At 45.7% G+C, this 460,956-nt stretch overlaps 3 protein-coding genes, 2 long non-coding RNA genes and 1 pseudogene across 22 annotated transcripts; 2 read left to right on the forward strand and 4 right to left on the reverse strand.

Annotated features, from left to right (window-relative positions):
- Positions 1 to 6,309: 6,309 nt before the first annotated feature.
- LOC105490245 (ATPase H+/K+ transporting non-gastric alpha2 subunit) lies at positions 6,310 to 40,276 on the reverse strand. The gene is made up of 23 exons (XM_071081537.1): positions 39,953 to 40,276; positions 39,035 to 39,190; positions 35,474 to 35,533; positions 32,666 to 32,869; positions 31,819 to 31,932; positions 30,705 to 30,839; positions 30,456 to 30,573; positions 29,927 to 30,195; positions 28,201 to 28,399; positions 27,938 to 28,047; positions 25,937 to 26,071; positions 21,380 to 21,572; positions 19,014 to 19,189; positions 17,891 to 18,027; positions 13,754 to 13,904; positions 13,016 to 13,184; positions 12,774 to 12,928; positions 10,592 to 10,715; positions 10,240 to 10,385; positions 9,482 to 9,615; positions 9,191 to 9,292; positions 8,666 to 8,757; positions 6,310 to 8,581 (listed from the first exon to the last, which is right to left on the reverse strand). Exons 1-23 carry the CDS (start codon positions 39,959 to 39,961, stop codon positions 8,553 to 8,555), a joined length of 3,117 nt encoding a protein of 1,038 aa, XP_070937638.1. The 5' UTR covers positions 39,962 to 40,276; the 3' UTR covers positions 6,310 to 8,552.
- A 40,676-nt stretch (positions 40,277 to 80,952) lies between these two features.
- LOC105490249 (C1q and TNF related 9) lies at positions 80,953 to 112,413 on the reverse strand. 6 transcript variants are annotated; one of them, XM_011755692.2, is made up of 4 exons: positions 112,338 to 112,413; positions 88,472 to 88,659; positions 85,754 to 85,816; positions 80,953 to 83,614 (listed from the first exon to the last, which is right to left on the reverse strand). In XM_011755692.2, exons 2-4 carry the CDS (start codon positions 88,635 to 88,637, stop codon positions 82,842 to 82,844), a joined length of 1,002 nt encoding a protein of 333 aa, XP_011753994.1. In that variant the 5' UTR covers positions 88,638 to 88,659; positions 112,338 to 112,413; the 3' UTR covers positions 80,953 to 82,841. The 6 variants fall into 6 exon arrangements, with proteins under 6 accessions (XP_011753994.1, XP_070937643.1, XP_070937645.1 ...); XM_071081542.1 differs by lacking the exon at positions 112,338 to 112,413 and adding an exon at positions 104,581 to 104,718; XM_071081544.1 differs by lacking the exon at positions 112,338 to 112,413 and adding an exon at positions 104,316 to 104,455.
- LOC105490248 (spermatogenesis associated 13) lies at positions 104,599 to 430,637 on the reverse strand. 13 transcript variants are annotated; one of them, XM_071081539.1, is made up of 15 exons: positions 430,211 to 430,637; positions 425,646 to 425,851; positions 320,649 to 320,795; positions 193,013 to 194,764; positions 167,636 to 168,001; positions 165,610 to 165,754; positions 129,410 to 129,546; positions 127,283 to 127,462; positions 126,656 to 126,841; positions 124,408 to 124,587; positions 122,722 to 122,954; positions 118,202 to 118,331; positions 115,383 to 115,755; positions 112,338 to 112,412; positions 105,848 to 109,913 (listed from the first exon to the last, which is right to left on the reverse strand). In XM_071081539.1, exons 4-15 carry the CDS (start codon positions 194,651 to 194,653, stop codon positions 109,738 to 109,740), a joined length of 3,822 nt encoding a protein of 1,273 aa, XP_070937640.1. In that variant the 5' UTR covers positions 194,654 to 194,764; positions 320,649 to 320,795; positions 425,646 to 425,851; positions 430,211 to 430,637; the 3' UTR covers positions 105,848 to 109,737. The 13 variants fall into 13 exon arrangements, with proteins under 13 accessions (XP_070937641.1, XP_070937640.1, XP_070937639.1 ...); XM_071081538.1 differs by lacking the exon at positions 320,649 to 320,795; XM_011755681.3 differs by lacking the exons at positions 320,649 to 320,795; positions 425,646 to 425,851; positions 430,211 to 430,637 and adding an exon at positions 259,482 to 259,682.
- LOC139359154 (uncharacterized) lies at positions 198,894 to 223,887 on the reverse strand. Its single transcript, XR_011614956.1, has 4 exons — positions 222,308 to 223,887; positions 209,729 to 221,996; positions 201,972 to 204,995; positions 198,894 to 200,510 (listed from the first exon to the last, which is right to left on the reverse strand). It is a non-coding gene; the product is annotated as an uncharacterized lncRNA (long non-coding RNA).
- Positions 295,639 to 296,454, forward strand: LOC105490247 (importin-7 pseudogene; annotated as a pseudogene).
- On the forward strand, positions 379,544 to 400,723 carry LOC139359155 (uncharacterized). The gene is made up of 3 exons (XR_011614957.1): positions 379,544 to 379,674; positions 390,319 to 390,448; positions 400,589 to 400,723. It is a non-coding gene; the product is annotated as an uncharacterized lncRNA (long non-coding RNA).
- Positions 430,638 to 460,956: the final 30,319 nt, after the last annotated feature.

The following is a 460,956-nucleotide window of genomic DNA, read 5'->3' on the forward strand; positions in this document are numbered from 1 at the left end:
CCTCAGCCTCCCAAATAGCTGGGATTATAGGCGCCTACCAGCACGCCCAGCTAATTTTTGTGTTTTAGTAGAGACAGGGTTTCGCCATGTTGGCCAGGCTGGTCTCAAACTCCTGACCTCAAGTGATCCGCCCATCTGGGCCTCTCAAAGTGCTGGGATTACAGGCGTGAGCCACTGCGCCCTGCCATCCATATTTTTTTCCAAATACTTTCAATCCCCAGTTGGTGTAATCCATGGATTCGGAGGGCCGACTGTATAGTACCCACCTCTTAAGGTTGTTGTGAGAATTAAATGAGTTAATATGTATCAAAGTGCTTTGAAGAGTGTCTGGCAAATAATAAGCACCATGGAAGGCCCTACAGTGAGTGCCTAGCATGATTCTGGGCACGTCACAGGGGCTCTGTAACCTGTACTGTAGTTTCTTTACACTTGTCCTCTTCTCTCACTGAGCATACTGAACTCAGACATGCCCTGTGTAATAGAGTCTGACTATTTTTTTTTTTCTTTTTCTAGATAGAGTCTGACTCCATTGCCTAGGCTGGAGTACAGTGGCGCGATCTCAGTTCACTGCAACTTACGCCTCTCAAGTTCAAGCAATGCTCGTGCCTTAGCCTCCTGAGTAGCTGGGATTACACACACGTGCCACCACGTCTGGCTAATTATTTGGTATTTTTAATAGAGATGGGGTTTCGCTATGTTGTCCAGGCTGGTCTCAAACTCCTGGCCTCCAGTGATCTGCCTGCCTCAGCCTCCCAAAGTGCTAGGATTATAGGTGTGAGCCACCATGGCCAGCCTCACTCCATTTTTTTTTTGATGTCTGCTGCTAACAGCTTTTAAGCATCAACCCTTCCTTTCCCTTTCTGAGATTCATTCTCCTCACCTGTGAATTGCCCCACATCTGGGCAAGGTGATAAGAATGCCTGGATGTTCTCTCTTTTGGACCCCTCTTTAAAAACCCCATGCCACTCTTCTCTCCCTCCTCTCTCAAGCCATTTTTGGAGCTGCTTGGGAACCACCTTGGGAGAAATGTCATTATGTAAATAATAAACCTTTTAATATCTTCTTGGTGTGTGTGTGTGTGGCATCAATAGTCTTGACATCTGAACCAAATTTTGGGTGGGGTCTATTCTATTTTCACAGAGTGGCTACAGTGGCTTCTCTCTGATAATGCAATATGTGAAGAGGTTTATTACTGCTTATGAAGGAGCTAGATGAATTAATGTATAATACAAATGGAATGGCTGCTAGCTTCTGGAGACTCCAGTCTAATCGCAAGGGAAAGATGACACAAATTTGTCCTGTTGCCCTAAGTCTTCCATTTTTGGTGGTAAAATACAGCCTTTTAGAGACAAACAGGGATGCAGCCGTCCTTGAGATAGTCCAAGCACTGGGGTTTTAGTGTCTGAAGATTAAAGCAATTTGCTAGACTTGCCCTTGTAGAAGCGGGTTCAATGGGTGGTGGTTAGAGGAGGCGAGTTTCCCCTGAGAAAACGTGACAGCTCTGTCCTCCTTCACCTGATCCCCAGTTTGCCCTCACTTCCCAATGGCACCCAATCCATCCCTGGCTCTTGCTTCCTGAGACCCTCCTCAGAATCTCCCAGCACAAGCCGAATCCTATCATACGTCCCTCACAACTCCAGCTTACCCAGAACCCCATGGCTTTCTTGGTGTACTCTACCCCCTGCGTCCCCGTACCCTACGGCCGTGCGGCAGGCCAGCACTAGCCCTGCCTCTCCATGCCGGGGTCTGCTGGGCCGTGGCCTCCGGGGCATTCATGGCTCACAGAGGCTGATTCCACTGTGACTAGGTGCAGTCATACAGTCTCGGTGACATTGCCCAGGTCCTCACATCCCCAGCCGGCCTCCTCCCCGCCCCTGCCCGGTTGCGTCACAAGTCAGAAGGTTGGCAGGTCAGTGCGGAGTTAGAGTCAGCAGATGTGGCTTTGTGTCCTGACACCCGGTTCCCAAATTAAGCCCAGGTCTGCCTGGGATGCCATCCTCACGCCTCAGCAGGACCAGGCCCCTCCCGTGCCAAGGGTTCGGGGGCACACCAGGGACTCAGGGCCTGGCGCTTTTCTTGGTCTCTGCTACAGATGGGCCCTTTTCTTCTTTTTTTAAATTTATTTTTTATTTTTATGTTAGGTTCAGATGTGCAGGTTTGTTACATGGATCTATTTCACGGTGCTGAAGTTTGGGTTTCTAATGATCCGGTTCCCCAAGGGGTAAACAGTGCTCAGTAGGTAGCTGTTCTATACCTGCCTCCCTTCCTCCCTCCCTCCACCCGCGTTTGGAGTCTCCAGTGTCTGTTGCTCTCATCTTTGTGTTCAAGGGTACCCAGTGTTTAGCTGCTACTTGGAAGTGAGAGCATGCGGTATTTGATTTTCTGTTTTCGCATTAATTTGCTTAAGGTAATGGTTTCAGCTGCATCCATGCTGCTAGGAAGGGCATCCTTTTCTATCGCTACGTAAGCCCCTCCTTATGGACAGCCTTTAGCATCCTGGCTCGTGTGTAAGGTGGCTTTCTGCAGATCTCTACCGTAGCCCTTGATGGGCTGATTAGAGTTCTCCTCCCACAGGCAATCTTATTTCTCTCTGTAGGGGTTTGGTCAATGGATACTGCAGCCCCCCTAGGAATACCAGGTGGAATGCTAGACCCAGGCCATGGGGTCTCTGCCCACATTGACTTTGTCCTGGAGGGAGCTGGCTCACAGGGACATGGCTGTGACTCACCTGGGCACATCTTTGGCCCCTGCCCCTTCCTCTGCTTCACCTCTGCAATTGGAACCCTACTTCTCAAGGCTGAGTTGGGTGCCTTGCCTCCTGGCATCCTCCACTGTTGCCAACCAAAGATGGTCTCCCTGGACACCCACAGCACTGTATACCTCTCAAGACCTGGGCCAAATCCTGCCCCTGGTTGACAGTTTATTTGCAGACATGCCTGGTCTTCCCTATTGCGTCATTTCGTCCTCTCAGACCAGCACAGCATTGATCTGCACTGTGCTGTGTTCGCAGCAGGTGCTTCACTTGAAACAGTGAAAGTGGTTGGGGGTGGTGGCTCACACCTGTAGTCCCAGCACTTTGGGAGGCCAAGGTGGGTGGATCACTTGAGCCCAGGAGTTCAAGACCAGCCTGGGCAATATGGCCAAACTCCATTTCTACAAAAATTAGCTGGGCGTGATGGAGTGCACTTGTAGTCCCAGCTACTCAGAAGGCTGAGGCAGGAGAACTGCTTGAACCTGGGAGGCAGAAGTTGCAGCTGAGATTGCACCATTGCACTCACTCTGGCACTCCAGCCTGGGTAACTGAGCGAGACTCTGTCTCAAAAAAAAAAAAAAAAAAGAAAAAGAAAAAGAAAAAGAAAAAAAAAAGAAAGAAAAAAGAAAAGAAAAAAAGATTGAAAGCAGAGGCGGCGGGGGCAGGTGGAGTGGAAGAAATCCCTTTATGTAAATAGAAAATGTAAAAAAAAATTAGAAAAAAATAAATCCCCCAAACTGCAAATAAACTCTTGCATTGAAATGCTTCACTCCACCGAATCTCAATTTACCTGCACAGCAAGTCTGAGGAGGGCAGCTTCTATTCCTTTCAGGCTTTTACCTTAAATTTCCAGTTAACTTTATCTTAGAACCTCTGGACCAAGAAGATAAAATCCCGCAAGCTGGGTTCTGGTATGTCAGAGGGGAGGGTGGAAAAGTAGGAATGGAGCCGGGGAAGAAAGAACTTGCTGAGAGAACTGGTCTGAAGCAGAAAAAAACAGCATCCCTGCACGATAGCAGAATGGCCCTGGAGCAGGCGGGGGTTCAGGAGCTCGGGCTGGCTGGGTGCCTGACTTCACGGAGGGGCAGAGAAGGACCCTAAATGAGGAGGGAATTGTGCTTTTCTTCCTCTGTTCATTGTGTGAGGATAATTTTTTCATACAGATATAAAAGTGAACACATATTAAAGATTTTTTAAAAAGCTCGCCACTTAAATAGGAAACTAGGCAGTTACCATCTACTGAAAGGAGCAAAGAGGCACGCGTTTATCTGGAATGAGGAATGTTGGTTGATGGTGCAAAGGAAGCAAAACTGGCTTTTCTGGGGAGGAAAGGTCTTCACTCCTCCGGATAGGATTCATTTGCATATCTGTAGAAATACTTTGCCTTGCTCTCAGTTATCCATAACCTGCAGCGCTGGAAGATAGAACTCAACACCTGCAGGCTATGCTCTAGAGGCATCTATTTTCCACTGAAGGGCAAACTCTCCCTTAACCACCTTCCAGATTCTACAGTGGAGCCTCTTAGTGGGCAGGAGAGGTCACAGTGCCAGGAAGTCAGTGGGCCTCTAGGCTTAGCTTCCTGAGTGTAAAGCATGGCTGATGCCACAGCTGACGGGGCCGTTGTGAGCCTTAATAAGATCATGCTGTTAGGAACCCAGAAAATAATAGATACTTAATAACTATCAGTGATTGCCACTGTCTTTTTAAGAGACATTAGATGCCACTAGTGGAATGATGATAGCAGAATGAACAAATGTGGAGAACTCATGATCTTCGTAGAGTCAGAAGCACCTGTCCAGGCTCTTAAGGAGTGCAGCCCGTGTGCAATGAGACCTATGTCTTGTTCTAGGCTCCTGGTGAGATGACACCTGCCTGAGCATCTCCACTGTCTCTGTCTCGATTGTGATGTGGGCAGTCAGGGTGGTTGTGAGCCTTTCTAGGAGCCTGAGTTGAACATACATGTCTCGAGTCACCTAGAGGCAATCCCCCTTAAGAAACTCCTCCATTGACTGTGTGTATCTGGTTGAAGGTACACTCACCAGTTACCACAGCCTGGTCTGCCTCCCATCCTCTACACAGAAGTCAAAATGATCTGGATCACTTTGGAACACGTCAACTGGATCAGGACACCACTTTTATTGTCTTCAATAGCTTATTTGTTTGTTTTTGTAGAGATGGGGTCTCCCTATGTTGCCCAGGCTGTTCTCAGACTCCTGGTCTCAAGTGATCCTCCTGCCTCAGCCTCCCAAAGTGGAGATTAAAGGTGTGAGCCACTGCACCAGGCCTAATAGCTTGTTTTGAAATTAAATCCAACCTCCTTCATTTGGTCTCTGAGACCCTCTAGGGTGAGATTCTTGCCTGTCCCTCCAGGTCCCCGTTCCCCAGTCTTCCCTGGCTATGTGTTCCTTCTAGGTCCCTCTGACCTCTCAGAGCTTTTGCTCATGCCGTTCCCTTTTCCTGTCATTCTGTCTGCTTCTTTGCATTCATCTCCTCAAAAAGGACTTTGCTGGGCCGGGCATGGTGGCTCACGCCTGTAATCTCAGCACTTTGGAAGGCCGAGGTGGACGGATCACCTGAGGTCAGGAGTTCAAGACCAGCCTGGCTAACATGATGAGACCCTGTCTCTACTAAAAATACAAAAATTAGCCAGGTGTGGTGGTGGGTGCCTGTAGTCCCAGCTACTGGGGAGGCCAAGGCTGGAGAATCACTTGAATCCAGGAGGCAGAGGTTGCAGCGAGCCAAGATTGTGCCACTGCACTCCAGCCTGGGCTACAGTGCGAGACTATGTCTCAACAACAACAAAAAGGACTTTGCCCTATTTAAAAGGACTTAGCTGACCACCCTCAATCCTATCACCCGGTTTTCTAAGCCCCATTATGCCTTTTCAAGACCTTATCACAATTTGTATTTTCTTTTCGCCCCTCTACTGGTGTCCTGGCTCCATGATCCATCTTGTTCCGGGCTGTGTTCTGGAGCCATACAGGAGCACTTCCTACATCTTTGTTGAATTATAAAAAGCTCTATGGTTGACTGGGAGTTCATAGCTTAATGATAGGCCAGATAAATATTCTTTTTCTATTGCTGGGGGGGGGTGTAAACTGATATAGCTTAGCTAAAGATAAATTAGGCAGTGTGTAGCCAGAGCCTTAACAATGCTCTGAATGCCTTAATTCCAATTTGAGGAATCTTGTATAAAACGGAGATGTGTGGTACAATATTGAGAATAAGATGCAGCCTTTTTGAGAAGGATGCCTAGCAGGAAATTAATGAGCTATCTCACAGTGCAGGTAGAGTCAGCAAAAGCACTCTCAATCTAGAATACTGTACAGTCATTAACCCCAGGTTTTTGATGTTAAATAAAAAAGGCAGAATTGAAAACTTCATTTAATTTTACCTAAAAATAAATATATGCATGGAAAAATTCCAAAGAAATAATTACTCTTTCATTTAGGTATATGACTACATAGTGAGATTCAGGGTGATTTTAATTTACTTTTTAATCTCATTTATTCTAAATGTTTTATTTAAGAAAATAGCTCATTTAGAGCTGCAATTTTATAATCAGAATAAAATAGATTGTTTTAAAAAACAAAGACTCTAGGAATTCAGCGTCATGTTTAGGTCTCTGAGATACTCTACCACATCAATTAGATTTAAATTGACATCACTTTTTTCCTATAATAAAAGCTATCTAGGCTTCAGTTGGTCAATTAAATAGTTCTTCCAAAAACACCCCTGAAATGGGATTTTATTGCCTTTTTCTGTCTCCAACTTAAGAAAGTTACTCGATATAGTAGTGTCTCTTCCGGGATTTCTTAAGTTAGTTATTTGTTTATTTGAGTGTCACCTTTTGCGAGAGTAAATAAGCACAATTATGAACGTTATTTCATACACAGTTCCTGCTATGAAGAGGCTTCTAATTCCAAGTCAACTCCGTTCAACCCCAATCCAACCCCAAGTTAAACCTTGCAGCTTTGTGCTAAATTGATGGCCTTGTCCTGCTGGCATTGGCAGGACCAAGAGCTGCCAAGCGTTGCAGCCACGAGCACTCGGGTGGCCTGTCAGGAAAGAGTAAGTAAGGTCAAGCTATTCTTAGCTGAAGTCTAGAAAGCATTAGCTGCCTTGTTGAGACTGGAATGAGAAAGCCATGACCACACTGCCCAAACCATTCTGGGAAGCGTTTCCAGTTCATTGGAACTACTGATAGATTAGTCCCATGATAATTGTGGTTGAACATAGATGACAAATCTCCAGAGGACAGCAACGTTATTTCAGCTTACATGGCTGCACACAATACACACTGGAATCTACATACATAAAGTTACAAGGATAGTCTCCTTCCCTCTTTCCTGCTCCTACATGTGACCCCAAGAGCATGGTGACTCTAGGGCTGCCTTTTCCTGTCCCAGAGATGCCACCCGAGAGCCATCAGCTCCAGATGCCCCCGAGTGAAAGACTATAATGGAGAGAGGTGACGGGGCAGGCCACTGGATGAGGAAAGTTTAACCAAACATAATTCTCAGGTTCTGTCAAATCAGTTAGTGCGAGGTGTGCAGTTGATGGAAAGGCTGTGGAACCCTTCTCTCGAGTGCTGCTGCAGAAAGACGGGCCCTCCCACAGGCGTCCGACCAAGAATTGTGGGCACATCAGAGGCCCCGGCTGGAGCCCTGGGTCCATGAGGAAGAGTTCAAAAGAAAAATCCTACATTTCCAGATCTTCCACAGATAAGTAAAATGACCAGAAGGAGCAAGGAAAAGAAAAGAAGAAATCATATCTTACTATTTTTGTCCTATGCTCTTCATTCTAGAAAAATATGAATCAATTAGAACACCACAATTAAACCTGGGTTTATAAAACATCTTTTACTTAAAAATGAAACCTTTCCGGGCCTGTCAACATGGGTGTGTCACACATGAATATACCTAAGTTAAAACATGAAACATGACTGACAAAACGTCATTGCTGGAGAGCACCTGACAACTGATTTACAAGAAATATTACTATCGAAACCACAACAGCTCTCTGCTAGGGTTGAATCCTGGTGAAGAAAGCCCCTCGGATTAGCTGAACATTTTGAGTTAGGATATGCAAAATGAACTGGGAGCTGTTTTGGAGGAGCTGACGTAGGGGTGGAGGGCGACATGGGCCTAAAGGGCGGGAGAGGTGACCAGAGGTGGGACGGGGTGACATGGCCAGGGAAACTGTCACAGCCAGGTGGCAAGGGCCTTCAAGAAGGACGTCTCAGAGTCAAACGAGTCAAAGCTGAGGTCATGCTTGCGGCTGTGATGTAAACCTGCCGCCACTTCCATCTCCTGCAGACCCTGGGGTGAGTTGACCTTTTTTGAGCAAGGAGACCATGAAAACACACCTTCTCAGGGGGGATTCGCAGAAATCTTAGGGAGGTCATGGGGCCTTTAATAGGGTGTGGAAAGGAGTTCTGAGCAATCCTAGCTAGAGCTCAAGGCAGGCCCCAGTAGATGCCTGGGTTACACAAGACTATTAACATCAAGGAGCTTCATATACATATAAACACATTCTTCCCTGTACCATTACCTCAAAATGTACATATTTTTTAAACAAGGAGATGGAGATAGAAGAGAAGATCCTATATAAAGAGTTCAATTTCAGTTTTAAAATGCAAAACGTCAGTGAGTATCCTGCATACAGCTTTCTGCATGAAAATTTCCTCTTGTTGAATTTTGACAATGTCTGCCCTTCAGAGGAATCTCCCAGCAAATGGTCAGAAGATGAACAAGTGCGCCCCAACGTGCCACTGTGAGACATAGGAAGTGAGGTGGTCTTAATAATACATGTTCTTATCCCACCAGCCTGTAGAGGTAGAAAAAAGCACATCAGAAATGGAGAGTCTGTTGAAGTGGGTAAACAGAGCCTCTAAAATCATAGGCTACTCACTTCCAGGGTAGAGCCTGATGAAGAGCTTCCGCACCTCGTCATACACCCAGATCAGGATGGCGTGCGGCACAGCCACAAACCAGTACTGAGCCCTGGAAGCAGAGGGGTGGAGGGTGAGCCCTGACTCATCCACAGGAATAGCCCAACCCTGCCCAATGGGAATGGGGCTTCTCGTTCATTTGTCCTGCTTTACTGCAAAGAACAACAAATCCACGAGGTCCCACAACACAAAGCTGGAAAGCTCCTGGTTTAACCCGCACTGTGACTGCCAGAAGCAATGTCTGCCTTTGAAGCAACCTGTTGGATGAGGATGAAGGCGGGTTGGTGAGGTCTAGAAAACCCATTTCCACTTGTGGAAAATGCAGATCAAATCTTTGGCCTCATAGAGCATGGGATCAGTTTGACGTGTTTTGAAAAGACATGGGGGAGGAACCTGGAAACCTGGGAATCCTCAGGTTTATTTAGGTTGTGACAGCTCAACACAGAGGCTGGCTCTTTCCTCCATGCTGCTGACGGTAAACTCACCTAAGCATGGTGAAACTCAAGGCTGTGACACTTCCAAGGCCATAGGAGAGGACCAGCCCAATGACGATCTGTGAGGCGATCCCCACCCAGATGACTTTATTTCTGCAAGACACGCAAAAGCAGACAGACTTGGGATTCTTGTGGCTTCATGATCGTACACCCAGCCGCCAGAAGAGTCAATGCCTCTGGGGTTACAGGTGTGGCCAGAACTCGGTCTTGTGAAAAACAAATCATCGTCATCCTTGCACGGCAGGCCCAGGGCTGCGCCAGGAGGCCGGGCACAGGCAGTACCTGAAGAGACCCTGTTGGAAGATGGAATTCCTCCGCGTTTTCCTGATGATCAGATCTGCTATTTGCTGGACTAGGATGCCAACAAAGAAAGCCGTGTAGCCCGTCCATTCTAGGTATGCCCTCTGGTACCTTGTCTGTGAACGGGCAGAGAAGGAAGAGACCATGAGGCCCAAAGGAAAACTTCTAGGAAATTGCAGTGCAGTTCTCTACAGCTTCATGCTGTCTCCACACCTCACCCAGACTGAGAGTGGGCCACCTCCTAGTGTTTGGAAAGAAACATTTTTCCTTCCTGAACCAGCTGAGTAGGGGAAAATGTTAATCTTTTAAAAATTATCATTACTATTATTTTTAATACAGGTAGGGTCTCATTGGCCAGGTTGGTCTCAAACTCCTGGGCTCAAGTGATTCTCCCTCCTCAGCTTCCCAAAGCGCTGAGATTACAGGCGTGAGCCACCGCACCCGGCCTGAACGATGTAAATTTATTTGGACCCACTGTAGGTGTGGCTGGGCTGGTCACTCTTCTATACCAATGGCAAAGCTGAAGTTAAAAAAGGGACCTCTTGGCGTCCAGTCCGAGAGAGGAGGCTGCGTCTTGAGATCCGGCAAAGGCCAAACACGTGTCGGCAAGGGGGCCCTGAGCCCTATTAATTAAAGCTTTCCCAGGCTGTCAGGGACATGGAGGTTCTGTGTAAGTCTGGGCAGGGCAATCAGCATGGAGAGAATCAGGTGGACTCTGCGGCAGGGCTCCCGCCACTCACCCATTCCTGCCCATAGCTGTCTTCCAAGTCATTCACGTAGTCCTTCTCCCATTCTACCCGCAGGTTAATGAGACTGCGGGGCAGAAAGCCCTCCTGTGCATAGACAGTGAAATACACAAGGAAAGCTCCCAGGGCTTGCATGAGGCCTGAAAGAACAAGAGAGATAGGACACAGGTTCTATGATGGCCTCAGGGAACTGCCTCGTCCTGTCCCTGTCGGCTCTTGGTTCCCCCTCCCTCCCCAACCCAGGCCTTGTAGGAAAAGCACACTTTCTGACTGTGTCCCCGACTCCAGTGAATTCAGTTCTCGGGGCAGGCCCTGGTGTGATGGGGAAGACGTGCCCTCATCGTACCAATGTGCAGGTACGAGTACACGGCAAGCGGCTGGTTCACCAGTCTGTCCTTCTTCTTGTGGCGAGGTTTCCTGTTCATGATGTCACTTTCAGCTTTCTCATAGGCCAAGGCGATGGAGGGGATCTAGAGGGGAAGAGGCTGGTGAGGTCTAACCCCAGGATGCTCTGCTCTACCCACAGTAGGGGAGCGGGGCTGGGGTGGGTGGGGCACTGGCTGGATGAGGTGGGGGCATGGAGCTGGCCCATCAGGCTATAGGCAGTAGAGGGCATGTTGTCTGTATGGGAATTTAAGAATAGTGCCTTTAGAAATCAGCTGCTTTTTATCACCCTGTGCTGGCAGTTCTGAAGACTGCGGGTGATAAAGCACTCTTCCCCTACAGGGAGGATTTCTATGCCGTCCTCTCCCTCTGGGTGGGAGGACCTGCTGAAAGACATGATTGCACCCCACCTCCAGACTTCCCGATTCAGGAGCACTGGACTGGAGCCAGAGAATTTGCATTTCTTTCTTTCCTTTTAGACAATGGGTGTACAACCTATTTCCATTCCTAGCCCAGTTATCTGCAATAACATTTTTATTTTATTTGTTCTTAATTTTTAGTTTTTAAGAGACTAGGTCTCTCTTGTGTTGACCGGGCTGGACTCTAACTCCTGAGCTGAAGCAATCCTCCCGCACTGGCCTTCTGAGTAGCTGGGGCTGCAGGTGTCCACCAGTACCCCGGGTGTGCATGTCTAGCAAGCTCCCAGGAGATGCCCGCACCGGGCTTGGAGAAGCGCTGCAGCAGAGCCAGGCAGGCAAATGTGAAGGGCTTGGAAAATGACCCATCAACTTTGGGGACCTCAATATCCCTCAGAGGGAGAGGCATCTCCAGTCTCTCTAGGAATTAGGGATTACCTGGGTGTTATAGAAAACAAGAGACGGGAAGGGGGCAATGTGAAGGGCCAGTGTCCTGCTAAGAATTCAGCTTGCTGTCTGTTGCTTTCCCTGCTTGCCCATGTAAACCACAGACCTGGGCAGCTTTCACGGGGCTTTCTTTACATGGATATTGGAAAAGGGGAAGGTTTAGGTGACATTACTGTAGGGCAAGGCTTTATAAAGTCTTCATAACCACTACTTCTTACTGTGTTTAGGTAAAGGGCTCCCATGTCAGAGTCTCTTACTTAACAGGGGGTGGCTGTGAGACGATCACTTTAGTCACTGGGCCCCAGTGGTTATTTGGATGACTGAGTGACAGCTCCATCTTCCCAAAAGAAAAGGGAGGCACACAGGCTGAAACTGACCAATGGCATTTCTTTCTTTCTTTCTTTTTTTTTTTTCTTTTTTTTTTTGAGACGGAGTCTCGCTCTGTCGCCCAGGCTGGAGTGCAGTGGCTGGATCTCAGCTCACTGCAAGCTCCGCCTCCCGGGTTCACGCCATTCTCCTGCCTCAGCCTCCCGAGTAGCTGGGACTACAGGCGCCCGCCACCTCGCCCGGCTAGGTTTTTGTATTTTTAGTAGAGACGGGGTTTCACCGTGTTAGCCAGGATGGTCTCGATCTCCTGACCTCGTGATCCGCCCGTCTCGGCCTCCCAAAGTGCTGGGATTACAGGCTTGAGCCACCGCGCCCGGCCTTCTTTCTTTCTTTTTTTGAGGATGAAGACTCATGTCTTGAAAAGCTTGCTATAGGCCAGGTGTAGTGACTCACGCCTGTAATCCCAGCACTTTGGGAGGTCGAGACAGGTGGATCACTTGAGGCCAGGAAACCCCATCTCTACTAAAAATACAAAAATTAGCCAGGTGTGGTGGCACAAGCCTGTAGTCCCAACTACCTGGGAGGCTGAGGTGGGAGAATTGCTTGAGCCCAGAAGGCGGAGGTTGCAATGAGCCGAGATAGCACCACTGTACTCTAGCCTGGGCGATGACAGTGAAACTCTGTCTCAAGAGAAAAAAAAAAAAGTCACTGTAGACTGGTTTTAATTTCCAAACATTTGGCAGATGCCTCTGGACCCTTGCTTTGAGGTGTGGCATGTGGACCGGTAGAATGGGCACCATCTGAGAACCTATGAGAAATGCAGAGCTACAGGCCCCATCGCATGGAAGCCGAGAAGCATTGAGTTAGTCCGTCCCCTGCCCTTGAAGGTAGCGACCCTGAACTCGACCTCCCCGGGGGCAGGCATCACACCCTGTTCCCTTCAGTGTCACTTACAATGTCTGTCCCCAAGTCAATGAACAGAATGGTGATGGTTCCAATGGGCAGAGGGAGCCCGACGATGATGTAGATCAGAAAGGGGCACAGCTCAGCAATGTTCTTGGTCAGGGTATAAGCAATCGTCTTCTTGAGGTTGTCAAAGATCAGGCGACCTAGGCAGAGAGGTTTCTCCTTCAGAACTTGCTTCTAGTCCCCCAGACCACCCTGGCCCTTGGGAAGACGCCCTGAGACTCACTCACCTTCCTCCACCCCAGTGACGATGGACGCAAAGTTGTCGTCCAGCAAGACCATGTCGGCTGCGTTTTTGGCTGCGTCAGAACCTGCTATCCCCATGGCAACCCCAATGTCTGCCTTCTTTAGAGCCGGAGAGTCATTAACTCCATCCCCTGTCACAGCAACAACGGCATCCTGCAGCGGGGGACCCAGGGAGAAAGTGGGAGTGGGCAGGCCCAATGGGTTGCAGGCCTGGAACAGCAACGCGGCCACCCTTTCTCTTGAGGTTGCAAGGACGATTACGGCTGAACTGAAGGGCCCATTTAGGGGAAAAGATAAAGATGAGAAATCTTAGAAGCAGGAACAAGGATCGCTGAACAAGATGTGTGCAAATGAGGACAACCGAAAGCGCAGGTGTTTTATATCTTATGTCTTCACATTTTTTGTTTCATATCTTTGCATTTTAAATCTTTCTTCACTCACACTTACTGCAGTGGCAAATGCTTCACCTCAGAAGCCCCGGGCTCTCATGATAAAATGCAGAGAGCTGGGGTGAGCCTTTCGGGGAACATGTGGTGTGGGTCTCAAAGGAGGACAGGGGCCAGCCCACCTGAGAGGGTGGAAAGGTCAGGTGATGAGGATGAGCCAAGAACTCTCTCTTGAAGTTTCAAAGGCACCACAGCCTAACGTGAGATCCGGACCTCTGCACTTGCCCATGGACAGTGATGGGCCTGTCAGTCCTCTGGATGCTGCTGTCCACCCACCTGCCTCTGACAGCCCTCCACAATGATCAGCTTCTGCTGGGGGGATGTCCGGGCAAAGACAATCTCCTGGTAGTTGGCTAAGATCTCATCCACCTGTTCCGAGCTCATGTCCTTCAGCTCCATGCCAGTCACCACAGCAGCCTTGGCATCCCTAGAAGGGCCAGAAGAACCTGGGTGAGGCCCGAGGGCAGATCTTAGGTTAAAACACTGGTCCAGACAGGATGCTGGCTGAAGCCTCTGACTTGACCTGGAACCCAGTGTCCTTCATACCTAATGCTCTAGCGAGGTAACAGGAGTCCTGGGAACACGTTAGTCTCCATTTCAAGAGGGCAAACTGAGGCTAAAATGTAACACCATTTCTTGGTATCATATAACCATAGGAATAAAAAAACCAGGTAGCCTCATCCCTACTAGAACAGGTGAGCGTGGTACTTCCTAGAGCAACGCTTGACTTCAGAAGTAAAAGGAAGTTAAAAAACTGCCCGTTCGTGGCCAAACGCAGTGGCTCATTCCTGTAATCCCAGCACTTTGGAAGGCTGAGTAGGAGGCTCACTTGAGGCCAAGAGTTCAAGACCAGCCTGGGCAACATAGTGAGAGCCCCTGTCTCTACAAATAATTTTTAAAAATTAGCCAGGTATGGTGGCATGTGCCTGTGGTCCCAGCTACTCATGAGGCTAAGACAGGAGGATTGCTTGAGCCTGAGGGGTTGAGGCTGCAGTAAGCCATGATCATGACACTACACTCAAGCCTGGGTGACACAGGGAGGCCCTGTCTCAAAAACAAAAACAAAAATAAAACCCCCAAACTGCCTGTTCATACATTTTGGGTCCTAGAATTCTTTTATGCCCAAACAAGGGGTAATAATTATTTGCTATTGTTTATTTCAGATTTACAGAGTGTCATCTTTGTGCGATGTGCTAGTAGGCAGCAGTTGACTGAAGTCTTTGGGCAGCACTATTCCCTGCTGACTATAAAGGTAAGGCTCTAGGGCCTACTGATGATGCAGAGCTGCCTGCGCCACTCCCCTGCTAAAACTCTTCAGCGGCTTTCCACTGTGCTTGGGGCAGACCCCAGAATCCCTAACTTTGGCCAGCGAGCCTAGGTGGGGCCTGCGCTGTCAAGCTTCACCTCGCCTTGGGCTCTCCCTCCTGCCCCCTGGATGCTCTCAGTTCTGATACCCTCCATCCCCCGTACCCTAAGGCCTTCATGGGTCTGGCTCCCTGACCAGGAATGGGCATCTCTCACCTCAGCTTCTCGTGGCTAACACTACATTTCAGCCTTCAAATCTCAGCTTAAACACTGTAGGTACAAACCACTGCAGGTCCTTTTCTTTGCAATTGGCAAGTTTTGGGCATTTTAGGTCTGTTTTTCCTCTTGGTGCCAAGTATTGGAATTCTAGCCCTTGACTCAAACTACAGGTCTTCTTAATTGCTGGTAAAAAATAATCAAAGTAAGAGAAGAAAGAAGGGATGTTTCCTTTCCCCTTACACCTGCTAAGATGCAATTTTTATATGGTCATGAAACTAGAGCTGATGAAGTGAATAACTGAAAACATTCACAAAAGCATCCGCTTCACTCAGTGTGGTGATTCGTACACAAATGTGCAGTCCACTTTCCCTTTTGTGGCCATGAGCAGAGTGGCAGTGGCCAAGAGGAAGTTCAGTCCCTTTGTGACTTTTGACTGAGGCCAGAATCATAAAAGGCATTTCAATGCACCTTCCCACATTTGTAGGAAGATTATATCTTTCTCTCGTTCCAAAGAGCTGAGACAGAATCACATTCTGGGGTCCGCTCCAAGCACAGTTCCATCCATGCACATCCGAAAGGATGAGGAAGTTGAGGTTGCACAAGGACACTATACAGGTCAGCAAATTGGGAAAGCAGTCCAGGTTTATAGGAAGAAATGTGCCATTTATACACAACAGGAGCATAGGAGGAGGCTAAGGGCATGACCATTGTGTGCATATCACCCAGCACGTGGCCATCACCAGGCTAAAACTGGACAGCAAATATAAAAAGGAAGGAATTGAGAAGATGCAGGAATAAGGTATCTTATATACAACTTTCATTAAAAATTGCTAAAATGGGCCAGGCGCAGTGGCTCACGCCTGCAGTCCCTGCACTCTGGGAGGCCAAGGTGGGCAGATCATTTACAGCCAAGAGTTAAAGACCAGCCTGGCCAACATGGTGAAACCCTGTCTCTACTAAAAGTACAAAAATTAGCCGGGTGTGGTGGCACACGCCTGTAATCCCAGCTACTCAGGAGGCTGAGGCAGGAGAATTGCTTGAACCCAGGAGGTGGGGGTTACAGTGAGCAGAGATTTCACCACTGCCCTCCACACTCCAGCCTGGGTGACAGAGCAAGACTCCACCTCAAAAAAAAAAATCTGCTAAAATGAAGCTGGGTGCAGTAGCACAATCCTGTAGTCCCAGCCACTTGGGAGGCTGAGAGGGGAGGATCTCTTGAACCCAGGAGGTCGAAGCTGCAGTGAGCTATGATCACACCATTGCACTCCAGCCTGGGTGATCTGACAGAAGGAGACCTTGTATCTAAAAAAAGACTCAGCTGGTCTGAAGGTAGTAGTGAATTATCTCAACTGATCGTTCACAGTCAGTTACAGATCAAACTCTTCTACTCTTTCCCCTCTTCTCACTACTGCGCTTGACCACTCTTAAAAAAAAATTCTTTTAGGCCGGGCGTGGTGGCTCACGCCTGTAATCCCAGCACTTTGGGAGGCTAAGATGGGTGGATCACTTAAGGTCAGGAGTTCAAGAACAGCCTGGCCAACATGGCAAAGCCCTGTCTCTACTAAAAATACAAAATTAGCTAGGCATGGTGGTGGGCGCCTGTAATCCCAGCTGCTCAGGAGGCTGAGGCAGGAGAATCGCTTGAACCCAGGAGGTGGAGACTGCAGTGAGCTGAGATCACACCACTGCACTCCAGCCTGGGTGACGGACAGAGACTCTGTCAAAAAAAAAAAAATTTTTTTTGTTTAAAATTCTAAAGTGAAAAAAATATAATCCAATTATCTTACAAAGCCAAACAAATAAACAAGCCCCAAATTTGTTTTCATAGAGGGACGTTATGTAGACTAAAGGGCATTGCAAGACTCTTAGACTTCAGGTGCTGTTGCTGTGCCCAGAGGTGGGAGCCCTGGTTAGTTGTTTGGCTTGGTAATTTGTTATGACCTGACAGCTGTGTGTCCCTAAAAGACCTTAGTGCTTGGGGAAACTGAAGAGGTGCACTGGTCTTTCCTTCGTCTCCTGCATGCGTTAAAGTATAAACCAGCTAATGAACATTTCTTCTCAACCTGAGAATTTGGAGTCTTTGACTCATGGAGACCAGGCACAGCCCAGGCCACTCTCCCGCATGCCCAGCTCCCTAGCCCTGTGTGCCTCCTTCATTACACTGACCACATCATTATTAGCTTTGTTTCTGTCTCCTTGGCTCGATGGAAAGATCCCCAAGGGTGTGGGTAGTATTGTTCAGTTTGCTATGGTAGTTCCAGGTTTTGTCTGGTATGTAGTTGGCACACAATAAATAATTATTGAAAGAATAAATACACGAGTGAATGAACAGTTGGATGAACATGATTAAAAGACCTAAGGATAAACATGATTAAAAGAATTAGGAGAAACAAGGAAATAAAACTTGCCTTAAGAAGCTTCCATTCTATTTATTACCAAATAAAAAAGAAGGGTGTGTTTACACGGTATGAAACTGGGTGGATAAATACCCAAGATGCTTACCAAGGTGGGGTGCGTGAAACAACCCACAGGGTTCTTACGACTCCGAATTACACAACTGCATCTATGGCAAGTAATTTCATATAAACCCTTTGTTTCAGTTTTTCTCATTCTAAGTTGGGCACAGTAGGTTTTGTGCCCAGAGCACACTGGATTTTGAAATTTCAAACAAGGAACACATAAAGGGTCATTTCATAGTATCAACACTGTGCCTGGCACATATTAGCTGCTCAGTGAAATTAGTGAATACATGGATATGCAAATTATAGCTCAAACCAGCCTACCTCTCAGAGCAAAAAGCTGATTTGTTCCAAGTACTGCAGCTCTTTAGAGCCAGTGGGGCCCCATGGGTATGAGCTGGAATTTTTGCTATGCGGCTCCTGTGCTTACCATTTGTTAACTTGCTCCACAGCAATGCTGAGGCGACGTGCAATGTCTTCCACTGTTTCACTGTTGGCTGAAATGATCCCCACACTCTTGGCGATCGCTTTGGCTGTGATGGGATGATCGCCAGTAACCATAATAACCTAGAGCACGCCAACGAGAAGGCCCATGGATAATGAAGAACTCGGCCAGTCAAAGTGGGGATGGCTCAGTATTGCCTACTCCATAGTGCCCTGGGAGAATGTGGCTGGTGATTACAGCGGCAGCTCTGGATCTACAAGACAACTGTCTTTGGAGGAAACACTAATCCCATTGGGTCTACCCTTGCTTCTAAGCTTCACACACTTCCTCCTCTGACACAAAAGGAAGCCCTTCCCCTTTGACGCCACTTTATTTGTGAAAGGGCTGGTGAGTGTCTACTTGGGGGCAGCCTCATGTTGCTTCAACAGTCTTAATATTAACATAGTAATGATGAACATGGATTATGGGGACTGAGCCTCAAGATTGGGTAATAAAGCCTTTTTTCTTTCTTTTTTTTTTTTTTTTTTTTAGACGAGAGTTTCACTCTTGTTGCCCAAGCTGGAGTGCAATGGCATGATCTCGGCTTACCGCAACCTCCGCCTCCTGGGTTCAAGTGATTCTCCTGCCTCCGCCTCCCCAGTAGCTGGGATTACAGGTGTGCGCCACCACGCCTGGCTAATTTTTTTGTATTTTTAGTAGAAACGGGGTTTCCCCATGTTAGCCATGGCTGGTCTTGAACTCCTGCCCTCAGGTGATCTGCCTGCCTCGGTCTCCTAAAGTGCTGGGATTACAGGTGTGAGCCACTGCGCCCAGCCAATAAAGCCTTTCAGTATCTACCATGGACTAGGGCGAGATATGGTCACTTCAAAGCACTAGGAGATTCTTCTCATTGCACTTACTGTGTATGTGGTTCATTCCACATAGACACAATCATGTTGTTTTTGTGGGACAGTTTCAGTAACTTTAGCACAGTGAAACTAGAAATAAAAATAGGAATTTGATATTTACTTGAAGACACCTAAATATTGACCGTCTCCTATGAAAAACATTATTAGAAAGGAACACGACATAAAGAGAGAGCTTCTTGAGTCAGGAAAATAACTCCCACCTTGATCCCTGCACTCCGGCATTTGGTGACTGCATCTGGCACAGTGGACCGAGGGGGATCGATCATTGACAAGAGTCCCACGAAACAGAGGTTGGAGGTCGGAAAGTTCATCGCGTCTGTGTCAAATTTGTAGGTTTCTGGAAACTCGTGTGCTGGCAGGTAGAGATGACAGAAACCTGTAATACGGATGAATTAGGGAGTCAGTGAAACTGGAATAGGAAACCAAAAAAAAAAAAAAAATAAGAGGGGAACGTGCCAATACACCTCGGTCCTCTACTGTTTTACGAATACATTAGAATAAGCCAGAATTGTTTAATTTCTTCAACTCCATAAGGCATTTCTTTAGGAAAGACATATTTTATCCAAATATAATTCACTGTGTGCTCATTAGACTCTGTGTTCTAGAAATATATCTTGCTGGCCGGGCGCGGTGGCTCAAGCCTGTAATCCCAGCACTTTGGGAGGCCGAGGTGGGCGGATCACGAGGTCAGGAGATCGAGACCATCCTGGCTAACACGGTGAAACCCCGTCTCTACTAAAAAATACAAAAAACTAGCCGGGCGAGGTGGTGGCGCCTGTAGTCCCAGCTACTCGGGAGGCTGAGGCAGGAGAATGGCATGAACCCGGGAGGCGGAGCTTGCAGTGAGCTGAGATCCGGCCACTGCACTCCAGCCTGGGCGGCAGAGGGAGACTCCGTCTCAAAAAAAAAAAAAAAAAGAAAGAAAGAAATATATCTTGCTATATTGCCAAGTTCTCGGGCGTACACAGTCTCCACTTCTGAAGCTTAGTAGGGCACAGAGTTAAAGGGATCGAGCACAGGGCCCGTCTCAGGGCAGAGACACACTTTAGCTGCGTCCTGACCCCTGGAGGGTCAAGACAGACTTCCCCGAGGAGGTCACATGCAAGCTGAACCCTGAGAGGGGCACAGATGATTTCTAGGGTAAAAACGGAGGGTGGAGGTAGGAAGGCCATTTTCAGCAGAGAAAACAGCATGTGAAGAAACAAGGGGCTTCAGGGGAGGGGCACAAAGTTCAGTGTTAGATCAAGATAAGCCCAAAAGAAAGGCCAGCAGGAATGGGGCTGAGCCACCCTTTTCTCAGAAGGCATCAGCCTCTCACGGGCTGAGGTGGAAGGGACTCTTGTGTCTGGTGGGACCTCCAAGATCGTGTGATCAGCTTTCACATCCAGTTTATTTTCAGCCTGGCCCACTGCTTTGCAAACGTCAGTGGAGCAGGCTTTGAGAGGTCAAACACAAGTGGGCATCAGTCCCGTGTAGAGTACCCGGTGCTGTGGGTTACTTTATCTGCTTTGCCAACTCCAGTAGCCTTTAGAAACACACATTCTACAGATTGCATCTATATTGCTGAGGACTTCCATGGTGTTTAATGAGCTGGATCATCAACCATACACTTCTGTTTCCTTGAATTGTCATTCTGTGGTCCTGATGGGGCACCATTCCGCCAGCCCTGGTGCTGTCCCCTTTGACAACACTACAGGCACCCCCATTGGGTCCTCCCCCCGTGGTTGCATTTCTAAGGTTTCTTCCCTCCTGACACTTTGTCTGCATCACTGGCATCCCTCTCTTCCTAGTCGCTAAATGGGAAGCTTAATCATTTTTAAACTGACTATCCTCCTCTAATTGGTTCTAAGTCTTACCAATTCTACCTCTACGAACTCTCTTGCCCCTGATCTCTCCTTCCCATTCCCATCACCCCGATCAAATTCCCATCCCTTTTGCCTGAAAAAGGGCAACTGCCTCCTAAAAGAAATGTAACTCCTTCCACAAAGTCTTCCCCAGCCCGTTACTGCCCAGCTCACTCTGGTGGCACAGCCCTCGGTGCTTTCCACTGACTGCAGGATGAAACCTGGCTCCTCACCCACATGTTCAAGACCTCCATCTCATCATCTCCAATCTAGTCCTTGAGCCCTGTTTCCGTGACGGTGCCGTCTCACCTGCTGGCAGCACCCCCTGTGCCCCACACTGCTCTGCCTCTGTGCTTGGCCTATGCTGTTCCCTGGGCCCTGGAAACTTTCCCCATCTCCCCTCAACTGCAGCCACTTAAGGCCCAGTTTGAAATTTAACTCCTTCCATAAAGTCTTCCCTGAGCTCGCCTCTCTGGAGGCCACCTCACCCTGCTTGGTGCTGTCACACAGCATCCTCTCCTTTTTCCCATCCTGCAGGCCACCTCACCCTGCTTGGTGCTGTCACACAGCATCCTCTCCTTTTTCCCATCCTGCTTATCACGTTCTCCTTTACATGCTTCACGTGGATGCCATGGCCACTCGGCGAGGTCACAGGTCCCCAAGGTGCCTGCCTCATCTCTGTGCCCACCAGGTGATGGGCAGGACCCTGCCGCTGCACTCACCCAGCACACGCTCGCCCAGCCCGCCCAGCTCCATGTAGGCTGTGTGGAAGGCCTTGGCGGTGCTCTCATCCAGTGGGTGCTCCTCGCCATTGATCATGATGGTGCTGCATTTCTCTAGGATGCGCTCAGGGGCCCCCTTCATCACCATGAGGAAGCGCTTGTCGTGGGGGTCATCTGTCTCGTGGATGGAGAGCTGGGAAGGAATGAACAGAGCGTGTTACTTACAGACAGGTGAAACGCATTCCTTCTTCTCTACTGGTCCATTAAATGTAAAGGAGGAGGAGGAACAATGGCATCCTCTGCATGTTCCATCCTTTTTCTTTCTGTGGCCAAGTAAGACGAAGAGCTCTAGACTTGGCCCCAGCCCAGAGTGGGGCACCCTGGGTTGGAACCTGCAGTAAGTGAAGCTCATCTTTCAAGCAAAACTGGCTGCTTTAGGCAGGCTAGATGTGGCCGTCAGCATGTGAAATCTTGTGCCTTGAACAAGATCTCCCAGGGTGCCCGTGAGAGTTAAGGGGCTGCCAGTCTCTGCATCTCACCTCCTCTACCTCCCTGTGGGGAGCAGCCATCTTTCAGACCCAAACTACTCTGAGCTCAGGAGGGCAGGAGGCGGCAGGATTCCTGCACCTCTTCACCTCATTGTCCGCCCAGTTTTCCTGCTTGGATGTCATAGAAAATGGCGGTGTGAGGAAGTGGCCACTTCCACCTATAGTGTTTGAGGAAGACAGCCGAGTCACAGAAGTCTCCATTTTAATAGGAATGCTCTTGACCCAGCAATTCTACTTCTAGATCCATCCTAATAAGATATGCAAAAAAATCGATATACAAGAATAAAAGGACTAACTCTTATCTAGCCCTTACTCTTCTAAGCACTCAAGAGGAATCTCAGGAAGCTGGAGTGTTTGGGAGAAAATACATCGCAAAGAAAAGTGTTCCAATTTTGGGTCTAACAGTTCTTTACAAATCAGTATTTCATAGACTTTTGGGTTCAAAGGTAAGTGCAAAGATGAGTACAAAAAGAAGAAGCATAGGGCAAATAGGGTTACCAAATAGGGTTACCAACTGCTGCTCCTTCTTTTCTTTTTTCTTTTTTTTTTTTTTTGAGGCGGAGTCTCGCTCTGTGGCCCAGGCTGGAGTGAGCGGCGCCATCTTGGTTCACTGCAAGCCCCGCCTCCCGGGTTCCCGCCATTTCTCCTGCCTCAGCCTCCCGAGTAGCTGGGACCACAGGCGCCGCCACCACACCCGGCTAATTTTTTTGTATTTTTAGTAGAGACGGGGTTTCACTGTGTTAGCCAGGATGGTCTCGATCTCCTGACCTCGTGATCCGCCCGTCTCGGCCTCCCAAAGTGCTGGGATTACAGGCTTGAGCCACCGCGCCTGGCCAACTTCTTTTCTTAATGATCAAGTAAAGACATTGAGAAAACAAACCAACCAACAAAACCCAAACCAAACAAAAATCCTCCCGTCTGTTATCACTATCGCTTTCTAAAACATAGGCCTTTTCTTTTTCTTTCTCTCTTAATTTTTTTTGTTTTGTTTTTTGTTTTTTGAGACAGGGCTCTGTCACCCAGGCTGGAGTGCAGTGGCGAGATCACAACTCACGGCAGCCTCGACCTCCCAGGTTCAAGCAGTCCTCCCACCTCAGCCTCCCAAGTAGCTGGGACTACAGGCATGTGCCACCATGCCCAGTTAATTTCGTTTTTTGTTTTTTTTGTAGAGATAAGGTCTTGGTATCTTGCCCAGGCTGCTCCTGAACTCCTGGGCTCAAGCAATCTGCCTTCCTCGGTCTCCCAAAGTGCTGTGATTACAGGTGTGAGCCACTGTACCCGGCCAAGATAACGCTTTTTACATTTAAAACATAGGGATAGGCCGGGCGCGGTGGCTCAAGCCTGTAATCCCAGCACTTTGGGAGGCCGAGGCGGGTGGATCACGAGGTCAGGAGATCGAGACCATCCTGGCTAACATGGTGAAACCCCGTCTCTACTAAAAATACAAAAAACTAGCCGGGCGTCGTGGCGGGCGCCTGTAGTCCCAGCTACTCGGAGGCTGAGGCGGGAGAATGGCGGGAACCCGGGAGGCGGAGCTTGCAGTGAGCCGAGATCGCGCCACTGCACTCCAGCCTGGGCGACAGAGCGAGACTCCGTCTCAAAAAAAAAAATAAATAAATAAAAATAAATAAATAAAACATAGGGATAATATAAAACACTTTTCTGGTGTGTACCAAGTGCCAGGCACTGTTCTAAGTGCTGTCCACATCGACTCACTTGTCCTCAAAACAACTTTAAGGCCATGGGTACTATTATTATTCCCTTTTACAAAGGAGGAAACTGAGGCACAGAGGTTCAATGCTTCACTCAAGGTCACTGAGCAATAGGTGGCTATCTGGTGGCTGAGCTGGGATTTGAGCCCAGGCTAGCAGGCTTCAGAGTCCCTGCCCTTAATCATGGAGGCTACAAGGATAATCTTTTAAATTAAATACATTCATCGTTATATAAAACTTTTAAAAACATTTTCCAATTTGCCATAAACGTTTTAAATGTCTTAACGGACCAGTGTGTTTGGAGCAGCACACTACTGATCACTATTCTAATCAATAAGATATAGGCTTTCCATTTCCTTTCCTTCCAGCAGAGATGTCTCCTTCCAAGGCCATGACATGTGAAGTCCAGGTGAGGCTGAGCACTGCTCATGTGTAGACATAAAATGACCCTAACAGCATCCAGACAGCACCTTCAACCTCTTCAGCAGGGACTCACACAGGCCCCTCTCCCCTTTCTAGTCTCACTCTATGTAGCCACTTTCTCCTCCAACTTGTACACAAGGCCTCATGGAACCTGCTTTTTCTCCCTGACGGAGCTTCAGCAGGTTCCGAGTCCTGCTGCTGATGGAGGCATCATCGAACCCCATCTTCACACTATGCACGGATGCGCGGCACCTCAACCTCCTCATCCTCTACCCACCCCACAGCGTCGTCGTGAGAATGAATGATTTAATACATGTGGAAATTAGCACAGAACAGCTCCTATTATTACTAGCATTGTTAGTATAATAATAGTCGTCCTAAAACAGTCTTTTAGGACCGTTACCCACTCTATTTTTACTTACGTTTTACATAAGAGATGTGATTTCTTGGCTCGAGTATTTTACATTATACGTTTCTGGTTAGTTGTCTATTTAGCTAACTGTGATTCTTTGTTGGCTCACTATCCACAAAGAAGACGTTCACAACACAAGAGTTCTTCTCTAGGCTGGGCTTGGTGGCTCACACCTGTAATCCCAGCACTCTGGGAGGCCAAGGTGGATGGATCACCTGAGGTCAGGGTGTCAGAGACCAGCCCAGCCAGCATGGTGAAACTCTGTCTCTACTAAAAATACAAAAAATTAGCTGGGCAAGGGGGTGCATGCCTGTAATCCCATCTACTCAGGAGGCCGAGGCAGGAGAATTGCTTATACCTGGGAGGTGGAGGTTGCAGTGAGCCGATATCACACCACTGCACTCCAGCCTGGGTGACAAGAGTCTCTTTTTGAGAAGAGAAACTCCTTCTCAAAAAAAAAAAAAAAAAAGAGTTCTTCTTTAACCCTAAATTCCATCCGAACTAAGATGGGTGGATCATCAACAGAAATCTCCACACATACAGTTGTGGTTATTCTATTTCTATACTTGACTATTGTGCAAAGCTCAAGTCCAGATCCTGCTTTCAGCATGGGCTCTGTGGAAAATCTCATCTGCATGGGGACCTGGGGCTCCCAACTGTCATTTGTGTTAACATGGGGAGGCTGTGACGGCTGACTGTTGGCCAGCTCCGCATGCTGAGATAACCAAGCAAGGATGGTCATCTTCTACCTGAGCAGGGGACGCAAAGGAGACCCCCACCCACAGCACAGAGAGCGACGGGGCTGTCACCCGAGGGGCCGCTCAGTGGTCTCCCCAAAGGGCAGGGCTTGCTCCCATGGCCTGAACTGTGCCACACTCCGTCTGTGTGATGGTGGGAGAATCGTGGACTTGGTGTCAGCCTTGGGAACACCGGGTGCTGTGCAATTCTGGCCTCTCAACACTTTTTAAGGGCCTGCTTCCTCCTCTATGAGTCAGGATTCGTCAGTCCTACCTCACAGGCCGGATGCGAACATGGAACGAGGCCACATAGGTCAAGGGCCTGATGCACTAGAGGTGTGAGGAGTGGGTGTTCCGCCTCCCCGCTGCCCACCTGGCATTCATGCTTTGGAGTGTGGCTGCTGCTCCTCGCGGCAGAAGGTACCTGCTAGTGGTGGTGTGAGTGTGTGCGTGCGTGCGTGCGTGTGAGAGAGTGTGTGCCTGTGACAGAGATGGCTCATTCATAGAAGCAGCCAAGTGCTGATGACGTCCTTGCCTTTCTTTCTTTTTCTGCCCTGCTTCAGCAAGTAGCTTGACCTAGGGGACCAGATGCCCGGGTGCTGTATCCCTGACGGCTGTCTTTGAAGTCAGGTATCCTTCAAAATATGAGGTAAGCAAAGGATACATGCAAGTAGAAAGCTCATGCTGCCGGTAACAGAGATTACCAGGTGTGAGGAAAAACTCACCTGAAATTTATTAGTAGAGTTAAAAGGGATTTCAGCTACTTTGCGGTTTCTTTTTCTAATTTCCATCACATCACCCAAAATGACCTCTGAGAATTTTAAAAGAGCAGTTTCTGAGGCATCTCCAATCACAGCTTTCTGGGAATCAAAGAATAAAAATATTTGCAGCACATATTTAATGAACCAACATGCCCTCAGCACAGGACCCAAAACACACCTCCTGATCCCATTACCATCTAGCTGGAGAGCCATTATCACGTGATCAGGGAGGGCCACAAGACGGTGGTACGCGTGTAAACAATGGTGCCACCTACTGGCATTAGGGATGTTTGGAGAAGCTGGATCTCTGTGAGGACTGAAGATTTTGTGGAAACAAGCAGCTACGAACTAGATCTTGATAGACAGGTGGGTTACCAATACACAGAGAAGAAAGCCTTCCAGAAACCAGGACGCAGGTGCAGGGACGTGAGGTGCAGGCTCCTCTCTGAGCGCTCAAGGTACCATTGGATGTGGAGGGCGGGGAAAGACCTGGTGGGCCCTGAAGGGTAGCCTGAGGTCTAGACTTGAGAAGCAGAGCACAGGGAAGTACAGAAAGATTTTGAACAAAGTTAAGTGAATATAAAAAGCACCATTTAGGGAAAATTAGTGGCATTTGAGAAAGACTCCAGGAGGGATAAACTGGAATCAAGGAGGCTTAATTTCAATCAATTAAGAGGTTGATACGGCTATTTAGATGCAAGGTACTGCTGATAAAAGGTAAAGTTACGTATATTTTGAAGCAAGAGTGATAGAACTTGGTGACTCACTGGATATAAGGAAAGGATAAAGTCAAAGATGACTTCCAAATGTTCTGGCCCAATGACAAATAGAATGGTTGTAGCATAGAAAATTAGAAAATTAGGGCAAGGCACTGATGTGCAGCTAGGCTGGGTACGGGTGGAAGTAAACGAGCATGATTTGTGCAGCTTCCTAGTGGAAGCACACAGCCAGCCAGAGATCCAGGTTGGAGCTGAGGTAAGAAATTAGAACTGGACATAAAGATTTGGAATGGCAGGGGGCGGTGGCTCAAGCCTGTAATCCCAACACTTTGGGAGGCCGAGACAGGCAGATCACAAGGTCAGGAGATCGAGACCATCCTGGCTAACACGGTGAAACCCCGTCTCTACTAAAAAATACAAAAAACTAGCCAGGCGAGGTGGCAGGCGCCTGTAGTCCCAGCTACTCGGGAGGCTGAGGCAGGAGAATGATGTAAACCTGGGAGGCAGAGCTTGCAGTGAGCTGAGATCCGGCCACTGCACTCCAGCCTGGGCGACAGAGTGAGACTCCATCTCAAAAAAAAAAAAAAAAAAAAAAGATTTGGAAGATATTGACAAAGAAGCAATTGGCCAAAAGGAGCATTAATGAACTGCCTGACGGAGGGAAAAGCAAACAAACAAACAAAAAGTAAGAAAGAAAAAGAGTCAGGGAAGGAAACAGATGGCAAATAGAAAAGCCAGGAGAACAGAGATTCAGTGACTCATCGAGACGGAGAGGAAAAGGGAGAAAGGGAAGGAGGAGAGGGCAGGAGGGGGAGAGTTTTTTGTATGTTCCGATATTCCAGGACCCCTAGAGCTTTGTCTGCAGCCATATTCTAGTTAACAGGAGTCCTTCTATTTTTATCCAATCACATTTTAAATTTCCATGAATGGCATGTATATTAAAAGGAACTTTGATTACATCCACTTAGCTGGCAGAAAAGTCAAGAAAGTAACTTAGAGGTGCATTCATTTCCAGAATATTCTAAAGACCCTAAAGCAATATTCTGAAACCTTTTAAGCATCTTTGTATTCTCAAAGCTAGTGTGCATGAAGAAAACTTTCTGTATGTCTTGTAAGTCCGGCTTGCTCTTGCAAGCACTGTACAAACTTTATGCAACTGGAGAGATGAAATCAAGCACACAATCAGACCCCAGCAAGTGACTCCAAACTGGCTGTGATTTAAGACCGAGTGCTGCAGAAGCATTACCTTCATGATGGGAACATTTTCCTGTCCTGGCTTGAACTCAGCTCGGTTACACAATGTTATTATCTTGGATAAGGAGGCCCAAGTCCTAGAGCTTTGGTCAAAGACCTGGTCTGGAAGACAGAGAAAGAACAGTGGCTGCTGTGGGTTGGGCTGGCCGTCCGTGAGTCCAGCAATCCTCCGGCTACAGACCCTGCTGCGTGCTCAGCTCAGCCCCAGGACGGAGTCCGCAGCTCTGACCAGACCAAGCTCTCCATAGGACTTACTTGAATGGTTTTCACTGGTGTCAGCCACAAAGATCTGATTGTCGAACCACAGATGGGCCACTGTCATCCTGTTCTGGGTCAGTGTCCCGGTCTTGTCTGAGCAGATGATGGAGGTGGAGCCGAGGGTCTCCACAGCCTCCAGGTTCTTCACCAGGCAGTTCTTCTTGGCCATCCGTTTTGCTGTCAGCGACAGGGTCACCTAGCAGGAGAAGGAAGGAAGCTTTGGGAAAAATCCTCATGTGAACTCAGGTCCAATAATACAGAAATAGCCAATGTCAGCTGTGATTGAATTTTAGGAGACAGCTGGACTAGTTTTAGGGGAGAGGTGTGGTTGCCGGCACAGCTAAACTGACCTGGTGGCTTATACGCCACCAAGAGCCAGCCCTCTATGCCACAATCCTTTTTTAAAGATTAAATACAAGACACTTTTCTTGTTCCTTCATGACTTGAAGAAAACAAGGGACCTACGGGCAGCAAATACAGACAACGCTGCTGTGGCTGGTGCCCACGTTACAGCCACGACACCGCCTGTGGTCCCTAAGCAGGAGTGTGCTCCAGAGACTGGCTGGTGCATGTTGCCAGTTGTCCCAAAGGACACACTTATGGCTTTGGGGAATTCATCAGCTTTTGTGTTGAAACAACACAAAAAATGAGCTTTTCATTTTTAAAAGCTCCATATTTTAAAGATCCTTTTAAACCCCCAGATCTCAAAGGGTTCTTTTGGCTCCCATTTCCCCAAATTACTATCTCCTGGAGTCAGAAGAGACCTGGACTTCAAAAACTTCTCTTTTCTTTGGTCAGGACAACAGCAGGCCAAGGATCATGTAATCACAAAACCGGAAACATAAAACCCCTCCTCTCCTACCCCGTGGGACCCCCCGTAGCAGAGACTGAGCAGGAGGGGCTCTTGTCTTGGGACTGAATGACACGCAGAGCCAGAGCTGGGTCTAGGGTTGGCCAGAAAAGGGCTGGAGTCCTTGGCAGGAAAAATGGGAGGAATTGCCGGGCGCAGTGGCTCAAGCCTGTAATCCCAGCACTTTGGGAGGCCGAGACGGGCGGATCTCAAGGTCAGGAGATCGAGACCATCCTGGCTAACACAATGAAACCCCATCTCTACTAAAAAAAAATACAAAAAACTAGCCGGGCAAGGTGGCAGGCGCCTGTGGTCCCAGCTACTCGGGAGGCTGAGGCAGGAGAATGGCGGGAACCCGGGAGGTGGAGCTTGCAGTGAGCTGAGATCCGGCCACTGCGCTCCAGCCTGGGCGACAGAGCGAGACTCCGTCTCAAAAAAAAAAAAAAAAAAAAAAGGAGGAATTTTTTATTTCCTAAGAGAGGTCAGTGGAGTATGGCAACGTGCCTAAATGCCTAAGTTGTAGAAACTGCCAAAGAAACGTGGGGAAGGCATCAGGCTTCCAGAAAATCTGTGAATGGTGGAGCCTGTCTTATCCAGATCTTAAGGGGCAGAGTAAGCTAAGTGAACTGCAGATTGAAAGCATAACGTTTTCATGGAAAACACAGTCAAATATTAAAAATACAGCCATTTTTTTTACAAAACTGTTTCTTTCTCTGTAAGAAACAGTCTATTCAGAATGTTCCATGGTTGTCCCTGGCGGGGAGGGCATGGTGCTCTGGACTTGGGGGAGATTGCAGTTTGTGTGGGCGCCTCCCCAGTACCAACGCTATGTCCACAGGGCCGGGTGCAGGCCGTCTAACAGCATGGACTCACAGTGACCGTGGCCAGGAGGCCCTCGGGCACATTGGCCACAATGATGCCAATGAGGAAGATGATGGAATCCAGGACTCGATAATTCATGGACACTGCGATGATGAAGAAAAGGATGCCGATGGAGACAGCCACTCCTGCCACAATGTGAACGAAGTGCTCGATCTCAATGGCAATGGGCGTCTTCTCATTTCCAACTCCTGAGGCCAAAGAGGCGATATGGCCAATGATGGTGCGGTCACCCGTGTTGATGACCATGCCGGTGATGGTGCCTATGGGGCAAGTAGACGTTTTATTCCAGGGGTCCTCAGCTAGGAGGGGTGTGCAGCCAGCTTGCAGCCCTCTCTGGTGGCTGGCACAGTCAATAGGAACACCACATTCCAGAGGCCAAGCATCATCCTCTAGGCCCTTCAGTTCCATGCTTCCTCTGGGATGAGCTTTGTAACAGGGTGTGGCAAAGGACAGATCTGAGAGCCCAGGAGGGAGAAGGGACACGGGTGGACATGTGGGCTGAGAGCCAGAGGCCTTTTACCTTCCAGACACGTTGTGGAATAGAAGCAGATGTTCTTCGTTTCCAGGGGGTTTTCATGGGTAAACTCAGAGGAGCGGGGCTGGGGCTCAGATTCCCCCGTGAGAGAGGAGTTATCCACCTAGAAGAAATGTTGAGAATGGTTCACAGCTGGGTACCTCATTCCCCGCCTCTTATACTGATGCTGGGAAAGACCACAGAGCCAGCGGGTTTGGAACATGGTCCTTGGGGTGGGTGCCCCCTGCTGCTTACCCGGCACCCCTGAGAAGACAGCACCCTGATGTCTGCGGGGATCTGGTCTCCTCCTTTGACCTCCACAATGTCCCCCACCACCAGCTGCTCTGAAGGGATGCTCTTCTTCTCGGAATCGCGGATGACCAGAGCTTGCTGCAGAAGAAAACCATGACAGACGCCTCAGACCCTGGAGGGACACCGGCCCTCCTCCCCAATCTGTGCCGCACCAAACCCCAGGACAGAGGCCTTGGAACTTCCTGGTCACTGTCACTGTTGAGTCCATGCTGTTAGGCAGCCTGCACCTGGCCCTGTGGACACAGCATTCTGCTGGAGCCTGAGGCTGTCAGAATAGCAAGAATGAAACAGAAGACTGCTTCACCCGAGGCCTGAGGACTCTAAGAACTACTTTTCCTTGAGCTCACGGAGATTTTCTTGGAACAGAAGAGTCACTGTTGGCCACATCTGGCCAAGCCAGAGTCCTGGGCCTCCTAGAAAAGGAGACCGTTAAGGGTGAGCAATCCTGGCTGGGCGTCGGGGCAGAGCACTGAAGGTGGGGCTGGGGAGGCTGAGAATCTTGCGAGGGTCAGGGAAACTTGAACGAGGTGATCTCCTGCTTCAAGCTTGTCAAGAGGCATCTTTTCCACCCAGAATCTCTCCTCCAGCCTGCAGTTCTCTGGGCCAGAGACAGTGCGGACACCTCACAGGGGTCTTTGGGGAAGAGGGGAGCACTGGGCTTCCCCACCGATTGCATTCTGGGGCTCAGTAGCAAACATGTGACCCAAACATGGTCACAGATAAACAACTGCAGGCTGGTCTCCTTGGCTGCCCGTGAAGGAACACTCCCGGACCTTCCGCAGGTCCCTTCCGGAACCCAGAACGACTGTCCACAAACACCGAGGAGCAGGAACAGAAGATGCCACGCGCTGACCAGCACTGCCCTGGGTGGTACCTCATTTGACCACCAGAACCCTGTGAGGAACTGGGGTTCCGACAGATGGGTTAATTCACCCACAATGGCTCCGACAGGGACAGAAGTTGGAACACTTGGCCCTCAGGGCTCTGTGCCCCTCTCAGCTGAGGCTTCCTCACCCGGGAGTCACCAGAGGCCAGAGGACGGGTGACTGCCACTCACCTGAGGGATCATCTTTTTGAAGCTGGACATGATGTTGGTGCTTTTTGCCTCTTGGTAATAAGCAAAGATCCCCGTGAAAATGACCACCAGGACAAGCACAGAGCCCAAGTACACCTGGGTGAGGAGGAGGGCGTCAGTCAAAGAAACCGGCAGTGGGAAGGAGACAGGCCCTGGGGCTAGAGCTCTCCATGGGCGGGTGCAACCCTGGCGGTTATGCCCTGGTGTAGTTTACAGGCCACAAAATTTGCCCATGTTAAGTGCACAACTTACTGATTTTTTAAGTTTACAGAGTCGTGCAGCCACCTTCCACCGCAGCCTCAGACATCTCCACCCTGCCTGGAGATCCCCTCGGCCCCTCTGCTGTCACTCCCTGCTCCTGTCCCATGCCCTGGCATCACCGATCTGGTTCCTGCTTGCAAGGATGTGCCTATTCTGCACATTTCAGGTCAATCCAACCCCATGACACGTGGCCCGTTGCCTCTGACTTCTGTCTCTTGGCATCACGTTGGCCAATTCAGTTTTGTGGATTTGGTACCCATGTCTTGGCAGGCACAGTCGCTCTCCGTGTTAAATGGAGAGGTTAGCCTGGGGGAGAGAGAGCCCCAAACTACTTCACATGGATGCAGATTTTCTCCCCCTTAAAAATTCAAGGTGTTTTGTGTATCCCTTTTCATTCCCACACTGCCTCTGGAGCATCGGAAAGCCAGATTGAATTTCTGTTTTCCAGCTGGGAAAATGCCTGACTTTCCCACACCTAAGCAGTGGCATCCAGCCCTCAGCTGTGCCTCCGAGGCCGCACTGGATGGCTCTGCCAGCAAAACCAGGAGGGGCCACCCCAAAGCCTTACGTTGTTCAGGGATGCAGACTTGTTGCTGGAGTACTCAATCCCGAATGCGATCCAACAGAGAAAGGCGCCCACCCACAGGAGGACAGAGAACCCCCCCACCATCTGCTTGAGGAACTTGACGATCTCAGGCGTCTGCTTGGGAGGGGTGAGGGAGTTGGGCCCATCCCGGGCCAGGAGCTCGGCGGCTCTGGTGCTGGAGAGACCCTGGGAAAGCCAAACAAAGCACATGCACAACCAAAACAAACACGAATTAGACCGTCCTCCTCCCTCAGGGGTTGGGCTGCATAGTTGTGCAGCTTGGGGTGAGGCATTAACGTGCCCAAAGAAGGTCTTAAGAAAAGCGGACTGTGCCTCACCTCTCCAGCTGCCCAGCTTTTTCTGAAAGACTGTAATGCTTAATAGCCAGGCACTGTGCTCTGTATATTCACTCATTTAGTCTTTAAAATGACCCTTGAGGCAGGAGCCATTATTCCTCGGTCTCCTCATTCGCAGAGGTGGAATTGGAGGCACAGAAAAATTATGTAACCTGCCCGAGGAACCTGGCCTGTCAATCAATGGTAGCGACCGGTTTCAACGTGGTGACTGAGTCCAGAGCTACCGCACTCTGCTCTGCTAAGGGGTTTTAGTTTCTTAGAGGTTTATCCAGCGAGAGGAGTAATTTGATGAAGGAGGACTTGGAATGAAGAAGCTGGTCACCAGGGCTAAGAGCAATGCAGTAACTCCCCAGGAAATAGGGAAACTTCTGGAACCCTGCATAGACAGCATGTGGCTTTAGTTTCCATCCTTACGCCTCCTCCTTTTCTACCTTTCTACACATCCAGCCTAAGTTCTCATTCATCTTGACAGGCATAAATCCCACCCAAGCCCTGAGCCCATGTGAGCAGCCCCTGCCCTGGGGGGCCTGCCATCCATGAGGCACCCTCGCCTTTGAAACCCTGCATGTTCACAGGAATTTCCCCCACAAACGATCTTTGTGGACGAGTCTGTAGATACCTCTTCTCCCTAATTATGTTGTAAGCTACTTAAAGGCCAGGACTCTGTCTTCGTCTTTTTTTTTTTTTGAGATGGAGTCTCACTCTGTTTGCCAGGCTGGAGAGCAATGGTGCGATCTTGGCTCACTGCAACCTCCTCCACCTGGGTTCAAGCAATTCTCCTGCCTCAGCCTCCCAAATAGCTGGGATTGTAGGTGCCCGCCACCACACTTGGATAACTTTAAAAATATTTTTAGTAGAGACAATGTTTCACCATGTTGGCCAGGCTGGTTTCAAACTCCTGACCTCAAGTGATCTGCCCACCTTGGCCTCCCAAAGTGCTATGATTACAGTCCTGAGCCACCATGACCGGCCGGTCTTGGTCATTTCTGTGTCTCTCTTGCGTCTCTTGCTTTTTCTGTGGTAGTGATTCAAATATCTGTTGAATGGCTTGATTCCCGTCTCCCTTCACTAGCAATTCCTTTTCCGGAACCCCAGACTCATCTTTCTGAATAACTGCAGAAGATTTCCTCAGGGGTGTTCCGGAAAGACTTCTTATGGTATAACTCACAATACGCTCATCATCGTCTCCTCCCTCCTGCCTTCCCTGCTCTCACCTCCTGGTCCCCACCCCAGCCCATCACCTGACCAGCTCTCCTCCTCCTGCTGCTGTGACGTGGCTAGCGAGATGAGGGGCTCAATAAAAATCCCCGCAAGTCCTGCTGGTTGTGTTTGTCTGTAATATCTTTCTTTTTCTTTTTTTCTTTTTTGAGATGGAGTTTCACTCTTGTTGCCCAGGCTGGAGTGCAGTGGCGAGATCTCCGCTCACTACAACCTCCGTCTCCTGGGTTCAAGTGATTCTCCTGCCTCACCCTCCCGAGTAGCTGAGATTACAGGCATGTGCCACCATGCCCTGCTAATTTTTTGTATTTTTAGTAGAAACGGGATTTCACTATGTTGGTCAGGCTGGTCTCAAAACTCCTGACCTCAGGTGATCTGCCCACCTCAGTCTCCCAAAGTGCTGGGATTATAGGCGTGAGCCACCGCACCCAGCCCCTGCAATGTCTTTCAACATTGTTTCAGAACCTCATTTCACAGTCCTGGGCTGTTGTTCCATTCTTCTAGACCTTTCCATTTCTCACTTTAAAAGAATGATCTTCTACGAGAGCTGCCTTTTGAAAACAAATGAAATCACCTCCTTGTGTAGAAACCATGTCCCTTCTGCCTCTACGACAGCCCCTGCTTGTTAGTTTAATGTGAATACTTTGACAGCTTCACCCAGATGACCTTCCTGGCTTCATTCCTGCTGCACCTGTCCCCTCTCCACACATACTAGCTTCCAGCAAGCCCAGACTGTCTCCAATCCGGCTCTGTGCTTACTGGCCCTGGGGTCCTCCACCAGCTTAAATCCAAATCGTCTTGAGTTCCAGCGCAAACACGGCAGCAGCCCAAGAGCCAGCTCTGGCCCCTTCAGTCAGAATCCACCTTTCTCCCAGCATAGCGTTTCTACTTCTTGTGGCCATCCCAGCGGGACAGAGTGAATCTCAGGACACTTCCGTACACATTTGCCTCCCCCACCTGGCCACTTTCTCCTTGAGGCCAGGAGTCATCTGTCCCTCTTGGTCCCTCTCACTGCCAGGCCAGTGTGAGCCCCACAGTAGGTATTTCTGTTGACTTCAACAGTGTCCAGATGCAAATAACTGCAGTCTCAAAGGTGCTGCAGGGGCGCCTCCTCCTAAAGTTGCCACTACTCTTCCACACACCCCCCACCACACACAGCCTTCCCTCTGTAGAGTCAGGAGGCTTCTATTCTGAATCCCTGGTTCCCACGACTCACCGTAATGATGTCTGTGCCATATTTCTTTTCCAATTCCCTATTGCTGAGTTTGTGGTCATCCTAAAGTCCATGAAAGGAAGAACAGAGTGAATAAGATAATTCCAAAAGACTCAAGTCCCAAGCTTTGACCAGCCATGGAAGCTGGGAATAGCAGCTCTGAGGATGGGAGGGGACCAAGGAGTGTGGGGGACGGGAGAAAAAGAACTCCTGTGCTAGGCAGCTGTCCAGCGAAGGATGGCACTGCCTCAGGAGTGATTGTCCCTGAGTCGGCACAATCCTGCACCTGCTGTTACTACCCAGAAGCTGCCTGCAGCTTTTCTGAACAAAGCCATGCACCTCGCTTCAGTCTGAACTCTGGCGCATACGTGTCCTGGCACCCTCATCTTCCAGGTGCCAATGAGCTGGAGGCTTCCCTCAGACCTGAACCCTCGGATTGGCTGGGGCTGCTGGCAAAACCACGCTAGACCCCGCTTCATGGGCTGGCACAACTCCTCCCCCTTCACTGTGTGGGCTCTGGCAGGGAAAAGCAGCTTCCCTCACTCAAGCGTGACGCTCAGGGAGCTCACTGGGCAGAGCAACCCTGCAGGTAAAGGTTCTGCTGAATAAACCCACACCATTGTGGCTGCCACTTGTGAATTCTGCTACAGAATCATTAGACTACAGCGGGGTTTCTCACCCGTGACCCTGCTGCCATTCTGGGCGAATAATTCTTTGTTGTGGGCTCCACCCACTAACATCCTCCCCTCAGTTGCGGTAACCAAAAATGTTTCCATTTTTCCCCTGGGAGAGGGGTGGGGGGATCCTCTTCTCCTCTCCCTTTGAGAACCACTGGGCTAAAGGACGAGAAGCCTCTTCCTGTAGCAGAAAACCTAGGGTGAGTCTTCCTGGCTCCCCCTACAAAGCCCAGCACTCAGGACTCTCTAAACCCCCATTGTGTGAAACAAAGATTGATACTGTTGACTGGTACTCACTTCATCTCTTTTCTTACGCGTATGCAAAAAAGAGTTCCATGTTGCAGTAAGAGACTAGGCCTTCCAATAAAACAGAATTCATTATTATCACTATTATCTTGGTTCTAACCCTCTTCTCAACCAGATTCTGCTTTGTTCCTTCATCCCTTCCACTAATATCGACTGAGTGTGACATTGCGGGGGATTCAGAAGATTAAGGCTGTGTTCTGCACAGAGCACAGCACAACACGCTAAGTTTTGGGCAGATACAAGTAGTGGATGATCCAAGCCATTGTCTCCATGCACGGACCTCAGACTTTAAGGTCCCTGCAGATAGCAGAGGATCTTTCTTGTCCCTTCACTCTGGGCATGGGGATGAGAGCATGGGGGAGGGATGGGGTAAGGTGGTGGTGTGTGTCTGGGGTGCCCTCTACTGGCCAGCACTGGACTAGCACAGGGCAGCACCCCACCCACCTCTAGGGTCATTACCTGGCCCTTTATTCAAAGGCCAGGATACTTCAGGTGTCATTAGACACTAATTTGCCAAGAAAGGTTGGGAGGCAAAAGCATTCAATATGTTGCTGAAATTACAGGACCCTTGTAATGTCAAGGGAAAAATAGGTATGTCTTCAATCTTAAACGCTAGAGATAATGGGAAATAATAAGAACTATCTATCATCTGGTGCTGTGCTGTCTTTTCCCCGTTTTATCTCATTTAATCCTCCTAGTAACCCTAAGAGGTAGAAAAAAAAAATCTTGTATTTTTCAAAATAGAAAACTGAACATCAGTTACACTGGGATTTCAATTGAGGTCAGTCCAATTTCAGGGATCTGTTCTTAAATGTCTATCATTGTTAGATACAGACAAATGCCCAGTGGTGTGCTGTAAAATGTTTTAACAAACGCTCCAGGAAAGATAAATACAAAGCTCGGATTTGTAGTTTGCTGATTTCTCACTAGAACCAAATTTCAAGCTGCTAACAGGATGTCAGTCAGCCGCCGAATTTCTGAATACTTAACAAATGGCTCTCTAGCACAAAAGAGCAGTCACAGAGCTTTAATCAGATCTGCCAAGGACGGTGGGGACAATGCAGCACATCTCAAGCTCAGTGTAGAAGTTTCCCCTTCCGTGTTACCAAGATAAAATCTGTCACATTTCAGACCCAAGGCAGTTTTATTACTAAAGTGGCCAGTTTGGGCCAGACACAGTGACTCACGCCTGTAATCCCAGCACTTTGGGAGGCCCAGGCAGGTGGATCATCTGAGGTCAGGAGTTCGAGACCAGCCTGGCCAACATGGCGAAACTCTGTCTCTACTAAAAATAACAAAACTTAGCTGGGTGTGATGGCGCCTGTAATCCCAGTGACTCGGGAGGCTGAAGCAGGAGAATCGCTTGAACCCAGGAGGCGGATTGTGCAGCTGAGATAGCGCCATCGCACTCCAGCCTGGGCAACAAGAGCAAAACTCTGTCCCCCCCAAAAAAAAAAGCCAGTTTTAATAACTCCAGAGCTCTTCCTTAATAATAACAATATTGCACACCCCTAAAGCACCTGAACTGCAATGTCCTCATCTCATTGATTCGCCTCATAGACCCAGCAAATTACTTATTTCCCATTTTACACAGAGAAAATGGGCCTTCAGTGAGGGTCAGTCATTTGTTGCCAGTTGCAGCTCAGTGGAGACCTGGGACTCTGATGGGGCCTGAGGTCGTCTCAATCCAAGCTCCACATTTTTACCACTGCAACTGCTTTTCCCTGCGGTTTCACACCTGCAGTCTGCATGGCCTAGGGGCTTCGGTTTTCCTCCTCAGAAGTTCCAGCTCAAATAGTTTTACTAATCAGTTGAAAACTGGTAAGTGGTTACTTACTTCTCACTGAAGCAGCTGTGGGGAGAGAGGTCTGGCCTTGCCTGTGGGGCCTGGAATCAGAGGCTCCTCCTTCTGAGTTCTACAGGGACTGCCTCCAACCAGAATGCAGGAATCCTGCAGAGGTCCTGACCTCTGGGCAGATACTATCACACCATTCAAAACACACACAACACACACACACCACACACATACACACACCACACACACCACACGTACACACCACACACTAGACACCACACATACCACGCACATACACCACACATACCACACACATACACATACACACACCACACACACACACCACATATACCACACACATACACCAAACACACACACAGACACACCACACACATACACACACCACACACACCACCCATACACACCACACACTACACACACACCACACATACGCACATACACCACACATACCACACACATACATACCACACACATACACACACCACACACACACACCACATATACCACACACATACACCAAACACACACCCCACACACAGCACACACATACACACAGCACACGCCACACACGTACACACACACCACACACATACACATACACACACTACACACACACACACCATACACACACCATACACAAGGAAACCAATCTCAAGGGGATTTCAAATCCCTCAGACTGAATGTGGTAAGAGGTGGGTTCTAGGGCCAAGCTCTTGCGGGGAGAGGCCATAGCCGGCAGGACCCCTGTGGCTGAAGGCTACTGACCAGATGAAGTTCTTTCTGAAACTCCTCTTTGTGATTTTTCTTTTTGCGTTCCAGGCAGTTGTTCTTCAGACCCCTGTACTTCTTGCCATCCCCCTTGTCTGTTTTCACGATGTCCTTAGTTCCGCTGAGCTCCACGGAGTAAATTTCTGGGGTTTGCTGACAGAGAAGCGCAGGTGCAATATCAATATTGGCCCCAAATGGGGTTTCCAAAGAGGCGCTGAGCGCCCCTCTGCGGGCTCGGGACCCGCAGGAGTCAGGAGCCCCTTCTCCCTTTCCTTCCCTCCTCTGGGGAGGCCGGAGGGAGTCGGACAGTGGAGTCTCTCCCCCACCTGCCGCTGACCTTGGCTTCCCCTCCGCCCGTGTAGAGGGGAGGCGGGGTGGGCACAGGCCAGCCAGCAGCTCCTCGGGGTGACCCTTCTCTGGGTGGAACAGGTGGGAAGTTACCCCCCAACTCCTGACTGATACCTCCAAGGAGCGGTGAGGTTTCCTCTGAGGTGTCCTTCCCAGAGGACACACCAGCTGCGCGTCCTGTTTCCTGGGGAGGGGGCACCCACTAAGCCTACGACCCTCAGTCCTGATCAGGGGGCCCTAACCGGAGGGCATCCCTGTCACCCCATCTTCCCGAGTCGGAGCCCGCAGGTGCTACGGAGCTGGCCCAGGACCCCCTCGGCCCCTCCTCGCACCTCTGGACCGGCTTCTGTCCCCCGCCAGCCCCAGCGGCCGCAGGGAGCTCCCGAGGGGAGTCAGAGAAGCGGTGCCCAGGCCGGGGGGCGCGCAAAGGAAAGGCGGCCTCCCCTTTCCCCCGGACGGGGCGTTTCTTCTTTTCGCCTTTTCTTCGCTTCCCGCCAGCCTGCTCCGGTCCCCGGGGGCCTGGGCCTCGCGTCTCGCGTCCTCGGCGGGCGCAGGGGCTGCACGCACCTGGGACATGCTGGGCTGCGGGCGCGGAGCGCAGATCCCGGACGGCAGCGGCGGAGCGCGGGGTGTGGGGCCTCGTGCGGCACCGGCAGCGGCGGTGGAGATGCCGGCGGCGGAGATACCGGAGGCGGCGCGGACCCTGCGCGCACCTCCGCGGCCGATCTCCAGCCGCTGCGCTCCGGAGGCTGCACCTGCCTTAAATGCCGCCCGCCCCGCCCACGTCCCCGCCGGGGCGCAAACCAGCGGACGCCTCGGAGGGCAGGAAACCCGCCGGCGCGCGCAGGGAGCGAGACCGGCAGCCAGGGGTCCAGAGAGTCCGGGGTCGAGGACTCCTTGGGAATCCCCTTCCCTTTAGGAGCCGAACGCCGGGGCCCGGGGTCTCCGGGGGCGGGTCCGGCGTCCCGGTGAGTGCGGCCCCGGTGCCGGCTGCGCGCCCAGAGCCAGACCCGCTGCTCCGGCGAGCTCCCGGCGCGCCCACGTCCTGTCCAAGCTTCCCCGAAGACCCACACACGCCTTTTTTTTTTTTTTTTTAATGTAATTTGCCTACCAATAAGTCAATTTATCAAAATGTATACGCAGAGAAGGGGAAATTGCAGTTTCTAACAGCAGCTACTGTTGGAGATGTCCTGGCTTGAAAAGGCCAGTGTGTTTCTGAGAATGGATAGGTAAATTCAAGCTTCCAAGCGAATACAGTAATAACTGAGAGACTCTGAAGAGTAGCTGAATTACTTTGCAGGATCCAGATAAGAATTTGGAATTCTGAAATAATTTGGAGAGGGAGTGGGAAGGAGAGATGGGAGGATCAGGGTCGGTGAGACCACAGGGATCTGGGGCCCCAGGCTGCGGGTGCGCAGGAGCGGAGGCTGTTGGCTGGACTGGGCTGGAGTGTCTGTCTCCAGCCATTTATGTCACTCCCAGCTGAGACTCCATACATAAAGCAGAAAAGAATTTCTGACCCTGAAAACTGATGTGCATGCTAAAGTAGTGATTGTTTTATACTGCTAAGTTTGGGTTGGTTTGTTATGCAGCAATAGATAACTGGGACATGCTCCATGCTCTTAGTGCCCAGCATGAGTTTTTGCACAGGATAGAAAATGTATTTCCCCCTGACACTTGAAACATAATTACTCCAGATGAGAAAGATAGCCTGAAAACCGTATTATCAGAGAGTTATTTAACAGTTAACAGTGGAGGAAATCAAACACCTTCTTTTAAAAGAATGAATCGTGAAGTCTTAAAGTCAGTGAAGAATATTAATTAATGGAGAGGAACATAAAAAATAAAACCCACGAATAGAGTTTAGTAATCAGCACCTATTTAGAAGAACAATAAGAAATTGACATGATTGAAATATATAAAAGAAAGTAGAAATAAATTTCCAAAGAGGGGGCACTTCATTGGGCCCTTGATGCTCGGCTAATAAGTTTCCATTTAGATAAGGACTAACAGGAGGGTGCTAAGTTTTATTCTTTTCAAAAGTTATATATCAAATATGGTAAAGATTGTCATTTTAACCACGTTTAAAATGATTAAGAGTGAGGAGTCCAGAGAAGTGGCAAAAGTAACAATTCCATCATGCAGTGACTAGAGCACCTGGCAGAAAACAAGAAGAGCATTGGGTACATTTAGAAAAGATAGAAGAAAAGCAGTAAGTTTGTGCCCAATTGTAGTTAGGGGTTAATCATAACCTCCTGTTTCTTTCAGATGCTAAATTTCCGTAGTAATTCCAGATCTTGACTATAGTTGGTAATGAGGGACAATTGGGAAAAGAAGCTTATTTTGAGGGAATTTGAAGTGTTAGTAGTTAGAGATGTGGTTTTGTAAAGTAGCAGTCGAAACAAAGATACTTTCTCATGGCATATTTGTGATCTTAGATTTTCCACACCTCTCTGTCCATCATGGCTTTCGAATGAGACTAAGGGAATGTGTTGCACTCGACATAGTGAACTGTCTCCATAGTGCTGCACACACAGGCCTTTCCCTGCTCTCCCTCCTTCTTCCTTTCCGAAAGGGCAGACTCTGAAGCCTGGGCTCCTCCCCCTGTGAAGCAAGGATGACACCAGCGAGTCACCTCTTAACTAAAATGATAAGGGACAGGAAGACTCCTAGTGGCATCTGGTGTCGAGATACACATCATGGATTCTCTTGAGATGGAGGGAACATTAAATTCTAGTCCAAACTCAAGCCACAGTGTGCTTCTGGGAAGCTCTGTGCTCCATTCTTGGAACACTCTGCAAAGGAAAGGTTTGCAGACGGGGTGAGAAATACAAAATGTGTATGAAACTGATGTTCCACTGTCTGCTGAGAATCCAAGCTAAGGTCTTTTTGGGAACAGGCGGCTGCTGCTCACCTTAAGCTGTTCCAGCGCCTGCTCCAACTATTGGGACAGATGTAGAAAAGAGAAGCAGGGTCCCCAGAGAGATGTCTCTGAGCTGAAGGCCACTTCAAGCTTCAAAAGCAAACTCAGATCCTAGGGACTTGGCTGAGGGATGGGGAGGGAGGGGAAGTGGGCTAAAAAGAGATAATGACACAGCTTTAGAAAGTACTGGCCGGGCACGGTGGCTCAAGCCTGTAATCCCAGCACTTTGGGAGGCCGAGACGGGCGGATCACGAGGTCAGGAGATCGAGACCATCCTGGGTAACACAGTGAAACCCCGTCTCTACTAAAAATACAAAAACTTAGCCGGGCGAGGTGGCAGGCGCCTGTAGTCCCAGCTACTCGGGAGGCTGAGGCAGGAGAATGGCGTGAACCCGGGAGGCGGAGCTTGCAGTGAGCTGAGATCCGGCCACTGCACTCCAGCCTGGGTGACAGAGCGAGACTCCGTCTCCAAAAAAAAAAAAAAAAAAAAAAAAAAGAAAGTACTAACTGATGGCACCCTCCCTTGATCCTTGCAGAAGATTGCTGCTTTTTTTTTTTTTTTTTTTCTTAAGAATGTCTTGCTCTGTTGCCCAGAATGGAGTGCAGTGTGATTACAGCTCACTGCAACTTCCGCCTCCTGGGCTCAAGTCATTCTCCCACCTCAGCCTCCTGAGTAGCTGGGACTACAGGCATGGCTAATTTTTGTGTTTTTTTTTTTTTTTTTTTTTGGTAGAGAAGGGGTTTCACCATGTTTTCCAGGCTGGCCTCCAACTCCTGGGCTCAAGCAATCTGCTCACCTCTGCCCCCAAAATGCTGGGATAACAGGTGTGAGCCACTGAGCCCAAGATTGCTGCTTATTTCTGTTGGTATCAAGGATGGAAGAGTGTGTGTTACTACCAGCCTGGACAAAAACATTTCCGTGGTCAGGTTCTCTGGCACCTCTCTGATCCTGCAGAGTTATTGGCTCCTGCCAGGGGCCAGTCTCAGCTGTCGCTGCTGTGGCCTTTGTGGCAGCCTCTGGTACCGTTCAAATGTCCTGGAGTGTTGACTTCTATCAAAGAGGGAAAATGGGGCCATCCCCAGCCCTAACTCCAGAATCGTGTCCTTTGCTGCCTCTAGTCATCTGGATACCCAATTCTGCCTTGAGGTGAGTGGGCCCTGGGTCACTGCGATGCAGGCACCTGGAGGCACTCGCCTGGAGAACCAGGAACTGGATTTCTCCTGAGATATGTTTGGTCCCAGGGCCATCAGCCACAAAGTTCTGGGCAATGTACCCTGATCCCACCCAGTGCAAATGGCTCCTTGAGTGTTGGCCATAGAGGCCAGGCTGCTGCCGGGAGACTTAGCCCACGTGTGCTAGTAGCAGCTTCTGCTTGAGATTTTCCTGCTTTTCAAAACAAGCCTGTCGGCCGGGCGCGGTGGCTCAAGCCTGTAATCCCAGCACTTTGGGAGGCCGAGACGGGCGGATCACGAGGTTAAGAGATCGAGACCATCCTGGTGAACACGGTGAAACCCCGTCTCTACTGAAAAAAATACAAAAAACTAGCCGGGCGAGGTGGTGGGCGCCTGTAGTCCCAGCTACTCGGGAGGCTGAGGCAGGAGAATGGCGTAAACCCGGGAGGCGGAGCTTGCAGTGAGCTGAGATCCGGCCACTGCACTCCAGCCCGGGCGACAGAGCCAGACTCCGTCTCAAAAAAAAAAAAAAAAAAAAAAAAAAAAAACAAGCCTGTCCACGCCAATGTTCTCTATTACACCTGCTCATATTGATAAACATTATATATTTGGGATAGGATGTCATGATATATGTATTTTCAGCTCGTTTTAATTAAATTATATACTCCATGTATTTAAGCCGTACTAGATATAGGGGATGGTGGGGAGATATGGTACTAACATCATGCCATCCTCTGCCCTCTAGGAAGTTGGACTTGAGTTGGAGAGACCAAATTAGCGAAGAACCAATAGTAAACGGGCCAAGAGGGAAAATAATTTAGCACTAACTGGCATGGGCTCTAAGTGCCTTCAGAGTTTAGAGGAAAGAGGTTTCTCTGGGAGAAATGGCATAACGTGTACTACTTAGGATTAGTTATTCAGATTTTCTTCCATCCCTTTGCACCCTCCAAGAAAGTGGGGAGAGAGTCTGGGAGAGCAACTGAGTTGGGGCCTTGTGTGTGTGGCTTCCCTTGGGGGCCCCAGGAGGTCCCTCCTGTGCGCAGGGCCGGCCACCAGCTGGCTCAGCAAGGTGTGACTGTGAGGATCCCCACACGGAGGAGGAGGATCCAGATGACAATGGGAAGAAGAAGTTCCACTTCCTGCTTTGCATCCGACTGGCCTGTGCCTCTGCTGCCCACCCGGCCTCTCCCTGTCCCTGGATTCCTCTCCTACACATGGGGCAGTCCCCACCTGGAGCCCTCCCTACGCACCTGTCTCCACTCAGCACGCCTGGCTGTGACTCGGCCAGTGTTCCTCTCCTGACGAGATGAGGGCCGCCTGGGGTTGGAGCCAGGATGAAAAAACAAAACGAAGCTTCAGGCAAGCACGTTTCCACACTGTGTCCTCATTTCTTCATGCACAGGAAATCCGGAGATTGGCATGTGAACATCCTCCAGAAAAGAAACTGACTTTTCAGAAATTAGCAAGTCAGCTCCGGCGATGATCCTGCCTGGAGCTGTAAACACCATGACTGATGGGAGTCAGCAGTGGCATTTCCAGAGGCAGGTGCGGGCCTGTGAGGGGCTCAGACAGGCACACCTTCTCTGCCCGTGGGTACAGCTGCCCCGAAATGTCACGATGGCTGGGGTACTTGAGGTTACCACAGTGTTCATTTTCTGTGACTTACGTTGGCGAATAAGATGCTTTTTATTGTATTTAAAGGATACAACATGATGTTCTGATATACTTATGCCTGTGAGATAGTTATGATTATCAAGCAAATTCACATATCCATCCCCTGCTACAGTTATCCTTTGTGTGTGTGTGTGTGTGTGTGTGTGTGTGTGTGTGTCCATGTGATGGGAGCATGGAAAATCTACTCTATGAGCACATTTCCTGGATCTCATACAATGTTGCCACTACAGGGCTCACGCTGGGCCTCGAACCTCTAGACCTTCTCACTCCACATATCTGCGGCTTTGGGTCCTTTGCTCTGCCTCTCTCCATTCCCCCAAGTCCCCCATAATGAGATGCTTTTTCAGAAAATTACCATTTTCCATTTAATAGGCGATTGAAAAAAAACTTCAGTCTGAGTTTTTTGATTTTTGTTTTTCAATCTTAGAATGAAAACAGGTTTCCCCCCATGTGAATCATCCCCACTTTTATCATACAAAGTTGTAACACATATAAGGCCAGGCGCAGTGGCTCACGCCTGTAATCCCAGCACTTTGGGAGGCCGAGGCAGGCGGATCACAAGGGCAAGAGATGGAGACCATCCTGGCCAACATTGTGAAACCCCGTCTCTACTAAAAATACAAAAATTAGCCAGGTGTGGTGGCGGACACCTGTAGTCCCAGCTACTCAGGAGGCTGAGGCAGGAGAATCACTTGAACCCAGGAGGTGGAGGTTGCAGTGAGCCGAGATCGTGCCACTGCACTCCAGCCTGGCGACAGAGTGAAACTCCATCTCAAAAGAAATAAATAAATAAAAGAAAGTTATAACACATAAACATATACACAACACATACATGTATGTAAACTGTATATAACATAAAAGACGTTATTCACACAAATACGCTCGTTAACTCAGAAGGAATGTGAGACTCTTTGATAAGTGGGAGGCTGCCTTCTTGGTCACTGGCTCCCACGCTCTCCAGAGCTGGGGGGACAAACACAGACAGACACACTAACATTTATTTATTCCTGAACTATTGATTGGAGGCTTGTGATATGTGAGCAGCATCATGCCAGACCCATCCCCTGAAAGAGCTTTCAGCCTGTCTGGGGAGATAAGGCATTACCCTTAGGTGAGAATATTAACATAAGAGGAGTCCGAAGCCAGTCCGAAGGCCGGTGCTGGCTCAACAGGTCAGACCTGCTGTTCAGAGCAGTGAGGAAGGGATGAGCTCTAGGCAAGGAAAGGGGAGCAATTCTGGAAGGGGCTCAAGTTCAAGTGGATTCTGAAGGCTGGGCAAGCTGAGGAGGAGGGTGGTGTGTGATGTGGGAGAAAACAGGCAGGAGGAGACTGGCTCCTGCAGAGTCCGGGGTGGGTGTAGGAAGGAACGCGGCGGCCCAGCAGACGGTCCCATCAGAGCACAGCAGGAGTCTGGTTGCCGAGCCAGGTGGGCTTTGCAGACACTGGGCTTTATTCTTGTGCTTTGAGGCCCTTGAGAATGACAGCAGCATGATGCAAACAACCTTTTTTTTTTTTTTTTTTTTTGAGACGGAGTGTCGCTCTGTCGCCCAGGCTGGAGTGCAGTGGCCGGATCTCAGCTCACTGCAAGCTCTGCCTTCCGGGTTCACACCATTCTCCTGCCTCAGCCTCCCGAGTAGCTGGGACTACAGGCGCCCGCCACCTCGCCCGGCTAATTTTTTGTATTTTTAGTAGAGATGGGGTTTCACCCTGTTCGCCAGGATGGTCTCGATCTCCTGACCTCGTGATCCGCCCGTCTCGGCCTCCCAAAGTGCTGGGATTACAGGCGTGAGCCACCGCGCCCGGCCGGAAACAACTTTTAGGAGAAGATGAGAGGATCTGTCGCAAAAAAACAAGAGCCCTCTTGACTTTGTGAAGTTGCTTGGCCTGCAACTGTTCCAGCCTGAGACTCCGGCCTGGGTTGCCCTGTGCTAACTCCTGCCAGGAGCGGATCTGTACCAGGAGACTCCTGCCTCTGCCAGATGCAGTGGAGCCCCCTACACTGCCAATTTCCCTAAGACTATTTCAGACACTATTTATTTACCCTATCAAGAGTCTTTGAGATGAAACCAGGAAAAGCGCAAATGACTGTCACCCAATCTAAGAGAAATGTCCATGTCTCCTCCCCCTCCATGCCCCTGATACATGGATATTTATCCATGTTTCCAGGGTGAACCGAACTGCTCTAAGAGTTGTGTGGGGAGGCGGGAGCTAGGGAATCAGAGAATGTCACAAAGGACTGGCTGCCTCGATCACAAATATTAGCTTCAATCTAATAATGAGGGGGCTGTCATTCTTAAACGATGATCTAAATTAATTTTTTAAAAAGTAGGATTTGAGATCATGGCTTTTTGTTTGTTTGTTTGTTTTGAGACAGAGTTTTTTCACTCTCACTGCCCAGGCTGGAGTGCAGTGGCATGATCTCGGCTCACTGCAACCTCCACCTCCCAGGTTCAAGCGATTCTCCTGCCTCAGCCTCCCAAGTAGCTGGGATTACAGGCACCTGCCACCACGTCCTGCTAATTTTTTGTATTTAGTAGAGATGGGTTTCACCCCATGTTGGTCAGGCTGGTCTTGAACTTGTGACTTCAGGTGATCCACCCGCCTTGGCCTCCCAAAGTGCTGGGATTACAGATGTGAGCCGCCGCGCCCGGCATGGTTCTTTTTCTAGTTAATAGAGCTGTGTTCATCCCCCCAAATTTTCATGCCAGATCTGTCCCTTGTGAGATGCCAGGCTGGGTTTTGGGGTGCATTAGAACAACTTTGTCCTTTTGTGGCCAGTGTCCCTCCAGGGCAGGCACAGATAATGATTACTTCGTTACCTTGGCCAACTTTCTTTCTCTCTCAGGTGCTTTAAATAACTGGGTAATTCAACATCTAAGTCAGCATGAAACAAGCTGGTCTCGTTCTGTGAACACATCTATCTTGGGATCAGCACGTCACAAAGACAAGACATTTCCTCTTGGAACAAGTGGGAAAAAAAGAGAAGGCGCCCAGCCCACATCCCAGTCTCACACACGCCAGCCCTGTCTTAGTCCTTGCTAACCCAGAAAGGTGCACAGAGTGGGCAGGCCGCTGCCAATGAAGGGTTTAAAAACATACCTAGAGGCCGGGCGTGGTGGCTCACGCCTGTAATCCCAGCACTTTGGGAGGCTGAGGTAGGCGGATCACCTGAGGTCAGGAGTTCAAGATCAGCCTGACCAACATGGAGAAACGTCATCTCTACTAAAAATACAAAAAATTAGCCGGACATGGTGGTGCATGCCTGTAATTCCAGCTACTTGGGAGGCTGAGGCAGGAGAATCGCTTGAACCCGGGAGGTGGAGGTTGTGGTGAGCCAAGATCGCACCATTGCACTCCAGCCTGGGCAATGAAACTCTGTCTCAAAAAAAAAAAAAAAAAAAAAAAAACAAAACAAAAAAAAAACAACACCACCTAGAGACTTCAGGCATGAAAAAAATAAGTAAAGAGAATGAAAACACAACTGTGCTGTCGTGGGATAACCGGGAGAAAACTACTAGCTGCTTGGCTGCAGGTTCTCCTGGAAAGTCCGCCAGAGAGGTGGCGGTGGCTGAGGCCCTGCGGTCTCACCCACCACTCACACAGGTTGGGTGGTGCCAGGCCAGCTCCTAAAGCAGACTTGGGTGCAGGGAGATGGAAGTGGGAAAGGCCCAGCTTAACCTCAGGACACCCTCTCCTGGTTCATGCGAGGGAAAAAAGGTAAATTTATGGGTGATCTTTTTGTGCCTGTGAAATGTCCCCTTAGGAAATAAAGCCACTGGTTGCTGAAGCACAGTATGTGTTAATATGCAACCAGCATAAGTATAGCCTGGGTAACAGGCAGAGTCAGACAAGCAGGACCAGTGGCATTTGATTAATGAGTTGATAAATGGAGCAGGGCCTGGCTGCCTGCAGCCGCAGGAGGACGTAAAACTGCAGGGAAGCGCTCCATAACCCTTCCCTGTTACGGGAATTGAAACCAAGGCTTTGAAGATGATAAGACCAAAGTATTTTACTAAGGTTCTTTAAAGTGTCTCATAATACGTAGTTTGTGTAAAAAAGACAAGATGATGAGATTTAAATCAGCCCTGCAAAGATGGCAGAGAATAGATTCTTCCCAGTCTGAGCTCTTGCAATAGCACCCCACACAGAAGACTTATGCCGGGGTCTCGGTGGGGCGGTCTATCGTCTCTGGTCTAGTGGCTCAGCTGTCACCAGCTTCCAGGCACCAGTGCGTTTGAGCAGTTTGCATCCAAGGGCCTTCTAAGCCTCTAGACTGCGCTTTCTCCTCCTCCTAGTTCCTCTTTCCTCGCCTTTAGGGTTGCCTGATAAAACACAGGGAGCCCTGTGAGATTTATTACTATGTCTCAAGTATTAAATGGGACATACTTATACTTTACACACAGTTTGTTGTTTAAGTGAAACGCACTTTTTTTTTTTTTTTTTTTTTTTGAGACGGTCTTGTTCTGCAGCCCAGGCTGGAGTGCGGTGGTGCAATCATCAAATTCCTGGGCTTAAGCAATCCTCCCACCTCAGCCTCGTGAGTAGCCAGGACTACATTGAAATGCACATTTAGCTGGCCCTCTGGTGTTTTTATTTGCTGACTCCGGTGGCCCTCCTCCTCCTAGATACTTTAGGTGTGAGTCCTTTGCAGCTTGTCCGTGGGCACATCTGGGGACATTGCCCAAGCTGCACTGCTGTGCTTGTTGCTAGGCCAACTGTGAAAATAAACACATTCTGATTTTCTCTTTTCACCATATCATTCTCTTCCAAGAGCCCATGTGAGCCGGATTTGTGTAAGGTGGTCAACCTGAACAAGTGTAGGAGTCAGGTTGTTTGTTTTAAACAAAAAACCACTTTAGCCAGAAAATTCTAATCACTCTGCAGAGGTCAGATTCTTGGATCTGAGGAGAGCACTGTGGGAATTCAAGTCCGTCTCAAAACTAAGTTTAGCCAGAAAATTCTAATCACTCTGCAGAAGTCAGATTCTTGGATCTGAGGAGAGCACTGTGGGAATTCAAGTCCGTCTCAAAACCAAGTTTTCGTTTTTAGAGGGAACCAGCAGAGGGAGCACATTCTACAACACTCCGGGGCCCGGACACAGGGATGAGCTCATCATTCATGGAGGACACCTGGACTCACTCAAGCACCAGGAATTTATGGAACAGCCCCAGGCTTCGCAACCATGTGCCAAATACTTCATTTCTGACTGAGCACAGAATTGCTTGGGTGAAAGACAAGCCCAAGCAAACTAACAAAAATCAAAAGAAACAACAAAACACTCCAACAATGACAGCATAAAGGAACGAGGAACTAGAAAATCTAAAAGAAAAATCGAACGGTGACTGTTTCCCTTCTTCTAGGGTTGGATGGGGCTTGGTCCCGTATTCTACCTTTCGGGCTTGTTCTGCTAAAGGAGCATTGTCTGAGCAATGCTCTCCCCACTCTCCCAAGAGCTGAGGCATCATCGTGTTTGCCCTGCCACCCTCTGATGGCTCCATTTCATTTGTTTGTCTTCCTGGAGAGGACGTGTGCTCCTGGAGGCCACGTCTTGTACTTCCCTCAGGTCTTTCAAAGACACTGCCACGGTGACAGGAGTGTCAGGGTGGCCTCTACATCTCGATTCTCTTGGAGAAGTAAAAGAATGTTTTACAAATATCATTTTACAAGGAGACCTCCCTTGTCACCCTCGATTCCAGTAACCGACTTTTGCAATTAGGAAGGTCTTCCTTATAAGCAACTGAAAACACTCATTTTGGGGCTGGAGTTTTTTTCTAGATGAGGGGGTGTTCCTTGATGAAGACGAAACAACATGTTTTAGTTTTTTGTGACCACTAACACATATTTCTTAGCTTGAGAGAGATATATAATAATTTTTCATAAATGATGCTGAACTGCGAGTCTGTAGACCTGAATTCTAGTCCTGCTTTCTTGTTTGCTCACTGAGTTTGCTGGGGACGGAATGAACATTTCACCTTTCCGGGGCCTCAGACAGTGTTGGAGCTGAGGAGATCCATGGGTCCCAAACCCGAAAGAATCTCCTGGGGAGCTTTAAAAATACAGATTTTCAGACCGCACGTCCAAGTAATTCTGAGACAAGCCCTTGAGGTTTATCTTTATAAAGTTCCCCAGGTGCTTCTTATGAACCAGTGGGCTTGAGAACCCCCAGACCACATCACGTCACTGGTCCTCAGCCTGCCCGTACGGACGCTGAGGCGGCCCCGAGAATCTAACTGCAGTGGTTAGAGGGAGCTGAGGCCACTCCCTGGGGGTGTGTTCTAAGGTCGAGGGCCCTTTAAGATCTCTGTTGACTCTAGCACTTGCTGGTCTAGACGCTGTCACTTTGCCTTGCCTTTATGTACTTATGTGGTACTTTTATTGCATTTAATTAAAATGCGGTGCTGTGCTCTTATAGTTCCTACCTGTGGACTAAGGGGCAAACATCTCATACCCACCCCCTGAGAAAGGATCTCACTTGTTAAAGAAAAAGGAGGGTGTGGGAGTGTGGGTGAGCCTGCACCGCCAGTTACACCAGCAGCGGCAGCCCGAGATGAGGTGCACAGCTCACCAAGGGCAAGTTCAAGCGTCCCAGTGAGTGTGGGCTTCTGGTTCATGTGTATTGTTGGCATCCATAGAAAAGTTTTCATAAATAACATGTGGATTTCATTCTATAAGCAATATATCGAATTAGGATGACCCCACAGTCATCACAGTTCCAATTATTTCTACATTCTTTTTTTTTTTTTTTGAGACAGAGTCTGGCTCTGTCGCCCAGGCTGGAATCCAGGGACACGATCTTGGCTCACTGCAACCTTCACCTCCCGGATTCAAGCGATTCTTCTGCCTCAGCCTCCCTAGTAGCTGGAACTGCAGGCTTGCGCCACCACACCTGGCTAATTTTTGCATTTTTAGTAGAGACAGGGTTTCACCATATTGGCCAGGCTGGTCTCAAACTCCTGATCTCATGATCTGCCCAACTCAGCCTCCCAGAGTGCTGGGATTACAGGTGTGAGCCACGATGCCTGGCCATTTATCTTAAATGTGACTAGTATGTGTGTGTTTTACACGAGGGCAGAGGAACACGTTATCAGCATTGCAGGGTTTCCAGCTTGAGCCTAACTGTGTCCAGCACCAGGATTAAGCGCTGCCCAGGCATGTCTGGTTAACTACCAGAGTGAACCAAAAGGAAGGCAGCCGGTGGAGGCGCCCCTCACAGCGGAGAAGGTGCCAGGCCCACAAAGGCTGGTCCAGGCCAAATCCTTAGTCCCTGAGAGGACAGGAGAGTGTGTCGTGATGCGTGTGGTCTCACAGCCCAGCTCACGAACATGTCTCTGGCCCGGGGATGCTGACAGGAAAGCTCCAATGCGTGTCACAGACCTCTGTCAGTGCTGAGGTTCTGGCACCTGCAGGCTCTGGGTGGTGCCTGGAAGACGGAGCCGTTCAGCAGGACCCCGCAGGGAATGGCCGCAAACCCTGGTGTCTGGTGATGTGGAGTGAGCTGTGGGGTGTGGCCAGGGCTGGATCCCAGGAGAGGAAGGAGAGAGACTCCACCTCTCCTGGTGTCTGGAGGCTGCTGGCGGCCTTGTAGGCATCAGGATTCCGAATTAGCAGAGGAGAATGAGATCAGCAGGAGAATAAGGCCAGCATTCACTTCGTCACTTTCCAATTCCAGAGGGCCCCATCTCGGGTCTGGGCACCTGTCATCTCTAGGAAAGATTTCCCAGTTCAGTTCACTGAATCCTGGGCTTTGTCCCTTGCTCTCTACCCTCTGTGGCAGGTTGTTTGGTATGATGTTGTCCTCGAAGTGTGGGAGGGCTGCTCTGCCCAGCTGCAGGGCCAGCGCTGGTCCCAGTCTAGACAATCGCAGCTGCTCAGATCTCCAAGATCACACACATTTTCTCATGAAATGCCTGTAGCTTATTCCTGTAATCCCAGCACTTTGGAAGGCCAAGGCAGAAGGATTGCTTGAGCCCAGGAGTTCAAGACAAGCCTGGGCAACAGAGTGAAACCCCACTTCTACAAAAAAATACAAAAATTGGCCAGGTATGATGGTGCGTGCCTGTAGTCGCAGCTGCTGTGTAGGCTGAAGCCGGAGGATCACTTGAGCCCAGGAGGTCGAGGCTGCTGTGAGCTGAGATCACACCACTGCACCCTGCACTCATCTTTTTACTGTTTCCTTAATATATATTTGTTTTCTGATTTTTTTCTTTTTCTTTTTAACAGTGGAGATCAAAGTCAATGTTTCTGGTTTTTTTTTTTCCCCAAATGGTGGAAACATTTTCTTTCTTGTATTGTCTTCATTCTCAATCTTCTAGGTTCACTTTCCTGTTGTTCTTTTTCTTGTGGAGCATTTGCTTTTGCGCGTGTTTCAAGCACCCTGTCCGTGTGCTTGGAGCTAGTGTGTACTGCAGACAGGGATGCTGTGTCTCATCAACCCTCAATGTCTGCTTGTGGCACCAAAACTTCTGCTAGAAGATACTGGTTAGGATTTAGATATACTGACGGGATATTTCCCCAGAGGCTCTGGAATTGTGAAATAAGTATTAAACTCCTTTTCTGTTAGACCTCAGTGTGTGTTTGAAAGGTTTATGGCCTTGTTCTTCAGCGGAGGAAAGGAGAAAGGGAAAACTCCAGGGGCCACTAAAAGCTTCCCAGTGAGGCTGGCAGTAAGGCTCTTGGACAGCAAGGCCTCTGCTCTAGCACTGAAGCTTCTGCAGCTGTCGAAGGGAAAGGGTCCTACAGGAATCATTTCACTGTGAAAAACGGAGTTTGCTGAGGGCTTGCTGTGCATGCTAGGCCTGCAGTAGACAGCGTGCAGTTTAGGAGAGAAATCGAGGCAGTTCTTAGCCATGTTGGCAGGATAGGATGATGTAGAAAGGAGCAGAGCCCAAATGCAGGACAACTGTCACGCAGGAGAAGAGCACTTTTTCTTTTCTTGTTTTGAGATGGAGCCTCGCTCCGTCGCCAGGCTGGAGTGCGGCAGCACGCTCTCCAGTCACTGCAAGCTCCGCCTCCTGGGTTCAAGTGATTCCCCTGCTTCACCCTCCTGAGTAGCTGGGACTACAGACGCACGCCACCACGGCCAGTTATTTTATTTATTTATTTTTTTAGTAGAGGCGGCGTTTCACCATGTTGGTCAGGCTGGTCTTGAACTCCTGGCGTCAAGTGATCCACCTGCCTCAGCCTCCCAAAGTGCTGGAATTACACGCGGGGACCACCACACCCAGCCAGAAGAGCATTTTCTTACTCCGCACTAAGGGTGGATGGGCTGCTCAGCACGGGGCCTCCTCCACAGACCTGTGACAGGACCCGGGCTGAAGGGCACTTCCATCTTCAATATGTGGCTTCCAAGGTTGCCTCAGAGAGCACCTTCCACCCAGCTGGCCGGAGGAGAAGGGCCTGTGAAGGGCAGGTGTAGAGGCTGTCCTCAGGCCAGGCCTAGAAGGGGCCTGTACAACCACTATTGAAGTTCACTGGCTAAGAGGCGGTCCTTAGCTGGATCTGATGGCAATAGATGCTGGAAATCAGTTCCAGCTGTGAACCCAGGGAGCTGAAAACATGGATTTTGCCTGGTAGCTGGCAGTGTGCCCTGTCCCAGTTAAGGAATGAGTTGTGTTTCTAAAGTGAAACTATGGATGATTTATATTGGTTTCTGTGTATTTCCCCGTATTTTTCAAAGTGCATTATTACATGTATTATTTTTATAATCAGAACAAGAAAATAGGCTTTATTTTAAAAACCATAATCCTCAACTTTGGAACTTAGGATATTATTATTTTGTTTCATAGAAAGAGTTGAAGTTGCTGTTTGAATTCCCAGGCAGGGTTCAAAAAGCCTATATAATCCACAAAGTAGTTGAAATGTGTCAATCGAAGTAATTTTTAACTCTGCCATGTTTCTCATGAGATTTACAGGTAAATATGAAGCCAACCTGAAACCTGTGCTCTAGCAGCAGGGCGATGAGGCAGGGGCGAGGAGGTGAGGGAGAAGGGAGGAGGGGAGGGGGAGGAAGGGTGGAGGGGAGGAGGGGGAAGAGAGGAGGAGGTGGAGGGGGGAGGCAGGGAGGAGGGTTTACTCCTCTCCAGGGGTGGCTGAGGGTGCCCTGTGCAGAGGGGCTTCCTGCTACTCCCAAGTTGCTGCTGTCCACTTTATGTCACCTGAAGTGCCCTCAGGGTGGCTGTACCTTGCCCAGGCATGCCCACTTTCTACAGTTATCCATCCTCCAAGACTCCTCTTTAATTTCTCCAAACAAAGTGCCTCTTCTTTCATTGACCTTACCTAGGGGTTGTGGGGAAAACCCTCTTTGAATTATTCGGAGAGAAAGAGAGAGGAGGGCACATGGACTTCTCAGAAAACCTGTGATTTTCAAAAAGAAAACTCATTAAGCCAAACGCCTGTGTCATTGGTAGAACTGGAGGCAGGGTTACCGAGTCGGCATTCTCAGAGGGTACTGGGGCAGATGGTTTTGGTTGAGGCCCCATCCCTGGATCAGTATCTCCAGGCACTCCCTGACTTTCCTGGCTTCCTGCTGCCTCCATTTCTCAGAGCCCCCAGTTGATCCCAGCAGCTCCGGGGCACACACAGGAGTGCTCTTCAGGTGTTCCTTGAGCGCTTCCCAGTCCCTCTTCCAGTTATGTGGGCTGGTGGGACAAGTAGAGGCTGTAGGCGGTGAGCGGAAGTACAGTGCTCGCCTGGCTCAAGGCTGTCAGGAGGAAGTGTGAGTCCTGGGCACAAGCTTCCTTCTGCTGTGCGGCTGCAAGTGAAGACTGGGGACAGCAGGGCTGCTGGAGGAGCCGGAGCTGCCAAGGAGGCCGTTCTGACCCACGGCTGGGTGTGAGGTGAGTGAGGAAGACCCACATTTGGTTGCACTTCTTTCTTTCTTTCTTTCTTTTTTTTTTGAGATGTAGTCTCACTCTGTCACCCGGGTTGCAGTGCAATGGTGCAATCTTGGCTCACCGCGACCTCTGCCTCCTGGGTTCGAGCAATTCTCCTGTCTCAGCCTCCCGAGTAGCTGAGATTACAGGCATGTACCACCACGCCCAGCTAATTTTTGTATTTTTTTTTTAGTAGAGGTGGAGTTTCACCATGTTGGCCGGGCTGGTCTCAAACTCCTGACCTCAAATGTTTCACCTACCTCGGCCTCCCAAAGTGCTGAGATGACAGGTGTGAGCCACTGTGCCTGGCCTGGGTTGCACTTTTAAGACTTTGGGATTTGCCTGTGACCATGTAGTCCAACTAACAGGCTCATGGAATGGGGAGGGGCCCTCCCTGGAGTGGAAGAATGGAAAAGGGAGGGGTTTTGTAGCCCTAAGGCAGGAGTCACCTTTGAAGATGCTCTCCTTGTTGTGATACTTGATCTGAGGAAGGCTGGTGATGCCACTCATGAGGGAGCTGTTGAGGATGACATCATCATCATCATCATCATCATCATCATCATCATCATCATCATATTGGTTTGTGAGCAGAGAAATAATGTGGACAGACTTATTTGACTTTGGGGCAAGGGATGCCTAGAGAGAGGAAAGAAAACAGAGCTGAGATTTTAGCTAAAAGGCAAGACAATTTATCTTACTTCAATAAATTAGCTTCTAGTTGAAGACATGAGGATTGTTAATATAATGAAACATTATAATACAAAAACACGTACAAATATTGAGTGAGCTGTACAGAATACAATAGAAATTTGGTGAAAGAGAGATGACCATAGGCTGGGAGCCCAGGGAAGAGGAAGGTCTTCAGAGAAGAGTGGGAATAGGAGACAGCCTTCTAAGATAGGCCAAATTTAGAAAGAGGAAAAGAAGAGAAGTGGGCCTTCTGGGTGGAAGGATTTACCTGTGCAGATTTTGAGCTAGAAAACCGTGTTAGACTAGTTTGACTGGAGTGTACTGTTTGGAGAAAGGCATGTTACCTGAAGGTAAGACTTCAGAACACTGCAGAGAGCCTCAAGTGCAACTGAATTATCTTTCAACTTTATCTTGCAAGATTCCTATGTCAATGGAATAGTGGATAATTGGCAACAACCTAGACGCCCATCAGTCAGGGACTGGCTAAATATGTCGTGGTGCTTGGATACCATGACACACCACGCAGCAGTTATGAAGACCAAGTTGGACTTACGTGCACTCACATGGAAAACTCTCCAAGACGTTGTCAGGGGAAAACACATCAGGATGGGTCACATCGCTGTGAGGAGCAGGCACACACTCCCAGCTGCGATGCTCCATATTCCTGAACGTACGTCTGTAGAAACACACACAGATGTTTCTGAATGCATCCTCCTTCTAAAAGAAAATGCAAAAACTCATGACAGTTGTTAATGTGTGGGCAAAGGCATAGGCTTGACCACAGTTCTGCCTGCTCGGAAGGCAGAGCCTTGTCCTTGGAGAATTCTGAAGGGAATGAAGCTGAACCAGGTTCCTCCCTGGTCACCTGAGCCTGCTGCTGTCCCTAGGCCCAGCTTGAACTGGATTTCAGCCTTAGTTATCATGCACATGGACCTACATTGGACTTTCTCTCTTCCCTATCGATTAAAATGCATTTAAGGCAGTAAATGCCCTTGCAAAGATAAAGAGATCTCCCTATTGCCTAAAATTATTTCTCACTGAGTAATATTTCCAGCCAAGACATAGACATCCTTTTGAGAGTGATATTTTAACATTTCCCTGTATGAGAAAATCTTTAAAAGCTTCATTGGACTAAACAATCAAATCACTTATACCCTAGTTACTTTCAAGAAAAATCTGAAGTGGCCAGTAACATTAAAACACATTTATTAAAACTACTGGAGATTGTGGGATCTGGCCAGCAGCCTGCAATGCAACGGGGCTCTTTCTTTGTTCCCAGGCAGATTGGCAGGTTGAAAAATAATAGACACACACAAGATAGTGAGAGCTGGGTCCGGGGGGTCACCGCCTTCTGGTCCCACAGTGCCACCAATGCACTGGATGTACCAGCATTTATTACTAAGTTTAGCGAGTGTGGGGCTAGGTTAGTGAGGGATTTAGGGTCGTTTGATTATGAGGTGAGATGGTCACATGGGGATGAAGTAATTCTTTAACATAACATCGTTATGCAGAAGTACCGTATACAGAGATAAGAATTTACAATATAGTGTGTGCATCAGTAATTTCTAACAGAGCCTTAAAACAGAAACACAGTCTTTCCATAACCTATGATTAGCAAGATATTAATCAGCAGTAACAGTTGCAGCAAAAGCTGGTTACAAACAATCCATAGAAACAGGACGTGACGTGAAGCTAGACAACCGGTTAGACCAGAAATTCTCAGAAGGGAGTATGCCTTAACCCTAAAGAGGTCTAGAAGAGCCATGGCAAGATGAGGGCGTTTATAGCCCTATCTTATCCATATGGACAGGTGCCCCCCACACATCCATTTATAGGTTCTCCACAAGGGTTGCATTCCATTCCCAGAGCTATGAACATCTGCTTTTCTGGGATAGGAATCTTGGTGATGTGAAACCTCCCTGACTGCACGTCTGTTCACAGGCTCTCTGCAGGGGGAAGCACATCACGCGCTGTTGGCTCATTCTGGCAGCCCAACCTGGTATTGTCTTTACACAATCCTGCATGCAATTTTCCATTTACAATAATCAGGAGCATTGCATCTTTTATTCCGTATCAATAATTTCAGGGGGTCTCCCTACAACAGGACAATGAAAATATTGGGGGGGGGGGGGGAAAAAAGAAAGAAAGACAGATCATGCTGTGCGTCGTGGCTCATGCCTGTAATCCCAGCACTTTGGAAGGCTGAGATGGGAGGACTGTTTGAGCCCAGGAGTTTGAGACCAGCCTGAGCAACATGGCAAAAGCCCATCCCTACAAAAAAAAAAAAAAATTAGCTGGGCGTGGTGGTGCATACCTGTCCCAATTACTGAGCTGAACCTGAGTCCCAGCTACTCAGGAGGCTGAGGTGGGAGGATCACTTGAGCCCAGGGGGCAGAGGTTGCAGTGAGCCGAGATCATGCCACTATACTACAGTCTGGGTGACAGAATGAGACTGTCTCAAAAAATAAAAATTAAATAACAGTAATAAAAGGAAGATAAAAAATTATTTAGAACATACTCTAATAAGAAACATGAATTATTCAATAAATGGTACAAGAAAAAATAGCTGTAGAATAAACTATATTTTGATTCCCACCTCATTTCTGCCAAACATATTTCAGATATGTTAAAATCACTATCAAAATACAACATAGGAAGCAAAAAAAAATCCAGAGTCTTATTCAAAATAAAAAGAGCAATAGAGTTTATCTGAGGAGTGCAAGGATGTCTCAGTGTCATAAAATCTTCAATGTAAGCCATCACACTGGCAAATTAAAAGAAAAAAGTCGTATTATTATATCAGTAGATTTAGAAAATGCACTCAAATATCTCAACTCTGCTTATGATAAATACTCTTTAATTTATTAAAAGGTATTGCCTCAAAACTTGTAGCAAACTTCACTCTGAAGAGTGAAATCTTAAAAGAGGCTCATTAAAATCAGACACAAACATCCCTGTTATCACCTCCACAGTTTAATATTACACTGGACATTCTGGCCGATGTAAAATCTATACTGTCGGATGAAATATCTATAAGAAAAATCCAAGAGAATCTCATTATGAACTGTAACTACTATTAAGTGAGCTCAACAGTTTGTTGGATAGATCCTTTATAAATTCAACAATAAAAGATATTTGGAGAATCCCCAAATATTTTGAAATTAAGTAACACATTTCTTATATAACCATGGATAAAATAAAACATCACAAGGGAAATTAGAAAATATTTTGTACCTATAAAAATGAAAATAGGCCGGGCGCGGTGGCTCAAGCCTGTAATCCCAGCACTTTGGGAGGCCGAGACGGGCGGATCACGAGGTCAGGAGATCGAGACCATCCTGGCTAACACGGTGAAACCCCGTCTCTACTAAAAAAGACAAAAAACTAGCCGGGCGAGGTGGCGGGCGCCTGTAGTCCCAGCTACTCCGGAGGCTGAGGCAGGAGAATGGCGTAAGCCCGGGAGGCGGAGCTTGCAGTGAGCTGAGATCCGGCCACTGCACTCCAGCCTGGGCGGCAGAGCCAGACTCCGTCTCAAAAAAAAAAAAAAAAGAAAAGAAAAGAAAAAGAAAATAAAAACATATCATTTGTCACAAAAATGTACATGAAATGTATATGCTTGATTATAGCAAATAATACAGCATATTAAAATCAGAATCAGTGACTCCGTGGCACTTGGGTTTGAGGTGGAGTTGGGAACCATGTGCGGTGATGGAGACATTCTGTATTGTGACTGAGGTGCTGGCCATATGGGTGTATATGCTTGTCAGAACTCACCTGGCTCAGTGTGGTGGCTCATGTATGAAATCCCAACAATTTGGGAGTCCAAGGCAGGAGGACTGTTTGAGCCCAGGAGTTTGAGACCAGCCTGGGCAACATAGTGACACCTTGTCTCTACAAAAAATAAGAAAAATTAGCTGGGCATGGTGGCATGCGCTTGTAATCCTAGCCACTCGGGAGGCTGAGGCAGGAGGATTGCTCAAGCCTGGGAGGTTGAGGCTACAGTGAGTTGTGTTTGTGGCACTATACTCCAGAAAGGGTTCGTGAATCTCATGCAAGAAAGAATTCAGAGCGAGCCCATAGAGTAAAGTGAAAGTAGGCCGGGCGCGGTGGCTCAAGCCTGTAATCCCAGCACTTTGGGAGGCCGAGACGGGCGGATCACGAGGTCAGGAGATCGAGACCATCCTGGCTAACACGGTGAAACCCCATCTCTACTAAAAATACAAAAAACTAGCCGGGCGAGGTGGCGGGCGCCTGTAGTCCCAGCTACTCGGGAGGCTGAGGCAGGAGAATGGTGTAAACCCGGGAGGCGGAGCTTGCAGTGAGCTGAGATCCGGCCACTGCACTCCAGCCCGGGCTACAGAGCAAGACTCCGTCTCAAAAAAAAAAAAAAAAAAAAAAAAATAATAATAATAATAATAATAAATTTATTGGGAAAGTAAAGGAATAAAGAATGGCTACTCCATAAGGCAGAGCAGCCCCGAGGGCTGCTGGTTGTCCATTTTTATGGTTATTTCTTGGTTATATGCTAAACAAGGGTTGGATTATTCATGCCTCCCCCTTTTAGACCATATGGGTTAACTTCCTGACGTTGCCATGGCATTTGTAAACTGTCATGGCACTAATAGGAGTGCAGCAGTGAGGACAACCAGAGGTCACTCTCATGGCCATCTTGGTTTTGGTGGGTTTTACCTGGCTGCTTTACTGCAACCTGTTTTATCAGCAGGGTCTTTATGACCTGTATCTTGTACCGATCTCCTATTTCATTCTGTGACATAGAATGCCTTAACTGTCTGGGAACCCAGCCAAGTAGGCCTTGGCCTCATTTTGCCCAGCCCTTATTCAAGATGGAGTTGCTCTGCTTCACATGCCTCTGACAGTTGTGTAATTCAGTAGGTTGTAATGAAGATGAAATTATAACAGTCTTTCTAGAGATGGGTCTTTGATACTTAAAAGTACACTAATACAAAACTAAATAGTTAAATCAATATTTTATTACAAATATTTGACTTACTTTTAATGCATGAAGTTTTAAAACTTTATTTTTATTTATTTATTTATTTATTTATTTATTGAGACAGAGTCTCCCTCGTTCACCCAGGCTGGAGTGCAGTGGCACGATCTCAGCTCACTGCAAGCTCTGCCTCCCTGGCTCACGGCATTCTCCTGCCTCAGCCTCCTGAGTAGCTGGGACTACAGGCGCCGCCACCACACCTGGCTAATTTTTTTTGTTTTTTTTTGTATTTTTGGTAGAGACGGGGTTTCACCGGGTTAGCCAGGATGGTCTCGATCTCCCGACCTCGTGATCCGCCCATCTCGGCCTCCCAAAATGCTGGGATTACAGGCATGAGCCACTGCGCCCGGCCAAGTTTTTAAACTTTAAAATTCTATCATCTGTCTCTTTAACATTCTTCAGATTGATAGCTCAGAAGTTCAACTCTTTCTCTTGTGAAAAGGCAACGCCTTGAATGGTAGCTTTCTTCTTTACCTTTTGTTGGCTCCTGTTACTTTTATTAATTGTCTAAAGTAAGTGAGACAATTTTTTGGAAAACAGGCAAATAAAATATCTTTTGAAACTGACTTTTTATTCTGCATGCTTTTTATATCTCTATGTTTATTGTGTCACGTGGAAGTGATGTTTTGCTACCAAACTACATGAAACAGTTCTAATCAAGTAACTTACAAAATGTTAAGTGCTTATCAGGTTGGTAGAAGCTAGCTCAGATGCCTTTTAATTCATGCAACCTTGGTAACCTTTGGTAAAATAAACCTGGTAAATTTAATCTTTTCTTTTCTTTCTTTCTTTTTTTTTTTTTTTGAGGCAGAGTCTCGCTCTGTGGCCCAGGCTGGAGTGAGTGGTGCGATCTCCGCTCACTGCAAGCTCCGCCCCCCGGGTTCACGCCATTCTCCTGCCTCAGCCTCCCGAGTAGCTGGGACCACAGGTGCTGCCATCACGCCCGGCTAATTTTTTGTATTTTTAGTAGAGACGGTTTCACCGTGTTAGCCAGGATGGTCTCGATCTCTTGACCTCGTGATCCCCCCGTCTCGGCCTTCCAAAGTACTGGGATTACAGGCTTGAGCCACCGCCTCCGACCCGGTAAATTTAATCTTAAAACCCTCCCCAGTAATTTAAAATTTTAAAGTCATGTTAAAAACCTGTTTTTTCTCCCCCCACTGGAAATTTGGGTTACTAAAATTTAAAATAGTTGGAGCATAAAATATACTTTTGGCAAAATTTTATAAAACATAAGGATGTCAATTTTCAAAAAATGTAAGTTTTTTGGTTAAGAAACTAAGAGTGGCTTTATAATGAAAGAAAATTATACAGATAAAATTAAGAGGATTAAAAAAGAAAGCAAGCCAGGGCAACAAAAGTGAACTCTGAACCCTGTGGTAAAACCAAGTAATCATTAAAAACCAGAGGGTATAACGTAAATTGTTCCATTTTGTAGATTGGTATCATTCGGCTTCTTTAAAAAATCTTCAGTGGATTGTAAAAACCACCACTTTAAGGACAAAATTCTTCATTTTAAATGCTACAGAATTTAAGAGCTTGTTTGGATGAATGCAGGACCCACAGCTCACTACTGAACAATCACTGATGAGTATATGTGATCCAAATGAACAGAAAGTTATTCTTGAGAAAAGAATCAGCCTAGTGGACTGGATAAATGCCACTGTAAGGTCTGTTTGCCCTGAGAAGGGGACTGCCCAACTCTCTCTATAAAATACCAAGTGAAGCATCCCTGATGAAGCATTAACATGCTTCATATGCAAGCCATGTTGGACTGGCTTTATAACTGAGGTATCTTCCCACCAAATATGCCTACTACTCAAAGTCATAGTAAATTTGGGGGTTAAGGGGCCCCCTTTTACATGAGTGCGCCTTGCACAGAATCAGAGGAGTGTTTAAGAAGCCTTATCAAATTTGCTGTCCCTAATAGGTCTTACGGATGCAACTGCCTCCTGGGAACCCAAACCCTTTTCACCAGAAAAGGTAAAATAGACTGGGGTGAAAAAGGGTTCCTGGGACCCAAACATAAAAACATAGAGTTTAACAGAATTATACAATTTATGATGTTTAAACAAGCTTTATGTAAAGTAGTTGTACCTCCTTTTACCTAAATGTCTTATGAAAATTGGTACTACGTCTAACTGGGGGACGTTTTCCTTTTTCTAGTACTATAAAACCGAAAGCATGTAAATCTCCTCTTTTAGGAAATGTTATTCGAACACACTAAATAGGAACTAGTAAAATCGCCTAAGCCCACAAAGTATAAGGTAGGAGCTGGAGTGGTAACCGGGACAAATCCTCCACTGCGTCGCCCTTTGTGTAGAACATTTATGAGGACCGATGACAAAAATTGTGAGTACTTTTCAATGACCATGACTGAATTAGAGAATTTCCACTTGGTGGAGCATTTATTGCCTTGCTATGAAATATTAACTGAAGCGACCCCTATGCTAATAGAAATAATGTTTCCCAAAAGAGTTCTGTGATAAAATAAAAACGGTCTACATAAAATCTTGCTACCTAGTAAGAAGAGAGCCTCTTTCCTAGGACTCATTGTGAGGCGCTGCTAAATGCTACAGCGCCTGACAGACAGCTCTCATGAGCTGTTGGGTTTATAATTGGCATTTCCAAGGTAAACAAGCATCTGGTTTTAAAGCTGCTGCTCTGGTTAAAGAAGGGTTAAGAAAATCTTTTTCTTTTAAGCTATTTGGGTAAAGTATGTTTATTTTTTATTTTTGTCTTTTTTGGGGGAAGAGTAAAATGTGTTTTTGTAAGCAAATTTACTTTTTGAGTTTGCAAAATTCAGATTGTAATTTTGTGACAATATAGTTGTCTGCATAAGTTTAATGAGTTAAAAAAAAAAAACAAATTGGAGACACCAGTTATTTTTCTAAGACTTAAACTAAAATAGCCTATTGTTAGGTATAGTTCCAGCAAAGCCAACTTGAATTCTTGCTGCATTTTATGCAAATAACTGGGTAAGCATAATAAACCTAAAACTTACCTGGCATACAAATTGGTCTTGCTATAATTTCTCTTTAATTAAAAAAAAAAAAAAGCAGCTGGAGAAGTTGTTTCAAGGGAAAAGCATAACACTTAATACTAGATTTCAGCACTAACTTCTTTTGAATGTAGATTAAATCATTATTTCTTGGCTACAATAATCCTCTAGAGAGTACCAGATTATAATTTTTCTTCATATTTTTAGTTGGTACCTAACAGAATAGGTTTCTTTTTCTGTTCTGACATACAAATACTTTTTTTTTTTTTTAAGATAGAGTCTCGCTCTGTCACCCAGGCTGAAGTGCAAAGGCATGATCTCAGCTCACTGCAACATTTGCCTCCTGGGTTCAAGCGAGTCTCCTACCTCAGCCCCCTGAGTAACTGGGACTACAGGCACTCGCCATCACCCTCACCTAATTTTTGTATTTTTGTAGAGACAGAGTTTCACCATGTTGGCCAGGCTGGTCTTGAACTCCTGACCTCAGGTGATCCACCCGCCTCAGCCTCCCAAAGTGTTGGGATTACAGGCATAAGCCACTGCATCCGACCACAAATTACTCTTATTATTGTCAAACTATAAGTGTTCTTTATCTCTCCTCATTTCTGGACCAAACCAATGTATTTCTCAACTGTATTTGATTGATGGCTCATGCCTCCCTCCAGTATAAAACCAAGCTGCACCCGGACCACCTTAGGCACATGTCTTAGGATCTCCTGAGGGCTGTGCCACCGGCCATAGTCACTCACATTTGGCTCAGGGTACATCTCTTCAAATATTTTACGGTTTGTCTCTCTTCATTGACAATTGTTTCGGAAAGTTGCGTCCGAATCCGCCCCTGTCCCCTCCGCAGAGTTAGGGGAACACCGAAGGACACATGGGAGTTTTTGAAAAGCAGGCGCCTTGTGCTTGCTGATGGTCTGGGGAGGGCGGCGGCGGCGGGGGCTGTCGGGGGGTGTCTGCACCTGTCCTGGGTACGTGCAGCCCTGGGCGTGTGGCTGAGGGAAGTCCGTTCTGGGTGCCCCCGTGTCCCCCGAGGGATACTAGCGAGCTGAGGGGCTACCTGGCTGTCGCAGGCCCAATGGCTTTCCAGGGCGCAGGCAGATGGCACTTGGGAAGGAGGCGCACGCCAGGTGGTCAGGGCTGCACTGTGCGGACAGAAAGGCGAGCCTGGTGGGCTGGGGCAGCGCTCACTGAGCCGGGGCCTCCTGTCAGTTGAGGGTAGCGCTGGGGGCCACCCTCCCCTCTCTGGATGGTGGGTTCTATCCAAGGTCTATATGGAAAGTATGCACTAGTGTAGGGGCGCTTCCTCGTCAGGAGCGCAGGGGCCAGCGCACTCTGCCAGGGAGCGCTCCCCTGGGACAGCCCGGGGGCTTCGCCTTTCACCCTCCTCTTCCCTCCCGCTGGGGGCCAGAGGCGCATGATTGCAAAGAGGACTGGAGCCTGCTGGATCTTCCTGTGAAGGTAATAAAAGCCACTTTTGCAGGAACTCACTGGTTTGGAGAGAGTCCACTCCACAGACACCGTGGAGCTGCGCCTCCAGAGCCAGTGTCTGGCACACCTGCCCGCCCCAGGCTCGCGCACGCGAACCTAAGCTGCAGAGGGCCTTTGTGGGTTCCCCCTCGTCTCTCAGCCCTCACCTCAGAGGACACACGGTGCTTTCAGCTCTACCCCACTTCCGGGCGTGGGAGATGAAATATTTGCATAGCGGTCAAGAAGGACTATTTACCGACACCGGTTTTCCTCCCCAGTTCTCACCCGCTAAATTCATAGAATTAAGTACTCCTGTGCATGGCTGTACTCTCAGTTTTTTACAAAAATAACTTCGACTCTATGAAAGGTCAGTGCCTAGAAGCCTAATGTGTGGTTCGGCCTGAGGATATCGGAGTTGGCCCCGATTGTCATGCAATGTCCCTGCAGGGGAGGGGAGGGGAGGGTGTGGAAACCCTGGCCTGGGCCTTCAAGTGGGTTGGTGACTGGGTAATGAGTTTCCATGGGTGAAAAGACCCCAGGGTGGGCTTTCCCACGACGCCTCAGTGACTTCCTCCTCATTTGTCTTGAGCTTTGCTGGAGCAACATCGACCTCCCATTCAGTATCCTCTTCCCTCGGCCGCCATGCAGGCGCCCTGCCAGGCTCCAGGGTGCCCCTTCAGCTCAGCTCTCCAGACCCTGACTTACCGAATGCATGTGACGCTCATCTCAATCAAATCCTCCAGCTGTGGTGAGGTGGGGAAGAGTCTTAGTACTCTTCTGGATTCTGGGTATTTTATCCTGTAAAAATTATTTCTGGCCCCAAATGATTCAGATGCAGAAACTGGACCGCTATTGACTGAGCTCCATGAAGAGGCAGCATGGAGTGAGGGTTCCCAGCCCTTTCACAGCCTTAATTTCCTCACCTGGAGGGTGGGGGACAACAGATTCACATGGAAGGAAGCTCTCAATACCGGGGCTGGGAGACGCTGAACGCTCAGGCAATGTAGTATTCTTATGTCGTTTATGGAATAGACGCCTCTATTGTGAACATACCTTAATAAATGCTGCAGGAGAGGCATTGAGGAAAATATGTACGTCTTCAAAGGTGTGTGTCAAGAGGGTAGCAATTACTTTATCTATGAAAGTGGTGTCAGTTTATGAATTGATTTCAGAAAGAAATGCTTTCTCTTACTGAAACCCTGTGTGTAAATAGAAAACATTTATGTGTAGTCAATGAAAAATAATTTAAGAATTCTAGAACCCGGTGTGATGGATGCCTGTAATCCCAGCACTTTGGTAGGCCAAGGTGAGAGGATCGCTTGAGCCCAGGAGTGGGAGAACAGCCTGGACAACATAGTGAGCTCTCATCTAAAAATAAAAAAATAAAAAAAAAAATCTATTCACGCCATTTTGGGGATGTGGAGGATTATATATTTACAGCCCTTTTTAAAACAGCAAGACAAAAGCTAGATGTGCTTTAAAATATATGCTTAGGCTGGGTTTAATGGCACATGCCTGTAATCCTAGCATTTTGGGAGACCAAGGCGGGTCGATCTCTTGTGCCCAGGAATTTGAGACCAGCCTGGGTGGCATACTGAAACCCCATCTCTACAAAAATACAAAAATTTGCTGGGTGTGATGTCATGTGTCTGTAGTCCTAGCTACTTGGGAAGCTGAGGCAGGAAGATTGCTTGAGCCTGGGAGACTGAGGTTGCAGGGGGGAGTAATTTTGCCACTGCACTCCAGCCTGGGCGACAGAGACTGACTCTGTCTCAAAATAAACACACGAAAAAGAAATATATGCTTATTACTTTTAAGTAAGCAAAAGGCAATAGAACACATGAAGTCAGTGAGCAAAATATTTCTTTGATTCATTGTATTGAAAAGATCAAAAAAATTTTTGCAGGGGATATGAGGATAATTTCGAATGTGAAAACTGCCCTATGTTCATAGCCCAGACAGGAGTAGTGGCAGAATGATGACAAATAGTTGTGTCTGCATACCGATTCTGTGGGAAATTGTACTTGTGAATTTTGATAAAGCTTGAGTGAAGAAAACACACTTTCTTCGATGTGAAATGGTGGTGTAAAGGGCGGATGGGGTGATATTTCCAGCCTCTCCCTGCAGACACATGGGCATTAAAAGCCTTTAGTGATCATAACAGGGATGCGGGAAGTATGGCAAAGAGGAAAGCCACCTACCTAGTAATAAAGATTTGGTCAATGCTAATGCAACATGCAATTTTTCCCCCAATTAAACTGTGCTACTTTGCCCTATCCTCCGCTTGCACCCAGTTTCAGCAGCAACTTCAGAGAAAGTCCCTCCTTCTGTAAATAAAGCCTCACTCTTCTTCGAATTCCTTCCCCTCAGTAAGGCCTCCCTTTTCCCACCTTCTTTTTTTTTGAAACGGAGTCTCGCCCAGGCTGGAGTGCAGTGGCCAGATCTCAGCTCACTGCAAGCTCCGCCTCCCGGGTTCCCGCCATTCTCCTGCCTCAGCCTCCGGAGTAGCTGGGACTACAGGCGCCGCCACCTCGCCCGGCTAGTTTTTTGTATTTTTTAGTAGAGACGGGGTTTCACCGTGTTAGCCAGGATGGTCTTCATCTCCTGACCTCGTGATCCGCCTGTCTCGGCCTCCCAAAGTGCTGGGATTACAGGCTTGAGCCACCGCGCCCGGCCTCCCACCTTCTTTTCTCTCTCTTTTTCTATCCCTGTCTGCCTTTACAAAGCTTCCCTTTACATTCTGTACTCCTTGCCAGGTTCACTATTTTTTTTTTTTTTTTTCTAGAGACAAGGTCTCTTTTTGTTGCCCAGACTGGTCTCATACTCCTGGCCTCAAGCAATCCTCCTGCCTTGGTCACCCAAAGTGCTGCGATTATAGGTTTGAGCCACTGAGCTCGGCTCAGTCCCACTACTCTTTTTTCTTTTCTTTTCTTTTCTTTTCTTTTCTTTTTGAGACAGAGTCTGTCTCAGGCTGGAGTGCAATGGCACAATCTCGTCTCTCAGGTTCAAGTGGTTCTCCTGACTCAACCTCTCAAGTAGCTGAGATTACAGTTGCCTGACACCACACCTGGTTAATTTTTGTATTTTTAGTAGAGATAGGGTTTCGCCATGTTGGCCAGGCTGGTCTTGAACTCCTGACCTCAGGTGATCCACCTGCTTCTGCCTCCCAAAGTGCTGGGATTACAGGAGTGAGCCACTGCCTTTAAGAGTCTCACTATTTCTTAATTGTGTGCTGCTGATGACGAAAAGGGAATTCATCCTTAGTACATGGAAACAGAGACATATATTTGCAATAATACAACTGATTGCAATTTAAGATGTCCCCTCCACTTTTCTTCACTTTTCAGTCTTAAAAATTCTGGCCCGGGCGCGGTGGCTCATGCCTGTAATCCCAGCACTTTGGGAGGCCGAGGCGAGCGGATCAGGAGGTCAGGAGATAGAGACCATCCTGGCTAACACGGTGAAACCCCGTCTCTACTAAAAATACAAAAAATTAGCCGGGCGTGGTGGCGGCGCCTGTAGTCCCAGCTACTCGGGAGGCTGAGGCAGGAGAATGGCATGAACCCGGCAGGCGGAGCTTGCAGTGAGCCGAGATCGGGCCACTGAATTCCAGCCTGGGCAACAGAGCGAGACTCCGTCTCAAAAAAAAAAAGAAAAGAAAAGAAAAGAAAATCTTAGATTTCTATTTGCATATACTGTTTGGGACTTAAACATCTTGAATCTGAAGATTTTTGAAAATTCTTAGCCAGTAACTCTTTGACTATTACCCCTCACCTATCTCTTTCTGAAACCTCTCTTAGTGTGAGAGACTTTCTTGTTCTAGTTTGTGTGTCTAACTTCTCTTGCATATTTTAACTGATTTAACATGCCTCTATTATCGCAAATGCTTGAGGCTGTAATTTTGCCGTTGACTGTGTTTGCTGACTTCCACTCATTGTTGACAGTCTCCTTTAGGTTTTGTCATTTTCGATTATGAGCTCATGTTTAGTTGGACTTGCTTCCTCCTCAAGGATCTCTTGTGGCTTTTCCTTGTGAAAGTCCTTTCACACCAGTTTTGCAGCCAATTTTATAATATTTTGGCTTGGGGGTTGGACATGGTGGCTCATGTCTATAATCCCAGCATTCTGGGAGGCTGAAGTGGAGGATTGCTTGAGTTTCGAAGATTGAGACCAAGCTGGGAAACGTAGCAAGACCCTGTCTCTACAAAAACAAAAATTGTTTTTGGCTTGGGGATAATAAGGTAATGGAAATTCAAGCTCCATCCCTGCTTGAAGAACAGGCCTGGGGTTCTAAATTGTCACCCAGTGCCTAGAGCAGGTAAACTTCCTTTCAGCAGCTTGTTCCAGTGGGGAATTTCTTCCTAGTACATTCTCTCACATGAGGAGGGGTTTTGGAACTAAGTGTGTTTTCAGTTCCAATCGTCCTCCCCATGAAGCTTCATCTTATCTTCTTTTCAAGCTCCCAGGGGACAAGGGCAGCCACAGTATCAGCTCACACACATATGGCACCATTTTCACCTCCCTCCTAGTTTTTGACACCTGAGAATTACTGCTGCCGTCCTCCCTTCTGTTTAAACATCAGCCTTGCGTAAAAACGATGTTCTATTTTAACCATTCTAGGGACTTCAGGCCATGTTAATCAGCCATATTGCCAGAAACAGAAATCATCACTAATTAAAGAGGATAAACGAACTATAGTCCTTCTTTGGTTGTTTCTGCTTATCAGTGTTGACTGAATAACAAGCAGAGGCTGCTGGTGTTTTTTAACAACACGTTTTGTAGCACTCTATGCTACGCAGACTGTATATGTGCACTGTGTAGCCAGGTCTAGATGCCAATCCATAGCAAGCTCTTTGGAAGTGTGAGGGTGACCTCCCCTCAGCCTCTGCTGTTCCCATAGAAGGAAGCAGAGTATATTCTAGCCATTCAGAGCCTGAGCTTTGGCCTCCTCTGCATCTGGACTTCTGTCCCAGTTCTGTCACTGACGAGTAGTAAGATCATGGGCCAGTTATTTTATGAATTTTGGTATTCCCAGATATAAAGCTGAGACAATAATACCTGCCTTGATTGATTAGAGTAAGAATTAAATGAGATACTGCATATAAAGTGCTCAGTGTATATACAGTGCCTGGCACTGAGTAACAGCTTCCAATAAATGGCAAGTGTTCCTGTCATTATTCCATCACCTCCCTTGAGACTAAGAAGAGTGAGGAAGCAGTTCTTTTTTTTTTTTTTTTTTTTTTTTTTTTTGAGACGGAGTCTTGCTCTGTCGCCCAGGCTGGAGTGCAGTGGCCGGATCTCAGCTCACTGCAAGCTCCGCCTCCCGGGTTCCCGCCATTCTCCTGCCTCAGCCTCCCGAGTAGCTGGGACTACAGGCGCCGCCACCTCGCCCGGCTAGTTTTTTGTATTTTTTAGTAGAGACGGAGTTTCACCAGGTTAGCCAGGATGGTCTCGATCTCCTGACCTCGTGATCCGCCCGCCTCGGCCTCCCAAAGTGCTGGGATTACAGGCTTGAGCCACCGCGCCCAGCCTGTGAGGAAGCATTTCTAAGCTCAGCAACCCAACTCCTTGGTTCCAGAACTCAACCTCCTGGCTCTCCTCTTGCTCCCTGTGATCTGAGCCATCCAGGGTGAGTCATGTGGGAGGATGAGGTGGCCCAGGTTTTTGGTACAGAGCCCTGGGTCCAGATCAGCTGTGTCCTGCTGGCTGTGGGCACGTGACAGCCTCTCTAAGACTCATTTTCCTCTGCTGTGAGATGGGCTACCCCTTACACATGGGGCAATGGTGAAGGGTAAATGAGAGCGTGGCACACAGCAACCACTTATTTTCAGGAAGTCTGAATCACAGCACAGAAGGACAGGGACCCTTCTGCAAGCAGGACCTATGCATCCTTCAGGCACTCGCGGTGCCTGCTCAGCAAGGGCTTGTGGAACAAATGAAATGCCCGTGGAACAGTGACTGTTTATTGGCAGCTGTTACTCTGTTCCAGGGACTGTACATACACTAAACACTTTATATGGAATATCTCATTTAATCCTTACTCTGATCAGGCAAAGCAGATATTACTGTCCCAACTTTGTATCTGGGAGGACTGAAGTACATAGAATAATGGGCCTATGATCTCACTACTAGATTAGTTACAGAGCTGGGGCGAAAGCCCAGAAGTAGATGAAGGAGGAATGAGACTCGAATATAATAGGGTAGGAAACAGTGGCCCAGCCTGAAGGACATGACTCCATGTTGTTACAGGAAAGAGGCCCCGATCCAGACCCGAAGATAGGGTCCTTGGATTTTGTGCAAGAAAGAATTCAGACTGCGTCCACAGAGTAAAGTGAAAGCAAGTTTATTAGAAAAGCAAAGGAATAAAGAATGGCTACTCCATAGACAGAGCAGCCCTGAGGGCTGCTGGTGCCCATTTTTATGGTTATTTCTTGATATGCTAAACAAAGGGATGTCCCACCACCACCTTTTGTTTTTTGAGATGGAGTCTTGCTCTGTTGTCCAGGCTGCCAGTGCAGTGGCGCCATCTTGGCTCATTGCAACCTCTGCTTCCCGGGTTCAAGTTATTCTCCTGCCTCAGCCTCCCAAATATTTGGGATTACAGGCGCGTGTCACCACACCTGGCTAATTTTTGTATTTTTAGTAGAGATGGAGTTTCATCATGTTGGTCAGGCTGGTCTCGGACTCCTAACCTCGTGATCTGCCCATCTCAGCCTTCCAAAGTGCTGGGATTACAGGTGTGAGCCATTGCCCCCAGCCTCTTCCCCTTTTTAGACCATATAGGGTAACTTCCTGACGTTGCCATGGCATTTGTAAACTCTTATGGCACTGGTGGGGAGTGTAGCAGTGAGGACGACCAGAGGTCACTCTTGTGGCCATCTTGGTTTTGGTGGGTTTGGGCCAGCTTCTTTACTGCAGCTTGTTTTATCAACAAGGTTTTTATGGCCTGTATCTTGTGCTGAACTGCTATCTCATTCTGTGACTTAGAATGCTTTAACCATCTGGGAATGCAGCCCAGTAGGTCTCAGCCTCATTTTACCCAGCTCCGATTCAAGATGGAGTTGCTCTGGTTCACACGCCTCTGACGGAGTGGCCACAGGAAGTGAGAACTTGAGTGTTTACGTTTTAGTGGTCATGGTTTTGCTGTGTGTTTGTGTGTCTCAGAATACGGACATTGTCTTCAACTTCTTTATATTTCCAAAGTATGCAAAGCAGGCCCTGGACAAAGGACCTGTCACTGATGCTGAATTCCTGACTCAAGGACCGCCCAGAGGTGGGTGGAAAGGTTCAGAGGCAAGCTGAGTCACTGCTGGACTGACAGGGGAAAGACTCCTGGGCTGTGTTCCTGGTGAAGGGCGTGGAGCTCTTGAAAGAACTGACTTGATTTTCTTCTTACTTTGCATAAGAATTTTTGAACTTGATATTTCCATTTCAATAGGAGGGGAAAATACAGTATGATGAGAGGTAAAGCAATTCTTCCTTCTCAAGTGGCTCGAGTTTCACTTGGACAGTGGAGGAAATTGTTAACATAAAGCCAGGACAAACTCACTTGGACATTGATGGAAGGTGTATAAACAGTGGGCAAGGTCTTTTGGTCGGTCAGTTTCTCTCGCTTTGTCCATCTGTCACCTGTTCAGCATTTCCTCACTTCCTCTAAGAGCTCTGCACCTGCGCTGTGCTGAGACCCCCCTCACCCCCAGCTTCCCTGCACCAGAGGTACTACTGTGTCCGTTTTTATGGAAACGGAAAGCTGAGGTCAGAGAAACTAAGGGGTTTGCCCAAGGAGGAGGAGGAGGAGACATCAACACATGGGGGGTGATGGGTGTGAAGCTCTGTCCATCATCTCATGTGTGGCTTCCTATTCACCGCGTGTGCTCAGGCAGAGCCCACTCAGGAGATCTGTACTCCAGGCTCTCTTCCATCTCTCCCTGACAAACTGTAGAGGCTCAGGAAGTCAATTCCTGCCTCGGGGCTTGGCTTCTTCCTCTATTAAGCTGGGGAGCGTTAATCAGATGTGCTCTGAGACCCAAGCCTCTACGATGCTCCGGGACTTAAGGGAACACAGAAATCCGCTGGCCCAACGTCCATGTCTCATCACCTCACACGCCCCTCCTGAAAGTCTCAGGAAAAGGAGCAGATGGAAAGGTGACATAGGGACCCCATATTTATTAAAATCTAATGTGCTCCAGCTGGGCGCTGTTTATCAGAGTTCCTGATCTTCATTAGGCCTGATACTAACTTCCTTTGAATTCTTGTTATTTATAAACGCTTCCTCATTCTAGGATTACTGTCTGTCCACTCCTTATGTGTAGAAGACTTTTCTTTCCCCCGGAGAACTCAAGCCAGAATGACTTACTTTCAGAGGCCCCCACAGGAATGCCCTACTGTGCTCAGTTTTTGTTAAGGAGCTGCGGAAAGGAAGGCAGGGTAGGAAGGTCAGCTTAAAAAGAATGACCTTGGATGATTTTTCTCTCATGGTTTTCTGACTGTTCATTAATTTGGACCATTTTGGGGACCTCCAGGGCTGTGAAACCTTAGCTCTTTTTTCTGGACAGGGATATAAAGATCTTTCCTGCTACTTTCTGTGACTCTACAGGAACCTTTTGGCTACGCAGGAGCGTCCTGCTCAACAATAACTTTTAATGCTTAATTCAGGGTTGGAGCTCTTTGGATGACTCATTGTCTCCAGAAGAATGTCAAGTCCAGAAGGATCCAAGAATAATTTGCCCTTGGCCTATAAATGCTTTAAAGCACCACTGGCAATTCAAAGCCTTGCCCACTTGATTTTACAGACTTAAATCTTGTTTTAAAGTCTTAAATACTAGACTTTAAGAAAATTATGGGGCCGGGCACAGTGGCTCACGCCTGTAATTCCAGCACTTTGGGAGGCCTAAGCAGGTAGATCACCTAAGGTCAGGAGTTTGAGATCAGACTAGCCAACATGGTGAAACCTCGTCTCTACCAAAAATAGAAAAAATTAGCCGGGTGTGGTGGCAGGCACCTGTAATCCCAGCTACTCGGGACGTTGAGGCAGGAGAATCGTTTGAACCCAGGGGGCAGAGGTTGCACTGAGCAGAGATCGTGCCATTGCACTCCAGCCCGGGCAACAAGCGCTAAACTCAGTTTCAAAAAAGAAAAGAAAAGAAAAGAAACTTACAAGAAATGTTTGAAGACGCCCAAACCACCCAGTCTTGGCAATCCCCATGGTGGCAGTGGAGACCCTGGAACCTTCCAAGTTCACACTTTATGGAAATGCAGAGACTGAAGAGCGCTTAGTGTCACGCGTGTCCGTGTGAAGAGACCACCAAACAGGCTTTGTGTGAGCAACAAGGCTGTGTATTTCACCTGAGTGCAGGCGGGCTGAGTCCGAAAAGAGAGTCAGCCAAGGGTGGTGGATTATCATTAGTTCTTACAGGTTTTGGGATAGGCGGTGGAGTTAGGAGCCATGCTTGCAGGCAGGGGGTGGATCTCACAAAGTACATTCTCAAGGGTGGGGAGAATTACAAAGAACCTTCTTAAGGGTGGGGGAGATTACAAAGGACATTGATCAGTTAGGGTGGGGCAGAAACAAATCACAATGGTGGAATGTCATCAGTTAAGGCTATTTTCACTTCTTTTGTGGGTCTTTATTTGCTTCAGGCCATCTGGATAGTATACGTGCAGGTCACAGGGGATATAATGGCTTAGTTTGGGCTCAGCCGGCGCTCCAGCCTCTTCCTCCAGCTGGACCTAAGATCGTATTAAACTCCCAGGCGTAAGAAGTTCAGTTAAGTTCACATCAATTCAACAGATGTATAGCAAAACCTTGCATTATGGCGGGTAAAACTGGTGACTGTATTTGCTAATGTCCTAAATTGGAGTGGCTCAACACAACGGAAGTTGCTTTCTCGTGTGAGATCCGGTGGAGGCGCAGTAGAGTGGCAGAAAAGGGGTTTCCTCACAGCTGTTCCGGAATAGGGCCCAGGGGAGGCTCTGCCATGTGGCCTCACCCTGTGTGTCAACACCCAGCCTGTGGAAGGAGGAGGGAGAGTGGGAGCCATCTTTTAGGAGAGAGCCACGGGGCAATCACGGTGCCCGCTGTTGCTGGTGCAAGCTCACTCACATGGTTAGCTTCTGGCTAGCTCAGTGCAGGAGGAAATGGGGAAGCAGAGCCCCCGGGCAGATGCTTTCCTCAAATAGCCCCGCGTTCTACAGGGGAGCAGGCTCCTTGGTGGCTGTGCCTAGCTGTCTCTGCCACACACCGACTATGCGCATGGCATCAGCTCCCAGAGAGCTAACAGTGTAGCCAGTGAGGACGTGCACTTTGCTAAAAGGACATCTGTTTTGTTTCTCTCCCCTAAACCAGGCTGGCAGCCTAAAGGATACTGGTTCAGGTTTAGGGATGTTTTCCTCAAACGCAGTTTTCATCAGTCCCCGCCTTGCTGGGAACTCCCGGGGACTCCTGGCTGCACCACGGACACCCTCTTTTGCCTTTTGCTTAATACCGAGTGTAATGTGGCCCCTACTCCCTGGTCCAAGCTTCTCTCTCATGTCCCTTTGCTCCCCCACAGGGAGTCGATCCTGCTCTAGGGGGGTGTCTGCACCACCGTGATCGGCCTAACTTCTGGACCTCACATTCTTGAAGCCGGTCCAGCTCCACCGGCAAGGGTGGGGCCTCCCGGGCTCGGGCCGACTGGAACTTGCTTTGGCTAGCGCCGTTCTGCTCCCCAGTTGTTGGATGCCTCAGTCGGTGTCTTTCTTGGAACTATCCTCTCTTTAGAGAACCAGACCGACACAGAGTGCTCTTGTTTATCCCGGCTCCGCGCCCGGCTCCCGCGCCTCGCCTGTAACCTACAGCTCTGCCTCTGCAACCTTTGCAAACGGCCTCCTCCCTTCTTCCGGGAGCTCAGCGTCCTGCGCGGCGTCCCGCACCGCGGCGCCATCTGGCGGTGGAGCTCGGCACCTGCAAGCTGGAGCCCACGTTGCCTGGGGACAGTCCCAGGGGAGGGAGAGGAGGGTCAGGGTTCCCCTTTTCTGACGGGATGCTGGCTCCATTGCAGCCAGAGCTGGGGGTTCATCCCTCCTTTGTACCCACCCCTTTTCCCCGGAGTGCCTAGCGCTGGATACAGACTTGCAGGTTACTCATGTAAAATCAAAACCAGCTGCGGCCAAAGTGTAGCAAGTACTCATCACTGGTTGGGCGGTTTATGGCTTGTGAGTTCCCATTATCCCAGTTCAACCTTCCACAGCCCGGTGCCCTAGGAACTAGCATCCCCACTTTACTAAGGAGAACCCGGGTTCGTTAGACGTTAGCAGGTGAAAATGACAGGCCAGTAGGTGTCAGAACCATGACTCTGGACTCCAGCCTTCCGACTTCAAACCCTATGCTTTTAAAAATCATTCCATTTGCTTCACTAATTTTCTGTGAAAAATCACTGGTTTCCATAGTGGAAACTCACAAGTGGCAGCTGAGTGATTGGAGAACAATGGTTAGCAGACCCAGGTTTAAATTCAGAATCTGTAATTGACTTCCTGGAAACCATTAACCTTCTAGGGTGTCAGTTTCCTGTCCCCACCCCGCACTGTGCAAATCAGATCAAATGTGCAAGGGCGCTGTGGAAGAAAGGTTTCTCTCCTGTGTGTTTCTCCTCTTGTTTGTTTATTTATTTATTTATTTAAAATGTATTCCAAGGGCAAGGAGAAACCAAATTTGAAATCCATTTGTCTGCAGTGCACTTGACCCAAGTTTTTTCTGGGATTTTGCTGTCTTCTCTGATGTCATAAAATCTAAACTAGCTGGGAAATTAAGATGACAAACACAGACTCTGCCTGGGCTCCAGGAGTGTGTCATGGGCGGCGGCAGTAGCAGCAGCAGCAGCAGGACCTGCCATAGACCGTGTCATCCCTGTGACTTCACTCCTCTCCCTGATGTTGCAATGGACGCCCAAAAAGCCACCTGGTCCTGTCTTCTTCTGACTCCTGGGAGGGACCACAAAGTAAAGACTCCCAATATTTGCATAGTTCTCTGCAGTGTACACAGTGCTTCTTAATCACAGCTACACATTCCGCCTCTGCAACAACCTGGTGAGGTGGGTGTTGTCACACCCGTTTTACATTTGAGGAGTTGGAAGTTCCGATGTTCAGTAACTTGCCAAATGTCTCATTCTAGTAAGTGGCAAAACTCAATTCTCAAACCCAGCTCTTTGGATACAGGCCTAGTCTTTCTCATTACACCAACACATACCCCACAAAATCTGCTCAGTCCTTGCACCAGCACTGTGGGGGCTGCCTGCCTCTGAAGGTGCAGAGAAGTCTCCCTCCTTCCTCCATGAGACCTCTCGCTCTTCCTCTCCCTCTGTCTTTATCTCTTGCTCTCCCTCTCTTTTCACGTTTATTGAGTGCTTATTACATTTGTCAAAAGACAAAAATTACAACAAATGTAGTTTAAAGATCTTAATTGGCTCTTATTTGTGATTCTAGAATTGAGCAACATTCCATTCCATAAAATAGAAAGAGTGTTTTGACAAGGCCAGCAGAGGGGGTTGACTTTATAAACAGAAAAAGGCTGAGGAAAACAGAAACAGGAAGCAGAAGGCGGGTTGGTTATTAGAAAGTAACTTTTCTCTAAAAGGTTAAAGAAGAGGGGGCTTCTTCCTGCTTGTTAAAACCGGCCTGTTTGGGGATTTGGCTATTCTCTCTTTCTCTCTCCTGATCTCTTGGAAGGTCAAATAAACAACTTAGTTTCAGTTTAGCGTCATGAATGTTTGGCAGGAGTAACTCCATTTTTGGTTTGCTCTGTTGGGTCTGTTGCAGGAGCTCAGCCCAAACCAAAGGCTTCCTATAAAGTTCACTTAACAAATCTCAGACTTTATCCTAGGTGCTGGAGATACAACAGTGAACAAAGCATACATAAATCTTAGAAATTATCTTCTAGTGGAAGAAGATAGAAAATAAATTATTTGGCTGTTGGTGGTAAGTGCTAGGAAATTAAATAAGCCGTCATCCTCTCTCACACAAGTTGGTTCATTTAAGAAGAACCAAGTGAGATGTAGAAAGCCGGTGCAGTCTGTGTTTATGTGAAGCCGGAGGGGTCTTTACAGAAACGTAGATCTGATCCTGTCCTCCCCACCAAACACAAGCTCTTTTCCCTGCTTCCTGTGGCTCTGGAGACCCCTCCTCCCCCGACCCCTCCTTGGCTGAGCAGACTGCAGGCTCCCGGGCCTCTCCAGCCCTCCTCACCCTCAGGCCCCCTGAGGTCCCACTCCCCGACCTGACCTGGTCCAGCCTGGACTCCGCTCCCTCCCCAAGGAGTTACTTGCCACTCCTGGGCTGGGCCAGGCCTGGTGCTCTGCCCCCAACGCAGGGCTTCCCTCCACCTATTCAGCTGCGGGAGCCCAGCTCAACGCCCTCTTCCTTGGGAGGTGGCTGCCGGCCCTCCCCACTGCCCCGATTTCAGACCCCATATTCCTTTCTTTCACAGCCCTGATCACAGCAGCAACTTCACCCTCCTTGGTGCTTTTGATTAATGATTGTCTCTACCCCTGGATGCTGGCCCCCAGGGCAGGACTTTATGGGATCTCTTCACCCAGCCCCAGTCCAGGGCCTAAACCCTGGTGGAATTCCCCTCAACACGTCACTGGACTAAGGACTCAAGGCAAATTGGCCCTAGGCGGTGGGAGGGGAGGGTGTGGTGGTTGTCTGCCCAACTCCAGCACTTTGTCTTGGAACTGAAAATTTGAAGTGGAAAGACCCAGTCAGAGGGAGTTCTGAGCCTCTCAGTACCGTTAGACACCCCGAGCTATTAGCAGGGTAATTTTGCCAAAGAAGAAGAGGATATTGAGAGGGAGGAAGAGAATGAGGGAAAGAGGAATGAGAGAATGAGACAGAATAAGGAGCAAAGAGAAGGAGAGAATGAGAGAGACAGGATGAGGGGGAAAGAGAATGAGGGAGAGAGAGGAAAAGAGTAAATGAGAGGGAATGACAGCGACAGAGTGAGGGAGAAAGAGAAAGGGAGCGACTGAGAGGGAGACAGGGAATGAGAGAGAGAACGGCAGAGACAGAGGGAAGAGGGAGAGGAGGAAGGACAGAAGGAGGGTGGGCTCACTGCTCTGAGGGCTGAGTGAGAGCTGAGGAAGAGCCAGGATGTCTTTTGAATCCCTGATGTCATCACACCCTTCCCTGGCCTGGCCCCCTCATGGGTAGAAACTCCTTGAAATTCACTTTATTATGATTGAGTAAGGTCCCTCAAACCCGCATATGCTTGTTTCTTTTTGGCTGTTCTTCTTAAGTCATGTTTCCTTGGCCTGTGGTTTTGATCCCATTCAAATTTCTCTCTCTTCAGATCTCTCACTCCATCTATGAATTACTTCCCCTTTCTCTCTGGCACGTCCCTCGTGGTTGCCTTGTTAACACATAGGAATGTTCTAGTATTGTGTCCTGAATTGCTGGGTTGTTGGTCTCGCTGACTTCAAGAATGAAGGCACAGACCTTTGTGGTGAGTGTTACAGTTCTTAAAGATGGTGTGTCCGGAGTTTGTTCCTACTGATGTTCGGATGTGTCTGGAGTTTCTTCCTTCTGGTGGGTTCGTGGTCTCACTGACTTGAGAAGTGAAGCCACAGACCTTTGCAGTGAGTGTTACGGCTCTTAAAGGCAGAGCATCCGGAGTTGTTCATTCCTCCCGGTGGGTTTGTGGTGTCACTGGCTTTTCAGGAGTGAAGCTGCAGACCTTCGCGGTATGTGTTACAGCTCATAAAGGTGGCATGGACCCAAAGAGTGAGCAGCAGCAAGATTTATTGCAAATAACAAAACAACAAAGCTTCCACAGTGTGGAAGGGAACTAGCGGGTTGCTGCTGCTGGTTAGGGTGGCCTGCTTTTATTCCCTTATCTGGCCCCACCCACATCCTGCGGATTAGTCCATTTTACAGAGAGCTGATTGGTCCGTTTTGACAGAGGGCTGATTGGTGCATTTACAAACCTTTAGCTAGACACAGAGTGCTGATTGGTGCATTTACAATCCTTTAGCTAGACAGAAAAGTTCTCCAAGTCCCCATCGGACCCAGAAGCTCAGCCAGCTTCACCTCTCAATCCCTGCTCTAAACAGGACACCCCAAATGCTGTTGGGAATTGGGCGATGACCGTTCTAGCTACTTCCTGCTGGATAGGGGCAAAGAAGCGGCCCTGCAGTTGTAGTGTCCTCCAGAGGGGAGCTCTCTAGGCCAGTGAAAGGGCCAGCGGGTCAGTCCAGGGGTCCTCAGTAGAAGTTGTTAGCTCTATCTCCCAAAAGAGATGCTGAAGTCCTAACCCTCGGTGCCTGTACAGGTGACCTTATTTGAACATAGGGAGTTTGCAGAGATGATTAAGATGGGTCATACTAGATTAGGGCAGCTGTCCTTGTAAGAAGAGGAAAATGTGGCTGATACAGGAGGAGGAGGACAGCCACCTGAAGATGGCGGCGGGGACTGGAGTGATGCTGCCACCAGCTGCCAGAAGTTGGAAGCAGCAAGGCCGGATCCTCCTGCAGCCCCTTTGGAGGGAGCATGGCCCTGCTGCTGCGAGATCGCAAACTTCTAGCATACAGAACTGGGAAAGTCCATTTCTGTTGTTGAAAGACTCCCACTTTGTGTACTTTATTAGGGCAATCCTAGAAAACAAACAGAGATTCACCACTGGCAAATAATGATCAAACAATGATTTGTTGGATGGAATGGTGATTAAAACCTAGGTTAGAAAATGAGCAAAGTGGGAGGCAGAGCACCAGGACAAATAGCTAATGCATGCAGGGCTTAATACCTAGGTGACGGGTTGATAGACGCAGCAAAGCACCACAGCACATGTTTAGTATGTAACAAACTAGCACGTTCTGCATATGTATCCCAGGACTTAAAAATAATTTGTTAAAAAAAGACAAAATGAGCAGTGTCTACAGCTTTCTGGAGTGTGACAGCATCACCAACTTAAAGCTGTTACTAGTACTGAATGGAATAAAGATTTCCCTTTACTTTCCCCTTACTGTCCTCAGAAACACAGATGAGGGATACATCCTCACATGACTCCTCAGAGCACTCAAATGGTATCAAAACACTCTTCCCACAAGAAACACACAGGCAGCGGATTCTTCAGATAATAGGAATAAGAAATGTGAGATAAGGCCGGGCGTGGTGGCTCAAGCCTGTAATCCCAGCACTTTGGGAGGCCGAGGCGGGCGGATCACAAGGGCAGGAGATCGAGACCACAGTGAAACCCCGTCTCTACTAAAAATCCAAAAATTAGCCGGGCGCGGTGGCGGGCGCCTGTAGTCCCAGCTACTCAGGAGGCTGAGGCAGGAGAATGGCGTGAACCCAGGAGGCGGAGCTTGCAGTGAGCCGAGATCGCGCCACTGCACTCCAGCCTGGGCGACAGCGTGAGACTCCGTCTCAAAAAAAAAAAAAAAAAAAAAAAGAAGAAATGTGAGATAAATTAGAATAAACCATGCAGCTATTTTCAATATTTACTCCTGGAAAGACAGTAAGTTACACAGAATCAGTTTTGGGAATAACTTGTCCGTTTTCACCTTTTTATGACTATTGTAATAATTGGAGGAATTAGTAAAGGAAAACCATCTGAATGAGTTCGTCACCAAGCTGATTCTGGGATGGGGTGGCTGATTCATCAACTCTCCTCGGTCACGGGCTGCCGAACAGAAGGAATCCTGTGAACGTTGTGTCATCGTCCTCATCAGCAAACAAGCCATTGAACCTCTCTCCTCCTGTCACCTGCAGCCACACCTCATCCCCCAGCTTCAGCTGCAGGACAAGGCCGCCAGAGGCCTGGTCCTCAGAGCTCATGTAGGCGTCTTTGGTGTGCAGTATTTTTACTCCATTTTTGACCAAAGACACCTGAACATTCCTGGAGAAAACAGTGATGTGGTAGGTGAAGTAATAGACCCCAGCAATGTGGCACGTGAACTTCCCCGTTGCTATATCATAATGGTTGAATTCGTTATACAGGATCTTATCAAATTTAATGGGCACATCTGAAGAAGGAAACTTGCTCAGCACCGTGAGCCCCACAGTGAAAGCACTTTTTGGCAAGACTAGCGTCTCACCGATTTTCCCTTTCTCTCCTCGATCTCCTTTCCAGCCTCTTATTCCCCGGACTCCTGGCTCACCCTGGGGCCCCATGGGTCCAGCTTCTCCCTTGGGACCAGGCTTTCCAATAGGGCCCATGGAACCTGGTAAACCAGTTGGGCCCAAAGGCCCAATGTCGCCCCTTGGCCCCTCAGGACCAGTGGGACCCACATCACCCTTATTCCCCTTCTGCCCCTGAGGCCCAGTCTCTCCTCGGAGGCCTTTCTCTCCCATGGGCCCTGCAAGCCCCTTGGGGCCATGTTTTCCTGGGGATCCTCTTGAACCTTGATCACCTTTGATGCCTTTTGCTTCAACTTTTCCATCTGCTCCTAAACAGGGAAAGAGCAAACAAAGAGATGGTTTGTGAAAGATTCCCTTGTGAAAACTTTGGTTTTTCTATAATCGAGCTCACAAATGAAACAAACTAATGCACAGGTTCAGTATATGCCCAGAGTTTAAAATTCAATTACTCCATCTGGGTGTAATGGCTCACACCTGTAATCCCAGCACCTTCGGAGACCACGGCAGGAGGACTGCCTGAGGCCAAGAGTTCAAGACCAACCTGGCCAACACAGCAATACCCTAACTCTAAAACAATAAATAAAAAATAAAAATAAGAAAATAAATTTCAATTACTCTAGCCCAGCTCAGTGGCTCACGTCTGTAATCCTAGCACTTTGGGAGGCCAAGGTGGGCAGACTGCTTGAGTCCAGGAATTCAAGATCAGCCTAGGCAACATGGCAAAACCTCATGTCTGCAAAAAATACAAAAATTAGCCAGGCGCGGTGGCGCACAACTGTAGTCCCAGCTACTTGGGAGGCTGAGGTGGGAGGATCGCTTGAGCCCAGGAGGCTGAGGCTGCAGTGAGCCGTGATCAAACCACTGCACTCCAGCCTGGGCAACAGAGTAAGACCCTGTCTCAAAAAAAATAAAAATAAATGAAAGTCAGTTACTCCAATTACACAAGTGTGTGCACATGGACACACACACACACATCTCAACAGACCTTTTGACTACTGTCTACTAAGTTAGTGTCAGGGTTCATGTTAGAAATGACAACCCTATCATCTAAGTCTAACATGCTGGCTATGAAATAATGTCAATCCGTACGGAAAGCACTCTGCAGAGCGGAGACAGGCAGATTAACTGACACTCAACCCTAGTCATGTGACATCCTCTAAAAAGCCCCTCCCTGGAGTGAACATAAAATAAAGCCTGCATCGAAGCATTCATTGCCCTCTCCTGCCCAACCCCAGCCCCAACCCATCCATCCCACCAGCCGTTCATCATCCACATAGACCTTGCTGCTTCCTTGCACCCCCACCCATACCAAAGAGTCGTAGTTGCAAGTGTGGACTCTGAGGTTAAATGCCAGGTCCCTAGCACATGTGCACGCAGGACATCAGATGAGCTAGTGATCCTCCATGCCTCTGTTCCCTCACCTATGGAACCGGGGTGATAAAACTACCTAGTGTCTGGGGATGTTGCATTCAGTGAGTCAGTACATGAAAAAAGCACAAAGTGAAGATGACACGAGTTTGCCGCTGTGACTACATCCCGGGAATCCATCAGGGACCAGTTCTAGTGCCACCTCCTCCATGCAGTGCTGCCGGATGCACCAGGTCAAAAACTCAGTCTCACTCCTCAGTGCTCATCCACTGCAAGGTTCAAAGTTCAGCAAACTACAGCCACAGGCCAAATTCAGCCTCCCTCCCACAAGCTAAACAAACATGGTTTACATGGTTTTTTTGTTTTTCTGGGTTTTGTTTGTTTGTTGGTTGGTTGGTTGGTTGGTTTGAGACAGGGTCACCTGCTCTGTTACCCAAGCTGGAGTGCAGTGACAAGATCACGGCTCATAGCAGCCTCAACCTCCCAGGCTCAAGCGATCCTCCCACCTCAGCCTCCTGAACAGCTGGGACTACAGGCACATGCCACAATGCCCAGCTAATTTTTTTTTTATTTGTATAGACAAAAGTCTTACTATGTTGCCCAGAGTGGTCTGGAACTCCTAGGTTCAAGCGATTCTCCTACATGGGCCTCCCAAAGTGTTGGGATTACAGGTGTGAGCCATGGTGCTTGGCCATGGTTTCCATGTTTAAATGGTCACAAATAATATTCCACAATACATGGAAACCATGGGAAATGCCCATTTCAGTCTTCACACATATGGCGTCACTGGAACACACCACACTTATTTATGGAGCATCTACAGCTTCTTTTCGCTACAAGGGGAAGTTGAGTAGTGGTGACAGATCCGTATGGCCTGCGGAGTTGAGGGTATTTCCTACCCAGCCCTCTGCAAAGCCTGCCAATCCCTGCAGAATCCCCCCTCTGGAGAGTAAGAACTGTGCTGCCTTTACTGTAAGATTATAATCAGCATGGAGGACTTGTCCATGGCAAACACTTAATAGTTATTGTTAAATACTCGACAGCTCAGAATTAGAGCACCATAAATAGGAACTTCTAACCTCGTTCTCCCTTCTCTCCACTTGTCCCATCCTTCCCCGGGCTGCCGGGACGTCCTGGTTCTCCTAGGTGGAAAAGAAGAAAACAGGCATGAGTTGAAATTCCGTTTCTGATTTTCTGGCCATTGGTCTCCATCAGCCATGTGTGTTGGAGAGTCTCGGGGGTGACCCCCACCGTGAGGGGTGCTCTGTCCTCCACACGAGTGCAGGTGGAGAGAGGCAGGCATGAGCGGGCATCTGGGGTGCTGAGCTGTGTGGGATAAGTGATCTAAGAAAGGAACTGAGTGACTTCCCAAGCGCCCATCTCCAGGACGTGCCTAGAGCGCACAGCAAGACAGGACGAGGAGGGAGTGTGTGCAATGGGGACTGACTGTCACAATTGATTGTGCTCCTCTCCTGTGACAAGGACTTGGGACATGGTCTGAATGTTGGAGGTGTGGGTAGGTTTCCTCACTCTGTTTCTCTTCCATTACTCTTGAGGAGAGTGGAATGGAAGATTTACTAGCCTCCTATGAAAACACAGATGACTATGGTTATGTGACACTATCCCAAGATAGAAAAGAGAGTTCTGGAAAAATCTCTCCAGTGCCTTAGACTGGGGGAAATGCCACCAATCAAGCTGGCAGAGAACATCAGGTGAGTGGGGCTCTGCTGACCACACTCAAGTCCTTGTGCTCAGAACAGGCCCCCAGAGCCCCAGGTCAGCGTGCTATCCGTCAGCAGGTTGAAGATGGCTCTGGCCATGGCAGTAGAGTGCTCACTGGGCCATGGCTCACCCCAGATTCCAGCTTCTCATAAAGCAGCAGAGACTCCCATACTTCAGTGCCACTGACCCGCCTGAGGGGCGACAGGAGCAGGCTGGGCTGGCTTGCAGGTCCCGAGACAGGACTGACACAGGCAGACTTATTTCTATCACAACGTCTGTTCTCCTGGGACATCAGCACTCTTGAGTGGGGCCTTGGTCAGTGTGGGGCCTCTGAATGGAGGGGGCTCATCCCTACATTTGCCTCTCCCTGCGCTCCCCTCCCCTCCCCTCCACTGGCTGCTCCCCTGTGTCTTCCTCTCCTTCCCTCTTTTTGTTTCCTGCTTGGCTCTCATTTCTCCCATTCTCTAGAGCAGTGACCTCAGAGCTTTCATGATCATACAACCACAACTCACAAAGCATGAACACAGACCCTAATCAGTAGACATTGATGTGTTCCTAAATTATGAAAGGTAGCATATGAAAAAATATGTTTATTATAAAACATACACAAAAATATACTTTAAGATAAAAATGAAGTAAAATGTTCGTGTGAGCAATGTGAATGAATATCCTTCTAAGAAATAATATATATTATATATAATACCTATGAACTACATAGAAAAAATATATAATTTGCTTCTAAGAAGTATGTGAAACTTGACAGAATGGACATTGGTGAGCAAAGAGGAGAGAAATTAGACAGGGAAGAGGTGGAGAAATTTGGTATTGAATATAGGAGTGTTTGTCTTAGTCCTCTATTTTTTATCTGTCACCTATTTATCTCCTTTTGTGTGTAATATTTTATAACAAAAATAAAAAAATGAAAATCCTACATATTCAGAAATACAATGCGCACATACACATACACCACCACCACCACCCCCTCCCCCGCCACTGTGGTCCCAGTGTGAGGGCAGAAGACCTGATTTCATTAAGGGTAAGGTTTTGCTATTCATTTGGACTGGGCTGTTCGCTACCGGGCACTGGAGCAGTGTCAATGAGCTGGAGATGTGAGCCAGGAGAAGACACCTCACAGAGCACATGTGCAGGATGGTGGTTCCAAAGAAATAAACTTGCTTCCTGGGGACCCTTGACTTCATCCAGCCCATTCAAAAAACCATCAGGCCACCAAATGCCATAAGCGGAGACATGTTAGAAACAAAAATTTGTCTTTAAAAAGGTCCATAGAAGTTTTGACATTTTCTTTGTTATGTCACTGAACTGTGCCCTTAACCCAGATGGGTCATTCTGCATAAATCTTAGATATGTGATCCTATGATCAAGACCAGGGCTCAAGAATGGTACCCCATTCAGAAACCAAGTCTATTGGTTGTTGTTATGGAAACCACTCAGACTTCCCGGCTTTGGCAAATCTCCCTCCCAGAGGCTGGATCCTGTCCCCAGATCCCCAGACCCTGGGACAGGGTCCCAACCTAGGTCATAGATACGTAAGCAGCAGCTCTATGGCTTCAGATTCTCGTCTCCTTTTGTGTCATCTGTCACTCCGCATCTCCTGCTTCATGGCACGATGCAGTATTAGCTCTCACCTGCACTGCAGCTGGCTGCTTGCTGCCAAGTAATTCACAATCAGATCTCTCTATTGGCCTCGTGTTGCCAAAAATCCATCATTCCTGTCACCTGAGGAGGGAGGATCCATGACATCGTATACTACTGAAAATGTTCTGCAGTGTCAGAGATGAGAGAACCCGGGAGGGTAGAGGTCATGGCGATCTCACCCTGTGCTCTCCACCAGCACCTGGCACAGAGTCTGGCATGGAGCAGACCCCGTGAGTGCTGCTGGGCAGATGGGTGGATGGATGAATGGGGTCAGGCCCCAGCGAGTGTTGCTGGGTGGATGGGTGGATGGATGGATGGGGTGTGAGTGGGTAGGTGGAAAATCACACAGATGATGAGTGAATGAGATGAAAAGAATGAAGAGAGAAGTTGAAAGGCAGCCAAAGCCACCAGGTGAGTACCTGCATCCCCTTTGTCACCCTTCACTCCGTCTCGTCCATCTCTTCCAGGCAGACCGTTGTGACCGGGGTTCCCAGGGATGCCAGGGTGCCCTTGCCTGCATGTGTTCTGTGAGCTTATGTTCCCTGCGCAGATTCCAATGGCAAGCAGAAACCACCAGATCCTCATGGTTCAGATGACAGACTCTGAACTGAAAGAGGGAAACAGAAACCCAAAGGAGAAACCTTTGTGGCTGAGGCCCAGGACACAGCCTCTGTTCCATGCCGTGCGAAATGGGTGAGCTGTCCCCTGCCCCAGACCCACACCTGGACTGACTTGGACAGAAGGCTCAGGGCAGGGGAGCAAGCTGGTTGTAACCAGAATGACATTGTCCTTGGAAGGTAACTGTTGGGAGCAAGCCCCCAAAATCTGGCCATAAACTGGCCCCAAAACTGGCCATAAACAAAATCTCTGTAGCACTGTGACGTGTCCATAATGGCCCTAACGCTCAAGCTGGAAGGTTTAGAGCTTTAGAGCATTAGAGCTTGGGAAAAAATCACTTCAGGTGGAGAACAATACCCTTCCTTTAGTGCTATAAAACAGGGACAAAGAGAACCATATGTTGATTTTATAGATCGGTTACAGGAGTCTCTTAAAAAGATGATTGCAGATTTGGCTGCTCAGGATATAGTGTTGCAGTCACTAGCTTTCGACAATGCTAATCCCGATTGCCAGGCTGCTCTGTGACCTATCAGAGGGAAAGTACATTCAGTTGATTATATCAAGGCCTGTGATGATATCGGAGGTAATCTGCATAAAGCTACCTTGTTGGCACAGGCAATGGCAGGACTGAGAGTGGATAAAGGAAATACTCCATTTCCTGAGCTTGTTTTAGCTGTGGGAAGCATGGTCATACTAAAAAAGAACGCAGAAAAAATCAGCGAGTCAGGCCGCCAGATAGGGGAAAAAAGAAAACTGCTGATCCTGAAATATGTCCAAAATGTAAAAAAGGAAAACACTGGGCTAGTCAGTGTCACTCTAAGTTTGATAAAGAAGGGAACCCGATTTTGGGAAACGTCATGAAGGGTCCATCCCGGGACCCGTTCTAAACCAGGGCATTTCCAGCTCGGCCATTCCCTCACCCCTGTACAATGTCTGTCCCCCGCCACAGCCGGGAGCGCCGCAGTAGATTTATGCTGCACGAAAGCTGTGAGCCTTCTGCCTGGGAACCCCTGCAAAAGGTCCCAGCAGGAGTCTGTGGACCCTTGCCAGCAGGGACAAGAGGATTACTTTTAGGAAGGTCTAGTGTAAGTTTAAAAGGCGTACAAATACATACAGGAGTCATTGATTCAGATTACAATGGGGAAATTCAAATTGTTATATATCCACTTCTGTTCCCTGGAAAGCAGAGCCAGGAGAGCACATAGGACAGCTCCTGATTGTGCCATATGTGGGAATGGGAAAAAGGGAAATTAAACGAACAGGAGGATTTGGAAACACAAACAAACAAGGCAAAGCAGTTTATTGGGTAAATCAAATTGCTGATAAACATCCTACCTATGAAATAACTATTCAGGGAAAGAAATTTAAAGGTTTGGTAGATATAGGAGCGGACATTTCAATCATTTCTCTACAGCACGGGCCATCCACGTGGCCAATTCAACCTGCTCAATTTAACATAGTTGGAGTCAGTAAAGCCCCTGAAGTATATCAAAGTAGTTATATTTTGCATTGTGAGGGGCCCGAAGGACAACCTGGGACTAGTCAACCAATTATAACTTCTGTACCTATAAATTTATGGGGAAGAGATTTATTATAACAATGGAGAGCACACGTTCTAATTCCAGAACAATTACATAGCCCTCAAAGTCAACATACAATGCATGAAATGGGATATGTCCCTATGGGACTAGAAAAAAAATTTGCAAGGTTTGAAAGAACTGCTTCAAGCGGAAAAACAAAGTTCCTGCCAAAGATTAGGAAATAATTTTTGATGGTGGCCATTGTTAAGCCTCCAGAACCTATACCTTTAAAATGCTTAACAGATAAGCCAATTGGGATAGAACAATGGCTGCTACGTAAAGAGAAACTGGAGGCTGCTGTAGAGAAATTAGTTGCTGAACAATTAGAAAATGGGCACATAGCTCCAACATTTTCCCCTTGGAATTATCCAGTTTTCATAATTATGAAAAAACTCAGGAAAACGGAGAATGTTAACTGACTTAAGAGCCATCAATTCAGTTATACAATCTATGGGAGCATTACAGCCAGGATTGCCTTCTCCTGCTATAATTCCAAAAAATTGGCCTTTAATAGTCATAGATTTAAAAGATTGTTTCTTTATTACCCCTTTAGCTGAGCAAGACTGTGAACAGTTTGCATTTACAATTCCTGCAGTAAAGGACCTGCAACCTGCTAAGCGTTATCATTGCAAAGTGTTGCCACAGGGCATGTTAAACAGTCCAACTACTTGACAGATGTATGTGGGGCAAGCAATTGAACCTACTTGTAAAAAATTTTCACAGTGTTACATTATTCACTATATGGATGATATACTTTGTGTTGCTCCCACTTGAGAAATATTACTCCAATGTTACGATCACCTGCAAAATTCAATTTCTCGCACTGGTTTAATTATAGCTGCTGACAAAATTCAGACTACTACTCCCTACTCCTACTTGGGGACCTTAGTAAATGACACTACTATTGTGCCACAGAAAGTAACCATACATAGGGATAAATTAAAAACATTAAATGATTTTCAAAAACTACTAGGGGATATTAATTGGATACGAGCTGCTCTAGGCATTCCTACCTATGCCATGAGTAATCTGTTTTCTATCCTTAGAGGAAATCCTAGTCTCACTAGCCCTCGGCAATTAACAAAGGAGGCTAAGGTCAAGTTACAGCTGATTAACAAGCAAGTCCATAAGGCTCAGATAAATAGAATCGATGAGAGAAGACTCTAGATTTGCTAATTTTTTCAACTCAGCATTCACCTACTGGTGTTACTGTCCAAGAACAGGACTTAGTAGAGTGGCTTTTTCTTCCACATACTAATTCATGGACTTTAACTCCTTATTTAGATCAAATCACTACTATGATAGGGATCGGGAGAACTCGGATTGTTAAATTACATCGATATGATCCTGGAAAAATTACTGTCCCTCTCATGAAGGCACAAATACGGCAACCTTTTATAAATAGTCTTACTTGGCAAACCCATTTAGGGGACTTTGTAGGTATTCTCAATAATCATTTTCCTAAAACAAAGCTGTTTCAGTTTTTGAAATTAACTAATTGGATTCTCCCTAAAATAACTAAATTTAAACCAATTGAAGGTGCCGAGAATGTTTTTACAGATGGGTCTAGTAATGGTAAAACTTCTTATTCTGGCTCAAAAAGTAAAGTTTTCCAGATGCCCTATACTTCAGCTCAAAAAGCAGAGCTTGTAGCTGTAATTGAGGTATTGACTGCTTTTGATATGCCTATTAATGTGATTTCTGATTCTTCATACGTGGTTCATTCCACACAGTTAATTGAAAATGCTCAGTTATGATTTCATACAGAACAACAACTGATTACAAAAACAAAAAAAGGAGGAGAAATGGGGATGACAGGACAGCCCATACACAATTGAATCTAGCATCATTTGTCGAAAAGATCCAATAACAAGAAGTTGGGAAATAGGTAAAATAACTTGGGTAGAGGCTATGCTTCTATTTCTCCAGGCCAAAATCAACAGCCGATTTGGATACCATCAAGACACCTGAAACCTTATCATGAGCCAGATGACGCTAAGGAGGGCCCCAACTGTGACGAGCAACACCCATCGGGCACAGCCACCCACTTGGAGACAGATCAAGAAGCTGTCACAGATGGCAAAAGAAAACCTGAGTAAAGTGGGACAACCAGTCACAATGAATAATTTAATGGTAGCTATGATAGCGGTTATCACCACTGACGTGAATATTCCTTCAATAAGGGCTGGTAATAATGCCTGGATGCAACCACTCTGACACAGTTACACACACTTTCTGATCTCAGTATTTACCGTAATAAATCTGCTCCTATAATTGAGGCATACTGCCCTTAAAAATCTATTTGTAAACAGGATTGGACCCAGTTAGCAAAAATGAATGTACTTGTTTAGGAAGATTGCTTTGCAGAACAGGCAGAGGTGCTGCATGATGATTCCTATGGAACCATTATTGATCGGTCCCCTAAGAGGATGTTTAGCTTGAATTGCACCTCTCAGTCTGTGTGCCACAGCCACACTATGTTCAGATGATCTGAACAAAATGGTCAGATGGTAGAAATGCTGGAAGTACAGCAAAAGTTCCTATTATCTGGAACCATGGCAGTATAGTGGCACCTCAACTTCAAATGGTATGGCCCACTCTAGGAGCTAAACATAAGGATTTATGGAAACTATTAAATGCTCTTAATAAGATCAAAATTTGGGAAACAATAAAAAAGCATCTAGAAGAGATGGAAGAAGGGTATCAGTGATTGAAGATCAAATGAATGAAATGGAGCGAGAAGAGAAGTTTAGAGAAAAAAGAGTAAAAAGAAATGAACAAAGCCTCCAAGAAATATGGGACTATGTGAAAAGACCAAATCTACGTCTGATTGGTGTACCTGAAAGTGATGGGGAGAATGGAACCAAGTTGGAAAACACTTCAGGATATTAACCAGGAGTACTTCCCCAACCTAGCGAGGCAGGCCAACTTTCAAATTCAGGAAATACAGAGGATGCCACAAAGATAGTCCTCAAGAAGAGCAACTCCAAGAAACATAATTGTCAGATTCACCAAAGTTGAAATCAAGGAAAAAATGTTAAGGGTAGCCAGAGAGAAAGGTCGGGTTACCCACAAAGGAAAGCCCATCAGACTAAGAGCGGATCTCTCGGCAGAAACTTTACAAGCCAGAAGAGAGTGGGGGCCAATATTCAACATTCTTAAAAGAATTTTCAATCCAGAATTTCATATCCAGCCAAACTAAGCTTCATAAGTGAAGGAGAAATAAAATCCTTTACAGACAAACAAATACTGAGAGATTTTTGTCACCACCAGGCCTGCCTTATGAGAGCTCCTGAAGGAAGCACTAAACATGGAAAGGAACAACCGGTACCAGCCACTGTAAAAACATGCCAAATTGTAAAGACCATCAATGCTAGGAAGAAACTGCATCAACTAACGAGCAAAATAACCAGCTAACATCATAATGACAGGATCAAATTCACACATAACAATATTAACCTTAAATGTAAATAGGCTAAATGCTCCAATTAAAAGACACTAACTGGCAAATTGGATAAAGAGTCAAGACCCATCAGTGTGCTGTATTCAGGAGACCCATCTCACATGCAGAGACACACATAGGCTCAAAATAAAGGGATGGAGGAAGATCTACCAAGCAAATGGAAAACAAAAATAAAGCAGGGGTTGCAATCCTAGTCTCTGATAAAACAGACTTTAACCCAACAAAGATGAAAAGAGACAAAGAAGGCCATTACATAATGGTAAAGGGATCAATTCAACAAGAAGAGTTAACTATCCTAAATATATATGCACCCAATACAGGAGCACCCAGATTCATAAACCAAGTCCTTAGAGACCTACAAAGAGACTTAGACTCCCACACAATAATAATGGGAGACTTTAACACCCCACTGTCAACATTAGACAGATCCACGATACAGAAAGTTAAAAAGGACATCCAGGAATTGAACTCAGCTCTGCACCAAGTGGACCTAATAGACATCTACAGAACTCTCTACTGCAAATCAACAGAATATACATTCTTCTTAGCACCACATCACACTTATTCTAAAATTGACCATATAGTTGGAAGTAAAGCACTCCTCAGCAAATGTAAAAGAACAGAAATTATAACAAACGGTCTCTCAGACCACAGTGCAATCAATCTAGAACTCAGGATTAAGAAAATCACTCAAAACTGCTCAACTACATGGAAACTGAACAACCTGCTCCTGAATGACTATTGGGTACATAACGAAATGAAGGCAGAAATAAAAATTTCTTTGAAACCAATGAGAACAAAGACACAACATACCAGAACATACCAGGGACACATTTAAACCAGTGTGTAGAGGGAAATTTATAGCACTAAATGTCCACAAGAGAAAGCAGGAAAGATCTAAAATTGACACCCTAACAACACAATTAAAAGAACTAGAGAAGCAAGAGCAATCACATTCAAAAGCTAGCAGAAGGCAAGAAATAACTAAGATCAGAGCAGAACTGAAGGAGATAGAGAGACACAAAAAACCTTTCAAAAAATCAATGAATCCAGGAGCTGGTTTTTTGAAAAGATCAACATAATTGATAGACTGCTAGCAAGACTAATAAAGAAGAAAAGAGAGAAGAATCAAATAGATGCAATAAAAAATGATAAAGGGGATATTACCATTTATCTCACAGAAATACAAACTACCATCAGAGAATACTATAAACACCTCTACGCAAATAAACTAGAAAATCTAGAAGAAATGGATAAATTCCTGGACACATACACTCTCCCAAAACTAAACCAGGAAGAAGTTGAATCCCTGAATAGACCAATAACACGTTCTGAAATTGAAGCAATAATTAATAGCCTATCAACCAAAAAAAGTCCAGGACCAGATGGATTCACAGTCGAATTCCACCAGAGGTATGAAGAGGAGCTGGTACCATTCCTTCTGAAACTATTCCAATCAATAGAAAAAGAGGGAATCCTCCCTAATTCATTTTATGAGGCCAACATCATCCTAATACCCAAAGCCTGGCAGAGACACAACAAAAAAAGAGAATTTTAGACCAATATCCCTGATGAACATCGATGCAAAAATCCTCAATAAAATACTGGCAAACTGAATCCAGCAGCACACCAAAAAGCTTATCCACCATGATCAAGTGGGCTTCACCCCTGGGATGCAAGGCTGGTTCAACATAAGGAAATCATAAACATAATCCATCATATAAACAGAACCAAAAACAAAAACCACATGATTATCTCAATAGATGAAGAAAAGGCCTTTGACAAAATGCAACAGCCCTTCATGCTAAAAACTCTCAATAAACTAGGTATTGATGGGATGTATCTCAAAATAATAAGAGCTATTTATGACAAACCCACAGCCAATATCATACTGAATGGGCAAAAACTGGAAGCATTCCCTTTGAAAACTGGCACAAGACAGGGATGCCCTCTCTCACCATGCCTATTCAACAGTGTTGGAAATTCTGGCCAGGGAAATCAGGCAGGAGAAAGAAATAAAGGATATTCAATTAGGGAAATATGAAGTCAAATTGTCCCTGTTTGCAGATGACATGATTGTATATTTAGAAAACCCCATCATCTGAGCCCCAAATCTCCTTACGCTGATAAGCAACTTCAGCAAAGTCACAGGTTATCAAATCAATGTGCAAAAATCACAAGCATTCCTATACACCAATAACAGACGAACAGAGAGTCAAATCATGAGTGAACTCCCATTCACAATTGCTTCAAAGAGAATAAAATACCTAGGAATTCAACTTACAACGGATGTGAAGGACCTCTTCAAGGAGAACTACAAAACACTGCTCAATGAAATAAAAGAGGACACAAACAAATGGAAGAACATTCTATATTCATGGATAGGAAGAATCAATATTGTGAAAACGGTCATACTGCCCAAGGTAGTTTATAGATTCAATGCCATCCCCATCAAGCTACCAATGACTTCCCTCACAGAATTGGAAAAAAGTACTTTAAAGTTCATATGGAACCAAAAAAGAGCCCGTATTGCCAAGACAATCCTAAGCCAAAAGAACAAAGCTGGAGGCATCATGCTGCTTGACTTCAAACTATACTACAAGGCTACAGTAACCAAAACAGCTTGGTACTGGTACCAAAACAGAGATATAGACCAATGGAACAAAATAGAGCCCTCAGGAATAACACCACACATCTACAGCCATCTGATCTTTGACAAACCTGACAAAAACAAGAAATGGGGAAAGGATTCCCTATTTAATAAAAGTTGTTGGGAAAATTGGCTAGCCAAATATAGAAAGCTGAAACTGGATCCCTTCCTTACACCTTATACAAAAATTAATTCAAGATGGATTAAAGACTTACATGTTAGACCTAAAACCATAAAAACCCTAGAAGAAAACCTAGGCAATACCATTCAGGCCATAGACATGGGCAAGGACTTCATGACTAAAACACCAAAAGCAACGGCAACAAAAGCCAAAATTGACAAATGGGATCTAATTAAACTAAAGAGCTTCTGCACATCAAAACTACCATCAGAGTGAACAGGCAATGTGCAGAATGGGAGAAAATTTTTGCAATCTACTCATCTGACAAAGGGCTAATATCCAGAATCTACAAAGAACTTAAGCAAATTTACAAGAAAAAATCAAACAACCCCATCAAAAAGTGGGCAAAGGATATGAACAGACACTCCTCAAAAGAAGACATTTATGCAGCCAACAGAAACATGAAAAAATGCTCATCATCACAGGCCATCAGAGAAATGCAAATCAAAACCACAATGAGATACCATCTCACACCAGTTAGAATGGCGATCATTTAAAAGTCAGGAAACAACAGGTGCTGGAGAGGATGTGAAGAAATAGGAACACTTTTACACTGTTGGTGGGACTGTAAACTAGTTCAACCATTCTGGAAGACAGTGTGGTGATTCCTGAAGGATGTAGAACTAGAAATACCATTTGACCCAGCTATCCCATTACTGGGCATATACCCAAAGGATTATAAATCATTCTGCTATAAAGACACATGCACATGTATGTTTATTGCGACACTATTCACGATAGCAAAGACTTGGAACCAACCCAAATGCCCATCAGTGACAGACTGGATTAAGAAAATGTGGCACTTACACACCATGCAATACTATGCAGCCATAAAAGAGGATGAGTTCATGTCCTTTGAAGGGACATGGATGAAGCTGGAAACCATCATTCTGAGCAAACTATTGCAAGGACAGAAAACCAAACACCGCATGCTCTCACTCATAGGTGGGAATTGAACAATGAGAACACTTGGACACAGGAAGGGGAACATCACACACCAGGGCCTGTCGTGGGGTGGGGGGAGTGGAGAGGGACAGCATTAGGAGATACACCTAATGTAAATGACGAGTTAATGGGTACGGCACACCAACATGGCACATGTATACATATGTAACCAACCTGCACGTTGTGCACATGCACCACAGAACTTAAAGTATAATTAAAAAAAAAAAAGAGGTTTCTAGAGCCGTCAAACTTATAGAAAGAAAAAGTAGGATGGTAGTTGCCAGGGGTGAAGAGAGAAAGAAGTGGGAGTTGTCTGATGGGTACAGAGTTTCTGTTTGGGAAGATTTTAAGAGTTCTGGAGATGGGTGGTGGTGATGGTTGCACAACAAAGAGAATGTACTTAATGCCACTGAACTGTGTCCTTAAAATGGTGAAGCTGGTAAGTTTTATGTTATATATTTTTTACCACATTAAACACTTAAATTAAATTTTTTAAAAAAGTAAAGCATTACAAGCAGTCTTACTGAAATGAGAGGTATTCTCTCAGTCATGGTCTTGTTTTTCTAGGAGGCCACTGTGAAGAAGGGCCACACACACACAGAAAACATCACCTAGTTCGGGACAAGTGCGTTTTCAAGTCCTTTCCTCTGTAGACACTGCCCCCACCCCAGGTGATCCATGCAGTTTCCCCGCAGCAGGAGCTAAGACAACGCTTTGACAGTGCTCCAAACAGAGGGAGCAGCAAACGCAAGGCCTGGAAGGAAGAGGAAACGTGGATGGCCGGGCCTCCTGACTCAGCAACGCGCCCACTCAGGGCTGCAGAGCAGCATGTTACTCTCCCACATGGCGCCCGTCATGGCAGGGGCTTGACACTTGTTTATGTAATTGTAGGATGAAGAATCTGACTCCCTGCCCGACCGTATTTCCTCATTATTGTCTTCCTAGCACCCAATAGCAAACTTGGAACAGCAGATTGAACAAATACTTGTTGAATGGAATTAATTTATCATCATGGGAGATATCTTAGGAGACATATACATAATTTTTGGAGACAAGGTCTTGCTCCATCACCAAGGCTGAAGTACAATCATGCAATCACAGCTCACTGTAGTCTCAACCTCCCAGCTGAAGCAATCCTCCTGCCTCAGCCTCCCAAGCAGCTGGGACTACAGGCATGCACCACCACACCCAGCTAATTTTTTTTTTCTTTTTCTTTTTGAGATGTAGTTTCGCTCTTGTGGCCCAGGCTGGAGTGCAATGGCTGATCTCTGCTCACTGCAACCTCCGCCTCCCAGGTTCAAGCAATTCAACTTTTCAGGTAGCTGGGACTACAGGCACCACCACCACGCCCGGCTAATTTTTGTATTTTTAGTAGAGACAGGGTTTCACCATGTTGGCCAGGCTGGTCTCAAACTCTTGACCTCAGGTGATCTGCCTGTCTTGGCCTCCCAAAGTGCTGGGATTACAGGCACGAGCCATTGCCTATTTTTTTCTTTCTTTCTTTTTCTTTGGAGAGACTGGGTCTCACTGTGTTGCCCAGGCTGGTCTTGAACTCCTGAGCTCAAGTAATCCTCCCGCCTCACTCTCCCAAAGTGCTAGTATTACAGGCAAAGGCCCCTGCACCTGACTTTTAGGATTTAAAAAACAAAACAAAACCGTGGGCCTAGTGCAACTGGTCAGAACCCAGATCCTCTCACAGGCTGACAGCCGTGTAAATCTGCACATCTTTCGGGAAAAATTAAAGAGCAAAAGACATCGATGTCTTTCACCCTGTATTCCTATCCCTCAAATCCTCCTAATATTCCAAAACTGCGTGCCAGTTGTGTGACATTACCTGCCGCATTATCTGTAACAGGTGAAAAGTGCATACCACATAATATGTAACAATAGGGGAAGGGTTTACTATGTGTAATAGTGTGTAACTGCTGCGATAATTATGAAGGTCATGTAGAAATATGTGAATGATATACGTTGTGCTGAATTTTAACAGTAGACTAAAATGCCATGCACATTACAATTGTACTTACGACTATGAATATTGACAAAACTCGAAGTGAATATATGCAAATAAAGATGGTTGCTTTAGAATGGGGGGCGGTTATGGGAGCTTTTCATTTATAAAAAATGCTTTCTTCTAGTGCTTACACAAATATTTCTAGAGATTTGGAAAACCAGCCAGACTCTCTGCCATGCGAAGTCTGTATTGCCATCTGGTGGAAATGTCACAGGGTACAGCCTAACGCAAAGGGAGGATTTTTGGAAAAGGAAATGCAGATGTTTCCTTCCGAAGTCACAAATCCGCTCCATTCCAGGAAATTGAGTTGAGTTTTCTTGGAGCCAAATTCCATGAAGAATATACTCGAGCCTCCTTTGTTAAACTCAGAAGTGGCTGGAAGCAGTCAAATCTAAATTCCATCAACCAAACTTTGTCCAGGGTTCTACAATTTTCATTTTAACTTTTCAAAATGTGGAGCACAACTATTCCAGGAATAAAATGATCCGAAGATCATAAAGGTGTCAGGTTAAACTCCAATTTGCTCTCCAGGGAAGAAGGAGCCAGCCTGAAAGCAAACAGTTACTCTTCGGTAATTCTTCCACTAGTTTTGCATACTTGATGTAGGTAGATTCTATCTAGCTTGTTTATACAGCATAGAGACAAGCTTCAGCAAATGATTTTGATTAACTAATATGCGTTCTCCCAAACACGCAGCAAAGTAAGTTGTGGCACTATTTCTTTTTTATTTATTTGTTTGTTTGTTTATAGAGATACAGTCTCATGATGTTGCCCAGGTCAGACTTGAACTCCTAGGCTTAAGTGGTCCTCCTGCCTCAGTCTCCCGAATAGCTGGGATTAGAGACATGGCCAACACCCAGCTTGGCACTATTTTTTAATAAGAAATTTTAGCAAGTTTATACCTCCTATTTAGCCTCTTCTTTAATGTAGAACATTGAGGATTTGCACAAGGAATATAGAAGAAATTATATTAATGTTATTTTGAAAAATAAAAAATAACATTTGTGCCTCTCACAAAGCTATGGGTTGGACTCTCAGTTTCATTAGTTCAACTACAGTTACATTCTCAACTTTTAATTTCTGGGTCTGGTCTTTTTCCAGGAGTGACTTCTGGAAAGAACTAGGAGCCTCTTCTGTCTCCCACCTTTCCCTGCAATCACCTCCTCTCTCTCTCTCTTCTCTTACCTGAATTACTGTCCTCCCCAGTCCCCACTGACTCCGTACACCACACCTAGACTAGTGATCACTTAGGAGGCAGCAACCTGGGTCAGAGCTTTATGAAGATCGTGACTGCATTTTTCCACTTCCTTATTTTCAGTCAAGTATTTGTTGGATGAATCAATGCAGGCATGCAAGAAATACTATCCTGGTTCCAACTGTGTGTGCACCTTCACTTGGGAAGGTGACTGGGTATCAACGCTGATCCTTGTCAGTGCTAGTTATCTCCAACACCTCTTCTCCCCTCCATCCATAGTAATAGAAATTTTAGCTGGGCACTCCCTAGCCTCCCTTGCAGCCTGGATATGACCATGAAACCAGATTACGGGCCATGGGAATGAGCAAAAGTGAGGCGTGTAATTGTATGCAATGACCGGCCTTAAAGGGTAAGGGGGTGCCCTTGCCCGCTTCCTGTGGGGGGGTGTGCATGGCGTGGTGAACCATGTGGGACTCCTTGAAGGAGGGCAACAATTTGGGGATAGAAAACCCCTGGCCTCAGATGACTCCACAGACCAGACCTGTCCTGCCAGCACATCTTTGACATGAGCACATGAAACAGAAATAGCTTCTACCTTGTGTAAGCCACTGTTATTTGGGGCCTCTGTGACACACAGCTGAGCCCACATCCTGAGTAACACAAGGCGTGCATCGCCCAAGGTGTGGCCGCTCATCAGAAGTGAGGAGGCTTGCAGACATCTGTAGTCAGCCAGTGACAGCCGCTGGGGACTCACTGGGCCTACAACCCTCCCAGTAATATATGTAAAAAGTGACAACAGTCACTGCCTTAGACAGATCAAGACAAGATCCCTATACATTCATATCGTATGAATGTATAGAAAATAGAGGCCATCATTCTGGGGAATACTGTGACTGCATGAGCCTGACAAACTGGCTTGGTCGGGGCAAGGGACACAGACTGCAAATAACTTTGAAGTTAATGTTTTTAGTCTCCCCAAAGTAGGTTCTTATTTAGTTCACTTATTTCTGGCTCATTCTCTTATACTTTACCTATATCTGTCCTGTGCTAAAGAATCTCTTGATAAATGGTCACCCAGTACCCTTCCTGATTAATTTTCTCCAAGAACATCATGTCCTTAATTCAACAGCCAAGGTCATCACTCCTCAAGATTCCTTTTTTTTTTTTGAGACGGAGTCTCGCTCTGTCACCCAGGCTGGAGTGCAGTGGCCGGATCTCGGCTCACTGCAAGCTCCGCCTCCCAGGTTCACGCCATTCTCCTGCCTCAGCCTCCCAAGTAGCTGAGACCACAGGCGCCTGCCACCAAACCTGGCTATTTTTTTTTTTTTTTGTATTTTTAGTAGAGACGGGGTTTCACCGTGTCAGCCAGGATGGTCTCAATCTCCTGACCTCGTGATCCGCCCGCCTCAGCTTCACGAGGGATTGGGCTGGGATTACAGACGTGAGCCACCACGCCCGGCCACTCCTCTAGATTCTTAACTGTCCAAAGCTAAGATTTAATACAAACCTGCTAGAAATAAGCTGAGTGATATCTACTGGGTTTCCAAACCTCAGAGCCTCAGCTTCCTCCTGTATGCACTGGAAAGGATGAACTAATGCCCTCCCAGATCTGACAGTCTAAGAGTCCAAATAGCTCTAGGGTGCCCTCATCGAATATATTGTCTTCCATGCACTCTCTATAGTATACACTTTATACATTTCTTCTTCAACATATCTTGACAGTTATTTTTTCCTGCACTGTAAGTTAGCATAGCCATAAAAATGAAAACGTGTACAATTTGAATATGATGAACCTGATCAGGAAAAAAAAGTACACATTAAAATTTGTGCAAAATAATCTATAAGCTTCTCTAGACAGCTCTCTGAAAAAGGTCCATTATAGGCCGGGTGTGGTGGCTCACACCTGTAATCCCAGCATTTGGGAGGCCGAGGCGGTTGGATCACAAGGTCAGGAGTTCAAGACCAGCCTGGCCAAGATTGTGGAACCCCCATCTCTACTAACAATACAAAAATTAGTCGGGCGTGGTGGTGCATGTCTGTAATCCCAGCTACTCGGGAGGCTGAGGCAGAGAATTGCTTGAACCCAGGAAGCGAGGTTGCAGTGAGCTGAAATCATGACACTGCACTCTAGCCTGGGCGACAGAGCAAGACTACATCTTAAAAAAAAAAAAAAAAAAAAAAAAAGCCCATTATTCTCATGACTTATTCTATGGTTTTTGTCTCTCCTCCCAGCCAATTGCAGAGTTCTAGCAGAAGAATTTCAAAATCTGCTTTTATCTCCTCTTTAGCCTCTTCCTCAAAAATGAATTTTGAAAGCAGCATACCCCTTTCCTACCCAAAACTCTATAGACATCTGACTATTTTGCAAATAACTAAGCAGGATTATCCCACAGATAATATAAGCGCTGTTTTAGGACCTAGATGCCTTAAATTGAATGTAAAGAAATCCTTTCCTAATGAACTTACCTGGACCCGAGGGCTGCAGGCTGGACCCAGGTACTGTGCAAACCAAGAATCAAGGTCCAGCTGAATAAAATCAGCCTTCCTGCCCTACAATTCCCCAGTGGATATGTCTGCAAAATAGCAGGAAGGGGAGGGAACAGAGGAAGGCCAAGATGTCCTGGAAGAGCTTCAAGAATTACTGCAACACTTAGGTAGCATCTTCTACCAGCACCACTTAGTTTAGAAAAGTTAACTCCTTTTGAATGAAATGAGGGAATACTTGGAAGGGGAGTCTGAAGGAAGGAGTGCCCCAGGCAGGTTTCCTTTTCAAAGTGATGTTCATGCCTTTGCTTCAGTGCTTCTCCCTGACCTTGGGGTAATTACGGGCAACAGGACAAAACTGAAGGCTGCTAACAGTGGCTCATTTGGATCCCGGACCATTAGGACCATTAGAATTCCTATCGCTTAATCAGATTTTCAGACGTCTGTGTCCTAATTGCTTACGAGTTTAGGCTTGTGTAGGTAAGGTTCGGTGCCCATTCCCCTCTCGCTCACAATCACACTCCACCTACCGCGGGGAACGCGGTGCAACCATTCGTTCAACGCCGGTAATCAAGGATCCACTTTCCTCGTGCCTAGTAGTAACATTTATCTAAAACTTACAGCAGCTTCCAGGGGACGGAGGAGCCCAGCCCGGTTTCCCCAGATGCCGCCGTGCACGCAGCAGGAGCAGAGGCCACGCGGGAGTCTGGTGTCCGGGTGGATGCGGGGCGCGCCCCAGCTCGGAGGCGCCGACTCCCTCCCCCGCCTTACTCACACCGTGCCTCAGTTTCCCCGTCAGTGCAGCAGACAAGACAATGCCGAGGTCCCAGGCGGGCGGCGGGATCTAATTAGTGGGTGTAAAATGCGCGGGATCTGGCTTCTCCCGGGCACCCCGCAGCCTGCCCCGCTCTTGGTGGCTAAAGGCAGGGAGCCCCTGAGTCCAGCGCGGCTGGGGGGTCTCAGCAGCTCTGGCCGGGCCCCCTCCCGCCTTTGTGGTCTGGCCTCCGACCCCTGCACCGCAGGCGGCCCCGACGGAACGCGACGGTCCCCGACCTCCCGCTGGGGACACCGGTCCCGCCGCCCGGCCCTTCCCCGCCTCCCGCGCCTCCGCCCCCGGGGAGCTCCGGACAGACCCGCCTGGGCAGCCTCGACCTCGGCCGCAGAGCCCGCGAGGGAAGCGCAGCCTCGGGCCTCCACGGGCCACGCGCGCCCCATTCCGGGCTCTCCCACGTCTGCACTCTCCAGCCCAGCCACGCCGAGGCTTCCAGAACCTGCCCTGCGCCCCGCTTTGCTGACACCCCACCCACCGCGTGGGCTCGTCCCGCCTCCGGGCCCTCCTGCCAGGGCCTGGGGTCCGTGCGAAGCCGGCTCAGGAGTGAGACCCTGGCCCCTACTTACGGGGAAAACGGCTCCATCCTCTTGGTGCTTCCTGACCGCAGCGTCTCCAGCCTCGGGGTGCTGCGGCCCAGGCTCAGCTCGGTTCACTCCAGCTTTGCCCGTCTCGCCAGGGCGGAGCAGGGGCGCACTTATGTTAGGTCATCTCCCCACAACTCCCCTGGAAGAAAATGCCACCCCCATCCCTTTCACTCTCTCCTATACATGGTGCCACTATGCGCTGCCCTATGGGTTGTGGGGCTCGCCCCCTCCCCATCCTAGTGCCCGCCCTCCCCAGTGCAGCCCAAGGAGGGGGCGCAGGTCACTTTGGGAAGCAGGTGGATGTTAAGAGTGAACAAAAAGTGGGGAGGAGCCACTTGGCAGCCTTCATAGGAATCCTTTTCTGATTACAGCCACAGCAAACAATGGGCTGTTGACTGAGCTCTTCTGAGCTGTTAGAGAAGGAAATTCTAATCTACCCACCCGCAAAGGGCGAGTGAGCAGGGCCACTAACACAGCTCCTGTGGCCGGGCCTAGCCTTCAGGGGCAGTCAGAGGGCACAGTCTGTTCTCTGTCTCCTCTCCATGATCCCTAGCAAAAGCGGCCCCATCCCACTGCTCCCTTCCACATCCCTCTTACTCCAACCACTGGCTTTTCTCAAGCCAGGGTGCCCTCCTAGGTTGCCCTCAGAGCCCTCCCTCTCCCACGCCTACCCAGGGGTTACATGGAGCTCCTCAATGGATGAGCTGTTGCCACTGAGAAGTCTAGGGACATCAGGGCAGCAGAGGCACTACAAGTCCCAGAAGGCCCCGCACCCAGCTCTCCACTTCCTCCTGTTAATAAAGGCTGCTACTCAAATGCATCATCAGAACGAGTTTGGCAAATGAATTTTAATATACAAAACAACAAATATAGATTCACAGCATTTAAAAAATCAAATAACCTTGTAAATTTTTTTTTTTTTTTTACAAAAAAAGTCAACAAAAATACATATCAAGTTACATCTTGTACATCATACTTCGGCTGCCAACAGCAAATTCCTCAGTTCAGAAGTCCCATCCTTTGACCTATACAGATGACACATCATCTTGAAGTTAACGAGCTAAAATGTTGCCCAAAGTCTTGCAAAGTAGGTTAGCAAGTCATACACAATGGACACTAATATTTACACAAAAAGATTAGAAAGATTAAAAGTATTTTCTAAATATAAAATGTCAGTGCCTGTGAGATAACTAAAGGCAACAATGTAAAGTATGTTGTAGGTAAGTAAACTTACATCAAATATTTAAGCTTTTGCTTTTTTTTTTTTTTTTCAGATCAGTCATGTTCCACTTATTTTTCCAAAGCCTTCTGAAATCCACTTTCATTGCATCCTGAAAACAACATCAGCCAAGGGAAACTTTAATAAACTGATTTGCAGATTAGGTTATTATGGAAAAGCTGGGTCTGCTAGTAAGTTTCACCTAGTTGACTTGGGTCCCGCATTTCTGGCCTGTGAGCTGGTGAAAGAACATTTATTCATAGTTCTTGACACTGTCGTTTGAGGGACACTTCTTTCTTCTCTCCCTGACAAGTAATAGTGCAGAAATACTCCCCCGAACTCCAGGTCATTATGCTGTTCCATTCTGGCTAGGACACCAAGTTGATTTGTATGAAGGAGTATCAGCAATTTGGCTTGCAGAGATTTCCACCTGGTAAAACGCTGGTTCAGCTGGCTTTTACAAAATACTTCTATTGTGAACCAAATTTTGAATTAAATGCACTTTTGCTTTATGTCTAGGTAACAGTCATGTAGGATGGGGGGATTTTCTGAATAAGAATGGCATCGGTTTTCATCTAGGCTAGGTATAAAAAAGGCACGATATTCAGAAATAGTGTTTGATGGTGAAATGTTTTCAACTACAAAATCAGATCTACAGTGGGAAACAAAAATCAGATCGAATGAAAAGCAGCCACGCGGCTGGTATCCCAGGGAAGCTCTGGCGTACTACTGCTGCCCTCTTCCCAGTCTGCAGGCCAAAGACAAAGAAAGCTACTGCTCCAGGATTCTGCAAACATTCAATTTTATGATTTTATAATTGCTTATAATCTACTTCAGGGTTTTTATATGTTTTAGGTATGATCACAATTGAAAAGGCTGCTTTTGACCCAAGGCTACTTCAACTGTCTGCTAACAAAGTCGACAAATTTTCAAACATGAAGAACGAATAGGTGAAATTCCTCAAAATGTTATGTCATCTTTTTTTTTTTTTGGCCCATCTATAATATTATGTAATGTAAGGTTAAAAAGAGAGAAAGGCAGAGAGGCTGGAGACAGCAAGATTCCCAGTGAAATTCATACACTGTCCGTGGAGGAGGTTCTCTGTTCCCTTTTTTTCCAAGTGGAACATGTGACTCAAATCAGAAGGAAGTTTGGCAAACGGAAAATGAGAATACTTGAGCCTTCTATTCTTTGAAGAACTCAGGCATGTGGTAATAAAACCCAAGCCAGACATGCGGATTTTCAAGAAGTCAAAGGATGTTCTAGCCTTTTAAAAATGTTAGCGGTTTTCAAAATCACCTGAACGTCGAAGTAGGATCTACCCAGGAAAGATCTTTAATCGAGTGACCCTCATACTGTATAAAACTGACCGGGGCAATGAACTGAACCTGATTTAATAAAAACATGTCCTGGTATTCATGAGTCTCTGTTAGGAAGTCCATGGAGGTAGGTGGGAACCGGAAGTCAGGGCTCAGCTGGAAAATAAATTAGGACTCGCCACAAAATGCAAAGCATTTCTTCATTACCCATGAATAAATATTAGGAAATGGAAGCCCTAAGAATGACTCTTAAACTGAATCCTCACGGAAAATGTAACATAAGCAAATGATTCTCTTTACTTCCTTAAACGAATTCTCTTATATTACATTTAAAATAATTTGTTCAAAATTGCTGTACATACAAAAACAACCCTAGCAGAGACCCCTACAGTTATTGCTAGGTGTGCAGGAAAAACATATTAAGTATAGTTTCCAAAATGTATCATTGCATTTTGTTAGTAAGAAGGTCAGTTCTATAAACACAACTAAAGTTGGAATGTCTGTTCGAGAAGGAAACACGCACACACGCCCCCACATGCCACAGGACCTCTTAGAAGCTCCTTCCTGCAGCAACTTCAGTCTCAGGACACGCTGCGCGGCGTGATGGTCCACAGAAGCAACTCAGGGGCTGCCAGCCACAGGGCACCTGAACCCTTAGCAATGCTGCCCATAAGCACGCGTGCCAAGGTGGCTCAGAACGGACATCAGCCGTCACAGAATGTTCCAAGGCTTCACCTGAGAGGACAAAGGTTATGTTTTCTTGATTCATGATGTCACCCCTCAGAAATGGCTCTGGATGTGGGGAGCTTCAGGGGAGAAAGGAGGTGCCACACACCTGCAGACTGAAAAATACACCTTTGTCTCTGACATCACAGACTTGTTTATTCTCAAACATGAGCCTGTTAGAAAAAAAACTTTGCAGCCATTGCATACAAAAATGAGCTTCTCAAATAGAAATCCATTAACAGTGTAACACAGTATCTCCTGTCCAGGGCACTGAGCGGGTTGAAAGGGCATCTCTGTTGCAGAGCCTGCCTTCTCTAGACATAGTTATAAGTTATGTCATGAAAATGTACAACACAGACAAAGAAAAGGAGGTGATTATCTGCAGGTGTCAGCGCGCATGGCCTTTGTTAATAAAGACTGCTATCTCTGAGCCAAGATATTTTGTGAAGGTCTCTCTTATAAAGAACAAGTCCTCAGAAGCCTGATGACATGCTCAGGTGACACAGTTATGCCCTACTGTTTGGCTTTATGTGATAAAGGCAGCTTCGGATTCCCAAGAAGCAGGACTGCTTTGCCTGTCTTTGCGATTTCACTGGTAAGGACGATGTCGGGAGCAGTGCGGCTTTTTGAGAATGCCTTCTGACCAGTGCATTTTCATATTCACTGTATCATAAATATTAGAGTAAATGAGCTTTTTATATTGCAAACAGTTGTTTGAATGGCAGTTTTTTTTCTTTTTTTTTTTGAGACATAGAGTCTTGCTCTATCCCCTAGGTTGGAATGCAATGGTGCGATCTCAGCTCACTGCAACCTCTGCTTCCCAGGTTCAAAAGATTCTCCTACCTCAGTCTCCCCAGTAGCTGGGATTACAGGCATGCACCACCATGCCCAGCTAATTTTTGTATTATTAGTAGAGACTGGGCTTTGCAATGTTGGCCAGGCTGGTCTTGAACTCCTGACCTCAGGTGATCCACCTGCCTTGGCCTCCCAAAGTGCTGGGATTACAGGCATGAGCCACCGTGCCCAGCCTTGAATAGCAGTTTCTTAGGTTACAGTATGTGGGCAAGACGTGATTTCTGCTCGGAGTTACTCAAGATGTGCGGGCAGGAGGGAACCGACTCCGGGACAAAGCCAGTGTGCAGGAGGATTTCTCCCTCCTTGCCTGAAAAGCAGTGGATTCTTGAGGATGCGTAAGTTGCTCTGCACTGAGGACTGCGATGAAGGTGACAGGTGCCTCTTGTTTCTCTCCCCTTCGCTTGCAGGAAGAGGAACCTTGCAGGATGACGTCTGTACTACCATTTAGCATCTGTGTGGACAATGCCAGGGAACACCGTGGTCAGCTCCACGGCAGCTGTACGTCCCCCCGTGTTACAGAAGAGAGTAAGAGCTCAATTTCTAAGTGTGACCAGACATGTGCAGCATTGTGTCAACCCCGTCTTGACGACACCCTTGAAAATCAAACGCCGAAGCGATCCTCTAACCTCGTCACCCCGTAGGAGCTGCAAAGCCCTGGATGCTGTGTTTGGACCAGCGGCTGCACTTGCTCACCGTCAGCAGGGGTGGCTTCAGCTGCTGCCTCACCACTCACTGTAGAGCACGGTACCGGGTCCCACATCCGGGCCATCTCCTAACGGGTCACGGGTGTTTCTGTGTAGTTTTGATAAAGCTTTGTGTCATGACCATCTCCTCCCTTCCACAAAGGCAGCTGGGTCTCCAAAGACTGAAGGTGATTCCAAGACCTTCTCTCCTTCATTGATCCCAAAAAGGAAGTTTTTATCACTGGGTCCAAGAAACCTTCCCTGGATTGAAGCACACAAGAAACAAAGACAGTTCTCCTCTTGACACCCAGCTCCGTGGAAGCACAGCCTCCTGTTTTCATTTCCGGAAGGGGGTGAGCCTGTTGAAGGTGTGCCAGAAGAGCGAGGGCTTCCTTTTGGGTTCCGCCAGGCCAAATACCTGCTGCTGGGGGACGCTTGTGGGCATAGTGATGTGGCGCTGGTGGATGGGGTGCAGGCTCTGGTGCGGTGGGGCCACGGGGCACCTGTTGTAGCCTGACTCGGGAGGGGAGAGAGATGGAACAGGGACTGAGGGTCACTTGTTAACCAAAAAGAAAAAAAATGAAAATGCTGAGACTCCAAGTCCAAGTTCTCAGCTAATTCTTTTTTTTTTTTTTTTTTTTTTTTTTTGACAGGGTCTCACTCTGTCACCCAGGCTGGAGTGCAGTGGCGTGATCTTGGATCACTGCAATCTCTACCTCCCAGGCTCAAGCGATCCTCCCACCTCAGCCTCCTAAGTAGCTGCACCTACAGGGGTGCTATCATGCCCAGCTAATTTTTGTACTTTTTTGTAGAGAGCTAATTCTTAATTCACATTAACCAAAAAGAAGGTCCAGTAGCTATGCTTGCTATGTTCAGGTACTCCGTGTGGAGCTTGACACAGTCTCTGTCACTGAAATCTCCCAAAAAGCCTCCAAGGAGGGTATTATGACAACTAGACAGGGAAAGAAACTGAATGCCAGGACACGCAGCGGGGAGTGGTGGAATCCAAGCCAGACTGACGGTCACGGTGAATAGCAATAAAATGCTCTAAATGGAAGTCTGGAGCTCATGCTACCTCGGCCCAAATTCTTCTGTGCCATTTACCGGCTGGGATTACTGCAGAAATTATTTGATTTCTCTACTCCTTGGTTCCCCAATCCCTAAAATGGGGATTACAGTACTATGGGGTTGCTATGAGAATTAAATGAATTAATAGAAGTAAAGTGCTTAGAACTGTGCCCCCAATACGTAATCACTCTAATCAAAACTTCACTGGCCTAGGTATTTTTCATCTGTGCAGAGGTAATTTAGAAGGTTTATTAAGATTAGCGATTAGATCTAAAGGTAACTGTGTGAGTCAGCATGGCACGAAGAGGGTGGGCTCTGAAAGCAGGAAGGCCTTGGTTCAGAACCCACCCCTGCCCCTGACCTGCCAGAAGGCTCTCCCTATCTCCCGAGGTGGCAGGAAGGAAGAAATCAGATAACGCAGGCACCGCGTCCCACCGGGTGGCCACCCGTGAATGTCAGCAGTCCTTCCGTTCTGAGGAGCCCGGCTGCGGGGTGAGTGACTCTCAGAAGATACGGACAGAAAACAATGTATTCTGACAAAATGATTTACTTACTAGTAACCTGACATTAGAAGTGGAGATTTTAAAAAAGTAATAACATGGGTTTTTCTGCTTTAAAGATACTTGTAACTTAGTGGGGAAAATAAATTCTGCATTTGCACGGAGAAAGCAGTGGAGTGCTCAGTGTGGTTTGGGGAAGGAGCTCCTCCTGGCCTTTCAGTCAGTGGCCTGCTGCAGTCCTGGGATTCACTGGTCCTTGCTTTTGCATTTGCAGTCAGGAAAATATGAACAGAGATAAATTTCATAGGGTAATCCCTTTTACAGTAGAAAGATGACTGGAATAAAGTTTCTAAGAATGCAGTGCATATTTTTTGGGAAAAATCCTTATTAGTGAATTCCTGCTGGGCCAGCTATCTGCATTACCAGCAGCGTGGACAGATCCTAGTTCATCAGAGCCCTGGGTATGCAGCCTGGGCATTTTTGAACAGCTGCCCTGGGGATTCTAATGTGCGTGAAGGTTAGGGGATCACTGCCCTAAATCAGCTCATGTGTCTTTTTTTTTTGAGACGGAATCTGGCTCCGTCACCCAGGCTGGAGTGCAATGGCTGGATCTCAGCTCATTACAAGCTCCGCCTCCCAGGTTTACGCCATTCTCCTGCCTCAGTCTTCCGAGTAGCTGGGACTACAGGCACCCGCCACCTCACCTACAGGCGCCTGTCACCTCACCTGGCTAGTTTTTTTTGTATTTTTTAGTAGAGATGGGGTTTCACCGGGTTAGCCAGGATGGTCTCGATCTCCTGACCTCGTGATCCGCCCGTCTCGGCCTCCCAAAGTGCTGGGATTACAGGCTTGAGCCACCACGCCCGGCCCTCTTGTGTCTTTTTTGGTCTAACTCCTTGCCTGATGTACCGAGCCTTTACATTTTTTTCTTACTTAAACTAGACTATATCCAGCCTATAGCTGATGAAGCAGTTTGGGGTTTGAGATTTTGTCCTCTCATGCTAAAAGAGGCAAGAGGACTTGGTTTTGCCTCAGACTGGTGATGTGCGTGACCCGGTGGCTAACACCATCAGCACTTGGGGGAGGGGAGCGGAGGGGCCGCTGGCGGGCAAGGAGGTCTACCACCCTCTGGCAGAACCTCTGAAGGTTTCCTACGCCCACATCCCAATGGGAGCAAACACTGACGCACATTCAAAACCAAACACAGGCCACCTTCACCTGCCCCCACTTCTGAACCTGCCCTTGAGTTCTAACTTCTACTGTTTTCCTTACTCCAAGCTGGTCACAGGCTGACAACTTGGGGTATGCTCCCCATTTTCAGGAGAATACTGATAAGCATTAAGGAGACAAAGCCTTCTCCATAACTTACCTTTCGACTTTCCATGTCCTGTCTTTTGAGCATTTAACATGGCAAGTTTCTTCTGGTTTTCTGAAATTTCCATTCCTGCATTTAGAAATAAATGCGACATATATTCAGAACACGTGGACATGTTTCAGAGCAAAACTTGCATCACAGCCCATATCAGCATTGACGTTACCACCATAACCTGAGACCAAGAACCTTAATCCTCAAAGAACCCGGACAGGTTGAAGACCAGCAAAGGGGAAGTCACAAGGATTATCGCCAAGGTGGCCATGTGGTTGTCCTGCAAACCCGGAGAGCTTGCAGAGTGAAACGGGGTGGTGCCCACGAGAATGCAGGATGTCTGTGTGAAGCCCGACACTCCCGGGCAAATGTTCACACAAGGTCATCCCAATTATAACCTAAAGGATGAGGCCCCAGAAGGAGAGCACAGAGCAAAGAGTCCCAGGGCCTGTTCACCCACACGCTACGAGAGCTTTGCACACTAGCAGTTACACCCTGAACAAAGGTACCATATGAGTAGCAGGAACCGGATTCCGTACCCCAGCTGTGCGCAGTGTGTGCCCTGAGCGTTCCCTCACTGTCAAGTCCAGTAGTACAGTGACAGTGTACGTGTGCAGTGCGCGAACTGGGTGAAACAAGAGTCACCGGAAAGACAAGACGAGGCAACCCTTGGCTTCGAAGGATGTGGGGAAGGAGAAGGAAGGACAGAGCTGAATGACCAGGGCTGGGTGCTGGGGCCCTGCCTTCTCCCGAGGGAAGCCTTCCTCCTGGAGGCAGGTGCTCGCTCCAGCTTGGCAGAGGTGACCCAGGCCCTGCGTCTGCTAGCTCGCACTGCCTGGCTCACTCCCGAGGTTCCCTCTCTACCTCTGCCCACTCTGCTCCCCTGGCCCTGACTCCTTCACATGCCCAGTATCTGTCCCAGACGGTCCTTACGTCGGGCTCAGGCTCTGTATGCTGGCCACTGGGGCTGTCCCTGCCTCCAAGGCCCTTCGTGTCCATTCTCTGACCTGCTAAAGTGTCTACCCACACACATGCATCAAGCATGAGGGCTGCCAAAACATTCCAGGCAAGGAATGCATCCAGTTTTATCACACACGCGCCAGTTCCCAGACTTACTGGCTCAGGAGTGCCTCAGTCATACACTCGCGTCCTCTGACCACTGGCCATGGGGAGCATCACACGGCAAAGGGCATCACGAGGCCCCTCCTTTCCTTTCTATTGAGAGACACTGTTGAAAGGGTGTAGGATGCCCCCACCTCCCCCCGGCAAATAGTGCCGTCTTCAGGAACCCAAACACTCTGACTTACAGATGACTTCAGGGCCTGCACTAGACAACATCATATGACGAGTAAAACTAAGATTTTGTGGCTCTGTCGTTTTGCATTTTAATAACTGTCATCTTTGAATGAATTCTGGGCATGAGAGTGCTTAGCCCTATTCCAATGGGGCCCCAGAGTCTGCACCAATAATCTGTGGCTGTTGCTGGGAATCGGATTTCCTTTTAGTCTAAAGGACACCCCCACACTTGGTGTAAGGGGCCGCCTGTGATGTGGGGAGCTCTGTATCTTGGAGTGGCCCAAATCCAGGCCAACGTCCACCCATTGAGTGTTTCCAAGGAGATCCCTGCTTCCGCTTTAGCCTGACCAACTTCTGAATCCCTCCAACTCTACTGCAGAATCTCACAAAACCTCCTGTGGGTGAGACCAAATTCCGTAGCCAAGCTTAGAGCCAGTGGCTGGGGAGGACAGAAGAAGCACTTCCTGGTTTTCAGTTCTGTCCTCATGGCAGTGGGCAAGGATGGGGAGGGGGGTACGCTGGCTCCCCTCCATCCTGGACCACGACTTTTGGGGGCTGGGCTCACTTGAGCTGCAGAGATAAATATCCTTCACTGTGGCACCCTGACTTCCATTCAACAGATTGTGCTCAAAACCCTAAAGAGTTTGGGAGGCAATGAAACAGGGGCTCAGAGACTATGGGTGCTGCCATCATTAATGCCAGGCATGGCAGCTCCATTCTCAGGGGCCACACAGCACCACCAGGTCAGCAGAAGCTGGGAAGACAAACCAAAGACGTACGAATGTAACACTGGGTGTGAAGGACTATCGCCTTAACTGCAATGGACGACGGGTGTCCTGAGTTTCATAGGGAGAGATGGGCAGCATGTGGGCAGGCTGCTGGGTGTGGATCAACTGTGGCAGTGAGGCACCCTGAAGGTACTGCACGGGCACAGCCAAAGGGGAGGCCTCCAGCATCACGAGATGATACTTTTTTTTTTTTTGAGACGGAGTCGCGCTCTGTCGCCCAGGCTGGAGTGCAGGTGCACAATCTTGGCTCACTGCAAGCTCCACCTTCTGGCTTCACACCATTCTCCTGCCTCAGCCTCCCGAGTAGCTGGGACTACAGGTGCCCACCACCACGCCTGGCTAATTTTTTTTATTTTTAGTAGAGATGGTGTTTCACTGTGTTAGCCAGGATGGTCTCCATCTCCTGACCTTGTGATCCGCCTGCCTCGGCCTCCCAAAGTGCTGGGATTACAGGCATGAGCCACAGTGCCCAGCCCACATGATACTTCTGATACCCTGGGTGATGGTCACCATAGTGGGGTTCCATCTCTGGGGTTACGCCGAGCTGGTTTTATTATTTATTCTTCTACCCTGCATGTGGCATCCAAAGTGCTGGATTTAAATGTTATGTGGCCACAGGGCAAGAGTGGGCCAGTTCCATAAGCCTCAATTTTCTCATCTGTAAATTGGGTATAACAGTAACCACTTCACAGGGATTCAATGAGACAGTCTCTATAAATGGGCCACGGAATGTCTGGCACAAGGTAAATACTGAACAAATGTTAGTTGTAGTAACGACATCTGACATGGTCTGTCTTGTAAGTACATTCAGAAGTATTTAGGGTTTGCAGATCCCTCGTCTTTTCCCCATGGTGGGATCCAGCTCTGAGGGAGAAGGCTGGGCACAGCGGGCCCACGGTGGTGGAGAATGAAGCTATTACAGCAAGCAGAGGCAAAGGTGCCTGCAGGGCCAAGGGCTGCTCACCCATCTCCTGGTCCTCCTGCACCCGCCTCCTTTCGTCTGCACAGGCCTGCAGCCACCTTGCCTTGTCTTCTTGTTTTTTGGCACAAAACAAATAAACCTCATCTGTGGTCCTACTGACGAGCTTGAAGGCATTTTTCACGCTGAGGTTACAGTCCTTGTCGCGCCCATCTCCCAGGTCCACAAGCTCCATCTCATCCATGTCCAGCCGGCCCTTGTAGTACAGCATGTCCCTGCGCAGCAAGTCCTTCTTGCAGGACACCAGCTGGTGGTCAAACAGGAAGAACATCCGCTGCTGGCTTTTGCCTTGCTTAGTGATTTTGGTCAGTTCCCCAGAATGAATCAATTCTGAGCTTCGGTCTAAGATATCCAGTCCCTGGAAGGATGAAAACACATCTTAAGATCTTCCAATTCTAGCACAGCTGTAGTCCTAGCTACTTAGGAAGCCAAGGTGGGAGGATAGTATGAGACCAGCCTGGGCAACACAGCAAGACCCCATCTCTACATAAAAATTTAAAAATTAACCAGGCATGGTGACACACACCTGTAGTCCTAGCTAATTAGGAGGCTGAGGCAGGAGAATCCCCTGAGCCCAGGAGTTTGAGGCTGCAGTGAGTGGTGATCACATCAGTACACTCCAGCCTGAGGGGCAGAGCAAGACCCTTCTCTCTAGGAAAACAAAAACCAAAAAACAAAAAACAAAAAAATTCCCAATTTGGAATCCCTGAGGTGTTAGGATATAGAAGAGACTCCTAACAAAGAATCTTTCTCAGACTTTCTAGTTACCTGAGACTGCCCACTACCTGTCCCCATTCACAGCTGGGCAGGGCCTCAAAGTTATTGTGTTAATAAACCTGGATTTATTGGTCTCCTGGTGCCTGAAATTTCTTCCTTTTCTTTGTTTTCCTACTCACTAGAAAACTGACAGTACCTCTGTGTTAGCTGAGGGGTCTTCCTTGCCTGAGCCTCTGGTAAGCAGCATGCTGAATTAATGGAACCCAGTCAAGACTTGAAACAGCAGCTGACCTAAACAGAGCCTCGAAGAATGAGAGCGTGCAGGGTTATACGTAAGGAAGCATTCGTGTAGGGGTACAGGACCGTGATTACGGACCTGACATTATTGTGTTGAGTATATAGCAGCTCCCTGGAATCGCGACTTATTTAGAGTCATAGGAACAAAAGGCCAGACGGGAAACTGTCAGCAAGAAATTAACTTCTGACAAATTATCCCCTAAATGTCAGTGTCCAAAATCAAAAAGAAAAACACACTTTTACAATATTTAGGTTGAATCTAATCCAATGTTACTTTATGGTATTTGGTAGGACACTGGCCTTTGTTAAATAGGATTGGATTCTCCCTTAATCCCAGTCATACACAGTAGTTTTTGGAGACAAAAGAGCCTGACTCCAAAATAGTTCTTCTATTTACTTCCTTAGAGCAATTCTGTGCCCTAGATTCTTACAAAACAAGAGAGTTGGACTCAGTGTTCTCTGAGATCCTGTCCAAACTCCAGAAGTCTATAAGGCCCCTGAAGTTACGTGTTTCTCTCCAATTTTCACCACCTATAGCCTACTTCAGTTAAAAACCTAACTTCTTGCTCCAAACTTTTTCAGTCCTCTGGGAGAGTGAGTTCTGACCGATTAATAAATGTAAAATCAATGTAGCTTGGTCTACAAATCTGAATGGCATCTGCTTGTTGTTCTTAATTTAATGGCAGTAGAGCGCAGTGGTGACCAGTATGGACTTTGAAGTCAGGGTGCCTGCTTGGGTTTGAATCCAGCTCTGCTACTTTCGAGCTGTGTGGTCTTGGGCAAGTTACTTAACCTTTCTGTGCTTTGGTTTTCCCATCTGTTAAATGGGCACAATAATAGTGCTTACTTCATAGGATGGTGGAAAGGATTAAATGAGTTCATATAGGTACAAATGGCTCAGATCAGTGCCATTCAGACACGTGGTAAACACATACAGGTGCTAGCTATTGTCACTATTTTTATAAATACAGAGAGAGAGAGAGAATTTGTTGGACCATTATTACAGGCATTGTATTTGTACTCTTTCCTTTTTTTTTTTTTTTTTTTTGAGACAGAGTCTTGCTCCGTCACCCAGACTAGAGTGCAGTGGCACGATCATGGCTCACTGCAGCCTCAACCTCCTAGGCTCAAGTGATCCTTCCAACTCAGCCTCCCGAGCAGCCAGGACTACATGTGTACGCCACCACGCCTGGCTGATTTTTTTTACTTTTTGTGGAGATGGGGTCTTGCCAGGTTGCCAGGCCAGCCTCAAACGCCTGGGCTCAAGCGATTCTCACACTTTGGCCTCCGAAAGTGCTGGGATTACAGGTGCGAGCCACTGTACCTGGCCTGTACTATCTTATAAAATGCTCACGGTAGCCTTTGAGGTAGGTAATATTTTTCTCCCCAATTTGTAAGTTAAAAAAATTAATCTTGCCCAGATCATACAGGATTCACATGTGGGCAGGGACTCCAGAGTCCCCCATACGTCTACTACTAAGTTATGTGGCTGCAAACGGAACATCCTCTGCGGTTCTCATGGAGCTCCCTCTACCAGGAGAGACAGAGGCTCCGCAATAAACTAACTGCAGATACTCTTCAGACTTTATTTCTTACGGGGGTGGGTATAAAATAGTTGACTGTTAAATTCAACAATATGCCTCAAAACACATTTACCATTAATGGTATATATTACCATTAAAGCCAAGAATATAAGGTACTGACCACAGGATATTAAAGTGCGTCTGCACCAGATCAAAGGTGCAGGAGGGGCGAGTGGCTCGGGATCATGCGGGGTGCTTCCCACTTACCTCCCAGCCCACGATGGACACCTGCCAGCGAGCTATCTTGTCGATGCTCTCCAGCTTGCGCTTGCGCTCATTGATCAGACAGGCCACATTCTTCATGGCCTCATACGCTGCCTTTATGTTGCTGTAATCACTGCAAGATGGGAGGATAATTTTCATCACACAACATGCACCTTACAAAGAAGGACTGGCAAAATAACCCACTGGGGCGCTTCTTCATATACAAATGCTCTAGACAAAGTGACATTTACATCGTAGCCGCTGTTTCCCTTTCTTGTTCCCCTGTGAATAGACTACAGTCTGCATAGGTTAAGGGAGCTGACGCAATGCAATTCGGAATTCTTTGGAATAAAAATGTTTTCACTCATTTCCCAGAAATCACAATGAATGACAGTGAATGCCACAAATAAATGTTAGTCACGGTGACAATGGGTGACTTTCATTAATACAGAGAGAACAGTCTTTATCATGGCTCTGATTCTCACACAACCAGTCTTGCTATATAAAGTACTTTAAAAATCACTAACCATTTTCAAAAGTGACTGTGTGCTCTGAGTCTTCATCTTTTATGCTGTTCGGGAAAGGACAGGAGAGGACAAGCGCCTGAAGTGGTGAGTTACGGAAATGGCAGTATGGCACTCGCCTCACCAACAGATCTTCCTTTCTGGTGCTTTCCCTCCACCACAGTGACGTCAAGCTAAAATGTTCTCCCCAGGAGGTCCCCGCTCCCAAGCCCACTAAAACTGTAGGCACCGGAAAAGCAGAAACTACAGTTTTAATCTACACACAGGCTAGCACAGAGCACGTCCAGTATCTGCAAGCTTCCCATTCAGGTTTTGCTCAGCGTTAATAATGCGGGGCCACGGAGACCAACCATCCAGCTAATGAGCTGTATTTTCCACTTTCCCATGGCAACTTACAAGACAGACAGGGCCGCTCATCACAGCCGGAATGAGTTAGAATCCTGCACAGCCATGGGAACGCCTTGAAAGCAGATTCTATTGTCTATTTACCAAACACAGTTCAACCCAGCTCCTGGGAAGTCCCCAGACGCTGCCCACCGAGCAGACCCTGCCATCTTCAGAGAGGCCCATTCACACTCAGAAGTGGGGCAGAGGGCAGGAGCAAGAATGACACCAGGGGCTGCCAAAATAATGGGCACAGAGCCCCCAAAGAGGCCTCCAGCCATGAAGAAAGGGTGCAAAATCAGTTTTTCTGGACAAAACTGAATTGCAATGGTTTTTTAAAAATAATTTTTGCTTTGTTTTACTTAAGACTAGGAAATGGACTTTCTGTCATGTTGACTAATTTTTATTTTGAAAAAACCAAAATCTGCAAATGTTCTTGGTGAAAAACGCCCTTAAAGGAAGAAAATCAACTACTGAAGAGTGAGGTATGGACTTCCGGACCCCGCGTTCCCATCTCAGAATGTACTAAGCTGCCTGCCCACATCTTCCAAGAAGTCTTTGCTTCTTACCTTTCTTATTAATTGTCTTTGGCTCTGGCTCCTCATCATGCCGTCCAGACATTTTCTTAAAAATGTCTTTGAAAATTTGTAGAACATATTTACAATCACAATTTTTTTTTCTTCAATTTTGTGGCTTTCTTGACTTCCTTGTTTTTTCTACTGAACTTTTCTGATTTCTCCATCAGAAAAAGAAAAAAATATACAGCTCTCTCTTATCTGTCTCAATGAACTCCTTTTTCTAATTCCTTTAGTCCTAACTCTTTAGCTAACACCCATATCTAGTGTCTATTGTTCAGCGACCTGCTCTTATTCTTTACTTTCCAATCTAATTGTAAGAAGGTTCCCCCTGCACCACCCCCTTTTTTTTTTTTTTTTTTTTTGTGACAAAGTCTCGCTCTGTCGCCCAGGTTGGAGTGCAATGGTGTGATCTCAGCTCACTACAACCTCTGCCTCCCGGGTTCAAGCGATTCTCGTGCCTCAGCCTCCCGAGTAGCTAGGATTACAGGCGCCCGTCACCATGCCCAGCTAATTTTTGCATTTTAGTAGAGATGGGATTTCACCATGTTGGTCAGGCTGGTCTCAAACTCCTGATCTCAGGTGATCCAGCCGCCTCAGTCTCCCAAAGTGGTGGGATTACAGACGTGAGCCACGGCGCCCGGCCAGAAAATTCCCTTTTTAAGTCTGTCTCTCCACAGGAGTTCAGAGGCAGAGAGTACAAAAGAATAATGGGCCGGGTGCGGTGGCTCAAGCCTGTAATCCCAGCACTTTGGGAGGCCGAGACGGGCGGATCACGAGGTCAGGAGATCGAGACCATCCTGGCTGACACGGTGAAACCCCATCTCTACTAAAAAATACAAAAAACTAGCCGGGCGAGGTGGCGGGCGCCTGTAATCCCAGCTACTCGGGAGGCTGAGGCCGGAGAATGGCGTGAACCCGGGAGGCGGAGCTTGCAGTGAGCTGAGATCCGGCCACTGCACTCCAGCCTGGGCGGCAGAGCGAGACTCCGTCTCAAAAAAAAAAAAAAAAAAAAAAAAAAAAAAAAAAGAATAATGATTCACTCTCCACTCCCTGCAGGGAGATATTTAGCTGCTAAACCCAGAACTGTTGTGGTTTGCCACAGAAATTTCCTCCTGGCACAATCCCTTCTGTCTTCCTCTTCTCATCAGGACCCTTTGAGATGACCCTCTCCAGAGCTGCAGCTGCAGTTAAAGACCTTGTGTCAGGGGCATGGACCTTGTTTCGATTCTCATCTAAAAGAGTCAGCTTTAGCCTAGACCCTTGTGCCCCTGGGTAGCCTGGCTTGAAGCCTGGCCCACAGCAGTTGTCCTATGACTATCATGTCCCTGCTGGCCAGGTGAGAATCCAGAATGAGCCAAGCACTGCTACCCTGAGGTACCAAACAGCTGGGTGTGCTGTGATGACATCTTCCCGTGGCATGGAGAACGGGCATGCATATTCCCAGGCTGAATGGATGACATGCCTAATGCATAGCCACACAAAGGCTCTGTGCATGCACAAAATGATGGTTGGCTATTAAGGAAACAAAGGATAACTTCTGGCTCCCCTAGAAGAGATCATATGGCTAGGGAACAAGGGCCTGAGAGGAATTCAGAAACAACCAAGGCAGATGATAAAGACAGAGAGAATGTGTATGTTGTTGCTTTTTGCTCAGGAGAAGCTGAGATTCAAACAAGAGAAGGGTGAGTAACAAGAAGAGCTTAGTCAGGCACCAAGGAAGCTCAAAGGGAGACACAGCATTCAGGTAAGCGTGGAAGCAAGCCCTGTGCTTCCAGCAGGAGGGAACAGGGAAAAGACCAGAGAGTCGGCACCCTGGTGCGTACGAACGGCTCAGGGCCCAGCCGGCACCCAGTGCCCTGGTCTTCTCAGCTGCCCCATATGGATTCGCACCCTTGACAATCCATACCCTTTTACGGTTCAAGCTTGTGCGTGCCCTCGGCCCTTCTATGTTGCTAAGTAGAGACTGCTTAACAACAAGTCACTTTAGGTAAGTCACCATCAAGTAACGTTTCTGCCATAAAGAATCCTGCTCTGAGCTGAGCTGCTGTGCGTCAACCTCACGGGCACAGGACAGAACGAGAGTCATGGCTGTCCATTCACACTGGTCTGTTTCCCTCAGAAACGGTCTTTACTAACCACTGAGTACTCAAAGGCACGTTTATAAAATACAGGTAAGCAATACAAGGAGTAACAATACAACAAAAGCCCCCGTACACTCGTGGCACAGCTCACGAATGACCCTTTGCGTCTTCACAGCTCCGGGAGTGGGTATTCTGGAGCCTCTTCAATCACGTTATTTCAAGAGTTAATTGCACACATTCTAAACGGTCTGAAAACTTCTCCCACGGAGCGCCCCAAGTGTTAAGGCTGACACTGAAGCCCCCCTATCACTGCTGGGGGTGAAGAGCTGCCTACAGGTAAGGGCAGCAGCACCCTCACCCGCCCCCTCACCCGCCCCTCACCGCCCCTCACCCGCCTCTCGCCCGCCCCCCTCACCCGCCCCTCGCCCGCGCCCCTCGCCCGCGCCCCTCGCCCGCCCCCTCGCCCGCGCCCCTCGCCCGCGCCTCACCCGCCCCCTCGCCTGCGCCCCTCGCCCGCGCCCCTCGCCCGCCCCTCTCGCCCGCCCCTCTCACCCGCCTCTCGCCCGCCCCCTCGCCCGGCCCCTCGCCTGCGCCTCACCCGCCCCCTCGCCCGCGCCCCTCGCCCGCGCCCCTCGCCCGCGCCCCTCGCCCGCCCCTCTCACCCGCCTCTCGCCCGCCCCCTCGCCAGCCCCTTGCCTGCGCCCCTCACGCGCCCCTCGCCCGCCCCCCTCGCCCGCCCCTCGCCCGCCCCCCTCGCCCGCCCCTCGCCCGCCCCCCTCACCCGCCCCTCGCCCGCCCCCCGCCCGCCCCCCTCACCCGCCCCCCGCCCGCCCCCCTCACCCGCCCCTCGCCCGCCCCCCTCACCCGCCCCTCGCCCGCCCCTCGCCCGCCCCCCTCACCCGCCCCTCGCCCGCCCCCCTCACCCGCCCCTCGCCCGCCCCTCGCCCGCGCCTCACCCGTGCTCCTGTGTGGTGTACTTGAGCAGCTCGGCCAGCTGCAGCGGGTATTTGCAGATCTTCTGCACCGGTGTGAGCAGGAACCCGTCGATGGCGATGTCAATCATCTGCTGCAGCAGGCGGCAGGCTTCGAAGAAATGTCTGTACTTGCCCTGCTTCATGAGGTTGGCGAGCTCCAGGCAGGCGCCCGGGTGGTTGTTGCAGTACTCGGAATAGATGGCAAAGCCCTCTTGCTGGGAAGGAAAAGCACAGCTTCATCAGCTTCTGGGGTGCCTCTGGGGCATCCTCCCAGCCCTCTCTAAGGGACACTCCTAGAAAGGAGGAAGAGGGACTACTGCAAGAAGGACAGGGCATGAAATCCGCTGGCGCCCGAGCTGCCCTGCCACGGTTTCCACAAGTGTTATCTGGCCGGCAGGAAGGGGTGCTTCGGCAGGCTCCTGAGGCGGTTGGGGACGAGGCTGCCCTGGGACTCAGCACGCTGGTCTCCTTCTAGCCTCCCTCGCACTCATCCTGGCAGGTGGGTAGCAGGGCCTCTAATGTCCCCCTCCTGCAAATTTTTTCAACTCAGCTGAAAACCATGTATGCAGTTTTGATGGCTGCTTATCCTTTGCGGTTTAAAACTGTCTTGTCAGGTTTTCCTCAAAAATGCCCATTTCAACACACCTCTCTTCCCATTTCTCTGCTGTCACCCTGGCTGGGCCTGCCACGACCCCTTCCCTGGTGGTAGCAGTACTCCCCCGTCCTCACTGTGGGACTTGCCTTCCTCAGGCCACCACCCGGCCTCCAGCCTGTCCTAAGGCGGCTCCTGCAGGAACCTTCTGTACAGGCCACACAAGGAGGCCTGTGACAATGTCCCAAATATGCCCAGGTCACACATGGGGCCCAGCCTCCAGCTGACTGACTGAACACAAAAACATGACGCCCAGCCACTTAAAATCTATCTGCCCCAGAGGACTCTAGACAGCTACTGAGCCCAGCACCCAGGAAGTGAAGGTGTGGTGAGGCTGTCATTGTTATTATTATTACTCTTACCGTTCCTTAGCTATTTGGGCTGGGACTAAAATCTTCCTCTGAAATCTTCTAGCAGTAAGTAGTAATAGTCAATCATAAGTTAAAAAATGATAAATGCATGTTATCACAGGAAGGTTCTGAGGCAGTTACAGTATCACAAGCACGTGTCCTGGAGCCACATGCCCGGGTCTGCCTTCACAGCTGCCTCTTACTGGTATGTGGCCTTGGGTTACTTACTCTCTGGGCCTCAGTTTCCTCAACTAGAAAGTGAGAGATAATCATATCTACCTCATAGCAATACACAAGCCAATATAAGAAAACCTTGGAAACAGTGCCTGAAACGTAATAGACACTTACTGGATATTACTAGGAAGGAGTCCATAGTTCTTATGGCATAACCCTTAGAAATTTTTAAAAAGTAATTACTCCAGATGTAACCCCCTAATTCCAGACTACATAAAAGGGTTTTGAAGAAATGAATTTGGGACATTTAGACAAGATTATACAGATTTCGTTTATATGATAAGCATATAAGATAGAAGAAACATCTCCTTTTTATGGAAGATTCATCTAGCAAACAAACAATAAAGCTAAAGAGACTCCTGTTGTTTGTGGAGATGCACGTCAAAATTATGTCACCAGATGTTATTAATAATGAAGTAAAGGGTGGCGCACATTTTGAAGAAAGCAAGATCCTATTTCACTCAAGTGAGGTTCCTCTTTGTTGTACTGTTTCTCAAGGTCTTTCAGGAACTTTCTTTGGAATTTGTAAATATCTTCAATGTTTCCAAAAATAGTGGCTAGCTGCGCAACAGTGAACATTCCCGTGTGCTTGCGGCACTGTCGGAGATAGCCCTGCAAAATACAGAAGCAATGGCTTTCATTTGGAGATCCAAATAAATTATTTGACTAGTACAGCTTTTGTAGGCCTAAAACCATGATCTTAGAATGGATTTAATTAAAGAAAATTAGTTTAACCTCTATGAGTCTCTGATGAGGTCATCGTACTTCCATGACTGCAACTTGCCATAGGTGTTTTAAAATAAAAAGAAAGCAAAAAGGCTCATGCCGTTGGATTTAGGATCCAATAAACCATGTAATGTTTCCAGAAACAAGTTTCAAATACCAGAGCTCAAAAACTGGTGTCGTCGCATGTTTTTCCAAACTCTTCAGATAATCATTCTCCCAACCCTAATTCCATTTCACAGCCTAGGTGACTTGTCAAATGCAGAATGTCACTGCTTGTTGAACAGCCCACGCAGCTCTGTGCACTGTCCATCAGGGCAAGGATTCCTCTTACTCGAGGATTCCACCAGCACCGGCTTTCTATGGCCAGCACCAATCTGTAGGTCTTTAATCTGAGGCTTGCACTAATTATCTATGTGCAACACCATGGCTACACTATGGCTTGGGTAGGAGCTAGTGGGATAAGAAGAAAAGGCTGTACATACATGTAGCAGCTAACTCAAAAAGAGTTATCATGACATTCAATAGAATGAACTGACCATGGAGTACAACACATACCAATGACTGCTTGGTAGGAATTTTAACAGGAAAACAATATAATGTAACAGTTCAGAAAAGGAGAGGTTCTGGGGCAGACTGCCTGGGTTTAAATCCAACCCCACCACTTAACTTCTCTGTGCCTTGGTCTCCCCATCTGCAATGCGGGTTAACAGGACCTGCCCAGTGAGAATGCTGTGGTAGCCAGGTTAATCCAGGTAAGGGGTGGTAACAGTCAATGCTCAATAATCATGGGCAGTTCCTCTTATTTCCCTAAATACCACCGCAGAACTGCTTCTTTTGCCACACACTCACACAGAATGAGATGGCTGGCACAAAGAAGCTGAACACTGGCCTGTCCACACGGCTGGCGAATCTGATGAGAGAACGGGCAGTTCTCTGACTTCAACTTGTCTTCAGCACTGAATGGTCAGTGTTGAATGGATAGTGCAGATATCAGCATTTATAGCTAGAAGAGCCACAATGAGCAGACAGGGCGAACAGCAGTGTAGTGTGATGCTCGTACACAATCCATAAAAGCACAAAATACCACAGGAAGACAAAACCCTTTCAGGTGCACCTCTACTAATGACAAGCTCTCTGAAATCAGGATAAGACTACAAAATAAAATTTATTGCCAAGTAGAATAGCATGATACTAGAATATAGCCTCTGATATCACCAATATAAAACTCACATTTTTTCCCATCTGTGTCTAAATGACTCAGGGTCTCATCTGTGAGTTGGTGATTAGATGCAGTGGGTTGCAGACAGTAACAAACCTTTGACTCTTTGTAAAATCAAGTGAGCATGTGCCTTCTATGAAAGCCATTCTTTTCAAATAATCTCAGGAATTAGGTCCTGACAGAGATAGTTGCAGAGTGCACTTAAGAGAGGGGCTCGGCACACTGGCTCACACCTCTAATCCCAGCACTTTGAGAAACCAAGGCAGGAAAATTGCTTCAGTCCATGAGTTCGTGACCAGCCTCGACAACACAGTGAGACCCTGTCTGTATATAAAATTTAGAAAATTAGCTGGGTGTGGTGATGCATGCCTGTAGTCCTAGCTACTCAGGAGGCTGAGGAGGGAGGATTGCTTAAAGCCCAGGAGTTTGAGGCTGCAGTGAGCTATGATCATGCCACTGTACTCAGTCTAGGTGACAGGGCAAGACCCTATCTCTAAGAAAAGCCTTGCCTCTGAAAAGAGACCCTGACTCTAAAAAACCTCCAGCAACAGCTAGGACAGCCGCAGCACTCAGACTTAGCAGTGCAGACAGCAGGGGCGGAGAAACGAGCAGTGGGTAAGTGTGTACATGTGGGAGTCTGATGGAGGAGTAGGGGGTGGAGGTGGGGAGAAAGCCCAGGCACCTCATGCAACCTCGTAATGTGACCCTCAGTGAGGTCCCAGCCTGGCATCCCACCTCGCAGATGTCTCTGAGGTGTTTGATGTACACCCGCTCAGTGTCCATGATCTCCCGGATGACGTTGGTCCGCATCTGCTGCTTGTTCTCGCAGTGTCTGTGGCGGCTCTGGCTGGCCTCCTCGTCCTGCTCATCACTGCGGGTGCTGATGGAGTTCTCCGATAGCTCTTCCTGATTCACTCGCAACTGCAACCCACACACGGGGGACAGGTGACTTGGGGCAAGGGAGGGCAGCACGGAACAGAGGCAGGAGACCTCCCAGGTTCCTATTTTCCTGTGACCTGTTGAGAAGGCGGCCTGGCCCTCGCCTGAGTCTCATGGCCTCAGCAGGGCTGCAGCTGTGCCAGCAGGCACAAGGACCACAGGGAAACTCCGAGCAACTCGCTTGCCTTCCGTTAACATTTTGGCTGCGACCCAGCCTGATTTCTTACAGGTGTGACTTGCATGTCAGCTAACCATTACAAAAGAGCTGACCTGATGAAAGGCGAGTTCTGACCCGAAAGGATCCTGCAGCCCCCACAGACACTTTGGAAAAGCTGCAAGCGCCCCACACTTACTCTGACGAAGCTCGCGGGGAACAAGCGCCCCCCACTTACTCTGATGAAGCTGCAAGCGCCCCGCACTTACTCTGACGAAGCTCGCGGGGAACCAGGCCTCCTTGTCCTCACTGCGGCCCCACCACCAGTCCTTGTTGGAAGCTTCCAGAACCTGGATGACATCCCCGGCTTTGAAGCCCAGTTCCTGGTCATCCATGGTCACATGGTCCCACAGGGCTTCTGCGCAGACCACGTTGCCATCACTGATCAGCTGGAAGGAGACAGTGGGGTGTGCTCAGCATAGAGCACGCGTGGGCGGGAGGGTGAGGGAGCTACTAGGTGCACTCTCAGGGTGACACTGGTATCCTCTCACTTGGATATGCTGGTGGCATTTGGTCCACACTGACTATGTGACTAGTTACACAAAGAGAACCCAGGAGAACAGACTGGGGAAAAACAAAGTCAGGAGGGGCATCTCTACCTGCTTTTAAAGAAGGCCCTTATACTGGGCGTGGTGGCTCACACCTATAATCCCAGCACTTTGGGAGGCTGAGGCAGGTGGATCACCTGAGGTCAAGAATTCAAGACCAGCCCAACCAAGATTGTGAAACCCCATCTCTACTAAAAATACAAAAATTAGCCAGGTGTGGTGGTGGGCTCCTATAATCCCAGCTACTCAGGAGGCTGAGGCTGGAGAATCGCTTGAACTTAGGAGGCAGAGGTTGTAGTGAGTGGAGATCATGCCAATGCACTCCAGCCTGGGTGATAAGAGCAAAACTCTTGTTTCCAAAAAAAAAAAAAATTAGCCAGGTGTCCTGGCACATGTCTGTAATCACAGGTACTCAGGAGGCTGAGGCAGGACAACTGCTTGCACCTGGAAAGCAGAGGTGCAGTGAGCCGAGATTACATCACTGCACTCTAGCCTGGGCAACAAGAGCAAAATGCAAGAAAAAAGGGAGGGAGGGAAGGAGGAAGGCAGGAAGGCAGGCAAGCCCCTTTAAAAAAAAAAAAAAAAAAAGTGTAAGTTGCTCACTTAGCAGCAGGTCAGTTATCTAGCAAACTTCAATTCTGAAATATTTGCTCCAAAATGGTTTCTGGCAACCATACTAGATGTCACAGAGCCAAGCTTACTAAAGTTATGCACATATGCTACTGGAAGTCTGTCCCTCACATCTCCCTCCCGTGTGGATCATTCATACTTTATTTACAATGCAAGTAAGCTTTGCATCTAACTTTACAGCAATTAAAGAGAACACAGCATGATCCTGAGATCGTTAACAATTAAACAGGAACAAATGTGGCTCCTCCAGCCACCGGTCACGGGAGCAGGTGATACCGCACATCTCCTTAGCGGCCAACAATACACATCACTGGCGATCTCGGTAGAGAGACTGACTCACTGAGGAGTTACGCTCCACACGTTCTGCTCAAGAACGCCAAAAGCTGGAGGTACCTTCCAGAATGATCTCCTAAAAAAAAAGCTACAGCTGCAGGGTGGCCAAAGGAACACCAGATTTGGAGGGAGAAATACACGGGTACCTCCAGCTCTGCCATTCGCCATCAAGTAATTAGACATGTTTCCTCAGAGCGTTGATGAAAATGTGGATAATAACCATGATGTCCGCTTCTTAGATCAGTTGTGAGAATGATACGAGATATCGGAAGGGAGGGTATTCTTTCATCAAATGGAAAGCACTGGCCGAACACGGACGGGGAGCTGCTCTTCTTTACCTAAAAAGATGAGCTGCCTCTACCCCGGAAGCTTAATCCCACACATTTTCCTGGACGAGGTCAGAGAATCACAGTGTTGTTCTTTCTTTATTTTTGAGATGGAGTCTTGCTCTTTCGCCCAGGCTGGAGTGCAGTGGTGTGCTCTCGGCTCACTGCAACCTCCGCCTCCCAGCTTCAAGCAATTCTCCCTGCCTCAGCCTCCCAAGTAGCCGGGTTTACAGGTGTGCACCATCACGCCTACCTAATTTTCTGTTATTTTTAGTAGAGACAGGGTTTCACTATGTTGGCCAGGCTGGTCTTGAACTCTTGACCACAAATGATCCACCCTCCTCGGCCTCCCAAAGTGAATCACAGTGTTGTTTTAATCAGAGTTCCAGGCTTTTGGACATGCTTAGTAAAGAAGAACTACAGAACAAAGTCAGAAGTGGTTGTGGACCCTGAAAATCAGGTATCCCGTATCCACCATTGTCATGTGGAATTCCAGTACCTCATTGATGGCCAGCTGCTCCCCGCCGGGCTGCAGGTACCGAGGGCTCGCCTGGCAGAGGTCCTCATAGCTCAAGTCCTCCTCACTACCGTTGTCATCCACTAAGGCAGACGGCTCAGTACCTCCATCTGAAGAAACTAAAACATACAAAATACAAAAGGCATGATTTAAAAGACACAGCTAACAAGATTTTTTCATATGATGAAAAAATTTGGTAATATACTCCCAAGGGAAGGTAATCATCTTAGAATAAGAAACTGCTAGAAAATGTTTACATTACTCCAAAGTTGAGAGCTGCAGTTCAGTGTGACATTAAGTGAGAGGTGGAATGTTAAAGAGTGTATTGCCAACACAATACCATTTGCAGAGTGAAGACCATCAGGGCACTATGTGTAATTTACTTGGAAGTCTGTGCTCCACCCTGGATATTAACAGCATAAATACAGATAACAACGCTTCCAAACAATGTGCTGGGAAGTCTGAGGAGGTAAAGAAGATGAAAAAGATGATCCAATATTCTGCTTCCATCCTTTATCTGCAAGGCAGTACTACCAAAACCAGTACATCCCAACAGTGTCTCGAGTAGAAATGTGCCATCATTCTTACTCTCCATACATATCTGAAAGGCTCGGAACTCAAAATATGAGAATGAGGAATTATATAGTACTTTTACCAGAAAAGAGAAAGACATATATATACGTGTGTGTGTGTGTGTGTGTGTGTGTGTGTGTATATATATATATATATATTTTTTTTTCCCCCAAGACGGAGTCCCGCTCTGTCGCCCAGGCTGGAGTGCAGTGGTGCGATCTCGGCTCACTGCAAGTTCCACCTCTCGGGTTCCCGACATTCTCCTGCCTCAGCCTCCCGAGTACCTGGGACTACAGGCGCCCGCCACCACACCTGGCTAATTTTTTGTATTTTTAGTAGAGACGGGGTTTCACCATGTTAGCCAGGATGAGCTCAATCTCCTGACCTCATGATCCACCTGCCTTGGCCTCCCAAAGTGCTGGGATTACAGGCGTGAGCCACTGCGCCTGGCCAAGAGAGATCTTTTAAGGACGGTGCAGCTTTTTAGATTGGCCACCCTGGTAGTCAGATTTTCTTTCTTGGGACAATGAACCACGCTCGGCAAAGCCAACAATCTGTCACAGAGCAGTGTCTTCTTTCAGACTCATGGCCTCAGCCCTCTTGTGCAAGTTCAGGGATGTCCCCATCACTATTTTTCCACTTGATCTTAGCCAAAAGGCCGAGAAGCGACGCATCACTATTTTTTCCAGCGGAACAACTGTCAGGTGCTGGGGACAATGACCTTTGTCCTTAAGGGGATGCAATAAAACCCGAATACTCTATTGAGGAATTTTGCATCGATGTTCATCAGGGATATTGGTCTAAAATTCTCTTTTATTGTTGTGTCTCTGCCAGGCTTTGGTATCAGGATGATGTTGGCCTCATAAAATGAGTTAGGGAGGATTCCCTCTTTTTCTATTGATTGGAATAGTTTCAGAAAGAATGGTACCAGCTCCTCCTCGTACCTCTGGTAGAATTCGACTGTGAATCCGTCTGGTCCTGGACTTTTTTTGGTTGGTAAGTTATTAATTATTGCCTCAATTTCAGAGCCTGTTATTGGTCTATTCAGGGATTCAACTTCTTCCTGGCTTAGTCTTGGGGGAGTGTATGTGTCCAGGAATTTATCCAATTCTTCTAGATTTTCTAGTTTACTTGAGTAGACGTATTTATAGTATTCTCTGATGGTAGTTTGTATTTCTGTGGGATCGCTGGTGATATCCCCTTTATCATTTTTTATTGCATCTATTTGATTCTTCTCTCTTTTCTTCTTTATTAGTCTTGCTAGCGGTCTATCAATTTTGTTGATCTTTTCAAAAAAAAACCAGCTCCTGGATTCACTGATTTTTGCAAGGCTGGTTCAACATATGCAAATCAATAAACATAATCCAGCATATAAATAGAACCAACGACAAAAACCACAGGATTATCTCAATAGATGCAGAAAAGGCCTTTGACAAAATTCAACAGCGCTTCATGCTAAAAACTCTCATTAAATTAGGTATTGATGGGACGTATCTCAAAATAATAAGAGCCATTTATGACAAACCCACATCCGATATCATACTGAATGGACAAAAACTGGAAGCATTCCCTTTGAAAACTGGCACAAGACAGGGATGCCCTCTCTCACAACTCCTATTCAACATAGTGTTGGAAGTTCTGGCCAAGGTTATCAGACAGGAGAAAGAAATAAAGGATATTCAATTAGGAAAAGAGGAAGTCATATTGTCCCTGTTAGCAGATGACATGACTGTGTATCTAGAAAACCCCATGGTCTCATCCCAAAATCTTCTTAAGCTGATAAGCAACTTCAGCAAAGTCTCAGGATACAAAATCAATGTGCAAAAATCACAAGCATTCCTATACACCAATAACAGCAAACAGAGAGCCAAATCATGAGTGAACTCCCATTCACAATTGCTTCAAAGAGAATAAAATACCTAGGAATCCAACTTACAACGGATGTGGAAGGGCCTCTTCCAGGAGAACTACAAACCACTGCTCAACTAAATAAAAGAGGATACAAACAAATGGAAGAATATTCCATGCTCATGGATAGGAAGAATCAATATCGTGAAAATGGCTATACTGCCCAAAGTAATTTATAGATTCAATGCCATCCCCCATCAAGCTACCAATGACTTCCTTCACAGAATTGGAAAAACTACTTTAAAGTTCATATGGAACCAAAAAAGAGCCCACATTGCCAAGACAATCCTAAGCCAAAAGACCAAAGCTGGAGGCATCACGCTACCTGACTTCAAACTATACTACAAAGCTACAGTAACCAAAACAGCATGGTACTGGTACCAAAACAGAGATATAGACCAATGGAACAGAATAGAGCCCTCAGAAATAATACTACACACGTACAACTATCTGGTCTTTGACAAACCTGACAAAAACAAGAAATGGGGAAAGGATTCCCTATTTAACAAATGTTGCTGGGAAAACTGGCTAGCCATCTGTGGAAAGCTGAAACTGGATCCCTTCCTTACACCTTATACAAAAATTAATTCAAGATGGATTAAAGACTTAAATGTTAGACCTAAAACCATAGAAACCCTAGAAGAAAACCTAGGCTATAATACCATTCAGGATATAGCATGGGCAAGGACTTCATGTCTAAAACACCAAAAGCAATGGCAACAAAAGCCCAAATTGACAAATGGGATCAATTAAACTAAAGAGCTCTTGCACAGCAAAAGAAACTACCATCAGAGTGAACAGGCAACCTACAGAATGGGAGAAAATTTTTGCAATCTACTCATCTGACAAAGGGCTAATATCCAGAATCTACAAAGAACTCAAACAAATTTACAAGAAAAAAACAATCCCATCAAAAAGTGGGCAAAGGATATGAACAGACGCTTCTCAAAAGAAGACATTTATGCAGCCAACAGACACATGAAAAAATGCTCATCATCACTGGCTATCAGAGAAATGCAAATCAAAACCACAATGAGATACCATCTCACACCAGTTAGAATGGTGATCATTAACAAGTCAGGAAACAACAGGTGCTGGAGAGGATGTGGAGAAACAGGAACACTTTTACACTGATGGTGGGACTGTAAACTAGTTCAGCCATTCTGGAAGACAGTGTGGCGATTCCTCAAGGATCTAGAACTAGAAATACCATTTGACCCAGCCATCCCATTACTGGGTATATACCCAAAGGATTACAAATCATGCTGCTGTAAAGACACATGCACATGTATGTTTATTGTGGCACTATTCACAATAGGAAAGACTTGGAACCAACCCAAATGTCCATCAGTGACAGACTGGATTAAGAAAATGCGGCACATATACACCATGGAATACTATGCAGCCATAAAAAAGGATGAGTTCATGTCCTTTGTAGGGACATGGATGAAGACGGAAACCATCATTCTCAGCAAACTATCAAAAGGACAGAAAACCAAACACTGCATATTCTCACTCATAGGTGGGAATTAACAATGAGTTCACTTGGACACAGGAAGGGGAACATCATACACGGGGCCTGTTGTGGGGTGGGGGTAGCGGTGAGGCATAGAATTAGGAGATATACCTAAAGTAAATGACAAGTTAATGGGTGCAGCACACCAACACGGCACATGTATACATATGTAGCAAACCTGCATGTTGTGCACATGTACCCTAGAACTTAAAAGTATAAAAAAAGAAAAAAAAAAAACCCAAATACTGATGACTGCAGCCAGGAAGTGGAAATATAATAAGGAGAGTCCGAAGCAAGTGGCAGGATTTTAAAGAGAAAGGGACCCTCCTCAGCCAGGGAAAGGCTTCCTTGAAGGCCACTCAGAACAGAGTGACGGCTCCTGATTGCAAACCGAAGGTGGCTGATGCGAAGCACATGCTCCACGGACCCCCAGCACATCTCACGGAAGACGAGACTGCAAAGATCGGGGGCACACAGAAGGGCCTCACAGGCTGGAGTTCATCCCGGGCTGCTCTGCCAGGGTTCGGAGGAAGGAAGCCACAGGACCTAAGCAGAGTCCCCTCATACAGCAGAAAGAGAGGAGGTTTTAGGATCACGGAGGCTGCTCTGAATTCTGGTCCTGCCCTTCTGTGGGCATGGGACCTAAACCAAGTGACCTCATTTATCTGAGCTTCGTGTCCTTTTCGAAGAATCAGGCGACAGAATGCATGTGACACTCTCAGCCTCCTTGACCATAGCTGGAACTCCACAGAGAGTTGAAGGTGTCCCGCCCGCTGAGGGCTGGGCTAATGACAGACTTTGCTAGGACGTGGAGGAAGAGCTGTTGGCGCAGAGCCTGGGGCCAGGGAAGCCGGCTGGGGAGAACACAGTTAGTGGGAGTGGGCGGCAACAGGAGCGGCCCCAGGAAATGGCATCAGGAACTGAGATCCATGTCGGGAGATCAAGTTCATGCCTGCAGCAAGAGATAGGGTCAAGGACGTTTTGGAAAAATTCCAAGTTCCCTGGAGATTTAACAAAAAGCAGAAGTCTGAGGGAGAAGCCGGTATGCTGGGAAGGACAGAGGGAAGGACAGAGGGAAGGACAGAAGCTGGCTGAAGGTTGCCCTGGGATGGTGCTCCTTGGACTTGCTTTTCTCAGGGACTTGGCAAATCCATGTTTCTAGTTACTTGACTAGAAAAGGATGGGCCTGGTTTCTGACTGAAGAGTTCTTTCTTGGGGAGATGTTTTAAATTCAGATCAATGCAACCTGTATTTTCTATGCACAGCTCATCTTATCCGCACTGGCCATGTGCCAGGTCCAGCCCCAGACCCCCCACCCCCCACCACCATGCTTGGCCTCCTGCTTCCCTCACGCCTCTCCTCCTCTCCCCTCATCATTTCAGCCACACTGCTGTCAGAAGCAACCGATTCTGTAAATAGAGCCCAGGAATCTGACACTAAAACAATCATAAACACGGAAAAAGATCCATAATAACGGGGGTGATCAACACTGCAGAAGTAGTATTTCACACACCAGCATTTTAGGTCTTTCTTGCCAAGCAGAGACAGAGCTGTGATGACGAGGAGTTCAAGCTCATGCACTCACGATGCACGGAGCTCCTGAAGCAGGACAGAGGGAAAGCAGGAAGGTGTGCACACGCCACCAGCGGCCTCTCCCAGCCCGGCCCCAGCCCCTCTCTGAGACTGTGCTCAGGCCACCTCCCACCTGGCAGCCCCAGTCCTGTAAGCCTGAGCTCTGGACACAGCACCTCTCAGTGGTGCCCACGGAGCTGGGTCTGCTCACGGGCCCCAGCTTTCCAATTCCTTCCCCCTCTGCCAGGGGTGCCCGTCTCAGAGAATCCCCCACATCCCAGCCATCATCACCTCCTCTGCAGAACCCTCCTGTGATTCCAGGCGAGCCAGCTGCTTACATCCGTGACAGCACACACCACAGTGAGGCATGGCACATGGGTCTGCACCTGTACCCTAGCCGTGAAACCAGCCAGACAGGTGCACCGGACACCGCAACAGTCAGGGAACCTTGGACCAGCTGACAATGGAAGCTGGGGGGAGCTCTCGGCATGCACCAAGTCAGGGTTCCAGGCTCTGAGAGCATGGTGCCAGTTACCCTCTACCCACCTCCACTCCCCTGCCTGGGCCCATCCCCAGTCTTGGTCAGGAAAGGTCAGGGCCTGTGTCTGGGAGGAAAAGTGAGCTGTCTTAAGAGACCAAGAGACAGGGGTGGGGGAGGAGTAAATTCCTGGGCCTGAGCACAAAGCAAGGGGCAGAAGAAAGCACTCCACAGCTTTGGTGTTGCCTTCTGGGCCCCAGCTTTCTTATCTGCTCATTAAAGGAGAGGGGACGGCTGTCGGGGGCATGGCAGGGCCTGGTGCCTCCGGAGAAGGGAGTGCATCCTGGGAGCACGGGTGGGTGGGCAGCAGGGAGCCAGCTATGCTTGTAGGAATCCATGTCTGTCTTGCTGGGGGTCATGTGTGGATCTGTGTCTATCTTGCTGGGGGTGTGACTGGAGGTCCCGAGAAAGCCAGACCTGTGCTGTCTGAGAAACACATTAGAGCCTGCACAATGCGTGGTGACTGATTTTAAATGTAACTTCTGCTTCCTATGCTAGGTCAAGGTGCATACGGGCAGAGAGCAGGAGGTCACCTAGTCTAGTATGTTCTGCTGGTGTGTGTTTGGGGGTTGGTTGGGGGATGCCTTGAGGAAGCACATCATTTTTTTCATACATGAGTATGTCTCAGACTCCAAGGGAAACAGCACTTAAGACAAAAGCCTTCTCTAATCCTGGAGCGGCTGCCCAGACCACGAGGCCCAAGAACTGTGCTGCTTACTGGCTGAGATATCCTGATGCTCCTGGGTTAGGAGAATATACACAAACCCTGCATGTCTAATGCCTAAAGCAGCAGGAATCTTCCAATTTTGCAAGCACTGATCTGGCACTGTCTGGTACCAACAGCATTTTTCCTTATCAGTTTAAACCATGGTTGAGCAAAAAAAAAAAAAAAAAAAAAAAAAAAAAAAGTGAATCTCAGTAAAATAAAGGCACTGCGGCTTCCCACCCAGAGCAAAGCTCTGAAAATGACACTTTCTCCTCGAAGAACTGAACCGTGTTTTCCAAGGGAGAATTCTTTACCATGATGTAGCTGTTGCTGTGAAAATCAGTAAAGAAAGAAAAAAAGCAGGTTGTATTGTATTCATGCATAAATCCACAATTAACAGGAGTCTATTGGAAAGTGTTAGAGCTTTACAGGAGGTACCAGGAGAAAACCCTCTGGACAGAGACATGGACTGGAAATACTGACAGCTCTCTGAGTTTTTCATGAACACTTAGCAAAACAGCTCTGCCGGGGGCAGTGGCGCGCACCTGTAGTCCCAGCTACTTGGGAGGCTGAGGCGGGAGGATGGCTTGAGCCTAGGATTTCCAGTCTGCAATGAGCTCTGACTGTACCACTACACTCCAGCCTGGGCAAGAGAGCAAGACTTTGTCTCGAAAGAAAAAAAGTAAAGAACAAAAGACAACTCTGGCCGAGGTTAATCACAGGAGAGGTTTCAACAGCCACTGTTTCAACATCACGGATTAGCAGTCAGCGACACTGCGGAAGTATGACGGCTCGAGGCGCTCATGCCTCGGCTGACTCAGTCCTGGCAGGTGAGGGGGGCAGAGGCCAGGGGCAAGAGACTCGCAACACGGACGAGGGAAGGGCACGGCGCCTGGAGTGAAAATTCCCGGGTCAATGTCCTTGCTTCACTAACTTCCTAACTAAATGACCTTGGTGCAAGTCACTTCAGCTCCTTCAGCTTCAGTCTTCCCATCTGTAAAGCAGGCATTAGCCTGTATGTTTTACCTGTTCAGAGGTTATTCTTCTGCCTCTGACATCCCACGACCAGATCATCCCACTGGCAGATCTGACTCTAGGTCCTTAAGGCGTCCAGAATCTGGCTACCTCTTACCCCTCTCCCACCACTCAAGCCTGGGTCCCCTCCCACCGCTTAAGCCTGGGTTCCCACCCAGCTTCGGGCTCCCTCGAGCAGCCTCTCCTGGTCCCCCTGCTGCCACCACTGCCCCCGGCAGGCCGAAGCTGCCAGAGCGATGCTGGCAAACCATTCCTAGACTGGATTGTGTCACTCCTCTGCTCAGAATCATCCACAGGGGAGAGAGCCAAAATTCGTGAGACCTCTCCCCAGATACACTGTGCCTCCCGCCCCTCTCCAACCAATGGCTCCTGGCTGCAGAGACCACAGGCACTCCTTGCCCAGGGCCACTGTTCGTGTGCCTGACAGCTCTCCCCAGGTACACACACACTGGCTCCCTCTCTCACCTTCACCATCCCACTTAAAAGCACAACCCTCACTCTTACTCTACCGTCTCCCCTGGTTTAGTTTTCTCCATAGCTTTTGGCACCGTCTAATGTATTCTGTTCATTGTCCAGAATGCAAGCTCCAGAAAGGCAGTAATGCTTGTCTGCTTTATTCTTAACTGTGTTCCTAACACCTAGACCTGCTTGGCACACATGGGAGCAAAAGGAGGGAGGGAAGGAGGGAGGAAGAGAGGGAGGGAGCGAGGGTGGGAGGAAAGAAGGAAGGAAGGAGGGAAGGAGGGAAGGAGGGAAGGAGGGAGGGAAGGAGGGAAGGAGGAAAGGAGGGAAGGAGGAAAGGAGGGAAGGAGGAAAGGAGGGAAGGAGGAAAGGAGGGAAGGAGGAAAGGAGGGAAGGAGGAAAGGAGGGAAGGAGGGAGGGAAGGAGGGAAGGAAGGAGGGAAGGAAGGAGAAAGGGAAAGGAAGGGAAGGGAAGAAGTACAGCACGTGGACTTTGTGCAAGGCTTTGGGGTCAGATTAACTTGCCTTCAAATGATAGTGATGCACGTTTTTTTCTTGTCTATATTTTTGTGTTTTGAGTATGAGTCCTTGGTCAAGTTTCTTTCTTTGTTTTTTTTCACCCATTGAATGTGGATGACAATACCCATCTCAGGGTTTGTACATTCTGAACAAGTACTTGTTATTGGTGTGCTTTGAACTTCAAGTGGAATGATGATATAAGAAAGCACCCTGTAAACTGAAAACCAGTATAGAACTGCAAGATGCGGCTGGGCACGGTAGCTCATGCCTGTAATCCCAGCACTTTGGAAGACTGAGGCAGGAGGATCCCTTGAGCCCAGGAGTTTGAGACCAGCCTGGGTAACATAATAAGACCCATCTCTATAAATTAAAAAAAAAAAAAAAAAAAAAAAGAATTGCAAGATGTTATGTTATCAGGCACCTACAATGTGCTAGGCACTGATTTAAGCTGTGGAGGTGAACAGGCTCATATAATCCTCATGACGATGCTACATGGGAGGTACCGTCAGTTGTCCCCATTTCTAGATGAGGAGACTCAAGTCCCAATAACACACAGCTGTGTGCGGCAGGCCCAGGCCCTCTAACTCTTACCCACTGGGCGGAACTGCCTCCCCCAGCAGTGGCTCTGGTACTTGTAACAAGACAAAATGATATTAAAAACAGTCTTAGTATCCAAATCTGGGTGTTTTGCTCCCATTCTGGAGAGCAGCCGTATGTCCTGCCCTCCCCGGAGCCCCCTCACTAACCCTTTCTTCCGACTCCCAATCTCCGCGCCCAGTGGGGCCTGCCAAGGACCTGATTCCGTTTTCTGGTTGTATCCTTTTCCCTTCACCACCCCAACCACTTTCACGATTTTAAAGTCCCTTGAAGTTAATGACTCCTGTGTCCCGTAATTTAAGCGTGTTTTATGGAGTGGGATTTCTCAGTGTCTGATGTCCACACAGGAAGAATCTTCGTGCTTTGCTTTGATGCTTCGTCCAAGCCTGGTGGTTTTCTAGGACTCCCGACACTTACTGTCCTTCTATGTGTGTTTCCTTTAAGATGGTCGCTTACCATCTTAAAGGGCAGGACAGGCTTAAAGCAAAGGACAGACGTTTGATTTTTGTCTTTCCAGCCCCTAGCATAGTATCTGCCACACAGAAGGCACTCAGTATGTGATTTCCAATTGAACTGCAAATTGCTGATGTGGAAACTGAGGTTCCAAGAAGTTGAGTCACTTATCAGGGCTACACAGGGGTTGGGTCCGAACCAGGACGGGAATCCAGGCCTCTCTGATTCCCACCCCTGTGCTCATCTGAGACTGTAGCTAGAAAAATCCCCCAGCCAGTCTTCATGACTCTGTTTCCCTCCCCAAGCCATCCTATATATTACTTCCAAGGTGAACTTCTTAAAACAGTGGTTTTATGATGTCACAAGAAATGACATGGGAGTTGTCTATTGCTTCATGACAAAATTATTCTACAGTGTCTTGTCTGTAATCTGACTCCACTCTACCTGAACACTTTATAAAGTGTCACATACTCTCAATAGACATTGTTCAGTTGAATTATGAATTGCTGATGGGGAAACAGCAATTTGCAGTTCAGCTGAAAAATCCTACATGCCATAGTCCACAGCGCGTCAAAGCCCAGGCCAGTTCCGCTGGGCAGAGTTCCTCATGATCGCCAGACCCACAGGCCGGTGCTGCTGCTGCCTTCACGTCTTTATGTTCCATTCCTCACTGACTTCAATGGGCTTGGATCCTCAACGACGGATGAAAGTTAATAATGGTGACTTCTTATCTAGGGGAATTTCAATGCTGTAAAGCTATTATAAATTCTCAAAATGTATGTCACCAAAATCAGGAGAAATGAATATACTATAATAACTAAAAAGTAAATGTTGTTTCTTTCTTCCTATGTGATGAACATAATAACATTAAATTTTACCATCTTAACCACTTCTAAGCACACAGTTCCAGTTCAGCAGTGTCAAGTATATTCATACTGTTGTGTGACAGAACTTCTTCATCTTGCAAAACTGCCACACTTCTTAAACATTACTCTTCTCTTCTTCCTCTCCTGTTCCCTGGCAACCACCTTTCTACTTTCTGTTTCTATGATGTTGACTACTTTAGATACTTCATAGGAATGGAATCATACAGTGTATGTCCTTGTATGGCTGGTTTATTTCACTAAGCATAATGTCCTTGACATCCATTCATGTGTACCAAGTGTTAGCATTTCCTTCTTTTTAAACAGGCTATAATATTCCATTGTTTGGCTAGCACTTCTATTGATTTTTAAAAAAGGAAAAAAAAAACCCCAAAATATTCCATTGTGTATATACACACCACATTCTGTTTATCTGTTTGTGGGTAAACATTTGGGCTGCTTTTACCACTTGGCTATTGTGAGTAATGTGCTACTATCTTTTTGAGACCTTGCTTTCAATTCTTTAGTATACTGGATCAAACGGTAATTCTAGTCTTAATTTTTTGAGGGTCCTCCATACTGTTTTCCACAATGGCTGCATCATCTCACATTCCCACCAACAGTGCAATTTCTCCACATTCTCACCAACTGTAGTTTCTTTTGGTGGAAAAACATTTTTTGGGGGAGGGGTGGGGGACAAGGTCTTGCTCTGTCGCCCAGGCTAGAGTGCACCAGCACGATCTCGGCTCACTGCAGCCTCTGCCTCCAGGGTTCAAGCAACTCTCCTGCCTCAGCCTACCGAGTAGCTGAGATTACAGGTGTGCGCCATCACATCCAGCTCATTTTTGTATTTTTAGTAGAGATGGGGTTTCGCCATGTTGGCCAGGCTGGTCTCAAACTCCTGACCTCAGGTGATCCACCTGCCTCGGCTTCCCAACGTGCTGGGATTACAGGCGTGAGCACTGCACCTGGCCCAAAAAGCCATTTTTGAAAACGATCTTGTATAAGAAGCAAAGACTGCTCCAAATTGAAATCAGTTTTAAAACCCCAAATGCCTACATACAATCAATCTGAGAGCAGACAGAGCAGGCTCTTCCTACGACACTTCCCGCAGCTTCAGTCAGGTAGACAGAGCACATCCTTGATCATCAAAACTGCGTGCTGACTGTCAGCCCCTCTCTGGCTGGGGACAATTTCAAGAGAGCACATCTGTTCCACAGAGTATGGTCAATTCCAAAAACGTAATAAAGTGAATTTATAACGGTCTTGTTCAACAATCATGGTTAACCATCACTCCCAGAAACACTGCCCTCTGGAGGCTCCTGATTCCTGGGGCCGCAGCGGCCCTTCCCCGTCCATCCCTCACGCTAATGTCTCATCTTCCTCCCCATCCCTGCTTTCTTCCTGGCTGCAGCTGTCAGGGAGTAGAACGCCCCCGTCCACATTTTCAGCCCTGGCCAGTTACAGCCTTAGGAATTACTACAGAGAACAATGTGGTAGCCATACAGGAGGTGTCATTTTGCTTTAAATTGGAAGGACTGTTACAAATCCAGCTGGAGAAGACATCAGGAAAAAAAAAGGCCCTGACTTATAAGTGGGGGAGGGTAGTCCTGGTGAGGGTGTGGTAACAGGGCAGGGGTTGAGGTGTTTTGTTAAAGGAAAGGGAGGGGAGATCTAACACAGCCCTTAAACATCAGGCACTTGACAAGGAGGAGATACAGATTTTAGCTATTTTCATGAGGCAGTCTCCAACACTGCCTAGCTAATGAGCAGCTGGTTCCTGACCAGCATCTCCCACCCAGCGTTAGTCCTTGGTGGGGAATTTCCCCCTCCCTTAACTTCAGGGAAATTCCCCCACTCTTAAAATAATCTGCTAAAACCATATATTTGAGAAAACCTCTCGCTGATTGCTCAGACTTCCTCAGAGTTGAGATAAGCCATTCTGACTTCCCATCTTAAAAACGGAAATGGCCAGCCCAGGCGGGCAGCTCGTGTTCACGGCCGGGAGCAGCTGTCGTGGGCTGCTGCTCCGTGGGCTGAAACCACGGGTGGACCTCAAGAACTCAGGCCATGGAGATGCACACAGAGGCAACGAGCCGGGTCACAGGAACTGACAATGTCAAAACATGATGCACGACTTCCAGGGTCCATCCCCCTTCAGTGGTTCCCAAACACCCAGGGCCTGTGGCATCTATTCACAGGGAAGACGTTTAGAAAAATAAAGACCTTCCCTGCCCTGGGCCGCTGAGTCAGGCTGGGTGGTGGGGGTGGGGAATGAATGCTGAGAATTTGTTTTGAAAAGCTCCTCAAATGATTCTGACACCTGGAAAAATTTGGGAACGACTCGACCTTCAGGTTAAGCTTACTTAAACCACACCGCAGGCTCAGGTTGTTCTAGGACATTAGCCTTTTGTTGCCTGTCCACGCAGCAAGCCACAAGTTGCAGGCAATGGATTCTGACTGCATTGGCTGGAAACCTCTGCGTTAGCCAATCTGTATCACAGAGCGTCCCTTGTTCCAATGAACAGGACAAAATCCTTTCATCCATCCACGCTGATCTCTCCACCTGGAGCAACTTTCCCACCCAAAAGAGCCCATCAAATCCTGGCCCATCCTTCAAAAGTTTAACCACTGGCCGGGTGAAGTGGCTCATGCCTGTAATCTCAGCACTTTAGGAGGCTGAGGCAGGAGGACTGCTTGAGGCTGGGAGTTCAAGACCAGCCTAGGCAACATAACAAGATCCCGTCTCTATTTAAAAATAAACCTAAAGAAACAAAAACTAACCAAACAAACAACAAACAAAAGTTGGAACCATCAGTGCTTGGTGACGGTTCCATGACTTATTTTTCAGCTCCCTGATCCTCTGCCATAACAACATCTGCCTTTGACGTTCTAGAAACATGTTAGACTAACCTCTTTTAAAATATGCATCACATTCATATTAGTTATTATTAAGTTTATATCTGTCCCTTTATATCCTCCCCCTACTCCTATCCTAGCTATGACTTTCTGAAAGACAAGGAACATGCTGAATAGTCAGTGTTGGGTGACTGAATTAAAGTATGAAATATGTTTCATGCTCCAGAATGTAAAATGTTACTGTTGGAAAAGTCACTAGTATATCCAATCTAGACTTTCAAGCCATTCTTCATAAATAGTATTTTTCAATCTTTTAAACATGTGGACAACAGTAAGATCAAAAGGAATCTTAGAAATTGACATATTAGGCCGGGCGTGGTGGCTCACGCCTGTAATCCCAGCACTTTGGGAGGCCGAGACGGGTGGATCATGAGGTCAGGAGATCGAGACCATCCTGGCTAACACGGTGAAACCCCATCTCTACTAAAAAATACAAAAAACTAGCCGGGCGAGGTGGCGGGCGCCTGTAGTCCCAGCTACTCTGGAGGCTGAGGCAGGAGAATGGCGTGAACCCGGGAGGCGGAGCTTGCAGTGAGCCAAGATCCGGCCACTGCACTCCAGCCTGGGCGACACAGCGAGACTCCGTCTCAAAAAAAAAAAAAAAAAAAAAAAAGAAATTGACATATTAACGCTCACTGATAATCTGTTATTAATGTCTAAGGAGCTTTTAAAAATCATTCTCCCGATGTATAGCTTCACATCAGTATTCAACGCAGGGCCCTGCACCCTGGGCAGCCAACATCCCATTGGCTCCAGACCCCACAATCAAGCCAGCAGCTCCACTCTCTCCTGCTCTCAAAACTCAGCCTCTGTCCTGTCTCCAGTTCAGAGCTGGGGCGTTGGCTCTGGGCTTCTTTGTGTCTTGCGGTAAAGCTCTTAGGTTTTACCTCTGGCTTGTCCCACAGTGCCTGTCTTCTGTTCTTAGCCAGGAGCTGCTTGTTCTGGGGCTGCTGGCTCTGAGCACAGCTCCTCTCGTCCATTCCGGCTGACACCTGCCGATCCATCCTGGGACCTCTCCTCTGCTCCCCCGCTCCCTGACAGCTCTCTGGGCTGGTGTCTCGTCAGCCCTCCCAGTTTCTGACGGCTGCCCAGCTGGCTGGACGGACCTGAGCAATCACCCATCTAGCTTCCAGGCGTCTTAAAGTGCACCAGGCACTGCGCTCAGCACTGGAATAAGTCCTCTTGCGAGCCTCACAAGCATCCTGCAGTGTTGCTGTCTGATTATGAAGGAGGAAACTGCGGCTCAAAGAGGTTAAGTAACTGTCCCTAAGTTGCGGGGCTGGACTCAAAGCCAGGTGTATCTGCCAGCAAAGCAATCCTGCTCTGAGCCTGTCTCAAGCTCAGCTTCAACTCACACTGACAGAAGGACAGGACAGGACAGGACAGCACAAAACAGCCGACAACCCACACACCCGCCCTCCCTGACATGGCATCCTCCTGGGAGCCACCAGGCTGTCCCTCAGGGTCTGTGAGAGCCCCACAACACCTCCCCTGCCCCCTCAGGGCTCTCAAATGAAAGAAACCCACCACAGGTAAGCTTTATTATTTGTTTTAAATATGGTGCTTGTTGTCATTTTATTACATGTGCTCGCTCAGTAGAGCGCATAGGAGTGGCAACAGTTTTCGCAGGGCACGGACCAAGGCCCCTCTCAGTGAGGCAGGCGAGGGACTGCTGCAGAGGGTCGAGGCCGCAGAGGGCAGGTTCTGGTATGCTACTTCTCCAGCAGCACCGAGGGAGCACCGCTCAGGGCTGGAGGCTGGGTCGGGCTCCCCTCGGCCTCCACTCTGTGGAAGGGGGTGGAGGAATGTTGGAGGACAGCCGGGGGCCACCCGCCCCCGCCCCTGCCCCGCCCGTTCATGCTGGCTGCGCTCCCCGCAGGAATGAACACACCCCTGCTCAAGGCCATGGGTGCAGGAACCCGGGGAGGGAGCACCCGCATGCCCGCTTCCTCCACCCGGCTCTTGCCAGGGCTGTCTCGCTAGCATTGCCGAGCCCTCTCACTCATGTGGTCTGTGTTCTCAATATAGAAATCGCAGGGCAACTTTTTTTTTTTTTTCTTTTTTCTAAATTTTGGCCTGTAAAGCGGAGTACACGCCAGTCTTGTTTTGATAATCCACCAGACACAGAAGCCGTAACCACATCCCTGCTTTCTCTCTGCCAGCACAGAAACCAATCAAAACAAGGAAGAAAGCACAAACTACAAACTGCACTGCTCTGACAGGGCCCCAGGCTGCCGCGAGCTGCCGTCTACGGCTCCCATTCATTTCAGGCGAGGCGCTGGCGGCTATTTAGGGCGAAAACAGAGACAAGATCTGTTTCTAAAGCATCCTATTGTATCCATGTAGTGCAGCCAGGGAAAAGTCTGTCTGTGAAGTCTTGTTTTTTCTTACTTCCTTTTAAGAATGTGAGGATTTGAGTTTACGGCTTCCTAATGTGAGAGTAGACCGTTTCTTTCACATTTAAATAGTCCAAAGAGTCCAGTTGACAATACTCACAGAAATACTAAAAAGAAAGCGGGAGATAAGGCACAAAGCAGTAAGCAAATACTGGGTAATGTCACTTTTGAAAACAGGAAACTATTTTTCAAAGATCAGTTCACAGTCTTAAACCTCACACATCCTAAATTAGCAAGAAACATTTTTATACACCCCAACAATATACTCTTGAATAAAGGAATTTCACGTAATAGAAGCAAAAACCAGTAACAATACCAGCAGCAAAACCCAGACCCCTTACTCAGGAAGGATGGTTCAGGCTTGATTCTTACGATTTTCTACTCCAGACAAGCAACTGTGCCATAAACAAAACCAATTTCTTTAACTGACTATGTCCACAACTAAAACTATCCTCAGTACCCTTTACAAGAAGAGTGAGCTTTTCCCCACATGCTCACACCTGACAAGCAGCAGAGAGAGAGAGAGAGAGAGAGAGAGAGAGAGAGAAAGAGAGAAAGAGAGAGAGAGAAAGAGAGAGAAAGAAAGAACTGCAACTTGGGAACGAAACAGCTGAATCAGCAACATGTCACAGTACAACAATCCATTCTCTGCACACATACCCAAGTGAAGGCTTTCCAGACTCCAGAATCTTGCTATCTCTCCTCTAGCTACCATCTTTCTGTTTAGAAAACGGCAACCTTCAGAGCAGGACTGGGATGTGACTGAGGAGCCGGTCCCCAAGCATCACCGAGGACTGCACAGGCTGGCAGCTACGGGAACTGCAGAAATCGCTTATTCACTGCTTTGACGCTGTGTGCATTCCCGGCCAGAGCCTGCCCAGAAACTGACAGCTGGCTCCACACTCCGTGTGACCAAGGTCTAGTGGCCACAGTGACATTGCGGGGGCCTTCAGAAGAAAATCCTAATCTAAGGCAAAACCTATACACACCAGAGCCAAACACGCTCACAAGCCATCAGGTGCTGTTGAGAGCCTTCAGTGAAGGTAGGAGAAATGGTATGTGCTGTTTTTAACTACAAACCCTAAACCTGAGTTAAACTTTCAGAGAGCTTTTCAAAAGGTATTTATTTCACAAGAAAACAGCACCGGGGTCACTTAGTTCAAAAATATAGTTAGGATTTCACAACGTGGTATGACAAAAATTTGAGTTATGACATTGCATTGTTAGCTATAAATTCATGAAATCACTTTAAAAGAGTGATTTTGTTCAGAAGGTATACATGTAAAGGCATACACGTAAAGTTCTCTCCAGCTAATATATTCTGGGTTGCTTTCATTTCCTCTATACTCTTCTATACTTTCCAAATTATCTACGACGAGCAAGTCTGTCTTTCATATTGTGAAATGACTGTTAACAAAGAGTGAGCTTCCTTCCATTTCCCCATAAGCAGAAGACACTGCTTTTTTAACTTTAGGAACAATGAGATAATATATATGCAAAGTAGTGACCTCATAGTAACCTCTGAATAAATGCGGGTTTAAGCTGGGCCCGCTGGCTCATGCCTGTAATCCCAACTACTCAGGAGGATGACGCAGGAGGATTGCTTAAGCCCAGGAGCTCATGACCAGTCTGGGCAACATAGCAAGACCCTATCTCTAAAAATTAAAAACAGGTCTGGGCAAGGTGGCTCACACCTATAATCCCAACACTTTGGGAGGTCAAGGTGGGAGGATCAATTGAGCTCAGGAGTTTGAGACAAGCCTGGGCAACATAGCAAGGCCCCGTCTCTACTAAAAAAAAAAAAAAAATTATATTAGCCATGCATAGTGGCATGTGCCTGTGGTCCCAGCTACTCAGGAGGCTGAGGTGGGAGGATTGCTTGAGCCCAGAAGGTGGAGGCTGCAGTAAGCTATGATCGTACCACTGTACTCCAGCCTTGGTGACAGAGTGAGATCCTGTCTCTAAAAAAAATAAAATAAAATAAAAAATTAGCTGGGCAGAGTGGCACATGCCTGTCATCCTAGTTACTCAGGAGTCTGAGATGGGAACATCGCTTGGGCCCAGGAGTTCGAGGTTGCAGTAAACTATAATCACACCACTGCACTCCAGTGTTGAGTTACAGAGCTAGATCCTGTCTCTAAAATAGATCCATCCATCCATCCATCCATCCATCCATCCATCCATCCATCCATCCATCCAGGTTAAACAAGTGATAGTGCCAATTAGTAAAATGCGTGCTTTATAGTGATGGGCTTTGGAGTCAGACTGCCCGTGTTCAAAATCTGCTTTCCCATAACAAAATCAGGGAAAGTTTCCAAGCCTCTGGGCAGCTCACTTTCCACATCTGTGAAGTAGGGATAACTGGACAGTCCATAATCCTCATAGAGTTACTCGAGAACATATTCCAGTGTTTAGAGCAGCACTGGCTCTTCACTGGGGATTAGCCATCATGCTGCTGCTGTTGCTCCAAAAAACCTGTGATCCCTTAATAACATGCTAGTTCCCAGAGAAATCACAGCATGCACTCAGAACGGAAAGCTGTATGATTAGTAATAACACACATGTTGACTGTATATGATATTGTAGGCTTTTCTTATCTTCAAATAACTGTGGCTATTTCTGTTGATCTGGTGCATCCCACCCTTAAATGCAGGTAAGGACAGTTTTCTGGGAAACTCGTAGCCTTAGTTACCCGCACTACAAGTGAAACACACACACGATCACACAAACTCTTATGACCAGATCAGCTGGAAATCTTTCTCTTACAGAAATTTTATTTATTTTATTTTGAGATGGAGTCTCACTCTGTCACCCAGGCTGGAGTGCAGTGGCGTGATCTCTGCTCACTGCAACCTCCACCTCCTGGTTCAGGTGATTCTCCTGCTTCAGCCGAGTAGCTGGGATTACAGGTGTGTACCACCACACCCAGCTACTTTTTGTATTTTTAGTAGAGATGGGGTTTCACCATGTTGGCCAGACTGGTCTCGAACTCCTGACCTCAGGTGGTCCGCCCACCTCAGCCTTCCAAAGTGCTGGGATTACAGGCATGAGCCACTGCACCCAGCCTCTTATAGGAATTTAAAAAGATGATTTAAAAGAGGCAAATATTTAAGATGTTTAACAGATGATTCATTCAATAGAGGCATATTCACAATAAAGGTGGTAGTTTATTAAATTATAGACTCAAAAGACTCCTTGATATTGTTTTTCACAGCAGACTACCCTCTCTCTCGTGTAAAGTCTCCTAAGTATACCTCATGGAATACTAGTTGCATACTATGCTCCGAAGAAATAGTTTGAAAACCACTGTATATTGTATCTACTTCTTGGACATCCTACAGCATTCATCAGTAATCACAGGCTCTAAGAAGTTCGCACTGACAGCTGTGCCATCTTGTTTAACAGAGAATTTAACTATCGTGTTTGGCCATGATGCTCTCTTTTCACAACAACACATATTACTACACCAAAAGAAGGTATCCTCTGGCCTTGGTACTCACAGTAGGGCCGATGGACCAGCAGCATCAGCATGACCGGGAGCTGGTGAGAAATTCAGATTCCTGGACCCTGCCCCAGGACTGCAGAATCAGAATCAGCATTTTAACAACATCCCAGGTCGTTCAAATGCACATTCAGGTTTCAGAAGTGCTGTTCTAGGCAACTCAAGAAACTGTACAACATACTTGGAGAAGCACTGCCATGAGACAAAATCTTGAATATCCATATCTTTTCTCATCAATTGAGAAACTAGCGAAGACCATGGAATGAATGGGTGGGTTTGAGCTTAGTCATTCTGACTAAGGTAAAATGCATAATACTCAGATACAAAGCAGCAGAAAGTAGGAATTAATTCTCAAGGTTATCCATCCCAAAAAAGCCTAAATTCCAGAAGGAGGCAAATAAAATCTAGTGTTTTCATTCTCTATAAAGTTTTTGTTGTTGTTGTTAAAATCATTAGTTTTCAAAAAGCTCTCTTGGCTTCATTTTCTTAGAACTTGGTAGGGTCTGTTTGCTCACTTTCACTTTTCATTGGCATCTGGTACAAGAGGATAGTTTCTGTTTCCCAAGCACTTTCTCTCAATCCAGAGATGGGGTCAGGACACTAGACTAACACGCGTGGGATTATAGGATCTTAAACCAGAGGCATTCACTAGAGATTATTGTGTATGCAAAACAAAATAAAAAGAAGGAAAACAATAAAGACTGCCTTGAAATGAGGCATCTTCTCAAAGGATGTGACCCAACAACCCTTTTATGTCCCCACCAGCTTGGATATGGCCCCATTACCGAGCACTACAGGACATGTGCTAGATGGAGGAGCCCAGGGAACAGAGTCACACTATTCTGTGGCAAAGGACAATCACCAACTTTAGGAAATGGGCTCGAAGATGGGCACATCAGCCAGCCACCCTTCTAAGATGGTTTTGGAAGAAGTTACTACTAATGTAGAAAGGGTCATGACAGAAGAAGGAACTGTGACTTTTAGCTTAAATTTTTTTTTAGTGATCAGAGCCTACATTTACCAGATCAAAAGAATGCTACAACGAAAACCTAAACCATAGTTCAAGGAAGTCTTAAAATCCTGATTGGGCATTGGTGGCTCATGCCTATAATCCCAGCACTTTGGGAGGCTGAGGTGGGAGGATCACTTGAGACTGAGAGGTTGAGGCTGCGGAGAGCTGAGACTGTACCACTGCACGCCAGCCTGTGTGACAGAGGGAAGCCCTGCCTTGAAAATAAAAAAGGAAAATCCAACCCCCAAATTAATCTCTTCTCTTTGGATAAGATACCATTACCTCACTGGGACTGGAAAATGACCATCATCAATTACTGGCAACACTGAAAGGATTAAGCAAAGGGATCAGATCCACAGGTAGGAGTGGAGATACCCAACTTACATATTAACATGAAAAGTTGAGAAATCAGAGAGGACAAAATAAACACTGAGGGCTGTGTGTGGTGGCTCATGCCTTGATCCCAGCACTTTGAGAGGCCAAGGTGGGAGGATTACTTGAGGCTAGGAGTTTGAGACCAGCCATAGCAACAGAGTAAGACCCCATCTCTACAAAAAATAAAAAAATTAGCCCAGCTTGGTGACACGCCTTGAGTCCCAGTTGCTCAGGAGGCTAAGGTGAAAGAATCCCTTGAGCCCAGGAGTTCAAGGCTGCAGTGAGCTATGACTGGGCCACTGCACTCCAGCCTGGGTGATAGAGCAAGACATTATCTCTATAAAAATTAAAATTAATTTTTAAAAATAGATGTTGAAAACACAGAGGATGTTATGATCATTTTTATTCTATAGATACAGAAAGTTATTTCTGCTAAGCTGGTCCCAAAACCCATATATATTTACATACATATGGGAAAGAAATGTCATAAAGTTATTGGAGAGGCAAGTTAGTAGCAGTATCTCAAACTCGGAACAGTAGTCAGCACTTGACCTCTCCAGGAGGATTTCTGGAGACTGAGCAGGTTCATTAAGGTTCTTGAGATTGAGTGGCCATTAAGGTTCCTTTGAGCTCCACATTTCTGTTAGCTTCTTAAGTATGACATGGTAGATATTTTCTTCTATGACCACCTCCTAATTAAGTGCAGAGAGATGACCAGCACCAAAGTTTCCCACCTGCTGCAGCTTCTGTAAAGAGTGGCCTCCCTTCATGGTACAGACATATCCAGAACCCAGGAATATCCTTGGAACTTTATGTCCCCACTAACTTTGATATGACCCCATTACCAAGAACTACAGGACAGGTGCTAGGCAGAGGGGCAGGCCCCAGGCGAGAGTCACGCTGTCCCCTGGGAAAGCACGGCCATCAGCTTTAGGAAATGTGCTGAAGGACAGGCACATCAGCCAAGAACCAAGGTTGCCACGGGCTGGAATGAGCCATGATCCCAATTCCCGTATGGACAATGACTACTCAGAATCAGGAGTGACACAGCCAGGACCTGTGGACATCACTGGCCATCTCCCACAGCTGAGACAGGGCTGCACGTTCTAAAGCTGGGATGGGAAAGTCCTTCACAGGAAACAATTTGTTACATTTGCTATCAGTTATTCAGGCCAATGTCCACTCCCATAAATAACCGAGTACCCAGAGTGACCCCTTCATTCTGAATGGATTAAAGACAAACACGATCATTAATCCACAGGTCGCAGTGATGCTACTTTCCAAAGAAACCCAAAAGGCATTGAACGTAACACAGGGCACGGCACGTCCTAGCACAAACTGATGAGCAGGGTGGACGCTGCTTCGGCAGGCCGACTCCTGTTGGGCAAAGGCAGGCTGAAAAGCCACTCAGCAGCCACAGCCTCTTCACCACAGGAGGGGCGGGCCCCATCACACCCAGCGCAGGAAATGGAGCCTGAAGCACAAGGGCAAACTCTGTGAGGCCCGCCCCGGCCTGCTTCAAGACAGCTCTGAAGAAAAAGGGCCTCTCTTCATGCCTTCAGAGCGACTGCTTTTCACTCGGGAGCAATGCAGCCCTGAACACACAAAACCAGTGAATACGTGCTCTCGGCGGCATCAATGAACCCCTTCATCGCTCCCCCCTACTCAATATCCCACCCTCTCCAAACACAGCTCCAAACAAGATACTCTGGACCTGGGGCACGGACTAGAACTTTGATTAATGCAGAAACAAATATAAAATCGTTCTTTAAAAGATCAGGTGCCGTCTTCAGCTGAAGGCCATTGTGTTCCTGTTCTCTGTAAGCACACGTGGATTGCTCACCCTTCAGGACCTAGTACAGATTTCACTTCTTTTCTGTATTTACCTGGTTATTTTCAGATCCTTAGGACCGAGCACATTTCAAACATAACAAGAACACAATAGGGACTGGAGGAATATAACTTTTTTGTTTTAATAGAAGGCAGTTATTGGGACGTGGTCTTTAAAACTGCCAACAGGCATATCTTTGTGCAAATCAATTAGACAATATTGTGTTTTGTGATGGAGAAAACATACGGGAAACTGAGTAGAATGGAAAGCAATCTGTGTTTTCCAGTCTGATCTCATTTGAATGCTAACTCCACTGTCTACTCATTACATCTTGCTTAGCCAAGCTAGGAGAAGTTACTGAGTATTTCTAAGGCCTGACCTTGTCTGTAAGATCAGGCCAGGAATACGTACAGAGTGCTACTGGCTCTTGGCGGTGGTTCGCTAGATGTTGAGCGCTCTCGCTCTCCTTCCTCTGACTTTTAGTATTCTTTCTTCTTTTAAAATCCAATTTCTGAAGCTTAGCAGTAAGACAGATGATATTTTCAATAACTTTTACTTTTTAACTCTAGCAGTTAAGAACCGAGAATGTTTTAACTGCTGAAAGATGAAATTTCATGAGTTTGCTAAAAAAAAAAGTTTAATAGTTTATGTTTTTCTGAGACAGAAATAGAACACTATATTCCTTCTAAAAAAATCTCGATGATAGGCAACAATGAGGCATGAAACACCAGCTAAGGTAACTGCTATGCAGCTAACACAATCTCCAAGACTTGCAGGCGATACGTCACTAAAGGCCATATTTGTAGTCCTTGTTCCTGCATACAGAAGCCTTTCATAATTTCTAAATTCCTTTGGATGCTGTGGAATCCAGGCTCTCTCACAGCAGTCAGAAAACAGGCATTTTACTACAGGCAGTCTTAGCAGTCAGGAAAACACTTGCTGTGAGTCCTGATAAGTGAATTGATTCATCTTGTTTTCTAAATACAGCTGGCCCTCCGTACCTGTGGGTTACACATCTGTGGACTCCACCAACCGCAGATTGAAAACCTTTAAAAAACTGTGGCCGTACTGAGTATGTACAGACTTTTTTCTTGTAACTACTCCCTAAACAATGCAGTATAACAACTATTTACATAGCATTCACTTACATTGTGTTGATATTAGGTCTTTAAATAATCTAGAGGTGACTTACAGTACATGGAGGCTGGGCATGGGTTATATGCAAATACTAGGCCATTTTATATCAGGGACTTTTGCACAGCCTTGGAGTTTGATGTCTGTGGAGTCCTGGAACTAACCCCCCTCAGACAGCCAGGGATGAGTGTATAATCAACGGCCAATATTCCTTGGCATGAGTATAAAGTGAGATGTGGCGTGAGAAGGGAACGCAGCAAGGCTCAGGGCATCCCCACCTAACAATCCAAGTGCTCCATCACCAATTCTCCAACCAGCTTTCCTGACAGCTCTGCTGCTACCATGCAACAGGCACCAAGCAAGTGAATCCTGAGTTCCTATTTTCCCTCTGATTCTTTATTGAAAGAAAATATTTGAAAATCGATTTGAGTAACATGCAGAAGCAGACAGAGATAATTCAAAAAACAAGAGAACAAAAAGATTTTATGGGATGCTTAAAGTCATTTTTCAAAGGCATCACACACACCTCAACACCTGCTATGGCTTTTCTTGTTTTCCTTCCTTTTAACAAAAAATTTAGTGGAGTCTCTGGGTGACACATTGAAAAATCGTTAGACAATACCTAAAATTTGGGGCCCAGAAAATCTATAAAAAACATCCAATCAAGTTTTTTTTTTTTTTTTAAATAACCTGAACACACGCATTTTAAATTTGCTTAACTTATATTTGGATAATAATTAAACAGTGTATTATTCCATATAGACTCCAAGTACTCTAGGACTTTACTAAGTAGACTAAATGACTTGTCTAAGCTACATTGCTGACTAGTGCAGTTACATCAGTAACTCAGAACTCTGGATGTAAACAGTTTCCTGCTCGTCACTGCCCTTGTTGCCTGTGTAGTTAATGCTTCCCTAGTTAATCAGTAATAGTTACTGCACACTTACTGTGTGCCAGGTCATTCTTCCACATCTGTGGGGCAGATGATATTAATTTCTACCATTACAGATAAAGACAAGAAGACTTTGAGATTAAGGGACTTGCCCAAGGATTGGGATTACACTCGCACTTTTTGACCCAAAGGTCTATTAATAAGAACATTAACTTTCCTAATAATTAGGACAGAATAAGGCCAGAATAATCATATGAGTAACCTCCCTTTTGTGATGCATTTAGGCTATGAATCAAGAATTCTTATTGCCTTATTCTACTGACAGTCCTAAGGAAAAACAGAAATATGGTGTGATCTGATCAAACAATCAGTGCAAAAATTTGTTATCCCAACAAATCAGAAGTAGGATTTTAACAATCACAAAAGAGTTAAAAAAAAACAAAAAACAAAAACCAAAAAACTTTGTTTTAAACAAAAAATAAATCCAAATAATTTGAATAAATTTCTTTACTACAAGATTTTTCAAAGAAATAACCTTCAGTAATTTCTCATAATTCAATTAATTTCATTTAAAAAATCAAATTTGAAACAATATAAGCACTTACTATGATTAAATCCACCTACTTCCTAAATGTTGGGGATTAATATCAATTCTAAATCAACGAATGCAACTTTCTGATGTATATTCTTACCATCTCTTTGAAAAACATTTAGTAAGAATAAATGCTGACACATTCATACCAACAAGCTTTCAGATACTGGTAATATACAGACAAAGTAATTTTTTATATCGTAGCCTAACAAATTGTTTTTCATTAGTCCTGAGCCTTTATGGGATATTTTCAGCTATAAAATCAGAAAACCATCAGCACGGCTTAAGCAAAATAGATAAAATACCTCAATTTTAAGACAACTGCCCCAACATCCCCCATGGCATCCTGGCCCTGCCCTAGCACTGAACTGCTGAACTGAAACTTTGTTTTGTTTTTTTAAGGTCACTAAGCTCCTCCCTGCCGTGGAATCCAGTGGGCATTTTCCTCTCTACACTTCTGTGCATTTGACAGCGTGAACTACTCCCACCTGGAAGCCCTGGCCTCCTTGGACATCTGGGACACCGCGTACCTCCCTGGCTACTTCTTTTCTATTGTCTTTGTGAATTTCTTTGCCTTCACTGGTCCCCAAATGTTGGTCCCCAGAGCATGGTTCAAAAGATCCTCTTCTAGTTTTTATCCCCCCTCATCTCGCTCCTTCCTAGAGTTTTAGGAACCACTTTGCTGACTCCCGAATCTTCACCTCTAGCTTTGGGTCCCTCTCCTCAAAATCAGAGCTTCAAAATCAACAATGTGGTGATATCATCTTCATCGAGCTGCCCATGCGTAGCTCTGACTTGACCTGCCTGGAATGGAGTAAGCTCCCCAACTGACTTACTTGCTCGTCTCCTAGGCTCCCTGTCACCCAGGCATCAGAGGCAGCACGGACGGCTGCTCCCCGGCCCCAAACATCCAATTACCTCGACCTGGAAGTTCTTCATATCTCCAGTGCCACTGTCATTTTCCGAGGCAACAGGCTCCTGAGGTCTCCAGTCCTCCACGATCCAGCCAATGATCTCTCTGAAATGCACATCTGATCATTTCACTCCCCTCAAAAACCCTCAGTGGCTCCCAGCTGCCCAGGCTCTGTCCTCCCAGGCAGCCTGACCTTAGGGGAGGCCCACCTCTCAGCCTCCTCCTCTGCATCCTGCTATAGCCTTGACCTGGAGCTGAGGTCCTCTGACTTGTAGCAATCGGGCTGCCTCAAAGCCCTGAGCCAAAAAAAGAGCCCCATGCATGCATGCATGCCATGAACATGTTAACACATACATAGGTGCAACCATTCACCTTTGTCACGATGCAGGACAAGGCTCCCTGTGCACGATCAACTGACTAGAATTCTGCATTGTCTCTTGTACAATCCACACCCATATGCGTCCACTGTGATTTTCAGTTCTGGCTTCTTTAACACTGAGCGATAAAACCAGAGACACTGGTGAACCAATTTGAATACAGACTCCTTGATATTTCCATTTTTTCCAAGCTGTCAATTCTCATCTAATTTGATAGAATTTTCTTTAACAATTTACTTTTACTGAGTTTCACTGGGTTTCTCCAAACTCTTCTATTTCATTGTCATAGATGCCAAGTCTCCTTTCATAGTCACATTTTATTTGCTTACATATTATCTAACTCAGTTCCATATCATCATAATAAAGCACTGCCATAAACAGGCTTGGTGGGGTCATGCCCTTGACTCCTGGTGAGGATACAACTCTACCTGTGGGACGAGGGAAGAGGAGCCAGGAAGGCAAGCGCAGGCCACACTGCGGGATCTGCCAGCTCCTTACAGAGGCCTGGAGGACACTGTGACCTGATCAGCGTGGGTTTCTTTTGGGCTACCCTCCTCTCAACTTCTCAGATGTGCTCTCCTTTCTCTGGCCTCCACTTTTGCCTGGAACGCACTCCCCCTAACAACAAACTTAATCTAACTCCCTTCATCCCTCAAGCCTCATTTGAGGTCATTTCCTCCATGAGGGCTTGGGACAGCCCAGATCCGACTGACATGCTCCCCACTGATACTCGGCATGCGTGCAGTTGTGGTGGCCTTTCCTATTCATCCGCCACACTGGCAGCTCTGTAAGAACTCTGTAGCTTCCTCAGACCCGCCCAGCCTCTGGGACTACTGTGCCTCATTTATAATAGGGACGTATGTGTTTTTTAAATGGATCAAAACCAAGGAAGTATCTTCAAAACCAACAGCATGTTTAAAATCCAACTCACGCCAGGTGTGGTGGCTCACACCTGTAATCCCCAGTACTGTGGAAAGGCAAGGCAGGAGGCCAGGAGTTGGAGACCATTCTGGGCAACAGAGTGAGACTCTGTCTCTAAAGAAAATAAAAAATAATAGTACAATAAAATAAAATCCAATTCAGAAAGATTTCGGAGCACCGTGGACATTTCCTGAGACAACACTGGTTGATTAAGCCCTAGTGGCCCCTCCTATAGCATTTCCCAAAAATTTTAAGCTCATCAAAGTATCATAATGGTGAGCTGACGTGGTTTTACAACCAATACTAATCCCTCAACAGGGAAAAGTACATAAATACATAAATAAGTAAATCTTTTCCATTCCTAAGGGGATGTATACACTCAGTACAAAATCAAACAGAAGAAACCACAGCGGCAGACAGGGAAAGAATGTCACCCCCGAGTGATAACCCCCAAATGTACTTTGAAACCACTAGGCCTTAAACACACTGGAAAATGTCTTGGTACATTTTTGTTTTTTCTTTATGCAGACCAACCTCAATTCTGTGCAGAAACCATCTACCAGAGTAAGAAAGCAAGTGAGGTTCTGGGGGCTGTTTTGGGGATGGCAGGTGGGGATGGCTCCCCTTGGTGGCCGTGTGGGCGGCAGCCCATTGCTCTGCCCACTCCCCGCAGACAGCAGCAGAAAGATGCACTGATCTGTTCACAAGAAGAGCCCCCATGAGATCCCCTAAGACCGTTGGGAGCTGTGGTCTTCCCCATTCTCTCAGGCTTAGCAAGGAGGTAGCAGCATTCCTGCAGGGTCACTCGCATGTGCTGTTGGACCCCGGGGGTTCCTGGGAGGCCCAGCACCCAGCTCAGTGTGCACAAGGCCAGGCATGAGACGAGACGCCCACGGGCAGCCTGCAGATGCTTATCAAAACTACAGCTTACCCATGTGGATGGTCCACCCCAAGGATGCTAACCTTGCTCCCCAGTGGCTAGCTAGCATATGCTCTGTTTTTGTCAATTTCCTGCCCTGGAAAAGCTCCTGACATAGATCTGAGTAGGAGAAGAGCAGTAACCTTGATCGTATGGGGAAGTGAAGGTGTTTCTGTGCTAGAAAGTGTTCATTTAGAACTCAACATTTCTTTTAAAATAGTCCTTTGTTTTGTGGTAAAAGGGAAAATGTAGCATGCTGGATTTATCACTAAGACATTTATTTTCAAAATTTAAGTATCTTATTCCTCACTCATATCTCTAATTTTTCAGTCTCTCTCTCTCTTTTTTTTTTTTTTTTTTTAGCGGAGAGGAGGTCTTGGCTCTGTTGCCCAGTGTTGCCCAGGCTGGAGTGCAGTGGTGTGATCTTGGCTCACTGCAACCTTTGCCTCCCAGGCTCAAGCAATCCTCCCATCTCAGACTCCTGAGTAGCTGGGACTATAGGCACGCACCACCACTCCTGGCTAATTTTTTGTATTTTTAGTAGAGATGGGGTTTTACCATGTTGGCCAGGCTGGTCTCAAACTCCTGGGCTCAAGTGATCTGCCCACCTCAGCCTCCCGAAGTGCTGGGATTACAGACGTAAGCTACCGCGCCTGGCCCTTCTTTATTCTCATGGTAAACTCTGGTATAAACAAGGACCAATTTTGCACATCTGTGACACTTTTTACTTGCTTTCTTATTGACAAGCAGAATCCATAATTTGTTGCTGTTGTTGAGATGGAGTTTCACTCTTGTTGCCCAGGCTGGAGTGCAATGGCATGATATAGGCTAACTGCAACCTCTATCTTCCATGTTTAAGTAATTCTCCTGCCTCAGCCACCCAAGTAGCTGGGATTACAGGCATGTCACCACACCCAGCTAATTTTGTATTTTTAGTAGAGAAAGAGATGAGGTTTCACCATGTTGGTCAGCTAGTCTTGAACTCCTGACCTCAAGTGATCCACCCACCTTGGCCTCCCAAAGTGCTGGGATTACAGGTGTGAGCCACCACACCCGACCAGAATCCAGAATTCTTATTGTCTGAGAGCAGGTTTTCAAAAGCGCTGCTCTCTTCACCACTCACTGGCCAGCTCAGCTGTGCTTCTGAGACAGGCTGGTTGGCATATAATTTGGGTCATGCTGTCCCCTTCACAGATCAAGATGTTATTTATTTATAACTTGCCTTTAAAGGACTCAATTTTTGGTTGTTTCCTAATGAAAAATGTGGACAGATGGTTATGATTTAGTTTTACAACCTGCTTGCTAGCAATTCATATTATTGTATCACTCTGATAAAGAATGAGGGCTAGACTGGGTCAATTTGCTTCTCTTTCCTAGCTTGCAAAAAAGAACTATATTTGCCAAAAAAAAAAAAAAAAAGTAAAAATTTAAAAAATCAAATTAAGCAATTACTTCAGTAAGTTAGAAACACTTTCTAAATGGCAAGTCAACTTGCCAAGTTTGTGTCCCCCAAAAAAGGGCATTTTCTCTAGTTTTTATATCTAGCTATTATTGTACCTAATCTTGACGTTCCTCTCTTATTATCTGGCATTATTACTAAATGCTCTAATATAGTATACCTACTGGTTAACTAAAGGGCTTTCAAGAAATGTAACAGACCAGGTATTATTTTTTGAAAGGGGTCTACCCATATCGACTGACTTCGGTGCATGGGTGTGCATTCGTCCTGTGCTTGTCTCTGTGAAGATCCCACTCAAGTCTAACAGTGAAGGAAACTGGACAGCATCCTCTCTGAGAGACGAGAAAAGCAAGCTAATCTGAACTCTGGACAAGATAAGCAGAAAGAGAAGGGGAATGGATAATAGAGAAGAAGGAATTTGAAATTCAAAGTAAGAATTCTGAAAAGCAATCAGATTTGACTTCTGATCAGCAATCAGATTTGACTTCTGATCAACATAAACAGACCGGTTCAAGGAGGAAGTATAGTTGGAACCCAATGTAAGTACATAAAAATTAGGAGCTTAGGTAGGCTGTGATGGAGTCAGTTGTCTCAAATGAAAGAGAAAAGCTTAATTGAAAGCAAAGAAAAGGCAGAAAAGATAATTCCCCGGGACAATCTTCTAGCAGTGCAGGCATCCCTCCTAAAACCCAAGGAAGGAGAAGCCACAAACACCATCCCCAACAATGCAGTGGTGTTTGTTACAGATTGTCACTCTTCCCTCCGATAAGGCTCCAATAAGTGTCACTGAGAGTCATTATCCCAACGCTATTATCCCAAATAACACACCCAGTAGCCTACAAACATGACTCAGGCCTGTCCCACGTGACCTGCCTTCGCAGGCTGTGTGGCTGATAAGAGGTAAGACAGGCGCTCCAAGCAGGACCAGAGAAAAGTGGCAAGAGAAAGGAAGAGCACAGCACGGTGCTGCCAAGTTCTCAGAAGGGAGGGCTCCATTCACCTAGAAAGACTCTGCCTTCATTTCTTTAAAAAAAAAAAAAAAAAAATTAAATTGCAATGTTCAATTTTCTGTATTTTGAGAAAAATTTAGTTGTGGGTACTACTTAATTTGGAGAGTTTTTTGTATTATTATTTTAAACTCACATAATAATTGTACAATATTTATGGGGCATAGTGGTGATATTTCAATATATGTATACAATGTGGAATGATCAAATCAGGGTAACATCACATCAAGCACTTATCATTTACTGGTGTTAAAAACATTTGAGGCCGGGCGTGGTGGCTCACGCCTGTAATCTCAGCACTTTTGGAGGCCGAGGCGGGCGGATCACGAGGTCAGGAGATTGAGACCATCCTGGCTAACACGGTGAAACCCCGTCTCTACAAAAAAATACAAAAAACTAGCCGGGCGTGCTGGTGGCGCCTGTGGTCCCAGCTACTCGGGAGGCTGAGGCAGGAGAATGGTGTGAACCCAGGAGGTGGAGCTTGCAGTGAGCTGAGATCGTGCCACTGAACTCCAGCCTGGGTGACAGAGCGAGACTCTGTCTCAAAAAAAAAAAAAAAAGAAAAAAAAGAACATTTGAATTCTTCTAGCTATTTTGAACTATACAATACATTGTCATTAACTGTAGTCACAGTAGGACTTATTCCTTCTGTCTAGCTCTATTTTTATATCCATTTACCAACATTTGGTTATCAAGATTTTGAGCATACCTGACCAGGGAGGAGAAATATACTTTCATTATTATTTAAAAGTTGATACTACAGAAAATATCAAATACACACAAAAGCAAATAATACCATGAACCCACAATTATCAATCTTTTGCCAATATTGTTTCAACTATTTCCCCCCAACTTTTTTGGAGTATTTTAAAACAAATCTCACATATCATATTTTATGCAGAAAGTATTTCACTATCTATAACAAACAAGGACTTAAAAATAACTGCACTGTCTTACTCCAGCTAACAAAATTAAAAATAATTCCTTTGTCTTGCCAAATATTCAGTCCATCTGAAAATCTCCCCCCCACTGTGTCTCAAATGATGCTTTTATAGCTAGTTTGCTGAGATCACTTTGCGGGCTTATGGAGCTGGATGCCATTCTAGCACTGCATTGGTATGTGAACCTAAAACTCTCAGTGCATGGAAAAGAAGGAGTTCCAGGACAGAGATGGAAATGCTAGAGATGGTCTATCATGTGAGTCACACCACCCATTGGGCTGCATCTCCCATGTGACAGCAGCTTTTATAACTAATGTACTGCTAATCTCTCTAGGCCAGAGATGCTGCTGAGAGACGGTTCCACTGCAATGCAGACCTGGTCCTCCATGGAGGTGGGACATCTGTCATGGGAAAGGTGGACATAGTTACTATACCACACAGCAGGGCCAGCTTGGTCATCCGAATGGTTTAACCCATGAAATCTCTGGTTGTGCTGTTAACTGATCTCGGGGTCCCTAGGAACAAAACACATGAGTGATTCCACTAAGGTATCACATGATTGTGTAGGAGGAACTCTCCAGGGCTGGCGAGCAGAGCCCGACCTGAGCCACCATGACAGAGAAGACAAGGGAGGGCCCTCACTCAACTCCCAGACTCAGGCTTCTTGATGGAGCAGAGCCAGGGAGCCTCAGGGTAGCCATGTTAGTACAAGTCTTCTCCCTAGCTTTTCAAAGAGGACTCCTACCATCCGCCTGGTGACTGTGTCCTCAGGACAGGGAAACTCCCGGCAGCAAACGTAAGTAACGCTCTTCCCAAGCCTTTCTGAGTAGGAGAGATTGGCTTTGGCAAGGTAAGGATTTAGCTCGTGTGCACTCCCAGTTAGGAGCTAATGGCTTGGCTGAATGGCCTGGAGGAATGTGGAAAGAACAAGATGGGCTGAGGATGGGTTTGGGGAAGGGGTATATCTGGCTACATCAGAATACACGCAAAGCATGAGATGATGTCCATCCTACATGAATCCTTATTGCAAGAGAAACTAATTAATCATCCTGTGGACATGATGTCCCAATGTGCAGCTAGATGCCAGTCTTCCTTCCCAGTCACCTTGATACTTGCTCAGTGGGTTCATAAAAAGGAAAAAAAATAAATAAATAAAGTAAAAAAAAAAAGAAGCAAGCAAGAAAAAGGCCATGGTGGCAAAAATGGATGCCAAGCCTGGGCTAAACCACAGGAAGTCTGGGCCTTCCCCTCAACAAAGCTGATGATACGGTTCCCTGCAGGCACCAGACAGCCCCTTGTGGAAAGTTGATTGCAGTGGTGCCTTTTCATAATAGAGGGGGTGGTGATTTGTCCCTACTGGAAGGGCCACTTATGCTGGGCTTGGATTTGTTTCCTGCGCTGTCAGACCTTTGTGGATCCTCCAGAAGGCCCCGATCCTGTCGCAGCATCTCACATGCCACCCAGGCCCAGAACGTCACACAGAAGGAAGCACATGACTCCATCACACTCAATAATGACCAGATAAAAATCAAATGACAGAGGCAGCTTGGAGACACACCCAGAAGTTGCCACACTGCCCCGGACGGGACGCGGGCTCTGAAGCAGTGAGTAATTTGGAGAGGCTCGCCCACAGCAGAAGATTCAGAGCCGGAAACCAACGGTAAACATCGAAGCAGCTTCTTAGGATCACTTAACAATACACTTGCGAAATGTTTTCTTCCCACCTAGGAACTCTGCTCTGTTGAAACCAAATTTAGTGCCCCCCAAGGGAGAAGCACTTCCTCTGGAGTTCATAGTCCTGGCCACAAGGAATTAGAACCAAGGCTGGCCATTTTTGCCTCTTCATACTACTGGGAAAATGAGCACCCACGGAAAATGGGGATGGCTTTTGTGGTCACTGCTACTGTATTTCTCAAATGGACTAATGCAATCGCCTTCAAATCCATCTCCATTCCTCTTCCTTTTCCCCCACAAACTGCCCTCCCTCTCTAAGCATAAATCAGAACATACTATTTTCCTGCGGGCAATGGCTTCACACCACATTTAGAACAAGATCAGCCTCCTCATGACCTGCAGAGCCCTTTCCAGCCTCAGCCCACCTCCCAGCCTGCAACATCCTCGTCTGCCTCTTGCCCCCCGAGCTCCTGTCACTGTTACCTCCTTGCTGAACCTCAGACACATCGTGTTTCCTGCATGACTTTGGGCTTCTGATGCTCCTTCTGCTAGGACTCCTCCTCCCTCAGATCTCTGCCTCACTGCCTCCTATCCTACTCAGCTGTCCCCAGCATCACCTCCCCCACCTGCTCCTACTCCTCATATTACCCACAGTCATCTTTTCCAGGGCCGTCTCTGGCGCTTTGGCGCATCCTACGTATTGACTTATGGAGAATCTGTTCAAATGCTGAAATGTAAACTTTGCATGATGTTTGATTCTCCACAGCATCCCAACTTTTCTCTTTCCTTCCTTTCCCCGCCTTGCCATTCTGGTAGGGATGTGTTGCTTAAATCTGCCTCTGGTTATCTACACTGAAGACGCACTGCATGGCACTGGAGGACTGGTTATCCTCAGAGGTCCTAGACTTGGAGGTGTCTGCCGCCACTGATGAAGCTCTGGGTGTCTCCCTCTAGGGAAGAACAGGTGCATCGTGTTAGAATGACACTCTTTGGAAACGAATGTCCTCTATCCTGTTTTATTTTTCTTTAAAGTACTGTCTGCCCTGTTAAATACTTACTTGGCCTGCCTTCACATATAGAAGGCAACGGTCCCTGGAGGCAGACACTCCACCCTTCTCCCTGTTTCAGTGCCACCAGGCGGTGGACATATCACCTAAGCTCGGACAGCTGAATCCTCCATCCTGGGACCTGAACCCCTGGGTGAGTGACAGACAGACAGTCCTTAACTTCTAATAAGTTAACTCCTTATTATAACTCCAATAAGTATACACTTCTCCAAGACAGGGTCTTTAATGAAATGTTTTGTATTTTCAAAGGGCTCACTGGACACCTCCCTAACTCCTGGGACGGTGCCACGGCCAGTCTCCCATCACACGCCTTCCTGTGGCTCCTCCATTCCCAGGAGCGACCCTGGTTGCCATCCCTTCCCTGGCCTGGTTCCCCAGCCATCTCATCAATTCTGGGCACACCCGGCACCCTTCCAATAAATTCCCTTTTTGCTTAAGATACATCACACACCGGGGCCTATTGCGGGGAGGGGACAGGGGCGAGGGATAGCATTAGGAGATAGACCTAATGTAAATGACGAGTTAATGGGTACAGCACACCAACATGGCACATGCATACATATGTGACAAACCTGCACGTTGTGCACATGTACCCTAGAACTTAAAAGTATAATAAAAAAAAAAAAAGATAGCCAGAGTTAGATGTTGTTGCTTTTCAACAAAAGAACCCCCAAAATTAAAACCTTTTTAAAATAACAACAAAAACCAGTGTTACAGAAAGCAGGGAATAGGCTGTGTGCACACAGGTATGGGGTGGGAGGAGGAGGGCTCTACATTCCTACTACCCTAACAATGCTATTGTTATTTCTGCCTATTCTTTTAAAATCTTCTGCCACATGGGTACACGCTGCCTATTGTTACAAACATGGTATATATTTTTGATTCAATTGCGTCCTCCAAAAAGATGGTGAAGACTTAACCCTCAGTGCCCATGAGTGTGACCTTATTTGGAAACAGTCTTGGTAGATAATTACATTAAGATGAGATCATTAAGTTGGGCCCACAAGCAGTAAGCCTGGTGTCTTTACAGAAAGGGGAGATCTGAACACAGACAGACACATGGGAGAATGCCATGTGAACATGAAGGCAGAGATGAGGCAATGCTCCTACGAGCCAAGGAACGCTGAGGGTGCCAGACGCAAGGAGAGCAGCCTGGAGCAGACCCTCCCTCACAGCCCCCAGAAGCAGTGGACCCTGCTGACACGTCGATCTCGAATTTCTAGCCTGGGTCTGGGTTCTTTAGGGATCTCTACATGCAGGAACGACATACACGGACACCACAGGAGGAGCAAACTTCTCAAACTTAAGAGCCACCAGCCTAGCACACAGAGCATCTACCCCAGACAGCAAATGATGCACTGTTCTCCTGAGATGAGCCGTCCTCGCTCCCAGACAAACGCGGCCTGGCCCGAGGGAGGCGCGGAGCTGCCGAACCTGCTGCCTCAGGTTAGCTGGAAACAGTCAGATGGGCCCGTGGCAGCTCTGAAAGGAAAGGGACTCTGAGACTCACTGTTGGATGCTCTCATCTGCCGCCGGCGTCCCACACGGTCCAACCCAATGGGGGTGCTCCGGGAGAACGTGAAGGGCCGGAACCGGGCCGACACAGCCTTGTAGGGTGGCACTTGGTGAGCAGGCATGGGCGGCCTGGAAGCTGGCTGCAAAAAGAAAGCAAAATCTCTGAGGAGGTGCCAGGAAGTGGCAGCTCCTGCAAGCACTTCACACGCATAGCTCTCTCACCTCGAAGCCACTCACAGACGTGAAATGGTTTCTCCAATCCTGCCACGAGTTGCAGGCTGCACCGAAGCCCGGTGGCAACTCGTGATGCTACAGTTTTTAACAACCCTGATCGGCTTACTGTCCTGCACCCTGCAGCCTCGTGTTTCATCTCACTTTTCTGCAACATGCCAACAGGTCCCACTAAGGAAAAAGAAGCTTCTGAGAAGAGGAAGGCACGTTTAGAAAGCAGGGGAGTTGTCACACAGACGCAGGGTCACTAAGGTAAGAAGATGATTTCCCGGGGTGGCCCTCTGGAGGAAGCCAGGGCAAGGCCACAACCCGGCCAGGGTGGCCAACTGTGATCCTCACATCCTTCTTCAGCCTCCTTCCTCCTTTACTCCTCCCTGCCGACACAGAGCCTGGCACAGATGAGCCTTCAGTAAGGATTTGTGGAGCTGAAGGCAAGCCTTGCCTCCCTAAACTCACACAGCAGTGGAGCTTCAGTTAAAAGAAGCGGCTTTCCATGTAGTTGCCCAGGTCTCTCTTACAATGCCCTTCTGGTTTTCCACAATAGCGATCCCTAAAACTATTAGTCAAAGGCCCCGTTGCTTCATGTGTTCCTTAGATTTCGTTTTTCCTCCTTTTGTTTATTACATGCGTATTCTGCTTACGTAATTCCTTAGGTTTTCTTACAATTTTCTCACCCAATTCCCTAAATTAGGCTATAGTACAGAAAATCACTTTTCACTTTCCTTTTGGCTGCGCTGAAGGGAAACCCTTTCTAAGGCTCTAGAGCATCCGGGACTGCTGTTCTGAGTTAAAACGCGTGACCACCTGCTTCAGTGCAGAATCATGTCCCAACAGCAGAGGGCCTTCGGACAAAAGATTCTGAAAATTTTCATGGTATTCTGCAACTTAATTTTTGAACCTTAAGAAACCAGTTCAATTTATTTAAGCAAGGGTTTTTGACTGCTTGTTATACACAAGGCATTGTGTGGGGCTTTACAGGAAAAATGTAAACATATACAATCCAGTACTAGTACTGTATAGGATTTCCCTTTTAAGATAATTTTATGGGTTACTTATGACATCAGCTACCAAGTTTTAAAAATGAAAGTGGGCATATATATTACTCATATGGTGTTCTGTGAATGTTTACCACGTCCAGGGTATTAGCCTTCCCAAATAAGTATATACTTCTCCAAGATAGAGTCTTCAATTAAATGTTTTGTATTTTCAAACTGCTCACTGGATACCCGGATAAATATTTGTTGAATTACTAAACTATAGTAAGAAACCAATACTAAGTGTTTAATCCATTGTCCAACTATTACTAGTTGCAAAGTTGCAACTCAAAATAAATAAATAAATAAAATGGTAGAAAACAAAATACTTTCTTATCTCCTAAAAAACTATTTCTTCTTTACATTTTATTTATTTCTTCTTTACATTTTATCTTTACATTTTAACAACGAACAATACTGTCTTTTTCAACAATTTCTTTCAGGAGTGTTACTGAATACGTCCTGCTACCTTTCCCTGGTTAGAATCTCAGGTTATTCAGAAATCAACAGCAAATGAGTCTTAAGTATTATTTGAGATCCCAGGAAAGAAAGATTAGCAAAAGGCATCCAAACATCAGACGGTTAGCTTGAATTCATGCATGTTTTCACACAGTCAGGAAGAAAAGGTGGTTAAGCATACGGTGCTGCCCTTGACAACGCGAGAGAAAAAGCAGATCCAGCTTAGTGTGCAGAGAGAACAGAGGCAGGAAGCTGGAGGGCCTCTGCTGGCTTGGGGAGGTGCACACCAGATCTTACTTGTGTCAGAAGACTGTCCAGTTCCTCGGTCTGGTTGGTCCCATACAAGCTGACCCCACCTATCACGGAAATGGGGCGTCTTCTCCGGGCTCCTTTGGGGCAGCCCACTGGAGCATTCTGGTCTTCAGGGCTGGCAGAAGTCAAGCTTGCCTGGGGGTCCTCGTTCACACGGTCTTCCTTCTGGGGGTCTGCAGCAACCGAGTCTTCAGGAATAGACAAACTGCGGCTGGCCAGCTGGCCGTAGTCAGAGAACGGCCGAGGCCTTGGCCGTCTCCCAGAGCCCCATCTCCTCCTGGGGGTTCTCTGTGCCTCTGTCCTTTCCTCATCCTGTGATGAACCTCGCCTCCATGGACCATCATGGAAGACCTTTCAAATGCGAACAAGTCAGGTGAGCTCAATATCCAGGAAGGTATTCAAAAAGAACAAGCCACACATTCCCTCTCACCGCCATAGCCCTGCCTCGGGTTTTCTCGATTTACTTGTTTATTAGAACAGCTATTTGTGTACTAGAACATGAAGACACAACTAAACCTTAATCAAAATAACCAAATCTATTATTATAGACTGATTCAATAGACTGATATTTCAATAACCATAATTGAAATAGTGGTTTGGTGACCAATGATGAGCTATGATAAAAGGCATTAAGAAAATCAGCACTGGGCCGGGCGCGGTGGCTCAAGCCTGTAATCCCAGCACTTTGGGAGGCTGAGACGGGCGGATCACGAGGTCAGGAGATCGAGACCATCCTGGCTAACACGGTGAAACCCCGTCTCTACTAAAAAATACAAAAAACTAGCCGGGCGAGGTGGCAGCGCCTGTAGTCCCAGCTACTCGGGAGGCTGAGGCAGGAGAATGGCGTAAACCCGGGAGGCGGAGCTTGCAGTGAGCCGAGATCGCGCCACTGCACTCCAGCCTGGGTGACAGAGCCAGACTCCGTCTCAAAAAAAAAAAAAAAAGAAAAGAAAATCAGCACTGGCCGGATGTGGTGGCTCATGTCTGTAATCCCAGCACTTTGGGAGGCCGTAGTGGGCAAATCACTTGAGGTCACAAGTTTGAGACCAGCTGGCCAACATGGTGAAACCCTATCTCTACTAAAATACAAAAACATTAGCCAGGTGTGTGGTGGCAAGTGCCTGTAATCCCAGCTACTTGGGAGGCTGAGGCAGGAGAGTCACTTGAACCTGGGAGGTGGAAGTTGCAGTGAGCTGAAACTGCACCTCTGCACTCCAGCCCGGGTGACAGAACGAGACTCTATCTCAAAAAAAAAAAAAAAAAAAGGGGTAGGTGCAGTGGCTCAGGCCTGTAATCCCAGCACTTTGGGAGGCCGAGAGGGGCAGATCAGGAGGTGAGGAGATCGAGACCATCCTGGCTAACACAGTGAAACTCCGTCTCTACTAAAAATACAAAAAATTAGCCGGGCGTGGCGGCGGCGCCTGTGGTCCCAGCTACTCGGGAGGCTGAGGCAGGAGAATGGCGGGAACCCGGGAGGCGGAGCTTGCAGTGAACCGAGATGGCGCCGCTCACTCCAGCCTGGGCGACAGAGCGAGAGTCCGTCTCAAAAAAAAAAAAAAAAAAAGAAGTGAATACGGAGCAAAGAGCAAAGAGCACAGTGTGGGGTTTATAGATACTCTACTCCAACCCCTCATTTTTCAAATCGGGAAAACTGGGACCTAAAGAAGTGACACGACTTGCCCAGGGCCACACAGCTAATCAGTGGCAACAAAGACACAGAACAACGGGCTTCGTGATTTATTTTCCACAAGTTTTCCTGCAAGGCCACGTCACCTCTGCTCAAAAGACAATCCCGTGCAGGTTCCAGCAACTTCCCTCTGCTGCTGTCCACAGATGGCTCCTGCCGGGGCTGCCACCTCTAACTCTGTCTCCACTGACGGCATCCAGAATAGCATACAAACGGTTGTGAGCTGAAGGCTTTAAGAGAGTAGGCTTTTTTCCCACTGAACTCTTGTTACCTGCCTAAAAGCAGAGCCTCTCAAAAGAACTGAACTGTCACAAATCCCCTCCTGGGAACTGACTGCAACCAGGGAAAAGAGGGGAACCCACACCCACACACTGTCACAAAACTCATGTATTTTCCTGAAAGCCTATTTATCTTTCCTAGAAGCCACTTGTTTTCCCATAAGTTCTCTTCTCCCCTCCTAGTAAGATGCCACACACAGCTTAAACTCTAACCACCTCCTGGAGTCACTTTTTTTTTTTTGAGATGGAGTCGCACTCTTGTCACCAGGCTGGAGTACAGTGTGATCTTGGCTCACTGCAACCTCCACCTCCCAGGTTCAAGCGATTATCCTGCCTCAGCCTCTTAAGTAGCTGGGATTACAGGCACGCACCACCACGCCCAGCTAATTTATATATATATATATTACTAGACATGGGGTTTCACCATGTTGGCCAGAATGGTCTTGAACTCCTGACCTCCTGATCCGCCCACCTCAGCCTCCCAAAGTACTGGGATTACAGGAGTGAGCCACCACACCCTGCCTGAGTCACATTTTTCTATGAACTGTCTCTCACACACAGACACCCGCATACACGCAGGCATGTGAATAAACATGTCTTTTCTTTTGCTAATCTGTCCTCTGCCAATTTAATTCACAGGCCTTCAGAACACAGTCAAAGAGTGTAGAGGAAATAGTTTTCCTCTTCAACATCGCTATAGGAAAATATGAGAGAAATCATGAAAAGGTTAATACTATTTTATCTATTACAAACGAAAAACACATTAAAGATAGCTTAAATTACCGAATGAAATGGCACAGACAACTTAAGTACACAGTGAGAATCAACCCAATGACATTACTGCCCCGCAATAAAAACGTTCAGGAACAACACGCTAGAAAAACAGAAGTACAAGAAGACCACAGGCAGGGAGCCGTCCACCTGCTCACAAACGGACGTGCAGTGCTTTGCTCTGTTCTGTTTTCAGTTAGTGTTTTGGGGTCTGGTTTGTTTCGGTTTTACACTTACGCAACACGCACCCTGCTTTCTCTCAGTCACGCCAAAAGCAAGGAACTGCTCCAGGCAGTGACAGATGCTGGGTACAGGCAGGTGAGCTCCAAGCAGGTCAGTAGACAGCGGGGGCAGGACTCGGGATCACTCCTTTAACACATCATGCCTCAGAGGCAGCACAGTAGAGCACACAAAACCAACTGCTGGCTGGTGTAAAGTGGCTCACACCTGTAATCCCAGCACTTTGGGAGGCTCAGGCAGGAGGATTGCTTGAGCCCAGGAGTTCGAGACCAGCCTGAGCAACACAGTGAAATGTCACCTCAAAATAAATACATAAATAAATAATAGCAGGGCGTGGTTGCATGTGCCTGTGGTCCCAGCTACTTGGGAGGCCGAGGAAGGAGGATTGCTTGAGCCCAGGAGATGGAGGCTGCAGCGAGCCATGATTGCACTACTGCACTGGGAGACAAAGCAAGACCCATTGTCAAAAAAAAAAAAAAAAAAAGAGAAACAACTGTAATTCTACGTTCAGTATTTATACAGTTCCAATGAAAATATAAAAGGAGAACACACTCCTTCCAAAAGGTAACACACATTCTAAAAATAGCAAAACTTAGTCAACAGGATAATACATACAATTGAAATGTCCATTTTACTCTCAGCAAAAGTACAAAGAGAAAGAGAGGGGAAAACTCTCAGATTTAAGCTGACATTCAAACATTGATTCTTAGCCAAAAGATGGTTAAATTCCTTATGAAACAAATTTGAACTTTGATGGATATGCTAAAATTGAATCTTTTTTTTTTTTTTTAAAGCAAAGTTTATGTACTTCTGAACTACTACCAGGTTCATTCCAGGAAATGTAGTCTGGTTGTGATTCTACTTGGAACTGTGGACACACACACTATCAAACTTCTCCGGCAAGTGAGAGCCTACCTCAGAGTCTGGCACGGGCTGCCAGGGCCCATGGATGCACCAAAGAAACAGGCGGCTGGGCATAGCCACGTCCTCCGAAGAGTCTTTCTTGACTTTAAAACACCATCATGAAGAGCTACCCTCTTCCACGGCCATGCCAGAGCTCTGCCCCAGTCCAGACAATCCAGCCAGAGCCCTACCAGCTCCAAAACAGGCAGTTCACACCCCAGTCATAAACTTCTGTAAACAGACTTTCCAGTGGAATTACTGCCCTTGTAACTCTTGCTTCTCTGCATATATTTTGTTATTATTATTTTTGAGACGGAGTCTCGCTCTGTCGCCCAGACTGGAGTGCAGGGGCGCAATCTCGGCTCACTGCAAGCTCTGCCTCCCGGGTTCACGCCACTCTCCTGCCTCAGCCTCCCCAGCAGCTGGGACTACAGGTGCCTGCCAGCACGCCCGGCTAATTTTTTTTTTTTTTTTGTACTTTTAGTAGAGACGGGGTTTCACTGTGTTAGCCAGGATGGTCTTGATCTCCTGACGTGATTCGTCTGCCTCGGCCTCCCAAAGTGCTGGGATTACAGGCATGAGCCACCGCGCCCGGCCATATATTTTATTTTATTTATTTATTTTGCAACAGTGTCACTCTGTTGCCCAGGCAGCAGCACAATCACAGCTCACTGCAGCCTCCACCTCCTGGGCTCAGGTGACCCTCCCATGTCAGCTGCTCAGGTAGCTGGGACTATAGGTGCGCACCACCGCATCAGTTCATCTGTTTATTTTTTGTAGAAACAGGGATTCACCATGTTGCCCAGGCTGGTCTCAGACTCCTGGGCTCAAGTAATTCACTTGCCTTTGCCTCCCCAAAGGGCTGCGATTACAGGTGAGAGCCACCGTGCCTGGCCTCTCCGCATATATTTTAAAGTGTTTTACTTATTATTACATGTTTTCTTCCTGTAAGATTTCATATTTTACTTTGCGAAACTAAAAAGCCAATATAGGCTTTGTTACCTCCAGTGAGACACTTTAAAACATTTTCTTGAAACGACAGTGAAAACAAATTATTAACCAGACGAAAAATGAAAGATTCAGACAAAATAACTTGATTTCTCTTATATCCATTCAGAGGCCTAACCTAAAGGCCTAACCTAAAGGAAGTATAGTCAAACAGCAAGTATTCCAGTACCTGTGAGATTTTATTTAGAGACTGGGTCTTTGCAGATGGAATAAAGTTAAAATCAGGTCCCCCCGGGTTAGGTGGGCTGCAATGCAATGGCTGGTGTCCTTATGACGCAGATGGAAATTTGGACACAGACAAACATGAAAGGGAGAAAGCCACGGGAGGACGGAGGCAGAGACTGGAGTGATGCATCCACAGGCCAGGGGCACCAGGGAAGGCGAGCTGCCACTGCAGGCTGGACGAGGCTAAAAAGAAGCCTCCTTCGCACCTTGGAGTGATTGTGGACTTGTCAACACTTTGATCTCAAACCTCCGGCCTCCAGAACGGTGAGAGAACAGAGGTGCACTGTTTTAGGCCACCTAGGTTGTGGTGATTTGTTAGAGTAACCCTAGGAAACTCATACAGCAAGGTAATTCAGAAGAAAACTAAAGCACAGGGACTCTGGGCATACCAAAGGTTTTTTTGGAGATGATATAAATACAATAAACGGACTCCCCAGTTTTCTCCTAGGGTACCAGCATCCTGGCTACCACGAGAATTCACATACAGGGGTCGAGGTGAGATGGAAAACACCTCAGCAGTGGATGCCACAGAGGACCACAGTGAACGCTGCAATTTCTGAATGCCTATGAGGTGCCAGACCTATGCCAGGCATACATGCTACCTTGCTTAATCTTCTCAGGTACCCTGTGAGGCAGGTACTGTTCACAGAATTTTACTGATTAAGACACCAGGGCTGAAATAGATGAAATGATTTGCTCACATTAATAGAGCCAGAAAAGGGAAGGGCTTATGTTACAACCCAGTCTGTCTGACTTCAAAACCTCCGTCTCTCCTCTGTAAGGCCTGCATACGTAGCATGTACTTTTACAGGAGGAAAATAGAGCTTTGCAGGTTTTCCTTCCCTTAGATGTAGAACTGCTGGAGGGAGGGGAGAGAGAATGGCAATTATCAGAGGCTCTGGTAACATGTGCCCTGGGCAATCTGGTAAAACCTACAGACCCCAGAATGACACGTTCACATGCATAAAAGAAAATGAGAGAGGACTGTAAAGTAAGACGATTTAAAAGAGCTGTAATGTGGTAACATATGTCAGGTATGAATTAAGAGGATGGGTGTGAGGTAGTGATTCTGAAGTATTGATGAGTGATGTCAATATATTTCAAGACATGAGAAAAACCTGTTGTATAATGTGAGAAAGGTCTGTAATTAGACAATATCACCAATATCTAAAATTCCTGGGTTAGATAACAACACTTAAGAGTATCTAGGGCATCAGTCTTGTGCTCCAATTCTTAAAAAACGAAAATTTAGGCCTTACAACTTATAAAGTCAAAAAAGTAGCATCTCACTATCCCAGAACTATATCTCATTACCCAACGTCCCTTAAATGAAAATTAATGTGTCATAACCAAAAATACCCTGCACAGGCCTGTTTTTATGTGTTGCAACCATCTGTCCCAGGATTTTAAGTGGGTAAGGGGAACGCATAGGATCCCAGATGAATTGCCATATTTTGAGGAGCTGAAAGCAGGAACAAGGAAATATTTACATATGCAGAAAGAGGTAAGTTTGAGCCTTAATGACATTTTTTCTTGTGGGAGGGGGTAGTATTTTTAACACCAAAGGAATAACATGTTACATTCACTTAGAAATCAGATTTTCAAATTGCTTTCCCATCTAACTATGATTATATTTTCCAAGAAGCAAAGAAGACATAATTACCCCCATTTTAAGATGAGAAGACAATGGATTTACTGAAAGATAAGAGCAAGCGAGATAGTTCAGGAACTTTTTAATTTCATCTTTGGAAGACCAGCACTAAACAGGACCCCACCATTAACAGCAGTAGGTAAGAAAGATGCCAAATGGCTTTATGGGTTATAGCAAAAACCCTTAGCAGCAATTGATGCTGCTCCCCAAAAGCCTTCACGAGCGTATCACACACGCAGTCTGCACTGCTGGCTTCTGCCCTGTGTATTTCTCTGGGCTATTTCTCCATTCATCCGTGTGTGTAGACACAGTCACGTGCATGCATCTGGCTAGGACTCTTCCGTGCTGGTTCCTCCCACAGTCCCGACCTTCACTTCTTTCCAACGTTCTCTTTCTCTCTCCTTGCCTAGGCCCTCTTCCCCTAACTGTCGTGTATGTGAACCAAGAGTCGATTTTGTTTCATGGAATAAATCATATTAGGTTTCCTATCCTTAATTTTTATAACAATGAGGTGGAATTTTCTTTTCTTTTTTCCTTTTTTTTTTTTTGAGACAGTCTCACTCTGTCACTCAGATTGGAGTAAGTAGCACGATCTCGGCTCACTGCAGCCTTGAACTCCCAGGCTCAAGTGATCCTCCCACCTTGGCTTCCCGAGTAGCTGAGACTACAGGCATGCACCACCAGGCCCAGCTAATTTTTAAGTTTCTGTAGAGACAGGGGTCTCACTATGTGGCTCACGCTGGTCTCAAACTCCTGGGCTCAGGCAATCCTCCCGCTTCGGCCTCTCAAAGTGCTGGGATTACAGGAGTGAGCTGCCATGCCTGGCCTGCTGGAATAATCTTTCTGTCTAAGCTGCCTTTGGCTTTCGTAGCCCTCAATGGGGTGTGTGTGTTGCAGGGGAAGTGAATTATCCCGGCACGCGGGGAGGTGCCCCATAAACGGGGCCTGCCACCAGGCGGGCTTCCTGGTCCTCCACCCCCTGGCTCTTTCCACCGGTCCAGGCATGGCTCCGTGCATCACTCAGGCAGGCTGAGGAACAACCACCGCGAGGGGAGGCGCTCCTGTGAGAGCCCAGTTACCCATGCAAAGTGGAGGACAGGAGGGATGGCCTCTGACCCACTTCAAAACTAAGTAAATGGCAAAACGCTCTGCATTGCACTGAGTGACGCCGTCTCACGAATGTGCCTGTTCAAGGTGGCTCTGCTGCACCCCTCACAGTTTCCGCTACTTTAGGGACCATCTTGGGAAGGGGAAGACAGGGTTATTCAGTTGTCCCTTCTTTCCTCAGGCCTGGCTCTTAGGACAGGGCCTGGGCCAGAGACAGACCAGACACGATACTGGAAGCAGAAACATTTACTGGGTTACTCTTTCTGTGGCCTGTAGGTAAAAATAAATAATAACTCTGGGCTACATTCTTACAAATGTGCTGCATTTTTTTTACTAGGATGTTAGGTTTTAACCTGTAAGAATCTTCAGTGGTTGGTGGAATTCTGACAGCAAATGAAGCACAAGTGACTAAGCTAAACTTTTCTAATTACTACGGAATGGGGTTACGTGCAAGTCAGTAATCGTGACATCATTTAAAGAGTCTCCCAACAACAACAACAACAAAAATAAGCAACTATTATAACCCAGAAAACTGTGGCCTTGTCCCTTGGATTCAGGAAACAGTTTGGTCATTTGTTAAACATTTTCAAACAATGAATGTTTATCTCCCTCGAAGTAGGAGAGGAGCATGGTGGTGATAGTAGATACTTCAATTGTCCTTGAATGTGTTACATGGATGATAAAAGATGCTGAAAACAAAGCTGGTGACCCTACGGCCTTGTATCGAACCTGTTTTATAGACTGATATGGTAGTTTATTTAAAAATGCAAATATACGGAAGTTCATGGAGAACACTTACTTTGATACTATGAGCCCAGTTCCACGAGCATAAAAAACACTAGTACTTAAGAAAAATGTAATCACTAGTGAAGTCTTAGAATACAAGATGGAGAAATCAGTGTAGCTGAACTCCTCTTCAATTTAAAGAAAGGAAGGAACTCCATATGACAGTGACAAACTCCATCCCAGCCCCTGTGATCATGTCCTGCGCCCCTCACCTCACCTGCCTCCCTCACTCACATCACAGACACGTGTCACCACCCTCACCCCAAAACCATCACTCCCAGGCTGATGGTTTTCCCCCTTAGCCTCAATAATAATTATTCAAGGGAGTTCTGTTTTTTAGGCTCAAGTACAACATCCAGACCATCCTGCCATCTCAAAATCAATAGTAACAGGATGCTGAAACTGACATCCAGGTGGAGAAAACAAACTGGTAGGTTGCATTTTTTTTTTTTTTTTTTAAAGACAGGGTCTCACTCTGTCATCAGGCTGCAGTGCAGTGGCACAATTACGGCTCACTGCAGCCTCAACCTTCAGGGCTCAAGTGATCCTTCTGCTTGGCTAATTTTTGTATTTTTAGCAGAGATAGGGTTTTGCCATGCTGGTCAGGCTGGTCTTGAACTCTTGAGCTCAAGCGATCCACCTGCTTCAGACTCCCAAAGTGCTGAGATTACAGGTGTGAGACACCATACCTGGCCATAGGTTGCAATTTTATGCCTGGACTAATTAAGAGTAAAGAGACAGTTTAAAGCCATCATATTATGAAATAAATGCACATAATTACCACATCTTAAAACATGTTTCATCTCTGAAATACATGCTAAAGAATATAGAGGTCTACTTTCAAACTTGTTATTTTCAATGAGTGAAAAAACACGATTTTATAAAAATGAACTTACTTTCCTCTTTGGAAATTAAACGTATTGACTGAGGAGGACTTAGTATTTCAAGAGTAATAACCACATTTTAGCTCTGAATATGTTAGCAACCTGTTGTCTTTCTCTTTTTTGGGGGGGAGCGGGGGGCAAGGTCTCTATCTGACACCCAGGCTGGAGTGCAGTGGCGCAATCTCAGCTCACTGCAGCCCCCACCTCCTAGGCTCAGGTGATCCTCCTACCTCAGCCTCCCGAGTAGGTGGGACTAGAGGTACGCACCACCACGCCTGGCTAATTTTTCTATTTTTAGCAGAGACAGAGTTTTGCCATGTTGCCCAGGCTGGTCTTAAACTCCTGGTTTCAAGGGATCCACTCACCTCAGCCTCCCAAAGTGTTGGGATTACAGGTGTGAGCCATCATACCCAGACTGTTGTTTATCTTTCTTTATAATTTCATACTCTCCTGTCCCTGGCCTCCATCCCATGATATAAATAAACTTACTTTCATTTAATTACTGATTGAGGACCACTAAGTATTTCAAAATCAGTGACCATGTTTCAGATAACGGAGTCAGCCATCCTGTCCCTATCTCCTCCATCATCTCCTGAAATCCTGCGCCACTCTACAAACAAATTAGTTGCAATTTTCCTCCCCCCATTCTCAACAATCCTGTTCTGAAGCTGTCTTACTTAGTCTCAGATACATGAGGAACAAGGTAATGGGTCCTTGCCAACAATAAGCTTTTATACTTTTATTAATTATACACGATTGGATCACACCTGCTTTAAACTCGTAAGAGTCCAGGGCCTTCCTGACCAGGTAAACATCCACCTCTGATGTGCTGTGCACCACAGACACTCGGGCCACGTGGACTCTCTGCACAGAGGAGCCATCACAAAGGAAAGGCAAGATCGCAAGGAGCACCCGTAGTGCTTCTTTTTTATTTTCACTGAGGAATACAAGAATCTAATGTGTTCTGCTGCCAAATATTTCCAGTAGGTTTAATTCAAAACTTGGCAGTTAAAGAATTACAGGTGAAAAATTTATACCACAAAGAGTAAAAATGCAAAGCCAAATGTACAAGGTATCCTCACGGTAAACATGTGAAAAGCATATAATATACATTAAACAGTGAGGCTGTAATCCTTTGCCTGGTCACAAACTGTAAACAAGGCTTCAGCCACCTGTCCCCTACCTGTGGCATTGACCTACTAAACATGGCACCGCTCTGGCCCTGGAGTCACCCTGCAGTCCAAGGTGGCTTTCTTTCCTGTATCACCCAGTGAACTCCCAAAACAAATGGCCAGAAAACGGACTGAAGCACCTTAGCAGAGCCAGCCCATCCCAACCAGCCAAAACATTCCCACTAAAACATCGAGGAGAGGCTGGGGACAGCGGCTCACACCTGTAATCCCAGTACTCTGGGAGGCCGAGGTGGGCGAATCACTTGAGGTCAGGAGTTCGAGACCAGCCTGGCCAACATGGCGAAACCCTGTCCCCACTAAAAATGTAAAAACTAGCCGGGAATGGTGGTGCACACCTGTAATCCCAGCTGCTCAAGAGGCACAAGAATCGCTTGAACCCGGGAGGCGAAGATTGCAGTGAGCTGAGATTATGCCACTGCACTCCAGTCTGGGAGACAGAGCAAGACTCTGTCTCCAAAAAAAAAAAAAAAAAAAAAAAAGTCAGTGAGAAGAACTGGTTTGGGCTGGAACTTGTGCAGCAGGAAGTGACCCAAGTTCAGAGGTAAGAATGGTACACATGGAGTCACAAGAGAAAGTGGGACGTAAATTTATCGACCATGATACCAGCATTTGAAACATGCCCTTAACCTACAGTACATCATTTAATTTTGCATGTGTGGTAAAAAATATATATATTTTATATATTTAATATATTGTATATTATATACATTTAATATATTATACATACTATATATTTACATACTATATATTTAATATATTATATATTTACATTCTATATATTTAATATATTATATATAATATATATTATATAAACATATGTTTATATATTATATATTTATATATATAAACAAAATATATATATATAAAATGTCTACTATTTTGACTACTTTTTAAAAATTGTAACATGGGGGTCTGGTTATGTTGCCCAGGCTAGTCTCAGACTCTTGGCCTCAAGTGATCTGCCCATCTTGGCTTCCTGAGTAGCTTGAGATTACAGGTATGTGTCCCTGCACCCAGCTCCATTTTAATTATTGTTAGGTGTATGAGTCAGTGGGATTAAGTACATTCACACTGTTATGTAATTATCACCACCATCCATCTCCAGAACTTTTTCATCTCTCCCAAATGTATCTCTGTATCCATTAAATACTCTCTTCCCCCTCAACTCCTGGCAATGACTACTCTACTTTCTGTCTCTATGAATTTGACTACTCTACGGATCTCCTATGAGTGGAATCATACAGTATTTATTGTTTTGTGATTGCCTGATTTCACTTAGCATAATGTCCTCAAGGTTCAGCTACACTGTAGCATGTTTTATTTTGTTTTGTTTTGAGATGGAGTCTTACTCTGTCGCCAGTGCTTGGAGTGCAGTGGTGTGATCTCGGCTCACTGCAACCTCTGTCTCCTGGGTTCAAGAGATTTCCTGCCTCAGCCTCTGCCTCCCAAGTAGCTGGGACTACAGGCACCTACCATTACGCCCAGCTAATTTTTTGTATTTTTAGTAGAAACGGGGTTTCACCACGTTGGCCAGGCTGGTCTCGATCTCCTGACCTCATGATTCACCAGCCTCAACCTCCAACAAGTGCTGGGATTACAGACGTGAGCCACCATGCCCAGCCTGCAGCATGTTTGCTAAGGCGTAAATGATATTCCACCGTGTGTGTACGCACTATGCTTTTTATCCATTTGTCCATCAGCGGACACTCGGGCTGTTTCCTTGTTTTGCCTCTTATGAACAGTGCTGCTGTGAACACGGGTGTCTACATACCTGCCTGAGTCCTGCTTTCAATTCTCTTAGGCATATACCCAGAAATGGAACTGCTGGATCAGACAGTAATTCTACGCTTAACTTTGGAGGAATCAGCACACTGTTTCTCACAGTGGCTGTACCATCATTTTATACTCCCACCAGCAGCACACAAGGGTTCCAATTTCTCCATATCTTTGTGAACACTTGTTTTTTTTTTATAGTAGCCACTCTTAATGGGTGTGAAGTGGTATCTAACATAGTTTAAATTTGCATTTCCCTAATGATTAGTGACACTGAAGATGTTTTCATATACTTTATCATTTGCATATATATACATATACACACACACACACATATATATGTATGTATTTTTTTTTTTTCAGATGGAGTGTCTGTCACCCAGGCTGGGGTGCAGTGGTGCAATCTTGGCTCACTGCAACCTCCGCCGCCTGGGTTCAAGCGATTCTCCTGCCTCAGCAGCCTCCCTGAGTAGCTGGGACTACAGGTGCACACCACCACGCCCAGCTAATTTTTTTTGTATTTTTAGTAGAGACAAGGTTTCACCATGTTGTCCAGGCTGGTCTTGAACTCCTGACCTCAGGTGATCCACCTGCCTCACCTGCATATCTTCTTTAGAGAAATGTCTATTCAAGTCCTTTGCCCATTTTTTAAATGGGGCTGTGTTTTTTGTTGTTGTTGAAGATATCATTTAATTTAAAAGCTCTCTGAAGTAGATGCATTTAATTCTATTTTACAGATAAGAAAGATTAAGCGATTCCTCAAGAGATGAGGAGGCTAGTAAATGGTGAGAAAGTCTGCATACCACATCGCAAAGCCGATGCTGATTCTAGGCCTCCTTCCCCATTTGGAGACCGAGCTACAGGCCCGGCCCCACCCCTCACTAGTTATGTGACAGTCCTTGAACTTTTCCAAGCCTCAGTTTACTCATCTGTTAAAGCAAATACAAAAATCACCTATGTCACAGGTGGCTGGGAAAATCGAATGCAACAGTGTTGCACAATGGAACTTTGTTCACTGAAAAGGCATCATATCAATCTGTTATTATTGATATTCTTATTTTCAAGAAACAGTTACTTTGTAAAATCCTAAATGAGTTGGTAAAAATTCCAGTTCTCAGTAGCGGATGGAGCAATTGCTAGACTTACACTCCTTAACATATTTCAGACCAAATTCTTCATTTGATTTGAGACAGGGTTTCACTCTGTCACCCAGGCTGGAGTGACGTGGTGCAACCACAACTCACCGTGGCCTCAATCTCCCAGGCTCAAGCAATCCTACCACCGTGGCCTCCTGAGTAGCTGGGACCACAGGCGTGCACCACCACCCTGGCTAACTTTATTTTTGTTAGAGACAAGGTCTCACTATGCTGTCCAGGCTGGTCTCAAGCTCCTGAGTTCAAGTGATCCAGCCTTGACCTCCCAAAGTTCTGGGATTTTAGGTACGAGCCACCACGTCAGCCAGACAAATTCTTCATTGCACCACTTCTTGCTTGAAAAGTTTTTATTTCATTTTTTGCCAGAGGGAATTTTTGTCTGTAGAAACATACATTCAAGTTATAATACCGTTCAATTTAAAGAAAAGATTAAAAGCAATCTTTCTCTTTTCCTGGCTTGCCTCCCTGGCTTAAACCACAGCACCACTCTATTCCGAAGTACAGGACACTTTATACCTAGAGGAGCCTCAGCCTGGACAGCCAGTCTCAAAGTTTGCGCTGACAAAAGTCGTTTTCCCGAGTTGATTGCTGATAGTCCAAATTGTTGGGTCTAAACCTCAGGGACTCTAATTCAGTAGCTTTGGGTGAGGCTCAGAAATCTGTAGCTTTGGTTTGTACCTCAGGGCGGGGTCTCTGCTCTGGCTATAACTTAGAAGTATATTATTTGCAAAGTTTAACTGGTCTGTACTGAAATGTCTGACCAAAGGAAGTAATTTTAATTATAACAATGATTTATGTTATAAAAGCTACTATTTACCGGATTTACCGTGTTCCAAGGCACTGTGGTAAGTACCTTACGTGCATTATTTCATTTAATTCTGGCAGTACTATTATCCCAATTTTTAAAGAAGTTGAGGCTTAAGTAGGTCAACTGTCTTTCTTAAGAACACACTGCTAGTTAGCAATAAAACTAGGACAGACCTCAGCAGAACAAGGCCCAACTACTTTACACCATCCAGCTTCCTGATCACTCAAGTTGGGAATGGCTAGCTGGCAGCCATGTGGATCCTGGTATCCTAGAAAGTTACTAGATCAGTGCAGGGCAGCAAGCAGCTGTGAATGCTATATCCTCTCCAACCCACAGGACCCCTCTCTCTACTCTCACACCAGCTGACTCCCTGAAGTCTGTCCCAGAGTATTGCAAATGGTGGTTTTGTCCCCAGACTGTCGGAAGTACAAGAAACAGGTAATGTTCAGTTTATACAGTGACTTGCGGCAATGGGTACTCCGACCCCCACCAACAAAACCTATGTCATTCCTTCTAATCATCACCATCACGGCAGACACAACTAAATCAATTGGTGTCACCAAGCCAGGTTGAAAGCAATTCCACCCTGGGTGCTCTTTGATGTTAATTGTTATAGAGAGGTTCAAGAAGAGAAATATAGAAGAGGAGAAAAACATACACTGAAATCAGTTTCTTGGTCATCAAGCTAAAATTCTCCGTCTGGAGGATATGGAAATGTACCTTTCTGTACTGAGTACTTCAGTAAGGCCTAATTACACCCTCCTATCCACAAATTAAAACGAGGTGCTAATTAAGAAAACACTGAAGAATATACCATGATATTGGTTCCCATCATAGCTTAAACTTCAGGAAGCTTAACACACATAGCATTAATACGATGCAGTACATCCTGACAGGTTGATTGCAAGTGGTTATTGTGGTAATTTCTATAAAAGCTGGCATTTAGTCTCTTGTGCAGGTATGGGGTATGATTCTGTCTCCCTCCCCCCTTATTTTTAACGAGAAAATCCTATTTAATGGCATTTCACTAGAGAAACTATTCTAGAAATGAGCCACTGGAAAGTTCAAAACTACAGGTATACGATAATTTTATTTAGATTCTGCATTTGTAGAAATAATCTTATCAGTGTTTTTTTCTTTTAAGTGTATGAAGCTCTGTAGCCTGTCAGCAGTGCTGCGTGAGACTCGGGATTCTGTAGCTTTGGCCTGCATCAGGGGGTCTTCACTCTGGCTACAACTTCAGAAGTACACAGTTTGCAAGTTTTAACTAGTTTGTACTGAAATGCGTGACTCAAATGTTGAGCACCATTTCAGAAATACTTTGAAACTTTCCACTGAAAAACAGGTAATAAGGAGCATAAACATTTTCAGAGCAAACGGAAACTTCTTTTTTTACAAACTGACTTAGAAAATGACTCAATTGTTAAAGTAAAAAGCTACTTTCACATTTCGACTCATGATCTGAATTTCTATGATTTAGTATTTCTGCAGGAGATCCTTTTTCTCTTTCATATTTTTCTCCAGCAAAAAGAAACAAAACAAGCTAAAAACATTCTGGGAAAAACTGAACATAAACTAGCACCAAGATGACTCACAGAAGGCACACGGATTCTCTTCACATCACACTAAAAAGCCCCCTGTCAGAGAAGATGGCTGCTGTGTGTCTACCCTAGGCATACTATTTAGGAAATATCATAAAACACTAGCTGTCACAGCAGGGCAGATGTCCCTATAACAACATGTTCAATTCATTAGAAAAATATTTTTTGAAAGCACACATAATATCATATTTAAAAATATTTCCAACTCTAATTTTGTGATTCAAATTCTTGAACGTTTTTGTCAGAGAGAAATGAATGAGAACCCAGAGGAACATGGAAACTTACATTCTCTGTAGTACAAAGAGCACAGGCAGCTGAATAAAACGGAGGCTCGATAACCAGATGTTCATACATTAAAAAATGAATCTTCCTATTACACACAAGAACAACTAAACATGGTGCAGATACCTAAATGTAAGAGCTAAAATGATAAAACTTTCAGAAAATAACACAGGAGAAAATCTTTGTAATCTTAGAGTTCTTAGATCTACAGAAAACTACAAAAATTTGGTAACTGAATTTTCATCAAAACTAGACTTTGACTCTTTAAAAAATATTATAAAATTGGGCTGAGAGAGGTGGCTCATGCCTGCAATCCCAGCACTTTGGGAGGCCAAGGCAGGCAGACCGCTTGAGCTCAAGAGTTCGAGCCCAGCCCGGGCAGCATGGCAAAACAATACAATTAACCAGGCATGGTGGTGTGTGTCTGTAGTCCCAGTTACTGGGTTGGGGTGGTGCTGAGGCAGGAGGATTGCTTGACCTTGGGAGGCTGAGGCTGCAGCAAGCTGTGACTGCACCATTGTACTCCAGCCTGGGCAAGAGAGTGAGACCCTGTCTCAAAAAAGAAAAGTATTAAAAAATTTAAAAGACAAGCCAGATTGTGAGAAAATACTTGCAATTCGTATTAATTTGATGTGTCAACTTGATTGGGTGCAAGAATCCCCAGAAAGCTGATAAAGCATTATTTCTGGGTGTGTTTGCGAGGGTGTTTCCAGAAAAGACTGGCGTTGGAATCAGTCATCAGTAGAGTAAGTAAAGAAGATTTGCCCTCAAGGATGTGGGTAGACATCTACAATCCCTTGAGGGGTCAAATAGGACCAAAAGGCCAGGCATCCCCTCCTCTCCTGGCAGACATCCACCTTCTCCTGCCCAGGAACACCAAATCTCCTGGTTCTTGGGCCTTCGGACTCCATGACTCACACCAGCACTCCACCGCACCACCTTGTCCTCGGGTTTCCAGGCTCACGCTGAACTACACGTCCGGCTTCCTGGTTCTCCAGGCTGCAGATGGCAGATCTTGGTATTTGGCCTTAGTCGCACCAGCTGATTTTCATATATCCTATTGGTTCTCGTCCTCTAGAGAACCCTGAATAATCATATTATCTGATAAAGGACAGGTAGCCAGGAAATATAAAGAAACCTTAACTGCTCAATAAGAGGATGACAAAGAATGCAATGAAATGATGAGCAAAAGATCTGAATGGGCACTTCGCTAAATCAGATCACGTGAATGGCTAATAACCCCACGAAACGATGTTCAACATCATTAGTCATTAGGGAAATGCTAATGAAAGCTAAAATGAAATACCACTCTGCACCCACTGGAATAGCTAGAATACTGACAATCCCAAGTACTGGCAAGGATGAGGAGAAACTGGAACCCTTACATGGTGCTGCTGAGAATCTAAAATGGTGCAGTCATTTTGGAAAGCAGCTTGGCAGCTGCTCAGACAGTTTAACACAGAGTTGTCCAGGACCTAGCAATTCCACCCCTAGGCATCCACCCAAGAGAAAGGAAGCATATTTCCACCCAAGGACTTGTATGTAAGTATTCACAGCAGCATTACTCGTAAGAGTGAAAAGGCAGAAACAACCCGTCTCCATCGACAAATGAATGGATAACAAAGTACGGTCTAGAGAGCCACGCACTGGAATATTATGCAGCCTTAACAAGGAAGGAAGCACCGATCATGCTCCGTGGACAAACCTTGAAAACAAGGTTCTGCTCAGTGAAAGAAGCCGGTCACAAAAGACCACATATTACAGGATTCTATTTCTATGAAACGTCCAGAAAAGTAAAATCATAGACACAAAACACAGATCCGAGGCAGGGGCTAGGAACAGAAAGTGACTGTAAACGGCACAAGGCTTCTTTCTGGGGTGGTGAAAATGTGTTAAAATTAGTCTGTGGTCAGACTGGATTAAGAAAATGTGGCACATATACACCATGGAATACCATGCAGCCATAAAAAAGGATGAGTTCGTGTCCTTTGTAGGGATGTGGATGAAGCTGGAAACCATCATTCTCAGCAAACTATCGCAAGAACAGAAAACCAAACACCGCATGTTCTCGCTCGTAGGTGGGAATTGAACAATGAGAACACTTGGACACAGGAAGGGGGACATCACACACCGGGGCCTGTTGTGGGGAGTGGGGAGGGAGGAGGGATAGCATCAGGAGATATACCTAATGTAAATGACAAGTTAATGGGTGCAGCACACCAACATGGCACATGTATACATATGTAACAAACCTGCACGTTGTGCACATGTACCCTAGAACTTAAAGTATAATAATAATAATAATAATAATGAAATGAATCCAAAAAAAAAAAAAAAAAGGAAAAAAAATTAGTCTGTGGTGATGGCTGCAGAGCTCCATAAACATATAAAAATCACCAAATTGTTTGCTTAGTAAAAGGTGTAGACACAAAGCCCATCAGCTGTGGCCTGGTCTTGGGTGGGAGCAGGGACTGACTGTAAAAGGCGTGGGGAAGCCTTCTGAGGGGAGCCAAGTGTTCTTTAGCTGGACGGTGGTGGTGGCTGCATACTCTACATTTTCCAAAAACCATCAAACCGCATACCTACAACCGGGGAGTTGATGTTGTGCAAATTAGAGTTCTCTACAGAGCTGGTCTGATTAACCTCAGCCACGGAACGTCCCTCTGTGTCCCTGCTCTGACAATGTCACTGGCTTTCCACCACTTACAGGGTAAAGTCCAAATTCACAGCTGTAAGCGAGGCTCTTCCTAATGATGTCCGGACCTACCTGCTTAACCTTACCTCCCTCCTCTCCACCCAGCCACCCTGTACAGAAGTTCTGCAAGCCATCTGCAGCTCCCTGACCAAACAGATGCATCACTTTGCTAGAAACTCATATGCAAAGCCCTGTGCTAAGTCCACACATCACCTCAGCTAATCTTCACAACAGTCCTATGTGGTCAGGATGCTCATCACCCACAGTTTACAGGTGAGGAAAATGAGATTTAGAAAAGGTCGAGAACTAGTAAGCAGCAGAGCTGAGCTCAGGAGTGGGCATCCACCTCCTGTTCCACACTCCTCCCGCCAGCCTGGAAGTCCAGTGCCCTTCTGCAACTGCTGCCCGAAGCGCTAAAGACCCCACTCCACTGTCCCCAGTTCTGCCACTTTCCAGCCTGGGTTCTTAATTCTGCCGCCTTTGGGGCTCCTGTGGCACTTAGTGCATTCGCATGAGGAGCCCTTCCCACTACGTCATAATGACCTGCACACATTCCTGTCACCAGCTGGACTCCGAACCCATTAGAGCACAGACAGCGTCTTTTTGTTGCAACCTCTTCTGTTCACATTGCAGGTGTTGAGTGGTGAGGCACATGACGATTCCTTGTGCAATGCTTGAATTCTGCTAAATGATTCCATCTGAACTTGGATTATTCCTTTGTATCAAACCACGTTACATTACTTCCTGCTCTCTCCAATCACAGAATATCTCTGCACACATGTGCAACCTACTGTACACCTCAGTGAAATGCCCCTGTCCTCTCTATAATCATCTGTAGAAATCCTCCTTCTTCAGATCAGATTCAGTCACCCTTATGAAGCCTTCCTTGATTTGGTACATGGGTGAGCACTGCAAGTCCTCTGAAACCCATAGCATTTTGCTTTTACCACTTTTATGGAATTTAAGCCATCAAGTTCTCCTATGTTTTAGGTGTATCTGGGCACAGGTACAACCTCCTTGGCATCACCACATTCCCTATAGAGTCATACCTAACTGGTCTCTTATATCTGACATGTGTTCAACAAATTTGGTTGGGTACGTGGTTGCATTAAAATATACATGTTGGATTATGCAGGAAATTAACTCTTATGCTTTTTTTTTTAAGTAGCATGATGTCAAATTAACTGTTTGAAGAATTTCTCCATCCCCTGTAAGATTGTAACAGTGTTATACTGAAAAAGAGCTCTGTAAAGAACCTACCTGAACGTCCCTGTCTTAAAAAGCCATGCCAATCTAGGATGGAAAAACCATCTAAGCAGCAATAACCACACAGTGGCAGTCAGTGTCAAAGGGTGGGCTAAGTGTTTAACATCCATAATTTCATTGGCTCTTACCATCCCCAGGGGCAGATGAAGTTACTCCGTATCCTACCCTTGAGAAGACCCGTGCCAGGAGAAGTTCAACAGTTTGCCCCGGTTGCCAGGGATCTTTTAATAAGAGAGCCAGGGTCCCAACTCAACTAGTAACATGTGCCAGGAGACTGCAGCTTACCAGAGCTCCCTGGAGAGGGGTCCAACTGGTTGTCATTTAAGAGTTTTTTCCATGGTATATTTAGCACTACATGAAACACTCACTCTGCTGCCTGACTTTCCATTCACTAAGGAAGCGGTTTCTCCTTGTGAGCTGGTAGGAGAAGCAGCATGAACGCTCCAAACTCCTAGGCAACACCTTCAAAAGGCAAAGGGCAGCACTGTCAACAAGTAAATGTAACCTGTAACTTAGAACAGGTCACAAGCTTAAGGACTTGTTCAACAAACCGCTGCTCTTAAAGCTGACCACTAGGTGGCAGGAGCGTAGCATGCTTTGTAAATTAAAGCGGCAGGACATTTTCCCAGCTCTTTTTCACAGCAATACACACACAATCTTGTTAAACTGCTTAAAAGTTTTCAACGATTATTTTGTTATTTTTAGGGTAGTATGATATAAATAAGTGGTTCGAAATAGAAATTATTCTCCCCATCGAAAAGTACAATATTTTAAATAACACCATAATATATTTACAACCTTTTCATATTCAATAACACAGTTTAAATTTGCTTTAATCCTGTAAGTAGAACCATACACTGTTAATGAGCTGAATAAACAAATATACTGTATATTGAAATATAGTAAAGACCGAAATTTAATTTTGTAATGCTATAAAATAGACAAAAACTGCTTTTAACTCATGAAGGTTGGAATCCTTGCGTTTCACACTTTTTCTATTTGTTTCCCTTAGTTTGTATTTTGTTTCTCAAAGCCAAAATAAAAAAGGTTTCAGGTTCTACTTCACAAGCACTTCTCTATAAGTAACACCGAACATTCTCAATGTGTAAGATGCAATGTATAAGTTATGGGTAAAGCCATAACTGTACTTTCTCTTTTTGACATATATGTTAAGAGTACAGGCTGAGTGCAGTGGCTCACGCCTATAATCCCAGCACTTTGGGAGACCCAGGCAGGCGAAACACGAGGTCAGGAGATTGAGACCATCCTGACTAACATGGTGAAACCCTGCCTCTACTAAAAAAATAGAAAAAATCAGCCGGGCATGGTGGCAGGCACCTGTAGTCCCAGCTACTCGGGAGGCTGAGGCAGGAGAATGGTGTGAACCTGGGAGGCAGAGCTTGCAGTGAGCCGAGATCGCTCCACTGCACTCCAGCCTGAGCGACAGAGTAAGACTCTGTCTCAAAAAAAAAAAAAAAAAAAAAAAAAAAAAAAAAAAAAAAAAAGAGTACGAGAGAGGTGAAACCCTAGCTCTACAAAAAATACAAAAAAATTAGTTGGGCATGGTGGCGAGTGCCTGTAATCCTAGCTACTGGGGAGGCTGAGGCAGGAGAATCACTTGAACCTGGCAGATGGAGGTTGCAGTGAGCTGGGATGCACCACTGCACTCCAGTCTGGCGACAGAGTGAGTGAAACTCCGCCTTGAGAAAATAAATAAAAGTACAAGAGGAAGCTTTATGTGCTATGTAAGAATTTTGAGGCTGGGCGTGGTGGCTCACGTCTATAATCCCAGCACTTTTGAAGAATGAGGTGAGTGAATCACTTGAGGCCAGGAGCTTGAGACCAGCCTGACCAACATGGCAAAACCCTGTCTCTACTAAAAATACAAAAATTAACCAGGCATGTTAGTACATGTTTGTAATCTCAGCTACTTGGGAGGCCGAGAAGTGAGAATTGCTTAAACTCAGGAGGCGAAGGTTGCAGTGAGCCGAGATCACACCACTGCAGCACTCCAGCCTGGGTAACTGAATGAGACTCTGTCTCAAAAAAAAAAAAAAAAAAAAAAAAAAAAGAATTTTGAAGAAATGAATGCAACTGAAAAATGTGATAATATCTGGAGGCAAATCTGTAGAATTATCAACATGTGTGCACCTTTAATAAATTGAATTTCAACATAATTGTTCTGCTTTCTATCTTTGGTGATCTTCTGTGGGTAGAAATTAAATTTGATATAACTAAGAATAGCAAATATACATATAAAACCATAAAATGGTCAAAATCACCCTGGCAAGTAACTACACACTAGTTCACACATATTCACTTAACAGGTTCTCAGGAATAAAATATTTCAATGATTTTTTAAAAAATAATTTTGTCAAGCAGAATATAAAATCGAATCTTTAACATAAAAAACCCTCCAGACATATACAAATCCTTTTTTAGTGAGGGGAGGTTCCCAACTACGAGGGGGGCAGGCAGGCTGTTTAGTGGAAGGAATGTTACCCTTCATCTCACCCAGGAATGAGTGAAGTTTGGTCAGTTGTACAAACTGGAGTCGGCAGAACTGGAATTCCTTCCTAAATCTGGCAACTACTCCTGTGTCCTTACCACTGCTCCACAGGCTCAAATATGCGAATGAACAGACAGTTCTCAATATTCAAGACCTCTCAACTAAACTGGTGAGCTCTCCACAGGAATCTCGGGTAACAGACAAAGTGCAGTCTCACTTCTCTGGCTGCCCAGGGAACCTCCAGACTAATCTCGATCTGAAAGCACTCTGTAAAAGTCCTACTTTCTAGGTCTTTCTACAAAGGTTCTACTAACCAGGTCTGTCTGTATAGCAATGGTCAAGATGGACAGTGCAGAGGCGGTCCTGGCTTCTGAGTTTGCAAACTTGGCTATGCAATCATTTATCTGTAGGCACTAAGACAAAACTGAGGTCCTCCCCAGGGATGGGTGGGAAGGAGCATTTGCTAGGAGATTATTCTCTACAGCAAGCACCAATCTATACCTGCAAATCAATCTAGAAATGTCTGTGAAGAATAATCTGCAACATATACACATGAATGCATTTCCCCATCTTCCAGCTATGTAAGGTAATATTACTGAGTGCTTTATAAAGTGAAAATTATAAAGCTGTCCGGATGTTCGACAGAATATGAAAAAACCTGCTGTTGTAACCTTGACAGCTATTAGCTGAGTCAATTCATGAGGTGCTTATGATCTACTCTAAAATACGTACAATCATTCAAAAGTTGACAGGTACCAAACTGCATGTTCCTAATTAATTCCCAGGAAATTAAACAGACCTAGTGATGGTGGTGGGAGGTGGACAGGTACCTAGGTGGGAAGAGGTGGGTCCCCAGTGAAATCCCACCTTCAAGCCAGGGACAGCCTGAAGCCTCAGGGCACAGATGCCAGTTCCAGGTGAAGTCAGCGACCTGGAGTGAGAGCTTCCTTGATGCCTTTCAACCAATCAAGTGCTGCTTTTCCAGGCCTACCCATGGACCAGTCGGCATGCACTTCCTCCATTCTGAGCCCGTAAGATCCCCAGACTCAGCCACTCACTGGGACTACCTGCCTGCAGAGAGGAGCAACCCACTCCAGGTTTCCTATCCGCTGAGAGCTGTTCGGTCACCCAATAAAGCTCTTTTCAGCCTTGCTCATCCTCCATTTGTCCGCATAACTTCATTTTTCCTGGATGTGGGACCTGCCCAACAGTGGGAGCCAAAGGGGCTGTAACACTTTCCTGGATGGCTCGCCGAGCTGCAGGTGGGAGTTAAAGGGGCTGTAACACATTCCTCGCCAGCTCACCGAGCTACAGGTGGTCACATGCTCCTGGACTGCAGGTGTGAAGAGTGGCAACCCTTCTGGGGACCCAAACCTTGGGATTCCCTCAACCAAAGCTGTAACACTATAATCCTCCCACTTTCCACCAGCACCAGGCAGCTGCCACATGCAAAAGGAAGGGTGGGGCTAGACCAGCCCAAGAGCTGCATGCTAGAGTGGGGCAGTGGGATTAAAGGAGCTGTAACACAGTGGGGTGAAACATGTTCCCCAGAAACACGGCCCCTGCTTGCTGTAATGCAGGTGATGAGAAGAGTTGTGGCCCTTCCGGGAGCCCAGATCAGAACCAGGCTATGACATGCTGTAACACCCTCTTTGGGGCTCTGCAATTCCTGGTATCTCTGAGATTTCACTTGTCACCACGTTCCCCTTGTCCACAAGCTGATGCCTGCAGCAGAAGCCAGCTGCAGTACGTCTGTTCCAGCCACAGCCTTGCATGGAGCCGGCACCTGGAGCTGCCTGCCCTGCTGCAATAGCGGACATGCCTGGCTGTGTGCAGAGGCTGGACTCCATGCTCACTCACTCACACACCCCTTGCTGCTCCATCCCTGGTTTGCCCTTGGCAGGCATAGGATCTGGGCTGGCAGTGCAAGCCTAACGCAGCCTGCTGGGCAGAATGGGTGGGATGAGCCTAACGGGCATGAGCAAAACTCAAGCAGAGGCACTGCCAGTCACAGAGGTTTCCAGCTGGTCAAGTGACACCCAAAGATGCCGTAATATTAGGAGAGGTAATAGTCTCTTAACAGAAAGAATTTCACTTATATGTACTTTGTGGGAAAGGTTACAGAAACAGCTTAAAATATAAAGAAGAAAGATACGAGTCAGAACTGCATGGAGCAGAACACAGTTTGTTCACAACTTACTTTTTCCCCCAGAATCTAGTACCTGGTACATGTTCAATAAACATATTTTGAATGAAAGGTGTGGCAAACGTCATCTCAATGAGTCTCATACATTGTCAAATTTATTTCAAAGGAGATAGAGATTACTTCTGAACTTGGTAAACAGCAACTTGACAACTCCCATTCCCACTAATACTGTAAGGGCAACAAGGTCAGCAGAGGGCCACTGACCATGACAAGTTAGGGACCCAGGGCAACACCTGTGCAGCATGGGAACCTCCAGGTGAGGCCAGAATGCCCCTGTACAAGCTCCCTTCCCGCAGCAGGGTCGCCCACATGAGGGACCTTACCACTGCCCTTACCTCCTCCTCCTCTTCTTCTGGGCTGGCTGCCCCACCGGTGTTCACCAAAAGGTCCTTGCTGCCCTCAACACCACGTGTGGCTTCCACAGGATCCTGCAAGGACGCAGGCCCTGGCTCTCTCCGAGCAGACCCTTCTGCCCTTCCTTCACTCTCCTCCGAACTCACGGATGGGGCACTGTGATTGCTGTGACACTTGGCACTTCCTGCCCCGGGGCTCTGAGGGCTCTGGGGCTTGGGTGTGGTGGGCCTTAGAGGGGTGGGAGGCTGCTCAGGGTCAAATGTGAACTGGCTGCCAGCGTTTGGGTCACAGGAGTCTTTGCTCAACACATCCTGGACAATCGGGCTTGGCGAGGAGCTGCCAGCGCAAGCACTGTCGCTTTCCACCGCCCAGGAACTTTTGGCTTCAAGAGGAAATACGGCGGCGTCAGCGTCTACGTGGGGCCCCTTACAGGTGGCCGAGCCGAAACCAGCGGCCACGGTGCAGGCTGCAGTGGCACCATGCATGAGCGCCCCGCCCCGCCTGCTGTCCCGCTCAGTGCTCCTGGAGACGCGGCGGGAGTAGTCGTCATGCAGCCGGCTGTGTGCCTGGAGTCTCAGGCCGGCCTCACCAGGGGACGGGACCCCACTCCTGGGACTCTCCCTCCTCCAGGCGGCCTCAGTCACATTGCTCACAAGTTTGAAGACTCTGTCAAAGTCCTTGGCCCTTATCGGGCTCCTCCAGCGTTTGGTCCTTCCTGACCCAGGCTTTTGGGAGTCAGTGGAGGAACTGCTTAGGGTCCTCTGTGGCACCTGTGCGTCATGCGCCGTCCTGAGGTCTGCAAGATTGGAGGTGGACTTCCGCTTAAAGGAGCTCTTCTTCAGAAAGGCAAGATTGTCAGTGCTCTTGCTCCTCCTGTAGCCCATGCTGTTGTTTTCAGGATCCCTCACGAGAATCTCACACATGGTGGGCACCTGGCCAGTGGCTGCCGTGGGTGTCGCATGGTTCTGGGGCGCATCCAGCAGGCAGATGCGGCCCAGGCCGTAGGCTCTGCGGAGGCTGCGGGAGCGGTGTGTGCTCCGCTGGAAGGGATCGTCCGTGTCCTCGAGGTCGGAGCCATCCAGTGTGCCCCCCTCTGCTGGCCTGAGGGTACCACATGCTGGTCCCGGTGCTGAAGGGGGGCCCCTGCCTGCCTGGGCTCCTGGGACAGCGCCATTCAGGATGGGCTTTCCCAGGCCGTGCTCCAAAGCCTCTCCCTTGGAACAGGCATTTGACCCCTCTCGGCTCTGAATTCCTTTCAGGACTGAGGACTTCAGTTTCTTAAAGGATCCCATTTTCCGGAAGGAGGCGAGGGTATTCCATGTGGAGGAGCTGCCCACCAGCACCATGGAGCGGGGCCGCTCGGGGTGGGCACTCGTCCTCTTCCGACTGGTGGAAAAGAGGCGCACAAGCTTGGCTGGGCTAAGTCTGGCTTCCTGGGTGTCTGTGTCGCCACCAGGGCTGCAGCCACAGACTCCGTTTCCACACGCAAGCGAGGTCACCATCTTGGGATCTTTCAGGTCCGAGCCTGGACAGGGGGCTGCGGGGCCTGGCCCGAGGCCGTTCGGGGCAGTGGTCATGTTCTCCGGGCAGGGTGACCAGGGCCGCACAGCAGCCTGGGTCATGGCCACGGGCACTGCCGAGTCCGCAGACCGCAGCTCCAGGCCTTCATCTCCAGGAATGCCGTCCTGGCACTCACACCTGCCTTGCACATCGGGCTCCTGGGTGACCACGGCCTGCAGCAGAAGACAAAGCGGGTGGTTTAGCCATTTCCCTCGCAGCAGCCCCTCTGCTCACAGAACAAGAGGCACGCTCCAGCACAGGGCTGGCCAGATGAAAGCTACCGCAAACTCAGTTACAACTGTACATTTCCCCTCCATTCACTTCATAAGTTGAAGGAAAGATGCAAATATACATCCCTGGACAGAGAAGGGTAATTATGGACTGTGCCGTGGACATGAACTCACTGGAACCTGTGTAGGTGAGACTAGGAAAAAACTGTTGGAATGAAAATATCTAGGTATCATTCAACGCTATCTTTTCTTCTTATGTGAAATGGAAAAAAAAATTAGGAAATACCAAAAGAAAACCTCACAACAATTTCAAAAGGTGTGATGTTAAAATGCCAGCCTGTGTTGAATCCAACACACCGAATACTCAAACCAAGTGCTGACACACGCAGGAACAAGTGTGAGCCCCACATGCTGGCAGCTGCCTCCTGTCCAGGAGGGCTGAGATGCTCAAACACTAACTGAGAGCCGCACAGGGCCACCGGGACAGAGGCGGGAAGGACTCGACCAGGACATGCCAGGGCAGCCTCTGAGAAGGAAACACATTTGTAGGGGTCTTTTTCCAACTGGTCATAGAGTAGAGAGAAGTGAGGATCCTGCTGAAGTATGTTAGAAATTCAGGGTTGGGTGCAGTGGCTCACGCCTGTAATCCTAACACTTTGGGGGTCCGAGGCACATGGATCACCTGAGGTCAGACGTTCGAGACCAGCCTGGCCAACATGGTGAAACCTTCTCTCTACTAAAAATACAAAAATCAGCCGGGCGTGGCGACGTGCCCCTCTAATCCCAGCTACTCGGGAGGCTGAAGCAGGAGAATCGCTTGAACCCGGGAGACAGGTTGCAGTGAGCCGAGATTGTGCCACTGCACTCCAGCCTGGGCGACAGAGTGAGACAGACTCCTTCTCAAAAAAAAAAAAAAAAATCAGAAGAATTCAAATTAAACAAATTCAGCATCCTTTTCCTCTTCCCACGTGCCCTGACAACCACACACTCCTGCACCCACACCCACCGCACACATCCACTTCCACACCTTCCCCCCCATGCCTGTATCCGTATCTTTACTCGCACACACCTGTGTCCATACCTTGCCACACACTGCGTTCATGCCCTTCCCCACACACCTGCGTCCATACTTTTCACCCCACACCTGTGTCCATGCCTTCCCCATCATGCACACCTGTGTCCAAGCCCTTCTCACATACCTGTGTCCATGCTCTTCACCCCACACCTGTGTCCATGCCCTTCCCCCACACCTGTGTCTATGCCCTTCCCCCCACACCTGTGTCCATGCCCTTCACCCCACATCTGTGTCCATGCCCTTCCCCCCACACCCATGTCCATGCCCTTCACCCCACATCTGTGTCCATGCCTTCCCCATCATGCACACCTGTATCCATGCCCTTCGCCCCATACCTGTGTCCATGCCCTTCCCCCAACACCTGTGTCCATGCCCTTCCCCCTACACCCATGTCCATGCCCTTCGCCCCACACCTGCGTCCATGCCTTCCCCATTATGCACACCTGGGTCCATGGCCTTCCCCTGAAAAATGAAAATGCTGCTCCCCCTTAACCTTTCCCATCAGGCCAAGATCTGCTCAGTCTTCAAGTGATAGCTTACATGTCTCAGTCCCCCGTTCTCAACAAATAATTACTGGACGAATGAACGATAGATTATGAAAATAACCACAAAAGACTATCAACTTTTTAGTACTTACTATATGTCAGGCCTCTGCACTAAGGTCTTGGAAAACATAACGTCACTGAGGACCCATAGGAACCTAAGAGGTCACAGAATGACTTGCATTTTGCAGACAACCAGATGGATACTGGAGCAGGTTAGGTCATTTGCCTGGGAGTCCTGCAGCTGTCACCACAAAGCCCACACTCTTCTCCACTGCAGTAAACTAATGAACAGAGACAGAGGCACAGTGGCCATCTGCACCCCACACATCTGACTCCAATTCCTGGGCCTCACGACCCTGACTGCAAATAAATCCCAAAAATCTGTAGACATCAGTCAAGGCCACAGAGGCCAAAGGCAAGAGAGGAATAAGAGGAGGACACTGTTTAAAGATGAGAGCAGATCCCGATTTAGCTCACCCCTATGAAGTGCAGAATCTGCCCCATGCAAACAGAAACATCTCTCTTCTGCTCCTACGCCCCAGGTTCTTGATGGGTCCCGTTTTTATTTGCCCCGACATCATTTCCAGTGAGAAGGGATTCCCAGGGACAGCCATAGTTAAAGGGTCAAAGAGTTGATTCCATCCAGGACAAGGGAGGCTACGATGACTCAGACCATCAGCCAATTCCATTCATCAGAAGAACGATGGGCTACTTACTACATGCCCTCTGCAGTTCAGTGTTCTCATGGAGGAATCAGAGGGCCAGAGGAGCTGTGGGTTACATTTGAATGAGCCACATAAGCAGAGGCTTCAATCATCTCTGCAGTGAGACTGGGTATGAAGCCTGTAACCAGCTGCAAAGTAAGTTCAACATTTGGTATCACCTATGCGCCTTCATGTGCTCTAGAAGGGACAGGGAATTCCGTTGTTTCAGCATCTCAGAATCGTGATATGAATGAGATTGTTTAATCAAAAGGTCAAGTCCAGTTCGTGGGCACTGACGTTAAGTCGTAATCATGGTCTTATCATGACTCGCATTGACTACAGAAGAGAAGGCATGATGCCTGCCTTGTAATTCAGGGGATTAGACAGCTTCCTGGCACCACCAGAGGGCGCTACGAGACCTGTTATAACCAAGGAGGAAACAAGGGCCCAAGATATGGGACTTGGCCTAAACTGGGTGCTGTCATATGGCTCCTGAGTCAGTCATTTCAGTGGTCTGCACTTCAGTGCTGTCTACAGAATAAGAGGTACCAAGATTTATGCATATACCCACTTCACGAGCATCTACTGGGTGCAAGTGTCTGTGCGGGTCCCACGAGGAATTCGAGGCCGTGAGAAGGTAATCCCCCATTCTAGATAAGAAACTGGCAAGAGCAAAGCAACAGTCAACAACACCCAGTACAACTGGGAGGCAGTAAATTTGGGGGACCAGGTGTCTGACTGACCCAGGAATGAGGGGTATCTCAGGATATGGGACTTCCAGGGTTGAAGCCAACAAAGTTCCTAGCAAATGGGGATAACTGCTCACTCTACAGTAAGTAGAACAGTGTCTCTGGAAGGACAGCTCAGTGTGATAAATTAGTAAAATCAAGGTGAAAGTGGGTTTAGAAAAGCCTACACACCCCTAGTCTAATAATACCTCATCATTCTTTGAGATGAACTGCAGGTGCCTCCTTACCCAGGAATTCCTTCCTGAGCTCCCTGGAATGAATGAAATCCCTTCCTCTGGGCTTCCACAAGCCTTCAGGCATCTCATCAAATTGTTTTTACCAAAATGGATTATAATGATAGCTTTATAGAGCTGCCTTCAAACAAGAGTGTGCACTCTCTGAGGGTAAGAATGGTGTGCTTTGCACACCTAGATTATTTAACTTCAACGTGAAATCACATCAGTTATCCTGTCTTGTCTAATCCATACCAAGGTAAGAAGTCGTTACAAGCCACTATGTTTTTATAGAGTGAAGAAGTTGAAATTTTCTAACACTCAGAACTTAATTTCCAGGATTTAGATTTCATAAAACACATGCAAAAAATTGGGGTTTCTAATTGGGACAATACGCTTTTTAAAAGACCAGGGACTTAGTATTTTGTTCATGAGCTGAACAACGTGATTGTTGTGTGCTGCTAAGAGTGAAACTGAGTATCATGGAAAAAAAGGCTTTTCCTGGAATTTCTGAGTAACATAGCAAGTTGCATTATTTAGAACTAATACTTTGACCTCTATTAACTAACAAGGGTTGCAATTCAATTAGTGGTTTTGTAGCAAGTCTTATAAATTGTGGGAACTCTGTCAGAGATATGAAAGAAACAGAACTAAGAATTTCAGATGGGAATATTGTGAAATCCACTGTCTACAAGCTGGATTCTAGGGTGTATGAACTTTAGAATGGAATTTTTTTTTGTTTTTAGTGATAATGAGAATTCTCCCCCAAAACAACAAAAAACAAACAAACTTTTGACTGGTAATTTTAAAGTAAAAACTTAAATTTGAAATTCAGGAATATAGAACAGATTAAATGCACAAACAAGTCGAAAGGTTTTATAATATACTCATCATGTACATCAGGAGTGGCCAATATTCTGGCTTTCCTGGGCCACACTGGAAGAAGAATTGTCTTGGCCACACATAAAACACACTAACACAACTGCTGATGAGCCAAAAAAAAAAAAAAAAAAATCGCAAAAGAAAATCTCACAATGTTTTAACAAAGTTTATGAATTTGTGTTGGGCCACATTCAAAGCTTCCCCGGGCCACATGCAGCCTGTGGCCCACTGGTTAGAGCAGCTTGATTTACATAACAAACTGACACTGAAAGAAAACACATTGAAATCGAAAATGCCGAAGGGGTGAGCGCAGACCCTTAAATCACAGCTGCACAGAATGTGGCCCTGGGGAACATCTGACCCCTATTCACGACAGTGAGGATGCTACGGCACAGTGAGGCTGAGGAGCTTACGACCATTGCTGTAGTGACAGCACAGCAGGGTGGAAATCGGAGGGTCCACCCCAGCACTGCTACCTCCAGGCCAGAACCTGGGGGTCAGGCTAGACCCTCTTCCTTCCCTGCAGATTACAACAGGTCTAAGCGACTCTACTGCATGCCCACCCGCCCTCTGTCAGCGTGGTGGCCGGTGCCTCATTCCTAGACTGCATTACCTTCCATCTGGATGACTGTGGTCTGGCTCACTGCCCACCCATCCTTCACTCTGCTGCCAGAGTCCTTTCCACACTGCAGATGGGCTGTGTCACTGAACCCAGGGTCACTGGCTGCCTGTGGACTTTGAGAGATGTCGAATGTCCCATGCCCAATACGGGACGCCTTTCCCTCTAGCAGGGCTGAGCTATTTGTCATGATCCCCACACCATCATGACTTTGCGAGTTTCCTTGTCTGCTCTCAGGCTGTTTCTCCAGCCATTGTTGTCTCTCTGTGTTTTGGGAACCACAATTCCCAGGTTCCTGACAAATGGCTTCTGTCCAGGTTTGGCAGCGGGCAGTGGTGGTGGGAGGTGACTCAAGGGCTGGGAAAGGGAGTTGCCACAGTATTTCGTGGGCATGTGCAGCAGCTGTGGTGACTCTGTGGCTCCAGCCCTGCTGGGAAGCTCCTCCTTCCCAGGTCCGAGGTCCTGCGGGCGGGCGGCACCAGCTCCCAGCTCCAGCAACACGCCCTCTTGTTTACCACTCCAGCCCAGGGGCTGGTAGCAACTTCCTGCTATTGCACTGTCTTGTCTTTTGTTTTTCAGCTGTATAAAAATAGCCCCTGTATTAGATTCTTTGTTTGAAATACCTGGAGACACTTCTCTAGCGTTTCCCACACTGACCTGTCATTCTGCTTTCCTCGTCTGGCTTCTACACTAACCTCTCCGAGGAGCATGAAAAGTTCTCTAAATGCAGAAGCCGTGTCTTATTTCACTGTGTTCTCAGCATGTGTCTGTTGAATGACTGAAGGGGCTGCTGGCTTTGCACGTCTCAGGTCTGACACCCCAACATCTGGGCCAGATGGTTCTTTGTTGTGGAAGCTGACCTGTGTTTTGTAGGAGGTCTAGCAGCAACTGTGGCCACTGATGCTATTAGGAAGAAGAATTGTAATAAAAAGAGAAGAGTGCTGAAAACCGTGAATGTGCTACCAATGAGTTTCAGAATAGTTTTTCTGAAACTACTGGAAAGCAATTTTAAGAGATTCAATCTTGCTATGTTGCCCGGGGTGGCCTCAAATTCTTAGACTCAAGTGATCCTCTCACCTCATCCTCCAAGTAGCTGGGATAACAGGTACATACCATGGCCAGTTAAAACCACTGAAATTTATCATTTCCTTTTCTTTCCTTTTTTTTTCTTTTTCTTGTTTTTTGGTTTTGTTTTGAGACAGAGTCTCGCTCTGTCATCCAGGCTGGAGTACAGTGGCACAACTTCAGCACACTGCAACCTCGCCCCCAGGCTGAAGTGATCCTCCCACCTCAGCCTCCCAGGTAGCTGAGATTGCAGGCATGTGCCACTACACCCCACTAATTTTTGTACCTTTAGTAGAGACGGGGTTTCACCATGTTGGCCAGGTTGGTCTCAAACTCCTGATCTCAAATGGTCCTCCCACCTTGGCCTCCCAAAGTGTTGGGATTATAGGCATGAGCCACCATGCCCAGCCATAATTTACAACATTTGTAAAGAGAAAGCATTCAAGGTTCTAAGTTCAGAGATGAAGTTATTCCCCAGGCCTAATGCCAGACACTGTCCTTCCTCTTCCCAGCCCCAATATACACACCTTAGTAAAGGAAAGAAGCCCTCTTACCCTTGGATCTGGTACCCTCAGGATCTCTGTGTGTAAGGAGTAGGTAAGATGCTTCAAAAGAAAATCTGTAGCTCTGGCGTCACTTAAGTATTCAATCATTGAAGTTCAATGTTCAATTGAAAGTATATGCAGAAATGTAACTGGAATAAGCATATCTTTGGGAAAGGTGTCAATTTCATAAAAGCGTGTGATTGTCTTGGCTTGCCTTATGGGGGTTACTGGGCTAAACTACATTCCTGTGGGTGAGAATGGTGTTTCCCCAGTAGGGATGTATGTTTGCTTTGTCAATCCTCTGGGGTGACGGGGTGTAGAAAACGAGGATTTGCAAAGGCAGGTCTTAGACTACAAAGGCAAATCTTCCTTCTGTGTCTAAAGTTGCAGGTCGGGCTGGTGTCGTGAGAGATGAAAGGGCAGGTAGGTCTGAGCCTGTGCGAAAGATGCTGGCATCCTCCACAATGCCCCTCCCTGTGTCCCCAACCTCTGCACCGTGACAGCCTCCGAGTTCCTCTTCCTCCAATCTCACGGCAACTTTGGAAGGCTCCAGGGGAGCTGTTGCCGGCCACAGCCCTCAGCCCTGAAGACGGCCCTGCGTCTTGCGTTCCTGCAGCCATGGCCTGTCCAGCACCTTTCTGGTGGTAAACAAGATTGCAGCAGTAACCACCGAGTTCCCGGTTAGGACTACCTCATGCCTGCAACCCATGCCAAAACTGATGTCACCCCGAGACTGCACCTCCCCCACGTTTACCATTCAGAGCAGTGAAAGTTTTCCAGATGGATGGCCCCAGTCCTGAAGGCGTTGTGAAGGTCACTGGAGCAAAAACAGTGTCTCTGCTTGGCAGAGGCAGACCGGCCCGAATCTGGAGCTGCGTGTCACTGGGTTCCCAGGCTAACACACCCAACAGTGCAGTCAGCACAGAATACCCCTAAAGGGAATGATGCAGCTTTTATATCCACGGCTTAATCAGACATACTTAATAACTGTGTGTAACAGCATATACGTGTGTTGTATTTTATTTTTGCTGCATTTATTTTAATGCTCATTTTTTTTGTTTTTGCATAAAATGTGTTTCCAGGCAGAGCCCCAATTTATAGCTTTGCATTCTGAGGAAATGAGATTAATTTTTAACTCAGTTTCCACCCAGGAGCCTGTCAGGTCTTCATGGAGGGGATGTCCCCACAGACCATTCTGCCACCGCTGAGGACAGAGGCCCAGAAAAGGCCCTTTCTCTGTGCCATGCAATCAAGTATCTCATCCTCTCAAATCAGTTTGACACATTAAAGCAGTTGCTGAAATGCCTTCTGCTTCTAATTTAAACTGTCTTCTAATTGAACTGACATTTGGATATTGTTTCCTTGCAGGCCCTCCCTGCCTCTTGGCACACATCTCCTCAGTTAGGACATGCACGACAGTCATGTGATACGATGCCACCAATGAACCAAGCCAGAGGTGATCAGCTACTATTCCTGAACAGGGATCCCTGGAGCACACACCCCATCTCTCAGAGGCGATCTGTGAGACTTTGTTAGAGGTGGAGGTTCTCATTGCCAGCGCGTCCTCTCGAACACAACCAACACACAGAATTCAGGAATACTCTGCTGTAATATCCCACAGACATGGCTCCTTTGACACAGAGCTTAATAATGTTTCAAATATGTCAGATGCTCAGTGGGGACTGAAATGACAGCAAGGACTATATTCTGATTGTTGCGAGAAGTTCAAAACCAGCTGAGTTTAGCTGCTAGGAAAACGAAAGAATCGCTAATACTTAAACATGTTGAATCTCAAAAAGGAAAGTGGAGATGTAAGGTGAGACAAAGGTTACCGTTACAAGGCAGAAGCAAATGGGAGGTGGAGTCCCCAGGCAACTAAGGAGGGGAACGGATGTGCTGCTGAGAGCACAGATGCAGAGAACCCAGTGACAACCGGACAACACTAGGGAGCATGTCCCTCTGAGCAAGACTGAGGGACAGGTGAAGGGGAGGAAGGGGAGGAAGGGCAGCAGCTGAGGCTAAGAATTTTGGGTCAGGGTTCTTTGCTTTGAATTGCTTTGTTATGTGACCTGGGCTAGTCACACAACATCCCTGAACTCAGCTTTCTCCATGGGATCCTGAAACTTCTTTTAGAGCAGTTTCTTTTACTTTTAGAGAAGCAAATGCATTGTAAAGAGAATATTGTCATCAAAATATTAATTATTCTCATGGCACGACACCTTTCTTGGTAACGTGTAAGGTTGATAGTTACAGGTCATTGCTAATAGGAAATGGTACTCTGGGTCAAAACGTCTAGATCCAAAGAAGTGAAGTACTCTGTTGGAAAGTCAGTGGATTTCAGTTTATCGTACATGCATCTGGCCTCAGGCAAAAGTGCCCGTGGAGGTGCAGAAGATGCACTGCACGTGCAAGTGGCTGCTTTGGGGCTGATCTGCTCTGTGATTCTCAGACGGAGGCACTGCCTACTCCCTGCCGTCATCCTGCCAGCTCAAAGGTCAAGGCCAGAGGGAAGTCATGTTCCACCAGGCTCAGTCAGAGACCGGCCAAGGTCACCTGAATGCGGATCTGGAGAAGGTGATCGCTTTTCCCAAACGATGCCTCTGAAACCAAACATATATAAAATGCCATTATTTCACGTAAAAATTAGCTCTATCTTTTCTCCATGAGTATGGATAATACATGCCTTCAGACTCTTCAACCCAAGATAATAAATACCGGAATGTAAAATGTTCTCCAAAATGCTGAACAAGTGGTATTCTAAATGTCAATTTTTGAGTCACTTGTTCAGACTTGTAGACACATTTTTTCCTGTAAGATTCTCGTGTCATCTTCCCCATCCCACTTAATTTATAATGTAAATAAATTGTTAAAAATATCAATGGGATGGCTATATTAAAGTTGTTCATCAGTAATATACTAAAGTAAATGAAGTCACACTTCTACGGAAAGATGAACCTCATCTGTGACTTAGAAGCTTGAATGACAGCAGAATGAGAAAAAGGACAGAGAGAAGGGTGTTGTCCTCTTTCTAGGATAAGAAAGATCCTGGCCGGGCACGGTGGCTCACATCTCTAATCCCAGTACTTTGGGAGGCCGAGGCGGGTGGATTACAAGGTTGGGAGTTTGAGACCAGCCTGGCCGATATGGTGAAACCCTGTCTCTACTAAAAATACAAGAATTAGCCGGGTGTGGTGGTACGTGCCCGTAGTCCCAGCTACTCATGAGGCTGAGGCAGAAGAATCGCTTGAACCCAGGAGGTGGAGGTTGCAGTGAGTCAAGATTGTGCCACTGCGCTCCAGCCTGGGTTTCAGAGCCGGACTCCATCTCAAAACAAAAGCAAACAAAAAAAGACCCTTTGCAGTGTTCTAAAGTGGGTGCTGTGTCTCTGGCATCCTGTGACTCTTCTCGCTATGATCATCGTCTCTGAGCTGCTCTCACCCTCTCATCCCCACAATGTGCCTTAATACAAGCAGTCACTTCGGCCTCCTGATCATCTTCCTCCGACTTCTCCGTGCAGGAGTCTGTCCTTGGTGCTGTGGAGATGGACTGACCCAAGCAGACCAGCATGTAGGTGTCGTCACTGTAACTCCCTCTGCTGCGACGTGCTATTGTACCTAAGATCAGGCCTGCTCCACGGTCAGCTCCTCTAGACCACCGGTCACACCTATCCTCTGCCACGTGGTGAGCTGGTTTTGTGGGATTGTTGTTTGTTGTGGTTTCTCCCAATGGCAGCACCTTCAGGGCTCAAGGACACAAGTGGCTCAGCAAGAGGTCTTACCTATAAGTACACAAGATTTGGGAGGCTGAGCCTGCCCATCCGTCAAACAAAGCCAGCCTTTCTTTTTTTCAGTATCTGGCAACGTGGCTGAGCAGGCATGTGTTTCAGCGTGACCCACTTAACTGTGTTTAAACTTAATTTAAAAATCAATCCTGGCTTCACTCTTTCCCTCTCCTCCCCTCCCCACAAATGCTGTCAAAATCTGCTAGTTTGTATCTTTTCCAATTAGAATGTCAGAACTTTGATGATATGGCAATCAGCTCTCAGAACTTTGATGATATGGCAATCAGCTCTCTGAAGTCCCAATAGTTCCTCTTAGGCCAAGTATCCTGATGCAACAGAGTCAGGTGGTTCGACAATAACCAATGCCTGTTGCCCCTGGGGTGGTTACATAAGCACTTCAGGGCCACATGAAGCAAGGAACACACGCAAAGCTACCTAAGACTGTCATCATTTGAGTGAACGCAGATTAGAAAGGAACACTGATGTCCTCCATTTAAATGAGGTACCTGTGGTTTGTTTCCTTCGACTTCTTTTTTTTTTCTTGAGACAGGGTCTCACTCTGTCACCCACGTTGGAGTGCAGCCTGGTGCAGGCTGGAGTGGCCCAATCACAGTTCACTGCAGCCTTGAACTCCTGGCCTCAAGCAATCCTCCCTTCTTGGCCTCCCAAAGTACTGGGACTACAGGCAAGAGCTACCACACCTGGCCTCTTTCATCTCTGAACAAGAAAGAACTTCCTATGTGACTTGATTCACTCATTCATTCAGCAAATATTTCCTTGGTCCCTCGTGTCTGAGAGCAACTGGGGTAGACACACCAGGAGGGGAATGGTGAACAGCTGATGTGGTTCAGTCATCAGAGAGCTCCAGCCACGTGGGGAGCACTGGTGGTGTTATGAAGCCTGCAACGGCCTCCTTCAGCCGACACATGGATGCTCTAATGCCGGAGAAAGGAGGGATGTTGGGGTGCAGGGAGCTTGAGACAGAGACCCTGGAGGACGGCGAGCAGGGACAGGGTGGGGGAGCCTAGGCCTTTGTAAGCCACGTTAAGGACTGGGGTTTACTCTAAAGGTCATGGGAGCCGGCAGCAGAAGCCATCACCGTCGGTGCCACCGGACGAGATAATCCTGGCTGTGGGCTGGGGAGAGGTGATGGGGAGAGAGTCAACATGGCCTGCTGACCAACTGGACAATGTGGAAAGAGGGGAGAGACGGGTGATTCCCACCATCAGGCTGGGTCCAACGGAGATGCACCTTACTAAGCAACAGAGGCCTGGAGAGGAGCAGGAGGGGAGCCAAGGAGTTCCATTTTAAATGTACTGACTGAAGAAAACTGCAGACCAATATCCCTGGTGCACACAGATGTAAAAAATCCTCAACAAAATCAAGGCTAAAAATCATAGGATTATATCAATAGATACAGAAAAAGCCTTTGACAAAATTCAACATTCTTTCATTATAAAAATTCTCAACAAATATGGCATACTGGAATGTTCTTCAACATAGTAAGACCATATATGACAAGCCCACAGCTAATATCATACCAAAAAGTGCAAACCTGAAAGCTTTTCCTCTAGCATCAGAAATAAGACAAGGATGTCCACTCTCACCACTTACATTCAACGTAATCCTGGCAATGGGCAAGAGAAAGAAAGGCAGGCAACCAAATCAGAAAGGAAGAAGTTAAATATTTTGTTTGAAAATGATGTGATCTACTATACAGAAAACCCTAAAGACTACCATAAAACTGTTAGAACTAATAAACAAATTCAGTAAAATTGCAGGATAAATATCAACATGGAAAAATCAGTTGAATTTATTTTTTTCAATTGCATTTCTAGACACTAACAACGTACTATCCGAAAAGAAATCAAGAAAACAATCCAATCTGCAAAAGCATCAAAAAGAATAAAATACTTAGGAATAACTGTAATCAAGGAGGTGAAAGATCTGTACACTGAAACCAATAAAACATTGATGAAAGAAACTGAAGAAGACACAGATAAAATGGAAAGATATCCTATAAACATGAATTAGGAGAATATCATTAAAATGTCCATACTGCTGAGAGTGATCTACAGATTCAATGCCATGCCTATCGAAATTCCAATGAAATACAAAAAACAAACAAACAAAAACCACTAAAATTCATATAGAAACATAAAAGATTCCAAGTGGACAAAGCAATCTTGAAAAAGAATAAAGCTGGAGGCATCACACTACCTCACTTCAAACTATATTACAAACTTATGGTAATCAAAACCACATATTACTGGTTTAAAAACAGACACACAGACCAACAGAATAGAATATGAAGTCCAGAAATAAACCCATGCATACATGGTCAACTTATCTTCAACAAAGGCACCAAGAATGGGGAAAGGATAGTCTCTTAATAAATAGTACTGGAAAAACGGAATATCCACACGCAAAATAATAAAATGGGACTCTTACTCCAAAAATCAACTCAGAATGAATTAAACACTTAAACGTAAGACCTGGAACCATAAAAACCACACAACAAAACATGAGAAAAGCTCCTTGACACTGGTCTTGGTGATAAGTTTTTGGATATAACACAAAAAACATAGGCAACAAAAGCAAAAATAAACACATGAGACTATCAATAGGTAAAAGGTTTTTCATAGCAAAAGAAACAACAAAATAAGGTAACCCATGGAATGGAGAAAACACGTGCAAGTCATATAACCAATAAAGGACTCCTAGTATCCATAATATACGAGGATCTCAACCAACTCATTAGCAAAAACTAACAAAACCCTCAATAAACAAATTACTCAATCACAAAATGTACAAAGGATCTGAACAGACATTTTTTCAAAGAAGACATACAAATGGCCAAGAGGTATATGAAAAAGTGCTCAACATCAAAATCCTCAGGGAAATGCAAATCAAACTCACAGCAAGCGACCACCTCACACCTGTTACGATGGTGATCATCAAAAACCCAGAGGTAACAAGTGGTGGCAAGGATGTGCAAGAAAGGAGACCCTCATACACTATTGGCAGGAACGTAAACTAGTACAGCCACTGTGGAAAACGGCATGGAGGCGCCTCGAAAAACTCAATAGAGACCTACCATATGATACAGCGATCGCAATACTGGGTATATATCCGAAAGAATAAAATCAACCCCTCGAAAAGCCGCCTACACTCCCATGTTCACGGCAGCACTATTCACAGTAGCTAAGATACGGAACTGACCTAGGTGTCCCTGAATGGATGAATGGATAAAGAAAATGGTGTATACATAAAACAGAGTACTATTCAGCCATGAAAAGGATGTCCCGCCATTTGCAGCAACGTGGATAAACCTGGAGGATATTACGCTGAGTGACATGAGCTGGGCACAGAGACACAAATGCCCCACAACCTCACTTACACGTGGAACTGAAGGCAGAGACTCAGAACAGCGCTGTTGTTCTCACCTCCTGCCAGGCAGCCTCTTTTTACTTCATCAAAGAGCCTTGGCAAGGGCTGTCTTTTCATCTCTAATTCCCCTACCCCATACTTTTTAAGTGCAGCAATCTAGTTTCAACAAAAACGCTGACCTTTTAAAATTAAAAATGAAATCAAGTTAAAGTCTTACATCTCTGTCCAAGACAACGAAAAGCCTAACTGAGGTTTAATAGAGAAACAGGGATGGCACTTTTAAAATATCTATTCTAGATACCACTGTGATCACATCTGTCTTTCAAATTTCTAAAATCGGCTTGTTGCTGAGTACAGCTCTTGTGCACCTAAGCCAGAGGCTTGTGATGTCTGTCTCTGCACCCACTAGAATGACCCCTGCATCAGTGCTGAGAGCTCATCCACAGTGGCAGGGACCAGGAAGCCACAGCTGACCCTGGCATGCTCCCATGGAGATTAGCATCTTGTCCAGAAGAAAACAAAAACAGAGCAATCTCTATTTTCTAAGAACTTTGTGTTTTCCACCCAGTGCTGGTAACATTCAGATTATAAAGGAAAACACTAATATCCGATCTTCAGGTGTGAACACAGTATCCACCTCTTGAGACCCTCACCTGACTTCAAATTAAACCAAGTGCAGTAATTGCTGAAGAAGCTGAAGCTTTTCTGGACTTTCTTCTTGTTTCTCTCCACACTTAGCAATATCCCTTTCCAGCCAGCTGATTAAAACTACTTAATAAATGGAACTGTCAGGGATTTCTTTTGGCCTATGAGCTCCCTAAAAATCTTGAGAAACTAGGGTCCATGAACTGAGACTGTCTGAGAACCCTCTGGACAGGAGGGTGACACCTATCTGCAACTAAAGATCAGTCTGGAAGTCCGCCACCCCCACCGGTCTTCCTGATCTGCATGAGGAACCGATCCACTGGAGAAAAGCCAATGCGAGCTGTCATCCTCATGGGAAGGGAAAATCACTCTTGGAGAACTCAGACTCCATCTATATTCACTTGCTGGAGTGCTAGGAGCACTGGGGATTATGAATTACACTGTTTCACTTTAATATTCCTTAGGCACAATCTATATTCTGTATTTTATTCCACACTGGTGCAATTTGGAATTGGAACCACTTTGCATCTAATTAACAGGAATATGGAACACAGGTTATTATCAGCCTACATGGCAACAAAGTCCTCAATTACAGGGAACTCCTGGAAGAAAGCTGCTCACCCCCAGTTCCCTCACTATTCTGGGAGGCCACCAGGTCCTTTATTCTGAACACGTTCAGTAACTCTGAGCCTCACCTGACACTAATTACCTTCCTCCAGCCTGCTGACAAAAGAATTTCAGTCTCAGATTTTTTGAGCCAATTTTGAGAAGAACAAGGCTTGTCCCTTCGCTGCTGAAAGCTTTCAGCTGCTCCCATCAGGCAGTGCTGCTCCAACTTCCTTAAATTACTCCTAATTACATATGGGGTGGAGAAAGAGAGAGAACGTTTATACGCCAGATATTCTCAACACAACCATCCTCTATTATCACACCCATTTCACAGATGGAAGAATCTGAGGTCAGGTCCTAAGATAACACCACAGAAAGTGACAGAGCCACCACCTGCACCAGGTGGTCTGGCCACAGCATCGGTGTTCCTAATCCACTGCGACTGCCTCCCTGACGGCTCAGGATAGCCAGTCTGCATCTTGGGCGATGTGCACAGGTAGCAGGTTACTAAACGCTGAACATTTCTTTACAGTTGCATAGTTTATCTTTACAAGTCACAAAAATACTGCATTCTTTTCCTAAGATTTGTCTTGATAAAAAAACTACACATGCCACCTCACATCTATTTAGGAGCCTGTTACCTTAAAAAACAAACAAACAAACAAACAAAAACAAAACAGAAAATAACAAGTGCTGGTGGGGATGTGGAGAAACTGGAACCCGGGCGTACTGCTGGTGGAAATTGGAAATAGTGCAGCCGCTGTGGAAACCAGTATGGTGATTCCCCAAAAACTCAGACACAGAACTATTATATGCTCTAGCAATTCCACTTCTGGGCATATACCCAAAAGAACTGAAATTGGGGACTGGAAAAGATTTTATTTTCTTTCCAATTTTTAAGTTCAGGGGCACATGTGCAGGATTGTACAGGTTTGTTACCAAGGTAAACGTATACCACAGTGGTTTGCTGCACAGATCACCCTATCACCTAGGTATTAAGCCCAGCATCCATTAGCTGTTCTTTCTAATGCTCTCCCTCCTGGCATCCCCAACCCTCAGACAGACCCCAGCGTGTGTTGTTCCCCACCCCGTGTCCATGTGTTCTCATCACTCGGCTCCCACTTACAAGTGAGAACATGCTGTATTTGGTTTTCTGTTTCTGCATTAGTTTGCTGAGGATAATGGCTTCTAACCCCATCCATATAACTGCAAAGGACATGATCTTGCTCCTTTTATGGCTGCATAGCATTCCATGGTGTATACGTACCACTTTTACCACTTTTCTTTATCTAGTCTATTACTGATGGGCATTTAGGTTGGTTCCATGTCTTTGCTATTGTGAATAGTGCTGCAAAGAACATACACATGCATGTTATCTTTTTTTTCTTTTTTATTGAGATAGAGTTTCACTCTTGTTGCCCAGGCTGGAGTGCAATAGCGCAATCTCGGCTCACTGCAACCTCCACCCCCCGGGTTCAAGCAATTCTCCTGCCTCAGCCTCCTGAGTAGTTGGGATTACAGGCGCATGCCAACACGTCTGGCTAATTTTTGTATTTTTAATAGAGACAGGGTTTTACCACGCTGGCCAGGCTGGTCTTGAACTCCTGACCTCAGGTGATCCACCCACCTCGGCCTCCTGAAGTGCTAGGATTACAGGCATAAGCCACCGTGCCTGACCCACATGTATCTTTATAACAGAATGATTTATATTCCTTTGGGAATATACCCAGTAATGGGATTGTTGGATCAAGTTTCTGGTTCTAGATTGCTGAGGAATCACCACACTGTTTTCCGTTATGGCTGAACTAATTTATACTCCCACCAACAATGGAAAAGCATTCCTTTTCCTTTACAACCTGGCCAGCATCTGTTGTGTTTTGACTTTTTGGTAACAGTCATTCTGACTGGTGTGAGATGGTATCTCATTCTGGTTTTGATTTGCATTTCTCTGATGATCAGTGATGTTGAGCTTTTTATCATGTTTCTGGCCACATGTATGTCTTGAGAAGTGTCTGTTCATGTGCTTTCCCCACTTTTTAATCGGGTTGCTTTTTTCTTGTAAATTTAAGTTCCTTGTAGGTGTTGGATGTTAGACCTTTGTCAGATGGATAGATTGCAAACATTTTCTCTCATTCTGTAGGTTGTCTGTTCACTCTGTTGGTTTCTTTTGCTGTGCAGAGCTCTTTAGTGTAATTAGACCCCATTTGTCAATTTTTGCTTTTGTTGTGACTGCTTTTGGCATCTTCACCATGAAGTCTTTGCTCGTTCCTTTGCCCTGAATGGTACTGCCTAGATTTCCTTCTAGGGTTGTTAAGGTTTGGGGTTTTACATTTAAGTCTTTAATCTCTCTTGAGTTGATTTTCATATATGGTGTAAGGAAGGGTTCCAGTTTCAACTTTCTGCTAGCCCGTTCTCTGAGCACTATTTATTAAATAGGGTATCCTTTTCCCATTGCTTGTTTTTGGTCAGGTTTGCCAAAGATCAGATAGTTGTAGGTGTGTGGTCTTATTTCTGGGTTTTCTATTCTGTTCCATTGATCTATTTGTCTGTTCCCGTTCCAGTACCATGTCATTTTGGTTACTGTAGCCCTGCAGTATAGTTTGAAGTTGGGTAAAGTGATGCCTCCAGCTTTGTTATTTTTGCTTAGAATTGTCTTCGCTCTTCAGGCTCTTTTCTGGTTCCACATCAATTTTAAAATAGTTTTTTTCTAACTTTGTGAAGAATGTCAATGGTAATTTAATCAGAATAGCACTGAATCTATAAACTGCTTTGAGCAGTATGGCCATTTTTACGATATCGATTCTTCCTATCCATAAGCATGGAGTGTTTTTCCATTTGCGTCTCTGATTTCTTTGAGCAGTGGTTTGTAATTCTCCCTGAAGAGGTCCTTCACTTCTCCTGCTAGCTGTATTCCTAGGTATTTTATCCTTTTGGCAGCAATTGTACATGGAAATTCTTTCATGGCTTGGCTTTCTGCTTGCCCACTGTTTGTACATAAGAATGCCAGCAATTTTGCATACTTGTTTTGTATTCTGAGAATTTGCTGAAGTTGTTTATCAGCTGAAAGAGCTCTGGGGCCGAGACTATGGGGTTTTCAAGATACAGAATCATGTCATCTGTAAACAGGGATAGTTTGACTTCCTCTCTTCCTATTTGGATGTCGTTTATTTCTTTCTCTTGCCTGACTGCTTTGGCCAGGACTTCTAAAACTACGTGGAATGGGAGTGGTGAGAGAGGGCATTCTTGTCTTGTGCCGGTTTTCAAGGGGAATCCTTCTGGCTTTTGCCCATTTGGTATGATATTGGCTGTGGGTTTGTCATACATGGCTTTTATTATTTTGAGGAATGCAGAACAGATATTTATATACTAATGTTCACAGCAGCATTACTTACAACAGCCAACAGGCAGAAACAACCCAACTGTCCACTGATGGATAAATGGATAAAGAAAATGTGTGGCCGGGCGCGGTGGCTCAAGCCTGTAATCCCAGCACTTTGGGAGGCCGAGATGGGCAGATCATGAGGTCAGGAGATGGAGACCATCCTGGCTAACACGGTGAAACCCCGTCTCTACTAAAAAATACAAAAAACTAGCCGGGTGAGGTGGCGGGCGCCTGTAGTCCCAGCTACTCGGGAGGCTGAGGCAGGAGAATGGCGTGAACCCGGGAGGCGGAGCTTGTAGTGAGCCGAGATCCGGCCACTGCACTCCAGCCTGGGCGACAGAGCGAGACTCTGTCTCAAAAACAAAAAACAAAAAACAAACAAAAAAAAGAAAATGTGGTATATACATATAATAGAATATTATTTATAAAAAGAGAAATTCTGACTCATGCTACAGCATGGACAAATCTGGAAGACATTATGCTAAGTGAAATACGACAGTCACAAAAGAGCAAATAACATATGATTCCAATTATTTGAAGTACCTAGAGTAGTCAAATTTGTAGAGAAAGAAAGTAGAACAGTAATTTCCAGGGACTGGGAAGAGGAGGAGAAATGGGAGCTGTTGCTTAATGAGTATGCAGATTCAGTTTGGGAGATGGAACAGTTCTCGAGATGAATGGTAGTAATAGTTGCACAATCAAGTTAATATCATGAACTTAACACAATTGATTGTGTTAAGTTGAATTTTATGCCTAAAAACGGTTAAAGTAGTGGTCAATGTTATGTTATACATATTTTACTAAAATAAAAAAAAGCTCTGTCTGCAAACAAAAACAATGCTTTCAACAATTTACCAGTTAAATTAAGCAATTCCAAAATATATTTGATTCAGGAAGATTCACAATTTTCCTACAGTTTTCTGAACACACTGTTTCTTTAGATTTTTCATCTGCAAAATGAAAAATGTGGATAACAGTAACAGAGACTCTGGGGGACTACAGTGAGAATTAAATGGTATTATTCCTGTGACTGTGTCTAACACATAACAGGCATTCGGGTTAGCCTCTGGCTGTTAGTACATATAATGTGAACCTGCTATGAGCTTCAGTTCAGGAACTCTCTCTCTCAGGGAGCGAAATTCCCCCTGTGGCTTCCTGACACTTACAATTACTATATTAAACCACGCAGTTATGCAGGAATTCATCTAACACATACCACATTGCATTATGTTTTTGCATGACTGGTACACCCTCACTAGACCAAAAACTCCTTAAAGACGTGACCTTACTCACCCAGACCCACAGCATATACATACAGCACAGTGTCTGGCACCTAATGGCAGCTCAATAAGTATCTGTTGACACAGTCAGAGCTTCTTTGTAAACCTTAGGTTTGGATGTCTGCAAAGTAAATTTATTCTTCTGTGGGAGAGACTACAAAAATTCTTCTCATCAACTGTCTGTACTTTATAATATAAAAAGGTGTCTTTTCAGCTTTTTCTCCCAAATACCTACCAAGAAAAAAAAGAAACAAGTCTGAGAATTGAAGAACCCACGAAATTGAAGCCCCAGAAATTACCCTATCCTGATTCTTGCCTGCAGGAATCCACCATTAAATGACTGCAAGGCACTGCATTGCTGTGTCCACCTAGAGGTAACAGAGGGAGACTTACATGTCACATCCAATCCTCAACAGCAATGTTTACAGAAACAATGCAAACAGCCACAGAAGTGCTGTCCCCTTTCTTGATTTGACATCTGACTAGCCAGTCACAAAAACAGACTTTACAAAATGTAGCTAGTGCCTTCGAGGCTTTCTTAGGGGCTCAGACGCAGGAAGATCAAGTTTAGGAAAAAGATATTTAAAAAGTTGAGCGTTATATCATCAGTATTTCTTCCCCTTTCTGTTAAGTGATTACCCTGACACTAATTTACATCCTCTATAGAATGGTTCTTTACAATTTTTTTACAAAGAGAGCACTGGGGAAGACACGACTTCAACTTCAGAAAGCTTAACAGCAAAAATCCCATCATTTCACACGGAGGGGAACAACACGCACTGGGGCCTGCGGTGGGGGGAGGGGAGGAAGGGGATCAGGAGGAATAGCTAACGGATGCTGGGCTTTATACCTAGGTGATGGGATGATCTGTGCAGCCAACCACCACGGCACACGTTTACCTACGGAACAAACCTGCACATCCTATGCAGGTTCCCCGGCACTTAAAATAAAAGTCGAGGGAAAAGAAATCCCACCATAATTCCAGGAATTACATACCGTTTCCTAAGTGAGGGTTTTCCTGTTTCCTTGTCAACTTCTCCACTCCTAAACTGGACAAGCAAGGGGAACGCCTCTGCGTGACACCATTTTTATTTCCCAGACTAAGCAGTGTTCGTGGCATAATTCTAGGCTCCTGGGAGTGTTTCACGACCTTTGCTTAATGGAAATTTCTTATCTCAGATAATAAATGCTAAGAGATGAAGAACAAAAGAGAAAAACTGTCTAAGAAGACAGTTCTCACTTTCCTCCATCTGTATTTTGCAAGATTCCCTCCTCCCACTCCCTTAAGGCTTCACACCTCCATTTTCATTTTCATCCCAAATCTACAAACACACACACACAAAAAAGTCATAGGAACATTCTAATATTGTACCTTAAAGTACAAGTGAAGCTAAAAAAAAAAAAAAAAAAAAAAAAAAAGAGAGAGAGAAAGCAAGCAAGCAAACGGTCTCTGAGGCCAGCACTGGCATCCAACCTGGAGAAAGCGCCCAAACACACACTCGTTCCAGGCGAGGCTCAGGAGCGAGCCGTTCCCTGCAGAATCAACTGTCCTTTACGACCGTGGGCACCACATTTACTGCTGCTGGGCCACCTACTCGGTGTGGCTATGCAGCTCTGCAAACAAAAGAGGGTTCTGGTGCTCAGAGGCAAGAAGAGCAAACTCTTCTACAGTTCAGGACTCTTACCATCCTTTTGCACTTAAATCCTGGGATAAAAAGTACACTCACAACACACAACAAGGTAATATATCCTTACCTATTATCTTTTAAAAGACAAGGATAAACTTAGATGTATCAACGAATATAGGAGTCAAATACGTCAGAGTCACTTATTTATTTATTTATTTATTTTTTTTTTTGAGACAGAGTCTTGCTCTGTCCCCCAGGCCGGAGTGCAGTGCACAATTTTGGCTCACTGCAACCTCTGCCTCCAAGGTTCCAGCGATTCTCCTGCCTCAGCCTCCCAAGTAGCTGGGATTAGGCACCCACCACCACGCCCAGCTAATTTTTGTATTTTTAGTACAGATGTAGTTTCACCATGCTGGTCAGGCTGGTCTCGAACTCCTGACCTCGTGATCCTCCCGCCTTGGCCTCCCAAAGTGCTGTGATTACAGGCGGGGGCCACCCCCCCGCTCAGCCTAGAGTCACTTATTTTAACTGTATAAAAATAAATACTGATGCAACACGGGTAAAGCTCAAAAACGCTGTGCAAAGTGAGAGAAGTCAGGTACAAAGGCTGCAACCTGTATGATTCTATGGACATGCTGAGATGTCCAGAAAGGCAAGTCCATAGACACAGAAAGTAGCTAGTGGTTGCCAGGGCTGGGGAAGGAAACGGGCAGTGACTAGAAATGGCCACAAAGCTTTCTGGAGGATCACGAACGTGTTCTGAAGTTAGGTTGTAGAGGTTTGTACAACTCTGTACATTTACTAACATATCATTGAATTGTAGAATTAATGCGAGTGAATTTTATGGTATGTAAATTATATCTTCATTAAGCTGTTAAAATAAAAAACATATTAATCATAATTGCCTAGTGAATAGTCTAACAAACATTATGAAGAGGATTTAGACGACAGGTCATATAATTCAAGGTAAAGCATCTATTCCAGCATTCAGGTGATGAATTTCAGTCAAAATAGCCACAATACAAATTAAGCATACCTAATCCAAAAAAAATCCAAATCTAAAATGCTCCAAAATCTGAAGCCTTTTGGATGCCGCCACGATGCGCCACAGAAATGCTCATTGGAGCATTTCGGATTTCAGATTCTCAGATCAGGGATGCTCAGGCGGCTAGTATAAGACGACTATTCCAAAATCTGAAACAGTTCTGGTCCCAAGTGTTTCGGATAAGGAATACTCAATCTGTGTAATATTTCCCAAATCCACACCTCAGAAAACTCTGTAACACCCTGCACAACTTTTCTAACCTCACCACCAATAGGTCAGAAAAGGTCCTCTTCTCTCTTGATGATTCTCCTAACACCATCTTTTTCTTTTCAGGGACTTTAAAAGAAAGCTGATGATTCTTACTATTTACCTGGGTGGATGTCAGCTTTTCTCCCTGGCAAAACCCTAAATTTTATAGGGGAGGAAATTCATTTTTCTTGGACTCATTATTGATCGGTGCCACAGAGAGAGAGGCTTTGCAGCAAACCCATCAGGGGCTCCCTGAAAAAATAAGCTCTGGATATACCCTGGCTGTGATGCAAAGGGGACATCACGCCGTCACAACCAGCGAGTTATCCATGCAGACTCCCCTGGGTCAGATTCAGACTGTAACTCCTGACTTCCAGAGCTCCCGGGGCCCTGACAGATGATGTCTGGTGAGGGTTACTCCAAAAGTCTGATCTCTGTTGTTACTATCGTTCCAAGCTGGTTTTACCACGCAACAGGGACACAAGCATATGTATGTCTGTCTACCTCCTGGCCCTTCGGTTCTGTCTCCCTTTTTCTACGAGACAGCGTCTCGCTGTTTCCCAGGTTGCAATGCATGCAGCGGCATAATCACAGCTCATTGCAGCCACAACCTCCCAGGCTCAGGCAATCCTCCTGGCTCAGCCTCCCAAATAGCTGGGACTTCAGGCACGCCACCACGCTTGGCAGGTCCTTCCTTTCTACTCCTACCTACAATAGTGGTGACAGGTTGAGGTTACTCTCATAAACTGAGGGATGGGTGTCCTGGATTCCATTACTAAACCCTGCGGAAAACCTTCCCGCCTCCTCTCAGCCTGACTCAGCCCACAGGTGGCTCCTTCGCCTTAGCTGTGTCTTTTTGCTGCTCCCGATTTTGTTTCACGCTGAGATAATCAATGCCCATCCTCATGCTCTCCTCCATTCATTCCTCTCATGTGATGCCTCTTCCCCTGGCCCAGCCACCCTCCTCCTCCTGCTCTCGGTGGACCATTTATGCCTGTCTTCAAACTCTCGCTTGTCTTCGTTCTCCGGCTCCTCCCAGCCAGCCTACTTCACAGATGGGACTTCTGAAAGCTAGACGTGATAAAATACTTTCGCTCAATGTCTCTGTTTACGAATGGTGGCGTGAGACACAAAAATAAACAGCTGAAATGCTGATGCAGCTTTATTCACAATATCCCAAACCTAGAAGCACCGAGACATGTTTCAATGGGTGAGTGGATGGACAAGCAGTGGCCCATATAGACAGTGGGACATTATTCAGGTTTATCAAGAAATGAGCTACTAAGCCAGAAAAAGACATGGAGGAAAACTGAAATGCATCCTGTGAATGTAAGAAGCTGAGCTGAGGAGGCTGCATACTGCATGATTCCAACTAGATGACATTCCAGAAGAGGCAAAACTACAGAGACTAAAAAGATCAGTGGTTGCCAAAGGCTGGGGGATGAGGGGGAGGCGGGGAGAAGAGAAGTGAACAGGTGAAGCACAGGGGATTTTAACACATACAGTATTTGTACACCACCATAATGGTAAATGCATTGCATTATGTATTTGTCCAAACCACAGAATGTACATCAAGAGTGAACTCTAGGCCAGGCGTGGTGGCTCACACCTGTAATCTCAGCATTCTGGGAGGCCGAGGTGGGCGAATCACGAGGTCAAGAGATCAAGACCATCCTGGCCAACATGGTGAAACCCTGTCTCTACTAAAAATACAAAAATTAGCTGGGCATGGTGGCGGCACCTGTAATCCCAGTTACTCAGGAGGTTGAGGCAGGAGAATTGCTTGAACCTGGGAGGCGGAGGTTGCAGTGAGTCGAGATTGCACCACTGTACTTCCAGCCTGGTGACAGAGTGAGACACTGTTTCCAAAAAAAGAGTGAATTCTAATGTCAACCATAGACTTTAGTTAATAGTAATATCAATACTGACGTATCAATTGTAACAAATATATCTCACTAATGCAAAATGTTAACAATAAAAGAAACAGTGAACAGGGGAGGGGGTAGTTTTTCTATAAACCTAAAAGTGCTCTAAAAAATAGACTACTATCCTAAAAAACAAACAGCTGATGATGAGTGCCATAATCAGGCCAACAAGAGTTTTGTACACATGACAGGGGGTCACAGCTCATCTATAAATGCTTGGAAACCCGTGCCTGGTGCTAATAAGTATGTTAACCTCACTAAGGCAAGGGAACAAATAATACCATTACAACATCCAGATTCAAAAATATCTCCAGTCAAAACCCAAACTCTGTGTGTGTGTGTGTCACTTTGACTAGCTGAATTTAAAATTTACATGAGAGCGCAAAGCCCTTAGAATAGCTGCAATATTCCCGGGAGAGGAAAAAAAAAAAAAAAAAAAAAGAACAAGGAGGTAGTAAGACACGTTCCGTCAATATCAAGAGTCTCAATTTTAAAGCAAGATTAAAGTTGTGACTAGGACATGAAATTGTGTATTTTCATTGTGGGAGTGAGTGGGGTTTTTTGGTTTGTTTTAAACTTGATGTGACTGTGACTACGAGATTTTTATGACCCACAAATGACCAAGAATCAGGAGGGCTGCTTGACTTTTCACCTCGGACAGAAGAGAAACTAATCACACAAGCAATTTAAGGGGATCGCTGAGAGCAAAAAATATCAAGTGGCTTTATATTCCCATCTCATATGCTATGCTATTCTACTAAACAGCTACATAAGGAAAAATATTGTTTAGGAATATTTTATGTGTTGAAAACCAATAAAGAAGAGGTAAGGGGTGATAATCCCCAAAGTCAGAATGATGTCACCTCTTGGGTGGGAGATTGCGGGCTGAGAACAAGGTAGGACATTCGATGAAAATTGTGGCACTTCCTATTTCAGGTTGGGTAGTGCACATACGTGGTGTTTACTTGTCTTTGTCCTTATACGCTGTATTCTTTGTATGAATTAAGTATTTAATAAAACAGCTAAGATATACAATGGTTAGAAGGCTAGGTTAGAAAACACTACCCTATGAAACACAGAATAGGGCTATCCAGGTGTGCCAATCACTAAGCATCAGATAGGCCCATGTTCAAATTCTTCTGCACCACTCCGCAGTGCCACATCCCTGAGCAAATTACCTAACTACTCCGGGCTCAGTTCCCACCTCTAAACGAAGGCAGAATAACAATAGTATTCATCAAACTGTAGTCAGGTTAAATAAGAAAGTGCGTGTTAAAGAGGGTTATACGAGTCTGGCAAAGAGAATAATAGCTCTCATTTGCTGATCACTGACCAACCAAGAGCCATGGGAAGGGACCTTCCAGGCATGATCACATTTAACCATCTCAATGTCAGACCGTAATAAAAGAGATAGGATTGGAACCCAGGTGGTTCCAGGTGGAACCCGATTCCAGTGCTGAACTCTTAACTACCATGCAAGTCTATCTCTCTGGTAAGACATATATTATTATTAATGATACTGTTTATTATTATAATAAATATTCACAGCTAAGGTTTTAAAAAATTGGATTACAATTACTTATATATGGCTTAGTGGGAATACTTGACAAACAAAAGCAATTTATTTGAATAAGAACCCAAAAATGTGGTGACCTGGATGGCCAATGTGATCTGACACTGCTATGTACCTATTGAAAATCCCAATACATTGCTGGTCTAGGCAAACAACAGAAGTAGAGCTTAGAACACAAGAGGCAAGTTTTTCCCAACCTTCTCCTTAACCTGCATATTGACCAATTAAAGTAGTATGTTCAGTTCTAAGGAACACATATTTAAAGAAACACAGACAAACCACAGATAAATTTACACAATTATCTGCCATCCATATTATTCCACAAATCAGTAGAAAGATTCTGAGACACTCAGCTTCGAAACGACAACTTTAAGAGAAGACATCATACTGCTTTTCCTGTGGAAGAAGGATCACAGGGTTACTCAGATGCACACTTTCGGGTAGAATCAGTACGTAGAATGAGATTGTTCTTCATTCTGTGACAGAATTCCCTAGCAATCAAAGCTGCTTACAGAGAACAGGCCATCTAGCAAGATTCAGTCTTCCCAGCTACCCACCTTGCAAAGACCTCAGGGGCTAGAAGACATGGATTACAGTTGGCATAGGTGCTGGCTTCCAAACCTCTGAGATTTCCTTCAACTTTAAGATTTTATGGTTCTGGTTGGCTGATAGGGTGGCTCAGGCCTGTAATGCCAGAACTTTGGAAGGCCAAGATGGGCAGATCGCTTGAGCTCAGGAGTTCGAGAGCAGCCTGAGCAACATGATAAAATCCTGTCTCTGTAAAAAATACAAAAATTAGCTGGGTGTGGTGGTGTGTGCCTGAAAAGAGAAAAGAGATTGCACCACTCCACTCCAGACTGGGTGACAGAGTAAGACCCTGTCTTAAAAAAAAAAAAAAAACTCTAAGAATATGTAATATATATTCTAAAAATACAATCCTTTAATCAACAGCAGAAAAGATCCCACATCACCCCTGAGGAAGAGGTCCCGGTCTGAAATGCGCTCTGGTTATTATCTGACACCTGCTGCTGGTGGTACTCAGATCTAACTTTGTTGACCTGCAGAATCTTTAGTTTCCACATCCTCATGGCAACATGTGGGGTAGCCCTCACAGTACAACCCAGACTTGGCAGAAAAAACAAGGACAAAGAAAAAGAGACTACCAAGCAAAACTCACCTCCTTGCTTGAACATCATCCAGTTTTAAATTACAATAAATATTTATCTAGAAACTGATGTAAACTGTCACAAGAATGAAGATTAATAATCACACCTCTGGGCCGGGCGCGGTGGCTCAAGCCTGTAATCCCAGCACTTTGGGAGGCCGAGACGGGCGGATCACGAGGTCAGGAGATCGAAACCATCCTGGCTAACACGGTGAAACCCCGTCTCTACTAAAAAATACAAAAACTAGCCGGGCGAGGTGGCGGCCGCCTGTAGTCCCAACTACTCGGGAGGCTGAGGCAGGAGAATGGCGTGAACCCGGGAGGTGGAGCTTGCAGTGAACTGAGATCCGGCCATTGCACTCCAGCCTGGGCAGCAGAGCGAGACTCCGTCTCAAAAAAAAAAAAAAAAAAATCACACCTCTATAGTAATCAAGCCAAACTCAACGCCTCTGTGGAAGATTCCTATGGATTTTACTAGCTTGGTCTGAAGGATTTAATGGCAAAGGGTTTCAGAGACCTCCAGACTCTTTTTCGCCTTTCTAGAACATCCAGCAAAACACATGTGTACCTGAAACAGGCTTGCTGCTTTATTAATAAAGCGACTTCCCATGATTCTGTTTGTACAGGAGTGGGCAGGAGGCTGGGAGGACCTGACATTTAGTCCAGTGAGTTTAGAAAGAAAACAAGGTGGCTGGGCACGGTGGCTCATGCCCATAATCCCAGCACTTTGGGAAGCTGAGGGGGCCGGATCATGAGGTCAGGCGTTCAAGATCAGGCTGGCCAACACAGTGAAACCCCGTCTCTACTAAAAATATAAAAATTAGCTGGGCGTGGTGGCAGGCGCCTGTAATCCCAGCTACTTGGGAGGCTGAGGCAAGAGAATTGCTTGAACCCAGGAGGTGGAGGTTGCAGTGGGCTGAGATGACGCCACTGCACTCCGGCCTGGGCAACAGAACTAGACTCTGTCTCAAACAAACAAAAAAAAAATGAGTTAACAGGAGGAAAAGTGGGAAAGTGAGGAGTTGGAAGAACAACAGGTCTGTTTTTAAGAAGCAATGCGTGTTTCCTGGGGGATTTCATCCCAGGAAAAAAATCAGGCTCCAGGAAACCCCATGCCCACTGAGAGAGCCAGGGAACACAATGGAAGGCTCAGGCATCCTAGTAATTTCTGGTGGTATTAATGGCCCCTCACTAATCCTTATACGTATTTTTTAAAATTAGCCAGAACATGGAAACAAGGCAAAGGATGGCACCTGTACTTTCAATATCACACCAAAGCCAGTCTAACTGATTTCATTCTCTAGGACGTACTTTATTTTGACCTGCTATTTACTATTAATTAGAGGTAAGTCATAGGTTGATCTTCAGATTTCTTTTTTTCCCATTAGAGATACCAATTATTTCTACCTTTCAGAAAGAGTAACTGTAAAAGTTATAGTTTTACTGCCCTATAGCACATTAACCAGTTTTGTCTAATTTAGCAAACATCTCAGCACGCCTTTCCTGACAGACTAAGCCAGTGGCAACATCCTTTTGGTTCCCTCACTGAAGAGCTAAATAAATTTCTGACACATATTCACAATATACTTACGAGAGAGTTACGTTTTAACATTTGAAGTTGTACTTTCATACTATTATTCTGTAGTTAATCACTACTGCACTGTTTACTCTTTCCATCTTTACAATTTCTTCCTACTGAGTCTACCTTGTGTCAAAATTTTTATCTCACTATTATTTTACACTTGACTATTTCATCAGATAAATATTATAGCTACTGTAGCAGTTATGGAGGACTTGGAGAGTAAATTAAAGATACATGTCTTCCTCTAAAGATGGGTCTTTTCTCAAGACTGAAACATAATAAAAACTGGAATAGTAAAATCATGCCTATCTCAGGTGCCCTCTGGTTGTTACTGGGCCACCCGCTGTTGCTGGTAACTTTTACAACAAAGTTAAAATTTCTAAAGAACTAAGTTCTGCTTTTCCAGTATATGTGATCACTACTCACATCCCATACTCAGCAGCTTGCTCATTTCACATTCATCTCTTTCTTCTCTTCAAACTTTTTTTTTTTTTTCTAGCCCGTCCAATATTCCAGGGTGTTAGAAACCATGCCTATCCTTATCTCTTGAAATATACTACTCTCTGTTAATTGGCCATTTTCTTCAGGAAAGTCAATAATATTACTGAACACTAAGTGCCCGACGTGTGCCAGGCTGTTCAAGCGTTTTGTTTTGTTTTGAGACACGTCTCACTGTGTTGCTCAGGCTAGAATGCAGTGGTGCGATAATCACAGCTCACTGCAGCCTCAACCTTCTAGGCTCCGGTGATCCTCCCCCTCCCACCTCATCCTCCAAGTAGCTGGGACTACAGGCGCACACCACCATGCCTGGCTAATTTTTTTGGTTTTTGTAGAGACAGGGGTCTCACTATACTGCCCAGGCTGTCCCAAACTCCTGGGCTCAAGTGATCTTCCCATCGGGCATGAAAAGAAGAGTAAAAGTCAGTTCTACACAAATTGGAACATTTTCTAGTACACTGTGGAAAGGTACAGGTATTTTTATTGAATGTTACGTAATTGAAGGCTTTATTAAATACTAAAAATAAGTATTATCTATTATGTAACATTAAAAAACACTGTAAATTCATGTGAATTTTTTTAAGATTGAAGTGTGACACTTCCAGGTAATGTGTGAAGGTTCTATGCCAAGCCTCACTCTCTGGGAACACACCTTCCTTCTCACCATGATTATGAGGGCTTTACTTGAAAACTACAGGAGTACTGACTGTGATACTCATCAAATTTGGGTAACATATGAAGCGTCTAGAAAAATTTTCCCAGGCCCTTTAAGATATTTTGAAAACTCTGAAGTTAATTGCTGCCATGTTAGTTGAATTTCTTGGCACCAAAGAATTAAAATCAAATGCAAATTAAGGCACAAAAATCAAGTTACAGTTTTCCCCATATCATGGTCATCCAGATAATATGAAACATGCTTAAGTTTTTCATTTTTTCTTTATAAAAACCACAATATTTTAAAATTATCATAGTACCTAAGACTACATCCCCAGTCCTACACAGGTTGCTATTAATCCAAACATCACTTGAGCTAATTAAATCATCCTTTCCCCCATAAACCTTTCTAGTCAACTTGTTAACAGGTGTTAATATTTAGCTATATTAACCAATTTAAGTTCTCTGACATTCTCCTCACCTTCCTCTCTTCAGGAAAGCAAAATCAGACATTACAGTGAAATCAACAAATCAGTAACTTGGGGACAGAGAAAGGGAAACAAAAATCCTAGAAACTCCCCTTCTAGATAATCAATGCCTAAATAATTTAAGAGTCTTATACAATATTATCCTGTCCTTTAGCAGTGTTGGCAAAGATGTGGAAAAATCAGAACCCTCTTATATTGCTGGTGGGCTGTAAAATGGGGCAGCCACTTTGGAAATAATTTGGCAGTTCCCAAAAATATGAAACACAGAGTTATATGACCCAGCAATTCCACTCCTGGATATATACCCAAGAGAACCGAAAACAGGTGCCCACACAAAACCTTGTACATGAGTGTTCACCGCAGCATTATTCATAATGGTCAAAGGGGGAAACGAACCAAAAGCCCATCAACCGCTGCATGGATGAACAAAATTTCATATCCACATAGCTAAGTATTATTCAGCGATAGAACAGAAGTACTGACACATGCTACTGCAACATGAATGAACACTGAAAATATTATCACAGTAAAAGAAGCCAGTCACAAAAGGCCACATATTGGAAAATTCCACTGATATGCAATGTCCAGAATAGGCAAATCCATAGAGACAGGAGGTAGGTCAGTGGTGCCAGAGGCTGGAGCAGAAGGAAATGGGGAATGACTGCTAACAGGAACTAGGGTTTCTTTGGGGGGTGATGAAAAGGTCCTGGAATCAGTGGCAACAGCTGTACAACTCTTTCTACATGTGCTAAAAGCCATTGAGTTGAATTAGGAATCATTGGTGAGCTTGTATTTAAATTGTATCTTAATAAAGCTTAAAAAGTTGTATTGTCCACCTCCCATGAATTTAGTCATAATTCATCCTAACAAGATTCACTGTTTTATTCCTGTTCCAATTAACACACATTCTGTAACTATCCTTCGGATAAGAAAACCATTGTGAGCTGCTTGGACAGGCAGAGATTAAATCATTGATTAAATTCCGACAAGTGAGGTCAAGATTCCACATATCGTAAAGCAGGCAGAATTTTTAATAGCATACAAATGATTCAGCCATAGAATAAACAGCGTTAGAAGAAGAAATCCTGGTCCTTCCAGGGGAAGGCAGCAGACCAGTCAGTGAGTGGTGAATCAATGAGGACCTACAGGGCTCACTATGCAGCTATTAGCAGGATCACTGATGACCAAATCCTCGAACGGTTACAGAGTCAGAAGATATAAAATAAGGATTGCTAAGTACTCAGAGCACACACCCTACCTCTCCAGCTCTATTTCACAGAGCTGGATGGTTCGCTCCGTCAGTGGTTCTCAACATTTCCAGCAATGGGCACCTCAGCTTGCAAAGAGCCTGGACATTCTCCTCTCCACTTCCTGTCCTACTCCTGCCAAGTCCCAGGCAAAGGAGCAATCTCAGGATGACTGAACGGCACTAACTTTTCTTCTTTTGTAAGTCATATATTTGGAATGATGCAAAAACATTCGGGACACTTTTAGCTGCACATTTAAATAACTCTACATATTGGCAATCATCTTACATACTGTGTGATCGCCAGATCACTGTGGTTGATCAATCACTGTCTGTACCACTGCAGTCTTGTGGATGTGGAATCTAGATTCTACAAGGTGTGTCTCAATGTCTGCAAGGGAAACTCGCTGCTAGAGTTCATCAAACCATAAAGCAGCAAAGATCAACGAGGTGCCCACCACAGACTCAGCCACTGAACCACGGATGCAAAGTCGGGAAGATGGGCTATGAACTTGACTGGCTGAGAAGGGTAAGAACCCTCTACAAACTCTTCTCCAGTTTCTGCCTCTGTTTTGTGTCTCTATAGTCCTCAGAGCTTCCACCCTTCTCAACTCAACACAATGTGTTAAAATCCCAATTACCGATCTTCTGACCACTACCCAGCAACTCTCCCGCATCCATCTTCCTCATCGTGACCACTTCACCACCCGGCACAACGGCTGACGCGTAGCAGCATTCAGCCAACTGCTCGGTGAGGAATGGCTACGTTTCCACACTAATCCTACTTTTTCCTCCAGAGGAAGACCTGCTCCTCTGATATTTGCTAAAGCATAGCTAAGTGCCAAATCGAAGGGAATCTTTTCAGAGCATTCAGTGCCCCTGATTCCTCTCCAGACTTCCTCCCACCTGGGTGCCCCTTCTCCATCCTTCTTCGTGTTCCTGCCCCTTCCCAAGGTTCCAGACTCAACTGGTTTCTCCAGCTACTCGATGTGCCTGAGTGACCACCACATCACCCATTCTTCTTGGCTCCAGGTGAAGCCATCCTGGCACCAGCTGGGGAGCACACCCCGTGAGGCTCATCCCTCACACTCAGATTCAACCACAGTGAGGCATCTGCTCACCAAGCCTCCAGTACAAACAACGTGGCCGCCGCCTGTGCCAACTATGCCTCCGTTCTCCCAGTTCCTCCAGCACTGGCCTTTATCACCCCTCTCCCCAACCCTCACCTACTTTCCCCTGTGCCCCCAGCTCACTGGAGTCATTCCCTCCTGTCCATTTCCCCTGCCACTCCCCTTCCTCAGAATTCCGTTACTTGCCCCTCAGGATCTGTACTCACTTGTCCACTTTTCTACTCTCCTATCCATCCAGCACCCACATGCCAAAGTTTCCTGAAGGTCCTCCCCAGTCAGTCACTGCCCTGGCTCGACAACGCTCAGTGGCTCCTGTCCCTTCCTGGATTATGTGTCAAGCTCCTCAGCCTGGTCCCCCAGGGCTCTCAGCCCACACACCTTGACTTTCAACTTCTCTCCAAACCTTAAGGAGCACTTATAATGTGCAGGTCACAGTGCTTGCTGTTTTGAGAACAGGAGGAGAAGGAGGAAGGAATCCTTTTTCTCCTCTCCACCTGCTGGGCTCTGGAAGTGCCTCCTGGTGCCTCAGCTAGTTTCAGGCAGTTCCGCCCACACAGAAGGCCTTTTTTTTTCCCCCATGTCACCCTCTCAAAATCCAGTGAGATCTTCAAGCTCTGTCTCCATGATGCCCCTCCCAAAATCAGATCTCTCTGCTTCTCCACCAGCCTGACCCAGCTGCACCATAGAAGTGGGTAAGCCTATCTGTGCTCTGCGGCCAGGGCAGGTGTGCAGAGCTAGTGAGAGGGGGGTGCCTGAGTTTTCATTCAATACTCAAGTGCCCGCCACATTCAATATGTACTAACAGCCAGGACTTCGGGTCTTGACTCACAAGATGTCTGGAGTGAGTGCAGATGAGATGATAGGTGAGGCCATGGGAATGGCTGGAAACAGCGTCCTGGAGAAGACACTGTTTCAGTGGGTAGGAGGAGGAAGAATTGGCACAGAGACTAAAGGGAGAGGAGGAGAACTAGAGTAGCAGGCATCACAGTTACCAAGCAAAGCTGCAAGGAAGGAGAGATGAACACCTCAAAACACAAGCAGAGAACTACAAGAAAAGGCCACCAAATCGGAAATTAAGAGGTCATTGTTTAACTTAGAATGTACTTTTGAGCCAGCCATATGCTTTGGCAGACAAGGGGGAGGGGGAAGTGGTCCATGGAGACTCTCCCAGCCTGTCTAAGAAGTGTTTACATCAGATGCTTTTGTGCCAATGAGGGAACCTGCCCAGGGCCTTGTCTTAGCACGCCCACAATGGACTGAGGGAACCAGGGTGGAGTCACAGATTGGGGGAGGAGCCTGGCCTCTTCAGTTTCCGTGTGGTGGCCTGGGTGAGGTGGGGGCTTGTTAGCGGGAATCCATCTCACTTTGCTGAGTATTTTTTTTTCCCTTTTCCCCCAATAAAATCCTGCTCTATTCACCCTTCCATGTGTCCACATGCCTAAATTTTCCTGCCTGTGGGACAAGAACCCGGTTTTAGCTGAACTAAGGAGCAAAATTCTGCAGCATTTTCACTACTTTGATAAGGTATGCAGCAGATGCAAGGGCTTTAGAAAGCAAAGTATAGTGAGAAAGAGGAGATACAGTCATGCCTCGGGAGATATTGCAGGTTTGGTTCCAGACCACAGCAATTCAGCAAATACTGAAATAAAGCAATCACACAAAGTTTTCGGTTTCCCAATGCATGTAAAAGTTATGTTTACATTATACTATAGTCTACCATGTGTGCAATAGCATTATGTTTGAGAAAACAATGTATATACATTAATTTTAAAATATGGCTGGGCAAGATGGCTCATGTCTGTAATCCCAACATTTTGGGAGGCCGAGGCAGGAGGATTGCTTGAGGCCAGGTGTTTGAGACCAGCCTAGGCAATATAGCAAGAGATGTTGTCTCTACAAAAATAAAATAATTAATTAATTTAATTAATTAATCTAAAAAGACGTCATTGCTAAAAAATGTCAACAATCATCTGAGCATTCAGCAGGTCCTAATCTTTTTGCTGGTGGAGGGTCTTGCCTCAATGGTGGTAGCTGCTGACTGATCTGGGTGGTAGTTACTGAAGGCCGCAGTGGCGGTGGCAATTTCTTAAAATGTGAAGACAATGAAGTGTGCTGCATTTGTTGACTCTTCCTTTCATATAGGATTTCTCTACAACATGCAAAGCTGTTTGATAGCATTTTACCCACAGTAGAACCTTCAAAACTGGAATCTTTCCTCTGAAACCCAGCCACTGCTTTATCAATTTAATTTATGTAATATTCTAAATTCTTTGTTGTCATTTCAACAGTGTTCACGGCGTCTTCACCAGAGGTAGATTCCATCACAAGAAACCACTCTCTTTGCTTCTCCATAAGAAGCAACTCCAAAAGAAGCAACTTTTATCATGAGATGGCAGCACTTCCATCAAATCCTCAGCCTCCACTTCTAATTCCAGTTCTCTTGCTGTTTCCACCACATCTGCAGTTACATCCTCCACTGAAGTCTCCAACCCCTCAAAGTCATCCAAGACGGTTGGAATCCACTTCTTCCAAATTCCTGTTAATGTTGATATTTTGACCTCCTCCTGTTCTTTATGGCATCTAGAATGATGAATTCGTTCCAGAAGGTCTTCAATTTACTTTGCCCAGATCCATCAGAGGAATCACTATCTAAGGCAGCTACAACCTTATGAAATAAACAAATACATATTTATAAATAAATATGTATGTATTTATTTATTTATTTTGAGACAGAGTCCTGCTCTGTCACCCAGGCTGGAGTGCAGTGGCGCGATCTCAGCTCACTGCAAGCTCTGCCTCCCAGGTTCATGCCATTCTCCTGCCTCAGTCTCTGAGTAGCTGGGACTACAGGCGCCCACTACCGCGCCTGGCTAACTTTTACCAATTTTAGTAGAGATGGGGTTTACCCGTGTTAGCCAGGATGGTCTTGATCTCCTGACCTCATGATCCAACCCCTCGGCCTCCCAAAGCGCTGGGATTACAGGCATGAGCCACCACACCCAGCCCGAAATATATTTCTTAAATGATAAAGACATGAAAGTCAAAATTGCTCCTTGATCCATGGGCTGCAGAATGGATGCTGGATTAGCAGGCAGGAAAACAACATTCATCTCCTTGTACTTCCCCATTAGAGTTCTTGGGTGACTGGTACATTGTCAATGAGCAGTAATATTTCAAAAAGAATCTTTTTTCTAAACAGTAGGTCTCAACAGTGGGCTAAAAATATCCAGATATATTGTCATCTAGGCTTTGTTCCATTGATGGAACACAGGCAGGGTAGATTTAGCATAATTCTACAGGCCTAGGATTTTCAGAATGGCAAATAATCACAGGCTTCAACTTTAAGTCACCAGCACCATTAGCCCGCCCCTAACAAGAGAATCAGTGCCCTTTGAAGCTCTAAAACCAAGACACTGACTTCTCCTCTCTAGCTACAAAAATCCTAGATGGCATCTTCCTCCTCTAGGAGGCTGTTTTGTCTACACTGAAAATCTGCTGTTTGGTGTAGTCATCTTAATCAATGATTTCAGCTAGATCTTCTGGAGAACGTGCTGCAGCTTCTACATCAGCACCCGCTGCTGCACCCTGCACGAGATGGCTTCTTTCCTTAAACCTCAAGAACCCGCATCTGCCAGCTTCCAACTTCTCTTCACCTCTCTCAGCCTTCACAGAATTCAAGAGAGTTAGAGACTTGCTTTGGATTAGCCTTTGGCTTAAGGAAATGTTATGGCCAGTTTGATCTTCTATCCGGACCACTAAAGCTTTCTCCGTATCAGTGATAAAGTTGTTTCACTTTCTTAACATTTGTGTGTTCACTGGAGTATCTTTTTTTTGGGAGGGGGGAGATGGAGTCTTGCTCTGTCGCCCAGGCTGGAGTGCAGTGGCGTGATCTCAACTTACTGCCTCCCAGATTCAACTGATTCTCCTGCCTCAGCCTCCCGAGTAGCTGGGACTACAGGCGCATGCTGCCACACCCGGCTAATTTTTTGTATTTCAGTAGAGACGGGGTTTCATCGTGTTGCCCAGGCTGGTCTCGAACTCCTGAGCTCAGGCAATCTGCCTGCCTTGGCCTCCCAAAGTGCTAGGGTTACAGGCATGAGCCACCGCACCTGGCCTGGAGTATCACTTTTAATTTCCTTCAAGAACTTTTCCTTTGCATTCACGACTGAGCTAACTATGTGGCACAAGAGGCCAAGCTTTGGGCCTGTCTTAGCTTTCAACATGCCTTCCTCACTAAGCTTAATCATTCCTAGCTTTGGATTTAAAGGAGAGATGGGCGACTCTTCCTTTCACTTGAACACTTAGAGGTTGGCCTAATTTCAATATTGTTCTGTCTCAGGAAATAAGAAGGCCTGAGAAGAGGGAGAGAGACTGGGAACGGCCGTCAGTGAAGCAGTCAAAACATATACAACATTTATTGATCAAGTTTACCATCTTATGTAGTTCATGGAGCCCAAAACAATTATAATTATAATAGTAACATTGGGCCGGGCGCGGTGGCTCAAGCCTGTAATCCCAGCACTTTGGGAGGCCGAGGCGGGCGGATCACAAGGTCAGGAGATCGAGACCACAGTGAAACCCCGTTTCTACTAAAAATACAAAAAAAAAAAAATTAGCCGGGCGCGGTGGCGGGCGCCTGTAGTCCCAGCTACTCAGGAGGCTGAGGCAGGAGAATGGCGGAAACCCGGGAGGCGGAGCTTGCAGTGAGCCGAGATCGCGCCACTGCACTCCAGCCTGGGCAACAGCGTGAGACTCCGTCTCAAAAAAAAAAAAAAAAAAAAAAAAAAAATAGTAACATTGAAGACCTCTGATCACAGATCACCATCACAGATGCAATAATTTAAAAGTATGAAATGTTTTGAGAATTGTCAAAAAGTAACAGATAAGAGGTAAGCACATGCTACTGGAACAATGGCACCAACAAACTTGGCTCCACACAGGGTTGCTACAAACCCTCAGTTTGTAAAAAGCCCAATATCTGCAAAATGCAATAAAGCAAGGCAGAATAAAACTAGGTAAGCCGGTAGCTGTTTTCCTCATCCCTGTCAACTTCTATAAAGAGAAGGGCAGAGAGAAAGAGGGCAATGACCGTGTGTTAACACAACCACTGAGAACTGGAGACAGCTAGGACCACTCAAAAAAGTGGCCAAACAAGAAGCATACCTTCTTCATCCACCTCCAGTCATGACTTATGTGCCACTCTGGGACAGGGATGATTCCGCAACAGAAAAGCAGATCTTGCTGTGACTATTTCTCCTTTCTTTGGAATACTATGCAGCCATAAAAAAGGATGAGTTCATGTCCTTTGCAGGGACATGGATGAAGCTGGAAACCATCATCCTCAGCAAACGATCACAAGGACAAAAAACCAAACACCGCACGTTCTCATTCATAGGTGGGAACTGAACAATGAGAACACTTGGACACAGGAAGGGGAACATCACACATGCGGGCCTGTTGGGGAGTGGGGCGGGGGGGAGGGATAGCATTAGGAGATATACCTAATGTAAATGACGAGTTAATGGGTGCAGCACACCAACATGGCAAATGTATACATATGTAACAAACCTGCACGTTGTGCACATGTACCCTAGAACTTAAAGTGTATATATACATATATATATAAAGAATTTTGGCAGCCAAAATTCATGGATTCTGAAATTCCTAGAATTATACAAGTAGAGATAGTAGAGCATCTGAAAACAGATGACATTGCTTTGAAAAAGGTAGTTTTGTGCTAGGCTGTCGTAACATGCAACCTGGTGTTTGCTGGAACATCCTCCTCAAGGAAAAGGATTAAGAAAAGTCTCTTTGTTGGTTCTTCTCAGTTTGCATAAACCAACACCTACGCATCTGACCCATAATGAGGCTCTTTTTAACTAAACAGCATGTTAAGTGTGACTTTACAGAAATGAAACCAAGTTCTTCAATTCACCAATTAGAATTTCATGAGAATATGCAAAAGCCAAACATACTAGGATTTCCAGTCCTCTTTCCAGATCTTCCTTCCCTTTCCTCTTCAACTTGATCCACTGCCTCAACAGTTTTGTTGCCCATTTCAAACAAGTTGCCCTGGGGAGCATTTCCCTCTCAAACCGGTGTTTTCTGTGCAGAAAATCAATGTTCCTGCAACAAAGCTATGCTTTGCTTTGGCCTCCTGAAACTGAAGGTTAAGAAACTCTGAAAGTGAACTAACTTCTCTTTAGCTTCTGGGCCTAGCACAGTGGCATTGCTGAGACCCTGGGGACTACCCAAAATAACTTCAGCTGCCATCTTGACTCGTAGAACATGGTTGACGTCCTATTTTTATTCGTTTCTGGGATTCAGGAAGCTCTGCCATGAGTTTTGCTGGGCTGTGGCTGCTGTTCCCTCTCCCGCACCTTTTTGGTTTGAAGACGATTATCAGCCCCCAGCAAACATACAACGTATGAGTTTGTGTATGCCTGACATATCATAAACCTCTGACCTTAGTCATACAATTAATCCCCAATTGCTGGTGTAGCATCCAATCTTCCTGTGGCTATTCCCAAACCTTCTAATTTTCCACTTTCGTGTTGAAATTAATCCTCCATCATGTGAGCAGGTGAAGCAAAGATGACTTCTTCTTTAGGTCCTCCTGTAAACGGTAACATTCCCGTTTCCTCACTGGCGGTTGTGATGGTTAATCTCACGTGTCAGCGTGGCAAGCGCTATGGTGCCCAGTTATCTGGCCCAACACCAGTCTAGAGGTTGCTGTGAAGATCTTTTCTAGATGTGATTGACAGTTAAATCAGTGGATTTTGAGTACGGCAGATGACGTGGACAGGTCTCCTCTAATTAGCTGAAGGCCTTCAAAGACTGAAGTCTCCAGAAAAGAGAGAAATTTGGCCTTAAGATTGCCATGAGATTCAAGCCTCAAACATCAACTCCTGCCAGACACTCCGGCCTGCTGACCTGCCCTGCTGGTTTTGAACTTGCTAGACTTCACAATCACATGAGCCAATTCCTTAATCTCTCTCTCTCGGGGGGTGTGTGTGTGTGTGTGTGTGTGTGTGTGTGCACGTTCTTTTGGTTCTGTTTCTCTGGAGAACGCTGACTAACTCAGGGCTCAAGAAAAGAAACTGCATCTATTTGTATGACTTCTAAGTTAAACCCAGGAATTGAGAAACCTTCAATTAGGATGTTTCATGATGTTTAAAACACTATGCCTATTATGTTAAAACCAATTATTTCCTTAAGGTTTCTGAAATGAGACCATATAAAAGACTTATCGATAGTCATTATGTCAAAAATTATAGAAGGCTATTAATGGATTTAAAATTAAATGAGTAGTTATTTCCAGAGGTAATATAAAAGCCTTAATGCGGTGATTTCAAATCTTGGTTCCTTCAGCCCTCTTCAAAGGTTCATTTCTTACTAAGTGGATCTCCAGATAGCTTTAGAATAAATTACAGTCGTTAATCAGGAAAATCTAAATTACAGGGCCCTAAAAATCATCCTCATGGCAGTACTTCACTAAGAAATAAAATCCCCTGTGGAAAAAATTTCTTTATAAAGCAAGCAATAAAACTTTACTGAGGGCCTATCATGTGTGGTGGCCACTATTACACAGAAAAGCATTAATTGTATGGTCTTTTGTAACAAACTAGCATCTACTCAGCAGCGCAAAAACATGTCACAGGGGGGCTTCAGGGTTTATTATTAGGAAAGGTGGCATACACAGAGCTACAGGAAGGAGGGAAATGCCCGAACTGGCAACAAATGCAGTGACAGAGCAGGTCCCCGGGAGAAGCAAAATACAACACTCGATACACGTGCCTTTCAAAGACGGCCCTGGTGCCCGCTTTCGAAGGCACCCGCACTTTCCTGAGGAATGACCCTACGGCTGCTCAGACTCTGGAAGAGCAAAGAGGTGGCCATTTTCCGTCGCTTGACTAAACTCGAGACGACAGGAAAACAATGGATTTTCCTTTAACACTGCTTTTCACCAAAATAACTAAAGAAGTATTTTATTAAAAAAAAAAATCTGGACCCATCCTGCCTTTTCAAGTCTTCAAAATGCCACCAGAGAGGTCGTACCATGGTGGACATGATTTTATATTAGGTCCAGTCACTTGGACCTTCACAACTGAGATCATGAAATTGGCAGAGCGTTGAACTTTGTCCCGCACAGAATACAAAACTCCTCACTGTGATTAGTGAGTTCAGGCTGTTGCCCAGCATTAAGTTAATGGATAACAACAATTACACATGAGAGACCAAAAAAAAAATCAACAAGTTAAACAGACACTCTAGAAAAATCAAAACTGGCAATGCTACTGCCAAAACAAGTGATAATCTTTGTGATTTGGTTGGCTCCACTGTATGCCTTTCTCTTCACTTTCCATCCAAATGAGGGTATCTACTGGCGGCCAAACGGTTCTGGGCTAGTGACTGCTCAGCCCAGCTGGGACCTGCTCAGCAGGTGCAGGTTCTGTTGAGCTCAGCGGTTTTGGGTACAAGAGGAAAATAATGCGGCTCCTTGGGTTCAGGGCAGAACCAAACATTTTTCCCAGAGAATTTTCTGTATGGAATTTCCACGTCCAAATGATTTTAACACTGACTTTCCAAAACAAGTCATTCTCAGCAAGCACCAGGTACCCATTCGCTCAAAACTCATTCAGACACAGTCGTCAGCAGATGCCACAGGTAAGGAAGCCCTCATAGCTCTGCTACTGTCCCTCGGCGTGCTCCTCCACGCTTCTGAAGACTGTCCTGTGAAGGCAGCTGGCTTTTCCTGGGTGACCTTGAGCGCACCACTTCATCTGAGTTTCAGTTTCCTCCTGGGTAGAGGGGTGAGTAATGTCTGCTCAATGTGCTGTGTGTGGGAAGTGCCCCAACATGTGGAAAACGCCACGTGGCGCTGTGTCCGAGGAAGCTCTCGTGATTATTTTAAAAGTCACATGGAGCAAAACCAGGATTAGAGTGAATGCCTCCAAGCCTCTACTCCCAGCACAGAGGAGAGTGCTGCTCATCCCGCCCCCCTCGCAGCCCCAGGAGTGCAGACAGGTGAGGCCACCATTAGCCCACAGAGAACATTATAAAGCAGGGGTGTCCAATCTTTTGGCTTCCTGGGCCACTCTGGAAGAAGAATTGTCTTCTTCTTCTAACACGAACGATAGCTGCTGAGTTTAAAAAAAAAAAAAAAAAGTAAAGAAATCTCATAATGTTTTGAGAAAGATTACAAATTTGTGTTGGGCCCTATTCAAAGCCGTCCTGGGCTGCATGTGGCCGGCGGGCATTGGCTGGACAAGCTTGTATAAAGTAGTGAAAACCTTGACTTGTACCTCTTGGAAAACTTACAACATAGAAAGCATTTCAACCCTTAAACACAACGCTATTTTGTGTACTAAGCTTAAGGCGTCATGATGCCCCTGTTAAACGTATCTGGTTCCACCATTCAGTCTCGGCTGGGTTTCACGGTAGCTTCACAGAGGGAAGTGATAAAGGATGATATCTATCCTTAAGAAAACTTGTGTTTATTATATTTGACTTGTATTGAAAAAATTTTTCATATGTTTTTATATGTGAAAAATTCAGCCCTCTGCCAAATGCACCTCAACATGCAAACATGCAAACAAAAGAAAATTAGATGAAAAAGTTTAGACTTAGTAAGAGAGAGTGTGTTGGAAATTATAAGCCCTCAAAAGTTATAGCTTTACCTCCTTGAACTCATCAAGGTGTACAGCAATCTTTCTCTCTCTTTTCTGGCAAGTTATGTGGATGAGGAATATATGTCAGCAGATGTCCTCAGAAGCTTCATATGCTCTGATCCCAAATGTACTGATAAAAACAGTGGTGCCCCTCCATGCACTAAGCCACCCTGGGCACCGAGACCCTGCCATGAGCCCTCCATCAGCTGCCTTTGCCTTCTTTGGGTTTGGTATAACGGACCAGCTTTGTTTACCTGGCCCGACCGATGTGGCACAACATGCTGAGTTTTTCTAACACTGATAAAATCTGCACAGCCAGATATATTTAACCCTAGCAGAACAAAATTACTAGAAATGACGGTCTTAAAAAATTAAAGGATATGCCGTCCACAAAGACAGCCATTGGTACGGTCTGGATGTTTTCCCCTCCAAATCTCACATTGAAATGTGATCTCCAGTGTTGAAGGGGGACCTGGGGGAGGTGTTTGGGTCATGGGGGTGGCTCCTCAGGACTGGCCTAGTGCCCTCACCAGGGTAATGTGTGTGTTCTCACTCTGTGAGTTCACTTCCAGCTGGCTGTTGAAAGGGGCCTGGCCCTTCCTCCTTCCTGCTCGCTCTTGCACTCTCTCTCTCTCTCTCTCTCTGTCTCTCTCTCACTTCCTCTCTCATCATGTGACATGCCTACTTCCCCTTCATTGCCACCATGACTGGAAGCTTCCTGAGGCCTCACCAGAAGCAGATACTGGTACTATGTTTCCTGTACAGCCTGCAGAACCGTGAGCCAATTTAACCTCTTTTCTTTATAAATGTCCCAGGCTCAGGTATTCCTTTAGAGCAGAACAAAAAAAGACAAACATAGCCATATATGCCTAAAAGTTTAGTGTTACAACACTGCTAATCCCGTCCATAACTGAGCCTGGTGGAAAGGACCTTTCTTGCTTCTAAGCCTCAGTCTAACTGGAAACAGATTTTTATCTCACCTGGCCAGGCCTCCTTCCCCATGCAAGAATCCTTCCTAAAGAGGAAAACAAAAATAAACACAAACACCCTAAACGAGTGTTTTCCACAAGTAGTTTAATAATTCTAATACAACTTTTTATTCAAACATTACATGCCAGACACTATATGAGGTGCTGGGATTTCAGGTGTGTGCCACCACATCTGGATAACTTTTGTATTTTTAGTAGAGATGAGGTTTCACCACATTGACCAGGCTGGTCTCGAACTCCTGATCTCAGGTGATCCACCTGCCTCGGCCTCCCAAAGTGCTGGGATTACAGGTGTGAGCCACCGCACCCAGCCTACACTATACTTTTTAAAGTTACGTAAAGTGGATGCTTTCTACACACTTTTAAAAAAAAAAAGTCAACTATAAAACAGCCTCAGGCAGGTCCTTCAGGACAGAGTCCAGACGAAGGTGTTATTATTATAGGAGATGATAGGTCTATGCATGTTACTTCCTCTGAAGACCTTCTAGTGGGACAAGATGTGGAGGTGGAAGCCAGTGATATGGATGATGCTGACCTTGTGTAGGCCTAGGCTAATGTGTATGTTTCTTAGTTTTTAACAAAAAAGCTTAAAAAATACAAAACAAATTTTAATAGAAAAAAGCTTATGGAATAGGGACATTAGAGAAGAACAAAGCTATAAAGAAATTATATTTGTACCGCTGTATAATGAGTTTGTGTTTTAAGCTAGGTGTTATCACAAAAGAGTAAAAGATTTTAAAAATTAAAGTCTATAAAGTAACAAACTTACAGTAACTAAGGTCAATTTATTATGAAAAAAATTTTCAAATAAATTTAGAGTGCTTGCTTCAGCAGCACACATATTAAATAAATTTGGAGTAGACTAAGTGGACAGTATTTCTAAAGTTTAGAGCAGTGTACAGCAATGTCCTAAGGCTTCGCATTCACTCCCCACTCACTGACTCACCCAGAGCAACTTCCAGTCCCTACAAACTCCATTCATAAGTGCCGTCCACAGGGAAGCCATTAAAAAAAAAAACTTTTATACTGTATTTTTCTGTACCTTTTCCATGTTTAGATGCATACTTACCTTTGTGTTACAACTGCCTACAGTATTCAGTACAGTCACACGCTGTACAAGATTGTAGCCTAGAAGCCACAGGCTACACCAGAGAGCCTGGGTGTGCTGTAGGCTGTACCACCTAGCTTTGTGTAAGTACACTCTACAATGTTTGCACAGTCATGAAATTACCTAGCAATGCATTTGTCAGAATGTATCCCTGTTGTTAAGTGCTGCATGGCTGCACAGAAAAAAAAATCCGTCACATGTCTATAGACTTGCAATGAATAATCAAAAAAAAAAATTATGAAAACTATCCCATTTATAATAGCATCAGAAAGAACAAAATACTTAGGCATAAATTTAACAAGAGAAGTATGAAACATATACTCTGTAAACTAGAAAACATTTTTGAAAGATATTTAAGACCTCAGTAAGTGGATTCATAAATTGGAGACTTGGTATTGTTAAAAGGGCAATGCATCCCAAATTCAGCTACAGATTTGGTACAATCCTATTTAAATCCTCGCTACTTTGCATGATTTGCAAGCTGATCCTATAATTAATAAGAAAATTCAAGGGAATCAGAACAGCCTAAACAATCCTGAAAACAAATTTTGAGAATTTAGACTTCATAATTTCAAAGCTTACTATAAAGCCACAGGAATCAAGACAGTGTGGTATTAGCACAAGGACAGACATACAGATCAATGAAAACAGAACTTAATGTTCAGAAATAAAATTTTATATTCATGGTCAACTCATTTTCAACAAGAATACTAAGACCATTCAATGGTGAAAGAATCATCCTTTCAACAAATGACACTGGGACAAATGCATTTCTACATGCAAAAGAATGAAATGAGATCCTTCCCTTACACCATATGCAAAAGAGAGCACAGGCCTAAATCTAAGAGCTAAAACTATAAAACTCTTAGACAAAAACAGAGAGAAAATCTTCACGGCCTTGGATTAGGCAATAGTTTATCAAATACAACACTTTGAGCACAACCAACCAAAGAAAAAATAGCTAAACGATTTCATCAAAACTTAAAACTTTAATGCAAAGAATACCACTAAGAAAGAAAGTGAAAAGAAAAGCTGTAGAATGGAAGATACTTGTAAATTATATATCTGATAAGAGTCTAATATCCAGGATATATAAAAAACTCTTACAACTCAACAATAAAATGGCCAACGACCCAATGAAAAAATGAGCAGACTTGAACAGGCATTTCTTTGAAGATACCCAAATAGGCAATAAGCACATGAAAAGGTGTTCAACATCATCATGCATCAGAGAAATGCAAATCAAATCCAAGTAAGATGCCACTTCAGACACATTAGTTAAGCTGGCTAGAATCAAAAAAGCAGATGGAAAAAAGTGTTGGTGACACGGAGACAGAAAGTAAAACAGAGGTTGCCAGAGGCTGGGAGTGGGATAAACAGGGACTTGGCATTTAATCGGTACAGCGTTTCAGTTTTGCGAGATGAAGAGATTTTGGAGATTGGTTGCACAACAATGAATGTACTTACTATGGCTGAACTGTACAGTTAAACTGGTTAAAATGGTAAAGTTTATGTTTTATACATTTTACCACAATTTTTAAATTTTTAAATAGCACACATCAGTCTAAAAACTGGAGCCCTCATACACAGCTGATGGAAATGTAAAATGGTGCATGCCTGCTTGGGAAACAGTCTGGCAATTCTTCCAAAGTTTCAACACTGAGTTACCATTTGACTCAGCAATGCCACGCATCGGTATATGCCCAAGAGAAATGAAAACAGATGTCCACAGAAAAACTTGTACACAAATGTTCACAGGAGTTTTATTCCTAACAGCTAAAAAGTACAAACAACCCAAATGTCCATCAACCGATGAATGAATAGATACAATGTGGTACATACATACAATGGAGTATCATTCAGCAACGAAAAGAAAGGAAATACTGATTCATGCTACCACAGGGATCAACCTTGAAATCTTAAGCTGTGAAAGGCCACACGTTGTATGAATCATATATAGGAAGTGTCTAGAATAGTCAAATGTAGAGGGACAGACTGTAGATGAGTGGTTGTCTAGGGCTGGGGACTTGAGGGAAAATGAGGACTGCTAATGGGTACAGGGTTTCCTTTCAGGGGGGATGAAAATGTCTTCAAATTGACTATGGTAATTGATGACTGCACGACTCTGTGGATATACTAAAAACAATTCAACTATATACTTTAAATGGATGAGTTATGTATCAATTAGATCTCAATAGGGCTGTTATAAAAAAGAAACAAAGATGCCAGTTGCTTTGCTGTGGTGTCAATTCTTAACCTAGACAGAAGGTGGTAACAGGCAGAAATGGCACAGTACAAAATGCTGGGTATAATCCCAGCTCAGCCATTAGATAGACTGGGTCCACTTGGGTCACTAAGTTTTTTGATTCTCTATTTGTTCTTATGCAGATAATAATACCTTCCTAGCAATGCATGGCACAGAACAAGCTCATTTATTAGGGTACTTATTGTTACTACCGTAAATAACTATACTTGATCACAGCCAAAAGGCCAAGAAGCAATTAGTACTGTTAATAACTGTATACAAGTGATGTCATAACGGTCAAAAAAGCTCTTACAGTAAAAAGAGTAATACATGTTCCTCAGAAGTATCAAAATGATCTCTATTCATTCACTGCACATATCATAATGTAGTTCAGCTCATTTCTGCTAATTCCACAAATATTTTTCAAGAGCATGCTCAGAGGTGGCAAGCAGTGGCTTCTGCAGTGAATGGTAGGACCTGTTATTATTTGAATGTTTGCGTCTTCTTGAAATTTTTATGTTGATCTGGTGCAGATATTCCCAGTTTAAAAAACAATCCAGCTGGGAACGGTGGTTCACATCTGTAATCCCAGCACTTTGTGAGGCCAAGGTGGGAGGATCACTGGAATCCAGGAGTTCAAGACCAGCCTGGGCAAGATGATGAGACCCCCATCTCTACAAAAAATGAAATTTGCCAAGCATAGCTGTGCACACCCATAGTCCCAGCTACTTGGGAGGCTGAGGCACGAGGATCCCTTGGGTCCAGGAATTTGATGCAGCAGTGAGCCATCATTGCACCACCACACTCCAGGCTGGGTGACAAAGTGAGTTCCAATTAAAAAAAAAAAAAAAAAGGCCGGGCGCGGTGGCTCAAGCCTGTAATCACAGCACTTTGGGAGGCCGAGACCGGCGGATCACGAGGTCAGGAGATGGAGACCATCCTGGTTAACACGGTGAAACCCCGTCTCTACTAAAAATACAAAAAATTAGCCGGGCGTGGTGCCGGGCGCCTGTGGTCCCAACTACTCGGGAGGCTGAGGCAGGAGAATGGCGGGAACCCGGGAGGCGGAGCTTGCAGTGAGCCGAGATCACGCCACTGCACTCCAGCCTGGGTGACAAAGCGAGACTCCGTCTCAAAAAAAAAAAAAAAAATTTCCTATGTTGAAATCCTGTGCCACGAAGTGATGATATTGAAAGACAGGGTCTTCAGGAGGTGATTAGATCACGGGGCAGAGCCCTCTTGAACGGGATTAGAGCCCTTATTAAAAAGGCCCAAAAGCCAGGTTCATGCCTGTAATCCCAACACTTTGTACATGAAGGCCAAGGTGGGAGGATCACTTAAGTTCAAGACCAGCCTGGGCAACATAGCAGACCTTGTCTCTACAGAAAATTTAAAAAATTAGCCAGGCATGGTGGCATGCAACTGTAGTCCCAGCTACTCAGGAGGCTGAGGCAGGAGAATCACTTGAGCTCAGGAGTTTGAGGCTGCAGTGAACGACGACTACAGAGTGAGACTGTCTCTAAAAAAATTAAAATTAAATTAAAAAGGCCCAAGAGAGACCCCCTTCCTCCCTTCACCATATGAGGACACAGTAAGAAGGCATCATCTAAAAACCAGGAAAGAGGCACTCATCCCCACAGTGAATTTGCTGACACCTCTGTTTTGGACTTCCCAGCCTCCAGAGCTGTAAGAAATACATTTATAATTTCTGGCCAGGCACGGCCAGATACATTGACATATGCCTAAATTATTATGAAAGTATCTGATCTCTTTTTTTCACATATCTATTAAACACTTATTAATGTAATTGTTAAAAGTAACATCGGGTCAGAGAAGTAAAGCAATCTTTGTGTCTACTACTCTTTGATTAATTAAGGAATAATTAAGAAACAGAACTGACAAGGTAATTTTCAACTCCTTTTTGTGCTAGAGAGAAAGGAGGCTCATTAACAAAAGTATATACTACAGGCTGGGTGCGGCAGCTTGTGCCTGTAATCCCAGCACTTTGGGAGGCCAAGTCGGGTGGATCACCTGGGGTCAGGAGTTTGAGACTAGCCTGGCCAACATGACGAAACCCTGTCTCCACTAAAAATACAAAAATAAGCTGGGCATGGTGGCACGCGTCTGTGGTCCCAGCTACTCAGGAAGCTGAGGCACAAGAAGCCCTCGAACCCGGGAGGCGGAGGTCGAAGTAAGCTGAGATCACATCTAGCCTGTGCGACACAGCGAGACACCATCTCAAAAAAAAAAAAAAAATTGTATACTAGAGCATGAACTTGTTATCTATTAATAATTAATAGCTAATCAATCATTTCATTATTCATTTAGATATATGAAATTCTTTAGAGAATTACCAAGCTCCAATTTCACAGAAAACACCGTAAATTCAATGAAACAGGTCCAAGGTGAGAGAAAAGACAGACTGAGGGTCATTTCTGGGACTCCTGCCAGGACCCAGTGTGCTTAATCTGTCCTTGGACTTGCCTGGCCCCATTAATCAAAGGATCTAGTTTGCTGGGAAAATAACATGTTTTTGTGATCTGAAAAGCAGAAAATAAAAGGAAACTGTGACATCATGGGGAAAAAAAGAGCAAATACTATGATTTATTTAGCTGTATTTTCCAACTTTTCTGTATAGATTACATAAAAAGTAATAGACCATCTTAGCTGCGCTTCCAAAGTGGTGCCAGGTAAATAAAATGGGTTAAACTAATGGTGTGTTTACAAAACATCAACAGCTTCAGTACTGACACCAGATCTGCTTTTAAGTTCAACATGATTTATGTAGATAGTCCTCATAAAATTGTGTTATGGAAAAGACAGACATAACTAACTTTTTGCAGTGTACATGGAGGCTTCTATTTATCAAGAAATAAAACAAAAAATGGATATAAAGCCTAAGAAATTTACCCTTGGACTCTACCTTTATAACAATCCCACTTAAGAAGAAGCATACACTAGGAGCCGAGCAAGCTCAGATCCCCCGCGCCTGTTCCAGCACCCAGCAGAGAGGAGACACGCAGAGGATGCTGTGTTTTGAGTTGAAGGTGACTCTGTTAATAAGCATGTCATAAAACATGCAGTCGTTTTTCTGCAAAGTATTTTAACTATTGCTTTTCAAATTTAAGCTGCATTATGTGCAACTAAAATAATCTTCAAAAAGCAACTTACTCATGTTTTCTAGTAATCACTCTGCATAGAAGCCACTGGGATTTCTAAAGTTTCTCTTCTATGGGAGAAGAAAAATGACACCTGGATCCGTGTCTCTCTAGTTTATTTTTATATCCTCAGGGACTAGCACTATGTCTGGAACAGAGGACGTAGTCAACAAATTGTTTAGAAGAGATGAATAACCTAGCTTTTATAGTAATGATCCATTTCCCTGTTCCAAGCCTAATTAAACTGGTGATTAAATTAAACACTTGGTAAACATTAAGGTAGTTAACTCATAAACATTACTCAACAAGAAGAAATCTAGATAGACAACTCTGAAACACATCCCTTTCTTCCAGCCCTAACTGGTGAGTTTAGCTGTCTGGACTCTGATTCTGAGATCAAGCTGGGTTTTCTTCAGAGTTTCTAATTCTAAAACAACAGTGCAATGAAATGGCCCCTCTTTGGTACCTAAATTATCAATAGAGAACATTAACTCTTCTCTCTCTTTGTCAAAGTCGCCCTGAATTGGCAATGCAGACTTTTAGCCTCCCTATTTTTGCTAGACAATATGATTGCTATCCAATCTTCACTTTCTTTTTTTTGCCAAAAACAAAAAACAAGCGTTATTACTGAGTCTATCACAAAATACTCCACTGCAGGATTAATGCCCTCTACGAAAAGGATTAGACAGCTACAGAACTCTACCCCAGGACATCAGAATACACATCCTTTTCAAGTGCCCGGGTAACATATATCAAGATGGACCAATATCCCGGGCCATACAAACCTCAACAAATTTAAATGAATTGAAATCATATAGAGTGTGTTCTCTAACCATAATGGAATTAAACTAGAAATCAATAACAGAAAGTTAACAACAAAAAAAAAATCTCCGAACACCTGGATATGAAACAACACACTTCTAAATAATCCACAAGTCAAGGGGGAAGTCTAAAGGGACATTTTCAGACTGGGTGCAGGAGCTCACACCTGTAATCCCAGCACTTTGGGAGGCCAAGGCAGGGGGATCACCTGAGGTCAGGAATTCAAGATCAGCCTAAGCAACATGGTGAAACCTTGTCTCTACTAAAAAAATTCAAATATCAGCCAGGTGTGGTGGCACACACCTGTAGTCCCAGCTACTTGGGAGGATGAGGCAGGAGCACAGCTTGAACCTGCGAGGCGGAGGTTGCAGTGAGCCAAGGTCACGCCACTATAGTCTGGGTGACACAGCAAGACTCCGTCTCAAAAAAGTAATAATAAAAAATAAAGGGAAATTTTTAATAATATATTTAACTGAATGAAAATGAAAGTGCAACACATAAAAATGTGTGGAACATAGCGAAAGCAGTGCTGCGAGGGAAACTCACAGCACAAAATGCTCATACAAGAAAAGAGGAACCATCTCAAATCAATCTAATCTCCCACCTCAAAAATCTAGAAAAAGAAGCAAAATAAGCCTAAAGCAAGCAGAAGAAAGAAAGAATTAAGGTAAGAGCAGATATAAAAGAAATTGAAAGTAAATATCAATAGAAAAAATCAATTATAGAGCTGTTCTTTGAAAAGACCGATAATGCGAGCAACTCTACACACATCAACTTGACAACTTCGACAAAATGGATCGCTTTCTTTAAAAATACAAACTACCACAACTCACACAACCGGAAAAGATAACTTCAGCAGCCCCTAACCATTAAGGAAAGTGAATCTGGAATCTCAAAACCCTCAAAAGAGAAATCTTTATGGCAGGGTGGTTTCGCTGGAGAACCGAATTCTACCAAATGCTTAAAAAGAATTAATACCGACTCTAAACTACCTCTTCCGGGAAACGAAAGAAGAAGAAACACTTTCTGACTCATTTTATGAAGCTAGTATTTCCCTGGTACCAAAACCTGATTAAAATAATACAAAAAAGAAAACTACAGACCACTATCACCATGAATACAACACAAAAATGCTTAACAAAACAATTCAGCAATAAATATAAAAATAATTATTCACATGACCAAATGGGCATCATTCCATTTGGATTTATTCCAGGGATCCAAGACTGGTTCAGAATTTGAAAATTAATCAATGTAATCTGCCATATTAACAGGCTGAAGAAGAAAAACCATACAATCACATCAACTGATACCGAGAAAGCATTTGATGAAATTCAACACCCATTCTTCAGTTTAAAACCTTTCAGAAAGACAGGAATAGATGGGAACATCCTCAGCTTGAGAAGGAACATCTATAGGAAACCCTAAAGCTAACATTATGCTTAATGGTGAAGGACAGGATGCTATAGCCAGTACAATAAGGCAAACAAACAAACAAACAAAAAAAAGCGGGGGGCGGGGGGGGGGAAATAAAAGGCATATGAACAGGAAGGGAAGAAATAAAGCCATTCCATTTGTAGATGACATGACTGCCCACATAGAAAATCTCAAGAAATCTACAAAAAAAAAAAAAAAAAAAAACCCTCAAAAAACCAAGAAACTAAGAACTAATGAGTGAGTCCCACAAGGTTGCAGGATACAAGTCAAACATATTAAAAATCAATAGTCTATTGTGGCTAACAAAGTGAAACCATCTCTACTAAAAATACAAAAAATTAGCCAGGCCTGGTGACACGCGCCTGTAGTCCCAGCTACTCGGGAGGCTGAGGCAGGAGAATGGCGTGAACCCGGGAGGCAGAGGTTGCAGTGAGCCGAGATCGCGCCGCTGCACTCCAGCCTGGGCGACAGACCGAGACTCCGTTTCAAAAAATATATATTTATATAATACCACTTTCTAATCACTCAAAAAAATGAACTACTTAGGTGTTAATCTAACAAAATGTGTATGAAACCTGTGTGCTGAAAGCTGTACAATGCTCATGAAACAAATCAAAAAAGATAAAACAAATGAAGAGACACACTGTGTTAACTGATTGGAAACTTAACATAGTAAAGATGTCATTTCTACCCAAAATCACTATCAGATCCCAGCAAGTTTTTATGTAGATGGAGAGAAGACTATTCTAACATTAACACAGAAAGGGAAGGGAGCTAGCTAAAACAATTTTAAAAAAGAATAAAGGAATCAAGTCTATCCAATTTCGAGATGTATGCAGCTATGGTAATCAAGACTGATACTGACTGAGGCATAGACATATAGATCAAAAGAACAGAGTAAATAAGCCAGAAGCAGATCTACACTAATAAAACCAACTAATTTTTGATAAAGAAGCAAAAGTAATTGAATGCAAGAAGAATGTCTTTTCAACAAACAGTGCTAGAGCAATTAGACATCTATAGGCCAAAAAAACAAAAACAAAAACAAAAACAAAACAAAAAACACTGACCTAAATCTCATGCCTGCTACAAAAATTAACTTGAATGGATCATGGACTTAACTGTAACATGTAAAACCACGAAAGTTTTAGGGAAAAAAAAAAAACACAAATCCTTCAGGATCTAGGACTAGGGCAGAGTTCTTAGACTTGATACCAAAAGCATCATCCATTAAAGGAAAAACTGATAAACTGGACCTCATCAAAATTAAAAACTCTCATTCTGCAAAGGACCTTGCTAAATGGCTGAAAAGCCAAACCACTGATTCAGAAAACATTTGCAAGCCACATGTCTGAAAGAGTGTTAGTATCATCGGAGAATAACACTGGGTGAAAAAAGCCACTCCTAAACATTCCAGTTTTAAAATATTTTTGAAAGGACAAAATTATACAGAGAATAAAGCAGTGGCTCTCAGGGAGAAAGGCAGGGGTGGGGCAGAGGAGAGCAGGTGTTGCTACAGTGAGCGCATATGGACAAGCACACAAGTGTGTAGTGACTGGAAATTTCTGCATCTTGACCAAATCAATGTCAAGATCCTAGTCCCACTATTGTAGTACAGTCTTTCAAGACATCATCATTGGGAGAATCTGAGTAATCCCACCGAATGATCTCAAAATGAAAAGTTAGATTTAAAACACGGATAAACAAGAGTTTTGAGGTATTTGCTGATACAATTAGATACTGCCTTAACTTTCAAATCCCTATGCTTTTCTTAGGCCAACCAGCTCTGCCTCTTCTGTGTCAGATGCTGACTTTCCCAACATTCCTCTAGCTAAGCAAACCCAACTACGCACCAAAGCTTTGTTATTCATATAACCAATCACTAGGATTGGGTATGCCATTAATCTGCAAGTTCAAAATTAGCTTACAGGCCTTTACTTGAATAGCCAACCCTCACCACTGATACAAGGACAAATGCAGACATCTGTCGGAACATGTGGAAATCTGCACAGCTGACCCAGTCGGGCACCAGCAAGCACACGTGTCCACCTCCTTGTTGGGCAATTTGTAATTATCAGTCCTCTACGCTGTTCCCTTCACCCATCCTTGTGGCACTCCCACTGTCATCTGCAGGGCACTGTAGGTGGGAGAGAAGTAGGACGTGGCTACTGTCATTCATTACAAAACCACATGTGAGACACGTGTGATGGCATCGGCATTCCCAGCACCGATTCTCCTCACTAGACCCTCCCCATGGAAGCGGCAGGTGTCAGATCTGACCTGAATGTTCTGGGACGAGGGTCACGACTTCACCATCTTCCTTCGTCTCCTGCAAAACAACAGCGCTGAACACATGAGGCAGTGATGGGCACTGCTTTCCAAGTGCCTCATGCTCAGATGGCACCACAGCCATTTCCTGGGGATCTAAAACCACCCAGCTCTAGTGAGCAGTTGGGGGCTGTTGAACGTCTCACTCGTTTGATGCTGCAGGGTTCTTCGAATGGGGAAATATATTCCATGCAAATTCTCTTCCTTCTGTAAACTCATCACTGCAGGGTTCAGAGAGAATGAGCATGGAGGACTGTGTTCCATGCTTGTTCTTTCTGAATCCCGCACTGATGAGTTTACAGAGGGAAGAGAATAACCATGCAAGTGTAACTGGCCACCAGACATTCCAGTTCTTTTTAAAACAATCCCATCAAAGAACACTCTTCTGTTTCCAAGAACGAATCATACAAACCTATGCTTCTCGGAGTTGCTGCTGTTTGTAAATTGTCTCTCAATGACTAAAAAGTGCGTCCAGGTCTTTCAGTGGACCTGCGAGTCCACCCAGACAGGGCGGCTATCCCAGTTCTGGGGAACACGGCCCAGGAACCCTCTTGCTGAACCAGTCTCCTTGCACAATGATCTTTTGACGCCAGACTGATGGGCAGAGATAGCCATTATCTTCACCTCAGGAGAAAGGTGTTCCAATTCACACAGTGTTCTTCAAAAGCCTCAACCTGACGACAACAGAGATGCACTCTGCAGAGGGGAGGGCGTTTCCACAGGAGACTTTCCACGAAAGCCTAGAAAGTAGCACCTCTTGCTGACGACAGACAATTCCTTCTTCATTCAGAGAGTCCTCGTCCCAGAATGAGAGAGAAACTGAAGGAGATGAGTAGTGTCCACCCACAAAAATTTTAAAAGGCTACTAGATTCCTATGGTAGGACATCAACAAAAATATAGTCATCCACTTGGACGATTCCAGCTTAGCAGTTGAACATGCACTGAAACAGAATAAGCCAGTATGCTTTAGAATAATTGTTGTGTGGGGTTTGATTTCATTAATCACAGCAGGCTTAGAAGTAGCCCTCAGGAAGCCAATACGATCAAGTTACTTCCGAGATGCTAGCGTGGAAATTTAAGGAACTATGCTACCAAATCAGACATACTGAGGCAGTGGCTGGAGCATGATTTGACCTATCCCCCTGCACACATTTGAGGCCTAACGTGGTAAACCGAAGACAGGACTTTGTGCTGCCAAACCATTCTCACTCTGTGTACTGCCTGAAGCTATCTGGTTTGGGACTCTCCAGGGGTGAGAACTTTGTACGAACAGATCACATTTAAAATAAGGATGAGACAAAGAACGGAGAGTTCTTGCTTTCTCCTCCAAGACAATCTCTGTATCAGAAGGGAGGTGTTCATGGCACAGAAGTGCTCATGGCCTGAGTATTTTTCGGATTGCCGAGTGGAGTCTGCAGGCAGAGCAGCCAGGCAGGAGAGGACAGTGGGGACTCACTGAGCCACCCGAAACCTCTGGAAGCAGAAGACTCGAGACTGAGAAGAAAGGTCTACAGGAGGTTACCTTCTTCCCTCACCTCCCATTCTGCAGAGAGCCTGAGTGAGAGGAGAGAGACTAGAAGAGGAGGAAAGAATTGAGTTCCCGCTGAGAAGTGACACTGGGTACCTGTGCCAGACCCCCATCTTGATGCTCCTGGAGCCACATGACCTCGGGAAGGGAAGTTATAGGACAGGCTGCTGGTCCCAACTCATTTCCAGGGCAGAGTCTGGAGAAGGTGTCTGCTTTTGAGCTGTTTATCTCAATGCCGGTCAGTGAGGACAGCAGTCAGAAATACAACAAAGAGAACCCAGACTGATTCTGAAATCAGTCTACTCACACCTTACGACTTGTCGTGAAAAAATAAAATGATCAAAAGAAGCTGCCACTTTCCTTACCCAGAATCCCACTGTTTAATTTACAGTGAGGCCAGGAGTCCAAGACTCAACTCAAGGGGAGTTTTCCGGGGTTAATCCCTCACTCCACATCAGCCTGGTATAATACCATTCTTGTTCCATCACATTCCAACCACAGGCCACGCAGAGACCCCAAGGCCAGGCGAATCCTAACTTGGTAACACAAGCAGGCTCTTTAGTAAGCCGAGCCCAGCAGGTTAGTCTGGGGATTTTAGATTTGTTTTAGAAAAGTTAAACGGTATTGAATCTGATAGAAAATCTGAAAAAAAAAAAGAAAACAAGAAAGAAGAAAAGTCAAAGGGAGAAAGCAGGTCTGGTGGATGGCAAAACATTCCATTTAAAGAATACTGTGTGGGCTTTTTTTTTTTTAAGTATATTTTGAATTATTTAACTTCAAATATTTTTAATTAAAATGGATTTTTAACTTTCCTCATTTGAATATATAACACTTTTGAATATCACGGAAGTTGCAGATATTAATATATGCCCTTCCTTCTTTCTCGTTTTGAATGAGGGCTGGAGGGATGTTATTTCAGAAGGAGGCATGGAACATTTAAGCCAGGGCAACTCCTTTGAAGGCCTGTATTTCTAAACCCTATTCAGTCCGTGGGTAACCGAGTGACAATGGTAAGATCACACAATGGAGGCTGGTCTTTACCATCATACTGGGCTGCTTGTGTGCTGCCACACAAAACTTTCCCCAGCGGCACAGTTCTGCTTAGTGATTTAGCAGCAGAAAAAAATATAGTGACTCAATTATTTCCATTTGCAACAAACACTGAAATATACTCGGGCCAATTTAACAGTAAACGGTTACTTGCAAGCTGGCAGGGCAAAACAAAACCAAAAACATAATCTGTCTTTTTCACAGAAAGAGAACAAATCATAAACTCGAGATATGAATTCACATATTTCTCATGTATGTAATTAATTCTACCACCCTACGAGGACTGATTCTGAAGTGTAAGAAATTAGAAACCGATAAAAATTAAAGTGGATCCCAGGCTTCACTCCAAGGGCACCGGCTATGGGTCACTTACTCAAGTCTTAACAGTCCTGGGTAAACTCAGTTTTAATAACTTGTCGGCATATTTTAGGATAATTGCTGCATGGGGTTTGATTTAATTAATCTCAGCAGGGTTCATAGAAGGCTCACGAAGTCGACATGAAAAATGTCCTTCAGATGTTATATTATTAAAAGTTGAATAATTACATCACAAAGAGGCAGAAATAGAGAAGGCTACCATTATAAATTAAGACCGAAAAAAAAAAACACCCTACTTTGCCCAAGCTGACAGAGAGAGAAACATGTTTGTATCTCCACAGTAGGAAAAGGGATAAAACTGCGAGCTCAGTGTCAGGGCTGATGCAGTTGCTCAACATTTGCTAAATGAATAAAACAATGAATGAAGGCAGAGTGAATATGCATGATGGGATACGAAATACAAAAAGATCATACACTCTTTCCAATAATGTTTAGAAATACATAGTTTATAACAATGAAATTTAGATCCTAGAAGACACATCACTTGCCACAGCAAGGCCAAGTCTAGAGATGGAGTGAGTGAGTGAGTGAGTGTGTGTGTGTGTGTGTGTGTGTGTGTGTGTATGTAAACTGGCACTTGGGTACAACTGATTGGTTGGAGAAGGTACGAAATCCTAGGGCACTCAATTCACGTAACATTCCCATTCACACACAAGTGTTGGTACTTCACGATTTTACAATCTGGCTGTTCAGAACTCAAAACTTGTACTGCTGAGAGGTGAGGAAAATGGTGCCAGGTGCTGGGGAGGTTGGCCTGTGGGCCCTGTGTTCTCTGTTGGCAGCATCATCTTCTGTGTTTCTGCCTGGGATTAGCTTACAGAATGAGCTGTGGACATCCACCGCACTGGAGCTGTTTTACTTCCCAACTCTCAGACCAAAGGAGAGGACCACCACCACGTCGAAACTGGCACACGTTCAACACTGAACGAGCATTCATTACACAACCGACACAGTGCCACCACCACCTTCTCCTATCGCAGGACCATCACAGCCTCCACCACCAGAGAGACACACACAAAGCACTTCCTGTGTGATGGCCAGGACACTCCTCTGGCATTTTACAAGGACCAATTCATGGAATCCTCACCTATAACGGTGCTTCCCAAACTTGACTACGCCTGAGAAGCTTTCAAAAATGTCAATGCATAGGTCATACCCCAAACCAATCATAACATTTGGGTGCGGGAGGAGGAACCAATGTTTTGAAAGGCCCTCTGGTAACTCAAACATGCAGCAAAGGTTTCAAACCCCTGAGAGACGGGAACTGCTACGATCTGAACGTATGTGTCCCTCCAAAATTTTGATGTTGAAAGTTAAACCTCAAGGTGATGATGTGAAGAAGTGGGTCCTTCTGGAAGTGACTAAATCATGAGGGCTCCCTTCTCGTGAATGAGATTAATGCCGTCATAAAAGAGGATTACCGTTCTCTGCAAACACTGTGAGGCGGTGATGGAGAGTAGCTGTTCAGAGCCGCCAGGAAGCACACGCTCTAAAACAGTGGCTTTGAAATATTTCTGTGCTTGAAAAACACGTAGAAGGTGCGTTAAAATACAGACTGCTGGCTGCCCCCCTACAGAAGCTCTCATTTAATAGGTCTGGCGGAAGCCCTAGAATTTACTTTTCTAACAAACCCCCAAGTGTTGCTGAAGCTAGAACCATGCCCTGGGCACACAGACTCAGTCATGACTGACGCGCTTGGGGCTATAGCGACACAAGATTCTCGAGGGTCCCTCGAGTCACCAAGCGGGAGCCCATGTCCTCACCTCTGCTTACGCTGTCCCCCAGGGCTAGAAGGTTTTCCTCTGTCAGCTCCTTCCCTACTTGCTCACTCCTCTGTTAGAATTCAGCCCACACTGGACTCAGCTCCTCCTCCAGGAAGCCTTCCTGGATCTTTGAACTCTCATCTTCTCCCCTAACTGACTGCCACACTCACTACTTTTCACTGCTTTGCTTTTACATATGGGCCTCTCCCTCTAGACAAGAATATGAGCCTTTTCATGAAAATAGGGACTGTTTCTGATCCATCTCTCCATCTTCAGCATCTAATACACAAACCACAGTATTACATGTACATTTACACTTACAAACGAGCATGAAGTATCATCAGTGTTACACTTGGGATAGCAGAATCTACAAATCCACGTAAATCCCTGATGAATCTGAGAAAGACTTTTACGCGTCACAGAAGAGCACTCCAGCCCCCAGGCAGGGTGGAAGTGGAGCACATTTCTGAATCAGAGCCTATTTTTGTTTTAGCTACTGAGTCACAACACACAACCCGGATGTGTTTAGAAGTACATGTGCAAGTTGTTTAGGACTCAGGGCACATTTACCTATCTCTACATGGTGACTAACAGCTAGGGCCTGAGCTCAGAAGCCAGTGTAACGAGACTGGATTGTCACACCGACACTCAAGCACAATGGACTGCTCACTGCTCCTATCACACAGAGCAACATTTTCTGCAGAAGAGTGTGATCAGCGTTCCGATCAGCAGTACCACAAACCCATCGCACTGCCAGCCTCCTGCCCCCACTGGAATAAGACAATCAAAGCCTGCTCTCTCCTCGCACCTGTCCCAGACAGTGGGTGTAGATGCCCCCTCTCCTGCCGTGAAAGTTGGGGTGGGATGGGTGGGGGTGCAACTGGGAAGGGCTGAGAGAGGAGAGGAGGGCAGGAGACTGGGTGGCCCAGGAACCCAAAAGGCAGCTCGCCTCCCTCCACTGAAACTCTCCAGTCTGGCCATTTCGGACCTGTGCTCCACTTTTCTCTAAGCAGAGCGTGCCAGTCTTAGGAAACAAAGCCCGCTCTGGTGTGAGTGGGGGTGGACGGGAAAGGCTGGCCCCTCCCCTCTCCGGGACTGGACAGGTAGAGTCCTCTAGGAGGGTACAGATGGCTGCTGGTGGGTCTTCAGGGCAGACCTGGCATGCTGGGGAGGGAGACACTCTGAGGCAGGCACAGGATCACTCAAGTGACAATGTCTGTGCTCTCATGATGCCACAAAGACGAGGGCAGCCCTGCTTCAGGGAAATGGGTGGAAGTGATTGCTCGCCAAGAAGTCAGGTCCTTTAAGGTCCTGGCTCACTGAAGCAACAGCCCCATTTCCGAGATGCTGGAACATGATGACCACAGGACGGTCATTACCTGTGTCCACCAAAGCTGACATCCTGACCACAGCACATGGCCACAACTACATACGTACACGGGAAACACAGACACCATTCTCCTCGCATTCTGCGATGTTGCCACAGCTCCCCAGGGTTCTCGCAGGCACGGAAGGCATCGTTCACAATCCCGAAGTGAGAGCGAGGGCTGGACTGGGAACTCCGCTGAGCCCTCAGGCTCATGTCCCTTGGCCCCCTGGTCTCTCCTCTCCAGCTTCACCCTCAGCTCAGTATGCAGGAGCCATCCATGTCGTGAAAGGTTCTGCGGTGCCCATTCTGCCTCAGGGAGTTACAAGTTACAGGGAAGACAGACACACCGAGGGATGCACGTGGATCTCCTGAGCCAAGAAGCCCGGGGTCCAGTCTCAGTCTTGCCGCTTACTACGGGGCTCTGGCCATGACAGCTTCCCTGAATCTCCATCTCATTTAGGGAGCACTGAAATTTAACTTGCTCCTCAGTTATAACCATCGTCACCTAAACCACAGAACAGAGGACACCTCGTGTAATACTCCCTCCCTTCTCCCCAGGACGGCACCTGATCACCCATCTCAGCCTAGCAGGGAGGGGTGAAGCCATCACATAGGATGCCTACCTCAGGGCATCAGGGTTTCATTCTGTCCAGACAGGCTGATACGGAGGAGGTGAGCATCACAATTCAGCAACACCCTGTAGGTTCCCTGGGGGAGCCAGCAGAGGCATTAAACAGGGAGGGAGCAGAGGCAGGAGCAAGCGGGCTCAGTAGGAGTCCAGAGAATGGTGTGGGTACAGCAGAGGCCAACAGAAAAACAGCAACCTACTCCATGCTCCCCCTTTACTGCTCTTTTATTTGTGATGCAAAGATGAAGAAAATCAGGTAAGCACTTTGTACCAATGCATTTCTCTCCACAAATGTAAAATACAATGAAACATTCCAGGTACTGATTTTCAAATTGCCATGTATTATATGGTTTCCCTCAAGAAAACCACGTACGTTTGGTGTTCCTTCCTGCTGTTTTAGAAGTAACAATGACAGTTCCTTCTAAAACATTTTAATTTATACTACTGTGATGTTATGATCCCATTTATGCTATCATGTCTCATAAGCAAACATTTCTTCAATGTTTAGTTTTCAGACAAAAAAGAAAGGAAAGCAATGATAAGTTCCCCTTCTAAGCAAATCCTTCCAATGCCTCTTAGCTCAGGGGAAAGGACGGGGAAGGAAACTTCGTTGCTTTCAGCAGCAAATAGAGAGGTTACCCCACCAAGCTATAGGGCCAGGCATTGAGCCCTGAACCAGGGAGGCCTTAGAGCCAACTCTGTCCTGCTGCTTTCCCTTGAATATGCCATTTTATTTCCCTGGACCACGGTTTCCTCGGCTGCAGAATTTATAAGGTCCCTTTCAGCTATCAAGGTGCATGCTCTGCTTCAGTGTCTGTAAAGTAGAAATACTACTTGCCTCCAACTCTTAGGAAGGGAAAGACTAACAAAGAAATGTTTGGACAAGGCTTTAATATTACATAATGAAATGGATATAAATAAGACTCACACAGTCACACAGCTAACAGAGACCACAAAGATCTGTCCAGCTAAAGTGAAATGGAACTCTCAATGCACGGGAGGAGACAGCTGGGAATGGTCTTTTTTTTTTTTTTTTTTTTAACTTTATCTTTTTAGAGACAGAGTCTCTCGTTCTGTCACCCAGGCTGGAGTGCAGTGGCAAAATCATAGCTCGCTGCAGTCTCAACCTCCCAGGCTCAACAGATCCTCTCACCCCAGCCTCCTGAGTACCTGGGACCATCACAACCAGCTGATTTCTTGTTTTTATTCTTTAGAGATGGGGTCTTGCTATGCTGCCCAAGCTGATCTCAAACTACTGGGCTCAAGCAATCCTCCTACCTCGGCCTCCCAAAATGCTGGGGATTACAGGCATGAGCCACTGTGCCCAGCCAGGTCATTTTTATGCCACTTTCTTCAGGGTTTCCTGTGCCTAAGAGGGAAAGTAGGCTGATAGCATGGATGAGGTGACAGCCCAGGCACTCGCCCCAGGCTTTCTGAGACATCCAGCATTAAGTTTTCTCCATGCACTGTCCTACAAGTATAGAATGTGTGTCCTCCACTGGTGTACATTGCAGACTAAATAAAACATGTCAAATAACAATCTCCTTTCCAACGCTAAACTCCAGGCATATCTGAGTTCAAGAGGTCACCCAGCAGGGAAGCTTCACTGTCTGGTGAGAAGAGGGCCTCCACTGCTGGGCAGTGGCAAGAAGGCATGCCCGTTACCTCCTCTGAGCCTCCCTTTTCTCATCTGTCAAATGGGGACAGTAGTAGATCCTTCATTACAGGGATGTGTGGAGGATTTTAAATGAGTACTGATGCACGTTAAACCCTCGGAACAGTGCTTGGCACACACCCAGAGTTTGGTAAATGCTACCTGATGTCAATATTGACGTTATTTAAGAACTGTGTAGAGGATACGACTTCTATAAGAAAATAATCAGGCAGAAGCAGTGGCAGAAGGGAGGGTCCTGAAATCCAGAGTCCTCCTGCAGAAATGCAGCTGCTGCTCCTCGCCTCTGACACTTGCAGACATTCGGAGAGAAAGCCGTCTGCAAGGTGACAGAGGGCGGACTGGAAGGAACACAAGGAACCCAGGGATACTGATGGAGCATGCAAAACCGCAGCAGAAGGCACCGAGGCAAGGTGTGCCCTGCGGGCGGGGCAGGCTGTGGGTTGGCAGAGTGCCTGCGAGGGAGAAGTAGGGCAAAGGGAAGAAAGCACCTGTGGGAGAAACACGGGGAAACAAGGAAGAAACCGGCACATGCACAGGAGCACAAATAAGGAAGGAGATGGGAGAACTGGGTGGAGGCAGATGGCAAACGTGGGGGCCAAGGGAGGTAGATGAGAATTAGGATACGGGATACGAAGACAAGGCCGCACGAAACTCTAAAGGATGGGAGGAGGGCAGAGAACAGGGAGGGTGCATGACTTAACAGGCACCCCGATAATAATGCAGTGAGGAAGTTTGCAAGATGGGGGAGGGGGGCATTAGGAAAAAAAGAAGAATTTACTGGGAAAGGTGGAAAAAGAAAAGGAGTGAGATTTCTGCGCCTGTTAGCAAGGGGAATAAAGGAGAGCAAATCGCTGGGAGACCAGGAAGGGTTCACAGGGAAGAAAACACGAGGCGGCAAAAAACTAAGGGGGGTACAGAGAAAACCCTGGCGGGGGAAGGTGCATAACATAAGGCTATGGGAAGCCATGGGAACAAGGGCTGAATAAATTCACAGTATTATTCTATGTATCTACATTCCTATGCAATGCTGGGAAGCAAATGACCTACCGGGTTTTGTTTGCTGGCTTTGGTTTGGTTTTCCTGCACTTGGAGGGAGGGGAAATTTGCTCAAGCTCTGTAACCTTGCAGTCAGATGGGTGGCCCAGCCCAAGTCACCCGAGCTCCCCCTGACGCTGGCAGCAGCGCCGGCTTCTACCTGCCTGGGGCTGGAGTACCAATTCCCCACCTCCAGCACAGAACGGGACCAAACCAATTCCGCCAATGCACTCCCTGCAGTCCACAGACGACGGGCACCAGGTCCCAAAATCTTTCCCCTGGAATGAGACTCCGCTGGTACCAAGAGAAACTTGCTTTCTAAACTAAGCTCTCCAACCGCTTCGCTCCGGGTTCCCGGAGGCACCAGCCACGCCAGCCGAAGGAGCAGAGTGTTACAGGGCTCCGCCGCGCCAGGCTCCCCAGACTCTGCCACCCCCACGGCCGCCCCCGCAGGCCAGGCCCCGCGAGCTGGGAGCGCGGGGTGAAGTTACAAGGCGACCTCCCTGCAGGTGTCCGGCTGGAAACGGCCTTTTGCAAGAACAGCACGTGCACGTCCTCCCAAAGGCGATGGTGCCGGGCGGCCCAGAGGGCGCAGAGCCACCGCCGGGCAGGGAGCGGGCGCACGGACCTAACAGGTGAGCACCCGGCAGCCTCTACCAGCGGCGGAAGCAGAGGCGAAGGAGCTGGGAGCTGGACATCCCGAAGTCCCGAGGCAGTCCACTGGGTGGGACTCAAGTCCTCCCGGGATTCTACCTAACAGCCCGTGCCCGCGCCTGCCCGGCAGAGCCGCGCGCCCGACGCTGTCTTACCTCCAGCGGCGCCGCTTGGCAGAGCCTCCAAAGTCAGCGTGTCCAACACGTCCCTGCCCTCAGAGCCACCTCCGGTGGCGGCGGAGCCCTGGGGTCGCCACGCTCTCGGAGGAGCCTGGGCTCCAGTGCGCGCCCTCGGAGCTAGCGGCGGGCACGGCGGCCGCGGGAGAAAGCGCAACGCAGACTCTCCCGCGCCACGGCGGCACACTCCGCCAAGCCACGCCCCAGCCCCGCTCCCCACCAGGCCACGCCCCAGCCCCGCTCCCCACCAGGCCACGCCCCAGACCCCGCTCCCCACCAGGCCACGCCCCAGCCCCCCGCTCCCCACCAGGCCACGCCCCCAGCCCTGCTCCCCACCAGGCCACACCCCCACCCAGGTTCCCTCCCCAGGCCACGCCCCCAGCCCGGCACTTCCCCCGCCCCCATATCAAGCCACGCCCCCGGTCTAGCTCACTCCCTCGGGCCAAACCCTCGGCCCAACCACGCCCTCGACCACGCCCCCACACTACCAACCACAGCCGGGGGCCCCCCACCCATCAAAAACAGTTCCCCGGCCAGGCATGGTGGCTCACGCCTGTAATCCCAGCACTTCTGGAGGCCGAGGCGGGCGGATCACCTGAAGTCAGGAATTTGAGAACAGCTTGGCCAACATGGTGAAACCCCGTCTGTACTAAAAATACAAAAATTAACCGGGCATGGTGACAGGCGCCTGTGATCCCAGCTACTCAGGAGGCTGAGGCAGGAGAATTGCTTGAACCCGAGAGGCGGAGGTTGCGGTGAGCCGAGATCGCGCCACTGCACTCCAGCCTGGACGACAGAGCGAGACCCCGATTTAAAAAAAAGAAACAAACAAAAACAGTTCCCTCAGCCACCAGCCAGCCCCCACCCCCCAGGGCAGGAGGAGGAGTCTCATCTCCCGGGCAACCGTGCCCCACTGCCCACTGCCCACTGCCTCACCTCTGCCTGGGCCAGAAGTTCACTCCCTGTGAAAGGAAAACGCAGGGTAAGGATTTTTAAGTCTACACGTTTCCCAGGGCCTAGGGCAAGTCTTGAGTAGACTGTTTCAGTAAACCGACTCAAAGGCCTGTCACCTTTCTTGTGAGACTCAAGGCCTAATCATTAATTGACATGAAAACCACAGAAGAGACGCAAACCCTTCTGTGCTGGGATCTGTGCCCCAGTGCTCCATGTTCCCTGATAGGCAGCTAATGGAATTCATCAAATAAATACATGCTTTCTACAAATGTAGTTTTTTAGAAGATTCATTTAGTGGCTAGCACTATTATCTATAAATGTCTATTTTCTTTTATAATCAAAGAACAATACCCACAATCTGTAAACTAAAAAACATTAAAAAATTATACTGCCCAATGAAAAGTGAAAATTGATTTTATGTATGCTTTTTAAATTATTGAGAAAACTCTGTATGATACTGTAATGGTGGCTTCATGTCATTATGCATTTGTCAAAACTCAGAATTTACAGCATGTGGTGTGAGCCTCCTGTAAGCCATGGGGTTAGTTCATCTTAATGTACCAACATGGGCCCATCAATCATAACAAATGTGCCACTCGAATGTAAGATGTCAGTACAAGCAGTTGTGCTTGGAGGGAGGGGCGTGAGGGAGTGCATCAGAACTCCGTGTACTTTCCATTCCTGCTTTCTAAACCTAAAACTGCTCTAAAAATAGTCTATTAATTAAAACACACACCAAGATTAATGGTAATTATCTGTGGGTGGTAGAAATACGGGCAAATTTTATTTAATTCTTTGAATTATTATTGAAATTACTCAAAGTTTTAACAACGACTGTGTATTTTTAAAGCTGAAAAAACATAAAAACCAAACCTTGGAAAATTTTAGAAACACAGTATGAGAGACTAATATTATTGGCTATTCCATTTTATTTCTACTCTATAAAAAATCTGCACGAAGCATTCACAAATGCCAAAATGAAATCTATATTAGTATTATTTAAAAAGACTATCATGGTCTAAATTGAGGCGTTTTTATCTCTTTAGAATTAGCACAATTCTGAGGAGAAGATTTTGATTTTTCTTTAAGAAAACAATTGTATTTCAAAAGGTTATTTCTGCCTACTTGGAAACCACTATTAATATTTACATGCAACACTTTTTTATAGTGAAGAAAACACTGTATTTGAAATTATATCCTTGGGAAACAGGCCTGGCCCTCAGATGAATGGATTTCTGTGGAGTGATACCGACTAGACCTGAAGAACCCCGCATCCTTGAGGCCCTGTACAAGCCCTGGCTCAGTGCTGAACGTTGCTGAGTCTCAGCTTCCTCGTCAGTGAGCAGGTGACAGTGGCACCTCACGCTGCATTGGGTGGAGAATTAGAACTTTAGCCCATGTGAGACTCTTGGTATCAACTTAGCACATACAGGTGCTTGCTGATTATTAGTTAGTGTCTTTTAAAAAATATTTTTTTCAAGGTTTCAGTGAAAACCTTTTGAGCGCCTGGGATAAAAGATCTATCTGGGTTCAGATTATCAATCTGTTGTTAAAGGCAGGCAGGATGGTTCAAGAGGAAATTCATTGATCTGACATGGAGAGGCGGCACACTCCAACCTGGCTGTAACCAGCTGTGTTCATCACGGGAGTAAATCACCAACCCACGCTTATTTTCCCTTTTCCAGTCTGTTAGGTCAGAGATTAGGACAAGCAATAGCTAAATTTCCTTCCGTTTCTATCATTCCTGCGGGAATCACAATGTAGCCTCTGTGTAAAAGCCTAGGTCTCGCGCGGTGGCTTTCTGTCCACACGGTCGCCGTCACTCACAGCCTCGCACACAAGGCCAGCATCTGCATTCTCTTGTCCCCGCAAGTGGTTCGAAATCTCCAAACGTCGGTGACCTTTTTTCTTGTCTGCTGATCTTTTGGTACTCAAGACTCTAACTGGATCCTATTCAAAACTTTCACCCAAGTTCGTCCTAACAGCACTGATGCTTTCTGCAGGAGAGTGTCTAGGGATAGAAACTATCACCTCTACTAAGTCTAAGGCACTTTTTTTTTGTTCCACATAATATCTCCAACCCTAGAATGTGTTTTTCCCCTAATATTTGTTGAGCACTTATGCCATGTTGTTTACATTCATTATTTTCTTAAATCCTCAAGACAATCTTGAGGTACACAAACCTTGAGGTACACTTACCCTTCTAATTTTATATATGGGGAAAATGAAGTTGGTGAGGTTGAACAAATCATCTGAGGTCACACAGCTGGTGAGCAGTGGAGCCAGGATTTGATCTCATGCTCCTGTTTTAAAATACTCTGAATAGGGCAGTGCTGTGAGTTCCCCCACAGTTGGGGAGAAGCAATGCTCGATCCCATCTGCTGACAGTTCCATTCAGCAGGGGTTTTTTAGGAGGTACAGGGCAGAAGGGAAACTCTTTTCTCCTCATTTTAGTTTTTTTCTTTGAGCAGCTCCTATAAAGTAACCCGTATGGCTTCTGCCCCAACCTCTACTGCAAAAAAAGGAATTACCTGACTGGCTGGAGAAATTCACTGGTATACTCCTTGATAGGATAACCTGATTTATTAATTTATTAACAGCACAGAGTATTGACTCTTTTTTCCACCCAGGCTACGGCAGGGAGCAATCTGGGGTCAGTGTCTGGATGCCACAGACCAGATTTTCACCTGGAGAGAGTAACTTAAGGTCTAGACCTGGTTGGGGAAGCAGAGACAAAGGAGCTGGGAGGTCACTCAGAGATCATTAGCGACAATTGTACACTCATTCTCCAGTTGATTTTGTCAGTAATGTCACTAATGTTTTCATCTTCATCTAGCAGCCTCCAGCATCTTGTTGGTTGTGAAGGTGGCAGGGGATAAAAGGGGGTTGGTTGAGCCACAGATGCCACTGGCACCTAATGCATGACGCAAGAGAGCAGGAGAGAACCTGAGCCTCTTCTGCTCTCTGTCCCTGTGGGTTCCAGGAAAACTTCATAACCTCACTTTGACCGGCTCCTTATCTGTGATATCTTCTGGTGAAAATTAAGTGTGATAAGTAAAGCTCGGAGACAGGGACCACATCACACCTGGGTTTGGAGGTGGGGAATATGAATGGGCAGGGCAGCCACAGGCAAAAGAGGAGAATGAGCGGTCTCAAGCTGTCCCCACAGTTGCTGTGGACAGTGGGTATGGCAATTCCTCAAAAGCCAAAAAACTAGAATTACCATATCATCCAGGAATCCTTTTTCTGGGATATATCCAACAGAACTGAAAGCAGGGACTGGAACAGATATTTGTACACCCACTTTCATAGCAGCAGTATTCACACAGCCACAAGGTGACAGCAACCCAAGTGTCCATCAATGGACAATGAATAAACAAGATGTAAATACATACAATGGAATATCACTCAGCCTTAAAGAGGAACAAAATTCCGACACATGCTGCAACACAGGTGGACCCTGAGGACATTATGTTAAATGCATAAGCCCATCACAAAAGGACAAATACTGTATGATTTCACTTATATGAGGTGCCTAGAGTAGGCAAATTCACAGAGACAGAAAGTAGAATGGTGGTTGCCAGAGGGTGCAGTGGGAAAGTGGGGAGTTACTGCTTAATGGGGACAGAATGTCATTTTGCAAGATGAGAAATGTTCTGTGGATGGATGACGGTGATGGTTGCATAACAATATGAATGTACTTAATCTACTGAATTGCACACTTAAAATTGTTAAGATGGTAAGTCTTATGTGTATTTCACCACGGTTTTAACAAATGTCCCGTTTTCTAATCTGCAGGCCAGAATTTGCATAAAGCCATTAGGATTTCATGGTAAGAGCTGTCCCTGCCACTGACTGACTCCAGCTTGGTTCTGAAGGCCCTGTAAGCTTTCACCCCATCCCACTCCCCATCAGTCCCACTTTAAATAATGAATCTGGGCACTGAGAGTGTGTGTGGACTAGCACTGACGCAGACCACTTTATCACAGCCGTCCTCCACAAGCAGTATTCTCTTTGCTTTAACTGAGTAACTCCTGAAAAGCCTGTCTTCTTTATTAAATTTTCATGATTGATAGCTTCATCTATCAATTTTTGTTTTATCACTTGGACTCCACCATTACACAGTACGCCCTAAAGTTCTTCCGTGACAGATCTCTGTCACTGGGGATGGAGCACCACACAGGCACATAGACCTTTCATAGAATCCCCCTTTCATCTTTCACTAGCGGGGTGCTTTGGGCAAACTGCTTGGAAACTTAGTTTCTTCATCTATAACACGGAAATAATAATAACCAACTAGGCAAGGTGGCTCACACCTGTAATCCCAGCACTTTGGGAGGCCGAGGCAGGTGGATCACTCGAGCCCAGCCTGGCCAACATGGTGAAACCCTGGCTCTACTGAAAATACAAAAACTAGCCAGGCATGGTGGCACACATCTGTAATCCCAGCTACAAGGGAGGCTGAGGCATGAGAATCACTTGAACCTGGGAGATGGAGTTTGCACTGAGCCAAGATCACGCCATTGCACTCCAGCCTGGGCAGCAAGAGCGAAACTCTGTCTGAAAATAAATAAACAAACAAACAAACAAATAAAAATAAAAACTGGCCTATCAGTCACACAGCTCCAAAGAAGTGAATTCTGTCGACACTGAGAATGAGCTTGGGAGCAAATTCCACCCCAGTCAAGCTTCTCAATGAGAACACAGCCCAGCCCAACTGTGGCAGCAGCCTCATGAGGCCCTGAGCTGAGGACCCAGCTGAGCTGTGCCCACTCCTCACCCCTGGAAACTGGCTTACAAGTGTGAAAATAGATGTGCATAGTTTTTAACCCACTGTGGTGCTTTGTTCCATATCATAGAAAACTAATATAATATGAAAATACTGAAAATTTCTAGCTCCTCAAAAGACTCCCTCATGTGCCCCCCAGTTAGCAATGCCCAGTACCCCAAAGGTAAACCTCAACATTTACTGCCATAAATTACTTCTGTTTTTGAACTTCATATAAATGGAGTCATGCAGGGTGTATATTTTTGTGTCTGATTTCCTTAACAGTATGTCTATGAGATTCATCCATGTTGCTCTGTATAACACTTGTTCATTTTTTCATTTCTGTGTAGTATTCTGCTGTTTGAATATACTATGTCCTATTCTATTGTTAATGGACAATTAGATTGTTTTACTTCTGGCCAGGACATGAGCATGCTTTTAGTAGAAAAAAAAAATCATGACCGGGTGCGGCGGCTCACGCCTGTAATCCCAGCACTTTGGGAGTACGAGATGGGCAGATCACGAGGTCAGGAGATCGAGACCATCCTGGCTAACATGGTGAAACCCCGTCTCTACTAAAAATACAAGAAATTAGCCGGGCGTGGTGGCGGCGCCTGTAGTCCCAGCTACATGGGAGGCTGAGGCAGGAGAATGGTATGAACCTGGGAGGCGGAGCTTGCAGTGAGCCGAGATCGCGCCACTGCACTCCAGCCTGGGCGACAGAGCAAGACTCTGTCTCAAAACAAAAACAAAAACAAAAACAAAACACACACTTGTTGGGTATTTACCCAGGAGTGGTATTGCTGGGTCATCAGGTGTGCATATGTTTACCTTCTGTAGCTACGGCCAAGCATTTTTTTTTTTCAAAATGCTTGTACCAGTTTACACTCCCACAAGTGGTAGAAGAGAGTTCCACATGGTCCCCCGCCCTCACTAAAACTTGGTATTGTCTTAGCCTCAGTTTTCTCATCATAAAAATAGGGATAACAATAGTTCCTACCACCCAGAGTTGATGTGAACATTAGGTGAGAACATACATAAATGTCTTCATAAGATAATACTTGTTTGATAAAGGGTGGGTATTTACTTCCACTAAGCAGCTCAGTTACATGGTTAGAAGTGGCTGGGCTGGGATTCCAACCCCAAGGGATGAATTCCAAACTCCGCTCTCTCACTACACCTCACCAGCCCACTTCCTAGTCATTTTTAGTGGTCATCAATCTCCATGAATATTTCAAAATGACCTCCTCTTTTAGACTCTGTTCTCCTGCGTAGATCCACATAAAGTATGTGCTCTTCATACATATGGCTTCGGAGATAAATGGAATTGCAATTGACATGGGCGGGGGAATCTGTGATTACTTTACCCTAGACCTACAGAGTCATCATTGCAGCGTACTGTGGATCATTCTCTCTACCGTGTGTCCTCTGTTGAAAGTGGCTTTGGCTGCCTTCACTGGTCTTGTCATCTGAAGGGTGTACTTCATTCATGCAGAGTCCTAAATTGTCAATGTCTTCACTCTTCTGTCATGTACTAGCAGAACCCTTGCTCTATTATTTATTCCTTGTCTACCTGACAAGAACAAGTTCCTTTTCACAAAGGCAATGAAATGGAGTGTGAGAAGTGTGAGAAGAGGGTGCTGGTGGCAGTGAGGAAGAAGTGCACACGGTGAAGGCCAGCCATGTGGGCCACACAGCCCAACGACAGGACTGCAGGTGGAAAACGGGGCACCCACATCAGAGGTGCCAGGACCACCAGGGCCTACTGGAAACCCTAAACATACATGAGACAGGCCAGCATGACGGCTCCTTCGCCAGGCAGCTAACGTGTCTGTAATGCACTGACTGTTAAAATGTGGACGTAATGTTTATGATGGGGAAATGCAGATGATAACATCAGATTGAAGAGACACCATCCCCAGAGGATGCCCAAGTCCCAACTCGAAGGTCCTAAGTAGACATGAGCACAGATGTAACACAGACATTTTTCTCATGCACACACACAGCATTGCTTTTGTTTTGCATGCTGGCCTTTGTCACATTCAGCTACGCTGTGTATCGGGTGTAAAGGTTACACGGAGATGAAAGTCTCAGTGTAAAATGTCAAAGTGAGAAAGAAAAGAGATAATCATTATTTGAGTTCTGAACATTTGTGGGGCGGGGGGAGAGAGAGAGAGAAAAAGCTGTTTCAAGACCTGTCAATTCCTCCATGACAAGGTCTTGGAGTGGCTCTGCATTTTGTCCTGGGCGCCTTGCTCAGAGTGACCATCCAACACAAGCCTGATGAATGAGCAGCTCATATGTGAAGAATGGGCGATGGTGAGTGACAGAGAGAGGTATCTTCCACAGCAGGACTTCGAAAAGGCCGTGGGCATCATTTGGCTGTGATTGGAGGCACTGGTCACACAGAGGGGGATGTGGGAGCTGTGGGGCTGGAATGCTTTCATGATTTTATTCCCTCACTGGTATAGAGCACCCACTGTGCAAGGCCTCACTGGGGAGGACCTCCCTCGTGGAGCTCATGAAGGGGAGGAGGAGGAGGTCGTTACACACAGTGTGACAGGAGGGGTGTCAGACAGAGCTGCAGGGTAGGCACAGAGGAAAGTGGCCATGTCCTTCAGCAGGAACCACTGAGTCCCACGGCACCTGGCCTGTGCCTTATTCGGGGCTGTGTGCTAGAGTCAGAAAGCTTGTGTCCACCCTTACGAATGGGAAGAGTGCCCTTATAAAAGGGGCAGAGGGAGTCCCCTTGCCCCTCCCACAATGTGAGGGCACATACAAGGCATTGCTAAAGGTGCCTTGATCTTGGACTTCCCAGCCTCTAAAACTGTGGGAAAATAAATATCTGTTGTCTACAAATGACTGAGTGTAAGGTATTTTGTTACAGAAGCCTAAACAGACCAAGACTGCTCAGTGTGTTCATGTATGACACTCTGCCTGTGTCTGCTGCTCCTGGAAGGCCTTTAGAAAACCAGGCATTCCCTGAGAACTGAACCACATCTCCACAACTTTATGCCTTTGTCTCCCTTTGCAGCCTTCATCCTGGGCAATATTGCTTCACTAGTGTTAGCTGAATCTATATCCTAAGTAGACATGAGCATCTATAATGCTTAGTACTGTTAAAGACTATGCAGATGGTAAAAATGGTAAAGTCTATTAAATACCTAGTATGTGCCAGGTTCTGTTCTAAGCATTTTACATGTTTTATTCATGTAATCTTCATAATAACCCTAAATGGGAGGAACTGCTAATATTACCATTTTACAGATGAGGAAGCTGAGCCCTCTTTGGTAGATTGGTGATGTACCCATAGCTGGTGTCTGAACTTGGGACAGTTGAGCTCCAGACCCAACCCTCTTAAAAAAAAAAAAAAAAGCTTCAGTAATGGACATCTATTCATAACTTGAAACGTTTATTACAAAACCCTGTCAGAGACAGAACTTTCATGTATATAACTAGGTATTTTCATTCTCTGTCGAATAAACTGGTTGTAAATGATGAAACATTCAATATTACAGCCATTATTATTGTCTAGTGCATGGTTACTAACAGCCAGGCACTGTGTTGCATATTTCACTTCATCATTAAAACCAGGAGGAGTTTATCAGTATTTTCATTTTACAAATGGGGAAACTGAGCCAGGGGTTAAACAAATGGTTCCAGGTCCTCAGCCCCATGCGTTTGACAAAGCAAGGATTCAGACGAAGATCTGCCTGTCCTTCAAAGTCCTGATGTAACCTGACTGCTGAAGGACGCGTGCCCACAATCACAGCACAGATAGCCCAGCACTGTGGGAGGAAGCACCCCAGGTCTGAGGGCCATCTCCTGGATTCTGTCTCCAGAACTGTGTGATTTGGGGCAAGTCTCTTAATCTGTGTGAATCTCAGTGTTCTCATCTGTAAAATTATAAGGATTATGACTTTTCCCAGGATTCCTGTAGGAGTGGATTACAATGTGCAAAGACCCCAGACAGGGACTTGTCAACTCTTTAGTGGGGGTTTTGTAACGCCTAACTTTATGCATCAGTTTGGCTGGGCCATAGTGCCAAACAGCATCTAGACAGCAAACACATCTAAACAGCAGACTCTGTGTGGCTGTGAAGGGATTTTTAGGTGATACTAACAGCTAAGTCACTAGACTTGAGGAAAGGAGACAGCCCTCTGCCATGTGGGTGGGCCTTGTCCAGTCAGGGGACGGTCATAAGAGAGGTGGGTTCCCTGAGGAAGGAGGACCTCGGCCTCAAGACTGCAACACAAGAGCCTGCCTGAATCACCAGCCTGCTGTAGCCTGCCCTCCCCTGTGGATTCTGGACCCAAGACTTCAACATCAACTTTTACCTGAGTATCCAGCCTGCTGGCCTTCTTACACATTTTGGACTTGTCAGCTCTCAAATTTGTGTGCAATTCCCTAAAAAAAAAAATCAATCAATATTATCTCCATATATATCCTATAGGTTTTGTTTCTCTGGAGAACACTGACTAATTCAGGATGGATGGGAAGTTAGAAACAGCCTTAAAAATGAGGTCCTGCCTGAACCAGGTCTCCCCAGAGGGTACCCGCGCCAGGCGGTGACATCTCATAGGATTTGAACTCCCAGTGCTGAGATGCACTGCCGTGCCACTGAGGCTGCAGGTGGCTCTCTAGGGGACTGGCAGGAGCTGTGCAGCAGTGATGCCACTTGAGGGCACTGAGGACATCGGGTAGGTGCACTGGTGCTGGGCAGGGAGAAATGCAGGGTGCCTGGAGAAGCGGAGGCTGTGGGAGGAGAGCACGGGGAGACGGGTGCTATAGAGCCAAGGTGCCTCAGGGCAGAGGATCTGGCACCCTATGTTCTAATGTGACCGTCCCCCATCAATCCACCTAAGAATCTCAGCACTACCCAGCTCTGTCTTCTCGGGCAGATGCCAGTTTTCGTGGGACAATCCCCCCACTCTCCCATGCCCCACACTGTCCCGTCCCTGCCATGGCCACCCTGCAGCGCAGCGGCTCTCTCCCTCCCAAGAAGCTCCTGGATGCAGGTCTTCCCATCTCTGCCTCCTCCCCAACCACCTCCTGCTGCCCAGGAGCTCTTTCTGAAACACCCCCAACTCCTGTCAGGCCTCGGCACCCACACAACCAAGTTCAAGTTTCTTTGCATGTCACGCGAGGCCTGTGACAACCTGACCCTCAGCTCTCCAGCCCTATCCACCCCCCGGGGCCTTTGGACAAGCCACTCTCCCCCCGGATTCTTCCTCACACAGGCGGGAGCTTCCTCGCCCCCATCAGCCATTTCCAGTGATTCCAGTCCAAGCTTTCAGCTCCAAATTCAGGACCACGCACTACACCACAGTGACAGAAGCTCTAGGAGTGTGAGGTGGCCTCAGGGCATCTCTGATTCCTGAAAAAGTGGCAGCAGAACTCCCCTAAGGAACACTAGAGTCAACCAGGGATTATCTCTTCAGAGTCCACCCTTGGCCAGATCTGGACACGAAATTCTCACTGACAGAAAGGGAAGGTCCAGGAACAGAAGACAGGCAAGCTGCCAGGCTGGTTTTCAGACTTCTGACCGCAGCCCACAGCGAGATGCGTGTTTCACCTCACGATCTCACGTATGAGAACATAAAGAGAATCCCAAACGATGCCAGCCTTTACCTCATGGGGTGCGCTCAGTGCTCTCTCTCTTCTGTCTTGTGTTGTTGTATTTAATTCTGGTGGAAATTCACTAAATTCATTTCAGGACTCACTAATGAGATAAAGCCCATCACTGAAAACACTGCAGTGATCAGCAATGTGGTAACGACCCAGCGTGATGGCGCCAGGCGGGGGGCAGACAGGATGGCCCTTTCATCCGCCCCGTGGTTTCTTTCTGCCCCCCTTTTTTGCACTACCTCCTTAGTCACCAGTAAGTTTACCGTGACATTCAAATCCTCATTCTCCTTTGTTTGTGGATGGAGCTTACATTCCTCCAAGCCCAGTCACCATCCCTGAGTCACAGCGCCCTGCTCTCATGTGGCATGCATAGGAGAGCCTTTCCTGGTATAAACACTCATGGAAACCATGAATAATAAACAAGCAGCTCTACCAAAATGAACAGCAGCTCCTGTGTCCTTACTTCCCTTGTTCCACCCCTCCCTGCCTTCCTCAAGCTTTCCAGATCTCTCTGGACACACATTCATTGCTAGGACAGAATGCTCTTGTTTAGGTGTTTCACTTGTCTGATGTGTTTGGTCCATTAAGCCTTGTGTACAATGCCAACAGTTGTAGGCATAAGAAAAAGACGGAGCCAGTTGCTTGCAGAGATTCTCAGCTCTCCAACCAAATTCTCCCTCTGACTATAAGCCTCTGCTCAACCATATTAAACCCCTAACATACCACACTGGTTATGTGTACACCAAGGGCTTGCATTTGATGCTTCCGGTTGGAGACTCCTGCAGGCACCCTGGGAGGCAGTGTTACTGAGCAGAAAACTGAGATGGTTTCATTTTTCTGAGGTAATTAGGTAACACAGCACAGAGTTATACCCCAGCCTATTTATTCCAACTCTATGGCCATTTCTGCTCTGATGGGATGTATGCATTTCAGGAAAAAAATCAAAAAACAAAAAAGCCTTGTGTTCTGTGAAATTGTGCACAAAAGACAACGGGGCTCATGAAAGAAGTGGGGCTGAGACCCCTTGAACCCTGAGGACTTCATCACCAGAGTCCTAACAATAGTAACAGTCGTAATCAAAAGACGTAGGCAGTTGAAAAGGCCCATTAGATTCCTAGCGAGTAACTACAACTGCAAATCCTGTGCAGGAATGTCTTTTAAAAATATGGGAACCATATGATTCAACCATTTTACCCCTGAGAGTATGCGGAAAAGAACTGAAAGCAGGATCTTTAACGGGTATTTGTACACAACATGGTCATGGCAGCATTATTCACAAAAACCAAAAGACAGAAACAAACCAGGTCGTGGATGAACGGACTAAAAAAATGTGGAGGACACATAAAATAGAATATTAGCCTTAAAAGGAAGGAGAATCAGACACATGCTACAACACGGATGAACCTTGAGGACCTTAACGCTAAATGAAATGAACCAATGACAAAAAGACCAATCCTGTACGATTCCACTGATATGAGGTATCTAGAGCAGTCAAGCTCAGAGAAGGAAAGTAGAATGGTGTCTGCCAGGGGCTGGAGTCGGGGTGTCGAGAGAATGGGGAGTTAATGTTTAATGGGGACAGGGTTTCAGTTTCAGCTCTGGAGATAGATGGTGGTGTTGGTTGCACAGCAATATAAATGTGCTTCATACACTTAAACATGGTGAAGATGGTACATTTTGTTCTGTATATTTACTACAATTTTTTAAAAAGGTATGGGTGGCTTCCTGGAAGGGGCTTAACAGCTTGAGGGTTGACACTGCTGAGTTATGAAGACAAGGGCAAAATGCTTCCAGATTGAGAGCACCACACAATCACCACTTCCGAGGGGGAAGGGAGCACACAGAAGACGGTGGACAGACAAGCTTGGCCAGCATTAACATGCAGGGCAGCAATTGCTATGAACCAGCACAACTTTCACATGATAGTGACATTCTTCCCCTATTTACCAGTCACCTACAAGCTAATTACAGAAACTCACATTTAGCAAAGCAGATTACACTCACTGTCATGGCCAAGTTACTCTATACAGTCATCATTCTATCTCCTTTCCACCTTCTCTGTGTCCTGTTCTGCCTAAAGTACTAGACATGCTTCACACATACCACCAGGCCAATTAATCAGAGTAGTTTTCTTGAAACAATTTTAACTGTAAGTTGAAAAAGCATTCCATTCTTGATGGTAAAAAAAAAAAATTATCTGAACAATCAGATATCATCTTCTATCCAATGCATGCTTGGCGTTATGGGCAGTGGAAAATAATAAACTCGTCCAGAAGCCTATTGGGCAATGAATTTACTGACATATTTCAACACCCACCAAGATGTTTTCTTCTCTTTACTTCCAAGTGAAAGGCATAGTTTTTCTAGGAAAAAAAAAAATTCATGTCTGAATGAGATTTTTTTTAAAGACTGGAGCTTGTAAAATGTTCAAAATGGCGTGGGGGCGGGCGAGGCAGTGGTAAAGAAATCTCAGTCCATCTGGGAGATGGGCTATTCCACAGTGTGTAGAGGGCATTTGAGACTACAGGGAGCATAGCTGACCACGATGGAAAATGCTTTAGACACAAAGGTATATACTAATTAAATGTATAACATAATCATGGCATTCACGTATCTCTTACCTGTGACAAGTAAGAGAAGTATTGGCAATTTTGTTTAAATTGCTGTGCATTTCCTTAATGCCCTGTAAAAGAACATTTTAGAGGGTATTTATAGCCTACTTTTCTCTGTGTTATCATACAGGTTTATGTATTATTTTTTATCTATGTAGGTAAGATTATAGAGTGCTTAGTTATGTATCGCCCTAGCAATTTTACTTACCATTTCCTATCTTTAAATGAAAGCCAGCGAATTTCTTGTAGGTCTGCCTGCGTGGAAGCAGCTAATGATCACAAGGGTAATCGGTGAGCTGGCCACAGGGAGAGGAGTTGGAATTGGAGGACTAATTGTGTCTGGCTTACAGAGTCTGGCCTCTCTTCCACAATGGGAACAGCCTTGTCAGTGGGTCTGGAGTGCCCGGATTTAATTGACTTCAATCTCTGGTAATGATCCATGAATTGGGCTGGCTTTGCCAGTGGGATCAAGATACCCAAAGTCTGTTGACTGAGACTCCCTCTATCCTAAATAGAAAGTGGATAGGTGCTGCCTAAAATACCATTTCTCCTGTGTATCACTCTTCCCTCCTGCTTAATCATCAAAGATTCCCAAATCCAAATTCTTCCTAGCTACCAAAGCTCTCTGGAGAGGAGCCTTGTGCTACCTGTTCTGTCCAAGCGTCTGCCGCTCCCCACCACATTCAGCTGCAGACAGACTGGCCCCCACAGTCTATGCCTGTCACTTGGCAGGGAGTGCTTGGTCCCCCTTTTTTCTCACGTCTGGAATAGGCTCCTTCCCTCCGTCGGTATAGAGCTCTCTCTCATCCAAGCCCCAGCTGTGCTCTGTCTCCACTATGAAGTCCACAAGAATGGTTTTCCCGTCTTAGTCTCCTTCATGCCCAGCAGCATCACCAGTTTGAAAGTTAGCTGTTCTCTATTTATTGATCATGCACAGTTCTCTCCACCTGAGCTGTCTTTGCACTTCCTCATCCTCACCTCAGTTACTAATCCCTTCATTCCCCAAACTGTGAATTCAGAATTGCAGGAGGAGTTCCCCAGTCCCTGCTCTGTTCTCATCTAGCTACACAAATGCTGTTGTTCAGGCACCAACACCACCCCTCTGACTCTTCTTACTGAGGCCTGGAGTACTTTCATTACCTCTGCTACCAGCTCACTCGGTTTATGTCCTCTGTGGACTCACATGAACTGAGAACAATCAGAGGAACGTGCTGGTAGGGATGCTACAGACGGCTTCCTTTCCCCTGCAAGGACATACTTTAAGCCTTGTTCAAAGCCCCTGAAAAGTCCTGTTTGGCTGGAATCCTCTGACTCTTTCACAATGCCACCACTGTTTTAGTAACAGCCCTAATTAATACCTTCAACAGAAAAATGAGGTTAGACCATTGCCTCTGTCTACTTGGTATTTTGTGGCTGTTGTAAAAACTCAGATTCCTCCAGGGCGGTAGGATTTATGCATTTTAATCAAGTGCCTTTCACACTGTCTCTTTCTGATACCCCCAGCACCTAAATTATAAAGTGATGTCAGTATCGCCAGGGAGTTGAAAAGGTGCCTAGCACAGTTTCCTTTGACTTGCCCACTTCAGAAATAGTGTACCATTTGGCTCATCGCTCTAACTTCTCATTTTAACTATATTCACAAAGTCCCTTTCCTCTACCTGCCTCCCACCTTATCACTACCCAAGGGACCTCTGTGTCCTCACCCTCCATTTGGTTATAGGTCTACTAAAATGTTCATCCAAATTTGGAAGGAATGAAGGATTTATTGGAAAGCGGGCAGCACCTTAGGCCAAGGGGAAAGCTCTGAGCAGAAACTGGAAGACAAAGGCAAGGAGGTGGATGGCTAGGTGGGTGCAGGGATCTGCTCAGCATCCCGTACTGCACAAGGCTGCCACCAGAACCTGGAGCCCTAGTCTCTGCCTCTTCCCACCCTGGTCAAGAAAACACCAACTACGCCACCTTGGCCAAACCCTGGAAAGGTGCGATCCTCTCTCAGTGGCTGCTGCAGCTGGGCTGGCATGCTGCAACCAGGATGGAGCTGAGTGAGGGGCACAATGGCAGCAACCTGCAGGCACCAGAGAGCCTCCAAGAGCTGCTCAGCAGTGCCTGATCAAAGCTTGTCTGGGCCAGTGCGTGTGCATTGTGTACGCTGTGCAACAACCAGGAAGGAGAGCTGGGTTTTGCCATCCTCCAATGCTGCTTGAATAGGAAACATTTTGGGTAGCACCTGGCCTAGTTCCTGGAACACAGAAGGTGCTGAGTGATGTCAGTTTCCTTCCCTCCTCTTGTCTCTTGGGCATGGAACAGAGTTTACAGGCGCTCTTTCATTATCCATCTTGACGTGGGAAGGTGGGGCAGGGGAAGATGAGTACCCGCTCTTGCCCCTCGGTGTGATGTTCGTGATGTCCATGAGGCATGTGCGAGAGTGGATCACAGCACCAGACAGCCTGGATCCAAGTCCTGAGTCGCTCACCTACAGTTACATACCAAGGGGCAGGAGCTTAGCTTCCCTGGGAACTGAGTTTCTGCTCTGCAAAGTGGGATCGCAATAACGACCTTGCAGATCCCACTGGGACCACCAGGTTAGCGCGCGTTCACTTCATGAACACTCACAGTCGGGGCGTGGTGGGAGGATCTCTGTTCTCCCCACTCTATGTGCTATGAGTTTTTCTGGCCAACCCTGGGCGGCCTTTCTCACCTGTGACCTCTCATCATATGCCTTGTGGTTTCAGGGCAACCACATGAGACAGGTGTTCTTCCCATTTTGCAGATGAGGACATTAGAAGAATAACTTGGCTAAGGTCATCTGGCCAGAGAGAAAGTGTTACGTGTTCCTCCAAGTAAGCCCTTTCTCCTAGTCTCAGAGGTCTCATCTCAGAACCTGTGGGACTATCTACAGCAAGACATGGCATCAAGTAGCCAGACGGTTTCTGAAAAGGGCTCAGCCCCCACTGTCGGATGTTCTCTGGTTCCCTTGGAGGACATTTCGGGTTCCCTGTGGGTGGTATCAGGACGTCCCTCAGAGCTCAGTTCACTCATCTCTCTTCATAGCTGACAGCAGAGTCAGAAAGCCTGGGGAAAAAAAAGCCTTCTACTTGGAAAGGAGTAACTTTTTAAGTTAGAAAACACATTTTTTCTTTTCTGCTCTTGGTCACTCATCTTTGTAAAATAGAAGTATCAGTGTATCCAAAATATAAGAGAACATAGGAATGAGAGCGCTGCCAGCAGCTGCGGATTTGTATCCACACAAAACCTCTATTCCAATGCCTTCTCCTTGCAACGCTGCTCCAGGCACCACTTAGGATTTTTACTTTAATATTGGGAAGAAATGGGAGAAGTAAAATGGGAAACGAGGAAGAGGCAATGTAGGTACCCCTCCCATATTTCTGGGCACTTGCAGTTGCCTTAAACACCAGGAGCTTCCGTCTAGACTTCCTGCTTCCTGCCCGCTGACTCCCTGCCTGCAGGCTTTCTCTGGTTTGGATCAGGCCAAAATGCCAGAAAAGGAATGCCCTGGGGAGCACCCTCACCCAGTGGTGGATGGAGACTGAAGATGAGGCACCAGCCTTCCCTCCCTTCCTGCCTCTTGCCTGCTGCCCGGCAGGTGCTTCCTGGGATCACCTCCTAAAGAAACCACGTGGACTCAAGCCATTGTCTCGGGGTCAGCGTCTGTGTGAACCCAACCTCCGAAGCCGTTTGTAACCAGTGAGAGGCCGGGCATGGACGGAGAGCTGCTTCAGCCCCGCAACAAAGGAGGAGGCCCGGGGTGACATGAGGATGACGAGCCCCGTCTTTCCTCAGGCCTCCCAGGGGCAGGGAAACAAACACTCTTCCAAGGGAATCCTGGCCCATGAATTACGAGTCCAAATAGCTAAGCCTTTTCAGTGACCTACCAAATGCCTGAGAAAGAAAAAGAAAGTAAAATGCCAAGAGAAGAAGGGAGGAGAAAGAAGGAAGAGGAGGGGGAAGAAGGATGAGGAAGAGGAAAGGGGGAGGAGGAAGAAAAGTTGTTGAAGAGTCGTAATTACCTCTTAAAGAAAAGCTCCAATATGCACACACAAAAGTCAAGGAAAAACATTTCCCATGCACTGGGAAGGTGCAGCATCTGTTCTGTGACATTTCTGCCCCCAAATGCATAACCTCAATCTGACAGGTGAAAACATCAGACAAACCAAAACTGAGGGGGAAGAAATGGGCTGGTGCTCTTCAACAGTGTCAAAGTCATGAAAGACAAAGGAAAACTAAAGAACTGTAACATTTGGAGAAAACAGTTTAGTTTGACAACTGACTGGAATGTGGGATCCTGGACCGTAACCTGAACCAGCAAAAGGATGTGAGTGGGAAAATCAGCAGATTCTGAATAAGGCCTGTAGACTAGTACATAAGCTTTGTATTGATGTTAATATCCTGGTTTTAATCAGTGCACTGCGGTTATGTCAGATGTTAATATTGGTACGGGGAGAGGAGCCGGGAGAAGGATACATGAGAACCCTCTATCCTATTTTTAGCATTAAAAAGCTAAAAAAAAAAAAAACTTTCCCTACAAATGATTAATACCGTCCAAGATTGCTCTGGTATCAGGACTGTAAACCACAATTATGAAAAGCTTGCTGGATTGTTTCTGGAAAAAAGAGAAAAGACACTGTGCAGTCTATTGGAGGTTCATCTGAGAGGCCCTAGAGATGAGTAAACAGCAACATGAAGACCTGACTCCATGTGCACACCCAGTGAAAAGGCAGCAGTGAAGAAAAGGAGAATACCAGACTGGCCCAAAGTAATGGTTAGCCTGCTCTGAGACAGCACATTATTACTCTTGAAGTGATGCATGAATTAGAAAAAATAACAATGTTCACTTAATGATAGCCCTCGATCTCCTTTTCTTAGCCACGGGAGGCTCCCTAGCTACTCCTATGAAAAGCAGCAATGTTTACGGGTAGCCCCACTTGTTACTTAACTAACAACCGTTCCATACCCCTGCATGGCAGGCACTGGGCTGCAAGGACGAACACGACTCGGGCCCTTCCCTCATGAAGTACTCACGTTATCACAGGGACTGCCCTGGTGATTGTGTTATGTGGATAAGCTCTCTAACAGAGGAACACGCAGAGGGTTTTGGGATCACGGGAGAGAGAAGGATTAGAGCTCAGTTGGAGAAGCCAAGGAGGCTTTGAAGAGTAAGTAGGACCCTGTCAGGCACAGCAGGTAGGAGGGAAGCAGGAAAAGGCGGAAGATTCAAACACATTACGAAGGCTCAACATCAAAAAGTGACCTTCGCTAGAATTCCTCAGAGCACTCAGTACATTAAATAATTAATTATTTGTAGAGCAGGGTCTCACTATGTTACAGCCCAGGCTGGTCTGGAACTCCTGGTCCCAAGTGATCCTTCCACCTTGGCCTCCTAAAGTGTTAGAATTACAGGCTTGAACCACCATGTACAGCCTAGTTTATTTTCTTTCTTTTTTTTCTTTTTTCATTTGGGCCAGAGTCTGCCTCTGCTGCCCAGGCTGGAGTACAGTGGTATGATCTTGGCTCACTGCAACTTTTGCCTCCTGGGTTCAAGCAATTCTCCTGCCTCAGCCTCCTGAGTAGCTGGGATTACAGGTGCTCGCCACCATGCCTGGCTAATTTTTGTATTTTTAGTAGAGATGGGGTTTCACCTTGTTGGCCAAGCTGGTCTTGAACTCCTGACCTCAGGTGATTCGCCCACCTGCAATCCCAAAGTGCTGGGATTACAGGCATGAGCCACAGTGGCCAGCCAGGCCTAACTTTTAAAATAGTCTCCTTTAAGATTATATGAAACACGTGAGCTTCACTGGTTTTAATGTTAAAAATAAGGCAGACATTCATCAAAGAAGTGAATCCTGGTGTCCATCACTAATGGAGTTAGAAAACCCAGAATTCATGGGTTCCCTTCATTATATAATACTAACATTCTGGGCTTTTCCACTTAAATACACTGCAGTTTCCCAAATAATCCCTACATTAATTGCAGTCCCGTGTGTTAACGCTGTCTCAGAAAGACAGGCCCCGGAGCAGGGGCACACGTGAGACTGGGCTTTGACGAGGAACTTTTGACTCTGTAGGAAGAGGCTGAATTTTGATCCGAAGGGCTCGGCTTCTACACGTGACCCTTGTGTTTGGGGTTCCAGAATCGCTTAACCCAGACCCCACTAAATTTCTTGTTTATAAAGGTTTCTGAAAATGAAAACTCTATAGTTGAATTACTAGTTCCACTTCTGGCTTCAATGAACCTTTTATATTTTGAAAATATCCTCTCTGTCTGCTGGGACAACAAACCATGAACCGATTTCCTGAGCATCTCAGCATGCATCAGAGCTCTTGACCGCTCCCCCCAGAACCCACCGTGGTGTTCACAGATGATCATGATTTGCATATAAATGAACTTTAACCTAAACGACTAGGCTTGCGTTTATAAACACAAACTTGAAGACCTGTGTGCCCCTACAATGGCTTTAACTTATTATGGCATTTGCAGTCCTAGGTTACTAGCACTGGCAGGAGCCTTAGAGTTGGGTACACTTTGCGTGTTACAGATTTTGAAACAAAAACAGGCACATCAATTAAGCAAATCGTTCTACCTCATGTAGCTAAGCAGTGCCACAGCCAGAAATACACCCAGAGCACCTTCCTAAGTTACCACGCTCAGAGAGGATTTCTGTAGTTCCAGTTGGTGTTTAGTCACTAGTGTTCTGAAATCTTAACCAATGTACATGTAGTTACAAATGTGGAGGACACGGCTTTCTCCAGCACCTTTTTATAACAGATGGGAATAAACCTACAAAGATTCTTCTCTGTGATTGTACCAGTCACCTGCCAGTGATACAATCCCAGAGGAGAATCTCTGTGGGTTTTTGCTGCTTCTGTCAGAACGTCCTGTTCGTATTTTAAGTGTTGTTGTGGGCTGAACAGTGCTCCCGCCACGAGGTAAGCTGGAGTCTCAATCTCTGTGAATGGGACCTTATTTGGAAATGGGTCCCTGCAGATGTAGTCCAGTGAAGAGAGGTCATACTGGAGGAGGGTGGACCCTAAACTGACTGGTGTCCTTATAAGATGAGGGGAATTTGGACTCAGAGACACATGGGAAAAAGCTGTGTGAAGACAGAGGCAGAGACTGGAATGATGCATGTGTAGACCCAGGAACAGCACGGATTCCTAGCAACTAGTGGAAGCTGGAAGAGGCGAGAAAGGATGCACTCCCAGAGCCGTCGGAGCGCAGCTCTGCTGACACCTCCCAAAGTGTGAGAGAATTCATTTATGTTGCTTTAGGCATTCATTTATGTTGCTTTATAATAATTTGTTTTAGCAGCCCTAGGAAATAACATTAGTTTATTAAATAAGATGTTAAAATTCAATAATACTCCACTAGATGAAGAATATGAAAAGATATTTTAGGACTGGCATGATGTCTCATGCCTGTGTTCCCAGCACTTTGGGAGGCCAAGGCAGGAGGATTATTTGAACCCAGGAGTTTGAGACCAGCCTGAGCAACACAGCGAGAGCGCATCTCTAAAGAAAAAAAAAAAATTAGCCAGGTGTGGTGGCACAAGCCTGTGGTCCCAGTTACTCAGGAGGCTGAGGTGGGAGAATCACTTGAGCCCAGGAGTTCAAGGCTGCAGTGAGCTGTGATAGCACCACTGTACTCCAGCATAGGTGATATAGGGAGAATCCATCTCTAAAATAAATTTAAAAATAAAAAAGATCTTTTACAACCAAAAAATTATAATTATTAAATTAACATAAGAAAAGGATATTTGCTAATTATTAAAGAGATGTACGTTTTAAAACCAATGCAGTCGTTCTTTTATTAAAGTAGCAAAAATTCAACATCACATCAATGTTCACTAGCAGTTCCAGTTCTAGGAAAACTGACACACTAAACCCCTACTGGAGGAAGTACAGAATTTGTACAAGCTTCCCAAGAAACAATTTAATAATACTAATTCAGTAAAACTTTTTTTTTTTTTTTGAGATGGAGTCTTGCTCTGTCCCCTGGGCTGGAGTGCAGTGGCACATCCCAGTTTACTACAACCTCTGCCTTCTGAGTTCAAGCGATTGTTTTGCCTCAGCCTCCCGAGTACTGGGATCACAGGCAGATGCCACTACTCTCAGCTAATTTTTGTATTTTTTTTTTTTTTTTTTTGTAGAGATGGGGTTTCACCACATTGGCCAGGCTGGTCTCGAAATCCTGACCTCAGGTGATCCACCGGCCTGGCCTCCCACAGTGCTGGGATTACATGCGTAAGCCACCATGCCTGGCCCAGTAAAACTTTTATAATCATCTCCGGGCAACTGATCAGATTCAAAAGATGCAGCATAAAATCTCAAGAACGCACAGTAACAACCAGTCATCAAACATCACTGAGGGTCAGGCTTTATCAAATAGAGCCGTTTAGCTACCCAGCTCTCTGACTCTCCTTGGTCTTACGTCCTAACCTCTGATGAGGCACATAAAATAGAGAGCACAGTACTTCTTGACCATACTTAATGTTACTTTTGTTGTTTTTTTTTTTTTGGAGAGAGAGTCTCACTCTGTTGCCCAGGCTGGAGTACATTAGCATGATCTTGGCTCACTGCAACCTCCGCCCCCCAGGCTCAAGCAATTATCTCAGCCTCACAAGTAGCTGGGATTAGAGGCATGCGTACCACGCTTGGCTAATTTTTGTATTTTTTTGTAGCAGCAGAGTTTCACCATGTTGACCAGACTGGCCTCAAACTCCTGGCCTCAAGTGATCTGCCCGCCTCAGCCTCCCAAAGTACTGGGATCATGTGGGTGTGGGTCACTTCTTGATAATATGTAAGCAGAATGTAAAGAAGGTTGTAAATATTTTTAGTTTTCTGTATATTATGGTGTTTTGACATCTTAAAAATCCTTTTTGGCTGAGGAGAGACTGCCCTTTTCAGGACTAGCAAATTCTTAAGAGACAGCAAAGGCCCAGCCAGGAGCAGGCCCCTGGTAAACCCAGGGCTGGAGCCCATGTCTTATTCTTTCAGTTCAGGGGCCTTTCATCCCACCTAGACACGAGGAGAGTCTTTTCAATGACCTTTTCAAAGTTGGAAGACACTTAGGAACCATTTAACAGATGAGGAAACTGAAGCCCGAAGGGGCGAAATAATTTTGCCAAGTTCACACAGTGATTACCAGATGTCGACACCTGTCTCTGATGCATGTGACCTTGTCTCTCATAAAAATAAAGAACATATTTAATCAAATTTGCATCCACAATGCAGACTTGTTGCATACAAATCCATTTATCCCTTCAGCACTCCTTAAATATTTCCTGTGGGCCTACTATGTGCCAGTCTTGTGCTAGGGCCTGTCACAGCTCAGTAGGCCCAGAGAATCCACAACGTTGGTGAGCATCGTGGCCTCAAAGCTGAGCCCATTAAATTAGCTTTGGGAAGTCTATATACAGAATTCATATGACATTTTTTTCTGAGTGTTTCCTAGTTCTCTTTCTTTTCTTTTCTTTCTTGAAAATCTTCCCTCCCTCCCTCCCTCCTTTACTTCCTTTCTTCTCTTTCTTTGTTTTATTGACTAAGTTTCGCTCGTTACCCAGGCTGGAGTGCAATGGCACGATCTCAGCTCACTGCAACCTCTGTCTCCCAAGTTCAAGCAGTTCTCCTGCCCCAGCCCCTGAGTAGCTGGGATTACAGGCATGCGCCACCACACTTGGCTAATTTTGTATTTTTAGTAGAGATGGAGTTTCTCCATGTTGGTTAGGCTGGTCTGGAACTCCTGACCTCAGGTGATCCGCCCACTTCGGCCTCCCAAAGTGCTGGGATTACAGGCATAAGCCACATGACTGTTTATTTAAAAATAAGGAATTTTTGTGGCCTGGCAATGAAAGACCATTCAGAAACTCAGATGAATAATTTCCTGTTAATAATCTTCTTAGGAAAACTTCTCTCCCACACCAGCCCAACTGAGCTTCATGCTCTCTGAGCAACTTCTGAGGCTGCTGCTGCTTCAAGGCAACCAAGAGCTTCTTAATTCTGCTTAGGAAAGTGAACACTTTGTTTCCAGATCCAAAGATTCACTTAAAAATAAATATCCCAGCCCTCCTTTTCTTTCACATTATGCTAAATTCAGGATGGTCTTGATCTCCTGACCTCATGATCCACCCGCCTCAGCCTCCCAAAATGCTGAGATTACAGGCATTAGCCATGGAGCCCGGCCCAAAAAACACTCTTAAAGAGTGAAAGTGAGGCACATTATGTAATTTTCAATCTTGCTGTGAACAAATACGATTTTATAGGATACACAGCTTTCCAACTTCTATCAAAAATACATACGTTCAAATTGTTGTACTGTCTCTTTCCTAATTATTGCAAATCAGAGGAAAGGATGAGAGAAGAAAAAGTTTTTTGTTTTTTTTTTTTTAATGAGTGTATTCATTTGTTAGGGTTGCCCTGACAAAGTATCACAAGCTAGGTGGCTTATACAATAGAAATTTCTTTTCCTGCAGCTCTGGAGTTGAGAAGTTTGAGATCAAGGCATTGGCAGGGCTGTTTCTTTCTGAAGGCTATGAGGGAGAATCTATCCCTGTCTTTTCTTTCTGGCTTGTAGATGGCCACCTCGTCCCTGCGTCTCATGACATCGTCTTCCTTCTACGCATAACTTTGTGTCTGAGTCTCCCCTTTTTTGACACCAGTCATCTTGGATTAGAGCTCGCCTTAATGGCTTCATCTTAACTAATTACCTCTGCAATGATCCTATTCCCAAATAAGGTGACATCCTGACGTTCTGGAAACTGGGATTTCAACACACAAAATTGTGGGGGACACATTCTGCCCATAACAATGACTGAAGCCATCCTGAGGCCATAAAATCACTGAACAAAGCCTTTGTATTTTCTAGGCTCAGGGAGCAATGTTGGTGCTGGGGAGGGGTGGAACAGTGGGTCACGACCAGCTGCTCATAGAAGTCAGTGGCTCTTGAATGAGTAAAAGCCACTCTGGTCTATCAAGATGGCATATCCTCTCTACTGATGTTCCGCTGCTGCTCCCTGTGCTAAACAAACAAATCAGTTTTCCTCTCTCCTGCAAGCATTTCCCATTGGGACCCTTTGCTAATCCAGGCCTGGCTTAAACTGCTAAAAAGAGATGTGCCGCTCTCGGCAGCCGCACAACCTCTATGCGGCAGGCGCAACCCCCACCCACCTGCCTCTGTGATAAATAACAGCAAGAATCAGCCAGAGGGTTGTTCCAAGCCCCGAGCAGCGCGCCAGATTCTTCCAGAGCATAACTGCTCACTGGGAAGGGGGCCAGGGCTTACAGTTTTCATGGTACGGTTTTAGGGTACTTGGAAAAGCCCCAGAAACCAACATATCAAATCTACTAGGCACTGTCTGCCATTACTCCCTGCATAAAGGCAGTGAGGGAGAAATTCATGGACCCAAACCCACAGCCAAGGACACAGCTTCTGTAGCTCTCTTGGCATTTCTCGCCTGGCAGAGTTCTACCTGGGTACCATTCTACCTTGCCACTCCGTTTGGAACATTTGCTACATCTTCCTACCCGCTCCCCACCTCCCGCCAGCAACTACCCTTAGCACCACCTCTGGAAGGCATGCAGAAAGAGGTTTCCCCCAGGTGCTGGAGCCGGCCCCTCCTCAGCCAGGAATCACCAAGCGGTGCTCACGAAACCTCCACTCTGGATGCTCTGTCTGATTCTACGCAGGCTGTCACTTCTGGAGCCCACATCCCGGGGACTCGCTCTAGTGCCAATGATTGTTTGCCCTGTCCCCTCGCCCCTTTGGACCACAGCTCTGTCTTCTCTTGCCATTTCCTTTTTGTGGCCCCGGCACTATTCTGCCTCCCCTCCCCTGTGCTCTGGTTCTGTGGGTGTGGACAGCTTCCCCGCCCAGCCGTCTGCTAGTATCTCCGCTGTGCTCAGCTCAGCTGGGCCTCCCTGTGCCGCACTCCACCTCCTCACATGTTATGGTCCACCCCACACACCCCTTTACGCCTACCTACCACCTGCTGCCTGTCTCTAGCTATTGTGTTTTACCTGCATGACTTGCTTTTCTTCCCTCACCTTCAGGCATCCCTAGCACCTGCCCCAGCTCAGCAGGGGTATCTAGTTCCAGGTCCGACCCTGTCTGTCCTTCTTCTGCCCACTGACATTAAGCTTCCTGTAGCTATGGGCAAAGGCATTGAAATTTACAATGTTTAAATACACAGGGAAACATAACTTTATTTTCTACAGTAGATCTCAAATGTCCTAGGACCTGCTATTTCCAATTGGGCTTACACAGTCTCTACCAGGTTAACTTAATCTCACTGGGCTACAATACTTAAATCTTTCACATTTCTCTTTCCCTTCAACCTGTGCAGGAGTGCGGCAGAGAGGAAGTTTTGTGGTGGGGCAGTTTGATCTCTGTGCTATCATCTGATCTGCACAGGCTGCACAGTCTAATCCCACTGGGCCTTTGCGTACAGGATATCTAGTTATATCTGCTGCTGGACCCACCTGCCCGCTGGAAATATGTGGGAATCCATTGCTGATGTTGGCTCCTTCCCTGGCCTCAACAGTCATATCATCTCCAGGTGTGCTATGTATGAAGTTTCCTTTCCTAGACTTGGTTTTCTTTTCTCTCTCTTTTTTTTTTTTTTTTTTTTTTTGAGACACAGTCTTACTCTGTTGCCCAGGCTGGAAGTGCAGTGGTATAATCTTGGCCCACTGCAATCTCTGCCTCCCAGGTTCAAGTGATTCTTGTGCCCTCATTGTACCGAGTAGCTGGAGCTACAGACATGCACCACCACGACTGGCTAATTTTTGTATTTTTAGTAGAAGGGGGGTTTCATCATGTTGGCCAGGCTGGTCTCGAACTCTTGGGACCTCAGGTGATCCACCTGCCTCGGCCTCCCAAAGTGCTGTGATTACTGGTGTGAGCCACCGTGCCCAACCGTCCTTTCGTAGACTTTGAATTCCAAACACCACATTTTCTCAATGTCTTAAGCCCGGCCTTACTGAGTTAACCCCTTTCTGTACTTTCCTAATAACGTTAATACTTTTCAAATACTTTTAAATAATTTTAGTTTCAACACAGTCTGTGAGATGTTGTTTTGGCAGTTAGTTTACCCCCAGTTTGAGGCTTGGGTTCCTGGATGGTTTACCTAAGTCCCACACTCATAAATAAGGACAGAGCCAGGACAGAGCCAGGACTGAAACTCTGGCCTCTTGGCCTTCTGTCCAGGGTCTGATATATTGGAGGACCGCATCAATTAGGACTGGGTCCAGATGGCCCTCTGAAACTGAAGCGTGAGTGTGATGGCTCAACTGAATAGAGTTTCACTGTTCTCCTATAACAGAAGTTTTTTTGGGGGAAGCCACTCAAGGCTGATGGCAGCTCCACAGTGCAATCAGGTTACAGGCTTGTTCTAGATTTCTCTTCTGTTACACTTAGCATGTGGCATTTATCTTGTGGCGTCAAGATGGTTTCTACTTCTGCACTCCAGCTCTGTGCCCAGGGAGAAGGGAGAAGGGCAAATAACACATCAGCTACTTTTCCTTTAAGAAACCTTCTCAGAAGCCTTAGCCTGTGACTCCATGTGCATCTCACTGGCTGACCTTTGTAACATGGTCAACCCTAGCTGCAAGGGAGTCAGGGAAGCCGAGCTCATTGGTACCCTGAGGGACATGTGAGCTGTTTTGAGGGAAATAGGGAGAATGGATGGTTGGCTGTGTCTGCCACACCTGCCTACCTCTCTAATATGCCTTCCCTTGTTTTATGCTGCCATTTAACACCCTGGCTTCTCATGTCCTCATCCTCTCTCTTCCCAGTTGCCCCCCCAAAGTGTTACAATTTCCCAAGACAGCCAGGGTGCACATTGGTTATCCCTGTCCTTCAGCAAAACTCCTGTTTCCTCAGATAGATGTTAGAGCAATAACCTAGTAATTTGTACAGCTGCATGAAAGTTTTTTTTTTCAGATTTTCTGTTATATTTTCCACTTTAAGTACATGGTTCTGTTGTTCTCATAAGCCACTGAAACATCTTGTAAATCTCGACATTTCAGCATCCAAACTTTACTTCCTGGACACCTGAAAGTAGCACAAAATCCTTTTATCTGACTTGTCTTGATTTCTAGTGATTTCCAGGCCCTTGGAGGATTCTGAGGTGGACAAGATAAGGCACATCTTGTGATGTGCCTTACACAACAAGTGAATCAGGATGAAGCCAGGATGAAGCTCTGGCCAGGTAAGTGGAGATGCTTTGGGTAGATGGTTTTGCGAGTCAGTCCGGTGAGAAGTCAGCTGGTCCTCGGCCCTGGGGCAAGGAGGGACAACGTTTTCTGCACAAGTCCAAGAAGCATCACAGGAAAGGGGACTAGTTGATCTCAACAAGACATGCCCATATGTAATGCAAATTCCTTTATCTCTCTCTCTCCTGTAAACAAGTGCAGAAGAACTTAAAAACCCCAATAAGCATTTGTCTCTTCAAAGCAGCCACCTAATAAGTGGATTTAAATAATGCAGCTATTGTTCAAAGCATTTTTCTAATTCCTTTTCTGGATGACTTTCAAGCTTATATGAAAATCTCTTGAATTTCCTTACTGAACAATCCTTGTCGTTTAGGATGGGTTTTATTTCAGAAAATACGGAGATTCACATGAAGGCAAACAAGTGAATCAGGATGAAGCCAGAAAGCGCCCCGCTACCCTTAAGGACCCTGTCTCGGCCGGGCGCGGTGGCTCACGCCTGTAATCCCAGCACTTTGGGAGGCCGAGACGGGCGGATCACGAGGTCAGGAGATCCAGACCATCCTGGCTAACACGGTGAAACCCCGTCTCTACTAAAAATAGAAAAAATTAGCCGGGCCTGGTGGTGGGTGCCTGTAGTCCCAGCTACTCAGGAGGCTGAGGCAGGAGAACGGTGGGAACCCAGGAGGTGGAGCTTGCAGTGAGCTGAGATCGCACCACTGCACTCCAGCCTGGGTGACAGAGCAGACTCCGTCTCAAAACAAAAAGAAAAAAAAAGAAGAACCACCCTGTCTCATTCCTCCATAGCTCACCAGAGTTTTCTTTTCAGCAGTTTAACCTGCAGATTCCCAGCTCCTTACATTACATATGCAAAGCCTATAGGGAGAAAAATAAAGGTTTTAAAAAGCAGTCAGCGTCTGAATAGGCACTTATGTAGGTCCAGGAAAATAGTGTGTTTACAGGTTCTGTTGATTTCTGCCCTCACAGTCATCTGATAAGTGGTTACTTCTTCACATGTGGTCTGTGCTTTTTCTAAACCACTGTGAATCCTTCAGCATGCTATCAGCACAAAGAGCTATTCACTTCACTTAGGGAACATGGACACGGAGTTATTAACCCCATAAAGCTGGCCACCTTTAAACTTCTGATCTTGTCTGATAAACGCCTCGTTCCCATGACACTAAACAATGAGTTGAAAGGTAGTCAATAAATCAGAACACTGACTATTCCTCCCACGTACCTCTACAGCTCTCATCAACTCTGCTTTGCCTTTATCTCTGACCTCTTCCCATTTTTTCTCTTCTCTGATTCATGCCTTCTCTCCAGTCGGCTGGGTCCTAGACTGTGCTTTCATTTGTATTTGCCAAGCAGTCTCCTTTTGATCCAGTTACAGGGAGGCGCCCACGTCAGCTCACACTGGGAACGAGAAGAACTGGGCTCTGCTCACTTAGTCCTAGTCCCGCTGGCTGTGTGTGTGGAGCCATGTGCCAGCCCTGGCTTCCAGGGTGGACTCCGGGGTGCAGGTGATTGCCCTGACTGATCCCCTTCACACAAGGTGCCGAGCACCCAGGCAGGGTGCAAACCTGCCCCAGCCCAGACAGACCCTGCAATACAGGCATGAGGTCAGCCTGTGTGCTCACCACCACTCCGGGCAGAAAGAAAACATCCTGAAGAAAGGGGCAGAGTGGAGTAGCCTCCTGGCTACCTCACCCACCTCTCTGCACCTCCCTAACCCACAGAGGACTTGGAGGGACTGCCAGGTGAATTTTTCCATTGGGGAGCAGTACAGGCAACTGAAGGCTGGGACCCCAGGGTCCTGTGAGGTCCTAAGGTTTTTAATCCCCACCCTTGCCCCAGAGCCGTGGCACAGGTCTTCAGCCCAGGGGACGTGGGCAGCAGGCACAGCAGCACTCACCATACAGGGACTGAGGCAGGCCTTGGCCACACGGTGGGCTTATGCCAGGCAAAAGTTTGTCTTAAGTCCTGAATAATAAATATGTGTCCGTCATACAGCCTTTGGGTGTACAGAGCCTATTTAAAGCAGACACAGACAGAAACCTGGCCAGGAACCAGAAGCCACTAGCTCTTCCTTTGATTCCATACACAGGGTGGCCCTGCCCATCTCCTCTGACTTCAGGCAGGCATCAGGCAGGTGATTCAGCCAAATAACAAACCAGTCCCTACTAATTTCAGGATTAGGCCTCCAGCAAACCTCAGCTCTGCAGAGCACCTTCTCCCCTCCTCTAACTCCAGAACGTCCAGGGCCATAAGAACTTTAAGTTTAAACTTCCTGTCACATCCTCAACAATTCTCTGGGCTAGCCTTGTTCTGTGTGTTTTGGCAATTTTTTTCCATCCTGAAACACGGAAGTTAGAGAAAATCGCGCATGGGAATTGAAGGATGAAAGTCAGATCTGGGATTCCCTTTCCCTCCCGCCCACCCAGAGTGGGACAGACTCTGCACTCGGTCTTTGATGCCTGGCTGCTCCGCTGACCCCCAGCATTCAGCGTGGGCTGTGGAAACCCACCCGACACTAGCACCAGAGTCTGGACAGTTCCTTTTTTCAGCCCACACCACCTGGACTTTGGATTTAAAGCCTATGCTGCAGAAGCCACTTCGTTAAAGCACAGGATCCTCAGAGTCAGCCCATCAGAGGAACCCAACAAACAGATGGTGCGGTGTCCCAGGGTGACAACAACAGAGCGGGTCACCTACCCCCGTGTAGTTTGTCACCCAGTTTTCAGCAGTCACACAGGTGGGCTGTTCTACTAAGACTTTAGTGGAACCCATCATTACTTGATCTTGAGTGAGAAAAAAAGGTAAAAAAAAGGTTTTAGATCGCTCGTGTTCTTGCCAGACCGATTGGTAATAAAATGCCATTTTGCCTGCCAGAAATGTAAGCACAATGCAATTATTCTACAAATAAGTGCAAGTGGCTAACCTTAACTACATATTTTTTAAGGGAAGTAAGCAGGTTTTTGTTTTTTTAAATAAGGTAGGACTTTTTTTATGTTTAAATTATCCTGAAATACACTTTTTGGTTCCCTTGCTCCTGGGAGTCCTGTTTCTAAAACAAGGCCTGTCCACATCAGTGAGGAGTGTTAGAATGCAGATTTCCGGGCCAGGGGCCCAGTGCGGTTGTGGAGGCCCCATGGACCTTCCTGGTGGCTCTGCTCCATCATTTATTTACCTCTTAGCAACACCCTTCTCGTCACCCAGCTAGCCAGAAGCCAGAAAAATCAGACTGTACGTTGGGGTTTGAATAAATTAAAGTGGATGCATTAGAATATCTTGAAACCTTTGCAGAGCAGGTTAGGCAAGTTCCAGAAGGACAGACCTGGCAGAGCATTTCTGGTGACGAAGCCACAATGTCCTTTCCTGTCCCACGTGTAGGTCACCCCTCCGGGCACAAGGACAATGTCCAGTTGGCCACCGTGGAGTCCAATTCTCAGGGCAGAGGGCTTGGTTCCGGGACAGACCACTCTACTGCGGCCTGTAGAATCTGCTTTCTTCCTCTGAATAAAGCCCCAGGACCCCAGGACTTACGGTTGATACATCAGAGGCTCAGTCCATCCAGAGCCTTCCCCTACAAGCAAAAAGCTTCCCCACCCACCCTGAAGAAATTCACAGACATCAAAAGACCACTGTGTGGCACGTAGGTTAGCCCCTGAATTACAGAACAATCTGCTGTCTTTTGCTGTAAATGCTGTTAGTTCATTACCTCATCATTCTGCCAATGGGAGCGTGAGGAGCACTTGGATGCAAACTCAATTCGGTAGCAAAAGTAAGAAATAAATGAAGCTGTACCAGACTTGATGCCTGTCCTGTTTTTATTCCTTGCTGTGCAATTTAAATTTATCGTACCATTGTCTTTGAACTTCAAATGTTAAACTTGCTCACAAGTCAACATTTTTTGCTCCATGATCAAAAAATTTGCCCAACAGTGGTTGCTGAACAGTGATCAGCAACCATTGATGGGCGCATATTATCTGTGTGGAGATTTACCAATGCTTTGTGAGAAAACAAAAATGCCTGTTCTCAAGAAAAAAATGCCTGTTCTTCCAGCTATGGGCTGGAAGACTCTACACTGAACTTGAATGACTCATCATAGTCATCTCATTTCTTGAGCTCTTGCTATGCTGGAGATCTTCTGTCTCCTTGGTTCACTCTATGGTTCACCCTTCTCCAGCTGCTGTGCCCCCAGAGGCTGCCCTCCGTAGACTACCTGCGGGGGCTCCCCTGCCCTCTGGCCTCTGGTTGGATTTGAGCAATGGGCAGGGAGCCCAGGCAGGGAACTGGAGGGAGAGAGAGGGAAATGACGCCAGCTGTAAACTCCTCCTGCTGGTGTCATTGCGGGATGGCTTTGTCCCTTGACTAAAGGTCACACAGCACCTGCAAGGCAGGTTCTAGCAATGCCTTACTCCCAACCCCTCAGAGCTGGAGAGGGTAGCCTCACTGCTACCAGCACGGGTAAGCTCTGTCCCTGTTGCTTCCTACCCTGGCCACACCTTTGTAAATAATCCCGTTATTAAACAGTCCTCTAGTCATCCCCCTTCCTGCCAGGATTGACTGGCATTTCTACCTCAACATTGGTATTCTCCACCTAAATCCTCAATGCGTTAATGAGGTAATATTACTAACGTCATTATACAAATGTCGGAACTGGTCTCAGAGAGATGAGATAAGACCACACATTAGATAATGAACATGAAAGAATTTAAACCCATTTTTGTTTGATTTCACAATCTCCAATCTTCCCATTTTTATCTATATAGGGAGAAAACTTTTATGGTAAAGATTCCCAGAGCTGCTAATAATAAAAATAACGGACTGAGTGCAGTGGCTCATGCCTGTAATCAAATCTCCAAACTGACAGGCCAAGGCAGGTGGGTCGCTTGAGCCCAGGAGTTTGAGATCAGCCTGGGCAACATAGTGAGACTGCATCTCTACAAAAAATATAAAATTAGCTGGGCATGGTGGCACACGCCTGTAGTCCCAGCTACTCAGTAGGCGAAGGTGGGATGATCCCTTGAGCCCAGGAGGTCTAGGCTGCAGTGAGCCATATTCATACCACTGCACTCCAGCCTGAGTGACAGAATCTATCTCTGTCCTACGCCATGGGAGTCTGTCTCTCTCTCTCACACACACAAATATATATACGTAAATACTTATTTTTTGCTCGCTTTCTCTTGTCAGGGAAACTCCAGGATAAACACAATTGTCATGGGTTTTAAGGGATATGAAGGAGAAAATTACCCAAGTCCAACATTTACTGAAGAGCAATCTGTCAGCCCCACAGGTGAGAGCAGAGCATGGCAGTCACAAGACTGAGATCTGCTTTTGAGTCCCTCCATTTCCCATTAAGTTAATGCCGTGAAAAAACTGTTTCATTGGCCGTAGGCTGTACCCCACCTCCAGGTAACCCTCCCCCAGACTCAATCATGGGTCACAGCCACAAAGGCTCCCCATGGCTCCCGCCCCCATGACTTCATCCTGGAGAGGCAGTCCCTGTAGCAAGTGAGGGCAGAGAAGGGAGCGGAATTCCAGCAGGCTCTTGCAACAGACTGGGAGCAGAGGACGATGCTCTCTCATCACTTCTAGAATGCATCAGAAGGGAAGATGCAAGACTCTTGCCTGTCTGATAGGGGGCTGCTGGCTCCCCTGCTCTATTCCTACCTCCCCAAGAACCACAGGGCCCAAGCCAGGAGCAGAGCCAAAGGCAGTTGCTCTCAGCTGCAGGGAAAGGCATAGGGAATAGGGATCATTCGAAATCCACATTCCAGAGTGGGCCCCCTTTTGCCTTCCATCCATCTTTTCCTTACTCTTCCAGTTAATTGACCAAAAGTTTACTGAGCACCTATTGTCAACAACAGCACTAGGCTTCCTGTGTCCTGCCTCCTGATTCCTTTTCACTCCTTCCAAGTGTACCTTTCCTTGGGCTGCCCTCCTCCTTATTCCTCACCTCCAAAATGAACTCTTGCCTCCTTCCTGCTCCTGAGCAACAAAAACATCCATCCCTTGAACCTTGACAATCTCACCTAAGTCAAGGAAGAATTCCCTGGCTAGTAAATTCTCGCTAGGTGAAGTGAGGACTCTGCTTATCCTCCCTTGCTCCTTAAACCACTTGGATCTAATTGGCGAATTTTAGAAACGGTGCTGGGGGTGGTTTAGGTTGCTCCATACAACTCCTCAAGAGATCATTTGTATTCTGTATGCTGAAGGAGGCGTGGAAAAGGAGAAATCTGCTGTACACCACCCCCAGGCCCCCTCGTTCCTGCCTTCCCTTTGCCTTTTCCCTGCACTGAGGCTTGAAATGTCCTAAGTTGCTTTTCCCAAGACAATGAGGTGACTCTCATTAGGAATGACAGGAAGTTTCTCTACTCTAAGTCAAGGGGGGCTCCTCCCTCTCCCTCTCTGTTAGGAGATGCAACTCCCTAACATGGAGCCTGCAGGCTCCTCTGCTAAAGAAAGCAGAAGAGGTGAGCCCTGAGCCATTAAGCACCAATTCCAGAGCCAGTGCGGCTGCCTCTCCATGCAAGCTGATGTGATGCGGGAGCAGAAACTAAGAGCCTCACAGAGAGTATAGGTCCGGGGCTGGGGGATAAAGGAAACACACGTCAGAGAGGAGAGACAATGGGGCCATTGGGAGAAATACCGGGGAGAGCCCCTGCCTTCCCTGACATTCTCTAATGTTTCCTGTCTGCCACTACCCGCTCTCACCCTGTGAATGAGTTTCAGTTCCTTTCAAGCACATGATCCTTGACCTGAATGAGACTTAGTTCTACAGATCTAGGCAGGCAGGCTGGCTGTGATAGAAAAAAATAAGACAAAAAAATCTGACAATATGCTAGTAACGTCTGATCCCACTGCAAACATTCAGACCAGTCTATGAGGAATGTAAGAAACTAACAAAATGGACCAACCATTGATTATGTAGAAGTAGTGTACACATTAAAAAAAGAACAAAGCTTGGAGTAATTATAACTCCTCGTTTATTACAGCAGACAAAAGCAGTATCTATACAATATAGAATTGCTAAACCAAACTTGAAAACTTCTGTCAAGTGGGCTGTTCAGCTTTTGAAGAGCTGGAATGCCATGTCCAGTTAGACCTGTTGGATGGACCATGACTAAATTCACCTCCAGGGCTGCCACTCTCACCAGAACCCAGATGAGACCACTGCGTCCCATCAGGGCTTCCGCCTTCCTTCGAGAAGGTCTGATACTCTGCAGCTGCCCTGGAAAGGCACCTTGCCCTTCTATCCACCTTGTCCTTCTGTTATGTTAGATACTGGGGGGGCTCTACACCTAGACTGTGTCCTCAAAGAGCTTTCAGCAACCTGCTCCCTGGGAGTCTGTAACTTCAGAGAAAGAAGTGTGGCTGTTACCTCCCTCATCTTACAGATAGGAAATGAATGAGAGAGATTCTAAGGTGGTGTCAGTAGACTACTAAAGACAACAAAAACACATTTTAATACACCAAATCTTTAAAAACCAAAAGTCAGTTTATCATCAGTTGCTTTCTCTGTATGAACTCTAGTAACTGCTTTCTTTGGTGAATTTACATGTTGCTGGGGGCTTAGAACACTCTGCTGCCCCAGCTCAGAGGAGGTTGGTGATGATTCTGACAAATCCCATTGCTTTGTGTGTGCCCAGAACCCCAGACCCATCCTTTCCTAGCTGGGGCCATGCTGGACGGCACCAGCATCTCACATGGCTCCTGAGCCTTCCTTTCCCATGGCCAAAGTCTGCCCAGGTTATCTCAAAAGCCTGAAAACAGGAAATGTGTTAGGGAATTAACAATGATCTCTGGGTGGAGGAGCTTTAAATGACTTATTTTCTGCTTTAAACATTCCTGTATATTCCCCAATGGGCCTTCACTGCCTTTGTAATTTTTATTAATCAAGAAGTTTCTCATGCTCTCATCTGGAAGAATCTGAAGCCCTATATACAAGACATTATCCGAGATGTTATTTTTCCACTGATGTGCACAGATGCCGACGAGGAACTTTGGCAAGAAGACCCCTACGAATATATACGCACAAAGTATGATGTGTTTGAAGATTTCCTTTCTCCTACCACTGCTGCCCAGACACTTCTGTTTACAGCCTGTAGTAAGAGGAAAGAGGTACTGCAAAAGACTGGGATTTTGTTACCAGATTCTTACAGAACCAAATGCTGACCCTCGAAAAAACGATGGAGCCCTGCATAGGATTGGCTCTTTAGCGGAAATACTTCTGAAGAAAAAGATCTGTAAAGATCAGACAGAATGCATGTTGCAGATTCATGTACTCCCTCTCTTCAGCAGTGAACTAGGCTACGTGAGAGCAAGGGCTTGCTGGGTACTTTACTATTTTTGTGAAGTGAAGTTCAAAAGTGATCAGAACCTTCAAACAGCCTTAGAGCTAACAAGAAGATGTCTGATTGATGATAGAGAAATGCTTGTGAAAGTGGAAGCTGCCATTGCCCTTCAAGTATTGATCAGCAATCAAGAAAAAGCTAAAGAATATATCATGCCATTCATCAGACCTGTCATGCAGGCTCTTTTTTGTATTACAAGAGAAACAGAAAATGGTGACCTTACCAATGTAATTCAGAAAATGATCCATGAATATAGTGAAGAAATTACTCCTATTGCAGTAGAAATGACACAACATTTGGCAATGACATTTAACCAAGTAATCCAGACGGGGCCAGATGATGAAGGTAGTGATGACAAAGCAGTTACTGCTATGGGAATTCTTTTTTTTTTTCCCCCCACTGAATGAGTCTCTTTTTATTTTCTTGGTGATCTCTTCCAGTTAACTACTTCCGTTGTAGGTGATGAAATGCGTCAGGCTCCACACTTCAGATGCTGGCACTGCTCTGAGCATGGTCTTTCCCTTTATTGCAACTCACAATCAAAACCTTTGATTCTTTTTTATATTCCAGTCCCAGAAGTAGTCTCCACTGTGGAAGTTAATTGATGAGTCGTAGCCTACGACCAGGCTCTAGCTCCTCCAGGAACACTACAAGATGAATTTAACTATGCATTAAACTAAAAGGTATTCTCTCAAATATTTGCTATGGGAATTCTTAATACAATTGACACACTGAGGGTAGTTGAAGATCATAAAGAGATAACCCAACAGCTCGAGGGAATCTGCTTACAGGTCATTGGTACTGTTTTACAACAACATGTCTTAGAATTCTCTGAGATCTTCTCTTTAGCGCACAGTTTGACATGTGAACAAGTGTCTCCACAGATGTGGCAGCTACCTTGTATTTGAAGTCTTTGAGCAAGATGGCTTTAATTATTTTACAGATATGATGCCCTTCCTTCGTAACTATGTAGCAGTTGATACAGACACACTTCTGTCTGACACCAATTATCTTGAAATGATATACAGTCTGTGCAAAAAGGTTTTTACAGGAGTTGCAGGAGAAGATGCAGAGTGTCACACAGCAAAATTGTTTGAGGTCATCGTTCTGCAGTGCAAAGGGCGTGGCATTGACCAGAGGAACTGGGGAGTGATGAAGATGATATTGATGAAGATGGGCAAGAATATTTGGAGATTCTGGCTAAGCAGGCTGGTGATGATGGAGATGGTGAAGATTGAGATGATGATGTGGAAGAGAATTTTCTGGAAGGCTATTCCACAATCATTGATAATGAAGATAACCCTGTTGATGAGTATCAGACATTTAAAGTTATCTTTCGAACGATTCAAAATCGTAATCCTGTGTGGTATCAGGCTCTGACTCATCGTCTTAATGAAGAACAAAGAAAACAGTTACAGTATACAGCAACTCTGACTGATCAAAGGAGAGCAGCCCATGAATCCAAAATGATTGAGAAGCATGGAGGATACAAATTCAGTGCCCCATTTGTGCCAAGTTCTTTCAACTTCGGAGGCCCAGCACCAGGGATGAATTGAGTTCTCTCTTTCTTTCCTGCCGTGTGACTGTAGTGAACAGCTTGTGTTCCTCCTAGTCGTGGTTCCAGAACTGGTTCATGTTATCTATTCTAAACTAATGATCAATAGATGGAAAAAGAAACAACAACCCCAGAGATGGGACCTGATCATGCAGCCTGGCACTGGAAAAGAAACCAGCCGGATTTTGGTCGGGGGGTAGGGGTTGGGGTTGGGGATGGGGGGTGGGGATGGGGGGTAGGGGTGGGGGGTGGAGATGGGAGGTAACTCAGGGGGCATATTTTCTTTATTTTTTGAAGAAAGTAAGATCCTGACTCTGAAGCTTCAAAGGGGAAGCTGTGGAAATCTGAAACAAGAGCGGATGTCAGGCAGCTTTTCCTTTTCTAAGGAAAAAATAGGCACGGGCTACAGGACTACTTAAAACGTCTCATTTACAGTATGAACTCAAAGGCAGATGTAGGCCGGGTGCGGTGGCTCAAGCCTGTAATCCCAGCACTTTGGGAGGCTGAGACGGGCGGATCACGAGGTCAGGAGATCGAGACCATCCTGGCTAACACGGTGAAACCCCGTCTCTACTAAAAAATACAAAAAACTAGCCGGGCGAGGTGGCGGCGCCTGTGGTCCCAGCTATTCGGGAGGCTGAGGCAGGAGAATGGCGTGAACCCGGGAGGCGGAGCTTGCAGTGAGCGGAGATCCGGCCACTGCACTCCAGCCTGGGAGACAGAGCGAGACTCCGTCTCAAAAAAAAAAAAAAAGGTAGATGTAATTTTTACACCTATGAGTATTTGCCCAATTTCTGTCTCTTCCTCACCATTGGGTATCTATTCTTTATACGTAAATAATATAAGATAATGATAGCCTTATTCAATCCTCATCATTTTCATTCATCATTGTTCCTGTGTAGATTATTGGACATTTATTGTAGCACTACATAACTCATTATAAAAATCTGTAAATGAATTAGCACTTTCATATTGAAACAAGCCTGCTAGCCTATGTATAAAATAGCAAAATGTTTGCTGTTTATAAAAAGATGTAATGGGGTGGGGGACAAGGGTAATTTCAAGTTATTAATTTAAAAATGAACTAGCAATTTTGTACCTGGTGACTTTGTGGTGCGCTAGCCTCTGACAGTGACTTGAACTCGGTATTGTAAAAAGGGGTTAGTGGTATTTCATTACGGCTAAAAGTGACAACTCCCTGTGTCCTGCTTTTCTTAAAGCTGTCAGTGTACAAGTGGGTGTCTGAATACCAGACCTTACTGTAACAAAATAAGAAAGGTGGTATCCAGAGCATATAAATTGGATCTAAAGTTCTGCTCTTAAAGAGTTCATCTATGAGTATGGCTAAACATCTGTATATGCAATCTATTAAAAGAACTGAATTCGGAAAAAAAATAAAAAGCAAGCAGGCACTCCTACTTCCTCCTTATCGTTTGTTATCTTGCAGTTTTCTTCCTCAGACCCAGACCCCAGGAAGCTTCCCACAGTCAGTACCATCCGCTCTTTCGTGACAGTGCTGTACCTGATTTCACCCCTGGGAGGAGAACTCAAGGTGCTTTTCTCTCCATCCATGTTTGGCCCCATTTCTTCTTGTAAACTGTAAGTAGCTGGTAGGCAAAGAAAACACGTGGCAGCCTCGCCAGCTTCTAAACATGTGCAAGGACTTTTTTAAGAGGATACCTTAATTTCGATTTTAAGCTTTTGTAGTAACAACAAGCCATTATGGAGCATTACGTTGTGCCAATTCATAAACAGTAGTATTTCACCTTCACGGAACCCAGGAACTGGATAATACTATTGTCCTCGCTTTTCACGTGAGAAAACAGAGGCAGAGGGTGGTGCAGTGGCTTACACAAGGCCAGGCAGCTAGTGAGTGGTGCAGCCAGATCTGAATCTAGGCAGCCTGACCCTGAAGACCACGCTCCTGATGAGTAAAAGGTGGAGAAATTTAACTCCTTTTACTTGTGGTTCCTACTGCTGCTGTGCCTGATAAGGACACAGGCAAGTAAAGACAACTTGGCCATAAATCTTCCCCAAAGAAAAGCAACACAGCCAAAGTGCCAAAGTTAGTGACCCAGGCGACTCGCCCAGAGCGTCTGCTTGGCAAAGGCGTGAGTCTTTCACAGTCCGCAGTGTTTCCCTGGAGTCACACTCCAATTTCTCAATAACCACTTACTAGGAAATTAAACAGTAGCAGTAGAACCCTGATTTTTTTTTTCAGAGGCGGAAACAGAATCCCAAGAGTTTCCGGGGAGGGAGGAAGGCACAGAGGGAGACAGGGCTGAGGATTGCCTAAACGCCTGATACACACCACAGCAGGCCTGCACCTGATCCATTCGCCCCCAAGACAGAGAAATAAACAGATCGATGGAACAACAGCCATTTGGTGATTGTTTCTTGTCACTCTGTGGGGGCAGGGCTGGGGACGGCTGGGAAACTGCAAGCTATCTGAAGAAAACTTCCGCATTTGCTCCCCCATGGAAAAGCTAATGGGAATTCTGTCTAAACGGCATGGTGTTTACTATCAGGACACAGTCCCAAAGCATTCTCCCGGCATGCGTAGAAAAAGCGTTCTCCTGGCATGCGTAGACTGACGGAGAATTAGCTCTGCCTGCCATGGACAGGAGCTGGCCGGTCTTGGGCCTTGGGAACTCTCCCAGGTTTCCTTCCTTGGCAGCCACAGCAGGAATCCTGAATTGTTTACAGTGAAGCCAGGAGATAAGACCATCACCGCAAGGAGTTCAGATTCTTTTGCTAAATTAGAAGAAACAGATGAGACAAAGCTTGCAAAGGGGCTCTGCTGTTTTAAGTCATGGGCTGCCTCTGAGGACCCTTTAGAGAGAGCTGTGGACACCATGCAGAGGTTCTCACAGACGTTGGCCTCAGCTGGAGCAAAAGCATTCCCCAGAAGAAGTTCTGAGAGATGCCCGTGAAGGTGGTATCCTACATGTCTGGGCTCACTGGAAAACATCTAGCAGCTTCTGAGAAAAAGTATGGTTTGCAAAGTCAAGTTTGGTCAATGTTTTCTTCTCCCTCAATATCAATTTGAAAATTTTTCTGTTGAATTTGTACACAATTTTTTTAAAATATTCCTGGGAACATTGCTCAAGAACCTTTTTTTTTTTTTTTTTCCTAGGGGCCCACCACAAACTGACCGTGTGACTTTGGGCCAGTTGCTTAACCTCCCTAAGGTTCCATTTTTCCCCTCTATAAAATGGGAATGTAAGTTAGTGTCAGCTGGGTGCGGTGGCTCATGCCTGTAATCCCAGCACTTTGGGAGGCCAAGCTGGGCAGATCACAAGATCAGGAGATCGAGACCATCCTGGCTAACATAATGAAACCTTGTCTCTACTAAATATACAAAAAATTAGCTGGGCACGATGGCAGGTGCCTGTAGTCCCAACTATTCAGGAGGCTGAGGCAGGAGAATCACTTGAAACCAGGAGGCAGAGGTTGCAGTGAGCCGAGATCACACCACTGCACTACAGCCTGGGCAACAGAACAAGACTCCATCTCAAAAAAAAAAAAAAACAAAAAAAACTCTATCAGTGTCTACCTGATAGAGTTATAAACTTTGTAAAGTTCGCACTTAACACAGGAAGTAGCACATGGTTAGTACCAAATAATAGTTAGTTCTTCTTCCTGTTGCTATTATTTGTTATTGAGAGGTGATTATGTGTTAGGTACCACACCAGGGCTAGAGATGGGTAAGACTATCATGTGGTCCCTGTCCCTAAAAAACAGAATCACGCAGTCCTGCTTGGGGTGTAGTACCTGAAGTTACCGCACCAGGATCACCAGGAACTTGGTGAAAATGCAGATTCTCAGGACCTACCCCAGACCCACTGGGTCAGAAACTCTGGGGGTGGGGCTTAGTCATCTGTGTTTTAATAAACCACCTAGGAGACTGACGCAGGCTACAAGCTTGGAATGAATAAGCCACATCTGACATGTGCTTTGTAACGATTCTACATTTCAGTGAATTGAGCTTCCTGTGCTTAGGAATTCCTTGGTTCCCGAATGTATCACGTATAAATAATCCACATGTGCCACGAGTAACTAGTAAGAGTAGTTTTGTAATTTTCAGAAACGCATAAGCAATTTTGCAGACATGACATTTTTCTGTTGTAAATTAGAAATAATTTATCTGCAAATTAGGGATTAGACCCCTGGTGGCAAAAAGAGACTGTGATGGGGAGTGAGTGCTCTCAGGCATAGAACAATGTCAGGTGGAGGAACACACAGTGCTTTTTCCCAGCACCTGGCTTCTCTGGTGGTGGTCTACGCTCAGGTTTGGAGTTCTGTGCTGTTCCAGATTTCCTCATAAGCTGCGGCTTCTGGTTTTCTGTTCTTAGAGTTTTGATCAACCAATTTATAATCTGTAGTTGGTTGTAACAAATGGAGCTGATAGCCAGAAAAATATATTACATACTTCTTTAAGATAACTAATATCATTCAAGTTTTTAAATGCCATTTTTTTGAAAAGTGAAATAATTTTTACAACGTGAGTTTGATGATGTGAGGTTTACCCGATTATATTGTCGATGCTGAATAAGATATACATTACTGGTACTATTAAAGAATATAAACAAAAAAATATTTCTTTACATAATGACATTCCAGTTCTAGGCAGGACCTACATAGACCAAACAAGTGAATGAAATTAACAGCAAAACTCAGGTCATTGCAGTGTCTTGGGAGGACGGTCACATCACAGTAAAGGAATGAGTTTGGGGTGTTTTTTTTTTTTTCCTCTTATTTTCTGTTTCTCTTTTTAAAGGCACTTAAAGGCTATTTTAGGAAGCCTCCTTTTGGGACAACAAAACTCAGAGAAAAATGTTGTAAGCAGGTCTAGAGAACTGGATGGTGACTACACCTCCTAAGGTCTACAATTTGCCCAGATCTATGCAGGAATGAATCAAAAACTGACATCACTAAAGTCATACAGAAATATATTTGATGAGGTATTGTCTAAATGGTGAGAAACTGTAAACCCAAACTGCATCATCTGTAGCGGCATAATAGTCCCGATACAATATTTGGTTATGGGTTAGCAAAGACAAGGATAACTAGGTTACAAAGCCAGGACAAGAGAGAGGAAAACCTGGACAAGGCCCAGTCAATGAGTCAATGATGGCTAATTCCTAAAATTGACACCAGACCACAGACACTGCCTCTATGAGATACACTATGTTCTATATCTACATATAGATTACTAAACCTGTATGTAGATTTGTTATTCCATCTACAGTGTAGGTACAGTTATTACAGAGCAGCAAATCTCTTTTGTTTTTATAAATGTAAAAACTACATTTATAAAAGTGCAGCATACTGATTATCTTAGTAAGCTTGGGCTGGCTCTAACAAAACTCCATAGACTGGGTGGCTTAAATAACAGACATGAACTTTGTTCAGAGTTCTGGAGGCTGGGAAGTCCAAGACCAAGATGCCCTCTGATTAAGTTCCCAGTGAGGGCTCTCCTCCCAGCTTGCAGACAGCTGCCTTCTCACTGTGTCCTCAGATGGCAGAGAGAGAGGACACAAGCTCTCTGGTGTCTCCTCACCTGATGGCATTAATGCCACTATGAGAACCCCATCCTCATGATCTCATCTAAGCCTAATTACCTCCCAAAGGCCCTTTCTCCAAACATCAGCACATGGTGGGGTAGGAATTCAACATACAAATTCTGGGGGACACAGTTAAGTCTATGGCAATGGTGAACCCCTCATGCTTCAGAGACCATTGGAACTAGGCTGAAATCCTACCTCAGTGACTTTGCATTTGTGAGTCATTGGGTACATGCATCACCCTCTCGAGACATTTCCTCTGTAAAATGAGGGTAAAATCAACTCCTAGACAGAGTTGTTGTGGGGACTGCCCGAGATAGTGTAGACCAAGTGCAGGAGATAAGTGCAAGGCACAAAGCACAGGCCCAGGAAATGCTACTGCGGCAGCCACCCTCCAAGATGCCCCTCGATCCCCGCCTGCTGCTGTCCAGGCCTTTCAGCTCTCAATGTGTGTGTCTCCCAGTTCTGTGTCCCCCGTCTTGGAGGATGGCAGCTGCAGTCAGCAGCCGTCTTCTGATGGAGGTGGGCCTTTGGGGGGTGATGAGTCATGAAAGCAGAGTCCTCATGATGGGACTAGCGCCTGAGAGCTCATTTGCTCTGTCCACCACGCGAGGACACAGTGAGAAGATGCCACCCAGGAAAGCAGGAGCTCACCAGACGCTGAACCTGCTGCCACCTTCATCTTAGATTTCCCAGCACACAAAACTGTGGGAAATTTCTGTTGTTCGTGAGCCACTCAGTTCACAGTGTTCTGTCATAGCAGCCTGAATGGTCTAGGACATCTGTATACTCACCTCCCACAGTGACAGAGCTGAGCTGGGACCCCAACAGGACACTGCACAAATGATGGCGTGTGACTTCAGAGACTAGATCATAAGGTGCTGTGGCTCTCACCGTGTCCTCTCCCGAGTCACCCGCTCCGTGGCTCTCACCATGTCCTCTCCCGAGTCACCCGCTCCGTGGCTCTCGCCCTGTACTCTCCCGAGTCACCCGCTCCGTGGCTCTCACCGTGTCCTCTCCCGAGTCACCCGCTCCATGGCTCTCGCCCTGTCCTCTCCCGAGTAACCCGCTCCGTGGCTCTCACCGTGTCCTCTCTCGAGTCACCCGCTCCATGGCTCTCGCCCTGTCCTCCCAAGTCACCTGCCCCGTGGCTCTCACCCTGTCCTCCCGAGTCACCCGCTCCGTGGCTCTCACCCTGTCCTCCCGAGTCACCCGCCACGTGGCTCTCGCCCTGTCCTCCCCTGAGTCACCCGCTCCGTGGCTCTCGCCCTGTCCTCTCCCGAGTCACCCACCCCGTGGCTCTCACTGTGTCCTCTCCCGAGTCACCCGCTCCGTGGCTTTTGCCCTGTCCTCCCGAGTCACCCGCCCCGTGGCTCTTGCCCTGTCCTCCCGAGTCACCCGCCCCATGGCTCTCGCCCTGTCCTCCCCTGAGTCACCCGCCCCGTGGCTCTCACCCACCTGTTCCGTGGCTCTCACCCTGTCCTCTTCCGAGTCACCCGCCCCGTGGCTCTTGCCCTGTCCTCCCGAGTCACCCGCCCCGTGGCTCTCACCCTGTCCTCTCCTGAGTCACCCACCCCGTGGCTCTCACCCTGTCCTCTCCTGAGTCACCCGCTCCGTGGCTCTCACCCTGTCCTCTCCTGAGTCACCCGCCCCGTGGCTCTCACCCTGTCCTCTCCTGAGTCACCCGCCCCGTGGCTCTCACCCTGTCCTCTCCTGAGTCACCCACCCCGTGGCTCTCGCCCTGTCCTCCCCTGAGTCACCTGCTCCGTGGCTCTCGCCCTGTCCTCTCCCGAGTCACCCGCCCTGTGGCTCTCACTGTGTTCTCTCCCGAGTCACCCGCTCCGTGGCTTTTGCCCTGTCCTCCCCTGAGTCACCCACCCCGTGGCTCTCGCCCTGTCCTCCCGAGTCACCCGCCCCGTGGCTCTCACCCACCTGTTCCGTGGCTCTCACCCTGTCCTCTCCCGAGTCACCCACCCTGTGGCTCTCACCCTGTCCTCTCCCGAGTCACCCGCCCCGTGGCTCTCACCCTGTCCTCTCCCGAGTCACCCGCTCCGTGGCTCTCACCCTGTCCTCTCCCGAGTCACCCGCTCCGTGGCTCTCACCCTGTCCTCTCCCGAGTCACCCGCCCCGTGGCTCTCACCCTGTCCTCTCCTGAGTCACCCGCCCTGTGGCTCTCGCCCTGTCCTCCCCTGAGTCACCCGCTCCGTGGCTCTCACCCCGTCCTCTCCCGAGTCACCCGCTCCGTGGCTCTCACCCTGTCCTCTCCCGAGTCACCCGCCCCGTGGCTCTCACCCTGTCCTCTCTTGAGTCACCCGCCCTGTGGCTCTCGCCCTGTCCTCCCCTGAGTCACCCACCCCGTGGCTCTCACCGTGTCCTCTCCTGAGTCACCCGCTCCGTGGCTCTCGCCCTGTCCTCTCCCGAGTCACCCGCCCCGTGGCTCTCGCCCTGTCCTCTCCCAAGTCACCCTCTCCGTGGCTCTCACCCTGTCCTCTCCTGAGTCACCCACTCTGGAGGAGGCCAGCTGCCAGGTTGTAAGGACAGGAAAAGTGTGCTCAGGAGAGATCCATGGGGTAGGAGCTGAGGCTGCCTGCCAGCCACCAGCACTGACCTGCCAGCATCTGAGTGAGCCACCTGTGAAGTGGCCCTTTTATTCCTGGTCAAGCCTTCAGATGAATATGGCCTCCGCTGACGCCCTGACCACAACCCCCTGAGAAACCTGGAACCAGAAGCACACAGGCAGGGCACCCGTGTTCCCGACCGTTCTGACACTGCGTGGGATGATGAATGTTCATTGCTGTTGTAAACCAGCAGTCTCCCGCCTTTTTGGCACCAGGGACTGGTTTTGCAGAAGACAGTGTTTCCACGGACGCGAAGGGAGACAGATGGTCTGGGGATGAAACTGTTCCACCTCAGATCATCAGGCATGAGTTAGATTCTCATGAGGAGCACGCAACGCACATCCCGCGCATGCGCAGTTCGCAGTAGGGTTCATGCTCCTGTGAGAATCCAATGCCCCGATGACCTGACGGGAGGCAGAGGTCAGGCGGTAAGCCTCACTCGCCTTCTGCGGTGCAGCCAGGTTCCTCGCAGGCCACGGACCAGGGCCAGTCTGTGGGCTGCGGACCCTGTCGTAAGCTGCTGACTCGTGGGGCTATTTGTTATGCAGAAGTTGGTCATGGACATAACTAGAGTCACTGCTGCCATGACTGCTGCTGTGACAGGCACCTGGTAGACCCAACTAATACTTGCAGTCAAAATTGTGTTGTTCCAGGATCCTCTCGTGCTCAAAGGTCTTCTGAATGCATTCATTAATTTTGCCATGTCAAAACACAGGGCCAGACGGCCTCCGCGGTCATTTCCTCTTCTATCTCTTCTATGCAGGAGCATCTACAGCAAACAAGATACCTTGTCTTCTCCCCTGAAAGAATGTTTCTAGAAATTCCTCCTGTCAGAGTCTCCAGGACTCAACCTGGGCCGGATTCAAAACAAAACCAAGGGGCCGGGTGCAATGGCTCACGCCTGTAATCCCAGCACTTTGGGAGGCTGAGGTGGGTGGATCACCTGAGGTCAGGAGTTCGAGACCAGCCTGACCAACATGGAGAAACCCCGTCTCTACTAAAAGTACAAAAATAGCCAGGTGTGGTGGTGCATGCCTTTATTTCCAGCTACTCAGGAGGCTGAGATAAGAGAATCACTTGAAACCAGGAGGTGGAGGTTGAGGTGAAACGAGATCGCGCCACTGCACTCCACCACTCCATCTCGAAGCAACAACAACAACAACAACAACAACAAAAACCAAGCAGAGTTTGACCCTGAGCTTCTTCAAAAATAAAAAATCGAATACAGAAGAAATCATCTGAATTTAAAAACAAAAAATTGACAGCCTTGAATAACTGCAGCAGCCAGTTGACAGCCTGAGATGCCAAGAGAACAGTGGAGGCAGCACCAGGCCAAGTGTGTGCTGACCAGCTCTCTTTCCTGCTCACCAAGTGGTCTGCTGTGGGAAGGCACTGTGACAGGCTCTACATGTGTGCACACGTGCACACACACACGCACACGTGCACACACACACGCACACGTGCACACACACACGCACACGTGCACACATGCATGCATCACGTGCACACTGAATTAGCCTCTATATGCTCGCATATTGGTTTTCAATCAGTTCTAACTCTCAGAAAGCAATGAGAAAAATTCACAATCAGATTGGACAGACCCCCACAAAGAGGAATATCACTTGTTCTTTTGCAGGATTTCAAAAAACTGGCGGGCAGTCTCTCCAAAAGCTGTTTCTCCAAAGCTTCTGTTGCATCTTGTAGCACATCTGAATTATACAATCTAACCAAAGTCTACATTTGTCCCTCGATACTGCATATGAATGTCTTGCACCACTTAGATAATCACCAATAAGAAACTGAATTACTCTTCCACATTCAAACTTGTAGAAAACATTTTCATCCCTCAAGTAATCTGTATGAAAGATCAAACTCATAACCAGGGAGGACACTTTGCAAACTTGTAACACATCCTTGATACTTGTGTTGGTGTTTATATAACTATATTTTCTTTTTTTTTTTTTTTTGGAGACCGAGTCTCACTCTTGTCGCCAGGCTGGAGCGCAGTGGTGTGATTTCGGCTCACTGTAACCTCCAACTCCCTGGTTCAAGCAATTCTCCTGCCTCAGTCTCCCGAGTAGGTGGGATTACAGGTACGCACCACCACGCCCAGCTAATGTTTGTATTTTTAGTAGAGACGGGGTTACACCATGTTGGCCAGGATGGTCTGAATCTCCTGACTTCGTAATCTACCTGCCTCAGCCTCCCAAAGTGCTGGGATTACAGGCGTAAGCCACCATGCCCAGCTTTATTTTCTTGTTTCATGTAAAAAGATAATACGCTTGCTTTACAGAAGTAGCTTTATTTACTTATCTTAGTGATTCTCGTGCCTCAGCCTCCTGAGTAGCTGGGACTACAGGCAAGTGCCACTACGCTCAGCTAATTTTTGTATTGTTAGTAGAGATGGGATTTCACCATGTTGGCCAGGTTGGTCTTGAACTCCTGACCTCAAGTGATCCATCTGCCTTGGCCTCCCAAAGTGCTGGGATTACAGGCATGAGCCACTGCACCCGGTCCCAGAAGTAGCTTTAGAAAACATCTGATTCAAGAAAATTGGTGCCACTACTAAGGATGATTTGAACCAAAGTAACTTTTGCCTAGGATATTAAATAACTGATGTAAAAATATGTTTTCCTTTGGGACGTGCAGATACAGTGGTTTGCACATAGCGGTTTACAAAACTAAAAGTGGACATTATGCGGTTAGCCTTTTAAGTAACATTTCAGGAAACTTTAGGAAAGAGAGCCGAGAAGTTCCTTAGTGACAGCATTTGTTCTCGTTTCTGGAGGAGGCTATGCCTGGGAACCCAGGCTTCCAGGAAGCCAGACTTCCTTGGCTGTGACTCATTACAGTAAGGACTCCCACCCCGTTGAGTCTGCCAGAATGAATTATAAATCAGTAGAATTCTAGAAAGCTCTCAGGGAAATCTGAACCATAGAAAGGAAGACTTAGCAACAGAGCAGTGGAAACAGAATAAGAGAGTAAATGCACGGGTAAGAATCTGAAGCAACCACAGCAAAGACCAAATCATACAACCACCAGACACGGAGGGTCTTGCAGAAGAAGGCTGAGTGCCCAGCCCATGAAGGCAGAGAACAGAGAACTGTGGAACAAGACTGAGAAAACAGAGACTAGGACTCAGATATCAGCACCTCCTGTTACACAGTGATAATATAACAACCAAACAGCTGTAATGGGCTGTTTGTGTTTAGCTGATCAGAACAGAACATTTTGTTCATTTATTCCACAAACGTTTACTGGGTTTTTTTTTTGTGTGTATACCTGGCACAAGAAATGGGATGCAAAAATGGATTGCATCCTTGCTACTTTCGTGGCTGAGCATGAGAATTCAATTCCTCAGCATGGGAAGTGCAAGGATGAACAAAGCACAGTGTATATGGAGCTCAAGTTCTGGCTGGAGATAAAACACGTGTAGGATTGATTGTCCTACAATGTGGGGAGCGCTGCAGAGGGGCACAGAAGGTGCTGTGGGGGCAACAAGAGCAGAGTAGCAAACTGACCCAGTGAGTTAAGGGTAGATTTTTATTGTAAATGGAAAATGTTTAGGTCAAACCATACAGCTTTGCTGCAATGCCAGAGGAGAGAACAATCTGTCTTAATTGGTGTCTGGCCAATAACTCAGCTCTGCAAGAGGGAATGGGGGGCAGAAGTGCAGAAAGGAAAGGACATTTCCACTGTAAGTGAGACTGAAGGACAGCCTAGAGAGTGTCCTATGGGCCAACTAGAGAAGATGCATCAACTGTATAAAAACACTACTCTTAGAAGATGAGGCCAAAGAACTACCATTTACCAACTGTCAAGGACAAGAGTCTTTATGTAATTCAAAACGATCTAGAGAATGTAAAAATGAGGAAGTGCTTCAACTGATTGGATAGATGCAGTATAACCTCAATACCAACATCAAACAAGGACAACACAAATGGGGAGATTATGAGTTAGTCTGCATTATAAGCACGGAGGCAAAATAGTGAAATAAGATATTAGCAAACAAATGCTAAAAATCTATTTTAGAATAGCTATCATGACCAAGTAGGATATGCAAGGATGGTTTCACATTGGAAAGCAAAGGAAAAAATGATCAATTTGATGACATTAAAATATGGAAGCAGGCTGGGCGTGGTGGCTCACGTCTATAATTCCAGCACTTTGGGAGGCCAAGGCAGGCGGATCACTTGAGTCCTGGGGTTTGAGACCAGCCTGGGTAACACAGTGAAACCCCATCTCTACAAAAAATACAAGTTAGCCAAGTGTGGTGGTATGTGCCTGTGGTCCTAACTACTCAGGAGGCTGAGGTGGGAGGATTACTTGAGCTGGGAAGGTTGAGGCTGCAGTGAGCCATGACTGCACCACTGCACTTCAGCCTCGGTGACAGAGCAAGACTCTGTTTCTGGGGTTGGGGGTGGGGAGCAGGACGGAGACGATGCAATCAAAGTACCCCTGGAAGGATAGATTCCAGGAGGCAAGATTCATGTTAAGAGAGATAAAATAATGAGTATCTGAATTAAGATACTAGCAGTAGAGATGGAGAGGATGGAAGATACTACGGTTTGTCAGAAATGTTTTTTTCCACTAGCCTCTTCTATTATTTTTATTAATAAAGAGGGAGTTGGCTGTGTGTGGTGGCTCATGCATGTGTCTGGCCTCTTTGGGAGGTCAAGGTGGGAGGATCACTTGAAACCAGGGGTTCAAGACCAGCCTGGGCAACACAGCAAGACCCCATTTCTAGAAGAATACAAAAAAAATTAGCCATTCATGGTGTCAAGTATCTCTAGTCCCAGCTACTCGGGAGACTGAGGTAGGAGGATCACTGGAGCTCAGGAGTTCGAGGCTATGACTGCATCACTGAAGTTCAGCTTGGGCAACAGAGCAAGACCCCACCTCAAAAAAAAAAAAAAAAAAAAGGAGATAATCAAGAATATGCTATGTGCAGAGATGGTGCAAACATATTTCAGTCTTTAGCAGGGATCCAAAAACCTTGGTGTTTATTCTTCACTTCCTTATCTCAGGTCAGTTACTGGGTGGAAAGATCTGCCCGTTCCTATGTGTAATCTGCTTTACAGTTTCTACAGTTATTGCTCAGTTATCCTAGGTTACATACGTATTCCCCAAATAGCTTATAAGAACCTCATCAGCAGAGGCATGGTTGTTTCCTTTCCGTGTCCCCAGGATCTAGCAGTGTCTGGCCCATGGCAAGTGTTCAATAAAGGTTTGATGAATGAATAATAACTGGTTATTTACCCACAACCCCTGCTTCTGCACCACCTTAGGAGGCAGTAAAGATTAGGCTTAGATTGGGGGCTGATGCAGATTTAGGTGGAGCAATTCATCTCGATAGGAGCCAGCAGAGTCAAGGGGTTTGGAGTCAACTCATGGACATATTTCAATATTAAGTGAGCGTGGATCTGTTTCCATCAATCCTAGTCCTAAAATGCAGTCCCCTCCCAAGGTTTGTCCTCTCTTTCCCCTTATTCCCTATAGAATTCATTGCACAAGGGAGAATGAGGTCTGAGGTAGAGCCATCCTCTCCTCCCCTCCTCACTCCATGACCAATGCTCCCGAGGCTGGCAGAGCCGAGCTGGTTCTGGGAGAGCCGGCTCAGCGGGCAGAACACAGCTGCATTGATTCCGTGTGCTCCAGTTTTTACTGCTCCCACTTCCTCTGGAAAGCCAGAGAAGGTAAAGAAACAAAGTGCCATTATTCACCCTATAGCTGGAGTGATGTAGTTAACAATAAAGTCAGCCAAAAATGGAAACAAAATGCCATGTCCCCCTGCCAGATTTGCAATTCTAAAAGCATAACAGCATCTGAGATTGAAAGAAAATTAGTTCTCGCATGGAATGGGAGTGAAAACTTGATATAAACTTTCTGTAAGGCCATTTGGCAATGTGTATGGAAAGCCTTAAAAAGATGCCACCTTTGATTCACCAAGTTCACTTCTAGAAATGTATCCCAAGGAAACAGCTGGTGACGGGCACAGGTGATACTATTCCTGCAGTTATATTCATTGCAGGTGTATTTACTAGAGTAAAATGTACAAACAACCTCGTAGGGGTGCTGGTTAAGGGAATTACAGTCTATCCATGTAATTGGGAGTGGTGGGGGGGTGGGGAAGGCTCCAAAAGGATAGGGTTAGTATCAGGTCATTTTTAAAAGTTTCCATCGTTTCTAGTTCCGATTGAATATGGCTGACTCAGGACAAGAAAAAAACTCAAGTGTCTCTATCTACCTCTACCTCTGCCTCTATCTCTATCTTGTCACCCTTCTAAGACCTCCAATTGACAGTAAGGGAAAACAGAAGAGAATTAATGGCCAACATTAAAGAAAGCTGGAGTGTGGGAGCAATCCCATTACTGGGTATATACCCAAAGGATTATAAATTATGCTGCTATAAAGACACAGGCACACGTATGTTTCTTGTGGCACTATTCACAATAGCAAAGACTTGGAACCAACCCAAATGTCCATCAATGACAGACTGGATTAAGCAAATGTGGCACATATACACCACGGAATACTATGCAGCCATAAAAAAGGATGAGTTCATGTCCTTTGTAGGGACATGGATGAAGCTAGAAACCATCATTCTGAGCAAACTATCACAAGGACAGAAAACCAAACACCACATGTTCTCACTCATAGGTGGGAATTGAACAATGAGAACATGTGGACACAGGAAGGGGAACATCACACACCGGGGCCTGTTGTAGGGTGGGGGAGGGATAGCATTAGGAGAAATACCTAATGTAAATGACAAGTTAATGGCTGCAGCAAACCAAGATGGCACATGTATACATACGTAACCAACCTGCATGTTGTGCACATGTACCCTAGAACTTAAAGTATAATTTAAAAAAAATTAAAAAAAAAATTTTTTTTTTAAAAAAGAGAGAGCTGGAGTGCAGGCTACAAGCAGGGAAGAGAGATTTTTAAACATTTCTGGAAGACAAAGCAAATGCAAGTGTGCTGCTAGGTGAAACCCAGGAGAGTCAACTGCAGCCCAGACTAGTCACCTTAGAAGGGGTGGGAACGTGGGCTCCAATCTTTCTGAAAAATCCCAAGGAATTCTGGGCTTGGGGCCTCCAGGCTGGAAAGGCGAGACGAGGAAAGGTGCGGAGCTGCAGGAGCTGTCTGGATGCTGCCTAGGAGTCCCAGTATCAGGCTCTCCCGCCCCTCTGCCGTGAAACGCAGCTAGCATTTACTCCCAGGCTCCAAACTGGAGGGTTCTTCCAAACAGAAATTAAGTAAACTGCCTCAGGAGAATCCTGGCTGCAAGGGTGTGTTGGCAAAAGCCCCTCCGTAAAGCGGTTTCCTTCAGTGAGCAGGTCCCGCTTCACAGAGTCCTGGGCAGGCTCCCATCCTAGGGCTGCACTCCTCAAAGCCCACGCACCCACAGTGAGTCACAGAGGCCTTTATTGTAAAATATGAACAGGCACACGTCCCACTTGGGGTTAAGTCCAACGCGGAGAGAACAAGAAACTGCGGGTTAAGCCTAGGTACAAAGGTGCAAAGGGAATCAGAGGAAGAACTGCTGGGGCATGAATGTGTCTCCCGAATTCACGTGTTGACATTTAATCAACAATGTGTTGGTGTTAAGAGCTGGAGCCCTTAGGAGGTGATTAAATCAAACCCTTATGGACTAGCAACCTTCTAAAAGGGCTTGAGGAGTGTGTCCTCCCTTCCCCCGCAGCCAGGTGACAGCATAGCATTCACCCCTCCGGAGGGCACAGCAGCAAGTCCCCTCTCGGAAGCCAAGATCAGGCCCTTCCCAGACACCGAGCCTGCCAGTACCATGATCTTGGATTCCCAGAATCCAGATCTGAGAAATCAATTTCTGTTCTTTATAAATAACCCAGTTTGTGGTATTTTACTATAGCAGCACCAATGGACTAAGATAAGAACTAAGCATAATAATTAAAATTGTGAGGAGCACCAGAATAGTGCAAGTGAACATCTTCCATACCAGGACTCAAAAAATACCACCTAGATTTAACATACCAATAGAGCAGTACACATCTTATTCGAGTTCTGTGAGAGTTACCACCAAAGTCTAAAACAGAAAGATGAGAAGAGGCTGCCCTGGGGTCCAGGAACCCCTCTCTACTCCCATTTTTTTTCTTACCAAGTTTCAATAAAAACTGAAAATGCAGGGAAGAAACGCTGCTGTAGACACTGTCATTGGGCTTTTCTATTTCCTATGTGGAATTCACAGACATATAAATATAAGCGTGTTAAGAGCGGGCATGGAGGTCCCTTCGGTGAGGAGGTGATTTTTCTCTATGAAAGTCCATAAACTCAGAGTCGACACTATTTCCTTTTCATATTTTCTGAGAGAAACAGCTGAAGTCAAAAGCAAGTATGTTTGCTTTTATTCCTTTCTAGGGCCGTGGGTATCTCTTTGTAACATTTGGCAACCATTTTTCAGGCTCCTTGGGACAACACACTTTAGAGATTGTGATGAAGAGTGCTTGTTTCTCCGGGGACAGTCTTCACTGGGCCTGCGTACGGACCGCCATGGCCACATAACCGCGACTGAGTGGAGAACCAGCCTCGAGCTTTTTTATTCTTTTCCTCTTATTCAAAAGGGCACTAGAGTACCCAGCCGCTGTGAGATCGTCTTGCATTTCACTTTCCTCCTAGACTTCATATCTGCTTTAATTTCTAGTATTTCCTTCCCCTGATAGAGCTGTCAAAGCTCTATTTATTCCCGCCGCTGTTCTGGCAAGCAGACATTTCTTCCTTTTTCTTCCCCGTCCTTATCATCTTTTCACGTTTGTGCGTAATCTGAAGGTTCCCAGAAATATAGTTTTCAGAGAGGAAATGTACTAGAATCCTATCAGTCAGTTCTCCGAGTGCTCGGAAGAGTGCACAGACATGACTACACGGCTGCCTTTTGAATCCGTGACCCCGTATTTGCTGAAACTCACTCGATCTGGTTTATCTGGAATCTTCAGTGAATTTAGGAACAAGATTTTTCTGTTGTTGTCTCTTTCTCTACAGGACTACCCATTATCCCCATGTCTTGGTTTTATAGCTGTCGTGTGGGACCTCTGTAAAGTGCACAGGGCCCTCACCTTGAACTTGTTTGTTAAGTTTGCCCTGGAACGAGAGCCAGCTCTGTTGGCCCCAGCACCAGGGGATTCCACATTGGAAACAAACAATCACCGAATTGTAAGTACTTAGACCCAGTGACACACAAAGCGGGTGCTGTTCTGGGCATGTGGCTGGTGACCCACTGCTGAGCAATGCAGCGACAGGCTTGGTCACTGCTGCACAACTGCTCAACTGAAGTGAGGGGACAGGAAACCAAAAACCTGCCAGGATTCCCACCCATGTCAATGGTGGAATGGTGTGCATTTTCATATACAAGGAAAAGTTGAGTGTGGAGAAAAATAACTTTTGGTTTCTAACAGAGGAGAGATAAAAGATGGGGAAGATTTCTTTTACTTAGAAATCTTGGGCCAGGTATGGTGGCTCACAACTGTAATCTCAATGCTTTGGGAGGCCCAGGCAGGAAGATCACTGAGGCCAGGAGTATGAGACCAGCCTGACAAGGCATAGAGAAGCCCTGTCTGTACAAAACGGTAAAAAGTCAGCCAGACACAGTGGTGCACACCTGGTGTCCGTGCTACTTGGGAGGCTGGGGCAGGAGGGGTGCTAGAGTCCAGGAGCTCAAGGCTGCGGTGAGCCATGATCATGCCACTGCACTCCAGCCTGAGTGACAGAGAAAAGAAAACAAAAGAAATCTTCTTTGGGCTCCTATAATGAAGTACCACAGATTGGGTAGCTTCAATGGCAGAAATGTATTTCTCACAGTTCTAGAAGCTGGAAGTTCAAGATTAAGGTGTCAGCAGGCTTCTTCTGAGGCCTCCCTCCTTGGTTTGCAGGTGGCCGTCTTCACCTTGCGTCTTCACAAGGTCTACCCTCTGTGTGTGTCTGTGTCCTAATTTCTTAAGAGACACCAGCTGACTGGATTAAGGCCCACCATGAGGACCTCATTTTAACTTAATCAGCCCTGTAAAGACCCTGTCTCCAAATACAGTCACATTTGGAGGTACTGGGAATTAGGGCTTTGACATGTGAATGTTAGGGGGGACACAATTAGACCCTTAACAGAGAGCTTTTATGTGCTTTCCATTTCTATCCTTTCCTCCATTTCTATTGTAAAGCACATCCTCTGTAGGCCTATTTGAGCTGCTTCAAATCCCACCCTTTTCTTTTTCCACTCATTCAACATCTATTTATCAAGTTTATGTATCAGGCTGTCTCATTGTGCTTGGTGCTGGTGATCACAGAATGACTCCTGCGACTGAGAAGAAATAGGTATGTAAAAAAAAAAAAAAAAAAGTAAGAAGTCAGGCGCAGTGGCTCACACCTGTAATCTCAGCACTTTGGGAGGCTGAGGCAGGTGGATTACTTGAGCCCAGGAGTTTGAGACCAGCCTCGACAACATGGCAGAACCCCATTTCTACCCCACCCCAATACAAAAAATAAAAATAAAAATTAGCCGGCGTGATGGTGTGCACCTGTAGTCCCAGCTACTCTGGAGGCTGAGGTGGGAAAATCCATTGAGCCTGAGAGATGGAGGTTGCAGTGAGCTGTGATCATGCCACTGCACTCCAGCCTGGGCAACAGAGTGAAACTCTGTCTCACAGAAACAAAACAAAACAACTGTAAGAAGCCAAGAGGTGCCATAGTGGAGGTAAGAATAAAATTTGTGGAGTTCAGAAGACAAGTGACTCCTTCTGCCTGGAAGCAGGCAAGTCTGAGAAGAGAAGATGACAAGCAGTTCCTAAAAGGATGGACATGAGACTGGCAGGCAGAGAAAATGGAGATGACACCATGCTAGAAAAGAGGAATAAAAAATCACAGAGCACAGGTGTGTGAAAGGGTTTGGCATGGCCTCCGGCGAGGAGCTGGGGGAGTGAGCATGAATGAAACTGGAGAGGAGGCTGCAGCCAGACTAAGAAAATTAGGACTTTATCCAGAGTTTAAAACATTTAACTAACAAGTTATTATATCAAAATCTATGGCACTTGCTATGTGCAAAGCACTGTTTTTAGATTATTTAGATAGATCCTCAGTTAATTGTGCCTTATTAATTAGACTCTTAGCTCAAAGATGGGACCTTCCCGTAATACTTTATTTGCATTCCACGTGCCCCTCTCATTGTCACTGTGAAGGAGTAAATGAAAAGGAATAGGCTTCTTTCCAAAGAGCTCTTGTCTCTAAGGGATGCTTTGTATCTATCCATGAAGATGAAGATACCTGCATATGTGGGTATACACAAAACACTTTCCCTTAACTGCATATTTAAATATATGGTTAAGGGAAAGTGTTTTAAGGACTAGTGGACTTATGCCTGCCTTGAGAATTATAAAATCAAACCTCTCTAAAAATTGAGTGGCCTAAATTGCTTTTTCATTTTATAGACTGATGGAACCAAGATCCCTTTAAATTAAGATGAAGTAAAATCCTTTTTGTCAAAACACCAAACGTTCTTTCAAAAAAAAAAAAAAAACCCATTCTAGCTTTATATTGTTCAACAAATCCAAACTGTTCACCCCACTGTGACCTTTCCTTACTGGGATTTTCTCAACACGTACACATGTAGTGAGCAGCCTGACACAGACATTCTCAAACCTGTCATCTACAGCCAACAGTTTTACGGAAGTAATTTCATTTATAAAATCATTAAAACCACAACGTTCCTATGTCCCCACCAATGAGAAAGGCTGCAGGAAACCAGTAAGTAAGCGTTCAAAGTGCTGGAATCCGCTCTACTTAGAATCACTCCTCATCAGCTAATCACAGAGAAAGTGACACGTCTGAACAGCGCTGGTGTGAGGACACCCCCTTTAAGATTTTCCCCCTTGGGAATAATGGCACGGCAGCTCTGGACACCACCCTGTAACTCTGAAAGGGATGAAAATTCTCTGTAAAGGGATGTAGATGCTTGAGCGTGGGCTTCTCTGCAGGGAAACCCTCTCTCACTACCCTCTTATCCTTCCTCCCTTCTTTCCCTGCCACTGGAAAATAGCACCTTCTGCCAATTTTGTTGTTACAATATGTAGACATACAGATACATCTGGTGCACCTATATGTAATTACATATAGACAGTTATACAAGCCATATGTTTAAATAACATTTTGGTGCTCTGGCAGGCATTTTTTACCATATGCATTTTCTTTTTCTTTTCTTTTTTACTTTCTTTTTTTTTTTTTTTTCTTTTTCTTTCTTTTTTTTTTTTTTTGAGACAGGGTCTTGCTCTGTTGCCCAGGCTGGAGTGCAGTGGTGTAATCACAGCTCAGTGTAACCTCAAACTCTTGGTTTCAAGCCATCCTCCCACCTCAGTCCCTTAAAGTGCTGAGATTCAGGTGCAAGCCACCGCACCCAGCCCATACTGTACAGGATGGGACAAACAGCAACACTATCGGCATTTTCAAATTGTAAGTGTGTAAAGACTAGACATAGGTAAAGAAAATAAACTGGTAATAACCTGGTTTAGCAGCTGTGGAGTATGTAGGGAAGTCAATAACTACTCTGTATTTGTTCATTTCCCATTTTGGCATATTCAGAACTATCTTTAAAGTGAAGTTCATGAGATTCTTCTGCCCTCATTATGCCGGACAATGAAACCCAAGAATGACTTAACATATGTAATTTATTATTTTTAAATTTACCTCGTAAAAAATTGTTTAACTCATCTCTTCAACAAAAGGTGCTGGGAAAACAGGATAGCCACATGCAAAGGAATGAAGTTGAGTCCTTATTTTACACCATATACAAAAACCAGCTCAAAATGGGTTAAAGACCTGAAACTAAAATTCCTAGAAGGAAAACACAGGGAAAAGGCTCCATGATGTTGGTTTTGGCAAAGATTTCCTGGATATAACACCAAAAGCATAGGCAACAAAAGCAAAAATAAACTAATGGGATTAGGTTGAAATTATGTTGAACTTAAAAATTTCTGTGAAGCGGCTGGGCGTGGTGGCTCACGCCTGTAATCCCAGTAAGGAGTTTGAGACCAGCCTGGCCAACCTGGTGAAACCCCATCTCTACTAAAAATATAAAAATAGCCAGGCTTGGTGGGGGGCACCTGTAATCCCAGCTACTCAGGAGGCTGAGGCAGGAGAATTACTTAATCCCAGGAGAAGGAGGTTGCAGTGAGCCAAGATTGGGCCACTGCACTCCAGCTTGGATGACAGAGTGAGACTCCATCTCAAAAAAAAAAAAAAAAAAAAAAAATCTGTGAAGCAAAGGAAAAAACCAACTATCTAAAAAGGCCACTTACAGAATGGGAGAAAATATTTGCAGACCATGTATTTGATGAAGAGTTAATATCCAGAATATATAAAGAACTCCCACAACTCAACAACAACAACAAAAACAAATAACCCAATTTAAAAATGGATAAAGGACTCGGATATGCATTTCTCTAAAGAAGATATGCAAATAGCCAAGAAGCACATGGAAAGATGTTCAACGTCATTATAAATTAGCAAAACGCAAATCAAAACCACAATGAAATACACTCACACCTGTTAGAACGGCTACAATCAAGAAAAACAGAAAATAACAACTGCTGGTAAGGATGTGAAGAAATTGGAACCCTATGCGCTGTTGGTGGGAATGGAAAATGGTGCAGCTACTATGGAAAAAGTATAGAAATTTCTCAAAAAATTAAAAATAAAATCACCATATGATCCAACAATCCTACTTCTGGGTGTATCTCCAAAAGAATTAAAAGCAAGGTCTTGAGCAGACATTTGCCCACCCATGTTCATTGCAGCATTATAAACAATAGCCAAAAGACGGAAGCAACCTGAGTGTCCATCAGTGGATCAACGGGCCAAGAACACGCGGTACACACACAACAGAATATGATTCAGCCCAAGAAAGAAGACAACTTGGGCATATACCACAGCACAGATGGCATTTGAGGACATTAAGCTAGATGAAATAAGTCAGTTGCAAGAGATAAATACTGAACAATTCCACTAATATAAGTGCGTGATTCCACTTCTATGAATTCATAGAGATGGAAACTGTTACGTTACCAGGAGCTGAGGGGAGGGGGAAATGAGTTGTTCAATGAATATAGAGTTACGGTTTTCCAACATAAAACACTCTGGGGATCTTTTGCATGAGAACATGCATATGGTTAACACTACTGTACTGTATACTTAGAAATGGTTAAGTGGGTAAGTTTTATGTGGTTTTTTTTGGTCACAATTAAAAAAATAGTTAAACTGAATACACAGCAGTATTAAACAGGGTTACAAGAAACAAGTATCCAAGCTGGATGACAAATAAGCAAACCATGGGTTAGCATAAAAACATGAAAAAAGTCAAGTACAACAGTGGTCATAGTGCTGTTGAACTGAGGATAAACTATCCAACACAGGGAATGTTCATTTGTATGATGAAAGGGTATATGGACTTTAAGAAAAGTTTTGAAAAGTGTATGTGTTTGAGTGGCAAGAAAGAGAAGAGAGGATAAGAAGTAAATAGATGAGAACAGTAGAGGAGGAACAGGGGCCAGGGCCACCAGGAGGAGTGGAGGCATCGAAAGTCACTTAAAGTCACTTAACCTACAGCACAGCTTCCTCTGCATACCCAAGTGTATGCGAATTTCCCCTTGAGAGCGTCCACCAGCTTGCTGTTGTCTATTACTCATGCACTCTGAGGATGGTCATAATTCGCAGGAATAATGCTGTGCTACTGTCAGTCACACGAAATAGATGTTTTTCTTTCCCTTCTCAATGCCCTCAAACCCAGTGAAGATTTATATCAAGAAAATGCATGAATGCATTATTGCAATTATTTTCCAAATACTTACTCAAGGCAAGACTTCACCGGAAGGAGGGTGGGAAGCTTGGATGAAGATGTGCAGTGAAATGCATCTTGCAACAGTGGTGAGAGTTACAGGCAGCATGGCAGTGAGGAGCTCAGGTAAGAGCAAAGTCTGCGGGAGTCTCCACACCGGCTTTTGAAGAGAAACAGAACTGGTGAGTAGAAGATCAAATTTCTAGCCCCAACTTTGCTCAAATTAGTTTTGTGACTTTTGGAAAATAGCTTCCTCCTACTATGGGCTGCAGCTCTCATAAGGGAATATTAAAGGGGAGAGACTCAAATCAAATCAATCATCTTCCTGTGTCAGAACATTCCATCCCTCCAAGATGGAGGAAAAAGGCCACATGTGCTACGGGAAATAGCTGGGAGAAGGGGAGAGGGAGAGAGGGAGTGAGAGCGAGAGTGAGAGACAGGGAGGGAGGGAGAAGGACAAGTCTCAATAAACACATTTATTGCAGCTGTTGAGAAGTAAACTCATCTGCAAACTAAATGCATAAGCTGACAGCAGGACAAAGTGGCAAGTATTTCTTTCTCGTCTAGTGAGCCAGGCGGTACCTCTGAGCCAGCAGAGCATGAGCGTCTTCAATGCAGGGCAGCAATATAGGTGCCACTTGGTAGAAAGATTCAGTAAACACATTGAAAGACCATAAATCATACAAATTAACTTGTCAGGCGCTTGCCCCAGTGATGTACTCCTTGGTTTGGTTCTTTAAAAAAAAAACTTTTTAAAAATTATACATCATGGATAGAGAAAGCCACGAAAAAGAGTAATACAGCTTAATGAGTTATTATAAGGTGAATACTGTTGTCACCAGCACCCAGGTCAGCAAAGATAACTGTGCCAGCCACACCGGAAGCCCCTCCGCGAACCCTGGGCCAGTCACGGTTCTTCCTCCGCTAAAAACCATTGCCCTGCTTTTAGAGAAATGGAGTCTTTGCATTTCTTTGTAGCTTTTCATCCAAGTGTCCATGCACAGACATGATAGTTTAGTCTTGACAGTTTAAAATTTCTAATCCTCTATGAAGCTGCGTCCTCTGTATCCCTTTCTCTTTCTTATGGTTTATCTGTTTAAAACCACCGAGGTGATGTGATCGGCAGATTCCCTGAATCTGGAGTTTTCGAACTGCATATTGGTGACACTGATCACACGGCCTCTGTGCTTCCTCTAAGATGACAGCTGCACCCAGGAGCCTGGTCTGCCTCGTGGTGGGTCTCCAGCGACACCACCGGGGGGCTGTGGGCCTTCCCTGAGATACCTGTTTCCCACGCTGTGACGCCAGTGCATGTGGATGCAGAGGTCTGAAGCAGGCCCTCTGATAGAACTTTCCGTGGTCAAGAAAATGCCCCACGTCTGCACCGCCCCACAGGGCGGCCACTAGTGTGTGTGGCCACTGATGACTTGGAATGCGGCCACTGCGACTGAGGGACTAACATTTTTATTTAATTTTACGTAAACTGTAGGTGGTCAGTAACTAACTTGTTGGACAGGACAGGACACTTCAATTTCACCGGGATTTGTGAAACGGTGATCTTTTAATTCCATCTTTTTTGCCCATTTATTAGATAGAATGATATTATAAAGAGATGCTCATCCTCATTTGTTGTACCAGTTGGTGTCACCTGTAGACATACAGCAGGATAAATGCATGCTTTTCTCCACTTTTCACAGATCTTCAAGAAAATGGATTGGTTTCCCCATCACCCTCTGAGGATGACCATTTAGTTTTTAAAGATTCTTTTTATTTTTAAATTTCTTAGAGACAGGGAATCATTCTGTCACCTAGATAGGAGTGAAGTGGTATGATCATAGCTCACGGCAGCCTCAAACTCCTAGACTCAAGCCTCCTGAGAAGCTGGGATTATAGGCACATGCCATTATGCTTGGCTAATTCTTTTTTCTTATTTTTTTTTGAGACAGTCTCAGTCTGTCAACTGGGCAGGAGTGCAGTGGTGTGATCACAGCTCAGTGCAGCCTCAAACTTCCAGGCTCAGGTGATCCTCCTACCTTAGCCTCCCAAGTAGCTGGGACTACAGGCTTGCACCACCACGCCTGGCTAACTTTCTTTTGTATTTTTTGTGGAGATGGGGTTTTGCCATGTTTAAGTCTTAACTTTTTTTTTAATAGAAGGGGTCTTGCTAGACTGCCCGGGCTGACTTTGAATTCCTGGGTTCAAGAGATTCTCCTGCCTCAGTCTCCCAAAGTGTTGGCATTACAGGTGTCAGCCACTGTGCCTGGCCTGTTCATTTCTGAAATTACTTTTTATTTTGTTTATTTTCTGTGTTTTGCTACTGCACTTCTGAGTTTTTTCCACTTTGAGTTTTATTCTTTCATGTCTTTTATCAGCCTCTTAATTTTTTAAAGATTGAGATAAAAACTCCCTTTTTGATCTGTTTAGTGAATATAATTTTCGTTTGTTTTTCTCCGGGGCCTGGGTGTTTAATAGCCTTCTAGTGCCATTTTCATGTGAAGTTAGCTTTCCTGCACTGTGAGGAGGATTGCAGAGTCAAGGCAGTTTGAACCTCACGGAGCTCCTTCTGTTTTCACGTAGTATTCAAAACCATGGTGGCTTATTCTGAAACTTCCTGACTCTGTCATCTCCCATGGGTGTCTGTCCCTTTCATGTTTAATTTGATTCTGTTCTCTGCGGTTTCTCCTGCGTGTGGGGCCCTTGCCTGTGTTTAGATTGTACAGTATCATCTCCGATGCTGTTCTCAAATTGCACCATGCTTTCCGGTGCATACCTTTGGCTATGTTGTATGTATGTAGCCTCCCGAGTAACTGGGACTACAGGCACCTGCCACCACGCTTTTTTTTTTTTTTTTTTTTTTGCATTTTTAATAAAGACAGGGTTTTGCTATGTTGGCCAGGCTGGTCTTGAACCCCTGACCTCAGGTGATCCACCTGCATCTGCCTCTCAAAGTGCTAAGATTACAGGCATGAGCCACGGTGCCCGGGCCTCCTTGTTATTTCCTATTATAACACTCTTTTTTTCTTTGTAGCACTAACCATAACTTTAAACTCTATATTTATTTAATGTTTACATCCTCCCAAGACTATAAGCTGCTCCATGTGAGCAGGGGCTGTGTCCGTTTTGTTCTCTGGTTTAGCTCCAGAACAAGTCAGGTACCAGGCAGGTGGTCAGATCCCAATGAAAAGTCACTGAAAAAAGCATCACAACCAGGCATGGCCTGATGCATGGAGGCAGCAGACAGTGAGGGCTCTGGGAGATGGAGATAAGGGACGCCACCAGGCTTGGCTGGGAGGTGACCCAGGCAGCCTCTCAGAGGCAGGCGTAAGTACCTTGCTGTATTTCTTCCGGAATAAAGGCCTCTGGATTTAGCACCAACATCTAGGTTCTCGTCTGAAGGAACCTGGCTGTGATAAAGGAAGTCTGAGAGATGCACCGTTATCGGAATGGCACCAGAAGCAAGACCCATTCCATAGACAGAAATGACAGTTTTTACAGCTGAACCAATCCAAAGAACTCTGCTATGGGAACACTTATCTGGGACAGGATGGTTGGGAAAGTTAACCCAGGGAACCAGATTTGTAGGGAAACAAGGGTAGATTTCAAGTCCACTGTTTTGAATTTTGCATCCACATAGAAGAGAAGTCTGTAGATTCATTCAATACCCAGTTCATTTTACTGTTATCTAAGGTGGTTTTTCTTTTAAAAAATACTTATTTTTTGGGCCGGGCGTGGTGGCTCAAGCCTGTAATCCCAGCACTTTGGGAGGCCGAGATGGGTGGATCATGAGGTCAGGAGATCGAGACCATCCTGGCTAACACGGTGAAACCCCGTCTCTACTAAAAAATACAAAAAACTAGCCGGGCGAGGTGGCGGCGCCTGTAGTCCCAGCTACTCGGGAGGCTGAGGCAGGAGAATGGCGTGAACCCGGGAGGCGGAGCTTGCAGTGAGCTGAGATCCGGCCACTGCACTCCAGCCTGGGTGACAGAGCCAGACTCCGTCTCAAAAAAAAAAAAAAAATACTTATTTTTCGTTGTGGCAAAATACACACATTTATCATCATAACCATTTCTAAACGTATAGTTCTGTGGCATCAGGTACATTCCTACTTTCATGTAACCAGCACTTCTATCCACTTCTAGTACCTTTTCACGTTCCCAAAGTAAAACTCTGTACCCGTTAAATGTAACTCCCCTAATCTGTACCCCCTACCCCTGCCCCAGGCAACCACTCTTCTAATTCCTAACTCTATGATTTTAACTACTCTTAAGTACTTCATATAAGTGGAATCATACAGTATTTGTCTTTTTGTGACTGGCTTATTTCACTTAGTATAATGTCCTTGACATTCATCTGTGTTATAGCATATAACAAGTTTTTCTTCTTTTTGTGAAATTATGCAATAAGTAATATTTCATTGCCTGTGTGTACCACATTTTGTTTATTCATTTATCCACTGACGGACACTTGGGTAGTTTCCGCCTCTTGGCTGTTGGGAATAATGCTGCTGTGAACACGGGTGTGCACATGCCTCTTGGCCGTTGGGAATAATGCTGCTGTGAACACGGGTGTGTACACGCCTCTTGGCTGTTGGGAATAATGCTGCTGTGAACACGGGTGTGCACACGCCTCTTCGCCGTTGGGAATAATGCTGCTGTGAACACGGGTGTGCACACGCCTCTTTGAGACTCTGCTTTTCATTCTTTTGCATAGAGACCCAGAAATGGGATTGCTGGATCATATGGCGATACTATTTTTAATTTTCTGAGAAATCTCCACGTTTTACATAATGGCTACATCATTTTACAAATTCCCATCAATAGTACACAAAGGTTCCGATTTCCCATGTCCTCACCAATACTTAGTATTTTCTTTTCTTTTAGTAGCCGTCCTAATGGGCATAAGGTGGTAAGGTGGCTTTTACTTAATGAGCTTGAAAAGGCTGTCACAAATGTAGATTTTATTTACTCTGAAATATTTTATGTATTAGTTTCTAGAGACGGGGTCTTCCTATATTGCCCAGGCTGCAGTGCAGTGGCTATTTGCAGGGTATGATCATAGTTTACTGTAACCTCAAACTCCTGGGCTCAGGCAATCTTCCTGCTTCAGCCTCCCCAACAGCTGAAACTACAGGTGTGCACCACCACACACGGCTAACTTAAATTAGGCTTTTACTTAGGTGAGTGGAGGGAATACAAGAAGGAAGGAAGGAAGGAGAGGGAAAAGAATTATGAATGGAGAAAGAAAGCATTCTGGAAGTGGGAATTCCAGTGCCATTCACTGATGCTGTGCCATAGATATAATTCATGTGCACACCGTAAAATTCAAGAACCATTGGTTAATGGTTAGAAATGAACTTTGACCTAAGTTTGAACTCTGTACATTTGCATAAGCTACTTAATCTCCTTAGTCTCAGGTTCCTCATCAGTGAAATAGAGGTAATAATACCTACGCCATAGCATTGTCATGAGAATTAAATATTACCTAAGTAAATAAAGGGCTTAGCACATAGTAAATACTCAAGAATGATAATATAATGAAAAAATGTAATTATATTGTATATTCTACAAGTGTAAAATGTGGTTGGGTCGGTGGCATTTACATGACAATCAGTTCATTAATGGGTACAGTACAGCGAATGTTTTCTGTTTTCTAACTTGGTTTCATTTTTAAACTGGCTGACTTAAGTTTTGCTTACCTTTAGTTCAGTGGTTCTTAATTTTTATGGTCACATACCCTTTAAAAAACTAATGAAATGTATTAATTACCTCTATAGAAAACTGCATGTAAAATTTTGCCTACTGTCTGGGTTTCAAAATAAATAAATAAATAAATAAATAAATAAAACATTTAGGTTTGTTTAAAAAAATTAGGCTTTTAAAATTTTAAAACATTTTTAAAAATATTTTAAGCATACAGAAAGAATAAGGCCTACAGAGCAAACACCTGTGCACCCACCTCCTAGCTTTGTCCTGTCACAGTATTTGGCAGATGCCATTCTGCCTTCCTTGCCCTGCTGTGTGCTGGCATTCTGAGATGTCTTGCGATGGGGGAGTTTTCAAGTTATCTAATCCTCCCCTATAATGTTGATGTGTTTTCACAACCCTGAGCAAGCAGAAATCCTTATTCAGAATCACTAAATGTACCAGTGGGAAGCTGCAGTCAAAACCTGATTTTCCTATGTTAACCCTGAGTTCCCATGTGTGAGGCCACGATGTTCTCACCCAGGTCCTCAGGGTCACATTCCCTACAGGTGCACAGGCATTTCTGTGCTGCCAAGCTGCATCAAATAGTGCTTTGGGACTTGTTGAAATAACGGCTTTACACCCAAAATGTGCCCCCCACAAACCTGTTCATGCTCTTCTCTCAAATCTTATAGCCCAGGTCTGCTCCAGAGCTGTTCAGGACATTCTGGTATAGAAGGTAGGCACCAGACACTCATTCATGCTGACATCTACTGTTTACATCCATTCTTCCAGGCATGGCCTAGACCCTCATTACTGCACCATGACATCTAACCTCCGGGATGGGGAGAGGCCTGAGGTTTAGAATCTGATTATAGTTAAGTCTGCATCAGGTGCCCCCACGCAGAAGCCACATTTTCAACAAGCATCCAAGATGATTCTCACAGTTCCAAGACCCAGGCTTTGAGACACAGTCCTCTAAGTATTATGGCCACAGCCTAGATCTTTTCCCCTGTACCCTTCCTACCTGTCGGTTCTTAAAGCAACCAAGCTTTTCATAAAATTGTAACATCAAAATAAATAGAAAATATTTAAAATAAACCTATCTGGCAGTTTCCTCACAGCCACCAAGCCAAGCTTCTATTTCCTTTATGTGACTTTGCCTCTCCCCACAATTGCTGCATTTAGCAAAGAAACAAACCCATCAGATTTCAGTGGAGCATTTTGGGCCTGATGTTTCCAGCTGCTTTGGGGGTATGTCTGAAACGTGCCTGAACTTTGCATCTCTACTGGGACCATTTAATAGGCCATTTCTACCTAAGGCCCCTCTCAATTTTCAGGAAGTCATTTTACCTTCGGAAAACCTAGATCACTAACCATACGGCCTCTCCTTTAAAAATGGCAAAGGGTGATAGAGCGTCTGCAAGCTTAAAGGCACAGAACAGTGGGGTACTGGTGCCTGGTAAAGGAATTTCAGCATTTCCTACCTTGTATTCTAGTCAGGAAGGATGAACAGCTTGAGTGAACCCAAAGACATTTGTTTTCACCCTTTATAAAACGTGCTTGAAACCAGGCACAAAGAGACCCAGCAGATTCCCACTGATGTCTCGCAGGGAGCCTGACCTTTTAACCTTAGGAAATAGAGGGCCTGTTTATTAGGTTCAGGTGGAAAATGGATGGATCGTTTATTGGCTTTGGAAAATAACTCAAGGAAAATGTGACCTTACTAACAAAATGCGATCATGCCCATTGTTTTACCAGGATGCTCTGGAAAATAAGATTAATCACCCCGGCCTTTGATGGTACTCTCAGATTCTGTGTGTTAGAAAACAGTCAGCTGTATTGTTAGTGAGAAGATGCCAAACACTGAAACGTTCAACGTAATGTCAGTATTTCAGGCTTACTCAGGCAATCTTCTAGTTGTTACCAGCCTTTTCGGTAAGTCCACACAGTGGAGGCTATGGAGTACAAAAGCATCACATATAGATGCCCAAATAGGACTGCTAAGAAATCTGCCTTTTTTATAAGCTACAACTTTAAAACATGTAGAAATAGCAAGCTGCCAAATGTGGCAGTAAGAAAGGGGATAAACAGTACATCAATAGTACAATATGTTTTTAGAGGCAAAGTCCAGCAGAAAGCTTTCTCTTGTGCAGAGTTTCTACATAGTCCATCTCTAACAGACCCTAAAATGAGCTTTCTGATTGCCTTTGAGGACTCTTAGGTTTCAACTGTTTTTCTTATAAACGCTTACTCTTAATTGGTTTCCATGTGACTTCATTATCACCATTGTTTTAAAACTCCTGGCTGCTATTAACTCTTCTGCTTCTAAAATATAAACCATTCTCTCTCTTCTTATTCCAGTTATACCAATTGCAGCCATTCACTATGCAAAAAGCAAGACAGTAATAAAGGCTTACGATGGGGTATGAGAAATAAGTACAATAAATATCTAGTGTTTTATCTGATCACACCCTTCCTAAAATTGTCTCCCTTAGAGAGCTGCCGGAATGTCTAGAAAACATCATATGATCACGGTTTCCTAACTTGGGTTAAAAGACAATCTCAAAAGCAATTTTAAAAGATCAACATTGGAGAAGTATTTCTAGAACAGAAGAATAAGTACCTCCCAAAACCTGTTCTTCCATAAAAGCAATGAGAAAACTGGCAAAAACGGCCAAAACAAGTTTTTCAAAATACTGCAAATTCACCACAGGCTTGCAACAATCCGAGGAGTATACTGTTTATTCAAAGACTATGACTGACTCTCAGTAAGAACGGTGATTTTGTGGCATTTCCACCTGCCCTGCTCCCATCTCCCCTCTCTCCAGCTCCACGGGAGCCTTAGACCTGTGAATGCGTGAGAATAGCAGCCTAGCAGCCATGAGAGGAGCAGAACAAGCCTAGAGCTCCCCTAAAACCATCCCCAGAAAACTGCCCTTATTTAATTTGCCTGGCTGTTCCCCAAAAAACGCAATTCTGTTTTTGAGATGGAGTCTCCCTTGCTCACCTAAGGGCATGATCTCCACTCACTACAGCCTCCACCTCCCAGGTTCAAGTGATTCTCCTGCCTCAGCCTCCTGAGTACCTGGGATTACAGGTGCGCACCACCACGCCCGGCTACTCTGTGTATTTTAGTAGAGATGAGGTTTCACCATGTTGGCCAGACTGGTCTCAAACTCCTGACCTTAAGTGATCCACCTGCCTTGGCCTCCCAAAGGGTTGGGATTACAGGCATGAGCCATTGCATCCAGCCTGAAAAGCTCAATTCTTAGAGCTTGTCTTCGTTTGACCTTACTCAGAGAATACTCTGTTCTAACAGCCATATCTCAAAGGCATTTGTCAAACTATTAGCTGCAATTGTTTAGCACAGCAGCGTTTTGAAGTGGTGATACCAGATGGGGCTAACAAGAGGCTGACCAAAAAGCTTAAAAGGAAATACTAGGGAATGAGATGTCCACAGGGGGTTTGTAAAGCGATGACACATTATTGAGAACCAGGAAGGCCACACCCATGTGCAGGGCTGTGTGTACGCCCAGGCAACATCTTGGAAGGGTTTAGTCTCTCACCTCTTGCTGGCTTTAAGGCCCAGTGCCAGCAGAGAGTTCAGGCTAAGGCGGAGACGTGAACTGTCTGCTGGAGTACTGAAGGTCGGCCCCAACACACACAGAGCCCCTCAGCAAAGGCTGAAAAACTGACCAGTTCAATGCATGTAAGGAAGCCTCTCTCCCATCATTAGGCAATCATTAAGCTAACTGAGCGGAGACTTCAGGAGCTACAAATGACAAAGAAGGCAGACCTTATAAAATTAGACCAGGAGTCACTAAACAGGCAAACAGCACCATCAACAACACAAATCCTAGAGAGGAGGGAATCTGGATATTTAATATTTGAAACATCCAGTTTTCAATAGAAGATGTGAGACATGAAAAGAAACAGGAAAGTTTAGTTCCATGCACACAGAAAATAGAAACTGTCAATAGAAATAGAAATAAATATAGACAGTTTCTATAGAAATAGACAGTTTCTTTAGACAGGGGCCCAGATGTTGGATTTAAGGTGTTTAAGTCAGCTATTATGGATATGTTCAAATCACTGGAGGAGATCATGTCTAAAGAATTAAAAGAAAGTGAAAGGACGATGTCTCATTTTAGTAAGTTGGGGCAGTCCAGTCAAGAAGCTGTGGTGACTCTAAGTGGGGTAGGGACGGTGGGATGGGAGAAACAGAATGGAAAGAACGATGCTCAGTGGTTTGTAGGACGTGGCGGACCGGATGGGGGAGCATGGGGAAAAAGAGGGCAAGGTCAAAGCTCAGGTGAGGACACCGTTCGGCGAAGGGACGGTCAGGAGGAGCTCAAGTTTGTGGGGAGGATAAGTTAACCTTAAATGGTTGTGTGTGAGGTATTTGTGGGACATCTAGGAGGAGATGCCAAGTCAGTGGTTAAATGTAAGTGGTTAAATGTACAGGCTGGATGGACAGGGATGGGCTGGAGCTATGAAAGGGGAAGCTCCATTAACACCAAACCCTGTTCACAGCAGGCAGCCTGAGTAAGACCCTGGCCAGAGCACAGCAAAGCAGTCACCACATGTGAGTTTATCATGGAAAGCAGAAGAAAGTCCACAAGGGGATGTCCAAACGCAGAGAACTCGGTGGAAATCTTACCAATGTCAGAAGAATTACAGTTGCCAGATTTAGAAGAAAAAAAATAAAGGAAGTCTAGTGCTATAGTCTGAAGGCTTCCCAAAATTCTTGTGCTGAAACCTAATCACCAACATGATATGGCATTCAGGGGTGGGGCCTTTAGGAGGTGATTAGGTCCTGAAGGCAGAGCCCTCATAAATGGAATGAGAGACCTTACAAAAGGGTTTGAGGAGACAAGTCCATGCCATGTGAAGACACAGCCTTTGATCCCTCCAGAGGACAGAGTGGCAGGGCATCATCTTGGAAGTGGAGACTGGGCCGTCACCAAACACCAAACCTGCTGGTGCTCTGATCTTGGACTTCCAAACCCTAGAACCCCAAGAATCATTTCAGTTGTTTGTAAGTTAACCCCCAGTCTGTGGATTTTGTTATGGCAGCAGAAATGGGCAAAGCACCCAGTGAAATTTGAATTTCAGATAAATGACAAATAATTCCTTTAGGACAACTACATTCAAATAGTGCATGGGCCACACTGATATTAAAAATTATTTGGCTTTTTGGTGATTTGTGGGTATTTCATTAAAAGGTACATTTATATTATGCAAATTCAACCACAACACTAGCTGATTTCCCTAGCTCAGAGGGGTTTTGTAATAATGTATAATGTATAGAAACTCCATCAGATTTAGAACCAGGAGACCTTCTTTGAGTCTGGACTCTTCTGCTTACTAAAAGACAATAACAGACAAATCTTGTGCCCCTCTGGTCCTTAGAGTCCACAGCAGTGAAAATGGAAATACCTCCTTTTTTTTTTCTTGCCGCAACCGAGCTGTTGTGAGAATGAGGTCCGAGTGGTGTGTGTGGAGGTCCCATGCAAATATGGTCACAGCACCGCTCATGGGCTATGACCATACGAACAGCACACCGCAAAGCAGACGCTGGCCGGCATGGCCATTCAAAAATCATGTGAGGCACGAGGGAAATGCGAGACACCAGGCAGGTGCTAGAAACTCTTCCTATGTGTGCTTCCGTTACTCCCTGTGGAACTGTTTTTAGGAAAACGTTGTGTCCCCTGACACACCGGTGGCCTCACCTATGAAAACTCCCAATTGAGTTGTCTTGAGATACTTTTCAAAGCCACCCGTGAACTTCTCCCATCCTCATCAGCATTTGTGCAGGTTTCTGTTTGGCATAAACCCAGAGTCGTCGATGACCCCATCCCCGTCTTCAGACCCAGATCATTCCCTTACACCTCTTTCGCCTGCTGCATGGGAACTGGTGGGCCCAGGAGCCCCTGCTTGCACTTCCCTGCAGCCAGCCTCCGGGACACTCCTCAGCCCGCACTGACGGAAGCTGAGGTCACACATTTCTGGCCTTATGGTCTTAAGTCATTAAATGATGGCAGATTGGCTCTCAGAACTGGCTCAGCGCCTGGCCCTGGAAACGCAGCTCTCAGCGAGAAGGAGGGCCTGAGTGCCACTGAGCTTCAATTATACACCTTCTGGAAGGCAGTGATTCTGAACGTTGATTTTTTTATTCCATTTTGGGGAAGAGAAAATTGAGGGTAAAGAGATGTGTTTATTATGTCATTTTAAAAACGAGTGCCGTTGCCACCTGCTAGGATGGTACTGAGATTCTGCCAGTCTTTGGGCTGTGGACCCATCAATCAACATGTGGTGCCCAGTGATTCCCTCAGAGAGGTGTCAATGTCCAGGGTGACGGGCTTGGGTTCACATGTGTCTTCATCTCAAGAGGAAGACAGGAAACTGCGGCTCCACACTGGAGCATGGAGTGCAGGGTTCAGAACTTGAAGTCGTCTGGGTTTAGGTTCTAATCCCAATTCAGACACTTAATGGTCATGTGACTGTGGGCCAGTTCCTTACTGCTCTGAGCCTCGGTGTGCTCGTCTGTAGAATGCAAACAATCCCTACCTCAAACCCTGTGGGCATCCAGTGCTGTCTAGGTAGCATTAACATGCCACTTCCCTGTCTGCCAGGACACACCTCAGCCCAAGTTTTCATATGACAGTCCACCGTCATTTGTTGAGTGAGGACCACAAGTCCAGACATGTGTGACCCCAGGACTTTCACCTCAGCTAGGCATTTTGGCTGATTCACAAATTAGAGGGTAAAAAACAGCTGTTGAGACATTATAAAATTGTTACTAAATTCAGCTGGAGGAGACGCAGGAGGAAGGCCCAAAGCTGGAAGAGCTGGCCTGGCTGACCTCAGGGGCTGAAGCCAGTGAGCAACGGGCAAGACTACGGGTGGGACCGGGGTGTGGTCACCAGCCCCCTTGGGTCCTTATCAGGCAGCTCCACCTAGGCCGTGTCCAGCAGCTCTGGGGAGAAGCAGGAGCCCTGTGGCCACCCAGAACACCAGGCTACCTAGAAGACTTGCGGAGTTGTAGATCGAAGAGCTTCCCAGGGTGCCAGAGGCCTCCCCATAGCTTCTGTGACCTAGAGAAGCGTGTGTGTAGAGGAGGGGGATGACAGGTGCCAGGGCAGGGGTATTTCAGCAATTCCAGCTTCACTTCTGTAATGCCTCAGTTTGCCCTACTGTTCACTGACTTTAAAATGGAATCATTCCTTGATACTCAGCTGGAAATCCAAAGATTTTCACCTGCACAGGAGCCTGAAACCTTCAGGTTCTGCTAAGGTTGCAGTGAAATTCAGCTACTTTGAAGTCTCTGGATGCTGTCCATGGCTAAGTGTCACAATCTACTTTCTCCTGGTGTCTTTGACTAAAAGAAAACAGAAGTGTTTGATTCTTCTCTGGTGTCCAGTCCTGCCCCTGGGGGAGGGAGGGCAAAGGGGCTGATCAACAGTTTGCTGTGACAGAAACGCTTTGCAGAGTGTGCAGGGGGTGGGTAGCAGGCTCTGGTCAGGAACTCAGGCAAGGCTGGGGGGATCCCAGGCCCCCTGTCTCGGGGCTTCACCCCTTCCCCTCTCTTCACTCCAGACCCTGGGCTGGCAGGCTCTGGGAGCGGAGGCATTGCCAGGTTTCCCTGTGATCTTTGGGGATGGGAGTGTGAGGCTGGAGAGAAAGCCTTGCTGGGCACAGGGGAGGTCCAAGCCCACGGTGATTGTGGGAAGGATCCCATGAGATCAATAGCCACTGTTTCTCCATGTTTGCTGTTTTGCTTTATTAAAAACTTAAAATTTAAGTTCCTAATACTTTGGGCCACAGGGAAAGCAGCTTCACTTCTTAGCCCAGATTAGAGACTGGGTCTGTTTGCCAAGCCTTTTCCTGGCTCCCTCCTGGGCTGCTCCTTGGCCTCACTGCTCCTCTGACCCTGGAGGGAGGCAGCTGCTTCATCGCTGGCTTCAGCTGCTGTCACTACCCAGGGCCATGTCAACAGCTCTCACCCGTCTCTCTCTCCTGGAATTCAGCTCTGCACCCGCTTCTGCTGGCTGGCCCTTCCCACTCGGTGTCTGCTATGAAAAGGTTTTCAAGAGAACTCAGGTGTCTGCCTTCTTTCCTCATGCAGCCACTCTTCCTCTGAACTGTGTCTTCTGTGGCGATCCCAGCCATGGGTCCTGCCCTTGAACTTGTCCTTGTTGCCTCTGCCTCCTCTATTCCACCTTCTCACCAGTCCCCAAGCCTACGGACCCAGTCACTGAACTTGTCTTTTGAATTCATCCTTTCTTTCACATTTTTACTGTAATCAGGTCCTTGTGGTCACGCCAGGACGACTGTCCACGTTTCCCCACGAGCCGCCCTCCCCCGGTGTCTTCTTCAACTACAGCTGTCACACAAGCAGATGCGTCCTCCTAAGAGGACTCTGCGATCACAAAACTCCAGTGACTTCCCCTTGCCTGGGCTGCCAGATAAAGCATAGGACACCCAGTAAAAGCTGAATTTCAGATACATTTTTTTAGCAAGACTATGTACCATGCAATATGAATGACATACTTATACTAAAAGATATTCGTTGTGTATCTGAGATTCAAACGTAGCTGGGCCTCTTATATTTTTATTTGCCAAATCTGATGGTGCTATGTCTTGCCTTCATAAGGAAAGTCAAACTCACCGGGCGGCATCTATGGCTATCTGCCATCTGACCATTTCTCCAGCCTTCGTCCGCTGCTCCCACACTGAAACTTCTCTGCTACTCACCTTGGCAATACACATCCTCTAACCTAGAGTTTCCTTCATCCTCCCTCCACTTGCTTCGCCTGATTCTCCACTTAACTCCCTCTCTCCCTTGAAACCTCTCTGGCTTATTTGGCTTCTAAAGAACCTGTAGTACTTGTTTACTCTGTGGCTGTGCCCTGGTTCGGGTGCTCTGTACTATTAATAGCGCCCTAGGGCTAGGTGACACCAAAGAGCTAGGAAATACACTGGACCCTAAATGGAACTCTGGGTCTGACCTGGAGCGGGTAAGAGGCTGGTATTCCCGCAGAGGCTGGCTGAGTGGGCCATGCCAGCACCCAGCAACCACTTCCCTCTTCACTGCCCAGCACAGGAGGGAGACCCTCCCTGGAAAGGGAGTCGGACACAGAAGTGAACAAAGTCAGGTAAAGGCAAAGTCAACATGCGGGGAAGGCAAGTGGTGGCAGAAGGAGCACCTTCCTCTGGACCTAGGGTCCCTCGGACATCCTCCTTTGGGCTGATTTCTGTACCCCAGTTCCTGCAGCTGTCCCCACGGGGCAGGGCTTTCAGACAGCACTGCCGCTCTGTACGTGTCTAAGTTGGTCAATGTTGCTTATTAAAAAGCAGGCACAAGCTGGGCGCACTGGCTCACAGCTGTAATCCCAGCACTTTCAGAGGTTGAGGCGGGCAGATCACTTGAGGTAAGGAATCGGCCTGGCTGTCATGGTGAAATCCTGTCTCTACTAAAAATACAAAAATTTGTCTGGTGTGGTGACGGGCGCCTGCCTGTAATCCCAGCTACTCGGGAGGCAGAGGCAGGAGAATCACTTGATCCTGGGAGGCAGACGCTGCAGTGAGCCGAGATTGCACCGCTGCACTCCAGCCTGGGTGACAGAGCGAGAATCTGTCAAAGAAAAAAAAAAGCACAGAACTGGGCCTGGGCCCGACATGCCACACTGCACACTCCAGATGAACACCACCGCAAAGGCACCGCCTCCCAAGCCCAGATCCCAGGCGACTGTGAACACACGGGCGGCTGAGTTAGGGGTTTATTGCCCCCAGCATCTTATGATTAGTTGGTAATTCAACAACATCAGTCCTCAGATGTGTTTCTCACAAATTGCTATCAAGACAGGTTTCCTCTAATCTATACTCAAATTTATAAATATATATAGTTGGCCGGGTGCGGTGGCTCAAGCCTGTAATCCCAGCACTTTGGGAGGCCGAGATGGGCAGATCATGAGGTCAGGAGATCGAGACCATTCTGGTTAATATGGTAAAACCCCGTCTCTACCAAAAAAAATACAAAAAATTAGCCGGGCGAGGTGGCAGGTGCCTGTAGTCCCAGCTACTCGGGAGGCTGAGGCAGGAGAATGGCGTAAACCCGGGAGGCGGAGCTTGCAGTGAGCCAAGATCTGGCCACTGCACTCCAGCCTGGGCGACAGAGCAAGACTGTCTCAAAAAAAAAAAAAAAAAAATATATATATATATATATATTTATATATATTTTTTGTAGAGACTGGGTCTTGCTAAGTTGCTCAGGCTGGTCTCGAACTTCTGGGCTCAAGCGATCCTCCTGCCTCTTGGCCTCCCACAGTGTTGGGATTACAGATGTGAGCCACTGCGCTGGGCCACATCGTTGATTTAAGGCCAGCATTCCAAACCGCTGGAAGACAGGCCCTGCTGACTACTCAGATGGCCACGGTGTGCCCCTGAACGCCTGGTCGGTGAGCCCTGTGGTACTCCACCAGAGACCCTCAGGACGGAACTGAGCAGTCATCACGAATTCATCTCCAGCTGAAGCACTGTGTAGTGTTGCTTTTTTAAAGAAAAACCAGAAAGCCAGGTTTCCCTGACATTTTGAAAGGAAACCCAGGTGGTACTAAGAGGGCTGGAAGTGAGTCAGGGTGAAAAAGTGCCCTGTGTACCTCGCACGTCCAGAACACACCACGAAGAACCAAGATTTCTTCCCCGGGCATCCTGCCCATCTTCAGGGAGCATCGTAAGCAGCGTCTCCATCGTGCATGGGCTCAGCTCCTCCTTCCTTTCTCAAAAGCAGCAGAGCTGCAAGCACAGAGACCCTTTTCCCCAGCAGCAAACGCCTCCTCGGACTGCACCTGGCGCCCTTTTCCCCTCTTTCCACCCACATCTCACCAACGCCTTTGAATTGTTCAGCTCCTTTCTTCTCTCCTCCCGCTTGTTGCTAAGTTACAGAAGATAATGAGGATCAGGCTTGGGAGCTCATTACAATTCTAGTCACCGGCTCTCTCTCTCTCCCCCTTTCTCTTTCTGAGGAGAAGGAGTAAAAATGCTTGTTAAACTATAATCCAGAAAACCTTCCACTTTCAGAATAGGCAACAGAAGTGCTGGGCGTGGTGTGGTGGCTCTTGCAAACTGCACACCCGAAATCCATGCACATTGCAGAAATTCACGAAATGCTTCACTGGATTCCTGCCCTGCTGTAAGGAAAATGTCAGAAGAGCATCTGCATCAGATGGGGACTGTTCCACCAGTGACAAGGGAAGTAGGAGCAGCGAGGAAATGAGCAGTTAGAGTTTTATCATTCTAAAGTAGCAAAGGGAATTGCTCTTATCTCCACGTGGCTGAACGCAGTGTTTCAAACCAGCAAGTGCAGTCTTTCTGTCTGAAAAGTGACTCCCCTTGATTTGCCAAGCAATCCTTGCAGGGCAAATCAGAAGAAAGTAACGTTTTAATCCAGTCTGAGTAATGTTACAAAACCAGCTCTCCCAACACCTTGTAATACTATTCTCTGAGTAAATGATGGAGGAGAACAGGCTTAGGAACTTAGGGAAACCCAACAAACCTCCAACCACCTTCAACTCCACAGAGAGCTAGCCATTCTCCCTCCAAGCTCCGCCTGGACTTCAACTCAAGTCCCTGGTTACTGTGGTCTGATCTGCAGCACCTGTGGCCCAAGCCAGGCCTGCCCTCCTTGACTCCACTGGCTTGTTTGTGACTTGCACAGCCCAGTTTCCTTACCTGCCCATGGGGTAGAGTTGAGACAGACTCCTCTGGGCAGGGCAGGGTTTGGTCTCTGTGCCCTTTGTCAGGGGGCAGGAGCTGGTGTCACTCACGGCCTGCAAGAGGACTGCATTTGCCAAAGGTGTCTTTCTATTCTATTGCCCTAGGGGGTCTCCACTCGCTGCGCCCAAGTTGTTGGTTGATGCTGTTCTAATCAGCTGGTGAGCACCTCAAGGCTGGAATGAATGCCTGCCCATCTTGGCATCCATAAAAGTTCGTATTAAGCAAATAAATTTTCACCCTCAACTGCAGGCTGTAATTTTAAGTCCAGCATAGAAGGCTTGGGCTATTCCAACCATTAAACATTTATAGTCAGAAGCATGTAGCAAAATTACACAAAAAATACTATTCTTATAAAATTACAAAGTAAAGAAGACAGCCCTTCCATACTGAGACTATCTAGAAGTTTTACTTGTTGTATATAAGTTGGAATAATGCAAAGATCTTATTTTTATTTTGGCTGTAGTTGAGTATAGAAAAGCCCACAGCTGGCCGGGCGCGGTGGCTCACGCCTGTAATCCCAGCACTTTGGGAGGCCGAGGCGGGCGTATCACGAGGTCAGGAGATCGAGACCATCCTGGCTAACACGGTGAAACCCCGTCTCTACTAAAAATACAAAAAATTAGCCGGGCGAGGTGGCGGCGCCTGTAGTCCCAGCTACTCAGGAGGCTGAGGCAGGAGAACGGCAGGAACCCGGGAGGCGGAGCTTGCAGTGAGCTGAGATCCGGCCACTGCACTCCAGCCTGGGCGACAGAGCGAGACTCCGTCTCAGGAAAAAAAAAAAAAAGAAAGAAAAAGAAAAGCCCACAGCTTCCTGCGCATCCCACTCTGGTGGACAAAACTCTCCAAAGGGCAACTCGGTCATCTCAAGGTGAATTCTCCACCAGTGTTACACTTCCCGCCACAGACATCACAGCTAGTTATGCTGTGTTAATAAAGCTAACCTGGTGCATCTGATAATATATGCCTTTTTTTTTTTTTTTTTTTTTTTGAGACGGAGTCTCGCTCTGTCCCCCAGGCTGGAGTGCAGTGGCCGGATCTCAGCTCACTGCAAGCTCTGCCTCCCGGGTTCCCGCCATTCTCCTGCCTCAGCCTCCCGAGTAACTGGGACCACAGGCGCCGCCACCACACCCGGCTAATTTTTTTGTATTTTTAATAGAGACGGGGTTTCCCCGTGTTAGCCAGGATGGTCTCGATCTCCTGACCTCGTGATCCGCCCGCCTCGGCCTCCCAAAGTGCTGGGATTACAGGCGTGAGCCACCGTGCCCGGCCTAATCTACGCCTTTCAAATCACTCCAAGCTCAGCACCAGTGACTGACATCCAGGTCACGCCTGTCTCTGCCACAGAACACTTTTGTGCTTATGAGAGAGTAGCTCACTCTTTCTGAACCTCAGCATCCTCCCCTGTTGAAGAGATATTGCTATCCTTGCAAAGATGTATTTTGGATCCTGCATGTCAAGCAACTAGCAACTAGCACAGAGGCTGGCACACAGTGGATTGCAGTAAGTGGCAGTGGACATCATCCTTGCTATGACTCTAGGTTCCACCCTGATAAAATGAAGTGTAAGTCTGCTGGCATGAGTGCAAATGGTACAGCCATTTGAGACCAATATAGCAGCACTCAGTGAAATAAATAGGTGTGCATATGACCCATGGCTCATCAGTCCCATTCCTGGGAAGAGACTCCCAGAGAGCACCAGCACCAGGGAACAGGGCCCAGGGGACTTATCCCGGCATTGTCTGTGGGCATGGAAAGTGAACGGCAACCTGGGGTTTCACCCAGGGGAATGGATGAGGAAAATGGTGAAAAACGGCTGTGAAGCTGTGAAGCCGAGAGGCGAATGAGCTCCAGGACTGCCAGCGACATCCAATGGTCTTTAAAACACAGTGTGCAGTTTTAATTTTTTTAAAATTTATGCTTACTTTTTATTTATTTATTTATTTATTTATTTATTTATTTATTTAGAGATGAAGTCTCGCTCTGTCGCCCAGGCTGGAGTGCAGTGGCGCAATCTCGCCTCACTGTAAGCTCCGCCCTCTGGGTTCACGCCATTCTCCTGCCTCAGCCTCCCAAGTAGCTGGGACTACAGGCGCTCACCGCCATGACTGGCTAATCTTTTTTGTATTTTTTAGTAGAGACGGGGTTTCACCGTGTTAGCCAGGATGGTCTCGATCTCCTGACCTCATGATCTGCCCACCTTGGCCTCCCAAAGTGCTGGGATTACAGGTGTGAGCCACTGCACCTGACCTATTTATTTTTTAAGAGACAGAGTCTCGTGCTATCACCCAGGCTGCAGTGCAGTTGTGCAATCATAGCTCACTACAGCCTTGAACTCCTGGGCTCAAGCAATCCTTCTGCCTTGGCCTCCCAAAGTGTTGAGTTTACATGCATGAGCCATCACACTGGACCAACTTTTATTTTTAAATAAGAAATTGAATGAGGCCTACAGCCTCATACTATTGATGTGAGTTTATTATACTTACGAACATGCTACAACACTGTATTTCACAGACGCATACATATCCAAGGACATAAGTGCTTAGGCTGGGAGGAGAAGAGTGAATGAGAGGGGGGAGTATAAAGAAGTAGGAAAAAAGAGAATAAAATAAAATAAGAGAAGGGCTTCATACAGATTACTGGTGAATTTTGTATGATTAACTCAACTCTTCACTTTTTGTCCCCGCCAAAAACCAAAGAAGTGGTGGTCTCTCATGCATGATTTGGTCAGATCTGCCTGAAAGGAGTCAAATTATTGCATCAATTAGGCCAACTGCAAGGACAAAATGGAAGTCTTTGAGAGTAACACCATGTGTTCACTCATCTTTATATCCACAGCACCAAGCATATAACAGGCAGGAAATAAATGCTTAGATGAATGAATAAAACAAAACATGTTGATATTCATGCAGGTACTTTCCTCCTTTCCCTACCAGAGGATGACAGCACCCTCAGAATGACAAAAGGGAGCATGGGGAACTTATTAGGAGGCAGGTTTGTTTCCACGAGGTGAGGGGACAGGAGAGAGGTGCACCAGAACTGGTTTCCCAAATGTCAAGAGAGTTGCCTCACTCTTTGGAGGAAGACTCCAAGAAACAAAACGATTAAAGAACAGCCCACAAGGTACATAGTAAGGCACCTGTGCTTTGGACATTCCACGTGCTGTAGGGCACAGAAGATGAGTCTGGCTCCACTGTTACCTACAGGGTGAGGTGTACAACATGTCATACAGTGTCACTGATACTCTGTGACATCAAGGCCCATCTTCCAAACTGTTGGGTCCACTGTGCCCAGTAGGGTAAGTGAGGATACGGGATGTCCGTTTAGTCACTGACTGAATGGGGTGATGAATGAATAAATGGATGAGCAAGCCAGGGCTGAACCCCATCACACAGTTGGGATAACAGCCTTGGCATGAAATGGGAAGATGAATGTACACTGATGGGCTATTGACGGCAGAGTTACGCGCCTAAGAGTATGACTTTATGGACTAGGGCGACAGCCGCTTCCCAAACACACCTACTGGGAAATGGAGATCTAGACGGACGTAACAGCAAATAGCAACTGCCCAGGCCTGCTGCTGCCGGCACGGCACCGTGCTGGGATCCTCACTCATATGATTTCTAGAGGTTAAGTGAGCATAAAGTCACATTGTCTTAGAAACTCGGCTCCACTAGTTACTAAAAGTATGTCTTAAATAATTAGTGAAGTGCCCCAGGCCTGTTTTCTCGTTTGTAAATGAGACAGTAACAGCATATACTTCAGACCGTTACTGTGAGTCTTCAGTGAGCTACCACCGCAAAGCCCTTACCATGGTATTTGGCATGTAGCAAACACCAAAAATACCACAACTCTACTATCATCCCCATTTCAAACCCAGGAAAACTAGTAAATGGTTGGGTCAGACCTCAAACGGAGGCGTGTGTGGCTCCAAAGTCTTGCCTCTCTTGATCCTGCTTGGTATGGGGGCGGGCAGCACCAAGCCTCTTGGCTGAAGGTCTTTGGTATTTGCAGGTGAGCTGGGCTGGCACAGCTGTGGGGGCGAGCAGGTGGCAGCAGCAGGTGGCAGGCAGGCAGCTGTGCAGAGCTCTGACACACGTGCAGGAGGAGATCAAGTGGTGGGACTGGGAAACTATATCAAAACTCATGGATGCTGGGACCAGTTGGCAATCACAGGCCAAGCCTCGAAGGTCCTCAGATCAAGGCTGAGATCAAGCCTGGCGGGGGGACAGGGCCTGCAAGAAGAAGGATGTGGGAGCAACCAAGGGAACAGAGAGTTGTGGGCTCCAGAGCAGACCAGTCCTCACAACAGCAGTGGGACCACCTCCCGGGGCTTCAAGCCAAGGAACTGGACAGCAAGAGAAGGAACGTAACCTGCACCCAATATCGGAGCTGGGCATGCATTTTCCTGTGGAAGTATGGATTATACATGGTCCTGGGGCCTACAGCCTAGTGTGTGCTGCTCTGTAATACACTGTGTCCTGAATCTTCCAATACAAATCCAACTTCCATATTCTGTTCTTTTTTAAAAAAAAAAATTTATTTTAGAGCCAGCAGATACCTGTGCACATTTGTTACAGGGTATCTCGTGTACTGGTGGGGACTGGGCTTCTAGTGCACCCATTCTCCAAATGGTGAACATTGTACCTGACAGGTAATTTTTCATCCCTCACCCACTCCCTTCTTCCCGCATTTTGGATTCCTGAGCATCTATTATTTCCATCTTTATGTCTGTGTGTACTATATTCTGTTCTTTCATTCCAGTATGTACTTGTCAAATCATGGATCCCAATTTTGGGTTCAGAGAACATGGCTCCTGGTAACTATAGTTAAGTCCTACTGTGAATTAAACCAGCTTTTGTGGACTGGGACTCTTTTTTTTTTTTTTTTTTGACATGGAGTCTTGCTCTGTCACCAGGATTGGGGCTATTTCTTGTAGGAAAATTTGTTCCATGTTCCAGATAACTTATGGAATAGAACCCTTAGGCATGGCATACCTGGTAGAAACCTCTATTTGCAATTATTATTATTAGGTTCAACTATGATGTGTGGTGCCCTTCCTGGACATTGTTTGATTTTCTTCTAATCCACCAGAGATCGTATTTTAACAAAAATAATAACAGTGAAAACTGTGGCTTGTTAAGAAACCCAGGGTCCCCTCAACAACATATGAATCAAAGGGAAGGACTTTGCCATTTCCCCCGGAAAGCCTGTCTTAGGAATAAGGCGAGGCTGAAGAGCCAATCTGCTGCAATGACTGTGTCAGCCCATGTGGCCATGAATCCAAGAGGACTAGGGGACTCCTGTCCACCCTGCGAGAGGACCTTGCTGGAACCCGCTCCCTGGGCCTGCCTTCTGCTTGACTTCCACCTGCTTTACTGGGGGTAACTTCCTTTTAGTTACGTGTGACTCTCTTTTGTCTCTAGGTGTTTTCCCTTCCTGTGAGCAGATCCTTCCTTCCTTCCCTGTCCTTGCACCTCACTGTGTCCCCACTGTCTTCGTTTCTGCATTTTGCATCTCCCACAGCATCACCCCAGACCCTGGGTCACCAGAGCCAAAAGACCCTCAATGGCCTGGTTTCCTGTCCCAGGATCTACTGCTTCGTTTATATTCACTCCTCTCAGTTAACGAGGAGCTTTGTTGCGCTTTTGGCACAAATAATATCAAAACAACAACTGAGATGCAAAACATCAACAACAAATCCAGGCACCTGGCCATCCTTTGGAACAGCTGTTTTCACTGTTCCCCTCGTCCTTGCCCAGTTGCAGGCGCCCTTTACCATTGATTTATTTCATCATCCCTTAGTCTGTCACTCAGGGACGGAGTGTCTGCCAGGCACGGGGCTATTACCCGGCACACAAAGATGAACCACTCATTTCCCAGGAGTTCAGGCTGCACAGTTAATAATCAACTTCTAAGAACTGCACCTGTGGCAGTTCTTAACTGACAAAAGCATGTACAATGCTGTTTCTGTTGTTTTCCTCAAGAATTTCTAAGAACTTCTCAGTCAAGAATGCATATCAGTGGTGCTTTATTATCTTAATGAATTTCAAAGTCCTCTTTTCTCTGTTTTACAAGTGGGGAAATGTGTTTATGTGTGAGAGGAAAACAAAATGGTCAGCTTAATTTGGGCAACGCATTTGTAAGATATCAACGGAAACAGAAGGTGTTTCCACCACACGATTTGCTACATTTAGTTTTTCTCCCCCATTCTAGACTATTTTTGGTCCTAATTCTTCTGCAGAAATTATTTCTTCTATAGAAATCTCTCTTCTCCCAGGAGAGAGACGTCGATAAAGGGAGACAGCGTGGCAGCAAATGCTTTCAGGCCCGGCTCTCCTTTCCACCCACAGGCGGCTGCGAGACCAGTGGCGGAAGGAACGGTGCTTCCTGTCCACTTCTTTTGCACTCCACTGAGTTGGAGGTCAAGGAGAAAAACTTTCACTCATTTTACCTCCAGCTGAAATTACAGACAATAGTCGTGTTTCTTTGAACTAAATACTTAACTTTTACCAAGCGGGACAAGCAACGCTGTCATATCTTTTCCAATTCTGTGAAGTAGAAACAGTGCCAGCATTACGACTAATCTCATTGGCAAACCCAGCTAGCTGGTATCAAAATGTCATGGGGTCACTGGAAAAAAAAATAGGCATTTTAGCAATTCTAATTAAGTCTTGAGTTTATTTAAACCCTTGGCTTAATGGAAAGATTTTTCTCCTTTATTAACATTTGTTTTGTTTTTACTTTTATTACTACAAGACTTTACGTCGCCCAGGCTTATTCATTATTTCAGCCAACAAATATTTACTGAGTAACTACTATTTGCCAAACAGAGATCCAGGCTTTGGGGACATAATTATGTAAAATAAGCATGAGGTCTGTGCTTTCACAGAACTGATATTTTAGTGGGAGATTATGAAGAAAAAGTAAATTAATACTAAAATGTTGGAGAGTAACAGTAGCTACATACAGATTTAAAACAGTGCTGCGATGAAGAGTAACTGGGTGGTCAAGAAAGGCCTTTAGGGAAGAACATATTTATAAATGGAGAGAAATATAAATGGCAGGAAGGAGCTCCTGTCCTGGCAGCAGGATCAGCACATTAAACACGAAGCAAGAGTCCGCATAATCATCAAGGGAAATGACCAACACCCGCAGGCAGAGCCTTCGGAGTCCACCTAGCAGAGCGGGACCGGGGCACGGGTCCTGGGTCTACCACATTCATTTACGTGTGGCCTAAAGCCGCCTCCTCACATATTCCAAGCTTGGCCTGAGGGTTTTTCCGTACACAGGAAACCATAACCTAACTGCAGGTGTAAACAGACTGCACCAATCACAGAGTTTCGCCAATCACAGGCGGCCAACTGTTCAAACTGTGTTCAAATAAGGCAAACGCCAAACTGCACCCAGTCCAGCTGTGTCTGTGCCTCGCTTCCCTTTCCTGTATGTCTCCTTCCTTTTTCTGCTAGAAATCCTCTCTGACCATAGGGCAGCATGGAGTTGCTCCGAACCTGTTCTGCCTGGGGAACAGGAGGGTGTGCTGCCCAGTTCAAGAATCTCCCTCTGCTCAATTAAACTCTGCTAAATCTGATTTGTCTGAAGTTTTTCTTTTAACAACCACCAGGATTCAGTTATTTGAGCAAGATCCCTAATTCCTACAAGGTTTTTTTTTTTTTTTAATCACTTTACTCCTCATTGGTAAATTTTAGATAATAATAACTCCTAACTCACAGGATGGGTGCAAGATTTAAGGAATTAGCGTATGTTAGAGTAGTGCCTGATGCACAGGAAGTGCTGCGTGAGGGATAGTCATGATGAATACAATTAAATGTGCTAAGCACATACACCCAGGTTCACAGCCGTACTCTTCACAATAGCCAAAAAGTGAAAGCAACCCAAGGGTCCATCGATGGATGAATGGTAAAAACAACATGTGGTCTATTCATACAACAGAATATTATTCAGCCTTAAAAAAGGAAGAAATCCCAGCACATGCTACCACATGGATGAACCTTGGGTGAAATAAGCCTGTTACAAAAGGAAAAATACTGTGTGATTCCACTTATGTGAGGTACCTAGAGTAGGCAAATTCATAGAGACAGGAAGTAGAAGGATGGTTGCCAGGGGCTGGGGAGAAAGGGGCATAGAGAATAGTGGTTTAATGAGGACAGAGTTTCAGATCTTCAAGAGGTCCTGAAGATTGAATGTACAAATGTGAATGCACTTAACATTACTAAACTGTATGCTTAAAAATAATTAAGATAGGCCGGGCGCGGTGGCTCACGCCTATAATCCCAGCACTTTGGGAGGCCGAGGCGGGCGGATCACAAGGTCAGGAGATTGAGACCATCCCGGCTAACATGGTGAAAATCCGTCTCTACTAAAATAATACAAAAAAATTAGCCGGGCCTGGTGGCGGGCGCCTGTAGTCCCAGCTACCCGGAGGACTGAGGCAGGAGAATGGTGTGAACGTGGGAGGTGGAGCTTGCAGTGAGACGAGATCACGCCACTGCACTCCAGCCTGGGCAACAGAGCAAGACTCCATCTCAAAAAATAAAAATAAAAATAATTAAGATAGTAAATGTATGTGTATCTTACCACAAATTTTTAAGAAGTGCTAAGTGTAAATTACAATGTGAAATAAGAATCAGGGTAGAGACAGGGAGTAGCAGCTGTGCAGCAGCAAAGTTTACTGTGGTGTGCAAGGCTGCACATCTCCAAGAATTTCCAATTATATCTTGGTCTACGTGACAGGCACACCAGAGGTGCTCAGTTCACAGCCTGCCTGAATATTCATGGTGTTTCAGACTGTTTCTCCCTCCCACATTTCCCTGAGGTGTTAGTCAAGGTTCTCGTTGCAAGCAACAGAAACTAGCAGGAGAGAAGTTTATTTGAAAGATATTAGATGGGCTTGAGATTGAGAACGAGGCTCAAGGACAAACTTCCAGGAAAGACCCAAAATCACGCTGCAGTAAGGGCCTGATAAGAAAACCACGCCACTCGTGAACCCGGGAGGTGGAGCTTGCAGCGAGACGAGATCGCGCCACTGCACTCCAGCCTGCGCGACAGAGCGAGACTCCGTCTCAAAAAAAAAAAGAAAGAAAGAAAAGAAAACCATGCCACTGACCTTGCCAAGTCCTAAAAGCTTTTAGGACTGGCCTAAAGTCCACTTACTCAAATGTGGCAATAGTTGCTACGGCCACCAGCACCAATGTCACCTGTGTGGGAGGACAGACCGCCACTTCCAAGAACTGCATGCCTCAGCTGCCACTCTCACAGGCAAAAATAAATTCCAGGTGGAACTTCCTGTTTCAAATGTCTAACATATGACAGATAGGTATAGATATTTCTGTTGTATCAAAGAGAACACGTGTAACAAAATTACACGCAGGTGAGTCTGACTGGTGGCGTGTAAGTCACTTGCCTGGGCCCTAGTTGATGAAGAGGCTGGCACAGTGAGTTTTCTCAGTTCTGTCTTGGGGTAGAGGGATTCATAAATGCGGAAATTTTAAAATTGCAAGGTGAACAGTACAGAGCAGCTGGAACCTGGACAAACGTGTCCGCTACAGTCCCCCACCCACTTGGCCTTCCAACATCAACACACACTCTTCTACACTTCAACCTGACAATCGTGACATTATCCAGAAAACGGTCAAATAACTCACCATTGTCTCAGATTAAAAAAACTTGACATTATCAAAATATCAGTGATCCCCATGATATCCCTTCACAGAGACAAGATCTACGGGATCAGTGTCGGACAGGGTCAGCTTCAAATGCTACGGAGGCTGACACACAGAGTTTGCGAGTTTACCTGGTTTGCACATGTGGGCTGGCAGTCATCTGTGCATTAGGTTTAGTTTTGGATGAGATGCCCAGAGATTCATCCCTGGGCTACACTTAAGCGGATGTAAAAGAAAAGGAGCCAGATACTGAGGAGGCGCCATCGCAACTCAGAGGAACCAGGAAAAAGCGCTGCCGAGGGAGGAGAGGCTCCAAGGGCATCGTAGGTGCACAGAAGTGATGAGATTGAAAAGGAAAATCATCTCTGGCTTGGCAAGCAGGTCACTGGTGATGGCCCAGAACCCAGATTCAACAAAATCATGGGAATGGAAGCCAGCGTTCTGGGGACTGAGCTGCGTGTGAGCAGGAGGGGCTGAAGGAGAGGCAGCGAGTCTAAACAACCGTGTCAGGAGGCTCATCTGTAAAGTGAAGGGGGTGCATCAGAAGCCCTGACAGAACAGGAAGGTGCATGTCCGGCCCTGCGGTGAGCACACACTGTGGAGATCCACCTGCATCAGGCTCGATGAGAACATTAATCATCTATATGCCCAGCTCATACAAATGCTTGATTTCCTATGTATCTTTCTGCAAAGTCCACTGAGTTTATCCAGGTAGAAAGATTTTAAAGACAGTTTCTCTTCTGCTCTACAAATGGGTACTTAAACAGAGACAACAGTTTTGGCAATGACTTGAGGGCTTTTAAAAATTAATTTTCATCATTGATTCTACATTGTTTGTTCTGTTTGTCTAGGGTTAGTTACAAGCCATTTTCCATTCTAAGAACACATTTACCCTGTGAGAGAGAACAGCTTTTCTCTCATGTACTTGTGTGTTCAATTTTGTACTTTCTCCAGTTCCCTCTTCCTTAATATTCTTGACTGGACATGTGCACTTCTTTTACCTTTATAAAAATGAGAAGGGGGTGTAGGGATTGAATTATTAATACAGCAAGCACATGTTATATCTTTATGCCAACACCACCACCAATACCTTGCCATAACCAGCCACAAATCCTTAAGAGTTCTAGCTGTTAGAGCACACAGGTCAGCTGTTTTAAAGTGCACACAGGAAGAATCTCCTTATTCAAAAATTCCATAAAGTCTTACAAAGTTAAAAACGGAGCTTCCAGGCATCCAGAAAAACAGCAAAGCGAGTGACAATGCCAGGAGCCTCCTCCTCACTAAATGCCCTTACTTAGAGCACAATGAAAAATGTTTATCAACAATAATGCCAGCAAGGAACATTAAATCTGATGTGATTCAACGCAGGGCGTGCCTGTTTGCATGTACAGTCAGACACCAAAGGAACAAGCTCTGTACCACAGAGGGCTGAGTCAGACCAGAGGTCACATCTCTGCGTGCTGGTTTTCCTGGTTCCATCAGAGAGGAGCAGTTGAGGATACAGGGTGAGGTACTGTATTTCTAAGCCCTGGCTTCCTCATCTGTAAATTACAGACAATCAAACCCACTTCACAGGGTTGTTATGAGAGTTAAATACAACAGTGCAGATAAAGGTTCACTCCAATGCCTTGCACCAATAACAGTGATGGTGGCAATGTTATTATTCCACTTAAACACCATTCCCTGAAGTTCAGCATAGCAGGATAAGCTCCATCTAGCTTCTGGATCACTTCAGACAACGTCTGGCTTCCTACCCTTTGGTCTTGCTGCCCTCCATTCTAACGTGTCTAGTATGAGTCCTAGGGCTCAGGTGACTCCACTGAGATGCAGCCGTCTCCTCTCCGAAGGAATCATATCTCATCATTCAAGTACTTTATGACTGGGCTTAAGCACTAGTTTTCTGTGCATCTCTAGTTCCTCTGGTTGCGCTAAAGTCCTTCCTGAACCGTGAGTGCATTCATCACGGTTCTCCAGGGAAACAAAACCAACAGAATGTATATACAGAGGTAGACACTGACACAGATGTAGACATGCACATAAAGGGAAGGACCTGACTCCTGCAACTGTGGAGGTCGGCACGTCCTAAGATCTGCAGCACGAGTTGGCAGCCTGGAGACCTGGGAGAGCTGAGGGCATAGTTCCAGTCTGAAGGCTGGCAGTTTTGAGACCCAGAAAGAGCTGATATTTTCGTTTGAGCCTGAAGGCAGGGAAAAGTCGGATGTGCTGCCTGAAGACAGTCGGGGAGAGGGAATTCTTCATTACTCAGGGGAGGGTCAGCCTTCCGTTCTATTGAGGCCTTTAACTGATTGGTAGAGACTCAACCAAATGAGGGATGAAAGTCGACTTCACTCAGTCTACTGATTTAAATGTTAATCTCATCCAAAATCATTCTCACAGAAACACACAGAATAATGTTCAACCAAATAGCAGCACCCTGTGGCCCAGTCACGTTGACACATAAATTTAATCATCACAATAAGCACACGGTCCCAAAGCAAGGCCTAAGCTAATCAGTAAAGTTCTATCGGCTCAGAATAGACACAACCCAAACCACTATCAAAACAAATCAGAGAAGCCAAATGCATGGACTTCTGGAAAGCGACATCTCCTCTCTCTCTTCCTTTCGATGGTGGGGCGGTGGGAGGGCATCCCTATCCCGAGGGAAGTCAGCGTATGGAGTGGGGAGGAGACAAGGAGAATCCCAGAGAGATGCTGCAGCCCTGGTCAGCCAGGCTTCAGGGCTAATTTCCTCGGACATCTCCGTAGCCCGAGCAGGTCCATCATGTTTACCGTGCAAACTAATTTGGATGGGTTTTCCGTCACCTGCAAGATGAAGTCTAACTGCTCTACACTGGAACCATTCTTGTCAACAATCTGCCCCTACTCCTGAACTCTGTACTCCAAGCAAGCAGTCAGTGTGTGAAACACTGTCCGAGTAAAATTATGTTATTGGAGCTGAGAAGATGTCCCTCAAAGGTCCATGCTGCCTAGGCTTATCTCTATCCAATAAGTTACTTGCCAGAGATCCCCCTACCCGACTCCCACATCTCAGACAGGAACGCCCTCCCCGAGTGAACTCACAGTGGGAACCTTCCTTTGGCCTCTGAGATTTGCAGTGTTGGTCACCTTTTGGGGTCAGGCCCTCAACCCTGCCATTTCCCAACTTTCTCACTGTCACAACAGTCAGTGCCATTTGGTCTTAGATTATGTACAAATGATATAATTATTGAACTGGTAATATTACATGAATAACAAAATAAATGATCAAACATAAAACAGTTGTTGGCAGGAAAAATGCTGTAGGTGTTTAGACAAAAATAGTGCATGTTAGGCATGCACCCCTTGAGTGTAAAATTAAGAAAAATCAAAACAAAGTAAGTCTTGGCCAGGGCAATCAGGCAAGACAAATAAATAAGGGGCATCCACGTAGGAAGAGAGAATGGCAAAATATCGCTATTTATAGACACATGGTTCTATATCTAGGAAATCCTAATATCAGCCCAAAAGCTTCTTAACCTGATAAACAACTTCAGCAACATCTCAGGATGCAAAATCAATGTGCAGAAATCATTAGCATTTTTATACACCAAAACAATGAAGCCAAGAGCCAAATCACGAACGAACTCCCATTCACAACTGGCACAAAAAGAACAAAATACCTAGAAATACAGCTAGCCAGGGAGGTGAAAGATCTTTACAAGGAGAACTACAAACCACTGCTCAAATAAATCAGAGATGACACAAACAAATGAAAACCATTCCATGCTCACGGATCGGAAGAATCAACATTGTAAAAATGGCCATACTGAAATTTATAGATCCAATGCTATTCCTATTAAACTACCATTGAGATTTTTCACAGAACTAGAACAAATATTTTAAAATTCATATGAAATAAAAAAAGAGCCCAAACAGCCAAGGCAATCCTAAGCAAAAAGAAGAAAAGTGGAGGTATACGCTACCCGACTATACTATGCAAGACTACACCAGAGGGCTACAGCAACCAAAACAGCTTCTGCACAGAAAAATAAACCATCAACAGAGCGAACAGACAACCTACAGAATGGGAGAAAATATTCGCAACTATGCATCCAACAAAGGTCTAATATCCAGCATCTATAAGGAACTTAAACACATTTACAAGAAAAAACAACTTCATTAAAGTGTGGGAAAAGGACATGAACGGACACTGTTCAAAAGAAGACATACATGCGGCCAACAAGCATAGGAAAAAAAGCTCGATATCACTGATCATTAGAGAAATGCAAGTCAAAACCACCATGAGATACCATCTCACGCCAGTCAGAATGACTATTACTAAGGCTCTTACTGTGTAAGAATGCTAGTCAAAATAGTCAAAAAATAACAGATGCTGGTGGAAGGAACAAGTTGTGGAGAAAAAGGAACGCTTATACACTGTTGGTGAAAGTGTAAAATTAGTTCAACCACTATGTAAGACAGTGTGGTGACTTCTCAAAGACCTAATGACAGAAATACCATTTGACCCAGCAATTTCATCACTGTGCACATACCCAAATGAATATAAATTGTTCTATTATAAAGACACATGCACATGTATGTTCAGTACAGCACTAATTAACAAAAGCAAAGGCATGGAATCAACCTAAATGCCAACCAATGACAGATTGGATAAAGAAAGTATGGTACATATATACCATGGAATACTATGCAACCACAAAAAAGAATAAGATCATGTCTTCTGTAGGGAGGTCATTATCCTTAGCAAACGAGCAGGAACAGAAAACCAGATACCGCATGTTCTCACTTATAAGTGGGAGCTAAATCACGAGAACTCATGGACACATAGAGGGGAACAAAACACCCTGGGGCCTGTTGGAGAGTGGAAGGTGAGAGGAGAAGAGGATCAGGAAAAGTAACTAAGGCCCACTTGGCTTAATGCTCAGGTGATGAAATAATCTGTACAACACCCATGATACAAGTTTACCTATCTAATGAACATGCACGTGTACCCTGAAACTTAAAAGTAAAAAAAAAAGAAAAAGAAAATTTTAATTAAAAACAAAGCAACTGTAATCCTAGCACTTTGGGAGGCCAAGGCACGTGGATCACCTGAGGTCAGGAGTTCGAGACCAACCTGGCCAACATGGTGAAACCCCATTTCTACTAAAAATACAAAAATAGCCAAATGTGATGGCAGACACCTGTAGTCCCAGATACTCAGGAGGCTGAGGCAGGAGAATCACTTGATCCCAGGAGGCAGAGGTTGCAGTGACCAGAGATCGTGCCACTGCACTCCAGCCTAGGCGACAGAGCGAGACTCCATCTCAAAAACAAAACAAAACAAAAAGAAATCGTGCATGTTAGGTCAAATCAGCAGCCTATTCTACCCCAAGATTCTGTTCCTGAGGTAATGGAGCATAGAGCTTTCCACACTGTTAACTTCAAAAGAAGTATTAGTTTCAATTTTCTATCTCAATGGATTTTAAATTTGATATTTATTACAGCTCTATCACTATGAATTTACTTATATAACTTTCTTGAATCTACTTGTATTTTTGATGTATACAAAAATGTGGGCTTGGTATTTAATGGAAAAGTAGTTCTTTATGTCTTGCTTTTTATGAAGACACCCAGTTTTGACACTCTTAAGTTTAATGACTAAATCCCTATTTGACCTAATTATGATCCTTGACTTACAAAGGGTACATATAGCTCAGGAAGTATAGAACAAGAGGCAGGGACATGGGATTCGCAGGATTTCCAGCTATTTGCTATCTGCATTCTGGTGTTTATTCATGGAATTCATAACTGAGTAGAGTTCCAGTCAGGGATGGGAAAAGTGTGAAGACTGAGACTGAAGTATAAAGATTGGGCAGGCAGCACTGCCCGGGCTGGGGAGTCTATGCAGCTTGGTGGGGTGTGGGGCGGCATGGAGCTGGAGGGTGCTGGATCACAGCCAAGAGGGAACAGAAAGAAATGCAACCAACTTCATCTGCTTCCAGTTTAGCTCTGAACTGGGTATACTGAGGAAGGCACAAGAGAAATGCATTGGGCTCTAAGACTGTGAGGTTAACAGAAGCTGCTTCAGCTATTATCTTGCAAATGGAAACCCCAGGCCTGTCTGTGGTGTGCTTTGCCCTTCCCTAGGTTGTGGTTCCATGGCTGTATGAAGTCTGCCAGATCTGGCCCGAGTCTCTGCATCTGGCTGCCACAGAGGGCTGATGCCTGCTGGAGTTTGAAGGCTGACTGTGCAGTTGGCATTGTCAGCCTGAGCCTGCTCCCTGTTTTTAAGCCATGGCGTGTGCCAAGCAGCAGAGTCCTGTCTGAAAGAGTGAGGAGGGGAATGAAGGGGGAGAGGGGGCTGAGGGGTGAAAACAGACCCCTCCTGGCCCATGAAGGCAGGGACTGGCATGAAAGGAGCCATTGTGAGCACAGTGGGCACCTGCTGTCCCCCTCCATGGGTGAGGCACTCCTGCCTTGGAGAAGTGCCTCTGCTTTGATGCACAGCTAAAAGATGGGTTTGTCCCACGGTGGTACAAAAGGGTGGCCTGTTTGGCAGCTGGTCTACCATGGCAAGAGTCCTGGGCTTGAAACTGGGAAAAGAAGGTGCAAGCTCTGGCAGTCTCACCTCCTGGCCGTATGACTTTGGGCAAATCCTTTAAACTCTTGAGTCTCAGTTTCCTCATCTGCAAACTGGGGGAAAGCATGCTTGTTTCAAAGCATTGTGATGAGGGTCAGGTGAAATGAGGTACGTGTGAAATTCAGGCGGGACATATCTGGACAGGAATGAACCCTGTTTAAGCCACCATCCTCTGGTGGGGCTTGGCATTTTGGGGTGAGCCGATGGATTTCCTCACCTGGTCTTACCCATTCTGGTCACAGACTGATTAATTCAACGATTACCTTGGTCCACGTGTAACCTAAAGGTACAACATAGGTATGTACCTTTAACAATTCATAATCAATTATAATGGTAATGGATTACATTTGCTTCATACATACTATGTACTTCGCAGTATTAGGCAAATGCTTCAGGTGTGCTATCTCATTTAACCTTTACAACCGCCCTAGAAAGGCCAGACCAATCTCAGGTTTCCCTGTGACAACAGGTAGCTCAGATTACTTAAGGGGTCCAAGACAAGATAAATTGTTAAGTGGCAGAGCTGAGATTCAAACCCAAGTATTTGCACTTCAGAGCCCATGCTTTAGAACTTGGAAATATTTTTAAAAACTTAGTTGAGAATGACGGAACCCACAGCACTGTCGAAAGAACTATTTACGATTGACCAAACTTAGCTTTCTCATAAATACCTACGAAACTATCATAAATATCTATGAAACAAATACAATACCATGTGATTCCAGTGTTAATTCCATCCATTCATCAATAATAAATTGTTGATCTATTTAGTCAGGTGTGGCTTAGGGGACGTCTCTCTGTCTTGTGAGGAGCTTGTATTTTTGTTATCCAATTCCATGTTACTTGCTAATATTCGTTCATATATCCCGTGCTGTCTTGAATGGCCAGTGAGTTCTCAGTGTTGGCTGGGGTAACACTTGCTCAAAAGTAAGACTGAGATTCAGAGTTACCGGTGGCTGCATTTCCAGAGCGTCTATGACTTCTTCTGGAATCTGTTACTACACAGAATTGTGCAGTGGAGGAACAGAAGGAGGCTCACAGTCCTCCCACACATGCTCTGCCTCGCATCTGCTACCCCTCATACGACCCTCCCCACCACACACATCAAAACCCCACTCTGAAGCTCAGCACATGGGGGAAGTTTAGGGATCACCTTCGACTAAGTAGACAGCTCTTGGCGGCCGAACGGCCACCTGAAAAGTTTCTTTTCTATACAGTTGTCGTTGATATATTTGATGCTCCATGTGCATTATCAGAAATCCCCCGACAGGTAAACATCTTAGAGTTTTGCTACGATAAGTTATAAAGATTTAAAGTTTCTGACATTGAAACTATAAATGTTGTAAAGTTACATAACGTTAATAGAAATGCAAGGTCCTACCCAGGATGTCGCGTTGCATTTCATTATCCCGGCTCCTTAGTCTCCTGTGGTCTGTGACAGTTTCTCAGGCTTTCCATATTTTTCATGGAAGTTTTGAGGAGTACTGATCAGGTATGGGTTTGTCTGATGTTTTTCTTATAATTAGACTGGACATGAGGCTTGTTGAAAAAAATACCTACCCCACAGGTGAAGTCACATCCTTTTGGGGGTACATGACATGCTCATGACATCACTGATGATACTGACCTTCATCACTGATGAAGAAGCTATTTTAGTTTGGCTGCTGGAACAAAGTACCGTAGACTGCGTAGCTTAGAGCCAAAAGAAGTTTGTCTCTCACAATTCTGCAGGCTGGCAAATCCAAGGTCAAAGTGCCAGAAGATTCATTCAGTGTCTGGTGAGGGCCTACTTCCTGGTTTGTAGATGTCTGTCTTCTTGCTATGTCCCCATATGGCAGAAAGGGCGTGGGAGCTCTCGGGGGTCTCTTTCATAAAAACATAAATCCCATTCATGAGGGCCCTACTCTCATGACCCAGTGACCTCCCAAGCGCCTCACTTCCTAACACCCTATAACTAGGGGTTAGGATTTCAACATATAAACTTCAGGGGGACAAAAACATTTAGTCCATTGCAGCCAGGTTTCTCCACTGTGAGGTTACTGCTCTCCCATTGATTTAAACTGTGCTTCATTTAAATGCAATCTGAATGTTGTCTGGTCACTAACTCATAAAATGTGGGCTTGACGAAACTGAGACTGTAGCCGTTCCAGTAGCTTTGTTGTCTGTTGTTATACTGATGTACTGTGAGCTTTAGAACTCATTAAGTCATCTGTGACAGGCTGGTCCATTCACAGGGAAAATAATCTGGAGGCAGAGTGGCCTGATGAGGCTGGAGAACAGGTGCAGTGAACACAGACAAGAGAAAGTGCAGAAAGGTAGGCGGGCATGGTCAGAGAGAGAAATGGCTGACTTGAAGAAGATGGCAGAGGTAGAGCAGATCCAGGGCACGTTTGCTCCAGAGGCACCCACTGGAGGCGGTGAGGCCACACAGTGAGGCAGCAGCCTCTCAGAAAGGAGGCAGGCAGGGAACGGAGACCTCAGGTCATTAAGGAAGTCGTCTCTGGGGTCTCCCGGAAGAATGCTGGGATGGTAAGTGGAGGGCCCTGATCCCTATGAGTGAGGAAGGAAACTGGACATAAACTCAGCACAGCGACTAAGAGAAGGCGGCTGGATGACATGTGCCGTGGAGAGCAGGTTTCTGTTTTGTTTTCTGTGATTTTGTTTTATAAAGGGTGAGACATCAGCAAGAAGGCTGCCGCCTCTTCCGGACCCTGAGTGGAGGAGAATGTGGGGGAAGGAGCCGCCCCGACTTGAGTGGGCTCAGGGAAGCTGTGTTCTTGGGTGGCGGCCAGGGTTCAGTTCAGCAAGGACGTGGAGGAACATTTAGTGATGACATGGGGGAGTTTGGTTTCCTGCAGAGGGTTCTGGAGAATCTGGCAGGCAAGTTTGGGAGGAAAGGCCACCGAGGGATGCAGGCCAGGGGAGAGGATGGCAGTCAGAGGCCAGAGGCGCCAAGCATTGTGATAACTCAATCAATATGCAAAGGAATGTGTATGTTAAGTAGCTCGATTTAGCCATCCCACAATGTGTACAAATTTCAAAACCTGCTGTACATGATAAATACATACAATTTTTATTTGTCAATTAAAAAATCACATATGATCCTTCACTCCCTTCTCCTACGCATCCCTACTGAGTGCTCTCTTTGTGCCCATGGCGCTTTGGCAAAGGGGAGGCAGATGAGAATAAAACCAGGTCCTGGCTGTGGAGCTCACCCTCACGTGGGGCACACCTGGGGCCACTGCATGGTGAGCGCTGGGAGGAGGAGCCTGGTCCAGGCTGGCTGAGGACAGAGGGCAGGGCTGGGTCTCAGGTAGGGGACCCCAAGGCCAATCCCAGGGAGGACATCTGAGCAGGGGACTGAAGAGGTGGACGCTTCCAGCCCATACATGCTGAGGAAGCATCAGATCTGGGAGACGAGAGGCTGGAGGGGGCAGAGGCCCTCAGAGGACCTGGCCTGGTCTCTGGGTTTTATTTTGAGTGTGATGTGAGGAGGGAGTGTCCAGAGCAGAACAGCCAGAAGCTGATGTCATGTGGCAGACCTGTGGCATGGGTTCAACCCACCTGAACCAATGGTCTATAAGCATGAGCTCCATCAGCAGCTGGGAGGACAAAGCATTGCTCAAGTTTCCCCAAAGCGGCCAGCTGTAGGCAGCACTGGCTGTTTCCCAAGGGCAAGTCAGCAGGAGCAGTGATCGTCTTTAGCTCCTAAGATTCACAGACTATGAGGAAAGAAGTGCTACTACTGGGCAGGGCATGTGGTCTCTGGGAATTGACAGCCTCCACCTCGAAGGGTTCTCTGTGCCAGATGCCCACCGAGATCCCGGCTCCTCTGGAAGCTCCTGGCTCCTCCACCAGCCAGTGCTCACTGGGAAGTCTGAATTGGTTATCTCGGTTACAAAGAAAGGCCTTATGGTTCAAGGTTGCTGGCACGTAAACTCTGAGGAGGTGCTGGGAAGTGCGTCCCCTGTCCTGAGTCTCCCCCCAACCCCCATGGGGCACTTTGGCTGTGCTAACTTGGAGACTGGCACTGTCAGATGGCAGGATCATGACCACAGAACGCCATCCACAAGCATGCAGTTTGCAACAGTTTCCAAAGTAATTGCCTGGTAAAACCCACTCCAAATCAAAGTTTAAAAATCCCGATTCTTCTCTCAGTCTTCAAGAAGGGCTATGAAGGATGGAAGGTAACAAATGCATGTGGACACATGCAGACATGGCGCACATGCACACACATACACACAACCCCTTATGCAGTGCAGCTCAGGCTCAGTCATGAAGATACTTCACTGGGTCTTCCTTACACAGTTCCAGACACACTGAAGCCCAACTTTTATAAGAACACGGAAAATTAGAACTAGATGGAAGCTCCTTCGTCACCTGATCCCCATCCTCTATTTTGCAAATAAGAAGTGTGGCTCCATAGAGGTAAGGTGACCCAGGTTCACAGAGCTCTGGAGCGGCAGGGCTGGTGGGAAGGCAGAGCCCCTTGGCTCCCAGCGCCGTGCACCTTGGTGCCATTGGAGGAGAATTTCATCCCGACTGTGTGCCCTCACCTCTCTTCGTCCTGATCAGCCCCCAGTTGGTACCTGGCCTTCTGCCACCGGCCCTTTAATCCTTCCTCCAAAGATGACAGCCTCACCCAGACAACTGAGTGTGATCCTCAAAATACCCCCATGGGTGGGTCATGTCTCCATCCAGTGACGCTTCCATTGCACATAACACCTTTCGACCTCTGCCTCAAGGCAGCAACAGCAGCAAAAAGTAGGCTTTGAGTCAAAGATATCTAAGTTAAAACTTAGTTCTAAAACATAACAGCTAGCTGTGTGGCTTTGGGTGAGGTACTTAACTTCTCTGAGCCTCAGCTTTTCTTTTTTAAAAAAAATTTTTAATTAAAAAAAAAACTTTTCCTTTAGGTTTGGGGTACATTTGAGGTCTGTTATATAAATAAACTCAGGAGTTTACTGTAAAGCTTATTTCATCACCCAGGTATTAAGCCTAGTATTCATTATTTTTTTCTGCTATTCTCCCTTCTCCCACACTCCACTCTCAAGTAGGCCCCAGTGTCTGTTGTTCCCTTCCTGGTGTTCATGAGTTCTCATCACTAAGCTCCTATTTATAAGTAAGAACATACAGTATTTGGTTTTCTGTTCCTGCATTAGTTTGCTAAGGATAATGGCTTCCAGCTCCATCCTTGTCCCTATAAAAGACATGGTCTCATTCTTTGTTATGGCTGCATAGTATTCCATGGGGTATATATACCACATTTTTAAAATCCAGTCTACCGTTGATGGGCATTTAGATTGATACCATGTCTTTGCTATTGTTGAACAGTGCTATGATGAGCATTTGCATGCATGTGGCTTTATGGTAGAATGATTTATATTCCTCTGGGTGTATACCCAGTAACGGGACTATTGGGTCAAATGGCAGTTGTTTTTAGCTCTTTGAAGAATTGCTACATTACTTTCTGCAATGGCTAAAGTAATTTATGATCTCACCAATAGTGTATAAGCATTTTTTCTCTACAGCCTTGCCAGAAGCTGTTATTTTTGACAGTTCAGTAACAGCCATTCTGACGGGTGTGAGATAGTATCTCACTGTGGTTTTAATTTGCATTTCTCTAATATTAGTGATATTGAGCTTTTTTTCATGTGCCTGTTAGCCACATGTATGTGTTCTTTTGAAAAGTGTCTGTTCATGTTATTTGCCCACTTTTTTTTTTTGTGACAGAGTCTTACTTGGTTGCCCCAGCTGGAGTGCAATGGTGTGATCTCGGTTCACTGCAACCTCTGCCTCCCAGTTTCAAGTGATTTTCCTGTCTCAGTCTCTGGAGTAGCTGAGATTACAGGTATGCACTAGTACGCCCAGCTAATTTTTGTATTTTTAGTAGAGGCAGGGTTTTGCCATGTTGGCCACGCGGACTTCAAACTCCTGACCTCCCAAAGTACTGGGATTACAGGTGTGATCCACTATGCCCAGCCGCATTTGCCCATTTTTAATGGAGTTGTTTGCTTTTCTCTTGTAAATTTGCCTAAGTTCCTTACAGACGCTGGATATTAGACCTTTGTCAGATGCACAGTTTGCAAATATTTTCTCTCATTCTGTAGGTTTTCTGTTCATTCTGTTGATAGCTTCTTTTGCAGTGCAGAAGCTCTTAAGTTTAATTAGATCCTATTTGTCAATTTTTGCTTTGGTTGCGATTGCTTTTGGCGTCTTTGTCATGAAATCTTTGCCTATGCCTGTGTCCAGTATGGTATTACCCAGGTTGTCTTCCAGGGTTTTTACAGTTTTGGGTTTTACATTTAAGTTTTTAATCCGTCTTGAGTTAAATTTTTACATGGTGTAAGGAAGGGATCCAATTTCAATCTCCTTCATATGGCTAGCTAGTTATCCCAGTACCACTTACTGAATAGAGAATTCTTTCCCATTGCTTGTTTCTGTCAGTTTTGTCAAAGATCAGATAGTTGTAGGTGTGCAGGTTGTAAGTATTTCTGGGCTCTCTATTCTGTTTCCGTTCCACTGGCCTGTGTGCCTGTTTTTGTACCAGTACCATGCTGCTTTGGTTACTCTAGCCAAAACATGTAGTATAGTTTTAAGTCAGGTAATGTGATGCCTCCTGCTTTGTCCTTTTTGCTTAGGATTGCCTTGGCTATTTGGGCTCATTCTGATTCCATATGAAATTTGAAATAGCTTTTTGTAGTTCAGTGAAGAATGTCATTGGAACTTCTCAAAAAACCAGGTATTGAAGAAACATACCTCAAAATAAAAGAGCCATATATGACAAAACCACAGCCAACATAATACTGAACAGGCAAAAGCTGGAAGCATTCCCCTTGAAAACTGGCATGAGACAAGGATGCCTTCTCTTACCACTCCTATTCAACCTAGTATTAGAAGTCCTGGCCAGAGCAGTCAGGCAAGAGAAGAAAATGAAGGGCATCCAAGTAAAAAGAGGAAGTTAAACTATCTGTACGCAGATGACATGATCCTATATCTAGGAAACGCCATAGTCTCAGCCCCAAAGCTCTTCACCTGGTAAACAACTTCAGCAAATTCCAGAGTACAAAATCAGTGTGCAAGAATCACTAGCTTTTTCAATTATAAAATGGACACACTTATACTTACTTGACAGCACTAATGAGAGGATTAAATGAGATAATGGAAATGAAAGTATGTGTCCTGAGCATAAAATAGCCTCTCAGAAATGTTTTGTCTTCCTCCTTTGGGGATTCCACCTCAGAAACGAAAGCATTAGTATAAATGACTTGGCAGTGCCAGATCTCTGTCTTCTGAATACAGCCAAAGCCTATTTGGATTCAAGTGTAGCCAGTGAGACTGGAAATCAAGTGAAAAACACAAGGCACTCCCCCTACATGAGTACTGACAACAATCTTCTGAGAGATCAAAGACAAGCTTTTTTTTTTTTCTGACATTCACCAAGTCCCAAGGGTTGTGCTGGGTGGTGAGGTTACAACAGAACGCAGACCATGGCCCTTGTCCTGGAGCTTGCAAGTCTCCATGTGACACAGCTGGCATCATTACTGGGGTAAACAAATGCACAGCTGTCCAAGAAAGGTGATGTTGAAAGATAACTTCTGTGGGGTTGAAGACATTCTGGAAAGTTTGTGTAAACATAAATCTTGCTACCTGACAGGTCAACCAGTGAACCTATAGCCCCCCAACATAAATCATAAGAAAGAGCAATTAGACAATGCCCCCAATAGTTAGCTATTATTTACTGACCTGGCATGTTTTATCAAACTTAAAAATAAGCAACTAATAAATTATCTGAATTTCATGATTACGTAGACCGTTTTGAAGCCATGAGTTTCCCACCAAGAAAGTGATGACGTTAGTAATTTCCTCTGTTAGAATCTCCAATCAGGTCATCAATTATTCTAAGTAATGTGTAGCCCTGTGGCACACAGAGGAGTCTCACATGTGTGAGCTGTTCGTTTGTCCCATGTATAGTAATCACCCAAGGCAGAAACTCTAATGCTTTTCGATTTTGCCTCGATTTTCTCAATCGTAAAATGGAGATATCAGAATTACCTACTGAAGGGATAGTGGTGAGCATTAATGAGTTGATATAATTAAAGGGGTTTAAACAGTGACTGAATCAGGTGAGTGGGTTTTCTATTATCATTGTTAATCTAACCTGATACCCAGATAACAATATCAGGTAGAGAGTTTCCAACACTAGAATCCTTCCTTCCACTTACGATCAAAAGATGTTATCCTATGTAAGCTTTCTGAGTTTGGTTTCATGCCCAGCAATAACTAAATTTATGTGGCTGCATAATTATGTAAAAGTAAATAAATACAAAGACATAACATTCCAACAGGGGATCAGGTGTGGGGCCACAGCCCGGCCAGATGAGACCTCATCTTGGGTTGGGTGTATGAGGCAGGAATGACACTGCCAGGTTTGAATTTGGCCATGAACATCTCCTTTGTGCATTCCATGGTCCATTACCACAGCATCCATGGAGTGAAGATATAATAACATGGAGTTAGGGTGGCGTGGGGAGGAGTTTCCACACTAGCTGCTGAGATTAAAAGAGAGGAAGGGAATCTGGAGTCTCTCTCAGCCTAGCTTCCTCTCACGAGTCCTCCCTGGACGCCCAAGGGGAAGGCTGGGCTCTGAACCTTCTCTCCCACCTGACCGCAGTGTTGGTTTAGGGTCAAGGTGCTCAGAGACAAGAGAGGAGCTCACACATATATATGGTGTGGCAATTCCAATAGGCCAGGCTTGCCCGTCTTCAGGAAGTAACACTTCTCACGATGGTTGGAGGTTGGGGATAGGCGTAGGGTGGAGAGAAAACAAAGAAGTAGAGTTTATGCCCCAACAAGGTAAATCGAATTCCCAGCCCTGCACCAGTCCTTTCAGTGCCTTTGGTCATAAGACATTCATGCAGAACATCCCTCATCACCCAGTCCCATATGGATGCAGTCACAGGACTCAGAAGATGCCCTGTCAACGCTGGCTTCCCTGAGGGGCTCCATCTAATAGCATCAGAAACCACTTCACTAGAAGTGAACTGAAGAGGCCCCTCTGCAGATAGAGGGGAAAGTTCAGGACTTTGCCAAAAGGACCCACAGCTGCAGTGGGAGTGCCAAGCGCCACAGGCCGAGAAGTGGCCTAGATTAAGAAGTTCCATTTCCCCTTCCCCTGTCAAGGATAAGGAAGGCCACGTTCATTTTATGTGCAGGACGATGTGAGGAGCAGAATTGGACCTGTGGCCAGATCAGCTTGGAAATCTCATCAGACACACACAGCAATGTACTTGTCTTTTTGTCATTCCTCTCCAAAAAACAAAGCCACCAAAAGAGGCAGTCTTCTCATTCTAAGTACCACGTATTCACAGTTAAGAAGGCAGGGCTGTCCAAAGAAGCCATTCCTTCCATCCACTCAAGATACATCCATGCATATATATTCTCGCCTATGTGCCAGACACTGTGCTGGGCTCTGTGGACACGGCAGCAGGCAATTCACACAACACAGAACTTACGCTGCAGAAGAGAAGAAACAGTCAAACATATATAATTGACAGTGACATTTAGGACAGAAGGACAGAGGGCCATGGGGGCATGTGAGGTGAGCACGTAACCCCATCACATGTCTTGTATGGAAATGGAATAACAAGTCTAAGGTAAGTGTATTCTTTTGCGACTTGAAAAGCTGAAATGCAGATCTACGTCGTTAACCAGATGTGTGAGCTTTGTCTGTCCACCCCTTTCCAGAACTTCCAAAGAATCTCTAAATGGGACCTAACGCACTTTAAAGCGGACATATAGTAGATATTCACTGAGGCTGTTCTGGGCACTGTGTTCTATTCCTTCATCACTTCTAGTTTTAACTTTTCCTATTTATTCATTTGATACCAACTGACTAACTTCCTCTATTCAACTGTTTCGACATCTCTGACATTCTGAGGGGTGCCCGTCATCCAATCTTTCTATCGTAACCATGAGCTCTACCATTTTAGAGGACTTTTCATAGAGGAATGTGTTGACTCCTTCCATCCATAAAGCCTGTTGTTAACATACTCTCCAGATCGCTTGAACCACTGATGCTAATATGAAATATCCTCATGTCTTCTTGCATCCTCTTTTCTCCCCTTTTCCTGGCTAAATGAACCAGTGGTCTCAGGCTGCATGGTTGCTGTGGGGAGTGATGGGAACTCCGGGCTTCTGGCCTTAGAAGTGGCAGACGAAGGATCTCTCATGGTGTCCTTGACCTGACCCCTCTTTGTGGGCTTCTTCACCTCCTCCTCCATGCTGCCCTCCCCATGGTTCACGGTGGCCCTTAGCACAGGGTGCCTGTTCTTCAGAGTGTCCCCGCAGGGCAGAGCTACCCAGGAGCCTGTCAGGCCAAGGACAGAGAGGCTGCTGTGGTTCTCTCATTTTTACAGACTCTCTATGCCTCAAGCACATAGACACCCCCTAATAACACTTCCTTTGTGAGTTCACTGATGTTTGGAAAACCCCTTGTAAATTCCTACTTCATGGCATTAACAAGAATCCATTCCTGAAAATGTGAATGGTTCTGTTGGTTTCAAACAGCCATCAAGAAAGCTAAGGGATTGTTTTGGTGTCTTAAAATTCTTGTCTGAGTCTCAGTGGCTGAGACAGCAGCCCCAGAATCATACAGAATCGAAACCCAAACATTGTCTTCCTCACGTCAGCAGATCCCAAGGACGACAGGATGGAGCCCCAGGTGTCTTAGACAGCTCAGCCGAAAAGTGGGTGCTCCTGGGACATCTAGTGGCCATAGAGAAAAACACTCCCACCCAGGTAGTAGCAAGGGAAGCCTCTAAGAGTGCTTAGGTATCAAGTGCATTTCCCCTCCCCACCTCTAGCCAGGTAAGAAAGCCGAGATCCTGGCCGGGTAAGAACAGCTCACCCAATTTCCCATCTCCAACAGGAGGCGTTGGTACTTATTTCTCGTAGATCATTTCCACCTGAATTTTGTTATGCAGGAACTCCACGTGAATCAGCCATGGCCTGAGTGGTTGAGAAGTTTTAGCGGCCTAGAGTTCACTAGGTATTTGCATCTAAATGCAGTGATTTTCCAAATTCTATCATGCATTCCTTTGTGGATCATGGCACGGAGGTAGAATCCTAGCTCTGAAACTCTGTGCCTACCTTCCCTCCTGCCAGACCCCTCCTGAATTCCCTGATTATACGACGCAAGTAAACAAAAATGTTCTTGCCGCTCAGACACTTCATGCTTTGTATCTAAAATAAGAATGTCGCGGAGAAAAACAAGTTTGTGCTCTAGCTACTGACAGGTCTCAGAAAATGGAAACAAAACAGTAAAAGAGAATTCCTGTTTCTCAGCCCGAAGAGCAGCAGGAGAGAAGAGAAAATCCAAGAGAACTGGGAATTAGAGCTGTTACACAAGGTAGAGAAAGGAAAAATAAAAAACCAAGGTTCCCAGTCCCAGAATATCCCTGCAGGAAGCTAAGTGGAACAGTTTTCCACAGAAAGCAAGAGACATGTCCTATAAATAATGTGGTGGGCAGGGCAGCGGGGGGCGGGCAGGATCCCCTGGAGGAAGCGGGGAAGGGCTGCACAGGCCCCTGAGCTGCTGGCTGCCTCCCGCCACAGGAACGCAGTCGCGGGTCCAAGGCCAGGATGTTGAATATTTATATTCTGCTTATAAAATATGCCTTTTATTGAGAAATTTAGACACACTCTACTGTGTCCAAAGAGTCCTTAAAGTCACATCCTTTCCATTTTCCATGTTCTCTTGTCAACAGGCCAGTACCCACAGCCTGGCTTTCACTTGGAGACGGGAGGGTGAGGAGAGGTGCTGTGGTGGAGATGCCTCGCAACTGCCCGGAACATGACTGTCTCACATCATGGGCTTAAAAGAAAAAAAATACATATGTTTCTTTGTATCAATAGTTAGAACCCTGAATGGAAGTGTTGGTCATTCTGAATTTTCTAAAATTTATTTTTATTTTTTTAATAATAGTTTGTTGTTGTTTGTAGAGATGGGATCTCGTTACGCTGCTCAGCCTGGCCTCAAACTGCTGGCCTCAAACAATCCTCTGGCCTCGGCCCCTCAAATTGCTGGGATTATAATCCTGAGCCACTCCACCAGGCCTGTTCAGAATTCTAATATACAACGAATTCTTAATGATAACCAAGAAATAAAGGCTTGGAGCTCAAACTGTGCCCCTGAGGCCTGCAATTCCTGAGAACCGTGCCTCCTCCTCCCATTCTTCCATTTGGAATTGCGTTAAGCACAGAGACCCGAGGAGCCTGGACACAGCGCAGGATGAGGGTGTAAGAAGCCAAACCCCGCCTCCAAACACAGGGACTCCTCACCAGCTGGTAGGGCTTCAGTGCGCACAGAGGAAGCGAAAGGACGGGCAAGGTGCACAGATGAGGTGGGAGGACCGGAGCCAGGACGTCTGAACCTGGTGAGGAGCTGCAGGGGTGGGCCAGGGGTGAGGAGGAGGAACAGGTGCCGGGGAACTCCTGGGACCCCAGGCTGGCGGCCACTGCCTCCTCTGTCCCTTGGGCACCCTCCCTTTGCCCTGCCCTGGAGAATGTAACTCTTAGCAGGCTCTTGCAGCCTGGACTTTCCATGGCACTGCTGCCTCTGACTCCAATCGCTACCACTTTCCCCCTAAAGCTTCCACCTCTGAAGATTTGCCTCATATCATCTCCTCTGTGTAATCTCTTCTCAGCTTCCCCTTACCCCTAAGTCCCCACCCCTCCATCCCCAAACAGGGAGCATTGTCTCCAGTGGCTCCACTCTACTAGACCAGCAGGGAGACGAGGAAGCTTCCTTCTATGGACCACCCGCTGGGCATAACCTCCTCCCCTAAGGGTGGGGTGTGCATGAGTGCCCCAAGTGCCTTCGCCCAGGCAGGTGCGAGGGCGTGTGAAACCGGAGGCGAGAGCCTGGCAGGCTGCACACCTGGGGGCTGAAAGCAGAAAGGGAGGGATGCCCAGGCAGTCCTTAAAGGGACCTGGGGAAGCTTCATCTTCAACCGCGGACAAGCGTCATTCACCTGAAATGCCAGGACCAGGAAGTCCTGCCGGCCGCAGGCACAGCCTGTCCAACGTGATTGGACATCACTTCCTGCCGTTCATGTCCTCTTGGAAGGTCAGGTGGCCTATGCAACACGGTATGTGCCGCGTGGAGACTGGGGAGGGGAACGAGGGTCTCCGAGAATCTCAGGAGGCCAGCCCCTGCAGTGCTCACTTGGAGTTCAGGTGCTCAGTAACCTTCATAGAAGGTGGGGGAATCCGGAGAAGAAAAGAGCTGCTCCCACAGCCACCCAGCCGGTGGATGGCAGATACGGGTCTAGAGCCTGCTTAGCTCACAGTACGCTCACCTGAAAAACAGCTGGAAAACCCTCAGGTAACACAACTCCGGTATTTCAGTACTGAAGTTAGCAAACAGCACATTCTTTTGAGAAGTGGGTGAGGCCTCCCAGGACGGTAAAGCTGCACCAGTTTAGGATGCCTGCCCCTTTATTTGGGTGTCTGAGTGTTCCACAAATGACTGCCACTACCACATGTGGTGGGTGGCGCGAGGCACCTTGGCCATAAAGTCCTGCCAGCACGGGACTCAGAGACCGTGCTCGTCAGCGTCGTGCGTGGTGCCTGCATCTGGAGCAAGACAAAGGCAAGTTTTAGAAAGTGCTTCCACATCCCGGCATTGAACTTCTGGCTGGGGCACAGCACAGAAAATGCCTTTGCCTCTTGTGGATTCTTGCCCAGGGCTGAGAACTGGCCGGCTGCCATGCTGTGTCCCGGGTGCTGCTCCAACCAGACGCCAGCTGGGTCCCTCCTCCTTTCCTGTCTGTGTGCCTGACCAGGGACAGTGGCCCCTGAGAGATGGCTCCTGGGTCTCGAATCCTATACAACACGAGGCAGCCCATCCGTGCTGTCTGTTTTTGTTTTGTTTTGATAATCTCCTCTTATAACAAGGATATTTGATTTCTTGTTAGGATGAGTCAAGTGGGTAAATTTGGTTCCGGAAACTGACTTATCAGCATTATCAGATTTCAAGGAACTAGACTGCATTAAAGACTTCAGTCTTTTGTTACCAACTAAAAATCAACTATTTTTAAATATCTACTATTTCTCATAAATTCATGGTCAGTTTCTCATAAATTCATGGTCAATATCAATACTGTGACTTCCCCAGATGGTTCAGAAAAAGTCTGACAGGCCAGGTGCAGTGGTTCACACTTGTAATCCCAGCACTTTGGGAGGCCAAGGTGGGTGGATCTTGAGGTCAGGAGTTCAAGACCAGCCTGGCCACACAGTGAAACCCCATCTCTACTAAAAATAAGCTCGGCGTGGTAATGGGCACCTGTAATCTCAGCTACTCGGGAGGCTGAGGCAGGAGAATTGCTTGAACCGGGGAGGCAGAGGTTGCAGTGAGCTGCGATTGTGCCACTGCACTCCAGCCTGGGCGACAGAGCAAGACTCTGTCTGAAAAAAGAAAGGAAGAGTCTGAAAATGTCTGTAAATGGAAAGAATCCAATTTCCCTCTTCTTGGTTTGTGAAGGCTCCTGCAGATACTGTCTGTTGGCTGCATGATAGACACTTGAGGTACTTTCTTCAGGATATTTACACATACGGTACACATGCCTTGCTGACAAACAGATCATCCACTCCCTTCACAGCCCATCAGTTTCGCATTTTTAGTAGCCTGAGGTTGGCATCATTGCATATATATAACAGACTCCCTACATAGGCCTCCTAGATACTGCATGCACTGCTTAAGTTGCATTACAACATGTTACATTTTAAACTTTACTGTGACCACTGATAGCATCTTAGGTGCAGTCACATCACTTACTAATGGGGATACATTCTGAGAAATGTAGGTGACGTTGCTGCTGTGTGAACAGTAGGGAGTATACTCACACAAACCTAGATAATGTAGCCCACCACACAGTGAGGCTGCACATTGTAGCCTATTTCTCCCAGGCAACAAACCTGCACGTTACTGTACTGAGTACTGTAGGCAGCTGTAACACAACGGTAAGTATTCGTGCATCTAAACAAACCCAAATGTAGAAAAGGAATAGAAATGTGGTATTATAATGTCATGGGGCTGCTGTCCTGTATGCGAGGCATCGGTGACTAAAACGTTGTCATGCTGGGCACAGCTGTACTGCTGCTGTTATTGCTGTTGTTGTTCGTATCTTACAGCAAAGGAGACGACACAACTGGAGAATCGATACACTTGTTTTAGACTCCTCATCATGTCCAGGGTTAGAATTTAGGCATTTCTTATCCTTTTAACCTTAATCCTGAATTTCAGTAACATTTGGCAGCCCCTGCGTCTGCTTCATTAATATGAGCTCATTTCTTATCCTTTTAACCTTAATCCTGAATTTCAGTAACATTTGGCAGCCCCTGTGTCTGCTGCATCAATATGAGCTCCTATATCCCCATTACTTTGCTTTCATAGGTCCTTTTGGTTTGGTTTGTCATTTTCTTTGAGTTTCTTACCATGAATTCTAACTTGTAGTTTTCATTTTCTTCTATAATAAAGAAGGTATTTGAAGCTGTTTCCTCTAAATACAACTTTACCTGGATGTGATAAATTTGCTACGAGGTCTCCTAGTTTGAACTGCTATTTCTATAACTTGTAATTTCAGCCTTGACTTCTCCTTTGCCTTAGGACACTTTATGAGAGTGCGCCCTAATATTAAATAGTTCAGCTTGGGTCTCTATACAATTTATTTATCTATTTTTTGGATTCTGATCAGAGACTGATGGCTCTAAAATCTCTGCTTTCCTGAACTATCTGAAATGTTTTCATCATCAAGAACCTAATTGAATTTTATAAATTTCATAAAGTACAAAGGACAAAAAATTATAGATTCTATATTTGTAGGATGTAAATTTTATATGTATTATTATATGAAGTTATGAATGTAAGATCCTCTTCATCTTTGATTAGTTTACTAGATCTACTAAATTATTACATGAAAATATTTAAAATCATTCATTATATTTGTGCTTTACCAAGTTCTGTTTATATATTTTTATTGGCTTTTGCTTTATATGTTACATGTTGCTTTGTGTGTTATATTGTATCTTATTTTCTAAACAATATAAGGTAATACTAAAAATGCAATAGTCATCTGGAAAGTACAAATTAAAAGCATACTGAGGCATCGCTACACTGTAATGTGATGTGTGACAGTGAATTTTCTGTGTCCACTTGACTGGGCTGAGTGATACACAGGTGGCAGGTGAAATATTATTTCTGGGGTGTGCTGAGGGTATTTCTGGGAGAGATTAGCATTGGAACCATCTGGCTGAGTAAAGACGCACCCTCCCTGATGTGGGTGGCATTGGCCAATCTTTTGAGGGTAGGAATAGAACAGAAAGGCATCAGAGAGAGTGACCCTGGCAAAAAGGACATCTGTCTCCTACCCTGGGACATTGGACATTGATGTACCTGGTTCTTGGGCCTTTGGGCTTGGACCAGGACCGATACTATTGGCTTCCGTTTCTCAGGCCTTTGGGTTTAGACAGGAACAACACCAGCTCTCCCACATTTCCAGGTTACAGACAGCAGATCCTGCGCTTCTCAGTCTCCATGATCACATGGGTTAGTCCCTCATCGTAAGTCTCTTTCCATGTATCTATACAGATTCTATTGGTTCTGTTTCTCTGGAGAGCCCTTGCTAATACAAGTGAAAAAGCCAATATGAAAAAGAGATAAAATACCAAGGGCTGATGACGATAAAGAGGAACTCCCACACTATACTGGGAGTATAAATTGGCACAGCCACTTTGGAAAACTAATAGGATTTACTAAAGCTGATGAAACTGCCTTTGCAACATTTGTAACAGTGAGAGAAATTTAACCTAAGGGACTCCATCTTGCTTCTATTCTCACAAGCTAATTGCCTTTGTTACCTTTAAAACAAAGATGGTAACAGTCCCTCCCTGAAACGAACTCCCTCCCTGCTCAGGGACCGAAACTGCCTTTGTAAAATGAATGGAGGGTCACAATATTACAATTACGGGAGGAGTGTGAATTCTGCTAAAAGGAAGGCTTAAATGTTCTCTGGCTTGCTTTTCTATAATTCCTTGCCTCTTAGGAGTCATGTGGCCAGAGATCACAGGATTGATGACTTCTCCAATTGTTCCTATAGATAACACTACTATTATTTTGTCTAAGATCGTTATTCTGAGATGTTTTTCAGACTTCTGCATTCTGGCAGGCAAACGAATGACTGCACCTGACCCGTGACTCATGACTCAACCAGTCCTGTGGACCCCGCCTGGAGGTGGACTCAGTGCACCAGGACCATTTTCCACACCCCTCTGATTTCATCCTCAACCAATCAGCAGCACCCTTTCCTTAGCCTGCCGTTCACCAAATTAGCCATAAAACCCCTACCTAGCCTCTGAGTTCTCAGAGAGGCTGATTTGAGTAATAAAGTAATAAACTCCTGCTCTGCTTGGCTAGCTGTGTTTATTAAACTTGTTCTCTACTGCAATCCTGCTGTCTCAGTGAACTGATTTTATCTCTGCAGTGGGCAACAAGGATTTGGTGATTACACTGATCAATATGCAATTACATCTCTAGGTATATATCCAATAGAAATGGGTGTATGTTTACCAAAGATGTGTAAGAATGTTCATAGCAGCTTTATTCATAAAGTATTCAAACAGGAAACCCAAATTTCTATAAACAGTACAATTCATAAATAAATTTTGGTATTATACATTGGACATCTATACAGCTACAGGAACTAACAACAAACTGTTGCTACCCACACATCATGGATGAATCCTGCAAACATATTGAGTGAAAGAGGCCAGACACAAAAGGGTACATACCGTATGACTCCATTTAGGTAAAGTACAAAAATAGGCAAAACACTAGCCTAGACAACATAGCAAGACCCCATCTCTACAATAAATTTAAAAATTAGCTGGTTGTGGTGGTGTGTCCTAGCTACTTTGGAGGCTGAGATAGAAGGATCATTTGAACCCAGGAGTCAGAGGTATCAGTGAGTCATAATCACACCACTGCCCTCCAGCCTGGGCAACAGAGCAACACGCTGACTCTTAAAAAAAAAAAAAAAAAAAAAGGCAAAAGAAACCTATGGTGTTAAAAGTCAGGATAGTGGGAACCTTCCTAGGATGGGAAATTGACTAGGAGGTGACAGGAGGAGGGTTTCTGAGGCTGTTTCTTAACCTAAATGCTAGTACACGAGTGTTCACTGTCAAAATCCAGGCAGCTACACACTTGCCTTAGATGCTTTTCTGTGTATGTGACACACTCCAGCAAAACTTTAAAAAAAACTAACACATGGCTCTGCACAGTATTTATCATGAAACAGAACATGCAAGGCTTTGTATTTTTTACAAGGTAGAAGAATTCAAGTTTGAAGGAAAATTGTGCCAGGCATTGTGCTAATCCCTTCTCACAAATCACTTTAATTGTCCACATTGCCCATTGAGGTGGGTACTATGATCCCATTCTCCAGATTAGGGAAATGAGGCTCAGAATGGAATCAGTTCATCTGAGACCACACACGTGCCACCTGACCATGAGGAGGTGAGGAAGGCAGCCCGGTGGGCCGAGAGCCTGCAGTTGGAACAAATCCCAGCAACCCTGTGGCTCAGCCTGTGTCGCTGTATAGAGCAAACATGATCTTTTCCCATGTATTTTATAGGACTTGCTTAGTGATTCTCCACAACCAAAATGAAGCCTTAGCATTCTTCCGTTGAACTTCTCGGCTTCCCTTGAGGACTGATTTTATTTCATCACCCTTTGTCATGAGTCTGGTATTGTTTACAGTGTGATTTTACACATTAAATTTCTTCCATAACAACATTTACTCTACAATGTTCGACCTAATTGAATTTAACAATCTTACAGCTTGTTTAGGGCATTTGATGTTTTCACATCACAGCAATTTAAACTGAGAGAAAAAAATGCTTACGCAAAATACCTGTTTCCAAAATCTTTGGTTTTTGGAAAAGGTGCATATAAAATAAGGCTAAAATGCAGAACATAAAACCTCATAGAAGGAGAAGAAACATAATACAAAGGTCATGGTTGAATATTAAATGTAGCTCTAAGCTTTCTGCAAGACAAGAAGAACATAAATCTTATCTGATAAAAGGAAATAGATCAGTTATTCAAAGAAGACAATCTTTCAGGTACAAATTTCCAAGAAGAACGCCACAGAAACATACAACTTTGTCAAAAGGATTGGCAATGAGTGATATAAATTATACACAGAGTGATATTCAAAAATGTCATTATAACAGGAAAATTTTATTTTTAGAGAGTGAGTTCAAGGGAAACACAAAAGAATAAAGGAAGAAAGGGAGGGTTTGAATTTTAAAAGGCTCCCAACTTATTTCTCCTATCTAACCGTAACTTTGTACCCATTGACCAACCTCTCTTCACCCTGCCTACCTCTGCCCCCACCCCCGCCTCTGGAAACCACCGTTCTATTTTCTGTCTCCAGGAGATGAATATTTTTTTTTAAGATTCCACATATGAGTGGGATCACGCAGTATTTGTCTTTCTGCGTCTGCCTTATTTCACTTAACATCATGTCCCCTAGGTTCATACACATTGCAAATGACTATAGTTAACAATAATGTAATGTATATTTCAAAATAGCTAGAAGAATGAATTTTGACTGTTCTTATCACAAAGAAATGGCAAGTGTGAGATGATAGATACACTAATTACCCTGATTCGATCATTAAACGATGTAAACGTGTTGAAACATCACACAGTACCCTGTACATTGTCATGTGTCAATCGAAAATTAAATCAAAAACAGGCCAGGTGCAGTGGCTCACGCCTGCAATCCCAGCACTTTGGGAGGCCGAGGCGGGCGGATCACCAGGTCAAAAGATCGAGACCATCCTGGCCAACATGGTGAAACCCTGTCTCTACTAAAAATACAAAAATTAGCCAGGCGTAGTGGCAGGTGTCTGTAGTCCCAGCGGCTCGGGACGCTAAGGCAGGAGAATCGCTTGAACCCAGGAGGTGGAGTTTGCAATGAGGCATGATAGCACCACTGCACTCCAGCCTGGCAACAGAGCAAGACTACATCTCAAAAAAAAAAAAAAAAGAAGAAGAAGAAGAAGAAATTAAATCAAACAAACAAAGGCAGCAGAGGCCCACGAGGCCATCACTATGGTGTGGCTTTGCAGCAGAGCAGGCCCGGGCCGGGCTCAGGAAGCCACTCCCCAGCCAGGGCAGGCACCCTCCACCTCCTGGGCTTTAGCTTCTCATGATGGAAGGAATGGAATGAGTACTTTCCCTGACTGCCTCCTGGTCAGAGCACCCTGTGAAGAGCAAAATGCTCCACCAGTGTCAGTCCATCAGCTTGCCTCCAAGCAGCACCATCAAAATAGAAAAAAACCAACGCCACTTCCCAAGGTGGTGGGGCAGTTAAAGTTGCCACCCCCTATTCTCCTGGCAGTCCTTATTTTGAGGGTGACTTCCATTTGTTCCACTTACAGTCATTACAAAATAGAGTCAGGAACGGTATTTAATAGGAAACCTCAGTGTGTGATGAATCAGCAGAGAATCACGAAAATGTGAGCTTTCACTCTGAGCAGGCCACGCCCAGTATTTCGTCCTTCCCCTTTGGCATAAGGCTAAAACAACAACAAAAAATCCCCTCAAAGTCATGAGAGACATAAAATTTGGGGACAAATTCACTGAGGCCTTTATTCTCCAGAAAAGCATGTTGTTTTCTCCAAGCTGACAATGGTGAATTCTAAGCTGGAGATTACCAGTGAGCTCAAGACTGTGTGTGTGTGAGATGCATGTACACGGAAGTGTGCGTTCACGGGTGTGTGTGTGTGTGTGTGTGTGTCCACCAAGGCCCAGAACCTGGGAGGTGCAATGTTCTCAGTGTTCTTCTCCTGAGTATCCCCATGGTTGCTACAAATGATTTCCCAATCCATCAAGCTGCAGGGACCAGTGCTGCTGAGATGGGAGAAGTGGACGCGGTGTTTGGCCACAAAAAAGGGCAGCATCCACTACATAAGCACCTGGACTCTTAGGCCCCGCCCCATTACTCCGGCTGCGCAGTCCCCTGCGTGTTTGTCATAGCCAAAACGCAAGTCCAAGGCGAGGCAGCTAAGGGAGAGGAGTGATGCACCACCAAGCCAGAGAGGCGGCGCGGACAACACCCAGGCCGGCCGCTGCTGATGTTCCTCTACATGATCTAAGCTGAAGGAGAAATGTGACCTCGCCAACACCTGAAACACACACTTGAGATTTAATGAGTTTGTGCGTGTTCCACTCAACTGAGCCAATACTGGCGTTATTCACTAAGACACACACTGCAAAACGGTTCACTATCAACTCAGGCCACTTGAGGATGTATTTATAGAGAGATTTTTATACATTTGCATCATCCTGTCAACTGTAAACCTAAACAGACAGTAGGCTTCTGAGGAACTGTTTTTAAATGCACCGTTCCAGTGGTATTTCTCAACATGGGATTCTCAGACCACATGTGTCAGAACGAACTGGGAGAGCTTTAGTAAGATGCAGATTCTCGGGCTCCACAGCTGGCCAACTGAGGCAGCCTCTTTGGGATTGGCGCTTAGGGATTTCTGTCTTTCTCAAGCTCTCCCAGTTATATGCACGCACTATGCATTTTGAGAAGCTCTCCCCTTTGAGTTAGTTCAGTGAGGTTTACCCCTTGGTGATGAATACACCAGAGACCGCCCGTGAGCCAGTGCTCTGAGAAGCGAGTTAGCGCACAGGCGTGGACGTGCGCTTAGTGCACGGTGGCGGACGTGCACTTGTGTCTCTGATCTCAGTGACTCGTGAGGATCGGCACCAGTGGCTTCACACAGCAGCCTGATTTGCTTTGGAAATGGAAGCACTGTGAACATGCAACATCTCAGAAACAGGCCTATGGATCTTTCCACAAAGGCTAGAACTGCATCATTGGCTTTCCAACTTGAACCTTTACATTTTATGTTCATTTTTCCTGTGTCTCCCATTCAACTAGGGTTGAACATTTCCATTGAAACGAATGGAGCTTATCCATCAGCCTCAGGGCAAACAGTGTCTCCCCAAGACTTAGGAGTAAGAAAAGAGTCACACAACGACCTTCTGGAACCTGCTTTCTCCCTCACAGCCCACACTAGGTGGTCACAGCCGACGCTCCTGTGACACAGAGGACACTGCGCTTTCTCAGAAAACGTGCCTGAACGCAGCTTGCGCTGCCCCTAGAGTTGGTCCACCTGCCTTGAAATGTGACACACATGGCTGCCTCTGTGCCCCACACGAACCAAGAGTAAGGAATTCCCCAGTACACTTTCTAAACAGACTTTAGGCAACATTTTTCAAATAGGATGAGGAAAAGGCAAGGACTGTGGGTCAGATACATTCCAGTTGACCGTTACGCCTCACTCTGATTCCACCTGCTCTTTGCTAAGCTGCCATCGGTGGCCAAGTCCTCTCTGCCCTTTGCTCAGCTGAGGTCAGCCTTCCTTTACCTGCCTCACACTTTCCCACCTTCCTTCTAGACATGGCTTGTGTGTGACCTTCTCGTGGGTTGAGTGAGAATAAACGGGATGCCCATATCCACCACTCATCCTGACAACTGTTTCCCCAAGCCCAGCCCTCACCTCCCTTCTTTTCTACTTTCTGATAGATATTTTCCCATCGACAAGAAAAAGAATGAAAAGAAAACATTTTCTTAACATCACCATGATTCCTGGCGCAACTGCATGTTCATCTGTGCTTCCAACATTGTTTAACCTTCGACCTATAAGGTATTTGATAAAACGGATACTGATATTTTGTTTAGCTTTACTTTATGATGGTATCTTTTACACCCTGTGAGATTTCTATTTACACGTGAGATTCTGATTCTGAATCATTTAATTTGGACACAGGCATCATAGATTATGCTACTCTGACCTGGGTCAAAATTTGTCAATAGGGAAAATGGGCTTGAGAGAGAGAGAAACAAAAACCCTTTATCTATAAAATTCAGGTTGAAACTTCCTTTATTAAAAATCCAAATAACTTATATAACAATTAAATTGCCAGGAGATTCTTCAAAACATGCCACCTTTTATTTAAGAAATAAGCTTCTCCCATTTTCCAGTGTGGTTTGGAGCTACTGTGGGTTGAGAATCAAGCTAAGTGGATAGGGCTGCACCATTTCAGCCACATCCTACTCCTATCCCACAATGTTCCTATAGATAAGAGCACAGGCAGGCATTGTGATTTTGCTGTATTTGTTGTTTCACAGTAAAACTGCCTTAATTGTGCTTGTCCACATGCAGCTGTAACCATGTGATCCACCAGCACCTGGCCTCATTGTTCGTACCCCCTAAGTCTCCGGGTCTCCCTCCCTAAAATACTGCAGTATTTCAGTTCATGGTGCTCCAATCCGAGCAAAAGATGCTTGTAATGGGGCCAACCACAACCTCTATCCTCAAAAACTGGGAAGAGTTTTATAAAGGAACGACAGCAAACAACCAGCAAAAGCTGAAAAGAAGGGCCTCAGACTACTAAAAAACTTAAAGTTGGGGTGCTTTGAAGCCACCCTTTTTTCCCCTTTCAATTGGTACAATTTGGATCCATAGGAGAGGAGGCCCAGTTGGATTTTCCTCAGGTCATTTCTCCTCATTAAAACTGAACTTTACAAAATTGGTGCTTGGCAGGCTCTGTGTCCTAGACCCCTGTCTCCCCGGACCCCGAGGATCTATTTACCCTGGCCTTCCAATGTCCAGTGTCCTGGTGGTAGCCTCCTCTCCAACCCCACCTGCGTGTCTGTGGAACACAAAAGTATAGATACACCTGGTTTCCTGTGAAAGGTGGTGCTGTGAATTTCTACACTCCATACTCTAGTGGCTACCTGGGGCATGCTCTTAAAAACATAGAGACAGATGCTGTTGGGTGAGCCATATACCACCTGGGAGGCCTCAGGACTTAACTTCTCAAGCCTCCGATTTTCTGATTTGAAAAATCAGGTTTGTGAGACACACAGGGCCTTTGTCCAGAGCAGGATGCAGAGAGAACACTCAGTGGAGGTCATCTCCCTCCTCCCCAGGCCGGAACCCTGACTCGCACTCTCTCCTGTTTGGCTGGCATAGGGCACTCGCCATTTGGTTTGGCCACCCAGCATCTCAAGCCTGTCTGTGTTTGGGGAATTTCTGCTGAATGGCCTTTAGTGGAAGTTTTAGAGGAACTGCTACTTGAAATGCTCGTCTGAGTATGCTCACCTCACCAAATGGTGCTTTGATTGGCCAAACATTGCCCGGCTTCAGTCTTCTTGCTTCTAGGGCAGCTGCATGCCGCCTGGCTCCGCCGGTCAGAAAGGCCCTCACGACACATAGGAGTGAGTGGCCCAAGCAGGGAAGGTCAGAGCTCAGCCTGTCTTTGGTGGGGACGGTGCTAGAGGTAATTCAAAGTGTGCCTTCCTGGAGCAAACATGGTGTCATTATGACAGCACTGATAGCTGTTCTTAAACCAAGTTCTGGTACAGAAAACAATGGACAAAGCCAACTACAGAATTCCCCCAACCCCCGTCACATGCAGGATTGGGAGAACACATGGCAACTTACAAAGGGCAGAAAAAGAAACTCACCATCTACAGACCCCTCCAGTCCACGGAACAGCAAGAGACAAAAGGAAGAACCACCAGAGCAAGAACAAATAAACGACCGCTCAAGGCCCAAGAATTCCTATCGAGAGCGAGAAAGAAAAGTGCCCTTTTATGAACTTGGTAATAAAAGAAACCTAAATAAGTCAAAGTGCTTGCCAAGTTTTAAATTCTGACTTGCCAGATGCAGAATTCTGATTCTGCATATTCTCAAGACTCAACTTGTGAGAAGCTGCGAATCTGCTTCCACTGTATTTGTGCTCTGTCAGGAAGGAGGCCCTGAGGCTCTCCCTACTATGTCCATTCCCAGCAGGCTTTCCTCCCGCCGGGAAAGTCTGCAAGGTGGAGCTGTCAACACCAGTTTGGTAAGTGAGTAGTAGCTGGTGGAGGGATGACCAGCAGCTGCAGCCACAGCCAGGCGCAAAGGCAGAATTTAAAGTGGAACAATCAAGACAGTGTTTCTAGTGCTGTGGTGACATCACACACCATGAACGTTTTCTTCATTGTGTGCACGGAGCAGAGAAAGAAAGGTTCACTAATTACAGAGAGGCAGATCAGGGAGCAATCCAGATCTTCTAACAGAAGCCTGCACTCTCCCGGTTTGTGGTGGTGGAAACAATAACTTTTTAAATCGTCTCTGATAGAAGGTATGTGAGCGCTGAAGCAGTGACCACAAAACTGCCCCTATTTCCCTGCGGGTGTCACGGGGCTGCCTGTCTGGGCCATTGCTTGGGATGAGCAGGTTTCTCTGGATTTGTGTGCTCCCTTTTAGCCAAGACTAGAATTACCTATGATCGGTGGAATCCAAAGTCCTAAGAGTCCCAGGATTCCACCCAATTTCTGGGTGTTGTGCTTCCTTATTATAACAGTAACTCCTGTTCTAGTGAGCTGTGAATTAGATCAGAGGTTCACGAGCTCCAGCCCACGGGCCAAATGCAGCCCCTGCTTGTTTCTGTAAACAGAGCTGTTTGGACTCGAGAGGCCAACTCACTTTCCTGTTTGGGGCTGCATTCGTGCAGCAACGGCAGAGCCGAGTCATCACCACAGAGCCCATGTGACCCCACAGAGCCTCAAATCCTTACTCTCCGCACTTTACCGAAGATGTCTGCTGACACTGGGTTGGATGCTATCTTACTTCTGAGCACAAACAGAGGTTCCCTGCTGAAGTGCTTCAGTGGTATGTCCTGCTTCCCTGGTACGAACCGCTGTGTGCACGGGAGGAAACAGAGTAAGAACTCCCTTCCCAATACAGACTATGTTGGAATATCAAAAATAACCAGAGGGTTGGGACTCCAATGTAAACATAGAAAAGAGGAACTAAAGCCCACTGGCACAATCGAGGAAGAATTTGCTTTTATAGGTGTGGCCTTTTCTGATCCCACTATAGCAGATATTGGGTTTAAAAACTGTAAAACAGACCAGAGTGTATATTTCTTAAAAATCTAGCCTAGTTGTTACTAACGTTTTACTGGGGGGAAAGGAGGAGCAATATTTCTGAAGAATGATATATACAAAGACATCCACAATTTCACTTACAAGTTCTGGGGGTTCATGGGCCCCTAATAAACTAATCCACGAGCCCCAGATTAAGAGACATCGAGATGGTCTGGGCCAACATGGTGAAACTCTGTCTCTACTAAAAATACAAAAATTAGCCAGTTGTGGGGGTGTGCACCTGTAGTCCCAGCTACTCAGAAGGCTAAGGCAGGAGAATCACTTGAACCCAGAAGGCAGAGGTTGCAGTGAGCTGAGATTGCACCATTGCACTCCAGCCTGGGCAACAGAGTGAGACTCTCTCTCAATAAATAAATAAATAAATAAAAGTACTAGTCAAGAACCTGTTTTCAATTAGCTTAATTAAAAATTAGCAAATGGTTATCTGCCAGTTAATTTAAAATTGACAGCATCGGACAGGTGTGATGGCTCACGTCTGTAATCCCAGCACTTTGGGAGATTGAGGTGGGCAGATCAGAAGGTCAAGAGACTGAGACCATCCTGGCCAACATGGTGAAACCCCATCTCTACTAAAAATACAAAAATTCGCTGGGCGTGGTGGTACAGACACGCCTGTAGTCTCAGCTACTCGGGAGGCTGAGGTTGGAGAATCGCTTGAACCCAGGAGATGGAGGTTGCAGTGAGCCGAGATTGTGCCATCTCAATCAATCAATTAATAAAAACTGACAGCAATTACTAAGGGCCAAATGAGTGGTACAGACAATAACGATATCTGAATTGAGAAAAGAAAGAGATAATTCTTGTTTAGTGAGGGCAGCCTTCACAGAAGAGATGCGATTCGTCTATGATCTCACAGAATTGTGAAGTTTTAGACAAGCAGGAAGGAGCAGCAGGGCTGGGCTGCAAATGTCTTCAAGGCTGAGAGAGATCTTGTCCTTGGGTGTATCCCTGTGGGCCCCAGGTGGTAGGGGGGCTAAAACATCCCTAAAAGTCACCTAAAGAACGTTCAGGTGTCTGTTCCAGATTCTACAGTGTACCTAACCAGTAAGAAACCACACTAGAAAACTCAAGCTAACCTGCCATTATTTAAAAAGTCTGCTTACCTACTCCTCCTTATTCCACTTCCATACCTCTTTGAGGCCAGACATTCTTCCTCTACTTCAGCCAAGGCAACACATTGTAACAAACTCAGCCTAAATGCAAGCAGATAAGGACAGTCCAGCTGTCTTCCACTAATCCTGAGGCCAGGGAGATTTGCAAAACACCAAAACACTGTCGTTCTTCTTACTCATTGTCTTTGGGGCTTTGGAAAATGTAGTTACTTTCATAAAAATAAGGAATTTATGCAATGGAATTTTTATTGTGCTTTTAAAGTGAATATGTATTTTTGAAACTTCTCAATTTTAATTTCTAGTGTTGTAAATATTAGTAGATCTAGCCCATCAGAAACAAAAGGTACATAGGATCCTCTCTCTCTCTCTCTCTCTCCCCCCTCTCTTTCTTTCTTCTTCTTTTTTTTTTTTTTTTTTTGAGACAGGGTCTTACTCTGTCATCCAGGCTGGAGTGCAGTGGCGTAATCTTGGCTCGGTACAGCCTTAGCCTGCAGGCTCAAGCGATTCTCCAGCCTTAGCCTCCTGAGTAGCTGGGACTACAGGCATGAGCCATGATCACCCAGCTAATTTTCATATTTATAGTAGAGATGGGCTTTTGCCATGTTTGTCAGGCTGGTCTCAAACTCCTGACCTCAAGTGATCCACCCGCCTCGGCCTCCCAAAGTGCTGGGAGAACAGGTGTGAGCCACCTCGCTCAGCCAGATCCTCCATTTTTGAGAGCATAAAGGGGTCCTGAGACTCCAAGTTTGAAGAGAACCACTACTTTATATAAACTAAGTACAACTCAATGACATGCCTCCTATGAATCAGGTTTTTCTGGCCTGTTTTTCTCATGTGTGTTTTATTTTTTTCTGAGTTAGGCTGTGTGCCCAGGAACCCAGAAAACCAGCCTGTCCTTGTGGCCTGTAAAACTCCTAACCTTCTGTTCCAAGTCTCCACGGCCACAGCTAAACGAAGGGGTTTAAGAATACCATACAGACCAGGCACAGTGGTTCACATCCCAGTACTTTGGGAGGCCAAGGCAGCAGATCACTTGACCCCAGAAGTTCAACACCAGCCTGGCCCACATGGCAAAACCCATCTCTATTAAAAATACAAAAATTAGCTGGTTGTGTTGGTGCACACCTGTAATCTCAGCTACTCTGGAGGCTGAGGCGCGAGAAGTGCCTGAATCTGGGAGGTGGAGGTAGCAATAAGCTGAGATGGCACCACTGCATTCCAGCCTGGGTGACAAGAGTGAGACTTTGTCTCAAAAAAAAAAAAAAAAAAAATATATATATATATATATAAAAAACATAAATTGCCCCAAAATGTGACGAAACTTTTAAATATGAGTAAACCTAAATGTGCTCACTCCATGGGGGTGGCCCTGCCCTAGTGGCTTGCCAGAGTCCAAGGTCCAGTTTTCACTCTTACAATTCAGTTTAGTTGAGTGAGTAGGTCTAAGACTTAGTATTTGTTTTCTATTAATAGTCACCAACACTGGGAATCCTGGGGCATTTGATAAAGTCCTGGCCAGGGAGAATTACTCATTTATTTGTCTCACTGATTTTGGGTAGATTGGAAAGGTTTGTGTAATACAATACTTTTCATGGAGACAATAAAAATTCAGACTTTTTTCTAGATACATAAAGCATTAATTTAATTTTTTTAAAAGATATGTTAGGAGGCTGAGGCAGGAGAATGGCGTGAACCCGGGAGGCGGAGCTTGCAGTGAGCCGAGATGGCGCCACTGCACTCCAGCCTGGGCGACAGAGTGAGACTCCGTCTCAAAAAAATAAAAAAATAAAATAAATAAAATAAAAGATATGTTTCTCAGAGGCCTGCACTAAGTCCTTTGATGTTAGGTAGCAGGTGAAAGTCCCCAGACCTGCAAGGTCTGAGTATCATTTGAAAGCAAGACCACTCAGCTAACCTCCACACTGTGTGTGAAGCCACCAAATTGGACAGAACTGCTCAAAACATAGAATTTCAAAAATCTAATGAAAATGAAACAAAAGCAGTCAATCGAAGAAAAAAAGCCATCGAGTCAGGAGACATGCAGGGAGAGGCTCCTCTGTGTTTGTTTCTGATCGGGCTAGAGGGGCGCATTGCGTTTCCCTCTGTTCTTGACGGCCAGACCCTCATGGCATCAGAGATGAACTCTCCTTTTCCATTAACGAGTATGCAAATGCTGGCTGTGCGCAGAGGTCTCTCTGGTGCCTTCCCCCACCCAGAATATTCTGCTAACCTCTTGGTTTCGGCTCAGACTGGGAAAATGTTCTCATGAACCCTGACCTGGAAGAAGACCCTGAGGAGAACCCGGGCACACAGCAGCCGTTCCAGGCCTCAGCTTCAAGGGGGCTCACGAAGGTTCTGGATCCTTGCCCAGCCTGCACTGGGGACCTGGTGTGGCACCGAGTGGCTGTGAGTGCTCAGTGTCCCCCATCTCGTGCTAAGCACAGTGAAGGAGGGGGAGATTGCGCAGTGTGCCGATGGAGCAGTCGCCTTCACCTGGCTGCGTGTCCCTCCATCATGTGGCAGGTGAGCCCTGCCATCCAGCCTGTGCCACTGCCTCAGGAAGTCAGTGCCAGGGGAAACGTGGGAAAGGGAAAGCAGGAGACTGGAGCAACTTTTTGGCTATTAGAGCTTATTTGGCTTTTGTCACGTATCAACAATCATCTTTTTACTAACCAGAAAAGAAGGCCATAGAGTTTTTCTGTAGCAAGTCACTGTTTATGGAAGAGGAGACGCTTTATCTGCATCGCAGTTCCGAAGATTCCACTCTGTTCCAGTCATTGTTGTGGGCGCACTTTCGACATTTGATTAAGAGCCATAAGGGTGGCTTCCTCCACCCACAGGAAAATTCCTTTGAGGACTCATGAGACCATCGACATTTAGCAGCTGTTTGAAAGACTGTTTAGACTCCTGGGATGATGCTGGGGAATTCCTGGAATTACGGTCTTGGGCAGGAAGGGAACTCAAGTAGGAAAGTCAGCAATCTAAATTTCAAACCCCGGGAACCTTCTTTGTATATAACCTAATGATCTCCTTCGCTCAACACAGTGCTTGCTGAGTGAAGGAGTGTAATGGAAAAGAAAGTTAATAATCCCTTGAGCTCTGGATCAAAAATAAGGTAGGAGACCAAATTTTCCATCAAACTGGTTGGGTCCAATCACTTAATGCGAAATGCTCACTTCAGGGTCTGTAGCACTTGTTGATTAATGTACCTAACAGATCTTAATAAAGTGATCCATTCAAGCACTGTCTTCCCAAATTTTATATATATTTAACATATATTGCTGCATGACAAACCAGACAACACTTAATAGTTTAAGGCAACCGTTTTATTATTCCCCCAGAGTTCTGTGTGTGGACCATGGTCACTTGGGCCCTAGTCTTGTGATGTCACCTGGACCACAGTCATTGGGAGGTTCACTGGGTGGAGGCCTCCATGACAGCTCAGTCCCATAGCTGCCGGTGAGTATGGCATCTATACGTGGCTGCTTGTATGTATGGCCTGGGATTTTCACAGCACAGCAGCAGGGTCTGAGAGGCAGAGTCCTAGGAGTGATTGTCCCCAGAGAGCAGAAGCAAAAGCTCTCATCAGTCCTCTAAGAGACTGGGCTGACAATGGGCACAGCACCGTTCTGCCATCATCTGTGGCTTAAAGCATTCACAGGGCCAGGCTAAATTCAGGTTGTGGGAAGATAAACTCCACTTCTCAATGGGGAGAGTTCAAAGCAACTGTGGCCGTCTTTACCCCATCAGCTTTCTTGCCAAGAAATAGAGCTCTGCATGACACATCAACTTTCATTTATTTAACATTTATCTCAAAATACATGAGTTATCTGGCAAATAATATCACATTCATAATAAAATTCTAAGAAATTAGCATCCTATACTTTATTGGGCATTGTTTATGTTATATATATATATATATATATATATATATATTTTTTTTTTTTTTTTTTTGAGACAGAGTCTCACTCTTGTCGCCCAGGCTGGAATGCAGTGGTGCCATCTCGGCTCACTGCAAGCTCCTAATGCCTTATTTTCAACCAAAACCTTCTATACTCTCCATTACCGCAGAAAGGATAGGAAGAAGCATAAAGGAAACCCAACATATTTGTAATGACTCCTTGTGAAATCTCTGGCAGAGACAGAGCTGAACTGATTCCAACAACATTCCATTTCCTGCTAATGCCATATGAGTGGTTGTTAAGAGTAATACCATGTGGATTGTTAAAGAAGAAATGTTTCTATGACACTTGTTACAGCACAGTGAGAGAGAATTTATTCAGGACCACTGCGATGGGTATAGGGACCACTGCGATGTGGTCTTGCCATGGTGGGAGAGAGCAGGCTCGATGCTGAATAGAGCACAGGCAAGTGGGAACTGATAGCCAAGGAGCAGGGTGGGAGTCAGCGGACAGAACACCACTAAGAGGAAATGTCAGGGTGAGTGGGGCTGTAGCTGAACCAGCCTACCAGAATTCTTGCTGAAGAAAACTCGGGTGATCAGACGTCACCCGGGGGATGGTGGAGGATAATCAGATATTAAGCATGGGGTGTTCTTACTAAACTGACGTACCAGCGTTCTTGCAAAAATGGAATTTACAAGGAACTAAACAGATGGGTGTAGCAGAAGATTCAGAAGCTTGACTAAAGTTTGGCCAAGCAAAGAATCATTGTCAGAACTTAGAACACAGAGGACAACTGTGGGTGAAGAATTATCCAAAAATGAAGGAAAACGTTGACCCAAAGAAGGAACTCATCTAATGTGATAACTTGTAAATATGGTACAGAGAATATCTTGGAAATCCAGAAGGTGTCCAAAGTCAATATCCTCTGCTCTGAAATTAACTGCAGAATGCTGGATGTAGATATAAGAAAGATAATTTTCTAGTGCTGACTGAGGATTGTTTAAGGGAGAGAGAAGGTCCAAGATTATAAATTCCCCAAGGGCAGGTCATATGAGGTCTTAGCTATTTTTGCATCTACAGTGCCTGACATAAGCTCATGGCCTCCACCTTCAAAGCCAGCAATGTCAGATCGGGTTCTCACACTGCATCTCTCGGGCCTCCTGTCCAGCCTCCCTCTTCCACTTTTAAGGAGGCTTGTGATTACATTGGGCTTTCCAGATAATCCAGGATCATCTCCTTATTTTAGGATCAGCTGATTAGCAACCTTAAGTCCATCTGCAACCTAATTCTTCTTTACCATTGAAAGTAACATATTCACAAATGCCAGGGAACAGGACATGGACATCTTCCAGGGACTATTATTCGGCTTGCCACACTATGAAACCACCCTCACTATTCCCTACTTTTCTATTTAAATTATAAAATAAAAAGTAAAGTATCCAAATCAGTTATATCTTCACTCCAGAGAAATGAATTTACTGAGCTATGCCTTAATGTCAACAGCTTTCAAAGAAGATTCAAGTGCATTTGCATCTACACCATGGAATACTATGCAGCCATAAAAAGGATGAGTTCATGTCCTTTGCAGGGACATGGATGAGGTTGGAAACCATCATTCTGAGCAAACTATCACGAAGACAGAAAACCAAACACTGCATGTTCTCACTCATAGGTGGGAACTGAACAATGAGACACAGGGTGGGGAACATCACACACCGGGGCCTGTTGTAGGGTGGGGGGTTGGGGGAGGGATAGCATTGGGAGAAATACCTAATGTAAATGATGGGTTGATGGATGCAGCGGGCCAGCATGGCACATGTATACCTATGTAACGAGCCTGCACGCTGTGCACATGTACCCTAGAACTTAAAGTATAGTAATAATAAAAAAAGAAGATTCAAGTGTATTTGAACAAACTCTACATAGTTTTTTTTTAGAAAACGGAAACTGAAGTTTTTGTCCAGCACATGATCCAGTGTTTCTTCTTCTACAAGAGCCCGCCTCCTACATTTTGCTTGAGTCTAATTCCAGGAAAACTTATGTTTCTGAAGAAGTAGTCATCAGTGAAAACAACGTGGCCCACAATGGTGACCCCAAATCCTCCCACATGCTGCCAGAAAACATAAGAGCTAAATTCATTCCACTTCCTGTAGATGCTTTCTTTTTGTTTTAGCTCCAAAAAAAATCTTACTTTAGTTTTTAAAAATTGTGGCGGAAAACATATAACTTAAAATTCACCATCTTAACCACTTTCAAGTGTGCAGCTCAGTAGTGTTAAGTATATTTTCGCACTATTTTGTAAGAGATAAGGTTTTTGTCTTGCAAAACTGAAACTCTGTACTCATTAAATAACATTACTTTAAAAATTTAAAGTTACTTCTAGCATGCTAAGAAGTACACATTTCTATCTTAAAAAGAAAATGGTTTTCAATTATTTTGAAAGTTTTACAAGTGCTTTATCAGCTTCAGAATACTGCAGTTAAGAAACATTAAGATTTTTCGCCGGGCACAGTGACTCACGCCTATAATCCCAGCACTTTGGGAGACTGAGGCTGGGTGGATCACCTGAGGTCAGGAGTTCGAGACCAGCCTGGCCAACACGGTGAAAACCCGTCTCTACTAAAAATACAAAAATTAGCCAGGCGCGATGGCAGGTGCCTGTAGTCCCAGCTACTCAGGAGGCTGAGGCAGGAGAATTGCTTGAATCTGGGAGGTGGAGGCTGCAGTGAGACGAGATTGCACTCCAGCCTTGGATAGATAGAAAAGAGAAAAGAAACATTAAGATTTTCCAACAACTGGCCAGGCGCAGTGGTGGCTCACGCCTGTAATCCCAGCACTTTGGGAGGCTGAGGTGGGCGGATCACAAGGTCAGGAGATCAAGACCATCCTGGCTAACACAGTGAAACCCCGTCTCTATTAAAAATATAAAAAATCGCCGGGCGCAGTGGCTCAAGCCTGTAATCCCAGCACTTTGGGAGGCCGAGACGGGCGGATCACGAGGTCAGGAGATCGAGACCATCCTGGGTAACACAGTGAAACCCCGTCTCTACTAAAAATACAAAAACTTAGCCGGGCGAGGTGGCGGGCGCCTGTAGTCCCAGCTACTCGGGAGGCTGAGGCAGGAGAGTGGCGTGAACCCAGGAGGCGGAGCTTGTAGTGAGTCGAGATCACGCCACTGCACTCCAGCCTGGGCGACTGAGCGAGACTCCGTCTCAAAAAAAAAAAAAAAGGTTTTCCAACAACCTTCATAGAGCATGACTTCAATTAACATCTGGTGAATAATGCCCAATGTGCAGCATATACATTCACAGGTTAAGAAGAGATCATTTGGTCAAATGTTGACATTCAAAACAATTAGAGACAAGTGAGTCCTTGGGCATTTATGTGTGATTACCATGCAGCCCAACCTGGCTTTTCTGCCTGATACTGGCTTTTAATTTTTATAGTTTTTGTTAAGAGACAAGGTCTCGTTCTGTCACCCGGGCTGGAGTAGAGTGGTACAATCATAGCTCACCTCAGCCTCAAACTCCTGGGCTCAAGTGATCCTCCTGAGTCAGCCTCCCAAGGAGCTGGGACTACAGGTGCAAGTCACTGTCTGCCCAGGCCTGATAGTCTCTCAATCATCTTTACGCAAGCTATGCTTTGAGCAAACTGGCATCTTCAGGATTCTCCAACCTTCTTTCCTTATGCTGTGCTCCACACTCGGAATACTCCCCACTCTCTGTCAACTCCCAGAAATGCTCCAGCCCTTCTTAGAGGCCAGCTCCTCTCTCCCGCCTCTCCTGATACTTTCCTCTCTGTGAAAACTCAATACACTTTTCTTACATATTGTGATCTACTTTATAATGCAGGTGCGCGCACACATGCACACGTTTATGAGTCACTCAAATTATTTATTTATTGAGATGGAGTCTCACTCTGTCGCACAGGCTGGAGTGTAGTGGATCGATCTCGGCCCAGTGCAACCACCGCCTCTTGGGTTCAAGCAATTATCTGCCTCAGCCTCCTGAGTAGCTGGGATTATAGGCACCCACCACCACGCCCATCTAATTTTTGTATTTTTAGTAGAGACAGAGTTTCACCATCTTGGCCAGGCTGGTCTTGAACTCCTGACCTTGTGATCCACCCACCTCGGCCTTCCAAAGTGCTGGAATTATAGGCATGAGCCACCTCTCCCGGCCCAAATTATTTATTTTTATGCCCCTTTTTAGCATAAAGTGCCTTGTAAATAATATGCACTAAAAAGTATTTACTGAATTTAACTGAAGCGTCTCTTAATTAACTGCATAACTTTTGCTTTAATATAAATGAAAAATCATACTACTGTTCATTACAATGTAAGTTAAATTTTATAGATGGATTATCTGAATAGTTCAGCCTGATTGACTGTTAAAGGTCAAACACAATTCATTTAAGGTTCAACAGCTCCCTCTCACGGCCTCTGAGGGAAACTGGGTTTGTGGGCCAAGAATGGTTTCCGACTCAAATGGACTGTGGATCCGCTTTTAAAATACTAATATATTCTACTTAAGCATTAATGAAAAATTTGATTAAGGTTAAAAAACAAAAAAAGTTTTCATAAAGTCACATGTATGCAGCACTGTATTTTTGCCTTTTTCGTAACTTAGAACAATGTCAACTGCATATTAGTTAGAAGTTCAAGCACTCTTAACTATAAAACGAAATGCTCAAGTTTAAAATGGAACAACTTAAAACAAGGAACTAAGTAAAATACCAAAACATTAAAACACACAGGTCTCAACAAAATCCAAATTCCTCAAGCCATCATCCCAACTGTTGGTGTGTTTCGTGCCAACAGGGAGAAGCTGTGTGTGCAGGTGGTTAAGTCTGGCTGCTGGTGAGGCCTGGTGCTCTGAGGTAGACTTCCTAAGATAGAAGCTGGAATCTGCACCTCACGCAACGATGTCAAATAAAGACAGAGCTTAAAGGTAAGTTTCAATAACTGTAGATGTCTGAATTCTCACATGGGGCAAAGAGGTGTGGCTGGCCTGAAAACCACAGGAAGACTCCAGGGGGAGAGATAATCCTCACCCTGCCAGTCTTCACCGGCACGTTGAAATCTACCCCTGTGATTGCTAATGTGACCTCGTTGATAACAGAAGCTTTTCCTAAATACGAAATGGTTCTCTACCCTTGGATTCCCATTGCTCTATAGAACCTCTAAGCTGCCTAGGATTCCAACAAGTATTTCCAAATGTCCTTTTTTTTTTTTATAGTGGTTTTCCCCTATTTTATTTTTTAAATAAAATCTGACCTCAGATAAGCATTTTCATTAACGATATTTATTCTAATTATAAAGTACTCACAAGAGGAAGAAAGAGAATACACTAGTAATATTCTGCTAAAGAAAGTTTTCTAGCTATTTGTCATGTGACATTAAAAATGCTTTAAAATACACATACACATAAATATTTGGCTAGGTAATGGATTTTAAAGTTCACAAACAAAACATAATTACAAAAGTATGTAGCAATTTTAACTAGCTCCACTGCTATCCAACTATACAGTATGTTATAAAACTATATACTGTTTTTCTTTTATAAATAAGAATCATACAACTCGGAGCCCCTTCTTTAGACACGTTCACTTTCCCTGAATATCAACCGAATTCTAGTATGTCTGTTGAGATCCACCCAATCAGATATGCCTCAGTATTCTTCTGCATCTTATGTATTTAAAATGTCCTAAAACAGACATTTTAAATGGACATTTAAAATGTCCTAAAAAAGTAAGTTTTTCACACTTTGCCATAATTTTTTCTCATGAGTGTGCACTAAATGCTTGTGAAGTAAGACACAATGTATGATTGATAATCCACTCACATGATACGCAAAACATTGGGACCTAAATGCTGTGATGTAATTCTTCTCACAAACAAATGTGAATAGTTAAAAATTTCAAAGAAAAATACATCAGTTAAGTAAAATACATGAAAAATGGCGAGTGGAATGTCAATGTCAGGTGAGGCCTATGGTGCAGATCAGTAGCTAACTCTCTGCTGAAACTTCAAACAAGCAGCCACTTGCCTCGCCAATTAGCTGTGCCTCTGTGTCGTCATTGGCTATTAATGGATAGACCTCTCAGGTTTTCTGAGGCCTAAATTATGATCTCAAATTAAATTATCTAAATTTTGTATTGTCTAGCTCGTTAAAGCTTTTCAGAAGCTGCGATCCACTTTAATTAGAGAAAAAGGAATTTAAAAAGATATTTCATTCATTACCTAAAAGACCTTCCTCAGATTCTTTACTTGTCTTTAGTTGGGTCCAACAGGTAAATCATGGTTACAAATAATGCTAAGATGGACAAAACTATCTTTTGTAACATTTCTATCTGTCCACCAGAAAAGATATTTTGACCTTACAACTGTGAAGTGGTTCGTAATACAGTTTAATCTACAACAGGACTTAAGTATGTCATATTTATGAACACATGTGCACATTTATATTAAAATGTGTTAAACTCTAAGGTTATATTCATCCAATAACAAACATACAAAACCCCAAACACTCCCAGGTTTTTATCACAATAAACTATCTTAAAATGTAAGACTCTCACGATTGGCTTTCCACAGGTGTAAGGTGATTCATTTCTTTTTTTTTTTTTTTTTTGAGACAGAGTCTCGCTCTGTCGCCCAGGCTGGAGTGCAGTGGCCGGATCTCAGCTCACTGCAAGCTCCACCCGCCGGGTTCCCGCCATTCTCCTGCCTCAGCCTCCCGAGTAGCTGGGACTACAGGCGCCACCACCTCGCCCAGCTAGTTTTTTGTATGTTTTAGTATGTTTTGTATGTTTAGTTTCACCATGTTCGCCAGGATGGTCTCGATCTCCTGACCTCGTGATCCGCCCGTCTCGGCCTCCCAAAGTGTTGGGCCTAAAGGCTTGAGCCACCGCGCCCGGCCAAGGTGATTCATTTCTATTTGCTTCCAAAATACAATCATTCCCAAGTTTGCCTATAAATGGATTGACCACACTAGCAGAACATTGAGTAGCAACAGTGCAGATTAATAAAATCCATGTAGGGTCTAAAATTATGCTAAGAGAAGGCCTCACTTCACAAAGGAAGAGGTCATGTCAAATACCTTGACAGAGGATATGTTCTGAAAGTCAAGAAAAGCGTGACACTATCAAATTTGTAGTGATTATACAGTACGTTACAGAGGTAACCCGGATTACGGAGTTAACATACAGATTATACGATCTGCAAATAGAGGTAGGATTTAAAGGAGAAAGAAGGAGGAAGGAGAGGGAAGAACCCACCCAAGGCCCTTCTTCCTGGGTTTCTGTACCAGCTACTCTTGAAGACAAGCTCCGGAAAGGAAAAAATATATGTGTTGTTTTAGTGCACAGATGTGTGGAAACAGGTTAGGTGAGGTTAAATCAGAATGCCAGACAGGGTCTATCTGATCTAAAACAAAGAAACCAAAATGTATATACACCTATGTGTATATATTTTACATATACATATATATAGACACAAACATAGACACACATACACCTCTCACGTGGCCTGAAGAGCAGAATTTTAGAGCACGGAGAAAAGCTCTGCCCCAGAGATTTGGATCACACATCAGCCCCACGGTCTGGACTGTGCACTGTAAAGCTCTGAGCCCTGGGTTTCAAATCCTCTGGATTCAGGTCAAGCACGTGGGCTTACATAGGTTATGGTTCGGGTCCACCACTCATTTGCTGCATGCCCAGGAAAATTATTCTAGTTATCGGATGAGGATAAGAGCAGAATTGTGAGCATTAACTGAGTTACTGTCTCAGAGCAGTGCCTGGCACGTGTGAGCATGTGTAGACACATGCTGTTATTTCGGGGATTTGTTCTCTATTCGCTAACTCAGGAGTGCTCGCTCATCGACTGATGTTACCTCAGCTCTCACAGGAAGGATGCCTGCCCCCGACCCTGTCACCTCCTCCCACACTTCGGGCGCTCCTCTCCACCTCCTGCCTCCCTGAGGATGCTGAGTCTGTGTTAGGCCCCGCTTGGTGTTCATCACACCCTCCATGGGCTCCACCATCCACTGTCATTCAGTAACTAAAACTGTATTTACTGAAGGCTGGGCACGAGCCTGCGCAGGGGCAGTGCCGTCCTGTACCAGCCCTGGGTTCTCTGCACCCTGGGATTTGTCAGGCCCATGTTATCGTGCAGCAGTCAGGCCTGGGGGGCAGAGCCACCACCCTAGTGCTGAACTGGGGCACAATGCATGTCCCAGAGTGTCTTCCAGGGGCTCTGCTCTGCACAAGGACAATGAAACTTCTGGAAGAGAACACTGGGGACACGCAGCTCAGGAGGACTGAGAGCCAGGAAGGAGAGGGAGCGGCAAGGTGCCCCCCACCAGCCTTGCAGGCCACGCCTGGGCCCTGGACACTGAGCCTGCTTAGGAAGCGTCAGTGGGGGTCAAGGTGAAGCCAGTGGCTCTGCTTGGCGGTGGGCAGAAAATGGGTACCTTTGAGCCCAGCAAGGTGGGTGTGGCCTGCATCACAGCTGCCCAGTCACCAAAGGACGCTCCCAATCCTTCCAGCAAGAACTTGAGAAACGTGAGAAGTCGATTAAAATTGGTGTGACATCCAGGGTGATGTCAGAAATGCGAAGACGTCACATCTGGAGCCAAAGGGAAGTGGTGGCTACTGGGAAACAGCCCTCCCAGCTTCCGGAAGATTCGCAGCTGCTTCCTGGAAAGTCCAGGGCCACATCCTGGAGGATGGAGCGCTCTGAGGGTGGGCAGGGATGCACCCCCACTGGCCTCCACCCCTCACAGGAGCAGCCAGGAGCGGGGCTGAAGGACAAGCCACAAACGCGATGGCGGGCAGGACTCAGGGGTGTCTGAGAAAGATGCATGTGGAGGAACAGGGCTCTGCCATTTTCCCGGTGGAGCTCAGAACCACGCCATGTGTCACTTTGGCTCACACCATCGCCCCCCAACACACACACTGCGTACCCGCCACGTCACTGTGGCGCCAAGGAGCCGCGACATCTGAGAGCAGAAGGACGAAGGACAGAAGCATGTCGCTGAAACTCAAATCCCACTGCCTGAGGAAATGCCTCTGTGTTTTAAATTATCTCTAAGAACCAATGACTTTATTTTGCTGATTTAGGTGTGGTCATGAGGGGACTATGGAGTGTCACCAGCCGAGGCTCACCCTGGCATGGTTTGGCTGGAAAGGCCCCAGAAACGGTGGTCCCAGGAAGGGGAGGGGGAGCCTGCCAGGGGTTGCCCCAAAGGAGAAGGATCAGGAAGGCCGGGGGTGTCTGGGCTGGTCTGACCTTCCGGGTGATGGCAGGGAAAAACCTTCTGGAATGAACCATTAGCAGAAAAGAAGCCCCAGGAGTGGGCAATGGTGAGAGTGAAACAGAGGGGACCAGGTGGCCCCGGCTCAAGGTCAGGCCTGACTTGGCTCACAACAGGGTCATATTCGTGTGTTTTATTAAATCACTGCCAACAGAGAGGGGATGCCACCGGAGAAACAACCTCGGAGGCAGGGCTGTCTCGGAAATTAGTTTCTCCTCACATGGACTTCGAAGAAAGGGCTTTCTTAACATGTACAGTCCAGCCAGTTCCTCTCAGTGAAAGGTAAACTGCTGAGGCTTTTACTTAGGTTCTCTGAGTATTTGGGAAAAAAATTAAATAATGCCATGTGTCTATTTTGGAGTAAACTGGTCTTCGGCGATGTTTTTGCTTATAATGCTTGATGCTTGTTGGATCTACTCCTCTTTTTTTTTTTTTTTTTTTTTTTTTTGAGACGGAGTCTTGCTCTGTCGCCCAGGCTGGAGTGAGCAGCGCGATCTTGGCTCACTGCAAGCTCCGCCTCCCGGGTTCTTGCCATTCTCCTGCCTCAGCCTCCCGAGTAGCTGGGACTATAGGCGCCGCCACCACGCCCGGCTAATTTTTTTTTGTATTTTTAGTACAAATGGGGTTTCACCGTGTTAGCCAGGATGGTCTTGATCTCCTGACCTCGTGATCCGCCCACCTCGGCCTCCCAAAGTGCTGGGATTACAGGCATGAGCCACCATGCCCGGCTACTCCTCTCTTAAGAGCCACAGAGGTTATTGTTTACCATAAAAACCCAGAAAGTGCCAGAAACGGAACCTGGATCCCAGAACTACAACAATCCTGTGGAAACCTTAACTGAAAGGAAGAAGACAGGAACTGAAATAACTTGTGTGCATAACAACCTTAATTCACAACTGAAATCAGGATTTGTTTCCTCTCATCAGTTTCACTAAACCACTTACCGTCCTTTTAAAGGAAGTCGTTAAATAACAATAGTAAACTTTAGGGGAAGACATATGCAATTTTGTTACAAACTAACAGACCACAGGATGAAGGCCTTTACCTGGATGATCCATTTGCACTCAATGAATAGTAAATGTATTTTCTCTTTCTTATGATTTTCAAATATTATTTTCTTTTCTCTAGCTTACTTTATTGTAAGACTACAGTATACAATACATATAACATGCAAAATACGTGTTAATCTACTGATACATTATCAGTAAGGCTTCTGGTCAACAGCAGGCCATTAGTAGTTATGTTTTTGGGGAGTCAATGTTATATGCAGGTTTCGACTGCATGGGGGAAGGGATGTGTTGGTGCCCCTGAGTTGTCAACTGTAGTTACGATGAGGTCATTAGGGTGAGACCCTAATCCAATATGACTTGTGTCCTAATGGAAAGGGAGACTCTGGACACAGACACGCACACAGGGAGAATGCAACGTGGAGACTGGAGTTATGCTACCAAGAGCTGGGAGAATGGCTGGGGCCTGACCTTCCCTGGCACCTGCAGAGGAAGCATGGCCCTGCTGACCCGATGGCCTCCAGCCTCCAGGACAGCGAGGCAAACGATTTCTGTTGTCAAAGCCACTCAGCTGTGGCACAGCAGCCCTAGCAAGCAAATACAGCCCCTTTGCCTGACCGGAGTTTGGAGGCTCTGACTCTAGCACACTCCAGGCTTGCACACGGGGTCAGTACAGCACAACAGCTTAAAACAGGATCTGCAGTCACAAAGGCCTACAGTCCATTACCTGCTCCCAATAACCTCATGAACAACGTGACCAGGCTGAGCTCTGATTTTCTCATGGGTCAAACGGCTATGACTGTATGCAGCACCCAGCCTTCAAGGTTTTTAGAGGACAAAATAAATGGACACATGTGGCACTCCTAGCCTTGCAGACTGTTGACAGCCTGGTCTTCTGGAGCAAAAGAAAAAGTGGATTAAAAAAAGACTGTAAGGGACAAGGAGCAAGTGGGTGGGAAGGAATAAAAGCGATGGGTGTAGGTTACTCTTTCAAAACATTTTCTCGCAAAAGGCAAATTAGAGATGAGTAAGATCTTGGAAGCATTCACAAGGTCAAGGAAAAAGTAACTTTTTAGGGTAAGGGGGACTTAGGCTTGTGTGTAGATTTCTTGTCCCCATTCTCAGAGTAGGCAGAATCCTGGGCATCGTCCCCAAGCAGTGTCCCAGGTATGGGGGCAAGGCACAAGGGTGAGGGGGCTGCCCATGGGCCCCAGAGCTGGGACAGACCAGGAGGGAAACTGAGCAGCAAGTGGGAGAGGATCGTCGGCCCAATGGTGAGGGATGAGAGGAATGGGCTGGCAGTGGGCATGCAATGCTGTGGAAGGCAGGGTGTTCAGATGAAATGAGAGTTCCACTGACAGAGCGGGAGCTGAGCTGAGAAGTTCCTTGAGAGAAGCAGCATGAAACAGTGCAGCATGCGTGGGGAGACAGGAAGAGCTCTAAGCCCCTTTCAGTGGGAGAAGAGGAGGCTATGTTTTTCAATGTCTGCACAGGTTGCCATGTACCCCCCACCCTGGCTCTGGGCTCAGCTACATGGGCTGCAGCCTGCAGGGTATTAGCAAAGGGGTGACAACGCGCCCTTGGAAAGCTCACACAGTGTGGCTTTGCTAGCTCCCCACCCTGCCGTCACGGTGAGAAGGTGTTGGGCTCGCCTGCTGGATGAGGGAGACTTGCGGCCCAGGTGCACTCTGCCCCCAGCCACAGCCAGAAGAGTGCCAGCCACAGGAGGGAGCCCAGCCCAGGCCCGTGAGAGCCCCGACTTGCAGACACATAAACCAAACACACACCACGGTCTGCAGCCGTGGGGTTCAGGGTGGTGTTCTGGGCATTGCTGTGGCTACACTGACTGATGCAGTGGGCATGACTGCTCCTCTGCCTGTGCCATTCCCAGCAAGGCAGCTGCTGTAATCACAGGCTTGGAGCCTGCACTCCGCCCACACACGTGGAGGTTGGCTACGGGAGATGGGGAGGCAACAGACTCCAGGACCTAGTTAGGGCAGAAAAAGATCAACCAGGGGAGCCCCTGAGAGGGGAAGACCATGAACTTGATCATGAACTTGATCAACATGGCCAACTTGAAGGGCCAAGTGAGAAGCCTATCAAAATTGCCATATGCCTGTCCTCTCCCACTCCTCAGAGACAGTAGGCACAGCCTCTGTCTCTGTCCTGTTGTACTAGAGGGCACCCCAGTGGCGTACCTGGGTGGTGTGTACTCCTCAAGACACTGACCAACCAGGAGCATCTGCTGCTGATGTCCCCCTGCCTGGGGGCAACCCTGACCAAAACAGATGAGAGTTTCATCCATGGGCTGCCCTATGCCTCGGAGGCTAAAAGTATTTTGGTCCTTCAGTGGAAAGCAGTTGTGTGTGCTGGAGGAGTCCCTAGACCCTTCTACCCGTGAGGGAGGGTCTGGCTGTGCCGCAGGTGACAAGATTCCCCAGGAAGGAGACTGATACATCACAGGCTGGTCACACACCTGGCTTCTTGGCAGTGTGTTTGCCAGTGACACAGGTCCCTCACATCCCTGCTGGGGCCCACGGTCAGATGCAATGGCTGCTACAAACCACTGCCTTCATCTTCTCAGTGAGTCATTGGTAAGTTCCGTTTAGGGTGGTGGGCAAGCCCTGGTCCCTGTGGCTGTGAGTTTTACAATCCGTGGGGGGAGGCGGAGGTACACATTGAAGCCTCCGCTGCAAGTCTAAAGAAGGCTGAGCATTCTGGGTCTGTGGGGTTCATCCCTCATGGTCCCCCAAGTTTGCCTGTGCAGGTGGGATCTGCCCCTAAGTTCCAGGCCATCTACCCAGGCTAGCACCAGCAGGCGCCTGGACCGATGGCTGCTTGGCCAGAGCTGAATACTACGTCCTCTGCATGTCCCCTGCCAGGAAGGATGTTGGAGACTCCCAGGCTCTTGTTCTGTGGTGGAGTTAGAGCCTGGTGTTTTCAGCCACACCAACAGAAGAAAGCAAGACAGGGCCAGTGCCCTGTTGATGGATCTGAGGGTCCTGGTGCATGGGACGTGCTGCTCTGTGTCCATATCAGGCCCATCAGGAGCATGGCCGGCCCACAGCTGGAGGGCATCGGCCGGCCAGGACAGGGAGCGTGGTAACAGAATTCCAGGTTCTGTCCTCACCAGCAGGGACACTCTCAACCACCTGCTGCTGGGTCGCCACGTTCTCCAGGGGAGGGCAGCAAGCCAGACCTGCCCAGCACTGTCTCAAGGATCCCTGAGTCCTCAGCAGCACTTGGGCCCAGACCAGCTGCGGAATGTGAGACAGCATGAGATGGCCAAGCCGGCCGGCACTGCCTCAGAAATGAAGGGAAGGGAAATTCCGAGAACCAGGTGCTCAGGGTGGACGCCCACTCTCCTGGGAGGCAGGTGGGAGCTCCTGTGCTGATCCAGGCTGGGAGGTGGCACCCAGGCAAGATGGGCCCGGCTGGGCTGAAGCAGCCTTGTTCCCCTGCAGTGTGACTCTACGGGGAGGGCCCACGGCCAGGTGGTCAGGTCCTGGGGAGGAACCAAAGCCAAGGTTGCAGAGGAGTCGGCCAACTGCAGAGTGCAGGCACATCCCAGCGGGAGGGGTGCAGAGGGAAAGACAGAAGAAAGCAGGAAGGCAGAGAGGGAACATTCCTCTAGGACAATCCGAGGGGTCTCTATCCCTTGGGACCTTGGTCACCAGTGGGACAAAGCATTTGGCAACCATTTGACATGCTAGAATGGCAAACCACTCCTAGAACCAGGTGCTCAGGGTGGATTCGAGGAATGGTTTGACAACCAGCACGTCCCACGCACCAGGGCCCTCAGACCCACCAACAAGGCACTGGCCCTGCCTTGCTTGCCAAGACACCAGCCAGGCCTTGGGTGAGCTGTCCCCTGGAGGAGCAGGAGGGAGGGAAGACTGGGGAGGAAGACTCATGGGAGGAAGAAAGGTGGGAGGAAGGAAGTGGACTGCTGGGAGGAGAAGCAGATCCAACTCAGGCCACAGGTGGAGGAGCTTCCAGGCAGGAGGGACCAAGGGACTGTGAAAAGAAAATAAATCTTGGGACCCCGAAATCACTAAGCCCAAGGGAAAAGTCAAGCTGGGGTTAGGACAACCTCCCTCCCATTCTATTCCTAAATAACATAGCTACAAAGATGGGGGAAGATAAAAAAAAGCTACATACCTCCCTCACAATATGCTCACAAGGAAACCCCTCAAGATCTTTACTCTAAAACAATTCTGCTGAATTTCACTTTGGTGATGTAAATTGATAGCTTATCTTCATAGATGCCGAACAAAGAACAGAACTCAAGGTCATCTGTCTCCTCGTCTGAGGAAATGCGTATCTGATGGCTTCCTCTGCCCTACTGTTGATGTAAAAACGCAGATTCACTGAGCCAGACTAAGAACTGACTACTCCTCTATCCCCTCTCACATATAAATTGTGTATTCAGTGAAAGGCTGATCACAGATCAAAAAATAATGCAACTGTTTATCTCTTATCTACCTATGACCTGGAAGCCTGCTCCCCACTTCAAGTTGTCCCACCTTTCAGGACAAAACCAGTGTACATCTTACATGTATTTGACTGATATCTCATATCTCCCTAAAATGTGTAAAACCAAGCTTTACCCTAACCGCCTTGTGCACATGTTGTCAGGTCACCCATATTTGGCTCAGAATGAATTTCTTCCAATATTTTGCAGAGTGTGATTCTTTTCATTGATAGTAACCTTGGCAAAATAAGCTTTCTAAATTGATGGAGACCTATCTCAGATACTTTTGGTTCACAGGACGGTGGCAGGAGGGTGGCCCTCCCTGCTGGACCAGCTGAGCCTCTCACTTCCATGTGGTGATGTCTGGGATGCACTGAACTAAACGTGTCAGCTCCAGGAAGAACCAGAGCAGAGTTTAGGTGGGGAGAGCAGGCTGGCTGAAGTTTTCGGGGTACCCTCAGCCCTGCCTGGCAGAGTTCTTGGGTACCCACAGCAAAGAGACCTACCCCACATGATGGATGGCACGGCCCTGGCAGTGGAGTGCCCGCTGACTGAGGCCACTGCTCTGCACCTCTTGTGCTGCTCCTTGTTCCTCATTCTGTTTGGCAAGAGCAGCCCCCAACCCCCGCACTTGGTCCCAGAGCTATGCCTTCCCCCTCTTCTTCCTCCTCGGCGGAATGGCTGTCTGGAGCCCGTGGCTCGTTCCATCAGCGAGTCATTTTCATGGACAGGAGCTGCAGAAGATAGGCCTGAGGGCCACTGGGGGAGGGGCAGTGAGGTGGGCATACCTGGCGGTGGGCAGGGAGCTGGCGGCCAAAGGTTTCCAGGGCTCTGCCAGGTGACTCACGGCAGACTCACCTCTGCCTTCCTCAGCTGTCCCAGGCCTGCTGCCTCCTCCAGTGTTCCCTTCCCTTTGTATTAAACACAGCTTCAGTCCACACTCTAGATTGTTCTTTTTTTTCTTGATCTCTCTCTCTCTCTCTCTCTCCCCCACTCCCGCCCCACCTTCGCCTGCTCTCCTGCTCCCTACCTCTTATCTGAAGTCACCACCACCAAGGCCGTCCACCTGGAGAGCTGCGGAGGGGCTGGGGGCACCGCCCTCTTTCATGGTGGCCAATGATGAAGGCACTAGGAGCTGCCCGCTTGCATCTTTGAGGGGCCTTTCCTCTGACCAGAGGCTGGCCCTAAACATGTCACTCAGTAGAAGGGTAATACTCTGCACAGGACTCAGCCTCAGGGCCACCAGGCAACCGGCACAGGCCCTTGCAACGTGCCGGCACAGGACAGGCACTGACAGAAGTGACTACAGTGCCAGAGGCCAGCTAAGGGCCACCAGGAAGGTCACACTCAGCCGAGGGGACACTGGACCGGAGGCCTTGTGCACAAGCTGGCCTTCAGACTGCATCCTAGAGGAAAGGGGGCTCCACACGGAAGGAAGGAGGGGTGCAGGATGGGGGAGGCTGGTCCACAACGACAAAACTGTGACAAGCCCAGGCAACGCCACAGCACCCTCCTCCCAGAGAGGGGCTTGTGTTTATCGCCAAGCGAGGGCGTCCTCTCCCTCTACACCATCGACGTGGCTTCCCTGCGCTTTTAAGAGTGAAATCCGGCCGGGCGCGGTGGCTCAAGCCTGTAGTCCCAGCACTTTGGGAGGCCGAGACGGGCGGATCACGAGGTCAGGAGATCGAGACCATCCTGGCTAACACGGTGAAACCCCGTCTCTACTAAGAAATACAAAAAACTAGCCGGGCGAGGTGGCGGGCGCCTGTAGTCCCAGCTACTCGGGAGGCTGAGGCCGGAGAATGGCGTGAACCCGGGAGGCGGAGCTTGCAGTGAGCTGAGATCCGGCCACTGCACTCCAGCCTGGGCTACAGAGCGAGACTCCGTCTCAAAAAAAAAAAAAAAAAAAAAAAGAGTGAAATCCCACAACAGCAGCCCTTGTCAGAAGCTGGCACATGAATGCAAGGGCAGCAGGAGCCGGGGCTGCATGTCCCGGTGCTCTCCCAGCTCCACCACGTGTAGGCTGGCCTCGCTGCAACTCAGTTCCCCAGCTATTAAACAGGACCGTGGCCATGCAGGCCCCTGAGATGACTGTGGTGACCAAATCGGCTGGCACCTCCCAGACTTAGCGCCCAGTCAACCACACCTGCGACTGTGATGAGTTAGTACTTGGGCCTGCCTGGCCTGGCCTCTGTTCGCTCCTCTGCCCCACCTCGTGCCCTGAGCCTCCCAGTTTGCTGAGCTGCTTTTCCAGTTCTTTCGCACATCACATTAGATGGAATGGGGACATGCTGGAAACCTTTGTCTCGTAGCTGTCTGAAACCGTTGCTCATTTATACTGTGTACAGACTTTTTTCTATCACATTTGCAATCTCAAGAAGCCTCATGTTATGAAATGCTTGAGGTGCCACAAAGGCCCTGTGTGTTTACCTACTGATGAGTTAGTTGATCTCATGAACACTCAAGAGTGACAACTTGTGAACACTGGGAATAAGAAAACTTTTAATACAAAAAACGACTAATGAACACTGACATTTAAACTTACCCTCTATACCCTCCCGGTTATGCTTTAACATGTCAATTATTCATCTCTCACCTAATAATAGAATTATGGTGGTTACTCACAAAGCGGCTGTCCCTCCTCTGCAGCTCACACTGGAAACTGCAGGAACAGAGCAGGCACCTCCGGCGGCTCGCAGCCCAGCCAGTCTGACCCTGGCCTTTTCAGGGGATGTCTCCTATCCAGAAGCTTGGGGCCAAACAGGGTAATTGTGTAGCAGAACAGGTGATGATTATGCAAGAAACAGTACGGTCTTTTAGAAGATCAGCTCTAAAGGTCAAGGGGGCGGACGTCTTTATTAAGAAGGGAAAAAAATGTCAGCTATGCTGCTGTGTGCAGAAAAAGGAATCCACTCCTCCATTGACAAAAATGCCCAGGCTGCATCGTGCTGAGCCTCAGATCTAGCTTTCAGGGTCATGGCAAATCTAAAAGCACATGCATTCCTCGGGAAATGCCCCTCTACAGCTTGTGTGTTCTCTGACCCCTTTACATGACATGTACCAGCTGTTCTTCACATTCTTTGAAAGACACTTTCATGAACTCAGATGCCCCCCATCCCTCTCCCACCCTCCATCCCCACACCTAAAATTCATGAGTTCATCCCTTCACCAGGGAGGAAAGCTGTATAATGGCCCTTTTTCACCAAGGATTCCATATTCCCCAACGCATCCTTAGAACTGTAGCTTCCATTCTCTCCCTGCATACACTCCATTTCTCCTACTTAAATATAGCTCCTGTCCTGGGCTTACCCTTCTAGCCACCAGGTAAGCACTATATTCCTGAGCTGCTTCTGTGGTCTAAGAAGGAAGGCAACCCTCCAATCCGTTGAAGATCTCCAATTCTCGCCTCTAAGCATACAAATATCTTTTAGGAATGTGGCTTCAAAATCCATCCAGATTTAGTAAACATGGTAAAAATTTAAGAATTAAAACAGTTTTGAAATGTGAGCACAATAGCCAGGCTGCCAGAGAACAGAATTTATTTGCAATTAAATGCTGATGTGGTCTTCCAGCATCTGTTAACTTCTCCCCTAGACACTCAGAGAAAGCAGAGTTCGTCCAAATTAAGGACTCTCAGAAAAGTACTTACTCTGAGAAACTCTTAGATCTTTTAAAATGGAAAGCAATGCGGCAAAGATAACCTATATGTCATGAAAAAGTAGCCGTGTAAAAGGGAACATAGATTCATTTTCAGATGTGCATCAATGAATTCATTTGATTTATAGATTGTGATGATAATAGAAAAGCTAAAGTCAATAGGTTCACTTTAAGCTTTCGCTGCAAATCTGATAATGGGAAGGGTGTGTGGTTCAATGTGGGGGTCTCAGGTGGTTGGCATTTTGTTATCTGAGTGTGCTTTTGCGTCTTACTAGCAGCCTAATGTCACTGTAGACTCTCCCGTGGGTTTCAGGGATACTGTGACTGAACACAATTTGGATGATGAATCGTACGGAAAGTACATTTTCAGCCCTGTGTGTATGGAGCAGTCTCGGAATTGATTTAATTGACGCACTGTGCTGACCATTCCCCCGTCGTCTTGGGGCAGGGTCTGTTGCCCACAGCCGGCTCCAGGGCACCCGATGGAACTCCCAAGGAAGAAGCACCTTCATACGGGGGTGGTCCCAGCCTCCCTAAGTCCTGTCTGCACCCCTGAGAGGAGCCCCTCACCCCTGGATGGCCACGGAGCTAATTTTCCTAAATAACTAGAGAGCCGGGGAATAAAAAAATACACTGTGGTCCATCCAACCTGGATGAGAGAAATTTAACAGTAAATAAGTATAGTTACCACGTTAACTGTAAACACTGCCGTAAATGGTACCTGTTCAAAGTGCGCAGATAGGTGTTGGTACAAGGACTGGGATTTCACACTTAACTCTTCACAGACGGATGTCTGCAGAGTAGGATTTTGTGTATCTGCTTTTAAATTCATCTTTCTAATAATTCATCTTTCTTTATGTAATTTATAAAATGGCGGTTCATGATGCTTTAGAGATTTTTTAAAGCCGCGTCTCGCCAAAGACAGAGACATGCTACCCTAGGGAGGAACCTAAGTCCCTGAACAACCTTGAGGACACACCAAAGCCCAGGACTGCCCACCAGGAACTATGCAAGGAGACAAGAGTCAACTTCTATATTTAAAAGACAATAGTAGTAAGTACCATTTCTGTGTGTATGTGTACGCAGCAAGTGTACAAAACAATGCTGCGGGAGGAGGGCCAGCATGGCTCAGAAGGAACTTCTGTGGTATGTGTTCCTGTTTAATGGATTCTGTATTTGCTGATGTATATTGTGTTTTTTTTCACGTCTCTAATATTGTATTAAACATGTGAATTAAATCAAGTACAGAACAAAAAGAAAGTATTTTAAAATCATTACTACAATGGATAATGGCTGATGTATAACGTAAAGACAAATACTTTTGCAAATATTTTGCATTAGTTTAAAAAATGGACTTTGTACAGTCCTAATACTCTGCTTCAATCTAAAATTGCTTGAAATGCATTATATCCAATAAAATCTGTATTCATTACTACTAATATAATATGAAAAGAACTTGAATACATGATGAAGATTCTAATCTTAGTTCTGTTTCTTTTAAAATCCTAGGTTTTCTTAAGAACAAATTGTTATCATTAAAGCCTCTACGTGCTTCCAAAGAAAAAATTACGCATTACTTGATTTGTGGCACAGAAGCCTTAATTCAAGTTCCTCATGAAGACATGCACAGTACTCTTTCCTGTGTGCACTCCACTCATTATTTGAATTCTCAATCTTCTTACCACCTTCTCTTGTAAACCTGCTGTTATCTCATGGCTCACTCAGTAATGAAATTGTTACTGGTGTCAGAGAAGCTGTGCTTATTTTAGGATTTCTGTAATTGAAACATCAAAATGGCTTAATCCAACACCTTCTCTGAGTGATCTGGCCTAGGCACTCCCCTCTCAATAGGTGCATCTAAGCATCCATACACACACACACACACACACACACACACACACACACACACACACCTGCATTTAGACCAGCATGGGGAAAATGCTACAGACAGAACCATCGAAAACCAGACAGATGGGATTTTGAATAAAAGGGCAAATGCTGTAGTTTGGAAGACTGAGCCAACAGCCACAGAGAACTGTCTGCCCACATCCTCCTGGCCTGAGTTCACAGGGAGAATTAACAGAGGAAGAACAAATGAGGGTAATTTTCTCTGTTCACCCCCTACATTCAGAAAAATATTTCATTGAGCCACTTCTGAGGACATCAGAAGCGAAGGTTCCAATAGGGCCCAGTTCCCACCCGGGACAGCCGAGGAATCTGATTTTACAACACTGTGTGTAACTGTGTATGGGAAAGACAGGCCTGGATGGGTCCTATGTCCGTGCCTGCCACGTAAGGACTGCAGAGGAGCAGCAGGTAGGAAACCTGTTTCCATCGGAGGGTACGGCCAGTGCCTGTGGTGACGGGGCGGGGGGAGGTCACACGAGCACCGGATGCTCTTCCCTCCTCAAGGAGCCGGACGCGGCTTGTGGCAGGTCCTCTTCCAAGGAGACTCCAGGGACTGGTGAATTCGTGAAGGTCCTGCAGTCCAGTGAGTCCGATTGGGAGCGACAGGGAGTCTCAAAGACCCACACACTCACCCCTCTGACTACGCCTCAGGCCACTGAAGCCAATCTTGTGTTTCCCCAAGCCGAGTGCTTTCAGACTCCACCACCACCAGCTCCTCTACTCCTTCCCCCAGAGTGTGTCACTCTGTCCCCTCTCTACGGAACGCGGAGCTAGTGTGACATCTCCCTCCTACTCGAATTCGTTTGTCAGTGCTTCTGACTCTGAACACCACAAGAAGACACACTTTTTCATCTACCTCCTGCCTGCAAGCCCAACATAGAGACTGGTAGATATCTGTCATTCCACACATTCACCAACATGTTTTCTGAATCACGGGTATAGCGTTAGAGTGACCTATTGAATAGGTGCATGGACACATACATGACAATTATCTTAGACCTATTCTTGTAAATGACCTCATGTGACAGAAGTCAAAAGCTATGACACTGCTTTTTTGAAGCCCATGCCTCAAACATGCACCGGACCCCACCTTTGCCACTGCACAGTGACCTCTGGTCACTCCCTCTCGGCCACGTAAGATGTTGACACGTGGTTCACAGTGCACCGTCCACCTCTGCTCCCACCCGCCCCCTGGGTGAGTTCAACGTCTATGTGAGGGACACTGTGGCCATGCAGTCTCCTCACCTCCCATGTCCCCTTTATCTCACCGTCCTTCCCACAGCCACACTCCGGCCTCATCTTCTGAAATCACTGTCTGAATCTCTGGGGCCAATGCCGGAGCCTCTCCCCACAGATCACTCGCTCAACCCTCACCGCTGCTCCCTCCCCTCCCAGCCCCACCCAGTGCTGATTCTTTTTACTTCTTCAACTCATCAGGTTATCTTTCTTCATTTCCCTCCATATCCACGGCCATTATTGAACATCCCTGCCAGTATACAAAACTCCTCACCCCTCCAGCTTCCCACCCAAGTCACTGGGATGAGTGTGGTGCCCTGGTGAGTCTGTGATGGGAAGCATCACCATCAGGACACAGGGGCACTCATGGGATTGACCCCAACAGACACAGCGGCCAGCCCGGCCACCCTCCCGCCTTTCCCTGGAGGCTTATTCTCCCCTCTCCATGACCACTCCTTAACGCAATCTCCACTCTCCTCAAACTTCCAGCCCCACTGAGCCCCACCCCGACCTCACCTCTCTCACACCCTCCTTCTCAGAAGAAGCAGGTGTTCCCAGACAGACACTCCCTCCACCTCCACTCCTGCAACCTTCCCGTGAGACACATTATCCCCCTCATCCTGCCCTTAGCGCAGAGGCGTCGCCTCCTCTCATGCCACTCACCCGCTCACCCTCCACCTCAATAATGTGACACTGTTACATTCCCCGTGTCCTTGTATATGTGACTACTACTGCTCTACTCTAACCTTAAAATGTAATGTGGCTACGAGCCTGGGTGACATTACCTGGAGAGAGTAGGTGGTGAGAGTAGAAGAGGCCACTTGGCCAGCCTGGAAGAACTGTGTCAGATCATAATAGTAGTAGCCAAGGAGGACAGGGGGCGAGGGGAGTGGACAAGGGGGAAACACAGAGTGCAGCAGCCAAGAACTCAGAGCAGGGAGAGGCTGAAAAGCAGTGGTGCTATGTTACAGCAGCCTAGGAAACAAACACTGTCCAGTCCCAAATTCACACCTCTGACCCGGGGAATATTCCAAATTCACACCTCACCCAAGGCTCTTCCGAATTTACATTTCTCATCCAGGGCTCTCCCAAATTCATACCTCTCACCCAGGGCTCTCCTGAATTCAAACCTCTGGCCCAGAGCTCTCCAGAATTCACATCTCTAGCCCAGGGCTCTCCCGAATTCATGCCTCTGACCCAGAGCTCTCCCTAATTCACACTCTAACCCAAGGCTTTCCTGAATTCACTTTCTTGAACACAAGCCTTCTGCATGTCCTGTTGCCCTTCCCTGAGAATCCTTCTTGGGACCTCTTCCCCACCACTTCATAGACGGGATCACATTAGCAAACATCTTACGTTGTTGCTGTGTACTTGGTTTGTGGCCTGTCTTCCCCCTAGAGGGCAGGTTTGGGGACAACAAGGGCTGCATCTGCCCTGAAAGTCACTCCTTGCGCGGTGTCTGGAAGGTTCCTCCCCACCAAGAGCTGCCTGGCTTAGACACCTCACCGCCCAGCACTGTCTTTCCCTGGGCTCCACACGCCTTCCATATTCTCCATCACTGGACTTTGTCACCTGCTGCTCCCTTTGAAACCTTTTCTGTCTTTGTATCAGCCTGTTAAACTCTTACTCATGCCTCAGCTGCCCCAAGACCTACACTTCCTCAGTGAAAGCTTCCCAGCCCCCGGGCCAGGTCAGACCCTCTGTTGTTCTCTTTCAGGGCACAATGTCCTTCTCCTTTCTAGACCATCACAGCTGAAATTCTGTCTTTGATTTTGTGCTCGTTTCATCAACGTCTAACCCTCCCACTAGGTTCCTTACCTCACCGTCCTCGGTGTGAAATGCCACCTTTGTGTGGTTTTAATACGCATTTTGGTGATTACTAATGAGGGCAAGCACTATTTTTCATGTTTATAGGCCAGCTCGTTTTTGACTGTATTCTACTACACTGCCTGTCTTTCAGGCCTGGCAAGTTAAACATTAGCTTTGCCGCAATTCAGGCATTTGGCCAGGAATATTAACAATAACAGAGCTGCTCTGCATAAGTATCTACATGAGGGGAGTCTGCTATACAGAGTGAAAAAGAAGATTTCTCATTCTTAAAAAAATGGAGTAACAGGAACCAGATTTACTCTCTCACTGACAATAAAAGCAACCTAAATATAAGAAACACCGGTTTGCAAACATTAGATGCCAGGCTATACTTGAGCGTAATCCCTGAGAGGTAGAAACAAATAGGCTGAAGGTTTGGCTTCCCCAGTTACTGACTGGAAGGGGTTTACAGGCTGCAGCTCAGGCAGGAAGAACCCAGCCTGAGCCTGGAGAGCTCCCTGACTCGAGCTGGAGTTGGGAGTCCCACAAGGTCAAGGTCTGTACAATTAAAACGACCACCTGCTGTTCAGGCAAAATAAAATGAGAGATAGACCGTGTGATGGGTTGGAAGATTTAATACTGTTAATATGCCAAATCTCATCAAATTGATCTAAATATTCTACACAATGCCAATCAATATCCAAACAGGCTTTTTTTTTTTTTTTTTTTTTGGTTGAAAATGAGGATCTGTTTCTGAAACACACGGAAATGAAAAGTGAGTAAAATGACCAAAACAGCCTTGAAAAAAAATGGAGGACCTACAGCACCTGACTCTGAGACTTATAAAACCAGTTATCAAGATAACCAACATTAGGCCGAGTACAGTGGCTCATGCCTGTAATCCCAGCACTTTGGGAGGTCGAGGCAGGTGGATCACTTGAAGTCAGGAGTTCAAGACCAGCCTGGCCAACGTGGCAAAACCCCATCTCTACTAACAATACAAAAAGTTAGCCTGACATGGTGGCATGGGTCTGTAATCCCAGCTACTTGGGAGGCTGAGGCTTAAGAACTGCTTGAACATGGAGGCAGAGGTTGCAGGGAGCCGAGACTCTGACACTTCACTCCAGCCTGGGGGACAGAGCAACACTCTATCTCAAAAAAAAAAAAAAAAGTCAACGTTAGTGAAAAGATGGAAAATTGATCACAGAACACCAACGTAAAGCCAACTGATTTTTAACAAAATGCAAAGATAATTCAATGGAAAAGTATCATTTTTTCACCAAATGATGCTGGAACAGATGGATGTTCATGTGCAAAAAAAAAAAAATGAACCTGAATCCATATCTCAGGCCACATATGAAAATTAACTGAAATTGGACCATAGACCTAAATGCAAAACCTAGGTATATAAAACTTCTGTAAGAACACATAGAAGAAAAACACTGTAACCCTGGATTAGGAAAGGATTTCATAAATACAACAAAAAATCACGATCCATAAAAGAAAACAACAGACAAATTGGATTTCATCAAAATTAAAAACTTCTCTTTTTCAAAAGACACTGTTAAGAAAATCAAACAATAAGCCACAGTCAGGGAGAAAACATTTGTAAATCATGTATCTGATAAAGATCTTTTATCCAGAACATGTTTATAAAACACTCTCAAATGCAATAATATGAAAACAACCTGACAAAGATGGACAAAAGATTTGGGTAGACATTTCATGAAAGAAGACAAAGATGGAAAATAAGAACAAGAAAAAAGCTCAATGTCATTCGTCATTAAGAAAATGCAAATTAAAACTAATCCAAGACACCACTACATACCTTTAGAATGGCTAAAATGTTTTAAACTGATGATTCTAAGTGCTGTTGGGAATATAAAGTAACTGGAACATTCTAAGGTGGGAACATTCACTGCCGGTGGGCAAGTGGAATGGTGCAAAGACTTTGGAAAACAGTCTGGTAGTTTCTAGAAGAGTTAAACATATGTACCACATGACCATTTGTACATAGATACTACCCCAGGAGAAGAGAGTACATTTGTCCACACACACACCTGAAACTGAATTCCTGTAGCAGCTTTACTCATCATAGCCCACGACCAGAAACAATCCAGTGTTCATTCCCAAGTGGCTGGATACACAATGGAATACTACCAATATAGTTTGTCCCCTCCAAGACTCATGTTGAAATATGATCCCCAGTGGTGGAGGTGGGGCCTGGTGGGAGGTGCTTAATTCATAGAGGGTGGATCCTTCATGAGCGGCTTGGTGCCCTGTCAAGGCAATGAGTGAGCTCTCCTCTATTAGTTCAGAAGAGAGCTGGTTACTTATAGAGGCTGGCACCTCGTCCTCACTCCCTTGTTCCCTCTCTTGCCATGTGACACGCCTGCTCCCCCTTCACCTTCCACTATAATTAGAAGCTTCCTGAGGCCTCAACAGAAGCAGATGCTGGTCCGACACTTCACACACAACGTGCAGAAGCATGAGCCAAATAAACTTCTTTATAAACTACCCAGTCTCAGGTATTTCTCTTTTTTTTTTTTTTTTTTTTTTTTTTGAGACGGAGTCTCGCTTTGTCGCCCAGGTTGGAGTGCAGTGGCCGGATCTCAGCTCACTGCAAGCTCCGCCTCCCGGGTTCCCGCCATTCTCCTGCCTCAGCCTCCCGAGTAGCTGGGACTACAGGCGCCCACCACCTCGCCCGGCTAGTTTTTTGTATTTTTAGTAGAGACGGGGTTTCACCATATTAGCCAGGATGGTCTCGATCTCCTGACCTCGTGATCCGCCCGTCTCGGCCTCCCAAAGTGCTGGGATTATAGGCTTGAGCCACCGCGCCCGGCCTCTCAGGTATTTCTCTATAGCAATACAAAATGGACCAATATAACTACTAAGCAATGAAAAGCCATGAACTAGTAATACACGGAATGACGTGGATAAATCTCAAATTATGCTGAATGAAGTAAAAAGATTTTATAACGTATGATTTCTTTTGTATAAAATTCTAGAAAATGCAAGTACCTTATAGTGATAGGAAGCATCAGTGTTTGCCTGGGAATGTGGGTACGGGGAGGGTTGGATTACAGGAGGCATGCGTGTTCTACTCTTGGTGGTGATGAATATGGACATGGTTTTGATTGTGGTGGGTATACACAGATGTACCACAGTGTACACTTTCAATATGTGCATTCTATGCCCGTTATACCTTAACAAATAAAGAAAAGATAAAAATGGAGACCATTTCTGCTCACAGTATTTTTAGTTGAAACTGATGGTTGTTTAAGCAGAAAAGCCATCATTCTCAAGAACCCAGGTATTTCCATCAATCATGACTGATCCTTACAAGAGTGGTTAGAAGCCCAGGACGAATACTCGTTATTCCATTATTCGCTGTTCTTAAGAGGAGTAGGGCACTGGGAACAGCAACAGGCTCTCTGAGTCACACTCTCCTGCTTACAAGCAGGACTTACAAGTTGGGAAAAGCAGCCCCTGCCTACAAGACGATCTGAGAGGGCAACTGTCAGCACAAGGATCCTTATAAGGAAGAGCGGAGCCTGAGAAAGAGACTGGCCATAAAAGCAGAGGTCAGAGGGAGGCGACTGCTGGCTCTGGAGATGGAGGAGGGGCCACAAGCCAAGGAACGCTGGCAGCCTCTTGTTAAATTATGTTTGGCCTAAAGCTGCCTCCTCACATACTTTAAGTCTGGCCTCAAGGCTTCTTGTGCATAGCTTCTTCTGCAGAGTCAACTGTAACCTCACTGATGCGTAAACATCCGATAAGCTACTCTTTTAACAAGTAGCCAAATCTCAGCCAATCAGCCAAGCACAGGCCGCCAACCATTAAACTTGTTCAGATAAGGCAAGAGCCCAGCTGTGACCAACCCAGCTGTTTCTGTACGCCACTTCGTTTTCTTACGTCGCTTTCTTTCCTCTGTCCATAAATATTATTTGACCATGTGACAGCCCCAGTTCAGTCACTCTGAACCTCTTCTCCTTCTGGAGGCTGTCTGATTTGCAAATCGTTTTTGGCCCAATTGAACTCTGAGAAATTGAATTTGCTGAAAGCCTTTCTTATCTGGCTTATCTGAATTTTTATGCCCTTCTCACCATTCTCTACACTTTTCAAAGAGTTAGAGCTTTTGTTCTCACTTGCAAACACTAGTGTTAAAACTCTAGAAGGTAGAAAGGCAAGGTGGTGGACTCTCCCTCATGGCCTCAGAAGGAAAGTAATCCTTGAGTCAGCCCAGTGAAGCCCACTTTGGACTCCTGACCCCCGAAATATGAGATAATAATCCCATTAGGTTCATGGTAACTTGTTGCAGCAGCGCGAGGAAACTAATCTGTAACCTACCCAAAACCCTTCATCTCCTCAGAGACTCCAACACATGGTTAGGGTCTGTTCTCTTCCAGAATGAGCAACCTGAGTTCTGTGTGTCTCACAGGTCCCATATCTTATCTGCTCAGTTGTCTCTGCAGCTCTTCAAGTCTTTCCTGAAACAGGAAGCTCAGGCAGAGACAAAGCACATGCTATCAGGGTCCAATCAGTACTCAGAGTAAAAGACGACCACTTCCTCCACGCAGTTCAAGGCAGCCTCACTCTTCCCCAGTTCTCAGGAAACATGGCTTATCTGAATTTTTATGCCCTTCTCACCATTCTCTACACTTTTCAAAGAGTTAGAGCTTTTGCTCTCATTTGCAAATCAATACGTGAATTAACACGACCCCCTCTATTTCTCTGCCTTTGTAATTTTTTCAGGAGATTTTGGTAAGAAGAATCAAAGCTTTCCAGATCACAAAATTAGATTGAGTATAGATATGAAAATGCGTATCAGATACAGATGAAATTCCATGACCTCACATTTTTATCTCAAAGGGAAAACTTCAGTCGATTTGGAGATTCCGTCTGTTTTGAGCTGAAAACGGCTGCCAATTAGGTCCCCTGCCAGAGCTGACCTCTGTTATTTCCTTCCCATCTGGGCTGGATTCATTTTAAGTTATCAGCATAATCAGTTATCTAAAAATAAGTCAGAAATAATAACAAGTTCAAAAATCAAGGCCCAGTGATACTGATGTTAATGTCAAATCCAGTTAAATGGGAGTCATCACCAGGATTTGATTAAACCAAACAGGGAAAACAAAATAATCTTTGATTTACATGTGTTCAAAGATCACACCTTTTTCTTTCTAGGGATAAAATCAGAAGATCAGCTATGTATGATAAATAATTTGAACATGCAATTTTTTGTAGTGTTACAAAAGCAAATGAGATTGGTATGTATCTTCGGGCGCTTAAGGATGCCAGGGTTCCCAAACCTTGGCACTACTGACATTTTTGGACATCGTGTTTGGGGGCTGTCCTGTGTATGGTGAGATGTTTAGCTGCATCCCTGCCCTCTACCCACTAGACATCAGCAGCAGCACCACACACACAATCACAGCACTCAAAACCATCTCCAGACACTGCCAGATGTCCCCAGGAGGCACAATCACCCCTAGAGTTCAGAACGCTGAGCTAAACCAATTCACCTGTTTAAAGCAAATGCTTTGTAACAGTGCGCTGATGTGCTTTTAGGTTTTAATCTGCCTTTTGGCCTAAAATGTAGGGCTTGCTTGCAAGCCATTTTCTTTATGACTGTAAGGGAGAAATAATCTATTGCCTATTGACTATTAGAATTCTACTCTTCCGTTTCCAAAAATGAGTGCTCTTTATTCCTCTACACAGACTCCAATATTGCAGAGGTTAAACAACAGCACTCTATGCTCATTTTATTCTTTTCTCACCTTCATTACTCAATGACGAACAGAAAACTTCAACATTTCCCACGTGTGGTCATTAAAGACAGGCTACCAGTTACAGATAATTAGCAGGACCTACCCAGCACTTAGAGGATCTTAGCAGTCAGGGCCTGAAGGGCACCTGTGGTCACACCGGCCAGTCCCACACACGAACCTCCTCCCCAACACCTCTGCTTCTAATAGAAAGTTCTGCCCTTGTTAAGGATGATACCTCATCCTCCAGCTTTCACCCTAAGTCTGCTCTCTGAAGCCATGGCAAGACTGTCTCATTCCTCCCTCTATACAATAGCTGAAGCTCCATTTGAGAACTGAAGCTCCATTCATTCTACATTAGATATGTTTCAAATTCTTACCAATCAACATGAGCCTACACACCATCTTTTTAATTATGGTTTTGCCACAGGTTTGGCCAAAGGTGCTTTCAGGGAGCAGTCTAAGTCCCTAATCCTTTCACAGTAGTGTTTCCTTTAGAAAATTTTTCTGAGTTGGAATTTAGAAGGCCAGGAGTGTAATTTCATTTACCCCAAGACTGTAAGAATGACAAGAATACCCGTCACTGGCAAGAACAGGCTCTGACGCCAACGCGTGGCAGCCACTTCATAATTCAGAAGGACATTTCATTGTAACTCCTTGTTACTTGTCAAAAAAAAAAAACAAACAAAAAAACCCACCACTTCACAGATTTCAGGGAATCATCGCTCACCCCAGCCAGCTGAACCCGCACACATGCCTTGAACATAAGCAAATTTAATTCCCCAGACAAATCTGTTGTTGGAATATGCAATGACCTCACCCTTAGGCTGCATAAATACTGCCTGCTGTGAGCAGGGGTGGTTTACAGCTGGATGGGGAGTTTTCATGGGGAAGTACCTAGAGATCCCTTTAAAAAGCAAGCCTGGATGCTTCCTCTCCGTCTAGCCAAAGGATGGGCTTTCCTAGGTAAATTCTCACTTATCCTGACCTGTGGGTTTGAATCCGTGGTCCAACAGTGTCATGCAGGGGTCTGTGGGAAGGGCTGGGGCATGGACAGGCCACATGCACATGGTATCAGGTCCTGGGCCGGGAATGTCCTTGGCAGGAACTGGCATGAAGCACGTGACATCTGTGAAACAACATTACTCTTCAGAGAGGTGCATGCTTTCTCTTATTTGCAGAGAAGCCTTATTGCCGTAAATGTGCAGACAATGGAAATATGTTTGATGATGTGGGTAATGCATTGCTAGGAAGAACAGTACTTTAATATCACCTACTTCAGTCACACACTAGTTAGTGGCAGATCAACTAAAACCATTAATTAAAATGTTGTGGTCTATGGGAAAGAAACAGTTGAAAGCCACTGTCTTGGACTACAAATGTAACTGGGCTGATCAGTGATACTCTGAGGCAGCAGTTGTGATTCTGCAGTCGCAAAGTGCCAGGCTTAGGAACCCCAGCTGCCACAGTGGGCCAAGCCTTGGGACACTCTTGTCCATGACCTTTCACCGCAGCAGGTTCATTGCTCCTTATGTGGCAACTTAGACTGTGGATTTTTTTTTTCTTTTTTTTTTTTTTGAGATAGAGTCTCGCTCTGTCGCCCAGGCTGGAGTGCAGGGGCACGATCTCGGCTCACTGCAAGCTCTGCCTCCCGGGTTCACGCCATTCTCCCGCCTCAGCCTCCCAAATAGCTGGAACTAGAGGTGCCTACCACCACGCCCGGCTAATTTTTTGTATTTTTACTAGAGATGGGGTTTCACCATGTTAGCCAGGATGGTCTCGATCTCCTGACCTTGTGATCCGCCTGCCTCGGCCTCCCAAAGTGCTGGGATTACAGGCGTGAGCCACCGCGCCTGGCCGACTGTGGACTTTTAAACCCATCTCTGCTGATGCTTCCAGGCTTTTCTGAAAGCACAGCAGCCTGGGCCAAGCCCAGGCACACAATATGATGCTCAGAGCGTGTTGATGAAAATATGACAGGCAGCTGTCAGGGCACAGCTGGCTTGATGGAATTTCCATGCTGCACTGTAAACAGAGGAATAGTAGCTGATGCTTCCTAGCTCCTGCCGTGCCAGGCACTGTTGGAAGCGCTTTGCACACATGGCAGCAGCTGCCAGCAGTCCTCTATTTCGGACGGTCTAGACAGTGTTTCCCAGCATTGTGGAGCCAAACGGGGCCATGTCCCCAAGTTCCATCCAACTACAGACGTGAGTTTTCCAGGAAGCTAAGGAACCCTAGGCTGCAGGATCCCTCTGCTGCAGGGCCCCTTTCAAGTCCAGGGAGGGGCTGTAGCACATGGGCCACTTTGTGTTCGTTCGTAAAGAGGGTCCCCAAAACTGACCCTTCAGGCCTTATCATACCTGGGACTGCCCCTGCCAACATTATTCTCTGGTCTGTGGGTGTAATGGTCCTGGAAATCACACATCAAAGACACAAAGCCTTCATCAGCCTGGATCCCTGTAGACTTCATGGAGCAGAGCCATCCACCACCACCAGCACCTGCCACCGAGCAGACACACCTGCAATTATTGATTGTGTCAAGCCACCAAAATGTTGGGCTTTATTACAGGACTTAGTATCACCCTAACGAACACATGCCTTACTTTATATAATTCTCTTATATACCTCATGTTGCTGTGAAGCACAGAGACCTAAGTACACCAGGTCACACAGCTATTAGGAACAGAGCTAGACTCAGACCTCCTGGACACTGATGGAGGCAGCAGATCCCTGGGTTGAGAGCACATGGTTAGACTCCAGTTTTCCACTTTCTACCAAGAACCCAGACCTGAGGAGTGTCAGGGAGGGTGGTTCTGGACCTCAGTAATCTCAATGCAAATGGACCTAACTATTCTACCCACTTCCTAGGTTTTGTGAGGGTTAAATAAAATAATCCATGTAAAATATTTAGCAGAGTGCTTGGCTTGTAGTAACCACTCAACAATGGCAGTGCCAATCATTACAACAACCCCATGGTCTTCATCACTGTGTCCTCTTCCCGTTTGGGGTGGCTTTCCACATTGCACTATACCAGCGCCTGAGTGAACACGCTCACCACTGCTTGGCATGGAAGACTTTTCTTCTCAGAAACAATACAGAAAACAACACACTCACCCACCCCCCAACCCCAGCCCACCTGCCCCCAACTCAAAGTCTCCTTAATCTGATTTTCCACAAATGAAGGTCATTGTGGGATGATTACTCTGTTGTCCTCTTGGTGTTAGGAGCTGAGAAGTATATTTACTTCTTGAACAATTTTTCACAAATGTGCCCAATATGCATGGTGCTGGCCTTGCTATGAACACGAGTCATCAATGCATTGGAGAAAAGAATGCAGTCATAACAAAGACAGCTGGACACTGGGGGCTGGGGCTCACTAACTTTGCAGCACGAAGCCCAGTGAAGGAGAAGTTTTTTAGGACCACAACATTCCCTGTAAATTTTCAGGGAGAAAAGAGGAGCAAGAAAAGAAGTCATCTGAGAGTGTCTTCAGCTGAAAGTTTGCTTACTTTAGACAGAGTGCAATAAAATATGGCCTTTGCTATTTTTACTGGACTGCATACTGGTTAGACCCTAAGTCCCAAATCAGTGACTACATTCTGCAAACACATGATTTATTGCACTGAATCAGCCACAAACCACACTTACATCTCATAGAGGGACAGGAATGTATGAAAAAGAAAAGACAGCATAGGTTCTTAGATGGGCTGCCCTTGAAGGCAATTTGAGTGATGCTGCATTCCTAATCCATCGCTTCCTCACCAGGATCTCTGCCCTAAGCCTGTGTGCCCCTTCTCCACTCAGGGAGCTGCTGCCCTGCCTGGGACTCTGCCAAGACAATTAGCAGGTGTCTGTTTCTCCTCTGCCTGATCTTAGCCTTGAGCAGGCTTCATCTTCCTTCACTGTCTTTCTCACAAGGCCACGGGTACACCAGGCAAATAAAACTGCAGCCAACTCAGCTTTCTCTTCTTGCCACACAGGTTTCAGGATTTGTGGGGAAGACACTCAGGGTCTCATCCCAAGACTCTGAATGTGTGATACTATCACAACCCACTGGCACCCAGTCACATCCCATTCCCAGAAGGCATTCTCCTTTAGTTCTCCAGCCATCTTTCAACAGTCATCCATCAACAGATGTTTATGAGCAATCAATAAGTTAGGTTCTGGGTGATCACGGGAAACAAGGTAGATGTGATCCTGCTCCCTGGGCATTTACAGCTTCATGGGGTGCACCCTTTTGTACAAGGAAGTAGGCAGTTACAGCATAGGGCAATTATGCAAGCTAAGGGACATTCTGGATCCTAGAAGAAGCCACTAAACCAGGCTGGAGAGTGTTGGGTAAGACTTGCTGGAGGACAAAGGAATAGAGCTGCTCAGGTTGGTGGAGACTGGGGAGTGGAACAGGGGAGAACATTCCAGAAAAAGGAGCAGATTCAAAGGTTCTGAAACAAGGGTGCACCCTGAGTTTAAGGAATTGAGAAATTACTATTGGGAACAGTGGAGTGTAGGAAGGAGGGGGCAATGAGTAAGGAAACAGAGGGAGTGGGCCAGGGCATGCCAGTCCAGAGGCCATGCTAAGGAATTTGAGTTTTATTCTAGGGGGAATGGGGGCCATCAAAGGGTTTCAGCCAGGGATATAGTCTTATAAAACCAGAGAGTTGCATTTCATAAACTCCTCTTAGTGATAGATCATACAACTGCTGAATGTGGAAAAGTCTGAAGGTAACGACTCGGCTGGAGGTGGCTGAGGGAACCCAGCAGGGATTGGGTGGCATCTGAACAAGACGGTGGTGACCAGGTGCAGGGGGGTGGACACACTGGAGGGACTGTTTAGGTGGAACTGGTTGGCAGTTGTCTTACTCTGGTTGCACTGCTGTAACAAAATACCATAAATTGGGTGGCTTATAAACAACAGATGTTTATCTGACAGTTCTGGAGGCTGGGAAGTCAAAGATCAATGCATCCGCAGATTCACTGTCTGGCGGGTGCCCACTTTCTGGCTCACAGACGGTGCCGTCTCGCTGCATCCCCACATAGTGGAAGTGACAAGACAGCTCTAGAGGCCTCTTTTCTAAGGGCACCAACCCTGTTCATCAGGGCTTCTGTCTTCACGATCTCATCACTTCCCAAGGCCTCACTTCTGACACCATCACCTTGGGGGTTAGATTTCAGCATCGAATTTTAGGGGGACACAACTTTCAGCCCGTGGCAAGAATGGAGAGAATAATACAAAAAACAGTGGATAGATATGTGGAGAAGCAAGACAGTAAACTCAGGAACTGGGACGTTTCTCTGTGGGTCAGAGGAATGAGTTCAGAGTGGGGCATGTTGAGTTTGAGTTTTCCAGTATGCAGTTAGCTGCATGAGCTGAGCAAATGATATTTAATAATACACTATTTTTGGTTGTTTTTTTCAGTTCATACCAAGTTACTTATGTGTATGTATTCAACTTTTAAAAGATAACTTGAGTAAATCTTTTCTTTTTTTTTTTTTTTTGAGACAAAGTCTCGCTCTATCATCCAGGCTGGAGTGCAGTGGTGCGATCTCAGCTCACTGCTACCTCTGCCTCCTGGGTTCAAGCAATTCTCCTGCCTCAGCCTTCTGAGTAGCTGCGACTACAGGCGCACACTACTTCTTCTGGCTACTTTTTGTATTTTTAGTAGAGACGGGGTTTCACCATGTTGGTCAGGCTGGTCTTGAAATCCTGACCTCATGATTCACCTGCCTCGGGCTCCCAAAGTGCTGGGATTACAGGCATGAGCCACCGCGCCCGGCCGAGTAAATCTTAACATTAAAACACATTGTGAGACTAGAAATTTTTATAACTTTCTCACAATGATACTCTTTCTTCAGCATATGAACCATTTCAGTAAGGCCTCCTACCGCACTGGACTCTCCCCTTAATAAAATCTACTGTCACCAAGCCAGTATTTGATCAATGGTGTTGAAAAGCAGGTTTTACTAATTCTCAGACAAAGCTCCTGTTTCACAGGAGAGCTCCAAAGATTCCCGCAGGCTGCACACTAGGGATGCCAAACAAAAGGATATTTTTCAACAACAGCCAATATAAAGAAGAGGGAGGAGAAAAACCCAACAGCCCAACTGAGAAATGGACAAAGGAAATGAACAGATAGTTGCAGTAAAAGAAATACAATGGCCCTGAAACATTCAGAGATCACTCAAAACAGGAGAAACGTAAACTAAAACTATACTGAGACATCATTTTCCATCACGAGATGAGCAAAGATGAAGGAGTTTGTTCACATGCTGCATTGGTGAGGGTTTGGGCAACAGATTCTTTATAAAGGAGACATAAATTGGTACGATCTCCATAGAAGGAAATTCATCAACATCCCAAAATTTAATGTGCCCAAAACATTCTTCTCAGCATATCAGTATTAATAATTCTGATTGACCAACATGCTTACACTTGTGTGAAATGGTTTAAGTTCATATTATTCACAGAAGCATGGAAAAAACGGAAAGCGTATCCATAGAGACCTGGTTTATGTAATATGTTACGACCACAGAACAGAATACCATGCAGCCAGAATACCACTGTAAAGATTTAAAACGCTGAAAACAACCCAAATTTCCACCAGCAGGTGAAGAATAAACAAAATGTGGTCTGTATACATTACGGAATATTACTCAGCCTTAAAAACGAACAAAACTGGCTGGGCACAGTGTCTCATGCCTGTAATCCCAGCACTTTAGAAGGCCAAGGCGGGCAGATCACCTGAGGGGTCAGGAGTTCAAGACCAGCCTGGCCAACACAGTGAAAGCCCATCTCTACTAAAAAATACAAAAATTAGCCAGGCGTGGTAGTAGCTGCCTGTAATCCCAGCAACTCAGGAGACTGAGGCAGGAGAATTGCTTGAACCCAGGAGACAGAGGTTGCAGTGAACTGAGACTGCGCCACCGCACTCCAGCCTGGGTGACAGAGTGAGACTCTGTCTCAAAAAAAAAAAAAAGAAAAAGAAAAAAAATTCTGACATATGCCACAACATACACGGGCCTTAAGAACATTACATTATGTGAAATAAGCCAGATGCTAAAGGACAAATACTGTAGAATCCGCTTATAAGTGGTACCTAGAGTAGTTAAATTCATAGAGACAGAAAGTAGAATGGGGGTTGCCAGGGGCTGGAGAGGGGAGTGCGGAATTCCAATTGTGTGAGATAGAAAGAGTTCTGCAGATGGGTGGAGGTGAAGGTTGCACAACAATGTGAATGTGCTGAATGCTGCTGAACTGCACACTTCAAAACGGTAAATAAAACACCAAACTTTTCCAATCTGGAGCTTTTACCTTCTAATTAGTCAACATATAATTGCATAACCAAATTCTTACTGGCAAAATCAGGTCTTTTGGAGGAAAGAAAATGCTTAATTCAGTGGCTGACTGCCTATATTGGCTAAATACAAACAAGGTTGCAAAAATAATTTTGGCAGATTCCCAGAGCTAAGAGTAATGAACATAATATTTAACCTTAGAAGTGCTTAAAACTTTTCTGCAAAGAATAGAATTCTGCTATCAGGGGAACTATGGATTTTTACATTATTCAAGCTATCTTTTATCCACTGAAAATGTATTTTACAAATAGTGTGGCTCCTCATTTCCAGGTCATAGACATATTCTAACAGCCAAGAAAATATTTTCTGAAATACCACATTAGCTATCTAAATAGAGACACAACCACTGAAAGAAAACCTGCTAAATAAGACCCCAAGATTACCTATCCGATAAACTAAGAGATCTGCTTTCATTATAAATGAATGTCTCATTTTACTAAGACGTTCAGTGTAGGTTTCAATCCTCTAGTTCATTTAAAGTATCAATCCAGGCTATTCTAGGCACACTGCCTATGGGGTAGGCCTGCCCCAGGTGGAGCAGTAACACACACACACACACACACACACACACACACACACACACACAGAGATATATCCATTCACCTCCAAAATACCAAGATTTGAAACTTGTCAAGATTTCCCATAATGTAAAATGATAGGTGACTGTGCTTCACTCTAAATATACTGAACTCCCTGCACAACGAGATCCCATGATGTTTCCAATCTCAGGAAACGACGGGCATCTGCGCCTGAGATGGAATACAACAGCAAAAACAGCCTGAAGTGACCGAAATTCCTGTGGCCAAATGACTGCTGCATGGCCCCGATGCTCTCTCTCAAGGCTAAGACATCAAAGCCAGGAGCAGCTGAAGACAACGCTGTTTCACAAAGGAGCAAACCAAAAGGATAAAGTTGAGAAATCCACATCTTGAAACATTTTCCCAGACAGACTTTCCCAACCTTGTGTATAAAAACAGGGAGATACCATCATCCTTGCAGCTTCCTAGAGACACCAGGGGACTCATGGATAAAAGGCCAAGGGGTTGATACTTGAGAAACATTTGGGATTCTTAGAGAAGACACGTTTCATTTTAGGCTGGTTTTTAGAAGGAGCAGAAGGGACCTTAAAAACTAATCAAAACCCTCTTCCTGCAGATGACACATGTACATCTTTGGGAATCTGGCTCGATAAGCATTTATGCAAGGTCCCAGTTCCCCCGATGCTCCTCTGCCCCATTCTGATCCGTGTCTTGTTATCTAAATAAAATTCTTAGATGCCCTAGTTTTCATGGCGCAAAGGCTTTGCGCAACAAAAACAACATTTTGTTTGTTTGGAATTTGGCATCTAGTTTCCTTAGAAAGAGGTTACACGATGACTAGGTCCCTGGGCCAGCCGAAATACCATGATATGCTAAAAACACCTGCAAACCTAACCCCCACAACTGCATTTATTATTCCAACTTGAAATGCCAGGAAGGATGGAATGAGCGACAGCTTCACTCCCTTCTCCCCGGGGACTCCTCCAGCTCCAAATCACTGCTGATATCATGAAGCGGGGAGCTGAGGTCCGCGGGTGAGGAGAAGGGCACCTGCGGCTAATCCAGGTGACACTTGGTCCCCGGGCTGGCTTCCTCGTCCCTGTGTGTCTCTTCTCCCATCCGTCTCAGCAATATGAACCGCTGGCTGTTGTCCTCTCTTCAGTCACCATCTAGGGTTGTGACCAGCATTTTTCTCCTCTGCCTGCTGTTGCCCTCAATACAGTCTTATATTCTTATGTTGCCTCCGTATCCTTCTGTCCTGGAAATGAACACTCAGGCACTTTTAAGACTTTCCAGTGATTTATGACTACCATCAATAATGAAGAAAGAACAGCCCTCTCCTCCTCTTCTTCAGCCCAGTCCCTCTTTTATTTCCTTCAGACCCTGATGAAATTCCTCCAGGAAGATAAGGCTTGAAACCCCACAGCCAGACTCACCCTGGGGTAGACACATCCAGAGCTAGGATTTCGTGAGCTGCCCTCACCGGACTGGAGGAAGACCCTGAGCTGAAAAATGGGACACAGCCTGGATTGGGCTTGGGGTGATGCGAACATGCAGGAGACAAGTAGGAGAAAAGACACCACAGCAAGGGAGGATCTGGGCCTCTGGCCATTGAGGCCCCACAACAGGCATTCCTGGGGTGGCCACACCATGACACAACCTTTCCCATGATTCCCTGTGTGCACGGCCGCTCACCCTCAGCCGGATCATAAACTACTCAGGAAGAAAGGTCATGACACATCTCGTGCCCCCGTCAGCACTGAGTATACAGGCTGTGACTGGTCAATACTTGTTGAGTGGTTTGAACTTCCAAGCCACTCACCGTCATTACCATCTTCGGTAGCAGAGGGGAAGAAAGGGCATTTCACTAGGCGCAGCCTGAGGAAGCCATCAACAGCCAGAATAACTGTCTTCCTTCACTCTTTACACATTTGTGTTTGGTGGTTCTGTTCCTTAATTTGAGGAGAGTGCATCCAAGGCGAGCATTTTGATTAAAAGCTGCTATAAAAGCAACAACTGAAGAGACCAGCTCACCTCCTGAATCTGTGCCAGATGATTTGCACAGCTGGCCAGTTACACAGATGTCTGGCTCAAATAAGGAGAAACAGACCATTCTACCTTGCAGGGACTTGCATCACATTCAAAGCTGACTTTTCAAACTCCAAGTGCTGGCACTAATCCCTGTTCTAATTAAGTAGGCACAGCTCTCAGAAACAGGCAGCGTTTTTTGGCTGGGATAACCGTGACTCTTCCACACAACAATCTGGTTCTGAAAGCGCCTGTCAGGGAAAGCTGCTGGATCTTGTCCAAGCAGTGCATTCCGAATGCTTTCCGTGTTCCTTGGAAAAGCTCCACCAGGTGTGCTGGCGCCCTGTTCTTCAGCAGGGATACTGCAGAATTTCATCCGGGGCCTCACACTCGGAAGCAAAGAGGAACGACTGGGGGGAATGCGAGGAGGACACAGACCACAACTCCACCACTCACCGTGGGAAGGGCAGGCGCCGCGGGGCTATGACAGAAACAGATTCCTAGAACAATGCACACGGTTTCTATTCAACTTACAGAGAAGGGCCAAGAAGCAACCTCTTAAAATTCTTCCAGCAAATGACAAGACATTAAATGGATAAAATAGAAGACTACTCTCCCTCCCTTTGAAGGCAGAATATAAAGTAATGAAGGAAGTTAAGGAGACAAACGCAGGTACTTTGAGACGCTGGTGACTGGTGAATCCCGGAACTTCTGCGGCAGAAGACTCCGCAACCTTCTTCTCTGGCTGACTGGAAACACAGTATTGATTTCTACCTTTACAAAGCAGACACTATGTAGTCCAGCCAAGGGCAAGGCACTGACCACAAGACCTGCAGGCTTCCCTCTAGACCCTGTTATTTCATGACCACATATTTTAACAACTGGAGTTTTTGCCACGCATTCCAATTACACCCTTGTTAGTTGCTCAATGCCTTAGTGAAAACCTTCAGATTCTACTGGCTGCCCTTCACAAACAGTCTGAAATGCTCTGCCACAGGTATCTTGTTAGAAATAAGCATGGATCACGCCATGCAGGCGGAAGGTTGCCCAGCTTACCTTCATGGCCAGGATTCTTTGAGGCCTACGCTTCGCGGTCTGCACGGTGTTGCCATTTCATCTTCATCAGGCCTGTTGGGTTGCACAGGCAGCGAATATGACTCCAAGCACTCCGCAGCTCAAAAAATGCAGATACACACGTCACCGCTAGCTGGAACTAGGGTTCATCTTCCCTGGTCAGAGCTTGGAAAGGTTTGAAGCTAGCCCTGCAGAGAGGAGAGTGAAAATAAATTATGAAGCAAGCTAAATAGAGAATTCAGTTCTGGATTTTTGAAAAAACAACCAGCAGAATATACTAATGTAAAAATAAATGGCCACTATTTGCTCAACCATTTATTTGCGCTAAGAGAAAATACTAACGAGAATAACAAAGTAATTGAAACAGGTAACAGGTCTTGTTTTCAAAGTCATAGATCAGTGTCAACTTTGTAATTCTCTGCTCTGGGCTCAAAATGCACAGGATGAAGTCCTGACCCCAGTACCTCAGAATGGGACTGTATTTGGAGATAGGGCCTTCATAGCAGTAATTAAGGTATAATGAGGTCATATGGGTGGGCTCTAATCCAGTATGACTGGTGCTCTTATAAGCAAGGATTAGGACACAGACAATATAGGAGGTTGACCGTGTGAGGACGCAGTAAGAAGGCAGAAGGCAGTTGGTTGTAAACCAAGGAGCAAGGCATCAGAAAAAACCATCCCTGCAGACTCCCTGATCTTGGACTCCCAGCCCCCAGCACTGGGACAATCAGGTCTGTTGCTTAATCCCCCAGGCTGTGGTATTTTGTGATAGCAGCCTGAAAGAAGACACTCCCCCATCCCCTCACTCCAATTTTTGAACAGTGGCTGGTTTTTGATCAACTTCACTTGACTCTTCCTTCTCACCCTCACTTCATTTTGCTCCAGAGAGCCCCTCACTAGCTCCTCCTTTCACTTGCCCTGCTTCCTTGTCTTTTAAAAGAGTTTCTCTCACATTCTTCCCAGACAGAGCAGCCGCCTTGGGGATGTGAGGGAGAGAAGGGATCTTGCACCGAGCACCCCAGAGCTGGTGAGAGACCCAGCCTCCCAAAGTTCACACATGTACCTGGTTTGCAATGGCAGAATAAAAACCATGTGAAATGGTCAGAAGATGTACCTCTTCCTTTCTGGATGACCCTGACTGACTCGTTCAACTTCTCTGAGCTTCTGTTTTCTACCATGTTTGAAAAATGGTGATGTGAATTCTTGAATGGTTGTTGTAAGGCTCAATGAAGATAATGCATTGAAAAACACTTCATATGCTAATCACCACAACTCAAGTTTTTCTACCTATGAAATAGGTACTACCTAGCATTTCACAGTATAGTTTAATGAGAAAAAAAAAAAAAAACAAAAAGCGATCAGCACATAAGCAAAACTTTTGTGACTCAGAATAGTATCTATAAAAGTATTATTTCTACTCTAGTTTTCATCAGTGCAGTAAAGTTTATTTTTGTTTTTTTCTGCCAGTTAATATTTATGAAGAGTGTTGTATTTGGTATTAGGAAGAGAATTCTAAAGACACAAAAGACCTGGTCCTTGCCTTCAGGGATTCTGCAATCTATTTGAAAAAATAAAATTGTAATAGCAAAATAACTTATAAAATTAGTTCAAAGAGGTTTTCCAGGCTGCTGTGGAAAATGCATAGCTAAGTCTTCATGCAGGACCAGCCCAGTCCATACTTGAACTTTCTAGGACAACTTTCCAGATAGAAATTTTTCCTATGACCTCTCTAATGTGGCTGCAAGTGCAAACTAAGAAATGTGACAAAACATTTAAAAAGTTAATAAAAAGTTAAATGATAACTAGTGTATTTTGCTTTAAACAAATCTCATGCTATAATGATTTATTAAATACAGTACTTTAAAACACAAACATCTTTCAATGTTTTAAAATGATGAATAACCAAATTTAAATTTTCTCATTTACTTACCAGGAACCCCTGGAAAAAATATTATTGACAATGACAACATTCCAGTTGGAAAAACACATCTTCAGAATGCAATTGGTATCTGATTTTAGAAATAGGTGACTTTAGAAACATCTCAACCAAAAACAAAATTGCATTATAGTTATTGTTTTTAAGAAAATCACTTACCATTTTGAATGATCAAAATATGGTCATTCAGGTAGTGAGGATTTAATGATCAAAGGGCAAAAGTTCCAAAATATATGTCGTAGCAGGGGCTTTTGGATCTTGAGCCTGACTCGCTGTGACATGAGGCTCATCACTGCACTTCTCTGAGTGCTGGACTCCTCCTGTTTTAAATGGGTCCAATAATGCCTGCCTTGAAAGAGCAAAACCCACAAGGCCAATGAAGCTCCAAGCTCAGCTGCGGTCAGTGTACCTCCCCTGGCCAGTAGCAGGGGCTGCTCTGGTGGCGTCTCACAATGAGAATGTTATGTTTACAACTGCATTCCCAGCACTTTCAGCTCCCTAAACTGTGAATTTTTCTTTATCTTTTTTTTTTTTTTGAGACGGAGTCTCGCTCTGTCGCCCGGGCTGGAGTGCAGTGGCCGGATCTCAGCTCACTGCAAGCTCCGCCTCCCGGGTTCCCGCCATTCTCCTGCCTCAGCCTCCCGAGTAGCTGGGACCACAGGCGCCGCCGCCTCGCCCGGCTAATTTTTTGCATTTTTAGTAGAGACGGGGTTTCACCGTGTTAGCCAGGATGGTCTCGATCTCCTGACCTCGTGATCCGCCCGCCTCGGCCTCCCAAAGTGCTGGGATTACAGGCGTGAGCCACCGCGCCCGGCCAACTGTGAATTTTTCTAATTCAGTTTTGTGTGTGCCTCTCACCACTTACCTCTCTGCTGTCAAGTCTAGCACTGCACACAGCACATAGTAGAGCCTCAATAAATGTTTGATGAATGAGTATCTAAGTAAACAAATAATTTGTAAAATAGAAGCACTACTGTAGCTACAGAAAAAAACTGCTCTAAAAAAGATCATTCAAACCCCTTGCCATTTTTTCTGTAGTATATGGCTAAAACAAATAATCTTTGACCTAGTAAGACAAACTTACCTGGCACATCTCCATGTAAGAAAATACCCATGGAAATAAAATGAGGCTGATTCTCTCCAGTCCTTTGTGAAAGTCGCATCTTTCTAAAGCATTTTAAGATCCAACAGTAGAACTGTCTGCACTTTTAGTACTGTGCCTAATATTTAGTACTGCTACCTGCTTTATTTATTTTTCTTTTGCAAATGTTTTTGGTTAGGATGTTTAAAAGGCTGAGGAACAATTCGTTTCGTGGATCCAAACCCGGTTCCGCATTTTATTTTTTAAATATTAAGGAACTCCCGTCAGTAGATGGTACCTTACAAACGAGTAAACAGAATATATTTTTTAAAAAACGTTGTTGGCCAGGCGCAGTGGGTCACCCTTGTAATCCCAGCACCTGGGGAGGCCGAAGCGGGCGGATTCCCTGAGGTCAGGAGTTTGAGACCAGCCTGACCATTATGGTGAAACCCTGACGGTATTAAAAATACAAAAATCGGGCCGGCCGCGGTGGCTCGCACCTGTAATCCCAGCACTTTGGGAGGCCGAGACGGGCGGATCACGAGGTCAGGAGATCGAGACCATCCTGGCTAACACGGTGAAACCCCGTCTCTACTAAAAAATACAAAAAATTAGCCGGGCGAGGTGGCGGGCGCCTGTAGTCCCAGCTACGCGGGAGGCTGAGGCAGGAGAATGGCGAGAACCCGGGAGGCGGAGCTTGCAGTGAGCTGAGATCTGGCCACCGCACTCCAGCCTGGGCGACAGAGCGAGACTCCGTCTCAAAAAAAAAAAAAAAAAAAAAAAAAATCAGCCTTGTGTAATGTCGGGCGCCTGCAATCTCAGCTACGTGGGAGGCTGAGGCAGGAGAATCGCTTGAACCTGGGAGGCGGAGGTTGCAGTGAGCTTAGATCCGCCACTGCCCTCCCACCTGGGCGACAGAGTAAGACTCTGTCTCAAAACAAACAAACAAAACAAAACAAAACTGTTAAGTAGGAGTACTATTCTTCATGTCTTCCATCACACCACAATTCAAGTATTTTCAAAAGCAGAGCATTAAGGCATTAGTAGGTGATAGCGCAGGCGCCTTACTCCCTAAACAAGTGACAGCGGCTGCCAGCGGACTGTGGATTGACAATGAGAGACACGCGTGTCCAGCGAAGCATCAGGCTCCAGGGCTCCCGCAAGGACGCTGAGCCCGGGGCATTCCCGGTCTCCACCGCGGCCGCTCCGTCGCCCGGCAACGCAGCCACGCCGCGGCTCGGCCCCGCCCCCGCTGCCATGGCAACGCGACCGCCGAGCTGGCTTTATGCAAACGCTGCCCCGGCGCCCCTATGCGCTCGCCCCCGGGCCCCCTGGGGCTGCGGCAACTTTTCTAACCTCACCGCGCCAGCAGCTCTGTCCCTTCTCCTACCCGGAACCGCCGATCAACTTTCATCCCCACTTCAGTAAAAAAAAAGTTCCACCGACACAGGATTTAGGACAAACGCTGCTTGGCTCTACCTTCTCCAAAAGTGCGGGCGAGGTGACAATCGACAGAGAAACCCCACTTGCCTGTCTCAGCATCCCTCCCATGTCCTCAGAGGGTCGCTGGAGGGATCCCAGCATCCAGCTCCGAGCTGGAAGTGGGAGGAAGGTCACCGAGAAGCCAACGGGAAACTGTCCCGGGTGCGCGCCGCCCCCATGCCCTGCGCCCTCTTCATTTGCTCGGCCGGGCCGGGAACTCCCAGCCGCTGGGCCCAGGACCGCGGCGAATCGGTTTCTGGCTCCCCGCCCAGCAGAGCTCACACCGGCTCTGGAGGGCTGTCTGGATGCCGCGTTTCCCTGGCGATGAGCAGTTCAGCGTCACCCTCTGCGGCCAGCTCGGCTTCCAAGGCCGGGGCTGGGCTATTGTTCGCTGTTCTTCGTGGGGAGGATGGTGGCGGGCCTGGGCTGAGCCCGGAGCGGGCTGACCCGAGGCGAATTTCTTGCAAGCCTTTTCTCTCCCGCTTCTCCCAATCCCTTACTGTTGCATATTCATAAGAAGGCGGGGTCGTTTCCCATCTCCTTTGAATCCCCCAGGCTTGAGGATCAGAGGAAAAGAATTGGGGTATAAGAGGTTTGGGAGGGATCACTAGGAGGCGAATAGGGTGGGAGAAAGAGTGGTGACACAGACAAGCAAATACAGGATTCCTGTTCACAATGTCTTCCCCCACTCTCAGGCAGCAAGCGCGCGCGCGCGCACACACACACACACACACACACACACACACACACACACACTTCTTAATGCCTGAACTGGGCAAAGAAAATTTCAAAGAAATTCTGACTGAAGTGGGGATCAAGCTGCCAACACATGAACTTTGGCAGATACATTCAACCTATAGCAGACAGTAAAACTATCACGATTGGAAAACGATATAATTATATCCCAAGAGAATCGATTGTTAAACTATTAGAAGCAAGGGAAATTCGAAAATAACAATGTATCAAAGATCACTTTGTGGGCTCAGTCGCAGAATGTAGGTGACAGAATTCATCAGTGAACATGAAGGTAGACCAATAGAAATTATTCAATTGAAAAACAGAGGGCTGGCATGGTGCCTCAAACCTGTAATCCCAGCATTTTGGGAGGCCAATGTGGGGATAACTTGAGGCCAGGAGTGCAAGAGCAGCCTGGGCAACATAGCAAGACCCTATCTCTACAAAATAATATTTTTAAAAAACTTACCTGGGTGTGGTGCTGCTTGCTTGTACTCCAGCTACTCCAGTGGTTGAGGAGGGAAGATTGCTTGAGCCCGGGAGGTTGAGGGTGCAGTGAACTGTGACTGTACCACTGCACTCCACAAAATAAGACCCTGTCTCAAAAACAAACAAACAAAAAAAGACAAATAGAGAATGTCAGGAGACCTGTGAACAGCACTCCAGCCTGGGCGACAGAGAGACTCCATCTCTGAAAAAATATATATAAATAGATGAAACACTCCAACCAAAACACAGAGACTAGCAGGTGGAATATATTAATAAAAATGAGAACCTATGTGCTGCTGTCTACAAAAGATGCTGTTCAAATGCAAAAGTACAAATGAGTCGAAAGTAAAAATGAAAAAAGACATACCATGGAAACATAAGAAAGCATGAAAAAACTGGAGTAGCTGTATTATCACAAACAGATTTTAAGAAAGAAGTGGTGCTAGAGATAAACAAGATCATCTCATAATGATATAAACCCAAAGCAAGCAGAAGGAAACAAATAATAAAGATAACAGTGGAAATCAATGAAACAGAAAATGGACATACTAAAGAGGAAAGTGAATGGAATCAAAAGCTTGCTCTCTGAAAATATCAACAAAATTGATAAACTTTTAGCAAAACTGGTCAATTAACAATGAATGGCCATAGGCCAGGTGAGCAGTGGTCACATCTGTAATCCCATCTCTTTGGGAGGCTGAGGCAGGCGGATCACTTGAAGTCAGGAGTTTGAGAACAGTCTGACTAACATGGTAAACCCCATCTGTACTAAAAATACAAAAATTAGCCGGGTGTGGTGACGCGTGCCTGTAATCCCAGCTACTCCAGAGATGGAGGCAGGAGGACTGCTTGAACCTAGGAGGTGAAGGGATGCAGTGAGCCAATATGCACCACTGTACTCCAGCCTGGGTGACAGAGCTAGAACCTGTCTCTAAATAAATAAATAATAAAATAAAAAATTGTCAATATCAGAAATGGAAGAGAATTATTGATACAGTTCTTACAGTTATCAAAAGAAAAATAAAGAAATATTGTGAGCAACACTATGCCAAAAAGTTCAACGATTTGGATAAAAAAGATTATTTGAAAGACAGAAATTACAAAAACAGACTCACAAAATCCCAGAAGACCTAGATTGTCCTATAACAAATTACTATTACGATTCCTATGAAACAGTGTCTCACTTTTGCCCAGGCTGGACTTCAGTGGCCTGACCATGGCTCACAGCAGCCTTGACCTTGTGGGCTCAAGTGATCCTCCCACCTCAGCCTCCTCAGTAAGTAGGACCATAGGCACACACCACCAAGCCGAGCTAATTAAAAAAAATTTTTTTGTAGCTATAAGGTCTCCTTATGGTGCTCAGACTGGTGTGGAATTCCTGGGATTAAGTGATCCTCCCACCTCGACCTCCCAAAGTGCTGAGCTTACAGGCATGAGCCACTGTGCCCAGACTATTAGTAAAAATTATTTTTTAAATAAAAAACTTTCTACAGAGAAAACCCCAGTCTCTGATGACTTCATGGTGAATTTTACGAAATATTTAAGTTTCTGAAACATTTAAGTTTTAACATGTTAAGTGAAAACATTATGTTTTAACAAATAATAGCCATCTCTCCCAAAGTATGTCAGGTAAAAGAAGAGGGAATACTGCTCTACTCATTTTATGAGGCCTGAAATACCTTGGTTTAATACTTGACAGAGACATAATAAGAAAACTATAGACTAATGTCCTTCATGAAAATAAATGCAAAATTTTAAATATTAACAAATTGAATCTAGCAATTTTTTTAAAAAAAAGTACCAAGATCAATTGGTGTTTCTCTAACAAATGCAATATTGCTTTGATATGAAAAGCAATTAATATAATTCACCCTTTTAATAGAATACAGGAGAAAAATAATGTGATCATTTCAACAGATGCAGGAAAAAACTATTTGACAAAGTTCACCACCCATTCATGATAAAACTCTCAGCAAACTCAGAATAGGATGAAATTTCCTCAACCTAAAAAAGGGCATCTGTAAAAAACTTAGAGCTAACATCATACTTAATTGTGGAAAACTAAGTGCTTTCTACCTTAGAACAGAAACAAGACAAAAATATCCACTCTTACAAAGATAGTTCCAAAAGACAAGAAAAAAAAAAAAAAACACACAGTTTGTAAAGGAAGAAGTAAAACTGTATTATTTACATAGTTAACATAATTATGTATATAAACAATCCTAAAAGAATATACAAAATCTCCTACAAGTGATTACAGCAAGATCACAGGATAAAAGATCAATATGCAATAATCACTTTTTATTTCTGTATATCAATAGCAAGCCATTGAAAATGACATTTAAAAAACAAATACGGTATGTTCTCACTCATAAGTGGGAGATAAGCTATGAGGATACAAAGGTATAAGAATGATACCGTAGGCCAGGCGCGGTGGCTCACGCCTGTAATCCCAGCACTTTGGGAGGCCGAGACGGACGGATCACGAAGTCAGGAGATCGAGACCATCCTGGCGAACCCGGTGAAACCCCGTCTCTACTAAAAAAGACAAAAAACTAGCCGGGCGACGTGGCGGGCGCCTGTGGTCCCAGCTACTCGGGAGGCTGAGGCAGGAGAATGGCTGGAACCCGGGAGGCGGAGCTTGCAGTGAGCTGAGATCCGGCAAAAAGAATGATACCGTGGACTTTGGGGGCCTGTGGGGAAAGGGTGGGAGGGGGATGAAGGATAAAAGACTACAAATTGGGTACAGTGTATACTGCTCAGATGATGGATGCACCAGAATATCAGAAATCACCACCAAAGAACTTATTCATGTATCCAAACATGACCTGTGTTCCCCAAAAACCTATGGAAATAAAATAGAAAAAAACCCAAATACATTCAAAGTAACAAACATATTCAGGAATAAATTTAACCAAAGATGTGGAAGATCTATACACTGATAAATAAATTTTAAAAGATCTAAGTAAATGGAGAGATAAGTCATGTTTATGAACTGGGAGACTCAATAATGTTAAGATATTAATTTTTCCTGGATCTATAATACAGTTGATGCAATTTTAATAAATATCATAGCAAGCACATTCTTTCAGAAATTGACAAGTAATTGGGGCCGGGAGTGGTGACTCATGCCTGTAATCCCAGCACTTTGGGAGGCCGAGGTGGGCAGATCACCTGAGGTCAGAAGTTTGAGACTATTCTCGCCAACATGGTGAAACCCTGTCTCTACTAAAAATACTAAAACCTCATCTCTATTCTTTAAAAAATTAAAAAGAAAAAAAAGTTACTGGTTATTTACATATATTCTCTTGTGAAGGGCCTATTTAAATCTTTTGTCCATTTTTGATTGAGTTGTCTTCTTACTGGTAAATTGTAATAGTTCTTTATATATGCAAGACACAAGGCCTTTGTTGGATACACGTTTTGCAAACTTTTTTCCCATTTTATTTTCTGAAGAGGGTTTTTTGAAGAGCAAAAGGTTTTCATTTTAATGAAATTTAATTTATTAATTTTTTTGTTTCATGCCTTTATGTCTTAATAAGAAACCTTCTCCTAACGTAATATCACAAGTATATCCTTCTAATTTTTTCTGACTTAAGTTTTAAGATTTTAGTTCTTAGATTTAGGTCTATGACCCATTCTGAGTTAATTTTGGTATACAAGGAAAGATAAGGGTCCAGACCCTTTTTCCCCCCATATGGAAATATTCTAGTGCTGTTTGTTGAAAGCACTAGCCTTTCATTCACTGAATTACTTTGGTGCTTTACCAAAGACGAGTTGACTATGCATATGTGGCTCTACTTCTGGACTGGACTCTTGTCCCACTGATTGGTGTGCCTTTCCTTATCCCTGTACCACACACTCTTGATAACTGCAGCATTATAGTCAGTCTTCATATCAGGTAGTCTAAGTCCTCCAACTTGCTCTTTCTAAAATTGTTGAGCTGTTAATGGGTCCTTTTAATTTTCATATCAAGTTTAGAATTACTTGTCAATTTTTTTTTTTTTTTTTTCAGACGGAGTTTCGCTCTTTGTTGCCCAGGCTGGAGGGCAGTGATGCAATCTTGGCTCATTGCAACCTCCACCTCCCGGGTTCAAGCGATTCTCCTGTCTCAGCCTCCCAAGTAACTGGGATACAGGCGCCCACCACCACAATCCAATAGAAAAATGACCAGAAGAACAGTTAACAGAAAAGGAAATACAACAGCATTTTAATCATGAGAAAAGATGCTCAACTTTTCTCATAATTAAAAAAAAAATCAAATCAAAACAATACTAAGAAATCACTGCTCACTTATCAAGTAGGAAAACTGAAAAAATATTAAAAAGTACTTCTGGTGAGGGTGACAGAAAATAGCTATCATACACGGCTCTTGGAAGTGTAATTAGTACCAGCACTGAGGAGGGCTGTTGACAATAGTTATTAGAATGTCAAATGTGTTTACTTTTTGAACTACCTCCTCTATTCCTAGATATTTACTCTGCAGAAATATTTGCACAGTTGCAAAATTTTATCTATGCAAGCTGTGAGAACTGCACATACCAGGATGGAATCACTTTTTTCAGACCCTGACAAAACAGGGCTGGGAATGCACAAAAGAAGGGACTCACGCTTGCGTGTCTGAGATAAGAACTGCTTCCAAAGGCTTCCTAAAAACCTCCCAAGAAATCCCTTCGCATCTGTTACACATCTCCTGCCTTGAAAGTCTGGCATGTTTCACATGTATAGATGTATTTTTAGGTTGGTGCAAAAGTAACAGTGGTTTGGACTGTGAATTTTAAATCATTATAACTAGGCTCAGACATCTTTATTATTCAAAATAGGAACCATTACAACTAACACATCTTTGCCAATGAGAAATAAGTTTCTTTCTTTTTCTTTTTTTTTTTTTTTTTTTTTTGAGATGGAGTTTTGCTCTTGTTGCCCAGGCTGGAGTGCAATGGTGCAATCTCGGCTCACCACAACCTCTGCCTCCCGGGTTCCAGTGATTCTCCTGCCTCAACCTCCCAGGCAGCTGGGATTACAGGCATGCACTACCACGCCTGGCTAAGTTTGTATTTTTGTAGAGATGGGATTTCTCCATGCTAGTCAGGCTGGTCTCAAACTCCTGACCTCAGGTGATCTGCCTGCCTTGGCCTCCCAAAGTGCTGAGATTACAGGCATGAGCCACCGTGCCAGCCTGTTTATTTCTATAGTGTAAAAATCCATGCTTCAGGATTCAACAAACTCTTGAAAGCATTTTCTGCACCCTGCTGGTTGTGAAAGCGTTTTCCCTGCAAAAGTTGTCGAGATGCTTGAAGAAGTGGTAGTCAGTTGGGGAGAGATCAGGTGAATATGGCAGACCAGGTGAAACTTTGTAGCCCAATTTGTTCAACTTTCAAAGCATTAGTTATGTGACGTGTAGTCAGGTGCTGTCATGAAGAAGAATTGGGCCTTTTTGCTGATCGATGCTGGCTGTAGGCGCTGGAGTTTTCAGTCCATCTCATCAATTTGATGAGCACATGTCTCAGATGTAATGGTTTCACTGGGATTCAAAAAGCTGCAGTGGGTCAGACGAGCAGACGACCACCAAAAAGCAACCATAACCTTTTCTGGTGCAAGTTTGGCTTTGGGAAGTGCCTTGGAGCGTCTTCTTGGTCCAACCACTGAGCTGGTCATTGCTGGTTGTCGTATAAAATCCACTTTTCATCATATCACAATCCAATCAAGAAATGGTTCATTGTTATTGCATAGAATGAGAGAAAATTACACCTCAAAATGACGATTTTTAAAAAAAAAATTTCAGTCAGCTCATGAGGCACCAACTTATCGAGCTTCTTCACCTTTCCAATTTGCTTCAAATGACAAATGACTGTAGAAACTGCATCACTAGGCTGGGCGCGGTAGCCCACACCTGTAATCCCAGCACTCTGGGAGGTCAAAGTGGGCAGATTTGAGGTCAGGAGTTCAAGACCAGCTTGGCCAATATGTTGAAACCCCATTTCTACTAAAAATACAAAAATTAGCTGAGCGTGGTGGTGCACGCCTGTAATCCCAGCTACTCAGGAGACTGAGGCAGGAGAATCACTTGAACCCAAAAGGTGGAGGTTACAGTGAGCAGAGATTATATAAAGGCACTTCAGCCTAGGCAACAGAGCAAGATTCAGTCTGAAAACAAAAAAGTGCATCATGTATGTTTACTGCAGCACTGTTCACAATAGCAAAGACTTGGAACTAACCCAAATGCCCATCAGTGATAGACTGGACAAAGAAAATGGGGGCACATATACACCATGGAATGCTATGCAGCCAAAAAAAAGGATGGGTTCATGGCCTTTGCAGGTACATGGATGAAGTTGGACACCATCATTCTCAACAAACACACACTGGAACAGAAAATCAAACACCGCATGTTCTCACTCATAGGTGGGAGTTGAACAATGAGGACACGTGGATACAGGGAGGGGAATATCACACACTGAGGCCTGTCACAGGATTCGGGGCTAGGGGAGGGATAGTATTAGGAGAAATACCTGATGTAGATGACAGGTTGATGAGTGCAGCAACCACCATGGCACGTGTATACCTATGTAAAAAACCTGCATATTCCGCACATGTATCCAACAACTTAAAGTATAATAATAATATAATAATAATAATAATAAGGTCGGGCATGGTGGTTCATACCTGCAATCCCAGCACTTTGGGAGGCCGAGGCCAGTGGATCACAAGGTCAAGAGTTTAAGACCACCCTGGCTAGCACAGTGAAACCCCATCTCTACTAGAAATACAGAAAAATCAGCCAGGTATGGTGGCACACGCTTGTAGTCCCAGCTACTTGGGAGGCTGAGGCAGGAGAACTGCCTGAAACCGGGAGGCAGAGATTGCAGTGAGCCAAGATTGTGCCACTGCGCTGCAGCCTGGGCGACAGAACGAGACTCCATCTCAAAATAAAATAAGATAAAAATAAAAGAAAGTAGGTAAAATTAATTGTAATAATATATCTCATTTAACTAAAAAAGAAAAGTGCATTATTAGACACTCTTTAGGGCTATAGTAATTTCAATAAAATACTCTGAGGAATACTTGCCCAATGACAGCATCTCCACCAATCAACTGATGGCAACTCTCACCTCATGCCTTTGGAACCAATGAACCCTGTTCCTAAGCAGGTGACACGAACCTCTCTTTTTTGCTAAAAAAAAAGCTTCCCTTAGCAGATGGACCTGTGGATTGCCACACTCCATGAATCTCTGATAAACCACTTTTTCCATTCCTGAATAAATTCAACATACCTGGAAATAGGATTCTCAAGTGTCTTTTTTTTCGGTTGACATACTCTGTGGTCAGAAGTGGGATGAAACAAGGTTACCTTTTAAACAGATTGGCGACCTTTGGGACAAGATGAGCTGCACTTCCATGGACTGACTTTTTTTCTACCCAGGTACAGCTTCTCTCAGGTCAGGCTTCCTTCCTTTGATAGCAGCTGTCTGTTGAGCTTATTTAGGACCTGAGTGGGTTAAGTCACGGTAGTACAGGCTCTCATATCCCTGCTGGGACTATAAAAGACTTTTTATCTATTCTGGCAAGTCATACAAACTGTCTTTTTACTAGAAATGACTTGCCAGAAGAGATAAAACGTCTTTGTGTTTCTGATCCTGGTGAATGAACTTTCGGTTCCAGTTTTGTTCTGCGTTGTTAGCATATTCTTATACATTTGTTTATTGCTGGTTTCTTCCCTTGTTTGTTTCTGAACATCTTTCAAGAACAAAATTTCCTTTCTCAAAAGGTGGGAAGGGTTTTTATCCTTTAAAAGCCATAAGGGTAGTTGCCACCATTCTGTGAGGGATGTCAGTCTCCAAAGAAAAAGCCTGTTGTTAGCATAAACTGGTACAAAGACAGAGAAAATGATCACTCGGGGGCCCGCCCGTTAAAAAAAAAATCATGTATCCAGGGAAAACTTGGTTACGGGCTGTGGGGTGGGCAGTTAGTGCACAGGCTGGGGCCAAGTCAGACAAAAATCCTGTGCCAGGCGCACTAAAACAAGCGCCAGTCTAAACCCCTAACATACAAATATCGGCAAACTTTGCAGGTTAAATCACTGCCCAGGTAGCATCAGTCAGCAGGGAGTCCTCTGATAGATGTGCCACCAATCAACAAGGTACACAAAGAAGAAAGATTTCAACACTTCTCCTGCTCACCTCAAGATAAAGATACAGGGAGGGAGATGGGACAGATATCTTAATAACATTGATCAAAAAATCTATGGGGTCTTTTGTTTTTCTTCTTGTTTTTGTCACATAAAGTATGTATCCATGCATTAAGGATGTTTTTGCTGTGATTCAAAATAAACTTATATTTTTGAAAAAGAATGTCTTATTTCTTTGAGACATACATTTGAAGTAGATACAAATTAAAGTATACGAAGTGCAAGTTTGTTTTAGAATAATTTATCAAAGTGGGAGGGGGTGAGTACATATGAAACAAAATTGAGGAAGTTGGTAATGGCCAAAGGTAGGAAATGAGTTTATTAACTCCTTTATTTTGTGTATGCTTAAAATTTCCCATGATAAAATGTTTTAATGTAGCTATGGAACTATAGAGGAAGGAATATGTCTTCAAAAACAACCCTTCTGCTAATAGAAGGGTCACAAATAGTACTAATGATACTCTGCTAATAGATTATCAATTTTTTTTTACTATTTTTATTCCCTTGCTTCAGACTCATCTGTTTCTGTGTTCATCATTCATTTTAGGCAAGATTTCTCCATCTCAGAACTATGGACATTTGGAGTCAGATCATTCTTTGCTAGGGGGTTGTTCTGTACACAGCAGAATGTTTAGCAGCGTCCCTGGACTCCACCTACCAGATGCCAGGAGCACACTTGTTCCTTAACCCCTATTTGTGACAATCAAAAACATCTACAGACATTGCCAAAGGCCCAAGGGTAGGGGGACACTCAAAATCACTTAGACCTGAGCTGTCAAATTAGACCGAATGCCTCAAGGAGCATTTTCCATTTTGCGTTCCTGGTGACAGAAACAAGGATTGGTACAAAATAAATGTTGACTAAAAATCTAGTGAATCATTAGGTTGGATACCTTACCAGGAACTATAGGTAAATGAAAGTATAAAGGAAAACAAACATAAAGAAAGCAGTTTGGTGACAAAGGCATCTAGTTTATTCTTTAGGAATTGTATGTTTTAAAAAATCTAACCAATGCAGTTTGTTATAAGTAGAATTATTCTTAAGAATTAATTCTTAAATTATATGTTAAACAATTATATATGTTTATATTTTGTTAAATACATATATTTATATTTCGTTATTATATATTTATATTTAATGATAAATTATATGTATGATCTTTTTTGAGACAAGGTCTTGCTCTGTCTCCCAGGCTGAAGTACAGAGATGGGACCATAGCTCACTGCAGCCTCCAACTCCTGGGCTCAAGTGATCATCTTGCATCAGCCTCCCAAATAGCTGGGACTACACGCACTGCCATGCCTGGATAATTTCTTTCTCTATTTTTGCAGAGATGGAGGTCTTGTTATGTTGCCCAGACTGTTACTGAACTCCTGGCTTCAAGCCATCCTCCTGCCTTGGCCTCCCAAAGTCCTAATATTTTATATAAAATGTATATATTACTGCATTTGGCTTGAAGATTGTTACTCTCAATTATCTAAACTTGAATTAAGTCCAACTGCCTGACAGATGACATTAACATATCATAGTATTTACTTATCCAGCAATCTCAAGCCTCTTAATTCATTCAGGCTGCTCTAACAAAATACCATAAACTGGTGACTTGCAAACAACAGAAATTTCTTCCAGTTCTGGAGGCTGGGAAGTCCAAGATCAAGGTGTCAGCAAACTTACTGGCTGGGAAAGGGTCCTCTTTCTGATTGATGGAGGCTGCCTTTTCACCATGTCTCAACATAGAAAGGGCCAGGGAACTCTATTAACTGTAATTTTAAAATCAAATATGCTAAATTTATATATATATATATAAATTTATATATATATATGGGATTTTAATCCCATATATATATATGGGATTAATCCCATATATATATATGGGATTAAAGGCTTTCTACAAGAGCATTAATCCCATTCCTGAATGCTCCACCCTCATGACCTAATCACCACCCAAAGGACCTACCTCCCATCATCATATCAGGGGTTAGGATTCAACACATGAGCTTCTGTGGAACATAAACATTGAGCTTCTGCATTCTAATACAGAATGGAAAGCATACCGTAAGCAAACAAAAACTTTACGCAGCCACAATTAATAATACAAAGCGCACACATTTTTTTTTTCCAGGAACATCCAATATGCCCTCACTCAGAAACAAGTTGCTCTTACTTTACACAAATATACACAAATTTAAATGTATACAGACACACACACAAATCTAACAAGGTTAGCTATTTCTTTCTTATTAGAAAATCAAATGAGAGAGGGAGCAGAAACAAATGCACTAAAAGCAGCAAGAAGTAATACTTGGTACTCAAACACCAAGAAACAGAAAAAAAGCAATATAAGTACTCAACAAAATAGCATCCGCAGCAACAATAAAAACCTGGTGCGCTGTACAGTCATGATAGTTATTGAACATATCTTCGTATCTTTTGAATAACACAACACATTCTATTCAATGACCATTATTTTGTCAGTCAGAACAGAACAGAAGGGCCCCGGTGAGCATCTGTGGAACAAATGTCAGCGACAATGGCAACTCTGAGTCCACAAGAAGAAGTGAAATTGTCCAGTTCATCACCACTAACAAAGGCATGGGAGCAGGAGAACTATTTAGACATACCCCACTCCAAAAAAAGTTTTAAAGAAGAGTTTTCTTCTTAAGGTGATGGGAAATTTTATGTGAAAACCTCCTTTTTTAGGAATGCTGTCAAAATGAAATATTACTGGGCTTTATTCTAGAAATGTGAAGTTAGTTAACATTTAGAAATCAATCAATGTGGCCAGGCAAGGTGGTTCATGCCTGTAAATCCCGGCACTTTGGGAGGCTGAGGCTGGATCACCTGAGATCAGGAGTTCAAGACCAGCCTCCCCAGTGTGGTGAAACCCCATTCAACTAAAACTACAAAAATTAGCCAGGTGTGGTGGGGGGGTGCACCTGTAGTGCCAGCTACTCAGAAGACTGAGGCAGGAGAATTGCTTGAACCCAGGAGGCGGAGGCTACCGTTAATTGAGATCTCACCATTGCACTCCAGCCTCAGTGACAGAGCGATACTCTGACTCAAAAAACAAAATAAAATAAAAATAAAAATCAGTCAATGTAATTCATCTTATTAATAAAAGAGAAGAACCATTTTATATGGTCTTCTAGGTACTATTGAAAAAGTGTTTTATATAATTTGAGATCAGGTCATAAATAAGCAAAAACTCATTAAACTGGGAATAGATACAGTATATTTACAAAGGAATCTAGAAAAACATCATGTTGTTTAATGGTGAAATGTTGAACGCTTTCCCTGTCAATTAGGGAATAAGAAAAGGAAATCCATGATCACCTTTCTCTCTCTCTCGTTTTTTTTAAACAGGGTCTTGCTCTGACGCCCTGGCTAGAGTGCAGTGGTGTGATCACAACTCACTGCAACCTCCACTTCCCGGAGGTGACAGCTTGCAAACATTCGCAAAACAACAAAAGACTAGATATAAAAATTCTACTTTGGGATATTTTAAAATTCTTACATTGATCTTATAATGAGTATTCTTACTCTCATCACAAATATATATCGATAACTGATCCTTAAAATCACAAATAAGCACCAAACAGATTGTGTTGCTTTTCTGTCTTTTAGGGTGGGTAGAGCAGCAAGCTTTCCTGAGAATATGAAGCAGCCTTTAATCGAAGGTGCTAGGTTCAAGGCACCATCTACTATGATTTGGAATCACAGGAACGTGGGTATACAAATGGAACCAAGGTCCAGAAAACGTGCCTGGGTCCAAAAAAAGGGGAGGTTCTTTGCAAGTCAAAGATAAAGGAGAAAGTAGCATCATCTCCGACTGCTGACCCTGAGTATCCAGCTACAGCATCACAGCAACTTGTGGGATTAGCTCCTAAAACAGAAGTAGACTTGTCCCGATAGAGTCTGGCAAAGTTCTTACTAACTAGAGAAGCCACAAGTAACACTAAACTGTATTTTATTAAAGTGACAGCTATAGAAACAAATATCTAAATGTTTTAATATATATTTTATCTAATCAGATTATATGCACTTTTGCTTTTGAGTAGTTTGCATTCTTTATCTATTTTGTGTGTTAACCCCTTGCCTGATGCATAGTTTTCAAGTACTTTCCTTCCATTCTCTATCTAGACTACTGATTGCTTTCTCTGCTTTGCAGAAGCTTTTTAGTTTAATGCAATTCCATTCGTCCATTTTTGCTTTTGCTGCTTGTGCTTTTGATGTCTATTTAAAAATTCCTCATCCTAACCAATTTCATGAAACATTTATTCTATTTTTTATTTTTTAGTACTTTCATAGCTTAAGGGCCTACACTGAAATCTTTGAGTTGATTTTTGTATATGGTAAGATAACAGTCCAGACTTATTCTTGTACATGTGGGTGTTGGGTTTTCCTAGCACAGCTTATTGAAGAGATTGTCCTTCCCAAATGTGTGTTCTTGGTGCCTTTGTTAAAAACGAGTTGACTGTAAATGTGTGAATTTATTTCTGAGTTCTCTATTCTGTTTCATTATTTTGTGTCTGTCATTCATCTACGTCTGTCTGTCTCTTTTTGCCAGTACCATGTTATTTTGGTTACTATAGATTTGTAGTATATTTTGAAATCAGGTAGTGTGATGCCTCCAGCTTTTTTCTTTTTATGCAAAATTATTTTATCTATCTCAGGTATTTTGCATTTCCATGTGAATTTTAGGATTTTTTTTTTCTATTTCTGTGAAGAATGTCTTTTGTAATATAACATGGAATGGATTGATTCTGTAGATCACATTGGGTGATATAGATACTTTAACAATATTCTTCTAGTGCATGGACATGGAATATCTTTCCATTGTGTCTGTTTTAATATCTTTCATCTATGTTTGATATTTTTCATTGTGGAATCTTTTGCCTTTTTGGTTGTTTGTCCCTAGGTATCATATTTTTTTTTTTGTAATGAAATAGCTTTCTTGATTTCTTTCATAGGTGTTTCACTACTAGTGCAAGGGTATGCTACTCATTTTTGTATATTGATATTGTATCTTGCAACTTTACTAAATTTATTATTTCTAGTAGGTTTTTGGTGGAATTTTTAGGGCTCTTTGTATACGATCATGCCACCTGCAAACAGAGACAATTTGACTTCCTTTTTTATCCAATTTGGATGCCTTTTATTGCATTCTCCTGTCTAACTGCTGTAGCTAGGACTTCCACTACTATGATGAATAAAAGTGGTAGAAGGAATCACATTGTTTCAGGTCTTAGAGGAAGAGCTTTTAACATTTCTGCATTGATTATGATGTTAGCTGTGCATTTACCATTTATGGTCTTTATTATATTATGCTGAGATATGTTTCTTCTGTGCTCATTTTGCTGAGGTTTTATCATAAAGGAATGTTGAATTTTATTTTTTCAGCATCTACTGAAATGGTTATATGGTTGTTTTTCTGTTTTTTTGTTTGTTCGTTTGTTTTTGAAATGGGGTCTCACTCTGTTGCCCAGGCTTCAGTGCAGTGGTGCTCTCTCAGCTCATTGTAACCTCCACTCCCAATCCCCAACCTTAGGTTCAAGTGATTCTCCTGCCTCAACCTCCCAAGTAGCTGGGATTACACTGCCACCACGGTGGCCTGGCTACTTTTTGTGTTTTTAGTGGAGGCAGGGTTTCATCATGTTGACCAGGAGGATTTCAAACTCCTGATATCTGATGATCCACCTGCCTTTACCTCCCAAAGTGCTGGGATTACAGGCATGAGCCGCCATTCTTGGTGGTTTTTTGTTGTTGTTGTTGTTTTGTTTTGTTTTGTTTTGTTTTAAAGACAGGGTCTTGCTCTGTAACCTACACTGGAAGGAAGTGGCAAAATCATATGTGATTTCACTCATATTAAGAATCAGTTTCTGGGGATCTCAGGATGAATCTAACAACAACAAACTATCTCAATTGTAGAGTTGGTAAGTAAAAGAAATATAGTTCAACTATGCTTGATCCAGTTTATTTGTCTAATGTTTGGTCATTTTTTGACTAAGGGAGATATTTATTCATTTATTTTTGGATACAGGTTTCCTGTTACATCTCCAGGGGAGATGGGGACCCTGTGTGACTTTATGGAATTCTGGGTAGAAATAATGTAATTGATTCTGTTTGGTTGTAATTGCTATTTAAAGACTCTTGATAACTTTGTCGTCTTAGTCATCAATCATTCAAGTGATGGCAAGATAGAAAGACATAAGGGAACTTATTTTTTAAATTTAAATCATTGTTTGATTTAAGTATTTAAAAACTGTTGTGCAATTGGCTAGCAATAGATGTATTTTACAAAAATTGAAACTAAAATGCTGTAGGTGACAATCACAGTTAAGGATGTACTGTTAGGTAAGGAAATGACAACATTTTAACTTAAAAAAATCTATTTGTGCTATATGTTTAGTTAATTCTTAAAAGTATTTATTTTGGATTCCTTTAAATAATAGACATGTGTATGTGGTTAAGTGTTTGGATGTCAGTCATTCACTTATGATTGGGGTGGAAAATTGAAGCTGGCACTGGAAAACATTAAAATGTTATGAACCAAAGTAAAATCAATTAGAAAGCCAAAGCATGTAAAAGTCCATCTTTAGTTACTAAGCAATAATATTCCACTTCTAAAATTTAACTTTAATGCAGCTTTTAAAGAAATTAAAAATGTGTCAGTTACAATAAATGTTACATTTACTGAATAAAGTTAACAAATGTTTATCTCTTGAAAATGAGAGCTCCAGGGACTGAAAAAAACTATAAAACTTCTATTTCCTTTATCAATACAAATTTTTATAACCTAAGTGAATTAAACAACTCAATATTTCCCCAAATTAAAAACAAGAATTATATCATAAATATGAAATGCAAAGGAAAAAGGTAATATAACTAATCTTGAATAAGCAGCCCTTTATGCCATTTTTTGAAGTCATTAGGCTTGAGGTAGGGATGACTAGGTTTTCCCTTGGAGTAACTTTTCTCTTAAGACCTAACCTATTATTAAGGTTTCCAGGTCAGGTGTGGTAGCTCACACCTGTAATCCCAGCACTTTTGGGAAGCTGAGGTGGGTGGATTGCTTGAGCTCAGGAGTTCAAGACCAGTCCGGGCATCATGGTGAAACCTCGTCCCTATCAAACATGCAAAAACTAGCTGAGCATGGTGACACACACCTGTGGTCCCCACTACTCAGGAGGCTGAAGTGAGAGAATCACTGGAGCCCGGGAAGTCAAGGCTGCAGTAAGCTGAGATTGAGCCACTGCACTCCAGCCTGGGTGACAGAGTGAGACCCTTTCTAAGAAAACAAAAACAAAAACAAAAATCCTTGAGTTTCCAACACAAGATGACTGTAGGACTAACCCAGTAGGATGAGTGCTGAATAAAGCTCTGGTCCACTCTTTCTCTACCTCCTCTACCAGATGTCTGGTACTGGCCTCTGCTTGCCTCTCATGAGTTCTGTGAAGATTGCAAAAGATAAGTGTAAATAAAATTTTTCATTGAACAGGGTTTTGACACCAAAAATATGTCGGAGGTTGTCTACTGTATGCAATTGTAGTTTTAAAATTGTTCTAAAGAAGTGCACAACGTGCAGGTTTGTTACATATGTATACATGTGCCATGTTGGTGTGCTGCCCCCATTAACTCTTCATTTACAATAGGTATTTCTCTTAATACCATCCCTCCCCACTCTCCCCACCCCACGACAGGCCACAGTGTATGATGTTCCCCACCCTGTGTCCAAGTGATCTCATTGTTCAGTTCCCACCTATGAGTGAGAACATGCAGTGTTTGGTTTTCTGTCCTTGTGATAGTTTGCTCAGAATGATGGTTTCCAGCTTCATCCATGTCCCTACAAAGGACATGAATTCATCCTTTTTTATGGCTGCATAGTATTCCATGGTGTTAACGTATAATAATAATAACAATAAAAGGAGTACATCTATTTCTAGGAGGATTTCTAACAGACAAGTAATTCCAACAACTTAGGGAGGAAAGAAAAATGGTTGTTTTTGATTACTTGCTGAAATCACAGTATTTTGGCTATACTGTGTTATACACAATGTTATAAAATTGATGTTATCTATTTATTTTTACTTTTCATAATGTGGCTCCTAGAACATTTAAAGTTATATATATGGCTTCTGTTTGCCATTCAAATTATTTTTTTACTGGTCTAGACCTTTTCTTTTTTATTTTAACCACAATCCACCTAGGCGTTCCACTTGCATCTCCATCTCAGAAAATCTCAAACCAATTTCTGTTTTTCTCCAAACACACTTTTTCCCTATCTTATTTTATCATGACAGAAGCCAAAACCTTTGCTCCCACCCCACAAATGACTACTAAGTACGATTGATTTTGTCTCTACAATCTCTTGATTCCAGTAGTTTCCCTCCAGACCTACTGTCCTGTCCTAGCTGAGGCGTTCACTCTTTCTTCCTGGATTATTGCACCATCCTCCTGTATGAAATCCTTGAATTCAGTCTCACTCTCTCAAACCAGAGTATCTCTTTTCTAAAGGAAATCTTATTTCCTCATCTTCCTGCTTGAAATATCTGGGTCCCTTCCCGTCTAGCTTAGTGTGACACAATTGTGCCCCAATCTGGCTCTGGTCTACTTGCCCCATTTTACTTACTATCTCTCCATAGCAGGTACCCTAAATTCTAGCCATACCGATGGCTTTCAGTGCTCTGAATGTGTCCCTCCATGCCTGGGTCCTTTAGCCATGCTTTGCCCCAGTCAGTCATGGTAGGCTCTGCACCTTCCAAGGCAAATCTTAGGCCCCACCTCGAACACTTCGATGGCCACAACTCAGGGGCTCCTCCGGAAGCCATGCAGATTACTCTCAGCTTCCCCATACTCCACGCATCTCGTGCATCTCTATTCAGTGCAACACCATGCTGAATTAGAATTGCCGATTTTAAGCCGGTCACTGTTTCAGATGCATTTTGACACGCTGAAAAGTGACTGATACAGAGCAGGTCTTGACTGGATAAATCCCCCAATCTTTTCTCCCAGCCCCGTCACCTTGCCTACGTTTTTCTCTTGCCAGAGCCTTAACAAGTCACATTTGCTGCTTTCTGGAATGGCTCTGCTGTTAAGATTCTTGAGGATGCCATTTAGAAATACTTGTATTTAAAGAGTATGTGGGATGATGAATATGTTAATTTACTTGACTACAATAACCACTTCACTATGTATAAATATGTCAATATATCATGTTTTACTCTTTAAATATATACAATTAATAAACCAATTTTTAAATGCCAGAAATAATTGTGTTTAGGGAACCAATTTAGAGATTTTAAAGATTAGCCCTCAAAGACGTTTTCAAGTATGTTCTTTCAGCACCCTTGTACAAGTCACTCATTACCTGGGAAGAATTAAGCATTTGACATTGAGGAATAATTCAGAGCAACAATTCTAGGGAAGAATGAGAGAGCTGAGCTGGTAATCAAAAAGAACCAAAGCCAACTTCAAAGGCAATTAGCTCCTAGCATTGTAACCACAGCACAAGAGGCGGGGCCTGCGTCTGTCTTGCACACATCCCCCTCAGGCTGAGCAAGGTGTTACTTTTGACTACTTTGTAAATTCCAATTCCCCTCATCCCTACGTTAATCATTTTCCATTCACAAGGATGCCCTTTTGGAATGAGAAAATTGTACAGGATAGTTTGTCTCAAGGCGCCCTCTATTGATAATATCAGAGATCACAATCAAAGAAAGTTAGTTTACCTAGTGCCGGAATGTGCCCAGTAATAGTACTTGACTTTTTAAAAAATAAAACTGTCTTTATTCACAAATTACAATATTGAATAACTAGGAAATCCAATCGACAACAAGAACAATACAAACTTCCTGGAACTAATAAGTGAGTTTAGCAAGTTCTCAAAATACAAGATTAATATACAAAAGTCCATTTCTTTTCTATATGTCAATAAAGAGCAATTAGAATTTAAAATTGTAAAAAATACAATTTACAATAGCATCAAAAATAATGAGGTATTTACAGTTATACATGTAACAGAATATGTCCAGGATATATATGTGAAAAACTACAAAACACTGATGAAAGGAATCAAAGAATATTTAAATACATGGAGAGAGAGTACATGTCCGTATACTAGAAGATGATTTTTTAAATAATTTCAAACTTGTATTTTAGATTCAGGGAGTCCATGTGCAGGTCTGTTATATGGCTATATTGCATGATGCTGAGGTTTGCATTGTGATTGATTCCATCACCCAGGCACTAAGCATAGCACCCAAGAGTTAGTTTTTCACACATTGCCCCCTTCTTTCCCTCTGCCATTTAGTAGTCCCCAGTGTTTATTGTTGCCACCTTTATGTCTATGAGTACCCAATGTTTAGCTGCCACTTATAAGGAAGAACATGCAGTATTCAATTTTCTGTTAATTTTATGTTAATCCATTTAGGATAATGACATCCAGCTGCATCCATGTTGCTGCAAAAAAACATGATTTCATTCTTTTTTATGGCCTTGGTGTATGTGTACCACATTTTCTTTATCCAGTTCACCGTTGATGGGCACCTAGGTTTATTCCATGTCTTTGCTATTGTGAAAAGTGCTGCCATGAACACCGGAGTGCATATGTCTTTTTGGAAGAATGGTTTATTTTCTTTTGTATATATACCCAGTAATGGAATTGCTGGGTTGAATGCTAGTTCTAAGTTTTTTGAGAAATCTTCAAACAGCTTTCTTTGGTGGCTGAACTAAATTACATTCCCACCAGCAGTGTACAAGCATTTCCTTTTCTCTACAGCCTTGCCAGCGTCTGTCATTTTTTGACTTTTTAATAATAGCCATCCTGATGATATCTCACCATGGTTTTGATTCGCATTTCTCTGATGATTAGTGAGGTTGAGGATTTTTTTTCATACGTTTGTTGACCACCCTGTGTCTTTTTTGAGAAGTGTCTGTTTACATTTTTTGCCCACTTTTTAATGGGATCATTTGTTTTCTGCTTATTGAATTGCGTAGGATCCTTATAGATTCTGCATATTAGACCTTTTTTAGATGCATAGTTTGCAAATATTTTATGCCATTTTGTAGGTTGTCTGTTCACAGTGTTGATAGTTTATTTTGCTGTGCAGAAGCTCTTTAGTTTAATTAGGTTCCACTTGTCAATTTTTGTTTCTGTTTCAAGTGATTTTGAGGACTCCAAATTCTTTCTTAAGGCTAATATATAGAATGGCATTTTCTAGGTTTTCTCCTAGGAGTCTTGTAGTTTGAAATCTTACATTTAAATCTTTAATCCATCTTGAGTTAATGTTTATATATGGTATAAGGTAAGGGAGTCCAGTTTCATTCTTCTGCACATGGCTAGCCAGTTATCCCGGCACCTTTTTTTGAAAAGGGAGTCTTTTCCCCATTATTTGTTTTTGTCTAATTTGCTGTAGATCAGATGGGTAGAGGTGTGCAGCTTTATTTCTGGGGTTTCTATTCTGTTCCACTGATCTGTGTAACTGTTTTTGTGCCAGTATCATGTTGTTCTGGTTACCGTAGCCTGATAGGATATAGTACAAAGTTAGGTTATGTGATGCGTTAAGCTTTGTTCTTTTTGCTTAGAACTTCTTTGGCTATATGGGCTCTTTCTTGGTTCCATATGAGGATTAGAATAGTTTTCTTTTTTCTATTTCTGTGAAAAATGGCATTGGTAGTTTGATAGGAATAGTACTGAACTTATAGATTGTTTTGGTCAATAGTGATTCTTCCAATCCATGAGCATGAACGTTTTTCCATTTATTGGTGTCATCTCTGATTTCTTGCAGCAGTGTTTTGTAGTTCTCTTAGTAGAGATATTAACTTCCTTAGTTAGATGTATTCCTAAGTAATTTTTAATGGACATTGTAAATGGGATTGCATTCTTGATTTGGCTCTGAGCTTGAATGTTACTGGTATATATAAATGCTACTAATTTTTGTACATTGATTTTGTATCCTGAATCTTTGCTGAAATCGAAATCATTGAACAGTTCCAGGAGCCTTTTAGCAGAGTCTTCAGGGTTCTCTAGGTATAGAATCATATCATCAGTGAAGAGAGTCTGACTCCCTCTTTTCCTATTTGAATGCCTTTAATTTCTTTCTCTTGCCTGATTGCTCCAGCTAGGACTTACAGTACTATGTTGAATAGGAGTGGTGAGAGAGGACATCCTTGTCTTACTCTCATGGAGAATGCTTCCAGCTTTTGCCCATTCAGCATGATGTTGGCTATAAATTTGTCATAGATGGCTCTTACTATTTTGAGGCTTGTTTCTTTGATGTCTAGATTGTTGAGGGTTTTTATCATGAAAGGACGTTGGATTGTATCAAAAGCTTTGTCCACATCTATCGAGATAAATATGTGGTTTATGGTTTTAATCCTGTTTATGTGGTGAATCACATTTATTAACATTTGTTGAACCAACCTTGCATCAGGAATAAAGCCTACTTGATCATGGTGAATTAACTTTTTGATTTGCTGCTGCATTCATGAGTACTTGTTTGAGGATTTTTGCATCTGTGTTCATCAGGGATATTGACCTGTAGTTTCCTTTTTTTTTTTTTTTTTTTGAGACAGAGTCTTGCTCTGTCGCCCAAGCTGGAGTACAGTGGCACGATCTTGGCTCACTGCAAGTTCCGCCTCCCAGGTTCACGCCATTGTCCTGCCTCAGCCTCCCAAGTAGCTGGGAGTACAGGTGCCCGCCACCACGCCTGGCTAATTTTTTGTATTTTTAGTAGAGACGGAGTTTCACCGTGTTAGCCAGGATGGTCTCAATCTCCAGACTTCATGGTCTGTCCACCTCAGCCTCCCAAAGTGCTGGAATTACAGGTGTGAGCCACCACACCTGGCCAGTTTTCTTTTATAGCTATGTATTTGCAGGATTTTGGTAACAGAATGACACTGTCTTTGTAGAATGACTTAGGAAGGAGTCCCACCTACTTGATTTTTTGGGATTAGGTTCAGCAGAATTGGCACCAGCTCTTCTTGTGTACATCTGGTAGAATTCAGCTGTGAATCCCAAGAATTTACCCATTTCCTCTAGATTTTTTTAGTTGGTTTGCATAGAGGTGTTCATAATAGTTGCTGAGAATCTTTTGTATTTCTGTAGGATTGGTTGTAATGTCATCTTTGTCATTTCTGATTGTGCTGATTTGGATCTTCCTTTTCTGTTTGTTCAGCTAGCTGGTTGTCTATTGATTTTCTATCCTTTCAAAGACCCAACTTTTGGTTTCATTAATTATTTGTATGGATTTTTGGGTCTCCATTTGCATTCAGTTCTGCTCTTCTTTCTTTTCTTCTGCTATCTTTGGGATTAGTTTGTTCTTATTTTCCTAGTTCCTCTAGGTGTGATGTTCAATTGTTAATTTGAGATCTTTCTAACTTTTTGATATAGGTATTTAGTGCTACAAATTTTCCTCTTAATACTGCTTTTCCTCCATCCAAGTGATTTTGGTATGTTGTGTCTTTGTTGTAATTTATTTCATGGATTTTTCTTTATTTCTGCCTTAATTGTATTGTTTACCCAAAAGAGTCATTCAGGAGCAGGTTTTTTCATTTTCATATAATCACGTAGTTTTGAGAGATTATCTTGGTACTAATTTCTATTTTTATTCCATTGTGGTCAGAGGGTATCATTGGTATGATTTTAATTTTTCTAATTTATTGAGACTTGCTTTATGACCAAACATGTGGTTGATCTTGGAAAATGTTCTGTGTGTGGAAAAGAAAAATATATATTCGGCCGGGCGCGGTGGCTCAAGCCTGTAATCCCAGCACTTTGGGAGGCCGAGGCTGGTGGATCACGAGGTCAGGAGATCGAGACTATCCTGGCTAACACGGTGAAACCCCGTCTCTACTAAAAATACAAAAAAATTAGCCGGGCGTGGTAGCGGGCGCCTGTAGTCCCAGCTACTTGGGAGGCTGAGTCGGGAGAATGGCGTGAACCCAGGGGGCAGAGCTTGCAGTGAGCCGAGATCGCGCCACTGCACTCCAGCCTGGGAGACACAGCGAGACTCCGTCTCAAAAAAAAAAAAAAAAAAAAAAAGAAAAATATATATTCTGGAGTTGATGAACAGAGTACTCTGTAGATGTCTGTTGGTTCAGTTGATCAGGTCTAGAATTTTGGTCTAGAATTTGCTAGTTTCCCGCCTTGATGATCTAATGCTGTCAGTGGGGTGTTGAAGTCCTCCACTATTGATTGTGTGGCTGTACAAGTCTTTTGTAGGTCTAGAACTTCTTGTTTTATGAATGTGGATGCTCCAGTGTTGGGTGCATATACATTTAGAATAGTTAAGTCTTCTTGTTGAATTAAACCCTTTATCACCATATAATGCCCTTTTTTGTCCTTTCTTACTGCTGTTGTTTTAAAGTCTGTTTTATCTAAGAATCACAACCTCTGCTCTTTTTGGTCTTCTGTTTGCATAATAGCTCTTTCCCCAACCATTTACTTCAAGCCTATGGGTGTCGTTATGTGTGAGATGGATCTCTTAAAGACAACAAACAGATGGGTCTTGATTTTTTTTATCCAATTTGCTACTCTGTGCCTTTTAAGTGGGGACATTTGAACTGTTGACATTAAAGGTTAATATTGATATGTGAAGTTTTGATCTTATGGTAAAGTTGATAGCTGGTTGCTTTGTAGTTTTTATTGCACAGTTACTTTATAGGGTCTGTGAGCTATGTAACTTAAGTATGTTTTTTTGGTAGCAGGTATCATTCTTTCATTTCCATGGTTAGAAGTCCTTTAGGGATCTCTTGTGAGTCTGGTCTAATGGTAACAAATTCCCTTAACACTTGCTTGTCTGGAAAAGATTTTATTTCTCTTTCAGTTATGAAGCTTAGTTTGGTAGGATATTAAATTCTTGGTTGGAATTTCTTTTATTTAAGAATGCTGAAAATAGGCCCCCATCCCTCGTGGCTTGCAAGGTTTCAGCTGAGAAGTCCACTATTAGCCTGACAGGTTTACCTTTGCATGTGATCTAACCATTTTCTTTAACAGCATTTAAAGTGTTTTTCTTTAGCACTGACCATGGACAGTCCAGTGACTATAGGCCTTGATGATATTTGTTTTGTATAGTATCTCACAGGTGTTCTCTGGATTTCTTAATTTGGATGACTACCTCTATCAAAATTAGGAAACTTTTCTTGAATTATTTCCTCAAATATGTATTCCAAGTTGTTTACTTTTCTCTTTCTCTCTCAGGAACACTAATAATTCATAGATGTGGTCACATTACATAATCCCAAATTTCTCAAGGACTTTGTTCACTTTTTAATATTCTTTTTTCTCTATTTTTTATCTGACTAGGTTAGTTCAAAAGACCTTCAAGCTCTGAAATTCTTTCTTCTGCTTAGTCCAGTCTATTGATAAAGCTTTCAGTTGTATTTTGAAATTCTTTACATGAGTTTTTCAATTCCAGAAGCTGTGACTGATTTCTTTTTAAGTTGCTTATCTCCTTTCATTTCCTGGATTGCTTTAGAAGTTTCTTTGTGTTGATTTTAATCCTTGTCTTGGATTGCCTTGCAATCCATGCTTTGAATTCTTTATCTGTCATTTCTGAGTTTCCTTTTTGGTTAGAGACCACTGAAAAGCTGGTGTGATCCTTTGGTAGTGTCACACTACATTCAGATTTTTCATGCCAGAAATCTTTTTTTTTTTTTTTTTTTTTTTTGAGGCGGAGTTTCGCTCTTGTTGCCCAGGCTGGAGTGCAATGGTGTGATCTCAGCTCACCATAACCTCTGCCTCCCAGGTTCAAGCAATTCTGCTGCCTCAGCCTCCCAAGCAGCTGGGATTACAGGCCTACACCACCACGCCCAGCTATTTTTTGTATTTTTAGTAGAGACAGGGTTTCTCCTTTTTAGTGAGGCTGGTCTCGAACTCCTGACCCCAAGTGATCTGCTTGCCACGGCCTCCCAAAGTGCTGGGATTACAGGCATGAGCCACCACGCCCAGCCTCATGCCAGAATTCTTATGCTGGTCCCATCTCATCTGGAAATGCTGATACTTCTAATTTTTTAAATTATTTTTGTGAGGGTAGAATTTTTCTTTTCTTTCTTTCTTTCCCTCCCTATAAAATTATTGCTTTTTTTTTCTTTCCCATCTCCCACCCTAGGGAGTGTGACTGTAGAGAATGTTAGGTAGGGTCTTTTGGCTTTGCTTCCATAACCCTGTGTACTCTGTCTGCAGGTTTTATATTGAACTCTGCAGTTCCACTATAAGCCAATAGATGACACTTACGAGTAAAAGCCAGCTGCAGCCAATGGAGTCAGGTGTATACTTGACCCTTGTTTACCGACAGAAGCCACTGTTGCCTCAGGTAATGAGTTGATCTGTGGAGTGCACAGTGATCTGAGCTCCCTGTTTAGCCCTGAAGGGCTCTCTCTTCTTCCCAATCTAGATTCTTCACCTCTAAACTGTATCTATCAAATTTCTTAATCGAGGTAATCTCTAGCTTAGCAACTCATGAAATAAGAACTTTCTGCAGAAAATAGAGGCTATTGACTGAGTTGGCTGAAAGCTGTCTCTTATTAAATTTTTAATTCATAGGGTAGCTTTTAAAGTCACTACTAATTCTATGCAATATTCCTAATTTATTCTACGAAAATGTACAGAAAAACCTTCATTATTTTTGCATAGGCTTAATAGGTTGTGAGTGTTCTTACAAATGTTCTAGTTTCCCTGATAGGTTTAATCTGAATAATAGAATTGCATACATCTTCCTGTTGTGACTTAAGGAAACTCGTTTGTAGGAGCATCTACCTCATTGCTCCAATATAGTATTCACGACACAATTTTTTGATCTTCATTCCTACAAAAGAAAGCGTGAATGTCAGGAGAATTCTGTTTTGCTTGGTTATCATTTATATAGTTTTCACTCTACAGCAATAAATTGATATCCTAGAGTATTTATCCATCTTTTCTGAGATTGTACTGTTAAGGCTTTGAAAGGCTGATGAACACAGGTGAATGGAAAAAAAAAATTACTTTCTGAACATTATGTTAGGACTATGCTACTCCCTAAGGCCCTCCTGGAGCAGCCATTTCTACTTTTTCACTGGCATCTCTTTTCTTTTTTTAACATTCAACAAGAAAAACACATTCTTTAAGGGAAAAAAATGCTTGTATAATGAAGTAGTATCCATTAGCAGCATTATTTCTAAGAGCCAAAAGATGGAAATAACCCAACTTTCCCTCAATGCATGAATACATTTTTAAAATGTGGTATATATAAAATATTGGTTTTAGACTATCATAATCTCTTTTATTAAAATCTGATTTTTATTAAAAATCATTAATTTTATGAATTCAGTCAACTTATTCTATGAAGTCAAGAAGATTGCACTACTAGTGGCAAGTAGTATCAATATAAATAAAATATTTTTTATCAGTGAGACTTTTCACATTGTCTAAAATATTCTTATATACTGATAGACCCCAACTTAACGATGGCTCAACTTGCAATTTTTTGACTTCACCATGGTGTGAAACCATTGCAATTTCAACACACTCTGAATTTTGAATTTTCCCAGGCTGGCAATACGCAGTACATGAGATATATAATACTTTATTATAAGATAGACTTTATGTTAGACAATTGTGCCCACCAGTAGGCTAATATAAGTGATCTGATAATGTTTAAGGTAGGCTAGGCTATGATGTTTGGTAGGTTAGGTGTATTAAATGCATTTTCATCTTACAGTGTTTTCAACTTACAGTGGGTTTAGTGGGATGTAACCCCATCATAAGTTGAGGAGCTTCTGTACTATGGGGTGAAAATCTCTAAAAACCTGAAGTTCCAAAATCTGACACTGTTTGAATGCAGACATAATGCCCCCAGTGGAAAATTCCACATCTGACCTCATGTGACAGATCAATAGCAAAAACAGTCAAAACTTTGCTTCATGCACAAAATTACTTTATAAGATCCTGTATAAAATTCAGGCTATGTGTATAAGGTATATATAAATGTAAGTGAATTTTGTGTTTTGACTTGGGTCTCATTCCTAAGATCTTTCATTAAGTATATACAAATATTCTAAAATCAAAAGAATTCAAATTTGAAACATTTCCAGTCTCAGGCATTTTGGATAAGGGATATTCAATCTGTCTTACTAGAAAAATAAAAATTCTATTCAGTGTGACAGAAACTTAAAAATGGACTTACCAAACTTGGACTTAATAGATTCTTCTCAAACTGCTCATTTTTTCCCCACTTGATTTTTGACGGGAATTTTTACTTTGAAATTTTTTACGTCGAGCCTGAAAGGTAGATTTTAAAATAATTATCCTCACAGATACATTTCTAAAATATCACATACTTTCTAAACATCTATGATTATGTAAATTCTTAAAGATTTGAAAAGTCAGTGATTGGGAGGCTATATCATTTTCTACCTATATTTTGTGGATAATGTGGAAAATTTAGGAATAACGTACAAAAATTATGCATTTCAAAATAGCTTAAAGGTGAACTTTATCCTTGGCTTCACACAGATGTGCTGATTATCCTAACTCATACAATTCTCATTCTTTTTTTTCTTTGCTTTATAAATACTCAAGTTGCTTTAACTTAATGCTTTTTGCATGTAGTCTTGAGTCTTAGCACTTCCTGTAACCATTATGTAATCTATTTTTCTTGATAGTTGCCTTAGCGATGTATTTCTATATTCGTTTTAATAAATTCATGAAAGGGATAGAGAAAACAGCAGTGTCAGAAAATAATGTGATGAAGCTACAATCCTATTTTATACAAAATAAAAAATAGAGAATCTTGATGATTGACACTATGTTCTACAGTATGAAAATTTCTTGAACTACACTGAAAATATCACAATTTTCTCCAACTCAGCAGTGTTTAATTCCTTTTTATAATTGTGCATCACGCTGAGAGTGATGGCATGCACCTGTAGTCCCAGCTACTCAAGAGTCTGAGAGGCAGGAGAATCGCTTAAGGTCAGGAGTTAAAGGCTGCAATTCTCTATGATTGCACCTGTGAGTATCTAAGCTGCACTACAATTTGGGCAACACAGCTGAGACCTTGTCTCTTAAAATAATAATAATAAAATAACTGTACATCATTCAGGTAACTGGGATAATTGTAGAAAAACATATAACCATTGGATATGGTATAATACTCTATTACTGATCGTAGAGTTCCTTTTATTTTTTCCAGTCTTTTTGTTAATTTCTTACACAACTAAAAACATAGTTCACCTATTAAAAGCAGTTTTTCAAAAAGCCAGAAGAATTGCATCCAAAATATATGATGAGTTATCCGCTGTTCCCCCTAAACAGTAGATTTTACCATTAAGGTTCAATAAAACTTTTATTTGGGGATGTAAAGGCAGTTATCTTACCTAGAGGCGGTTAAAAGTGTGGTAATCCATTCAGGAGCTCCATCTAACTGGGTAGGCGTGGGAGAAGGAGGCCTCTGAGAGCAACCCAGGCGGGCCCCCTCGCTTGAGGCATGTCAGTGGACTCAGTGTTGGAGTAAGAGGGATGTGGAAGGGAGCAGTGGGGTGGAGCAGCTTTTGCTAGGGATGGTGGAGAGGAGGCAAAGAGAACAGACTGTGCCCTCTGACTGTCCCTGAAGGCTAGGCCCGGCCACAGAAGCTGTGCTAGTGGTCCTGTTCACTCGCCCTTTGCGGGTGAGTAGATAGAATTTCCTTCTCTAATTAACAGCTAAGTCAACAGCCCATTGTTTGCTGTGGCTGTAATCAGAAAAGGATTCCTATGAAGGTTGCCAAGTGGTTCCTCCCCACTTTTTGTTCACTCTTAACATCCACCTGCTTCGCAAAGTGACCTGCGCCCCCTCCTTGGGCTGCACTGGGGAGGGCGGGCACTAGGGTGGGGAGGGGGCGAGCCCCACAACCCATAGGGCAGCGCATAGTGGCACCATGTATAGGAGAGAGTGAAAGGGATGGGGGTGGCATTTTCTTCCAGGGGAGTTGTGGGGAGATGACCTAACATAAGCGCGCCCCTGCTCCGCCCTGGCGAGACGGGCAAAGCTGGAGAGAACCGAGCTGAGCCTGGGCCGCAGCACCCCGAGGCTGGAGACGCTGCGGGCAGGAAGCACCAAGAGGATGGAGCCGTTTTCCCTGTAAGTAGGGGCCAGGGTCTCACTCCTGAGCCGGCTTCGCACGGACCCCAGGCCCTGGCAGGAGGGCCCGGAGGCGGGACGAGCCCACGCGGTGGGTGGGGTGTCAGCAAAGCGGGGTCGCAGGGCAGGTTCTGGAAGCCTCGGCGTGGCTGGGCTGGAGAGTGCAGACGTGGGAGAGCCCGGAATGGGGCGCGCGTGGCCCGTGGAGGCCCGAGGCTGCGCTTCCCTCGCGGGCTCTGCGGCCGAGGTCGAGGCTGCCCAGGCGGGTCTGTCCGGAGCTCCCCGGGGGCGGAGGCGCGGGAGGCGGGGAAGGGCCGGGCGGCGGGACCGGTGTCCGCAGCGGGAGGTCGGGGACCGTCGCGTTCCGTCGGGGCCGCCTGCGGTGCAGGGGTCGAGGCCAGACCACAAAGGCGGGAGGGGGCCCGGCCAGAGCTGCTGAGACCCCCCAGCCGCGCTGGACTCAGGGGCTCCCTGCCTTTAGCCACCAAGAGCGGGGCAGGCTGCGGGGTGCCCGGGAGAAGCCAGATCCCGCGCATTTTACACCCACTAATTAGATCCCGCCGCCCGCCTGGGACCTCGGCATTGTCTTGTCTGCTGCACTGACGGGGAAACTGAGGCACGGTGTGAGTAAGGCGGGGGAGGGAGTCGGCGCCTCCGAGCTGGGGCGCGCCCCGCATCCACCCGGACACCAGACTCCCGCGTGGCCTCTGCTCCTGCTGCGTGCACGGCGGCATCTGGGGAAACCGGGCTGGGCTCCTCCGTCCCCTGGAAGCTGTTGTAAGTTTTAGATAAATGTTACTACTAGGCACGAGGAAAGTGGATCCTTGATTACCGGCGTTGAACGAATGGTTGCACCGCGTTCCCCGCGGTAGGTGGAGTGTGTGATTGTGAGCGAGAGGGGAATGGGCACCGAACCTTACCTACACAAGCCTAAACTCGTAAGCGATTAGGACACAGACGTCTGAAAATCTGATTAAGCGATAGGAATTCTAATGGTCCTAATGGTCCGGGATCCAAATGAGCCACTGTTAGCAGCGTTCAGTTTTGTCCTGTTGCCCGTAATTACCCCAAGGTCAGGGAGAAGCACTGAAGCAAAGGCATGAACATCACTTTGAAAAGGAAACCTGCCTGGGGCACTCCTTCCTTCAGACTCCCCTTCCAAGTATTCCCTCATTTCATTCAAAAGGAGTTAACTTTTCTAAACTAAGTGGTGCTGGTAGAAGATGCTACCTGACTCCAGTGTTGCCTCAATTCTTGAAGCTCTTCGAAGACGTCTTGGCCTTCC

The sequence above is a fragment of the Macaca nemestrina genome, chromosome 16, assembly GCF_043159975.1.
Source record: "Macaca nemestrina isolate mMacNem1 chromosome 16, mMacNem.hap1, whole genome shotgun sequence".
Lineage (NCBI taxonomy): Eukaryota > Metazoa > Chordata > Mammalia > Primates > Cercopithecidae > Macaca > Macaca nemestrina.

Excerpts from the sequence above, each read along its gene's own strand:
- LOC105490245 (XM_071081537.1), bottom strand. Across the intron at positions 28,048-28,200 it reads CACCAGTGAAAACCATTCAA|ACCAGGTCTTTGACCAAAGC; the intron begins GTAAGTCCTATG and ends TCTGTCTTCCAG. Across the intron at positions 8,582-8,665 it reads CATCAGGCTCTACCCTGGAA|GCTGGTGGGATAAGAACATG; the intron begins GTGAGTAGCCTA and ends CTACCTCTACAG.
- LOC105490249 (XM_011755692.2), bottom strand. The coding sequence starts at position 88,637 with ATGAGGATCTGGTGGTTTCTGCTTGCCATTGGAATCTGCGCAGGGAAC. Across the intron at positions 85,817-88,471 it reads GGGTGACAAAGGGGATGCAG|GAGAACCAGGACGTCCCGGC; the intron begins GTACTCACCTGG and ends TTTTCCACCTAG. Across the intron at positions 83,615-85,753 it reads TGGAGAGAAGGGAGAACGAG|GAGCAGATGGAAAAGTTGAA; the intron begins GTTAGAAGTTCC and ends TTCCCTGTTTAG.
- LOC105490248 (XM_011755690.2), bottom strand. The coding sequence starts at position 194,653 with ATGACCCAGGCTGCTGTGCGGCCCTGGTCACCCTGCCCGGAGAACATG. Across the intron at positions 165,755-167,635 it reads TGGACAGTCTTCTGACACAA|CCAGCTTCCAGGCCGCCCAT; the intron begins GTAAGATCTGGT and ends TTCTTTTTGCAG. Across the intron at positions 129,547-165,609 it reads GCAGATGAGAGCATCCAACA|TTTCTTCAGATGGAGGTACT; the intron begins GTGAGTCTCAGA and ends TGTATGTTTTAG.